At 44.1% G+C, this 452,040-nt stretch overlaps 1 protein-coding gene and 1 long non-coding RNA gene across 9 annotated transcripts; one reads left to right on the top strand and one right to left on the bottom strand.

Annotated features, from left to right (window-relative positions):
• Nucleotides 1-39,459: 39,459 nt before the first annotated feature.
• On the bottom strand, nucleotides 39,460-435,971 carry foxp4 (forkhead box P4). 8 transcript variants are annotated; one of them, XM_087973402.1, is made up of 18 exons: nucleotides 435,475-435,971; nucleotides 351,321-351,504; nucleotides 258,611-258,700; nucleotides 201,481-201,561; nucleotides 167,025-167,147; nucleotides 164,591-164,704; nucleotides 135,790-135,937; nucleotides 132,240-132,444; nucleotides 131,049-131,153; nucleotides 100,873-100,960; nucleotides 97,895-97,978; nucleotides 85,714-85,915; nucleotides 82,066-82,142; nucleotides 79,463-79,564; nucleotides 52,324-52,445; nucleotides 51,102-51,171; nucleotides 42,393-42,556; nucleotides 39,460-40,234 (listed from the first exon to the last, which is right to left on the bottom strand). In XM_087973402.1, exons 2-18 carry the CDS (start codon nucleotides 351,492-351,494, stop codon nucleotides 40,090-40,092), a joined length of 2,094 nt encoding a protein of 697 aa, XP_087829528.1. In that variant the 5' UTR covers nucleotides 351,495-351,504; nucleotides 435,475-435,971; the 3' UTR covers nucleotides 39,460-40,089. The 8 variants fall into 8 exon arrangements, with proteins under 8 accessions (XP_087829528.1, XP_087829529.1, XP_043572247.1 ...); XM_087973403.1 differs by having other exon boundaries at nucleotides 135,790-135,934; XM_043716312.2 differs by having other exon boundaries at nucleotides 201,511-201,561.
• LOC122563013 (uncharacterized) lies at nucleotides 288,113-313,309 on the top strand. Its single transcript, XR_006315469.2, has 3 exons — nucleotides 288,113-288,162; nucleotides 312,043-312,080; nucleotides 313,053-313,309. It is a non-coding gene; the product is annotated as an uncharacterized LOC122563013 (long non-coding RNA).
• Nucleotides 435,972-452,040: the final 16,069 nt, after the last annotated feature.

Below are 452,040 nucleotides of genomic sequence, written 5' to 3'. Positions count from 1 at the left end.
AATTAAATAAGGAGAGATGGCTGGCCAGGTGATGTGCTGTAGCTGTATGATGTGGGAGCTGGCTGATCCCATTGTGAACGGCAGTGACCACATCTGCAGCAAGTGTTGGTTGCTGGAAGAACTCCGGATCAGAGTTGATGATCTGGAATCTGAGCTTCAAACACCGGCATGTCCGGGAGGGGGAGAGTTACCTGGACACTTTGAGGCAGTCACACCCGGCGATTTAAGTAATTCAAATTCAGTTAATGATCAGGAACAACAGGGTGTGACTGTCAGTGAGGCAGGTAGAGGGATTCTGAGTTCAGGAGTGGAGGAGCCTCAGCCCTTGGCCTTGTCCAACAAGTATGAGATTTCAGCTTCCTGTATGGATGAGGAAAAGGGTGTGGACAGGATGAGCCAGCTGACCACGGCACCTTGGTAGAAGGCCATTCAAGAGGGGGGAGCAAAAAGACAAGTAGTTGTTTTAGGAGATTCTATAATTAGGGGGACAGATAGTATCCTTTGTGAGCTGAATCGGGAGTACCGCATGGTGTGTTGCCTGCCCAGTGCCAGGGTGCAGGACATCTCCGACCGGCTTGAAAAGATATTGGAGCGGGAGGGAGAAGGTCCAGTTGTTGTTGTCCACATTGGCAACATAGGCAAGGCTAGGAAGGAGGACCTGTTTGGAGATAATCAAACACTGGGAAGGAAATTGAAGAACAGGTCCTCAAGGGTCATAATCTCCGGATTACTGCCTGAGGCACGTGTCAATTGGCAGAGGGATAAGAACATTAGGGAAGTAAACACATGGCTGATGGAATGGTGTGGGAAAAAAGGATTCAATTTCATGGGACGGTGGCATCAGTTTTGGAACCGGGGGGATCTGTATCGATGGGACGGTCTCCACCTGAATTGATCTGAAACCAGTGCTCTAGCGAAAAGGATAAATAGGGTGGTCACTAGGACTTTAAACTTGTGAGATGAGGGAAAGGGAAAGGGAAAGCAACAGGGAGTAGAAAGATAAGCAGCAGGTTAGCATGTGTGCAGGGTTTAAGTTCAAGGCAGACTAGGAATGAAGCAAAAGGAAGGATAACTTAGGACATATTACTAGAGGTGATGGAAATCATGAGGATAAGAAAATTAGCATTACGGCGCTTTACCTGAATGCTTGTAGTATTCATAACAAAGTAGATGAATTAACAGCACAAATCATCATGAATGATTATGATGTGGTAGGCATCACAGAGGCGTGGTTGCAGGGGGTTCAGGACTGGCAGTTAAACATCCAAGGATTTATAACTTATCGAAAAGACAGGGAGGTGGGTAGAGGGGGTGGGGTTGCCTTGTTAGTTAAGAATACAGTTAAATCTATGGCACTGAATGACATAGGGTCAGATGATGTGGAGTCTGTATGAGTGGAGTTAAGAACAACAAAGGCATAAAAAAACTATAATGGGAGTTATGTACAGACCTCCCAGCAGTGGCCAGGACCAGGGACGCAAGATGTACCAGGAAGTAGATAGGGCATGTCAGAAAGGCAAGGTCACGGTGATCATGGGGGACTTCAATATGCAGGTGGACTGGGTGAATAATGTTGTGGGTGGATCCAAAGAAAGGGAATTCATGGAATGCTTACAAGATGGCTTTTTGGAACAGCTTGTGATGGAGCCCACAAGGGAGCAGGGTATTCTGGACTTAGTGCTATGTAATGAGCCAGATTTTATAAAAGATCTCAAAATAAGGGAACACTTGGAAGGCAGCAATCATAATATGATAGAGGTCAATCTGCAGTTTGAAAGAGAGAAGGCAAAATTAGATGCAATGGTGTTACAGTTAAATGAAGGTAATTACAGGGGCATGAGAGAGGAACTGATGAAAATCGACTGGAAGGAAAGCCTAGAGGGGAAGATAGAGCAACAATGGCAGGAGTTTCTGGGTGTAATTGAGCACACAATACAGGGGTTCATCCCAAAGAAAACAAAGATTATCAGGGTGTGGGAGGGGGAAGTTGGGATTAGACTGTCATGGCTGGCAAAGGAAGTCAGGAAATGTATCAAAGCAAAAGAGAGAGCCTATAAAGTGACCAAGAGCACTGGGAAATCAGAAGATTGGGAAGGCTACAAAAACAAACAGAGGATAACAATGAGAGAAATATGGAAGCAGAGAATCAAACATAGAGTCATAGAGTCACAGAGATGTACAGCACGGAAATAGACCTTCGGTCCAACCCGTCCATGCTAACCAGATATCCCAACCCAATCTAGTCCCATCTGCCAGCACCCGGCCCATATCCCTCTAAACCCTTCCTATTAATATACACATCCAGACGCCTTTTAAATGTTGCAATTATACCAGCCTCCATCACTTCCTCTGGCAACTCATTCCATACACGTACCACCTTCTGTGTGAAAATGTTGCCCCTTAGGTCTCTTTTGTATCTTTCCCCTCTCACCCTAAACCTATGTCCTCTAGTTCTGGACTCCCCCACAGCAGGGAAAAGACTTTGTCTAGTTATCCTATCTATGGCCCTCATAATTTTGTAAATCTCTATAAGGTCACCCTTCAGCCTCCGACGCTCCAGGGAAAACAGCCCCAGCCTGTTCAGCCTCTCCCTAAACCTCAAATCCTCCAACCCTGGCAACATCCTTGTAAATCTTTTCTGAACCCTTTCAAGTTTCACAACATCTTTTTGATAGGAAGGAGACCAGAATTGCAGGCAATTATCCAACAGTGGCCTAACCAATGTCCTATACAGTCGCAACATGACCTCCCAATTCCTGTACTCAATACTCTGACCAATAAAGGAAAGCATACCAAAAGCCTTCTTCACTATTCTACCTACCTGCAACTCCACTTTCAAGGAGCTGTGAACCTGCACTCCAAAGTCTCTTTGTTCAGCAACACTCCCTAGGGCCTTACCATTAAGTGTATAAGTCCTGCTAAGATTTGCTTTCCCAAAATGCAGCACCATATCCTTGCCAGTAATATTAGAAATGATAGTAAAAGTTTCTTTTAATACATAAGAAACAAACAAGAGACAAAAGTAGGCACTGGGCCTCTCCAACTTGATGCAGGATGGCTCGTACTGGGAGATAAGAAAAAAACTGAAGAACTTAATAAGTATTTTGCATCAGTCTTCATAGTGGAAGACCTGAGTAATATCCCAACAATTAAGGTGAGTCAGGGGGCAGAGTTGAATATGGTAACCATTACAAAAGAGAAAGTGCTAAAAAAACTAAAAGGTCTAAAAATCGATAAATCTCCTGGCCCAGATGGGTTACAGAGAACACCTTTGGGACACCCGGACCAACCAAACCAACCATCCCGTGGCTCAACACTTCAACTCCCCCTCCCACTCCACCAAGGACATGCAGGTCCTTGGACTCCTCCATCGCCAGACCATAGCAACACGACGGCTAGAGGAAGAGCGCCTCATCTTCCGCCTAGAAACCCTCCAACCACAAGGGATGAACTCAGATTTTTCTAGTTTCCTCATTTCCCCTCCCCCCACCTTGTCTCAGTCCCAACCCTCGAACTCAGCACCACCTTCCTAACCTGCAATCTTCTTCCTGACCTCTCCGCCCCCACCCCCACTCCGGCCTATCACCCTCAGCTTATCACCCTCACCTTATCCTCCTTCGACCTATTGCATTTCCAACGCCCCTCCCCCAAGTCCCTCCTCCCTACCTTTTATCTTAGCCTGCTTGGCACACTTTCCTCATTCCTGGAGAAGGGCTCATGTCCGAAACGTCGATTCTCCTGCTCCTTGGATGCTACCTGACCTGCTGCGCTTTTCCAGCAACACATTTTCAGCTCCGATGGGCTACATGCTAGAGTTCTGAGCGAGGTGGCTGAGGAAATAATGGAGGCATTGGTTGTGATCTTTCAAAAGTCACTGGAGTCAGTGAAAGTCCCAGATGATTGGAAAATCGCTGTTGTAACCCCCTTGTTCAAGAAAGGATCAAGACAAAATTTGTAAAATGATAGGCCGATTAGCCTAACCTCGGTTGTTGGTAAAATTCTAGAATCCATCGTTAAGGATGAGATCTCTAAATTCTTGGAAGTGCTAGGTCAGATTAGAACCAAGTCAGCATGGATTTAGTAAGGGGAGGTCGTGCCTGACAAACCTGTTAGAATTCTTTGAAGAAGTAACAAATAGGTTAGACCAGGGAAACCCAGTGGATGTTATCCATCTAGACTTCCAAAAGGCCTCATGGGAGGCTGCTGATTAAGGTGAGGGCCCGTGGTGTTCGAGGTGAGCTACTGGCATGGATTAGGGATTGGATATCTGACAGAAGGCAGAGAGTTGGGATAACAGGTTCTTTTTCGGAATGGCAGCTGGTGACAAGTGGTGTCCTGCAGTGTTAGGGCCACAGCGGTTCACTTTATATATCAATGATCAGGATGAAGGGACTGGGGACATTCTGATGGAGTTTGCTGATGATACAAAGTTAGATTGACAGGCAGGTAGTACTACATCCTCTACACTGGGGAGACAGGATGCTTTCTTGAGGATCGTTTCAGAGAACATCTCTGGAATACCCACACCCACCAACCCCACTGCCCTGTGGCTGAACCCTTCATCTCCCCCTCCCACTCCTTCAAGGATATGCAGGTCCGGGGTCTCCTCCACCACCAAACCATTACCACCCGACGCCTGGAGGAAGATTGCCTCATATTCCGACTTGGGACCCTGCAACCACATGGGATAAATGTGGATTTCAACAGCTTCCTCATTTCTCCTCCCCCCCGCTTTATCCCAGCCTCAAGCCTCCAACTCAGCACTACACTCCTCTGACCTTTCACCTTCTCTCTCACCTTCATCCAACTATCGCTTTCTCAGCTACCTTCTCCCCAACCCCAACCCCTCCAATTTATCTCAGCCCACAAGCCTCATTCCTGATGAAAGTCTTATGCCTGAAACACCAATTGTCCTGCTGCCTGACCTGTTGTGCTTTCCCAGGAACACACTCTCAACTCTGATCTCCAGCATCTGCAGTCCTCACTTTCTCCTAGGCAGGCAGTACTGAGGAGGTGGGAGGCTGCAGAAAGATTTAGACAGTTTAGGAGAGTGGTCCAAGAAATGGCTGATGAAATTCAATGTGAGCAAATGCAAGATCTTGCACTTTGGAAACATGAATGCAAGCATGGACTATTTTCTAAATGGTGAGAAAATTCCTAAAGCCAAAGTACAAAGGGATCTGGAAGTGCTAGTCCAGGATTCTCTAAAGGTTGACTTGCAGGTTGAGTCCATGGTTAAATAAGCGAATGTATTGTTGCCATTTATCTCAAGAGGGTTGGAATAGAAAAGCAGCAATGTGCTCTGAGACTTTATAAAGCTCTAGTTAGGCCCCATTTAGAATACTGTGCCCAATGTTGGGCCCACACCTCAGGAAGGACATACTGGCACTGGAGTGTGTCCAGCGGAGATTCACACAGATGATCCCTGGGATGGTATTCTGGATCAGTGGTGCTGGAAGAGCACAGCAATTCAGGCAGCATCCGAGGACAGGCAAAATCGACGTTTCGGGCAAAAGCCCTTCATCAGGAATAAAGGGCTTTTGCCCGAAACGTCGATTTTGCCTGTCCTCGGATGCTGCCTGAATTGCTGTGCTCTTCCAGCACCACTGATCCAGAATCTGGTTTCCAGCATCTGCAGTCATTGTTTTTACCTCTGGAATGGTAGGCCTAACATGTGATAATCAGCTGAGGATCCTGGGATAGTATTTATTAGAGTTTAGAAGGTTGAGGGGAGATCTAATAGAAACTTACAAGATAATGCATGGCTTAGAAAGGGTGGATGCTGGGAATTTGTTTCCATCAGGCAGAGATACTAGTATCCGTGGACATAGCCTTAAAATTAGAAGGGGTCAATTTAAAATGGAAATGAAGAGACATTTCTTCAACCAGAGAGTGGTGGGCCTGTGGAATTCATTGCCATGGAGCGCAGTGGAGGCCGGGACGTTAACTGTCTTCAAGGCAGAGATTGATAAATTCTTAATCTTGCAAGGAATTAAGGGCTACAGAGAGTGTACAGGTAAGTGGAGTTGAAATGCCTATCAGCCATGATTGAATGGTGGAGTGGACTCGATGGGCCGAATGGCCTTACTTCCACTCCTATGTCTTATGGTCTTATTGTCTAATAAAAGGGACTACAATAGAATGAGGCTAAAGTAGACCGGAAACAAAGATTTTGTGGTGGGACCATTGATTAGCAGTGGAGAACTTTCAAAGCAATTTTTGAAAGTGCTCAGCATAAGTCCACTCTAGTAAAAAAGGAAGGGCTGTAGAGAAAGGGGGAAATCTGCCCTGGGTGTCTAAGGAAAGAGGGGTAATCTAAGGAAATAAGGGAGACTATCAAATTGAAAGAGAAGGCATACAAAGTGGCCAAAAACAGCATGAAACTAGAACATTGGGAAAACTTTAAAGATCAACAGAAAGCCACAAAAAGAGCTATAAAGGAAGGTAAGATAGAACATGAAAATAAACTAGCACAGAACATAAAGACAGATAGCAAAATATTCTGTCAATATAGAAAATGAAAAAGAGTGGCTAAAGTAAGCATTGGCCCCTTAGAGGATGAGAAGTGGCATTTAAAAATTATGGGATATGAGGAAATGGCCGAGGCATTGAGCAGGTATTTTGTGTTGGTCTTCACAGTGGAGGATACTAATAACATGTCAATAATTGACAAAGAGATGAAGGTAGGTGAGGACCTGGAAACAATCATTGTTATGGAAGAGGGGTACTGTTGGGCAAGTTAATGGAGTTAAGGATAGACACGTCTCCTGGCCCTGATGGAATGCATCCCAGGGTACGAAAAGAAATGGCGGGAGAAATAGCAAGTGCACTTTTGGTAATTTTCCAAAATTCACTGGACTCTGGGGCAGTCCCAGCAGATTGGAAAACAGCAAATGCGACACCAGTGTTTAAAAAGGGAGATAGACAAAAGATGGGGAATTATAGACCAGTGAGCTTAACTTCTGTAGTGGGGAAGATGCTTGAGTCTATTATCAAGGAAGAACTAGCAGGGCATCTAGATAGAAATTGTCCCGTTGGACAGATGCAGCATGGGTTCATGAAGGGCAGGTCATGTTTAACTAATCTTTGGGAATTGTATGAAGACATTATGAACATAGTGGACAATGGGAACCTAGTAGATGTGGTGTACCTAGATTTCCAAAAGGCAACATGCCGCACAAGAGGCTGCTGCATAAGCTAAAGATGGATGGAATAATGGGTAAAGTATTAGCATGGATAGAGAATTGGTTGACTGACAGGAAGCAGAGTGGGGATAAAAGAGTACTATTCTGGCTGGCAATCAATAACTAGTGGTGTCCTCAGGGATCGGTATTGGGACCACAATTATTTACAATTTATTTTGATAATTTGGAGTTGGGGACCACGTGTACGGTGTCAAAGTTTGCAGGTGACACTAAGGTGAGTGACAGAGCGAAGTGTGCAGGGGACTGTGGAACTTTGCAAAGGGATATAGATACATTGAGTGAGTGGGCTAACGTCCAGCAGATGGAATACAATGTCAATAAATGTGAAGTCATCCATTTGAGTAGGAGTAACCGTAAAAAGGATTATTACTTGAATGGTAAAAAGTTGCAGCATGCTGCTATGCAGAGGGACCTGGGTGTCCTTGTGCATGAATCACAGAGGGTTGGTCTGCAGGTACAACAGGTAATTAGGAAGGCAAATGGAATTTTGTCCTTCATTGTTGAAGGGGCTGCATTTAAAAGCAGGGCGGTTATGTTGCAGCTGTACAAGGTGCTGGTGAGGCCACAGCTGGAGCACTGTATACAGTTTTGGTCTCCTTACTTGAGAAAGGATGTACTGGCACTGGAGGGGGTGTAGAGGAGGTTCACTGGGTTGATTCCAGAGTTGAGGGGGTTGGCTTATGAGGAGAAACTGAGTAGATTGGGATTATATTCATTGGAATTCAGAAGAATGAGGGAGGATCTTATAGACACATATAAAATTATGAAGGGAACAGATAAGATAGATGTAGAGAGGATGCTTTCATTGACAAGTGAAACAAGGACAAGCTAAGCCTCAAGATTAGAGGGAGCAGATTTAGGTCTGAATTGAGAAGGGCTGAAAATGTGTTGCTGGAAAAGCGCAGCAGGTCAGGCAGCATCCAAGGAGCAGGAGAATCAACGTTTCGGGCATGAGCCCTTCAGGATTCCTGAAGAAGGGCTTATGCCCGAAACGTCGATTCTCCTGTTCCTTGGATGCTGCCTGACCTGCTGCGCTTTTCCAGCAACACATTTTCGGCTCTGATCTCCAGCATCTGCAGCCCTCACTTTCTCCTGAATTGAGAAGGAACTTCTTCTCCCAGAGGGTTGTTAATCGATGGAATTCCTTGTTCAGGGAAGTAGTTGACACTACTTCAGTAAACGTTTTTAAGACTAAGATAGATTTTTTTGAACAGTAAGCGAATTAAGGGATATGGTGAGAGGGTAAGTAAGTGGAGCTGAATCCATGAGAAGATCAGCCATGATCTTATTGAGTGGCAGAACAGGCTCGAAGGGCCAGACGGCCTACTTCTGCTCCTGGCTCCTATGTTCTTATTACATTATTTCCACTAAAACAAACACTTCTTTGTCCGGCCTGTATGTGGCGCCAGCCATTTTTCATTCCCTTGTGAATTTTGATCAGGATGGGAAGTTTATCACAGAGTAAGTCACAGAGCAGTCTCTCAATCTAAGTGACTTACCCCTTTCATGTTCCAAACCTTCATGTTACGTTTTGTCATGCACTTCCTGACCGCCCCATTAGCATTCCTCACATTATCACCCAATCCTTCTATTTAATTTTTCATCTCCCTACTCGTTCCCTGGAGCCACACTCTAGTCATACGAACCATTGTTGTGGATTATTGGAATCAGGCTGGTGACTGTTGATGTCAGTGAGACCACCTCCTACAATACCCTGAGCCCTGCCATGCTCTAACATCTCCCACCTTTGTATTTTGAGTTGCCCTCCCTTCACGATAATTATCTCCTTTGCATCCCAGCTTGCTGCGTCCAATCTCCATGACTGATGATCTCAAGGTTCCTGACACAGCAGTGGCCTGGGATAATCCACCACTCCACCTTGTCTTTCAGCAAACAAATCCCCAGGAGTGACTGTGCCTCACCTCCTGACTGACTGGGAATGACAGCCCTTACTGATGCCTGAACAGACCCCAGACTGATCTCTGTACAGCTCTGTGAATTACTCACCACTAAGCCCCAGGCTGGGAGGGCTTTGAACTGATTGAGGCCCATGCCCTGATGGCTATGATTGGTTCCTCTGAGCCAGAAATCCCCAAGAGACCCACTCACCATGTCCAAGCCCCTGGACTGAGACCAGTGATGTCTTTGACTGAGAGGGCTGGGACTCCTGACTTCAACAGTCTTTGTTGACCGGACTGAGGACAATCGTGTTAGATACTGAGGCAGGGCCGTTTAGGTGAAGTGCAATCCAGTGTTTGCTGGCATGTGGTCTGGATGTGACATTAGTGTCGAGTGGTAACATACAGCAACAGGTGCACCATCTTGGCTGATCATCGCTGACACCCTAGAACAACCTTCCTGGACTGTGTCTGTGCTCAGTGGTGAAGCGGGACAGAAATACAGTCAGCCGTGGGTTCTGAATGATACGACAATGTATAAAAGAGTAGGCAAGGCAGAGAAGGGCTTATGCCTGGAACGTCGATTCTCCTGCTCCTCGGATGCTGCCTGACCTGCTGTGCCTTTCCAGCACCACACTAATCAGAGACGCTGTGAGCACCAAGTAGGTAGAAAATGAGCGAGTGCTAAGAAGGTGAAGTGTTTCTCTCTGTGACCTGGCAACAACGTGGCAAACTAAACTATTGCTGATTTGGAGATGCCGGTTTTGGACTGGGGTGTACAAAGTTACAAATGACACAACACCAGGTTATAGTCCAACAGGTTTAATTGGAAGCACTAGCCTTCAGAGCGCCGCTCCTTCATCAGGTGTTTAAACTATTGCTGAGCTGTATTATAAGTGACCCTAAGGTATACAACCATGATGAGGTGAGGCTGGTGGCTGGTGCCAAGCTCCATGGACAGACGATGCAGACGGTAACTGCCCTGAGAGGGTGGGGATTGCTGTCCATGATCGAGGCCTGGAGAAGATCCCAGTGAGATGCAGGTGTAGGGAAGCAGCAATTGTTGCTGTCTACTATCTCTCTGCTGCCTGGGATATAGCAACGCACAGAGAACTGAGGTGAGATTAGGTAATGATATGTTAATGAATTCAGATGAGATGAACTGGGAAAGGAGGAAACAAGATAGGAATGTTGAGGAGGGGAGGATTTGTTCCAATCAGCACTAGTTATGATCTGGGACAATTGTTATGTTCTTGGATGAGGAGGCAGGTCTGGCTTCCTTTCTCAATCTTACCCCCCTCTTGGTTTGTCACAACATGATTGATTTTAAAAAGGCCCTTCCATCATTTTCCAAATGTGTTTATTTTTGAAAAGGCACCAAATGAACAAGGCTTTCCCAAGTCCAAGGGCTGGTGAGCTGATTAGCTACTAAACTTAGAAAAAATAATAAAATCTGACATACATACACACAGATTAGAAATGAAAATTGAGTAAAAAGGTAAAATAAGATGTAGATCAGTCTCTGGGTTCTGAGAGAGTGGTTGGTGCAATGTTACCGCTGTTGTTGGGTGATATCGGTATCGCTGATGTTGATTGCAAAGCAGCTGATTTCAGGAATCTTGATTCTGCAAGTTAGCTGACAAGGTGTTGTCCTGTTTACTTTTCTCAACCTTTTTGAATTCATTGATTTCCTTGGCTTTCAGTGCTCAGAGTGAGGCACCATCTTTCTTTCCCAACAGTGAAAGAATGTACAATGGTTGACCTCAAGCTGTCAGCTTCTCAGCATTCTAGTCCAGGACAGCATCCCATTAACACACACACACACAGACCAACAATTACAGTTGGTTTTGAAATCCATTTTTGTACATTTCTCGAAGGTCTATATATAAATATGTCTGCAGCTGGGGCACACTCAATAGATGTCTTTCTGCTGAAAGGTGTATTCTCTGTCACCACAGAAGATCATGGCCTAGTTTGCTTGGATTTACATCTCCTCCTCTGAAGAGTTGCTGCATGAGGTTTCCTTGACACCTTTCAGGTGTGACATTCCATGGCCCCTCTCATGACTTTTCCAGGCAGCCACTGAATTTACATCTGCAGTTACCTTAGGCTGTAAATCCCCTTTTTAAAACCACATGCTTTAGTTTAAAGTTCATTATGCCTGTAAGTAACCAAGGGTTATCATCATGATTGAGTGGGGAATAGGTGAGGACAGGAAAGGGGGATAGGACATCAAGTGAGCCTGGGCTAGAGGGAGTGGACTCAGGAGATATTTACCTACTGTTCCTGCTTCCAGTTGTCAATTATCTCCAGAAATCTGGAACAATTTCTATTTGGAGTGGATTGAAGAGAACAGAGAGTACCCACTGGGCAATTTCTAGTAACTATGACAGGAAGATCCTTATACAGCTGTGGAATCCATTTCCAGGGGCGATCCCACACAAAATGTTGTCTCAACCAACATTCATTCCCCTCATTCTTATTTAACAACAGAGATCAAATACAAAAGGGCAGATTGTTTCCTCACATCACCCCCCACCTCGTTTCAAACCTTGTTTCAATAACACTTCAGTGCAGCACCTGGGCCAGCTCACTGCATTAAGGGCTCTATATGAATGTAAGTTGTTGTTATATTCAATTGCAGTGGTGCGCCTATAAAGGAAGATCCCAGCAGTAACAACTTCTCCCAATCTGTTTGAAGAGTCAGAGAGAACAGCAGGACAGATGGGGTCGAGAGCTGCTGAATGGGTTTGCAGAGCTGCCTATGGAGACTGTGTCTACATCGTGTGGTATTAGAGACAGGGGCCCTGGGTGAAACATGCTTCTAATCAGCCACAATAGGTCCTTTGTTCTCCCACTGCATGACTTCACACATCAATGAGACTGGTCCGAGATTGATTTTTCCTTTGAACGGCTCTGAATTGATATTGAAGAGCATTTAACATTTGATTGGAGCTGAGGCATGTTCCAGGACTGGCTGTGGTTTTCTTTTCTCTCCCCCACTGCTTTGTCAGGAAGCCACCCAGTTTTCCGTAAGAGGTTATCATTCACTTATTCCTCCCTGACCCAGATAAAACGCTGTTTACTATGCACTCAATTCCTGTTGTGTGCCAGAGAAAATATGTCCTCTTTGACAAAAGGCACTATTTATTAAATAGAAAATGAAAGCATTCTGACCCAATTGAGAAGAGCAGGGTTCTCCTTCCTGACTTGCCTGTCCTCATAAATCCTGACATGTAAGATAGTCCTTTCCAATTGAGTTTGACCATTTGAGGTAGATCTGATGGCACTGATTCTGTAACCAAGTCTGACTTCCAGTGGGCAAGGCCAATAATGTGTGGTTTTTGTTGGAAAATGGATGGAATGCTACAAATGTGATTTCAGGTCACACGAGGCCAATAATTTCTTTTTAAAATTGAGGGCAGTCATAATATGTAGCAATATCCAGCACAAAAACAGGTTATTTGACCCACTACATGAGATGATCCCACTCCATCTGCACATCCTCCTGTCCTATCTTCCTCATTTTTTTATTCGAATGTGAGATGTGGGCATTGCTGGCTGGACCAATGTTTAAGGGGAAACCCTAGTTGCCCCTTGAAAAGGTGGGAGTGAGCTGCCTTCTTGAACCACTGCAGTCCATGTGCTGTGTGTTGACCCACAATACGCTTAGGGAGGGAGTTCCAGGATTTTGACCCAGCAACACTGAAGGAATGATGCTTTATTTCCAAGTCAGGATGGTGAGTGGCTTGGAGGGAAACTTGCAGGGGGTGGGTGTGCCCATGTATCTGATGCCTTTGCCCTTCTAGATGAATATGGTTGTGGGTTTGGAAGGTGCTGTCTAAGGATCTTTGCTGAATTTCCGCAGTGTATCTTGTAGATGGTACACATTGCTGCAACAAAGCATTGGTGGTGAAGGGAGTGGATGTCTGTGGATATGGTACTAATCATGCAGACATTTTGTCCTGGATGCAGTCAAGTTTCTTGAATGTTATTGGGCCTGCACCCAACCAGGCAAATGAGGGGCATTCCAATCCCCTCCTGACTTGTGTTTTGTGGATGGTGGACAGGTTTTAGGGAGTCAGGAGGTGAGTTACTCGCTGCAGTATTCATAGCCTCTGACCTGCTTTTGTAGCCAGTGTTTATGTGGTGGGTCCAATTAAGCCTCTGACCCCAGGATGTTACCAGTGGGAGGTTCGGTGATGGTAGCACCATTGAACTTCAAAGGGTAATGGTTAGATTGTCTCATATTGGTGATGGTCATTTCCTGGCATTTGTGTGGTGCGAATGTTACTTGCCACTTGTCAGGCCAAGCCTGGATATTGTCCAGATCTTGTTGCATTTGAACACGGACTGCTTCAGTATCTGAGGAATCATGAATGTGCTGAACATTGTACAATCATTGATGAACATCCCCACTTCTGACCGTATGATGGAGGGAAGGTCATTAGTGAAGCATCTGAAGATGGTTGGGCTGAGGACACTACCCTAAGGAACTCCTGCAGAGATGTCCTGAAGCCGAGATGACTGACCTTCAACAACCACAACCATCTTCCTATGTGTCAGGTATGACTCTAATCACTGGAGAATTTGTCCCCTGAAATCCAGTGATTCCAGTTTTTAAGGGCTCCTTGATGCCACCCTCTGTCGTACGCAGCACTGATGTCCTTCTCCCCTCCCCTCTGGAATTCAGCTCCTATGTCCATGTTTGAACCAAGGGTGTAATGATGTCAGGAGCTGAGTGGCCCTGGTGGAACCCAAACTGGGCGTCACTGAGCAGGTTATTGCTGAGCAGGTGCTGCTTGATAGCACTGTTGTTGACACCTTCCATCACTTTACTGATGATTGAGAGTACACTGATGGGGCGGTAATTGACTGTTGGATTTGTCCTGCTTTTTATGTACCGGACAGACCTGGGCAGATTTCCCCATTGTCGGCTAGAAGCCAGTGTTATGACTATATTGGAACAGCTTAGCTTGGGGAGCAACAAGATCTAGAACATAAGTTTTCCATATATTGCTGGACTGTTGTCAGAGCCATAGCCTTTGCAGTGTCCAGTTTGTCCAACCGTTTCTTAGTATCACATGGAGTGAACCAAATTGGCTGAAGACTGGTATCTGTGACGCTGGGGACCACTGGAGGAGCCTGAGATGGATCATCCACTCAGCACTTCAGGCTGAAGATTGCTGTGAAAGCTTCGGCCTTATTTTTTGCCCTTATGTTCTGGGCTCTTCTGTCATTGAGGATGGGAAGATTTGTGGAGCTTCCTCCTCCAGTGAGTTGTTTAATTGTCCAACATCATTCACAACTGGTTTCATGACCCATGTTAGAATGTAGGAACATAGCAAATAGGAGCAGGACTAGGACATTTGGCCCTTCCAGCCTGCTCCACCATTCGATATGATCATGGCTGATCATCCAACTCACTCACTGTTCTCGTTTTGCCACACCCCGTTTAGTCCCTTTAGTCCCAAGCGCTCTTTCTTGAAAAATATTATTGTTCTGGCCTTAAACCCTTTCTGTGGAAGAGAATTCCACAGGTTCCCCACTTTCTGGGTGAAGAAAATTCTCCTCATCTCAGTCCTAAATGGCCTATCCTCTAAAATCAGTTTGTTACCCTTGCTTGTGCAGTTTCTCTTCATTAGGAGCATCTTTCCAACATTTACGTTATCTAGTCATCGAGTCATCAAGACATTGAGTCATGCAGAATGGAAACAGACCTTCAATCCAATTCATCCATGCTGCGAGATATCCTAATCTGACCTAGTCCCAATTTCCAGCACCCGGCCCATATCCCTCCAAACCCTTCCTATTCATATACCCATCCAGATGCCTTTAAATGTCATAATTGTACCCGCCTCCACCACTTCCTCTGGCAGCTCATTCCATACGCACACCACCCTCTGTGTGAAAAGGTTACTCATAAGGCCTCTTTTAAACCTTTCGCCTCTCACCTTAAACCAATGCCCTCTAGTTTTGGACACCCCTGCTCTTGGGAAAAAGACCTTGGCTATTCACCCTATCCATGCCCCTCGTGATTTTATAAACCTCTATAAGGTCATCCCTCAGCCACTCTATAAGGTCACCCCTCAGCCACTGACGCTGCAGAGAAAAAGGCTCCAACCTTTTCAGCCTCTTCTTATAGCTCAAACTCTCCTATCCTGGCAACATACTTGTAAATCTTTTCTGCATCTTTTCAAGTTTATGAGCATCTTTCCCATAGAAGGGAAACCAGAATTGTACACAGTATTCTAAAAGTGGTCACACTAACGTTCTGTATAGCTGCAATATGATATCCCAACTCCTAAACAGAGGAACCTCGATTATCCAGCATTCAATTAACCAAATTTCGGATTATCCAAGAAGATTGCAAGGTCCCAATGCTTAGCTAAACTATGTTATCCAGCATTCGGTTATCTGGCATTCGATTAACCGAATGAAATACTCCCCACCCGTGTCCTTTGGATAACTGAGGTTCCTCTGTATTCAATATTCTGACCAATGAAGGCAAGCATGCCAAATGCCTTCTTCACCACTCTGTCTATCTACAAAGCCATTTTCAAGGAACTACAAACCTGCACTCCTAGATTTCTTTGCTCAGTAATACTCCCCAGGACCTTACCATTAAATGTATAAGTCCTGCCCTGATTTGCTTTCCAAAATGCAGCACCTCACATTTACTGAATTACGCTCCATCTGCCATTCCTCAGCCCATGGGCCAAATGGGATCAAGTTCCTGTTGTACTGTGAGATAACCATCTTAACTGTCCACTACATAATCTACTTTGGTGTCATTTACAAACTCACTAACCATTCCTCCTATATTCATATCCAACACATTCCAGCAGCAATCCTTGCAGCGCACTGCTGCTCACAGATCTCCAGGCCGAAAAGCAATTCTCCTCCACCACCCTCTATTTCCTACCTTCAGGTCAATTTTGCATCCAAGTGGCTGGCTGGCCCGGATCCCATGTGATCTAACCTTGTTAACCATTCAACCCTGTGAAGCCTTGTTGAATGCCATGCTGAAGTCCAAATCGACAACATCCACCACTCTGCCTTAATCAATCTTCTTTGTGCCCTCTTCAAAAAACTCAATCAAGTTAGTGAGACATGATTTCCCACACACAAAGCCATATTGACTATCCTTAATCATCTTTGCCTTTCCAACTATATGTAAATCATGTCCCTCAGAATCCCCTCCAATAATCTATTAACCTTGAACATAAGCCTCACCAGTTTATTATTCCCTGTTTTTTCTTTACAGCCTTTCTTAAATAATGGCACCACGTTAGCCAACCTCCAATCTTCCAGCATCTCACCTGTGGCTATTGATGATACAAACAATTCAGCAAGGGGTCCAGCAAATACTTCCCTAGCTTCCCACAGAGGTCTGAGAAATACCTGATTAGGTCCTGGGGATCTATCTACCTTTATATGCTTTAAGACCTCCAGCACCTCTTTTTCTGAGGTATGAACTCTTTTTAAGACATTACTATTTATTTTCTGAAGTACCCTAGCTTCCATATCCTTCTCCACAGTAAATACTGATGAGAAATATTCATTTAGTATCTCACCCATCTCCTGTGGTTCCATACATAGATGGCAATGTTGATTTTTAAGGGGCCCTATTCTGTTTTGTTTTGTCTTTCAAGTATTTGTAGAATTTCTTTGGATTCTCCTTAATCCGATTTGCCAAAGCTATCTTTTATACCCTTTGTTGCCCTCCTGGTTTCCCTTCTTGCGTCTACTGTTACTGCCTTTATACTCCTCTACGGATTCACTCGATCCCAGCTGTCAATATCTGACATATACTTCCTTTTTCTTGACCAGAGCCTCAATTTCTCTGGTCATCCAGCATTCCCTACACCTACCAGCCTTGCCCTTCACACTAACAGGAACATACTGTCTCTGAACTCTCATTATCTTATTTTTAAAGGCCTCCCACTTCCCAACTGCCCCTTTACCTGCGAATATCCTCCCTCAACCAACTTTTGAAAGTTCCTGTCTAATAGTCAAAATTCGCCTTACTCAAATCTAGAACTTTAAGTTTTTGATCAGTTCTATCCTTTTCCAAAACTATTCTAAAAGTAACAGAATGATGATCACTTGTCCTTCAATCCACATTCCCATCTCCCTCTAATGACCTTCCAAATCCTTTCTTAATGAGAAACTATCTACCTTCCTTCCTAAAATTATCCCAGGATACTACTTCCATCAGCTTTTCAGGAAAACACTTCTAAAGACTCGTGAAACTCTGGGAGAAAATACATTTCACCTTGTCTCTGTGTCAGATGGGCAACTCCTGAATTTTCATCATGACCCCTCATTCTAGATTCCCCTGTACGAAGTAAAATTCTTTCAAATTCTCCCCACCCTCTGTCAAGATCTTCAGGATCTTATGAGTTTCAATCAATTTGCCTCTTACTCTTCTGAAATTTGGCAGATACAAGGCCAGCCTGTCCAATCTTCCCTCATCAGATGCTCCAACCATTTGAGGGATTAAGCCTTTTCTGAACTGCTTCCGATACAATGCCATCTCCTCGGTTGGTTGGCACATTAACCCAGATAATTCAGCAATCTGGCTCACAATTAATGTCCAGTCAATTTTATAGCAAAAGGTAACGATGGGATCAGTGCAAGAAGGTTTGGCCATCACTGAAAGGAAAGGCATTGAAGCAGAGAATTGATGGAGGACAGGTTGGACCAAGATGATTCAATTGAAGTTTTCAAGCCCATGAGGGGTCTGGATGGAGAAGATAGGGAGTCTGGGAGATAGTGTTACCATTTGGAAAAGAATCGAGAACAAGAAGGCATAGGTTTAAAATAATTTGCAAATGAAGAAAATTAAACAGAAGAAAATTATTTTTCACACAGCAAGACATTCCCTGGAATGCAGGAGGCAGATTAAATTGAGACATTGGATGGCTATTGATTTTTTTCTTTATTCTTTCATTGAATGTGGCATCACTGGCAATGGCCTATCCCTAATTGCCCCCTGAACAGATTGATTCTCAAATTCATTTCCGAGGACAGTTAAGAATCAACCACATTGCTGTGGATTTAGTGTCACATGGAGGCCAGACCATGTAAAGTTGGCAGATTTCCTTCGCTGAGGGGTATGAATGAACCAGATGAGTTTTTAGATCAATCAATGGTAGTTCCATAGTCACCATCACTGAGACAAGCTTTTCTTCCAGCTTTCATTCACTGAATTTAAATTCCACCAGACGCCATAGTGGGATTTGAACATATGGCCTCAAGGCAAGAACTTGGGCCTCTGGACTAATGACCAAGGGACATTACCGTCAACTTCTTTCATAGAAACAGTATACAGGGCTATGGGGGAATAGTGCTTCTTCAGAGAGAGCCAGTGCAGACGTGAAAGGCTGAACGGCCTCCTTCTGTATTGTGACTATTCTGAGATTCTGAAAACACAGAGGGTACACATGAAACATTGACTTCTCCACCTCCTGATTATGCCTGGCTTGCTGTGTTCTTCCAGCCTCTTGCTTGTCTACACAGAGCAACGTCTGCCTGGCACTGAGTCCCACATCAGCTCAAACGTTCCTGGTCCAGTGTGCTGTCAGTGATGAATCAAAAGGGTGCTTGAGAGTTACAGGTTAGCCAGAAAAGACCTAAAGAAAGAGTTAAGAAGAGCCAGGAGGGAACATGAGGAGTTGTTGGTGGATAGGATCAAGGAAAACCCTAAGGCTTTCTGTAGGTATATCAGGGATAAAAGAATGGGTAGACTAAGATTAGGGCCAATCAAGGATAGTAGTGGGAAGTTGAGGAGATAGGGGAAGTGTTAATTGGATACTTTTTGTCAGTATTCACATTGGGAAAAGACAATGTTGGTGAGGAGAATACTGAGATACAGGCTACTAGACTAGATGGGATTGAAGTTCACAAGGAGGAGGTGTTAGCAATTCTGGGAAGTGTAAAAATAGATAAGTTCCTGGGCCGGATGGGATTTATCCTAGGATTCTCTGGGAAGCCAGGGAGGAGATTTGCCGAGCCTTTGGTTTTGATTTTTATGTCATCATTGTCTATAGGAATAGTGCCAGAAGACTGGAGGATAGCAAATGTTATTCCCTTGTTCAAGAAGGGAAGTAGAGACAACCCTGGAAATTATAGACCAGAGAGCCTTACTTTGGTTGTGGGTAAAGTGTTAGAAAATGTTATGAGATAGGATGTATAATCATCTAGAGAGGAATAAGTTGATTAGGGATAGTCAACATGGTTTTGTGAAGGGTAGGTCGTGCCTCACAAACCTTATTGAGAAGATCGACTGGAGAGTTGGGCGGAAAAGTGGCAGATGGCTTTCAATCCAGACAAATGTGAGGTGATGCATTTAGGCAAGACTAATTCTAGAGCGAATTATACAATGAACTGAAGAGCCTTTGGAAACGTTGATGGGCAGAGAGATATGGGAGTGCAGGTCCATTGTACCCTGAAGGTTGCTGCACAGGTGGATAGAGTGGTCAAGAAGGCATATAGTATGCTTGCCTTCATTGGACGGGGTATTGAGTATAAGAGCTGGCAAGTCATGTTAACATTGTACAAGACATTGGTTCGGCCGCATTTAGAATACTGTGTACAGTTCTGGTCGCCACATTACCAAAAGGATGTGGATGCTTTGGAGAGGGTGCAGAGAAGGTTTACGAGGATGTTACCTTGCATGGAAGATGCGAGCTATGAAGAGAAGTTTATTTTCACTAGAAAAAAGGAAATTGAGGGGGGACCTGATTGAGGTTTACAAAATCATGAAGGGTATAGACAGGGTGGATAGTGACAAGCTTTTTCCCAGGGTGAAGGATTCAATAACGAGAGGTCACGCTTTCAAGATGAGAGATGGAAAGTTTAAGGGGGATACTCGCGGCAAGTACTTCACACAGAGGGGGTGGGCATTTGGAACACGTTGCCAGCAGAGGTGGTAGAGGCAGGCACAGGAGATTCACTTAAGATGCATCTGGACAGATACATGAGTAGGTGGGGAGTAGAGGGGTACAGATGCTTAGGAACTGACTGACAGGTTTAGACAGTACATTTGGATCGGCTCAGGCTTGGAGGGCCGAAGGGCCTGTTCCTGAGCTGTAAACTTTCTTTGTTCTTTGTGTATATGGATTTCAGTAAAGTGTTTGATAAGGTTCCACATGGTAGGCTATTGCACAAAATACTGAGGCATGGGATTGAGGGTGATTTAGCAGTTTAGATCAGAAATTGGCTAGCTGAAAGAAGACAGAGTGTGGCGGTTGATGGGAAATATTTATCCCAGAGTTCAGTTACTAGTGGTGTACCACAAGGATCTGTTTTGGTCCACTGATGTTTGTCATTTTTATAAATGACCTAGATGAGGGCATTGATGGATGGGTTAGTAGATTTGCAGATTATGCTGAGGTGGGTAGAGTTGTGGATATTGATGAAGAATGTTGTAGATTACAGAAAGACATAGATAAACTGTAGAGCTGGGCTGAGAGGTGGCAAATGGAGTTTAATGTGGAAAAGTGTGAAGTGATTCACTTTGGAAGGAGCATCAGGAATAAAGAGTGCTGGGCTAATGGTAAGATCCTTGGTGGTGTACATGAGCAGAGGGATCTCTGTGTCCATGTGCATAAATCCCTGAAAATTGACACCCAGGGTTGTTAAGAAGGCATACAGTGTGTTAGCTTTCATTGGTAGAGGGATTGAGTTTTGGAACAATGATGTCATACTGCACCTATACAAAACTCTGGTGCAGCCACATTTGGAGTATTGCATACAGGTCTGGTCACCGCATTATAGGAAGGATGTGGAAGCTTTGGAAAGGGTTCTGAGGAGATTTACTGAGATGTTGCCTGGTATGGAGGGAAGGTCTTATGAGGAAAGGCTGAAGGACTTGAGACTGTTTTTGTTAGAGAGAAAAAGGTTGAGAGGTGACGTTATTGAGATAAATAAGATGATCAGAGGGTTAGATAGGATGGACAGGGAGAGCCTTTTTCCTCGGATGATGTTCGCGAGCATGAGGAAGCATAGCTTTAAATTGAGGGGTAATAGATATAGGACAGATGTCAGAGGTGGTTTCTTTACTCAGAGAGTGTTAAAGGTGTGGGACGAACTGCCTGCAACAGCAGTTGACTCACCAACTTTAAGGGCATTTAAATGATCATTGGATAAATATATGGATGAAAATGAAATAGTGTAGGTTGGATGGGCTTCAGATTGGTTTCTCAGGCCGGCATAACATCGAGGGCCAAAGGGCCTGTACTGCGTTGTAATGTTCTCTGTTCTCTGATCTATATCGGTGGAACACTGCCACAGTTAGTTTCAAGGACAGCACAGGTTCAAGGGCTGAATGGCCTCTATCTGCTCCTATGTACCTGCTGCTTCTGATTGAAATGGAATAAAAAGAAGAAAACATTAATTTTCCTGATCACTATTCACTGACTCCTTGCAGGCGCCTCTCAGTTGGAAGATAGGATGACCTCGACTGTTATTTGTTGCCTGTTGAATATCTTACAGAGGCATCCTGTCAGGTCTCCCGAGGTTGGAGAAGGAGGTTCACGGCTGTGCAGCCAATTGAAGGCCATAGCTCCTGAAAAAGGACAAGGGAGGTGCCGGGTGTGTGCCGGGTGTGTTGCAGCTTGGGGGTGAGATGATGTTAACTTTGGCAGTGGTCTATGAACCAAGTTTGAGAGCAGAATTATTTTCAGAATGGGTCAAACTCCAGGTATGAAGGCTAGTCAAAGATGTTGCTGAGATAATGAATTTTAAACATCAGGAAATTAAACTGTACTAACATCTGGTATTTGGTTCAGTCAGGAGGGTTTGTTAATGGTAAAACATGTTTATTGCTCCCCATCTTACCATATAATCGACATAAAAGACATGTTCTGTAAAAATATGATTCTTGCTTGATGTTTATTGTGTGTAATAAATTCCAGACCTAAAATATTGCCAAAGTAATCAGAAAAAAGCTGACTTTGAATTATTGAAAGCATTATGAGACTTGGAGCTGTATTTGTTTTTAAACAATTGTGTTTTTTTTTAACACTGAGTTCTCATATTAGTGAAATATAAAAGTTGCTGAGCCGATGCCAAGTCACTGGGACAGGTTGAGCAGATGGATGCCTCCTAAGCCACTGTCAAATTGGATTCAAGACAAAAAAACTGCAGATGTTGGGATCCAAATTGACAGGCAGTAGGCTGGAAGAACACAGCAGATCAGGCCCCAGTGATGAGTTATGGGCTGTTCAGGAGAAGAAAGAATACTGGCAAGTTCATCAGAAAAGAATGAGAAAGTTAACTTTAGCAGCATCTGGGCCCGAGGAATGGGTAAAAGCTGATCTTCCTATTGCAACTCTTTAAGGATTGATTTCCCTTCAGGTTTCATCTGCTTCACTAATGTCCTTCAGGGAAGGAAATCTGCCATCCTTACCTGGTCTGGCCTACATGTGACTCCAGATCCACAGCAAGGTGGGTGACTGTCCTTGGGCAATAAGGGCTGGGCAATAAATGCTTGGCCAGCCAGCAACATCCTATGAATGAATTTGTTTTAGGGGAAGTCTACTCCCAATGGAGTTCCACAGAAGTCTGTCCTAAGTCTTGTTTATGGAGTATATTAGCTATTCAAATTTGAATGCAGTGGCTTTGATTTAGACATTTGCAAATGCCATGGAAATTGGTTGTGTAAATGCTAGTGAAAAGGGAATCTGTAGATTGTAGAAGGATATTGCAGACAGAAAGTTGGCAAATTTATTTCAATCCAGGGAAGTGTGAGGTAATTTGGCAACGGTGACATGAGAGGGAGCAAAAAAAAAGCAGGATACTGATGAGTGTAAAGGCACCAAGGGAACGGGAGCAGGGCCACTGAGCCCTTAGTGATACAGGACAAGTAGATCAGGTTAGGAAGGCATGTGGGAGAATTCCCTTCATTGACCTACGAATAAGAGCTGGGCGGCTTGTAGAAGAGCTTTCAAAAGTTAATTGGGAAAGGCTATTCACAGATAAAGGGGCAGTTGGAAAGTGGGAAGCCTCCAAAAATGAGATAACGAGAGGCCAGAGGCAGTATGTTCCTGTTAGCGTAAAGGGCAAGACTGGGAGGGATAGGAAATGCAGGATGACCAGAGAAATTGAGGCTTTGGTCAAGAAAAAGGAAGAGGCGTATGGCAGATATAGACAGCTGGGATTGAGTAAATCACTCGAGCAATATAAGGGCAGTATGAGTAAAATCAAGAAAGAAATCAGCAGAGCTAAAAGGGAATATGAGATAGCTTTGGCAAATAAGTTAAGGAGAATTCAAAGAGTTTCTACAAATATATTCAAGGCAATAGAGTAACAAGGAAGAGAATAGGGCTCCTTAAAGATCCTATGACTGGAACTGCAGGAGATACTAAACAAGTATTTTGCATCAGTGTTTACTGTGGAGAAGGACATGGAAGCTCGAGAACTTGGAGAAATAAACAGTGATATCTTGAAAAATGTCCATATTACAGAGGAAGAGGCACTGAATGTCTTAAAGTGCATAAAGATGGATGAATCCCCGAGACCTGAATAGGTGTACACTCGAACTCTGTGGGAAGCTGGGGAAGTGATTGCCAGGCCCCTTGCTGAGATATTTATTTCATCAACAGCCATAGGTAATTGTACCGGAAGACTGGAGGGTGGCTAATGTGGTTCCTTTATTTAAGAAGGTGGTGAGGAAAAGCCAGGAAACTATAGACCAGTGAGTCTGATGTCAGTGGTGGGTAAGTTGTTGGAGAGTATTCTGAGAGACAAGATTTACATGTATTTGGAAAGGCAAGGACTGATTAGGGACAGTCAACGTGGCTTGTCACACTAACTAATTTTTTTGAAGAGGGGACAAAGAACATTGACAAAGGCAGTGTGGTCGATGGTGTCTGCATGGACTTCAGAAAGGCATTTGACAAGGCTGCAAATGGTACACTGATTAGCAAGATTAGATCACATTAAATATAGGGAGGTCTAGCAATTTGGATAAAAAATTGACTTGAAGGTAAGTGACAGAGGGTGGTGTTGGAAGGTTGCTTTTCAGACTGGGGATCTGTGACCATCAGTGTGTCACAAGGATCAGTGCTGGATCCACTGCTTTTCATCAGTTATATAAATGATTTGGACGTTAACATAGGAGGTATAGTTAGTAAGTTTGCAGATTACACCAAAATTGGTGGTGCAGTGGACAATGAAGAAGATTATCTCAGTGTACAATAGGACCTTGACCACAAGGGCTGATGGGCCAAGAAGTGGCAGATGGAGTTTAATTTAGGTAAATGTGAGGTATTACATTTTCGAAAGACAAATCAGTGCAGGACTTATACACTTAATGGTAAGGTCCTGGGGAGTGTTGCCGGACAAAGAAACCTTGGAGTGCAGGTTCATAGCTCCTTGAAAGTGAAGTTACAGGGAGACAGGGTGGTAAATGCACACCTTTATTGGTCAGAGCATTGAGTATAGGAGTTGGGAGATCATGTTGCGCCTGTACAGGACATTGGTTTGGCCACTTTTGGATTACTGCATTCAATTCTGCTCTCTCTGCTATAGGAAAGATGTTATTAAACTAGAAAGAGTGCAGAGAAGATTTACAGGGATGTTGCTAGGGTTGGAGGGTTTGAGCTTTAGGGAAAGGCTGAATAGGCTGAAGCTATTTTCCCTGGAGTGACGGAAACTGAGGAGGGGGTTGGCTTATAATAAATACCCAAGGTCCCTCCCCAAGGATAGGGGAGTCCAAAACTAGAGGTTTAAGGTGAGAAGGGAACGATTTAAAAGAGACATAAGTGGCAACTTTTTCATGCAGACGGTGGTGCATGTATGGAATGAGCTGCCAGAGGAAGTGGTGGAGGCTGGTACAACTACAGCATTTAAAAGGCAACTGGATGGGTATATGAATAAGAAGGGTTTAGAGGGATATGGGACAAATACTGGCAAATGTGACTAGATTAATTTAGGATATCTGGTTGGCATGGACAAGTTGGACCAAAGGGTCTGTTTCTATGCTGTACAGCTCTATGACTCTATGAAGGCTAAATGAGCTAGTTTACAGTGTTTTATTTGGTCACCACATTCCAGGAAGGAAGTGATCACAAGAGAGACCATGAGGAGGAGATTTATGAGGATGTTGTCAGGATAGGAGAATTTCAACTCTGAGAAAAGATTCAATAGGCTGAGCTTGCTCTCTAAAGAATAATGGACATTGAGAGAGATTTAACTGTAGTGTATAAAATTATGAGGGACCTGGACTCAGTGGATAGCAATGAGGTATTTCCTGCTGAGTGGTCAATAACCATAGGGTGTAAATTAAATAAAATTGGCAGAACAATGAAAGGAGAATTAAGGATAAATCTTTTCAAAAGAGGGGTGAGTTGGTGAGGCATCTTTTCTTTTCACAAACTGTTCACATTCAGAAACATCTTGGATGTGCATTTGAGGTGCTGTAATGGTCAATATTGTGAAGAACACAACTGCTAAACTCAGCAGGAGAGAGGATGTGGGAACACAAGTTTGTGTGTCGACTGATTTCACTCTGAGCCATTCTTAAAGTTCTGGATTAATGGAGCCCCATCAGTAATTTCAAACCTGAAGATCAGATTTCACTGTGTTAGTCTGGTCAGAAGCTGAATGGGTGCGATTGAGGAAGATGGTGCCATTGAAGGAAAAGGGTGGAGAGATGAAATTGTCATATGTGGGGAGACAGGTACACATGTATAGGGTTAGATATCCAGTAGGTAGCGCACACACACACACACGCACACATATACAGCCCAGAGACAAACATACTCACATAGACACACCCACAAACACATGCTCACCCACATTGAGACATACTGTTCTATTCTGAATGATGTCTTGATAATTATTTAATGTTCTACACTAAAAGTCCAGGACAATTTTTAAACAGTGTGATAAGTTTTTTTTATTGCATTTTATAATGCCATTGTCAATAATTAGTACTGAATACATGCAACTAAAACTACTGTACATTTGTTTAATGTCTGCTGTACAGACAGGGAATATCAGGTTACAAATATACCAAAGGTGTTATTACAGTCTGAAAGAAATGGGCAGTGACTGATTGGAAGATGCTCGCCATCTTCCTTCAGGTCACAGACAGGAATGTCATCTTACAAATACGATGGCCAGCAACAGAGAATGAAAATGAGAGAAAGAGAGAAAGGAAGTGGGAGAGAGAAAGAGAAGGAATAAACCAACAAACGCATCAGATTAAATGGTTGGTTGTCGATACACTGAGCTGTAGTTTTTATTCTTCCTCAGACTACACTGTAATCAGACAAGATTAAAAAATAAATATATAAAACTGATTTAAATCAGTCTGTTGTTCTTTTCAGCTCAAGCTTTTACAACCACAATAAGCTGAAATGCTGGTTCACTCTCACAAAATGATCCCATTTTACTGAAGGTGACATCAGGTTTTTCCAAACTGCAAACTACAGACAGTGAGAAAACCTATAAAATGCATTTTTAAAAATATACACCTTGAACCAGGTTTACACTGGATCTCACAGGAGACAGTTGGAGAGTGGGGGAGGTTGACTCATTCATAAACATTGCCACAAGGGGCAAATACTGATTATTTGAAATTTCTTTACATTTTATTTTAAATGAGGGTTTTGAAGAATGGTCACTCCCTAAACAGTAATCTGTCTTTTCTCTCTTCAGACAGGTCCTACTTTCTGTTGTCAGCATTTTCTATTCTTTATTCAAATTTCCATCATTCCTGTTTTTTTTGAGAACTGAAGTCAAATCTTATTGAATTGTTGGTTGAGTTTAACTCTTTGTTTAATTTGGTCATTATTTTAATCATCAAATCTCCAGTTGGGATTACTTCACCTCCCCAGATACATCATTCAATTCCTGGAATCCTAGACCAATCAAATACAAGAAAATTTGTGACTCAAGGAGAGATGTTGGGAATTCCTGGTGGGATTAGTAGATGCTTCCAATCAACGTGTTTGGAGATGTTATTGCACACCATTGGAGGCAGTGGCACTTGAACTAGGCCCCCTAACTCAGAGTTAGGGACACTACCACTGTGGCCACAAGAACCCTTTGTTCCATTTGTACACTGACCCTGGTGCCATCCATCAACTTGGATGAATTGATGGGAAGAAGTTTTACAAATCCAAGGGTTCTTCCCAAGTTTGTTAGTGCCATAATAATAGAACACTAAAACAAGGAAGTTAAGATGTCAATGGGTTAAAAATTCCTTTCCCATTTTTTGGATTCTTTGGTAATACACATCAATGAACAACTTTGTAGAAGGTCATTCTTGGGAGAGACAACATCCTTTATTAAGAGTGGGAAACTACAGAAAGGTTTGATTTCAATTTGCCATTTTTGTTCTTTTCCCTTTTCTGATGTCGCAGCTGGAGACCGATCAGGGAACAGTGGTCCTGGCTGGTTACTCCCAAAGCCTTGCTGACAGTAAGTGTTAAGCACAGGCTGAGGATGCGGCACAACTCTGTCTGTGCTTTGCTGGATAACACAGGCATGTAGTCACCAGCACTTCCTTTTCAACTGGGAGAGGGTGCAGAAGAACGCTGAGGTCAAATCAAATCGAATCCTTGGGAAAGGATTCTGTCTCTTTGGGGGAATGTGTCTCAAACACCGGAGAGTCAATTCCAAAACAGGCCGGAAGAATGACTCTGATCCCTCTGACTTGTGACATCACAGGGAAAAAAGAAAAATATATTTTTCTGGGTGAGTCACACAAAGTGGGCAGTGATAAAGTGGCAGCAAATTTTGGATAAATTTATAACTTGAACAAAAATGCTTCTTATTTTATATCACAGTGACCAGAGCAATTCACCCTCTCACTCTAGTATTCACAGCAATGCAATGTACTGACAATCTCCCCATCATTGACACTCTCCAGATTCAATTACATGATCCACATTTTCAGTCTCAAACCTTCTCCACCTCTCCTGCTTCTTTTCCTTTTTCTTCATGGCAGTGAGAAGGACTAAGACACCTTCAACAACTCTTAAAACACACAAGGCAGCTGAGAGGAGGGAAGTGAAATTACTGTCCATGATATGAGCAAAGGAATCCCGAATTCACTGACATCGAGATCTCCAAGTCCTGTGGTACAGCAGAAGGTCCATTTTAATGGGGTTTTATTTCAAACATTACTAGGAAGAGATGAATGCTTGGTGCCCTTAAACATTAATGCAACAATGTGTAATTACACAGCTTCCAATTTAAAAACATCCATGTGAGATTTAGCTTTGGAAATGCATGTATCAGCTGCTTTAGATGAGGGATATAAAGAGATTCTAAAAGAGAGATGGTGAGTATTTGGATCTAATATTTGACACACAGGGAGTATCCCTCCTATTATTTAATTTTTGGTCCTATTTATCATCTTTTTTAAAAAATTCTTTTCTTTGAGGTAAAACACTTGATGAATACAGGAATAATTAAAAACAAAATTAAAAACCTCATATTTGCGAGAAGTAACCTAACACACTGAATAGGGAAGTATCAAAATTATTCTAAGATAAATATACAAACATTACCTAAACCACTTATTTTTAAACCTACGAGTTTTTTTCCCCCAAAAGTTAATAACATCAACTCAGATGCCATATGGTTTAACAAAGCAGTCAAAATAAAAGGTTAAACTATCCATCTATATAACCTGCCACAAGCTAGGCTAGAAAAGAAGCACATTGACAGCAGAGTAAGCAAATCTAAAATCAAAACCAGAGCTTAAAGCCGTACAATACTTAAACAAGTGGAGGAACAATTCAGTTCTTGGGAGCAAGCAACTTACAGAATATACATCGATACATAAAATATCGCAAAAAACAACTCTCTGTCTTTCCTTAATCTCTGTTCTGACTAGGCAACTCATATTCATATTATGCATTTTAAATTTTTTTTTTGCTTTTTTTTGTCACAGATGTGTCTTAAAGCATCCTTTCTTTATTTATTTAATGAAAGTTCAGTCCTTGAGGTCTCCAGATCGTTCCTTTGCAATGCGGAAGATAAAGAAAATAAAGAATTACTTTATTCATAACCCAGAAAAAATCTATATGTGTCACTGCTGGGTTTGTGGAGTGACAACTTCAAGCATTTATTAAATTAAACTGGTTTCCCACCTCCTCCCAGCTCCACAGAATGGGACAGCACAGGGTTGATAGAGAGTAAAGTTTCCTCTACACTGTCCCCAACAAACACTCCCAGGACAGGAACGGCACGGGGTTAGATACAGGGTAAAGCCTCCTCCACACTGTCCCCATTAAACACTCTCAGGACAGGAACAGCACAGGATTAAATACAGAGTGCAGTTCCCTCAGCACTGTCCCCATCAAACACTACAAGTTGGGGACAGCACAAGGTTAGATAGAGAGTAAATTTTCCTCTACACTGTCCCTGTCAAACAGGAACAGCACAGGGTTAGATAATGAGTAAAGCTGTTAGTAAGTGCCCCAACATTACATTATCTCCCTGCAGGGCAATGCCTCTCCAAATGATGTTACCACTTGCCAGAACAGCCTCTTGTTTGAATCTGTTTAAACAGGATTCCTAGTTTATTGCTGATCTCTGTTCAAATACAGGCAATATTACAATGGCTCCTTCTTTCTCTAACTAGAGTACACTGTTATAATGAGAGCATTATGGCTACGTTAGTAAAGGTTTGAAGTTAAAATAAAATGGCCAAGAGAACTTATTGGAATAGTTAATTCAAACCCAGCAGTGAAACAAATTCTCCAATCAGCTCTGAAGCTGCTCCAGCAGAGAGCTAGTTAGCTGCTCAAACACTGTATGTCATTAAACTCACATCCTCACCCTGTGTGGATTCTGCTCACAAACCCAACAGAACAAAATTCACAAGTCATTATTCCTACTGTGGAGGAAGTCAAGATTCATTTTAAATAAGCACAGAATTAAAATAGAGATATAACATTAAAGTGATCGCTTTTTCCCAAGTTATGGTCTGACTTATATTGGCAAGTGCATCATGTCCTTCAGTAAAATTCTCACCATCACAAACATTTCTTTTTTGCTGAGGTGCATGTTTGTAATAATATGTTATTTCATGGACTTTGAGTCTATAATCCATCCCAAGGGATTTACAATTCCCATAAGTGCAGGAGGAAGAGATGGGCATGAAATACATTCACCGTGTGGCAGGTCAGATGATCTAACAACAGTTTAAAAGATTACAAACACCGAACCAACTCCTAATTCAGAATGATGTATTTACATAGCAGAATAGCTTCATTCCCCATCCCCATCAATGTGCCTCTTGCTTTCCGCCTTTCCATATGCTAAAGCTGAAATTCTTACTAAATTCCCAACATCGTCACACCAGAACAGTACATGCTGAAGCAAGGGTGAAAGTAAACTCAAATCAGTACCAAAGAACTGGCCCATCATAACATTCCTTAAAAAACCTCAAGAGGAACATTGGAAATACAACACAAGCAGGTCAACCCATTTCAAGGTGAGATAAAGAGAAGCAATAGGTAACAGGAGGAGATACTCACTATCCTCGTGTACCTTCACTTTTCTCGTGTACACTAACTATTCTACAGTTTACTCACTATCCTTACGGCTTTCACTCTCCTCGTGTGTACTCACTACCCCTGTATACCCCAACTATCCTCCTGCACTCTCACTGGCTCTATGTGCTTTCCCTGCCTTTATCAACACTTACTATCCACGTCCACATGTCAGATGTCCGAGGTATGTTAAGACCCTCTTGAGGACCTTGATCATTTCATTCTAACTCCTGTTCAAACCATTTTTCACATTTTTTTGGAAGTTCACATCTTAAAGCTAAAGTTCTTGACCTTAAGATCAAAAAGTATTTCATAACACATGGGACATCATGTTGTTGCAAATAATTCCTGATCCTTGAAGTTCCTTGTATTTGGTACTTTCAAAACATTCGAAGATTTTTAATAAACTTTGATGCCTTCTTTGGATTTTTGTTTATATGTCCTAAGTATGTGTGAGGCTGTGATTATTATAAAGAAAACATATTATATCTTGTTCCTAATTGCAACTAAATTAAATATCCTGGTTTCAAATCTCAAGGAGGTAGTAATGCTGAATTTTGCAGTGTCTCTGCATGAAATGTTTTTGAAGGCTAGATGGAGCTATCATTGCTTTCTCGATCTGAGCCAATAGACCAACTTCCAACATCTAAGCTTTTGAGAGAGTAAATGGTCAAAACTGTTTCTAATCCTCAGTTCATTGGAACAATGATTGAACATTACAGGATCATTGAAGGAAGAATTTGGAAGAAATATTTTTTCACAAAGATTTAAAAGACTGAGATTGAGAAATGGATGAGTGCCTATAAAGGCAGAAAGTTGAAAAGAAATGGAGGGCAAGGCCAATGAAATGTGAGCAGACTACTCCTCTGGAAGAACTCTCAGATCCTAGCAATAAGATGAAAAGCTCCTGCAAATTTCTTAGAATCCATTTTAATTGGTTTACATTTTTAGAATGCCCAAAAATAAAGACCAAGCCCAACTAGGACTAAGTGTGATTGGATTTTAACTTTTCATCACAAGGTGAGCATGACATTTTGGAACAGCCATCCCTTAAATACATCCCTTGGGAAAACTGCCTCATCCGTACATCCCTCCAAATTGAGAGAGGGAATGAAAACGGCCCAGTTTCTATGAAGGAAAGTTGTTATGAATTGCCAATCTTTTATCTGGGTTGTCAGTGATCCAAATTCTATGTTTGTCTGTTCATTCGGGGATAATGGAATCACATCTAGTCAATAGTTGGAATCAGTTATTGCCTGGCTGAGACCACTTTCTGAGGCACACAGTCTGGAAATGACGAGATAATTCAGATCAGTGCTCTCAGAGATTGGACAGCAAGAGATGGTGTACTTTAGAAGGGATAAAGCTTCATAAATACTATGTCAAGAACTCTGATCTGAATATGTCCTGAAACGTTTGCCATTCTTTTGTTAGATTTGCTGTCCCATTGGTAACACAGAGAAACTATAAGCCATGGAACACAGTGCTAAGAGTGCACCAATAAGAGGAACAAAGGTATTCGTAGAGAGAAAGACAAAATAAAGTGAATCTTTTGATAGAAACAAGTGCTGTTATATTTATGGTGCAAAACATTCATTTTTAAATGATTTTGAAACATGGACCATGATAGATGAAGCTAGACCCTATTCAAGTGGTCACTTCCCTTCACTTCTCGATAGGCCAATAAACAATTCCCTGATTCAGATCACAACTCACTCTGAAACAATGCAATTTGTTTAAAAGAAAGAGAACACATTTAGGTGATCACTCACAAGCATGAGATTGATTCCACAGTTAAATATAGATCAGTATAGCATCGACTTTGGTCTTATGATAAGAAGATAGGAATCTGAAGTAATGCATCAGCCTATTCCAAGAAATCTCTACCTTTTACCCCAAGCTTCCACCCATAGCCAGAAGTTATCACCATACCACCTTCACTGATCTCTGACTGCATTGACAATGAGACACACAGAGGAATTATCAAAGCAAGTGCAGTCAGACATCGACAGACATTAAAACTCAGCCTGGGAACACAGAGGAGACAGTCTAAAGACCAAACTCAAAGTTTATGGAGCAATAGTCTTGCCCATTTGGCTCCCTAACCATCTGAGCCTTGGACTGGGTACCAGTGTCACACCAAGAAGCTCCGACCCTTTCCCTGAGCTATCTTCAGAAGCTTTGGAGATGAGATGGCAGAAGACAATACCTGACCCTGAGCAGGATATCAAACATCCACACCATGTCGAGACAGTGAGAACTGCATTGCACTGGTCACACAGGCACAGTGTCTAACATTCACTGACTGAAGCAAATCTTTCCAGAGATGTTGAGTCTGGGTGGTGAAAGGACCCTCAGAAGGTTTTGCTGAGGCGTTCTGATTTGGAATCCTGGGTGAGGCTTGCTCAGGCTAACTGACCTGGGCACAGCCACATCACAACAATGCAGCCTGCCTCAAAAGCAAAACAATAGCAAAGACAGAGAGAAAACCTGAGGAGAAGGAATCGCAGGCCAGTAATAGCCAAAACTCAGTCACCTGCGATATCCTCACCTACATCCCCAACAGAACTTACTAAACAACTGGAAGGATGAACATGGAATATAGAGGTCATTGAGGGTAGATTGTAAAATGGGTGACAGTGACCATCTACAAGGAATGAGTCAGGAGTGTGATGGAATACTGCCCACTTGCCTGGATGGGTGCAGCTCCATCAACACTCAAGATGATTGACACCATCAGGGCAAAGCAGCTGCTTGATTGGTACCACATCCACAAACGTCTACTCCCCCTGTCACCAATGCTCAATAGCAGCAGTGTATATTATCTACATGATGTGGAGGCGCCAGCATTGGACTGGGGTGGACAAGGTCAGAAGTCACATGACACCAGGTTATAGTCCACCAGGTTTATTTGAAATCGCAATTTTTTTTGAAAGCTTTTGGAGCACTGCCCCTTCATCAGGTGAAGTGACAAAGGGGCTACACTCTGAAAGCTTGTGATTTCAAAATAAACAGCTGGTGTCTACAAGATGCACCATAGAAACTCACCAAGGCTCTTCAGGTAGTACCATACCCTACACATGACCCTACCTCCCTGTAGGGCAACGATAGCAGATACTTGGGAATGCCACCACCAACACCTTCTCCAGTATAGTTAGGGATGGGCAATAAGTGCTGGCCTAGTCAGCGATGCTCACATCTCATGTAAGAGTAAATAGTCAGAACTGAGTATTGGAGAGAAAATGCTCCCCTTCCTTTTTCTCTCACCCCCATGCAAACGGTTTTGAAACAAATGTCCAATCTCTGCCCACTGGACAGTGGTGCTTCCTAAAATGATTATATTTCTGACCCCAGATCTACAAAAATCTGCCCATTTTAGGTTTCCAACTTCTCTCAAAGAATGAATTTGCAACAAAATTACACGCCAAAGGCAAAATAAATAATAAAAGGTTTAAACTTTGGCACAGTATCAGAGCTCAGCCCAACACAGAACATTTAAGCTCAACTTTTGAATAAATTATGACTGATTCTAATTTTGAATTTATTGTTTCTTAGGAACAAGTTTCAAAACTTTGTTGGTTTCTAATAAAGGAACACAGAAACAAATTCCTTTTTAGTTCATTCATGGTCATTGGCCCTCATTGTAGATTAGACACTATGTGTTCAAATTTCTCAATGTGGACATTTCTTTAGTTGATCCTCTCACCTCTTTCTGAGGGGTTTATTCTCACCTTGTCTTAGTTTTGCACCACTTATTTTGAAGTGTTTGGCTATAGCTCTTGGATTTGTGGTGATAGCCTAAGTTTGAGACATTGTCATTGATGTCAGCTCAACAGAAATGTGAGCTGCGAATTTTGTGAAGCTTTTGCTGTTGATCCACCCCTACACAATACTCAGGTGAGGACCTAGGCTACCAGACACCTTTACTATATTAAAAAAAATTATCTTTGGTTAATTGCAAAAGAAATGGTAAAAAAATAGAAGGATTCAAATGAATCACTTTACAACTTGTCACTGAGAATGGGAGTGGGCAATGCAGAGACCCTGAGGAGAAGTTTAATCTGAGACACTGAGTAGGACACTAATTGCTTTCCTGTTTTACTCCCTATCCATTTCTACTTTACACCCATTTAACACAATACGCGAGCAGGTCAGATATAACACAAGTTTTGTTTTTATTCATTTGTGGGATATGGTGTCGCTGGCTGGGCCAGCATTTATTGCCCATCCCTAATTGCCCAGAGGGCAGTTAAGAGTCAACCATATTGCTGTGGGTCTGGAGTCACATGGAGACCATACCAGGTAAGGATGGCACCTTCTATCCCTAAAGGACATTAATGAACCAGATGGTATTTTTTCCCCCCAGGCAATCAGCAATGATTTCATTGGTCATTAGAACTCCTAATTACAGATGTTTTATTAAATCCAAATACCACTATCTGCCATTGCAAAACTCAAACCCAGTTCCCCACAACATTACGTGGGTCCCCAGATTAACAGTCCAACAATAATACGTCTAGGCCATTGTCTCTCCTAATCAGAGCTCTGCTAGGTTAGGTGAAAGTCACCCACCCCTTCATCCACACTCAGTGTTTCTGTAAATTTAGAACTAAATCCATTTTCACACAAAACCTGAGACTGGAATTAAGCAGCAAATGGGCAGAACATGCTCAAGGAGCTGAATGGCTTCCTATTTTCTTATACTAGGATAAATTCAGCAAACAGGGGAGCTGTGTTCCAATGGGTGGCTAGTTCCATGTAAATCCAATATTTCAGCCTTGCCTTATCACCCTGTACTCCCTTTAAGTGTAGACTCATGAATTCATCTTTCATACTATAAGGAGCTCTGAAGGTCCCATACCCAGAGTTGAACACACCACAGTTCAATCCAAGGAATCAATACTGAGATCTTGCACTAATGTGAATCCATTCAAACTGGACCTGGGGATTCCTACTCCCAATCATTTTCCAGTTTTTGAAATAATCACAGATAATTCAGAGCCAGGAAACAAAAAGGAAGCATTAACTGAGAGCATGTTGAAACTGGTGTTGACACTCCTTGATGTTTGCAGAGAGCATTATCAAATGGATTATAAACTGATGTTCAACTTGGTGCTGTGGATCTCCCACCTGCTCTGTCTGACTTAAACCCTCAAAATCATTTAATATTAAAGGACGATTAAGAGAATTAGAAATTCTCAAAAAGATAACAAACAAGAGGACAGGATACTTGCAGGATTCCTGAAATTTCACTACATATTATTTTTTAAAAGTTCATTATCACACACAAAATAACAAGATATTTTAACATGTGTGCCAGGTTAGTTATAACCTTTTGGTTTTCAGCATTATGAAGGCTTGTGATATGTAATATATCAGGTTTCATAATTAATTAGTGGTCATTACATTATTCATGATTCCACTTCCAATGATATAAATGACCTTTTTCATTCAGTGATCATAATGGTGTTGTCGTGGAAACTCTAATGCCTCATAATATTTCAATTTTTTCCCTCCTTGTTTCAAAATGTCATTGAAACAATTAATCTTTAACTGCCTTCACCTGAGGAAAACGAATCACAAGATTTATAACTCATATGTCCACAGTGTTACTGGATCCCATCCACCTGGGGATCTCCAACTGGTGAGCATGGCTCCCTTTAACCTGGATCTCCGAATCCTCATATCACAGCACTAGTTACGTTCATCATTCTTTTGCCTGTTTAGATTTCCTGGAGTTGAGTTGGAAGATAGGAACAGATTGATTTTAGCACTGCCCCATTACTTGTGGAGTAATCTGATTCTGTTCTGTTCAGTTTGGTTATTATCAGCAACTGGAGATTTCTGCAAATTAATAGGAGCAGGGGATTTGACTCTGGAAACCATTCTTTACGTTCATGCATCTGTACTGCCCACAGGGAATGGACTACTCCGATATCTCTTCCATACAACAGCAACAATATTTTTCTACTCTTCACTGCATCTCCACCAACACGTTTCTTGAAACGATGCCGGGCAATGACCTACCACAACATCTCACCAGATACCCCACTTGAAGAACCTGGCCATTCTATATTCATTGATAGAAGGTGACAGCTCAAGCAAAAACTTACAGAGTACAAGTCAAGCTATGATCAGTTGACAAGCCTCTTGTTCACGCAGTCACTGAAGCAGATTGTGTGAATTCAGAATGCAGTCATCAGGTCTGAATGATTGTAATGGGGAGAGCTCAACATGGTTTGACGAAAATTGAGGCAAATCCCTCTTTATGTGCCATATAACTGACCACAGGAACAACTCGGTGAGCTAATTGATGTTCACCAGAACAAGCATGGAGATAGGGGTGGGGACTAACTGGTGTGGCTACAGGGTGAAACTGCATCGAAGCTGCACCTAGTGATCATGACTAAACTTTCTGACCTAGTTAACACAGAAACTGGCAAAACTAATGCTCAGTACAGTCGGTTCCTGATAGTTTCGTTCTTGTGCAAGCTCGCGTGATAAGAAAATCGCACACTAGCTGCACCATTTAAACTAATGGGGCTGGGATCGTGTTCTTGCCAATACATGTAAGGAAAGTTTGTGTTCTACAAATGACGGTCTAAATTCTTCAATCACATTAAAGCCAATTCTCGCTGAAGAAACACCCATTGTAGCAGAACTAACTGTATAATGCAGATATGTGCACAAGTAGTCACTCCTCTCTCTCGCTGCCTTTCACATTTAGTTGTCATCTCTCTTTCTTATCATTTTAATTCCTTCCTTAAGCAAAGACAACATGCGTTTGTGATGAAGTTTCTGACAATTAGCTGTGTATAATCAGGAAACTCGGAGCATTATGTAGCCTCTCATTGAGAGCTGAGACTTCAGAGCAATGTTTGTTTAGTTTTTGTTGCCCTCCTCCTCTGAAGATTTCTCCTGAGACTGGTCATGTCCCACACAGCCCACCGCCGGGGACCCTCTTGATCTCACATCAGGAAATCAATTCCTTGCACCCGAGTCACCAATGATTGCTTCCAATTTCTGTGGGAAAAGTCCTGTTCCCCAAATCATTTTGCTGATTTCTCTCACTCAGTGAAGAGGGGAGCGCTAAATACCAGTTCTGACCATGCCCCATGGTAAAATGGACCAGTGGAGCTGAGATTACTGGGTGAGGGACATGTGTTGTCTGAGGACCACTCGCACAGTGGACCATGAGAGGTACAGGGGTTGATTTATGGCTTAGATGGTTGTGGAAGTACAGACATGCCAACTACTTCAACCTGGAAAACTTAGTTTGAGAATTAGTTTTGGCAGAACGGTGGCAACAGAAAACCAGAATTTTTCTGTGTGCAGGTTATTTTGAAGAAACCCTAAGCTCAGTCTTCATGAGCAAGTGGACCACTCATGTACATCCTCCTAATGGGGAGATCTCCATCACAGAGCTCTAGCCTTGTCTCGAGTCTATTTCCCCTGCCCTTGCCCAACCCCTTATTCCCACTCGTTATTTTGTAGGCCCAGGAAACAGGGATAAAACTCTATGGGAATTTGCCAACAAGAGCCATTTTTCTGAACGAGTTACAGGTCGACTGCCATATCCGTGGAATTGTTTTCCGCAGTTTCAGTTACCCGTGGTTTACTGCAGCCCAAACATATTACAGGAAACCCTCCGGAACCAGGGACCAGGGGCTGCTGGCAATGAATGGGTTTGTTCTTATCTGCAATTTTGAGCTTTCAACGGTAGGTCTTGGAATGTATGCCCCGCAGGTACGGGGGGACTACTGTATTCTCAATCATGACATGGCCCACATGGTACACATACCTCATAGAGTTAGCACCTTTGCTCCATCTTTGAACAGTGTTGTTATAGAGAAACACTGTAAAACATGAAATGTTGGTGCCTGAAATTGCACTGTGCATACAGTAATTTAAAAATTTCAAAGCAATGAAAGAATGAATGAGAGAGAGAATATAACATCACAACCCAGCCTCTGTAGGAAACCCCAAAATCTCTAACTTGTTTTGTCAAAATCCTTTCACTGAGAAATTCTCTCTCTCCCTGCCTCTCTTACCATCTTTTCTCAAGTTACTGTGAAACCTGTCACAAAGAAGCTGAAAGCTGGACTTGCATCACCCACGCTGCTCCCATCACCTTCACACTCCACATCCCACTCTCACAGAATCAGAGACATTTACAGCACAGAAAGAGACCTTTTGGCCCATTTTATCCTTTATATCTGCTCTCCCCTGGCCATTCATTACCATCCTGCTCTCTGCTCTCCCCTCCCTCCTTGCCCCAGCCCTCTCTCTCTCTCTCCCCCAGAAGTCTACAAGTGCTTTAGGCTTGTTGGCATTTTGCTCAAAAGTCCATCGGTGACAGATGAATTTCCACACTGAGTGCAGACACTGGGAGTCAGTAACAAGTGAAGAAAAGTAACAATCCTCGATTCTCCCCAAACAGGCGCTAGAGTTTTCTGGGACAAAGAAAAGTCTCAGTTACTTTGGAAAGGTGGATGATCTATTGCCCAAAACAGAACCAAGAAATATTCCGCCTTTCATTCGACAACTCACATTTCTTTAAAAGTATATCAATGTACTGTTCTTAAACATGGATGAGCTAGCTTTACAGAACGTTCCTCTACTGCCTGAAAGAATTGAACACCTGACTACCTGGCTCTCTAACCTTTGTCTCTGCAGTTGTACCTCTGATTAGGTCTCCGTCAACAGTATCTAATCTTTAGAAATTTGCAATACAATGCTTACGTGAGAAAGATTTTAAAGGTTGGCCCTTTCCTTTTCCCTCCCTGTCCCATACCCCTCTCCCGCCCTCCCCATTCCCCTGTCCCAGATAAAAACACAAAAAAATTAAAATAGCAGTGGGAGAGTTTAAAGACAAGTTAACACTTTCAGAGATGGATCTTTCGTCTGGATTTCCTCAGATGTCAACGCCTGTGAGACGGATCTGATACCCCAGAAACAGTTCCGCAGTTGCTCTCTGCTCGAATGCAATGTGCCTGTTGAGCTATCTACAGCATTGAATAGAAAAAATTCAAATTGAGGTACCTTTAAAGCAGGTTGAAAAAGTCTGTTTGGGGCCCTAGCAGTGAATACATACTTATTCACATTGCAGCTCTGTGTGAATACCTGGCAGTCCAGAAGACTAATAACCATCTCTGTTTTAGCGACAAAACATTTGGGAAGAAAGTTAATAAAATGGTCACCAGTCTCGCTTTGATAAATTGGAGTCATTTGGTCTACACCAAATAAATTGGTTGTGTCCATGCTCCATTGCTAATGGCTAACTAAAGCTGCCATTAGAGTCTTCAAGTATCTGTTGGTATTTGAAGAACGTGCTCCTTGCTTTGATCTCTCAGTCCCAGGTGAGTTAGCTCAGGAGATGCTGTTCTGATGGATGTGCAGGTTATGAGGTCTGACCCTGTTTTTTTTGTATTTTTTAATACGTTGAAGTGCTTGAGTTCCATTTTATTCCAATTCTTCTGCTGTTAGCTCCTCCTCCATCTCTCTCGCGTCCTGCATTTCTGAATTCACATTGGCTGTCGCAATAATCGAGACAGATGGATCATCCTCCTCCAACTCTGCAGGCTCCTCCTTGATATGGACCTGGTGCCTGGGGAAAGTTTGATAAATATGTTGATATTCAATCACAGACTAAAGAATACTTCCACCTTTATATGCTCTTTAATGACTATTCCATCAATTTCCAACTCAATAATGAGGCCATTGAGCTGCTACAATCAGTAGATACATCATGAGTGGAAAGTCTCAAGGTGTAGACCCCGCCTATATCTGCAGTGTGGACCAAAGGTTCATCAGGCATGGAGGCAGAGACCACTTCCAGGAATCTATTCTATAGTGTGTTTGGAAAAACACCTCACTCCCATCGTCTGTCTACATTTTTATTTTTCAGTCATATGATGTGGGTTTCATTGGCTGAGCCATCCCTAATTACCTTGGAGAAGATGGGGGCGAGATGCCTTCTTGAACATTTAATGTAGGGCCACCCACAGTGCCCGCATGGAAGAAATTCAAAGATTTAAACCCAGTGACTCTGATGGAATGGTGCCATATTTCCAAATCAGGATGGTGGGGAGAACTTGTGTGCCTAGCATCAGCTGCTCTTGTCCTAGATGGTGGTGGCCATGGGTTTGGAAGGAGCCTTTGGGAGTTATTCAGATTTATACATAAAGAACAATGAGATGGGTGAGACACTGGACTGTAGCAAACAGCTGGTAACTCTGCTGTGAAGACATTGCTGAGTGGGTAACACTAGCGTCAGGGAAACAGTGGAGAAGAACAGGTGAAAAACAGGCTCCAGGATTATGTAAAGACTGTATTCGTAAAGCTAATGAGGTGACTTGGCTGTTGTAAGGTGTTACATACTGCATTCATCTCTGGAAAACTGGAATTCAGTTTCAGGTTAAATGCTCAGGACTTTATCAGCAAATAAATATATCTCAAGTGGGTCAGCCGATGGACACTGTCTAATCAACAGTCATGAGTATAGTGCACTGTACTTCATTCCTTTTAAGGAAATATCCAGTCATTGCTCACAAATGAAACCAGGGTGATATGATAATTGTTGCAGTAATAGTAGACACTGATTGTCCAAAGCACATGTGCATTCTCCTTTATTACCAACTGTTTCCCGAGTGGGAATCCAGTCTGAATGTTCACATTACCCTCAGATCTTTGCTTATTGTGAAATTCACTCCTGGTCATTGCTGAACATTCCCAGTTCAGGCACAGGACACAGAGTGAAGCTAAGGGACAGTATGACAATATTTTCATTCCATTATACATCGATTAGGATGCTCTGATTGGTGCTGAACTTGAGCAGTTTGGTGCTATCAAGCTCCGTCCAAGAAGTCAATGGGATGCTCAATCTCCCTACCAGCCTGCCAGCTGATGAAGAGCCTCTCAATAATTCACACCCTGAAACCAAAGACATGTGTTCACCCATCACCTGCCGTGCTCACTGATGGACCTTTGCTCCTGTTCTGACAAACTCTCAGTTTTGAAAATCCCATCCTTTTTCCAAGGCCCTCCATAGCCTCACCCCTCCCTATCTTTATAGTCTCCTCCAGCTGCAGTGGTGTGTGGTGTGATAGTGACAGCATATGGCGCAAACTTAATGTTCTTGGGTCTTGGGTTCAACCTCCCACAATGGTAAGATTCAAATACAATCAAAATCTGGAATTGAAAAGCATCATACAACTGCAACCAATTGTTGCAAAAAGCAATCAGGTTCATTACTGCCCTATGGGTAGGAAATTTGCCATCCTTACCCAGTCTGGCCTATATGTGACTCCAGACCAAGAGCAATGTGGTTGACTCTGAACTTCTCTCTGAAATAACCTAGGAGGTCATGAGGTTCAGGGTAATTAGGGGTAGACAGTAAAAGCTGGTGCAGCCAGGGATGTCAAATCCATGAATAAACCAGACCCTCTGTGTTCCTCCAATACTGGGATCTGGCACATCCCCAATTTTCATTGGTCATGATTGGCATCTGCCTGGGACCCTGAATTTTCACCCTAAAGCTTTCTGTCTTTATAATCTCCATTTTAAAGGGGTTCCTTAAGATCTCATTTTTAAAAAAGTTTTGGTAACTTTTGCTAATGCTTGAAATCAATCTGCTTTATACTCCTGTGGTGCACCTTGGCATGTTTCCCCACACGAAAGGCGCTATTGAAAAGCAAGTTGTTATTGTGTCTGGCCCATGAGCCGTGCATGTGGTGGGTCAGCACTGTCCCAGAGTCAGCTCATACCCGTGCTGTTGAGGGGAGAGACCAGGACTGCTGCTCCCATTACTGTTCACTTGCTCCACAGTGCTGCTGACGTCATCGTGAGCTACATGCATCAAGCCACTAGCTGACGGGTTCATTAAGCTCGGACTGTTGAGGAGCTGCATGTTGCTTTCAGCCAAAGCTGCCTGAAGAAGAGGGGAAGAAGGTTTGAGACCCGTTAATGTACTTAAAGACCATTTCTTTCAGAACCTTTTTGCCGAGAGAGTAGTGAGAATATGGAATGCAGTGCCAAAAGGAGTGAACAGTGACAATGGAATCAAAGAGGGAGGAGATTATGACAAGATGGGAACTGAAGAAAATGATCATAGAGTGGGCTGGAAGGGGCCTCTTGTGGTACAGTGGTAATACTCCTATCACCGAACTGGGAGGCCTGGGTTCAAGCCCTAACTGTTCCAGAGGTGTGTATTGACATCACAGAGCAGGTTATTTAGAAAATGGGAAGGGTGAGATGAAGCTGGGTAGGAAGTGACTGTATACAGCATCGATACCAGTACAGACTAATTGGGCCGAATGGGAGAAAGTGAGGACTGCAGATGCTGGAGATCAGAGTCGAGAGTGTGGCGCTGGAAAAGCACAGCCGGTCGAGGAGCAGGAGAATTGATGTCTCAGGCATAAGGGCTTATGCCAAAATGTCAATTCTCCTGTTTCTCAGATGCTGCCTGACCTGCTGTGCTTTTCTAGCATCACACTCTCAACTCTAATTGGGCCAAATGGTCTATTTCTCTGCTGGAGTTTTTCGATAATTCTATGTAAAGAACATGGGCGTGTCAAGATACTGAAGGGTCTGGAGATGGAAGAACCAGTTTAGACTCCTGCTCAGGGAACATCTCCTCAGGGGCTGCTATTGTTGGTCTCAGTATTCTCGGCTAATGGCTGTTAACAATAACCAGTCAGTGTTCCTGCTCTTGATCACTTCTCAGCAGCCCCTCCTGCTGGTTGTGTCTGGAAGGATGACAGACCAGACCCTTGATTGTCTTGTTATCTTGTTCAAAGACCGAGTGGCAGTTAATCATGGGTGAAGCTGATTGGCAGTGACACCAGGAGCTCTCCAGCCCACACAATCTCTGCGATCAATCCTTGGCTCCCTCTGATTACCCATCTCCATTCTGCTTCACCACAACATTTTTTAAAAGTGTAGTCTCAGTTTCTACACATATACTGACGAAACTCTCAGCACCAGCTCGGGCAGTCTGCTTCCCTGACAGTCAGTATGAAGTGAGAAGGACATTGTGCTTGTTGCCTGTTATGACCTTTGCCAGAGGCACTGATTCCACCCTCTCTCTGAGGGCCATCTCTCTGCTTCCAGTCAGAGCTCCCAATGATCTAAGGCCACCCTGCATCAGCTCATCGACTGCTGAAATCCTCATCTATGACCTTTCTCACTAAACTTTGCAAGCTAACTTCATACCTTTCTCCTGACTGAAACATCCTAAACTCTGCTGCATGTGTCTGAACTTGCACCAAATACATTTGCCATCATCACTGTCTTTGGTGATTTACAATAGCTCTCAGCCTCTCCTCACCTCACCCTCTGTCAGCCTGCTCCACCCTGGCTCTGTGAGCTGTGCCAACTTTACACCTTTGTGATTTTTATACTCCCGAATCTGCCCATTCCCAATTTTAATCACTTCACCATTGGTGACTGCAACCTAAGCTCTGAAATTCTCTCTCCTCTGCTACCTCATCTCTCTGAAAAGATGCTTCTTAATGTTCTTGACTAGGTTTTTGGTCACCTGTCCTAATATCTTCTCATTTGGTTTGGTGTTCTGTTACCATCCTTACTAATGTAGAACAGTCCCTCACTATAGGACACATCCCCTAGAGGTCAGTCCAGGAAATCCCACTGCGCAGTGTAGAGGTCACACCCTTTGAGTTTAAAAAGTGCAGCCTTAAATTGAGCAGTTACTCTGGCACCTTCCAGTGGCAATGCTTGGTATTACAGAATTATAAGAAAATACAATTATTAAAGTTCAATGATATGGGAAACTATTTTAAACTTTCCAGTCCACTCTTGCACCAGATTATCAGTAAACCTGGTTATGGAGTCAGTTGTGTAGCCTTTTAAACTTACTCCAACTAGTTAGTAACTGTCCTAACATTTGTCCGTCAAACTATTTAAAAAGCAGCTGATGTTAAAAAGGCTGATTAACCAATTCTAGATTAAATAACTTGTTATTATTTTAATGCAGAAAATGCAATACCTCACCTTAACTGTGTAAAACACTGAAAGGGGAACAGATTCAAAGCCTGGGTGCGGAAGGAAATTTGCAATTCCCAAATTGAAACCTTCATGACACTCACATTATGTTGCCTTAATTAACTGTTACTCTTTGTTATTAAACTGCAATATGTGAGTTAGGAGTAGTCTAACCCAGAGCTATAGAGGCTGCATGGCTCCACCAAACAAACCCAGGCAATTAAACCTAGGTGTGTCTTCACTCCAGGTGCGGAGGGTGGATTTCCATCAACGTTTGCAAAGTCTGCAAAGTATCAGTTCTGATACTGAGAGGCTAGGAAGTACCTCGGTCTGCAACTCTCTGTCCCAATCACTCCCTCTCTATCTGAATCACTCCCTCTCTGTCTCAATCACTCCCTCTCTTAGTCACTCTCTCTCTATCTCAATCACTCCCTCTCTCTCAGTCACTCCCTCTCTGTCTCACTCGCTCCCTCTCTGTCTCAATCATTCCCTCTCTATCTCAGTCACTCTCTCTCTGTCTCACTCGCTCCCTCTCTGTCTCAGTCACTCCCTCTCTATCTCAATCACTCCCTCTCTGTTTCAATCACTCCCTCTCTGTCTGAATCATTCTCTCTCTGTCTCAGTCAGTCTCTCTCTGTCTCAGTCACTCCCTCTCTGTCTCAGTCACTCCCTCTCTGTCTGAATCATTCTCTCTCTGTCTCAGTCAGTCTCTCTCTGTCTCAGTCACTCCCTCTCTGTCTCAGTCACTCCCACTCTATCTGAATCATTCTCTCTCTGTCTCAGTCACTCTCTCTCTGACTCAGTCACTCCCTCTCTGCCTCAGTCACTCTCTATCTGAATCATTCTCTCTCTGTCTCAGTCACTCTCTCTCTGTCTCAGTCACTCTCTCTCTGTCTCACTCGCTCCCTCTCTGTCTCAATCACTCCCTCTCTATCTGAATCATTCTCTCTCTGTCTCAGTCAGTCTCTCTCTGTCTCAGTCACTCCCTCTCTGTCTCAGTCACTCCTTCTCTATCTGAATCATTCTCTCTCTGTCTCAGTCACTCTCTCTCTGACTCAGTCACTCCCTCTCTGTCTCAGTCACTCCCTCTCTATCTGAATCATTCTCTCTCTGTCTCAGTCACTCTCTCTCTGTCTCAGTCACTCTCTCTCTGTCTCAGTCACTCTCTCTCTGTCTCACTCGCTCCCTCTCTGTCTCAATCACTCCCTCTCTATCTCAATCACTCCCTCTCTGTTTCAATCACTCCCTCTCTGTCTGAATCATTCTCTCTCTGTCTCAGTCAGTCTCTCTCTGTCTCAGTCACTCCCTCTCTGTCTCAGTCACTCCTTCTCTATCTGAATCATTCTCTCTCTGTCTCAGTCACTCTCTCTCTGACTCAGTCACTCCCTCTCTGTCTCAGTCACTCCCTCTCTATCTGAATCATTCTCTCTCTGTCTCAGTCACTCTCTCTCTGTCTCAGTCACTCTCTCTCTGTCTCAGTCACTCCCTCTCTGTCTCAGTCACTCCCTCTCTGTTCTATTCCCCATTTGTCTATTTCTCTCACTGTCCGTTTCACTCTCTGTATTATTATGCTGTCTCTTACTCTCTTTGTTGACTTTATTTATAGTCCGTTCCTTTTGAGTTTCTCCTTCCCTTCCCTCTTTTTCTTTCCCTCTGTCCATCTCTTTTGGTGTTTTTCAGTCAATCCCTGTCTCTGTCCATCTCCCAGTGTTTGTCTCTCACTCTGTTTCTCTTTCATTCGTCACTCTGTCACGTATCTTTCTTTACCATCCTCCATATTCACGTTCTCCAATCAACACAAAGATCAAAGTAAACTTTAAAAGTTCAATGAGCATAAACCATAACAGCATGGACTGCTACTGAAGGACTGAGTCTTTATTTTGGCTCAAATACAGCATTGACAGAGTTATCATCAGATAATGAAACAATTTTTCACCAGTTACTGATAACAGTCCCTGTGTGAGAGAGAGCACCGTGCTGAATTGAGCTCTGTTTCCTCTGTTACTAATGACCCACAGCTTGCTGGGTTACTCTGTGCTACATAGGCAACAAAATCTTACTCGCTGAAACTTTTCTCTGTCATTTCACTTCTGTCTAAAAACCCTTTCTAATATCGGATTATTTACTGGGACAGTTGTCAGTACTCCCTCAGTACAACACTCCCTCGGTACAACACTCCCTCATTGAGACTTGGTGAAACTGCTCCATGAGACCTTGCCTTGTTTCCTGTTCAATTTCCTGTTCATTCCACTATTGTCTCTGTTAATGACCCTGTCAAGTGCATCAGGATGCTTGTGTTGTTCCACAGGTGATATATAAACACAAGTAGTTTTGTTTGTTAACCTTACTGGTTTCTATTCCTAATCTATAATGTAGACCACCCCTATAACCCTGGACCTCTCTATTTGAGGACAGATTAATTCTGGGTCAAACTCGTAGATCCACACAGACCAATTTCCTGGACCATTCCCAAAGCATCATTCTTAAAAAGTTCAGAATAGGGTCTCCACATTAAAATCCATAACTTCAGAAACTGACTGTGTTCTGTCTGTTCTTCATTTGTCTTACATTCTAGCCTCCCTCCCCTCCTCCCACCATCCCACACACCTCCCCCCTCCCCAATCAGCCACGTCAGTACCTTGTTTACTTTGGTCTCAGGATTGAGGACCCATTCTCTCCTTCACACCTACATTTACATCCATTTTACATCTTGTCTTTTCTCCACAGCCCTTTGTCTTTTGCACTGTCAAAACCAAATTAAAAAAAACATTTTCCAACACCTATCAGTTCTGACAATGAGTCACACTGGACTCAAGATGTGAACTCTGTTTTTCTCTCAACATGCACTGCCAGACCTGCTGAGTTTCTCCAACATTTTCTGTTCTTATTTCAGATTTCCAGCATCTGCAGTATTTTGTTTTGATCCTTAAAATATTCTTCTTTTGTTGTTGGTGAGTGGCAAGTTGCTATGACAGTGCAGTGTTGTTGAGGTGGACAGTCATACCTGTCTCACTTTGCCCCTATTGTTAGCCTCAATGTGAGGACTCTGGATGTATAATCCCAGTCCCCCCCCACCCCCATCCCCAGGAAGTTCGGTGTGTGAACAAATACCTGGGAAGACCACATCAATATCTGGTGATGACTTCCATGACTGAATGTCCACCCTGCAGATTCACAGGAGTCGGGCTTGTACAACAACAACCTGTGACATTTCAGCTCCTTTAGCACTTCACATTAATGTAACAAAATAAAATTTGGCACTGACCCAATTGAGAGGGATCAGTTGGCCATGATATTGGTCAAAATGATAGTTTTGATGTAACTCAAAGGGGAGGCGATAACCTAACGGTATTCTCGCTGGACCGTTAATCCAAAGACTCAGATAATGCTCTGGGGTCCTGAGTTCAAATCCAACCATGGTAGATGGTGGAGTATGAATTCAATGAATATCTGGAATTAAGAGTCTGTGATGACTAAGAATCCATCGTTGATTGTTGGAAAAACCCATCTGGTTCACTACCGTCCCTTAAGGAAGGAAACTGCCATCCTTACCCAGTCTGGCTACATAGAACTCCAGACCCACAATGTGGTTGTCTCTTAACTGCCCTCTGGGCCATTAGGGATGAGCAATAAAGCAAAAAAAGTGGAGAGGGAGAGGAGCCAGATTTATGGAGTGGATTTCAGGACTTGGGATCCATGCAGCTAAAGGTCTAGCTGTGAATGACAGAACAGTGACAATTCGGGATACTCACAAGGCTGGAATTGGAGAGGTACAGAGATTGTGGGCTCCTGGAGTTTTCAGTGATAGGGAAGGATAAGGACTTGGAGGGATTTCACATCCAGGAGCAATTTTTAAAGAATGACTCAATTTATTCATAAAGTGCATTTTCTCTATTTTTCTCTCCTCTCCTGAAGAGGAGGTGACTGGACTCAGCATCACACTCCATATCCAGATATATCACACGTGCGGCTAATCGATTATGGGAGAAATCACACCTAGACATCATCCAGTTTTTACACACACACACTCACACACTTACACAGACATACTCACTCACACATAAATACCTTACACACATTCTCACACTCATATGTGCTCACACACACTGCTTTGCAAATGTACTCCCACCCACACAAACTCACACTCTGTCTCTCTCTCACACACAAATACACACACTCACTCCCACACACACACACACTCACTCACACATACCCAGAAAAACACACTCAGGCACACACACTTTCACTTATTCACTCCAATTATAAACATTAATTCAGTGCAAGGAGCAGGAACAATTTCAGTCGATTCTCTCCTGTATTCGAGAAGGCCAAGGTTAACAGCCTATTCCTCAGTGTGTCCCAGTTGCAGCCAGTCCCTCTGAGTAATTGCTGAAAGCTCAGTATCAGGGTGACTCTGACAGGGAAGTCTTGCTGAGGTACACAGAGTACCCAGCTGGTGGCTCTCTCACTCTGTGAATCAGTCTCAGGCTTGCTTTATCAAACATGTCAAATATTCCGAGGATGAGAACAAGACATCAGAGAGAATCTAACAAATCAAGCCAGTCTGTTACACTCTGAAATATTCAAATCACAGATTTGAACCTGGAACTGATTAATGGTGTGTCTATTTTTTCAACTTCTGTGGTTTACAGTCTTTGTGAATGACTGAATGTGTGAAAGTGTGACTGTTAGTGTGAGCATGAATGTGAGTGGGAAGTGTGACTATGAATGTGAATGAAGAGTGTGTGAATGTGTGAGTGCATGTCGCACCTATCATTGCAGATGTATCTAAGTGAATGTTAATGTGTGGGTGAGCATTCTTGTGAGTTTGCGTTTGAGTGTGTGTGCTATTCAGCATGTGAGTGTTAGTGTAACTGTGTGAGCATGAGAATAAGTGAGTGTGTGTCTATGTGTGTGTGTGTCAGTATGTGTATTTTAGTGTGTAAATCAGTGTGTGTGTCTGTCAGTGTGTGTTAGCATGTGTGTAAATCAATGTGTGTCAGTGTGTGTGTGTCAGTATGTGAACATATGTGTCAGTGTGATTGTGTGTCAGTGTGAATGTGTTTCAATGTGAGTGTATGTGTATAGTTTTGCATTTGTGTGTATGTCTGTGATTATGAGTATGCCTGGTAGTGTATATGTGTGTGTATGAGGGTATGAGTGCAAGAGTGAGTGTTTGTGATTATGTGTATGAATTGCGTAAGTATGTGAGTATATGTATATAAGTAAAATGTGTGTGTGTGTGTATTAGTATGTGTGAGTGAGTATGAGTTGTTGTGAAACCGTGTGTGTGTGTGTGTGTGAGCGTGTGTGAGCATGTGTGTGCGAGCATGTGTGTGCGTGTTCAGTCTTTGGACCTATATCCTAAAACTGAAGTTGGTGCTGGAGGTATCAGTTATTTTAACAATAGAAACCATTGCAATGATACAGCACAGAAAGAGGCCTTTCTGCCCATCTTGACCATGCCAACTCAAAGGCACCCAAAAGCTCTGTCTAATCCCACTTTACTGCACACAGACCATAGCCCTCCTTCCTAAGGTGTAGATCCAAGTACTTTTTAAAAGAGGTTAAAGTCTCTGCTTTCAATACCAACTCAGGCAGTGAATTCAGACACCCACCACCACCTCTACGTAAAAAGATTTTCCTCTTCTAATTCTTTTGCCATTCCTCTTGAATTGCTGACCCCTGCCAAAGGAAACTGGTTCCTCCAGTCTGCTCTATCTCTCCCCTCTTCTCAATCATGTCACCTCCTCAACTTTCTTTGTTCCAAGGAAAACAATCCCAACCTCTCCAATCTCTCCTCGTAGCTACAATCCTCCAGCCCTGGCAACATTCCAGTCAATCTTCTCTGTCTTTCCTGGTAATGTGGTGACCAGAGCCCCACACAATACTGTACACCATCATTATTGTCCGTCAGGTTCGTTGTATTGGAGTGGTGGTTTTCACTTTGCCTGTGCAGACTCTGTATACATGGCCTTGCAGATGATCCAATGTGACCCCACTGTAAACAAAGTCCCGCAGTCATTAAAATGATGCGCCCCCCCCCCCCCAACCCTTTCCCTCTCCCACCTGCTCCCCCACCCCCAACCCCACGCCCAACCTATACCTTTCAGTAACTCCCTTGTCCCAGATTTGTGAATACAGAATGCGCTGGACAAACTGGGTGAAGATCCTGACTGAGGCCGACTCCTGCCTCATCTCCCTCTCCCAACTACCTGCTCCTGCTTCTGAAGTTCTGGAGATGAGGGAGAGAGCCAGAGTTGGGGAATTTACAACTTTTGATGCCAAGATCAGATGAAAAGGTGAAGGTGGAAACTGTCAGTGACCTCTGGAGGTAGGTCTGTGGCTCTGGTTAGTGTTATAGACAGGCTTCAGTACAATGGGGGAAGGTCTCAGGTTGTGTTTGTGGTTTTCAGGTTAGCATCTGAAATTTACTCCAACTACGTCCAGAACAGCTGAAGAACAATCCTCACCTGATAGCTGGGGTTAAGTGCTCCTCCATATCCAAGTCCCGTAATCACATTCTTCACGAGAGTTGGACTTCTGAAAGAAAAGGTTCTTTTTTCAGAAAAACAAGACTTAATTTCAACTCAACTAAATTATTGAAAAGACCCAATTGGATTTCCCTGCATCGCTTGGGAAAGTTCAATTCTCACTTGCCCACAATCTTATGTAGAAATGAATTTCTGTAACCTTTATCACACTTTGCAGAGTGCTCACTGTCCAAATACAACTCTCTGCCTGAATCCCCTCATATCTCATCTCACCAAGTCACTGTGTTGTCTTTCCCAAGTCCTGACTCCCTCATGTGGTCATTCTGCTTTCCCTGAAATACATTTACGCTATCTAGCTCGACTGCTCACTGAGCTAACGAGTTGGCCTTTCCACTATTCTTTGGGAATTGATTCTCCAGAATTTCCTATTAGATTTCATTAAGGGTTGTCTTAGTCAATAGGTCTCAGTTTCCCCGACAACAACTACATGCAGCTGTGATACACCCTGTGGTGGAGCGTGGCTCAAGCCCAGTGTATTGTGGTGTATTCCTGCAGAGACTAAGCCAAACATGGGGATAGTGAACACAACAGCATTGTGACAGGAATTTTCACCTCATAGTGTGCTGGCCTCTGCTGGCAATACCAGGTGGGCATTTCCTGCAGGGAGTGAGTGTGGATATCTCCCTGACCCACTGATGGTTGTTTCCATTAATATCAGTTCATCTGGTCTCTTTCTCAAACTCAGCAAGAATATAAGAGAGTCATCAGCCTCACTGTCTCAAGCTCTGAAGGAGGTCACTGGACTGGAAACTTTAATTCTGTTTTCTCTGTCCAAAGATACTGCCAGACTTGCTGAGTTTCCCCAACAATTTGATTTAGATTCCCAGTATCCACAGTATTTTGTTTTTAATTATAGTCAGATCATTGGGAGTCGAACAGTGATTTTGGGATAAATATCTCAACCAGAAACCCTGTTCCTCTGTCCATCTGCAGCAGTGTGAAGGGTCTGCAGTCTTGTTATCTTGAGTATTGATCATGGGTGTATACCAATTCGAACCTGATGGTTACCTTATCCCTAGTCAGGAATCAGCCGTGCTGCTGATCTAGGGGGCGTACCATCTGACTTGCAGGGAGCAGATGCCTCTTGAAATGTCAAAGTGTCAGCGAGGATAGTGGAAGAGATGTTTTAACCAAATCTCACCCGGTCATCTTTGGTGGCCTGCGCTTTTGGTACTCCACTTCATCCACTGTCCAAACTGCCCCTTTCACATTCTCCACTCGTACAAAACACTTGTGAAGGCTGAGGTTGTGTCGCACGGCGTTCTGTAACATACAAGGACAGACAAATAGGTGAGAGACATGAATTTAAGCCCCAGGAAATGTGGCTCCGAATCCCGAGCAGTCACTTCTGATTGGATCATTGAGTCACAGTGAGGAAGCTGACCACTCAGCTCGTTTTCCACCAACCTTCCAGAACAAACAACCCTGTCCCTTTGCTTTCAAAGTAATAATGTGCTTTCACACCCATTCCTGCTTTTCAACACGTTCCTGTGCATTAGGGCATCGGAATGGAAAATTTTAGAGTGTGGCACACCTTCAGCACTGACCCTCCGACAGTGCGGCACACCCTCAGCACTGACCCTCTGACGGTGCAGCACACCCTCAGCACTGACCCTCCGACAGTGCGTCACACCCTCAGCACTGACCCTCTGACAGTGCAGCACACCCTCAGCACTGACCCTCCGACAGTGCGGCACACCCTCAGCACTGACCCTTCGACAGTGCGACACTCCCTCAGCATTGAACCTCCGACAGTGCAGCACACCCTCAGCACTGATCCTCTGACAGTGCGGCACTCCCTCAACACTGACCCTACGACAGTGCAGCACACCCTCAGCACTGATCCTCTGACAGTTCTGCACACCCTCAGTGCTGACCCTCCAACAGTGCGACACACCCTCAGCACTGATCCTCTGACAGTGCGGCACACCCTCAGCACTGACCCTCTGACAGTGCAGCACACCCTCAGCACTGACCCTCCGACAGTGCGGCACACCCTCAGTGCTGACCCTCCAACAGTGCAGCACACCCTCAGCACTGACCCTCTGACAGTGCAGCACATCCTCAGCACAGATCCTCCGACAGTGCGGCACTCCCTCAACACTGACCCTCCGACAGTGCGGCACTCCCTCAGCACTGATCCTTCGACAGTGCAGCACACCATCAGCACTGACCCTCTGACAGTGCAGCACACCCTCAGCACTGACCCTCTGACAGTGCAGCACACCCTCAGCACTGATCCTCTGACAGTGCGGCACACCCTCAGCACTGACCCTCTGACAGTGCAGCACACCCTCAGCACTGACCCTCCGACAGTGCGGCACTCCCTCAGCAATGACCCTTCAACAGTGCAGCACTCCCTCAGCAATGACCTTCCGACAGTGCAGTGCTCCCTCAGCACTGACCCTTCGACAGTGTGGCACTCCTTCAGCACTGAACCTCCAACAGTGCAGTACACCCTCAGCACTGACCCTCTGACAGTGCAGCACACCCTCAGCACTGACCCTCTGACAGTGCAGCACAACCTCAGCACTGACCGTCTGACAGTGCAGCACACCCTCAGCACTGATCCTCTGACAGTGCGGCACACCCTCAGCACTGACCCTCTGACAGTGCAGCACACCCTCAGCACTGACCCTCCGACAGTGCGGCACACCCTCAGTGCTGACCCTCCAACAGTGCAACACACCCTCAGCACTGACCTTCCGACAGTGCGGCACACCCTCAGCACTGACCCTCTGACAGTGCAGCACTCCCTCAGCACTGACCCTCCGACAGTGCAGCAAACCCTCAGCACTGACCCTCCGACAGTGCAGCACTCCCTCAGCAATGACCCTTCAACAGTGCAGCACTCCCTCAGCAATGACCCTCCGACAGTGCGGCACTCCCTCAGCACTGACCCTTCAACAGTGCAGCACTCCCTCACCAATGACCTTCCGACAGTGCAGTGCTCCCTCAGCACTGACCCTCCGACAGTGCGGCACACCATCAGCACTGACCGTTCGACAGTGTGGCACTCCTTCAGCACTGACCCTCCGACAGTGCAGCACACCCTCAGCACTGACCCTCTGACAGTGCAGCACACCCTCAGCACTGACCCTCTGACAGTGCAGCACACCCTCAGCACTGATCCTCTGACAGTGCGGCACACCCTCAGCACTGACCCTCTGACAGTGCAGCACACCCTCAGCACTGACCCTCCGACAGTGCGGCACACCCTCAGTGCTGACCCTCCAACAGTGCAACACACCCTCAGCACTGACCCTCCAACAGTGCAGCACACCCTCAGCACTGACCCTCTGACAGTGCGGCACACCCTCAGCACTGACCCTCCGACAGTGCGGCACACCCTCAGTGCTGACCCTCCAACAGTGCAACACACCCTCAGCACTGACCCTCTGACAGTGCAGCACACCCTCAGCACTGACCTTCCGACAGTGCGGCACACCCTCAGCACTGACCCTCTGACAGTGCAGCACTCCCTCAGCACTGACCCTCCGACAGTGCAGCACACCCTCAGCACTGACCCTCCGACAGTGCAGCACTCCCTCAGCAATGACCCTTCAACAGTACAGCACTCCCTCAGCAATGACCCTCCGACAGTGCAGTGCTCCCTCAGCACTGACCCTCCGACAGTGCAGCACTCCCTCAGCAATGACCCTTCAACAGTGCAGCACTCCCTCAGAAATGACCCTCCGACAGTGCGGTGCTCCCTCAGCAATGACCCTCCGACAGTGGGGTGCTCCCTCAGCACTGACCCTCCGACAGTGCAGCACTCCCTCAGCAATGACCCTTCAACAGTGCAGCACTCCCTCAGCAATGACCCTCCGACAGTGGGGTGCTCCCTCAGCACTGACTCTCCGACAGTGCAGCACTCCCTCAGCAATGACCCTTCAACAGTGCAGCACTCCCTCAGCAATGACCCTCCGACAGTGCAGTGCTCCCTCAGCACTGACCCTCCGACAGTGCAGCACTCCCTCAGCAATGACCCTTTAACAGTGCAGCACTCCCTCAGCAATGACCCTCCGACAGTGCAATGCTCCCGCAGCACTGACCCTCTGATAGTTTTTTGTAATAAGTACTGTGCGTGCTAGGCTGGGCCTGTGGAACTGGTGTTACGTATGGACTGGTTAAGAACAGTAGGTTGTCTGTTTGCTAGTTGGGATTTTAACGCAATCTGACAACTTCCTGACCATTACCAACTCATTCTTTGATTTTTGTTCCAAATTTATTTTTAAACAGAATTCAATCTGAAACTGCTTGCAGGGAGTTCAAAGTCTACTGGATTACTTTTCCAGGTGAGTCGATCCCTTATTCACAACTGCCCTCTGAAATGGTCGAGCAAGCCACTCTGTTGTATCAATCACCACAACGTCTCAACAAACAGATGAAACCGATGGATTACCCGCATCAGAAAGACAATGGCAGAAACAACCCTGATCACCCTGCAAAGGTCTCCTCACCAACATCTGGGGGCCAGTGCCATAACTGGGAGAGATCTCTCACAGGCGAATCATGCAACAGCCTGACATAGTCGTTCTCATGGAATCATACTGTGCAATGTCCCAGACTCCACCATCAACATCTTGGGATATGTCCTGTCTCACTGCAGGGCAGACCTACCAGAGGGGGCGGCACAGTGGGATACAGTCGGGAGGGAGTTACCCTGGGAATCCTCAACATTGACTCTGGGCTTCATGAAGTCTCATGGCTTCAGGTTAAATATCAGCAAGGAACGCTCTTGCTAACCACCACATACCACCTTCCCTTGGCTGATAAATCAGTACTCCTCCATGTTGGACAACATTTGGATGATGGACGCTGGGTGGCAAGGGCACAGAATGTACTGTGGGTGGGGCATTTCAATGTCCACAGCAGGAGTGGCTTGCCAGCAACACTACTGGGTCCTAAAGGACATAGCTGCTCGACTGTAGTACCACTTCAAGTCATCACAGTATTGTGTTGATCTCGGAGAAAGTAAGGACTGCAGATGCCAGAGGAACAGGAGAATCCTGCTGAAGGGCTTATGCCTGAAATGTTGATTATCCTGCTCCTCAGATGTTGCCTGACTGGCTGTGCTTTTCCAGCAACACACACTTTGAGAGTGTTGATCTACTCTCAATCATCAGTAAAGTGATGGAAGGGGTCAGTAATAGCGCTATCAAGCAGCACTCGCTCAGCAATAACCTGCTCAGTGATGTCCAGTTGGGTTCTGCCAGGGCCAGCCAGCTCCTGACCTCATTCTAGCCTTGGTTCAAACATGGATAAAAGAGCTGAATTCCAGAGGGGAGGAGAGAGGGGCAGCCCTTGACATCAAAGCTGCATTCGACAGAGGGTGACATCAAGGTACCCTGGCAAAACTGGAATCAATGGGAGTCAGAGGGGAAACTCTCCACTGGTTGGAGTCATACCTAATACATAGGAAGATGGTTGTGGTTGTTGGAGGTCAGTATCTCAGCTCCAGGACATTACTGCAGGAGTTCCTCAGTTCCTAGACCTAACCATCTCCAGCTGCTTCATCAATTACCTTCCCTCCATCATAAGGTCAGAAGCATTCATGACCCCTCAGATACCGAGGCACTCCATGTTCAATTATAACAAGATTCGGACAATGCCCAGGTTTGGGCTGACATGTGGCAAGTAACATTCACGCCACACAAATACCAGGCTATGACCATCTCCAATAAGAGACAAGCTAACCACAGCCTCTTGACATCCAATTGTGTTACCATCACTATTTCTCCCACTATCAACATCCTGGGGAGGATTACCCCTCATCATGGTGTGGCAGAACATAGAACATAGAACATTACAGTGCAGGACAGGCCCTTCGGCCCTCGCTGTTGCACCAACCTGTCATACTAATCTGAAGCCCATCTAACCTACACTATTCCATGTACGCCCATATGCTTGTCCAATGACGACTTAAACGTACTTAAAGTTGGCGAACCTACTACCGTTGCAGGCAAAGCATTCCATACCCTTACTACTCTCTGAGTAGACAAACTACCTCTGACATCTGTCCTATATCTATCACCCCTCAATTTAAAGCTATGCCCCCTCGTGCTCGCCGTCACCATACTTGGAGAAAGGCTCTCCCTGTCCACCCTATCTAAGCCTCTGATTATCTTATATGTCTCTATTAAGACACCTCTCAACCTTCTTCTCTCCAACAAAAACAGCCTCAAGTCCCTCAGCCTTTCCTCGTAAAACCTTCCCTCCATACCAGGCAACATCCTAGTAAATCTCCTCTGCACCCTTTCCAAAGCTTCCACATCCTTCTTATAATGCGGTGACCAGAACAATACACAATACTTCAAGTGCGGCCGCACCAGAGTTTTGTACAGCTGCAGCATAACCTCATGGTTCCAGAACTCGATCCCTCTATTAATAAAGGCCAAAACACTGTATGCCTTCTTAACAACCCTATCAAACTGGGTGGCAACTTTCAAGGATCTGTATACTGGACACCGAGATCTCTCTGTTCATCTACACTACCAAGAATCTTACCATTAGCCCAGTACTTTGCATTTCGGTTACTCCGACCAAAGTGAATCACCTCACACTTGTCTGCATTAAACTCCATTTGCCACTTCTCCTCCCAGCTCTGCAGCTTATCTATGTCTCTCTGTAACTTACAACATCCTTCGTCACTATCCACAACTCCACCGACCAGAGTAGCAGCGTTCAGGCTCCTATGCCCGGGATTGACCTCCTCATCTGCACTTTTCTTTTTTTCCCTTTTTCCTTCTATCCTTTCTCTTTTTTTCCTCAAACTTGCCTGAAGGGAGCTCTTTGGCAGGAGGCAGCTTCGATGGACTCTAGGGCAATGGCAGCATCTTCAGAGGCAGCGTGGCTACAGAGTCGGTCGGTCAGCCTGTGGAGCCTGGAGGGGAATTCTCACTTCCATGTGGAGTAGGCCCGTGACGGCAGCATGATGTCTGTTGGGAAGCCTGGAGTGGAATACTCTCTGTGGCATGGCATGCGCGGGTGCAGCCCAATGCAGGTCACTTGGTGTGGCATGGTGTTGGTTGGGAAGCCTGGAGCAGGATACTCTCAGCAGCATGGCATGTGCGGGTGCAGCCCAGAACAGGGACTCTGGCAGCGACATGCTGTAGCAGCGGAGAGGGAAAAGTTGGGACTCCCATTGAGCCATTTTTAAAAATTTTATTCTGTGAATGGCACTTATGTATGAGCAATGGTCCACACTATTCACTGTATTTTATATTGAATACACATGACAATTTTATTCATCTTGCATTTTCATTAACCAGAAACTCAATTGGACTCACCACATAAACTCACCACAGCGGCTACATAAGCAGGTCAGAGGTTGGGAATACTACAGTGAGAAACTCCCCTCCTGCCTCCCCAAAGCCTGTCCAACATCTACAAGGCATGAGTCAGGAGTGTGATGGAATACTCCCCACTTGCCTGGATGGGGGCAGCTCCAACAACACTCAAGAAGCTCTACACCATCCAGGACAAAGCAGCCGCCTGATTGGCACCACATTCACAAACACCCAGTCCTTCCACCACTGACACTCAGTAGCAGCAGTGTGTACCATCTACAAGGTGCACTGCGGGAATTCACCAAGACTCCTTAGACGGTACCTCAAAAACACATAACCACTTCCATCTAGCAGGACCTTGGCAGCAGATACATGGGAACACTTTCACCTGCAAGTACCCCTCCAAGCCACTCACTATCCGGACATGGAAATATTTCATCATTCCTTCACTGTGACTAGGTCAAAGTCATGGAATTCCCTCCCTAAGGGCATTGTAGGTCAACCCACAGCACGTGGACTGCAGTAGTTCAAAAAGGCAGCTCACCCCTGCCTTCTCAAGGCCAACTAGGAACAGGGAATAAATGTTGGAACGACCATATCCCGAGTGAATGAAAAAAACATTTAAAGGGAAAGTAGGTAATAATCGTTAGATTGGGGTTGTGATGGTAGATTGAGATTGGAAAAGAGGGAGGAGGTTCCCCAGAACGGGGACTGCTTGATCTGTATCATTTATAAATCTCCGATGTGAAGGGGAGACTGATAGTCAGGCCCAGTCACAACACCCACAGCACATGCACCCACACGCATGCACATGCATACAGACACACTTACATACACACATATGTACACGTGGATGTGTACACATGCACTCACACATACACACACAAACACACTTACACATGCATGGACACTGATGGATATAAACTCACACACACATGCACTGCATGCGTGAGTGCATACACACACACACACACACACACACAAAAACATGCACAGGCAAATGTAGAAACACACAAACATCCACATCAGCAATGCCTCGCTGCATATGTATATTTGCATCTTGAAAGTGCCCTTCAATAATCCTCGAGAATTATTAACATGTGGAAAACCAGTTCCATTTTAAAGAAATACTTTAAAAGCTTATCTGAAGTACCATCAATAAAATTAAATGCGAGACAATGAAACAAGGTTGACAGGAGTGCTATTGTGCTGCAAATGTTATTTTAAAAAAGAGCAGTTGCAGTGAATAGAAGCTACAGTATTCAAAGTCTGTAAAACTGGGGTATTCATTCACGCCTAGTTATCCCAGATCACAACAGAAATCATTTTCTTAAACCCAAGCCCTTCAATGTTCTCTTTACAATTTCATGGAGATTTCTACATGTTTTGGATTTTGCAATGAGGTAATTTACTTTGTAAAAATTACATTACTGCTATACCTCACCAAAAGAGAAAAAAAAACCAAGAAGTGTTTTTTCATGACTTGAAGCTGTAATTGTGTTAAGGACAGTCACCAAAGAAGCAGATTTAATTTATGATACCTTTTACATGAAATCTTTCTTAAAAGATTGACAACAAGTAACGAGCAGAGTAAGAAAGTATTGTTGCTTTGAGTCAGTGGTTGGTAACTCCTCGCCTGCCTTTTGAAATAACTCCCCAGAGGCTGGTATCCCATCATAAAGTCCCCCTTTATTTACACGATATCTGACATTCATGTTTATATCTGTCAGCCAGGGCTTCCTGATTGGTCCAGGTTACCAGCCGCAGTCAGGGAAATCAATGTCCATGAGGTCCACATGACTGACCTCGTTACATCTTTCAGATTGTGGGCTTTGAATTCAACTACACTGTCTTAGATTAGATTAGATTGCTTGCAATGTGGAAAAAGGCCCTTCGGCCCAACAAGTCCACATCGACCCTCTGAAGAGCAACCTACCTGTTCCCCTACATTTACCCCTTCACCTAACACGATGGGCCAATTCACCTGACCTGCACATCTTTGGACTGTGGGAGGAAACCGGAGCACCCAGAAGAAACCCAGGCAGACATGGGGAGAATGTACAAACTCCACACAGACAGTGGCATGAGGTGGGAATTGACCCCGGGTCTCTGGCACTGTGAGGCAGCAGTGCTAACCACTGTGCCACTGTGCCGCCCGTCTTAGGTCCATACACCTGGGTAACAGCAACAATACTGAGAGAGAGCACTGTACCATCCATCAGCGCTGAGGAACTGCTGCACCGTCGGAGGGTCAGTGCAGAGGGAGTGCTGCATTGTCGGAGGGACAGTGCTGAGGGAGTGCCGCACTGTCAGAGGGTCAGTGCTGAGGGAATGCTGCACTGTCGGAGGGTCAGTGATGAGGGAGTGCTGCACTGTCAGAGGGACAGTGCTGAGGGAGTGCCGCACTGTCAGAGGGTCAGTGCTGAGGGAGTGCTGCATTGTCAGATTGTCAGTGCTGAGGGAATGGTGCACTGTCAGAGGGTCAGTGCTGAGGGAGTGCCGCACTGTCAGAGGGTCAGTATTGAGGGAGTGCTGCATTATTAGTGGGTCAGTATTGAGGGAGTGCTGCACTGTCAGAGGGTCAGTGCTGAGGGAGTGCCGCACTGTCAGAGGGTCAGTACTGAGGGAGTGCTGCACTGTCAGAGGGATAGTGCTGAAGGAGTGCCGCACTGTCGGAGGTTCAGTGCTGATGGAGTGCCGCACTATCGGAGGGTCAGTGCTGAGGGAGCAGGCACTGTCGGAGGGTCAGTACTGAGGGAGTGCCGCACTGTCGGAGGGTCAGTGTTGAGGGAGTGCCGCACTGTCGGAGGGTCAGTGCTGAGGGAGTGCCGCACTGTCGGAGGGTCAGTGCTGAGGGAGTGCCGCACTGTCAGAGAGTCAGTGCTGAGGGAGTGCCGCACTGTCGGAGGGTCAGTGCTGAGGGAGTGCTGCACTGTCGGAGGGTCAGTGCTGAGGGAGTGCCGCACTGTCGGAGGGTCAGTGCTGAGGGAGTGCCGCACTGTCAGAGAGTCAGTGCTGAGGGAGTGCCGCACTGTCGGAGGGTCAGTGCTGAGGGAGTGCTGCACTGTCGGAGGGTCAGTGCTGAGGGAATGCTGCACTGTCAGAGGGTCAGTGCTGAGAGAGTGCTGCACTGTCGGATGGTCAGTGCTGAGGGAGTGCTGCACTGTCAGAGGGTCAGTGCTGAGGGAGTGCTGCACTGTCGGAGGGTCAGTGCTAGGGAATCCTTTAAATAAAGGAAACCGTGGACAGAGTTGTTGCCATTTTAAAACAAGTTGCTGGAACTCAGTGGGAGTTTTGTGTAGATTGTTGCCTTCTCCCAGGTTGGGAGGATTCTTGGACTCATTGATACGTGGCTGTGTGCTCAGGACAGGTTTGCCTAGATTCAGTCTGTGTTTTGTTTATTCAGTCAGGAGCAGTTATGGGTGCCAGGTGAGCTCCGAATGACAACACCTCTCTGACTAGGTTCTGACATGTGGACAGCCTGCATGTGAACAACACAACGGGTGCCTCCAGATTCAAAAGAGACAACATTTCTCTCCTCTTGCAGAGAAGTAACAAAGAAATAGGAGATAGCTCACTCTTCTCATTCCCCACTTGCCTGGATCTGCTGCTTGTAACCAGTGACTGGGAATCTGAGCAGTTAGTTGCCAATTCTGAGGGGACTCAGAATGCAGAAAGATCAGAAAGACTTGGAAAAATCAAATGACACCTCATCAAATTCTGTGGAGTGGTGCTATTGAACTGTGTTCCCTTCATATTTTTCTTCATCCATAACATTAATGTTTTTTAAATTTATTTCTGTTAGTATGTCTCTACTGGGATTTAAGTAGGTCATAGAGATTATGTTAGACAATTATAAATTAATCATTCATAATCTGATTGTCTGTGGTTGGAACGGATTTATTTGCAATTAGTAATAGTTTCTTGCTAACTGCAGAAAACTGGTCGGTATTTCTTGATAATCTGAGCCCATTAGGCAGGAAATTTGGGAGGAATGGGAGAATTTGAGTAACCTGATTAAACCTTTCATGATGACTCAAGCAGTAGGAGACTCAGGTATAGTGCACATTACCAAGTGGATTGTGAAGACACAGAGAAACAAACAAGATAGAAAGTCATAGATCACACACACACACAGACACACACACACACCCAATCACAAATCCCCACATTCACACACAGACTGACACACACACGGATGAACAAAGGTCACTGTAATGTAGGAAACACAGCAGTCAGTGTGCACACAGCAAGATCCTATGAGTAAGATAATGACCAGACTTTTGTTTTAGTGATATTAGTTAGAGATACATATTTGCCCAGGTCCAGGGAAAATGCCCAGCCCCTCCTTTCAGTAGCACGTCGGGATTTTTCTCTCCATCTGAGAGGGCAGACCCTTCACTCCACAGATGCTGCCAGACCTGGCGAGCTTTTCAAGCAATTTCTATTGTTGCAGACTCTCAGTTCATCTGAAGGCGAGTACCTTCAGTGGGGCTGGATGGGAAGTGGACGGCAGGTGGACAGGAAGTGAACAGGAAGTGCCAGACCCAGAATGCGCTCAGCTCCTTGGAATGCTGGTGGTGCCTTTTGACTCAAGTCACAGTAGTCACCCTGCAGGAGAAGGCTATTCAGCCCATTGTTTCTGCCCCGGCTCTCTGAAGGAGCACCTCACCAAGTGTTGTTCTCCTGCTTCTCCCTCTAACCCTGCACATTGTTCCTTTATAACTAACTATCCCATTCCCATTTGAAAACCTTGACTGAATATACCTCCACCAATCTAGACTTCCTGATCTTACTCACTCGCTGCGTGAAAATATTTCTTCTCAAATGACTTTCGCTTCTTTTACCTGTTTCTTTATATGTGTGCCCTCGCCATTCTCAAATCTTTCACAAATGGAAACAATCTCTTCCTGTTCACTCTGTCCACATTCCTTATGATTTAGTAAACTTCTATCAAACCTCCTCTCAACCTTCTCTTCTCTGAGAAGGACTGTCCCAAACCTGTCGCATCTAATGTCATAACTGAAGTTCCTCATCCATGGAACAATTGGTATGACCCCCTCCATTACTCTCTCCAATGTGTTCACGCCCTTCTCAAAGCACCATGCCAAAAATATACACAATACTCCAGTTAAGACCAAACTGGCATCGTATATTTTGACATCACCCCCTTGCACCTGTGCTCATGCCCCTGTGATTAAAGCCCAGGACACTTCATTTTAATAACTGCTCTCTCCCACTTCCCTTCCTCCTTTAGTAACGCATACTCCCTCTGCTCCTGCCCCCCCTTTTAGAAATGTTGCCTTTACTTTTATAATTTTTTTTGATGATCTACCAATCAAAATGTATCAGAGGTACTCACTGAACCACAGGTGCCACTACACAGAAGGCATTCAACACTGATATAACTCCCCAAAACATCATTAGATGGAGCAAACAGTGAAGCACAGCTGCAGGGAGGGTAACACAGGAATTGGTTATGAATGTTTTTACCGGTGACAAATCTGGGAGACAGACCAATCAGGCTTTTAACAATCTCATGCTGAGGTTTTGGAAGCCCTGGACAGCCCATTGTTGCCCAGCTGTACACACTGCTCTAGCAATAATATCCCACAGAGGGGAAGAGTGGCCATTGTTCTCTTTTCTCTGAGGTACTAATACAATTCATTCAACTCTCAGACATCTTCCAAGATTTGTACAGATATCCCACCTCCACTGCAAGTAAATACAGTTCAGAAAACTGACAGGAAAGTGGAGCTGAGCCCAGATTTCGATCAGTCAGGATCTTATTGAATCAAGGAATGGGCTTGAGGGGTTGAATGGCCTACTCTTACTTTTAGCTCCAGTGCATCTGAGTAACCCCCGTGGCTAAGTGGAGAGTCAGTCATTCTGTTACAACAACATCTCGCATTTTGATGCAGGAAAATGTCCCAAAGTGTTCAGCTAGTGAGATGTATTAATGGTTTCAGAGGCAGCCTCACAATCCAAAAGGGAGTACGTTAGGAACATGTCCCATCTCCAGATTGCTCATCTGCAAATACAAGCTGTCTTCAGTGACACAGACAAACTACCATTGTCACCACACTAGGGGCAAATCATCACGGTGCGATGGGTAGATGGTCCTGCATTGATTAGAGAGTGAGAAGGGGCACTGCAAGGAATTTCAAACAGAGGAAAAGGAACAGTTGGGGGGGGGGGGTGGAGTGGGGGAGGGTGAGGGGATCATGGATTATGAATGGATGTGAAGAACAATATTAACACACATTGAAAGTGTAATCCAAAGTAAACGGATAAGTCTTGGACAAAGTGCAAAGGTTCACAGACTCTGATTAGCAGAAACAATTGGGAGATTTGGGTGTGAGATCCAAAGAGGAATTGATCTAGTCCAGGCCAACTTTGTCAGAATGAGGAACATGCTAACATCAAAGGGACTGGAGCTAAATCTTAAGAAAGGAAGCTTTTGACCTTACGTTTTGTCATCTATGTTTTATGTTTTAGAGAAGAACAAACAAACAGACAATCCATAAATTGAATGTATTCGAGGTGTGACCACATTGAAACATATTCAACATATCATTTCAGTTGCATGACACTGTAATCTTTTGCTATAAATTTTGTGTCTCATGTTCCACAGCTACCTGTTGAAGGAACAGTGCTCCGAAAGCTAGTGCCTCCAAATAAAGCTGTTGCACGATAACATGGTGTTGTGTGATTTTTAACCTTGTCCAGCCCAGTCCAATACCGGCCCCATCACATCATACTGAAGCATGTTCTACACAATCTGCATATTCATGGAAGGCTAATGAAGAAATGTTTGAATACCCAGAGAAAAGAGGAAATTGGTTCGTAATGTCATGGAGAAGAGGGTGATATCATCATAAAAAATGGTAAGGAGACAGCTTTTTGAGTCATAGAGTCATAGAGATGTACAGCATGGAAACAGACCCTTCGGTCCAACCTGTCCATGCCGACCAGATATCCCAACCCAATCTAGTCCCACATGCCAGCACCTGGCCCATATCTCTCCAAACCCTTCCTATTCATATACCCATCCAAATGCCTCTTAAATTTTGCAATTGTACCAGTCTCCACCACTTCCTCTGGCAGCTCATTCCATACACGTACCACCCTCTGCGTCAAAAAGTTGCCCCTTAGGTCTCTTTTATATCTTTCCCCTCTCACCCTAAACCTATGCCCTCTAGTTCTTGACTCCCCAATCCCAGGGAAAAGACTTTGTCTATTTACCCTACTCATGCCCCTCATAATTTTGTAAACCTCTATAAGGTCACCCCTCAGCCTCCAACGCTCCAGGGAAAATGGCCCCAGCCTGTTCAGCCTCTCCCTATAGCTCAAATCCTCCAACCTTGGCAACATCCTTGTAAATCTTTTCTGAACCCTTTCAAGTTTCACAACATCTTTCTGATAGGAAGGAGACCAGAATTGCAGGCAATTTTCCAACAGTGGCCTAACCAATGTCCTATACAGTCGCAACATGACCTCCCAACTCCTGTACTCAATACTCTGACCAATAAAGGAAAGCATACCAAACGCCTTCTTCACTGTGACTCCTGTGAGACTCCTATCTACTTGCGACTCCACCTTCAAGGAGCTATGAATCTGCACTCCAAGGTCTCTTTGTTCAGCAACACTCCCTAGGACCTTACCATTAAGTGTACAAGTCCTGCTAAGATTTGCTTTCCCAAAATGCAGCACCTCGCATTTATCTGAATTAAACTCCATCTGCCACTTCTCAGCCCATTGGCCCATCTGGTCAAGATCCAAAATGTAGGAGAGGGAAAGAGAGGAGGAAATGAATGATAAATGTAACTAACTGAATGGGTTGAACTGTGTGAAGTGTGTAAGGGCAGCCCAGAGCACACAGACAGGGAGGTCTATGGCAGTCAGCCTACTGGGAGAGAACACAAATGAATTGATGATCAAACCAGAGGGAATGCAGCAAGGGGGACAGTGTTCATAAAGCTCAGGGCCCAGATAGATAAAAGTATCACTACAAGTGATGGTGTGATTAAAATAGGGAATAAGCAAGGGGCCAGAATTGGAGGATTGCAGAGATCTTGAAGGACTATGAGCTTCAAGATGGGGATTACACAGATCGGGAGCAGTGAGGCCGAGAAAGGATTTAAAAATGAGGAACATTTTAAAATCAAGGCATTGACAGATTGGGAGCCAGTGTGGAACAGTGAGCACCAGGATGATAGGAGATTGGAACTTGATGTAAACTACAGTATAGGCTGCAAAGTTTAGGACGAGGTCAAATTTACCGAGAGTGGGAGTGGATATTGATAAGAGCAGCACTTAATCAACAAGTGTTGAGGTAATAATGGAGTGGGTGAGGGAAGAGGGAGAGTAAGATGACAAAATAATGACTGGCACAATGAGACAAGACTGCGATTAATCTGCTAATCATTCTTCAACCAGCAAGTAAAGAGTTAACCCAATACACAACACAGAGGAAATATTGTTTCTTTCAAGCACAGCTTATTATAATGTCTTTATTAGCAGCTCCGCCTCTATAGAGAATTGAACCAGTAAAAGGTGACTTACCATTCTCCCAGAGGCTAACAAATTGCTTCAGGTTCCTTGCCTGGTGACTGATGGCATTATCATTTTTAATTCAACTGTTTTTATATCATGTTGATATGACATATTTAAAAATAAATACGTAGAATATGTCATAAGAAACACATTATCTTGATGCTAATCTTCTTTTCCAAATCTCTCACACTCTGTCATGGGGCTGAATTTGAATCTATTAAAATGTCAGGGTGGTGTAGGGGGAGGTGGGGGTGAATGGATGGTAGTGTCCAAACCTCAGGGATTGGTTTCCTCTTGAGAACCTCCTTCTTAGCCATTTATTTTCAACTGTAACTGAGGATGGACGATGATCAAGAAGCCAACAGGGTTTACGAAAGTAGATCAGAATGATTACTTTCAAAAATTCCTTTATGGGATGTGGGAATTGCTGGCTGGGGTAGTATTTATTGCCCGTCCTTAATAGGCCCTGGACCTGAGTGCTCACTCATTCATTTCATTAAAAATGATAATGAGATTTCGAGGTTCTTTAGTGCCAAGCTTTTGAAATGGATGAACTGTTAGCCATGTTTCCTGAGTCCCAGGAAACGCACAGCTCCCTCACAGATAGCACTTGACAGATTCATCCCACTAGGTGAAAGTGAGGACTGCAGCTGCTGGAGATCAGAGTCGAAGAGTGTGGTGCTGGAAAAGCACAGCAGGTCAGACAGCACCTGAGGAGCAGGAGAATCAACATTTCGGGCAGAAGTCCTTCATCAGGAATGAGACAAACAAATGAGAGGCAGAATCAAGTAGGTGGAGGGGGCACATGCAGCCACAGGCAGGGAGAGAGATAGAGAGGCAAATGGACAAGGTTCCCCATGGGAGACTGGTTAGCAAGGTTAGATCTCACGGAATACAGGGAGAACTAACCATTTGGATACAGAACTGACTCAAAGGTAGAAGACAGAGGGTGGTGGTGGGTTGTTTTTCAGACTGGAGGCCTGTGACTAGTGGAGTGCCACAAGGATCGGTGCTGGGCCCTCTTGGATGCGAGCATAAGAGGCACATTTAGTAAGTTTGCAGATGACACCAAAATTGGAGGTGTAGTGGACAACGAAGAGGGTTACCTCAGATTACAACAGGATCTTGACCAGATGGGCCAATGGGCTGAGAAGTGGCAGATGGAGTTTAATTCAGATAAATGTGAGGTGCTGCATTTTGGGAAAGCAAATCTTAGCAGGACTTGTACACTTAATGGTAAGGTCCGAGAGAATGTTGTTGAACAAAGAGACCTTGGAGTGCAGGTTCATAGCTCCTTGAAGGTGGAGTCGCAAGTAGATAGGATAGTGAAGAAGGCATTTGGTATGCTTTCCTTTATTGGTCAGAGTATTGAGTACAGGAGTTGGGAGGTCATGTTGCGACTGTACAGGACATTGGTTCGGCCACTGTTGGAAAATTGCCTGCAATTCTGGTCTCCTTCCTATCAGAAAGATGTTGTGAAACTTGAAAGGGTTCAGAAAAGACTTACAAGGATGTTTCCAGGGTTGGAGGATTTGGGCTATAGGGAGAGGCTGAACAGGCTGGGGCCGTTTTCCCTGGAGCGTTGGAGGCTGAGGGGTGACCTTATAGAGGTCTACAAAATTATGAGGGGCATGGGTAGGGTAAATAGGCAGTCTTTTCCCCCTGGGGTTGGGGAGTCAAGAACTAGAGGGTATAGGTTTAGGGTGAGAGGGGAAAGATATAAAAGAGACCTAAGGGGCAACCTTTTGACGCAGAGGGTGGTACGTGTATGGAATGAGCTGCCAGAGGAAGTGGTGGAGACTGGTACAATTGCAAAATTTAAGAGGCATTTGGATGGTATATGAATAGGAAGGGTTTTGGAGAGATATGGGCCGGGTGCTGGCAGGTGGGACTAGATTGGGTTGGGATATCTGGTCGGCATGGACAGGTTGGACCGAAGGGTCTGTTTCCACGCTGTACATCTCTATGATTCTATGACAGAGAGGCATGCAGAGTCACCAAATCCTGACTTAACATTTCAGACACTTCATCCTGCAGTGAGATTCAACCCACTGACTATCCACTGATTCACTGACACTCACCCGCCACCTCCATCATAAAGACAAAACCCACCCTCCAAATGGTCAGAATCATCAGTCAATCTAAATGAAGTCCTCCCCACTCCTGGCTGACTGCCCAGTCCTCCAGTGTGGTCACTGAAGAGCAGGACAAACGACGTTTCGTGCATAAGCCCTTCATCAGGGAACGTCGATTCTCCTATTCCTCAGATGCTGTCTGAGCTACTGTTTTTTCCAGCACCATACTCTTTACTCTGATCTCCAGCATCTGCAAATCCTCCCCAGTCCCCAACCCTAACGATTCACTATGAGACTGGCACCCATTAAACTGACCTACAGCCCCATGAGACTGGAGACAGAGACGGAGAATTCTTGGTGCCTGGGGAATTGACCAGTGTAACAATACACTATAAATCTCCAGTGGGTGGCTATCAAAACCCCAACTTTTGGATGCTCCATATCTGTGGGTCAGCGCAGACTCTCCTTCCCTCTGAAGGTGACGATTTGTTCCAGGTTTTCTGGAATTTTCTGGTACTTTGACCTTTTGACCTGTGTGCTATGCTATGCCGACCTTGAGCATATTTGTTTCTGTCAGTCCATTCCTTGTATTTGCCTGTGTGTCCGCCCCTGGAACACTGGGACTTCTGCCTGGGACTATCCAGGGGACATTTGGCAGAGACAGGGGATAAAGGACCCCTGATGGCTGTACTCTCGAGGTTTCCAGTCACATTATCCCCAACCTCTTGCCCTTTCCTCCCCACTGCTCCCAGGCCGGGCAGCTACACCCCATCAGCACATCCCACAAAGCTGTTCTCGGACACTCGCTGCAGGTTGGAGTGCCTGAAGTGTTCAGTCAGGATTTGATCACTCTGCATGCCTCTCTGTCCATTTGCCTCTCTATCCCTCTCCCTGCCTGTGGCTGCATGTGCCCCCTCCACCTACCTGATTCTGCCTCTCATTTGCTTTCTGTTTTTGTATCGGTCTCGCTCTTTCTCCCTCTCTGCCTACCACTTTTTGTCTCGGTCTTTCTCTCTGTGTGTCACCCTCTCTGTTGTTCTCCATCTCTCTGCCTCAATTTCTTTATTTTTCTCTCTCTCAGTGTTTCTGTCTCTCTCCATCCCCTATCTTTCACCAACCCCCATCTCTCATTCCACTTTGCCACCTAACTGTATAATTACGAACACAGTAACACTGCCTCACATAAGAGTTGCTCTCCTCAACTTTGCAAATTAGAATGACCTCAATTTCAGATAAAGGCCTGCATTTATATTTGCATTTCCAATTTGTGATAAAAGATTTATTCATTCTGTTAAAACATTAACAGCAATTTGAAAGGTCAAACATCAAAGACAATACAAATAAAACATTAGCAACAAAAAAAATTTAAATTAATGCTTTGAGGAAATTGCTTGGAAAAGAATGAAACCAGTTTCCCTTTCCTGACAAGCTGGGAGTCTTACCTTCACATAAAACTGAGTCAATGCTTTGATCATTTTAATTCAGATTTTTCTCAAAGCCTTTCGTTATTCTTCTCTCCAGTTCCTTCTCCAACCAATAGTTCATTTCTCTGATGGCAAGTGCCCCCACCACATCATTCCCCATCACCTATCATTTCCCACTTTCCCCATCAGAACCGACGGCAAATCGATGACAATTTATTATAATTCACAAGGAAAAGGTGAAGTGGAAACAAGTAAAAGGAGTCTTTGCTAAATAAACAATCAAAGACCCTCCCCACAACCCTTTCTCTGGTACATCAATAACATTATCAGTGCTGCTTCCCTCTCTCATCTAGAATTGGAAAAAATTACTAATTTCACTTCCAATTTCCATCCCACTCTCACTTTCACTAGGTCTATCTCTGACTTCTCCCTTCCCTTCTGTGAAATCTTTTTTTTCATTTCTGAGGAAAGATTGGCCACTGATATCCACTACAAACCTACCAACCTCCACTTGACTATACATTCTCACGCCGATCTCCGTCCCTGCCCCCACTCCCAGCTCCAGCCCCACACCAGGTCCTAGCTCCCAGCCCTGCCGTGTTTTCACCATCCCTCCAGAACTACCCCTCTCTGAGGATGAAAGATCAGTCCTCAGCAGAGGCCTCACCTTCATCCCCCTACGCTCTCGGATTAATAAGTTCAACACGCGGCGTGACATCGAACAATTCTTCCGCCGCCTTCGCCTCCGTGCCTACTTCTTCAACCAAGACTCTCGCTCACCCTCTGACGACCCCTTCTCACGCCTCCAACACACCCCATCCACCTGGACACCCCGTGCTGGCCTCTTACCTGCCTCGATCTCTTCATAGCCAACTACCGCTGTGATATTAACCGCCACCTGAACTCCCCCACCCCTCTCACCCATTCCAACCTCTCACCCTCGGAACGTGCAGCCCTCCGCTCCCTCCGTTCCAACCCCAACCTCACTATCAAACCGGCAGACAAGGGAGGTGCAGTAGTAGTTTGGCGCACCGACCTTTACACCGCTGAGGCTAAACGCCAGCTCGCGGACACCTCCTCCTACTGCCCCCTTGACTATGACCCCACCTCCCACCACCAAACCATCATCTCCCAGGGGATCTCTCATCCACCGCCTCCTCCCAAAATCCTCCTGCCCAAAATCCACAAACCTGACTGCCCCGGCCGACCCATTGTCTCAGCCTGCTCCTGCCCCACTGAACTCATCTCTGCATACCTCGACACGGTCCTGTCCCCCTTAGTCCAAGAACTCCCCACCTACGTTCGGGACACCACCCACGCCCTCCACCTCCTCCATGATTTTCACTTCCCCGGTCCCCAACGCCTTATCTTCACCATGGACATCCAGTCCCTGTACACCTCCATCCCCCATCACGAAGAACTCAAAGCCCTCCGCTTCTTCCTTTCCTGCCGAACCAACCAGTACCCTTCCACTGACACCCTCCTTCGACTGACTGAACTGGTCCTCACCCTGAACAACTTCTCTTTCCAATCCTCCCACTTCCTCCAAACCAAAGGAGTAGCCATGGGCACCCGCATGGGCCCCAGCTATGCCTGCCTCTTCGTAGGATATGTGGAACAGTCCATCTTCCACAGCTACACTGGCACCACCCCCACCTTTTCCTCCGCTACATCGATGACTGTATCGGCGCTGCCTCGTGCTCCCACGAGGAGGTTGAACAGTTCATCCACTTTACTAATACCTTCCACCCCGACCTCAAATTCACCTGGACCGTCTCAGACTCCTCCCTCCCCTTCTTAGACTGTTCCATTTCTATCTCGGGCGACCAAATCAACACGGACATTTACTATAAACCGACCGACTCCCACAGCTACCTAGACTACACCTCCTCCCATCCTGCCCCCTGTAAAAACGCCATCCCATATTCCCAATTCCTTCGTCTCCGCCGCATCTGCTCCCAGGAGAATCAGTTCCAAATCCGTACAACGCAGATGGCCTCCTTCTTCAAAGACCGCAATTTCCCCCCAGATGTGGTCGACGATGCCCTCCATCGCATCTCCTCCACTTCCCGCTCCTCCGCCCTTGAGCCCCGCCCCTCCAACCGCCACCAGGACAGAACCCCACTGGTCCTCACCTACCACCCCACCAACCTCCATATACAGCATATCATCCGTTGTCATTTCCACCACCTCCAAACGGACCCCACCACCAGGGATATATTTCCCTCCCCTCCCCTATCAGTGTTCCGGAAAGATCACTCCCTCCGCAACTCCCTCGTCAGGTCCACACCCCCCACCAACCCAACCTCCACTCCCAGCACCTTCCCCTGCAACCGCAAGAAATGCAAAACTTGCGCCCACACCTCCCCCCTTACTTCCCTCCAAGGCCCCAAGGGATGCTTCCATATCTGCCACAACTTCACCTGCACCTTCACACACATCATCTATTGCATCCGCTGCACCCGATGTGGCCTCCCCTATATTGGGGAGACAGGCCGCCTACTTGCGGAACGTTTCAGAGAACACCTCTGGGACACCCAGACCAACCAACCCAACCACCCCGTGGCTCAACACTTCAACTCCCCCTCCCACTCCACCAAGGACATGCAGGTCCTTGGACTCCTCCATCGCCAGACCATAGCAACACGACGGTTGGAGGAAGAGTGCCTCATCTTCCGCCTAAGAACTCTCCAACCACAAGGGATGAACTCAGATTTCTCTAGTTTCCTCATTTCCCCTCCCCCCACCTTGTCTCAGTCAAATCCCTCGAACTCAGCACCACCTTCCTAACCTTCAATCTTCTTCCTGACCTCTCCGCCCCCACCCCACTCCGGCCTATCGCCCTCACCTTGACCTCCTTCCACCTATCGCATATCCAATGCCCCTCCCCCAAGTCCCTCCTCCCTACCTTTTATCTTAGCCTGCTGGACACACTTTCCTCATTCCTGAAGAAGGGCTTATGCCCGAAACGTCGATGCTCCTGTTCCTTGGATGCTGCCTGACCTGCTGCGCTTTTCCAGCAACACATTTTCAGCTCTGATCTCCAGCATCTGCAGTCCTCACTTTCTCCTCCTATACATTCTCACACCCTGCTCCCTATAAAGATTCGATTCCATCTTCCAGTTCTTCCATCTCCATCACAGTGGAGCCTCAGGAATGTCCACCTTTCTCCTCAAACAAGGATTCCCTAGCATTATATTTGACAGGACCCTCAGCCATGTCCCGCCTATCTCCTGGACTTTGGCCCTCACCCCCTCTCTTCCCACCTACAATAGTGATAGGTTCCTTCTTGTCCTCATTTACCATCTAACCAGCATCCACATCCAAAAGATCATTAGCCCCCATTTCTGCCACCGCCAGACACATATTTCCCTCCCTTGTCAGCATTCTGGAAGATTGCTCCCTCTGGGACATCTTGGCTCACTCCTCCTCCACTCCAAATCCACACCCAATGGTAGAAGGTGTAACGCCTGCCCATTTACTTCCTCCCTCCTCACCATGCAAGGTCCCAAACACATCTTCCAGGTGAAGCACTGCTATACCTGCACTTCCCTCAATCTTGTCAACAGTATTCACTGCTCATAATGTGGTCTCCTCGACATCAGGGAATGAAGTGTAGACTGAGTGATCGCTTTACAGAACACCTATGTTCTGTCTGCAAAAGTAACCCTGACCTTCCAGTTACCTGTCACTTTAACACACACCCCTGTTCCCTGGCCAACATCTCTGTCTCAGGCTTGCTGCAGTGCTCCAGTGAAGATCAGCACAAGCTGGGAAAACAACACCTCATTTTCAATGTGGGGACCGCACAAAGTTCAGGATTTAATATTCAGTTCAATAATACAAGGGCCTTAGAATTTTCTTCCATGTCCTTTATCCACCTGCACACCCCAGTTCCTGATTTCAGTCCAGCCATCACATTTTCAGCTACTAACAGTCCCCATGCACAGCCTTTGTTTCTCCTCAGATCACCATTATCCATTCCTTTGTCTGCCTAACTGCTGCTCTCTCTCTCTCTGTCTCTCTCTGTTTCTCTCTGTCTCTCTCTCTCTCTGGACTCCATCGCCATCTATTGCAGCCTCTGTCCCTGCTTCTCCCCTCCCCTCTATCTTCAGCATGCTTTCTACCTTATCTGAGCTATGGTCAGTTCTGGAGAACTGCCACTGGACTAGATACATCGACTCTGTTTCTCTCTCTACTGATGTTGCCAGACCTGCTAAGTTTCTCCAGAAATTTCTGATTGTTGTTACAAATTTCATTTTAATCAAATCAACTGTTCTCTTGTTGACTTCAATGATAAAAGTTATCATCGTGACACTCACTGATCTCCCTGATCTGTGCTGTTAGAATGATGCAGCTGAAATAATATTAGAGGATGCAATATTGCTGGGCTGAAAGGTGAAATATTAACCATAGACCCCTCCACACACTTACAGTGAGCATCACTACCTTCAGGAACTGTATCCCAGTGAGAGACAGCACCTTCAGGAACTGTATCCCAGTGAGACAGCACCTTCAGGAACTGTATCCCAGTGAGAGAGAGCACCTTCAGGGACTGTATCCCAGTGAGAGACAGCCCCTTCAGGAACTGTATCCCAGTGAGAGTCAGCACCTTCAGGAACTGTATCCCAGTGAGAGTCAGCTCCTTCAGGAACAGTATCCCAGTGAGAGTCAGCACCTTCAGGATCTGTATCCCAGTGTCTAATGAAAGTGTCTTCTATTTGGTGTGTACCACAACCATCTCACCTCCGAAAGTTCTTCACAAACAATTCAGTGCTTTTCGAGTCTTGTCATTTCAGTAATGGAGCCAATTTGCACACAGGAAGCTCCCACACACAGCAACTTGATACTGATTAAACTTGATACTCCTATTGTCACAGTGATCGAGGGATAAACATTGGTGAGAACTCTGAGGGGACATTCTTCCCTTTGCATATATACCATGAGATCTTGTACACCCATCTGAGAGGGTAGGCAGTGTCTCGAGTTAATGATTCACCTGAAAGCCAGAACCTCTGACCCTGCAGTGTCCCTCAGTACTGCACTGCAGTGTTGGTATGGTATCTGTACAAAATACATAAACCCAATAAATTCACAGTGTCTTACAGCACAGAAAAGGCCCTACAGCCCATCAAGTCTGCACTGACATGACTACGTTAATCCCATTTGTCCTATATCTCTGAATGTTATGACATTTGAAGTGCTCAGCCAAATATTTTTTAAAGGTTGGAGTGCTCAGCCTCCACTACCTGCCCAGGCAGTACTTTCCAGATTCCCATCACCCACTGAGTGAATTTTTTTTTCCCAAATCCCCTCTGAATCTCCTGCTCCTTACCCTGAAACTATAAACATCAATTGGGAATGATTTGGGGATTTCTCTCAAACAGTAACTGCTTTCAGATATTATTAGTAATTCCCTCTCTCCTCACCTCTGCAATACCTTCGAGAGGGCATGTTTCCTCTTTACATCTTGGTGAAATTTCAGTGGAACTAGGTCAGTTTGATTGTGGTTCTATTGGAAGTGTGAATTTTTAATGATGTTCCAGTGACACTCTATTTAGCTGTTTCAGTGATAAACTCCTTGCGTTCTATATCTGAAACTTCTCAGCTTATTTCAAATGGCACAGCCTCCTCTGTTAAAGATAGACAAAAAAAATCCCAGTGCACAACCAAGATAAATAGGCCTCTTGAGGGCTTGTTAATATTCACATTAAAACACTTGTTAATGTGGCACCGTGACTGGCACCCAACTAGTTCTGACTGAAACAACCAAATCTCCCAAGGACGTTTAATCCATCGGGATAATCATAAATTAATGTGTCCCTGTTAGTTATTGGACCACATTATACAGCAATTGTTCAAACCATGCACAGCTAGAAATATTCTGTATGCACCCTTGCCCCCCACTGTGGTTTAATTACTGAATTTACAGACCATGCATTATATTATTTCTCTTGTGTTTAAATTAAAGCACAATTACAGTTTAAAAAATGTTACTCTCCAATTTACTGCCCATCATGGCACCATAATGGGTTAATAGGTGCTGTGGCAACAGCCAGACGCACTATCACTGACATCAGATGATGCTACATCAATGGAACTGGGACCCTGGTAAAGGAGGATTGAACGGAGTTGAACCAGGTCCAGTAAACACTGTCAATAGTTAGTAAAGGTTCAGTAGTTTGCACTACTCGAGTTTCCAATCCTTATCTGTCAAATACGCCCAGAACCAGTGCTCTATCTGAGTGTGCAGCCACTCCCAGCTCCGTGCACAGCAGTCAAGGTGTAAACATAGTGCCTTTCAGTTTTGGATGTTAATGCTGTACAAGGACCTTGGAGGTCTGCCCATGAAAAGAAAAAAATTCAAGGGAGTGTTGCACAGAAGCTGGTGTGATATTCACACATGTGGCAGCAGTTTGCAAACGGTTAGTGAGGATCCAAGGGGAAAATAATGGAACACATGCATGCCTCAATCCCTCAAAACATGCTGAAAACATCGTTGGAAGCTGACACATTTGATGAAAGGGACTTTGGGGTAGTGCAGGGGGAGGGGGCAATAGCTGAGGGGTAGAGTGAAAGACTCAGGGGGAGGTGTAGTTTAATGGTTAATAACTGTCTTGCTAATAGCTCGTATTCCTTGTTGTTAGATCACATGGAACTAGGACCTTAGGACTGGAAGGTTCTAATGTGATCCTGTCTATAAAAACAGTGTAAATAGTTAATAAATGTTCCTTTGTTTCGATTTCCAGTTCTCATCTGTCAGAAATATCCAGAATTCGGTGGTGAGAGTTATTCAGACATAAGGTTCAGCCCTTTCTCGCCAGTGAGTACATGTCTGTGTGACCATTAGACCATACAATAAAGGAACTGAATGAGGCTGTTCGGCCCTATTCAGTCTGCACCACCACTCAATCAACGCTGATATGTTTCTGAAACTTGCTTTGTAAAGCAGAGATTACACCATGCTGACAAACTCCTTTATCTCAATAAAAAACCAAAAGAACTACAGGTGCAGTAAATCAGGAACAAAAACATCTCTGAAGAGAAATCAGTTAACATTTTGGGTCGAGTGACCCTTCCTTAGAACTGATGGTAGCTGGAAAATGCAAGTTACATACATTTTTCCAGCAATTTCTGTTTCTGTATCCTTTGTCTTATGTAGCCTCAGGGTTTGGGATTTAGGGAGTGTTGGAAAAATCAGTATTACCTGATAGAGTTTATATCCCTGGTTACCTTTCACTTACAAAACTACAGGTTTTGAAACTAAAGTTTGGTCAGAATTTTGGTTCAGCTCGTTTGGCCCCTAGTACTCTTTCCAGTCTTAGTGGTTCCTGGTTAGGGCACTCTGACAGTAAGTGTGCAGTTCGGTCACTGTATGGTAATAGTGGCATCCGAGAGGGAGCAGAGACCATTTGCTAAGATGTTATTCCAAACTATAGGCTATTATTTGCCTAGACTTAAAAATAGAGGACACTGAATGATCCAGGAGTCGTTTTGATGATGAGAAGTTCTGAGAGGGTCAATGCAGAAAGAATGCTCTTCATGTGTGGAGGAACATAAGCAGATACCATCAGAATGATAACATCACAAAGAGATCCTGTATGGAATGCAAGGGAAAACTGTTTCCCCACAGTAAGTTGAGAGTGCGATGCTCACTACAACAGGGAATAAGTGACGGTAAATTTACGGGGAGGCTAGGCAAGTGGATGAGAGCAGAAGGAAAGATGGGAGCAAACTCAAGTGCAGCATAAACTCCAGCAAAGATTGGTTGGGCTGAATGGCCTGTTTCTGTGTGACTTAACCCTGTCATCTCATGTAAAATTAAACAGAATGGCTCCTGGAATGAGGTGTTGAGAACCAACTGTATCTTCCATCCATACCCTAACCCTAACACAAACCAAATCTTGCTCACTCACCACCGCTACATCTGGTGCTGTACCCTGGTTCCAAGCTCAGCAATCCCTTGAACTGAACTTGCTTCTCCTGGGGTTCAAATGTGATAATTTCACTCAGCAACCTAACAATGTTCATTCCCAGCTATGTTCCATGTTACATATTAATGATGAATTGTATTGGATTAAGGTGTGTAAGAATGATTACAAGATTTTTTCCATGAGGGTTATGTTGCCTCTTTCTCCTCTGACCGTCTGTTATGATGTGCTGCCATATTGCCAGAGAAATAATATCAGGGCCACTCCCTCTTCATTGTTGCTCTTCAATAGGGTGACAGCTGGTTAGTAGGAGCTCAGAATGTTTCCAGTTGCAATGAATGAGGGAATGCTTTATCCTTGAGGATGAGATCTCTCCAATGGATCTGAAAGATCCCGTGGAACCATATCGAGAAAGAGCCAGTGATCTCTCCTAACAATATGACTAATAACAAGCCTTCAACTAACTTCACTAAAACAGATTTTTTGGTTAATATCACCTTGCTGCACATGGGACAACACATCTATCCTGGGACAGGCTAAGCAAAGATATGCCAGAGAATTCCTAGAGGTCTGGCACTCCAACCACAACGCCATAAACAAACACATAGATGTAGATACCATCTATCAACCCCTCAGAAAACGAACAGGAAATGACATCACCACAAACCCCAGGAATCCCATCCAGGACAAACATATTAATAGAAAGCAGGAGACAACAGCTTCACTTCACTTGGAGGTCGCCACTGATGATGTTACCTAGCCAGGTAATGAAACGTCTGGATATCAAACCTACAGCTCAGCGAGCAAACCTACACCCTAAACATGGGAGCTTCCTGTGCATAAACTGGCTGCCATTTTTGTCATATCAGAACAGCAACGGTATGTCAAAAATGCTTTGGGATGTCTTGAAGTTGTGAAAATTACCAAATAAATTCACAACTCCTCTATCTAGTTGTCTAATATACAATCTACAATCCCGTTTATAGTTAAAATAACACTTACCTTCCATGTAGCCGTGTTTCTGCGAAAGTACGCAAACATTCTTGTAAACCAGTTATAGATTTCATTGAGTGTTAACTGCCTGTCGGGCGCTTCCAAAATTGCCTGCACGAAAGAAAAGACTAATATGACCCAATGGATCAGAGCAGGATGGTGGTAAAGGGAGAGGCAGGTGACAGTTTCACACACACACATACATTTGCAAAAGGTGACTGAATTCCAAATATATTGTGACAAATAGTAAGAACTGATTCAAGTGTTACTGGAGAGATGGGATTGCAGTGATATGGTGGCAGGGGTGTGCAAAGACAGTGTGTCCAGATTGTTATGTTTTCTTAATTGTGGGTTGAAATGAGAAAATAACTATTTTACAAACCAGGGATTGCAAGGATTGCTGCAATAGTTGGACGTCAGTAATTTGATATTTATTGTGAACACTGCTGGTGTAGCTGTGGGTTAAAGCAATGATTGCAGTTGAACTGGAGCGAACGGGTTATATACAAATGAGGCTTTGTTTAGTAGATTAGTAACCTGTTACCAATGACAAATACCTACTGCCTGCCAACCATTGTGTGATTGGCTCTCGGGTAGCTGAATAAGATAGAGAGAAACCCTCAGATCTTCATAAGCTCAGCAGTTCTCTGTTCTCTGCAGTAAAAGTCACATTAAGCCTGACAAAAACCAGCTTATCTTTTGTTCACCAGTTGATGCAAGCAGTGACTTATTATTAAAGTCAGAGAGTTTTTATCAGTGAGTCAGCCACGCTGTGCCTCTTGCAAACTACTGGAGGCACCTGGAAAAGGGAAGACTGAGAAACAGCTTTCTGATCAGCCTGAGAACTGTCCCCACAGATCCTGTCAACAACAACCACTAAGCTGTTTTCCAAATGTTTCCTCTATCTTTTCCCTATGTCTGTCTGTGTAAAATGGAGTCTAGGTCATGTTATATGCCAACAGCTTATAATTGTTTATCTGTAGCTAGAATCTATTTCCATGTAGTAACTAGTTATTATAATAAGTACAGAAACTTGGTCCATGTTTTCTATCAACTTGGGTCTAAAAGACAGGGAAATTGGGAAATTCTGTATTTTAAAAAATCTTTAACTTCTGTGAGAACACTGGGAAAAGTGGAGCTTCATTTCCAGTCCATTCCCCCCAGTGAGGGTAAACACGCTGAGTGGACAGTGTTGGAACCTATCACAAAAATCAAAGGACAGAAGTAGCCTATTCGATTCTCCCGACTCATGCCAATGTAAACCCTACACCTAGAGCTGACTACTCCAGTCCCATTTCCCTGCAATTTTCTCTACCTTTTGTCTTTGAAAGGCTGAAGTTGGAACTTGATCATTTGTGGATAAAATGTTCTTTGAATCTCTCTTCTCACACTCACAACACTTTGTCAAACAGAACAAGTTTCTTGCAACAACATGCTGTCTAATTGTTAACTCAAAGATTCCAAAGAAATAATGTCTTGAACTTTCCCTCAGAAAGTTTTGATATCTGAGATCACCCCCATTGCCCCTCCCCCCGAGGACCTGGGGCGTCCCAGGAAATTCAATCCCCACAGCTACAGTCAATGTTGCACATCAAATCTGGCCAATAGCTACCTCAGGAGCCCATGTCTCTTTTATTCCACATTGCAATTGCAATAGCAGTTTTAATACGGAGAAAGTGAGGACTGCAGATGCTGGAGATCAGAGTCGAGATTGTGGTGCTGGGAAAAGCACAGCAGGTCAGGCAGCATCCGAGGAGCAGGAGAGTCAATGTTTCAGGAATCACCGATTCTCTTGCTCCTCGGATGCTGTCTGACCTACTGTGCTTTCCCCAGCGCCACACTCTCGACAGCTGTTTTAATACGTACTGCAAATTGTACATGTATCTAATTCTCACCTTTTTAAAAAGTAAACATAAAAGTAATAACTTGCATGCTTAGACATTTAAATAAATGACATTGGAATACATTGTGCAGTATTGATCTTACTTAAGGAAGGGTATAAATGCCTTGAAAGCTGTTCAGAGAAGGTTTACCCAGACTGATTCCCGGAATGGGAGTGTTGTCTCATGACAAAAGGTTGGGCTTGCATCATTGGAACTGAATAGAGTAAGAAGTGATTTGATTGAAATACAGAAGATCCTGAGGGGTCTTGACCAGGTGAATGTGGAGACATGGTTCCTCTTGTGCAAGGACCTAGGACAAGGGTCACTGTTCAAAAATCAAAGCTGGTCCACTTAAGACAGAGTTGAGGAGATTTTGTTTTCTCACAGAATCATTGAAGCCCTACAGTGTGGAAGCAGGCTATTTGGCCCATCAAGTCCACACCAACCCTCCAAAGGTTGCTGGGAGAAGGCTGGATTGTGGGGTAATCAGATCAATCCTGATTTTACTACCAGGTGGAACAGACTCAAGGGTGTACTCCTGCTCCCAGTTTGCAGGGTATTCATTTGTACACTTTATACCTTTAAGGATATTTGTTCATTGACTGATTATTAATTAATGGCTCTCACCCTGTGAGATACACAATTCCCAACAGGATTGGCCTTCAAGAAGTGAGTGTGACCAGGACATCAAACCATCTCTCAAATTAGGACATGATCTTGTTAACTCACCTGCCGGATGAGGGAAGCATACGTAAAAGGAGGTCGAACATCTGCATTCTTATAAAATTCGTGATTCTGAGCAAGTTCTGTAAAAAAAACACACAGATGTGTTAATGTGGAAAGGATGCAGACTGGTATTGTCAGTGTGTAAAGGCAGAGAGGGATAAGTGTTCTGGGACTGTGTTGAAGACAGTTGTTTACAGTGATATGTGAGAATGAAGGCTGTGTTAGATCTGAGTCTTGAGAATGAGGTATTAGAGGGACAATAGAAAAGAATAAGGAATAATCAAGAATAAGAATAATTAACTGGGAAAGCCAACATCAATGGGATAAGAATCAATGTGAACCCAATAAATTGGAATCAAAGACAAAACAGGAACTGAACAATGGTCTGTCTTCAAACAAGAGACGTTTCTGACAGAGTCAAGCTATATTTCCCCAAAGGAGATAGGAAGGGCAAACAAATCCAGAGCTTTTTGAGTGACAGAAGAAAGGGAGATTAAGATGAAGAGAAAATAAAGTAAAAAAAGTAAAAAAAGTAAAAAAAACAACAAGAGAGTATGTGAAGAGACTGGTAGCTAAGCTAAAAAGGAATCCAAAAGCAATCGATTGGCATCTAAATAGTAAACAGGTAATAAAAATTGGAGTTGGGCCTATTAGGAACCATGAAAGTTACTTAAGCATGGAGACAAGGAACGTGGCTAAGGTGTTATATAAATACTTTTGACCTGTCTTTACCAAGGAAGACGCTGCATGGGTGAGAAAGTAAAAATGTTATAAAGAGCTGGCATTGAGGTGGCACTCTGTATTAAAATGTTGATAAGACATTCAGACCACATAAGACGCATCCAGTGACACTGAGTGAGAGTGGAAATTGCAGAGGCACTGGCAATGATTTCCAGTATTCCTTAGATCCAGAAGAGGTGACAAAGGACTGGATATTTTCGAATGTCGCACTCTTGATCAAAAAGCTCCAGCAACTACAAACTAGGCAGCTTAGTCTCATCAGTGGTGAAACATTTAGACACAATAATTCAGAATAAAATTAATTGTCACTTGGGTAAACATGCAGTAATTAGGTGAATCCAGCTTAGATTTGTTAAGGGCAAACTATGTTTAACTAATTTGGATTTTGTTTGACATGGAACAGAAAGGGTTGATGGCAGTAACACTGTTGATGTGGGGTACATAGATTTTCCAAAGGTGTTTGGTACAGTGCCACACAACAGCCTTGTGAGAGAGGTTATCGCTCATGGAATAGAATAGGCAGTAATAGTATGGATCAGCTGAGCGAGAGAAAACAGAGAGTTATGTTAATGCATGTGTTTCTGGAAGAAGTTTGGAGTGTGGCACTCTCTAGGTGGGTGGGGATGGGGGTGGAGGTGAGGCTGCCATGTATGAATTCCTCCTCCTTCCTGATTTATGTTAATGACCCAGTCCTCGGGGTACAGGGCACGACTGCAAATTTTATTTTCTGAAAATAAAAATCTTTGAAGCATTATTAACTGTGGGGAGGGCAGTGTAGAACATAAAAAGGAGACAGGCAGGTTGGTGGATTGGGTGGACAAGTGGCAGTTAAGATTTAACACACATTAGTGTGAAGTGATTAATTTTTGAGGGAAGAGCATGGAGAGACAATCAAAACTAAAGGGTACAGTTCTGAATATGGTGCAGGAATGGAGGGACCTAGGTGTATATGTGCAGGACGGAGTGAGATTACTGTTGGCGAAGCATACAATATCTGAGCTTTTAAACAGACATGGAGTAAAAGAGAAAGGAGTTTACATTAAACTTGTATAAAACACTAGAGTATGAAGACCAATTCCATTGCCATACTTTGGGAAAGCTATAAGACAGCTCAACGAGAAAGCTTAATGAGAATGGGCTCAGAGATCGGGAAGCTCAGTTTTGGAGCCATACTGATGAATTTGAAGCTGTTCTCCTGGAAAGAGAGAAGGCTGAGAGGAAATTTGATCAAGGTGTTCAAAATTGTGAGGGGATAGGGAGTGAAACTGTCCTCACTAGTAGAAGGATCAAGATCAAGAGGATTTAAGGTGATTGGTTGAAGAACCAATGTGACATAAGTATAACAAGTGATTGGGATATGGAATGTGCTGTTGGTTCAATTGGAGCATACAAGAGGGGATTAGACACTTACTGGAAAGAAAGAATGTGCTAATATATACCCTGTCCAGAAGACAAGGGAGTGGCATCTGATGAACTATTTCTTCAAATAACACTCAAACAACATTGAAATCAAGTCTGGGCTTTTAAAATCTTTGCTTGAATCATGAAACAAATGTAGTTACACTGCTATTACTTGTCAAAGGTGTTCCACACCTCCCCTTAACCCAATGCGTTTTTGCATGGATCTGGTTATAGGCAGCTGGGAAAACAAATTGTCTCTCTGATAAATGTCATCTTTGCAATAATTATCCTCCAGTTACGATAATGTGACTAATGGAGCTAATTCTGGAGCAACGTGATTCACTACCTTCAGAACACAGATACGGATTACCTCAGTGCAAAGGGAACTGTGTGGAGTGGGGACAAGGGGGTGATGGGATATGGCTCTATTTCAGTACAGTTTGTTAAAAAATATTTATTTGTGGGATGAGGGCAAATCAAGAGCTAGCAAGGCTGGCCATTCCTATTACTAATTAGCCCCTGAGAAAGTGGTGATATGCTGGTTTCTCAATTACAACAAAGAGCCACACTGGGCCATTTCAGAGGAAAGTTCAAAATCAATCCCATTGCAGTGGGCCTGGAATTATATATAAGTCAGACAGGTTAAGGATGGCAGATTTCCTGCCCTAAAGAGCGTTAGCAAACGAGATGGGGCTTTTACCACAATCCAATCATTTCTCAGCTATTTTTACTCTTACCAACTTTTTATTGCAGATTTATTGAAGTGATTGAATTTAAGCTTGACTGTTCTCCTGAAAGAATTTAAACACACGTTGTGACTCACTGATGCAGGTCTGTGATTACTCACTCAGTAATATTACTTTGCTATTGCACCCTGATGTTGAGATGTTAGTCTAACAATGAACCATATTTTTAAAATAAACAAAAAATGTTTGTCAGACACACCTTCAGTAAAGGATTGTTTTTCAGTATGATGCTCACTATTTTATCCTAATTCTCAATGTCTTCTACTCAGACATGGCTTCCACCTCAATAGTTCAGTCCCTATGGAGGTGAGCATTAAATGGAGCCACTGAGCTCAGCTTGGCCTCTCAATAGGAATCACTCACTGGGACACACACAGACACACAGACACACTCGCACACAGACACACACACACACAGACACACTCACAAACACACACAGACACACTCACAAACACACACACTCTCTCTCTCACACACACAGACACTCACACAAGTCACACACACACACACACATACAGACACACTCGCACACAGACACACAGACACACTCACAAACACACACACAGACACACTCATAAACACACACACTCTCTCTCTCACACACACAAGTCACACACACACACTGACACACAGACACTCACACAAGTCACACACACACATGTGAATTTTGGTCCCACCTGAAATCCAGGAAGACAAATTTTTTGCAGAGAGTCTGTCACATTCTGGATTTTAGAATTTACCAAAGGAAAGAAAAGCCTCTTACCTGAAGATAATGGCATGCAGTATTTATCCGAATGCCTCCTCCGAATTGCACCCATATTATGTAAACTTGCCGAGCTGATGACTGAGGGGGCCTGTCTCACAGGGGTGATTGGTGTAGCGGCTGAAGTTGGTGTGTGAGGTAAACTTTCTGGGAAAATGTCCGAAGAGCTCTTGGAAAGCGTAACATTCGACACCAGGTTCAGCTAAAAGCAAACAAGGGATCAGCAGGATGGGCATTCCATAGGATAATGGTGGTGGGGGAGGAACAGAAAATACAAAACACAGACATCTTTGATAAATGATTGGCACTTTCACCCCTTCTGCAGCCTGAATTAGAGATCCAGAAGATCTCCACGAGTTGGAACAAACAAAGTAGATCCATTGAAGGTCCCGTTAACAGATGCGGATCTTGAAAGCTTCCCATTTCAGCCCCATGGGGAGGATAAACTCCACAGTATTTTATATTGACTCACAGCAGCTGCTGGAGGGGAGTTCACCCACATCTTCCAATTTGACAAAACTAAATAGTCTCATGAAGCTAATTCACTGCTTTGTTTTGGTTCCCTGATTGCAGAATGGTTCATTACATACCTCAACCTTTTTGTAAAGAGGTCAATGGAAGGACATTGAGAAATTCTTTTGAGACATTTCTCGAAAGTCACATGGCTTTATGGAACACAAAGGGCTGAGCCCATGGCTATCAGGAGTTCTGTTTTATTTGAACATTGTTTGATGTTTACTTGGGCTACAGCTTGTTGATCATTGGAGACACCATAAGACCATAAGACCAGAAGATATAGGAGCAGAATGAGGTCATTCAATCCATTGAGTCTGCTGGTGGATCATGGTTGATATGCTTCTGAACCTCATTCTCCTGCCTTCTTCCCTTAACCCTCACTAATCAAGAACCTATCTATGTCTGTCCTAAAGTCACTCAAAAACCTGGCCTTTGTAGCCTTCTGCAAAAATGAGTTCTACAGATTCATCATCCTCTGGCTGAACAGATTTAGAACATAGAACATAGAACAATACAGTGCAGAACAGGCCCTTCGGCCCTCGATGTTCTGCCAACCTGTGAACTATTCTCAGCTTGTCCCCCTACACTATCCCAAAATAATCCATGTGCTTATCAAAGGATTGTTTAAATCTCCCTAATGTGGCTGAGTTGACTACATTAGCAGGCAGGGCATTCCACGCCCTTACCACTCTCTGAGTAAAGAACCTGCCTCTGACATCTGTCTTAAATCTATCACCCCTCAATTTGCAGCTATGCTCCCTTGTACAAGTTGACGTCATCATCCTAGGAAAAAGACTTTCACTGTCTCCCCTATCTAGTCCTCTGATCATCTTGTATGTCTCCATCAAATCCCCTCTTAGCCTTCTTCTTTCCAATGAGAACAGTCTCAAGTCTCTCAGCCTTTCCTCATAAGACCTTCCCTCCAGACCAGGCAACATCCTGGTAGATCTCCTCTGCACCTTTTCCAATGCTTCCACAGCCTTCCCAAAATATGGGGACCAGAACTGTACACAATATTCCAAGTGTGGTTGCACCAGCGTTTTGTATAGTTGCAGCATGATATTGTAGTTCCGGAACTCAATCCCTTTATCAATGAAACCTAACACACCATATGCCTTCTTAACAGCACTATCCACCTGGGTGGCAACTTTCGGGGATCTATGTACATGGACTCCAAGATCCCTCTGCACATCCACACTACCAAGAATCTTTCCATTGACCTAGTACTCTGCCTTCCTGTTATTCTTCCCAAAGTGCACCTCACATTTAGCTGCATTGAACTCCATTTGCCACCTCTCAGCCCAATTCTGCAGTTTATCCAAGCCCCCCTGCATCCTGTAACATTCTTCCAAACTGTCCACTATTCCACCGACTATAGTGTCATCTGCAAATTTACTAACCCGTCCACCTATGCCTGCGTCTAAGTCATTTATAAAAATGACAAACAGCAGTGGCCCCAAAACAGATCTCTGTCGCACACCACTAGTAACTGGACTCCAGGCTGAATATTTTCCATCAACCACCACTCACTGCCTTCTTTCAGAAAGCCAGTTTCTAATCCAAACTGCTAAATCACCCTCAATCCCATGCCTCTGCATTTTCTCCAACAACTTACCATGTGGAACCTTATCAAAGAACTTACTGAAGCCCATGTACACCACGTCAACTGCCCTACCCTCATCCACATGCTTGGTCACCTGCTCAAAAAACGCAATGAGGTTTGTGAGACATGACCTGCCCTTGACAAAACCATGTTGACTATCTGAAATCAAATTGTTGCTTGCTAGATGATTATAAATCTTATCTCTTATAATCCTTTCCAAAACCTTTCCTACAACAGAAGTAAGGCTCACTGGTCTATAATTACCTGGGTCATCTCTACTGCCCTTCTTGAACAAGGGCACAACATTTGCAATCCTCCAGTCCTCTGGTACTAAACCTGTAGACAATGATGACTCATCTCAGTACCACCTAGTTCAGCCTCTGCCTTTCTGAGCAAAGCATAATGCCATCTATCAACCCCTCAGAAAATGAACAGGAAATGACATCACCACAAACCCCAGGAACCCCATCCAGGAGAAACATATAAATAGAAAGCAGGAGACAACAGCTTCGCTTCACTTGGAAGTCGCCACTGATGATGTTACCTAGCCAGGTAACGAAATGTCTGGATATCAAACCTACAGCTCAGCGAGCAAACCTACACCCTAGATATCTACCTGTGTTCAGGCAAGTGTACCAGGTACAAACTGAAAGACATCCTGAACATTTGGTACCTTCTCCTTTATCTTTTCAAGAACTAACAATTAGCAGTCAAAGAGTCTTTTTTATTAATTAACCTCACCAGAGAAAGTCCTTTTTTATTTTAAATTGATGTGCATGGGTGTGTTATTTAGAAGGGCAAATATGTATACTATTCAATTGCAAAGTGGTTCATTAGTTTTGTATCTTTGCTGAAAAAGTCTTATTTTCACAATAAAACAACAACTTTGACATTTATTTAAAAAGTCTACTTTTTTAAAAGAAAGCTCTAATTGAATGTGGATGAAGTGTGTATCCATATCGGTAACTGGGTAAAATAAATTGTAGGAGAAAGTGAGGACTGCAGATGCTGGAGATCAGAGCTGAAAATGTGTTGCTGGAAAAGCGCAGCAGGTCAGGCAGCATCCAGGGAACAGGAGAATCGACGTTTCAGGCATGAGCCCTTCTTCAGGAATCCTGAAGAAGGGCTCATGCCCGAAACGTCGATTCTCCAGCTCCTTGGATGCTGCCTGACCTGCTGCGCTTTTCCAGCAACACATTTTCAGCTAAAATACATTGTAATCAATGATGTGATGGGACAGGAGTGTGACAGTGTACTCTTTGACCTCAGTCATAACACAGTGTTGGAGGTTTGTCTTGGATAAAGATACAAAAATAGTTGGCAAAGTATGTTGTAAGAAGACAGATTGGTATGACAGGTCAGCGCAACATTAGGAATAGGAAAGGTGAGGTCACCCTGTTAGGAGTCTTTTACAGGCCTCCTAATAGTCCTAGAATCATTGAAGAAAGGATAGGGAAGGTGATTCAGGAGATGAGTGACAGTAATAGGGTGGTTGTTACGGGGGACTTTAACTTTCCTGATATTGATTGGGAAAGCTATAGCTCAAGTTCGTTAGATGGGTCAGTGTTTGTTCAATGTGTGCAGGAGAGTTTCCTGACACAATATGTAGACAGGCCAACAAGAGGTGAGGCCATACTGGATTTGGTTCTGGGTAACGAACCAGGCCAGGTGTTAGAATTAGAGGTAGGTGAGCACTTTGGGGATAGTGACCATAATTCGGTGATTTTTACTCTCGTGATGGAGAGGGATAAGTGTGTACTACAGGGCAAGAGTTATAACTGGGGTCAGGGAAATTATGATGCGGTGAGGCATGACTTAGGATGTGTGGCTTGGAAAAGTAGACTCCAAGGCAAGAGTGTAAATGATATGTGGAGCTTGTTCAAGGAGCAACTATTGAGTGTCCTTGATAATTATGTACCTGTCAGGCAGGGAGGAAAGGGTCGTGCGAGGGAGCCGTGGTTTAATAAGGAATTGGAATCCCTTGTTAAATGGAAGAGGGCAGCCTATCTCAAGATGAGACGTGAAGGTTCAATTGGGGCGATTGAGAGTTATAGGGTAGCCAGGAAGGACCTGAAGAGAGAGCTAAGAGCAGCAAGGAGGGGGCATGAAAGGTCCTTAGTCGGTAGGATTAGGGAAAACCCTAAGGCTTTCTATAGGTATGTTAGGAATAAAAGAATGACTAGGGTAGGAAGAGGTCCAGTCAAGGATAGTAGTGGGAAGTTGCGTGTGGAGGCGGAAGAGATTGGGGAGACACTGAATGAATACTTTTCTTCAGTATTTACTCAGGAACAGGGCATTGTCGTCGATGTGAATACTGAGTCACAAATAAGTAGAATGGATGGCTTTGAGGTATGTAGAGAAGAGGTGTTGGAAATCCTGGAAAAGGTGAAAATAGATAAGTCCCCTGGGCCTGATGGCATTTATCCTAGGATTCTCTGGGAAGCAAGGGAGGAGATTGCAGAGCCATTGGCCTTGATTTTTATGTCCTCTTTGTCTACAGGAGTAGTGCCAGAAGACTGGAGGATAGCAAATGTGGTTCCCTTGTTCAAAAAGGGGAGTAGGGATAACCCTAGTAACTATAGGCCGGTGAGTCTCACTTCTGTTGTGGGCAAAGTCTTAGAGAGAATTGTAAGGGATAGGATTTATGCACATCTGGATAGGAATAATGTGATCAAGGATAGTCAGCATGGTTTTTGTGAAGGGCAGGTCGTGCCTCACAAACCTTATTGAATTCTTTGAAAAGGTGACGAAGGAGGTTGATGAGGGGAAAGCGGTAGATGTGGTATATATGGATTTTAGTAAGGCGTTTGATAAGGTTCCCCATGGTAGGCTACTGCAGAAAATACGGAGATATGGCATTGAGGGTGAGTTGGAGGTTTGGATTAGGAATTGGCTGGATGGAAGAAGACAGAGGGTAGTAGTTGATGGCAAAGTTTCTTCATGGAGTGCCGTCACTAGCGGTTTTCCGCAAGGATCTGTTTTGGGACCATTGCTGTTTGTCATTTTTATAAATGACCTGGAAGAGGGGTTAGAAGGTTGGGTGAGCAAGTTTGCGGATGATACGAAAGTCGGAGGAGTTGTTGACAGTGAGGAAGGATGTGGCAGGTTACAGCAGGATATAGAGAAGCTGCAGAGCTGGGCAGAAAGGTGGCAAATGGAATTCAATGTAGCTAAGTGTGAGGTGATTCACTTTGGGAAGAATAACAAAAAGATGGGGTACTGGGCTAATGGTCAGATACTTGGTAGTGTGGATGAGCAGAGGGATCTTGGTGTCCATGTACACAGATCTCTGAAAGTTGCCACCCAGGTAAATAGTGCGGTGAGGAAGGCATATGGCGTACTGGCTTTTATTGGTAGAGGAATTGAGTTCCGGAGTCCTGAGGTCATGATGCAGTTGTATAAGACTCTGGTGCGGCCGCATCTGGAATATTGTGTGCAGTTTTGGTCGCCATACTATAGGAAGGATGTGGAGGCACTGGAACGGGTGCAGAGGAGGTTTACCAGGATGTTGCCTGGTATGGAAGGAAGATCGTATGAGGAAAGACTGAGACACTTGGGGCTGTTTTCATTAGAGAAAAGAAGGTTTAGGGGTGACTTGATTGAGGTGTACAAGATGATTAGGGGGTTAGATAGGGTTGACAGTGTGAACCTTTTCCCGCGTATGGAGTCGGGTATTACAAGGGGGCATAGCTTTAAATTAAGGGGGGATAGATATAGGACTGAAGTTAGGGGTAGGTTCTTCACTCAGCGAGTCGTAAGTTCATGGAATGCCCTGCCAGTAGCAGTGGTGGACTCTCCCTCTTTATGGGCATTTAAGCGGGCATTGGATAGGTATATGGAGGATAGTGGGTTAGTATAGGTTAGGTGGGCTTGGATCGGCGCAACATCGAGGGCCAAAGGGCCTGTACTGCGCTGTAATGTTCTATGTTCTATAATTAAACATCAAAATTGTAGATGTTACAGACAGATTAAGTCAGTGAATAAAAGTCTGTCAGATGGAGTATGATGTGGGAAAAAACATTGTTCATTTTGGCAGCAACAATAAGGAAGCAGGTGAATGAGCCCAGAATTCCGAGGTGCAGAGGGATCTAGGTGTTTTACTGCTTAGCTCGCAAATTAGTCTGCAAGTTCAGAACATAATCAAAGGGTTAATGGAATGCTGCCCTTTATTATGAGGGGAATTGAACATAAAACTGAGGATGTTATGCTTCAGTTAAACAGATCGTTGGTGGGACCACATCTCAAATACTGTATGAAGGTTTTGGTCTCCTTATTGAAAGAAGGAGGTAGATGTATTGGAGGTGGTTTAGACAAGGTTTACTGGATTGATTCCTGGACTGAATGCCAAACTATTTTAATGGAGTTTACTATTACAACTCTATCATTTAGAAATTGCCTACATCATACAGAAAGACCACACAATTATTTGAGATTTGTCTAGAATTTAATTTTTCTTTAATTAATCAGAGTACTAAAGATGTCGTTGAGCATAACTGTGTTAGTTATATGTAAATATTGAATTTATCTTAATTATTAGAAACATTTTGTTTCAGCTACACTTTCTAATGAAAACCATTTAAAACAGTTCATTCCTCCAAACATGGGAGTGCTTTGAAGATGCCTCATTATGAATGGTCCATTTCCAGGATTCATGTTTAAAGGATTGTCAACAATGGTTCACTGGGGAAAAAAGGAAAAAAATACCGGGGCTGTTCACTTTTAAATGAGTCACTACAGACATTGTGACATGTTTTTCAAGACACTTCTCAGATATCTATATGGCTTAACTTAATTGTTTGGATTTGTTTATTGGAAATCCCACGCCTGGGTTTATGGCTGTTAGGAGGTACATTTTGCTTGGATATTATTTCATATTTAGTTGTGTACACCCTACTGTGAAGGAAAGGCTACCCAGTTTATTCTTGCCTTTTCTAAGGAAATCCTTTCAGAATCCAGTGTGAGACCTTCAAAACAGATGTAGCTATTCTCCTGAAAGGCTTTCAAATTCTTAATGATTGTTGAGTTAACTACACTTGGAAAGGATCCAGCATTTAAATTCATTTTGTGACCAATGAAGTGATAGGACTGGAGAGCAATTATACATCTCCAACTTCAGTCTTAGCAATGTACATTCATAAACGATCACTTTATTTTCCCTTCCTCTTGTGAACGTATTCAGTTTGTATGATACAATCCCACTGATGGTGGCTAACCACTAGCAGCTCATCTCTCAGAGAATATTAGTGACTTGGAAACATGGGAGGGTGAAAACATGAAAACATAGAATATAGAACAGCACAGAAACAAGCCCTTCAGCCCATCATGTCTAGAGAACATAGAACGTTACAGCGCAGTATAGGCCCTCAATATTGCACTGACCTGTGGAACCAATCTATCCAACACTATTCCATTTTCATCCATATGTTTATCCAATGGTCATTTAAATGCCCTTAAAGTTGGTGAGTCTACTAGTGTTGCAGGCAGTGCGTTCCACCCCCCTACTACTCTCTGAGTAAAGCAACTACCTTTGACATCTGTCCTATATCTATCACCACTCATTTTAAAGTTATGTCCCCTTGTGCTAGCCGTCACCATCCAAGGAAAAAGGCTCTCACTGTGCACCCTGTTTAACCTTCTGATTATCATATATGTCTCAATCAAGTCACCTCACAACCTTCTTCTTTCTAACGAAAATAGCCTTGCATCTCTCAGCCTTTCCTCACAAGACCTTCCCTCCATACCTAATAAATCTCCTCTGCACCATGATTACATTCTAAACTAATCCCACCTGCCTGCCTATGGTCCATATCCCTCTTTCCCTTGCCTGTCCACATGTCCGTCTAAATGCCTTTTAAATGTTGCTGTCATACCTGCTTCTACCACCTCCCCTGGCAGTAGGTTCCAGAGACCAACTACTCTCTACGTAAAAACACGCCTCTCACATCTCCTTTAAACTTTTCCCCTCTCACCTTAAACCTGTGTCCCCTAGTGTTCAACATTTCCACCCTGGGAAAAAGACTCCAACTATTCACTCTGTCTACCACTCTATAATTTTCTATACTTCTATCAGATTGCCCCTCAGCCTCCAACATTCTCGCGAAAACAATCCAAGTTTGTCCCTCTCCGAATAGCTGATACACTCCAATCCAGGCAGCATCCCAATAAACCCGTTTTGCACCATCTCCAAAGCCTCCACATCCTTCCTATAGTGTGGGCACTAGAGTGCACACAATACTCCAAATGTGGCCTAATTAAAGTCTCATACAGCTGCAAAATGATTTGCCAACTTTTACAGTCAATGTTCTGACCAATAAAAGCACTATGCTCTATGCCTTCTTTAACATGTCATCCACTTGTGTTGCCATTTTCAGGGAGCTTGCACCCCGTGATCCCTCTGTACATCGATGCTCCTAAGCGTCCAACCATTTACTATACACTTTCCTTCCAGCAACAGTGAAGACATGGTGATATATTTCCAAGTCAGGATGGTGAGTGACTTGGAGGGGAACTTGCAGGAAGTGGTGTTTCCATGTATTTGCTGCACGTGTCCTTCTAGATGGAAGTGGCTCTGTGTTTGGAAGGTGCTGTTTCAGGAGTCTTGGTGTATTTCTGCAGTACATCTTGTAGATAGTACAATCTTGTAGATTACTGCTCCTGAGCATTCGTGGTGGAGGGTGTGGATGTTTAATGTGAAAGGTGAGGTGACAGTCAAGCAGGGGCTGCTTTGACAAGGATGGCATTGAGCTCCTTAACTTCAGTAGGCAGCTCAAGAGTGTTCTGTCACACTCCTGACTTGTGCTTTGTAGAAAGAGCCTGTCCCAGATGGAATACCACAGTAAAGAATTTGAATGATCACCACCATATTGAGGGGCAACAAAGAATGGGCAATAATTGTTGACCTTGCCAATGACATCCACGTCTCAAACATGAATGTAAAAAAATTGGTAGTTTAGTGAAATACCAGCAATCTACCACAAGATGTCAGCAATGCTCTAGGAAATATTCCTTATGAGCCGTTAAAGGCGCTAGCGACATCTAGAGCAGAGTGACAATATTGCACTGTCATTCAAAACCCTGCCCCTCACCCATACAATCATTCTCTGTGTGAGAACCTGGAGAGGAACCGTCAACAATCCACTCCTCACCAGAGCCCTGCTCACCATGGTGCACCAAGAAATCATCCAGATTCAACTTCACTGAAAGGCTAGAAATACTTCGATTGTAAATTGGCAAAAAGCTCAGATTGTTAAGGAGTCAGACAATTATTGGGTGTGGACAGTCTGAAAAGAAGAACAGGCTACCTCAAAGTATCACTTTATATTCGGCACCATTAACATAATTGGGCTGATCTATCTGTACAGTCACCATAGTCCCAGAGGAACCTAAGGCTGCGCTCTTACCGGGGAGAGAGAGGGAGAAAGGGGGGGGGAGGGGGGAGAGAGAGGGGGAAGAGAGAGAGAGGGGGAGAGAGGGGGAGAGAGGGGGAGAAAGGGGGGGGGAGGGGGGAGAGAGAGGGGGAGAGAGGGGGAGAAAGAGGGGGAGAGAGAGAGAGATGGGGAGAGAGAGAGGGGGAGAGAGAGAGGGGGAGAGAGAGAAGGGGAGAGAGAGAGAGGGGGGGGAGACACAGGGGAGAGAGAGAGTTGGGGGGAGAGAGAGAGAGAGGGGGAGAGAGAGGGGGAGAGAGAGAGAGGGAGAGGGGGTAGAAGGGGAGGGGGAGAGAGAGAGAGGGGAGAGAGAGAGATAGAGGGGGGGAGAGAGGGGGAGAGAGAGAGAGAAAGAGAGAGAGAGAGAGAAAAAGGCTGGTGGTGGTTTAACCTGAGGGTCACCACGAATCAGGTGAAGGGGAAGAGTGAGAAGGTGGGACCGTGACAGTGACACAGGAACACCATACTGTTGGGGTCACCTTCCATCACAAACAAGTGAACTGAGTTAACGGACCCCACTGTTACCTCACATGAAACCCAATTTAACCCAAACACTCTTTCTGATTAGGAAAGAAACCCAGCTTTGAATACTGTGTTTTTCCAGATGTCAGTTGAGGCTCAGTGGATACATTTGCTTGCCTCTGCCTGAAAAGATGCTTACCTAAAGTCCCACTGCAGACCTGACACAACATCTCCGCAAGCACTCCCAAGAGAGTGCTGCTCTGGGGAAGGTGCTAGTTAGCAGATACGATATTAAACAGAGGCCCTAACCGCTCCCCAGGATGACCCATTATTGAAAGAAGAGCTGGGATTTCTGTACTATTTATCTCTCAGCTAACATCACTAAAGTAGACATATCCTGTCACATTGTGATTGGGTGTAAAGTGGTTGAAGTGATGAATATGGAATAGAAAGACAAGTCTTTTTCATCTTCAATCTCCAGGAGTAGGCCATGAACATGACAGACAGTGCACACACATCCTATTGACTTCACTTTAGCAAAGTTTGTTGGGAGCTGGGGAAACAGCCTGTTTCAAAACACTAGTTTTCAACACAATTTGGAACATGATGAATTTTCTGCAAAGATTTGTGTTAGGATCTCAATTCTTCAAATATTTATCAATCACTTGGATCATGGCATTGAAAGTCATACATCCAAAAATGCTGTTGACATAAAGTTAGGCAGCATTGTCAACACTGTGGATGTTAGCACAAAACTACAATAGGTTACTGATAGACCAGGCTAATGGGCAGAACTGTGGCAGATGGAGTTCAATGTATGCAAGTGTGAGGTTATCAAGAAAAGGAGCGATCAGGTCCTTTCTAGATGGTATGAAGTTAAAACAGAGGATGTCCAGAGATCTGGGAATTCAGGTGCATGGATCTTTAAATTACCACAAACAGGTATAGCAAATAATCAAAATTGGCTAGTGGAATGCTGACTGGTATATGTTAAGGGCTGGAGTACAAGGATACAGAAGTGATATTGCAGTTATACAAAACCCTGTTTAGACTCCACTTGGAATACTGTGAGCAAATCTGGGCACCGTGTTTTAGGAAGGTTAGATTGGCTTTGGCAGGAATGCAACACAGGTTTACAGGAATGACACCTGGTTAAGTTATGAGGACAGATTATACAAATTAGAAATGTTTTCTTCACAATTTAGAAAGTTAAGGGGTGATCTGATCAAAGCCTCAAGATATTAACAGGAAAAGACAAGGTAGATAAAGATAAATGATTTCCACTGGTTGGGGATTCTAGAACTAGGGGCATAGTCTGAGAACTAGGACCAGGAATTCAGGAGAGATGTTATATCTACACACAAGATTTGTAATTCTTTTCCACAAATGGCTGTGGGTGCTGGATCAGTTGTTAGTTTTTAATCTGAGGGAGATAATTTTTTGTTAAGCAAAAGTATTAAGGGATATGGACCAAAGCAGGTCTCTGGAGTTAGGCCACAGATCAGGAACGATCTCATGAATGGTGGAACAGGCTTGAGGGACTGAATGGCCTATGTTCCCATAATCCACATTGCATTCCTCAGAATTTGTCAAGTTTGTGGGGAGTTTATATTTGAAAGATGATTAATGTAAAACTAAGGATGGATAAGAGTTGCAAATAAACATTCAGTGCTTCGGCTCACACACTGTTTATTCTGTATTCCTGCTGGGTTTACATTCAGTAACTTGCGCACAACATGTTGATTGAAACAGACCTAAACGAAAGGAGCAGTGAGTCAGAAATAAACAGCCCCAGAGATGTGTTGTACATCACACCATCCCACACTCTTTGAAGGCTGAGCTTTCTGTCTTGTCTCAGTGCCAGCTCTCTGAGCTCTCTCCTCTCAATGAGCCCTTCCTCTCAGGTGAATGGGAAAGATCCCAGCGCAGTATTTTCCAGAACAGCCGGCCAATTTATCTAAAGTGCTGGACAATATTTTCTCTCAACTGACATCACCAGAGCAGATTAACTGCCCAATGTCTCAATGCTGCTTCTGGCAGCTTTCTGCGCACATTTCCGGCTCTGAATCAAAAGCATTCCTTTGGTGGTAAAGTTCTGTGGAATGTTCTGTAGTCATGACAGGTGCTATGTAAATGCAATTTTCTCAAGGTGAATCTGATCAGCTGAAATACTTACAGGCTGTGCGAAAGGCTTTGGGTCTGAAGGCCTCATGTGTAGGTGAGCCATCATGGCCTGGAGGCGTTCAGTCTCCTTGGACAGCTGTGGGCAGCAAGAGAAACATCTTCAACCAACAAACATCTAGCAACAAGGGTGAGAGATAAAGAGGGATGTCAGAACTGAGCCCCTTTCTGATTCTTCACAGAAATGGGAGTTTTCATTAACATCCCTGGCAAGGCCAGGACTTACTACCCATCGTGAACTGCCCTTGAACTGAGAGGCATGCCACAGTGCAGTCTGGGTAAGGGTGGCCATCTCCTCCCTGAAGAGCATTGGTGAACTAGTTGGGTCTTACGGCAATCGATGATGCTCACTGTCTCTGAGGACAGCTTTCAATTCAATCAATTTAAACCCATCATCAGCTGGACTGGGATTCGACCCATGTCCCCAGAACATTTACCTGAGACAGTAAAATAGTAGTTCAGTAACATTACCACCATCTCCCCATAAATGAATGTGACCCCACAGTTGAACAAAGGGTGAGTGCTTTAATGAGGAATCTCTGGTGGTTGTAAGTTCAGGAATTATTCAATCTTCTCAGACCAGCATCCAAACTGAGTTCACACAGACGCCCGTCTGACCCAACCGGAACATTTTTCAAAGCCTTTCTCCCTTTTGTGTTTATCCCATTTCCCTTCTGACCGGGTTCAGGGAAAGGGCCCTGGGTTCTGGATTCACCCACAGGTGGAAATAACCAGCTGAATTTTAATAACCAAAACAGTGATCCAACTGACCTCCAGCCCAGCCCCAGGTCTAGGGATAATGGAGATGGGACATGGGGTAAGAGGCTCCTCAATCCCAGTCCCAGCAGTTTAGATGGCAGTATCCAATCAGCTCAGCAGTCTCTGCTCTACAGGCTGGAGGAACATGAGACTGTGAGAACCTGCACCAGGAGAAGGCCATTCAGCCCCCCAGCCTGCCCTGTTCTTTGATAAGATTGGAACCGTTCTGGTTGTGGTCTCAACTCTACTTTCCTCTCTATCTCTCTGAACCTTGACTCCCTTATCTATCAATATCTGTCTAATGCAAACCTGAATATATTCAATGATTCAACCTTCACTGCTCTCTGAGGGAGAGAATTGCACAATCTGTAAGATAAGATCATATGACAAGATGAAATTCCTCCTCATTTGAAGGATTTACATTAGGATTTGACTTCCTGATTGTGTAGGCCTGTCTGATGCATTTCTAGTACATTATGTAATTATCCAGCACATGATTAATCCTTTGATTATTTTAAGAAATGTTACATTTTGGTACTGCCTATACGTATCGCCTAATTTAAGAATTCTAATGAAGTGTTCTTGGTAGTCTCCATTTTGGGTTGGGTGAAAGTGGGATTATGATTATATCATCAGTGTATCAGAGATTAATCATTTGAGACTTCAGTTTAAGACATCAAAGGTCAAGCTGAAGAATAAAGAAAATGAAATACAACTCACGTGAATGGACCAGAACGTAGTTTATAAACATGAAGGAGCATGTTTCCTCACACCTGAGGGAGCCCAGCAGTTGTAGGGAGCTGAAGACAGCTTCCTTGAGAAAGAATAACTCTTTCTGAAGTTACTGCAAGTGGGCTGCAAGCAACATATACATTCTTCCCTCACCTTCCAACTCCCCATCCTACTCCATTTCATCCGAACTCAATACAAATAGGCCTCAAAATTAGAAACCTTTCACAAAACAATGGAGCAAAACATAACTGATTATTGATCAGATCCCCCTGTGGAATTAGACTGTGTCTGGCATTAGGGAATGGAAACTCCACCCTTGGAGTCAAAGATAAAATTCCCCTCCCACAATGAGTGTGCTTTCACTTGGGATTAGAACACCTCTCCCCACCACCACCCACCTGCCATATCCCCCAATTTCCCACTCTATGGCAGCTCCTAGCAATTGCCCAAATAGATTGATTTCAAACAGGGACAGGAGGGTCATGTGGGAAAAGTCCATTTGAAGCCAACCCATGCATCCATCAATGGTTCCTATCCAGACAATTCACTGGACATCAACACTATCAAAAAATTTAAGAACTTTAAACACCTCGATGAATTTGCTTCTCTTCTTTTGAGAAAAAAAATCCTAGCCTTGCACCCAATCATTGCTGATAGTCATAGTCTTTCAGTCCTGGGATCATTTTTGTAAATCTGTGTTGGCATTCTCCCCAGTTCCTCTGGAGACCAGAACTATGTACAGTAACTCCAAGCGGCGTAGCATCGGCCTGGTGATCAGGACATTGAGGACTGATGTGAAGAAGACAAGACGCCAAATCCCAAAGACAGTGTGTGGTCCGGTGAAGACAGAAACTCGAAGCTATGGGAGGATCCTGTAGATGCCTCTTTGAAACGAATCAGGAATGTAGCTATACTTGCAAAGACCCATTTGAAGAACGGAGACTGTCTCGATGGAACGGAGGTGGTTAAAGGGAAGACCTAATCAATATTTCAAACTGCTGGAAGGTTTTGAGAGGTACAGTCATGAACGCTGTTCCCATTAGCTGCCCAGTCAGTGACAAAGAGAAATAGACTGAGGATTGTCACTTTGGGAGTGAGACGGGAAGTTCAGGATTTACTGAGTGATCAGAACATGGAATATTTAATATGAGGAGCTATTGAATCAGAAACTGTAATGTTATTTAGATAGAATCAGGATTAATATTGATAAGGAATGAAAACAAGGGAAACAGCAGGGAAACAGGATTGGAGAAAAACTGCTCGAGGTGACCAGCTATTTCTGAGATGGCTGCGTGATTGCCTTCTTTTCTGTAGTTTCTGTGATTTCATGAAATATTCCCATGAAGAAGGATGGTAGGTCCCAGATTTGGGATTTGACATATCCTTTGTGGGATGGGAACAGGCGAGGGAGGGACTATCTCAAGTCATTTACAAAAGACCAACTCCGATTGGAGAGAGGTCTTCCTGTAAACTTATACCAACCTGAATTTCTAGTTGTTGTACGACTTGCATCTGAACCCGACACTGGGCTGTGCTGCGATCATCAAGTGCGTGTTCGTTGCTGAGGTGCCTAACATGGAAGAAGGATTCACAATTTGAGAATAAAATACTGAAGCAGCACATTTCAGCAGCAGCATGGCAGACAGAGTGTCAATAAAATAAAAACACGTGTCTTTACACTCTCTCTCTCTCTCTCTCTATATCCCATCCTTTTCCATTTCGGTTTTATCTGTTTAGGTACTGAGTCAGCCAAGATCATCAGGACTTTAAGCATCTCCATGATACTTATTGCTCTATGGTTCAAGCAACCAGCACAAGCACAAAGGGGCATTGTCCCCTCCTGTTCTTTTTAATGTCACCTGTTGCTACTCCCATTGATAAAAAAAGGTAAAATTTATTCAGTCAGCAGTTGGCAGACTGGCTCAACATGAACATCCGAGTTTGCACCTCAGGGGACTTTTTCCCAATTCTTATTTCAATACAAACTGATTGGTGAAATTCTGCAACTGGAAAGAATCCTCTCAATCCAGTTCAACAAGATGGATTGGCCTTTTGTTTCCAATCACAGGGTTGCTACAGTGCAGAAGGAGGCCATTCGGCCTATCATATCTATAGTAACTCTCTAAATGAACATTATGACTTAGTGCTAATCTCCTGCTTTTTCTCCATAACCCTGCCCATTGTTTCTATAGAAACAATCACCCAATGCCCCTCTTGAATGCCTTGATGCTTCCACAACATCTCCAGGCAATGCATTCCACACCCGAACTACTCATGGAGTGAAAAAGCTTATTCTCCCATCTTACTTACTTCTTTTATTGATTCCATTATATCTGTGCCCTCTCTTATCCTTTTAAGACAGAGAATAGCTTCTTCTTGTCCTCTCTGTGCAGCTCCCTCATGGTTTTGAAAACTCCAATCAGATCTTTTCTCAGCCTTCTCCCCTCCCAATACTGACTTCTCAAAACTATCCCCATTACTGAAAGGTCTCATTGCTGGAACCATCCGGGTAGATTTCTTCTGCTCTCTCTCCAATACATTCACATCCGTACTAGAGTGGGATCCCCAGAAATGAACACATTGCTCCAGCTCAGATCTAAAGGTTCAGCCTCACCTCCTTTCTCTTGCACTTTCTGCCCCTCTTAATAAAGCTCAGAAAACTGTATTACAAACAGAAGGTGCTGGAGAAATTCAGCGGGTCTGGTAGATTTTGGGGAGAGGAGAAGTTAATGTTTTGAGTCCAATGATTCTTAATCAGAATTAGTTTATGATCAGCTATTCCCAGGTGTCCACTTATCTGGTTAAAATAAATAATCACCTTCACTAATCTGTGCACAGGTAAACCCAGATCCCTCTCCTCCTATATCCTTTATTTTATGCTGTGTCTCATTTCCATTGACCAAAATGTATTATTCTGCAGTGAACGTCATCTACCACCGGTCTGCAAACTTGCCAATGTCCTTTTGTAGTTTAGATTAGAGCGGTGCTGGAAAAGCACAGCAGTTAAGGCAGCATCCGAGGAGCGGGAAAATCAATGCTTTACACTGTCCTCCTCACAGGCTATACGTTTTCCCAATACTTATTTCAATACAAACTGAAATTGTCCCCTGCACACCAAGGTCTCAATCATTATTACACAGAGCAGGAGAGGCAAGGACCTCAATAACAACCCCGAGGGAATTCCAATCCTCTCGCTTCCCTCCTGCAAACCTTTCTCCAGCTCAAAAAACTATTTACGAACTATTTCACTTTATTTCTTTTCATTTAGCTCATTTTGTTGTCATGCTGCTACTGTCTATTTTATCCCATGAACTATATCTTTTCAAAGTCTGTTGTGTGGCCCTTTTGGAAGTCCATGTACACTTCATCAAAAGTCTTCCCCTCTTCAAATTTCTCTGCTACTTGAAAAGAACAGCCATTCATTAAACATGTCTGTCCCTTGATTATTCTATGCTGGCACTTAATAATTACCTTCTTTTTTGATGTGACTACTAATTCTAACTGGATTATAACAATAATTCAGAACTAAACACACAAAATGCCTTATAGCTCATCTGTGACTTGGTTCTCATCACTACAGTTGGGGACACATTTCTATGGTTGGGGATATGATGAATATTTTTAACAAAGTGTAGTGTGAACTTTACTCCTTATCTAACCCCATTCTGTCCCTGTCTTGGGAGTGTTTGATGGGGACAGTGTAAAGGGACATTTTCCTTATACCCAGCATCATATTAAACATGAGAGTGCTTGATGGGGATGCTGTAGGGGGAGATTTATCTGATATAGTGAGGTAGGTTTATGGTTAGGGTTAGGTTAGTCGAAGACTCATGACAAACCCAAACGCAAATTATATTCTATTTGGAGTTTCAGCTCATGTTTGTGAGAAAATCTTCAATGAATTTCTGACCCAGTTGTTAACATTGATTTAAAAGACATGGAATTAACTTAAGCAAATTCTGGAATTCTTTTGCCTGTGAAGTATGTTTTAAAAAGTAATGTTTTCCCATTGTGCTCAGTGCTGATCATGGCTGAACCTGTTTAAGAGTCTTTGAGCCGAGGCAAGGTCAGTGTGTAGCTTGGTAATATAGGATTGAAATGTTAATGAAAAGAGAGACAAGTCGCTGAAATATTTCATCTTCCACTCATCAGGATCAATGCAAGAATGTCACTTTTCAAAAACATTGCAACAATTTGTACTACAGGAGAAGTGGGCACTAATTGGTTGCAAAATAAATTCTGATAGGTTGACTTGTTGTCTTGGAGACAGCAACAGGGAACTCTGGGCTCCCCAAGCTCTCGGGCAGTTCAAAACTGGGTCGAACAGGAGTTATTGCATATAATAACTGGCCAATTCCAGCAAACACAAAGGAGATACATTACAGACTTTACTGATGATCTTAAGTTGGTTGTCAGTGTAGTGCATTTAGGATTGGTCAGTAAATGCTGTCCATTCACAGAATCATATCTAATAGACGGCGTATGTTTTGGGTGTTGCAAGCATGGTCTGATTGAATCCAGTGGAACTCTGTCTATTATGAACAACTGGAGGAATATGTTGTTTGAATCATAGAAATATAAAGCTCAGATACCCGGCATCAGATTGGCTCTGAAATTCATACACGATGATGCGTAATTGTCTGGATCATTGGAGTTAGAGGCAAGGAAAGACCATTTGCCCTTTTGAACCTGCTCCACAATTCCATGAGAACATGGATAATCTGATTGTGATCTCAACTCGACTTCATCATATGCCACTATACAGGGGGCACTTGAGTGGCAGTTTGTACAAATGGGATATTGCCACCAGTCCATTTCAGCTACAACATCTCATGAACTTCACTCATATCCTTTGCATTACCACTGTTCCTTCTCGACCTGTCATCATCAGCCAATGAGAATGTCAGAGTGAAAGTAAATGACACCTCCAAATGCCAAAGCAACAAAAAAAAATTTGTCAATATGCACAACTGAAGCTAGATCATATCATACAGCCAAAACATGACCACAAACTTGTATATCTCTTTCAGAACCAAAGGAATTCAAACTGTTGCTTATACCCACCTTTATCTTACAGATAAAGGTAAAGTCACCAGAGTCCCACTCTCTCACAGAGGCCAATAACTGTTCATGTTTTAATCAGAAGGTCAGTACATCTCGAGTGAGGGGAGAGGTTGAGAAGAAGAATCCTTCATGACGACCTCAGCCAGAGCAGGAATTGGACCCACGCTGTTGGTGCCACTGTTGGAGCCATCCAAGCTAAACCTACCCAGGTCTTATGGATAACAACACAAGGACAATGAGAGATGCTGGATACTGGGAGGACCAGGGTATTTCATGAAGCGACTATGAGGATATATGTTCTCCTCCAGTCAGTGAGTGTTCATCCAGCGTTTTGAGCAGATCACATGGAAGCACAACCTCCAGTGGATCACAATTTGTATATCTCAAAGATTATTTTTATAGTTAGAGAAACTGGTTGAGTTGAACTCAAAAAAAAACTGGAAATATATATACAACATAGAACATAGAACAGTACAGCACAGAACAGACCCTTCAGCCCACGATGTTGTGCCGACCATTGATCCTCATGTATGCACCCTCAAATCTCTGTGACCATATGCATGACCAGCAGTCTCTTAAATGTCCCCAATGACCTTGCTTCCACAACTGCTGCTGGCAACGTATTCCATGCTCTCATAACTCTCTAAATAAAGAATCCGCCTTTGACATCCCCTCTATACTTTCCTCCAACCAGCTTAAAACTATGACCCATCGTGTTAGCCATTTCTGCCCTGGGAAATAGTCTCTGGCTATCGACTCTATCTATGCCTCTCATTATCTTGTATACCTCAATTAGGTCCCCTCTCATCCTCCTTTACTCCAATGAAAAAAGTCCGAGCTCAGTCAACCTCTCTTCATAAGATAAGCCCTCCAGTCCAGGCAGCATTCTGGTAAACCTCCTCTGAACCCTCTCCAAAGCATCCACATCTTTCCTATAATAGGGCGACCAGAACTGGACGCAATATTCCAAGTGCGGTCTAACCAAAGTTTTATAGAGCTGCAACAAGATCTCATGACTCTTAAACTCAATCCCCCTGTTAATGAAAGCCAAAACACCATATGCTTTCTTAACAACCCTGTCCACTTGGGTGGCCATTTTAAGGGATCTATGTACCTGCACACCAAGATCCCTCTGTTCCTCCACACTGCCAAGAATCCTATCCTTAATCTTGTACTCAGCTTTCAAATTCGACCTTCCAAAATGCATCACCTCGCATTTTTCCAGGTTGTTGTTCAGAGTGACTTAATTTAAAAGAAGTTATTTAAGTTTTGTAACTGGGGAATGTTGTGTATCGCAGTTCGTACTTGAATGGGTTAACTGAACGTGTGTTGTCATTGTCACGGTTCTTAAATTACCCCAGTTTGCCCATCAGGTTACAAAGGACAATTCCTGAGAGGAGCTAACCAGAGGTGTACAGGGTGTCCTGTCAGTTTACCACAGTGACAGAGAATTCCTGAGTAATTGTTCTTCATGTGAACAGCGTACAACTTACACAGTAATGTTCATTTACTTGTCAATTGAGTCTGATATTTCATCATGTATCTTAGTTGTAACTAGCTACTAACTTATATATAATAAACCTTTACTTTTTAATCAGGCCGGAGCCTAACTTCTGCCTGAGGCATAGTGAGGACATCCTTCACCAGAGTATCTAGTGTAAGAAGGTTTGGTGATGGTGAATCTACCCAGGTTACCCCAGATGCTTCTGGCAGAAATCCGCATTTCCATTATGCTGGTACCACTGGAACAGGACAGTCCGATGGCAAACATTGTAGAATTCAATTGTTCAATTGCTAGGTGGGTAATTATGTGTCGGTCTGTTGATTGTCCTTCACACAGTGTGCCTATTTGTTAAGTATTACTGCAGACTTTTCAGAAAGAAAATCAATAAACTTCTGCACACAGAGCTTGCCGTACACACAACACAACATATTACTGTGACAAAAATAGAAATTGTTAGAAAAACTCAGCAGGTCTGGCAGTATCTGTGGAGATAAAGCAGAGTTAATGTTTCTGGCCCAGTGACCCTTCTTCAGAACATTACTGTGATTTGCTTTTACAAAAACCTACTTTTTGTTTCAATCTCAAGTCACCTTTCATATTGTAGACACATACATATGAAGCCCAGTGCCACAGCTGGCTTGTAGAGATACTTCATTGTAACTCACTTCTGTTCATGTTTGTTGATACATTTTTGGGGTGGGGGCCAGCTTGGAGTCATTTTATACTAAAATTTATGGACAACACTTTTCTAGAGAAACAAGGCTAACCAAACTCCATGCCGATTCAGGGCCAATGAAAATCCAGTCCCCGCAATTTTCTTCCACTTTTGATATAAATGTGAGGCTTCACAGGAGGCTCCCAAGCACTGAGGATGTCACCTAGATAGGGGACAAAATGTCTGCAACACAAATTCCCAGCTCGGTGAACAGAACCACATCAATAAATGTGATCATTGGCTGATGGTGGAACTCCCACTCAAGTTTGTCTGACTTACACCGGTAAGTCTCCTGCAACTGTTTTGGAATGGCCCATTTCACCAAGACAGCACTAAACAATATCTACTGGCATTCTCCTTAAGAACACTGGGATTTCTGGAGAAAATCGTTGCCTTTTCTTTCTCCCATCCCCTCACCCACCATCTGAAAGTCCAGCGACTTCATAACAATGATCTCATCCAAGATTCACAGGGGAACAGACAGTTTCTCTTCATTCCTTCATGGCATTGATGATTAAAATAAATAAGCATGATCTCACACTTCCTCTACAGCAACACTGCATTACTCCTTTCTGTGCATAGTACAGAGACTTGAAACCATTCTCCTGAACAATGGGGCACTGTTTGTTAGGGGCATGAGGAATTCAAGCCCAGCAACTCCAGAACAACACCACACCATCACGAGTAGCTGAAAGTTTGTGTGGTGCATGTGTGTGTGTGCTCTTGTATATGTGTGTGTATATGTGCATGTGTGTGAGAGAGTGAACATAGAGAGCTCTTCCTTGCACTGAAAAGCAGCCCACTCTATGTTCTTAGCGCTGATGTTTCCATTTTCACCTTGACTTGGTGTCTCCTTAACTCCAACCATACTCTCCAGCACCTCTCCTCCAAACCCACACGATTGATGGTTAAAAAAAGGAAGATTTGGAAGAAGGATCCCATTGACTGTATATGACCAAAAGAAATAGGAACCAGAGTAAGCCATTCAGCCCCTCAAGCCTGCTCTACCGTTTATAGGATCACAGCTGATCTGACGTTCCTCACATTCACTTCTCAGCCCTTTCACCATAACTGTTGATTCCCTGATACTTTGGAAGAGCTACTCACAAAACCCCCGTCCTCCAAATTGTCACTGGAGACCTGTAAATCTTTCCTTTTTCAGAAATGATATAATTCCCTTCAGGAAGACCATCAGACCAGAATATATAGGAGCCAAATTAGGCAATTCCGACCATCAAATCCGATCCATCATTTGATCATGGCAGAAATGTGTCTCAACTCCATTCTCCTGTCTTCTCCCCATAACAGTTGACCCCTTTACTAATCAAGAATCTATCCGTCTCACTCTTAAAACCATTCAGTGACTTGGTCTCTTGAGTTTCATAGATTAACCATCTTCTGCTGAAGGAATTCCATACCTCAGTTCTGAAGGGCTGTCCTCGTCTCTCCTACTAGTAGAACCATCTTCCCCAGTCCACTCTATCTAGGCCTCTTCTGTAAGTTTCAATCGCATCTTCTCTCCATCAAGTACAGACCTAGAGTTGTCCTCGTATGACAAGCCCTTCATCCCCGGCTCATTCTTGTAAATCTCCTCTGGAGCCACTCCAATGCCTCAGATATGGGTCTAAAACAGCTGACAAAATATTCCAAATGCATTCTGAACAAAGCCTAATATAGCCTCAGCAATACATCCCTGCTCTTGTATTCCAGCTCTAGCAAGGCATGATTGAACGTTCCTCCACCACACCCATAGGCAGCGCATTTCTGATCCTAACCACTTGCTGCAGGAAAATAGTTTCCCCATGTTGCCACCATTTCCTCTATCAATCACCTTAAGAACACAAGAGCTAGGAGCAGGAGGAGGCCATTCAGCCCCTTAAGCCTGCTCCACCATTCAACATTATCATGACTGATCTTATCTCAGCCTCACCACCATCTTTCTGCTCGCTTCCCTTAACCCTTCACCCCGCTACTACTTAAACATCTGTCTATCTCCTCCTTAAATTTACTCAATGTTCCCGTATCCACCGCACTCTTGGGGAATAAATTCCACAGATTCATGATGCTTTGAGAGAAGCAATTATTCCTTCTCTCTGTTTTAAATCTGTTGACCCTTTATCCTAAAACTATGACCTCTCATTCTAGATTAATCCCCCCCCCAAGAAGAAGAATTCCCTCTATGCTGAGTTTGTCAATTCCCTTTAGCATCTTAAAGACCTCAATTAGATCCCCTCTCATTCTTCCAAATCAGTGTCCTCTGGATCTCAACCCATCCTCCAACAATTATTTTTCCCTATTCCTTCTGAATGAATGCACCTAGCAATAATTCCCTGGCTTCTGTCTGTACTTGTGAAAATTACCAGCCAATGTAAGGTGAACCACACAGAGGCTTGGGTTATCAAACAGTGTCTGGCTGTAGTTTCTTTTATTTGTAACTGTCTAATCATTTTAGTCAGAAGAAAAGATAAATGTGTGTTTACATCATTTATTTCCTCAGATCGGCCTCCTTTTATCACTCCTAGTTATTTTTCAATCCTCTAAAGTGTCAGAGAGTTGGCAAACATACAAACAATCTCCTTTGATGTCTATTCTACCATCCTGGCAACAAAGGGATCTAATTGCAAACGAGCTAATTAAAGTAAACCGGTGACGGAGCGTGAAAACAATTTGTATGACCCTCAGCACACTGCTCGCTATTGCAGTAAGATGTTTTACTCACTAGACAGGGGTTAACCAGTCACAGTAACAATGAAATGAACCATGTCTTCAGCTCCAGAGATGGCTGGATGTACTGGCAGATTGTATCTCCCTCTGAGAACGTTCAGCTGCCGTTCAGAACTCATATGCACACATGTAGCCAAATGTCGAAGTTAGCGGAGCAAAATCGCATCTCCTCGAACTCAAAAATACCCTGCAGACCTCTGCACCCTTCAATTTCAGTCTTTTGTTGTTCCTGATTTTCATCGTCTTTCCACTGTCATTTTCTCAGCAAATTCTCCATCCGTTTATCTCTCGTCTTTTGAAATGCTCCTGTAAACTTACTTCCTTGACCAAACCCGCCATTAAACCTCCCAATAGATTTTTGTTATTTGGTGTAATTTGTTTTGTTTGATGATATTCCTATAAAATGTTTGCACTGTTTAACTGTGAGAGTTACCAAATAACAGCTAAAAGTCGAAGAACTAGGAGCAGGAGTAGACCACCTGGCCCCTTGAGTCTGCTCCATCATTCAATACGATCATGGCTGATCTTTTCACGGACTCAGGTCCACTTATCCACTTGCTCACCATTATCTTTAATTCCTTATCAATTCAAAAGTCTACCTACCTTTGCCTTAAGAATATTCAACAAGGTAGCATCAACTGCTTCACTAGGATGCACTGTACTCAGATTTCAAAGAAGGTTTTGATAAAGGGCTACTTCAAAGGTTAATGAGGAAATTAAAAGCTCAGGGTGTAGGGATGACATATTAGCACATAGAGAAGATTGGTTGGCATTGTAGAAGTGCTGAAAATGTGTTGCTGGAAAAGCGCAGCAGGTCAGGCAGCATCCAGGGAGCAGGAGAATCGACGTTTCGGGCATAAGCCCTTCTTCAGGAATGTAGAAAATGGCATTGGAGAAAACAGAGGGTAGGCAACGGCAAACTGAGGAACAAATATGTTGGGAGATCTCAGATATCTGTAAGAATGTTAGGGTAATAAGAGAAGGGGATTGTAACTTACCAAACATAGACTGGAACTGCCATAGTGTTAATGGCTTGGATGGGAAGGAATTTGTTAAATGTGTTCAAGAAAATATTCTTTGTCAATATGTACTCGAGAAGGAAAAAAACTTGATCTTTTCTTGGCCAACAAGTCAGGGCAAGTGACTGAAATGGTAGTCGGAGAGCATTTTGGGGTCGGTGATCATAATTCTGTTAATTTTAAAATATCTATAGAAAAGGATATGTGTGGTATAACAGTTAAAGTTCTAAATTGGAGTAAGGCCAATTTTGCTAACTTTGATGGTATGAGACAGGAGCTTTCAAAAGTTGATTGAGGTGGACTGTTTATAGGTAAAGGGACGACTGGCAAATGGGAGGTTTTCAAATGTGAGCTATCAAGACTTCAGAGACAATATGTTCCTGTTAGAGTTAAGGACAAGGCTGATAATAGCTGGGAATATTGGATACATAAAGATATTGAAGCTCTGATCCAGAATAAAAAGGGGGCATATGTCCAATATAGACAAATGGGATCATCTGAATCTCCTGAAGAGGAAAAGGGGAGTGAGGGCATTCCTAATAGGGAAATCAGGAGGGCAAAAAGGGAGTATGAGATTGCCTTGCCAGATAAGGTTAAGAATAATCCAAAATGATTCCAAAGGTGCGTAAAGGGCAAGAAGAGGGACTACAGCAAGAATAGGGCCCCTTGGAGATTAATGAGGTCATCCATGTGTGAAACTGCAGGAGATGGGAGAGATACTAAACAATTATTTGGCACCAGTACTTACTGTGAGAAAGATATGGACAAGCAAGGGAACTGGTGAAAATAAAAATTGAAAACAGTCCATACTACAGAATAGGAAGATCTTAAAAAGCATAAAGGTAGATAAACCTCCAGGACCTGATCAGGTGTACCCCAGGATATTGTGGAAAGACAGGGAAGAAATTGTGGGACACCGAACAGAGATATTTGTATCATGGATAGTCATGGGTGAGGTGCCAAAAAGCTGGTATGTGACTGAGAAGGTGGATGAGGGCAGAGCAATAGACATTGCCTACATGGGAATTTGATTAAAATCAAACAACACCAGGTTATAGTCCAAGAGGTTTACTTGGAAGTACAAGATTTCGGAGCGCTGCTTCTTCATCAAGTAACTAGTGGGGCAGGATCATAGGACACGGAATTTATAGTAAAAGATCAAAGTGTCATGCACCTGATGTAATGTATTGAACAAACCTAGATTGCTGTTAAGTCTTTAATCACTGAGACTGGAATGCAGGTTTCAACTGATTAATATGTAAATCACAGAACTTCTTTCAAGTCATAGTCCCAAGACAAGTTAAAAAAATGTGACTTCTCAGCTCAGACAATGCATTTAACATGTGAGGTTAGAATCTGTAACCCGATCTTGAGTCAGACTGGTTCTACTTCCAAAGTAGGAATTTATAAAATGTCACATGGACTGACCGCTGACAGATTGTGTGCTTTTTGAACAAAAGAGGATGTATCTGCAAATACAAATCTGCAAATGCAAATGAACCCCATAGACTAATATGTGTGCGTGCATGTGTGAGTTTGTGAGGGAGAGAGAGAGAGCTTGTGTTTGTGTGAATGTGTTTGTGTGGTAGAGAGGGAGAGAGTGTGTGAGTGTGGGTGTGAGTGTGTGTGTGTATGTGTGTGCTTGACGGTGTGTGTGCATGAGTGTGACAGAGTATATGCCTGTCAGTGTGAGTGTGGGGGTGGGCATCTGAGAGAGAGCTTGTGTATGAGATAGGGTCTATATAAGTGTGATTGTGTGATCATGTGTAAGAGTGCATGCATATGTGTGTGTATATGTACTTGTGTGTGAGTGTATAGTGTAGTGGGGTCACCTATACAGTGACATGAACCCAAGATCCTGGTTGATGCTGTCCTCATGGGTACTGAATTTTAGTAAGGCCTTTGACAAGGTTTGGCATGGCAGACTAATTAGTAAAGTTAGGTCACTTTAGGGTGAACTTGCCAATTGGATACCAAATTGGCTTGACAGTAGGAGTCATAGAGTAATGGTGGAAGTTTGCTTTTCAGAGAGGAGGCCTGTGACCAGCGATGTTCCACAGGGATCGGTTCTGGATCCTGTTTTGTTTGTCATTCATATAATGACTTGGATGAGAATATAGGAGGCATGGTTAGTACGTTTGTGAATAACATTAAATTGGAGGCATAGTAGGCAGTGAAGAAGGTTTTCTAAGATTCAAAAGGGACCTTGATCAAATGGGTCAATGGGCTGAAAAATGGCAGATGGAATTCAATCTGGATAAATTGCATTTTGGTACAACAAACAAGAGTAGGGCTTAAACAATTAGTGGATTAGTGGTGCTGGAAGAGCACAGCAGTTCAGGCAGCATCCAAGGAGCTTCGAAATCGACGTTTCGGGCAAAAGCCCTTCATCAGGAATAAAGGCAGTGAGCCTGAAGCGTGGAGAGATAAGCTAGAGGAGGGTGGAGGTGGGGAGAAAATAGTATAGAGTACAATGGGTGAGTGGGGGAGGAGATGAAGGTGATAGGTCAGGGAGGAGAGGGTGGAGTGGATAGGTGGAAAAGGAGATAGGCAGGTAGGACAAGTCCGGACAAGTCATGGGGACAGTGCTGAGCTGGAAGTTTGGAACTAGGGTGAGGTGGGGGAAGGGGAAATGAGGAAACTGTTGAAGTCCACATTGATGCCCTGGGGTTAAAGTATTCCGAGGCGGAAGATGAGGCGTTCTTCCTCTAGGCGTCTGATGGTGAGGGAGCGGCGGTGAAGGAGGCCCAGGACCTCCATGTCCTCGGCAGAGTGGGAGGGGGAGTTGAAATGTTGGGCTACGGGGCGGTTTGGTTGATTGGTGGGGGTGTCCCGGAGATGTTCCCTAAAGCGCTCTGCTAGGAGGTGCCCAGTCTCCCCAATGTAGAGGAGACCACATTGGGAGCAACGGATACAATAAATGATATTAGTGGATGTGCAGGTAAAACTTTGATGGATGTGGAAGGCTCCTTGAGGGCCTTGGATAGAGGTGAGGGAGGAGGTGTGGGCGCAGGTTTTACAGTTCCTGCGGTGGCAGGGGAAAGTGCCAGGATGGGAGGGTGGGTTGTAGGGGGGTGTGGACCTGACCAGGTAGTCACGGAGGGAACGGTCTTTGCGGAAGGTGGAAAGGGGTGGGAAGGGAAATATATCCCTGGTGGTGGGGTCTGTTTGGAGGTGGCGGAAATGTCGGCAGATGATTTGGTTTATGCAATGGTTGGTAGGGTGGAAGGTGAGCACCAGGGGCGTTCTGTCCTTGTTACGGTTGGAGGGGTGGGGTCTGAGGGCGGAGGTGCGGGATGTGGACGAGTTGCGTTGGAGGGCATCTTTAACCACATGGGAAGGGAAATTACGGTCTCTAAAGAAGGAGGCCATCTGGTGTGTTCTGTGGTGGAACTGGTCATCCTGGGAGCAGATCCGGCGGAGGCGGAGGAATTGGGAATACGGGATGGCATTTTTGCAAGAGGTAGGGTGGGAAGAGGTGTAATCCAGGTAGCTGTGGGAGTCAGTGGGTTTGTAAAAAATGTCAGTGTCAAGTCGGTCATCAATAATGGAGATGGAGAGGTCCAGGAAGGGGAGGGAGGTGTCAGAGATGGAACAACCTTCGCATCAACCAAATCATCCGCCGACATTTCCGCCACCTCCAAACAGACCCCACCACCAGGGATATATTTCCCTCCCCACCCCTTTCCGCCTTCCGCAAAGACCGTTCCCTCCGTGACTACCTGGTCAGGTCCACGCCCCCCTACAACCCACCCTCCCATCCTGGCACTTTCCCCTGTCACCGCAGGAACTGTAAAACCTGCAACCACATCTCCTCCCTCACCAAGGCCCTAAATGAGCCTTCCACATCCATCAAAGTTTTACTTGCACATCCACTAATATCATTTATTGTATCCGTTGCTCCCGATGCGGTCTCCTCCACATGGGGAGACTGGGCGCCTCCTAGCAGAGCGCTTTAGGGAACATCTCCAGGATACCCGCACCAATCAACCACACCGCCCGTGGCCAAACATTTCAACTCCCCCTCCCACTCTACCGAGGACATGGAGGTCCTGGGCCTCCTTCACCGCCGCTCCCTCACCACCAGACCCCTGGAGGAAGAACGCCTCATCTTCCGCCTCGGAACACTTCAACCCCAGGGCATCAATGTGGACTTCAACAGTTTCCTCATTTCCCCTTCCCCCACCTCACCCTAGTTCCAAACTTCCAGCTCAGCACTGTCCCCATGACTTGTCCGGACTTGTCCTACCTGCCTATCTCCTTTTCCACCTATCCACTCCACCCTCTTCTCCCTGACCTATTACCTTCATCCCCTCCCCCACTCACCTATTGTACTCTATGCTACTTTCTCCCCACCTCCACCCTCCTCTAGCTTATCTCTCCACGCTTCAGGCTCACTGCCTTTATTCCTGATGAAGGGCTTTTGCCCGAAACGTCGATTTCGCTGCTCCTTGGATGCTGCCTGAACTGCTGTGCTCTTCCAACACCACTAATCCAGAATCTGGTTTCCAGCATCTGCAGTCTTTGTTTTTACCTCTTAAACAATTAATGGTAGAGCTTTGGGTAGTGTTGTTGAACAGAGGAACCTAGGGGTGCAGGTACATAATCCTTTGAAGTTTGCATCATTTATAGTCAGCTTGGTTAAAAAGGCATTTGGCATGCCTCTCTTCATTGCTCAGACCCATGAGCACAGGAATTGGGACGCCATGTTGAGGTTGTACAGGACATTGGTGAGGCCTTTTCTGGAATACTGTGTCCAGTTCTCGTCGCCCAGTCTTAGGAAGGATATTATCCTAGAGATGGTTCAGAAGAGATTTACCAGGATGTTGCTGGGTATGGAAGGTTTGAGTTATAAAGAAAGGCTGGATAGGCTGGAACTTTTTTTCACTGGAGTGAAAGAGGTTCAGAGGCAAACTCACAGAAGTCTATAGAATAATGAGGGGTATAAATAGGGTTAATGGCAGTTGTCTTTTCCCTAGGGTGTGGGATTTCAAGACTAGGGGGCACATTTTTCGAGTGAGAGGAGAGATGTTTTAAAAAGATGTAACAGGCAAATATTTTACACAGAGGGTGATTCATGTGTGAAATGAACTTCCTGAGGAAATGGTGGATGTGGGTACAGTTACAATGTTTAAAAGACATTTGGATAGATACATGATTAGGAAAGGTTTGGAGAGATTTGGGCCAGGAGCAGGCAGGTGGGTCAAGTTCAGTTTGGGATTATGTTCAGCACGGACTGGTTGGACCGAAGGGTCTGTTTCCATGCCGTATAATTCTGTCACTTTAATTGGATCATTTTCTGGTTGGTACAAGGAATAATGAGTGGTGTGCCACAGGGGTCAGTGCTGGGACATCAACATATTACAAGTTAGAGCAATGATTTAGATGGAGAGATGGAGGGTGTGTTTGCTAAATTTGCTGGTGACTCAATGTTAGGAGTGAAAGTAAGTCATGAAGAGAACGGAGGAGTTTACTAATAGCTATTGGCTTGACAGTAGGAGACATAGAGTAATGGTGGAGAGTTGCTTTTCGGACTGGAGGCCTGTGACCAGCGATGTTTCACAGGGATCAATTCTGGATTCTGTTTTGTTTGTGCCACAAGGATCTGTTTTGGGGCCACTGCTGTTTGTCATTTTTATAAATGACTTAGACGCAGGCATAGGCGGATGGATTAGTAAATTTGCAGACGACACTAAAGTCGGTGGAGTGGTGGACAGTGTGGAAGAATGTTACAGGTTGCAGGGGGACTTGGATAAACTGCAGAATTGGGCTGAGGGGTGGCAAATGGAGTTCAATGCAGCTAAATGTGAGGTGATGCACTTTGGGAAGAATAACAGGAAGGCAGAGTACTGGGTCAATGGAAAGATTCTTGGAAGTGTGAATGTGCAGAGAGATCTTGGAATCCATGTACATAGATCCCTGAAAGTTGCCACCCAGGTGGATAGTGCTGTTAAGAAGGCATTCAGTGTGTTAGGTTTCATTGATAGAGGGATTGAGTTCCGGAGCCACAATATCATGCTGCAACTATACAAAACGCTGGTGCAACCACACTTGGAATATTGTGTACAGTTCTGGTCCCCAGATTTCAGGAATGATGTGGAAGCATTGGAAAATGTGCAGAAGAGACTTACCAGGATGTTGCCTGGTCTGGAGGGAAGGTCTTATGAGGAAAGGCTGAGAGACTTGAACCTGTTCTCATTGGCAAGAAGAGGCTAAGAGGGGATTTGATGGAGACATACAAGATGATCAGGGGATTAGACAGGGTAGACAGTGAAAGTCTTTTTCGTAGGATGATGATGTCAGCTTGTACATAACTACAAATTGAGGGGTGATAGATTTAAGACAGATGTCATAGGCAAGTTCTTTACACAGAGAGTGGTAAGGGTGTGGAATGCCCTACCTGCTAATGTAGTCAACTCAGCCACATTAGGGAGATTTAAACAATCCTTAGATAAGCACATGGATGATTTTGAGATAGTGTCGGGGGACGAGCAGAGAATAGTTCACAGGTCAGTGCAACATCGAGGGCCGAAGGGCCTGTTCTGTGCTGTATTGTTCTATGTTCTAAAATGTCAGTGGGCAACTGTCTGGCAAATGGAGTACAATGTGGGAAAATATGAAAATAGGAAGAATAAAAAAGAAACATATTCTCTAAAACATTGAGAGATTGCAGAGGGGTCTGGGTGTCCAGTCTATGAATTGAAGAAAACTAGTGCACAAGTACAGCAAATTATGAGCAAATTACTTATAGAATGTTGTGTTTATTGCGGTGAGAATTGAATACAAAGCAGGGAGGTTATGCTTCAGTTGAATAAGGCAGTGGTGTAACCATGTCTGAAATATTGTGTACAATACTGGTCTCTATGTTCAAGGAAGCTGTTCAGAGACGTTTTACCAGACTAATCCCTGGAATGGGGGAGGTGTCTTATGAGGGAAGGTCAGATAGGCTGGGCTTGTATCTACTGGAACTGAGAAGAGTAAGCGGTGACTTGATTGAAACACAGAAGATCCTGAGGGGTCTTGCCAGGATGGATACGGAGAGGATATCTCCCTTTCTGGGAGAATCTCAAACTAGGGGCAATGTATAAAAATTGAAGATGGTTCATTTAAGACAAAGATGAGGAGTTTTGTTTCTTACAGAAGGTTCATGAATCTTTGGACCTCTCTTCCTGAAAAGCTGGTGGCGACTGAGCTCAAATATAAGTTGTTGTTGTAGCTCAAGCACTTTCTTATTGATGTAACTCAAACACTTCCTTATTGACAGGGAACAAAAAGCACATGAAGCAATAACCATCAGAATCAGGAGGAGGAGTCAGCCTTTCATCTCCTCGAGCTTGCTCCACCATCCAATAAGACCATTGGCTGAGCTGATTGTGATCTCATTTCCATTTTCCTGCCTAAACCACCATAACCTTTGACTCTCTCTTTGGTCAAGAATCTGTTGAGCTCTGTCTTAAGAGCAGCTCAGATGTGTGCTGCTTGCTTCACATTACATGGCATTGGTGACAGGAAGCCAGGTATAACAGCCACTGCACAAATGCAGGATTATCTTTGTGCCAGGCAGACTCCGTTGGTTTTCTATGGATCACTCTTTTTGAGGCCTCTGCCGACTCCATGTGGATATCCCTTCAAGGTGCAGACAGCTTTCTTTCCCATATCTAATGGATATGGCTCTGCTTGACATCCCTTGGGGGAAGGCAGTGAGGAGACAGCTCAGGATAACACTGCACAGCTCAGGACAAGAGCACAGGCCAACAGACAACTTTGAAGATTAGCTCCTGCTAAAGATCCCAGATGAGTGACAATGAACACCTTCAGTGCTGTCCACAGGACAAACAGCGATTGGTGACTCTCATAGAAGAATCCATACTGTGTGGAGATAGGCCCTTCGGCCCTTCAAGTCCGCACCAAGCCTCCAAAGAGTATCCCACCCAAACACATTCCCTAGAACTCTACATCTGCCCCTAACCTATACATCCCTGAACATTATGGGCAACTTAGCATGGCCAATTCACTTGACATGCACATCTTTGGATTGTGGGAAGAAACCCATGCAGACACAGAGAAAATATGCAAACTCCATAGAGACAGCTGCCCTTGGCTGGAATTGAACCCGGGTGCCTGGCACTGTGAGGCAGCAGTGCTAACCACTGAGCCACCATACCTTTTGGACAAATTAGGAAATGCAATTAAAAAAATCATTGAGAACTGGGAGCGGTAAGAGAATCTAACTGGAAGGATTTTTCAGGGGCCAAAATGGGCCAGTTGGTCTCTTTCTGTGCTATATGATTTAATTCTAAAAGTTGGAAGAGATGTAAGCTGGCTGTCAATTCCTTATCACACAAAGTTATAATCACCAAATCTTTCTGGTCTCTCCTTTTCCCTAGTTCATCAATAAAACGATGGTCAGTGACCCTCTGCCCTCCTACTTTGTGCTAAAATTGAGACTTGTCATCCAATCCTAACTCATTCCATCGGAACATCTCAGCAATACATCTCCACTTCTTTTATTCTTCCTTTCCTCAGTAGTAAACAATGTTTTAAACACTGGGCATTCAGATGACAAGCCAATATTTTTTTCCTTAAATCCAGCTTCCTACCTGATAGTCTTTTTAATCCTGGTGATGCCCTGTAGTTTAGCCCTGGCTGAATTAACTACAGTCTTTCAGATAAACAACCAAGACACTAATGCCTGCAATAAATCAGGCAGACAGGAAGTGATGCGTCAGGTAACTGTGGAGAAATCTCTTTATGGTAGATTCCAGCCACATCTCGCTAATGTCATTCTGATGCCCAGAATCACAGAATTGCTTTGGTACAGAAGGAGGCCATTTGGCCCATTGTGTCTGAACCAGCTCTTCAACAGAACATCATTCTCCTGTGCCAATCTCCTGCGTTTTGCCCTTACAAAGTATTTCTGTCAAAATAATCAGCCAATTCCCTTTTGAATGCCTCAATTGAAACTTCCTCCACCATTTTCCCAAGCAGACTTTAATGGCTCTCCATGTCTTCTTCACATCATCCTTGCTTTGTTTGCACATCACTGTAAATTTATGCCCTCTCATTCTTGTTTCTTTTATGAGAGGGAACAGCTTTTCCCCATCTACTCTGTCCAGCCCGTCCATGCTTTTAAAAACCTCTATCAAATTTCCTGTCTGCCTCTTCTGTCGAAGGAGAACAGCCCCAACTTTTTTGATCTATCCTCATCACTGACATTTATTACCACTGTACTAAACTGTTTTGGCACTCTCTCCAATACACTCACATCTTTCCTATAATGTGGTACACTGTTCTCCAGCTGAGGTCTAACAAGCGTCTTGTACATGTTCAACATCACCTCTTTACCCTTGTGCCCCATCCCTATTAATACTGTGTGCTTTATTTACTGCTCTCCCCATCTATCTTATTGTATTCAACAATCTGTGTATTTATGCACCCAGGTCCCTCTGATCCTGCACATCCTTTAGAATTATACCCCTGTTTTGTACTGTCTTTCAATGCTTTTCTGATCAAACTGACATGAACAAATTCTGTAAAATGGTCAGTGTCTTTGTTGCAGTTTTGTGGCTGTATCCCTGTCACTTGAATGCCCCCATCCCAACTCTCTGCACCAGGTCTCACCACACTGCCTCAAAACATTCACCTGGGACTGCATCAAGGGTGAAGCCTTAAATCAGGGCACAAACTATTTGGGAAGCTCCTGCACAGTATCCTGTCAACTTTGAAACTTACAGCTGCCAACCAGCTCAAAGTGTCAGGGACTTTCAGTGAAAAAAAGTTTAATCTTCCCGGAACTCCTGAGAAGAAAATCTGGGAAAACTAAACACAGGTAAGTTAAATCACAATGTGGCAATGGGAGGAAGAGTCAAGAAAGTACCAGGAGTCAAGGATTATCCAAATTCTTACCTCTCAGTTTCCAAATATTTGTGGTAGGTAGGGCACCTTGATGTGAGGGAGGACCAGTTGATAAAGCAGAATTGGGGTGAGGAGGTGGGGATGGGCTGCTGAAGGTCATGTGATAAACCTCCAGATGGTGACCCCCGTGGTGATCAGCTCTTTGTTGGATTGGGAAAATTCCAATGTAAATATCAGTCACATACAATTAGCTGTACATCTGCATCACTGAGTGAGTAGCAAGGCATTGTGGACACAGAGTTTGTTTTCTACTCATTCACAGGATGAGGGCATCACTGGCCAGGCAACATTTATTGCACATCCCTAGTTGCCCAGAGGGCAGTTAAGAATCAACTACATTGTTGGAGATCAGACCGGGTAAGGCTGGCAGATTTCCACCACTACAGAGTATTAGTGAACCAGATGGGTATTTTCGCAAACAATAGACAACAATTTCATGATCATCATTGGACTCGTAATTCCAGATTTCTATTTATTGAATTCAAATTGAAACTCAAAATGCTGAGATGGGATTTGAATCCCAGTCCCCAGAACATTACCATGTTGCTGGATTAATAGCTCAGTGATAAAACCATTTAGCCAGCAACACTGCCTGGGAACACAACAGGGCAAGGAAATGGCTCCCCATCACCTTCTGCGGGACATTAAAGTCTGTCCTGACCAGCGATGCTCAAATCCCGAGGACAAATAAAATAAATTCAATCCAAAATCCTGGGTAACCAGATCTGAAATACCAGATTTGTTCAATGCAAAGTCATTGGACTTCATTGATTAAAGGAAAAGCTGGCAGTTATATGGTGAGGTTGAAATAGGAAACCATCTCAAGGTACTTCCCAGGAGTAATTTTCAATAAAGATCTGACTTTGGGTCACATGGGGTGATTTTAGGACAGTGATTGGAAATATCATTGAGGAGATAGGTGAGAAGGAATATCACAGAGGAATCGGCAGAGATCTTCAAGGAGATTCAGGTCCAGGGAGATGGAGGTCAGGACTAATACATTCCTCTGTTTCATTCTGATTCTGTCAAATCAGAATCATCTTCCCTTGTAATCTCTTGAAATGCAAATGGCTCAACCATCTCCCTGGACCTGAATCTCCTTGAAGATCTCTGCCGATTCCTCTGTGATATTCCTTCTCACCTATCTCCTCAATGATATTTCCAATCACTGTCCTAAAATCACCCCATGTGACCCAAAGTCAGATCTTTATTGAAAATTACTCCTGGGAAGTACCTTGAGATGGTTTCCTATTTGTTTAGTGTTCCTATTTTTGTGGAACATTTAACATGAAATCCTGCTCTGAATATAATCTCATTTGGCAGACAGTGTCAGTGGGAGTTAATACTGTTCCTTCCAGTAAGACATGTAAAGATGTAAATACAGTTTCCAGCAAGTATTCCATTAGATCACACAGAAATCATCACCAGGAACTCCAGCAACTGATGAATCAGACACTGGGTACAGACAATCTGCAAAGAACATTCTTATTGCGTTTAGCAACACAGTAGAATCTGTCTGGTAAATCTGACTGGCTCAGCTTCATGTGATTGGGAAACAGAGATTGTCATAAGATACATCCACTCAGTGCCACATGAATCATGCAGCTGCTGGGCTGACCCTAGAGCTTAGATAATGATGGTGGGAGCTCCATCACAGCCACAACATTAAACATTGCTCGGGTAGCACAGTAGCTCAGTGGTTAACACTGCTACCAGGTTTGATTTCACCCTTGGGTGACTGTGTGGAGTTTGCACATTCTCCGCATGTCTGCATGTGTTTCCTCCCACAGTGCAAAGGTGGATTGTTCATGGGAAATGCAGGGTTACAGGGATGGGGTGGGTCTTGGTGGGAAGGTCAGTGTGGGTGCAATGCCCTGCTTCCATGTAGAAATGTTATGATAATGTCCTCAAACCATTACAAGCCAATATTGGAACTAAGCCGGAGAAACAATAGGTGTGACTTTCCCTGTTTAAAAAAAGGATGAATGTCAGTGAAGAACACACAGTCTATTGTGCACCAATCAGCTCACGGAGAGCGTGGTTTGGGCACACTCCTCAACATTTCGCAGACCTTTCCATTGGCTCGCCAGAAACTGTGAGCAATGAGACGCTTGGAGACAGTGAGGACAGTAGATGTCAGAAATGGGAGCCAATTGGTGAGAAGCTGGAAGAGCACAACAGGTCAGATAGCATCCGAAGAGCAGGAAAGTCAACGCTTCAGGACAAAGGGTTTTGGGCTGAAAAATATCAACTGCCTTACTCCTCGGATACTGTCTGATGTGCTGTGCTCTTCCAGCCTCTCAGCAATGAGATGCTGGTAGTCTCAGGTTCCAAAGAAGCAGCCAATCAAGGTCTACACCTGGGTATTCAGCATTGAGAAGTATTTTGGTGGGGGGGGGTCAAGGGAGAGGGGGGTCAGAGAGTCAGATTCAAGGATGGGATACACCTGTTAAAGGACACTCCTTTCCCTACATCTATATGTCTAACTGAGGCAATTGGAGCCAGCCCTCCTTCCTTATCCAGCCCTCTGTGGATTCCCAGACAGGAAACTAAACACCTCTCCTGACAGGAATTGGGGAAACGGCAAGTCAAGGCCCTTAAGCTCCCGTTAATTGACGACTTAGGGGCCTAACGGTGAATCAAGAAGATCATTCATAGACCTCCTTGCCCTCAAACTATTTAGTGAGCTAGCGAGAAGGGGTTGGTGTCACATCAGGGACAACTTGCCTCATTATTTCCACCTCCAGAGAGGGGAAGTTTGACTCAATATTCCAGTGAGTGGTGCTTTACTGAATGTACAGGTTCCTGAGTGAGATGATGGGGTAGTTAATGTTGGTTCACTCAGTTGAAAATCAGAGATATTTCTTTCAGTTAATAATGAGCTGGATTTTCTGAAGTTTGCATTCATTAGAGAGAGAGGGACCTTGTTGATAGTGAGAACATCATGGACCAGATTAATAGACTTGAATGGATTGATATTAAGAAAGTGGATGTGTTGGAAATTCTGGGAAGCAAGAATGTAGATAAGTCCCCAGGGTCAGACCAGATCTATCCAAGGTTACTACGGGAAGCGAGGAATGAGATTGCTGCACCTCTGGTGATGATCCTTGCATCCTTACCCTCCACAGGAGCAGTACCAGATGATCTGAGGGTGGCAAATGTTGTTCCTTTGTTCAAGAAAGGGAATTGGGAAATTCCTGGGAATTACAGACCAGTCAGTCGTACATCTATGGTAAGCAAGGTGCTGGAAAGGATTCTGAGAAATAGGACTTACGACTATTTGGAAAGACATTGTTTGATTAAAGATAGTCAGCATGGCTTTGTGAGAGGCAGGTCATGCCGCACAAGCCTTATTGAGCTCTTTGAGGATGTGATGAGACAAGTCGATGAAGGTCAAGCAGTGGATGTGGTGTATATGGATTTCAGTAAGGCATTTGATAAGGTTCCCCATGGTAGGCTCATTCAGACAGTTAGGCGGTATGGGATACAGGGACATTTGGCTGTCTGGATACAGAATTGGCTGGCTGAAAGAAGACAGCGAGTGGTAGTGGATGGAAAGTATTCTGCCTGGAGGTCAGTGACCAGTGTGTCCCGCAGGGATCTGTTTTTGGGCCTCTTTTCTATGTATTTTTTATTAATGACTTGGATGAAGAAGTGGAAGGGTGGGTTAGTAAGTTTGCCAATGACACAAAGGTCAGTGGTGTTGTAGATAGTGTCGAGGGCTGTTACACGCTACAACAAGACATAGACAGGAGGCAGAGCTAGGCTAAGAAGTGGCTGATGGAGTTCAACCTGGATAAATGTGAAGTGATTCATTTTGGAAAGTCGAACCTGAATGCTGAGTACAGGGTTAAAGACAGGATTCTTGGCAGTGTGGAGGGACAGAGGGATCTTGGGGTCCACGTACATAGATCCCTTAAGGTTGTCACCAAAGTAGCTAGGGTTGTTAAGAAGGTGTATGGTGTTTTGCCTTTCATTAACAAGGGAATTGAATTTAAGAGCCGCAAGGTTTTGCTGCAGCTCTATAAAACCCTGGTTAGACCACACTTGGAATATTGTGTCCAGTTCTGGTTGCCTCAGTATAGGAAGGATTTAGATGATTTAGAGAGGATGCAGAGGAGATATACCAGGATGCTGCCTGGATTGGAGGGCTTCTCTTATGAAGAGAGGTTGAGTGAGCTCGCGTTTTTCACACTGGAGAGAAGGAGGAAGAGAGGTGACTTGATAGAGGTGTACAAGGTAATGAGAGGCAGAGATAGAGTCAATAGCCAGAGACTTTTCCCCAGGGCAGAAATGGCTGTCATGAGGGGTCATAATTTTAAGGTGATTGGAGGAAGGTTTAGGGGAAATGTCAGAGGTAGGTTCTTTACACAGAGAGTGGTGGGTGCGTGGAATGCACTGCCAGCAATGGTGGTAGAGTCAGAGACATTAGGGACATTTAAGCGACTGCTAGACAAGTGCATGGACAACAGTAAGTTGAGGGGTGTGTAGGTTAGATTGATCTTAGATTACGATAAATGCTCGGCATAATATTGTGGGCCAAAGGGCCTGGACTATGCTGTACTGTGCTGTACTATTCTGTGTTCTGTGTTCTACGTTCTATCTCAGGCAGTAGAAAACTAACCATTGTCATTATGTGTAACTACCAAGATTAGAGAATGTAAACAAGATAACAGTTAGTGGACAGGACAGCTCTGCAGGAATTCCTCAGGGTAGTGTCCTAGGCCCAACCACCTTTCGCTGCTTCATCAATGACTTTCCCTCCATCATAATGTCTGAAGTGGGAATGTTCACTAATGATTGCACAATGTTCAGCACTGTTTGTGACTCTTCAGATACTGTAGCAGCCCATGTTCAAAATACAAGAAGACGTGCACAATATTCAGGCTTGGGTGAATAGATGGCAAGTAACCCTTGTGCCACCCAAGTACCACGCAATGACAATCTCCAATAAGACTGAATCTAACAATCGCCACTTCTCATTCAATGGAATCATCATCATCACTACATTTCCCACCATTAACATCCTAAACATTACCATTAACTAGAAACTAAACTGAACTGGTCATACAAATACACTGGATACAAGAGCAGGTCAAATTCTAGGAATTATGCAGTGAGTAGTTCACCACTTCACTCAACAGACCCTGTCCATCCATCAGGCACAAGTCAGGAGTATGATGGAATACTCTCCACTTGCCTGGATGGGTACAGCTCCAACAACACTCAAGAAGCTTGACACCAGTCAAGACAAAGCAGACAACTTAATTGGTGTCCACAAGCATCCACTCCCTCCATTACTGATGCTTAGTCGCAGCAATGTGTACTATTGACAAGATACTCTGCCTCACAGGGCCAGAGACCCGGGTTCAATTCCAGCCTCAGGCAACTGTCTGTGTGGAGTTTGCACATTCTCCCCGTGTCTGCGTGGGTTTCCTCTGGGTGCTCCGGTTTCCTCCCACAGTCCAAAAATGTGCAGGTCAGGTGAATTGGCCATGCTAAATTGCCGGTAGTGTTAGGTGAAGGGGTAAATATAGGGGAATGGGTCTGGGTGGGTTGTGTTTCGGCAGGTCGGTGTGGACTTGTTGGGCCGAAGGGTCTGTTTCCACACTGTAAGTAATCTAAATTCAACAAAGATCCTCAGACAGCATCTTCCAAACCCATGACTACTTCTATCTAGAAGGACAGGGGAGCAGATACATGAGAACACCACCATCTGCAAGTTTCCCTCCAAGTCACTCACCATCCTGACTTGGAATTATATCGCCATTCCTTTAGTGTTGCTAGGTCAATATCCTGAAATTCCCTCCCCTAGGGCACTGGACTGCAGTGGACTGCAGTGGCTCAAGAAGGTAGCTCACCCCCACCTTCTCAAGAGGGCAACTAGGGACAAGTAACAAATGCTGGCCTTGCCAGCAATGCCCATATCCCACAGATGATTTTAAAAGAAGTGTGGATCTGGATGAATGTATGTATACGGGTGAGTGTGTGGGTGTTTGTGTACTGTGCCTGAGTGTGTCCGAGTGTGTGTGAGTGAGTGGTTGTAAGTGTGTATGAGGGTAAGGGTGTGGTTGTGAATGTGAGTGTGTGTACACGGGCAGGAATGTATGAGAGTGTGTATGTTTCTTTACCCTCACTTCCCCCTTGTTCTATTCCTGTCTGAAACGGTCTACACTATATTTATACCTTGAAAAAAAGATCCATGTTTGTAATATGAACTTGCCTGCACAAACACTGCCTGATTCTGGGTTTCTGGCATGTTGCCATTTTTGATTTGGCATTTCACTAGCTTTATTTTTTACAAAGTGAGATTTATAACATTCTTGGAAAATATTCTAGCAATTTCTTTGATGACACAGGTCCTGAATGTTCCACCTCATGTACAGAGTACCTGTTCCTTTGGAGAATAATCTTGGCAGATGAAGAGTTAACTGATGGAGCACCAGAATAGGAACTATTTTGAAATCCTAACCCTTTTTGGAGACAGAGTGAGATCCCATAAATCAGTTACTACTCGAGGCGTCTATGGGCAAGAATCTAGATTGCAGTTAAGTGTTGTATCTAATTATTGTCTCCCTTGGTACCTGTGTCCCCATTACCACTCCCCTGTGTCTATCTAAATCACTTCACTAATGAGGTCAGTACCTGAGAGCGTTTACGGTTAGAGGTACTGTTAACAGATTGACTATTTGTACATCTCACCTAATTGGCTGAGTAAACTTCTACAATTATGCGCTAGGCCATAAAACATTGACTGAACAATAACAGAAGATACACAATGACTGACACATCACCAAGACAGAGAATATTTCAAATACTGTGTGACTGCTGTGTTTCGTTCCAAAGGGACAGCTTCAACTACGTATTTATAACCTTAAAGTAAAGATTAAAGGCACAATATTAAATCATTAAAGTAAATACTTTCATTGGAAATATAATTGCTTCAGAAATACAGCAGAATCAGGCCATTCAGCCCATCTACTCTGTGCAGGTGGCTGTGCTTCACATGAGCCTTTTCCAGCCACTTTCTATTTCACCTGATAAACTATTGCCCATGTTCATACATCACAATGTTTGAACTAAAGCTGTAATGAGGTCAGGAGTGGCCCTGGTGGAACCCAAACTGGGTGTCACTGAGCAGGTTATTGCTGAGCAGGTGCTGCTTGATAGTCCTGTTGCTGACACCGTCCATCACTTTACTGATGATCAAGAGTAGACTGATGGGGCGGTAATTGGCTGGGTTGGATTGTCCTGCTTTTTAAGTACAGGAGATACCAGGGCAATTCTCCACATTGTCGGGTAGATGCCAGTGTTGTAACTTTACAGGGAAGGTTTGGCTTGGGGAGCGGCAAGTTCTGGAGCACAAACTTCAGTACTGTTGCTGCAATGTTGCCAGGGCCTGTAGCCTTTGCAGTGTCCAGTGTTTCCAATCATTTCTCAAGTGAATTACTTGGAGTGATATCTGTGATGCTGGGAACCACGAGAGGAGGTTTAGATGGATCATCCACTCAGCATGTCTAGCTGAAGATTTCTGCGAAAGCTATAGGCTTATCTTTTACACTGATGTGCTGGGCTCTTCGATCATTCAGGATGGGAATATTGTGGAACCTCCTCCTCCAGTGATATGTTTAATCATCCACCACCATTCACAACTAGATGTGGCAGGACTGCAGAGCTTAGATCTTATCCATTGGTTGTGGGATCACTTTGATCAGTCTATCACTTGCTTCTTAAGCTGTTTGCCATGCGAGTAGTCCTGTTTTGTAGTTTCACCAGGTTGACACATCATGTTCAGGTACGCCTAGTGCTGCCCTTCTACACACTCCATTGAACTAAGGTCGATCCCCTGGCTTGATGGTAATGGTTGAGTGAGAGATATGCCGGGCCACGAGGTTACAGATTGAGCTGGAATACAATTCTGCTGTTGTTGATGACCCACAGTGCCTCATGGATGTCCAGTCTTGAGTTGCTAAATCTGTCCCATTTAGCATGGTGATAGTGCTACACAACACGATGGAGGTTATTCTCAATGTGAAGACAGTGCTTTGTCTCCACAAAGGCTCTTACTGATTTTGCCATGGACAGATGCATCTGCAGCTCGCAGATTGGTGAGGACGAGGTCAGGTATGTTTTTCCCTCTTGTTGGTTCCTTCACCACCAGTCTAGCAGCTATGTCCTTTAGGACCCGACCAGCTCAGTCAGTAGTGATGCTGCTGAGTCACTCTTGGTGGTGAATATTGAAGTGCCCCACCCAGAGTACATGTTGTGTCCTTGTCACCCTCAGTGCTTCCTGGAGGAGTACTGATTCATCAGCTGAAGGAGGACGGTACATAGTAACCAGTAAGAGGTTTCCTTGCCCATGTTTAACCTGAAGCCATGAGACTTCATTGGGTGCACAGCCAATGTTGAGGACTCCCATAACAAATTCCTCCCGACTGTATCCCACTGAGCCATACCTCTGCTGGGTCTGTCCTGCCGGTGGGACAGACATATCCAGGGATGGTGGTGGTGGTGTCTGGGACATTGCCTGTAAGGTATGATTCTGTGAGTATGACTGTATCAGGCTGTTGCTTGATTAGTGTGTGAGAGAGGTCTCCCAGTGTTGGCACTAGCCCCCAGGTGTTAGTGAGGAGAACATTGCAGGGTGGACAGGGCTGTTTCTGCCGTTGTCATTCCGGTGCCTGGGTCACTGCCAGGTGATCCATTTGGTTTCATTCTTTGAGACTTTGTAGCGATTGGTATAACTGAATGGCTTGCTCGGCCATTTCAGAGGGCAATTGAGTGCCAACCACATTGCTGTGGGTCTGGAGTCACATGGAGGCCAGACCAGGTGAGCATGGCAGATTTCCTTCTCTGAAGGACATGAGTGAACCAGATGGGTTTTTTCCAACAATCAACAATTCAGTAATTTACGTTAGTTTCTTAATTCTAGATTTTTTTAAGTGAATTCAAATTCCACCTCCTGTCATGGTGGCATTCAAACTCAGGTGCCCAGAACATTAGCTGAGTTTTTAGTTTAATATACTAATGATAATACCACTCAGTCATCACCCTCCCCAGTGAATTTATTTAGTTTTTCTTTAAATCCATCTTTACTGTTCACCTCAGCTACCCCTTGACATTGTAAGCTTTGTGTCTTCTCTCTGGTGAAGAGCTTTCCCCCATGTTCCTGGTTAGATTTATCAGTGATTGCCTTCTCCTTACAGCCTGGGTTTTTGGTCTCCTCCACAAGGGGAAACATTCTCCCTCTCTCTAACAAATTCCTCAATAACCTGAAGGTGTTTTTATTGTGAGCTCCTTTCAAAAGGAAGAAACAGGACCCCTTTCTTTTAAAACAATATCCATGTTGGACAGAGCATTAAGCTGTCATTCCAATGAAGGGACGGGAAGGTTAGATAATTCCATTGTGAAGACTTTTTTGAAGAGGTAGCTGCTGTTTCCACACTGCATTGGGTCATTCTGATCTATTCATATTCCACATTTCACACGGAGTGAGCTAGCTTAAAGACTCACAACTTGGACAAGACCTGATCACAGAACCTGTGGCTGTAACTAGGAGTTGCAAGCTATCAATCTACTCTCAGCTCATTGTATTCCATGAGTTCCAAACAGGAACAAACAGCTACTCTCTCCACGACTGACACTCAGTAGCAGCAGTGTGTACTACCGACAAGATGCACTGCAGAAATTCACCAAAGATCCTTAGACAGCACCTTCCAAACCCACAACTACTTCCATCTAGAAGGACAAGGGCAGCAGATACATGGGAACGCCACCCTCTGCAGGTTCCCCTCCAAGCCATTCACCATCCTGACTTGCAAATATATCACTGTTCCTTCGCTGTCTCTGGGTCACAATCCTGAGATTCCCTCCCTAAGGGCATTGTGGGTCTATCTACAGCACATGGACTGCAGCAGTTCACCCCCACCTTCTCAAGGGGCAACTAGGGATGAAGAATACTGTTGCTTCCTTGCTGAGAATTAACAAAGAAATCCAGAACTATTATTAGATCTGTCTGCAAAGCAATTCAATGAAAGCTCTCAATCATTCAACCCATTGTTATTAATGTTCAAAATCAAAATATTTTCCTGTGGCTAAAAGGATTGATTTATGAGGATGGATTTAGCTCGTACAGCCTTGAGTTTAGAAGATCAAAGAATGATCTAATTGAGATATTTGCACTATTTAAAGGATTTGATAAGGTGCATGGACAGAAACTATTTCCTGTGGTTGGGAAAATCAACAAAAAGCAGATAACTGCTCAGGGTTAGGCTCTCACTGGTGGGTGAATGAACAATGTATGAAACTTCAACATGGAGTTCCTAAAGGCAGTAAGTGAGGAGGGGGACAATACAGGATCAATACCTTTGTGCCCAATTCAAGAATTGAACTGGGAATCAGATCAGGCTTGGGTCCCTGGGGCAGGATGATGAAGCAAATTCTGACATTTGTGTCAGGAAAGTGAAACGTGAAGCAAGCCTTTACATTTAGTTCAGAAGTTTGGACATTTCTGAATCATCTACTCCAGAATCCTAAACTGAACAGGTACAATCCAAAGCAGGGAATAAGGAAGAATTACAGTGACAGGATTCAAAATGAGTCTGTTTGAGGGAAGAGTCCCACCAAGCTCAAAACGAGTCCTTTATTAACATAATTTATTGCATCCTCTACAAACCTCCTTCACACAATTAATCTTTCCCCCTTCCCAAATACTCACTTTAGAAACTGCCCCACATCATCACACAGAGCTTCACAACCTGGCCATTTACATTCTCCATGTCCAAACAGAGGGTGGACACCTGTGGCTTCTTCATGGGACAAGCTGGAAAAGAATAGACCAGAGGTGAGGAGGTGAATCAATGGCACATGAACAACAGGGAAATCATGAAGAGGGAAAGTTCACAACACACTGTCAGAAAAGGCCACAGAATGAAAGAGTGCACTTTGGCTACAGAGTGTCTGATCTGTTTTTAGCCATGGGTTGCCTGTCTCCATGTTTAGTGAGGTTAGTACTCTTGGTGAGCTCAGCGTGGCCAGCTGATTGAACAGGGACAATCTTACACTTGAAAATTGAAATCCACATTCTCAGTGTTAATATGATAAAATCTGAACTAATTTTAAAAAAAACATTCATCCATGGGATATGGGCATTGCTGGCTAGACCAGTATTCATTGCCCATCCCTAACTACCCAGAAGGCAGTTAAAAGTCAACCACCTTGCTGTCACATGTAGGACAGACCAGGTGAGGATGGCAGATTTCCTTCCCTGAAGGACATCAGTAAACCAGATGGGTTTTAACAGGCAATTAAAAACAGTTTTGTGGTCATCAGTAAACTCTTATTTCAAGATTATTATTGAGTTCAAAATCTACCATCTGCTGCAGCAGGATTCCTACTAAGGTCCCCAGAACATTACCTGGGTCTCTGGATTAATAGTCTTGTGATAATGCCACTGGGCCATCGTCTACTCACTTCAATGAAGCATAAATCACACACAACATTCAATTGGGGTGGAACACTAAGGCAGCCACAGAGAATGTGGTCATTTGCTAATCAGTACCTCCCCGAATGGAGCACCAGTGCAACTCCAACTGAGCACCAATGCAACTGCAGTGGAGCATCAATGCAGCTTCAACCCCAGTGACTGATAATGGTAAAAAAAATTCTCAATGTCTCAACCTACAGGTTTGAGACTAAGATGAACAGCACTTGTGGGTAAGGGTGACAATCAAAGTGGTAAAAGGAATGGAGATCCAGAGAAGCAAAGGTTTTGTTGCTTGGTGGATCAGGCTCATGAAGCTGAATACTCTCTTCCTGTGTCTATGTTCTTCAGAAATCACTGCTGTATAAGAATGCTAATTCTGGTGAGCTTTTTATTCCCACATCACACTCTTGTGTTGGAGGCTACCTTTCTCTCTTTGGAGTGTGAATGCTGTTCTGTCCATTCAACAAAGGATGATGGGATATTGAAGGTGAGCTCTTTGACGTTAGGAAAGAGGTAGAGGTGGAGCTGCTGGTTGAGAGGTCGAGACTATCACTCTTCTGAGGGTCCTCCATGCTTTGCACACTGGTCACTTCTTTCCACAGTTGTTGAAGGTCTGCTGGACACATTGCTGCAAATGATAACACAGTCTGAATCAAATCACAAGAACAGCTTACTTTTACAGAGTGCCTTTAATGTGGCACAATGTCAGGGATTGCCTACAGGAATGTAATTGAACAATATTTGACACTGGGCCATGTGAACAGATTTTGGTGATCAGCTTTAGTTAAATAGGTAGGTTTTAAGGATTACTATGAAGGCTGAGAGAGAGAAGGGGAGAGGTCTAAGAGCTTAGGACCCAGGCACAGGCAATGCAGATGAAATGATGGAAATTGGAGATGTGGAAGAAATCAGAATTGGACAAATGCAAAAGATTTGTACAATTGTGGCTTTTTTTTTGTTGATGTAAGAATCATTGGCTGGGTCATCACTTATTGCCCATCCCAAAGATTAGAGGAGGTTGCAGAGAAAGGGAGGAATGAACCCATAAAGGGAATGAAAAGGAGACCTATCAGCAGTCCAGCCATCTCCCAAGTGAGTATAATCTCCACTGTGCAGGTCAAATATCAGACGTCACTTACTGAATTTGACAAATCAGTAACAGAACAATGAAGTTAAAATAGTCTGCTTTTACACAGAACTATTGAAAGAACTTTTGACACATGTAGCAATAAAATGAACTTGCTCAAAATGAACTTGTTGCATTGATCTGGTCAAATATAATTTGAGTATGTAACATGGGGATTTGTAACTGCCCACCAATAAGTTCATATGAGCAAACTGAATTGAATCTGCATGTTTCTGATTTGTCCCTGGAATGAAGTTCCACTGCAGTTAGTATCCTCCTATACATTCACACCTCGTGGTCAATGATCATCTCCAACAGGAGACAATTTAATCACCGCACCATGACATTCATGGTGTTACCATCACTGAATCCCCCACTCTCAACATCCTGAACATTACCATTGACCAGAAATTCAACTGGACTAACCTCGAGCCCAGTTATAAGAAGGATATTATCAAGCGTGAGAGGGTTCAGAAGAGATTTCCCAGGATATTGCCGGGTGTGGAAGGTTTTGAGTGATAAAGAAAGGCTGGGTAGGCTCTTTTTATTGGAGCATAGAAGGTTGAGAGGGGACCTTACAGAAGTTTATGAAATAATCAGAGGTACAGATAGAGTTAATGGGAGTTGTCTTTTCCCTGGGGAGGTGGATTTCAAGATGAGGGGGCACAGACCGAAGGGTTTGTTTCTGTGATGCATAACTCTAAGACTCTATATAAACACAGTGGTGACAGCAGATCAGAGGCTAGGAATACTGCTGCGAGTAATTCCCCTCCTGACTCCCCACAGTCTGTCCACCATCTACAAGGCACACATCAGAAGTGTGATGAAATCCTGACTCCCCACTTGCCTGGATGAGTGCAGCTCCAACAATGTTTAAGCACCACATCCACAAACAACCACCCCCCCCCCCTCCCCCTGCACCCCACTGACGCTCAGTAGCAAGATGCAGTGCAGAAATTCACCCAGGTTCCTTAAACAGCTTCTTCCAAACCCACTACTACTTCCATCTAGAAAGACAAGAGCTTATTTTATACTGTCAAGCAATTATCATTTCCCAATCAGTGAAAGCAATGTGAAATTTAGTTCTCATGGAAGATCATAGACCTGAAACGTAAACTCTCTTGACAAATGCGGCCTGACCTACTGAAAACATTTAGTTATATTTATCCTAAACTACTGTACCCATCACAATATCGTGATCAGAGTCATTAGCTCTGAGTGGGTGTGTTTGTGGTGATCTCATCATATGACTTTCCCCCCTTTAACCATCACAGCCAGTGAAACATTCTCCCAAATCTGAATGTTTATCGTTGGTAAATATAAGTGTGTCACAGAAGATGAGAAAGGAAGACACATCTTTTCGTTGTGACAAAATGAATCTTTAATTTCTGGAGATTCCAGAATAATCCTCAAGGACTGGTAACCCGTACTGGGAATTGAACCCAGAGTTACTTAGTTTAGTAACTCACTGAGTTCATTCATTGAGCAATTGAGGAACCTAAGTACAGTGCATGTTTTAAACGAGTTTTAAAAGGGAACAAGTTCAAGTGTTCTTTCTGAAATCGAGAATTGCGTAATTAGTGATGAGTTTTGACGGATCTGGCCATTAGTTGAGTTGTCATGATGGCTGAACAGGTTCAGTGTCTCTCTGTGACACTAATTAGAGACACTGCACTTCCTGCGAGTTACCAAGACAGGAGCAGCAGTACTTATTAAATCGAAAGGTTGAATCTCCTATTAGTTGCTAGTTTGCAGTTGTATCAAAATCATTAATTGTGACTTTTCTACTATGGATATAAATAATCAGTCGGTGTTTGCAAAATATTGAGATGGGGACATATTTTAATCCAATCACAACAACAGGAACAGAATCCTCTCCAATGTGTTATTTTTGTGTGTTGTTAAGACTTTGCCTCAGGCTCTGAGCCTAACTCATCACTGCAGCCTTTGATTGAATGGGAAAGAGTGGCTATGGGATGCATTTGGGGATACAGACACTGCCTTAACTTAACATAGAAAGCACAATCATTAAAAGAATTGAGCTGAAAGTGGAAATTAGAAGCATGAGAATGTGGGTTAATTGCTGTCATTCCCAAATCCTGATGAATTCTGCCCTCATTCTTACAGAAACAGAACCTGAAGAGCCACGTTGCGATGGAATTTTAAAAAAGCATTGAGGAACAATGTAAAAGTTAATCCTGAGGTGGAAACAATTTTTTTTAAAGTGGTTAAATCCTGAATGACCTCTCTCGCAATTAGTACAACGGGGTCAATACTGACAAGGCCATTATTATTGCTCAGGCCTGACTTGACATTTCACAGGATTGCCAAACGTAAGGCAGAACGGGCAGGGACTGGTGTTACATATGTGCCTAGGCCCAGTGGGTATAATAAACTACATGTCCTAAAGGACATTGGGTAAGGTCAGGTTTTTGTGTGGGTTTGTTACAATGCAACAATTTCATTTCCTGCACCCAGACGTCTAAGGTGTGGGGGCAGGGGTCATTGTACCCAGGGTGGGGACAGGGGGTCACTGTACCTGGGGATCTTGGAGGGTCACTTAACCTGAGGGTCTCAGGGGACACTGTGCCTGGGGAATCTTGGGATTTACAGTACCTGGAGGTCTCAGGGATCACTGTGCCTGGAGATCTCAGGGTTCACTGTGCCTGGGGTCTTGAGGGTCAGTGTACCTGGGGATCTTGGGATTTACTGTACCTGGGGGTCTCAGGGATCACTGTGCCTGGGTCAGGAATTAAATGTGACCTGGTCCCTGTCAGTGTTGGACTCACAGACTCCCTGTGAGCTGGTGAAACTGAGATAATGGTGAGGTGCCTGCTTTGTACCTACCTTGTGCGAGTGTTTGCAGAGGGACAGTGGGCTGTCCGGGTTGCAGTGTCACCAGTCCCTGCCTCTGGAGGTTTAGAAGATGCTGTTGTTGAAGCTGCTGCATTTGAAGGAACTGCTGCTGGAAGGCAAGCTGCTTATTCCCCAGCTGCTGAGGAGAGAGAGGAGAGAGAGAGAGAGAGAGAGAGAGAAAGAGAGTGAGAGAGAGAGGGACAGAGAGAGAGAGAGAGAGAGGAGAAAAAGAGAGAGAGAGAGAGACACCATGAGATGCACTTCCCCAGCACAGCAAGCATTACAAACATTAGCAGGCACTCACAACAAGGGGTCTCCCTCCGGTTGGGGCTGACACTTGCTTGGCCAGTGGCAGGATCCCTGGGACCCTCACTCACTCTGTCGCTCAGCAGAACCTCTGACTGCCCCTCCTCTGTGAACCAGTACATTGTTGGGCAGCTATTGGCCAACAGAGCCATCACAGTGAACATAGATCGATGTATTTCCCAGCACGGAGCGACACAGTAATGATGATGAAAGTCTATTTCATATTTCCCACCAATTCTTGAAGTCCTTGCTCTGACACAGTCAGGGACTAGAACATCGAATGCTGGTTGTATTGCGGTACCTCTCTTCTCCAGGAGCAGAGATGGTAAAATTATCCATCAAACCAGCAAGACGTGTCCTCGATGCACAATGAAGGTCATGAATATTACCATAAAACACATGAGAATATGCTGAGGGTTCATTTAAAGAAGTGAATATCAAATTCTAGTCTTTCCACTTCCTTCAGTGGCTGAGGGAATGGGCTAGAACATGGCTGACAGATATAGTGTCAATAAGTGTTATTCATTTTGATAGAAAAAGCAGAAAGTTTTCACGTGGTGGTAAGCTGGCAAGCACAGGTGTGTAAAGGGATCTGGGTGTCCTTCATTTCAAACAGTCTGCTCCCTCCATTGCAAAAGGTTTTGAATCTAAGGATAAAGGTGTCTTACTGCAGTTGTATACAGCCTTGGTGTGACCTCACCTGGAGCATCGTGTACAGTTTTGGTTTCTTTATCTAAGGAAGTACAATAGAGATTCATCAGACTGATCCCTGGGATAGTTATGATCTTTTATAGAATCCCTACAGTGTGGAAGCAGGCCATTTGGCCCATCAAAGTCACACTCACCCTCCAAAGGCATCCCACCCAGACCCTATCTCGGTATTTACCATGAGTAACCCACCTAACCTGCATATTCCCTGAACACTGTGGACAATTTATCATGACCAATCCACCTAACCCACAAATCTTTGGACCATGGGAGGAAAGAGAGCACCCACTGGGCCACACAGACATGGGGAGAATGAGCAAACTCCACACAGTCACCCAACTGTAGAATCGAGCCATGGTTCCTAGTTCTGTGAGGCAGCAGTGCTAACCACTGAGCCACCATGCCACCCCTGTGCAGGAGAGATTGACGACAGCTTTGAAAAATGATAGTTAGCCTCTTGAAAAATTACAAAATCCTTTTGGACTGTGACAGGATGGATCTAGATTGGATGATTCCCCATGGCAAGTGACAATAGAATCAGAGAAACAGCCTCAGGATAAGGGTTACAGCATTTAAGACTGAGATGAAGAGGGATTTCTCCACATCAGAGGATAGTGAATCTTTGGAATTTTTCACGTCAGAGCTGTGAAAGCTCAATCATTGAGCAGCTTCTAGACAGAAATCAAGAGGTTTCTAAAGATTAATAACATGAAGAGGAATGGAGACAGTGCAGGTAAATGGCATTCAACCCCATTTAACCTTGCTCTCCAGCACTGTCTCGGAGCTCACACTTGTTATCTCTGGACTGAGAGTCCTGCAGAAGGTGGTTCAGTATCTTGGGACTGCTTTAATCCAAACCTGACCCACGATGATCAGAAAGTCTAACCATGCAAGTCATGAGTTGGCACTTCCAGCCTCTGAGCCAAGCTACAGGCTTCTCATTCTGGAGCTGGATGGAGCTTTTAACCTGGCAATGAATTTCAGATAATGAACCATTTGAAACATCCTGAATCTATTTGTGGACTTACAGCAGTGATGCAGGCTATCAATCTCAGTACAAAGGGCCAGTTCAGAGGGAGTGCCACACTGTCGGAGGCCGCACTGTCAGAGGGTCAGTGCTGAGGGAGTGCCGCACTGTCAGAGGGTCAGTGCTGAGGGAGTGCCGCACTGTCAGAGGGTCAGTGCTGAGGGAGTGCTGCACTGTCAGAGGGTCAGTGCTGAGGGAGTGCTACACTGTCACAGGGTAGAATTAGAACACTAATTCACTTCAAAAAGTACCTGCCCCTGTTCTCTCTCCTGTAGAACCCTCAATGTCCCAGAGTTTCAAGTTGTACCCACATGTAATCTAATCTAATCTAATCTAATGAGTGAAATGCAGGTAGGCAGGTCCTGAGTAACCTCAGTCCAAAGGGGCATTTCAGGGGGAGTGGGAGGGGATGCCTGTGGCTTGTGGAGATTGAACGTTTCCTCTTGGGGTCTCAGACAGCATTCACACTCATGTTCCTCCGAGCCAAACAATCCTTGTAAAATAAACCCTTTCGCATCCGTGGCATCTGCTGGTTTTGACTGGGCTCTGCTGTTTTGGTCAGACAGCTTTCAATTGTTGATAAATTGTGCAAATACCTCTGCTCACTACTCTCTGTACTTCTTTAGACTGTGACAGGAATATTTTCTTTAATATGAGATTCCAGCTTCCATCCATTTTAATTAAGAATGTGCAGCTTTTTTTTGTGAAATGCTGCACTTGTGGTGATGGTTTTCACTAACAAGCAGCTCTCTGTTTCCTATTAACATAGTCCCCAGTGAGGTGTGAGTAAACTAGGATACTGAGGTACAGCTAGCTGCATGAACTCTGTCACTGCTGTGACATATTGCCTCTGAATGTATTCAATATGAATACATTTCCTGCATTAACATACATTAGGTAATAAACCTCCAAACTGGGCTGCTGTGCAGATGAGAATGTTTCTAAACTGCTGTTTCTCTGAAAGGGCTTTGGACTGAATTTCATCACGTGATCAATAACAGTTTAGCTCTATAATATAGTTTGATTCTAATTGTCGAGTTCATTCTCTTTCTGCCACAGCTTTGAATTATGATTGTTCAGGAATATGGATGGAAGGCTATTGCCTAACTAACAACACATACAAGTTGACCATGGGTTTACTTAAACAGCACATTCCAGAATGAGGCACTGTCCTAACATTAATCAGGTGTGAAGTAAGTGTAACGTTATAGCCCAAACTAACGTTATAGCCCAAACTAACGTTATAGCCCAAACTAATGTTATAGCCCAAACTAACTCTTCTGCAGAGTTTCCTTCCAGTGTTTGCCCTAAATCTGAATTGGCTGAATTCCTCCTTTGCCCTCCCCGTACTGCCCAACAGTTTCTATAATCTTAGATCACTGGTCAAGTGTAAGATGTAAACCATTTTGCTGTATTCAGTTTGTACTATGCAAGCCAGCAATCTGTGAAAATTGTAACATTCAAGAACCAGACAGTTTCGAGCTGTTGCTACATTCAACCATTCCGAAATATTAGTGACGCTCCAATGTGCCGAGGAATAAGTGGGCCTTGTTTTAAGATTTTCAATAGGCCACCCTGAACAGGTCACTCAGAGCAGTTAAAAGGCTGCAAGCAGTTTGTTAGCAATACATGAAGAAGAAGGTGGTGAACCTTAAGTCACTTTATCATCTTCATAGTTAAAAATCACACAACACCAGGTTATAGTCCAACAGGTTTAATTGGAAGCACACTAGCTTTCGGAGCACTGCTCCTTCATCAGGTGATTGAATCACCTGATGAAGGAGCGTCGCTGCGAAAGCTAGTGTGCTTCCAATTAAACCTGTTGGACTATAGCCTGGTGTTGTGTGATTTTTAACTTTGTACACCCCAGTCCAACACTGGCATCTCCGAATCATATCAGCTTCATGGTACTGAAAGGAGACTGTCTGCCAGAGAGCTGGCAAGTGGGCAAAGAAAAGTCAATAAGTAGTGATGATCTGTTAACGTGTTTGGACAAAGGAACATCCAGGAGTGGGGGTATTCTACTAAAGTACTGCAAATGGAACAGGCTGGTGATTAGATGCTAGATTACAGCCTCATGAATCCCGGAGGACATTATCTCCTGAGACAGAAGTGAGGAACTGGGAGGCAAGCAGTTGTTGAGGTGTTCCTGATGGAGTGGCTTTTGAGTGAGTTCCAAAGTTAGGTCTTTGAAAAAGAAGAAATTGGAAACCCTTGTTAAGTTTAGCAAACTTCAGTAAGTTGTTCGAACTTCAGTAAGGCATTTGACAAGATTCCCCATGGGAAACTGGTTTGCAAGGTTAGATCTCATGGAATACAGGGAGAACTAACCATTTGGATACAGAACTGGCTCAAAGGTAGAAGACAGAGGGTGGTGGTGGAGGGTTGTTTATCAGACTGGAGGCCTGTGACCAGTGGAGTGCCACAAGGATCGGTGCTGGGTCCACCAATTTTCATCATTTATATAAATGATTTGGATGTGAGCATAAGAGGTATAAGTTAGTAAATTTGCAGATGACACCAAAATTGGAGGTGTAGTGGACAGCGAAGAGGGTTACCTCAGATTACAACAGGATCTGGACCAGATGGGCCAATGGGCTGAGGACTGGTAGCTGGAGTTTAATTCAGATAAATGTGAGGTGCTGCATTTTGGGAAAGCAAGTCTTAGCAAGACTTATACACTTAATGGTAAGGTCCTAGGGAGTGTTGCTGAACAAAGAGACCTTGGAGTGCAGGTTCATAGCTCCTTGAAAGTGGAGTCGCAGGTAGATAAGATGGTGAAGAAGGCATTTGGTATGCTTTCCTTTATTGGTCAGAATATTGAGTATAGGAGTTGGGAGGTCATGTTGCGGCTGTACAGTTCATTGGTTAGGCCACTGTTGGATATTGTGTGCAATTCTGGTCTCCTTCCTATTGGAAAGATGTTGTGAAACTTGAAAGGGTTCAGAAAAGATTTACAAGGATGTTGCCAGGATTGGAGGGTTTGAGCTATAGGGAAAGATTGAATAGGCTGGGGCTGTTTTCCCTGGAGTATCGGAGGCTGAGGGGTGACCTTATAGAGGTCTATAAAATCATGAGGGGCATGGATAGGATAAATAGACAAAGTCTTTTCCCTGGGGTCGGGGAGTCCAGAACTAGAGGGCATAGGTTTAGGGTGAGAGGGGAAAGATATAAAAGGGACCTAAGGGGCAACTTTTTCACTCAGGGGTGGTGTGTGTATGGAATGAGCTGCCAGAGGAAGTGTTGGAGGCTGGTACAATTGCAATATTTAAAAGGCATCTGGATGTGTAGATGAATAGGAAGAGTTTACAGGGATATCGGCCAGGTGCTGGTAAATGGGACTAAATTAGGTTGGGACATCTGGTCGGCATGGACAAGTTGGATCGAAGGATCTGTTTCCGTGCTGTATATCTCTATGACTCTAGATATCTGGTATTTGTTGAGAAGGATACTCTATCTCTGGAGTAGGCAATAGTTTAATCGTGTTTTCAGTTAACTGTTAATCCAGAGACCCAGGTAATGTTCCAGGTACCTGGGTTCGGATCCCAACATGGTAGATAAAGAACAAAGAACAAAGAAAATTTACAGCCCAGGAACAGGCCCTTCAGCCCTCCAAGCCTGATCTGATCCAAATGTACTGTCTAAACCTGCCGGTCAATACCTAAGCATCTGTATCGCTCTGCTCCCCACCTACTCATGCATCTGTCCAAACGCATCTTAAATAAATCTACCATGCCTGCCTCTACCGCCTCTGCTGGCAACACTTTCCAAATGCCCACCACCCTCTGTGTGAAGTACTTGCCCCATGCATCCCCCTTAAACTTTACACCTCTCACCTTGAAAGCATGACCTCTGGTTATTGAATCCTTCACCCTGGGAAAAAGCTTGTCTCTATCCACCCTGTCTATACCCTTCATGATTTTGTAAACCTCAATCAGGTCCCCCCCCTCAATCTCCATTTTACTATTGAAAATAAACCTAACCTACTCAACCTCTCTTCATAGCTAGCACCTTCCATACCAGTAGGATGGTAGGATTCAATAAAAATCTGGAATTATGACAATGAAATCATTGTTGATTATTGGGAAAAACTCATCAAGTTCATTAGTGCCGTCTTGGGAAGGAACCTTGTCAAATTCATCTAGTCTGGCCTACATGTGACTCCAGATCCATTAGCATTGTGGTTGACTGTTAATAGCCTGCTGGGTAACGAGGGATCAGCAGTAAATGCTGGTCTAACCAGCAATGTCTGCTTCCTGTGAATGAATAAAAGAAACCTTTGTCAACCATTCATTCACGCCTTTTTGAAAAGGGAAACTGTGCAGTACTTGACTGACTAACACAAGGAAATAATCCACTTTAAATCATATTCGCTATTGAACCAGTACCTGGTACAGACATGCTCGTCCACAATATTATTAGTGGAGGTTCAAAGTTTGTCTCCAACTTGTATGGTTTAAAGGTAGCAGGCCAAAACTGGGAAGCTAAGAGGCACTGTGAGCCATCAGCAGCAGCAGTATTGTACTCTGTAACCTCATGACCAAGAATATTCCTAACCTCTTGTATGGAATAAACCCAGAACTCTTTGTTCAATAAGCTCCAGTTCAATAATGGCCAGTGTATTAACTCAATAATTTACTATTGAGCCAGATAGGCTGCTACTTAACAAGAACCTAGGTTCCTGATCTTGCAGTACAGGGACTGTATTATATTTTGGTAAAACAAACAAGGGCAGGACTTATACAATTAAAAGTAGAGTTTTGGGTAATGAACGAAAGGAGTAGCCATGGGCACCCGCATGGGCCCCAGCTATGCCTGCCTCTTCGTAGGGTATGTGGAACAGTCCATCTTCCGCAACTACACTGGCCCCACCCCCCACCTTTTCCTCCGCTACATTGATGACTGTATCGGCGCCGCCTCGTGCTCCCACGAGGAAGTTGAACAGTTCATCCACTTCACCAACACCTTCCACCCCGACCTCAAATTCACCTGGACAGTCTCAGATTCCTCCCTCCCCTTCCTCGACCTTTCTATTTCTATCTCAGGCGACCGAATCAACACGGACATCTACTACAAACCGACCGACTCCCACAGCTACCTGGACTACACCTCCTCCCATCCTGCCCCCTGTAAAAACGCCATCCCATTCTCCCAATTCCTTCGTCTCCGCCGCATCTGCTCCCAGGAGGACCAGTTCCAAAAACGCACAACCCAGATGGCCTCCTTCTTCAAGAACCGCAATTTCCCCCCCGACGTGGTCGACGATGCCCTCCACCGCATCTCCTCCACTTCCCGCTCCTCCGCCCTTGAACCCCGCCCCTCCAACCGCCACCAGGACAGAACCTCACTGGTCCTCACCTACCACCCCACCAATCTCCATGTACAGCGCATCATCCGCTGTCATTTCTGCTACCTCCAAACGGACCCCACCACCAAGGATATATTTCCCTCCCCTCCCCTATCAGCATTCCATAAAGACCACTCCCTCCGTGACTCCCTCGTCAGATCCACACCCCCCACCAACCCAACCTCCACTCCCGGCACCTTCCCCTGCAACCGCAGGAGGTGCAAGACTTGCGCCCACACCTCCCCCCTCACCTCCCTCCAAGGCCCCAAAGGAAACTTCCATATCCGCCACAGATTCACCTGCACCTCCACACACATCATCTATTGCATCCTCTGCACCCGATGTGGCCTCCTCTATATTGGGGAGACAGGCTGGCTACTTGCGGAGCGTTTCAGAGAACACCTCTGGGACACCCGGACCAACCAACCCAACCACCCTGTAGCTCAACATTTCAACTCCCCCTCCCACTCCACCAAGGATATGCAGGTCTTTGGACTCCTCCATTGTCAGACCACAACAAAACGACGGTTGGAGGAAGAACGCCTCATCTTCCGGCTAGGAACCCTCCAACCACAAGGGATGAACTCGGATTTCACCAGTTTCCTCATTTCCCCTCCCCCCACCCTGTCTCAGTCAAATCCATCAAATTCAGCACCGCCTTCCTAACCTGCAATCTTCTTTACGACCTCTCCGCCCCCACCCCAGTCTGACCTATCACCCTCACCTTGACCTCTTTCCACCTATCACATTTCCGACGCCCCTCCCCCAAGTCCCTCCTCCCTACCTTTTATCTTAGCCTGCTGGACAAACTTTCCTCATTCCTGAAGAAGGGCTTATGCCCGAAACGTCGATTCTCCTGTTCCCTGGATGCTGCGCTTTTCCAGCAACACATTTCCAGTTCTGATCTCCAGCATCTGCAGACCTCACTTTCTCCTTTTGGGTAATGTTGTAGAACAGAGAGGCTTAGGGGTTCGGGTACATAATTCTTTGAAGTTTGTGTCACAGGGAGACAGGGTGGTTAAGAAGGCATTTGCTTGTTTGTGTTCATTACTCAGACCTTTGAGTTCAGGTGTTGGGATGCCATGTTGAGGTTGTACAGGACATTGGTGAAGCCTCTTCTGGACTTTTCTGTCCAGTTTTGGTCACCCTGGTATAGGAAAGATATTATTAAGCTGGAGAGGGATCAGAAGAGATTTACCAGGGTGCTGTTGGGACCGGAGGGTTTGAGTCAAGTGGAGCGGCTGGGTAGGCTGGGACTCTTTTCACTGTAACAGAGGAGGTTGAGGACCTTTGTAGAGGTTTATAAAATCATGAGGGGCATTGGTAAGGTGAATGGCAGGTATCTTTTTCCTATAGTGAAGGATTTCAAGACCGGGGCATGTTTTTAAGGTGAGGAAAGAAAGATTTAAAAAAGACATGGGGGCAACTTTTTTTTATACTGAATGATTGATGTGTGGGATGGAATTCCAGAAAAAGTGGTGAATATGAGTACAGTTACAATGTTTAAGAGACATGAATAGTAACTGTTTGGAGGGATAATGGACAAGTGCAGGCAGGTGAGACTAGTTTAATTTGTGGTTATGGTCGGCACGGACTGGTTGGTCTGATGGGTCTATTTCTGTGCTGTATGACTCTATGGCTCATCTTTATCTAATCATTTTGATTCAGATTCTAAACTCAAACTAATTTTTTAAAAAATCAAACATATAACAACAAATACTATTATTTTCACTATCGACCACTTTCCCTGGTCATTGTGGGTCAAATCCAAATGTTCAAGGACAGCTAAATGGTATCAGTGTGGTTGCTAAGAAACTAGGGTAGTTAAGTGTGCGTGGGATTAAATGGTCATTGGAGCCTTGGCAACAAATGCATTTTTCCATGCCCATAATCTGAAAAGTCAAAAATGAAGGCACCAAAGGCGTGTAATTAATAAAGAGCAAATTAAAAGTCCCTACAACACAATGAGCAGTTGCCTCTCGCTCTCTTCCTGGAGATGTGGAGGTCATGTGGCTCCAGCTCCCTTAATCACCGATCTCTCCTCACTCCTCATCTGAATGAGCAGGCACATAAGAAAGCTGAGAGAGTGTGGGTGAATTTAACCAACCCACCAGTGGCAGGTGTCCATGGTGAGAACGGCCGATTTCCTTCACAACAGGACAGAGTGAACTAGATGGATTTTTTGACATCCTAGAACAGAATCATCTGATGCCATGAGAACAGTCCGTTACTTTGCTGCGGTGTAAAATTGAGCAGGACCAAAAACAGCCAGTCAACAGCGTCCATTTCTGCTGGGCGTGGTTAGGGTAGGATTACACCCAGTGATTGGTGGAAGGGCATTTAGGAAGATACAAATATGAGACGACCATTCAGTTTCTTGATTATGGTTGGTCTACATCGCAATACCTGCTTTGATTCCAAAGCTTTTTAATGTTTTTTACCCAACAACACTATACCTATCTCAGTCTCAACATTTTCAACTAATTCCCAACCTCAACTGCATTTTGCAGGAGAGAGAGAGTTCTGGATTTTGTGTCAGGAACTGCTTCCTGACATCATCCCTAAATGATATGGCTTGAATTTTAAGGATCTCTGTCTTGTTCTGGACTCTTCCAACAAAAGAATTGGTTTTCAGGGAAGGATTATCAGAACAGAAACAAATCCTATTGTCCCCTGAGATTCACTCTCTTTTGTCAGAGAAGATTGACAGCAGCAAGCCTGGAATCCTGCCTGATCATTCTCCGTTCCTGAGTTGGGATACTGAAACAAACTGTATCGTAGCCAATTAGCTGTCTGCTCTCTGCTGACTTCAGTAGTTTCCCCACTAAGACACACTTGGTGTAATTATAGAAACAAAGAGGGAACCTCACAACAAATGACTTTATTTCCCTGTGTCCGTATAATCAGCGTAATATGGTAATACACTTCATTATCAATCAGGCGTTAATCTATGAATGTGCGACTTGTGGGTTCCCAAAGTTCAGAGGTCATGGATCCAAAAAGGAGGAGATAAGGAAGGCAGAGGGAGAGGTGAGGAGAGGCTGATTTGGATAAGTGAGTAACTGTAAAAGAAGCTTTATTCTGTATCTAACCCCATGCTGTCCCTGTCCTGGGGTGTTCGATGGGGACAGTGTAGAGGGAGCTGTACTCTGATCTAACTCCGTGCTGTCCTTGTCCTGAGAGTGTTTGAGGGGGACAGTGTAAAGGGAGCTTTGTCCTGTACCTATCCCCATGCTGTCCCTGCCTTGGGAGTGCTTGATGGGAGATAATGTAGAGAGAGCTTTACTCTGTATCTAACCCCGTGTTGTATTCTCCTGGGAGTGTTTGATGGGGACAGTGTAGAGGGAGCTTTGTTCTGTACCTAACCCCATGCTGTCCCTGTCCTGGGAACGCTTGATGAGGCTACTGCATGTGTGAAATAACATTGCTGACCCAGTAGTTGATAAAACTCACGTGAAAAAGCACGATTTATTTCTGAAGAAGCTGCTGAATTCATTGTCTGCTGTGCATTCACCCCACACCCCTTTCAATAATCTCAAATGGGTCCGAAGTAAATCAAAAACTGTCAAAGATATCAGCGTGAATTGGCAGCAGAGAACTCATACAGTATGAAGTGATAAGGTCCAGAAATGTTACAGTGATAAAGGATACTACAGAGATCAGTACTGGGGAGAATGATAAACACTTCTTTGATGTACTCAGTGAAATATGGGCTGTATCACTCTGGCAGATGAGATCTTTAGAAGCTGCAGAAGTAAGGAAATGGTTCTTGATCCAAATCTGCAATGTGGCCAAACTGCTTATAAACCAACACAGACAGCTAGTCCCAGGAGAGGGAGAGAGGGTCAAGGCCATTTCCTTGGAGGGTGTGTAATACATTTGAAGATGTTGGGTGTTCGCTGATGGGCTTCACTTCTTTAACACATTTTGTCTGTGTTCTGTTTACATTAGATGCAGTTCAGTGACTAAAGCTAGCGGGGTAACAGGGTTGTCAAGTTGATTTATGAGCACATCAACCCAAGTTTCTGTGTGTTGTGCAAGACTGACAGCGGCAGTTCATTAAATCTGGGTCCTGAGTGACTCAGAACTTGGCGTCCGTCCTGCTGTTTAAACGTCAACTTTAACCCTCTGAGCCACACCACTTGTTTTTCAATTTTCTGCTTTCCTCTCCTGAAGGCGCAGACTCTTGTAGTTCCACAGGTGTTAGTGTTTCCTCAATCGGTCTCCCCACTGACTGAACTTCAGGTGAAGCCTTTAGCAATGCTAGTCAGCTGACTTGGGGTTGGGTCACCAATGTGTTTATTGATACTGGGGCGGTATCCCAAAAGAAAACCCTGCATTCCCAATCCTGGAAAATATAAATGTAGGAAATGTGGCAGCTAACTTAGGCACAGGAAAATCCCACAAAGTTGTAATAATGAACAAAAAATCAGTGTCAGTGACATCTGTGCAGGGATAACAATTGGCCATGACCATTGGTGAGACCTCCTCCAATTTTCTTTAAAATATTACTGAGTTCCATTGTGTCCACCTGAATGCTGAGATAGGCTGTCTGATACATCTCATCCAAAAGACAACACCTCTAACAACACAACATTCCCTCAGCACCGCACTGAGACTACATGATGGCTTTGAGACAGTGCAATGGGATGACAAAACCATTGATCTCAGAGGTAAGAATGTCAGCCATTGGGTTACACCGAACACGAGTGGTTTAAGAAGTCATTCAGCTAATTTGGGATGGGAATTCAATGAGAAGCCTCCCGGCAACATTTACTAAACACTGAAAACATTTACTAAAGGCTAAAATACTACATATGAGACTAAAAGTTACAAAATAAATCAGGCAATGGTTCCACAGGCAGGAGTTTTAACATTTCACCTTCCTGAAGTGCTGGTACCATGTTAGGCTCCTTCACTCTGTCCTACTATTCTGATACGGGGCACCTTTAGAACCAAGGAATTGACGCTTAATCCAAATTTGTAATGTAACTGAACAGCTTACACAGGCAAGGAGTCTCAGCTCAGTGGAGGGATGAAGACTTTGATCTCCAGAATTCAGTCCAGATATTGCTCTTTGGGGACAGGTAAATTAAGGGTTTGTGAAATGATATGGCCTTTTAGTATTTAGCAGCTCTCTGAGTTATGTTCCAGACAGTCAGTGAAAAAAAAACAAAATACAATCTGTACATACTCACCTTAGAAGCAGTCACCTCAAACAAAACCACCACCACTGTAGACTGCTCCCAGGTGAATCACCAATTCATGCTCAATACCTATTTCCAACTCTCTTCCTAATTTTTGCATGAAATGTGGGTGTTTTTGATGAGGAACATTGTTGTCCATCTCTAACAGTCAATGAGAAGGTGGTGGTGGTGCCTTTTGAACTATTACGGCCTGTTGTGATGTAGGAACACCCGTAGTGCTGTTAGTGCTGTTATTGGAATTTGACCCAGCAGCAGTGAAGGTACAGCGATATACCTGTATTTCCAAGTCAGGATGGTGCTTGGCTTGGAGGTGAAATTGCAGGGGGTTGTGTTCTCATGTATCTGCTGCCCTTGTCCTTCTACAGTCATAGTCAATGCTTCAGAAGGTGCTGTGGATGGGGCCTGGTGAATCACTGCACTCATCGCGAAGGTGGTAATGCTGCTGCTACTGTGTGTCAATAGTGGAGGGGCTGATTTTGTAATGTAGTGGATGTGGTGCCATTCAACTGAGTATTCTGGGTGATGTTGAGATTCTTTTGTGTTGTTGGAGCTGCACTCATCCTGGCAGTCAGAAATTATTCTCTCGTACTCCTGACTTGTACCTCTTAAATGGTGGTCATGGTTTGGTGAGTCAAGAAATGAGTTACTCACTGCAGGATTCCCAGCTTCTCACTTGTTCTTGTATCTGCTGTATTATGTGGTGAGTCCAGTTGTGTTTCTGGTCAATGGTAACCTCTGAGATGTTGATAGTGGGGGTTTCAGTGATAGCGAGGATTGAATGTCAAGGATAGTGGTTAGATTCTCTCCTGTTATAGATGGTCTTTGCCTGGCATTTGCATGGCATCAATGTTAAGTACTCAATTAAGATACAATTAACACATTGTATGTTTAATCAGACTGATAATCAAATGATTGTTATTGAAAGACTATTGGACACTAAATGAAAGAAGGAGCATGGCATCAAGGTGTGGATGTGGAGGTGATTCTCCCAGGTCTTGTAGCCTCCTCCTGCTCTGAGTGTATTCTTAAGAAGATGCATGGTGTAACTTTCACAAAGCAACATCCCAGAGAAACAGAAGGTGAAAACAGAGAATGGTTGACAGGGAACCTCAAGACAATATCAAAGCAGTTTTTCAAGAGTGGTACAAGGCATACATTTTAGAAATCATCATTGGAGACTTTGATAACTTCCATAAAAACGGCTGATGAATCTGTTTCGAGCAAAGGGACTAAAACAGACGTTGCTGGAGTAGCTCAGCAGGTCTGGCAGCATCTCTGAACAGAAATCAGAGTTCATGTTTTGGGTCGAGTGACCCTCCCTCAGAAGTCAGAATTCATTAGAACAAAGGGAATTGTTCGCCTTTGAGACACTCTCTCTTGTTCAAAATGACCATGTGCAGTGAAAGGAATGGAGCACTTTCAATTTCAGACATTCAAGTGAGAAATATTAGTGACCAAGAGTAACACAAGGAGGACAGATAGCTGAAAGACCATGTTTATCGCAATGCTAATTGAGCAATGACAGGCCAGCTCAGCCATGGGGTAACTGAAGCCATGAAGTGGTGAGTGGTGAGGGAGGACTGCACTGTGCTCAATTGGCTAACTGGCCTGGAGACAAGGCAAAGGGAAGGTGTGCCCTATTTTTGGTACTCTCCATCCATTTGGAGGAGCCCTATGCATCCCTGGGAACCCCTCCACAAACACCAACGCACTTACACTATACCCATCAAACACTCCATGGACAGGGACAGCCCGGGGATAGATACAGAGTAAAGATCCCTCTGCACGGTCTCCCAAACCCTCCAAGGATAGAGACAGCACAGATTAGATGCAATGAAATATAATGCCAAATATTTTCACATCATTTGAATGTTGATGTCCCAATAACTTCCCCATACATCAATGAAGTGTCCTTAACATTTTGAGGTTGGCACTTGCAGCTTTGTAGCCTTTCAGGATTGTACCAACTTTATACCAACCAATAGCTCTTTCTGGCTGCTGCAACTAAAACAGAGTCAAGACTATTAGTAAGGACCCCTGTCCTGAGAGTATCTGAGGGAGACTGTGCAGTCTTTGGAAAAGAATCAGTTGATCCCAGTGTTTGGGTTGTAACACAGCATTCTAATCCTCATTGATGCATTTATCTCCTAGCCTCCTCCTCAATTCTATAATTATATGAGGAATTTTGCAAAGCTTTGGAAGGGTCATGACCCATACCCTTCAATCCATCAGAAACACCCAGACACATTGTCTTCATTAGAGGCCCATTTGCTTTGCCCTTATCCCCTTGCACTGTTCCTAGCTTTGCACAGACTGTGAACAAAACTCTCTACACAGTTCTCCCAGGAGTCACCTTGTGTGTGCCTGGAATATACAACTCTGAACCCGTGAGGTTCTGCCAGATGGATAGTATAGACAGCATGTGCTAAATATAGGAGAATCACACAGAATGAGAGAGGGAATAATTTTGCAATCTTGAAGCTATTATAGGTTTTAATGGACATGTGTGACCATAAGGATTTGACAGCAGGGGTCAACAAGAATGGGAAATGTTTGAAAATGTTTTCATTTCAAAGTGGATTCTTGTTTTCTTCAAAATGCTTTCAACCACATTTTGATTTTTTTTCATTTTGTCCTCCTTGATGTCAGAAACTGTCATAGAGATCTCTCCAAACATTTGACATTTTTGACACTGATGTTTTTCAATATCCAACACTCCCAGGACAACTACAGCGCGGGGTTAGATACAGAGTAAAGCTACCTCTACACTGCCCCTATTAAACACTTATGCCTGAAACGTCGATTCTCCTGTTCCTTGGATGCTGCCTGACCTGCTGCGCTTTTCCAGCAACACATTTTCAGCGCTGTTTTCTATAGACCCCAATAGCAGCAGAGAGATGGAAGAACAGATTGGACAGCAGATCTTGGAAAGGTGCAGATGTAACAGAGTTTTTGTTATGGGTGACTTCAACTTCCACAATACGGATTGGAACCTCTTTAGTGCAGATGGTCTGGATGCAGCTGATTTTGTCAGGTGTGTCCAGAAAAGATTCCTGACTCAATATGTAGATAGGCCGACTAGGAGGGAGGCCATATTGAATTTGGTGCTCGGCAACAAGGCAGGCCAGGTGTCAGATCTCACAGTGGGAGAGCATTTCAGTGACAGTGACCACAACTGCCTCACCTTTACCATCGCCATGGAGAGGGATAGGAGCAGACAGAATAGGAAGGGAGAGGAGAAATTACTGTTATTAGACAGGAGCTATGGAATATAAATTGGGAACAATTGTTCTCCAGGAAATGGACAACAGAAATGTGGAGCCTGTTTAAGGAGTATTTGTTGCGAGTGTTGGATAACGTTGTCCCACTGACACAGGCAAGAAATGGTAAAGTGAAGGAGCCTTGGATAACAAGAGCAGAGGAGCTTCTTGTCAAAATGAAGAAGGAAGCTTACTTAAGGTTGAGAAAGCCAGGATCTGGCACAGCTTTAGAGGATTACAGGGTAGATAGGAAAGAACTCAAAAATGGACTGAGGAGAGCTAGGAGAGGGCATGAAAAAGTCTTGGTGGGAGGGATTAGGAAAACCTAAAAGTGTTCTACACATATGTGAGAAATAAGAGAATGATCAGAGATAGGGTACAGCCGATCAGGGGTAGTGGAGGGAACTTGTACCTGGAGTCTGAAGAGGTAGGGGGGGCCCTAAATGTGTGTTTTGCTTCAGTATTCACTAGAGAGAGGGACCTTGTTAATAGTGAGAACACCATGGACCAGGTTTAGTAGGCTTGAATAGATTGATATTAAGGAGGTGGATGTGGGAAGTATCAAGATAGATAAGTCCGCAGGGTCAGACCAGATATATCCAAGGTTACTGCGGGAAGTGAGGAATGAGATTGCTGTGCCTCTGGCAAAGATCTTTGCATCCTCACTTTACACGGGAATAGGACTGGATGATTGGAAGGAGGTGAATGTTATTCCTCTGTTCAAGAAAGGGGATAGTGAAATCCCTGGAAATTATAGACCAGTTAGTCCTATGTCTGTGGTAAGCAAGGTAATGGAAAGGATTCTGAGAGATAGGATTAATGAATACTTGAAAAGACATAGTTTGATTAGAGATAGTCAGCATGGCTTTCTGAGGGGCAGGTCATGCCTCACAAGCCTTATTGAGTTCTTTAAGGATGTGACGAGACAAGTTGACGAAGGTCGAGCAATGGATGTGGTGTTATATGACTTCAGTAAGGCATTTGATAAGGTTCCTCATGGTAGGCTCATTCAGAAAGTGAAGAGGTATGGGATACAGGGACATTTGGCTGTCTGGATACAGAATTAGCTGGCTGAAAGAAGACAGCGAGTGGTAGTGGATGGAAAGTATTCCACCTGGAGGTCAGTGACTGCTGGTGTCCCGCAGGGATCTATTCTAAGGCCTCTGCTCTTTGTAGTTTTTATTAATGACTTGGATGAAGAAGTGGAAGGGGGAGTTAGTAAGTTTGCCGATGACACAAAGGTCGGCGATGTTGTAAATAATGTCGAGGGCTGTTACAGGCTACAATCAGACATTGACAGGATACAGAGCTGGGCTGAGAAGTGGCAGATGGAGTTCAACCTGGATAAATGTGAAGTGATTTCTTTTGGAAGGTTGAATTTGAACGCAGAATACAGGGTTAAAGATAGGAATCTTGGCAGTGTGGAGGAACAGTGGGATGTTGGGATCCACGGACAAAGATCCCACAAAATTGCCACCCAGGTTGAGGGTTGTTAAGAAGATGTATGGTGTTTTGACTTTCATTAACAGGGCTTAAGAGCAATGAGGTTTTGCTGCAGCTCTGTAAAATCCTGGTTAGATCACACTTGGAATATTGTGTCCAGTTCTGGTCGCCTCATTATCGGAAGGATGTAGATACTTTAGAGAGGGTGCAGAGGAGATACTGCCTGGATTAGAGGGCTTGTCTTATGAAGAGAGGTTGACTGAGCTTGGGCTTTTCACACTGGAGAGAAGAAGAGAGTGGTGGGTGTGTGGAATGCACTGCCAGCGGTGATAGTAGAGTCAGAAACATTAGGGACATTTAAGCAACTGCTGGACAAGGACATGGATGGCAGTAAATTGAAGGGTGTGTAGGTTAGGTTGATCTTTGATTAAGATAAATGCTCGGCACAACATTGTGGGCCGAAGGGCCTGTACTGTGCTGTACTGTTCTATGTTCTATGTCAAACCCCTCTTTGAAATTTCACTCAGGGTAGGCCCAATCTGCTGAAAGTTTCCTTATTAGACAAAATAAGGGTGGCACAGCAGCTCAGTGGTTAGCACTGCTGCTCCACAGTGCCAGGGACCTGGATATGATTCCTCACTCTCAGGCAACTCTCTGTGTAGAGGTTACACATTCTCCCCGTGTCTGCATGGGTTTCCTTCGGATGTTCCTGTCTCCTCCCAAAGTCCAAAGATATGCAGGTTAGGGTGGATTGGCCACGAAAAATTGTCCCACCGTGTTCAGGGATGTGCAGACTTGGTGGATTAGCTCCGGGGAATGCAGGATTACAGGGATGGGGGTGGATCTGGGTGGAAGGCTCTGCAGAGAGTCGGAGTGGTCTCGAGGGGCTGAATGGCCTGCTTCCATACTGTTGGGATATAGTGATTGAAAATCATCATTGTAGGAGTTAACCGAGTGATTCTTCTCTGAGCTATTTCAATGGAAGCATAGTTATTTCAATCAATCTGTTCAGTGATCAGGGATAGTCAGCATAGTTTTGTCCAAGGGAAATTGTGTCCCACAAACTTGATTGAGTTTTTTGAGGAAGTAGCCAAGAAGAATAGTGAAAGCAGAGCTGTACACATTGTTTACTTGGACTTTAGTAAAGCTTTTGACAAGGTTCCATACGGTAGACTAATTAGTAAAGTGAGATCACATGGGATATAGGGTGAGCTTATCAATTTGATACAAAATTGGCTTAATGACAGGAGACAGTGTATGTTGGTGGAGGCTTGTTTTTTGGACTGGAGGCCTGTGACCAATGGTGTTCCACAGGGATCGGTGCTGGGTCCACTTTTATTTGTCCTTTATGTGAATGCTTAATACAAGGATATAGAAGGCATGGTTAATATGTTTGTGGATGACACCAAGATTGGGGGTACAATGGACAGTGAAGAAGGTTATCTAAGATTACAAAGAGAGCTTGATCAATTGGGTCAATGGGCTGAAGAGTGGCAGATGGAGTTTAATTTAAATAAATGTGAGGCATTGCATTTTGTTAAAACAAACAAAAAACAAGACTTATACAGTTAAAAGTAGTGCATTGGGTAGTGTTGTAGAACACAGAGACCCAGGGATTCAGGTACATAATTCTTTGAAGTTTGCATGATATATAGGCAGGGTGGTTAAGAAGGCATTTAGCACATTTGCTTTCATTGCTCAGACCTCCGAGTATAGGCGTTGGAAAGTCAAGCTGAGGTCGCACAGGATGTTGGCGAGGCCTCTTCTGGAATACTGTGTCCAGTTCTGGTCACCCTGTTATAGGAAGGATATTATTAAACTGTAGAGGGTTCATAAAAGATTTACCAGGAGGTTGCTGTGACTGGAGGGTTTGAATGATAAGGAGAGCTGGGTGGACTGGGACTTTTTCACTAAAGGGTAGGAGGTTGAGGGGTGTCCTTAGAGAGGTTTATGAAATAACGTGGGGCATAGATAAAGTGAATGGCAAGTGTCTTTTCCCGAGGTTTGGGATTTCACGACGAGGGTGTATATTTTTAAGATGAGAGAAGAAAGATTTTAAAAAGACATGAGGGGAAATTTCTTTTTCCACAGAGTGTGGTTCATGTGTGGAGTGAACTTCCAGAGGAAGTGGTAGATCCAGGAACAGTTACAACACTTAAAAGACATTTAGATAACTGGATTAGATTCCCTACAGTATGGAAACAGGCCCTTCGGCCAAACAAGTCTACACCAACCCTCCGAAAAGTAACTCACCCAGACCCAGTTCCCTGCACTATATTTACCCCTGACTAACGCATCTAACACTTTGGGCAATTTAGCATGGCCAGTTCACCTGATCTGCGCATCTTTAGACTGTGGGAGGAAACCGGAGCACCCGGAGGAAACCCACGCAAACATGGGGACAACGTGCAAACTCCACACAGACAGTCGCCTGAGGCGGGAATTGAATCCGAGTCCCTGGCATTGTCAGGCAGCAGTGCTAACCACTGAGCCACCGTGCCGCCCTAAGTACATGAATGAGAAATGTTTGGAGGAATACAGGTCATGTGCAGAGAGGTGGGACTAGTCTAGTTTGGATAATGGTCAGCACGGATTGGTTGGACCGAAGGGTCTGGCACTTGAACCCACACCATCTGGTTGAGAGGTAGGGACACTACCAAAGGAAGTATAACTCCTCTTAATTAAGGAAACCAAGACTAGATACAATCCCCCAGGTCTCACCAATACTGTGAACTGAAGGAACAAGACTCCAGATTGTAATCCCATTACAAAGAAGGCGGATTGCTTCACATTTACTTTCCTCATTGCTTGCTCTACCTGCATGTCAATGTTTTGTGATTCATGTATAAGACACCCAGATCTTTCTGTACTGCAATCGCTCTCTTTTTAAATAATATTATGACTTTCTATTCTTCCGGCTAAAGAGGGCAACCTCACATTATGTTCCATCTCTCAAATTTCAGCCACTCACCTCTTTGCAATCTCCTTGTAATCTTATCACAGCTTGCTTTCCTACCTACCTTTGAATTATCAAAACCTTGACAACAGGATAGCTGGTTCCTTTACCCAGGTCATTAATACAAGGTGTAAATAATTGAGATCACAGCACTGACCCTTAAGGCACTCCATTTGTTACAGTTTATCAATCTTTTCATTGTACTCACTTGAGTACAGTCAGTAGTCACACGACACCAGGTATAATCCAACAGGTTTATTTCAAATCACAAGCTTTTGGAGTGCTGCTCCTTCATCAGGGGAAGGGTGTACATGTGACAATAAAGATCATTCAGTTCAGTGAAAATTACCTATTTATCCCAACTCTCTGTTTCACAGATGGGTGTCATCTCAAAACCCTTGAAGAGTTGCCTCACTGTAGACAATTTATAGATCAGCAAACTAAGTATATTTGCTCAAAGGGCACTATAATTGCCACGGGTGACTCTAATCTGCATATTGACTGGCCTATCAGACAGTGAATTTTAGAGTGCATCAGAGATTGCTTCTTAGAACAGTACATTGCAGAACCCACCCAAGGATAGGCTATTTAGTGTAATCTGACCGGATTAATAAGATATCTTGTAATTAAGGATTCTCCAGGGAGTGGTGTGGTGATTGTAATGAGGTCAGCCATACAATATGAGGTCCCCGATTGGGGGCTGTTAATCTGATCCAATCATGGAGCCTTGGCTGACGTATAAAAAGGAGAGTGTCAGAGATACTGACACTCTGGTGGTTGGCTCTGAATGAGGCTGTACTAAAGTCAAGGACTGTTCATGTGTAAATAAAGGGTGACTTGGTAATGGGACACTGACCTCTGTGGAGTTATTTGAGTAACAATCACCACATGGTAGAATTTCACATTCACTTTGAGGTAGAGCCAGTTGGTTCCCAAACCAGGGTCCTGCACTTAATATAAACATCACATTCATTTTATTTTCTGTATTTTTCATTGCAGACAGAACAGAGAAAAGAATTGTTTTACAGCAAAGGACTGAGGAAGAAATTGCAGTTCTTTTTAAACAGCGAAGTACTGTTTCCACTGTTACTTTGTTCATTTGGAAAATGTGGAATTCAATACCACAGGGATTACGAACATATGAACAAGTAGCAGACAGTAGGCCATTCAGCCCCTCTAGTATGCTCTGTCATACAGTCATAGAGATGTACAGCATGGAAACAAACCCTTCGGTCCAACTCATCCATTGGATAGAAAACTGGCTAACCGGTCGAAGTCAGAGAGTGGTGGTAGATGGTAAATATTCTGCCTGGAGCCCAGTTACAAGTGGAGTTCCGCAGGGATCAGTTCTGGGTCCTCTGCTGTTCGTAATTTTTATTAATGACTTGGATGAGGGAGTCGAAGGGTGGGTCAGTAAATTTGCAGATGATACAAAGATTGGTGGAGTTGTGGATGGTGAGGAGGGCTGTTGTCGGCTGCAAAGGGACTTAGATATGATGCAGAGCTGGGCTGAGGAGTGGCAGATGGAGTTCAACCGTGCCAAGTGTGAGGTTGTCCATTTTGGAAAGACAAATAAGAATGCGGAATACAGGGTTAACGGTAGGGTTCTTAGTGAGGTGGAGGAACAGAGGGATCTTGGGGTCTATGTTCATAGATCTTTGAAAGTTGCCACTCAGGTGGATAGAGCTTGTAAGAAGGCCTATGGTGTATTAGCGTTCATTAGCAGAGGGATTGAATTCAAGAGTCGTGAAGTGATGTTGCAACTGTACAGGACTTTGGTTAGGCCACATTTGGAGTACTGTGTGCAGTTCTGGTCGCCTCACTTTAGGAAAGATGTGGAAGCTTTGGAGAGGGTGCAGAGAAGATTTACCAGGATGTTGCCTGGAATGGAGAATAGGTTGTACGAGGATAGGTTGAGAGTGCTAGGCCTTTTCTCGTTGGAACGGCGAAGGATGAGGGGTGACTTGATAGAGGTTTATAAGATGATCAGAGGAATAGATAGAGTAGACAGTCAGAAACTTTTTCCCCGGGTACAACAGAGTGTTACAAGGGGACATAAATTTAAGGTGAAGGGTGGAAGGTATAGAGGGGATGTCAGGGGTGGGTTCTTTACCCAGAGAGTGGTGGGGGCATGGAATGCGCTGCCTGTGGGAGTGGTAGAGTCAGAATCTTTGGTGACTTTTAAGCGGCAATTGGATAGGTACATGGATGGGTGCTTAAGCTAGGACAAATGTTCGGCACAACATCGTGGGCCGAAGGGCCTGTTCTGTGCTGTATTGTTCTATGTTCTATGTTATATTCCGACCAGATATTCCAACCAAATCTCATCTCATTTGTCAGCATTTGGCCCATATCCCTCCAAACCCTTCCTATTCATATACACATCCAGATGCTTTTTAAATGCTGTAATTGTACCAGCCTCCACCACTTCCTCTGGCAGCTCATTCCATACCCATACCACCCTCTGTGTGAAAAAGATGCCCCTTAGGTCTCTTTTATATCTTTCCCCTCTCACCCTAAACCTATGCCCTCTAGTTCTGGACTCCCCAACTCCAGGGAAAAGACTTTTGTCTATTTATCTTATCCATGCCTCTCACGATTTTATAAACCTCTATAAGGTTACCCCTCAGCCTCCGATGCTCCAAGGAAAACAGCCCCAGCCTGTTCAGCCTCTCCCTATAGCTCAAATCCTCCAACCCTGGCAACATCCTTGTAAATCTTTTCTGAACCCTTTCAATTTTCACAACATCCTTCCGATAGGAAGGAGACCAGAATTGCACACAATATTTCAAAAGTTGCCTAACCAACATCCTATATAGCTGTGACATGACCTCCCAACTCCTGTACTCAATTTTCTGACCAATGAAGGAAAGCGTACCAAACGCCTTCTTCACTATCCTAACTATCTGTGACTCAACTGTCAAGGAACTATGAACTTGCACTCCAAGGTCTCTTTGTTCAGCAACACTCCCCAGGACCTGACCATTAAGTGTATAAGACCTGCTAAGATTTGCTTTTCCAAGATGCAGCACCTCACATTTAACTAAATTAAACTCCATCTGCCACTCCTCAGACCATTGGTCTATTTTTAAAATAAGATCATCGTTGATCTGATTGACCTCAAATCCACATTTTCACCTACCCATTATAACCTTCCAAGCCCCTGCTCAACAATAGTCTATCTTCAAAATATTCAAGAACTTTGTTTCCATCACATTCACAGGAAGAGACTTTTCTCCCCATAGTCCTTGCATCTATTCTTCCGACCAAACTGCATGACCTCACACTTTCCCATGTTGTACTCCATCTGCTACTTCTTTGCCTACTCTCCTTTGTCCAAATCCTTCTGCAGTCTCTCTGCTTCCTCAATGCTGCCTGTCCCTCCATCTATCTTTGTACCATCTGCATACCCAGCCAGAATGCCCTCAGTTCCTTCACCTAGATCATTAATGTGCAAAATGAAAAGCTGTGGTCCCAACACTGACCCTTGTGGAACACCACTTGTCACCAGCTGCCATCCTGAGAAAGACTCTTTTATCTCCACTCTCTGCTTTCTGACAGTCAGCCAATGCTCTATCCATGCTCGCACCTTGCCTCTAACACCATGGGCCCTTATCTTACTCATGTATGGCACCTTGTCAAAGGCCTTCTTGAAGTCCAGGTAGATAACGTCCATTGGGTCTCCTTGGTCTAACCTGATTGTTACCTCCTCAAGTAATTCTAGCAAATTTGTCAGGCATGACCTTCCCTTGATGAAACCAAGCTGACTCTGCCCTATATTACCATACACTTCCAAGTATTCAGAAATCTCATCCATCATAATGGACTCCAAAATTTTACTAACAACTGAGGTCAGGCTAATCGGCAAATGTCCCAATGCTGACCCCCGGGTAAAAGTTACACAAGAATTATGGGAGAAAGAATAGGAGGTTATGCTGATGTTGCAGCTGTACAAAACTCTGGTGCAGTTGCTCTTGGAGTATTGCATACATTTCTGGTCACTGCAGGAGGATGTGGAAGCTTTAGAAAGGGTTCAAAGGCGATTTACCAGGATGTTGCCTGGTATGGAGAGAAGGTCTTATGAGGAACGGCTGAGGGACTTGAGGGCTGTTTTCGTTAGAGAGAAGAAGGTTGAGAGGTGACTTAATTGAGACATATAAGATAATCAGAGGGTTAGATAGGGTGGACATGAGAGCCTTCTTCCTCGGATGGTGATGGCTGACACGAGGGGACATAGCTTTAAATTGACGGTGATAGATACAGGACAGATGTCAAAGGTAGGTTCTTTACTCAGAGGGTAGTAGTGGGGTGGAATGGCCTGCCTGCAACTGTAGTAGACTCGCCAGCTTTAAGGGCATTTAAATAGTCATTGGATAAACATATGGATCAAAATGGAATAGTGAGGTTAGATGGGCTTCAGATTGGTTCCACAGGTTGATGCAACATTGAGGGCCGAAGGGCCTGTACTGCACTGTGATGTTCTATGTTCCGGAAACAGCAGCAAAGATAAATGAGGGATTGAGTACAGCATAAACACTGGCATGGAACATTTGGGCCGAATGGCCTTTTGTTTGATTTTTCTACTTTGAAACAAGTGCCCCAAAGCTTGTTAATGTTTACACCACTTCTGTGCACCTTGAGTTAATCTGCAGCTGGAGTACTGAGTACAGCATTTCATGGAGGATGTGACTGCATTACAGTTGGTGCAGAAATGTTTTTAAAAGATTTTACAAAGAAATGAGGATTCTAGCAATGATGGAAGGTTGTAATGAAGTGCTGTGATTCACCGGGTAGCTCTTCTAGCTGTGAGCTAGAAAGCTTCAAGATTGAAAATCCATTTCTGGTCTCATTGGCTATGAAAGAGCTCAGTTAGTGGGGTAGGCAAACTAGTGCGTATCAGGTCTGGTCCCCATCTTGGGTAAGCATGGAGGCCTTTCAGTGTTACACACGCCTAATCCAAAAACGATGGTTGCTGTGTAGCTGACCAATGGGCAGTGTGTTAATCTTGTGTAACATCAGACAAGCTGAAAAGTGAGAGAGCAATGAGTGAAGGTTGGACAGATCATTTCCTTTGGAATACCTGAGGAGAGAGAGGAGATTTATTTGAAGAGGATGAAATTGTGTAGGTTACAGCTAGAGTTTTTAATGCTTTTTTGGGGATGTGGCATTTATTTCCCATCCCCAACTGCCTTTGTGCTGATTGGCTCTATTGGCCATTTCAGAGACAATTAAGAGTTAACCACATTGCTGTGGGTCTGGAGTCACATGTAGACCAGAACAGGTGAGGATAGTACATTAGCGAACCAGATGGGGTTTGTAATGACAAAGATGATCATTTCATGGTTACCAATAAACTAACTTCCAGTAATTAAAGTAAATTTCTCCAGAGACTGTAGTGAGATTTGAATCCATGTCCCAACAGCATTCAACTCAGGCTTCCAGACCACCAGCCCAGTGACATTATCACCATTGCATTGTGTTCCAGAATTGATAGGGTGGATAGAAGGGACATATTTCTCTATTGCAGGTCGATAACCAGAGGACACTGATTTAAAGTGTCTGTTTAAGGATTAGAGAGGAGTTGAGGAGTATTCTTCATTACCCAGAGAGTGGAGGACGTCTGGAACTCGTGATCTGAAATACTGACAAAGGCAGAAGCATCCATCTCATATAAAGAAACATCTGGATATGAACTTGAACAAACGTAAACTACAGAGTGAGCGACCAAGAACTGGACAGTGCAATTAGACTGGATTTTTTTTAGTTTGGCGAGCATAAACATTGAATAGCCTCCAGCCAGGGATGTGAATGTTTCTGTGTCAGAGAATCATAGACAGCATGGAAACAGACCTTTCAGTTCAACACATCCATGATGGCCGGACATCCTAAATTAATCTAGTCCCACCTGCCAGCATTTGGCCCATATCCCTCCAAACCCATCCTATTCATATACCTATCTAGATGTCTTTTAAATGTTGGAATTGTACCAGCCTCCACCAGCTCATTCCATACACGCATCACCCTCTGTGCAAAAAAGTTGTCTTTTAGATCCCTCTTTGATCTTTCCCCACTCACCTTAAACCTATACCCTCTAGTCCTGGACTTTCCCACCCCAGGGAAAAGACCTTGTCTATTTACCCTATCCATGCCCCTCATGATTTTATAAGGTCACCCCTCAGCCTCTGATGCTCCAGGGAAAACAGCCCCAGCCTATTCAGCCTCTCCTTGTAGCTCAAACCCTGCAACTCTGGCAGCATCCTTGTAAATCTTTTCTGAACTTTTTCAAGTTTCACGACATCCTTCCTGTAGCAGGGAGACCAGAACTGCACACAGTATTCTAATAATGGCCTAACCAATGTCCTCTACTTTTCTGTGCTTATTGCCATGCCACAGTTATGATAAAATAAGAACATAAAACCCAGAGCAGGAGTAGGTCGTCTGGCCCTTTGAGCCTGCTCCACCACTCATTTAGATCATGGCTGATCTTTTTGTGGACTCAGCTCCACTTACCCACCCACTCACCATAACCTTTAATCCCTTTGCTGTTCAAAAATCTATCTTTGCCTTAAAAACATTCTATGAGGTCGCCTCAACTGCCTCATTGGGCAGGGAATTCCACAGCTGGACAACCCTTCTGGTGAAGAAGTTCCTCCTCAGCCTGTTCTTAAATCTGCTCCTCATTATTTTGAGGTCATACCCCCTAGTCCTAGTTTCACCCACCAGTGGAATCAATCTCCCTGCTTCTATCTTATCTATTCCCTTCATAATTTTATATGTTTGTATAAGATTTACCCTCATTCTTCTAAATTCCAATCAGCATATTCAGTCTCTCCTCATAAGCCAACCCCCTCAACTCCGGAGTCAACCTAGTGAACCTCCTTTGCACCCCCTCCAGTGCCAGTACATCCTTTCTCAAGTAAGGAGACCAAAACTGCACGCCTCCCCAACACCCTGTACAGCTGCAACATAACCTCCATGTGTTTAAACCCCATCCCTTGAGCAATGAAGGACAATATTCCATCTGCCTTCGTAATTACCTGCCGCACCTGCAAACCAACTTCTTGTGATTAGATTAGATTACATTACAGTGTGGAAACAGGCCCTTCGGCCCGACAGTTCCACACCGACCCGCCGAAGCGTAACCCACCCATACCCCTACATTTACCCCTTACCTAACACTACGGGCAATTTAGCATGGCCAATTCATCTGACATGCACATCTTTGGACGGTGGGAGGAAACCGGAGCACCCGGAGGAAACCCACGCAGACAGGGGGAGAACGTGCAAACTCCACACAGTCAGTCGCCTGAGGCAGGAATTGAACCCGGGTCTCAGGCGCTGTGAGGCATGCATAGGGACACCCAAGTCCCTCTGCACTGCAACATGCGGCAACTTTTCATTATTTAAATAATACTGTCATCCCGACCAAATGGATAACCTCACATTTACCAACACTGTACTCTGCCAGATCCTTGTCCATCATTTAATCTATCTGTATCCCTCTGCAGACTGAGCTGAGTGACCTTTTCACATCATTCCAATATTCAAGCAAAGTTTGAACAAGATCCTATGTCTCAGGAATGTTCCCTTTCTTTTTTTGTTCCACAAGTACTATCCCACACTGTAGTAATCCTCCTCCTAGATCCCTGTGGTTCAGTGTGGGATCAGGGCACAGCAGGAGATAGGCCACGAGGAGGATTGGAGCAAGAGATGGGCTGGAGGCAGCCAACTGGAAAAGGACAAGAAGCTTGGTACAACGCAAAGGTATTGAAGTTTGAATCAGGTTGTTTAGTTTGTCACTGATAGAAAATTGATCAAAACCATCACACCACATCACCCTGCACAGTGAGATATTGAATAATGCAGTGAGAGAGCCGACACGGTTCAGCGTCCCTTTACTTTCTGAGTTCTCAAGTCGTCTGCCTACTTCAAAATACACAGGCGACAAACCCTACACCTTCTTGTATTCAGAATACAGTTCTGGGATATTCCAGCCTGGTTTGATCTGTGTTGGGGAAACAAAGGAACAACCATTTCCCCTTAACATCGCTGGATAAAGGTAGGAAGTATCAGCCATTTTACTGCAAAATGTGAGAGTGCACATATATGCTCTTTGTCCAAGCATGTGCATATCTGTATATATCCACATATATGTGAGTGGATGCCTATGCATGGATTCATGTGTGTTCATGTGCATGTGTGATGTGGAGATGCCAGTATTGGACTGGGGTGGACAAAGTTAGAAGTCACATGACACCAGGTTATTGTCCAACACGTTTATGTGAAATCTCCAAAAGCTTGTGATTTCAAATAAACCTGATGGACTATAATCTGGTGCCCTGTGACTTCTGACCATGTGTATTTGCACAGATGTTGATTGGAAACACGATTGCAATGCTTTTACAAACAAATAGCCATTGAGCTTGGATTGTCTAATCGCCCATATTGAGAGGTGTCTCACCCAGGTGATGTACCAGGTCGAGGAAGTGACAGTGTTCCCCATATGAGGAAAGACAGCTTTCCCCGAGAGCTACATACCTCTTTCGACTGTTTGATGGCTTGTTGCTGCTGTTGTTGCTGTTGTTGCTGTTGTTGTTGAGTTAGCAGCTGAAGGTGTAATTGTTCTTGTTGCTTCTTGTAATACTCTTGAAGCTGTTAAGAAATGAAAGATGGAAGGAAAAAGACAGAGACAGACAGATAATACAAAGAGTCTCAGTCAGAGTGAAAAAAGCCCACAGATGAAGCAATCAGAAAATTAATATCAGAACAATAGTCAGCACACAGCAAACTTCACCGCTATTCTCTGTTCGACAACACCAATTAAATTCTCGGTGGAAAGTTAATTATCTGTCAGTGCAATCCTACAGGGTCTGTGGGATCATTGTGTGCTGGTGACATGTAGATGAGGAACCTGTAAAAAGCTGCTTGGGATGACTGCTATGTTTAGAAAGATTCGAGAAATATATTAATTTAGATCAGGAGCTCATTTAAAGTGAAAGGAACTGATTACAGTGAGCACAGGGCATCTCGTGTATCAAGGAGGAGGGCTTATGCCCGAAATGTCGATTCTCCTGTTCCTTTGATGCTGCCTGACCTGCTGCGCTTTTCCAGCAACACATTTTTAATCTCGTGTATCAACACCACTGGAATTAACTCTTCAATCCCTCACCTTTTCTCTCCTTTTCTGGAAACCCCCCTCACTGAACAGCAAAAGGCCATTCAGCCCCATCGATACTATCCTGTATTCAATTAAAGCTGACCTATACTTTCACTTCATTTGACCTCTTTGGTTCCAACAATCCTCAGCCAACAAAACATCACTCAATTTCAAAGTTTAATTGACCCCTGGCAGCCCTCAGCAGTTTTTTGGTTGGCTCGGGTCAGAGAGATTCCAACATCCATTCCCTTTGTGGGAAGCAGTACTTCTTGACATCATCGCTCAGTGGCCAGTAGCGAATTTTAAGATTTCCCTTTTGCTCTGGGTTTGATTCACTCCAGTTTCTTTCGATCAAACTCTGTCAACTCCTTTTGAGCATCTTCCCAACGAGGTCATGGTGTTAATCTTTGAAGCACAGTGAAACATAAACTCGACTGTCTCTGCCCTTAGTTTAGTCTTTTCTGCCTCACTATCACTCCAGTGAATCCTTCACACATATTCAGAAATGTTCTTCTTGTTGCACCTCTTCCTTCCTCACAGACACAGTTCTCAACCTCAGGAAGAGAACCCGCACTCAGTCATTCAGCCATTGGTCACTCAGCTACAACACTCTGAGACCTGGTCACTATACCCCACCACCATGAGACCCAGTGGGAACTGGCCCAGCACTGTTTCAAGATAAACCTGTCCCTTGAATCATCAAAAGTAAGTAATGGGGAAAGCCAATTGAATGTTGGCCTTCATTTTAAAGGGAAAGGAAAATAAAAATAAGGAGGTTTTGCTAAAACAATACAAAACATTAGTCAGACTGCACCTGGAACACTGGGTCCCTTATCTCAGGGAAGACACTGGCATTGGAGCCATTCTAGAGAAGGTATAGAGGACTGTCTTATTAAGAGAGGAGACCTTCTTGAAACAAGACCCCTGGGCGTCTTGGTGGGTAGATGTGGAAAGATTGTTTCCCCCGTGGGATAATCTGGGATTACAGGGTACAGGGTATAATCTCAGAATAAGGGGTCATTTTGATTTAAGACAGAGATAAGTTGGAATTTCTTCTCACAGTGAGTCATGAATCTGTGGAATTCTTTAGCACCGAGGGCTGCTGAGGCTGGGTCATTAAGTATATACAAGGCTGAAGTAGATTTATAATCAGTAATGGAATCGAGCGGTTATGGGTTGTGGGATGGGTAATCTGTTTAATCATGATCTCATTAAATGGTAGATTAGACTTGATGGGCTGAATGGCCCATTCCTGCTCCATTGCCTGTCAGGCTTATGGTGTCCTCCTGGCTTGTACAGCAGAACATTAACTGAGCTATCAGTTGTGAGAGAGGATTAACCCGAGCTCCTGTTTTAAGCCACTTTAGTATCGAGATGTGGCTGGGGTAGAGGATCATGGAAAGGAGGGATGGGTGACGTCTGGGGGTTGAGGTGCAGGGAGTGGTTGGAGGGACAGTGCCTTTTGCTGAAACTTGTGGAGTTTCGTATTCAGCGGCAAATTTACAGCAACCTGCTCAATCCCTAAAATCACATCCAATGAGATTTGCTAGAGAGGGGATTGCAGGGTTATAATCAGAAGGTTACATTGGACATTTAATTTCCTCTTGAGAAAGTGGTAACAGAGATCCTAGCCCCAGTGATGGGAAGGGCACTGCAGTAATGCCCTGGTCGAGCAGCTGTCAGTGCTGATGATAGCTGATGACTGATTGATACCAATAGGGAAACAGAAGCTGCTGAATGAGTGTGATGTGGTGCATGTGAGATTGGGGTTGTCGTGTGGAACGCTCCCCTGTGTAATGAGGCCTTGTTACTTACCTGCTGTAACATGACAGCTTGCTGCTGTTGCAGTAACGCCTGCAGCTGGGGAGGAGACAGAATCTGCTGCATCTGTTGTGGAGTGATCACCTGCGGGCTCATCATAGCCACGGACACAGGTACCTGCACCAGGACGAGAAGACATCCACAGTTAGCAGAACCTTCCAAAATCCTGAAACATTCAACAGCGCAGATTTAGCAGCCAAGTCCGGTTCCAGTGTGATACAGCTGGGTATCCCGAGCCCTGAGATAGGGATAGGATTAGCTAATCAACCAGAGGCAGCATGAGGAGAATTATTTTACAGTGAGTTATCGACATCGGGAATGCCTTCTGAGGGAATCCGTGGAAACAGAGTCAAGGGATTTGGATGATTATGTGGTGCAAATATTACCAAGGGCTGTCTGGGCAAAGAGGGGTGGGATTAATGGGAGAACTATTTTAAAACATTGTCATAGACACAATGTGCTTCTGTGCTGTAACAGTCATCAATTCTGTAAATAGCACAAGATTCGGGGAAGAGGGAGGTAGCGACAAAGTGAAGAGTTAATGGAGGGATTTTGTTGCTGCCTTGTTCAGTTTGACGCTCTGATCTCTATCACAGATTTAATGTCAAATAATTGGACTGATTATCAAAAGTAAACTGGAGCTTTATTTGTCCAGTTACAACAGAGTAAATATCAGATAGACAGGACATTCCATCCACACCATCCCTTGTCATTCCATTGAGGCAGTGATGGCCCATGGTATGTTGAAGTACTCTGTAGCCAAACATCTACAATATATTTGATGAAGTTTAAATCAGCGATTCTTTGTAAATGTAAAGATGTAAGGATTTGTGACAATATTCGAGAACTGATAAGAAACTGCTGAAGAGTAAGAAAAAACAAAGACTTGGCAGAGGCTGTTACGTCACCATAAGGGCCTGGTTCGGGGTTGGGATAGTGAATGGGATACTCTGAGATTTGTTGCTGCTACTACTGCTGTTTCTCATTTACATCAAAGACTTGGATCACAAGCTCAGTGCAAACACTTCAGCAAAACTACTAACAGGCAGTAGAGAGACACAACCCAGAAATTTCACCCAGAGTTGGACAATATATATTTGTGCCAAACAATAGTACAGTCAGATTCAGAAAGCTGCATGATGGAGAGAAATGTTAAGTGATTCACATTCCCTGTGTGAATAAAGTTGAAATAGCCTTTAGCTGGTAAGCAGAGTCAACACAAAACATAACCATCCAACACAAAAAAGCAATCAATAAAGACACAGCACTGTGAATCCAGGATACATCAGCAGTCAGTTATAAGTCATGATGAAACAATGATCTTTGCAGATCATATCCCCAGTTCTGGTCATTGAGACACAATTGATGGGGCAGGCCCATGTGTCAGAAAAATAGACAAGAGATATTTGGCTGTTTCAGCTTGGGAAATGATTGACCATATGACCATAAGAATAGGAACGGAAGTAGGCCATTCAGCCCCTCGAGTCTGCTCTATCATTCAATAGGATCATGGTTGATCCAACATTGCTCATGTCTACTTTCCCCATAACCCTCGATTCCCTGACTGATCAAAAATCTATCTATCTCAGCCATAAATATACACAATGACTCTGCCCCACAGCTCTCTGTGGCAAGGAGTTCAAAGACTCACAACCCTCAGAGAGAAGACATTCCTCCTCATTTCAGTCTTAAAATGACATCCCTTTATTCTGAGACCATGCTCTCTGATCCTAGACTGTCCAATGAGGGGAAACATCCTCTCAGCATTTACCCTGTCAAGCCCCTTATGAATCCTATATGTTAATGACAGTGGAAGAACAAATAATATGGAAATAGTTAGCACCACATTGAATTAAATAGTGGGTGCAAAACAAGGGGAAACTAGCAAAATGTAAATTTCAGAATTATATTAGGAATGTTTTTGCTTATTTCACGATCAAAACTCAGATTAGAACTCCAAAAACTGTGTGGGAGGAAAGTTTCTGGTAAAATTCTTTGATGCAATATTTGAGTGGTTGAATATGAGAATTTGTAGCGTCAGTCTGGAAGGCTGAATTAAAATGGGCTGACTTGTCTTTCTCATCTGTGACACTCTTGAAGAGAGGTAACAAGTGGAACCGTGATACTCAAACACAAATTGAGATTTCAGTTCTGAAATAAGTTACACACAAATAATATTTTAGTGAGCAACTTGACAGAATGGTTAATGTCCCTCTGCTCAGGGTCAACACTGGGAGCTGTCTTCATGAATCCAAATGAAACTTGTGTCAATATAAACAACAGCATTAGATGTATTTCTGGGAGGGGAAATGACTGAAGAGGGACTGAGAGAACAATTTCTTTATCTCTCACAAAATATTTCTTCATTGTAAATGCAAATATTATGGCACATTGTTTGTTCATGAGACTGTGAGAGAGTCACCGTGATCAACCCTCAGAGCCTGGGTTAAGTGTACTTTATCCTTTTGAACAAATGGAGTTGATTTGTGTCAAATATAACAGCCAGTGGCTCAGTACAAGTTACATTAAAATATAATCCCACTTTGCCTTCCTGACACAGACTCGGCACCTTCCACATCTGCCTGAAACTGGTTAATACAAATTGTATATTAAAAAAATTTAAATTGCTAATCAAAATCCATCAGCTTCTAATTGGTTTTCAATTAAGTGTAGCAATCCTACTAATTAAATCTTCACAGCTGTGACCCACTAATAGCACCTGACATCACTTCCTGTGCCAAAAACATCATTGGTGGCTATGTTTTTAAGGCCACAGTAATGGTGAATGAGTTCATTGGAGATGACCCATTCATCATTGTCACCAAAGTGATCGCTCCCTATTGGTGGGAGGATTATTTGTACACAGGACAAATTCAGAGATGTCGAATGAAGTCCCTCAAGTGGATGTAAAATATCCTGTGGCACAATTTGAAGAAAAGCAAAGGAATTCTCAGTCATCTCACCTTGACCAGCACTGTCAAAATCAGATTAATTACCCTCTTTCGTCGTCCACTGCTTTTGGGATCTTGCTCTGTACATTTTATTTGTGGATATGACCAAGTTAAGAGTAGGTTTGCAGTCTGTGAAATGATCGACTGGTTATGAGACAGACTGGGAAAAGCTGAGGTTAGAAGATGTGATCATTGTACAAATTGTCTCTGCCTTTGATCTTTGGAGTATGTTTTCATTTTGTGGTTGATCACATCAGGTGACAGAAAGTCAGAATATGCTGATTTAAGTTCAGCTTCTAGTTGCTCCATTTACAAGCTGGGACCCAATGGAAACAGGTTTTGGCACTTGCTCCCATGATTCCAGGGGTGAAAAGAAGTCAAACAGATAAATGTGCAAAGAAATCCACCCAAGGATAGAGGAGTTTTACTGAGCCAGGATTTGAGGCTTAAGCTGTTATTTAGGGAAAAGGAAGGAAGTCTTGCATTTTGATAACACCTTATTATCTCTCTGAAGTAGTTCCAAGTGCTCAGATGAATTATTCTGAAGTGCATTGACTGCAATTTTGGCAAACGTAGCAGTATTCTATGTACAACAGCAATCCCAGGATCAAACAGGATGAATGAGGTGATAATCAGTGTTATATTACTTTCTTTGAAGGAATGTTGATCGCAGACCTTCTTGTTTACCTTCTGATCGTGCCGTGAGATATTTCACATCTATCTAATGCAGCAAGCAAGACAATCATTTCATGTTTTCTATTCAGGTTCGCACCTTTAAGTCAGCCCTCTCACAGAAACACTGCTCTTAATAAAAGTAAATTGCTGCAGACTTGGATTGAGGGTCTTTGTTTTGGGAAGGATAGAGGGTCTTAACTTTGACTCATTTAATCCTAATGGCAGATCTTTCTCAATCAGTGTTACAATCTATCTTTCCTTAAAGTCTAATTTTTACCTGATGTGGAGGGGCCGGTGATGGATTGGGTTGTACAAAGTTAAAAATCACACCACACCGGGTTATAGTCCAACAGGTTTATTTGGAAGCTAGTGTTTTCCAATAACCCTGTTGGACTATAACCTGGTGATGTGTGATAGAACACAGAACATAGAACATTACAGCGCAGTACAGGCCCTTCGGCCCTAGATGTTGCGCCGACCTGTCATACTGATCTGAAGCCCATCTAACCTACACTATTCCATGTACGTCCATATGCCTGTCCAATGACGACTTAAATGTACTTAAAATTGGTGAATCTACTACTATTGCAGGCAAAGCATTCCATACCCTTACTACTCTCTGAGTAAAGAAACTACCTCTGACATCTGTCCTATATCTATCACCCCTCAATTTAAAGCTATGCCCCCTCATACTCACCGTCCCCATACTTGGAAAAAGGCTCTCCCTGTCCACCCTATCTAAGCCTCTGATTATCTTGTATGTCTCTATTAAGACACCTCTCAACCTTCTTCTCTCTAACAAAAACAGCCTCAAGTCCCTCAGCCTTTCCTTGTAAGACCTTCCTTCCATACCAGGCAACATCCTAGTAAATCTACTCTGCACCCTTTCCAAAGCTTCCACATCCTTCCTATAATGTGGTGACCAGAACTATACACAGTACTCCAAGTGCGGCCGCACCAGAGTTTTGTACAGCTGTAGCTTAACCTCATGGTTCCGGAACTCGATCCCTCTAATAATAAAAGCTAAAACACTGTATGCCTTCTTAACAACCGTGTCAACCTGGGTGGCAACTTTCAAGGATCTGTGTACCTGGACACCGAGATCTCTCTGTTCATCTACACTACCAACAATCTTACCATTAGCCCAGTACTTTGCATTCCGGTTACTCCGACCAAAGTGAATCACCTCACACTTGTCCGCATTAAACTCCATCTTCCACCTCTCAGCCCAGATTTTTAATTTTAACCTGGGTTAGGTACTTGATACATTGCTTCCAGCTTTAGCACTTTGATTTTCCTAATTCCAAGAAAAAGTTCATTGGTAATTGCACTCAGTTGGCAGAATTTGATTGTATACAGTGGAAGTGTCCCTTCCTCTGAGCCAAACCTGAATTCAAGTCTCACCTGATCCAAAGCTGTGTCACAACATTCTGATTGGATTGATGAACAATATCTACACTTGGAAAAGGATTAAAATTGGGCCAAACTCATTGCTTGCAGAATGTTTTCCTCAATGTTGAATTCAAGATTTGCAGATGAAGCCAAATGAGGGAAGGTGCAGTACTGCGGCTGTGCTTCAGGTTGTCAACCATCCCAAATATTCCCACAAATTGCCAATCAACCAACTGATTTTGAAAAGGCCACCTATTTGGACTTCTGGTCTAGTTGAATTGAATTGAATTAAATTTATTGTCCCGTGTACCAAGGCACAGTGAAAAGCTTTGTCTTGCGAGCAATACAGGCAGCTCACGTATTTCAGTAGCATAGATAGTGTGCATCAGATAAGGAGTCAAGTTCCAGGATTCCTTCTGGAAAACTGTTGATAGATGCAGTTTAACCTACCCACCAAGTGAGGATTGTGCAGTTTGGATGATATGTATTTTATATCCCAAGAAATTTTAATATCCCAAGAAGCGAAACAATCATGGCATTCAAACAGATGAAAGACTTAACAGACAATCAATTTTTCAATGTATAATTTCAGTTACATCACGCTGTAAATTTCTGCTATAAATTCTGTGTGTTAGGATTGAGCCCTCCACTATCACCTGATGAAGGAGTGTCGCTCCGAAAGCTAGTGCTTCCAATTAAACCTGTTGGACTATAACCTGGTGTTGTGTGATTTTTAACTTTGTACACCCCAGTCCAACACCGGTATCTCCAAATCAAGAAATTTTATATTCTGCTGAAAACCATGGAGATGGGGTGGATTATGTTAAAATCATCAATTCTATCTTTCTTCTTTAAAAATCTTCTTTAAAACCCATCGGTCTGGCTGTCATTCATAAATTTCATTGGTCATGTTTGTGTCTTGATATTTTTCCTTCTGGAAAATGTAGCACGAAAGAAATCAAAAGCAAGACAATTTTATTTGAATTCATTCATGGGATGTGGATGTTACTGACTAGGCCAGCATTTATTGCCATCCTTATTTGCCCTTGAGAAGGTAGGGGTCAGCTGCCTTCTAGAACCGCTGCAGTCCATGTGCTGTAGGTTGACACACAATGCCATTAAGGAGGGAATTCTAGGATTTTCACCCAGTTACAGTGAAGGAATGATGATATATTTCCAAGTCAGGATGGTGAGTTGTCTTGGAGGGAAACATGCAGAGGGTGATGTTCTCATGTATCTGCTGCTCATGCCCTTCTAGATGGGAGAGGTCATGGGTTTGGAAGGTGCGAGCCACTGTGCAGATTGCTTCAACTTTGATCACAATGATTCCCACTGAGTTCGGGCCTCAGCAATAACGACACAATTGTCATTGCACATGCCCAATCTGAACCATGCTTACTGCTTGGCAATTTGCCCTATAAGGGAGAAAGTGAGGACTGAAGATGCTGGAGATCAGAGTTGAGAGTATGGTGCTGGTAAAGTATAGCTGGTCAGGCAGCATCCGAGCTCATTCCTGATGAAGGGCTTATGCTCAAAACATCGATGTTCCTGCTCCTCGGATGCTACCTGAATGGCTGTGTTTATCCAGCACCACAATCTGCCCTATAAACCAGTCCCTAACCTGTGTTTTAGACATTTCACATCTGTGTATTCTGGTCAAGCTGAAGCTAAGTTGTGAGGTCTGCTGTCTCCAACAGCCTGTGAAAGCACTGGTATCTGATATGAGTCTGCCGCTGACAGGTTTCACCTCATCCAATAAACCTTATGTTGTTTCCCATATCACAAGAAACTGGTTGTGGATTTTGTGGTATTGAATCCAACATCCTTTTATTACAACTGGCTGTTCTACATAAACAGTATATTCTTCAGGCACAGAGTGCTGAGCTTGGTCCCACAGAGCAGCAGGCTTGCAGGAGAGTGTCAGGCTTCAAGTAATTAGAGGGAAGACAGAGTCTGAGATCTTTTTACCATCAGGCCACATTCTACAATACAATGACGACGTATCTCACTGACCATGGGACATAACACAACAATACCTGGCCTGACATATGAAGACTGACCACTTATTAAAGGTATGGGTGAGAAGGGGTTGATCAGTTCTTTTGCTGTATTTGACCTGTACAATGTGGTACTAGCACCTAGAATAGCGCAGGGTCTCTTGTTTTCCTGTTTTAACATCCCATCCTTGACTTCAGGACAGCAATCTGTAATGAGCAGAGTGTCACAGAGAGCACTGCTGGAGCCACAGTTAGTTACATGTCATAATAATGGATGAGGAAAGTGAACATGCTGCAGCCATGTTTGCAGGTGACACAAAAACAGATGGAAAGGCAAATTGTGAGGATGACACAAAGAGTCTTTAATGGGATACAGGCAGCTTCACTGAGTGGGCAAAAACTTGGCAGAAGGAACATATTGTGGGATAATGTGAGGTATTGCACTTTGGAGGAATGGAGAAGCTGAATATTATGTAACAGGGAAAGAGTTTGCACCGTCAGGAAAAAGAGATCACATCCAGAGTGAGACACAGCCTGAGTGAGACACAGCCTGAGTGAGACACAGCCTGAGTGAATATATTGTTTGGGGAATTTGGAGGCAGCGTGGGAATTCGGTGCAGAGGGGAAAAGGTGCTTTTTTTTGGCTCATATCTTGTAGGCTTTTTTTTAACAGAGAGTCATAGAGATGTACAGCACAGAAACAGACCTTTCAGTCCAACTCATCCATGTCAACCCAGATATCCCAACATAATGTAGTCCCATTTGCCAGCACCGGGCCCATATCCCTCTCAACCCTTTCTATCCGTATACCCATCCAGATGCCTTTTAAATGCTGCAATTGTACCAGCTTCCACCACTTCCTCTGGCAGCTCATTCCATACATGCACCACCCTCTGCATGAATAAGTTGCCCCTTAGGTCCCTTTTAAATTTTCCCCTCTCACCTTAAACCTATGCCCTCTAGTTCTGGACTCCACCACCGCAGGGAAAAGACTTTGTCTATTTACTCTATCCATGCCCCTCATGATTTTATAAACCTCTATAAGGTCACCCCTCAGCCTCCGATGCTCCAGGGAGAACAGCCGCAGCCTGTTCAGCCTCTCCCTGTAGCTCAAACCCTCCAACCCTGGCAACATCCTTGTAAATCTTTTATGAACCCTTTCAAGTTTCACAACATCCTTCCGATAGGAAGGAGACCAGAATTGCACACAATATTCCAAAAATGGCCTAAGCAACATCCTGTACAGCTGCAACATGACCTTCCAACTCCTACACTCGATACTCTGACCAATAAAGGAAAGCATATTAAACACCTTCTTCACTATCCTATCTACCTGAACTCCACTTTCAAGGAGCTATGAACCTTGGTCTCTTTGTTCAGCAACACTCCCTAGGACCTTACCACGAAGTGTATCAGTCCTACTCTGATTTGCTTTTCCAAGATGCAGCACCTCACATTTATCTAAATTAAACAAAATTAATTTGCCACTTCTCAGCCCATTGTCCATCTGATCAAGATCCTGTTGTAATCTGAGGTAACTTTCTTCGCTGTCCACAACACCTCCAATTTTGGTGTCATCTGCAAACTTACAACTACTGTATACCTCCTATGTTCATATTCAAATCATTTAAATAAATGATGGAAAGTAGAGGACCCAGCACCGATTCTTGTGGCACACCAGTGGTCACAGGCCTCCAGTCTGAAAAGCAACCCTCCTCCACCACCACCCTCTGTCTTCTAACTTGGAGCCAGTTCTCGTTCTCGTTCTCATTTAGGCTCGTTCCCCCAGTATTCCATGAGATCTAACCTTGTTAACCACTCTCCCACGCGGAACCATGTTGAACACCTTACTGAAGTCCAAATAGATCATGTCTATTGCTCTGCCCTCAACTCACTTCGCTTCTTCTTAAGAAAACTCAATCAAGTTCATGAGGCATGATTTCCCACACACAAAGCCATGTTGACTATCACTAATCAGTCCTTGCTTTTTCAAACACATGTAAATCCTGTCCCTCAGGATTCCCTCCAACAACTTGCCCACCACCGATGTCAGGCTCACTGCTCTATAGTTCCCTGGCTTGTCCTTACCACCTTTCTTAAATAGTGGCACCACGTTAGCCAACCTTTAGTTTTCTGACACCTCACCTGTGACTATCGATGACACAAATATCTCAGCAAGAGGCCCAGCAATCACTTCTCTAGCTTCCCACAGAGTTCTAGGGTACACCTGATCTTTCCTCCATTCAATATCTTCCATGTACTACCCCATCTCCTGTGACTCGACACATGGACCACCTTGCTGATCTTTGAGGGACCCTGTTCTCTCCTTAATTACCCTTTTGTCCTTAATGTATTTGTAGGTCAAGAGTAGGTCAGGTTTTGCACCTTCTCTAGTAAGTACATCCACATACTGAATCAGAAAATTTTCTTATACACACTGAACAAAGTCCTCTCCATCTAAACCCTTAACACTACGGCAGTGCCAGTCGACATTTGAAAAGTTAAAATCCCCTACCATAACCACACTATTATTCTTACAGATAACTGGAATCTCCTTACAAATTTGTTTCTCAATTTCCCACTGACTATTAGGGGGTCTATAATACAATACCAAGAAGCTGATCATCCATTTCTTATTTCTCATTTCCACCCAAATACCTTCTCTGGACATATTCCCAGGAATATCCTCCCTCAGCACAGCTGTAATGCTATCCCTTATCATAAACGCCACTTCCTCTCCTCTCTTGCTCCCCGCCACCCACCCTTTCATCCTTCCTGTAGCATTTGTATCCTGGAATATTAAGCTGCCAGTCCTGTCCATCCCTGTGCCATGTTTCTGTAATTGCTATGATATCCCAGTCTCACGTTCCTAACCATGCCTTGAGTTCATCTGCCTTCCCTGTTAGGCCTCTTGCATTGAAGTAAATGCAGTTTAATTTATTAGTACTACCTTGTTCTCTGCTTTGTCCCTGCCTGCCTTGACTTTCCCAACTGTACCAGTCTCAGGTTGATCTCTTTCCTCACTATCTCCCTCGGTCCCAACTCTCCCCACCCCAAACCTTACTCGTTTAAATCCTTCCGAGCATCTCGAGCAAACCTCCCTGTCAGTGTCTTAGTCCCCTTCCAATTCAGGTGCAATCCATCCTTCTTGTACAGGTCACTTCTACCCCAGAAGAGATTTCAGTGAATCAGAAATAGAACGTAGAACAGTACAGCACAGAACAGGCCCTTCAGCTGTGAACCCTTCTCCCCTGCACCAGCTTCTCAACCATGCATTCATCTGCTCTATCCTCCTATTCCTACCCTCACTTGATCATAACACTGGGAATAATCCAGATATTACTACCCTCAAGGACCTCCTTTTTAAATTTCTGCCCAACTTTCTATATTTTCCTTTCAGAAGCTCATCTTTTTCCTTTCCTATGTTGCTCGTTCCAATGTGTACAATGACCTCCTGCTGGTCCCTCTCCCCTTTGAGAACATTCTGCAGCCTCTCTGAGACATCCTTGATCCTGACACTAGGGAGGCTACGCACCATTCTGATTTTTCTCTGCTAGCTGCAGAACTGTCTGTCTGATGAACTGTACCCCAGAATCAGGGGCCTCTGCACAAAATGGTGACATCACAGGTAAACCATCAGTTCATTGGTTGATGATAGCAAACAATTTGACTATTTATTGTGGGCTACCTTCAGATTGAAGGTAAAAAGGTGACAAACTAAAAGACCAGGACAAAATTTTTAAAAATCAAACTAAAGTTATCAGACTTGCCAGTGATGTGTTGTAACTACATGATGTGGGAGCTGATTTGTAGTGATCAAATCGAGGACAACTACCTGTTCCTTGAGGAACTCTGGCTCAGGGTTAATGAGCTGAAGTCTGAGCTCCGAATATGAAGTTTGTCAATAACATAAAGATAGGTGGAGGGACAGGTAGTGTTGAGGAAGTGGGGAGTCTGCAGAAGGACTTGGAAAGGCTGGGAGAGTGGGCAAAGAAGAGGCAGATGGAATACAACGTGGGAATGGATGAAGTTATGCGCTTTGGTTAGAAGAATGGAGGTGTAGACTATTTTTTTAAATGGGGTAAGGCTTCATAAATCTGAAGCGCAAAGGGACTTGGAAGTCTTTGTTCAGGATTCTCATAAAGTTAACTGGCAGTTAGGAAGGTAAATGTAATGTTAGCATTCATTTGAAAATGGCTAGTATACAAGAGCAGAGATGCACTGCTGAGGCTGTATAAGGCTCTGGTCAGAATGCATTTGGAATATTGTGAGCAGTTTAAGGGCTCTATATCTAAGGAAGGATGTGCTGACTTTGGAGGGGGTACAGAGGAAGTTTCCATAAATGATCTCTGGGATGAAGGGCTTGTCATATAAGGAGTAGTTGAGGACCCAGGGTCTGTACTCAGTGAAGTTTAGAAGGATGAGATGACCTTATTGAAACATAGAAGATTCTTAGGTGACTTGACAGGGGAGATGCGGTGAGATTTTTTTTCCCCTGGTGGGAGAGTCTAGGACCAGAAGGCATCTCAAAAACAGGGTTGCACATTTAAAATATAGATGAGGTGAAAGTACTTTCTCTCAGAGTATTGTGAATCTATGAAATGCTTTCCTGCTGAGGTTTGGGTCATTAAGTATATTCAATACTGAGGTAGACAGATTTTTAATCTGAAAAGTCTCAAGGGTTAGGGGGGAAAGTGGAGTTGAGGATGACTAGATCAGCCACAATCTCATTGAATAGCAGTCAGACTCAATGGGCTGAATGGCCTGTTTCGGCTCCCGTGTCTTATGGTCTTAAAAACAAAATACAGCTGAAGAAAATAGTTGAAAGAACCCATCTGTAACAGAAAGGACAAGGCAGAGGGAAAAGAAAGAAGGCCACAGGAAATCTAGATGTAAAATAGAAGGGTGACTTCTTCCTGAAGGTTTCTTTAGCATTTTCCACGTCAATTGCAATTATATTCTGATTCTGGTAGCTGTTGGCATAATGAGGAACAAGTTGGGACAGATCTGACACTTACTAATTACTAAAAATTATTCACGTAATTTGATTTAATTAGTTCTAAAAGTCAGTGGATTTTTAAAAAAAATTAAAATGAACATAAACAATAGCTTATTTATTCAAACCAGGAAAACTGCAGTGTTCCTTGTCACTGCTCAGTGATCCTTGCTGGGAAGGTGTTTGCAAACACAAACTGGGCCAAGACAGACTGAAGGGGGTGGAGTTCTGACTCCTGCCCAGGCATGAATAACATGTCTGTGTTTAGGATTCTTTCTTCTCTGATTTCCCAGGATGTTGCCTTGGCTGGAGAGTTTCAGTTTTGAAGAGAGATTGGACAGACTGGAGTTGTTTTCTCCAGAGCATAGGAGACTGAGGGGAGATAAAATTGAGATGTATCAGATGATGGGGGACACAGATTAAGTTGACAGGAAGGAACTTTTCCCTTTGATGAAGGGATCAATGACCAGGGTGCTGAGAGTTAAGGCAAGGGGCAGGAGGTTTTGAGGGGAATATGAGGATAAACATTTTCACACGGAGGCTGGTGAGAATGTGGATCTCATTGCCAATGAGTGTGGGAGAGTCATAAACCCTCTTCACATTGAAAAAGGATGTAGATGTGCACCAGCAATGCCAAGGCACACAAGGCAATGAGCCAAATGCTGGGAAATGGGATTGGAATAGATGGTGGTTGTTTTTGACTGGTGCAGATCCGATGGGCCAAAGGTCCTTTTCCTGTGCTGTAGCTCTCTATAGCCCTGCTGCAGAAAGCTGTTTGGTGGGGTAGGGGGAACTGAACAATCATGGGCTCAGATTAGTGCAGAGCAGCAGCCAATGGAGTGAAGCACTCTAGGACATAGGAGCAGAAGTAGACCATTCAGCCTATCCAGTCCTCTGTCCCTTAATGAGATCATAGCTGATCTGATTATCCTCCACTCCACTTTCCTGCCTTATCCCCATAATCTTTGATTCCTTGACTGATTAAAAATCCATCTATCTTAGCCTTGATTGTACATAATCACTCAGCCCCAACTGCCTTCTGTGGTAAAGAATTACACAGATTCAATCCCCTCTCAGAAAAAAATAAGACAAACTCAATCTGAGTTTGAACCAGTGTCAAAGGGAAGGTTGGTCACGGATACGCAACTGGAGACAGCAGCTGAGGGGTGAATGCCCTGGGAACATCAGCTATTTTTGAATTGACTTGTGCATCAGGCAACTCCCAGTCCCACTCTCTGTGCTTCATCATGCCTGTAGCTGGTGTAGCCCACACAGTAAATCTGAGACAGAAAACCAGAAACAAGTTGAGTATCCCACTGAGCAATAGGAACTGAATTAACTGCAGCAATTGGTCCACATGCGGTGCGATTCTTCATTCTCTTTGGCAGAAACAGCAGCTTCTGGGGATAGAGGGGTCTCTCAGGGTTTCAGAGGTTGACTAGCACTCACACTGTTCTGTGCTGCACCACTAGAGGACAGGCTTGTAACAACCAACTGCGACCGGTCACTGGGACACGATGCTCACTGAGAGCGACATTAACCTGTCCAATACAGACACAGGCCACATCAAACAGCACTACACTTCCAATCAATTGGTGGGTATGCAGATCAGTCACTTCCTGTCAACTCTGATGTACATGTGAAAATCTGATTACAATGGGACCTTAGTCAGGAGCAAGTCACCAATAACAGAGTTGGTCTGAAAACAATTCAGAAAAGAACAGACATCTGGTTCATTGCAGGTCAGGCTCGATGGTATGAGTCTCACCTTGGAGGCACATGGGAATGGATTTAACACCCTATACAGACACCTGAGTACAAAATGTAGGCATTTAGCAGTGCTGAGGGAGTGCCACACTGTCAGAAGGTCAGTGCTGAGGGAGTGCCACACTGTCGGAGGGTCATTGCTGAGGGAGTGGGCACTGTCGGAGGGTCAGTGCTGAGGGAGTGCCACACTGTAGGAGGATCAGTGCTGAGGGAGTGGGCACTGTTGGAGGGTTAGTGCTGAGGAAGTGCCGCATTGTCAGAGGGTCAGTGCTGAGGGAGTGCCGCACTGTCAGAGGGTCAGTGCTCTGAGTGAGCACGGCAGATGCATCATCTTTCGGAGGATGTATAAACTATGGCCCCTACTCTATGCTGCTGGTTAAATGTCCCATATCACATTTCAAGAAAGAGCAGGGAAGGTCTCTCCAGTGGCCTGGCTAATATGAATTAGGAACAGATTATGAAGGTCATTATCTCATTGCTGTTGGTGTTTCCTCCACTACAACAAGAACTACATTTCAAAAGCACTGGCACTGCATTAGCCTGGAACCACATTGAAACATCCTGAGACTATAAATGTTGTGATGTATCATCTTCACATAATTTATAGTTAGTATGTCAGTTCTGAAAAAGGATCATCAGACCCAAAATATCAATTCTGTTTCTCTCTCCGCAGAGGCTAACAGACCTGAGTTTCTCCAGCATTTCATTTTTGTTTCAGATTTGCAGCATCTGTAGTTGTTTAGTTTTACTTTAGTTGTATTCCACAATAGTTTTGACATCCCTGGGATAGATAGGAGCAAAATGACCCAGATTTCAATTCCTGGCCAGGGCTATCTCCATCTTTAGCTCTTGGTCATTAATCATATAGTTCCCATGCCCTCTTGATCTTCACTTGTGTTTAGATTGGGCAGCTTAGATAACGTGTATGGAATGAGCTGCCAGAGGATGTGGTGGAGGCTGGTACAATTGTAACATTTGAGAGGCATTTGGATGGGTATATGAACAGGAAGGGTTTGGAGGGATATGGGTCGGGTGCTGACAGGTGGGACTAGATTGGGTTGGAATATCTGGTCGGCATGGACAGGTTGGACCGAAGGGTCTGTTTCCATGCTGTACATCTCTATGACTCTAAGGTGTTGGCTTTCCCTTAATTCTGGCCTCTCCTGCATTCCTATAGCTGCTCCACCATCAGGAGCCATGTCTTCAGCTGCCTTGGTCCCAAGCTCTGGATTGCCCTTCCTAAACCTAGTTAAAAGTCACACTACACCAGGTTATAGTGCAACAGGTTTATTTGGAAGCAGTAGCTTTTGGAGCGCTGCTCCTTCATCAATGGTTGTGGAGTATAAGATCGTAGGACACAGAATTTATAGCAAACGTTTTGCTATAAATTATGTGTCCTACGATCTTATACTCCACAACCACTTGATGAAGGAGTAGTGCTCCGAAAGCTAGTGCTTCCAAATAAACCTATTGGATTATGACCTGGTGTGGTGTGATTTTTAACTTTGTAAACCCCAGTCCAGCACCAGTCCCTCCACATCATGAGTTCCTAAACCTCTCTGCCTCTCTGCCTTCACTTAACTTTTAAAGCACATTTTTAAAGTCAGTCAACCCAGCTTTTAGTCAGCTGCCCTACCATCCTTGTATGCATCTGGGTGTCAAACATTGTTTATGAAGCTCATGTGAAATATCTTGGGACACTACATTGTGTTGAAGGTGCTATACAAATGGAGGTTATTGGTTGTTAGATGTTCTGTAATAGATTCACATCACAAGTGGAGAAAACATCACCACTACCTACCCCTCCCCAACCCATTCCCCCCTCCCAACTCTGGAATCTCCCTCCAGCGCTGCCTGCATGACACAGCTGGATTTGGTAAGGACTGGATTGCACCCAGTGGTAATGCTTCACACAGTTCAATAGGCTGCTGCATTTCCTGTCTCTGAGCCCTCACCCCACTCCTACTAAAGTAGCAGCAATCTTGTGAACCCGTCTTTCCAACAGCCGATGAAAATAAAAGGTGAAATGCTGGGCGAACATTAACTAGTTTCTGATGCAATTAGCTTCACATAAACTTACAGCACAGAAGTAGGCCATTCAGCCCAGCCTAATGATGCTGGAGCTTTGGTATTTAGTCAATAACACTCCTTTGCTCTTGCGGAATTCTAAGTTCCTAGAATTTATCCCATTAGGGAACCCCTTTCAAAAAGGAAGTTGTCCATTGGACCTTCCTCTTGAATCCAGAATCTGTAGTTAACCAGTCAAGTTTCAGTGAAAAGAGTTTGCAGCCTTGTCTCCAAACATCCCTCCCGGGTCAAGAATGAATGTGAAATTCATAAATTCCACTTTCTTCTCTTCTTGGCTTCAGCTCACTTTTTCTTTGTAAATATTTATCCCATACCCCTGTAGGTTACACGTTGCCAAATCATTGGCAAATTCACTGCAAGCCACATCTAGCCTTATACTGTGCTTGGGTCGTACTGCACACAGTCCAGCGATGTAACCCTGTGCCAATCCACATTCCAACCATTCAAACATTCTCTTCTGTTCAATGCTTGTTTTATTAGATCAGGAAATAAAAGCATCTTTTTTTATTAGAAAAACAGCCTTAAATCCACTACCAACAAAGTAAAAGTTGCTGGAAAAGATTGATTTCACTACGGATGGAATTTACTTTTTTGCTAGCCTGCCAGCGGTGAGCTCAGTTTCCTCTGTTGGTCACACACTTGTTTCCGGGTGTGAAGGTTGTGAGTTCAAGTCCTGGAATTCAGGCTCGACTCTGAAGTTACAACAAGTCACCACTTCATTGGCTGGAAAGCACTGTGGAATGTCCTGAGGTTGTGCAAGGCGCTATATAAATCCAAAGTCACTTTTACATCACCTAGCTAGGCTAATATGATGGAATGAAGTCAGAAGTCACATGACACCAGATTATAGTCCAACAGGTTTATTTGAAATCACAAGTTTTTGGAGCACCGCTCCTTCATCAGGTGAAGGGGCAGCACTTTGAAAGCTTGTAATTTCAAATAAACCTGTTGGACTATAACCTGGTGTCATGTGAGTTTTAAAACTATCATTGTGAAAAAGGTATTACATGGTTTTCTAGTAATCTTAATCTACATCTCCATTTGTTTTCCTATTGGAAGATTTTTGTATCCAAATAATCTCAACTACGCTTAATAACCTACTTGATTGTATTTTTCTCTACTTCTCCCTCATGCCCACTGAAGGCAATGATTCCTTCAAATAGGGAGTGCCTCTTCTATTTCTGTATGGGGAACTCCTGAATGATCGGAGTGCAACAGGCCTACTCATTTAGGATGTGCATCAGAGCTGGGCTTCATGATGTGCACATGCTACTCCATTGGCTTAGTGGTTACATCCTACCTCAACTAAGGAAGATAAAAATAATCTTTGGAAGTTGGAAAGGTGTGTAGTGAGCTTTCTTAACAGTTATATTTTTCCAATGAGCTGACTGAATTATGGCCAGGCCAGTTTCGGTTAGGAATTTATTTGTTAGTTCCCAGGGCAATCTGACAGCTTGATGTGGAATAATTATGTTGAGATTTGTCTCATGGTTTCTTGATAGGTTTGAATATCTGGACGACAGGGACGAGTTGGACCGAAGGGTCTGTTTCTGTGCTGTATATCTCTATGATTCTATGACTTCTGACCTTGTCCCCCCGGTCCAACACTGGCACCTCCATGTCATGATGGAATGACTGCAGTGTTAGGGAATGCTGCGTCTGTAGGATGTTGAAATGAAATGCAGTTGCCTTTTGAGTGAATCCTAGTGACCCTAAAATGCAGGAGGAAACTTTGTTTTTGTAGGTTCAGCAGCCTGCTCCTTTACTCAGCATTGAAATTCCATGTCCAGAAGACAGTGACTCACAGCAAGAGATAACAACGTTGTAATCCCCTCCCCCACTGCACAGAACAGTCTGATTCCATCTCTCAAAGCGCCAAAACAAACAAAACCACCTCTGTTTGAAAAATGACGTCAAAATGAGAAAGTAGCAGCAAATATAGAGAAGCAGATGAATGCAGGACATGAAAAAAACACAAACATGGGAGGAAGGAAAAGAGAAACAGATGGATGGTGAAAGGACAGGAGAGACATGGAGAATGAATTTCCTGCAGAGGATTCCTGCTAAACTACTGAAGCTCTGTGGGAGTTCAACCGGACCCTCGTTAAGGGGCAGAAGAGGCTGGGCTGAAAATCTGAAGGTGGAGAGAGACAGATAGAACAACAGATGGATGAACTTTAAACAAAATTGGAGTTAAAGTGATGGAAAAGAAGTGAAGATAAAAGAAGCAAAATGCCAAAGGGGAAAGAAGGAATCCAAAAATGTCAGTGAGAAGGAGGGTAAGGTTGACAGAGAGCAATGGAGAAAAAGCTGGTGAATAACAGCAGCAGAACATCACAGCCAGGAGAGGAGAGGAGAGAAATGCAGAGAGAAATAAATGCCAGAAGGAGTAATGTGTGACAGTGCTATCATTCCTTTCCTCATCATTGTCTGGTGATTCATACAGGAAAGCATGCCTGTGTTGTGGTTTGTGTTTTAATATGAGAGAGTGTGTGGGCCTTTGTAAATGAGTGTGTGGGTTTGAGTCTGTCCATACATGTGTATGTGTGGGTGTGTGTATGCATGCACACGCGTGCGTGTGGGTGTTTTTGTGTGTGTGTGCATGTGTGTCTGATTTTTGTGACAGTGTATGTGGTGTGTCAGTGTATTTTTATGCATCTACGCTTTTTTGAATATATGTGAGGGTGTGTGCATATGTTTTTCAGTATGTGTGTCTAAGTGTGTCATTGTGAGTGTTTGAACCTATGTATGGGTGTGAATGTTTAAGAGTGTGGGTATGTGTGAAAGTGAGAGACTACATGAGCACGCTGGTTGTCCCAGCATTTATTGCCTGTCCCTAGATGCCCTTGAGAAGGTGGGGGTGAGCTGCCTTCTTGTCTTCTTGCTCTCTGCCTTTATTTCTGGTGAAGGGCTTTTGCCCGAAACGTCGATTTTACTGCTCCTCTGATGCTGCCTGAACTGCTGTGCTCTTCCAGCACCACTGATCCAGAATCTGGTTTCCAGCATCTGCAGTCATTGTTTTTACCTTCTTGAACCGCTGCAGTCTACTTGCTATGGGTTGACCCACAATGCCCTAAGGGAGGGAATTCCAGGATTTAACCTCACAACCCATGTGTGTGTGAATATATGTCTGTGTGTGTGTGTATTGGTGTTAAATGAGACAGGATTGCTTATTCTGAAGAAGGGTCACTGGACTTGAAACATTAACTTTGTTTCTCTCTCCACAGATGCTGCCAGACCTACTCAGTTTCTGCAACAATTTCTGTTTTTGTTTCAGATTTCCAGCATCCTCAGTTCATTTGTGTTTTTTAAGGAATGCTTGTTTTTTTTCACAGAACAATTGCTAACGATAAACAGTTTGTAAACTTGTGCCTCGGCGAGAGCAAAGACAGGAACAGAACTGGTGGAATAAAAGGAGCCGATGTAGTGGGAGATTATGTGGAAGAGAGAGAATCTCTTGTAAATGTGAACAGCCTATAAACACAGTGAACGAGGCAGGAACTGGAACAAATTGGAACATTGGCAGCAACACTAGCGTCGTGTTAATTTGCCTTCACCCGCTAGCCTGCCTGAGAACAAAATGAAAGCATATAATTAATTGCTCTCCTGCTTCCCATTTTCCACTGACAACCCATAAATTTTATTTTATACACACTTTCATTGACATTTTCAAGTTTCAGGCATAATAATTACCAGAGTATAACACCTTCATTTTGTGGTAGCAGTAACTGGCTGATTGACGAGTAAGTTGAATAAGGTGCAGTAAAAAGGTTGATGGCATTAATTGCTCCTATAATCTAATATCACAAAAGGCAGAAGAAAAAAAATGACACGGCAGTGCAAGTCTCGCAATCCGACACCGCGTCTCCACAATCACAGAAACAGAGTGTAACACGCCTTCTCCCGAAATAACCTCACATCTTGATAGCTGCCACACATACACGCTCACACACACACTTCCACTTCAGGAGCCAATGGCTTTGTTTCCAGATGCTTTGTTCATTGTTATAGTTAAGGGTTTAACAATGAACATCCCTTGACTTTGCCCAGACTCAATCTAAAAAAAACAAAGTGAAATCCAGTTTTTTTTTTGTTTGATTCCTAAAGCCAGTGAGGACTGGCCAAAAGCCTTCATTCCTAACACCTTCATTACCCCAATCAGCTCAACTTGGTCGAACAGCTTTTTTCAGTTAATGCAGAAGCGATTACATCAGACATACGGATTCTCAAGTGCAGGCATACCAGTTCTAGAGTGAAAATGTGCAGGTTCTTGAGTGCACACTACATAATCTGGGCCACAGGCAATACTGCAGGCATGTGTGTTCAAGAATAAAGTATAGGCAATAAAGTTTGGAGTGTGGGTGTAGGTTCTTGAGTACAGGCAACAGGGTTTACAGGCATGTGAATTCTCACGGAGATGCTAGGTCCTAGACTGTAGGGCATAGAGTTTAGAGTACAGGCCTGTGGGGTGTAGAGTACAGGCCTGTGGGGCGTAGAGTACAGGCCTGTGGGGCGTAGAGTGCAGGCAATGTAAGATATAGCATGCTGGCTATGGGGTCTGGAGTACAGGCATGAGGAGTAGAGTCCACTCTATCCTTAAACCAATTGTCAGAGACAAACATTTTCAGAATGAGGCAGCATGGTGGCTTACTGCCTCACAGCGCCAGGGACCTGGGTTCAATTCCAGCCTCAGGCAACTGTGTGGAGTTTGCACATTCTCCCCGTGTCTGCGTGGGTTTCCTCCAGGTGCTCGATCCAAAGATGTGCAGGTCAGGTGAATTGGCCATGCTAAATTGTCCATAGTGTCAGGTACATTAGTCAGGAGTAAATGTTGGGGAATGAGTCTGGATGGGTTACTCTTCGGAGGGTCAGTGTGGACTTGCTGGGCCGAAGGGTCTGTTTCCACACTGGAGGGAATCTAATCTTCTAAAACTGTTTGCGACAGTGGTTAGACAGCAGGCTTTCTCGAACTTCAAAAGTTTCCTTAAGTTCTGGAGTTCCCTGCTTCACTTCTTATCAAATATCTCTCCAACTGAAGAGTTCTGTTTTACTGAGTTACAGGCACTATATAAATCCAAGTTGTTGATGAAGTTATAACCAATGTAAACTTAAAATAAAGTTTAAACTGTCAGGGCTCTGAAAGTGGCTCCCACATGGTCTGATGCCATCAGAGAGTGTTTCTCCTTTGGCAGCTCTCACTCCCAAGTGACTTGTAGTTGAAATGTAATTCTTGATTTTCTGGCATTAATGCCTCAGATTCACCATCAGAAACCAGCCACCAGGTTGCTCTTCCCCTTTCCAGCCAGACTTGAAGTCAGCAGAATCTAACAGCCATTTGGCCCATCATTCTATACCAACTCTTTGAAAGAACACACTGTTTAATCTCACTCTGTTGCTCTTTCCCCTTGGCCCTGTGTTCTCTTTTCAGATACTGACCTATTTTTCTATTGAAAGTGTGTGATTGAGTCTGCCTCAGCAGTATGATCCAGGCCGCAACAATTCATTAGCTGGAAAACATTTACCACATCTCATCCTCCAGATCATATACAATTATTTTAAATCTGTGACCCTCTAGTTACTGCTCCTCCTGCCATTGAAAATAGTTTCTCTTTATTCACTGTGTCAAAACTCTTCATTACTCTGAAAACCTCCCCCTGAATGTCATTCCTCACTTTTCAGCAGGTGCTGCATTGGCCCACAGAAGCTCTCTCTCTCTCTCTCTCCCTCTCTCTCTCTGTCTCCCTCGTCCTCTCTCTAGTATTTCTCTCTCTCTCTCTCTCTCTCTCTGTCTCTCTCTCTTTCCATGGCTGACAGTGACATTTGAGTACCTTCCTAATAATCAAGTCTTGTTCCTACTGAAGCACTAATTCATTGATCACAGGTACCATGTACTGTACTGGTCACCCTATTTAATGTAAATATATTGGAAGCAATCTAGAGAAGGTTTCCCAGGCTAATCCCTGGAATAGGGTAGATTGTCTTATGAGGAAAGGACAGGCTGAGCTAGAGTCCGGTGGCGATTAGAAAAGTCAGTGGTGATTGATTGAACACAGAAAATCCTGAGGGGGCTTGTCATTTATATAAATGATTTGGATGTGAACATAAGAGATATAGTTAGTAAGTTTATAGATGACATCAAAATTGGAGGTGTAGTGGACAGCGAAGATGGTAACCTCAGATTACAACAGGATCTCGATCAGATGGGCCAATGAGCCAATGGGCTGAGGTGTGACAGGTGGAGTTTAATCTAGATAAATGTGACGTGCTGCATTTTGGAAAACAAATCAGAGCAGGACTTATACATTTAATGGTAATGTCCTAGGGAGTGTTGCTAAACATAGAGACCTTGGAGTGCAGGTTCATAGCTCCTTGAAAGTAGAGTCGCAGGTAGACAGGACAGTGAAGAAGGCATTTGGTATGCTTTCCTTTGTTGGTCAGAGCATCGAGTATAGGAGTTGGGACAAGATTAGAGTGGTGCTGGAAAAGCACAGCAGGTCAGGCAGCATCCGAGGACAGGGAAATTGACGTTTCGAGCAGAAGCCCTTCATCAGGAATGAACATTCCTCATTCCCGATGAAGAGCTCCTGCCCGAAATGTCAATTTTCCTGCTCCTCGGATGCTGCCTGACCTGCTGTGCTTTTCCAGCATCACTCTAATCTTGTCTCTGACCTCCAGCATCTGGATTCCTCACTTTCACCTCTAGGAGTTGGGAGGTCATGTTGTGGCTGTGCAGGACATTGGTTAGACCACTTTTGAAATGTTGCGTGCAATTCTGATCTCCTTCCAATTGGAAAGATGTTGTGAAACTTGAAAGGGTTCAGAAAAGATTTACAAGGATGTTGCCCATGTTGGAGAATTTGAGGTATAGGGAGAGGCTGAATAAGCTGGGGCTGTTTTCCCTGAAGCGTCGGAGTCTGAGGGGTGACCTTATAGAGGTTTATAATATCATGAGGGGCATGGAAAGGATAAATAGACAAGGTCTTTACCCCAGAGTAGGGCAATCCAAAACCTGAGGACATAGGTTTAGGGTGAGAGGGGAAAGATATAAAAGGGACATAAGGGGCAACTTTTTCACTCAGAGGGTGGTGTGTGTATGGAATGAGCTGCCAGAGGACGTGGTGGAGGCTGGTATAATTGCAACATTTAAAAGGCATCTGGATGTGCAGATGAATAGGAAGTGTTTACAGGGATATGGGTTGGGTGCTGGCAAATGGGATTAGATTAGGTTGGGATATCTGGTTGGCATGGACGAGTTGGACTGAAGGCTCTGTTTCCATGCTGTACATTTCTATGACTCTGAATGGGGGGGATGTGGAGATGATGGTTCCTCTGTGGGAGAATCTAGAACTAGGGATCGCTGTCTAAAAATTAGAACTAGCCCCTGTTTGAAACAGAATCTTGATGAATTCTTTTTCCACAGGGGGTTATCTGTCTTTGAAACTTTCTTCCTGAAAATGGTATGAAAGTAGAATCCTGACTACTTTTAAGGCTGGTAAATAGATTCTGAAGAAGGAACACTGGACTTGAAACATTGACTCTGCTTTCTCTCCACAGATGCTGTCAGACCTGCTGAGTTTCTCCAGTGATTTCTGTTTTTGTTTCAGGTTTCCAGCATCTGCAGTTTTTTGCTTTATTGCACATAGATTCTTGTGAAGCAAAAGGGTCAACAGTTCTGAGGAAAAGGCAGGACTGTGGATTTGAGTTTTTTAAAATTCATTCTCAGGATGAGGGTATCACTGGCAGCATTCATTGACATTCCCAGAGGGCAATTAAGAGTCAACTGCACAGCTCTGGGTCTGGAGTCACATATAGTCCAGACCAGGTAAGGATGGTGTTTTCCAACAATCGACAATGAATTCATGATCATCATTAAACTCATAATTCCAGACTTTTATTAAATTCATCTGCTTTGGTGGGATTTGAACTCAGATCCCCAGAATATTGTCTGGTGTGACTGGATTAACAGTCTAGCGATAATACTATGTGATCATTGCCTACCCTAAATTTACAATCAGATCAGCCATGACCATGGTACAGCAGGCTCAAAGGGCTGAATGGCCTACGCCTGCAGTTGGGATCCATATTGTGAGCACCCTCCCAGCTGCCTGAGGGTCAGTCCATACATTGTGAATTGACGATGTATGTCATCCTGAGACTCTCAACTGAGCTGGCCAGGATTCTGACCTGAACCAACCAATCCACGTCAGCACTTTCCAACTGGAGTTGTTGGCTTGGGATTGGGAGCAGAAACCCTGGCTTAGTACAATAACTCATGGATGTTGGCTCCAAACTCCTCCAGTCCTACTTGGTATTACAATTACAGAGAACCTGTGACCACCTCAGAGTGTCCCACAGCACTTTCTAACCAAGTGCTATCAGTGTCACATTGAAGCAGACTCAGTTCAAAGACAAGGAGTCAGAGAACATTAACAGTCTAACAGTACAATACCCTCTCAGTGCTCTATTGATGTGCCTTTTACACTGTGGTTCCTGGGGAGGTCATGAACTCAAACCCTTTTGACCCAGGTGAAAGTGTGAACAGGTAGTTTAACTCTGATCATAAACTAAACACAAAACCTTTTGGGTCAGAGTGGACAAGTAACAGCACTAGAAAGAGGCCACAAAATAGCTGATGGGAAACCAACAAGTAAAAATGGTTTACAAACAGAACACTGCCCCTTCATACTAAATCAGAGGAGGCACAGAATGTTTTCAACACATCCAACCTTTCCAGGTTGCAACTGTTAAGTGAAAATTTGCATAATGCAGCCTAAATTCTGTTGCTGTCAAATTAACTGAATTTATGCTAATACTTGACTTTAGCACCTTCTCACATGTATTTTGCCATTAAAATAGTTAATCTTTCTTGGTACTCAGCACACAAAGTCTCTCCTAGCCATCAGACCTTGCTATTAAATCCACCGTTAATAGAGCCCTGAACTTCAAACTGGATTATTCCATTTTAGTAATTTAAAATAGATTCTGAAATGATCCTGGAATTAATAGAGAGTTTTTTGGGATGTGAGAGGCTGCGCTCTGATGGTCACTGTGCTGTCCAGTGTAGGCCAGGTTTGTAGCCCAGGATACAGCTCAGATTGAGGATTTCCTTCAGGATCTGTCAGTAAGTAATATGGGGTTCGTGGTTCTGTCTACTGACTGTAACCTGTTATTCTGGTGGAAAATATATGTGCTTGGGTAGAGCCTGAGTAAGGAAAGGATTGGACTCTGCTGCAAAATCCTTTATACCCAAAATGCCACTAATACCTTGTGTGGGAACCTCAACAGTAAATGCTGTCAAGGCATTGAACTGTGGAAGGCATCAGAGCTGAGTGCAACTCTGTCCTTGTTGTGCATGGATATACAGATGTACAGCATGAAAGCAGACCCTTCTGTCCAACTCGTCCATGCCCACCAGATATCCTATATAAATCTAGTCCCATTTGCCAGCACTTGGCCCATATCCCTCCAAACCCTTCCTTTTTATATGCCCATCTAGATTCCTTTTAAATGCTGTAATTCTACCAGCCACCACCACTTCCTTTGGCAGCTCATTCCATACACGCATCACCCTCTGTGAAAAAGTTGCCCCTTAGATCCCTTTTATATCTTTCCCCTCTCACCCTAAACCTATGCCCTCTAGTTTTGGACTCCCCTACCCTGGAGAAAAGACCTTGCTTACCTACCCTATCCATGCCCCTCGTGATTTTATAAACCTCTGTAAGGTCAGCCCTCAGCCTCTGATGGTCCAGGGAAAACAACCCCAGCCTATTTAGCCTCTCCCTATAGCTCAAATCCTTCAACCGTGGCAACATCCTTGTAAATCTCCTCTGAACCCTTTCAAGTTTCACAACATCTTTCCAATAGAATTGCACGCAGTATTCCAAAATCTGTACACACATGACCGTGGACAGTGATGACTAGTCACTGGTATAACCCCTTCCTAACCCAGGATAGTGGGCACACAATCCCAAACTACTCACACAAAGCTGGGATCCTCCTTAAAAGTAAAATACTGCAGACACTGGAAATATGAAATTAAAACAGAAACTGCTGGAAAAGTTCAGCAGGTCTGGCAGCATCTGTGGAGAAAAATCAGAGTTGATGTTTTGAGTCTGGTATTTATTCCTGATGAAGGGCTTTTGCCCGAAATGTCGATTTCGAAGCTCCTCGGATGCTGCCTGAACTGCTGTGCTCTTCCAGCACCACTAATCCAGAATCTGGTTTCCAGCATCTGCAGTCATTGTTTTTACCTCGTTGATTTTGACCCTTCTTTGGACTTGTCTTGCTGAAGTGGTGGAGGCTGGTACAATTGCAACATTTAAGAGGCATTTGGATGGGTATATGAATAGGAAGGGTTTGGAGGGATATGGGCTGGGTGCTGGCAGGTGGGACTAGATTGGGTTGGGATATCTAGTCGGCATGGACAGGTTGGACCGAAGGGTCTGTTTCCATGCTGCACATCTCTATGACATAGACTATAGGAGGGTTTCTGTGTGGATTAATAAACAGAGAAAACGTATAACCTATGTGGGTGAGAGACAGTTTGACTGGAAAAGACATCGAGAAACAGACAGCTAGAGCGAGAAAGAAACACAAAATATCACACATCATTGTCTAGTTACTGGCTGGAATAAACATGTCACGTAAGGGCAGCAATCGGCTTGGGATAGACAGAAGGTGAGAAAACAGAAACTTAGGGAAAAAGACAAAAGGAACAGGAACAGAAACAGACCACGGAAAGAAGAGGCCGATAACCCACATTTCAGTCTCCAGACTCAGACTGCAGCCCACCATTAAAGCCAGCCCTGAGTGTCCTCCAGTTTAAGCTGCCGGGGTCTGTGTTCGCCCTGCCCCTACAAGGCTGGCTCTGTGGGCGCCAGGCACTGGTGTCTGATCAGGACTCTTTGTGGATGTGTTGTCGATGATGGTACACTTTCCCTTCCCTGACCTGACAACGCACTGCTGCCTCTTTCCCTGCACCAATAATGTCCTGTTGCATCCTGAACACACCAAAGGGAATAAATAAATAACAGTGAACAAACATTCGTTCTCATTGTAAAATGCATAATTAAAATTCGATGTAATTACCCACTGCTCATTAAAACAATGCTAATTAAGCTACATGAGTGGCCTTTATTCAATTAAGACACACAACAAAGTGTTTCCAAATCATTTAGCAGACACAGCATTAGATTATTGTTGCATATTCCTCTCATTTAAATTCTTCTTGTCTAATCCCAGGACCATTACTGAAACTGAGCGTGTGGCTAAGGGAACAGCAAGGCTCCGAAACAGCTTTCCCCGTGAGCACAAAACTCGAGAGCCAAGGACAAGAACGGGAGTGAGCATTTCAAATTGGATTCTAATGAGGAGACATTCACACTGCCTCTGAAGACTGTGCTGGATCATTAAGATGCTTGTGGCATGACCAGAGTCACTGACGAGGTTTTTAATTGACAGAGGTCAAACTCGATGCTGAGCAGAAGAAAAGCGAAAGCTGAAATAGATTTGCAAAGCGGTGCCGTGTGGTGTGCTGAGAAACGGAGTAATTACAATGATTGTTTGAAAAGCCTCTGAAAACTGATTAATAAAGAGGAAGAAAGAAAGTTGGAACAATGTCCCAACGGCTCAGGCGCTATGAAAATGCTTTCGTTTTTTTTAATCATTCTGAGAGATGTGGCCCACTGCACAAAGGGTCTGCAAACAAGTGTCTGCCACACGGTGAAACTGCTCAGGGAAAGGTGACACTGCCCTGCCTGTCTCTTGACCAGGAAACCAGTGGGAGCAGTTGATGCTTTACCTTCTGGAAATTGTGAGCCACCCTTCAAGATGAAGCAGGGGACAGGTTTGAGTCAGTACTGTCCCCACTCTCTCTGATGTCAGCCAAGTACCAGTGATAAACCCTTTGACCTCTGAGTCTCAACGTTTATCTTTCTAAAATCTCTCCGTCTGGTAAGGGCATCTCCCCTAATTTCTCTCAGCATTTACTGAAGTCTAACTTCCCTTCTCCCAAGCCACACTGAACACTGCTTATCTTGCTATAAGAAAGCAGATGAACTGAAAGGAAGTGTACATGAAGGGGGATAACTGACCCCCCCCAGGGCACTCCCATTGTTCTGCACTGTATACATTATGCTATGGGAACTAATACCCAGGCACATGATCTGTGCAATCATTTCCAGAATGATGTTGAACTAAGGGAATGCTGCACTGTCCCAGGATTATCACACCTGCTTTAAGACCGACTGAGTGTTTCCAGCATTTTGGTTTTAATTCAGATTTCAAGCAACCACACTGTCTTGGTTTTCATTAAATTATAGTTTGGTAACAGTATTGAAAGAGGCCATTCGGCCCTTCATGTTCATGTTGATCTAATGTCTGAGCAATTTAGCTAGTCCCATTGCCACCTACTTTCACCAGAGCATTGTACATCGTGTCTATTCAGGTGATTATCCTCTTCCTTTCTGAAAATCCCAGTTAACCCAGTCTGTACCACACTCTCAAGCAGCACACCCCACATCCTAACCACTTTATTTTATACTTGTTTATGGGATGTTGTTATTGCTAGCTAAGTATAGGGCAGTTGAGAGTCAACCCCATTGCTGTGGGTCTGGAGTCACATGTAGGCCAGACCAGGTAAGGATGGCAGTTTCCTTCCCTAAATGATGTGTTTTTATGACAATCAGTAATGGTAAAAGGTTGTCATCAGGTCATCAGTAAATTCCAGATTTCTACTGAATTCAAATTTCACCTTTCAATGGTGCGAGTGTATTACCCTGGGGTTCTGGGTTGATAGTTCAGTGACATTTCCAGGAAACACTGCACTCTATCCATTCACTGTATGAAAAAGTTTTTCCCCACTACCTGCTTTGACAGCTACCTTAAACCTATAGCCATGGAAGAATGGCTATATGTTTCTTCCATTCTTCTCCGTCCAGATCACTCACAGATTTTAATACTCTCATCAAATCACCTGGGAAACTTATCTTCTCTGAGCCCCAACTTTGTCAAGCTATCCAAGAAACTGAAATTCCTCTATCCTTGGTACCATAGTCATAGAGATGTATAGCATGGAAACAAACCCTTTGGTCCAACCCGTCCATGCCGACCAGCTATCCCAACCCAATCTAGTCCCACCTGCCAGCACCTGGTCCATATCCCTCCAAACCCTTCCCATTCATATACCCATCCAAATGCCTTTTCAATGTTGCAATTGTACCAGCCTCCACCACATCCTCTGGCAGCTCATTCCATACACGTACCACCCTCTGTGTGAAAACGTTGCCCCTTAGGTCCCTTTTATATCTTTCCCCTCTCACCCTAAACCTATGTCCTCTAGTTCTGGACTCCCCCACCCCAGGGAAAAGACTTTTCCTATTTATTCTATCAATGCCTCTCGTGATTTTATAAATCTCTATAATGTCACCCCTCAGCCTCCGACGCTCCAGGGAAAACAGCCCCAGCCTGTTCAGCCTCTCCCTATAGCTCAAATCCTCCAACCCTGGCAACATCCTTGTAAATCTTTTCTGAACCCTTTCAAGTTTCACAACATCTTTCCTATAGGAAGCAGACCAGAATTGCACGCAATATTCCAACAGTGACCTAACCAATGTCCTGTACAGCTGCAATATGACCTCTCAACTCCTGCATTCAATAAAGAAAAACATCCCAAACGCCTTCTTCACTATCCTATCTACCTGTGACTCCACTTTCAAGGAGCAATATACCTGCACTTTCAGGTCTCTTTGTTCAGAAATACTCCCTAGGACCTTACCATTAAGTGTATAGAGATACACAGCACAGAAACAGACCTTTGTTCCAACTCATCCAGGCTGACCAGGTATCCTAAATTAATCTGGTCCCATTTGCCACCATTTGGTCCATATCCCTCTAAACTCTTCCTATTCATGGACCTTTTAAATGTTGTAATTATACCAGCCTCGGCCACTTCCTCTGGCAACTCATTCCATACATACACCACCCTCTGTGTGAAAAAGTTGCCCCCTAGGTCCCTTTTAAAACTTTCCCGTCTCACCTTAAACTTATCCCCTCTAGCCTCTGTGTTTATGTGGTGAGTCTAAAACAGTTGCTGGTCAATGATAACTCCCAGGATATTAATAGTGGGGCATTCGGTGATGATAACACCATTGAATGTCAAGGGGCAGTGGTTAGATTCTCTCATGTTGGAGATTGTCATTGCCTTGCATTTCTGTGGCACAAATATCAATTGTCACCCCAAACCTGGAAGTTGTCTTTATCTTGCAGTTACCTTAAGACTTGACTATTCCAATGGTCTGCAGGTCAGTTTGCCATATCCCACTCTCCATAAACCATCAGTTCATCCAGAACTCTTCACCCTAACTTGTGTCACAACCCAAACATCCACCTCACTCTGCTTAATAACATGCCTGGCTTCCCAGACCAACAACACACCAAGTTAAAATTTTCATCCTGATTTCAAATCTCTCCATAACCTCACCCCTCCCTTTCTCAGTAATCTCTGCCAGCTCCACGATTCGCCTCTCATTCAACACCATTCCTACTTTTAAATGCTCCATTATCAGTGACCCTGCCTTCTGTTCCCAAAGTATTAAACTCCTGAATTCCCTCCCTAAATCTCTCTGTCTCCCCACTTCTCCCTCTTATCTTTTAAGATGCTCCATAATATTTGCCTTATTGTCAAGGAGTTTGATCATTTATCTTGTTACCTCAATGACGTACCCTATCAGATTTGTCAGATAATGACTTCATGGAAGTATCTTCAAAAATTTTTGGTTAAAGAAGCAACTTATTGCTTCTACCTCTTTGTATCTGAGACTGTCTTATCTCTCCATGTGGGTCTCTCTACCTCCACACTGCTTTCCATGTCACGCACTCTGGGTCTGAGTGACTGTCCATCACATTTATCTCAAATTTGCTCTTAATAGCAAATTAATGTGGTTTCTACAATGGAATGGCCTTAGTAATATTCTGATATAATTTCATTTCCTATAGCTGCCACTTCCACTGAAATCAGCACAATTAAACTGAAGAATTTCTGTGAAGGAAGTTTCTGAAATTTTCCCACTGTGGGACATAACCTCACAAAGATCTCTCCCCAGCTGCTAAAGCGGTGTGTCTGCTGTTTGATTAGATGAATGCTGCCAATTGGAAAAATTCCCAGGCTGTGGTCTGTCCCACCCAACTCTTATTCTCCTTTTGAAATAACAAGTGATAAGGAATCTCCAGTTCTTCACCAACCAACCTTGACGGTGAGCTCAGATCTAGTCTACTATAAACGTATACACACTGTACAGTAAAAAGCTGATGAAAGGAGGACTGGGATAGTCTAGGAATCAAAAAAAGGATTTACACGTGGAGGCAGGGGCCATTGCTGAGGTAGTAAATAAACATTTTTTATCCAGGAGGGAGACCAAATTTGCAGTGAGATTGTGAGATATGAGATACTAAAAATTATTCACGAGATGGTGTTAGATAGGCTGGCTGTGTTTCAAGTTGATAAGATGCTAGGATTGAATGAGATGCATTGAAGAATACTGGAAGTAAAAGTTGTGGGGATGTTAGCTCCAACCTTCCAATCCTCTTTCGAGCAGAGTGAGAGATAACTGGAGAATTCTAAAGGTTACATCCTTGTTAAAAAAAGTTTGTGAGGGGTAATACTGGCAAAAACAGGCCAGTCAATTTAAATCTCAGTTATTGGAAAGCTTTTAGAAATAATAATCTCAGACAAAAATTGATAAAGTGTTGCACAACAGGCTTGTCAGCAAATTAGAAGCCCATGTAATTAAAGGAAGGGAGAGGGTCAGCGGGGATACAACGTTGGGGCAAATCACTGGAAACAGAATGGTGACAAATGGTTGGTTTTTGAATTGGAGAAAGGTACATTATAAGGCACTTCAGGGGTTAGTATAATACCCTGTGCTCCTCACTGTAACATTCTGATATATCCCACATAGCTGACCGTAACAGTTGGGTGCATCAGTCAGGGGTAAATGTAGACTAATAGGGTAGGGGAATGGATCTGGGTGGGATGCTCTTTGGAGGGTTGCTGTGGACTTGTTGGGCAAAATGGCCTGTTTCACAATGTAGGGATTCTATGATTCTATGATGAACACCCTGATATATCCCACACCCTTCATTGTAACACCCTGATATACCCTACATCCCTCACTGTAACACTCTGACATATCCCACACACCTCATTGTATCTCACCATAATACTCTGCTATATCCCATACCCATCACTATACCACTCTGATATATCTCACACTCCTCACTGTATCAGTCTGATATATTCTACATGTCTCACTGTTACACTCTGATATATCTCAAACTCCTCACTGTATCAGTCTATTATATTCTACATGTCTTACTGTAACACTCTGACATATCCCACACACCTCATCGTATCTCACCATAATACTCTGCTAAATCCCATACCCATCACTGTACCACTCTGATATATCTCATACTCCTCACTGTATCAGTCTGATATATTCTACGTGTCTCACTGTAACACTCTGTTATCGCCAACACCTCTCACGGTATCACCTTAATACACTCCATAATGCACTTTCTGTCCATATTTTTTGTTCCGCATGTATTTCTTTGCCTCTGATATCTAGATTCCAAACCCATATACACTATGCAGGCCATCCTGAGATTAGTTTGAAATTGCCAGTGAACATAGAGCATAGAACAGTACAGCACAGTACAGGCCCTTCAGCCCTTGGTGTTATGCCAATCTTTTATCCTACTCTAAGATCAGACTAATCAACATATCCTTCATTTTACTATCATCCTGGGCCTATCCAAGCATAGCTTAGATGTCTCTAATGTCTCTGACTCTACTATGACTGCTGACAGTGCATTCCACGCTCCCACCACTCTCTGTGTAAAGAACCTACCTCTCCCCTAAACCTTCCTCTAATCACCTTAAAATTATGCCCCCTTGTGATAGACATTTCCGCCCTGGGAAAAAATCTTGGGTTATCTACTCTATCTATGCCTCTCATCCTCTTGTTCACCTCGATCAAGTCACCTTTCATCCTTCTTCACTCCAATGAGAAAAGCCTTAGCTCCCAACGTTTCTTCATAAGACATGCCCTCCAATCCAGGCAGCATCCTGGTGAATCTCCTCTGCACCCTCTCTAAAGCTTCCACATCCTTCCTATAATGAGGCAACCAGAACTGAACACAATACCCCAAGTGTGGTCTAACCAGGGCTCTATAGAGCTGCAGAATAAACTCATAGCTCTTAAACACAGTCCCCTGCTAATGAAAGCCAACACACCATATGTCTCCTTAACAACCCTATGAAATTGGGTAGAAACTTTGAGGGATCTATGGACATGGACCCTAAGATCTCTCTGTTCCTCCACACTGCCACGAATCCTGCCTTTAGCCCTGTATTCTGCATTCAATCTTGATCTTCCAAAGTGAATGACTTCACACTTTTCCAGGTTGAACTCCACCTGCCACTTATCAGCCTGTCAATGTCCCTTTTCAAATTCAAATACATGTGAGCTGGTGCCTCACAATTTCCTGTGATTTTTGCTGATACAATCTGGAAATACAACAGGAAATGAAGCCATGCTTTTTTGCTTGGCTACATGGTGTTCTACCAACCAATGTCAATGCTGAGCACACAGTTTTGGGTCTTGTTATATGGTTTTCTACGTTAGTGAGCCTGGACTGTCCCACAGCTGTGAGCAAAACATCTACAGCATCTCTGTATTTTTAAACATTAACCTGTCCAGAGTTGTTACTACACAGCTCTGGAGCAGGTGGGTCTTGGTAGAGGAATTGAGTTCCGGAGTACTGAGGTCGTGTTGCAGTTGTATAAGACTCTGGTGCGGCCGCATCTGGAGTATTGTGTGCAGTTTTGGTCGCCATACTATAGGAAGGATGTGGAGGCACTGGAACGGGTGCAGAGGAGGTTTACCAGGATGTCGCCTGGTATGGTAGAAAGATCGTATGAGGAAAGGCTGAGGCACTTGGGGTTGTTTTCATTGGAGAAAAGAAGGTTTAGGGGTGACTTGATAGAGGTGTACAAGATGATTAGGGGTTTAGATAGGGTCGACAGTGAGAATCTTTTTCCACGTATGGAGTCAGCTATTACAAGGGGGCATAGCTTTAAATTAAGGGGGGGTAGGTATAGGACAGATGTTAGGGGTAGGTTCTTTACTCAGCGAGTCGTGAGTTCATGGAATGCCCTGCCAGTAGCAGTGGTGGACTCTCCCTAATTATGGGCATTTAAGCGGGCATTGGATAGGCATATGGAGGATAGTGGGCTAGTGTAGGTTAGGTGGGCTTGGATCGGCGCAACATCGAGGGCCGAAGGGCCTGTACTGCGCTGTATTCTTCTATGTTCTATGAACCCAGGCCTCCTGACTCAGAGATAGGGACACTACTACTGCACAACAAGAAACCTCTCTGCAGTGTCTCTCAACACTTTCCCAGGACATTGCAAAATATTTCCCGAGAGTAATTGATTCATTGACAGATGAACACTGTCAAATTGTCAAGACATTTCAAATAACACAGGGAATCAGCAGGAAGCTTGAGTGGTGTAATGTCCCTACCTCTGACCCAGGAGATACAGCTCGTCTCACCTGCTCCAGAGGTGTGTAATGACATCTCGGAATAGGTTGGTTAGGAAAGTCCTAAAACGAAATGAGATTTCCTAACATTGTCCATAACTATCATCAGAATGATAATGAGAAATAAAACAAAAACTATTATACAATTATGAACATTTAAATACAGTATCATTACTATCCATTGTAAAATGCCGGCTTCCTCTATTTAAAAATAAAAGCACTTAAATATCAGTTACTGTTAGGATGCAATTGTCAATTTATTCACAATTCTGCTTCATTAAATGTTAGTGATAATTCACCAGCTCAAAATCTGTGTTTTCTTTGGTTGAGGAAGAAATATTGACTTCCACTGTTGTTCAGAATGGCGCAGGGGTGGTCTCCACCAGAATCACCAGCTTCAGTGTTTGGCTGAATTCTCACTGCGGGGCATGAAGTGACAATCTCCAATTTCAGAGGGACAGTGTGAGCTGCAGAATGACAATGTCAGTGTGAGGAGTGTGCCCCTTGGTGCTGTGTGGAACAACATTCTGCTCTCTCTGCCCTTTTGTGATTGAGGTTTAAAGAGTACCGTACTCAGGGCTGGGTTTCCATGTGTTAACACCCCAGTCTGACCCGAAATCAAACTGGCTGCCTCCTCCACGGTCTCACAGAAAAAGAACAGGGAAACAAAAGAACGACACTGAGACAAAAGCTCCAATCTCCTAATTGTTTGAAGCAGGAAACTAATTAGCAGGACTAATTACCGTGTTAATTTTTAGCAGATTGAACAGAGTATCTGGCTCAAGTTGACTGCTCTATTTGACTAGTCCTTAAGTAGAAAGAATTTGTTAAATATTTTACTAAAGCCTCACTGATTTAATTTGCTTTTTATTCCATTGTGTGTTGTCCTTTATTTGAAAGGTTTGTAAGAATATTTTCTGCATCTGTTGCCTATCGGGCTCAGTTCTTTTGCCGAGCTGTTGTTTCATCTGGTTTGAAGGAGATTGTCACTTCTGTATCATCCTCCATTTTCCCAGAATAATTCCTGCTCCCATCTTACCCTTACCAGGTCACAGGGAAATGAGTTCCCAATCCCCTTCCTGACAGAATAGGCTGCATCTGGGGCCATGAACACTGCTGAAGGGGTTCAGGAAGGGAACTCTGGAGCAGAGGGTCTGGGTTGGAGGGGGAGCAGCTGAAGACGTGGCTGAATATGGTGTGGAGATTAAAATCAGGCATGTGCAAGAGATCAGAATAAGGAATGCTAGGAGGAGGGAAGGATTGCAATTCGGGAGACTGAGTGGGGCATTGGACAGACTGGAGACAGCTTGAGGAGGGTTCAAAGGAGTGGGTGCACAGGATCAAAGCCCAAATACGCTGCCCCACATTGCAGCATTGAAACAAAACATGCTGGAAGTCACAGTGGGTCATCCGTGGATGCTGCCTGACCTGCTGTGATTTCCAGCATTTTTTGTTTTTAGTACAGATGCCAGCATCTGCAGTAGTTTGATCCCAGTGCAACATTCAACATGTCATAAACCTGATGTACAGTCTACCTCATCCACCCTACAGACATACTGAGCAGCCCCTCTCCCCATTTCCATTGAACCAATTGGACACCTGTCCAAGACTGTGCCATACCATTGATACCCCTCTCCTGAACCAAGCCCATTGGGATCAGACTCCTCGCTGCCTGGCGAACCCAAACATACCCCATCACCCTTCTCCTGATAACTCTCAATCTCAGGGCACTAGGTTTATTAAGGGAAGGTCCTGTTTGACCAAAGTTTGGTCAAAGATTTTGAGGAGATAACCAGGAGTGTTGATGAGGGTGATGCATTTAATGTGGTCTACATGGACTTTACAGGCATTGAAACAATGGGTACAAAGGCACTTTCTCCATTAGTAGAGGGGTCTGAAACCAGGAAGCATTGATATAAGGTACAAGATAGATGGCTGTAAGGCTGGTGTGAATCTGGAACTTGCTGCCTGAAAGGGTCAGAAACTCTTGTGACATTTGAGTAATATTTAGATATTCACTTGTATTGCCACATTCTCAAGGACTATGGGCCAGGAGCTGGAAAATGGGATCAGTGTTGTCAGATTGTTGTTGAGAAGCATGGATACAATAGGACAGGACTCTGTCTGTGTTATAAAGGTCTATGTGTCCACCAGGCAGAACTCAAGCTCCTGTTGGACAGCCAGTGGCTGAGTCCTGCTAGGCTGAGCCTCTAGAGGAGAGGTCTTGCTGTGTCACAATCACTGATCTGGGGAACATGGGACAATAGTATCTTAGCAAACTAAAGTACACGACTTGGTCCAGATCAGAAAATTACAGCTTAATGGCATAAAATATCGGATGGTTGATTGCACCAGATTAGAGAGATTCCCAAATGGTCCTTGTGCCTTTGCAACACAACAGTGAATAAAACTTAATCCTGCAATATTCCTGATTGCTATTCTTTGATCCCAAGGAAAAATCATATGAATGTGCCCAACCATCCAAGGGTCCTCGGGCAGCGTTTTTCAAACCCACTCCATCTAGAAGGACAAGGGCAGCAGATACATGGGAACACCATCCCCTGCAGTGTTCCCTCCAAGCCACTCACCATCCTGACTTGGAAAATATATTGTTCTTTCTTCAGTGTCGCTGGGTGAAAATCCTGGAATTCCCTCCCTAAGGGACATTATGGGTTTACCTACAGCACATGGACTGCAGCGGTTCAAGTGGGCTGTTCACCCCCACCTTCCTCTTGAGTGTGTTCACTCCAAGACAAGCTGAATCTGCTTCAATTACAACACAAAGTGTTTCTCAGTGTTTATTGTCCACTGAATATTTGTTCCTTTATAACTGAGTAGCCTTTGGAAACTGATATAAAAACACTGATACATCTTCATATGTTGAGGGAAAAAGGCAATGGGATCATATTTTAACCAGAGGCTTCTGAATGTTGAAAATTACCAGAAGAGGGGTAAAGGAAATGGTTCGTTTTACAAGGTCAAAATTTTCCTTTTGAGACAGGCAGTAAATTATGATATTTAAGTCATATGATGATTGATATGATGCCATTCAATGCTGCTTTTTCTGGATTACTGTGTAATTAGCGCATGCTCTTCGATTCTGAATGAAATAAGCCCTGAAGGAGGCAGCTGTGATTCAGTGTTGGCAATTCAATAATTATGGCTTTTACCTGCTCCAATAATTGTATGCCATAAGAAATTATTGGCCAGATTAATAATCTTTAATCATTCACATTTGCTTGCTCTGTCTTTCTCTTACAGTCACTGCAGCCTATCTTTCACAAGCTCACAGACATCTTCTGCTGTAATTCTCACACACAATACTCCGCACTGATGACTTTCCCAACATTTAACCCTTTGTAAAATTGGTTTTTACTTCCCAAAATAAAATTGAATTCCTGAAAAATTACCTAAATCTGTAAATGTTTGCATGTTTTTGTTTGATTGTATGTGACATGAGTGTGCATATGAGTGTGAATCTGAGTGAAAGCAAGTGCATACCTGTGAGAACATGTCTGTGTGTATAAATGTGTGAGTAGTGACTGGTACAAGTGTGGGTACGAATAGTGTTTGAGTGAGTGTTGGTACAAGTTGGTACGAGAGTGTGAATATGAGTACCATTTGAGTGTGTATTGACATGAGTGTGAGTATGAGTAGTGTCTGAGTTTTTGTCGGTACGAGTGTAAGTAGTGTCTGAACGTGAGTGTGAGCAGTATCTGAGTGTATATTGCTCAGAGTGTGAGTGTTATAGTCAGTTAAATGCAGGGTCACCAGGTTGAACATTGACTGACTGAAATATGTCTGACCTACTCACTCCGTTTTCCAGGTGTGTGAGGTTTTGACGGGATGTTGATGGATCTCATTGACTGGCCCATCTAGCCTGGGCCTTGCATCACCCAAAGAGGTGAAGAAGCATTGCTAATCCTTTAGCCACATTGTTAATCTATGTGGCCAACCCTGTTCTACTCTGTCCCTCACACTGAACATTGGATGGCACTATTATTGAAAACATCCTGTGTCACTCTGATGGGTATCCCACTTCTTGGAACATTCATCCAAAGTAGCCATTTCATCTGTCTTTGTTTCTGAATGTTAGTCAACAATGAGGGTGCAACCTCAGATTTCTCAGTTTGCATCACTTGCACAGCAATAAACCTTTTCCAACAATTCTGTGTAATACAAGCTGCATTGTTCTAGATTCTGTTCAATGGTCTTGAAATGTTGACCACATGCCTTGCATATGCCCTTATCTGGAAATGTTCCTTTATTCACAATTTTACACAAGTTAATATTACCAATATCTCACACAAAATTATAAAGGAATGTAGTTTGCAGTCTCAATAGCTTAGCAATCCTGAGGTCCATGGGTTGGAATCTCAGCATTGCGTTGCTGAAATTTGAGTTATATAAAATATGGAATAATGACAACCACATAACCACTGTCAATTGTTGGAAAAAACCTCTCTAGGTCACTAATGTCCTCTAGAGAAGGAAACTGCCCACCTTACCTGGTCTGACCTACATGTGACTCCAGACCCACAGCAATGAACTGTCCTCTGGGCATTTGGGAACAGGCAATAAATGTTAGTAAAGCCCATGTCCAATAAATAAATAAAGTGGTTTGTTCATTCACAAATAGACTAGCTTTATGGCTTAGAATGAGATTATTCGCCCTATTGAGTTCATGCTAACATTCTGATCTCTGACCTTAACAACAAATTTCAGATAAATCTCATTTTTAATGCAACAAAGTGAGCGAGATGTGTAACCTGATAACAGTGAATTCACAGGGTTGGAAATAGCTATTAAGATAGGTCCAGAGTTAAATTTTAAGGAGCATCTTAAAGGGGGTCCATCGAGGCAGAAAAATGGAAAGATGAAGAAAAGGAATTTCAGAGTTTAAGACCCATGCAGCTGAAGGTCTGGCTTTCCATTGAACCATAGAATCCCTTCAGTGTACATTCGGCCAATCGAATCCACAATGACCCTCCAAAGTCTATCCCACCCAGACTCAACCCCCACCATATCCCTGTAACTCTGCATTTCCCATGACAAAATCCACCTAACCTGCACATCCCTGGACTGTGGGAGGAAACCAGGGCACCTGGAGGAAACCCACGCAGACACAGGGAGAATGTGCAAACTCCACATGTTCGCCCAAGGCTGGAAATAACTCAGGTCCCTGGCACTGTGAGGCTGCAGTGCTAACCATTCAGCCACCGTGCCACCCCTCAATTTTGATGCTGAAAGGATTTAAATGAGGGAATACAGGAAACCAGAATAAGTGAGGCGCAGAAGCTCATGAAACTGGAGGAGATTTCAGAGATAGGGAGAGTGTAGTGAAAGGAGGAGGTTACAGAAGTAGGGAAGGGTTTGCGGCTGGAAGACGTGACAGAGATAGGGAGGATTGTGGAGGTTAGAGAAGGTGTCAGAGACATTGAAATTCAAGGCCCTGAAGGGATCTGAAAACAAGGGCTAGAATTTTAAAATTGCCTTTTGTATTGCAGTATATCACCTGTCCACGTTCCATCTCAGGCTGACCTGTTTACATTGAATAGAATGGTCTGGGCTACAATCTTGCTGTTTCTCTCTCCCTGCCTGTTCCAGTCTCCCCTGGTCCCTCTCCAATCTGTCAGTCCTAATGCTGTTAGTTTCCTCATCTCTGCCTACAAAACTATCTTTAAAAAAAGATTCAGAATTGACCAAAAAAAACGAGGGGTGGGAAAAAGACAGCAAGAAATGAAAAAGAAAAAAATCAAGAACTGTGAATGATTTTTTAAAAAGCCCAATATCCATTTCAGGTTTAAATAGGAGAAAGAAATGTTTTCAATCTCCCTGGTTCTGCTCTACCTAAAACAAGTAATCCAGTCTTTAGTACCTAACTGTTGCAACAGTTGCAGACTTGCCAACTTTAAGGGCATTTAACTGGCCATTGGGTAGGCATATAGATGAAAATGGAATAGTGTAGGTTAGATGGGCTTCAGATTGGTTCCACATGTCGGCACAACATCGAGGGCCGAAGGGCCTGTACTGCGTGTAATGTTCTATATTCTAACTGTAAAACACAGAGCAATATACCTGAATGTAAACATGCTCTTGTAAAACTAAGGGGTCCATGCTGTCAACTTGCTATTTTCAGAGCTCACTCAGCCTTATCAGGATCTGTTCAGTGGGATTACTTGTTGTTAGCTCATAGATAAATGAATGCTTTAGGTTTACCCTGTGTCCAAGGTATGAAAAGTTCAAATAGAAAATGCAACTATTCTCCCTTGACTACATTGGAGAACTGCACCTCTTTTCTTTATTGATATTTTACATAAACATTGTCACAGGTATTACTGCAGCTTGTTTCTTATCTGATTTGCGAACTCTACATGGTTATTGCTATCAAAAAAGTCATGTTGCTGGAGCTTTTCATCCTGGACACATCAGGACAAATGCAAGAATACTAAGTTTTTATCAACTTGTGACAACTTATACAACAGGAGAAAAGGATGCTGATTGGATGGTAGGTTGACCTGATTGGCTGATATATTATCATAGAGATAACAACAAGGATCTATAGGCTCCTGGTAATTGGGAAAGGCACAAGGCTTGAAGATACTCCTTTCATTTCCAGAAAGCAGGGCTCCCTGCAGCTGGAAGAAGTCATTTTTGGCAAATAAACGAGCCATCGTGAAAGCTTGTCTGTAACGTACTCAGAATTGTTCAGCAGGTGCAATCCAATTGCAAAGTCACATCTAACAATTTATTTTGGATTTTGCAAGCTTGGGCTGGTTGAGAGTAGTCTGTACTCCACCAAATGTTGAACAACTAAAATAACACAATCTTTTGATTAGAGCAGCCAATTTCTTGGTTGTAGATCCTATGCACCTGGCATCACCCTGGGACTGAAATACTTGACAGAAAATTCTGAATGAATACTCTGTTCCTCATGATGGCTCTTTCTGAGTGTCCATTATACACAATTGCTATCCAACTGAAAACCAAAGGACAGGACTCCGGTTATTGTCAGGTGACATTGGGTGTGCTTTTTGATGACTTTGAAGGAAGGTTTCAGTGCCATAGTGCATGCTCCCATCCTGAGAAACAGCTTCTATAACTGATTGGGCTGCCCCCACCCCACTCTCCCATATAGAGTAGAAATACTCAGCAAAAAGTGCCCTTTCACCACCAACACTCAGTCTGATGCTGTACTATTGGGTGAAGGGGGGGGGGGGGGGGGGGGGAGTGGGGAGGGAACAAGGACAAAACAAAAAATCTGAAAGAGGACACTGAGACAGTCCATGAGGAGTTCTAATCATTGGCAGAGAGTCTGTGCCAAGCTATAGTGGGTTCACAGTGGAAAACATTGACAGAAATACCAATGGTACAAGGCAACACTGACAAGGTGAATACAGGTCAAAGGTTTGAAAACTGGAGGTGAGAGAAGGATGCTCATCAACAGAACTGTCTTGTGTTAAGCTGAGATGTGACAGGGATTTGAAGAATCTCCCAGTTGAATGATCTTTAATAGAAATTGTCCCAGTCCTTACGATGGCCTCTGCTCACTGCTAATTCCTGATTGTCTTGATCTGAGAGTGATCTGATCCCAGACACACAGACTGATCAGAGCTGGCCACTGACCTGCAATACAGGTGTCAGCACAACTACTACACACAGGAAGAACTCATAATCCAATCGCCACTAAGAAGGCAGCACGATGGCACAGTGGTTAGCACTGCTGCCTCACAGTGCCAGAGACCTGGGTTCAATTCCCACCTCAGGTAACTGTCTGTGTCGAGTTTGCACATTCTCTGCCTCTGGTTGCCTCCCACAGTCTAAAGATGTGCCATTTAGGTAAATTGGCCATGCTAAATTGCCTGTAGTATCAGGTGAAGGGGTAAATGTAGGGGAATGGGTCTGGGTGGGTTGCTCTTTGGAGGGTCGGTGTGGACCTGTTAGGCCGAAGAGCCTGTTTCCACACTGTAAGTAATCTAATAATAAAAAAAACAGCTGAGATCTCCTGCTCCTGGACAGAGAGAAGCTGCTGATGGCAGGTACTGCGCCCAGTTACAAGGAAACTGACATTAATTCAAAGATAAAATGTTCCTCCCTGGGTTTTATTTTATTAACAACAAGTTTCTCATGCCATCCAAGCTCACACTTGGACCATCAGACACGAAGACCACACCTCCCGGTTAATTATTCCCTAATTACTGCATCGTTTCACTGATGGTGCTGGGATTCATAATTAAGGAAGCTACACAGGACGCTTAACTCTTTTAAAGGCCGATTCAATGTGTACTCCCCCCGTGGATCAATCTGAAGATTTTATACTGAACAGCTTTCAGGTTTTTTGCTTTGGAAAGCTAACCTCACATGCAAAGGATTTCTGACAAGCTGAACAAGTGACACTGATCGAGAGAATCAGAAACTCGGACTGTGATTTGATAAGGAATGTAGACAGCTAGTGAATGTTGTGGTTGGCCATTGGGAATGGGCACGGCATGGAGTGGAATGGGGTGTTCCTCAAGTACCTTCTCAAATGAAGGCAAAATACTGCAGATGCCGCAAATCTGAAACAAGTACAAAAAACATTGGAGAAACTCTGCAGAAATTCTCCAGTTCTGAAGAAGTGTGATACCAGGGTGGAAAGTTAATGCTGTTTTTCTCTCTCCACAAGTGCTGCTAGGTCTGCTGTGATTTGGCAGCATCCTCTATATTTTCTCCAGTAATCTGTTCGCTTCAATCCCTCTGAGTTCTCAGTTCCCCTGTTCTCAGGAGAAGTCGATCCAGAGACAGAAATGATCCAGGATGGTTCGTGATAAAAGGAAAAAAAAAATTATTTGTGGATCAGGGAGCAGGTGTGGGATGCTGGGAGTTAATGCTTTGGTCAGGAGACAGTTGATCATTGGCAGTTAATACATGAAAAGAATTTACCTCTTTCACAATTACAGGATGTCTCTAAAGATGTTACAGCCAATCTAATTCTTTTCAAGCGTAGTCATTCTCAGAATGCAGGAAAAAAGACAGCCAATTTATGCACAGCATGACCCCACAAAAGACACTGTTAAAATGACCATTCACTGATAGAATCTTAGAATCGGAAATGTGTTGCTGGAAAAGCGCAGCAGGTCAGGCAGCATCCAGGGAACAGGAGAATCGACGTTTCTGGCATAAGCCCTTCTTCAGGCTTATGCCCGAAACGTCGATTCTCCTGTTCCCTGGATGCTGCCTGACCTGCTGCGCTTTTCCAGCAACGCATTTCCAGCTCTGATCTCCAGCATCTGCAGACCTCACTTTCTCCTCAGAATCTTAGAAACATATAGCATGGAAACTGGCCCTTTGGACCGACATGTCTATGCTGACTAATAAACATCAAACTATACTAATCCAGTTTATCTGCATTTTGTCCATAATCGACATTCCTCTGACATTTTAAGAGCTTGCCAAGATGCTTTTTAAATATTAAGAGAGTCCCTGCCTCCACCCCCCTATCAGGCAGCACACTCCAAATTTCTACTGCCCTCTGGGTGAAAAACAAAATTCCTTCAGATCAAAAATTGCCTTGCACCAATCAGGATTAAATTCCATCTGCCATTGCTCTGCCCAATTTACCAGCTGATCAACATCAGACTGTAGCCTGAGACCATCGTCCTCAATATCAACAATGCCCACCAATTCACATCATGGGTCAACTACAAACTATCTTTCCACCAAACACTTTTTCCCATCTATTTGAAATTCAATGTTGGATCCAGTTTGCCAACTTTCCTTGGGTCCCATGGGTTCTTACGTTTTGGATCAGCCTTCCATGTGGGATCTAATCAAAGATCGAACTGAAGTCCATGTAAACCACATCACCTGCACGCCCCTCATCAATATATTTAGTCACCGTTTTAAAAATATCAACTAAGTTAGTCAGACAGGAACTCCATCAAACAAATCCATGCTGAATATCCCTGAACAATTCCCCTCTTTTCAAGTGTTAATTATTTCTATCCCTCAGAATTTTTGCAACAGTTTTCCGATCACTGACGCCAGACTAATTGGTCCATAATTACCAGGCCTTTCCCTCCTGCTATTCTTGAGAAATATTTGGGTCGGGACATCAGAGTAATGTCAAGGGATTTGACATGGGATATGCTCCTGGTTAATGCTATAACCACAAGAGATCATCTCTAACAGTGCAACACTGTGTCCTGCTGGAGCTTGGAGTAAACCACATATCACATATGGACACACTATGAACAGATTAGTGGAGTGCTATCTATTTAGGCAAGATAAACAGCTAAAAGCAATTTTCAACAAATGGCAATAGGGAGGGTCAGTGCTGAGGGAGTGCCGCACTGTCAGAGGGTCAGTGCTGAAGGAGTGCCGCACTGTCAGAGGGTCAGTGCTGAAGGAGTGCTGCACTGTCAGAGGGTCAGTGCTGAGGGAGTGCCACACTGTTGGACGGTCAGTGCTGAGGGAGTGCCACACTGTCAGAAGGTCAGTGCTGAGGGAGTGCCGCACTGTCAGAGGGTCAGTGCTAGGGAGTGCCACACTGTCGGAGGGTCAGTGCTGAGGAAGTACTGCACTGTCAGAGGGTCAGTGCTGAGGGAGTGCCGCACTGTCGGAGGGTCAGTGCTGAAGGAGTGCCGCACTGTCGGAGGGTCAGTGCTGAGGGAGTGCTGCATTATCGGAGGGTCAGTGCGGAGGGAGTGCCACACTGTCGGGGGTCAGTGCTGAGGGAGTGGACACTGTCGGAGGGTCAGTGTTGAGGGAGTGTCGCACTCTCCGATCAAGTACCTCTCAAGCACTGTTCAGGTAATGCACTGTTAAAGATTTATTCTTACCAATTTCACTGGATCAGGTATTTTGGTTCCTTATGACTTTACAATTTGGGGGAAGTATTGTGTGCAAACTGTCTGCTGTCACAGTGACAACAGTTCAAAAGTGTTTCATTGGCTGGAGAATGTCTTGGGATATCTTGAGGTGGTAAAAGTTGCTACAGAAATGCAGCTTTCCATCTTCTTGGAGCATGGCAGCTCCAACTTTTTGACAGCTTAATGCAGCTTGGAATAACCTTTGACTTCTGAAAACTGCGTCAGTTTGTTTTTGAACAAAACCCTGGCTGTTTGAGAATTTCAGGTGTCTCATGAACAATGTGCTTCTTTCTACTCAGCGCTCCAAATACCCTCCCCTGAATGGGAGCGTGAGGCACTTTTGCATTTTGGTCCTGTCCCTGGGATTTGGCAGGCTGTTAGCTCTCTCCATACTGTCCACTTCAATGTTTGACCAACTCCTAAACTCAGATACAAGGCACTCTTAGCACAAAGAAAATATATCAGCAGCATATAGGGTGAGATGCCAGGCTCCTATGATCTCCAGGAATGATTTGGAGATGCTGGTGTTGGACTTGGGTGTACAATGTTAAAAATCGCACAACACCAAGTTATAGTCCAACAGGTTTATTTGGAAGCACTAGCTTTCGGAGCACTGCTCCTCCATCAGGTAGCTGTGAATTACACAATTGTAAGACACGTAATTTATAGCAAAAGTTTATAGTGTGATGTAACTGAAATTATACATTGAAAAATATCTTGATTGTTTGTTAAGTTTCTCATCTCAAAGGGAAGACATGCCAGAGTTGAGGCCCATTGATAAGACACCAAGCAATAAATAGGACTGAGAATACCTCAAAGCAGAGACTCGCTGAGTGTTTAACAGAGGCTGCAGTCTGAATGACAATTTTAACTTCTGTGAAATCAATGTTGTTTTAAACCCTGTTGTCAGACAGTTGCCCATAAACGGTGCTGAGAACAGGATTATTGATCAGGAAATCAGAAACTACTCAGCCTTTGTGAAAACATTTGCAAAAATGCACAGTAGCTCACATCACTGTTGAGGATGGCGATGCAAGGGTGTGACTGATTGTCATTGTCTGATGGCTGATGCTGACATTTTCTGTCTGCAATCCAGTTTATCAATATGCTTCCTTAATCTGGAGATCACTTCATATACAACTGTAGGAGTTCACCTCAAATCATTTGCAGTTTTTGGGAAGTCAGTGAGTGCGTGCAGGCTTGTCGACTACAGGAGATGTCATCATCAAACTCAACAGTGCACAAATGGCCAGTTACACAGGTGTGGGTCTGCAGTCACACGACAGCCAGACCAGTAAGTTTCCTTCCCTAAAGGACGTTAGTGAACCAGATGGACTTTTCCAAAAATCAGCAACAGGTTCATGGTCATCACTCGACTCTTAGTTCTAGATTTTTAAAAATTGAATTCAAATTCCACCATCTGCCGTGGCAGGATTTGAACCTGGGTCGCTGGAATAATACATCTAGTGACAGTACCACAAGGCCATCACTTTCTCCTGCTCCTAACCACTCAATGCCAATTAAACCATCCCCAGTGTTACCACATTCCTTCCATTCTGTAAAGTAACATGATGCAGCTTTTGTTATTCACCTTTAGGGATGTGGGCATTGCTGGCTGGACCAGCATTTATTGCCCTGTCCCAAGTTGCCTTTGAGAAAGTGGTGGTGAGTTGCCTTTTTGAACTGATGCAGTCTACGTGCTGTAGGTAGTCTCAGGATATCCTTGGGCAGGGAATTCCAGGATTTTAACCCAGCAACAGTGCAGGAACAACAATATATTTCCAAGGCAGGATGGCGAGTGACTTAGACAGGAACTTGCAGGGGGTATGTCTGTAAGTGGTCATGGGTTTAGAAGGTGCTGTCTAAGGAGCCTTGGTGCATTACTTCAGTGCACCTTGTAAGTAGTACAGACAGCTGCAGAGCCTCAGTGGGGGAGGGAGTGGATGCTTGTTAAACTGTATTCTGATTTGACAGTAAGGTTGTTATCATCAATTAATGATCTGACTGATCCTCAGACAAGGAGGCAGCAGATTCTAATAGTCACAGTCAGGGACATCCCTGCCCCTGTTTGTCAGATCAGTAAATGTTACAGATCCACTCAAACCACTTCCAGCTTTGCAATCCCAACCACAAGCCTCTCAACACATTAACCACTAATTAAATTTGTAATTCTAGATCGCCTTCAACAAAGACTTCAGTAATCAACAATAATTCCTGCCATACTCCACTAAGCACATTCAGTCTCTACCCATCACGTAATGTGTGGACTAACCCATGCTCTAGCATGTTACAGTTCACTCAGAGAGTCTAAAATGCTGCACTAACATGCACACACGATACTGCGCAGTGTGGAGCCTCCGATTTCTTTCCATCTCCCAGCTGACCAGGGGTCTCTCTCACTCATGGGACCTGCCATTGGCATGATGGATAGAGTTGCATGTTGGTCTGCAATCTGGCCACAATATGAACAGACCTTCCATGAGCATCAGGTTTTGGGTGAAAGATTGAACCACAAGCTTCTCTCTGAGAGACAGGATATAACTGCTGTGTCACAAGACCTCCAGCAAGTCTCCGGTACCACATGATATTGAAAAAATCCCTCCCTTGGCTTGAGGCCATTCTCGCCCATCATTAATTGCCTTCAAGAAGATGCTGGTGAGCTGCTGGCCATATCCCATCCTTCACAAACTCAACACAATCTATCAGTTCACAACCTCTGTTCATTAAAAAAAAATTCAACTTGGAACAGGCAATAAACTGCAACCATTCAAATATCCATGGAATAAATGCTTTACCAAATGGCCAAAGATTGATCATACGGAATGATAGGATTAAAGAGAGAAACGGGATAAAATAGGAGAGAAGAGTGAGGGGAAGCTGGCTAAAATAGTAAATGACATGAGTTTAGGGATGGGTGTTATCAAGAATAAACAAGGGGATGCAGATGGATGTAGATAGATTCAATAAATCTACAAATGTCTGGCAGAAGGAGGGTCAGTGCTGAGGGAGTTCCGCACTATTGGAGGATCAGTGCTGAGAGAGTGCTGCACTGTCTGAGGGTCAGTGCTGAGGGAGTGCCGCACTGTTGGAGGGTCAGTGCTGAGGGAGTGCTGTACTGTTGGAGGGTCAGTGCTGAGGGAGTGTTGCACTGTCGGAGGGTCAGTTCTGAGGGAGGGCTGCACTGTCGGAGGGTCAGTGCTGAGGGAGTGTCGCACGGTTGGAGGGTCAGTGCTGAGGGAGTGCATCACTGTTGGAGGGTCAGTGCTGAAGGAGTGCCGCACTGTTGGAGGGTCAGTGCTGAGGGACTGTTGCACTGTCAGAGGGTCAGTGCTGAGGGAGTGCCACACTGTTGGAGGGTCAGTGCTGAAGGAGTGCCGCACTGTCTGAGGGTCAGTGCTGAGGGACTGCTGCACTGTCTGAGGGTCAGTGCTGAAGAAGTGCCACACTTTCAGAAGGTCAGTACTGAGGGTGTGCCGCACAGTCTGAGGGTCAGTACTGAGGGAGTGCTGCACTGTTGGAGGGTAAATATATGCACTCAGCAAATGTAAAGTCCTGAACACCCGGCTGCCACTGCCCAGATCCAATCTCCCATTAGGGGCCAGGAGCTGTTTCACAGATTCAAACCCACAGGGAGAAGGGAGAGAGTGCTAAAGGGAGACGAAGTGAGAGAGAGAGCACGCAGGAAAGGGAAGAGTAGAAAGTGTATGGGAAAGGGAAGAGGTGAGAGAGAGAAAGAGAGACAACGGAAAGACAGAGTGCTGAACGTGGACACAGCCAGCTGATGGGAGTGGCCCGTGTGTGATCTGCAGTGAGTATTTGGAGCAATTACTCTGCTAAATGTTTGGGTATGGTCTATAGATATGATGGTTTAATTTTGCGGAGAGGTGCTGGAATTAGTGGGTATTTTTACTGACAGCTGTTAATATTTTGTGTAGAGATTAGCAGTTATAGTGTATAAGGTAAAGAGGGAAAAGATTTTCTGAATTATATCCAGAAAAACTTTTCAGATGAATCACTTTCCAATAATGAAGTGAGCTTTGTTCAATGTAATTCTGGGGAACAAGTTGGGTCAAGTGCCGATTATGAAATATTCAGGGAATCATTATCGTTGTATTGTAAGGTCTTGACGGGCTGAATGGCCTCCTGCTGCCCCTCTATCTTTTAATTGGCTGTGAAAAAAAGCTGTTGAAGAATCTAGAGTAAAAATAAAAAACTGCGGGAGGGACAACATCAATTGGGGAAAGAATGGATGTGTATTGGAGCACTGGGCTGCTTTTCAAGAGGAGATTGCACAGGGAAGACTGAAGACCATTCCCCTAAAGAACAAAATGGAGGACAGAAAAGGACAGAGCTTCCTGGGTGAGCAAAGATAAAGAATGAGATAAAACAGCAACACTTTATATGTTACACATCTCCAGTTAAAAGGCCAAGTGAGAACCAGACTGAATATAAACAGTTAACAGTAGATTCCCAGATCAGGAAATTCAGACAGGAAGATTTACAAAAGATATCCAGTAGAGAAAACAATCTGCATAACACTAATATCAAAAGGCCAGGGGCAAGAGCACTATGTTCATAATCGCCCCCATTTCGTCAGGGAATTTCTGACATACAAAGCTGCACCCTATGTCAAGGTGACAATTTCAAAATGCCTTTGATGTCCCACAGGATGGATTAACCTGTGACAAAGCTCCCCACTCAGCCTCATAAAGTAATGCTATCTCAGCTGCTCAAAGGTCAGTTTCATGGAAGATCTCAAAGGTAGTTAGAAGGGCAAAGGGTGAGTAAGGGAGTTCAGAGCTTGGGACCCACACAGCTAAAGTCACGGCCACTAACAGGCGCAATCAGAATTGACAAGATTCCAGAACCTGGAGGAGCACAAACCTCTCGAGGCTGGGAGGGCAAAGGTAATGGAGAGATTTAAAATCAAGGTGTACAAATGGGCTTACTACAGGCTGTGCCTACAGGAGGCAGTGTGTAACCAGCGGGAATAGCATGAAGTGGGGGGTAATAGATGGGTTTGTGTTGTACAGGCCTCTAATGGTGGGTAAAAAGCTTATGTATCATGGGTCAGGATATTTTGGGTATGGGTGTAACAGTAGGTAATGGGGTGCAAAACAAGAGTTTAATCCACTGATGCCTGGTCTGCCCCCCTTGGTCTCCACAAGGTGCTGCTAATCTTAGTCACATCTATAAGGATAAGAAGTAACCTCATCTGTAACAAGCCGCAGTTAATTAGTCTTTAACAGTTACCATCGTGATCACAAATATGTAGGAATATGGAGAAGAGTAAAAGTGTGGGGCAGGGGAATGGGTGAACATACTGAAAAACTCCTGAAGCCACTGAAACTATCAGCGAATGTTCACATCAGTTTAAAGTCTTTGAAGGAGAAGAAGGGTAACACGTCAGTGTGGCTGACTCGGACAGTAGCTAAAAGAAGCCACGTGTCACAGCTTTGTCCAGTTTATTTTTTCCACTTTAGCCAAACCGCTAACGTAGTTGACTCAGGAATCACTGCAGATGGCAGTATTTGGCTCAAAACAATAGTCTCTTTATAATACTTTCACTGCCAAGTGAGCCCGCAGCCAGGATTCCTCACCCAAAAAAAAAGATGCTCCCACACACATGAAACAGATACACAGACAGACACACACACACACACACACACACACACACATACACACTCAATTATCCTGGAGGTGCGGTGCTTTAAATCAGAACTCGCTGAACAGGCAAAAGAAAAGTTCAGACTGAAAAGCCAAGTGAAGCACAGCTTACAAAATTCATTGTGTAAACAACAGAAAGACCGAGTAACTGGTGAAGTGAAGCCTTTAAAAAATGTTGCTTTCTTTCCGCGCCCCCAGATAAGTTGTGACAGTCAGAGTGAAAGGTCAGAGGTTGTTTTTCACACCCATGTGAAAGACAATAGCAGCACTCAGAATTCACAGCTTCTCTTCGATATATCTGCCCGCCTGGTTGTTTTCTTTGTAAAGTTCTGCATCTGGTTTCGACCTTGGCGAGAATCTCATGACGCCCTCAGCACATTGATCATTGTCAGCCCCTTGCCAAAAATCTGTGACTACATCTTTCTGAAGTAAAATATAACAACGATGTGCCTTCATGGAGTACCTCTAACATAAGCCAGTGTCCCACAACTCACTACCAGGAGGGATTGGTTAAGGTACATTGGAGGGGCAGCTGGGTAAAAGGAATAAAAGGTCAGGTTGATTGGATTAGATGAAATAGGTTGGGGAAAAGCTTCACCTGTATCAGTGCACCTTGAAGCTTTATCAGATTGTGCCACAAAATAGAGACAACCCCACACTAAAGACAATAATTAGTTAACTGTTGCCCTGGAGGAAGATGACTTTTTATTTCTTCATGGGATGTGGGAGTCGCTGGCTGGGCCTATCCCTAATTGCCCCTTTGTGAAGGTGGGGGTAAGCTGCCTTCTTGAACCACTGCAGTCCACGTGCTGTGGGTTAACCCACAATGCTGTTAGGGAGGGAATTCCAGGATTTTGACACAGAGATAGTGAAGGAATGGTGATATATTTCCAAGAAAGAATGGTGAGTGGCTTGGAGGGGAACTTGCTGTCCTTGTCCTTCTAGATGGAAGTGGTCGTGGGTTTGGAAGAACACGTAAAAGACTTGAAAGAGGAAAGTTCCATAGCTGATGAAGCAATAAGAGAATTGGTTTAGTTACTTAAGAATAGGAGTAGGCCATTCATCGCATTGGGTTCACTAGATGCAATCTCTCAAACCAAAGAAGAGAGATGGGTAGCAAGTAGTGAACCTCAGAATACAACTCCTCACATTCAGATAGCTATAAACTAGGCTACCATCAGAGAAACACCATGAGAGTTTGGTGGACAGTAATTGACTTCTAGCTGAATTTGGGAGTCATTGTGAGATATATAATTGCAGGAGTTTACAGACACAGGTGAGTTCTGACAGAAGTGTTGCCAACCCTGCATGACTCTGCTGGAGTCTCCAATACAGAAAGATTAACCTCCAGCATAACATGACAGCGAAACTCAGAGACAAATGACGGGGTTTACGCAAAAGTGTTTTTATTTCATGTCTTTTAACATTTCGGTTCATTAGGTGTCAGGATGGTGAGGAGTTTGTCTGTATTGGTTGGACAGTCTCCGTAACCCTCCAAGATACCTACATTTCTTCAATTCTGGTTCATGACCATGTCTTTAGCCGTCTAACTCTGAAGCCAAGTATATCCCAACTGGATAAGGAGGTGGGGAATTAGTAGGCTCCATATAAACCACCCCTTGAGCACCAAGTCTAGTATTAAAGGAAACTGGAATTACTGATGAGAATTTCCAGTAACAAAAATCAAATCTCAGGTATCAGTTGGAGACAGAAACCATTTCCTTTCTGACTCTTGTATTTCTCTCTTTTAATATTTACAAAATAATAGACAAGGTGTTTGAGATTCTCATGGGAAGGGGGCTGTGATCTGTACGTCAGCACCTGATTTCTTCTCAGTCATGGTCAGTCTAATCCAATAGCACCAGCTTGTGCCACTGCCTCAGCTGACAGAGTGACCATTCAGCCCAAAGCTCTCCATGTTTGCCCTGCTCATGGGCCTTCTCCCACCATCCATTACTTCAGTTAGAAAACTTTTTGCCTTCTCTTCATTTTGCTTTTGGACCTGGTTGGAATCTAATTCTTCTCCTTCTTTCTCTGGTGTTCCTCTGTTTCCTTCTCCATCCTGAAATCCCAATGGTTCAGGAATTGGACTGTTGTGGCCAGTATACCTGAGCTCCCCTCGTCACCACTGTTCTCAGTGAGCTTGACAGCAAAGCAACATTGAGCTGAAGGGTGATGCACAGTATTGGCAAGAGAGAGTGAGTGGCATTGGAGGGACTTGAAACTCTTTATTAAAAGGTTCTTTATATCATTACATTCCAATTTATCTGTGGTCAGTTTAATTGCTAGTTAATGTGCAAATGCAGTAATTGGTGAGGCAGAGATACCATGTTCTGGAGGACAGATGCTAATTGTCCAGAAACTTGTGGTGAATCACTGAATCTCTTAAACATCATGTGTTACTCCTCCCTGTCAGCATCTACACCATAAAGAATTGCCCCAAGCTGAACACTGAGGGTTTGCTCTTCAAAGGACACAGAAGAAGGGCTTATGCCCGAAACGTCGATTCTCCTGTTCCCTGGATGCTGCCTGACCTGCTGCGCTTTTCCAGCAACACATTTCCAGCTCTGATCTCCAGCATCTGCAGACCTCACTTTCTCCTCACAGTACAACCATTAGCCCCCTCTCAGACAGGAGCATTGGTATCAGGAAAGGTATCAGAGGTTAAGCTAGAGACTGTTTGTGATTGTCCATCAATGATGATTCAGGCCTCTCTCTGTAACACTAGTATCCACTTTCAGCATTTGCGTGGAGCATTGAGATTACAACATTCACTGAGTTTTATTTTTATTTGTTTTAACTGGAAATCTTTGGTTTTTCTGTTTTTTTTAAACTTTACAGACAGTGACAGCACTTCCTTCCTGAGCTAACTGGAAAACATGCTTAACAAGCAAGTCTCTTACTAATTCGAGTCCCCAAGGAACTTCCCCTGAAGAGAAAGACAGACTGAAACAGTGAGGATGGGCTCTTTTCCTTCAAAACATTTATTCTTATTTTTAATTGTATAACATTAATAGTGTGGATTTGAGTCTCCCTTATCCAATCACCACTGATGTGACTCTGGCTATAAATCAATCCAATAGAGAGACTTTTATTGTTTTCTCTTTCTTTAGTTTAAACAGATGAGCAGCTGGTATTGAATGGTGAAAAGTAAGGAGCTCATATCTATGTTTGTTCCTCCACTGTTGGGTGAACCCTGTTGATCAGGATGCCAATTGGAGTTGGACAATAAGGAGCAGAGGGGCCAGACGCCCCCCTCACACTTTCCGGACATGAGCACGGGCTGTGAGCCAGTGTGATCGACTATCGGGACAGCACATCACCCTCTCTGTACCTGGCTTCACATACACACTCACACACACTCTCACACATACACACTCACACACACGCATCTCACACACATACTCACACACACACATGCACACTCATATACACTCATACACATTCTCACATACAGACACAAACACTCTCACACACACGCACTCATACACACTCACACATACTCTCACACACAGACACATACACTCTCACACGCGCACACACTCTCACACACACGCATACCCACACACACTCATACACACACATAGACACACACACTCACACGCACACACTCTCTCACACACACACAATCTTTCTCATACACGCATTCTCTCCCTCACACACACACATGTGCACACATGTTAAAAACACACACATAACTCCACAGTCCCACACTCACCACACACACATGTAAGCAGACCCATGCAGTTACACACACACAGAGTCTCTCACACACACATATACACACACACCCACAGACATTGCACACACACACATACATTTACACATGTAAAAAGACAGACGCCCCCCCTCACACTTTCCGGACAGGAGCACGGCTGTGAGCCAGTGTGATCGACTATCGGGACAGCACATCACCCTCTCTGTACCTGGCTTCACATACACTCTCTCACACACATACACACTCACACACACTCTCACACACATACACACTCACACACACTCTCACACACAAACACATACACTCTCTCACACAAACACACATGCAACTCACATACACTCACACACACACACGCGCACTCGTACACACTCATACACATTCTCACATACAGACACAAACACTCTCACGCACTCATACACACTCACACACACAGACACATACACTCGCACACACACTCACACACACGCACACCCACACACACTCATACACACATAGACACACACACACACTCTCTCTCACACACACAATCTTTCTCACACACACATTCTCTCTCACACACACACACGTGCACACATGTTAAAAACACACACATAACTCCACAGTCCCACAATCACCACACACACATGTCAGCAGACCCGTGCAGTTACACACACACAGAGTCTCTCACACACATATACACACACCCACAGACTTTGCACACACACACATACATTTACACATGTAAAAACATAGATATACTTACACATATTAACAACCAGAGGCCTTAAATACCCATGTGTGCACATGGGGTTACATCTGAAACGTTGACTTCTCCAGCTCCTGATGCTGCCTGGCTTTCTGTGTTCTTCCAGCCTCCAGCCTGTCTACCACCCAGATACATGTAAACACACAGACACAGACACACACACATGTACAGACGTACACAACTGCATTCACATAACGATACTCACACTCACACTTTAACCGGATCTGTTGAGCAGCAATTAAAAAGGGAAAGCCTTGTTTATCCTCTATTTCTGTCCCTAACCCACCAGCAGTTAGACTCGGACCTGCATCATTTATTGGCCAGCTCACTGTCTAACTGTCTGTGAAACCTGTATCCCACTGGCAGTATAACATTATATGTATAATGTCAGCCTGGCTGCCTGACACCTCCCCCCACTCCCCCCCCCCCCCCCCGCCCCACCCCCCCTCCAGGCAGGGTAACAGGCATTAGTATTGACTATCTCAACACAAAACAGCAGCCAAGAATCAGGAGCCACAAACCAGCAACAGTTCGATATTTCTTCATCAGTGTGGACAGCCCTTAGTGATTCTTCAATTCTGAGTCAATGGAACCTTTCATCTTTCAAAGTACTACAGGAAATAAGACATTCACTCGAGTTTTGGGCTGTGATTAGGACTCAGCAAGACCTCAACAAGACAACACAGATACAATGGTCAGAGGAATGTCCTACTGACAGGGTACATGGCACAGACCCAGGAGACGGACAGAGTGAGACACACACACATACACACACACACATACTCGCACATGCACACACACACACACACACCGCGGGGGAAGGGACGAGACAGAAAGCATTAGATGAAAACAGGACAAGAGAAGGCAAGAGAGTGAGAATGAGAAAGAAAGACAGGAAGAAACAAAGAAATTGAGAAATTGAGAGTGAAGGAATCACACACAGGGAAATGAAGAGAAGAAAGAGGGAAAAAGGCAGAGACAGAAATAGAGGAAGAGACAAAGAGTTGAATAAAGACATAGGTAGTGAGAGTCACAGAGAATCAGAGAGAGAGAGAGAGAGACAGCCAGCTGTGACCCAGAATCCGAGACAGGAATGAGGAGCAACAGGAGAAAGAGACGCAGGACAGGGAATGGTGAGGGTGATGTGGGAAAAGGTAAAAAGGTAACAGAGAAGGAGTTAGTGCAGGAATACAACAAGGTGGAGGATGGGGGCAGCGATGAAGAGACAATGAAAAGGTTCCATTTATTTTCTCAATTTTGAATATAATCAGTGCCCGAGAAATGAATGTGCTTTTTCCTAAACATCAACCAAGCAAATTTCCTCTGGGAATAAACTTTCAAATTGTTGAGTCGTGGATTCCAGTTCCTGGTGTGTGAGTGAGTGAGTGTGAGTGCGTGTGAGAGAGTAAGTATGAGTCAGTGTGAGAGTATGAGTCAGTGTGAATGAGTGTGAGTGAGTGAGTGTGAGTGTGAGTGAGTGAGTGTGTGAGTGTGAATGAATATGAGAGTGTGAGGTTATGAGTGAGCAAGTGTAAACAAGAAATAGGAGCAGGAGGAGGCCACTCAGCCCCTTGAGCCTGCTGTACTGTTCAATACATTCCTGGTTGATCTCAACCTCATCCTAAACTCCTGCCCGCTCTCCAAAACATGTCACCCCGTTACTAATTAAACATCTGTCGATCTCCTCCTTAAATTTACTCAGTGTCCCAGCATCCACTGCACCCTGGGGGAAAGAATTCCACAGATTGAGAGAAGTAATTCCTCCTCATCTCTGTTTTAAATCTGCGGCCCCTTATCCTAAAGCTATGACTTCTCATTATATATTGCCCTACAAGGAAAAACATCCTTTCTACGTTGAGATTGTTAGGCCTTTTTAGCATCACATAGACCTTAATTAATATTTTCTTATTCCCATAAACTCCAGACAGTATCGGCCTAAACTGCTCAATCTATCTTCATAAGACAAACCTCTCATCTCTGGAATTATTCAAGTGAACCTCCTTTGAATTGTATCCAGTACAATCACTTCCCTCCTCAGGTAAGGGGATCAAAACTGTCCTCAATACTCCAGGTGCACCCCATTAATGCCTTGTATAACGGCCGCGACATCTACCTTCTTTCATACTCTATTGCTATAGCAATAAATGGCAAAATTCTATTTCCTTTTTTATTTCTGCAATTCATGCATGAGGACACCAAGATCTCTCTGTACCAAAACATTCTAATGTTTCTCTCTGATCATATCTGAAGGAGGTCTCAGGATCTCAACGCAGATCTATAAATGTTAAAGCTCCCACGAGCAAGGGCCAGGAGCTCAGCTCCAATGAGGAAAAGAAATTCTAGGTTACATAGACTGACAACAATGTGCAAAGAGCATCAATGTGAACTCGTACATTCAGAGACAGACTTCAAACCTCAGAAAGAGGTTTCAAGAGATAGTTCAACAATGGCAAACAGCCAGTGAAAGGCTGATCAGGAAATCCAATATTGAACATTTGGAAATTATTAATCTAATTAAATGGCAGATGAAGTCTCCAAATGAGCCTCATTAGCTAACTGTATAGAAGCAAAGGTTATTTCAGCAAAAACACAGCAGCCCAAGTTACAGAGCTGTCATATCTTAGAAAAGCAAATCAACAGTCAAAGGGAGCTCAAGCGTATTCATTTTTTTAAATTTACTTTTTTTATTATGGGACATGGGCATCACATGATGGACCATCCCTAGTTGCCCCTTGAGAAGGTGGAGGTGAGCTGCCTTTTTGAACCGCTGCAGTCTACGTGCTGTGGCTAGACCCACAATGCCCTGAGGGAGGGAATTCCAGGATTATGTCCCAATGACACTGGAAGAACAACGATACACTTCCAAGTCAGGACGGTGAGTGGCTTGGAGGGGAACTTGCAGGTGATGGTGTTTCCATGTATCTGCGGCATTTGATCTTGTAGATGGTAGTGACTGTGTCTAAGAATCTATGGTGAATTTCTGCAGTGCATCTTGTAGATGGTACACACTGCTGCTACTGAGTGCAGTGCCAATCAGCAGGCTGCTATGTCCTGGATGGTGTCAAACTTCTTGAGTGTTCTTGGAGCTGCCCCCATCCAGTCAAGTAGGGAGTATTCCATTACACTTCTATCTTGTGCCTTGTAGATGGTGGACAGGCTTTGGGGAGTCAGGAAGTGTGTTACTCACCACAGTATTCCTAGCCACTGAGCTGCTTTTGTAGCCACTGTGTTTTTATGGTGAGTCCAGTTAAGTTTCTGGTGAGTGGTAACCCCCCGGTATGTTGATAGTGGGACACTCAGTAATGGTAACACCATTGAATGTTGGGGGTGTCAGTGAGATTGTCTCTTACTGGAGATGGTAACAGCCTGGCATTTGTGTGGCATGGATATTAATTGTCAGCGCAAGCCTGGTTATTGTCCAGGTCTTATTGCATCTGAACATGGACTGCTTCAGTATCTGAGGAGTCATAAATGGTGCTGGACATAGTGCAATCATCAGCGAACATCCCCACTGATGACCTTATGATGTGGGGAAGGCCATTGATGAAGCAGCTGAAGATGATTGGGCCTAGGACACTCTGAGGAACTCCTGCAGAGATGTCCTGGAGCTGAGATGTCTGACTTCCAGCAACCACAACCATCTTCCTATGTATCAGGTCTGACTCCAACCACCAGCGAGTTTGTCCCCTGATACCCATTGATTCTGGTTTTGCCAGGGTACCTTGATGCCACACTCGGTTGAACGCAGACTTGATGTTAAGGGCTGTCCCTCTCCCCTCCCCTCTGGAATTCAGCTCTTTTGTCCATGTTTGACCCAAGGCTGTAATGAGGTCAGGAGCTGAGTGGCCCTGGTGGAACCCAAACTGGGTGTTACTGAGTAGGTTATTGCTGAGCAGGTGCTGCTTGACAGCACTGTTGCTGACACCTTCCATCACTTTACTGATGATCGAGAGTAGACTGATGGAGCGGTACTTGGCCAGGTTGGATTTATCCTACTCTTCCTGCACAGGACAGACCTGGGCAATTTTCCACATTGTCGGGTAGATGCCTGTGTTCTAACTGGAACAGCTTTGCTAAGGGAGCAGCAAGCTCTGGAGCACAGGTCTTCCATATATTGCTGGAATGTTGACAGGGCATGTAGCCTTTGCAGTATCCAGTGCCTCCAACTATTCCTATCACATGGAGTGAATCGGATTGGCTGGAGACTGGTATCTGTGATGCGGGGGACCACTGGAGGAGGCTGAGAGGGATCATCCACTCGGCATGTCTGGCTGAAGGTTGCTGTGAAGGCTTCAGCCTTTTGTTGGGCTCTTTCATCAGTGAGGATGGGAATATTTGTGGAGTCTCTTCCTCCAGGGAATTGTTTAATTGAATTAACTTACGTAAATTAAAGTTTGAGTACTGAACAAACTGAAAGAAACTGCTAAGCAGAAAGCACAACACTATTGTACAACACTGTCACACAACACTGTCACACGACACTGTCACACGACACTGTCACACGACACTGTCACACGACACTGTCACACGACACTGTCACACGACACTATCACACAACACTGTCACACAACACAGTCACACAACACTGTCACACAACACTATTACACAACACTGTCACACAACACTGTCACACGACACTGTCACACAATACTGTGACACGACACTGTCACACGACACTGTCACACGACACTGTCACACGACACTGTCACACAACACTGTCACACAACACTGTCACACGACACTGTCACACAACACTGTCACACGACACTGTCACACAATACTGTGACACGACACTGTCACACGACACTGTCACACGACACTGTCACACGACACTGTCACACAACACTATTACACAACACTGTCACACAACACTGTCACACGACACTGTCACACAATACTGTGACACGACACTGTCACACGACACTGTCACACGACACTGTCACACAACACTGTCACACAACACTGTCACACAACACTGTCACACGACACTGTCACACAACACTATTACACAACACTGTCACACAACACTGTCACACGACACTGTCACACAATACTGTGACACGACACTGTCACACGACATTGTCACACGACACTGTCACACGACACTGTCACACAACACTATCACACAACACTGTCACACAACACTGTCAAACAACACTGTCACAGGACACTGTCACACAACACTATCACACAACACTGTCACACAACACTGTCACACAACACTGTCACACAACACTATTGTACAATACTGTCACACAACACTGTCACACAACACTGTCACACAACACTATCATACAACACTATCACACAACACTGTCACACGACACTGTCACACAACACTATCACACAACACTGTCACACAACACTGTCACACAACACTGTCACACAACACTATTGTACAATACTGTCACACAACACTGTCACACAACACTGTCACACAACACTATCATACAACACTATCACACAACTATACCTTATTTCGTATACTTCTTGCATTGAAGTATACACACTTCAAGCCACTTTCCTGTTTACAGGCACCCTCCTTGGAAATTGATGCCATGTGTGACAGTGTCCTGTGATAGTGTTTTCCGGGTCCTGGAGGGGGAGGGGGAGCAGCCCGAAGTCGTGGTCCATATTGGCACCAACGACATAGGTAGGAGGAGTGCCGAGGATGTTAGACAGGCTTTCAGGGAGCTAGGTTGGAAGCTCAGAGTTAGAACGAACAGAGTTGTTGTCTCTGGTTTGTTATCCGTGCCACGTGATAGAGATTCGAGGAATAGGGAAAGAGAACACTTAAATGCGTGGCTACAGGGATGGTGCAGGAGGGAGGGATTCCGGTATTTGGATAACTGGGGTTCTTCCTGGGGACGGTGGGACCTCTATAAACAGGATGGTCTACACCTGAACCTGAGGGGCACCAGTATCCTTGGGGGGAGGTTTGCTAGTGCTCTTGGGGGGGGTTTAAACTAACTCTGCAGGGGCATGGGAACCCAGATTGTAGCTTCAGGGTGTAGGGCCTGGAGTGTAGGGAGGTTAGGAACATGGCATCAATTTCCAAGGAGGGTGCCTGTAAACAGGAAAGTGGCTTGAAGTGTGTATACTTCAATGCAAGAAGTATACGAAATAAGGTAGGTGAACTTGCAGCGTGGGTTGGTACCTGGGACTTCGATGTTGTGGCTATTACGGAGACATGGGTAGAACAGGGACAGGATTGGCTGTTGCAGGTTCCAGGGTTTAAATGTTTTAGTAGGGTCAGAGGTGGGGGTAAAAGAGGGGGAGGTGTGGCATTGCTTGTCAAAGATAGTATTACAGCTGTGGAAAGGACGATGGATGAAGACTCGCCATCTGAGGTAGTTTGGGCTGAGGTTAGGAATAGGAAAGGTGAGGTCACCCTGTTAGGAGTCTTTTACAGGCCTCCTAATAGTCCTAGAATCATTGAAGAAAGGATAGGGAAGGTGATTCAGGAGATGAGTGACAGTAATAGGGTGGTTGTTATGGGGGACTTTAACATTCCTGATATTGATTGGGAAAGCTATAGCTCAAGTTCGTTAGATGGGTCAGTGTTTGTTCAATGTGTGCAGGAGAGTTTCCTGACACAATATGTAGACAGGCCAACAAGAGGTGAGGCCATACTGGATTTGGTTCTGGGTAACGAACCAGGCCAGGTGTTAGAATTAGAGGTAGGTGAGCACTTTGGGGATAGTGACCATAATTCGGTGATTTTTACTCTCGTGATGGAGAGGGATAAGTGTGTACTACAGGGCAAGAGTTATAGCTGGGGTCAGGGAAATTATGATGCGGTGAGGCATGACTTAGGATGTGTGGCTTGGAAAAGTAGACTCCAAGGCAAGAGTGTAAATGATATGTGGAGCTTGTTCAAGGAGCAACTATTGAGTGTCCTTGATAATTATGTACCTGTCAGGCAGGGAGGAAAGGGTCGTGCGAGGGAGCCGTGGTTTAATAAGGAATTGGAATCCCTTGTTAAATGGAAGAGGGCGGCCTATCTCAAGATGAGACGTGAAGGTTCAATTGGGGCGATTGAGAGTTATAGGGTAGCCAGGAAGGACCTGAAGAGAGAGCTAAGAGCAGCAAGGAGGGGACATGAAAGGTCCTTAGTCGGTAGGATTAGGGAAAACCCTAAGGCTTTCTATAGGTATGTTAGGAATAAAAGAATGACTAGGGTAGGAATAGGTCCAGTCAAGGATAGTAGTGGGAAGTTGCGTGTGGAGGCGGAAGAGATTGGGGAGACACTGAATGAATACTTTTCTTCAGTATTTACTCAGGAACAGGACATTGTCGTCGATGCGAATACTGAGTCACAAATAAGTAGAATGGATGGCTTTGAGGTATGTAGAGAAGAGGTGTTGGAAATCCTGGAAAAGGTGAAAATAGATAAGTCCCCTGGGCCTGATGGCATTTATCCTAGGATTCTCTGGGAAGCAAGGGAGGAGATTGCAGAGCCATTGGCCTTGATTTTTATGTCCTCTTTGTCTACAGGAGTAGTGCCAGAAGACTGGAGGATAGCAAATGTGGTTCCCTTGTTCAAAAAGGGGAGTAGGGATAACCCTAGTAACTATAGGCCGGTGAGTCTCACTTCTGTTGTGGGCAAAGTCTTAGAGAGAATTGTAAGGGATAGGATTTATGCACATCTGGATAGGAATAATGTGATCAAGGATAGTCAGCATGGTTTTGTGAAGGGCAGGTCGTGCCTCACAAACCTTATTGAATTCTTTGAAAAGGTGACGAAGGAGGTTGATGAGGGGAAAGCGGTAGATGTGGTATATATGGATTTTAGTAAGGCGTTTGATAAGGTTCCCCATGGTAGGCTACTGCAGAAAATACGGAGATATGGCACTGAGGGTGAGTTGGAGGTTTGGATTAGGAATTGGCTGGATGGAAGAAGACAGAGGGTAGTAGTTGATGGCAAAGTTTCTTCATGGAGTGCCGTCACTAGCGGTGTTCCGCAAGGATCTGTTTTGGGACCATTGCTGTTTGTCATTTTTATAAATGACCTGGAAGAGGGGTTAGAAGGTTGGGTGAGCAAGTTTGCGGATGATACGAAAGTCGGAGGAGTTGTTGACAGTGAGGAAGGATGTGGCAGGTTACAGCAGGATATAGAGAAGCTGCAGAGCTGGGCAGAAAGGTGGCAAATGGAATTCAATGTAGCTAAGTGTGAGGTGATTCACTTTGGGAAGAATAACAAAAAGATGGGGTACTGGGCTAATGGTCGGATACTTGGTAGTGTGGATGAGCAGAGGGATCTTGGTGTCCATGTACACAGATCTCTGAAAGTTGCCACCCAGGTAAATAGTGCGGTGAGGAAGGCATATGGCGTGCTGGCTTTTATTGGTAGAGGAATTGAGTTCCGGAGTCCTGAGGTCATGATGCAGTTGTATAAGACTCTGGTGCGGCCGCATCTGGAATATTGTGTGCAGTTTTGGTCGCCATACTATAGGAAGGACGTGGAGGCACTGGAACGGGTGCAGAGGACGTTTACCAGGATGTTGCCTGGTATGGAAGGAAGATCGTATGAGGAAAGACTGAGACACTTGGGGCTGTTTTCATTAGAGAAAAGAAGGTTTAGGGGTGACTTGATTGAGGTGTACAAGATGATTAGGGGGTTAGATAGGGTTGACAGTGTGAACCTTTTCCCGCGTATGGAGTCGGGTATTACAAGGGGGCATAGCTTTAAATTAAGGGGGGGTAGATATAGGACTGAAGTTAGGGGTAGGTTCTTCACTCAGCGAGTCGTAAGTTCATGGAATGCCCTGCCAGTAGCAGTGGTGGACTCTCCCTCATTATGGGCATTTAAGCGGGCATTGGATAGGTATATGGAGGATAGTGGGTTAGTATAGGTTAGGTGGGCTTGGATCGGCGCAACATCGAGGGCCAAAGGGCCTGTACTGCGCTGTATTCTTCTATGTTCTATGTTCTATGTTCTAACACTGTCACACGACACTGTCACACAATACTATCACACAACACTGTGACACGACACTGTCACACAACACTATCACACAACACTGTCACACGACACCGTCACACAACACTGTCACATGACACTATTACATAACACTATCACACAACACTATCACATGACACTATCATATAACACTGTCACACAACACTGTCACACAACACTGTCACACAACACTATCACACAACACTGTCACACAACACTGTCACACAACACTGTCACAGGACACTGTTACACAACACTATCACACAACACTGTCACACAACACTGTCACATGACACTGTCACACAACACTATTGTACAATACTGTCACACAACACTGTCACACAACACTGTCACACAACACTATCATACAACACTATCATAAAACACTGTCACACGACACTGTCACAAGACACTATCACACAACACTATCATACAATACTGTCACACGACACTGTCACACAACACTATCACACAACACTATCACACAACACTATCACACGACACTATCACATGACACTATCACACAAAACTATCATATAACACTGTCACACGACACTGTCACACAACACTATCACACAACACTATCACACAACCCTGTCACACAACACTGTCACACAACACTGCCAAACAACACTATCACACAACAGTATCACACAACACTGTCACACAACACTATCAAACGACACTGTCACACGACACTATCACACAACACTGTCACACAACACTGTCACACGACAGTGTCACAGAACACTATCACACAACACTGACACACAACACTATCACACGACACTATCACATGACACTATCACACGACACTGTCACACGACACTATCCCACAACACTATCACACAACACTATCATACAACACTATCACACCACACTGTCACACAACACTATCACACGACACTGTCACACAACACTGTCACACAACAGTGTCACACAACACTATCATACAACACTATCACACCACACTGTCACACAACACTATCACACGACACAGTCACACAACACTGTCACACAACACTGTCACACGACACTATCACATGACACTATCACAAAACACTGTCACATGACACTGTCACACGACACTGTCACACAACACTATCACACAACACTGTCACACAACACTGTCACACGACACTGTCACACAACACTGTTAAACGACACTGTCACACAACACTATCACACAACAGTGTCACACAACACTATCACACAACACTGTCACACGACACTGTCACACAACACTATCATACAACACTATCACACAACACTGTCACACGACACTGTCACACGACACTGTCACACGACACTGTCACACAACACTATCATACAACACTATCACACAACACTGTCACACAACACTATCACACGACACTGTCACACGACACTATCACACAACATTATCACACAACACTATCATACAACACTATCACACCACACTGTCACACAACACTATCATACAACATTATCACACCACACTGTCACACAACACTATCACACGACACTGTTACACAACACTGTCACACAACACTGTCACACAACACTGTCACACAACACTATCACACGACACTATCACATGACACTATCACACGACACTGTCACACGACACTATCACACAACACTATCACACAACACTATCATACAACACTATCACAGCACACTGTCACACAACACTGTCACACAACACTGTCACACAACACTGTCCCACAACACTATCATACAACACTATCACACCACACTGTCACACAACACTATCACACGACACTGTCACACAACGCTGTCACACAACACTGTCACTCGACACTATCACATGACACTGTCACACAACACTGTCAAACGACACTGTCACACAACACTATCACACAACACTATGACACAACACTATCACACAACACTATCATACAACACTGTCACACAACACTGTCACATGACACTGTCACACAACACTATCACACAACACTATCACACAACATTGTCACACAACACTATCACACAACACTGTCACACGACACTATCACACAACAATGTCACACAACAACTATCACACAACATTGTCACACGACACCGTCACACAACACTGTCACACGACACTATCACATAACACTATCACACAACACTATCACACGACACTATCACATGACACTATCACACGACACTGTCACACGACACTATCCCACAACACTATCACACAACACTATCATACAACACTATCACACCACACTGTCACACGACACTATCACACAACAATGTCACACAACAACTATCACACAACATTGTCACACGACACCGTCACACAACACTGTCACACGACACTATCACATAACACTATCACACAACACTGTCACACGACACTATCACATAACACTATCACACAACACTATCACACGACACTATCACATGACACTATCACACGACACTGTCACACGACACTATCCCACAACACTATCACACAACACTATCATACAACACTATCACACCACACTGTCACACAACACTATCACACGACACTGTCACACAACACTGTCACACAACAGTGTCACACAACACTATCATACAACACTATCACACCACACTGTCACACAACACTATCACACGACACAGTCACACAACACTGTCACACAACACTGTCACACGACACTATCACATGACACTATCACAAAACACTGTCACATGACACTGTCACACGACACTGTCACACAACACTATCACACAACACTGTCACACAACACTGTCACACGACACTGTCACACAACACTGTTAAACGACACTGTCACACAACACTATCACACAACAGTGTCACACAACACTATCACACAACACTGTCACACGACACTGTCACACAACACTATCATACAACACTATCACACAACACTGTCACACGACACTGTCACACGACACTGTCACACGACACTGTCACACAACACTATCACACTATCACACTTTGAGTGCGAGCAGCAGCTAAGGTAAGACAGTTTGTTGTAAAATTACTTACCGGTAGCGGGCAGCGGTGTTTTTTTCTCTCTTTACAGAAAGAGCGGGAGCAGCAGGGGGAAGTGACGAAGACCAGAGGGGCAGCCTGGTAGGTTTTGTTTCCCTTTAAAAGCGCGCAGGAGAAGAACCCGAGGCACTACAGAGGTAGTGCCTCCCACCCGCCCTCCTCCTCTAACCTAAATAATAAGACCCGTTGTGGTAAGTAGGTAAGTGCTGCATTTTGCTTGTTGTATTCTTTAGACCCAGTTTTTTTTATAAAAGGTTACTTTCAGAGGGATGGCAGTGAAGGCAGTGCAATGTTCCTCTTGCAACATGTTTGAGGTGAGGGATGCCATGGACGTCCCTGCTGATTACACTTGCAGGAAGTGCACCCATCTCCAGCTCCTCCAAGACCGTGTTAGGGAACTGGAGCTGGAGTTGGATGAACTTAGGATCATTCGGGAGGCAGAGGGGGTCATAGATCGGAGCTTTAGGGAAGTAGTAACTCCAAAGATGGCAGATAGATGGGTGACAGTGAGGGGGACTGGGAGGAAGCAGCCAGTGCAGGGACCCCCTGCGGCCGTTCCCCTCAAGAACAAGTATACCGTTTTGGATACTTGTGGGGGGGATGACTTACCAGGGGTAAGTAACGGGGCTCAGGTCTCTGGCACGGAGCCTGTCCCCGTTACTCAGAAGGGAAGGGTGAAGAAGAGCAGAGCAGTAGTAATTGGGGACTCGATAGTTAGGGGCACAGATAGGTGGTTTTGTGGGAACGAGAGAGACTTACGTTTGGTATGTTGCCTCCCAGGTGCAAGAGTACGTGATGTCTCTGATCGTGTTTTCCGGGTCCTTAAGGGGGAGGGGGAGCAGCCCGAAGTCGTGGTCCACATTGGCACCAATGACATAGGTAGGAGGAGCGCTGAGGATGTTAGGCAGGCTTTCAGGGAGCTAGGTTGGAAGCTCAGAGTTAGAACAAATAGAGTTGTTGTCTCTGGTTTGTTACCCGTGCCACGTGATAGTGAGTCGAGGAATAGGGAGAGAGAACAGTTAAATGCGTGGCTAGAGGGATGGTGCAGGAGGGAGGGATTCCGGTATTTGGATAACTGGGGTTCTTTCTGGGGACGGTGGGACCTCTATAAACAGGATGGTCTGCACCTGAACCTGAGGGGCACCAGTATCCTTGGGGGGAGGTTTGCTAGTGCTCTTGGGGGGGGTTTAAACTAACTCTGCAGGGGCATGGGAACCCAGACTGTAGCTTTAGGGTGCAGGACCTGGAGTGTAGGGAGGTTAGGAACATGGCATCAATTTCAAAGGAGGGCACCTGTAAACAGGAAAGTGGCTTGAAGTGTGTATACTTCAATGCAAGAAGTATACGAAATAAGGTAGGTGAACTTGCAGCGTGGGTTGGTACCTGGGACTTCGATGTTGTGGCTATTACGGAGACATGGGTAGAACAGGGACAGGATTGGCTGTTGCAGGTTCCAGGGTTTAAATGTTTTAGTAGGGTCAGAGGTGGGGGTAAAAGAAGGGGTGGTGTGGCATTGCTTGTCAAAGATAGTATTACAGCTGTGGAAAGGACGATGGATGAAGACTCGCCATCTGATGTAGTTTGGGCTGAGGTTAGGAATAGGAAAGGTGAGCTCACCCTGTTAGGAGTTTTTTACAGGCCTCCTAATAGTCCGAGAAACGTAGAAGAAAGGATTGCGAGGATGATTCAAGAGAAGAGTGAAAGTAATAGGGTGGTTGTTATGGGGGACTTTAACTTTCCTGATATTGATTGGGAAAGCTATAGCTCAAGTTCGTTAGATGGGTCAGTGTTTGTCCAATGTGTGCAGGAGGGTTTCCTGACACAATATGTAGACAGGCCAACAAGAGGTGAGGCCATACTGGATTTGGTTCTGGGTAATGAACCAGGCCAGGTGTTAGAATTAGAGGTAGGTGAGCACTTTGGGGACAGTGACCACAATTCGGTGACTTTTACTCTAGTGATGGAGAGGGATAAGTGTGCACTACAGGGCAAGAGTTATAGCTGGGGGCAGGGAAATTATGATGCGGTGAGGCATGACTTAGGATGTGTGGCTTGGAAAAGTAAGCTTCAAGGCAAGGGCGTAATTGATATGTAGAGCTTGTTCAAGGAGCAACTATTGAGTGTCCTTGATAAGTATGTACCCGTCAGGCAGGGAGGAAAGGGTCGTGTGAGGGAGCCGTGGTTTAATAAGGAATTGGAATCCCTTGTTAAAGGGAAGAGGGCGGCCTATGTAAAGATGAGGCGTGAAGGTTCAATTGGGGCGATTGAGAGTTATAAGGTAGCCTGGAAGGACCTGAAGAGAGAGCTAAGAGCAGCAAGGAGGGGACATGAAAGGTCCTTAGTTGGTAGGATTAGGGAAAACCCTAAGGCTTTCTATAGGTATGTCAGGAATAAAAGAATGACTAGGGTAGGAATAGGTCCAGTCAAGGATAATGGTGGGAAGTTGCGTGTGGAGGCTGAAGAGATTGGGGAGACACTGAATGAATACTTTTCGTCAGTATTCAATCAAGAACAGGACATTGTTGTCAATGTGAGTACTGAGTCACAATTAAGTAGAATGGATGGCTTTGAGGTATGTAGAGAAGAGGTGTTGGAAATTCTGGAAAGGGTGAAAATAGATAAGTCCCCTGGGCCTGATGGCATTTATCCTAGGATTCTCTGGGAAGCAAGGGAGGAGATTGCAGAGCCATTGGCCTTGATTTTTATGTCCTCGTTGTCTACAGGAGTAGTGCCAGAAGATTGGAGGCTAGCAAATGTGGTTCCCTTGTTCAAGAAGGGGAGTAGGGATAACCCTAGTAACTATAGGCCGGTGAGTCTCACTTCTGTTGTGGGCAAAATCTTAGAGAGAATTGTAAGGGATAGGATTTATGAACATCTGGATAGGAATAATGTGATCAAGGATAGTCAGCATGGTTTTGTGAAGGGCAGGTCGTGCCTCACAAACCTTATTGAATTCTTTGAGAAGGTGACTAAGGAGGTAGACGAGGGGAAAGCGGTAGATGTGGTGTATATGGATTTTAGTAAGGCGTTTGATAAGGTTCCCCATGGTAGACTACTGCAAAAAATACGGAGGTATGGCATTGAGGGTGAGTTGGAGGTTTGGATTAGGAGTTGGCTGGCTGGAAGAAGACAGAGGGTAGTAGTTGATGGCAAAGGTTCATCTTGGAGTGCCGTCACTAGCGGTGTTCTGCAAGGATCTGTTTTGGGACCATTGCTGTTTGTCATTTTTATAAATGACCTGGAGGAGGGGTTAGAAGGTTGGGTGAGCAAGTTTGCAGATGATACGAAAGTCGGAGGAGTTGTAGACAGTGAGGAAGGATATGGCAGGTTACAGCGGGATATAGATAAGCTGCAGAACTGGGCAGAAAGGTGGCAAATGGAGTTCAATGTAGCTAAGTGTGAGGTGATTCACTTTGGTAAGAGTAATAAAAAGATGGGGTACTGGGCTAATGGTCGGATACTTGGTAGTGTGGATGAGCAGAGGGATCTTGGTGTCCATGTACACAGATCTTTGAAAGTTGCCACCCAGGTAAATAGTGCGGTGAAGAAGGCATATGGCGTACTGGCTTTTATTGGTAGAGGAATTGAGTTCCGGAGTCCTGAGGTCATGTTGCAGTTGTATAAGACTCTGGTGCGGCTGCATCTGGAGTATTGTGTGCAGTTTTGGTCGCCATACTATAGGAAGGATGTGTAGGCACTGGAACGGGTGCAGAGGAGGTTTACCAGGATGTTGCCTGGTATGGTAGAAAGATCGTATGAGGAAAGGCTGAGGCACTTGGGGTTGTTTTCATTGGAGAAAAGAAGGTTTAGGGGTAACTTGATAGAGGTGTACAAGATGATTAGGGGTTTAGATAGGGTCGACAGTGAGAATCTTTTTCCACGTATGGAGTCAGCTATTACAAGGGGGCATAGCTTTAAATTAAGGGGGGGTAGGTATAGGACAGATGTTAGGGGTAGGTTCTTTACTCAGTGAGTCGTGAGTTCATGGAATGCCCTGCCAGTAGCAGTGGTGGACTCTCCCTCATTATGGGCATTTAAGCGGGCATTGGATAGGCATATGGAGGATAGTGGGCTAGTGTAGATTAGGTGGGCTTGGATCGGCGCAACATCGAGGGCCGAAGGGCCTGTACTGCGCTGTATTCTTCTATGTTCTATGTTCTAACACTGTCACACAACACTGTCACACAACACCGTCACATGACACCATCACACAACACTCTCACACGACACTCTCACACGACACTATCACACGACACTATCTCACAACACTGTCACACGACACCGTCACACGACACTGTCACACGACACTGTCACACCACACTCTCACACGACACCGTCACACGACACCGTCACACGACACTTTCACACGACACTGTCACACGACACTATCACACGACACTATCTCACAACACTGTCACACGACATCATCACACAACACTGTCACACGACACCATCACATAACACCATCACACGACACTATCACACAACACTGTCACACGACACCGTCACACGACACCGTCACACGACACCGTCACACGACACTATCACACAACACTATCACACGACACTGTCACACGACACTGTCACACGACGCTATCACACGACGCTATCACACGACACTGTCACACTAAACTGTCACACGACACTGTCACACGTCACTATCACACGACACTATCGCATGACACTGTCACGCGACACTGTCACACGACACTATCACACGACACTGTCACACCACACTGTCACACAACACTATCACACGACACTATTGCATGACACTATCACATGACACTGTCACACGACACTGTCACAAGACACTGTCACATAACACTGTCACATGACTCTCACACGACACTGTCACACGACACCGTCACTCGACACTATCACACGACACCGTCACACGACACTGTCACACGACACTGTCACACGACACTGTCACACGACACTATCACATGACACTATCACATGAAACTGTCACATGACACTATCACATGAAACTGTCACACGACACTGTCACATGACACTGTCAAACGACACTGTCACATGACACTGTCACATGACATCGTCACACGACACTGTCACACACTGTCACATGTCACTGTCACACGACACCGTCACATGACGCTATCACACGGCACCATCACACGACACTGTCACACAACACTGCCACACGACATCATCACATGACACTGTCACACGACACCACCACATGACACTGTCACATGGCACTGTCACACGACACCACCACATGACACTGTCACACGACACTGTCACACACCATCACACGACACTGTCACATGACATTGACACACAACACTGTCACATGACACTATCACACAACACTGTCACACACTGTCACATGACGCCGTCACATGACACCGTCACATGACACCGTCACCATGACACTGTCACACGACACTGTCACACACTGTCACATGACACTGTCACATGACACTGTCACACACTGTCACATGACGCTATCACACGACACTGTCACACGACACACCACATAGCACTATCACACGACACCATTACACGACATTGTCACACGACACTGTCACACACTGTCACATGACACTGTCACACGACACTGTCACACACTATCACATGACACTATCACATGACACTATCACACGACACTATCACACAACACTATCACACGACAATAACACACAACATTGTCACAGGATACTAACACACAACACTATCAAGCCTCGGAGATTGAGAAAGAAAGGTATACAGAGACTTTCCCGATGTCCTGTGCAGAGACAGCCATTGATCTTAAGTAACTGACAAAAGAAGGTGATGCTGTTATAACTGACAAAATTCTACTTTACTGAAATATTCAGAACTCTTAGATCACTGTGAATGATTAGCTGAGGGAAACATTCATGTCATTAGGACACATTTGAAAAAGAAACTCTTGAAAGAGAGAATCAAATTTAAGTTTGCAGAAGACTTCTATTGAGAAGTGAGACTTTGTTAATGATAGAAATCACCAATAAAATGATTATGATCTTTTGAAGAAGGAATTGTACATAAACAGGAAAGAAACATAGAACTTAATCCTTCAACATGTAACCAGTTCACAGATTTGACAGAGAGTAAGATACGTGGCCTGGTTATGTGTTCTGGAAGTTCTGCTATTGTTGACCTTTCTGTCCAGTCTGCAGACCAGAGAACTATGCACAAACTTCTGTACATCCTGGTCCAGAAACCCATCTTGTTTTTGGTTACAGTGCACTTCTACTCCCTGTGATGTTATTCTGCAGATGCATCTATGGAACTACCTATCGACAGAGAATCTGATCCTAGGAATGGTACAGACGTCCTCACGTCCAGAAATGTCCTCAGCACATCCTTCCATCTACCAGCTTCCTCCCTGTGTAGGAGTGAACCCCAGAAGGATATGAAAGGGAACATTTCATTTCATTGCTCACCTTGGCAGAGCGTTTTGTTAGTTTGGGTGCTGGAGGTCTGTGTCTTTCGCCTGTTTATCCTTGCGTGGTCTTTATTGCTATTACATTCTGCTCATTGTGATCACCCACGACAGGAACCAGCTGCCTGTGTGACTGCTGTTGCATTTCCCTTATGCATTTGCCTTCCAAAGGAAATAAGGGAGCACATACACACCCTCTAAGAGAGCTGAGGCTATGCTGAAATTGATTTGAACTCACTCTTTTGCACAGATAGCTTGCTCAGTAAAACATCCTGAGCACTGTCCTCTGTGGGTTTAAGGAGGGTCAGCTTGAGGTCATCATGGCAAGTTCCATATTCTTCTGGAGGGACAGTGGTCAAGAGGAATCCTGTGAAACTCGGGCTGAGGGGGGAGCTTGAGTGGAGGATGGATGTGGTTTCTTAATAGCTCTCTGTGATAAAGAATTCCACAAATTCACACTATTCTGAGAGAAGAAATTCTTTCTCATCTGGATTAGTGGTGCTGGAAGAGTACAGCAGTTCAGGCAGCATTGAGGAGCTTCGAAGCTCCTTGGTTGCTGCCTGAACTGCTGTGCTCTTCCAGCACCACTAATCCAGAATCTGGTTTCCAGCATCTGCAGTCATTGTTTTTACCTCTTTCTCATCTCTGTCTGGAATAGGTAACTCCTTACTCTGAGATTATACCCTTTAGGTCTGACACTGTCCCAAAGCAAGAAACAACCTTTCAGCATCAACTTTGTTGAATCCTCGAAGAATCTTCAATATGCTTCAATAAAGTTGGTATAGTGGTGCAGCGGTTAGCACTGCCGCCTCACAGTGCTAGGGACCCGGGTTCAATCCCAGCCTCGGGAGATTGTCTGTGTGGAGTTTGCATATTCTTTCTGTGTCCGCGTGGGTTTGCTCCAGTTTCCTCCCACAATCCAAAAATATACAGTTTAGGTGAATTAGTCACGCTAAATTGCCCACATTGTAGGTTAGTTGCATTAGTCAGGGGTAAATGTATACACCAAGGTAGGGGAATGGGTCTAGGTGGATTACTCTTTGGAGGGTTAGTGGGGACTTGTTGGGCCAAATGGCCTGTATCCACACTGCAGGGATTCTGTGGTTCTATGAAGTCACCTCACATTCTTAGTGGGCGGCACGGTGGCACAGTGGTTAGCACTGCTGCCGCACAGCGCTAGAGACCCGGGTTCAATTCCCGCCTCAGGCGACTGACTGTGTGGAGTTTGCACGTTCTCCCCGTGTCTGCGTGGGTCTCCTCCCGGTGCTCCGGTTTCCTCCCACCATCCAAAGATGTGCAGGGTCAGGTGAATTGGCCATGCTAAATTGCCTGTAGTGTAAGGTAAGGGGTAAATGTAGGGGTATGGGTGGGTTTCGCTTCGGCGGGTCGGTGTGGACTTGTTGGGCCGAAGGGCCTGTTTCCACACTGTAATCTAATCTAATCTAAATCTAAATCTAAACTTCAATGAGTACAGGGTCAACATACTCACCCCCACCTCATGAGGAAATCCTCTAGAACCCAAGATCAGCGCAGTGAACCTTCTCTCTGTAATGCCAGTCTATCTTTCCTGGAAACATGCCTATGCATCTTCCGGAGGAAGATGAACATTCTGATTCTTGCTCAGTTATAATGGAGCTAAACAGCACTGTGTTCCAGCACCAACCCCCTTTAGTGTGGGTGTCTCCTCTAGGTTCTCCAATACCTTCCATAATAGTGACCTTGGCCTCAGCGTGAGATATTGTCCAGACAGGAAGCTGCCCAATATGAGGTGTGCAAGGAAAGACTAAGGGCAGATTCTTGTCAGAGTCGGAGTGATGTGGGCGATGATGGGATGTGGAGGTGGGGCAGATTTAGGTAATAATTGCAGTGAGGTCCATCTCAACGTTGAGGTGATCTTGCTCCACCTTTTATACATTGCACAAGCAGCAGCGTGATGGAATTCTCACTGGGTCGTAATGAGAAACGCTTGTTAAATGCTTTACTAATGCTATAACTCACCTCATTAATATGCAACCTTGCATTAAAGATCAACATCAGGAAAATCTGACAAGGAAATCAGGGGAGGGACCTGGTGGGTCCAGCTCACCACTTGCTCTGATCCACATCCATGTTCCTCACTGGGTACCAATATCTCAGGGCACACTCCATGGGGGCTCGCTGCATACACCCTACATCCACAGATATCGGCACCTGACATGTACCAGCCTCTAAGAACTGTCCTGACACTTCTCTGACCCACTTACAGGCCACTCTGCCCTTCAATACTGCCTTTGGGACAGCTCCAGTAACTCTCATTGTAACGCTGCAGCAAGGACACGGTGTGCTCAGGGATACCTGTGGTATACTGTTCTTTGTTGTTACAATATTTATAAAGAGTTGACCTGCATTTATATCCTGGGATTTATATTTACCATCACATCGCTGAGAAGCAATGTATCAGTCAGTTCATCTATCCACCACAAACTGGCAGCAAGATATGGTCTTGATGAAGCTTCAACACTTTTGAGTCTAAAAAGTGAATATTTCTAACTTTAGGAACCAGTGCATGGAACCCCAGTCCCACGTGGAGCAGAGCCGGCTGGGTTCAGAGTCGGCTGGGTGCAGAGTCGGCTGGGTGCAGAGTCGGCTGGGTGCAGAGCCGGCTGGGTGCAGAGCCGGCTGGGTGCAGAGCCGGCTGGGTGCAGAGTCGGCTGGGTTCAGAGTCGGCTGGGTTCAGAGCCGGCTGGGTTCAGAGCCGGCTGGGTGCAGAGTCGGCTGGGTGCAGAGCCGGCTGGGTGCAGAGCCGGCTGGGTGCAGAGTCGGCTGGGTGCAGAGTCGGCTGGGTGCAGAGCCGGCTGGGTGCAGAGCCGGCTGGGTGCAGAGTCGGCTGGGTGCAGAGCCGGCTGGGTGCAGAGCCGGCTGGGTTCAGAGCCGGCTGGGTTCAGAGCCGGCTGGGTGCAGAGTCGGCTGGGTTCAGAGCCGGCTGGGTTCAGAGTCGGCTGGGTGCAGAGTCGGCTGGGTGCAGAGTCGGCTGGGTGCAGTGCCGGCTGGGTGCAGAGCCGGCTGGGTTCAGAGTCGGCTGGGTGCAGTGCCGGCTGGGTGCAGTGCCGGCTGGGTGCAGAGCCGGCTGGGTTCAGAGTCGGCTGGGTTCAGAGCCGGCTGGGTTCAGAGCCGGCTGGGTTCAGAGTCGGCTGGGTGCAGAGTCGGCTGGGTGCAGAGTCGGCTGGGTGCAGAGCCGGCTGGGTGCAGAGTCGGCTGGGTGCAGAGCCGGATGGGTGCAGTGCCGGCTGGGTGCAGAGTCGGCTGGGTGCAGAGCCGGCTGGGTGCAGAGTCGGCTGGGTTCAGAGCCGGCTGGGTGCAGAGTCGGCTGGGTTCAGAGCCGGCTGGGTGCAGAGCCGGCTGGGTGCAGAGCCGGCTGGGTGCAGAGTCGGCTGGGTGCAGAGTCGGCTGGGTGCAGAGCCGGCTGGGTGCAGAGTCGGCTGGGTGCAGAGCTGGCTGGGTGCAGAGCCGGCTGGGTTCAGAGTCGGCTGGGTGCAGAGTCGGCTGGGTGCAGAGCTGGCTGGGTGCAGAGCCGGCTGGGTTCAGAGCCGGCTGGGTGCAGAGCCGGCTGGGTGCAGAGTCGGCTGGGTGCAGTGCCGGCTGGGTGCAGAGTCGGCTGGGTGCAGTGCCGGCTGGGTTCAGAGCCGGCTGGGTTCAGAGCCGGCTGGGTTCAGAGCCGGCTGGGTGCAGAGTCGGCTGGGTGCAGAGTCGGCTGGGTGCAGTGCCGGCTGGGTGCAGAGTCGGCTGGGTGCAGAGTCGGCTGGGTGCAGTGCCGGCTGGGTGCAGAGTCGGCTGGGTGCAGAGTCGGCTGGGTGCAGTGCCGGCTGGGTGCAGAGTCGGCTGGGTGCAGAGTCGGCTGGGTTCAGAGCCGGCTGAGCACAACTCCGCAGTGGATCGAATCACGTGTTGCCGTTGATGAAGATGGTCATCTTCACCTTGAAGAATGAATGAGGAAGGAAAGGGCCAACTGCTGGAGTGTCTTCAATAGTCGTTCCATGGACATTTTAGGCTTCCTTGGGTCACAGCCAGTTGGACCTCTTTGCATGTATTCTAACTAACAGACAAATGGCCCTGGATAGTTTCAATCCACGTTCTCAAAAATTACATTTGATTTTTGTACTCAAGTCCTGAACCCTGGACTCTGAAGCCCAGCCCCTGAACCCTGGTCCCTGAACCTGAACCCTGACCCCTGAAACCTGGCCCCTGAACCCCAGTCTCTGAAGCCCACACCCCGAACCACGGTCCTGAATTCTGGCCCCTGAACCCTTGCCCCTGAACCCTGGCCTCTGAACCCTGGCCTCTGAACCCTGGCCCCTGAACCCCAGCCTCTGAATCCTGACCTCTGAGCACGATTAAAACAGCCTGAAAAACCTGGATAAATTGAGAATTACCTGTGGCTCTAGTTCTAACTAACCCTGTTTAATCTTAAATTGATGAGCTTGTGTATTCCAATCCAGATTTTCCTCTTTATCTTAATCATGTGCTTTCCTGACACTGATCCCAAGGGATTTTCTGGAGTATTTATATATTTTAAGTGAGCTAATGGTGGGGCTTCCTGACGTACATAGGGTTCCCACCTCTGGGTTGCCTGGGCAGAGGATAAGCATCAGTGTTAAAAGATTCTGGCATTTGGCCAAACTGACAGCTTCTGTCAAGAACCTGAGACTTGTCATGGTGCCCAGACTGCACTGGGCTCGGAGCCATTGAACATTTATAAAACACTCAATCTCCTGAACTGTACTGACCTGCCTGCACCCAGTGTGTTAACAGTATCACCCAACCACCCAGCTTCATTAACGTGGGGTTGGCCTGTCTCAGGGAAAACACACAGGTCTCACAGGTTCAGTATCTAACACAGGCTGCACTCCGGTGTGAGACTAATGGAGAGCTGCACTGTCAAAGGTTGGATCAGTCATTAAGTTGAGGCCCCTCAGCTGGAAGTATGGAGTCCCAGAAAATTATTGGGCAAAAGGCAGGAAGGCTCATTATTTCCCAATGGGTGACATTCCAAAAACAGATTATCACTTCATCAGCTCATTGTGGGATCTTCCTGTACTCAAATTGGGTGGTTGAATTTTTTAAACTGCAAAAGTAGACCACACTTTTAAAGAAACCTCATTGATTTGCATCCCAGGGAGCTGTACGGCTCCATAAGAGTGGGGAGATTAAGACTGGGGTTGTGTTAGACGTAAGTATTGGGTACTATACACATGTTAGGGGCTATGTAGATGCAATTTTTTCGCGTTCTTACTCCCAAATGTTGATGGAGGGGTGGGTGGGAGGTGTTGGGAGTAAGGGGTGGGTGGGAGGTGTTGGGAGTAAGGGGTGGGTGGGAGGTGTTGGGAGTAAGGGGTGGGTGGGAGATGTTGGGAGTAAGGGGTGGGTGGGAGATGTTGGGAGTAAGGGGTGGGTGGGAGGTGTTGGGAGTAAGGGGTGGGTGTATGTTACTGGACAAATCCTTCATTGTCAGTCCATTGAGAAGATCGTGGCACTGTCAGTAACCAGCGTTTCACAAGGAGCTACCCCTGGGTCTCAAACTATTCATTCCTGCCTTCAAGCTGCTATCCCATTCCTGGGCACTAAACCTGAACACCATGCTGTGTTTACTCAAAAACTCAAGGTGTTACCATGGAAACCCTTGGCCTTGGCATCTATTGATTGTTGCAAACACACTTTCATTGGGTGTGTGTGTGTGGGGTCAGAGTTTGAACTTTCAATTAAATCAGTTATTAGAATCCATTTTATCCCAAACTAAGTTTTATTCATTCCCAGAGAATGTTTCTGTCACACTGGCCCTGACGGTGATCTTTCTACATGGGTTGCTGGACTTTATTTTCTTTGACTGATAATGTGTTGAAATTTTAAAAGTTCAGCTTTTTTTTGAAGCTAAAATAATTATAATAAAATTGTTATTTATTTTGCAGCCAAATTGCTCCCAAAAATCCTTGTAAGGTTAGGAAAACAGAGCTGGGTGGGGAACAGCACCTGTCCAAACACAGCAAAGGTTTTGGCAGACTGAGCAATACTGGCAAACAACAGAATCCACCACCTCTGCTGGGGGCGGGGGCTGGGTGGGGAGTGGGGGGGGGTGCGGTGGTGAGTGACACAGAGTGAGATAGAGAGTGAGGCACAGGGTGGGGATACATAGTGAGGCACAGAGTGAGATAGAGAGTGAGGCACAGTGTGGGGATACATTGTGAGGCACAGAGTGAGATAGAGAGTGAGGCACAGTGTGGGGATACATAGTGAGGCACAGAGTGAGATAGAGAGTGAGGCACAGTGTGGGGATACATAGTGAGGCACAGAGTGAGATAGAGAGTGAGACACAGTGTGGGGATACATAGTGAGGCACAGAGTGAGATAGAGAGTGAGACACAGTGTGGGGATACATAGTGAGGCACAGAGTGAGATAGAGAGTGAGGCACAGTGTGGGGATACATAGTGAGGCACAGAGTGAGATAGAGAGTGAGGCACAGTGTGGGGATACATAGTGAGGCACAGAGTGAGATCGAGAGTGAGGCACAGGGTGGGGATACATAGTGAGGCACAGAGTGAGATAGAGAGTGAGGCACAGGGTGGGGATACATAGTGAGACACAGAGTGAGATAGTGAGACACAGAGGGGATAGAGAGTGAGGCACAGAGTGAGATAATGAGTGAGGCACAGAGTGAGATAGAGAGTGAGGCACAGAGTGGGATAGTGAGTGAGACACAGAGTGAGATAGTGAGTGAGGCACAGTGTGGGGAGACATAGTGAGGCACAGAGTGAGATAGAGAGTGAGGCACAGGGTAGGGATACATAGTGAGGCACAGAGTGAGATAGAGAGTGAGACACAGTGTGGGGATACATTGTGAGGCACAGAGTGAGATAGAGAGTGAGACACAGTGTGGGGATACATAGTGAGACACAGAGTGAGATAGTGAGACACAGTGTGGGGATAGAGAGTGAGGCACAGTGTGGGGATACATAGTGAGGCACAGAGTGAGATAGAGAGTGAGACACAGTGTGGGGATACATAGTGAGACACAGAGTGAGATAGTGAGACACAGAGGGGATAGAGAGTGAGGCACAGTGTGGGGATACATAGTGAGGCACAGAGTGAGATAGAGAGTGAGACACAGTGTGGGGATACATAGTGAGACACAGAGTGAGATAGTGAGACACAGAGTGGATAGAGAGTGAGGCACAGTGTGGGGATACATAGTGAGGCACAGAGTGAGATAGAGAGTGAGACACAGTGTGGGGATACATAGTGAGACACAGAGTGAGATAGAGAGTGAGACACAGTGTGGGGATACATAGTGAGACACAGAGTGAGACAGTGAGATGCAGAGTGAGATAGAGAGTGAGACACAGTGTGGGGATACATAGTGAGACACAGAGTGAGATAGTGAGACACAGAGGGGATAGAGAGTGAGGCACAGAGTGAGATAATGAGTGAGGCACAGAGTGAGATAGAGAGTGAGGCACAGAGTGGGATAGTGAGTGAGACACAGAGTGAGATAGAGAGTGAGACACAGTGTGGGGATACATAGTGAGGCACAGAGTGAGATAGAGAGTGAGACACAGTGTGGGGATACATAGTGAGGCACAGAGTGAGATAGAGAGTGAGGCACAGGGTGGGGATACATAGTGAGGCACATAGTGAGATAGAGAGTGAGGCACAGGGTGGGGATACATAGTGAGGCACAGAGTGAGATAGAGAGTGAGGCACAGGGTGGGGATTCATAGTGAGGTACAGAGTGAGATAGAGAGTGAGGCACAGGGTGGGGATACATAGTGAGGCACAGAGTGAGATAGAGAGTGAGACACAGTGTGGGGATACATTGTGAGGCACAGAGTGAGATAGAGAGTGAGACACAGTGTGGGGATACATAGTGAGACACAGAGTGAGATAGTGAGGCACAGAGTGAGATAGAGAGTGAGACACAGTGTGGGGATACATAGTGAGACACAGAGTGAGATAGAGAGTGAGACACAGTGTGGGGATACATAGTGAGACACAGAGTGAGATAGTGAGACGCAGAGTGAGATAGAGAGTGAGACACAGTGTGGGGATACATAGTGAGACACAGAGTGAGATAGTGAGACACAGAGGGGATAGAGAGTGAGGCACAGAGTGAGATAATGAGTGAGGCACAGAGTGAGATAGAGAGTGAGGCACAGAGTGGGATAGTGAGTGAGACACAGAGTGAGATAGTGAGTGAGGCACAGAGTGAGATAATGAGTGAGGCACAGAGTGAGATAGAGAGTGAGGCACAGAGTGGGATAGAGAGTGAGACACAGAGTGAGATAGTGAGTGAGGCACAGAGTGAGATAATGAGTGAGACACAGAGTGAGATAGTGAGTGAGGGACAGAGTGGGATAGAGAGTGAGACACAGTGTGGGGATACATAGTGAAACACAGAGTGAGATAGTGAGACGCAGAGTGGGATAGAGTGTGAGGCACAGAGTGAGATAGTGAGTGAGACACAGAGTGACATACAGAGTGAGGCACAGAGTGGGATAGTGAGTGAGACACAGAGTGGGATAAAGGGTGAGGCACAGAGTGGGATAGAGAGTGAGGCACAGAGTGAGATAGTGAGTGAGACACAGAGTGAGATAGTGAATGAGACACAGAGTGGGATAGTGAGTGAGACACAGAGTGAGATAGTGAGGCACAGAGTGAGATAGTGAGTGAGACAGAGTGGGATAGTGAGTGAGGCACAGAGTGAGATAGAGAGTGAGGCACAGAGTGAGATAGTGAGTGAGACACAGAGTGAGATAGTGAATGAGACACAGAGTGGGATAGTGAGACACAGAGTGAGATAGTGAGTGAGACAAAGAGTGGGATAGAGTGTGAGACACAGAAAAAAACAGATATGCAGAGGGAGAGACGATGAAAAATAGTGAGAATCTTAAAATATGGAATGGACTGGAGGGATTGACAGAAACAGGAACCTGTGCCCTCAGCAATAACAAGACACAAGGCAGCATCCACATAAAGAGCATTTCTCTCCAAGACAGTGCCTTAACAGTGTTTATTCCCAAGGACAATCCAGAGTGGGACACTGTGCCAAAGGAAATAGGCACAGCCCCATCCAAGCATCCCTTGTTTCGGCTGTTTACATTTCTTCAGTATCAGGCTGGATGTGTCAGCAGCTCAGGCTGGGTTTATCCGGAACTACCCCGAGAAAGGGCTGGTGGAATAGACTATGATGCTGACACAAGTGCATCAGGAACAGAGGAACAGAAAGCAAAATGTAAAGGGGGTGTGGGACTGGAGGGTAAAGCAACATACAGCGAGAAAGACAGACAGACAGAGCGAAGGAACAGTAGAGATGAGAAGAAGGATAAGAGGAAAGAGCAAAACAGAGTATGATATGTTTCCAGTAGTCTGAGCCTTAATCTATGACCATACAAAAGAGGATAGACCACTCGGCCCTTCAAGCTTACTCTGTTATTCAATAAGTTCATAGTTAATCTGATTTCAATCTCAATTCTACATACCTGTATACCCCTGACAATCTTTCATCCCCTTGGTCATCAAGAATCTAGCTATCTCTGTTTTAAAAATATTCAAACATTCTGTACTCGCTGTCTTTTGAGGAAGGGAATTCCAAAGACTCACAACTGTTTGAGAGAAAAAATGTTTCCTCATCTCTGTCTTGAATTCGCAACGCCCTATTTTAAACAATGACCCCTGGTTCTAGATTCTCCCACAAGAGGAAGCACCCTTTCCACATCCTCCTGCTCAAGTCCCCTCAGAGTCTGATGTGTTTCAATTCAGTCAGCTTTGACTCTCCTAAACTTCAGAGGATACAGGTCTAGCCTTTCCTCATCTTGGAATCTGCCCATTCCAGGTATTAGTCTCATCAACCTTCTCTGAACTGCTTCCAACACATTCACACTCAACTGTAAATTCAGGACCAATACTGTACACAGTGCTCCAAATGTGGTCTCACCAATACTCTGAAGAACTGAAGCCTGTTCTCCCATACTCTTGCTTTCAATTCCCCTCACAATAAACCATCACATTCTATCAGCTTTCCTGATTATCTACTGTACCTGTGGACTAACCTTTTCTGATTCGTGCACTGGGACACCCAGGTCCCTTTGCATTCTCACAGCTCTGCAACCTCTCACCATTTCAAAAATATCCTTCATTTTTTATTCTTTCTTCCAAAATGGATAATTTTACATTTTTCTACATTACACTTAGATCTTTGCCCACCCACTTAACCAATCTAGATCACTCCCTGGATTCTTTGTGTTCTTTTCACAACTCATGTTCTGGACCTAACTTTATATCACAGCACATTTAGCTCCCACATCTTCAATCCCTTCATTCTAGTTGTTTCTCTAAATTGTAAAGCATTGAGGCCCAGCACCGATCCTTGTGGCACACCACTTGAGACATCCAGCCGACCTAAAAAAGACCCATTTATATCTACTCACTGCTTCCTGTTAGCCAGCAAATCGTCAATCCATGCCAGTACGTTACCCTCCGACCCTTTTATTTTCCACAATAACCTTTGATATGTCACATTAATAAATGCCTTCTGGAAATCCAAATGCAGTACATCCATTGGTTCCTCTTTATCTACGAGTTACTTCTTGAAAATATTCCAATAAATTTGTTAAAGATGGTTTCCCTTTTACAAAAACCATGTTGACTCTATCTGATTACTTTGAACATATCCAAGTGCCGTTATATAGCTTCGAACACTTTCCCTGTGTTGAGCTGACTAGCCTGTAGTTTCCTGCTTCCTACCTTTCTCCTTTTTTGTATAAAGGAGTTTCTGGAGTGAATGTAGTGAGGTCAGCCAGGTGGACCTTATAGAATATGAGCCCCCTGATTGGGGCTGTTAACCTGGTCCAATCAGGGAGCCCTGGCTGACTGATATAAACAGGAGTGTCAGACATCCTGTTCACTCTGAGAGCTGGCTCTGAGGGAGCTGGATCACTGTCAAGGACTCTCCATGTGTAGATAAAGGGGGTCTTGGAGATGGGATACCAGCCTCTGTGGAGTTATTTCAGTTAGATTAGCTGAAATTAGCTCCAATTCAAAAGAAGTGAAGAGTTCTGAATCTAACAAGCTTTGGAAAATTAAAACCACACCCTGACCGTTTCACTGGCTACTTCTTTTAAGACCCTGGTTTGAAATCCATCAGGACCTGAAGACTTGTCAACTCATAACTGCAATAATTTACTCAGTATCATGTCCCTGGTCATTATGGTTACCTTTACAATCTGCTGAAGTGGACCACCAACTGATAACAAAAATGACCAGCTTTTATTCAATTAATTTCAACAAAGAAAAAAATGGAGTGGGTTCTTTAAGATTTACACAATCCATTTCAAGTCATACAGTCATAGAGTTATACAGCACAGAAACAGACCCTTCGGTCCAACTCGTCCTCACTGACCAGACATCTCAACCTGATTAATCTGCCTTTAGCAGCATTTGCCCATATCTCTCCTTCCTACTCATATACCAACCACATTCATCAACCAATGAGGTCTAAGAAATCACTTCCTCTCTGTGAAAACACACATTTACCTGACAGAGAGACACAAAGAGAGAGGTAGAGAGGGAGAGAGAAGGGAGGGAGAGAGAAGGTAGGGAGGAGAGAGAGAAGAGAGTTAGAGGGAGGAGAAAGATAGTTAGAGAGACGGAGGTGTGAAGAGAGGAAGATGGAGATAGATATAGAGAGGTGAAGAGAGGCAGACAGAGAGAGGCAGACCTACAGAGGGAGAGAGAGAGAGAGAGACAGATAGAGACAGATAGGAAGATAGGGAAGAGAGGTAGACAGAGAGAGTCAGAGAGAGAGAGAAAAAGAGAGAGATAGGGAGAGCTGGGGAACTAAGAGAGAGAGAGAGAGCCAAAGGGCTGGATATTAACTGTCTGAACTGCTAGCAGTCGATGAATCCAACAGCGTGTCAGGAACTGGAAGGACGGGGTTGTGCACTGTGTTTTTCGGTGATTTTTTAACTCAGTGACATTGTTTACATCTGACTCCTTCACCAATTAGATGCAGTGGTCATGATGGCCACCCATTCACCCATTTCAGCTTCAATATTTATCTTAAGTCTCAATCACTCCTTTACCACCATGAGCACATGCTTTGCCTTTTATCCCGGGCTCCCTCACAATCTGTTCCCCTTGTTCCTCCTTCCCCTCTGTTAACCGCATATAAAATATATTTTTCAGCCTTGTTCAGATCTGTAGAAGAGTCATACCTAAATGTTAATCCTATTTTTCTCTCTCCATAAATGTTGCCAGATCTGCTAATTTTCTGTTTATTTCTAGCCTCTGTAGCATTTTGCTTTTACCAGAAACTTAGTGATGGAATGTCAATGTGTGAGGATTCTGTGTTGCTCAGAGCTCTCCCTGGACATGATGCTGCTGCTGTGACCCTGTGAAGACAGGGAGATGCTGGCAACATCCAGGTGGGACTGCAGGGAGCTCAGAAGGTCATATATTACAAGATACCAGGATAGAAACCTGGCCAAAGGGGTAGGTTTTAAGGAGGAGAGATGTGTAGAGAGGGAATTTCACAGCTTGATGTCCAGGCAGCTAAAAGCACAATCACCAATGGTGGAGCAAGTAAAACTGGGGATTCTTAGGGTATCACAATTAGGACATTACAGGCTATATATAAATGCAGGGCAGTGTTAGTGGAATATATCATCAGCAAAGGTTCATCCATTAAGTATAGACAACACAAAACCAAGTAGATGAAAGGGCAGGATGTTCCGCTATTCAATAGGATCCCAGCTGACAGGTCATTCCCCACGTGTGGCATAGTTAGATGATATCACGGCATATGACATTCTAATATAAAGCCACTCTATGTAGCACCAACAGGATTAATAGCTCCAGGAATTGAAGTAATGATGATATTGGTGCGAGTGATACTGAAGATGATAGCAATCATTCTGGGCTGTTCTTGTGTCTTTACTATTGGTGGTCAGGAAGCATAGACTGGAGATGATGCATAAATCTGAGATCTTAGAGCAATATAAGTGGTTAGTGCTGTAAGTAAACTGCAAGATATCTGTCCCAAAAAAACCCCAGTCTTGATAGCTTCCAAGGGTGAATAAATGATTTATTTATTATTATTTGCATTTTACAGTGAACAAAGAAGTAAAGTACAGTGAGAAACTTCAACAGTCACCAAAATCCAGTGCCATTTTGAATAGTTTAAGGATAAAAAGGATGAAAGTTTTATCTGAGAGAGAGCCAGCTCACCAACAATACCTGCACCCGTTCCCCTCTCCCACCTCCTTGCCTCCTGCACCGATGCCACCAACATAGGAGTTGCCACTCTTTAGGCTCATCTCACCAATGCTGATGCCACCGCCAATGCTGGGCCCCATGCTGAACCATCACAAACGAAAGTCTCCAGCTCTACTGCTGCCTCACCAATGCCAGGAGAGCCTGCTCTGGGCTGACTCCAATCAGGAGTCACTGGCTCAGCTGCCAGACCAGATCTCCATCATCACCAAGGATCCCGCTCCAACCGCCCTCCAAGAGACGTTGCCATCTTGAAACATTTGCCACCACTGCCACCTCCGAATGCTGGAGGAGCTTTGCCCCTGCCGCTGCCCTGCCCGACCACCAGGAGGATGGTCCCTGCCACTGTTGCTGCCTCCAGTCACCATGAGGAGCCATATCCACCGTCATCTCCAACCTCCAGGAGGAGAAGCAGCCATTCAGCATGTGGCCTGCTGTAGCTGCCGCACTGATTCTGGTGTCTGCCCCACCGCGAAAGGAAAAGAAAAGTGAAAAGGAAAAGAAAGAAAGCAGCGGGAGTGGATGAGCCCCAGGCAGCAGCCCGCTCTCAGCCCTGTTACTCTGGGGAACACTCAGATCATACAATCCAGGCAGTGATATATTCCCCCAAAACCACATCAGAGGTGACAACAGTCTTACACTCCAGCTAGATCCCACATCTCCTCTTCCAGAGAAGACACGTCATAATACCACTGAACTGTGCAATGGTGAGTGTTCATCCAGGTGGTCAGCAGCTCTCTTGAACCGCACTGCCCCTGGGAAGGTGGTTGTTGCTCGAGCTCTACAATACGTGCTGGGTCCCACACCAGGTGCTGGCTGTGGATGGTGCTCACAGAGGAGGAACTGTAGGCTTACAGCAGAACAGGCAAATGGTTGGTTCTCCTCGGGCTCTCCCTGTCCCTCCCCTCCCATCCCAGTAATTTGTGATATGAGGACGCGGAGGTTCCTCAGACACCGAATGTCTTTGAGTGAAGGATTTCAGCATGAGTCTCTCAGGTTGCTCATCAGACCCTTAGCCATTGTCTGAAGATTAATTTCACACTAAAAGGCAGCAGAGTGAGAAGCTCATTTACATGCCTTAGTGCCACGGATGTAATGGGGGTAGAGGCAGGTTGACCCCCACCATCCTCCCTGCTAATTAAAGAGAAACAAGAGAAGGCCATTCACCCCTTCGAGCCATAGACTCCATGGTCATCAGGAACATCCTTCCTGCATACACCGGTCTAGTCCTGTTAGAATTTTATAGATTTCTATAAAATCCCCTCTCATTCTTCTAAACTCCAGTGAACACAGTCCTAACTGACCCAGTCTTTCTCCATACATCAATCCTGCCATCTCAGGAGTCAGTCCGGTAAACGTTTGTTACTCTCCCTCCATCGCCAGATTATGCCCCTGCTGCCACCAACCTCACCACAGCAGAGGGCACTAGATTCCATCCAACGAGAGGCTCACCATATTGGAATTTAACTACTTAGCTCACCGAAGGCCCTCTCCTCAACCACACACAACTCTGCAGAGAGCAGGGAGTGAATGAGACACAATCAGTAATACCGTGCTACAAACTTTAACAGAAGAGATGTGGATAACCGTCAGGGATTGTTTTCCAGGATCTCTTGCAAACACGAAGAGAAATTAACAAAGCCTGTTTTAAAATATGCAAAGGAGACCCGTGCTGAGATTGTCTGAAGTACTTGCTGTGAGAATGGACAACTCACAAGATTCTGTGAGTATTTTGTGTATAGGATGCTCAATGAAGAACAGGAGACATGGAGCTCTGTTTCCTTGCTGCGTCTGGGCTAGTAATAGTTGACACTGTCGATGACCTCCCATCCTGACTGGAGCAGTAACTTCCAGGAGATAGGGTTTCCGTGTTGGGTGTAACTGGGCAACTGCATCTTAAATACTCATGAAATGAAACTGTTCCGTTTGTGCTCAAATATTAAAATCATTTCCTATTGTTCCAACCGGACAGTGCAATAGAATATAATTAGTTTCAGTTTCTCGGTGTGTTGATACGATAATGTCATGTAGTCTCAGTAAAGCAGCTGAAAATGGTTTACACCAAAAACCTCAACAAAGGCTACCAACCCTCCACCAGATTTAAAAACCTCTGAAAATAGCATCAAACATCTCTACTGAACCATTTAGAGATACACACTGGTCCATTTCTCAGCAAGGGAAGCACTTTTTGAATGGCAAGAATCTTTTACAACATTTTGACTGGTAACTGGGGTCCTATTGAATTCACAGCAACTGGAATGGCTTCAGGGAGTGCAGTAAAAGGCCAGGGATTGGATTTCATCAGCAACACTCAATCCTCGTTCGTTATATTCAACGTATCAATGGCACTTCTCGGCATACACCCTTATGACATTCTGTAGTGTAGGCGCAGGGTCCAGGTTTGTGATTTCAAACAAATAGAATCATAGAGTCGTACAGCACAGAGGCAGGCCCTTTGGCCCAGATTGGTCCGTGCTGATCAAAATGTCCCTCCACCCTAACCCCATTTCCCTGCACTTGGCCCATATCCTTCTAAACCTTTCCTATCCATGTATTTGTCCAAATGCCTTTTAAATGTTGTTAATGGACCCACCTCAATGACTTCTGCTGGCAGCTCATTCCATATGCATATCGCCCTCTGTGTAAAAGCGTTGCCCCTCAGGTTCCTTTTTATTCTTTCCCCTCTAACATTAAAACTAATGCCCTCTAGTTCTCAATTCGCCATCCCTGGGAAAAAGACTGAGTGCATTCACCCTGCCTATGCCTCTCATAATCTTATACACCTCTATAACATCCCCCCTCAATGGCCTGTGCTCAAAAGAAAAAAGTTGTATCACTCCCTATAACTCAGACCATTGAGTCCTGGCAACATCCTTGTAAACTGTTTCTGCGCTCTTTCCAGTTTAATAACATCCTTCCTATAGCAAGGTGTCCAAAACTGAACACAATACACCAAGTGTGACCTCACCACCACTCTGTATAACTGCGACACAACTTCGCAACTTCAATCCTCAATGCCCTGACTGATGAAGGCCAGTGATGAAACCTTTTCAATAAGTTTACAGCTGAGTTTCCATTGGAGTTTGTTAATAATTTTCTGGGAATGACCTCTGCTAACCAAGAATGGACAGCAGCAGTAGTTATTGACCAGGAACCAATAAAAATGAATCCCGATAGAGTGTCCTTCATCAGAGCCACATTCTCTCAAATGGATGGTGCTCAACCTGTTCAAATGGTCTCACATGAACGGGATGGATAACTGCAGGCAGGCAGCATTGCTGCATCCTCCTGGGAAAATTATATGTTGGTTCCTCAGCCAATTTCCAGGATATTGTTTTCACGGCAGCTCCTGTAGTGTGTGTGTGTGTGTGTGTGTGTGTGTGTGTGTGTGTGTGTGTGTGTGTGTGTGTGTGTGTGTGTGTGTGTGTGTGTGTGTGTGTGTGTGTGTGTGTGTGTGTGTGTGTGTGTGTGTGTGTGTGTGTGTGTGTGTCTCAGTGTCAGCTCTTGTACTCTGTGTGTGTGTCTCAGTGTCAGCTCCTGTACTGTGTGTCTGTGTGGTGTGTGTGTCAGCTTCTGTACTGTGTGTGTGTGTGTGTCTCAGTGTCAGCTCCTGTACTCTGTGTGTGTGTGTGTCTCAGTGTCCGCTCCTGTACTGTGTGTGTGTCTGTGTGTGTGTGGTGTGTGTATGTGGTGTCTGTGTGTGTGTGTGTGTGTGTGTGGTATGTGTGTCTGTGTCAGCTCCTGTACTGTGTGTGAGTGTGTGTGTGTATGTGTGTGTGTCTGTCTGTCTGTGTCAGCTCCTGTACTGTGTGTGTGTGTGTCTCAGTGTCCGCTCCTGTACTGTGTGTGTGTCTGTGTGTGTGTGGTGTGTGTATGTGGTGTCTGTGTGTGTGTGTGTGTGTGTGTGTGGTATGTGTGTCTGTGTCAGCTCCTGTACTGTGTGTGAGTGTGTGTGTGTGTATGTGTGTCTGTCTGTCTGTGTCAGCTCCTGTACTGTGTGTCTGTGTATGTGTGTGTCTGTGTCAGCTCCTGTACTGTGTGTGTGTGTCTGTGTCAGCTCCTGTACTCTGTGTGTGTGTGTGTGTGGTGTGTATTTGTGCATCTCAGTGTCAGCTCCTGTACTGTGTGTGTGCGTCTGTCTGTCTGTGTCAGCTCCTGTATTGTGTGTGTGTGTGTGTGTGTCCCAGTGTCAGCTCCTGTACTGTGTGTGTGTGTGTGTCCCAGTGTCAGCTCCTGTACTGTGTGTGTGTGTGTGTGTGTCTCAGTGTCAGCTCATGTACTGTGTGTAAAGGGGAGTTATTGACTCCAATGTGTGTCTCAGAGACAGCTCTTTCAATGGCGAGTACAGATTGCTCATACATGGCTGGTTGGGCATTAACATTGCCCATTATCTTACACATGCTAACCAGCCCTGTACCCGGTTGATGTGTTATACAAACCTGGACTGTCTGCTGTTGCTTGTCATTGGCTGGAGGAGAGTTGAGGCCAGTTGCCTGTTGCAGGAGGAGTTGTCTTGCTGCTTGAAGAGCCTGGAATCAAAGAGAAAGAAGGAAAATGAGGAAAAGCTGTTGATACCAAAACTTTTTAATTATTGATATACATTGGATGAGTGATCAGATGTTAACAGCTAACACCATCAGGTCATCTGTAGCCTAACATTCCCACCTGTATCCGATCATTCCACCTGTACCTGAGCATTCCCACCTGTATCTGACCATTCCCACCTTAACGTGACCATTCCCACCTGTATTCGAGATTCCCACCTATATCCGACCATTCCCACCTGTATCTGACCATTCCCACCTGTACCGGAGCATTCCCACCTGTACCTAACCATTCCCACCTGTATCCGACCATTCCTACCTGCCAATCCTATGCAGCGGTTTCTGGAACGTTGCTATTAACTGCACTGCGGATAAAATCTTTGCGAACTGTAACTTTTAATCTTTTTGATTCAATCTGTGATAATATTTGGTAAATTAGCTACAATTTCACGTCACATTTAATTTCATATTCAGGAGACATTGCTAAAAGTCCGGAGTGTTACATACGCCACACACACGGATTTCAGTGTGCAGGGTGAGAAATGATTCACATGTTCATGGTTACTGTCCTCAGATCCTCTGAGATCAACAGCACCAGCAACTTCCAGGCTGTTTCCTTAACCCCAAGTGGTTTCAGAGAGAAGTAGAATTATCTCCAATGTTCTTGTACAAAATGCTCCTACTGCAGACAGCCTGGGAACAAGTCTAACCACAGACCCACTCTCTAATCTTGCTGCATCAACAGCTTTCATCTCTTCAGCATCTTTGACCTGAGACAACATCTAATGTGTTTCACATGAGTATACAAAAATCCACAGCAAATCAAAGGAGCTAAAAAGGCAAGTCATATTAGATCCAAAATGTTAACTGTTTCTTCCTCCACTGAGTTTCTCCAGCAATTTCTGTTGTTTCGGATTTTCAGCATTTGTTGTATTTTGTTTCTATTTGAAATAACAGAAGGAATGTTCACTAGTTTGGCCAAAGAGCTGAGCTTTATAGACAAGGAGAGAGAGAACATGGAAGACAGTTTTAACAAGGGAATTCTCGGATAACAAATAATAGCAGCTCTCATCAGGAGAAATCTGAAGGAACATTTCCATGGGAAAGTGACAGCACCAACAATGAAGGAGTTTTATGCTGGTTTCTGTATTCTGTAAAGGTATTTGGTTCAGAAAGAGGAATCAGTTTAGAATAATTAAGAAGAACAGGCCAGATTAAAGTTGTACCTGGTCATTAAGCAAGTGGCGCAGGACAAATGCCTCTACCCGGAGCCCTGGGTTCAAGTCCCACCTGCTTCAGAGATCTGTCATAACAGCTGTCGGAATGGGTTGATTAGAAATATCGACATGGAGTTCATTCGAGTACAGAGATCACACCAATATCTGAGAAATCGCTGTTGTTTAATGTCTAACAACAATACAGTGATTGCATTCCTTAACTGCTTGCAATTCAACATTATATTTCACATAAAGGCTGCACAGACCAGGCATCTTTAGTGAAGGTTGTGAGTGACTATTACATTATGAAGGATGCTGAAAGCGAAGATGACAGTCAAGGTTTAGCAGTCCCTCCTGGTGGGTTCATGTAGAAAACATTGATATAGAAAAATTAGAAACTTGGAGCAGGAGCAGGCCATTCGGCCCTTTGAGCCTGCTAAGCCGTTCAATATGTGGGTGTCTCTACAGCCCAAGAACTGCAGAAGGGCTTATGCCCGAAACGTCGATTCTCCTGTTCCCTGGATGCTGCCTGACCTGCTGCGCTTTTCCAGCAACACATTTTCAGCCCAAGCACTGCAGCAATTCAAGAAAGCAGCTCCCTACCAGGACAATAATGGATGGCCCAGCCAGTGACATCCACATCCCACAAGTAAAATGATAAAGGGAAGCTGTTAAAGATGTCAAATAACTGCAGACCCATCAGACTGACACCATTATCTCGCAGCTGATGAGGAATAATCTGCACTTTCTCTTTGCAAATGTAATGCAGTAAATGTTGGTCAGCACAGAATGAAAAAGGGCTGATACTTTCTGAAAACACATCTGAATATTTTAAACAAAGTGGAATACTCCATTAAGTCAAACAAAAAATCAAGAAGACAAAGGGGAAAAGAAATAACGTACATTTATATAGCATCTTTCACATGTCAGGATGTCTCAATCTGCTTTCTAAACAATGAACATTTTTTTAAAAAGAACTGGTATCACTTTTGAAATGTGAGGAACTTGGCAATTAATTGGCGCACAGCGAGCTCTCTCAACCAGTAATGAGATCACGATGGGATAATCTGCAAGTAATCCTATTGAAATATGCAGTATATATTAGACTGACTGAAGCTGTTGACTCAACCAGCCCAGCGTGCCTGAGGGATAATCAAGTTCTGGAGACTTCACTGATGATTACCCTGAGGGATATGGTGGACAGATTCTTGATTTCCCAGAGATTTATGGGATAGAGGAGTGGTCAGGATGATAGGATTGAAGCTGAGGATCAGCCATTGGGAATGGCAGGACGGTTCAATGGGCTGAATGGTCTACTCCTGCTTCTATTTGTTTTGTCAATTCCCCCACCTCATCTCCGAAGCAATGACCATGGGACCTTTTACATTTACCTCAGAAGGCAGACTCACTTCAAAACCTAAAGTTCAGCTTAAAAAAACGCATCAAATTTATGAATGTACTTGGTCACGATTGTGTTCGGAGTAAACCTGAGAAAGTGATGGTGATTAATGACATTGCCCTGAGGTAGCGGAAGGATCCAGCCAACAGACATAAGTGACAGATCTCTCACTGATTTAATTTAGCCCAAATAAATATAAAGTCTGACACAGTCGATGATTAAAATACATGGAGTTACTTTACATAATGAATTATATTGAACAAAGCAAGTGGAACTTGAAGGAAGTCTGCTAGTGATTATACCTTTCAGATCCACTCTATTAGGCCATAATATACAAAGGGAAAAAACAATAAAGATGAACAGTATTGCATTGTTTTGGCACCTATTTTGACAACCTAAACAGCTTTACAGCCAATGAAGTGGCTGTTGAACTAGAGCCACCGGTGTAATGATGGAAACAGCTGATCTACCTCCAGCATTGCAGAGAAACTGACGGTAAACTGAAACTAGGAGAAAGTGAGGACTGCAGCTGCTGGAGATCAGGGCCGAGAGTGTGACGCTGGAAAAGTACAGCAGGTCAGGCAGCGTCGGAGGAGCAGGGGAATCGACGTTTCGGGCATATGGCCTTCTTGGTGCTCTGCTCAAAAGCTAGTTGGAGTTTGTTTCTTGGAATTGGTCACTCAGTCATTGAGAAATAACCTAGTCCCTGAGAAGGATGCAGAGAAGGCTCCAATCAGTGGGTCTCTTGTGTCAATGGGGAAAGGTTTGCAGGGTAGATACCCATTAAAACAGTCATTGAAAAGACACCTGACTCTGCACTGAGACCAATGGGAAAGAGCAAACCTGAGACAATGTTTCATTTGAAACCAGGTTCACAGGATAAGGAGCTAAGATTACAGTTAGAGAGAAACAAGACCATTGTCAGCAGTCTCTGTCTCTGTCACATCTGTTTTGATGATGTCACCTTCTGTAGGGGAGGGGCCTCAGAAATGTACACCTTTTTCCTCAACTGAGGATTCCCCAGCACTGTGGTTGACTGGGCCCTCAGCTGAGTCTGACCCACCTCCTGCACTTCAACCCCCTACCACAACAACGACAAGGTCCCCTGCTCCTTACTGACCATCTCACCGGCATACACATTCAGAGGATCATTAGCCACCATTTCCACCACCTCCAGATGCCTCTAACAGAGACATATTCCCCTCCTGTTCCTTGTGAGTATTCCACAAAGACTGTGCCCTCCAGAACACTTTGGTCCACCCCTGCTTCAATCCCAACAGCTACCCACAGCCCCATGGCAGCTTCTTATTCAATCTCCGAAGATGGAACACCTGCCCATTTACTTCCTCTCTCCTCACTATTCAAGGCCCCATACACACCTTCCAGGTGAAGCAGTGATTTACTTACACTTTCCTCAATCTAGTCTTCTGTATTCACTCCTCACAATGTGGCCTGCTCTACACCGCTGCTCTTTTCCAGAACATGTATGCTCTGTCATTAAAAATGACCAAGAACTTCAGTTGCCTGCCATTTCACCACACCACTCTGTACCACTGTGTACCCCTGTGTATCCCTGTATATTCTGTGTACCACTCTGTACCACTGTGTACCCCTGTGTAGCCCTGTGTACCACTCTGTACCACCATGTACCCCTGTGTAACACTCTGTATCACCGTGTACCACCGTGTACCCCTGTGTACTACTCTGTACCACCATGTACCACTGTGTACCCCTGTGTACCACTCTGTACCACTGTGTACACCTCTGTACTCTGTGTATCACTCAGTACCACTCTGTACCACCATGTACCACCGTGTACCCCTGTGTACCACTCTGTATCATGTGTACCCCTGTGTACCACCAGACCATAAGATATAGGCGTAGAATTAGGCCATTCAGCCCATCAAGTTTGCTCTGCCATTCGATCATGGCTGATAATGTTTCTCAGCTCCACCCTCCTGCCTCCTCCCCATAACCCTTGGTCCCCTTACTAATTAAGAACCTATTTATCTCTGTCTTAACCCCTGAAGTCCAACTATTATTCTTGCAAACTTATTTTATACCCCACTAGGTCAACATGTCTTCCTGAGGTGTGGTGCCCAGATCAATGCACACTCTCCAAGGAGGGCCTAACCAGGGTTAGACGAGATGGACAACCTCTCTCATCGTTTACCTTAATCTGTGTAAGTTGACATATTCACCAATTCCTGTTTTTTAAGCCAATATCTGATAATCCTCCTTTCGGAATACAGGCAGTTCATAAACTGATGGCAGCAAAATTAACTCTTAGAAACCAGAGATCCCGAAAAACAAGTGGATCCCTGAGCATCAAAAGGGCCAATCTGCTGAACGTGCCCCTGCCCTCCCTCACAGGGTCCTAATGTCAACAATAAAAGTGAAATCTTTAAATGTAATTTGTTGAAATACAAGTTCAAGAAACTATATAATAAAAGTTTCAGATCATGACAGAAATCGCCTCCCCCACTGAGTTCACCCAGTGCCTCGTGACCCCACAGCTGCCTATCCTCTTTAAATCAAACTGAATTTGATTTCAAAAATTAGGTTTATCTCTTTATTGCCTTCTCCCCCATATTTCCCCCAGCACCCTGACCTCAAACACCCAGTGCCAAACCAATCTTACTGACCCACTGACTTGCTACGCTGACTCACCGTATGCAGACTGAACTGGTACCTCCCAGTAAAATAACCAGGCATCTCGCTTTCACACACAAACTCAGTCATCAGTGATGCCAGTGAAATAACTATTTGTATAGATCACACATTACTGCACTCAGCAGACATCTACCCTGATTGTAGCAGCTTAACCATAAGCTAACCCTTAACTCAGTCTCAATACCCAACCCGTACCCCAACATTAACTTAGTCAACGTAACTCCTAAGTCTTTAACCCTAATCATAAAATCAAACTTGAACCCAACTTTCAAACATAAACCAAAGCCTAACTCTAACCTCGATCCCTGATCTTAATATAAACCCAAACACTTAGCCTAACAGCCTGATCCCTTAAAGTACAGGTCAGCTGTTGACTGATTGAATGCCTGATCATGCTCAAGAGGCTGAACAGTCTGCAATGTTCTCGTACTCAATGTCAGCTTGGGATTTGGCAGCAGTGGAGTTGGAACAGAGTTGAGCTGAGGCTGAGCTGCCTCTCCAGCCAGAAACCACCCGCGGCAGATGGATTTTATGAGGCTTTCCTGATACAAGCATGTCTGAGGTCAACTGACTGAGATGAAGGGCCTGTGTTAGGTGCTGCCAGTCTGCCACTTTGTCCAGACCTCTTAAGCCACTGTTTCATCCTGCTCTGTGGTCCCTGCTTTCTGGCAAGTCTGGATGTTCCTGCAGCTCCAGAGGCTGATGGAGGAACAGCCCCTGGAAAGCACACTCAGGCTGAACGTTCCAACAGCAATCAGGAGCAGGTTCACTTGGTTCTCAGTTGAGACAAGAATGTTGATGAAAATATGCAAATGTTTCTTCTCCTTCCTTCATTAGTCTGCTATTCTGTTCCAGAGCCCAAAGCCACATCTTTATCATCAACAGTGGCTCTGTGGATAATGCTCTCTTTCTTGGTGTCAGAAGGTTGTAGGTTCCAATCCCTCAAGAAGACTTGAACACAAGAATTATAGTGGATATTTCAGGGAGTGCTGCACTGTCAGAGGGTCAGTGCTGAGGGATTGCCGCATTGTCGGAGGGTCAGTGCTGAGGGAGTGCCACACAGTCCGAGGGTCAGTGCTGAGGGAGTGCCGCACTGTCAGAGGGTCAGTGGTGAGGGAGTGCCGCACTGTCGGAGGGTCTGTGCTGAGGGAGCGCTGCACTGTCGGAGGGTCTGTGCTGAGGGAGCGCTGCACTGTCGGAGGGTCTGTGCTGAGGGAGCGCTGCACTGTCGGAGGGTCTGTGCTGAGGGAGCGCTGCACTGTCGAAGGGTCTGTGCTGAAGGAGTGCTGCACTGTCGAAGGGTTTGTGCTGAAGGAGTGCTGCACTGTCAGAGGGTCAGTGTTGAAGAACTGCTGCACTGTCGGAGGGTCAGTGCTGAGAGAGTGGGCACTGTCGGAGGGTCAGTGCTGAGGGAGCGCTGCACTGTCGAAGGGTCTGTGCTGAAGGAGTGCTGCACTGTCGGTAGGTCAGTGCTGAGGGAGTGCCGTACTGTTGAAGAGTCAGTGCTGATGGAGTGGGCACTGTCGGAGGGTCAGTGCTGAGGGAGTGCCGCACTGTCGGAGGGTCAGTGCTGAGGGAGTGCCGCAGGGTCGGAGGGTCAGTGCTGAGGGAGTGCCGCACTGTCGGAGGGTCAGTGCTGAAGGAGTGCTGCACTGTTGGAAGGTCAGTGCTGAGGGAGTGCCGCACTGTCGGAGGGTCAGTGCTGAAGGAGTGCTGCACTGTTGGAAGGTCAGTGCTGAGGGAGTGCCGCACTGTCGGAGGGTCAGTGCTGAAGGAGTGCTGCACTGTTGGAAGGTCAGTGCTGAGAGAGTGCCGCACTGTCGGAGGGTCAGTGCTGAAGGAGTGCTGCACTGTTGGAAGGTCAGTGCTGAGGGAGTGCCGCACTGTCGGACGGTCAGTGCTGAGTTTGACAGGCAGCATTTTGGCTGCAGCATTAAACTCATTGAGGGGATGGTGGTGTAATGATAATTTCACTTCATTGGGAGATAATTCAAGATGCAGGCTCATGCCCATGAAGACGGACATCGAAATCCCACCAGCACAGATGTTACAATTTAAATCCAATCTATAAAGTTTGGAATATAAAGCTAGGCTCTGTGCTGGTGACCATGACAATAGTTGTCAGTTGTTAAAAACCCATCTGGTTCATGAATCTCCTTTAGGGAAGGAAAGTGCTAACGTTACCTGCTCTGCCCTACATGTGACTGTTGACCCACAGCAACGTGGTTGACTCTGAGCTGTCCTCTGCAATGGCCAAGTGAAGCATTCAGTTCAAGGGCAATTACAGATGGGCAACGAAACTGATCCTGATTGTCAGCAGTGCCCATATTCCATAGATGAAAAAAGCAAATCAATTAAACTCATTATGCACGAGTCACTGGCCGTGTGAGACTCCCACATCCTGTGAAAGAATTAGGGGAAGGAAGATTAACTGCGTACACTGAATTGGACAGGCAGGTTAAAGTCTCTGCTTTGTGTTCCTGAGATTTTCTGTCTATTTGAGATGGAGCAGTCCACCTTGGGACTGCAGGAACTGAACACCTGCCCCATGCTCCACAGATAAGCCTCCTTCCTGTAAGTGGTGCGATTAGATATTTACATCCAATCAAAGAGACAGCTGAGGTTTCAGTTTAAACACTTCTGGCAGGGACAGTTCCCGTGACTGTGCACTGGAGTGCACATCACCTTGAAGCCTCTACAGTGAGAGCTGACCCTTCACCAGTCAGCTGTGCTCCTGAGAGATGAAGGGAAAAGCTGGAGGGAGTGCACTTCAGCAATCCTGCGCAGTGACCCCTCTGTAATATTGCCTGCAGGCTGAGGGACAATCTGCGCTGGCTGAGGGAGGCTCTGTCCACACTGAGGGAGGATCTGTCCACACTGAGGGAGGCTCTGTCCACACTGAGGGAGGCTCTGTCCACACTGAGGGAGAATCTGTTCACACTGAGGGAGGCTCTGTCCACACTGAGGGAGGCTCTGTCCACACTGAGGGAGGATCTGTCCACGTTGAGGGAGGATCTGTCCACGCTGAGGGAGAATCTGTCCACGTTGAGGGAGGATCTGTCCACGCTGAGGGAGAATCTGTCCACGTTGAGGGAGGATCTGTCCACACTGAGGGAGAATCTGTCCATGTTGAGGGAGGATCTGTCCACATTGAGGGAGGATCTGTCCATGTTGAGGGAGGATCTGTCCACATTGAAGGAGGATCTGTCCACACTGAGGGAGAATCTGTCCACACTGAGGGAGGCTCTGTCCACACTGAGGGAGGATCTGTCCACACTGAGGGAGGATCTGTTCACACTGAGGGAGGCTCTGTCCACATTGAGGGACGATCTGTCCACATTGAGGGAGGATCTGTCCACACTGAGGGAGGATCTGTCCACATTGAGGGAGGATCTGTCCACACTGAGGGAGGCTCTGTCCACACTGAGGGAGAATCTGTCCGCGCTGAGGGAGAATCTGTCCACACTGAGGGAGAATCTGTCCACGCTGAGGGAGAATCTGTCCACACTGAGGGAGAATCTGTTCACACTGAGGGAGGCTCTGTCCACACTGAGGGAGGCTCTGTCCACACTGAGGGAGAATCTGTCCACACTGAGGGAGAATCTGTTCACACTGAGGGAGGCTCTGTCCACACTGAGGGAGAATCTGTCCACGCTGAGGGAGAATCTGTCCACACTGAGGGAGAATCTGTTCACACTGAGGGAGGCTCTGTCCACACTGAGGGAGGCTCTGTCCACACTGAGGGAGAATCTGTCCACACTGAGGGAGAATCTGTCCACGCTGAGGGAGAATCTGTCCACGCTGAGGGAGAATCTGTCCACACTGAGGGAGAATCTGTCCACGCTGAGGGAGAATCTGTCCACACTGAGGGAGAATCTGTCCACGCTGAGGGAGAATCTGTCCACACTGAGGGAGAATCTGTTCACACTGAGGGAGGCTCTGTCCATGTTGAGGGAGAATCTGTCCACACTGAGGGAGGATCTGTCCATGTTGAGGGAGGATCTGTCCATGTTGAGGGAGGATCTGTCCACATTGAGGGAGGATCTGTCCATGTTGAGGGAGGATCTGTCCACATTGAGGGAGGATCTGTCCACACTGAGGGAGGCTCTGTCCACACTGAGGGAGGATCTGTCCACACTGAGGGAGGATCTGTCCACGCTGAGGGAGGCTCTGTCCACGTTGAGGGAGGATCTGTCCACATTGAGGGAGGATCTGTCCACACTGAGGGAGGATCTGTCCATGTTGAGGGAGAATCTGTCCACACTGAGGGAGGCTCTGTCCACGTTGAGGGAGGATCTGTCCATGTTGAGGGAGAATCTGTCCACACTGAGGGAGGCTCTGTCCACACTGAGGGAGGATCTGTCCACACTGAGGGAGGATCTGTCCACGTTGAGGGAGGCTCTCTCCACACTGTGGAAGGATCTGTGCAGCCTTCCATGGCCGGGCAGCCTTTTGGCATGAAGGAGTGCAGTGAGGTTGTGGAGTGACACTTGTTGGAGTTGGCAGCTTCAGGAGGAGAGTGACAGGAAGCTGGAGGGAGACACACTTTGCGCACAGAGAAATTGCAGTCAGAAACCGCAGGTTCCACATGTGTCCACAAGATGTCTTTCCCAGTGTCAAGGCAGCAATGTGTTTCCTGAAACCTCACACTGAGTGTGCAGTCAGTCTTTACACCCTGACTGCCCCCTGCTTAACCCCACTGAAAAAGCAAAAAAAAAAGCAAATTGACCCCCTGTGGGGGAATTTCCATTAAAAGTAACATTTTGGCAGACTTGGAAAGATAATTTAATTCTAGCGAGACACATACCAGATTTATGAAAAGACTGGATTGTGTCAAACCAGAAGTCACAGAGCAGTTTGATATTCTTGCAAATTCTACTTTTTTTAAATTCTGCCACTTTAGACAAACAGGACCGATAGTGTTTCTTTACAACCAAAGCTTTCCAGCCACTGACTCCAACTGCTCTCCCAAAGATGAAAAACATCTGTCTCATAAACTCACTTCTCTCTCTCTCAGTACCAAAGCCCCACATCCTGCCTCTTGTCTCTGACTGACTCAAACACACACACTCACACACACAGGCACACATACACACACAGGCACACACACACACACACACACAGGCACATACACACACACACACACACACACTCACAGACACACACACACACACCAGCAATTTCACTTCGATCCAACCAACCCCCCCACCCCCCAATAAAATAAGGCTTTTTCTTTCTTTACTCAGACATAGCTACAGACATTTGGTCTCAGTGCCAACATAAGCACAGCGTTCAGAGAGGAGGGAGTGCAATACTAGCAATGCGCTTTGAAAAGAGAAGGCAATTAATTTTTCCCCTCCTTGAACAAAACGAGTATTGTTGCCCTGTGCCTCTGACAGATTTTATGAGGTCTCTGAGCTGGCGGAGAGGGAGAGGGAGAGAGTGGGGGTGGGTGGGGATGGAGGGGTCACTCGGGTGAGTGTGCAGTCTGGTACTGAGGGTGACAGCACACTGTTGCTGCTCTGTTATGTCAACATGCAGCCTGTAAATCTGCAGTGGGAGCCACAATTGATTCGCTACGCCATCACTGCCTCCTCTGTTAGGAGGAAACTTTCTTCAGACAACTAGCCACCAGTACTGATCCCATCGGGAAGCTCCTGGTTGATTTAAGGTTGTGTAACTTCCCAGCTCTCCTCAGAATCACAGAATTGTTACAGAGAGGCCATTCGAACCTATGCAAGCCCTCCAAATAAGCATCTCACCTCATGCTCCCCTTGCGTCCCCCCTCCACATACTCCCCATAACCCTGAACACTGCTCCTCTCTCACATAACCTTCCAATTCCCTTTTGATTGATCCAGCCCTTATCAAACTCTCAGACAGCACATTCTAGACCTGAACTGCTCACTCCAGTAAAAGAGAGAAAGATGGGATTCACAATTGAAAAGTGGTCGAGGGGATGCCAGCCTCTCTGATTGTGTTCCTTCTCTCTCAGTATTTCTGAGGTCATTATTGTCCCTCTGTTTCTCAGCCAAATGTCCAATTAGGGATCTCAGCAGCTGGACTTAACAAAGAGTTTGGTACCAACTCGATATTGAACTCCATACCGACCCTTTTTCCAATCTAGATGATGTTCAGGGAGATGATTTCCTACTCTGTAACCTCTGGGTGACAGTGTTACAAACTGAAGTCTGTGACCGTGGCTCAGACACAGGAATGTATTGCAAAGCAGGGACCTAACTGAACTCCTCAATTTCCATCCAGCTCTCTGTAATGTCAGGTTCATCTGTTCCCAGAGTTGCTGTGTTGGGGAGAGCTAGGTGATGTGATGGGGGTCTCTTATACCAGAGTTTGAAAGAAGCTGATAGTGTTTCATGGACAACATTTAGTTTTTGAGCCAGATGTGATCTCTGTGCACCCCAGGAGCTGTTTGTCAAAGTGATACAAGAATCATGAGGCCTTCATTCCAAACAGATAATGATGCATTCTTTGATCATGTTGAACTCAGTTTAAAGGTCAGTTTAATCTATTGCCTTACCTCAAGGCACTCGCTCCATTTAGACAATCCTTCAAGGGATCCCATATCAGCTCCACATGGTCAACTGGACAACTAGGAACAAATTTCAAATAAAGGGTGTATGTCCTTTGTGACAGACCCAACAGTCACCACAGGCCCTGAATATCCACACCAGCTATAGGGACAATGAAATCACTTCATCAGATGTAGCAGTTAATGAGCAATGGAAAACGTTCTTCTCTTTATTCCATGTTGTTAAGACCAGCATTTGTTGTCCATTGATAAATGCCTCTGAACTGAATGGTTTCCTCAACTATCCCGGGGGCAGTTAAGAGTTAACCACATCGCTGCGAGTCTGGAGTCTAATGTAGGCCAGACCAGGTAAAGATGACATGAACCTGATGAGTTTATACTTCAATTGATGTTAGTTGTTATTGTCAATATCACTCAGACTAACTTTATATTCCAGATTAATCATTTTAATTAATTAATTACATTGCCATTGGCCCCCTGACTGTGATCAATAAGAAGTCACAGTTGAAGGCTGGCTTCATTACCAGTGGCTGCCCAGCTCCTCAATGAATCAAACATACTCATCCCTCTTGCAAAACTGAAACCTCACCAAATTGGTCTTCTATCGTCTCCTTGACTTCTTTCCTTGAGTAAAATTTTCAGAAGCTCAGCACAGGTTAATGAGTCAGATCTATATGTTCAGTGTATGAGCTTGAGTTGTTTCCAGCTGCCCTGGACCTGATCAAATCAGCATCATGTCTATTCCATATCCAAGTGAAGGACTTCATTTCTCTTGGTGGACCCTGCTCTGAAATTGGTCAAAATCTAAGCGAGATTCCGTGAAATTCTTCATCTTAAGCAAAGAACTGTGGGTACTGGAGGTTTCACACAAAAGCAGAAATTGCTGGAGAGACTCACCAGGTCTACCAGCATCTGGGAAGGAAACAACAGAAATGTTTCGAGTCAGTGACTTTTCATCAGAACAGAGAGCAGCAGGAGAAAGGTGATATGTATACTGAAGCCAAAGTAGGGGTTAAGGGTAGGGATGGGAGCCTGGGGGGTGGTGGGCGGTGTGATGGTTGTGGGAGTGCGTGTGTGGAGGAGAGGAGTTTGGGAGGAGACGGAGCTGAGAGAAAGAGGGAGAGAGAGATCAGAGCATTACAGCCTGATCACAGGGTATTTACCCAGTCCAGCCTAGGTATTTACCCAGGCCACCCCCAGGTATTTACCCAGGACACCCCCAGGTATTTACCCAGCCCAGCCCAGGTATTTACCCAGCCCAGCCCAGGTATTTACCCAGGCCACCCTGGGGTATTTACCCAGCCCACCCCCAGGTATCTATCCAGCCCAGCCCAGGTATTTACCCAGGCCACCCTGGGGTATTTACCCAGCCCAGCCCAGGTATTTACCCAGGCCACCCTGGGGTATCTACCCAACCCAGCCCAGGTATTTACCCAGGCCACCCTGGGGTATTTACCCAGCCCCCACCCCTGGGTATTTACCCAGCCCACCCCTGTGTTTTTCTTCTGTCCTGGCCTGCTTTCCTTTATCTTCTTGTTACGTACCCCTTTCATACTTCCCTCACTCTGGGCCCCATCTCCTCTTAACCCCTGACCTGCCCCCCCTCCTCCACCTTGGCTTCTGCGTAAATACCACTTTTATCCTAACACCGGGATGTATGCAATTAATGGTAGGTCCTGGGACTGTTGCTGAACAAAGAGAGTGAGGCATGTCGGTGCGTATTTCCTTGAAAGGAGAGATGTAGATAGACAGGGCGGTGACGAAGGCATTTGGGACACTTGCCTTCATTGGTCAGAACATTGAGGAGAGGAGTTAGGACTCATGTTACCGCTGTACAGGACATTGGTGAGGCCCCTTTTAGACTAGAATGGGCAATTCTAGTCACCCATCTCTTGGAAGGATATTGTGAAACTTGAAGTGGTTCAGGGTGTTGCCAGGGTTGGAGCTATAGGGAGAGGCTGAACAGACTGGGGCTGTTATCTCTGGAGCGTCGGAGGCTGAAGGGTGACCTTATAGAGGTTTATAAAATCATGAGGGGCATGGATAGGGTAAATAGACAAGGTTGAGAGTGTGTTGCTGGAAAAGCACAGCAGGTCATGCAGCATCCGAGGAGCAGGAAAATCGATGTTTCGGGCTAGAGCCCTTCATCATTTTTGCCCGAAACGCGATTTTCCTGCTCCTCAGATGCTGCCTGACCTGCTGTGCTTTTCCAGCATCATTCTAATTTAGACTCTGATCTCCAGCATCTGCAGTCTTCACTTTGTTCTGAATAGACATGATGTTTTACTTAAGGGTGAGGAGACCAAAATTAAGGGCATAGGTTTGATGCGAGAAGAGAAAGATATAAAAGAGACCTAAGAGGTAACTTTTTCCACGCAGAGGGTGTTGCATGTTTGGAATGAACTGCCAGAGGAGGTAGTGGAGGTTGGTACAATTACAGCATTTAAAAGGCATCTGGATGGGTGTATGAATAGGAAGGGTTTGGAGGGATATGGGTCAAGTGCTGGCAAATGTGACTAGGTCAGACAGGGATGTCTGGTCAGAGCCGACAAGTTGGGCTGAAGGGTTTGTTTCTGTGCTGTATGACTTTATGACTCTGTGCTAACAGTTCAGATGAAGAGACACTGGACCCAAAATGTTAACTCTGCTTTCTTCCCACAGATGCTGCCAGACCTGCTGAGTTTACCCAGCAATTTCTGTTTTTGTCCCTGAATTTCTTCTTGACTAGGTATGTGTCTGTTGGACAAACTACTGGGATGCAACATTTGAGATTAAATGAATTAACAAGAACAATTCTGATCCTGAACATTCAAGAATATACACATTACAAAAACTCTCCAAATTTCCACTTGACATATTATGTTCTGACAGTCAACACCCACTTAACACCTTGAAAGGAGTTTGTATAGGCAATGTAGTTTTGAAATAAAACTGTAAAGAAAACTAGACAGAGAGAACAAGTCATTCACAAAGATACTAAAAGGATAGGTGGAGATTAAAACAGAGACAAGGACGGAGATAGAGAGCAGGAAGATGGATAGCTAGAGGGAAGAAAGTCAAGCTAGAGAAGCCAGAGATGCAGGGAAGCTAAGAAAGAGCTCAAGCAAGAGAGTATGGGGAGAGGAAGAGCAAGAATGGGAGAAAAGCAGAGAATAAATCAGACACACTGACAGAAATTGCTGCAGAAACTCTGGAGGTCTGGCAGTATCTGCGCTGAGAGAAATAGAGTTGATGTTTTGAGCCCAGTGATGGACTGAAGGATGTTAACCTATGGCAGGTAAATAGTGAGGTCCATAAAAAACTCACCCTCTTATTTAATTCATTTCTGGATGTGGGTGATGCTGATAATCTTGGACATTTATTGCCCATCCCTAATGGGTCCTTGGAAAGTTTGTGTAGCTGGACCTTTGCAGAGTTTGCTGTGGGTCTGGAGTCACATGTCGACCAGGTAAAGATGGCAGATTTTCCTGACTAAAAGATTCTCATAAAGCGGATGTATTTTTACAATAACTGTTATTAGTTTCCTGCTCTTTATTATACCTTTGTGAAATTTATTGAATTTAAACTTCCCAGTAATTTCTGTTTCTGTCCCTGAATTTCTTCCTGACCAGTTATGTGTATGAAGTCATTATTCCAAGATTCAACAAAATAATCCAAACTCTACTGGTCCCACAGTAACAGAGATTGGATCTGGATTAATCCTGACCATTCAGCTTTATGAAATTCCCCTTTAGCAATTTCTTAACAGCAAAGGGAGGGATTAGATGGAAAGTGATTTGTGAAAACAATGCACAAATGGTTTTGAACATAGTGAGGCCAAAATAACATATGAAGACATGTCCAGGGCCAATGGGGCTTGAACTTGGATCATCTGGTCTAGAGGTAGGGGGTACTTACTCTGCCCACCAAGAGCTTTCCTCTCAAATGCTGGGTAGATATTTTCTGACCAAGGAGGTAACGTGGTCAATCTGTTCAGTGATGCTCTGACACACTGCTGGAGCAGATAGGACTCGAACATGGGCCTTTTGGTTCAGAGGTAAAGACACTACCACTGCACCAAAATAATCATGATTTAAACTCATGCCCTCACCCTGCGTTCCATAGAGAATAAGATTAAAATTACACCCATTAAGATCAACAAGTGAAAAAGGGAACACAAGATAAATAAAGAAGTAAATGTAAACAAAGAGTGGATATAAAAAAGAGAAATGGTGCACTTCACAGCAACCTGGCAAAAACACCCAGACAGACTGCCAAAGGAGTGCATCACTTGGTGTAACTCACTCTAGAGAAGGATTAGTGGAACTCAATTATCCCATTTATATCCTGTTCAAACGTTCATGAAATGCCCGAAGGTTATGTATTATTTCAGCTGTCTGGTGAATCCTAATATGCCGTTACAATCCTGCAGGATTTTAAAGATTTTGTATGATCTTATTGGCCAACGTCAACAAAATGGGAGCTAAATCTCTGGGAATAATTAGTGGAGATGTTTTAGTGATTTTTAACTTTGTTCATATCCATTTGATATGAAAGATACATAGATGTAAAAATGTTAGAACTGGGATGGTTTGCTCATTCACTTCCTACCCAGATTGACTGTGAGGTTTATACATCACAGCAAACCTCTCTAATGTTCAGTTGGCCTGGTTTCTGGTCTGGTGTCTGATGGAGGCATGGGGAGAGATGCAGGACAATGGTAAATGGTTGATTACAGACTTCCAAGTACAAGACTAGAAGCTGAGACCCCCCATCAAACTGTGTGCACATGTCTGGGGACCTGTTTTTACAAAAAATGGAACTTTGCTAGACTCAAATTCCAGCAAATCTTGCTTTCACAGGTTAGAAAACACACAGCTACAGGTAGACATCTGCTCCTTGGATGCTGCCTGACCTGCTGTGCTTTTCCAGCACCACTCTAATTCAGACTCGGGTTTCCAGCATCTGCCGTCCTCGTTTTTACCTAGCAGTTTCTAACTAGTGTGTGAAATTCAAAGCTCTTAAGAGATTTCAATTCAGCATTGCAAACTGCAGTCATGGTCATGAACAGAGGAAGAGAAAGTTCCATCAGCCCCTCAAGGTTTTCAACATTCAACTCGATCATGAGTGGTCTGTACCTCAACTCCACATTCTCTCGCTCTCTCACTCTCTCTCTCACACAATTCCCCAGCAACTTCTGTTTTCATCCCTGGATTTCTTCTTGACCAGGTATGTGCATGAAGTTGTTATTCCAAGATTCAATAAGATAACCTAAACTCTTTTGCTACTTTCATGCAACAAAAATTCAGCAATTCCAATCTTAAAAGCTCCAATTTATCCCAATTGTTGCTCTCTTTTAAGAAGGAAATTCCAAATTTCCACTTACCCTTTGCAGAAAGATCTCCTTCCTGGTGTCACTTCTAAAGTGTTTAAGATGTTGCTACTTTGTTTCTGACATCTTCACTAGATTAAACAGTTTTCCTATATCCACCCTATTCAATTCTATTGGCATTTTAAACAACTAAATCCAATTAGACTTCCACCAACTAAGTTCCAATGAATTCAAGCCAAGTTTATGCAGCCTGTCTATAAAGTGTAAGTCTTTCGGTTTAACTATTATTCTGTTGAATCTGCTCTGAATGCCCCTCTAAGGACAATATAGTCTTTCTGAGGTGGAGCTGCCCAAAACTCCAGGTATTCCAGATGGGATCTGACCAAGGTCCTGGTTGACCTCAATGTACTTGAAAAATATTGAAACAACCTGGAAGGAGGAAGATGTTTTAGACGTTCATGAAAGGATAATGATCATGTTGTTCATCAGCTGTAATCATGCAATGATGAAAGAGCATAACAGTGACACTCGTTGTGTGGTTATCCCCTTACACAAGTACTATCTCTAAAAGCTAACGTCCCATAGCATCCAGACTGATGCAGAACCCCAGTGGATGTTTGTTTCAGATTTCTAGGATCTGCACTTCTTTAGATACTCTTACGACACTGTCTGTGTGATGCTGTCTGATGATTCATGGGGGACATCTGCAGTATTCTGCTTTTGTTCAAGTGCCCCCTGGTTAAGTGATGATATTACAAATGGCCTTCTGTATCTCCTCATGTGATCTGGAGATAATGAGGCCTTAGGTACACGGACTGCCATGGTTTAAGAAGGCAGCTCACCACCACCTTCTCAAGGGCAACCAGGGATGGGGTGATAAATGCTGGCCTAGCTAGTGATGCCCACATTCCACAAGTGAAAAAAGAAATTCTAATTAATAGTGGCACTTCCTTTTGGAGAAAGCTTAACAGTTAATCAAAACCCTTGTAGGTGGCTCAATAATTAGCACTGCTATCTCACAGCACTAGGGACCTGGGTTCGATTCCCGGCTCGGTCGACTGTCTGTGTGGAATTTGCATGTTCTCCCCGTATTGATGTGGGTTTCCCTCAGGTACTCCGGTTTCCTCCCACAATCTAAAGATGTGCAGGTTAGGTGAATTGGCCACGCTAAATTGCCCACAATGTCCAGGGATGTGTCGGTTAAGTGAATTAGCCACGGGGAATGCAGGGGTTACAGGGATAGGGTAGTAAGGTGGGTCTGGGTGAGATGCTTTTTGATGGGGTAATGTGGACTCGATAGACCAAATGACCTGTTTCCGCACTGTAAGATTCTATGATTAGGGCGAAATTCACAACATGCTGTAATGTCTCTAAGATGTTCTAAATATATGTAACCATAATTACTCAAAACAATTAAGTTTATTTGATTCCTATATGTCTTTCAGTTTATTGTCTTTTTGATTTTAGAAACAGTTACTTGTCCAATAGACAAACAAACTAGGTTTGTCAACTTCTCTGAAATTCTGGCTTTCCCATATTGTTTGAAATTTGAGTCTATAGATCAGCTCACGGGGTAGTTCTGGTACTTTGAGTGAGTCTGAGTATTATTTTGAGTCTATAGATCAGCTCACGAGGTGGGGCTGGTATTTTGAGTGAGTCTGAGTATTATCATGCCCTGTACTGGTAGTCAGACTGGGTAAAGTACCATTGGAACAAAAACAGAAATTGCTGGAAAAACGAAGCAGATCTGGCAGCATTTAGTAGAGAGAAAGCAGAATGCTACACTCCACCCCACCTGAAATATTAACTCTGCTTTCTCATCACAGCGGTCACAGCTGCTGGCTTTCCCACCAATTTCTGTTTTTATTTCTGATTTCCAATATCCACAGTTCTTTCATTTTGTTTTTGTTTCATGAAACACCTGCATTGTTGGCCATACATTAGTTTGGGGTCTGTGTAACCATGTTCTGCTCCCAACGTGATCACGAACGCAAAGCCAGTACTCCCAATCCAATGCTGAGGGAGTGTTGCACTGTCAGAGCTTACCAATAAGGCAATACATCGAGTCCCTATCTACCCTCTCAGATTGTTGCAAGCGATGTCTTGGCATGTTTGCAGAGAAGGGCAGGGGAATTAACTTGATGGTTCCATTTCATCCCATCCTGCCAAACTGGATTGGAATCCAAAGGTGAAAGAATAGTCATCCATTCCACTCAGTTAGAAATTATTTCAATAAAAATCATTAATTCTTGTGTAGCAAGTCCTTGTCTATGTTTACTTTCTATGTCTCTCCCACTTCGGCCCAATCTCAGATTTTCCCCTCTCAAGTGCATGTCAAAAGGACACATGGAATGAACAGGAAGCTTCTCCCAATGTCCTGGCCACATGTACCAATCCAATGCTAACACAAAAACAGAGAATTTGCTGCATTATCAAGGTGCTGCATGTGGAATCTTGCTGTGCACAAATTGTTGCATTTCCTATATTACAACAATAACTCTACTAAAAAACATGATTTAATTAGCACCTCTACTTCTGATGCCCTGGTCCCCAATTCCACTTGCTTACCCTCACCACTCCCTACAGCTCCACTCCAGTAGGTTCATCTAGGAACATCCTGGAACGCCAAGATAACCCCCAGGTGCTGCTCACCTCTTCTTATCTCTGAAATCTCCTCCAGCGCCCCCAACCCTCAGAGACCTGTGTCTTCCTTGAATCTTCCCTCTTGTGGATAGCTGACTTCCATCGCTCCACTGTTGATAGCCATGCCTAAAGCTCCTAGCCCAAAGCTCTAGACTTTCCTCAACACTCTTCCCGAATGCCTGCTCAACTTTGGTTGACAAGTTGCAACAAGTGCCACAGGAGAACATTTTTCTCTGAAAGGATCATTCTTCAGTGAAATTTTCTTCTGCAGGGAGCAGTGGAGGCTGGTTCCTCGTATATTTTAAGGGCTGTGTTAGGTTCTTGACTGACAAGGGAGCCAAAGAGAATTGGGTTAGTCAGGAAGTCAGCCCCCAGTCAGATCAGCCATAATTGTACTGAAGAATGAAACTGGTTGGACAGGCCAAATGACCTACTCCTGTTCCGAAACCTTACATTCTTCGATTCTTGTTTCTGGCACTAGTTAAAGCTTACCTCTTTGACAAAGCTTTTGATCATTTGATCTGATATTTCCTGCAATGTTCCTGTGAACATAATGTTACATAAAAGGTGCTGCATAAGACCATAAGACATAGAAGCAGAATAAGGCCATTTGGCCCATTAAGTCTGCTCTGCCAGTCAATCATGGTTAATATGTTCCTCAACCTCATTGTGCTGCCTTCTTCTCATAATCCTCAATCCTCTTACTAATCAAGAACCTATCTACCTCTGTCTTAAATACACTCAATGACTTGGCCTCCGTAGCCCTCTATGGCAATGAACTCCACAATCACCACTCTCTGAGAGAAGAAATTCCTAATGTCAGTTCTAAAGGGTCATCCGTTCACTCTGAGGCTGTGCCCTTGGGTCTAATCTCTCCCATTAGTGGATACATCTTCGCCACGTCCACTCTGTCAAGGTCTCTCAGTATTCTGTAAGTTTCAATCAGATCCCCCCTCATCCTTCTCAACTCCATTGAGCTCAGAGCAAGGGTTCTCAACCATTCCTCATGTGATATTTGGATTATTGAGAGCAGTGTCATGCCCTGTATCTAAGGAAGGATAAGCTGATGTTGAAGAGTTCTCGATGAAATTTACAACAATGATCCTTCCTTAGATACAAGGCATGGAACTGCTCCCAATATTCCAAATACCATCTGATCAGAGCCTTATACAGCCTCAGCAGTATATCCCTGCTCTTGTATTCTCGATATTTATATTTTATAAAAATAAGTTATCACTGTAACACACTTTGGGATGTCCTGTGATTGTGAAAAGCACTGCACAGGTTCTTTCTTTTTATTTTCTAGCTAATAATTTAATGCATTCTTGTAAGCGGGCATCAATTTCACATCAAGCATCACTTGTGACAAATCACTTGGCAGTCCTACACTTCAGTCTGTGTGGAAGCTGGCTGCATTCTCCTCCTTCGTTTAAGCATGGCTTATTCGAAGATCAAGTCTTCTTGACTTCAATCAATCTGTGTCCACTATGTTAATTCCTTTTATTATGTTGAACAGCTCTGTCAGGTCTGTGCCCCCACCTGTTGATAGTTATTACTGATCAAAGAGGAGCCTACCATATTGGTCCAGAGGTCCCCCAGGTAAACTCTTTGTGTAATTATTGATTATGAATGCCTTGCCCACTGTGCTTGGCTTACAACATCTGTATTTCTCATGTGTAGGGATTAAAAGGTCTATCTTAATGGAGTCTTTATCTTCCTCATATTCCGTACACTCTAAAGCGAGCTGCCCAGGTCATATATCAAATTAATGGGATGCCTCACACTTCAGTTGGAAAAATCAAGATGCAGTGTCAAAAATGGTAAAATACAGCCTTGAACTTTTTCACATTTTGTAGTCAAAGAGCAGATGGCGTCAATTTTCTCTATAAAATGCAGTGCATTAGTTGGACATTATTACTGTGTGAAGGATAGATTTATGTACTGTATTCGCCACTGGATCCCTGTAACGTTCTTCTCTCACTTATCTCACTCAGTCACTTCCTAAAGGTTAAATGTTTAATCCCCTAGCAGCAAGAGTACAGAGAGGCTCCTGTTACTGAGCAAAGTCAGGGTTTGCAGATCCAATCTCGTCATCAGGAACCCCTTTGGAAAAATAAAATTTAGGAGCTTCCTCATTAAGTGCTTTACCCAGTATTAAAGTGTGATTCAGACCTGCTTAGGCTTAACGTTAGAGTCCCTGATCTGCTACGAGTTAATCTGTAATTGACACTGGATGGCTCTGGACTTTGAAAGATTAAGCTCAGTCAGTCTCCGGCCTTTGTGACTGCAGCTTGGAAAAGCATCCAGACAGAGTGTGAACAGGATTGTGTTCAATGCGTTGTCTCATAACTCACTGTCTAGATTCACACAGTGGCAGAAGGAGGTGCAATGCTGAGAAATTGATTCTCTTTAACTCTTCAAAAGTGGAACAAATAGCTGTTCCAAAGTTAAAGGGTTCCTGTTCATGGAACTGCCTCTTCCTAAGGGAAGCTAGGGTATTCCACCCCTGACACAAAGATAGATTCAAATTCTGCTCCAACAGAAGCTGATGATTGATTATCTGAGAGAGTCTGCCTCCAATCATTGTTTATTCATTCTCAGAATTTAGGGATCACTGGCAAGACCCACAATATCACCTTTTTCTCACAATCTTGTCAGAACTAAATGTCTTAGGAGAAAGTGAGGACTGCAGATGCTGGAGATCAGAGTGGAGAGTATGATGCTGGAAAACACAGCAGGTCAGGCAGCTTCCGAGGAGCAGGAGAATCGATGTTTCGGGCATTAGCCCTTCATCCTGATGAACAGCTTATGCCTGAAATATTTACTCTCCTGCTCCTCGAATGCTGCCTGACTTGCTGTACTTTTCCAGCACAACAATCTCGACATCTTATTGTTTTGTCAGACTATTGCTAAAGAGGTTTTGAGTTAACTACTCTGCTACGGGACTTGGAATCAAACATAAGCCAGATTAGGGAGGTGGTAATGGTGTATACTCTCACTTAACTCATTACCTACAGACTCATGGTCTGGGGAAATGGTTCAAATCCCATCAGGTCAGCTGGTGGAATCTGAATTCAATGAACAATTCCAGAATATAGTCTGGAATTAGATTAGTAACATTGTCCCAAACTGAGCTAAATCCCACCCCAGTGATGGTGACAATGAGATGATCATTCAATGCTGCAAAGCTCCAGCAAATTCACTGATGTCCTTTAAGGAAGGAAATCTGCTGTCTTTACCTGGCCTGGCCTTCATGTGACTCCAGATCCACAGCAACTGGTTGACTCTTAACTGCTCGTTGGCGTAGTCTAGCCAGTCACGCAGTTCAAAGTCAATTTGGAGTGGGCAGCCAATGACAATGATGCCCACATTCCATGAAATAATAGATAAGTAAAGCTCCCTTCACCAAACCTGAGCTGAGGAGTTTGCTGGTCAGTATGATTTCATCCCCATCGCCAACTCTGACTAACACTAAAGCAGATGGTATCGTGGACAGTGAGGAAGGTTCTCAGAAATTGCAGCAGAACCTTGATCAGCTGGGGAAGTGGGCCGAGAAATGGCAAATGAAATTTAATGCAGGTAAGTGTGAGGTCTTGTATTTTGGAAAGTCAAATCAAGGTAGGAGTTTCATGGTGAATAGCAGGGCCTTAAGGAGTGTAGTGGAACAGAGGGACCTTGGAGTTCAGGTGCATGGTTCTCTGAAAGTGGAGTCACAGGTAGACAGGGCAGTGAAGGCAGCTTTTGGCACACTGGCCTTCATCAGTCAGGGCATTGAGTATAGAAATTGGGAAGGTATGTTGCAGTTATACAGGATGTTGGTGAGGCCACACTTGGAGTATTGTGTTCAGTTTTGGTCACCTTGCTATTGGAAGGATGTTATTAAACTGGAAAAGGTGCAGAAGAAATTTTTAAGGATGTTGCCTGGACTCAATGGTCTGAGTTAGAGGGAGAGGTTGAACAAACTAGGACTTTTTCCTTTCGAGTCAAAATTACAGTGGTGCTGGAAAAGCACAGCAGGACAGGCAGCATCCAAGGAGCAGGAGAATCAATGTTTCAGACAAAAGCCCTTCATCAGGGCCTCATTCCTCTTGAAGGCCTTTTGTCCGAAAAGTCAATTTTCCTGACCTTCTGTGCTTTTCTAGCACCACTCTAATCTTGACTTTAATCTCCAGCATCTGCAGCACCCACTTTCACTTTTCTTTAGAGCTTAGGAGATTGGGGGGGGACCTTATAGAGGTGTATAAGATCATGAGAGACATGGATAGGGTGGATGCACTCAGTCTTTTTCCCCAGGATTGGGAATCGAGGATTAGAGGGCATCAGTTTAAGGTTAGAGGGGAAAGAATAAAAGGGAACCCAAGGGGCAATCTTTTTATACAGAGGGTGGTACACATATGGAATGAGCTGCCAGCAGAAGTAGTTGAGAGGGTACATTAACAACATTTTTGAGGAGAAAGTGAGGACTGCAGATGCTGGAGATCAGAGCCGAAAATTTATTGCTGGAAAAGCGTAGCAGGTCAGGCAGCATCCAAGGAGCAGGAGAATCGACGTTTTGGGCATAAAGAAGGGCTTATGCCTGAAACATCGATTATCCTGCTCCTTGGATGCTGCCTAACCTGCTGCACTTTTCCAGCAACACATTTTCGACATTAACAACATTTAAAAGACATTTGGACAAATACATGGATAGGAAAGGATTAGAAGGATATGGGCCAAGTGCAGGGAAATGGAGTTAACATGGATGGGCATTTTGGTCAGCATGGACAGTTTGGGCCAAAGACCCTGTCTCTGTGCTGTAGGACTCTATGATTCTATGACTCTATGACTTTATTCAATAAGCCAGCAATGTCCACACTTCATTCAGCATCAAACATCAACAAACCTTCCCTGTGAATTCCAGTAAGCTGTGAGCATACTGATGACAACCAATCTCTTCCTCTGTAAATGTGGAAAAATACAAACATTTAAACTTCCCATAAACTCTGAAGCCAAGCCTGAAGTGTTAAATTCCCTATACCATTTTCAATTCCAAAAGACAGTACAAGAATTAAACATACCTCAGAGTTTCCATTTAATCAAACCAAAAATAATAAAATATTTGATGAAATAACAGAACCACAGACTGAATTCAGCAAATGTATTTGGAATAAAGAGCTCGAATTCTGATAAACAGTGAATCAGGAGACTACACCTCGATATAACTTCACATAATCAGAGAAAATATCTGCCACGCACTCAGTTCATTCCTCGTCACAAAACTAAAGGCTTACTCAGAAAGATCAAAGTCTCTGTGAGCCATGACATTGCTTAACATCCTCATCACTTTTCTACTTCATACCACTTTGGGGCCAGTGATGAGACCAGTGTTAAACTGGTTTAATAACAGTGATTAGACCAGTGATAAACCAGGGTTTATTGCAGTGTGGGGCACTCTCCTAGGAATCTCCCACAATGTGGGACAGAGTCCATGGGGATTATCCCAGATTGGACAGAGTCTGTGGGGAGTGTGAAAGTGCCAGTGGAGTTTATCCCACAGCGGGATAATGTCTGTAGAATTTTTCCGAGACTGGTAAGGTGTCCGTGGGGATTAAGCCAGAGTGGGATAGCATTTGTAGATTTTTCCGAGATTGCGACAGTGTCCATGGGGATTATCCCACAATGGGTTAGCGTCTGTAGATTATTTCTGAGACTGGGGTAGTGTCCGTGGGGATTATCCAGAGTGGGATAGCGTCTGTAGATTTTTATCCGAGACTGGGATATTATCTGTGAGGATTATCCCAAAATGGGATAGAGTGCCAAAGAGAGAAAGACAAATCTTTCAAGTACTGGAAAGAAGCTGGGAAAATCAAATGCCTTTAATTTATTGGACAGACATCAGACTGGGAGCAATCCAGCCTGACCAATGCCATCCATGTTCTTGAGGTGACTCCATGACATGTCTTTTGTTTCCCTCAAAAATCCAGAAGAATGTTTGGATTGGATCACTTCCGCTAAAAGCTTGATGTGCAACATCCGCTGTGTTGTAACAAGTTTACTGGCAGCATTACAATCAGGGCCCATTCATTTGCCAAACCACAACCCAAAATGAAACAGCTACCCAGCACTCTGGACAGCTGGAAGTGAAGGAGGCCAGGACTAACACTCACAGTTAATTCAAACACCAACATTCAGCTAATCCTGAGATCAGGACATCAGCATTCCGACAAATTCTCCCTATTACAGTGTGAAGGTGGCTATTGGGTGACAATCGGTTGTTGTACTCTCATGTGATGCCCTCCAAAGTGAATAACCTGGCAATATGCTCTGGCTAGCCTCTGATTGATGTGATCCCTTCATTTAATGATGTGCTGGATTTCAGGAGAAACAGATGAAAATGTGTGAGAGAACATTATTTTTATGCAAAGTTAAAATTGTAACTGGATTTCCTCAGATTGATCACCTTCACCAGAATGATCCAGGGATCTGATACAGATTGTGAGATCCAATTTTCCTCCCTTTGTTTCTGTCTATCTCATTCTGAAATTTGCTGCTTTAACCTTTAGTTTAAAATCCCTTCCCCCAATACTTTTCAATTCATCACTATGCCCTATGTTGAAATTAAAACTGCCTCTCACTTTATTTAATTCTTTCTCAAGAGTTCTGACCTCTGGAACACACTCAGATTTCTCATCCTCTGACATGCTGCTGGCTTCAAAAACTTGCATTCACTGTCACTTGACTTACTCTTCCCAGATGCTGTCGTTCTGTTTCCAACTGTCTCTGAAGCATCCCCTCTGCTGTTAGTATCGAGGTTCAGCAAGTAGTCGATGAGGCGAACGGCATATCGTCCTTTATCGCTTGAAGAACTGAACATTAAAGCAAGGAGGGAATGCTTCAATCACATCGGGCATTACTGACCACCTCTTGAATACTGTGTGGAGTTTTTGGTCTCCTTGTTAAAGGGAGGATGTAAATGAATTGTAGGGGATTGAGAGCAGGTTTACTGGACTGATCTCTGGAATGAGTGGGTTGTTTGATGAGGAAGGGTTGGACAGACTGGGCTTATTTCTGCTGGAGTTTAGGAGAGTGAAGGGGTGACTGATTGAAGTGTATAGAATCCTGAATGATCTTGACAACGTGGGTGTGGGAAGGATGTTTCCTCTTGTGGGCCAGCCCAGAATGAGGGGGCACAGTTTAAAAATCAGGAGTCATCTTTTCAGGCAGGGATGAGAGAAATTTCTTTTTCTTTTGGAAAGTTGAGTATCTTTGGGACTTTCTGCCTCAGACAGTGGTGGAAGCGGATCAAGGAATATTTTTAAGGTGGAGATAGATAGATTCTTTTTCAAAAAAGGACTCAAAGATCATCAGAGACAGATAGGTACATGGAATTCAAAACATAAACAGATCAGCTATGATCTTATTGAAAGATTAAGTAGGTTTGAAGGACCAAATGGCCTCCTTTTGATCCTAATTCATAGGTTTGTACAGATCCTAACTCTTACACTTAAACCAATATTCATGGGACTATAATGGAGCATCACAACACCCCCCCAAACATTCCTCACCACCACCACCCCTCCCTAAGGCAGAGCCGTGATGCCCCAGAAACACCACCATCATCAAGTTGCATCCTGTCCTTGAGTGGTGCTGCATTCTCCTACTTGCACACTGGCCCATTGCTCTGGCAACCGCTAACAGCTCTGGGGGAGCACTGTTAGTATACGTAGTGTAGCAGCTCACCACCGTGTTCTGAAGGATGATCGAAGGCAGTCACGCACAATGTCGACACACTGAGAATAAATCAAAGCTACAAACTACATGAGTTCTTCAGGAAGCTGGAGTCAATTGCCCCAAAGAATGATCAGATCTATAAAACTAAGTCTTTGGATTTATCCTGGTTGGATTTAAGCTCACAGTCTGTTGTATCTCCTGTATCAGAGCCTTTGATGTTGGGAATCTGCCTTTTACTCTTTACTGCTGTCACCGGAGACTCGAGTGTTTCCCCTCTTTCCTGGTGAACAGAACTACTCACGATGTGGTCTAACCAGCTGCTGGAATATTTGGTCACAACTTCTTTGGCCATTATTCAACTGTTTTGACCATAAAATTCAATATCCTCATCAAAGCAAAATACCACAGATAATGGAACTCTGAAATAAAAACAGAAAGTGCTGGAGAAACTCAGCAGGTCTAGTAGTGTCTGTGGAGAAAGATACAGAATTAACCACATCGCTATCCTCAGTGAGTGCCTCTGGTCCTCACTTACTTCACATGCATTCCAACCGCAGTTCCATCCTTTGCATTTCCAATCTGCCCAGCATTACAAGTATCTCTGAGACATGAAGGTTCATTGAACAGCTACTCCCACTGCATCCTGAGGTTTACACTCAGTGCTATGCATACTCTCACCACTCTCTCTGAGAGTCTAAAGACATAGAAATCGTTGGCACAGAAAAAGGCCCTTTGGCCGAACAAGTCTTCACTGGTCAAAAAACAAGCTCCTAACTATTCCAATCGCATTTCCCAGCATTTGACCCATTGCCATGTGTGCCTTGGTATTGTTAGTGCGTGTCTACATCCTTCTCCAGTCTGATCAGGATTTCTGCCTCTACCATCCTTACAGGTAGAAAGTTCCAGATTCCCACAGTCTCTGGGAGAAAAGACATTTCCTCACATCCTCTTTAAATCAGTGACCCAGTTATTGATCCCTCCATCAAGGGGAAAGATTGCTTCCTGTCTACCGTGTCTATGACCCTCATTATTTTACACATTTCGATGTCCATCCTTAGTCGTCTGCCTTACATTTTCAGGCAAAAGCTCTTCATCACCTGATGAAGGGCTTTTGCCCAAAATGTTGCTTCTCCTGCTCCTCGGATGCTGCCTGACCTGCTGTGCTTTTCCAGCACCACACAATCAACCCTGCTCTCCAACATCTGCAGTCCTCACTTTTGTCATAGGAACAGAAGTAGGCCATTTAGTCCATCAAGTCTGCTTTGCCATCCAACGAGATTATTGCTGATCTGATCATCTTCAAATCTACCTGCCTGCCTTTTCCCCATAACCTTTGATTCTCCTTCCTGATTAAACATCTGCATACCTCACCCTTGCATGGAGGTCGTTCTGTTATAATGCACATTTCAAAGATATCTGGATGGGTATATGTATAGGAAGGGTTTAGAAGGATATGGGCCGGGTACTGGCAGGTGGGACTAGATTGGGTTGGGATATCTGGTCGGCATGGACGGGTTGGACCAAAGGGTCTGTTTCCATGCTGTACACCTCTGTGACTCTATGACTCTAATGTGAATTTGCTATAGTGCGATGATGAATTGGGGGCACTGTGATCCCTGCAGAAGACCCCAAACCCCTCAGTCCTACAGCTCTCTGCAACTCTTCCAAAGGAGCATGGCAAGCTTGGAATTTCATCTCAGGAATCCTCAACATTTAGCTTCTGCCTTGTGTGTGGTAGAATGGGAGCCTGTATGTTAATGAGGCTAAATTAGTGCAAATTTTTAAAGCATTTGTTGTTTATAACACGATTCCGGCCCCAGTCGTTTAACTGCTGCTGCTGTTATGCGATTTTCTTTTTTAACACAGGATTGCACGAGAACCGAACTATCGTGTTAGAGCGGAACCTACTGTATACTTAAAGATCCAGCCTCAACAGCCCATTGTGGTAAAGAATTTTACAGATTCACTAACTTCTGCGAGCATAGATTTCGTCTCATTTCTGACTAACTGAGTGACCCCCTATTCTGAGATTATGCCTTCTGGCTCTAGAGTCTCCACAAAGGGCATTGGACCTGCCAAGTCACCTAAGAATTTCCTAGTTTTCAATAAGGTCTTCTCTCATATTTCTAAAGTACATTGAGTACAAGTCCAACTCACTCAATCTCTCTCCAAAATAGAATCCCTTCATTGCCAGGATCAGTCTAGTGAACTTTCTCTGGACTGTGTCCAATGCCCGGTATATCTTTCCTCAGATAAAGGGGTGAAAACTGTTCACTGTTTTCTGGGTGTAGTCTAATCAGGGCCTTATATAATTTTAACAATACCTCCCTACATTCCCTTTGATAGAAAGGCCAATATTCCATTTGCCTCCCTAATTACCTGCTGAACATTGATGCAGGAGCATCCCACACCCCTCAGTGCTGCAGCTTTCCAAACTCTGTCCAGAGAAGTAAGGTAAGCTCGGAATTTCATCTCAGGAATTTTCGGCATTTAGTTTCTGTTTTGTACATGGTAGAATGGGAGCCTGTATATTAATGAGGCCAGATGAGGTAGCAATGCGGGTGATGATGAATGATGAACCACTCTCGTACTTTGATATAAAGAATGCACAGAAAATCAGTGAGCCCAAGAGCAGCAGCTCTGTCCAGTAGAAGTAGGAAAGAGGGGATGTGATGGATGCTGGGAGGGAATGGGAATGTAGGAAGAGTCTTCCGAAGATGTGGTTGAGAACACTGAGCAAGAGGAAGGTCACCTTGTGTATGATAGAATGCTGCAGAATTGGGAACAGCTAACCAGATGGGACTGAACCAATACCCAGCTCCAGTCAATGTGAGCTGGCTGCAATGATCATTGACTGGAACATTATTAGTACTCAATGCAACAGCAGTTAGTGCTCCAAAAGAAAATACAGCTTCTCTTTGCTTGATTTCTCTTTGGATTTGGTGTTTGTTCATAAAAGTTTATCTTGTAAGAACATAAGAACTAGGAGCAGGAGTAGGCCATCTGACCCCTCGAGCCTGCTCTGCCATTCATGGCTGATCTTTTTATGAACTCAGCTCCACTCACCAAAACCCTTAATTCCTTTGCTGTTCAGAACTCTATCTTTGCGTTAAAAATATTCAATGAGGTAGTCTCACCTACTTCCCTGGGCAGGGAATTCCACAGATTCCCAACCCTTCAGGTGAAGAAGTTCCTCCTCAACTCTGTCCTAAATCTGCTCCCATGTACTTTGAGGCTGCGCCCCCTAGTTCTAGTTTCACCCACCAGTGGCACCAACCTCCCTGCTTCTGTCTTATCTATTCCCTTCATCAGTTTATATGTTTCTATAAGACCCTCCTCTTTCTTCTCAATTCCAATGAGGACAGTCATAGTCTACTCAGTCTTTCCTCATAAGCCAACTGTCTCAATTCCAGAATAAACTTGGTGAACCTCCTCTGCACTGCTCCCCACCCCTACCTCCCCACTCAGTGCCAGTACATCATTGTACATCTCAGGGCCAGTGGCCTGGTGTTGAAACAATAATAGGTAAGGGAATGAGCAGTTCTATTTGCAATAAAGAGGCAGCAGTGGCACCTCTGTGCCCAGAGAAACATTGGTTGGCAGCTGCTGTGCCTCTGCATTGGCAGTGAAGGGCAACTTGAGACTGTCATGTCTTAGCTGAGTACACAGCTGCAGTTCCAAGGCAGAACCAGCACCAAAGATTATCCCGGCAACGATTATTAACCCTGGCTCTGGAGGATAGGAGACTCAGGCTAGCATTGGATCGGGAATGGAGAGATGGGGTCTGCCATACGGGTGGGGTAGGTAGTTACTGAACCGAGTTTGGGTGGTAGGATGAGAATGCTTGCTAGACAGAGAAACCCTCCATGAAACTGAATAAAGATTTCACTTGGCCAAAGTATATTAAGATTCAGCCCTACATCACTCTTCCCTATTATCTATAAATAACTGCATTAACCATCCAATTTCACAAAGAAAGCTAACTCCTGACTTCTTCACGACAGTAACAACCTTTAACTAAATGTTTCTCTTCACACAGTTACCTTCAGTGAGCAGGAAGACCTGATAGACTTCCTAGCCCTAAGGCTGTATCCATTTGCTCAGGTGCTCCTGTGATGTTCCTGTGCCCATTGCTCACTGCGCCAAACTCCGTTCCACCCCAAACAAAAAGCTACATCTCTCTAATATATTTTTTTATTTCCCTTATGCTATCTCAAAACCCAAAATATTTTGTTTCTCAGTTGGATGCCTGTGCTCCTTCCTGTCCCATTCCAGTTGAGGTATTGCATTGTCAAGGCATTGCCTTTCACTTGGCCTCACTGACCTCAGATGGAAACACTGTGTGTGAAAGGAGCACAGGGCGATCCAACTCTGACTCCGGGGGGGTTAGGGCTACTTTAATTGTTGGCATTAACCCCTGGTTCATCAAATCTGCTAATGCTGGTTCCATAATGGTTCATTACTCAGTCTGATAGCCCCAGTCTAAGGGAAAAGTAAATGTATCAGATTGAAATCTTTGTATCCTATTGTCCTACACCGACATCGGAAAAACTCAGCAGGTCAGGCAGCATCCAAGGAGCAGGAGAGTTGACATATTGAGCATAAGCCCTTCCATAAGGAATGAAGGGCTTGATTCTCCTGCTCTTCAGATGCTGCCTGACCTGCTGTGCTTTTCCAGCAACACACTTTTTGACTCTTATCTCCAGCATCTGCAGTCCTTACTTTCTTCCTACACTGACATTGCCTGGCCTTATTATACAAAGCATGAAAGATTCCACTCAACAAAACAGGAATGCAATTTTAAAGAATTTCCTCCAGAACCCCCCCCCCCCCCCCCCACCCCACTCCTCTGTCTATGTGCCTCTCCTCAGTTGAGTACACTCTCAGTTCCTGTAGTATTGGGTTACGATTGGATGGTCTGAACTTCTTATAGCTTAGGCCACTTTTGGAATACTGTATGCAATTCTAGTCTCCCTCCTTTTGGAAAGATGTTGTGAAACTTGAAAGGGTCAGAAAAGATTTACAAGGATGTTGCCAGGGTTGGAGGGTTTGAGCTATAGGGAGAGGCTGAATAGACTGGGCTTATTTTCCCTGGAGCATCAGAGGCTGAGGGTTCATAAAATCATAAGGGGCATAGATAGGATAAATAGACAAGATCTTTTCTTCGGGGTACAGGGAGCCCTGAACTGGAGGGCATAGGTTTAAGGTGAGAGGGGAAAGATTTAACAGGGATCTAAGGGGCAACTTTTTCATGCAGCGGGTGGTACATGTATGGAATGAGCTGCCAGAGGAAGTGGTGGAGGCTGGTATAATTGCAACATTTAAAAGGCCTCTGGATGGGTATAGGAATAAGAAGTGTTTACAGGGATATGGGCCAAATGCTGGCAAGTGGGACTAGATTAATTTAGGATATCTGATTGGCATGGATGAATAGGACGGAAAGGTCTGTTTCTGTGCTGTTCATCTCTATGACTCCATTACTCTGAGCTGCTTAATAAGCAGATCATTGACAAAGTTAAACATAAGAATTTGCCATTTTAACAATTCAGCAGTGCACTATAGGCCACTGAAAGCTCGGTTCCAGTCAGTCAAAGTTCCCAAGCAAATTATTCAACCAGTGAAAGCAAAAAGATAACTGAGCGTCTGGGAGCACACGGAACTCAATCACAGTCAGCAGATTATTATACAAACTACATCGATACTAAGGTGTGAGTTTTAAATAGATATCTTATAGATATCCTATAGATCACAAAGTGCATAGCACACAGCATTCTATGGGTTAAACTACCCATAACACCCAACATCCTTTAGATAACACAATCAATGGCAAAAGGCATAACATCAATAATATAGCCTATATGGTGGGTATTGCAGAGGTGCTCATAGAATTCCTACAGTGTGCAAGTAAGGCCATTCAGCCCCTCTAAGGATGACCTCACCTGGAGCCACTTCTCTGGAACCCTGCATTTCACATGGTCAATCCACCTAACCTACACATCTTTGGACAGTGGGAGGAAATTCACACAGACATGGGCAGAATGTGAAAACTTCTTACAGACAGTCACCTGAGGCGGGAATCAAACCTGGGTCCTTGGTGCTATGAGGCAGTTGTGCTAACCACTGAGCCACCCATTGTCTTGTTGGAAGTATCATATTTTGAACCCACCTCATCACTAAGCTGAATGTTAAATGCTCTGTGATATCACTGAAGAGGGAGAGCTCACTATACATTTGTGGACAAAGTTAAGAATCACACAACACCAGGTAATAGTCAAATGTTGCCAGATCCGCTGAGCTTGTCCAACAATTTCTGTTTTTCTTCGTATCTTGTTCAGCAATCTTTGATATGGTTCTTTATCTAATGCATTTTGGAAAACCAAGGACATCACTTCTACTGGCTCCCTTTTTCATAGATTTCCTACAGTGTAGAAACAGGCCCTTTGGCCAACAAGTCCACACCGACCCTCCAAAGAGTAACCCACCCAGACTCATTCCCCTACATATTACTTTACATTTATCCCTGACTAATGCAGTTAACCTACACACCCCTGAACACTACGGGCAATTTAGCATGGTCAATTCACCTAACCTGCACATATTTGGAGTGTGGGAGGAAACCGGAGCACCCCAAGGAAACCCACACAGACACAAGGAGAATGTGCAAACTCCACACAGACAATCACCCAAGGCTGGAATCAATCCCAGGTCCCTGGCGTTGTGAGGCAGCAGTGCTAACCACTGAGGCATCGTGCCACCCTATTTTATTCACCGTGAACTCATTTCATCTAAACACAAACAGTTTATTTAAACACAATTTCTGTTGTACAAAAGCCATGATCACACCCTGTGGTGGCTCTTTCAGTTGTACTTTCCTGCCCTATCCTCACGGCCCAACTAGACTTTCCTCTTCAAGTATTTGATGCAATTCCTTTTTGAAAATTACTCAAACTGCTTCCCCCACTCCTTCAAAGCTGTGCAGTCCTATGCATTTCAGAAAACAACACCTCACTACGTAAAACATTTCCCACATCTCGCCTCTGATTATTTTGACTATTTCTTCAAAGCCTGTGTCCATTGGTTACCAAACTTGCTGTCAGTGCAAGCAATATTTGAGCGTCTATCAAAATTTTTCACAACTTTCAACACATTTCTAACAAAACTTCTCCCCTTTGGTCTAAGGACAGCAGGTTAAAATGCCTCATACTTTAACAGTCTAGTAAATCACTTCACACTCTCCAGCGTTTGGATGTCTTTCCTGACATATGCTGCCTGGACTGGGTTCCAGCTGATAGCTACACAATGAGTTATAAAGATTTAACAGAACTTCCTTGCTTTAGCAGTCTGTCTCTACTCACAAATCCCTGCATTCTGTAATCCCTTTAATTTCCTTCTTAACCTTTTCTTCAAACTTCCAAAGGTTTCTGTACATTTCCATCCAGGACTCTCAGTTCTTGCACCCTCTTTAAAATGTGAACATGTTATTTATATTCTCTGTCCTCATGCTTGCTACCAAGCTGTGTGCTGCAGCTTGTGGCTTCTGCACCGTGGGTTCAGCCCAAAGTGATCCACACGGACACAGAGTAAAGGCCGACACTTGCCCTGGGGGAAGATGAAACCATGTACAAAGTTCCTGCTTCATTCTCTGCCTCCCAGCCATGAACAGGACAGGGTTACTGGAGATGGTGAATGTAATTTTCAGATGGGATTCAGGAAGGACGGTAGCTGAGAGTGAAAGTACAGATCTTAACACATTTTAAAAAGTGCAAACACCCTGAGCGTACAATAATGATGAACAGATGTTTATTTGAGACAGATTTCCTTCCTTTTGCAGATGCTGCCTGATATACAGGGGACAGATGTGGGAGTGCAGAGGGTATTCCTTCTCACTGTGTCTCAGACGGCATCTAATATCTTCCCAAATATAAACTCATTGTTAGGAAGACATTGAGTGTTGGCAAATTCTGCCACTAAAGATTTGTTTAATTTCTTTCTCCCTTGCCAATCAGTGAGGACAATGTGGTGGAGTATTTGTAGAAATCAAAATACCACAAGAACTGCACTTTAGTACCCCTTCCTCCCCAAAGCAATGTTCTACTCCTCCCCCAAAACTCCTGACTCCTGCTGCTGGACAGGGACTCTGGAATTCACTGACCATCCTCCATATGTATGGCCAAATTGGTGAGCATCTTCCGCTATTTGGACATGGAAGCCATCACAGCCAGGTCCAGTTTGATGCTGTCTGAGACTCTCACATGACACACAAACACTACGCATACATACACTCAGGCACACACTCAGACACACCACACACACTCAGACACTCACCGCACATACATACACTCAAACATACGTGACACACAACACACACTCAGATACACACCACACACACTCAGACACACAACAAACACTCAGACACACACCACACACACTCAGACCCACAACACACACTCAGACACACCACACACACAGACACTCACCGCACATACACACACTCAGACACACACCACACACACTCAGACACACAACACACACTCAGACACACACCACACACACTCAGACACACCACACACACTCAGACACACACCACACACACTCAAATACACACCCCACACACTCAGACACACAATACACACTCAGACACACACCACACACACTCAGACACTCACTTCACATACACACATTCAGACATACATGACATACTCATACACACAGCACACACTCAGATACATAACACACACTCATACATTCCACACACACTGGGACACATACCACACACTCAGACACATCACACACACTCAGACCCATACCACATTGTTGTTGTTCATGTAGCACCTTAGCCTTGGAGGAACATTGTCTTGTTTTTACTGTATCAGTCGTGTATAGTAGAAATGACAAATAAAACTGCTCTTGACTCTTGGCACACTCAGACACACAGCTTTTCCCCACAGTGGAGAGGATCCCCCCACAGCAACAACATTCATTCTTGCTCCCAACAATGCAATTTGCATTTTCCCATGGGTACGAAGGGGCACTCGGTACAATTCCCATGTGCAGGATTTATTGTGGTCATTTAAATCAGCAGCCTTCTCCACTGAGCTGGGTTTTTGCACATTGCAATGTAAAACCCAAATTGTGGAGATTAGAGTTGGTGAGACAAATTTGTGGATTAATGTGGATACCCTGGATACCAGTTAGACCTGGTGCTGGGAGACTATTCCTGGAGGTCAGACATCCTTTGGCAATGTGAAAAGTTAGCACAATAAGGCCAGAGGACCTGGGTTCAGGTGTATAGTAATATTACTGAACAAGTTGTTCAGAAAATAATCATCAAATACATCAAACCATTCCTGTCAAACTCATTGGAACTGCCAACAGACCTGTTAAAATCAAATGTTAAAACTGTTAGAAGCAACTGTCTAAAGGACTTACAAAAAGAGTGAAGGGGAGCTGTCAAACAGTTCTTTCAAGAGGGCTGTTAAAAATACCAAACTGTATTGTCATAATTTTCAAAAGGACTCTTCAAAGGGACGTGTCATGTATTTAAACCCCAGCCCTGAAAACAGACTTCTGCCTGTTGACATAAGCATGAGAGTTTCCAATACTGGTTTAAAGCCGCCTTACTGATTTCACATCCTTCTGTTCTCACAGTTGGATACCTGCAACGTCCTAGTTTGATATACAACTACAATTTGCTACAGATTCTTTGATGTAAGGCCATGAATTCCAATGATTTTTCATAGAAACTGTGCAATTTAATTCACTGTTTGTTGCTAAAGGCTTTATTGGGGGTTGAGTCAGTCGTTAGAATGGCAAATTATGGCATTTACTTTGAGAGAACTTGAATATAAAAGCAGGGATGTGCTTCTGAGGTTTAAAAGGCTCTGGTCAGACCACATTTGGAGTATTGTGCGCAGTTTTATGCTCATATCTCAGGAAGGATGTACTGGCCCCAGAGCGGATTCAGAGGAGTTCCACAAGAATGGTCCTAGGAATGAAAAGTTTAACATATGAGGAACATTTGAGGACCCTGGGTCTATACTCGATGGAGTTTAGAAAGATAAGGCATGATCTATTTAAAACACAGAGAATACTGAATGGTCTGGACAGAGTGGATGTTGGGAAGATGTTTCCATTGGTAGGAGAGACTAGGACCCGAGGGCACAGCCTTTGAGTAAAGTGAAGACCCTTTAGAACGGGGATAAGAAGAAACCTCTTCCGCCAGAGAGTGGGGAATCTACGGAATTCACTGCCACAGAAGGCTGTGGAGACCGGGTCACTGAGTATATTTAAGACTGAGGTAGATAGGTTCTTGAGTATCAAGGGGATCAATGGTTACAGGGAGAAAGCGGGAGAATGGGGCTGAGAAACCTGTCAGCCATGATTGAATGGTGGAACAGACTTGATGGACTGAATGGCCTAATTTCTGTTCCTATGTCTTATGGTCTTATGAATACTTACTGCATCTGAATACTAATGCCTTGTGATTCATGTATGAGGTCACCCACATCCCTTGGCCACTCTGCCTGTAATCGCTCCCATTTGAAACAAAAAACTACTTTTTTGGTCATTTACTTTAATCTGTCTCTAAGTCTGGATCCCTTTTGAGATCCTCTACCTCCACGTGACAATTCATGTTCCTGCCTGTCTTTGGTGTCATCTGCAAATTTAACTTTGTTACATTCAGTCCCTCATACAAATCATTGCTCCAGATTGTAAATCACTGCTTCCTGGTACACTCCGCTAGTCAGAGCTGGCCAATCCAACAAAGACCCACTTAACCTGACTCGGTTTGCGGTTAATTAACCAAGCCTTTCAGAATGTGACTCTCTGATCCCCCAGCACTATGTACTCTTGTCTGGAGCAGCACCCTCATTGGGTGGGCATGACGACGATCTGAGGAGTGTGAGGAAGAGGGGGTGGGGAAAAGTGAGGGGGCTGGAAGGATTGTTTTTGTCATTCAGTTCTCATTAAAAGCAAACATGTTGTCCATGTAGTCAGCTCCTACCTGCTAAGTTTCACTGCCTTTGCAAGCTGACTAGCTCACGTCCCTGAGAGACATTCCCCTACCATCAAAACCAAATCTTCTGGATAACTCTTCCTACCATGGACTTGTGAAGCAGGGACCTGCCCTCACACACTCACAATCACGCATACATAGAACATAGAATATAGAACATTACAGTGCAGTAAAGGCCCTTCAGCCCTTGATGTTGCGCTGACCTGTGAAATTAATCAATGCCCATCTAACCTACACTGTTCCATTGTTACCTATATGTACATCCAATGCTCATTTAAATGCCCTTAACATTGGCGACTGAAAATGTGTTGCTGGAAAAGCGCAGCAGGTCAGGCAGCATTCAGGGAACAGGAGAATCGACGTTTCGGGCATAAGCCCTTCTTCAGCCCTTATGCCCGAAACGTTGATTCTCCTGTTCCCTGGATGCTGCCTGACCTGCTGCGCTTTTTCAGCAACACATTTTCAGCTCTGATCTCCAGCATCTGCAGATCTCACTTTCTCCCTTAACATTGGCGAGTCTACTACTGTTGCAGGCAGGCCGTTCCATGCCCTCACTACCCTCTGAGTAAAGAAACTATTCTTGATATCTCTCCTAAATCTATCACCCCTCAATTTAAAGCTATGTCCCCTTGCGTTAGCCTTCACCATCCGAGGAAAAAGGCTCTCACTGTCTACCCTATCTAACCCTCTGATTATCTTATACGTCTCGATTAAGTCACTTCTCAACTTGCTTCTCTCCAACAAAAATAGCCTCAGTTCCTCAGCCTTTCCTCATAAGACCTTCCTTCCATTCCAGGAAACATCCTAGTAAATCACCTCTGAAACTTTTCCAAAGCTTCCACATCCTTCCTATAATGTGGTGACCAGAACTGTACTCAATACTCCAGATGCGGCCTTACCAGTGTCTTGTACAGCTGAAGCATGACCTCGAGGCTCTGAAACTCAATCCCCTTACCAATAAACGCAACACATCATATACCTTCTTAACAACCCTATCAACCTGGGTGGCAACTTTCAGGGTTTTATGCACCTGGACACCGAGATCTCTCTGTTCATCTACACTGCCAAGAATTTTACCATTAGCCCAGTACTCTGCATTTCTGTTACTTCTTCCAAATTAAACTCCACTTGCCACTTCTCCTCCCAGCTCTGCAGCTTATCTATGTCCCTCTTTAACCCACAACATCCCTCAGCATTATCCACAACTCTGCCTACCTAAGTGTCATCTGCAAATTTACTAACCCATCCTTCTATGCCCTCATCCAGACCATTTATAAAAATAACAAATAGCAGTGGAACCAAAACAGATCCTTGTGGCATACCACTGGTAACTGAGCTCCAGGATGAACATTTCCCATCAACCACCACCCTCTGTCTTTATTCAGCTAGCCAATTTCTGATCCAAACCACTAAATCACCTTCAATCCCAAAACTCCAGATTTTGTGCAATAGCCTACCATATGGAACCATATCAAACATTTTACTGACACCCATATACACCACATCAACTGCTTTACCCTCATCCACCTGTTTGGTCACCTTCTCGAAGAACTCAATAAGGTTAGTGAGGCATGACCTACCCTTCACAAAACCATGTTGACTATCCCTAATTAAATTATTCCTTTCCAAATGATTATAAACCTTATCTCTTATAACCTTTGCCAATACCATATCCACAACCGAAGTAAGGCTCACCAGTCTATAATTACCAGGGTTGTCCCAACTCCCTTTCTTGAGCAAGGGAACAACATTTGCTATCCTCCAGTCTTCTGGCACTACTCCTGTCAACAATGGTGACATGAAGATCAAAGCCAAAGGCTCTGCAATCTCCTCCCTGGCTTCCCAGAGAATCCGAGGATAAATCCCATCCGGCCCAGGCATCTTATCTATTTTCAGATCTTCCAAAATTGCTAAAACCTCCTCTTTGTCAACCTCAATCCCATCTCATCTAGTGGCCTGTATCTCCATATTCTCACTAACATTGCCCTTTTCCAATAACAATACTGATCAAATATATTCATTAATGCTTCCTCTATGTCCTCAGATTCCACACACATCTTCCCACTGCTGTCATTGATTGGCCCCAATCTTACTCTAGTCTTTCTTTTATCCCTGGTACACCTATAGAAGATCTTAGGGTTTTCCTTGATCCTATCCACCAACAACTTCTCATGTCGCCTCTCGGCTCTTCTTAGCCCTCTCTTTAGATCTTTGCTGGCTAACTTATAACTCTCTAGCCCCCTAACTGAGGCTTCACGCCTCATACATATACACCTACACACTCACTCACTCGCACTCACAAATGCATCCAGTTACACACTTACTCACATTCACACACACTCACACACCCACAATCACACATCCATATAATTTTGCACTCTCACTCACAATCTCACTCTCGCTGACACATAATTCATACACATTCAGTCACCCACATGCAAACACACACTTGCACATGCACTCACACATACACTCACTCACGCACATACATACCCATACTCACACACACATGCAGCATTAAATTACACATTCACACACACACATACATACACACACTCACATGCATTCAACACACACATGCACATGCCCAACACACGCACTTGTACATTCACACACACTTCAGACACATTCACACATTCACACACCAACTTACACACACACACGCATGTATAGAGCTCACACACACACTCACTCTTACATGTTGTCATGCAGACTCTTACACACACTCCCATGCACTCACACATACACATACATGCAGATTTACACGCATACACACAGTGGCACATACCAATACAGTCTCACACACATGCACACACTCACTGATAAATTCTTTAGCTCACTCAGTCTTACACACACATCAGAAATCTCTGCCTGAAAATGTGGTGGAAACTGATTCCATTGAAAAGGAGGTGGAAGGTATTTATCAAATATTTACAGGGTTACTGACAGGGAAGAGAAATGTGAGAGTTAGCATACACATTGGACTGAATGGCTTCCCACTGTGCTGTAAGTTTCTGTGATTTTATAAATCCCTGAGAAAGTGGTTTGATAGGTGAGAAATAGCTGATTCTTAAACTGGAGACAATCAACATCAGACAGACACTGATAGATCTAACAGGAAAGTCAGGAGAAAGGTCTTTACTCTGAGGTGGAGAGAGTGTGGAACTCTTTCACTCGGAGTGGTTGAGGTGAACAATGTCAATGCATTTAAGGAAGTTAAATAAATGCAAGAGAGGGAAAAGAGTGGAAGGTGATGCTGATAGCTGGGTGACGGGTCCGAGGTCGAAGTTAGTGCAGACCAATAACCTTTACCAAGATCAGTTTGATACATTGTCCATGAAATCTCTCAAAGTGGTGTCAGTGCAGCAGTGAAAGCGAGGCAGTGCAGGACAGGGGAGATCTGTAGATGGCATTAGCAGCTTATAATTACTTTGCTTAAAGAGTCCTCAGCATGTGACAAAATTTACACTGCAAAAAGCATAGGAGATTGGATTAATTTTAGGAAAGTCTGTGCTGTAACTTTCCTGTGTGGGGTAATATTTCCGGAAATATGTTAACTGTTTAGTGCTGCCTGCACGGTCAGTTCCTGTTTCATGTGGTTAACCTCATTAACTCTCCGAACCATTCGAGGGTGCTCTCTCTTACTGGGCTGCAAACTCCTTTTTCATATTATTTCAGGAGGGATGTCTATTCCTTCTTGCCACTGAACTAAGTGGCTTGGTAGTCAGAGCACATCGCTGTAACTCAGGAATCCTCTATAAGCTAGAACGGATCAGGATGGCAGATCTCCTTCCCAGCAGGGGAACCAATAACAATCAATGGTAGTTGGTATGATTCACCATTTGGTATTTGAAATTTGAGTAGTTTTATATTCCGTATTTATTGCTTAGGTTTAACCTTCACCAGCTGTTAGGATGGGATTTGAACCTCTGTCTCCAGAACATTAGGCTGGGCTTTGGGATCACCAATATCACAACACCACCACTACATCATCATTTCCACCACCCACCCCCCCCCCCCCCCCCACCCACCCCACCCCACCCCACACCCCCACACCCCAACCCCCCCTCAATCCTATCAAAACCAGCTTCCTTATGAGTGCCAAAACTTCCTATTTCCCAGGTTGTGTTCTGTGGAACTTTGAGAATGAATCTTTAAACTCATAAAAACCTATAACCCCCATTAAAACTGAAATAAACTCACAAAAATTTATAAACTCAATGTAAACTTGATATAAACCAATAAAAACCTAAAATATAACTCCACAAAATCCATAGAAACCCATAAAACCCTATACAAACCTCAAAGAATCCATAGCAATTCATATAAATCCATATAAACCCATAGAAACTCATATAAATACATAAAAATCCATGTGACCCTATATAAACCCATATGAACCCATAAAGAAACATAGAACACATGTTATACTTTGTGCAATACCTTCGGCCTCATTGAATGTGCTCAGCCATCTTAGTTGGAATGTTCTAAAGACATCTGTGAGCCATAGAAACCAACGTGAGAACAGCTGACCATGGTTCTATTGTCCATTCGAAAGTTAACAGATCAACTAATCCTGTTACGTCCATCTGTAAATGACTTTGACAGTCAACACATTCTATATCCAGAATTCCATTAAAGGAGTTGGTTGGTGTGAAGGGAGGGAGGAAGTGAAGTTGCTTGCTGCTGTTCCCACTCACTCTTTCGCGTGAGCCCAGAGCCAAGGAGATTCCAGGAAGTGTGGGTGGTTGTCATTGGCAGTAGATGCCTGACAGGCTACTGCAGGCTACTGAGGGGCACTACTTGTAGATTATACCATGGTATCACTATTTCGCATGCTGTGGTGGTAGGTGCTAAGAAATAGCTCTGCCAATGAAGGGACTGAACTCAGACTGGCAACATTTCACACCACTCTCTTTTCCTATCAAGCTAACAGGCCCCCTACAAGTTACAGCTGACACAGGCCCCCTACAAGTTACAGCTGACACAGCTTGAACTCTTTTCAGGGAGTTTCTATCAGTAACCAACAGACTGTGGGACACAGAACAAAACTGGAGATTGTAGTTTATACAATATAAGGATATACTGGTCTTGGATAACCTGAAGCAGGGACTCACCAGAAAAATAAAATGGTTGTAAGGAGTGTCAGATTAGCATAATCCTACTAAATAGTAGAGTTGACTCAAAAGGTCAAACAGCTGACTCCTGTTCCTATCTCTTATGACCTGATGAATATTCAAATTAATTTATGAAGACAGGTTGCAAACTCCAGGTTTCATTCTCTTGAGTTTCGAAGATTCAGTGGTAATCTATTTGAGATAATTAAAGGATTCGATAGGATCGATAGAGGGAAACTGTTTGCTCTGTTGGCGGCGTTCATGATGGGCCTCTATGGGAAGGGTCCAGGACAAGGTTTCAGAATCGTCAAATTCAAGCCAGACCATCAGGGAGCATTGCCAAGAATCACACAGAGGCCAGTGGAAACTTAGAAAGGGCTTCTGCCATGACAGATCTCGAAGCTGAGGTGCATAGATCCTTTTTGGGAAGGACCTGTGTACCAAGGCCACTCAAGTCGATCAAATCAAATGGATTCCATCACCGTGCCGTATTGAATTAGTTGAGCTTCCTGGAATGGTGTCCTCTTGCTCCTACATAATTAACATTCTGGCTGTCATCATTTACCATGTCAAAACCTACCAGTGGCCATCTATTTCCTGCTTCATCACACACTGGTAGGTGTGGGTGACGGGAAGGGTCAGGATTTGGCTTAAGTGTGAGGCCTGCCATAGTTGAATAGTCTGCCAATGGCCAAGTGAATGATGCATCAGAAGGCTGCAGGCAATCAGAGAGCTACAACCCAGCAGGAGCCAAGCGCCTTCAAGAATGGTGAGAGAGAAAACAATGGAGATTTTTGAAAGAAGAATATTTTTCTCTGGAAGCTGAACGTGTTCCCAAATAAATAAAGTATTTCCTTAATATTTGCAGACATCACATGGCTGTCTACAAAGTTAAACATTTTTCTTGGGTGAAGGAACCTGAGGCACAGCAAGATGCCAAAAGCTTTCATCAAATTTCCCAGTTTACCAAGCAAGCCCCACCACTGACCAGCAGCACAGTTAAGCCACAGGAACCTGGGATAATGGGTCAAGAATATTTCACAGAGAAACTGATTCTGAAATGTCAGTGTCAGTGACAGCAGACAAAGGGTTAATGGGAGTATTTTTCCATTTTGGAGGGTAAATGAGATTCAGGAATAGATCTGTCACAACCTGATTGAATGACAGAACTAACATGAAGTGTTGAATGGCCTCTTCTGGAGGTAATAATCACTCAGTAACCATGTGCTAACTTGTTTAACTTAAATGGTTTGAACGCTTGTAACCAAGGCAGGGGAATGAAATACAAGACAGTTACCAAAGCCCATACCAGTGAGGAGTGATTGGAGACTTTAAGAATCACAATAACAGATTGAAGCTGGGACTGCTCACATGCTGTGACACTAGAAAAAGGTGAAATAAGGAAGTTGCATCTATATAGAACCTTTCACATCCTCAATATTTCACAGTAATATGTTATTTTTGAAGTGGTGTCATTGCTGTCCTGCAGTCAAAATGTATTATGCATTTACTAAAACTCACAGGCTGACCGAATAATCGGCACTGGTGACTGAGGGTGAAGCATTAGCTAAAGCAGCAGGAACACGCTCATCACAAGCTGGTCTTGTGGTGCACTGGTAGTCTCCTCCCTGACTCTGGGCTAGAAGGCTAGAGTTCAAGTCCCACCTTGTTCTGGAGCTATAACTGCCTTTTTGGCCATGCATTGCTGCACGAGAACCAGGATGTGACTGGAGCACCCAAGAACACTGTCTGGATGAGTTGGTTTCCTGGGTTTGATGGATTTTCGGAATGTGTACAAGAAGTCTTAATACAGAACTTTACGATTTCATCCAATATTTTGGTGAGATCTATAAATCGAAGATAGCAAACAGTTTTCCTCCACTGTCCCGTTGTGTATGGGACTAAACAGATGGGTTTTTCACTAAAAACTGCAGAGTTAGAATTCAGTGTAATTCTGGTATTACTGAGTGACCGCACCTTGTACAATCAAGACTTGACAGAAAGTTGTTTCTCATCACAAACAACTACACCAGATCTGCTTAGATTCCCTTCCATCCAGTACACAGTTCAGCCAAAGCTAGTTAATCTTATTATGCTTCATTGTAGGGTGAAAGGAGGGAAGGGGAAATCCCAAATTCCTGTCTCCAATCACCAGCCAGGGATCTCTGCCTGAAGTCCAAGTTCTTTGTTGATTTATTCTTTCATGGGCTGAGGATTGGCCAGCATTAGCTGCTTAGCCCCAAATTGAAAGATTTTCACAACTATTGCAAAAGAGCAAACCATGGTGTTGTGTGTGGGGTTCTGGAGTCACCATACTCACACTGTACTCCCACCATGGGGTGGCACAGTGGTTAGCACTGCTACCTCACAGTGCCAGGCACCCGGGTTTGATTCCAGCCTCAGACAACCTGGTTCTCGTGCAGCAATACATGATCTAAAGGGCAGTTTTAGCTCCAAGACAAGGTGGGACTTGAACTCTAGCCTTCTAGCCCAGAGTCAGGGAGACTACCAGTGCACCACAAGACCAGCTTTAAAAGCTGAGCAATTAGACCCTTTAGCATTGATGGGATGCCATTTGGCCATCATTAAGACTGGAAACAGCATCTTACACACTGGATGAATCAATCCATCCCAAAGAGTTCCCTCCAACAACCCTACTATTCTTGGACTAAAAGCCTATCTGATTTCTCTCCACAGATGCTGCCAGACCTGCTGTGCTTTTCCAACAATTTCTGCTTTTGTTTCTGATTTATAGCATCTGCAGCTTTTCAGTTTTTAAAAGCCTATTTGTTAAGCAGAATGTCAATCCCATTGTTGCGGGGTGGGGGGGGGGATGTTTGTACATTCTCCCTGTGTTTGCATGGGTTTCCTCCCACAGTCCAAAGATATGCAAGCCAGGTAAATTGGCCAAGTTAAATTTCCCATAGTGTTAGGTGTATTAGAGGGAGGTAGGTCTGGGTGGATTGGTCTCCAGAGGGTTGGTGTGAACTTGTTGGGCCAAAGGGCCTGTTTCCATACTGTAGGGAATCTAATCTAATACTCTAAGTGTTAACTCTCTTTCTTTCTCCACAGACAAGGTCAGACCTGCTGAGTTTCTCCAACACTTTCTGTTTTCATTTCATGGTCACCAATATTGAGATGTGCTTTGAATTCAGATCTATTAATTCAATTTAAATTCCATAGTTAAAAGCAAACTACTGCGGATGCTGGAATCTGAAATCAAAAGAGAAAATGCTGGAAAATCTCAACAGATCTGGCATCATCTGTAAGGAGAGAAAAGAGCTGACGTCTCGAGTCTAACTAACCTTTTGTCAAAGCTTTGACAAAGGGTCAGTTAGACTCAAAACATCAGCTCTATTTTCTCCTTACAGATGCTGCCAGACCTGCTGAGATTTTCCAACATTTTCTCTTTTGGTTTTAAATTCCATAGTTGCCCGGGCAGAGGGATTTGCAACCATATTCACAGTGTATTCAGCCGATGGTGCTAATCTAGTGACAAGACCCCAACATCTCTCCCACAGTGAATGTCAGGTGAGGACACAATTAGATTTGGCTTTAATACAATGGCAGTCGATTTCCCAGCCTGCCCTCACTATCTGGCCACTCGGCAAAATTACTCTACAATGGCAACCATGGAAACAGCTTTATGAGTCAACACTTAAAAGTCAGATAGGCAAAGATGAAAATAGAACATTTTCAAATTGACAAACACTGTAAGGCTGAATTCTCAATGTCTCTTGTTTCACATGACTAACTCTGCTGTTTCCCTGTGGCCTCACAACATTCCCCACCTTAAAGAGGCCTCAAACTGATTCTACTGTTTGTGTCGGTTACCAGTGGTTGATCTTTCTATACATTATCTGGGAAATTCAGTCATCACTTCCTCAGGATGTGCTGTGCAGTTCAGTGAACAGCTCCTGTGGTTTGTAATGGGCTCAGGAGATAATATGGGGGCAGCCTGCAAACATAAAGCTGTGTTTGTGTTTTAAACATAGTTACCTCCCAGCCTCAGAATTCACAAACAAACAACTAGATCCATATTCAGAAGACAGCTGTTTATCATACACTGTTAGTGCCACTAAATGTCACATTTCATTGATCTCAAACAAGGGATATTGCAGCCAAACCTAACCCAGCTCCTCTCCAAACTTACACTTGCACACTTCCCAACAAGTACAACAGAGAGTCAAACAGCATAGGAACAGGCCCTTCTGCCCACTTTGTCTATGCTGACCAACATAAACTCATCCCATTTGCCTACACTTGGTGCTCATCGAGATATTTCTGAAATGTTGTGACTGGATCTGCTTCCATGTTCCATATTGCTATATTCCTCCAACTGAAAAAAAATCTCTCTTGGATCTCAGTGTCCACTGCAACCAGCTCATGGAAAGCCAGCATTCAGTCCAGCTCCTGTTCTGTCAGACTCTGTAGAGACTGATCACACTCAGTTATTCCAGGTTTGTACAATGTAGGCTCTCACACCAGGAGTGGACATTATTGTTTACACAAACCCTCAATATGATCTTATATGAGGAGACAGAGAGAGAGAAACCATTGGCAAGGTGGCATTCACTGCTCCTCTTTGGATTGTTGTCTGGAAATGTAGGGCACTATCATTAACGGGACAAAATTCTCCGCAATCAATTCCCAAAACCCCAATTTTATTTGTGTTCTGACATTCCTGAATCATCTAACTACAGGTTTTAAACATGTCCCTCTCTCTTAGACCCTGAGGTTGGGTTAGAATACTCGGCTATTCCTAAGAATTTAGACAAGAAGCACATCCCTATCTCTCCTCTTTCTCCAAACCCCTTCCTGATCCTTCCATTCTTCTCCAGATTACAGACAGTCCCACACAGGGCTCGGTGTAAATCAAATTCCTATATGAGGGATTGCATCTTCAAGCTGAATGTTTATGTACTTTGGATCCTTCACTTTGGTCAAACTGAATTCAGAAGCCAACTGGCACTGGGTCCTAAGGACACTTTGATGTTCTTCAAGTACACATCAGCAACTAAGAAATGGGAAGAGAAGGATTGGGTGGTACACACTGGGTTGGAAAGCTGGTCTTTTACCTCAGGGACTTGGGTTTGAATCCAGACCAGACCGTGGGATGAAAGCGGCCTCTCTTCATGAACTGCTCATAGCTCAATGTGAAAATAGCTGCATTTAACCTGTTTCTAATCATAGAGAAAAATTTGGTAATTTACTGCAAACTAGAAATTGATTTTAAACATGTTGCATTAAGAAACACATCTAAAGGGAGAGGAGTCTCAGAAAGTCATGTTTTGGAATTAAGAGGCATTGTTTAACCTCTGCATGTAACCCTGTATTGTCCCTGTCCTGGGAATGTATGACAGGGTCAGTACAGAGGGAGCTTTACTCTGTAACTAAACCCATGTATCTAAAGTTTGATGGGGACAGCGTAGAGAGAGCTTTAGTCTGTATCTAATCCTATGCTGTCCCTGTCTCTGGGAGTGTTAGATAGGGACAGTGTATAGGAGTTTTAGTCTGTACCTAACCCCGTGCTGTCCCTGTCCTGGGAGTGTTAGATGGGGACAGTGTAGAGAGAGCTTTACTCTGTATCTAACCCCGTGCTGTCTCTGTCCCTGGGAGTGTTAGATAGGGACAGTGTATAGGAGTTTTAGTCTGTACCTAACCCCGTGCTGTCCCTGTCCTGGGAGTGTTAGATGGGGACAGTGTAGAGAGAGCTTTACTCTGTATCTAACCCCGTGCTGTCTCTGTCCCTGGGAGTGTTAGATAGGGACAGTGTATAGGAGTTTTAGTCTGTACCTAACCCCGTGCTGTCCTTGTCCCTGGGAGCGTTAGATGGGGACAGTGTAGAGAGAGCTCTACTCTGTATCTAACCCTGTGCTGTCCCTGTCCTGGGAGTGTTAGATGGGGACAGTGTATAGGGAATTTTAGTCTCTATCTAACCCCATGCAGTCCCTGCCCTGGAAGTGTTTGATGTCATAATTTAAATGGAGCTTTGGATGATGGCAGATGATACAGATCAGTGTTTGCAAATCTGGAGAGGTGGTTGAGGTACTCAGGGGAACACATGAATGAGAAGCAGGAGTAGACCATTTGGCCCATTGAGTCTCCCCACCTTTCAACAAGAACATGGCTGACCTGATTGTGGAGTTTTGCTCTACTTTCCTGCTTACCCCATACTCTCCGATTGCCTTGATCATTGAGAATCCATCTACTTCTGTCCTTAAATAACTGATGATCCTGAGGTGAATGAGTTTGAAAGACTTCTCCTTCCCTCTATCTTAAAAGGGAGAGCCTTTATTTTTAACTTGTGCCCCGGTACCCATCCATCCCGCAAGGGAAAACATCCACTCAGCATCCACCCTGCCAGATTCTCTCAGGATCTTATATGGATCAATAAACCACCTCTCATCTTTCCAAACTCCAATGGATTCAAACCCAACTGGTGAAACCTTTCCTCATAAGATAACCCCAGCTATCCCAGGAATCATTCAGTAAATGTTGCCTTTCTACCACATTTGTATGCAGTGGTCCCAATGTGGTCTCACCAACGTTTTGTACAACAGAAGGATCACCTACCTAGTTTTATATTCCATTATCCTTGCAATAAATAACTGCATTCCATTTTCTCCTAATTACTTGCTGTACCTGCTGACTAACTTTATTCAAGGTGAGAGTAGAGAGATTTAAAAAGACATAAAAGACAAATTTTTTTACACAGAGGGTGGTTTACATGTGGAATGAATGTCCTGAGGAAGTGGTGGGTATGGGTACATTTCAAAGATGGTAGGATAGATACATAAATAGAAAAGGTTTGGAGGGATATAGTCCAGGAGAAGGCAGGTGGGGCTAGTTTAGTTTCGATTATGTTCAGCATGCACTGGTTGGGTCAAAGGGTCTGTTTCTGTGCTGTATAACCCTACGACACTATATACCAGGACCCTCAGATCCCTGTATAATTTAGAATTCTGCCAGAAGTCAGATGACACCAGGTTATAGTCCAATAGGTTTATTTGAAATCACAAGCTTTCAGAGCACTGCCCCTTCACTAGATAGAGTCACCTGATGAAGAAACAGTGCTCCGAAAGGTGGTGATTTCAAATAAATCTGTTGGACTATAGCCTGGTGTTGTCTGATGTCTGAACTTGTCCAGCCCAGTCCAATGCCGGCACCTCCACATCATGGTTAGAATTCTGCAAACTTCCTCCATTTAATAACCTGCTGCTTCTCTACTCTTCCTGCAAAAGTGGACACATTCTCACTTTCCTGTATTATACTCCATCTGCCAAGTTTATACCATCTCATTCAATCCATGTGTATCTTGCTATAGACCCATATGCCTTCTTTGAAACTTATTTTCCTATATATCTTCAGTCCATTCCTCCAAGTCATTGGTAGAATTTATAAAATGTCGTAGCCCCAGTACTGATCCCTGTAGTACACCACTCAATACACCCAGCCAATCAGAAAATGATCCATTGATACTTATTTTCTACTTCCTGTTAGCTAACTAATTCTCTATCTACATAATTATATTACCCTGGACACCATGAGCTCTTATTTTGGTTGTTGTTATTATTCTTTTTTTATTTGGAAAATCTATTAATTCCCATGCAATCATTCAAAGGGTATTTTATTAAAGTATATTTTGGAAAGCTAAGTTCAGCACATCAACAGGTTCCTCTTTAGCTACATTGCTTTAACTTCCTAAAAGCACTGCAAGAAATTAGTCAAATATGATTTTGCTTTCAATAAAGCTCTGTAGATTCTGCCTGATGGCATGGAGAGTTTCAAAGTACCCTATTGTATCCTCCTTCATGAAATAGTCCAGCTCTTTCCCTCAGATAGATGTTAGACTAACCAGTCTACAGCTTCCTAGTTTCCATCTCCCTCTTTTCCTGAAAAAGGAGTCACATTCATAATTTTCCAACTTGTTGGAGCTTTCCAGAATCTAGGGATTTTTCAAAAATTAAAACCAATGCATCCATCATCTCAGCAGCCACTTCCCCGAAGCCCTTCAGATGAAACCTGGCCAATTATTAGCTTTTAGTTCCTGAGTGCATTGATCTAGTCTTTTTGTCAGAAAGATTTTTTTATGGATGGACCTTTTCTGCTTTTTGAGGTAATTTTGGTTCCTGTTCCTTGGTTTTAAAAACTCGACTCCATCAGGAACATAGGAACAGGAGGAAGCCATTCAGCCCCTTAAGCTTGTTCCATCATTTAATGAGATCATGGCTGTTCTCTGGCCTAACTCCATAGATCTGCCTTTGGCCCATATGCCTTATTACCTTTATTCAACAAAACTTTAGCTACCTTAGATTTGAAATTAACAATTCACCCAGCATCTGCTGTTGTTTGTGGAAGAGATTTCCAAATCTCTCCCAGCCTTTGTGTGTCCAAGTGCTTCCTAACATCTCTCCTGAATGGCTGGCCCCTAAATCGCAGACTATGTCTCAAGGTCTAGAATTGCTAACAAATCAAAATAGTTTATCTATATCTTCCCTGTCTTTTCCTCATGAAGTATTTGAGCAAATCACTCTTTAACCCTCAAAATTCCAGAGAATTCAGCTATTAGCTGTTCAATGAAGTTCTCTTACCTCCTGTCTTTAACAGTCCAACTCAGTTATTCTCTCTTCCACTTCTTCCATTGAGCAGAAGATACAAAATTTTGAAAACACATACCAACAGATTCAAGAACAGCTTCTTCCCTGCTGTTATCAGACTTATGGACAGACCTCTCATACATTAGAGGTGTGGATCGTTGGGCCGATGGACCTGTTTCCACACTGTTGGGAATCTAATCAAATCTTTCTTTGCACCTTCTCTGTCACTGTAACACTATATTCTGCATTCCATTCTATTACCCTGATGTACTTAAGTAAGGAATGATTTGTCTGGATAACACACAAAACAATACTTTTCACTGTATCTTGGTACAAGTACTTCACACAGAGGGTGGTGGGCATTTGGAACGCATTGCCAGCAGAGGTGGTAGAGGCAGGCAAGGTAGATTCATTTAAGATGTGTCTGGATAAATAGGTGGGGAGTAGAGGGATGCAGATGCTCAGGAACTGACCGACAGGTTTAGAGAGTACATTTGGATCAGCTCAGGCTTGGAGGGCTGAAGGGCCTGCTCCTGGGCTGTAAATTTTCTTTGTTCTTTGTTCTTATGTGACAATAATAAATCAAATTAAATCAAATCATTCTTCCCAGCTTCTGATATTTAACACATATTCACAAACAGATTCTAATTTGCTGTCCTATCCCCTTCTGCAGAGCCAGCTCCCTCTTCTTTACATCCTCGATCAATCCTTTCAAATCTTACTTTACATTGCTTCAAAATACTCTCCTCACACAGGGATTGAAATGGCTCAGTGGTTCCAGCTGGGTTATTTTGTCTTAGTTTGCTCCAATGATAATATGTTTGACCTAGTGTCATCTCTCACTACCACCTTCCAGCCCTGAATTGTCCATACTTCAGAAACAGATACCTGCCTTTGGGATTCGAGAGAGTTTAAACCAAACTACAGGCCAATGTCAACTCACACGTTTCACTACGTCAAATGATAATCCATCTGATCTGACAATCTGTTATTCATTTATTGCATAGTTAAAGTTTTCCTCAAAGTAAGATATTTGGAATATAATCACGCACAAATTTGCTTTCTTTAATCTGATCCTTATTGTATTTCAGAGATTGACTGAGACACAGCAAATTCTGGAGAAATGCAGGTGAGCGTTACACACGGAGAACACTCCAGGAGTAGCACACCAAATGGTACACGGCACACATGAGAACATGCATGGGAATTACACGCTAAAACACTCCAGGTACCATTCACTTGTATCACCCAGTTGTGCTCAATGGCCCACACTGGCTCCCACCCCAGCAATGTCTTTTTTAAATGAATCTTACATTCGTTTTCTTGCTTTCAAATCCCTCCATGACCCCAATCCATCTCTGTAAACTCCACAAATCCCACAGCCCTCTGAGATCTCACCATTCTCACCACTGACACGCCCTATTCTCAACAGTCCAGGTTTGGAAACCAGCAGCTGAGTGGGGCATAAGCTGAGGAATTCCTGCTCCCAAACGCTCCAGCTCTCTTTCTCATCCTTTAAGCAACTGCTTAAATCAGGTGTCCAGAGTTTCGGTCATCTGAACCAACATCTCCTTATCTGATTTAGCATTGAATTGTATTGTGTCATAGAGTCACACAACATGGAAACCAGTCAAACGGGTCCATGCTGACCATGTTCCCAAACTAACCTAGTCCCAGCTGCCTGCGTTTGTCTCACATCCCTCCAAACCTTTCTTATTCATGAACTTAACCAAATGTCTTTTAAAGATTGTAACTGTACCTGCATCCATCACTTCCTCTGTCAGTTCATTCCACAAACGAACCACTCTGTGTAAAAATGTTGCCCCTGATCTCCTTTTTAAAAATTTTTCCTCTCAGCTTAAAAAATATGCCCCCTCATTTTGAACTCCCCATCCTAGGGAAAAGACCCTTACTATTCACCTTATCTATGCCCCTCATGATTTTATAAACATCTATAAAGTCACCCATCAACCTCCTACGCGCCAGTGAAACAAATCCCAGCCTAGCAAGCCTCTCCTTGTAACTCAAACACTCTATTCCCAGCAACATCCTGGTAAATCTTTTCTGATCCCTCTCCAATTTAATATTATCCTTCTTATAGCAGGGTGACCAGAACTGGATACAATATTCTACAAGAGGCCTCACCAATGTTTTGTGCAACCGCAACATGACGTCCCAACTCCTATACTCAAAGGACTGAGCAATGAAAGCAAGCATGCTAAACACCTCCTTAACCACTCATAACTGCCTGTGACAAATTTCAAAGAATTATGTACCTGAATCCCGAGATTTCTCTGTTCGACAACATTTGGGCCCTATCAAAAATTGTGCAAGTCCTGCCTTGTTTGTTTTACTAAAATGCAATACCTCGCATTTATCCGAATTAAACATTATCTGTTCACTCTTTGGCCCAACTGATCAAGATCTCTTTGTAGTCTTAGATAACCTTCTTCACTGTCAATTTTGGTGCCATCCACAAACTTACGAACCATGCCTCCTAAATTCTCGAGATTGTTTATATAAATGACAAACAGAAATGGACCCAATACTGATCCCTGTGGACACCGCTGGTCACAGGCCACCAGTCCGAAAAACAATGATCTACCACCACCTTCTGCCTCCTACCATCAAGCCAATTTTGCATCCAATTGGTAAGCTCTCCCTGAATCTTGTTTGATGGTACTGCTCTGTAGCCTCCTGTAATGTCCTGCCATGTTCATGGTGTTCTGTGAATGCATATTAGACTCTGAATACAGGTTATGATATGTTCCAGGGACAATTGATTTACGTTGAAATCAAACTCAATGGAACCATGCTGATTGCTGGTCATTCCTTTTGCACACAACTAGTGAGCAGGCTTCTCAACTACGGAAGGCACCATAGCTGAGTCATTACCTATTCAATGCCTTCAAAAGGATACGCTCAAGTTATAATAAGTGAGTACCGGTCAGAAGTGGCTGATCATCACTGTCGCTGGCACCGTGTGCACAGTGATCGGTGAAGGATTCTGAGATGGTGCTGAGGACATCCGCCACTGGTTTAAAGTACTCACTCTGAGTTGAGTTCATTGTGACAGTGAAACACAACACTGACTTCACAGAAGGACACCAGAGCTGAGCCAGACATTCAATAGCAGCAAAATAAATAAAAAGCTTTCAAGTCCTGGAACTTACAGAAGAGCCATTCAGCAGACCATCTCTCTTCAAAAACACATCAGACAATGTAAATAGCACTAGCTGCCTTGGAGTTATTTCCACAGTGACAGCTCTGGATGCTAGGCAACCCTTGGCACTCTGCTTGACCTTTCCCTCACTGTGACCCTTGTTAAACCGTAGCTGAAGACAATTATTTCTTGGCATTTGTTTTCCTTTGGTTAGGGGGCCACAGAGTTGGACACAGACTCTGTCAGAGCTGTCTGCTCCAGCCTTTTACAACAATTGCTGCTTGTAAAAGGAGAGGGGGGGGAGTGTGTGCTTGGGGGGAATCGGTGTTTGGTTTGAACACAGGCCTAATCTCCGATTAGACGACACCAGTCTCTTGCTGTTGTTGGAAGCTTGTTCAGAGAGGCAGCTGCAGGGAAGACGACATTGCTGAAAAAATAGGCCTGAAGGATTTCCTCAGCTCCTCATCCCCCTGAAAAGGAGAGTGGAATATGAAAGACATTTGAATTGCTACACACAGAAGGCTGTCAGCTGTGGGTCAATGGGTTACATTCTCACTTCCGAGACACTGAAGCTTGTGGGTGAAGACTTAAGGGCCTAACCTAAGAAGAATCCCAAGACTGAGAGAGTTCTGCACTATCAGAGGTGCTGACTTTAAACCAAGAAACCAAGGCCCTGTCTCCCTTTTCCACGTTGATGCTCCCTGAACTGCTAAGTGTATCAAATGTTTTCAGTTTTTATTTCAGATTTTCAATCTCCACAGTATTTTGTTTTGGATTTTCTTTTGGAGGTTTGTTGAAGGATATTAGCCAGAACAACATGGGAGAAATTGCTGAGATTTTTCAAATAACCCATGAATCCTTTGACACTAAAGGAGAAGGCAGACAGAACCTCACCTGAAGGTGTTCATCAAAATGCAGCACCTCCAACAATTCTCCTCTGACTCCAGCTGATGGTGACTAGACTCCTCCTGGTCCCACCCAACCCCAGTGCCTGTTAAAATCAGCACGTTACTTTTAATGGACTCTCCTTCCTTCCCATCACAAAATGTCAGTCAGTTGAAGGTAAACTCTCAAACAGATTCCAATAACTGTACATACACAAGATTGCAAAGTGTTTCTGTCTCAATTTGTTGTTTAGTAATATTCTTAACTCTGATTTGCTGTGTTAGGCCACAGTCCAAGACTGGAATATATCACCTGGTGAAACACCATGAGATAACATTGAGAGAGACCCTGTGATGTCAACCAGACAAGGTGATAAGCTGAAATCCCATTTGTTCACTCAGACCATTGTTTAAGATCCTGAGGTATGATTAGAAGAATGGTTCTTCCGCTGTGTTACTCCTTCCTCCAATTGCTTAATCAATACCACCATAAGAAGATTAACCAATCATTTATCACCCACCGATATGGAGGATCATGCTATGAGCAAAATTATCTTATTGCATTTCCTACATCATAATAGCCCTGTATGTCAAGGCAGGTGATTGTATTTGAAATGATTTGGGATCACTGCAAGAAGCTTGTGAGAAGACTTTGTGTATGGTTTATATTTCAATTCATATTGATGTAAACTCATGGTTCTAGTCGTGTGAGGATATTCCTGAGCAGCACTATAAAGGGGCCATTAATTAATTGCAAAAAAACACACTTTCTCTCAGACATTCTGTCCTTCTCTGATTTCTCTCCTCTCCAGATTCTGCCAACAGTCCCCAGACACCTCATTTATCACAGTCAGTTAAACTCATGTGTACAACTGGTTGAAGACTGATAACTATCGCGGAGGGAGGAGGGGTAAGGTTGTGGGGGTGGCTGACTGAAGAGGAGGGGAGAGGCCGACATGTCACATTCCTCAGGAGGTCACTGCCACTACCCTTCTCCTCACAGCAATAAACTTTTGCAGCATCATGGCTTCGTTCATCTGTTCTTGGCTAAACAGCCCACACCCTCTGTCCCCCTCTCCTATTTTTAAAAATACAAAGTTGACTGAGATTTATAAAGATTTGCAGAAGCTAAGCAAAGATTGTTGGAGGGGGAATAAAAGGAAGAATGCTTTGTTTTCTGACACCTAGTCTGTAAAGAAAATATTGAATAGTGTTCAGGGATTTGCGAGTAACCCCAGGCAGAATGTTAAGAATCTCTGCAAGACATGATTCACTTCAAAGCAGAATGCAGCCATTCTAGGACTTGGCTCAGCTGGGGTGCATTACAATACTGAATGTCTTCTCATGTAAAAGTTTATTTTATTATTTTTGATCATTTTGTTAGGTTTTTGCTGCTTTTTTTCTCCTCTTTTGAACTTTCCAAGTTCTGCAGCCCATGGGGTAGAATTTGATAAATGTATTAAATTCTTAGTGTTAAATTCTCAGCGTTGGATGTTTTTCTGAGGGAGGGTGGGTGATGTTCTTGCTGATTGTGATACTGAATGATTCATTACCATGTAACCCCATGTTGTAGCTGCCACAGAGAGAGTCACACAGCGACCTCAGTCAGATTCAAATCTCACTCCATCCTTGAGCATCAGCTACCATTCCACTCTGGGGCAGAGTTGTCTCCAGTTCAATGAGTTTTTAAACTGAACTGCTTGTTAGACGAGGTTAAAGATCCCATGGTTCTCTTTGAAGGGGAATTCTCTCCAGTGTCCTAGCCAATATTTATCTCTCAACCAACCTCACTAAAAAAGATTATACAGTCATGAAACTCATTTGTTACTGGTGGGACAATGCTGCCTGCAAATTGGCTTCATTTCAAAACTAATTCATTAACTGTGAAGCACATTAGGATAGTCTGAGGACAAGACAGCCTTTTTTTATCCTGGCAAGTTCTTTCTTGTTGGACTGCACAGAGTGAACTGCTGTTGGCTCTGATTTTCCATTATGGGACCCTGTGCCAGGAATAGATTAATCAAGACCCTGACTGTACTCGCCTGGACATCAGATGAGGACAGACTTGGAATTCAGTTTGAAGTTTTCCAATGTCAGATGGCCTAGTCACCTTTAAGAAGGCAAAATTATTCTTTATGTTCTTTCTCTCCATCACCAGCACCGATTACCTCCATGACCATAACATATCCCAACTCAGCCATTGCCCAACCCACTTCCATCCAAGCACTTTATCACCACTGGATTCGATATTTCAAGGCTCTCCTGGCCAGACTACATTGTTTGTAAAATTAAGCCCATCCAAAAGTCCAAATGTTGCATCTGAACTTGCACCAGCTTTCGTTTAACAACCTGTTCAGCCTTTTCTGACTGACATTCCATCCCAACTCCACAAAACTCGACCTTTCTCCCTAATTCTGTCATCCTCTTCATTGCAATGGCCCCTTTGCCCTATCTCTAACTCCCTGTTACTTTTCATCTTAAGTGTTGTAGAGACCCTTCTCCTGTGCTTCACCTAAGCCACCTGATATCACTAACACTCCCTTCATTAACTAATGTCATTGTCTCTTCAGATCCTTGGCCTTAAGCTTTGGAAGTCCCCTCTCAGTCACTTTATTACAATACTAATTAGATGTACCTCTAAGATGGAGATTTTTCTCTCTCCCTCCCTATTTGCTCCATCATTTGGTGTCCATTATTTCCCCATCATCCTCTGTGGAAAACACCTGGGATACTTCTAATTGCGAACATCAGGAGCTAGCTGTTGTTTGAGTCTAACTCTGTCCCACAGCCACTATGAAATTAGGAGACTGGCTGCAGTGGGGGAGGCAGACACTGTTAATGTCCCTGACAACTGGAAATACCTTTAGTTAAAACATAATGGCAGGACAACAATGGGCTGCTCCAGAGGCAGGAGTAAGCAAAAATACACAAGAAAAATCAAATCTGACAGCAGCCTCTTCAAAGGATGAACTGCTGGTAGGTGCTTTTGTTGTGAGTCTCAATCAGTTCTTGGATTTCTCTGTGCACTGCCCTCAGTTGTAGTATAAAGCCAGATATCTAAGCACACAAGACATCCTAACAAGCTGGTTAATATAAACTGTGTTTGACAGAGGCTGTTTAATAATGTACATGTACACACACAGAATGTTTATCTGACCTGACTGTAGATCCAACTACACTCGCTGTCTCTTCACTACTTGGGATATTTGATGTCTTACATAATTCTGAATCATCCATCAAAAGGTCACCTGTCATACTTCTCAATGGAATCAAATGATTTGTTATTTGCTTATTTTAAAAGAAAAAAAATACTCCACATTCCTTTAATAGTTCCATTTAAAATAAAGAACTGCCCAAAATGGATCAGAGTTATACTGCCCAGGAGGCCCACTGGTGTATGGTGAGTTAGATGTAGCAGCTGCTGGCTCTCACTTAGGGAACACATTTCAGTTCCTGGTCCAGTTTGTGTCCTGGTAGGAGACGTGGCAAATTGTTGCAACTTTCCCATCACCAGTGCCCACACAGGCTCAGTTTAGGGGCATCTGCTTGGTGATCAGCGGTGGGAATCCTACTGATCCCAGAGGCAGATTTGGTGCTGCTGAACTGAGATCCCTGCTCAGGCAAAAGGATCTGAGGCACTGAGATGATCTTGGCTCCCTTGTAGTTGGTCAGGCCACTCACCCTCCCAGAGGTTAATGTATGATCAATTTCCCAAGGCAGATTTGGCTATGGGCCAAATGCTGGAAGGTGGGATGAGAATAGGGGAGTGCTTGTTTTTGACTGGTGCCAGTTTTAATGGGTTGAAAGGCTGTTTTCCCTGGAGAATTGGAGGCTGAGGTTGACCTTATAGAGGTTTATAAAATCAAGAGGCATGGATAGGACAAATAGACAAGGTCTTTTCCCTGGGGTAGGGGAGTGCAGAACTAGAGGGCATAGGTTTACGGTGAGAGGGGAAAGATACAAAAGGTACCTAAGAGGCAACTTTTTCATGAAGAGGGTGGTGCATGTATGGAATGAGCTGCCAGAGGAAGTTGGTGGAGGCTGGTATAAATATAATATTTAAAAGGCATCTGGATGGGTATATGAATAAGAAGGGTTTAGAGGGATATGGGCCAAGTGCTGGCAAATGGGAGTAGATTCGGTTAGGATAGGTGGTCATCAAGGACTAGTTGGACCATGCTGTACATTTCTATGACTCGATAAACGTGAGGAAGGGAGAGCCAGAGAACAAGGAACAATAATAATGTATGCTTCTCTCTTTTTTTTCCAATTATTGCACTGGAATATATAAAAACAATGTCTCCAAGAATTACTTGATTATGTTAGAATTTAGTTCTGCTGTCTTATGTGATTTTATGATGTTACCCTCAATTACACAAACACCCTATAAATTAGAGTCTGTACATCTGGCTAAGTATGAAGACTCAACCAACAGACTACTTAAGAAATGTTAAGAAAAGGAAAAAGCTGTTAGGTTGAAGTGTCTGTTCCTTTAATAAATCAATCACTTATTTTAAAGAAGTGCAGGGCACTTCCCCAGTGTCCTGACCAATAGTTTCCCTTCAACCAACACCACAAAAACAGGTCATCTGCTCATTTACATGTGGGAGCTTGCTGTGCACATTATAACAACTACTGCACTTTGGGAGCATTTCATTCGCTCTGAGTACTTTGAGATATCCAATGGTCATGAAAAGCACAATATAAATACTCTCAAATACAAGCAAACTACCGTGGATGCTGGAAATCTGAAACTAAAACAGAAAGTTTTGGAGAAACTCAGCAGATCTAACAACATTTGTGGAGAGACAAACACAGTGAATATTTTGAGTCCAGTGTGGCTCTGCTTCAGAGTTGAGTCATATTGGATTCAAAACATTGAATTTCTCTCCCCACAGGTGCTGCTCAGATCTGCTGAGTTTTTCCAGCATTTCTTGTGTTCGTTCTATATAACTGCATGTCATTCTTTACAAAACCCATAGCAGGTTCTGGGAGAGCTGACCTGCGCTTCCTTGAATACTGTCAGCTCCATCGCAGTTTCCCATAGCGTGAAACCCTCGAAATTGTCAGGTACCTCCTCTTGTTCCAGCCACAAGTAGTCTGCTGTTTATTTCCACATTTTCTATCATCACTCCTTGTGGTTCATTCTGTTCAGAGTTCAACTGCAGTGCCTGAGGCTTCCCCTTTCAATAGACATCTATTCAATAAGTGACTGTACTAAATCTGTTAACCAAATTATCACATTAACCGAAACAAACCAACAGTGAAATCTAAAGGAGGAAATTAAAATGAGAACTGACTTAATTGTTCATCCAATAATAAGCACCAGATTTGCTCCTCTGTCAGACTGTCTAAGCCACACAGTTTGGTCGTACCCACTCAGTAACCCAGAGAAATGTGTTACTGACTTTGAGCCCAAATGTTATACCTCGGCAGTCTCTTAGATTTACTTAGATTACTTACAGTGTGGAAACAGGCCCTTCGGCCCAACCGACCTTCCGAAGAGTAACCCGCCCAGAACCATTTCCCTCTGACTAATGCACCTAACACTATGGGCAATTTAGCATGGCCAATTCACCTGACTGGCACATCTTTGGACTGTGGGAGGAAACTGGAGCACCCGGAGGAAACCCACGCAGACACGGGGAGAATGTGCAAACTCCACACAGACAGTCACCCGAATGATACATAAAGAAAATAAATCCACATGGAAGTGGCACACTGGCAAATTGAGGATGTGGCACATGGGGTAACAGTCGCTGAAAACCAGGAAAGGCTACAATTGGGACAATAGGGACAGGCATGACAACACTGATAAGACAGAAAGACAGGCACTTCCACCAACTTGCAGTACTCTAAAGTTCTTTATCATCCAATGGCAGGCTGTTGAAGTGTCGCATAATAAACTCAGCAGTCAATTTGTGCACAGGAAGCTTCCTCACATAGCACCAGATTTAATGATGTTGGTTAAAGCATACAATATAGTGAAGATTAGTGGGAAGCCAGAGGATTAGGAAGCATTTAAAAATCAGCAGAGGATAACTAAAAAGGGTTGAAGGTGGGAGAAGCTGAAATATGAGAGTAAGCTAGTTAGTAATATAAAAGGAGTTTGCAAGAGATTTTTTTTGATATCTAAAAGGCAAGACTGTCACACACCTCCTTCTGGAATGTGCCTACGCAGAAGAAGTCTGGAGAGGAATGCAGTGGTGTTTGTCGAGGTTCGTCCCGAGCAGTGCCGTGACGCGGGACTCCGTGGTCTACGGCCTGTTCCCCGGGACGCACACCGAGACGAACATCAACTGTGCCTGGAGGGTCATCAACTCGGTGAAGGGCGCTCTCTGGGTGGTCCGAAACCTGTTGATCTTCCAGCTGAAGGAGTTGACCCCGACTGAGTGTTGCAGACTGGCACATTCCAAGGTCCAGGACTACATGTTGAGGGACGCGCTGAAGCTTGGGGCAGCTGCCGCCAAGTCACGGTGGGGAAAGACCACTGTGTAACATCTGCCTGCCTGAAGAAGAACAGGGGGCCCACGCAGTCATTTGGGCTCTGCTGACGGCTCAGCTAAAAATGTAATCGTACCGACCTGTAAATAGGAACGATTACTCTGTTTTCGGTATCCAAACAAATGGAATGTTTACATATGTATGGCATGTCCAGTTGTACAGATCATCAAAGTATTTTATGAATAAAGTATATTTTTGAAATTAAAAAAAATCTAAAAGGCAAGAGTGGACACTGGAGCACTGGAAAATGAGTCTGGAGAAATAGTCATGGGGAACAAAGACATGACAGAGGAACTGAGTAGGTACTTTGGTTCAGTTTTAACAGTGGAAAATGACAGCAGCTACCAGAACTTCAAGAGAGTTGGGGGCAGAGATTAATGTAGTGGCCAGCACCAAGGAGAAGGTGCTGGGGAAGCTGAAATGTCTAAAGTTGGATAAATTACCTGGACCAGATAGACTACACCCCATAATTCTGAAGGAGGTAGCTAAGGGGATTATAAAGGCATTGATGGTGATCTTTCAGGAATCACTGGAACCAGGGAGGGTCTCAGAGAATTGGAAAGTGGCTAATGTAACAGACCTGTTTAATAAGGGAGGGAGGCAGAAGACAGGAAACTATAGGCCAGTCAGCCTGACCTCGGTCATTGGTAAGAATTAATTATTAAGGATGAGATTGCAGAGTACTTGTAAACACATAGCAAAATAGGACTGAGTCAGCATGGCTTTGTCAAGGGGAGGCCATGCCTGACAAATCTGTTTGAATTCTTTGAGGAGTTAATGAGCAGATTAGACACAGGAGAAACAGTGGACATGGTCTCTTTGAAGTTCTGGAAGGCTTTGACAAGGTGTACCACAGAAAGTTACTGAAAAAAAGCCCATGGTATTCGAAGAAAATTGCTGACGTAGATAGAAGATTGTCTACCTGCAGAAGGCAGAGAGTGAGGACATAGGGGTGTTTTTCAGGAGTAACAAGTGGAGTTCTGCAGGGATCAGTGTTGGGTCAACAACTATTCACATTATACATTAATGATCTGGACAAAGAAGCTGAGAGTATTGTTGCTCAGTTTGCAGATGACACAAGGATAGGTGGAGGGACAGATAGCGTTGAGGGAGCAGAGAGACTTCAGAAGGACTTGGACAGGCTGGGAGAGTGGGTAAAAAAGTGGCAGGTGGAATACAATGTGGGAAAGGGTGAGGGCATGCACCTTCGTAGGGAGAATAGAGGAGTAGACTATTTTCTAAATGGGGAAAGGCTTTGGAAATCTGAAGCACAAAGGGACTTGGGAGTTCTAGTTTTGGATTCTCTTAAGGTTAACTTGCAGGTTCAGTTGGCGGTTAGGAAGGTAAATGCATTCATTTTGAGAGGGATAGAATAAAAGAACAAATATTTATTGCAGAGGCTGTATAGGATACTGGTGAGACTGCATTTGGAATATTGTGAGCGGTTTGGGGTCCTCTTTCTCAAGAAGGATGTGCTGGTGTTGGAAGGGGTGCAGAGGAGGTTCACAAGAATGATCCTGGGGATGAAAGGCCTGTCACATGAGGAGAGGTTGATGGCTCTGAGTCTGACCTTGATGGAGTTTACAAGGATGGCAGGGGGTGGGGTAGATCTGATTGAAACTTACAGAATCCTGAGTGGCCTGGACAGAGTGGCCATGGAGAAGATGTTTCCACCAGTAGGAGAGACTAGGACATGAGGACAGAGCCTCAGAGTGAAGGGACAACCATTTAGAACTAAAATGAGCAGGAATTTTTTCAGCTAGAGGGTGATTAATCTGTGGAACTCATTGCCCCAGAAGGCTGTGGAGACCAAGTCAATGAGTGTATTTAAGACAAAGATAGACAGGTTCCTGATTATTAAGGGGCTCAAAGGTTATGTGTAGAAGGCAGGAGAATAGGGTTGAGAAACACACCAGCCATGATTGAATGGTGGATCAGACTCGATGGGCTGAATAGCCTCCTAATTCTGCGCTGATATCTTGTGGTATTATGGTCTTGGTTGAGGAATAATTATTGGCCAAGACAACCAAGGTAGAACTCCTTTGATTTTCTTGAGTGCAGTGTCATGGGACCTTTAAGGTCCATGTGAGGGGGAAGACAGAGTGGGTAAAACAGAAAGTAATATGGAAAATAACGATGAGCAAGGATTTACTGCCCAAGGATAAAAGAAAAACTTGGAATTTATAACATGCTTTCCTGAACCACTGAATGTTTCTGCAGCTAATGAAGTATTCTATTAAAGTGTAGTCACTGTTTTAAAGTGGGAAACACAGCACTTGTAAGTGTGCAGCAAAATCCCATAGTCAGCAATGTGATAATGACCAGCTAATCTGCTTTATTTCTGACATTGATTGAGAAATAAATGTTGGCCAAGACACTGGGAATAACTTTCCTGCTCTTCCTCAGCATTGTGCCATGGGATATGAATGGCCTCCTGTGTGTGTTGTAACCATTCCATGGTTCTTTCAGCTTTAGGTTTCATTTCAGGGATTTGACTTGCACCAGCCAGGCCTAACTGATTTAGGCTTCTGAAACAACTGCTGCGCTAGCTACACAAGAAGTTCAAACATTCTGTTTTCAAAGAAGACCTTGCTGTGGCCTCCCGAATCACCCAGACCTCACAGCCATCGCAATCTGCCTTTCTACCACCCTCCCCGTGGCCTGTTCACCACTTCATCCTGTCACTTTGAGTGGAGGCCAGCATCAAGTGTGTGAGTTGTCTGTCTGTAACTTGAATGTAAACATTTTAATAAAGCATTAATTTCAGGCCAGCTTTAGACCCACTCACTAGCCCAGAGCACCTCAACCCCTCCACAGCCTAACCATAAACTGTCTGTGTGTGTGTGTCTGTGTGTGTCTGTGTGTGTGTGTGTCTGTGTCTGTGTGTGTGTGTCTGTGTGTGTGTCCTAGCCAACATCCGAACTAATTCAGTCTTACTATAGTCTCAACAATTTTTTATTTGACAATACTATGAGTCATTGCAAAGAATTATGACTTTCCCAGGAACTATTTTAATACCTTCGCTTCATCTAATCACGGTTGATATCCATTTTATTTCAGTGAAATAAGTGAGGTTTGAATTTATTGCCTTCAAGATTCAGTGATGGCTTTCAGCAACCCAGGCTCCACATTTCAGGAGGGTTCACACCTCTCAAACACCAGATCCCATCGGACAGACATATCAATTCAGAGCAGACAGAAATCATTTGACCCCTTGAACCCACTCAGCCATTCATTAAGATCATGGGTGATCTGTTTGTGTTTCTAATTCCACATTCCCATCTCTCCCCAAAACCATTGATGCCCCCATCCTGACAAGAATCTATACGGCTCCACTTTAAACATATTCAGTGACCTACCCCTTCTGAGGCAGGACGTTCCAACCCTCTGACAGAAAAATTCCCCTCATCACTGTCCTGAAAGGGTGACCCCTGATTTTTAAACAGTGCCACATCATTCTTGGCTGGCCCACAAGAGGAAACATCCTTCCCACACTCACGTTGTCAAGATCATTCAGGATCCTATACACTTCAATCAATCACCCCCCTCACTTTCCTAAACTCCAGCGAAAAATAGCCCAGTCTTTCCAACCTTCCCTCATCAACAACCCACTCATTCCAGGAATCAATCCAGTAAACCTTCTGTTAAACCCCTCCAATATATTTAGATCCTTCCTTTAATAAGGAGACCAAAAACTCCGCACTTTATTTCAGATGTGATCTTATCAATGCTCTGTGTAACTGAAGAATAATCTCCTCACATCAACAACACCCCCGCCACTCACACACACATGCATGCGCATGCACACACTCATGTACACATAGACACACTCATTCATTCATACACACACACACACACACTTAGATACGAGAACCAGTGAGTGCTCCTTCAGTTCCGGCACTTGGGAAAGACCTCAGGAGGAGGTTGGGATTGGGTGGAGAAGGGAGGCCACTGTGCAGGTCCAGAAGAGAACTCCGATTCTCATGTGGAAGGTAAATATAGGTACACCTTCAAACGTTTTGATTCTTTCTGTCTTGGGGTGTCTGGGATTTGCTTTTGACTGGCCTTGCTAGGAGACCACACAGAGGCCTCTGGTTAATATACATGAAGAGCCCGGTTACATCATCGGAGACTAATTTTCACATATTGAAGCAGATCCAAAATGTTTTTTCTACATTGCTCATACAAGCAGATTAAATTCAAAGCCTGGGGAAAGAGAGGAGAACATTGACAGGGAAGTGCTCTGATCAATTTAATTGCTGAATTGTTGAGCGGCTGGGCAGGGTTAAAATTGCTCTGTCAAGTTTGCCAAGTTTCAATGATGGCTGTTCAAACAGCAATTCATCACGTCGCGCTCAACTCATTGTGAGTGTTCAGTACAATAATGCATCATCTCTCGCTGACAAACTGTCCCAGAGAGGGCCATTAGCAGAATCATTGGCAAGATCCTTCCATTTTTAATTTCTTTTATGGAATGTGGGCATCTGGCAAAGCCAATATTTGTTACTCATCCCTAATTGAGCTTCAGATAAGTTCAGAATTATCCACATTGCTGTGGGTCTGGAGTCACATGGAGGCCAGACCACATACAGATGGCAGATTTCCTTCCCTAGATGGTGTTAGTGAACCAGATGGATTTTTAGAATAGTTAATGAAATTAGTGACATTACTCCTGAAATTAGTTTTCGATTCCTGGTATTTATTGGTGAACTGGTTAAATGCTAAAGCTCTACTCTATGCTACTTCCTCCCCACCACTACCCTCCTCTCATTTATCTCTCCACCCTGCAGGCACTCTGCCTCTATTCCTGATAAAGGGCTTTTGCCTGAAACTTTGATTTTCCTGCTCTTTGGATACTGCCAGACCTGCTGTGCTTTTCCAGCACTACTCTAATCTAGAATCTGGTTTCCAGCATCTGCAGCCCTTGTTTTTACCAAAATACTACAGCTGCTGTGTTGGGATTCGAACATGTATTTCTACAGAAGTAGCCTGGCTTGCTGGATAGTTCACCCAGAGATATCACCATGACCTCACTATCTCCTACTGTATATGAAACAATATAAAAACTCTGCTTTCCTTCCACAGATGCTGTCAGACCAGCTAGTTCTGCTTTTGTTGAATATAAGACATGTCTCTGTGAAGGAAACAGCCTCTTGAAAGGTGTGATCCTATCGAGGAATCAGCCCTGTGGTGCTAGCTCAAGGTTCTAGATATCTGAACTAATGATAATATCCAAGAATTACAATGGTTACACAGCAGAGCCATTCCTCACCCATACCCATTTGGCAACGATCTTAGTGCCTGGACTATTGTAGCACCTCACTGTTTTTGAAACTAATCCCGTAGTCACCTCCCGTGCTGAACCTGGAAATATATTCTGCACATTAATCATTCCTATTGTGTAGGAAATTCCTTATATCAGCTTTAAAATAGCCTTTTACTAGTTTGAACCTCACGCTACTCCTTCAGTTTAATTTGAAGCCATATCCCAGTTACAGTTTCTTTATTTCCGTAACAATGTATAAGATCATCTGTCATACTTAATTTTCAATTCTCCCCCTAAAACAGATTCTGACACTGGGATCATTCCTGTGACTGTTCTCTGATTGCCTCGAGCAATAGAATATTTACTTTACAAAAGACTGTGGACGCTGGAAATTTGATTTAAAAACAGAAATTTCTGGAGAAACCCAGCAGGTCTGGCAGTGTCTGTGGAGAGAAACCAGAGTTAACATTTCGAGTCAAGTGACCTGTCTTTGGAACATTTATTTTGTTCAATTCTTGTCAGTTGTACACCTCTGTCCAACTTCAATCTAACTATGCATGGTCCCACTGGCTAGAATTGGACTCAGCGCCCAATTGGGGAATATTCCATGCAATTCAATGACAAATTCCTTTGAGCTGGTTATGCTGCTGAATTTGTGATACAGGTGGTGGCTCAATGGACCCAGTGCCTTGCATAGGTCCAAGGAGTGGAGGCTGGGGGATGTGTGAGCATCACATTCTCATTAACATTGCAGAGAAATACAAGAGCAGGTTTCCCAAAAGGGTTAATTAAACTGGCAGAGTGCTGCTGACTGGCTGGAAATTACTGTGAATAATGGGGTGTTAAAAGAACCCATTTAGACCAACAATTTACAGATTAACATTTCAAGAGGTGAAGACTGGACCCATTAATCTCCTCTTAAATCATTCATACTGCCTGCCTGTCTGACACACCCCAGAGACTGCCCCTTCGGTAGATGTGCAAGCAATTTTACTCAACTGCAGAGCACATGAAACTTGAGGTGTTGTCCCAAAGTTGTCAACACAACCACATATAAATCTCACACTATGGGTGTGAAGACCCACACGGACACCTCTCAAACCAGGAGCCAGAAATCCTTCCTTTTCATTGGTTCCTCCATCTACTGGCAGTGACTCAATGGCTGGCATTTGTGCTTCTCAGTCAATAGGTTGTTGGTTCAACTCCCACTCAATGAGGGACATGGGTACGTGATTCATATACTGGCACTGAAGGTTGCCCATAGAGGCCTCGCAAGGCTGATCCCGGGTATGGACGGACTGTCTTATGTTGCGAAGTTTGAGACTGGGGTTTAGAAGAAAGAGAGACGACCTCATAGAAGACTCTTAGGGAACTTGACGGGTAGCTGGGGAGAGATTGTTTCCCCTTGTGGGAGAGTCTAGGACCAGAGGGCATCATCTCAGAGTAAGAGTTACTCAGTTAGGACAGAAATGAGGAAGAATTCTCTCTCTCACAATGTAGTGCATCATTAACCACAGAGAGCTCTCAATGCTGAGTCATTTAATATATTCAAGGCTGAGTTAGAGAGATTTAAAATTAGAAAGAGAAAAAGCAAAATATTGTAGATATTTGGAAACCTTAAATAAAAACTGAAGCTGCTAGAGAAACTCAGTGGGTCGGGCAGCATCTGAGGAGAGAGAAACAGTTAACATTCTGAGTCCATTATGACTCCTTCAGAGCAAAATTGGAGAGGGTGCAGAGAATGTAAGTATTGTTACATTTACAATCAAAATGTTTAGTCATTTATCACATTTCTGTTTATTGCAGATGGCTATGTGCAATTTAGTTGCTACGCTTTCTCCATTAAAACAGTCAAACCAATTTAAGAAAATAATTAATTAGCTGCTGGGACCTCTGGAACATCCTAAGATTGTGATTGAAATGCAAGTCTTTCTTTACAGTCTACATTTCCCGAAAAAGGGGACAACTCATTTTTGCAGAAATTGCAAAGTACTTGATTTCTGATCTTGAACCAATCTTTGAAATCCTCCTTATTACCATAAACACTAACTTCCACCTCTATTACATCATCATCCATCTTTGCCCAGATGTAGCTTATCTACAGCTGAATCCTTCTTGGAGACAGTGAGGTCTGCAGGTGCTGGAGATCAGAGTTGAGAGTGTGTTGCTGGAAAAGCACAGCTGGTCAGGCAGCATCCAAGAAGCAGGAAAATCCACGTTTCGGGCCAGAGCCCTTCATCAGGAATGTTCTTTTCCAGCTGAATCCTTCTTTCCTGTTTTTATCATCTTCCAGACTCCTTTATTCTAAAGTTCTCCTGGTGACCTCCCATCCAGTGCCTATTGTAAACGTGAGTCCATCTAAAGCTCTTGATCATTAAAGCTCCTGTGCTTGCTGAGCTATACTGACAATGTCTTTGTTTTCAAATTTCTCCATGGTCTCAACCCTCCCAATCTCTGCAAATTCCTCAACGCTTACAACTTTCACAATCTCTTGCACCTCTTTAAGCTTTTACAACTCTCCCTATCTCTGTAGCATCCTATAATTCTAACCTCTTGAACTTCGATTTTCATCTCTCCATTGGCAGTATGTCTTCAGCTGCTGAATTTTGGCATTCCCTCCCTAAAACTCTCTGCCCATCTTTCCTTTCATTTTCTGCTTAAAACTTACCTCCTTGACCAAATTGTAGTCACATGTTCTAATTTCTCTTCACAGTCTGTCTCTTGTGAAGTAAAAAGTACTTTGACTAAGTTAAAGATGCTATATAAATGCAGACTTAGATTCCCTACAGTATGGAAACAGGCCATTTGGCCCAATACGTCCACACTGACCCTCCGAAGAATAACCCACCCAGACTCATTCCCCTACCCTACATTTACCCCTGACGAATGCATCTAACACTATGGGCAATTTAGCATGGCCAATTCACCTGACCTGCACATCTTTAGATTGTGGGAGGAAACAAGGCAGACATGGGGAGAACGTGCAAACTCCATACAGACAGTCGCCCGAGGCGGGAATCAAACCCAGGTCCCTGGCGCTGTGAGGCAGCAGTGCTAACCACTGAGCCACCAGGTTGTTGTGGAACAGACACCTGCCTTCAAGCACATCCCAAGTCTGGTCCATGCTGAGTTAGCAGATTCCAGCTCAGGCTGCACTTGGCTTCAGTACATCTGGGCTAGGACAAAGGATGGGTTATAAAAATGAAATGGGTCTGCTTCCTGGCCACAGTTGTCATCCAATCAACCCTTCAAGAGAGCCCATTCTCAAAAACTGTAGGTTAATGATTTGTGTGGCAACCTTTATCTAAATAACCTGCTACCTCACAGCACATAGAAACTGTATACAGCACAGAAACAGGCCATTTGGCCCTCAGTTCTGGGTCAGCGTTTATGCTAAACATTAGTCTCCTCTCATCTCCTGCATTTCACCCTATCAGCAGAACTTTCTCTTTCTTTCTCCCACTTATGTTTATTCAGCTTCCCGTTAAAGGTTATAGGAAACTATGAGTCGGAAACATAAACACAGTCCAAGCAGCCTTGTGGAATTTCCCTCTCTCAGTGGAAAAGCAGAGAAAGCTGGGAAGTGAGAGGGAAAGGGAGAGGGACAGCCTCTTAATATTTACAAGAAAACAAATCAATAAACAGGCCACTTCAACTCAAGTGGGTACTTGAATTAAGTGGAAGGTCCCTGGAGTGGAGAACAATTTAACGAGTTACAACCAGCATGAGACTCTTCCCTTTGCAAGTCTGGGATCCCTGTGACTAATCCGAGTGATCCATTACCTGCACACAGCTGTTCCCAGCTGCTGAACTACTGTCTCCTCATCAGAAACATAATTAGCCATGAAAAGCTTGTAAGTATCTCTCTGCAGAAGTCTCTCTATAAGCCTGTTCCTTCACAGTGCAGGGTATCACAGCGTGACTTATTGCAATGCCTCAGGGGACCAAACAGTATAAAATTCAGTTAGTGATGAGCACACTGCAAATTCCAAGGTAAATAGCAGATACTTATTCATGGGCAGTAAACACAAGGTGAATAAAGCATGGCCTGGTGTGAGCTGGAAACTAAATTCTTCTGCATCTTCTGCCAACTCTTTCAACTCCACTCAGCCTTTGGCAATCTCTCATATTTTGTGTAGCATTTGTAAGGCTATCTCTTTTCTTTAGTCCTTTTACATTACTACTTTAGTAAACATGGTGTCATTACAACAACTTGCATCTCTATAGCTCCTTGAATGCAACAAAATATCCCAAGCTACTTCCTAGTCAGGTTATCCATGAATGTCTGACATTGAGCCCAAGGTGCTGACAGCTGGGCTTAGTAAATGAGATAGATTTGTAAAGGAGCAATGAGTCCTGGAGAGGCTTCTAGAGACACTGCTGCCCCGAGGGATGAGAATCAGGAACATGTGAACACAGAGGAGTGGAGAGATCTTGGAGGCAGAGGGACAGAGACAGGTAAGGGGAAGGCCAGTGGAGCTGGGTTGTAGAGTGGGGTTTGGATTTGAACATGGAGCCCAGGTTATTAGCTCAAACATTGGAGTGAAGTTTTGGGCCAAAGTCTGGAGAAAACGCAAGGGCAAACCTGGGGCGGTAAGTTGCAAATATCTTTTGAGAGCTCCCTGCTGCTCAGGTTTGGGTAATGTTTGTGTTGGAAACGGGTTAGCAAGCTGAATTGATCCAATTCCCAGGGCAGAGCCAGTGCGAGTATAACAGCTCCACGATATAAATGCAACGTAGCAAAGCGAAGCACCTTGAAAAACTGCAAAAAAATTGTCTTGTATGAATACGTTTCCTGGCACAACACCATGGATCTGAGGTAATGAAATGGAGATTGAGTGGCTTGGAGGGGAAATATTTGGCTTGGAAAGGAATGAAACATTTTGATGTTATTTCAGGATTAGGAATTCTGTATGATGGGAGTGGATGGGAAGTGAGCTGGTAGATTGGAATTTAATGCTTCAACTGCTCACTTGCTGGGTCAGGTTTGCACTCTGTAACGGCTGCGTTACAGAAGGAATGGCCTGAAATTCAAATTGGTTCATGCTAATGAGGTTCATAGTTCTGTTTTTAAATTCCTCACCACCCCAGATAGGAAGGTGATGCTACACCTCTACAAATCATTGGTCAGACTACATCTGGAGTAATGTGTTCAGTTCTGGGCACCAAATTTAGGGAAGGCTGATTAGACTAGATTCCCTACAGTGTGGAAACAGGTCCTTCGGCCCAACAAGTCCACACTGACCCTCCAAAGAGTAACACACCCAGGCCCATACCCATACCGTTACCCTATATTTACCCCTGACTCATGCACCTAACACTACGGGCAAGTAACCTGCACATCTTTGGATTGTGGGAGGAAACCGGAGCACCTAGAGGAAACCCACACAGACACGGGGAGAATGTGCAAACTCCACACAGAGAGTCACCTGAGGCAGAAATCGTACTTAGGTCCCTGGCGCTGTGAGGTAGCAGTGCTAACCACTGAGCCACCGTGCCATCCATAAAGCCCTGGAGAGAGGGCAAAGGAAGTTTACCAGAATGATAACTGATATGAGCAATTTTAGATACAAGATTAAAGAAGTTAGGCTTATACTCCTTAGAACAGAGAAGTTGAGGTGAGCTTATTGAGGTGTTCAAAATTATGAACAATATTCTGCTTCTACTAGTTGGCATGTCACCTTGGGGGGTGGGGGTCACAATTTCAAGATTGTCAGCAAGAGAGCTAGGAGTGAAATGAGGAGAAACTTCTTTACTCAGTTAAAAACAGAAGTTGCTGGAAAAGCTCAGCATCTGTTAAGGGAAATTTCTACTTTTGTTATTGATTTACAGCGTCTGCAGTTCTTTTGGTTTTTACTCAGAGAGTTGTTAGGGAGAGTGGTGGACGTGGACTCCATAGGAGGTTTTAAAAGAGCGCTAGGTATGTATTTGAAAGTGATGAAGGTTGAGAGCTAAGGAGATAGGGCTAGAGAGTATGACTAGCAGTGTAGCTCTTTGGGAAGCAGGTACAGATGTAATGGGCCGAATAGCCTCCTTCTGTGGTGTAAATTCTATGATTCTATGACTGTCTTCAAACATTATGAATTTGTGGTCATTTCACAGGGTGCCGAGACATTCAGCCTGAATGCATGGACGAGTCAGAAATATACCACCTTGCAGATTGCTGAAGTCTTTAAAAGGCACATTTGGGAGCTGGGTCTGAAACAGGCAAAAGGAGTTTTTTTCCACATTAATGAGAGACTAGCAGCTGCTTAATTCCTGCATTACTAGATTAGTTTTCCCTGAGTAAAAACAAAATGCTGCAGATGCTGGAAACCTGAAACAAACACAGAAATTGCTGAAGAAACTCAGCAGGTCTGGCCTCACCTGTGGAGAGAGAAACAGAGTTAACATTTTGAGTCCATCATGACTCTTCAGAACTGAGCCCATTGCACCATGTCCAGCTGCAAACCTGACCAGATTACTAATGAGATGCGTTAAAAAGTTGACTACATTGGCAAACCATGAATTGCCATTCTCTGCCACCTTCCAAACTCCAATAGACACACTTTTGCCCCTTTCACTCCCCCCTTTCAACTTGAGTAGATGGTAGCACACACTGGGTTCAAACTCCTTTCTGAAGACTTCAGCTGATAATCTAGTTTAAGACACAGTGCAGTGCTGTGGAATGCTGCACTGTCATTGGCGTCATCATTTAATCTTATAAACAAGCCACAATGTGAAGGTGAACAAGAATATTCCCCATGTGTCCTGATACCATCACTACCATTGGTAGCACAGATAGTCCACTTATTCAAAAACATTTCACAGCTGGAAAGCACTTTGAGATGTACTGAGATTGTGAAAGCCACCACATAAATGCAGGGTTTGTCTTTGGTCTGACACTTGCTTCCTGCACAAAGCACTCTGAGTTCTGCTGGGTAAGTGTCAGTTATGTGAAGGGCCCTTTAAGGAGTTTAGCAATATTTGAATTGTAAGGTGAGGTCGCATTCTGCAGATTCTGTTTGGGACTGTGAAATTCTGGAATTCCCAGCTCCTGTCAGTTCCCACAAACAAAGGCTCATTCAGAGAGGTTTCTTTTCAGGAAAGGGGGTGGGAGGGGGTGTGGAGGGAGTTGATGTGAAACATGAACAGGGCCAGTACCTCTGTGCTAAGTGAGCAAGCTGACATATCACAGTCCCAACTGGAATCCATATTCATAGTAACTTGTGAGAGACATATCAGAGGAACTCCGAAACCTGCCAGACCAGGTCTCAACAGAATCTAACTGGGTTCTAGAGGTGATTATGAATAGATTTAATTGGAATGAAAATTTTAATTGGAAGCTCCCTTCACTAAATGATAAATACCTTTTAAGAAGAGTTTCCTGCGGTTTAATCGGATTTTTACCGTGAATCACAGTTAACAGAATCGACGCTGTAGCAGCTCTCCTTCTGCACTCAGTCTCACAGATTCTAAAATGAATTACCCACTGACAACATCACCAGGTGATGCTAAAGAAGGAAAGTGAATACAAGCTCTCCGACAGTCAGAAGCAGTCAGTGTCAATTGGACTCCAGCATATGGCAACAGGGCACTGAGCAAACAGTCATCTGTAAACAATGGAAACTGTAGTCCCCGTCAACAAAACGTTATTGATCTGAAACATTAATTCTGTTTTCTCTCCCTCCACATGCTCCCTGGCCTGCTGAGCTTCTCCACCATCTCCTGTTCCTACTCGAGTTCTCTGTGAGTCAGATCCCAGCAATCGCTGCGGAGCTGATTTTATTGAACCAGTTTGACCCGGGTTCTCTGTAAGCTGGGGGCCTTACCCTCAGCCTCACTGAACCTGTTCCCATGTCTATGTTTTATTTTCCCGCCCAGCCTGTATCTGACACACATGGACATTCACTAACATGGGAGAAGGAATTCCTGAGTCAAGAGTGTGGTGCTGGAAAAGCACAGCAGGTCAGGCAGCATCCGAGGAGCTGGAAAATCGATGTTTCAGGCAAAAGCCCTTCATCAGGAATTCCTGAACCAAGGCCTATCCACATTCTGTCTTTCTTGTCTGATCTGGAAATGAAACACTAACTGCCTGAGGGCACTTTGATACTTAGTCAAACCCAAAGATATCAGCCAAATGTTCAGGATTAATGTCACTCGAATGTGGGCAGGGATTTAAAATTTATTCAGCATAGACCAGGCGCAGTTTACCACAGCGGCACACAGTGCAGATCACTTCACATTGCAAATCAGCCTGTTGGTTCTGGGGCACCTGAGAACACAGCTACACATCATTGGCATCAATGGGCAAGAGCAGCCATCAATCACTAGCAATGTCCTGGAATACGGAGACCTTCGTATGGAGTTCCACCAGGACGATAACCTCTCCATTGTGGTGAAAACCATGAAGAAGCTCATAAACCTGAGGTCACACCCAGATACAGCTTTCTCTGGGCGGGAATGGGGGTGGGTCACATTTCACTCATGTGAGTTTTGAGGAGGCAGCTGGCCATTTAATATGTAAACAGTCCAATCGGGGAAGGGGTTATGGTTTTGGGAAATGAGCCCGGCCGGGGGTTGTATTTCAGGATTAGTGACCATAATCCCATGAGTTTTAAGATATTCATGTTTAGGGATAACAGCAGTCCTTGGATGCAGGTGTTAATTTACGGGAAGGCAAACTACAGCAATATTAGACAGGAACTGGAGAATATTGACTGGAGGCTGCTGTATGAGGGTAAATCCACATCAGACATGTGGGAGTATTTCAAACAGCAGTTCATAAGAGTTCAGGAGTGGCATGTTCCTGTGAGAATGAAGGATAGCTATGGCAAGTTATGTGAACCTTGGATGACCAGGAATGTTATAACCTTGGTCAGAAAGAGAAAGGAAGCTTGCATAAGGTCCAGGAGGATGGGAACTGATGAAGCCCTTGAAATATATAAGGCAAGTAGGAAAGAACTTAAACAAGAAATTGGAAGGGTCAAAGGGGGTTATGAAAAGTCATTAGCAAACAGGATTAAGGAGAAGCCCAAGGCCTCTTATATATATAAAAAAGGGTAAATTGGGAAAGGGTTGGCCCACTCAAGGACAAAGGAGAGAATGTGTGTGTGGAGCCAGAAGGGGGAGGTGAGGTCCTAATGAATACTTTGTGTTGGTCTTCACTAAAGAGAAGGAATTGGTGGAGGATGATCTCAGGGAAGGGAGTGTCGAGTTTCTAAGCTGAGTTGTTATTAAAAAGGAAAAGGTGTTGTATATCTTAAAAAGGTATCCCAGAATATTGAGGGAGGCAAGAGAATAAATTGCTGGAGCATTGATAGACATCTTTGTATCCTTTTTGGCCACAGGTGAGGTCCCAGAGGACAGGAGAATTGCCAATGTTGTCCCACTGTTAAAAAAGGATAGCAGGGATAATCTGGGAAATTATGAGGCTTGTTATCCTCATGTCAATGAGAGGGAAATTATTGGAAAAGATTATCAGGAAAAGCTCCAGACGTATTTAGAAGCAAACAGATTCATTAGCGATAGACAGCATGGTTTAGCGACAGGCAGCATGGTTTAGTGATAGACAGCATGGTTTAGTGATAGACAGCATGGTTTAGCAGCATGGTTTAGCGATAGACAGCGGGGTTTAGCGATAGACAGCATGGTTTAGTGATAGACAGCGGGGTTTAGCGATAGACAGCATGGTTTAGCGGTAGACAGCGGGGTTTAGCGATAGACAGCATGGTTTAGCGATAGACGGCATGGTTTAGCGATAGACGGCATGGTTTAGCGATAGAGAGCATGGTTTAGCGACAGACAGCATGGTTTAGTGATAGACAGCATGGTTTAGCGATAGACAGCGGGGTTTAGCGATAGACAGCATGGTTTAGCGATAGACAGCATGGTTTAGCGGTAGACAGCATGGTTTAGCGATAGACGGCATGGTTTAGCGATAGACAGCATGGTTTAGCGATAGACGGCATGGTTTAGCGATAGATGGCATGGTTTAGTGATAGGCAGCATGGTTTAGCGATAGACGGCATGGTTTAGCGATAGACGGCATGGTTTAGCGATAGATGGCATGGTTTAGTGATAGACAGCATGGTTTAGCGATAGACGGCATGGTTTAGTGATAGACAGCATGGTTTAGCGATAGACAGCATTGTTTAGCGATAGACAGCATGGTTTAGCGATAGACGGCATGGTTTAGTGATAGACAGCGGGGTTTAGTGACAGACGGCATGGTTTAGTGATAGACAGCATGGTTTAGTGATAGACAGCATGGTTTAGCGATAGACAGCATGGATTAGCGATAGACAGCGGGGTTTAGCGATAGATAGCATGGTTTAGCGATAGACAGCGGGGTTTAGCGATAGATAGCATGGTTTAGCGATAGACAGCGGGGTTTAGCGATAGACAGCATGGTTTAGCGACAGACAGCATGGGTTAGCGATAGACAGCATGGTTTAGTGATAGACAGTATGGTTTAGTGATAGACAGCATGGTTTAGTGATAGACAGCATGGGTTAGCGATAGACAGCATGGTTTAGTGATAGACAGCATGGGTTAGCGATAGACAGCATGGTTTAGCGACAGACAGCATGGGTTAGCGATAGACAGCATGGTTTAGCGATAGACAGCATGGTTTAGCGATAGACAACATGGTTTAGCGATAGACAGCATGGTTTAGCGATAGACAGCATGGTTTAGCGATAGACGGCATGGTTTAGTGATAGACAGCGGGGTTTAGTGACAGACGGCATGGTTTAGCGATAGACAGCATGGTTTAGTGATAGACAGCATGGTTTAGCGATAGACAGCATGGTTTAGCGATAGACAGCGGGGTTTAGCGATAGATAGCATGGTTTAGCGATAGACAGCGGGGTTTAGCGATAGATAGCATGGTTTAGCGATAGACAGCGGGGTTTAGCGATAGACAGCATGGTTTAGCGACAGACAGCATGGGTTAGCGATAGACAGCATGGTTTAGTGATAGACAGTATGGTTTAGTGATAGACAGCATGGTTTAGTGATAGACAGCATGGGTTAGCGATAGACAGCATGGTTTAGTGATAGACAGCATGGGTTAGCGATAGACAGCATGGTTTAGCGACAGACAGCATGGTTTAGCGATAGACAGCATGGTTTAGCGATAGACAGCATGGTTTAGCGATAGACAACATGATTTAGCGACAGACAGCATGGTTTAGCGATAGACAGCATGGTTTAGCGATAGACGGCATGATTTTGTGCAGGGGAGGTTGAACCTCACTAACTTGCTTGAGTTTTTTGAGGAGGTGACGAAGGTGATTGATGAGGGAAACGCAGTTGATGTTGTCTACATGGACTTCAGTAAAGCCTTTGATAAGATCCCTCATGGCAAAAGGTGAAGTCACATGGCATCAAGGGTGAGCTGGCAAGATGGATACAGAGCTGACTTTGCCATAGGAGACAGAGGGTAGTGGTGAAAGGATGCCTTTCGGAATGGAGGGCTGTGACTAGTGGTGTTCCACGGGGATCAGTGCTGGGACTGATGCTGTTTGTGGTCTACATAAATAACTTAGAGAAAAATGTAGCTGGTCTAATTAGTAAGTTTGTAGACAATACAAAGATTGGTGGAGTTGTGGATAGTGAGCAGGACTCTCAGAGGATACATCAGGACATAGATCAGTGTGAGGCATGGGCAGAAAAATGGCAGAGGGAGTTTAATCCAGACAAATGTGAAGTGTTGCATTTTGGAAGTTCAGGTGGAAATTATACAGTGAATGGCAGGACCCTTAGAATGATTGCAATATTGATATGCAGAGGGATCTGGGTGTGCAGGCCCACAGATCACTGAAGGTGGCAGCACAGGTAGTTGAGGGAGTAATGATTTGGAGATTCAGGTGTTGGACTGGGATGTACAAAGTTAAAAATCACACAACACCAAGTTATAGTCCAACAGGTTTAATTGGAAGCACACTAGCCTTCGGAGCACTGCTCCTTCATCAGGAGCTAGTGTGCTTCCAATTAACCCTGTTGGACTATAACCTGGTGTTGTGTGATTTTTAACTTTAAGGTCGTAAACAAGGCTGATGGCATGCTTGTCTTCATTGGAAGGGGCATTGTGTATAAGGATAGACAAGTTATGCTGTAGCTTTACAAAACTTTAGTTAGGCCACACTTGGAATATTGTGTACAGTTCTGGTCACCACGCTACCAGAAGGATGTGGATGCTTTGGAGACGGTACAGAAAAGGTTTACCAGGATGTTGCCTGGTCTGGGGGATTTTAGCAATGAAGAAAGGTTGGATAGACTGAGTTTGGTTTCACTGGAACGCAGGAGGTTGAGGGGCGACCTGATAGACGTTTATAGGATTGTGAATAGCATGGATAGAGTGGGAAGTATGAGGCCTTTTCCCAGGGTGGAGGGGTCAGTTACTAGGGGACACAGGTTCACGGTGTCAAGGTGGGGGGATGTTTAAAAGAGATGTGCGAGGCAAGTTGTTCACACAAAGGGCCTGGAACACGCTGCTAGAGGAGGTGGGGGAGGACACAATAGCAACATTCAAGAAGCAGCTGGATTAATACCTGAATAGGAAGGGAATAGAGGGATATGGATCCTGTAAGTGAAGACAGTTTTAATATGGAAGGGCAAAATGTGTTAATGCAGGCTTGGAGGGCCGAAGGGCCTGTTGCTGTGCTGTATTGTTCTTTATTCTTCTTTGTTCTATTGAAGTTCTCAGCTGCTTCTGGAAAGGTATTGGGGTGGGTGCTGGGATTAAGGGGTCCTGAGGGGCTAGAGGGATGTTTGGTGCTTAATGTTAAAATTTTGGGCATGATACCAAAACCATGAGACACGCCTTGCACCCATCCACCTTTGCAGCAGCATCTTCCACACACACACTCCAGGGCAACCTGGCCCAATTTCTAACAATGTACTCCCATCGATACTTCTCCTCACCACCACCTCACCCTCGCCCCAACCCCCACCCCACCCTGAGCAGCCCAGATATCCAATATCTACACAGCCACTTCTAAATATCTGGTTTGCAAGTTGGGAATTCTCCCAGCTCTGTGAAACCAACTCCAAAGATGTGCAGGTTAGATGGATAGGTCATAGGAAATGCAGGGTTACAGGATAGGGGTTTGGTCTGGGTGGGATGCTGTTCGGAGGGTCATTGTGGATTCAATAGGCCGAATGGCCTGCTTCCACACTGTAGGGATTCTATGGTTCTAACTCAAGGATGAAATTCCAGATTCTCTTGTAACTAAGGGAAGAAGTCCACATTGCAAATATTGCAATGTTAAAACCATCGCAATCTCAAAGGGATGTATATTGTGATCAGTTTTGGCTCCCTTACTTGAGGAGGGATGTAGTTGTAATGGAGGTAGTTCAGGGGAGGGTCACTAGATTGATTCCAGAGATGAGGGGTTTGTCTTATGAAGAGAGATTGAGCAAATAAGGCTGATACTCTCTGGAGTTGAGAGGGATGAGAGGAGACCTAATTGAGGGATAGACAATGCTGAATAGATGTGGAAAGGATGTTTCCTCATGTGAGGTAATCTAGAACAAGACATCATAATTTTAGGATAAGGTGTAGCAGATTTAAAACAGGGATGAGGAGAAATTACTTCTCTCAAAGGGCCAGGAATCTATGGAATTCACTCCCCCAGAGTTCAGTGGATGCTAGGAATATAAAGGAAGATATAGACAGACTGTTAATTAGTAACAGGTTGAAGGGTTGTGGAGCTGGGCAGGAACGTGGAGTTGAAGCCAAGAGGAGATCAGCCAGGAACGCATTGATTGGCAGAGCAGACTTGAGGGGCTGAATGGCCTCCTCCTGTTCCTACTTCTGATATTCTCAAGGAAAATAGTCACTATTTGCTTATTCAACTGTAAATAGTACTTTCAAAGGATCAGCATGGGTATGATAGACAGAATGGCTCCTTTCTTTGCCATAGGTAACTGTGATTGAGCCTGAACAAGGTGGAAAGCTGATACCAGGATCTCCTCCTGAGCCACAAGATAAACAGCACAACCTACACTGGGCTGGCTATAGATTATTGATTATACCTGAACACTGTAACCCTGGGGAAATTTGCAACGTTTGAGAGATTAGAAGATGTTGAGACAAATTTAGACTTGAGTCTGATAGTTTTTGATTTAAGTGGAAATAACAACAGGGACAGATATATGATGGGCTGCTCACTTAGCTACCTCACACTCTCACATTGAGATCTGAACAATCAACAGATTCCCTCATTGTTTTATCGCCTCCCTCATCCCTTTTAGACTTTGGCCTATCTCAGTTCTATATGAATATATGAAATTGATCAAAATAAAATATTTATTAATGTTCACTGGAAGAAAATCAAGAATATGTTATCCCAAAGTATACCTGTCCTGAGAGTGTATGATGGGGACAGTGTAGAGGAAGCTTTACTTTGTATCTAACCTCATGCTGTCCCTGGCCTGGGAGCGTTTGATGGAAGACAGTGTAGAGGGAGCTTTACTCTGTATCTAACCCTGTGCTGTCCCTGTCCTGGGAGTGGTTGATTTGGACAGTGCAAGGTAGCTTTAATTTCAGTTTATAAGAGTACAGTGAGCTTTACTCTGTGACTAACCCTGTCCTGTACGGGTCCTAGTGGCTTTTGGGATGGTATCGAGGGAACTTTTTTTCAGCTTTATTTTCTGGTTACTTTCAGATTAAACAAGTAGAAAGAGCTTTACTCTGTATCGAACCCAGTACCGTCCCTGCCCTGGGAGTGTTTGATGGGGAGAGAATAGAGAGAGCTTTACTTTCAGTTTACTTTCAGTGAAAAGAGTAGACAGATCTTCACTCCGTACCTAACTCCCTGTCCTGAGAATGTTTGATGGGGACAATGTAGAGAAAGCTTTACTCTGTATCTAACCCCATGCTGTAAATCCTCAAACTATTCCATCAAATTTTTCACGTTTTTCCTTTAACAAAACTATGTTGACTCTGTTTGATTACCTTAAACTTTTCAAAATATCCTACAATTTCTTCCTTCATAACACATTTTCTAAGTGACAGATGTTTGGTTATCAGCCTATAATTTCTGGCTTATCTCCTTCCCATCTTTAACAGGGGTGTCAATTCAGTGGATTTCCAATCTGCTGGTTCCCTCCCAGAGTCCAATGAATTTTGGAAAATTTTGTCCAATGTCTCCATTACCTCTGCAGCCATTTCCTGTACAACCCTCCAGTCATGGGGAAGAGTCTGTCAGTCACAGCTTCACTCTGCACCCACTCTGTTCTAATCTTGGAAAAAAAAGTGAAATGTTCCAATTTGCAAAATTAGTTTCTTCATCTTGAAGATCACATAAAATGGAAATTATTATTACGGGGACAGATGATATGAAGCAATATCATAAATATAATTGCCTCATGTACACAGTGCTGTGTACTGTTAAAGGGAATGGCTGTGAAGGGGTTCATGTTGACCTTCCATTGGCTCCACCCATTCTGTTGATTTCACACATGATCTGTGGGTGGAGCTAAAGCCTTCATTCATTGTAAGAGGAATCCATGTACCTACATCAGCTGCTTAGGGTTCTGTAAATGATGCCTGATTAAATATAGTTGGACATATTGCTATCATGCAAGAAACTTTCTTGTTATTTAAGACCAGTCTCTCCTGTAAAGACTTGACAGTGGTGTACCCTCTGCCTCTAATCACTAGTTAGGCTGAGGACAAAGGAGGATTGGTGGTAGTGAACTACCTCAAACAACTCTTACCCAGTACCAACCACTGGGAGAGGCAGCAAGAAAATACCAGAAGGTGCCAGGAGTAGTCACCTGGGAAAATACCACTGTTTTATTGATGGACAGAGATTTCAGATAATGAAACGGGTGCTTGTCCATTCAGAAACTGTGCAGGAAATGGTTGCATAATGAACAAAACAGCTCAAAATTACATCGCCATATAGTAACCAATTAAATGGGAAGGAATCTAAAATGCACCCCAATCTCTAAGCCAGCATTTTTTTTTGCAAAGAAGGGGTTGCTTCCAAGTTTCCACCTCAACTTGTAAATGAATCACTGACCCAGTCTGATTACAAATCCTCAGATGGGCAGAGAAAGAAACCGAGTGGATTGCTACATTGGGGAATGCCTCACTCTGTAGATAAGGCAACTTTTCAATGCACTTGGACTGTAGTCTCAGAGGCGTTGGTGGTTAACTGAAAAACTGATAATGAATCATTCAATTCAGCAAGTTAGTGTCATTGTTTACTGACCTCTTCCTGACTCTGTATTGTAGATGCCTCCTCCTCAAGCTTTCATACTCTGCCTTCAACAATAACAACTTACATTTCTTCACAACTTCAATATACACTCATCTCCCAAGGTGCACATAATGACATCTTTCCCATCGCTTTCTTCTGTTGCCCTGCAAGTTACAGCTGACACCAGAAGTCCAAATGTGGAGCAATTTTATTCCTTTTAAGTTTAAACTCAAAGATCAAACTATGCAGGCATCAGTAGGTGTGCATCTGGAGTATTGCATTATAAAGATCACATCGTTTTATTTATCTTTATTTTGGATTGTGGATCAAGATGGGGAAATGTCTGCTTTAAACCAAGAACTGTGTAAGGAGTTGCTGCACTTTTCAAAAAAAACTTTCTGTGACTCATTGCAAGTTGTGTTTATGCTGGTATCTTGCTCAAAAAATGAACATAGAACAATACAGCATAGGAACAGGCCCTTCGGCCCACCATGTCTGTATTGACCAAGTTGCCATTGTAAACTAATCCCATCTACCCACACATGGTCCATTTCCCTCTCTCTGATCATGTGTCTGACGAAATACCTCTTAAATGTTGTTATTGTATCTGCTTCTACCACTTCCCCTGGCAATATGTCCCAGCCACCCACCACCCTCTGTGTAAAAAAATTGCCTCGTACATCTCCTTTAAACTTCCCCCTCCCACTTTAAACCGATGACCCCTTGTGTTTGATATTTTCATTGAAGAGAAAGATTCCAGTTATCAACCCTACCACTTATAATTTTATATACTTCATATTATCAGGTCCCCCACAGCCTCCAACGCTCGAGTGAAAACAATCCAAGTTTGTCCAACCTCTCCTTATAGCCAATACACTCCAATCCGGGGAACATCCTGGTAAACCACTTCTGCACCCTCTCCAAAACCTCCACACATTTCCCATAGCGTGGTGACTAGAACTGCACACAATATTCCAAATGTGGTCTAAATTACAATATTCCAAATGTGGTCTAAATTATGTTCTGTGCAGTATGGCTTGCCAACTTTCCTACTCAATGCCCTGAGCAATGAAGGCAAGCATTCTTTACCACTTTATACAGTTGTGTTGCCACTTTCAGCAAGCTGTGGTCTTGCACACTAAGATCTCTCCGTACATCAATGTTCCTAATATAGAATCATAGTAATCCTACAGTGCAGATAGAGGCCATTTGATCCATCGAGTCTGCACTGACCCTTCAAAGTGCATCCCACCCTATCCCCATAACCTCACATTTACCATAGTTAACCCATCTAGCTGACATTCTATGGAGCAATTCACATGGCCAATCCACCCAACCGTCACATCTTTGGAGCATGGGAGGAAACTTGAGTATCTTGAAGACTTCGCTTAGATAAGGTTTCAATTTTCTAAGTTCTAGAGAAAAGACTTCTTGCCTCATAACCTAAACCTTGAAGTCCATGTTGCAGAGGTGCCAATGTTGGATGGGGGTGGACAAAGTTAAAAATCACACAACACCAGGTTTACAAGGATGATACCTGGACTTAAAGGACACACAACACCAGGTTATAGTCCAACAGGTTTATTTGGAAGCACTAACTTTTGGAGTGCTGCACCTGCTGAAGAAGCAGTGTTTCGAAAGCTAGTGCTTCCAAATAAACCTGTTGAACTATAACCTGGTGTTGCGAGATCTTTAAGTCCAGGTATCATCCTTGTAAACCTACACTATATTCCCTCCAAGGCCAATATATCCTTCCTAAAGTGTGGTGCTCAGATCTGCTCCAAGTAAAGTCTAACCAGGGCTTTGTATTACTGCAACATAACCTTTGAGTCCTTGTACTCTGATCTTCGAGACATAAAGGCGAGTATTCCATTAGCTTTCTAGACTATTTTCCCCACCTATTCAAGACATTTTAAAAATCTATACACCTGAACCCCCAAGTCTCTTGGGATGTCCAGTGATACCATCTACCATGATTTATTCTTTTTACAGTCCAAAATGGTCCACTGACCTCCATGGTGTCTTTGTAATTTTATGCTATCATCTACAGCCTTTACAATGTCACCCAACTTTGTGTCATCAACAAATTTCGATATATGATTTTCTATGCCATTATCTAAGCTGTTAATAAATAATGTCACATCCCACCAATTTGAGTACCTACCCATTATTCACATTTTCTCTTGCCTGCAATTTTCCAGCCATGTCATTAATTTGCCCCCAGTTCCATTGGCTTCTACCTTTGTTAGCAGTCTCTTATGTGGGAATTTATCAAATGCTTTCTAGAAATCCATATAAAAAACATCCAGAGACATTCCCCTATCATCTTAGTCACCTCTCAAAAAATTGAAGAAAGTTTATCAGGCATGACCTACCTGTCATGAATTCATGCTGGCTATCCCTGGTTAACTGAAAAATTTCAACATTTCAGTTAACCCCATTCTTGATTACAGACATGAACAACTTGCCCACCAGATATTAGGCTAACTGGTCTGTAATTCTTTGGTTTTTGTCTTTCTTAAAAAGTAGAATGACATATTCAATTTTCCATTCCATATAGATGATTGCTGTACCTAGGGAACGTTGAAAGATTATAGCCAGAGAGTCCAAAATAGGGTGGTGCCATTTACTGTATATTTTTCTCTTGCATTTGACCTGTCAAAATGCATCACCTTACACTTGTCTGGATTAAACTCCATCTGCCATTTCTTCATCCAACTTCCTATTGTATACTTTGATAACCTTCCTTACTATCCACAACTCCATCAATTTTTGTGGCATCTGCAAACTTATTGATTAGACTACCTACATTTTCATCCAAATTATTTTTATATTATTAATGACAGAGATCCCAGTAGATCTTTGTGGGAAGCCACTGGTTACAGATCTCTCGTCAGAAAAATACATCTCCACAACTATTCTCACTTCTTTTCTGACCAAGCCAATTTTACATTCAACTTGCCAACTCACCATGGATCCCATGTGACTTAATGTTTTGGACCAGCCTACTTTGAAGGACCTTGCAAAATGCTTTCGTGTTGGAGTGGACCTACCCTTTCCCTAATTATCCTCTTGCTCCTAATATTTGTATAAAATGCCTCAGGATTCTTCTTAATCCTACTTACCTACTTACTTCCAGCCCTTCTAATTCCTTGTTTAAATGTTTTCTTGCTTCCTTCACATTCCTCAAGGCACTTGCCTGATTTCAGCTTCCTAAATCATGCATATACTTCCTTTTTTTTCTGACTAAACTTTCAATATCTCTTGTCATCCAAGGTTCTTGAATGTTTCATCCTTACAGAAACATGCTGGTCCTGCACTCTGATCAAACAGCCTTTAAAAGACTCCCAAATGTCTGATGTGGATTTACCCTCAAATTGCCACCTCCGATCTAATTTCTCCAGTTCTTTCCTAACACTGTTGTAATTAGCCTTCCCTCAATTTAGCACTTTCACCCCAGGACAATCTTATACATAATTATCTTAAAACCAATGGAATTATGGTCACTCTTCCCAAAATGCTCACTTACTGAAGCTTTACTCAACTGGCCAAGCACTTTCCTCAATACAAGGTCTAATATGGCACTTTCCTAGGTGGGCTATCTACATATTGTTTTAAGAAACCCTCCTGGATTCAGCCAACAAATTCTGCCCCATCTAAGCCCCTAGCACTAAGGGAGTCCCTGTCAATATTGGCGAAGTTAAAATCTCCCATTACAAAGCCCTGTTGCTTTTATGTAGAACCATAAAATCCCAACAGTGCAGAAAGAAGTCATTTGGCCCATCAAGCCTGTACTGGCCATCTAAAGGGTATCCCATCCAGAACCACTCTCCCATTCTATCCCCATGACCTAGCATTTCCCATGGCTATCACATATCCCTAGACTCTATAGGGCAACTTTAGCATGGCGATTCCACCTAACCTGCACATCTTTGGACTATAAGAGGAAGCCGGAGCACCCGGAGGAAGCCCACGCAGACACGGGGAGAACGCACATATGCCATGCAGACAGTCATCTAAGGCTGGAATTGAACCCTGGACCCTGACACTGTGAAGCAGCAGTGCTCACCACTGAACCACAGCGACAACCCTCACCCTTCTTTGATCTACTCACATGTCCGTTCCTTTACTTCCCCCTGGCTATTGGGAGGCCTAAAATAAAACCACATCTTGGTGAGTGCACCTTTCTTATTCCTGACCTCTGCCCATACAGCCTCGTTGGATGACCCATCCAAGATGTTCTCTCAAAGAGCAGCTGTGACATTCTCCTTAATCAGTAATGCATTTCCCCCAATCCTTTAACACCCCTTTCTATCCCATCTGAAACATCGAAATCCTGTAAAGTCAAGCTGCTAATTCTGTTCTTCTCTCAACCAAGTTTCTGTAATGTCTACAACACTGTGGTTCCATGTATTAATCTGCCTTACCTTACCTCTTATAGTCCTTTAGGAGAAAGTGAGGACTGCAGATGCTGGAGATCAGAGCTGAAACGCAGCAGGTCAGGCAGCATCCAAGGAACAGGAGAATCGATGTTTCGGGCATAAGCCCTTCTTCAGGACCTGCTGCGCTTTTCCAGCAACACATTTTCAGCTCTTATAGTCCTTGCATTAAAATAAATATACTTCAGACCACAGCTCTGCCTTGCTCATGAACCTGGCCCTGCCTGTTCTTCCTATTAGACTTGTTTGACTGAACCTCTAGCTCCTCCTCAATCACTCCACATGCTGACCCACTGCTGTGGTTTCTGCCCCCCTGCCACAGTAGCTGACACCCTCCCGAGTGAGACTATTAAACCTCCCTGAAAGGATTGTGGTGACCCTCTAGTTTTGGTGCAACCCATCCTTCTTATACAGGTCCCTCCTGCCCTATAAGAGATCCCAATGATTCAGAGATCTGAAGCACACCCTCCCTCACCAGCTCTTTAGCCACACAGTCAATTATTATCTTCCTAATTCTGGCAACGTGAGCACAGGGCACATTAAAGATAATCCAGCAGATTTAACCTATTTTTCTTTGAATTCATTCTTGGAATGTGGGTGTTGCTGGTTGGGCCAGCATTTACTATCCATCCCAAGTTGCATTTCAGAAGGTGGTAATGAACTGCCTTCTTGAACCGCTGTGGTCTATTTGTTGTAGGATGCCATTAGGGAGGGAATTTGAAGATTTTGGCACAGCAACACGGAAGGAATGGCTCTATGACTCTATCATCTTGCTGAAATGCACTTTCCCATCTCCCATCAACACCCACAATCCTGGGACACCCTCCCTCACAGTATTGTGGGTATTCAGGAAGGTACCTCACCATCACCTACTACTGGGCAACTAGAACTGACCAATAAATAGTCCTCCTGCCAGCACTGCCAACATCCCATGGATACACAAATGAAAAACTTAAACTTTGCTACTTCAATCCCATGCACACAAACTCTCATCAATAGATTGGGGCTAACAAGTTTCGCCTCTGAATCAGAAGTCATGGGTTTAAGCTCAACTCTATAGATTCAGGGGTAAAATTGAAGTTATAATCCAAGTACAATACCAAAGGAGTGCTGCAGCATTAGCAATGCTGCCTCTCAGACAAGATGTTAAACCAAGGTTCCCCCTCACCTTTAAGGTGGAAGATTCCATCGGTTTGTTTAAGAAAGTCAGAAAAGTTCTCCAACGGACTATCTCTCAGTCAAGACTGTAAGGTAGATGATAATCATCCCTTTTCTGTTTGTGACATCCAGGCATGTGTAAAACTCTCCCATGTCTGACATTCTAGCCTTTTAAAGGAAATTGGTGCAGTGTCCATGGTGTACACTGAGCTTGTAAAAAGCACAATATTAGTGAAAGTGCACCTTTGTGCACATGACACTCCAGAAGTTCTTCAAAACCAACTGGGTCCATTTGATAAGATAACAGTGTACTCTACAAATACTTGTAACTGGCAGCACCTTCTCTCATTGAATACTAGCAATTGTCTGGGTAGTATACCTTCACACTAAGGAAAGGGTCCACACCTTAAAGAGCTCAACTTCAGCTAATTTCTGATAGCTAGCTGAAGGGACTGTCAAGGATGTTCCTTGCCTGCTCCATGCAGACAGCCCTTCATCCCTTTATCCTTTTCTTCTAACCTGCAAAACAGATTTTAGAATGAAGAAGGCACAGTCCTGATCTGTATGTGGCTGGTTCAGACTCGTTGGACCAGATTTGCAAACACTACTCAGAAGTTTTGCTCCTGGCTTGAGTTCAAGGTAAATAAGAGAGAATGTAGGAGTCAGAGGCTTGCGCTCAGGTGAAATCTAAACTTCAGCAAATTTCATTGGACAAAATCCAAAATTAAGATCAATCAGTCCTAGTTCTGAGGATACAAGATCCTGACAGCAGGAAGGGATAGGTGATGGGTGAAAGAATAAATATTTTCAGACAAAGTGCAGTCAAAATGAAAGGAACCGTCAATATGTGTCATACTGAAGATCATATAATGTCTGTTTTTAGAGACAATGAATTCTCTGTGTTGCCTTTAGCCCATGCAACATCTGATCACCGTGGAGATGTCAGACTGAAGAAAAGGAAGTTCTTGCTTGAACAGAAATGATCAGTGACAAACAAAAACAATACAAAGTTTATATTTACACAATGAAACATCCCAAGGCACTTCACGGGAACAGTCTCAAGTGACATAACATTGAGCTGCGAGATCAGGCGATCAAACGTTGGGTTTAAGAGACATCAGAGTACAATGGGACGTTGTTCAGATGGACCAATGGGCTGAGAAGTGGCAGATGGAGTTTAATTTAGATAAATGTGAGGTGCTGCATTTTGGAAAGACAAATCAGGGCAGAACTTATACACTTAATGGTAAGGTCCTGGGGAGTATTGCTGAACAAAGATTCCTTGGAGTGCAGGTTCATAGTTCCTTGAGAGTGGAATCACAGATAGATAGGATAGTGATGCAGACATTTGGTGTGCTTTCCCTTATTGATCAGAGTATTGAGTATAGGAGTTGGGAGGTCATGTACAGGATATTGATGAGGCAACTTTTGGGATATTGTGTGCAATTCTGGTCTCCCTCCGATTTGAAGAATGTGGTAAAACTTGAAAAGGTTCAGAAAAGATTTACAAGGATGAGGGTTGGAGGGTTTGAGCTGTAGGGAGAGGCTGAATCGGCTGGGGCTGTCTTCCCTGGAGTGTTGGAAGCTGAGGGGTGACCTTAAAGAGGTTTATAAAATCATGAGGGGCATGGGTAGGGTAAATAGACAGGGTCTTTTTCCTGGTGTGGGGGAGTCCAAACCTAGAGGGTGTAGGTTTCAGGAGGGAGGGGAAAGATTTAAAAGGCACCTAAGGGGCAACCTTTTCCACACAGAGGAATGAGCTGCCAGAGGAAGTGGTGGAGGCTGGTATAATTACAACATACAAAAGGCATCTGGATGGATATATGAACAGGAAGGGTTTAGAGGGATATGGGCCAAGTGCTGGCAAATGGGACTAGATTTGTTTAGGATATCTGGTTGGTATGAACTGGTTGGACCAAAGGATCTGTTTCTGTGCTGTACATCATTGTGATTCTCTGAGACATCTTCAAGGAGGAATGTTACATCGAGAGGAGGGACATGATTAAGGAGGGAACAATGGAGCTTGGAGCTCAAGCACCCAAAGGCATGGCAACCAACAGTGAGGTACATATAACTGGGAATGCAGTAGAGGCCAGAATTAGAAAGAGATCTCAGAAATTTGTGTGGAAATTACACAGATAGGGAAACAGAAATAAGGCTCATATCTGTCCTGAAATTCTCGAGCAGCTTCGGTGGCAGAATCCTCTGGGCACTTTTTGACTCATGTACTTCTGAATAACCTTGTTGCAGTGAATTAGAATATTAATCCTAAACCATCAGGTCTCAGCTCAGGTCTGACTGATGGGGTGGATATTGCTCATGTCCTACCAACAATGATTTTGGTCTTTTCAGGAAGTTATGGACCCAATCTCAAAACAAATACCGACTCACACTACATTGTCAACCAATCATAATGACAGAACACCATGGTGAATTCTTCCTGAGCTCATTCCAACTTGGCTAAAAAATTCAGAAATGGGTGATAGAAGAAATATTTCTGTCATGTCTGTACAATTATCTGATTATTCTCAATCTCATAACCCCTAAAGCTGTCCTGCTAAGATGTCTGTCATGGTTCAGAGATGGCTCAGTGTAGGACAATCATCACACAGCGAATGGACAGTTGGATATGGTCTGAACTGGTGCTCAGGCTAAGCCAGGTTTGTTCATCATATCCCCTCTGACCTTTGGAAGACCTGTGTTTCATTGCTTTATGTCTGGTGTACACAGATTAGTGACAAAAACCAGCCAAAACCAACCTGCACCTGCTGCTGTTGAAGGTGTAACAGATCCACAGGACTCACTTCTCCATTTGCATCCCCATTTGAGCCACCTTCTCGCCCTCCACCATCCGACTGGCTGCTTAAACTACTAATTCCATTTTGATTGGCTGATGTGCTTCGTATTGCCTCTGATGCAGATTCCACCATCATGGCTTAAAACCTAAAAGTGGGGGATGATCGAAAAAGAGAAAATGTTATTGGCCTCATCAGAAAGCTCAGCACAAACACAAACATACGGCCTGCTCACTGAATCACAGAATGGTGCAGAAGAGCAGGAGGCCATTCAGGGCATCCTGTCTGTGCTAGCCTTCTGAAAGATTTGTCCAAATAATCCCACACCCCCATTGGCCCACACCCTGTCTAATATTCATTCGCTCTTCTGATAAAACTTTCTGTTGAATCTACTGTCACTGCCCTATAAGGCAGTACATCCTAAACCACAACAACTCGCCAACTTTAAAATGAAATGTTCTTTTCTCTCCTTTAGTTCCTTTCCCAATGACCTTAAACTGGTGCCCGATGATTATTAACTTTTTTTATTTGTTCCTGGGACATTGGAGTTGGCAAGGCCAGCGGTTATTACTCATCCAGTCAAGAGAAACAGCTTCTTCCTCTCCTCACGATCAAAACCTCCATTAATTTGAGCATCTCCATTTAATCTTCTTTTTACTCTCACTGCTTCAAAATCCCAGATTCTCCAGATTCCTCAGACAGCAGAGGGCTCTCTTTGCTGGCTCCATTCCAATAGGTTTCCTTTACACTCTCACTGGGATAGTATGCTTTTAGCTGCATAGACCTGAGGCTGCAGGTTTCATTCCTTAGCTGGGGACATCTGGGGCAGTGGTTGGAGATGGAGTGATGGAACTGGACCACAGAGGTCAAAGCAGGAGACTGAGGCCTGACAATTATTGGATGACTGCAGGATGTGATCTGCAAGAGTGCGGATGGCAGCCGAAGGCAAGGCAAAAGTGAGAGGTGGCATCATCTCTTGGACTGACTCACCCAGGATATGTAGACTGAGGTTAAGAGAATGGATTCCAATAAACTTTATGCTCTTACTGAATTTAAATCTTCAGAAGGAAGCTAGTGCAGTGGCTGCGGTTTAATACTTTGTGCACAATGCGTAAGCACACGTATTTCCCGGGGATCCTAATGCCCTGACCCGAACACCATGTAAACCCACCAGATTAAGCTGCAATCTGAGGTGATCGCTGAACGTCCTGGTGAATCACGAGCCTCAACACTGAGGTCCTGCCCTGCCCCCAAGCTGCTAGCCAATCAGAGGATGCCAGTTTCTGGGTCCTAGAGGTCATTCCTGATGTCCAGAATTTAGGGGCTTAAACAGCAGGATGGGAAATGCTTTTCTCTCAGGGTGTTCATGGGTGGGGGAAATGGGGGGTTGAGGGAGGTCAGACATAATTTTGTGGGGTATGGGCAGATCTGACTTTCAGTGGCCACCCCTTTGCCTCATCACTGCTTCTGATTGGTCCCAGAAATAGGTGCAAATGGAGGAGCCCACCCAACCTGGCAGGCAGCCCAATGAGGAAATCAATAAGTTTTCTGAAATAAAAACAGAAACTGCTGGAGAAACTCAGCAGTCTGGCAGCATTTGTGGAGAGAGAGAAGCAGAGTTAATGTCAAGAGTCCAGAACTTCTTTAGAACTGGCCACTTTTCTTGCCAGGCAGAAAAACAGGTCATTGGGCCATTGGACAATTGAGATCTCAAAAATCCATTAATTGACCACTTAATGACCTTAATTAGTGTCAAATTAGAGGTTTCTCACAAAGTTTCTCATTCAGAATGTATTGCTGAGGTGGTAAAAATGGCGCGAGTATCACTCTGGGGCCAACTCTCCCAATTATTTGCCTTCCTCACCACCATCAGGCAGCAGACCATCACACCCACACTTAAAAAGAGTTCATCAAAAGTTGAATGAAAGCAGTTCTCGCTCCAGTCTTGCTATCACAATCTCCCCATTATAATGACATAAGTCGCAGAGTTGTTATCAATTTTTCTGAATCTTTATGAAGTTCAAACTTTGGCAGCTCCAGTTAAATTTGTGAATGTTTGATCTTCATGCTTGGTCTTTTCCAAATCAGTAACAACAAACCAGCTGGAAGTAAAGTTCAGTTTTCTGACTGCTGACTGGGTATTTCTCACGATCATGCACACTGATCCTGTATTTTCCCAATGAGTGAGTGAGGCCAGTACTATCCCAGGAGTGAGGATTGCCAAGTGAGTCAGTCAGACCACATGCATTGATCCTGGAAGATGTCAGCACAGGGAGACAGGGTGGGGAAGAAGGCATATGGGAAGCTTGCCTTCAATAACTGGGAACATAGACCATCGGAGTGAGGAATTCTTGTTACAGCTATATAAAACCACATTGGTTAGGCCACAGATGGTATGCTGTGTGCAGTTCTGGTCACCTCACTTTCGGAAGGATGTAATTGTGTTGGAGAGGGAGTTAACCTTGGAGTCCGCACGAGGAAAGTAATGGGCCAGTCAGTGTCTCTGGCTGAGCACTCAGGTCCTGTGTGGACCAACTGGCAGAGGTATTCACCAACATCTTCAACCTCTCCATCCTGCAAACTAAAGTCCCCATCTGCTTCAAGAAGATTATCATACTACCTAAGTAAGCGCACGCAATGTGCCTTAATAGCTACTGCCCAGTGGCTCTGACCTCAATAATCATGAGGTGCTTTGAGAAGCTGGTCATGGCCCACATCAATTCAAGTCTCCCTGTCTACTTCGATCCCCTACAATTTACCTACCAACGTAACAGGTCCACAGAGGATGCAATTTTCCTAGCCCTGCACTCATCCCAGGAACGTGTGGATAACAAGGACACCCATGTCAGACACCTGCTCATCAATTACAGCTCTGCTTTGAACACCATTATCCCCTCCAGACTGATCTCAGAACTCCGTGACCATGATCTCAGGTTCCCCCCTCTGCAACTGGATCCTCAGCTTCCTGACCCACACTCTGCAATCAGTGAAGATAGGTAACTGCACCTCCTCCATTAGAATCCTCAAGGATGTGTCCTCAGCCCCCCGCTGTACTCCCTGTACAGCCATAACTGTGCTGCCAAATTCCAAACAAATGGTATTTGCAAGTTTGCTGACGACACCACTGTGGTAGGACAGATATCAAACAACAATGAGTCAGAATACAGAAAAGAGATAGAGGGCTTGGTAATGTGGTGCAATGATAACAATCTCTCTCTCACTCTCTCTCTAAATGTTGGCAAATCTGAAGAACTGATCATTGACTTCAGAAAGAAAGGAGAACAGACCCCCATCTATATCAATGGAGCACAGATTGAGAGGGTGGACAGTGCCAAGTTCCGAGGAGTGACGATAACCAACATCCTGTCCTGGACTTCCCACATAGACGTAACAGTCAAGAAGGCACAATAACTCTTCTTCTTCATCGGGTGGCTTAGAAAATTTGAGGTGTCCATAAGAATCCTCACCAACTTTTCCTGAAACACTATTGAGAGAATAGTCTGGATTGATAACGTTAAAAATCACACAACACCAGGTTTTGGTCCAACAGGTTTAATTGGAAGCCCACTAGCTTTCGGAGCGACGCTCCTTCATCAGGTGACTATCACCTGATGAAGGAGCGACGCTCCAAAAGCTAGTGTGCTTCCAATTAAACCTGTTGGACCAAAACCTGGTTTTGTGTGATTTTTAACTTTGTACACCCCAGTCCAAATCATGGATTAATAACAGCCTGGTACGGCAATTGCCCTGCCCAGATCTGTAAGAAACTACAGAAGGTGATGTGCACAGCCCAGGCATCACAGAAGCCAACCTCCCACCCATGGACTCCATTTACATGGCTTGTTGCTGCAGAAAGGCTGCTGACACCATCAAAGACTCCTCCCATCCCGGTAATTCACTCCTACTACCTCATTCATCAGGCAGAAGATACAGAAATGTGAACACACATATCAGCAGGTTCAGGAACAGCTTCTTCCCTGCCGTTATTAGACAGAGGACTGGATTCTAACTTCAAATAATGCTGATCTTGCTAACACTGATCTTACCTCGCGCACATCTTGTGTGGTGTAACCTGTATGTCTTACTTTGTCCAAGTTGTTTTTCCACCCTAAGATCTGTATGTCCTCGTTTTCAATGATCTGCTCAGACTGCTCGCAAAAAAGGCTTTTCACTGTATTAGGTACATGTGACAATAAATCAAGTCAATCAACCAATCAATCACGGTGTGTAGGAGATTCACCGGGATGTTGCCTGGGATGTAAAGTCTGTGTTATCAGGAGAGACCGGATAGGCTGGGCTACTATTCCCTAAAGCAGAGGAGGCTGAGGGGGGACTCTGATCGAGGTTTACGCAATTATAGGAGGCACAGACAGAGTCGGTTGTGAGAATCTTTTCTCCATGTCAGACGTGTCTAAGGCAAGAGGGCGTAGGTTTAAGGTGAGGAGAAAGTGGTATAGAAGAGATCTGAGGAAAAGTGTTTTCACCCAGGGGGTGGTAGAACTATGGAACATACTGCCCAAAAGGGGGACCAGGGGTAGAGGCAAGAACTCTCACAGCATTAAAGAAGCATTTGGATGAGCATTGAAAATGTCAGAGCAAAGTAGGCTGTGGCGCAAGCGCAGGTAAACTGGATTGGTGTAATTTATTATTTGTTGGTCAATAGAGAAATGGTGGGCCAAAGGGCCTGTTCCTATGCTGTATGGTTCTGTGATACTACTAATGGCAAGAGCAAAGGGACACAACAGGAGGAGGCAGGAGGTCATGGAGTCATGGAGATGTACAGCATGGAAACAGAGCCTTCAGTCCAACCCGTCCATGCCAACCAGATATCCCAATCCAATCTGGTCCCACCTGACAGCACCCGGCCAAACCCTCCAAACCCTTCCTATTCATATACCCATCCAGATGCCTTTTCAATGTTGCAATTGTACCAGCCTCCACCATGTCCTCTGGCAGCTCATTCCATACATGTACCACCCTCTGCATGAAAGAGTTGCCCCTTAGATCTCTTTTTTATATCTTTCCCCTCTTACCCTAAACCTATGCCCTCTAGTTCTGGACTCCCCCTCCCCAGGGAAAAGATTTTGTCTATTTATCCTATCCCTGCCCCTCATGATTTTATAAACCTTTATAAGGTCACCCCTCAGCCTCCGATGATCCGGGGAAAACAGCCCCAGCCTGTTCAGCCTCTCCTTATAGCTCAAATCCTCCAACCCTGACAACATCCTTACAAATCTTTTCTGAACCCTTTCAGGTTTCACAACATCTTTCCGATAGGAATGAGACCAGAATTGCACACAATGTTCCAACAGTAGTCAGTCATTTGATGAAACCTCCAGGAATATCTTTAGAGTTGGTCATGTCAACGCAGACAAACCCTGGAGAGGCTAGCAACTCTGCAGCACCTGAAAAAGTCAAATTAGACTGGAAAATTAACTCTGATTCTCTCTCCACAGATAATACCAGACCAGCTGAGTTTCTCCAGCCAATTATTTTCAAATTCCACCATCTTGCTTTTGACTTAACAGTCAATATTTATATTGGATAAAAAAGACTCATCTAATTATATGAGCAATATTCTGTTTCTGAGGAGTTGGGTTCTGACCTGGAGTACAAGAATACTCACCAGCAGGTTTTCTCTCTCTGCTCCCACAGCCTGATTTGAAGTGAATGTACATTATCTCAGGGTGACCTGGTAATTTATGGCTGTACAATCCCAGTTTTGAGGCATGCAGGAAATATTTCCTTCCATCAGTTTCAACACGTTGCCAGTCATAAATCCAAGAAATCTTCAACGTTTGAACTTTTCAGTCTTTAGAAACTGACATGGTAATTATTGAGGTATATATTCCCTTAAAGTAAGGAGTGGCCCCCCTGGTAGTTTCCTGCACACTGCAATACTGTAACACACTGATCTGACCATTGACACAGATCATGCCTGGAGGTTTTTGCACCATTTGTCTTTTGATTCAATTTAAACGGGATTTGGTGCAATTCTGATATGGAGGACAACACCAACATGAACTGGTTGGGCTGAATGGCCTGTAATTTCATAGTAAACAATTTCTAAACATTTTAAGTGCATCACATGTCACCGCTTGCATTCTCCTGAGATTCTGCTTTTGTATATTTTGTCTGGCTTCTTCCATCATTCAAGAGAGTTGTCTCCTGTATCCTGGTTGATATTTATCCCTTAACAAATTTCCACAGCAGATTACCCAGTCATTCGTCCGGTCATAAAATTGTACAGATTGGAAACAGACCCCTTGCTCTAACTTGTGTGCGCTGACCAGTCATCCCAACCTGACCTAGTCCCATCTGCCAACATATCCCTCCAAACCCTTCCAATTCATTTACTCATCCAGTTGCCTTTTAAAAGCTGTAATTGTACCAGACTCCACCATTTCCTCTGGCAGCTTGTTCCATACACGCACCACCCTCTGCGCGGAAAAGACACCCCTCAGGTCCTTTTAAATCTTTCCCCTCTCACCTTAAACTTATGTCTCTAGTTTTGAACTCCCTCTCCTGGGGAAAATGACCCTGGCTATTCATCCTCTCCATGCCCCTCATGATTTGTAAACCTCTATAAGGTCACCACTCAGCCTCCAGCTCCAGGGAAAACAGCCCCAGCTTATTCAGCCTCCCCCTATAACATAAACCCTCCAATCCCAGCAACATCATTGTAAATCTTTTCTGCACCCTCTCAAGTTTAAGGCCTTTCCCTTTAGAAGGGTGACCAGAATTGTATGCAGTATTCAAAAGTGGCCTCACTGATGTCATGTACAACCGCAACACGACATCCCAACTCCTACACTCAATATTCTGACCAATGAAGGCCAGTGTGTTAAATGCCGTCTTCACCATTCCTGTGACTCACTTTCACATAACAATGCGCCCCTAGTTGTCTTTATTCGGCAACACTCCCCAGGACCTGACCATTAAGTGTATGATCCCTGCTCTTGTTTGCGTCACCAAAATGCAGCACCTCACATTTACCTAAACTATCTGCCACTCCTCAGACCATTGCTTTAGTTTGTGGGAGCTTTTTGTGCAAATATTGCTTTATACTACATCAGTGACTAGACTCAAAAAAGCTTCATTGGCTGTAAAATTGTTTTGAGATATCCTGAAGTTGTGGAAGGCTTCATTGAAACGCACAGTCCTTTATCTGCATGTCTCTCTGTAACATACAGGAGTGGCAGGCAGCAAATCTTCCAAACCTGAATTACAGGTTTTGGAATCAATCCAGATATTAAAATCACACCTTCCTTGAGTTAGTTTGTAATTAATGGACTGAAATTAAAGATTATTCTTCCTTTTTCAAGCTAAAATGCAAGGATTTCAAAATCCCTACTCCATCCCAAAACTAAAACAATGTTCTAATCGCCGTGAGGGAAATTATTAACCAAAATAACTAGCTTCACCAAAGAAGCTCCAAATACAGACATTATCAACAAGATTTCACTTTTTTCTCTGGCACAAATTGTGCACAAATTTACCGAAAAAGGAAACTTCAATTAAAAATTTAAGTTTAGTCTCAATAGCTTGTACAGCCCAAGATACATCTTACACAACCAGAATACTTTCTTGCTGTCATGTGACACCACCATAGCAGCACAACTCCACAGTATGCTGGTCTCTATTCATGAAGAAATAGGAGTCCTATTCAACAACAGCTTTCCTCTTCAGGTTGCATACATATAATTATCAATAAAGCACACTGCTGCAAACCATCTCTCTCAAATCCCGACAGTCCCAACTGATAGAGTAGAATAGGAGAAGTTGTTCCTCATTACAAAAGGAATGAGAACAAGGGGTAAAGATTTAGAGTGATGCACGAGAAAGCAAAGATGATGTGGGAAAAACAATGAACCTGGACTGCATTGCTTGGAAATGGAGTGGAGGCAGGTTCAATTGAGGCAGTTAAGAGGGGCACTAGATGATTATTTGGATAGAAATACTATTTAGGGAGATGGGGAAAGAAAGCAGAGATTGACACGAGGCAATGATGTCCATTTGAAGAACTGGTACAGGCACAATGAGCTGAATGGTCTCCTTCTGCAATCATTCTGTGATTCTGTGTAGCCTTCCAGAGTTCCTTTACAATTAACTAGCCAATAGCAATGCAGTTCACAGCTTATCCACTACGGAGAAAGTGTCCAGTGTGCTAGCATCTTCTGAGCTATTCACAGTTTCCAGATTTTGTTGGAAAAAGACAATTTATCAAAGTTTTACATCTTGTACTCATCAGGACATTTCAAGTATACCAATTCAAGGAGAAGATCAAAATTCAAAAGTCAACCTTTTAGTAATCAAATTGCACAATGCTTATAAAGTTCAAGGGAACATTGTGCTATCTCCCAGAAAATTAGCATAGTGACTTACAAAAGTTATTACACACTGATGAACTAATTTCTATAAATTAGCAAAGGAAATCCTCTTTTCCTAATTTGATGTTAAATTAGTGTATGTATTACCCATAAATAAACTTGCTTACAGATTCAATCCAGAAATGAAGCTCAACTAAGGGAAGTAATTAAGTTGATGGACAATGACATTATCGAACAGAATTATAGTAACTAAAGATCACTTACAAAGATGGTGTGAAACTAGGTGCATTACAAATATTGCATTTTTATTATTCTAAAGTCAAGGTAGTAACAAAGGTGGATTCATTTCTGATTCCACCACTATAATTAGGCAAACAGAATCTGTCACAAAAATTGATTGTTGAAAGACATTGGCAAGTTTGATTGATGGGGACAGCCAATGCAATATCAGTTTTTGTTACACTGGTTGGACTTTATTTAGATTAGGTTAGATTACTTACCAATGTGGAAACAGGCCCTTCGGCCCAACAAGTCACACCGACCCGCCGAAGCGCAACCCACCCATACCCCTACATTTACCCCTTCACCTAACACTACGGGCAATTTTAGCATGGCCAATTCACCTGACCTGCACATCTTTGGACTGTGGGAGGAAACTGGTGCACCCAGAGGAAACCCACGCAGACACGGGGAGAATGTGCAAACTCCACACAGTCAGTCGCCTGAGGCAGGAACTTGACGTAAAGTTCTGTGTCTTGGAATGAACATGTATCAGCAGCTTTTCAATGATTAAAGAATATGATCATCAAAGGATTATGTTACTGATTTGGTTGCTTTTAGTCAATCCTAGGAAGGACATTTGTATCACTTTGACAAATGATTTGATCAGTTACATGGAGTCAATTTGGTCATACATTTGGCTAAAACTGAATTTTCCACAGCAAAACTGTGGGCTATACTGGGGACAACACCAAATAACACCTGGAGAAACATCAATCAGGGCTTCCTTGGATATTCCTGTATCTAAGGCATATTGCCATATTGGTAAAGGTGGATCTTATTGGGAGTTCCTTCCAGCTTTCAATGCTGCAGTTAAAGAAGGCATGCAACTTGGATTGATAAGAGAATGTTAAGGATGCCTGTGTTAAATTAGAAGCTGTACTGACTGATGCACTAGTTTAGCAGCACAAAATGACGAATATATATCATCAACTAGCTGTGACAACCAGTAATGTAAGTAGTGGTTCAGTGTTATTAGAGGAAGGTGAGATGGGAATCATATGGCGAGACAGTTTTGTTCCATGAAATGAAACACATGTCAACAGACTTAATCAATGGTGGGGAGTTAAATAAAAAGCCTGGTCTTGGTTTTAAGAGATCCTGAAATGTACATATCCAACAATTCTGTGGAGGTTTTTATATGGATCCCCCTTTTCTTCAAACATCTGTGATAAGAATTTAAGACTGTTTCATTGGCATGTAATGTTACAACCTTACAATCTAAAAAAAATTCAAAGCAATATTTTCATCGACACTGTTAAGAATAAATATGAAAGAAATGAAAGCTATAATCACCATGGACTTGTTTAGAAGATGATTGTTATCAAAATCCTCATGTATTTAATGCTAGTGTTATTACTTTTAACCGAGTTAAAAGTACACCCCAGTCCAACACCGGCATCTCCAAATCATGGCTACTTTTAGTATAGTATGGGATAAAAATTTAAAACGCCTTTGAAGGATACCACTTTCATATAATATGTGATAAAATTTTATCATTTGTTTTCATCCCTTCAGAGTTTGCATTTTAAGGTAGGGCTAATTGTGTTTGGGGGTTTAATTCTGTGATAGCGGCTTGTGTGTCTTAGTTATCAATGATTCTCAGATGGCACTTTCCAAACCCATGACCACTTCCATCTAGGAGGACAAGGGGAGCAGATACATTGGAACACCAGCCCTTGCAAGTTCCCTCCAAACCACTCACTATCTTGACTTGGAAATATGTCGCCGTTCCTTCAATGTTACTGGGTCAAAATCTTGGAACTCCCTCTCTAAGCGCATTGTGGATCAACCTACAGCACATGGACTGTAACAGTTCAAGAAGACAGCTCACCCCCACCTTCTGAAGGGCAACTCATAGGAAATAAACATTGGACCAGGAATGAGCATAAGAAAAAGGTTAGAATGGTAAATTTACATATTTTTCCAAAAAAGCATGTGACTTAATCTAAATGACTAGATAAATCACCTGGTGAGTTAATTGATGAAATCATTATAATGTTGAATTCTTATGGCATACGGAAAGACAGATCAGGGACATCAATCAACTTTTAGCTTGATACCAGCAATAGGGCAGTTTGTGGTAGACCAGGCTTTTGGAGTTGGAAAAAGTCTTGAACATCTTCTAGCATTTCATGTTGATAGGAATTTTCTTAAAATTCATTTTGGAACAATCAATGAGGTAGTTGGTGTCTGTAACTTGGAGAGAGACGGTAATAGCGATCATATCTTGTGAATGTAGAGAAAGTTGACTAAAGGAAATATTTACAACCCTGTTAATCGAGAAAATTAAAGAGTTAAGATAGAAAAGCACTTCACTGGTGTTGAGTGTCGGTAAAGGGTACTGCTGGAAAAAGTGTTGATTTTTTTGATATTTATGTTACTTTTGTGTAATAAACTATTGTGTGTTTTTTTAAAGAACATTGACAGTTTTGTCAGTAACTGAACATTACAGTAACTAAATTGCAAAAATAATACTTATGAGCTATCAAGCTGGGTTTTACTCTGAGACCTGTCCAATATTATCATTAGTGGAATCATAACAAAAGCATAACAGCACATAAGGTGAATAGGAAGGAGAGTCAAAGAGAGACATACACAGGCAGAACACTAACAAACCCAATAGGAGAGTGGTCTTTCAATGTTCCAGATGGAGTGGCACTGACTTGGAAGAACACCAGTTCTGTTTATGCATCACATGTCCTTAGTCTAGTATCAATGCCACAGCAACATTCTCATCCCTTCAATTTCTCTGCTCTGCACTTAAATAAAGAATCAAATCCCTCCCATCTGTGGGCCTGTTGCCAGCAATGTTCGAGCGCAATTTCCACTTGTCACCATTAGTGAAAGGTACTGTTTATATATTCCTGAGGTATGGCTGGGATAGAACAGCCTGAGAAAAAAGATCAACTCTGAGGCAAGGGAGGAGAAAAAAGACTGAACTTTTGGTCTCACGTTTATAAAAAGCTGAATTAAAAAAAATAGAATCTTGAGGATCGAATAATTCATTAATATATTCTGGGACAATTCTTTCAAAGTAGGCTTGGTTCTGTTCCAAATGCACTAAAGGGTTTTCTGCATATTTTCAAATCCATTATCTTCAGCCGATTTCATTATGCTATCATGCACACATCACTTTCAGTGTTGAAGTTTGACAGAAAACAAAAGGCAGCAATTGTACCACTGGATCCTATACATAATGAATGATAATGCCAGTCATTAGGGTGCTTCAATTCCTAATAGTCATTTGATATTTCTCAAGATCTCTCTTGCCAGAGATTCTTACACCGTGTGCATTGGATAGGATGGTCAGCAGTTATCACAATTTCGCTCAGAGTTAATTCCCATACATTGAGATCTGTTTTCTTAAAATAAAAGCTGAAAGGAAGACTGGTTTAAAAATGATTAAAATGCAAACACACTTTTTAATTGTCCCATTTAATTGCAACGTTGTACATAGCCTACTTCCTTCATCTAGGGAGAGACCCAGACAGACAGTGAGAATGGAGAAATTAAAAGTGCATGCACGCGATGGAAAGATCATGACAAAATAAAGAGCTCGAGTTGTTACTGCTTTGGTTGCAGTTGGGAGAGTGTGCCCAAAATGTGCTTGAAAACGCATTGGTTACGATGCAGTTCAAGATTCCTCGGAAATTCATTTTCATCGACACAAATGTGTACTCTTCACTGAACTAACATAATTGAGCTGTGTAATAGAACTTAATTAATTTTTTTCTTTCCAATATAAAGTATTCCTTGAGATATTTAAGAGCAATGATATGGAATAGTGTGAATAACACAAATGAAAATGATTTTATCACGAAAAACATAAACATTTTAAATAAGATTTTTCAGTTCTCCACCTGATTTGAAATTAATGAAAATAATTTTTAAAAAATGATTGTGGATTGTTTACGAGTTTCACAGTTGGACATTGGTCATTTCCTTAGTAAGTTGAACATTTTTGATTTGGGAAGTTGCATCTCCAAGTATCTATATCCATGAAAATGTTGTGGAATTAACCAGGAGATGTGTTCAGTTTTGGTTCTGTGCTGTGACCAAGTCTGACTGATTGGGAAACGAGTGGAACAGATTGTGGAAAACATAAACATCTGTGGAGTTTGGGAGTATCACATATTTAAAAATATTCTCTCTAAAATCCACATTATCTTAATGCTACCGACTGAAACTAATTCACCTCCAAAAACTTTCAGAAATATAAGGTGCAAAATCAGGGAAAGCCTGGGTGTAAAGATCAGAGAAAAATCAAAGAAGACAAAAGGGTGGGATTATTAGAAAGAATAAACTCAAGGGGATAAATGACCTGCTGTTGTTCCTATATTTGAAATAAAAGGTGAGAGAGTGGATGAAGAAGGTTAATCAAACACGATAGGAAGAGTGCAAAAGAGGAACTTATTATTAAAGATGAAGGGCAACAAGACCCCAGTGAGACAAAGGATAAACCGACAGAGACTAGAGAGAGTAAGTCTTCCCCCTTCACTGCAGCATCCTGCAAAGCAGCCACTTTAGACAATATGACATCGGGGCAGAAGTGGGCCATTCAGCCCATCGAGTCTGCTCTGCCATTCAATGAGATCATGGTTGATCTGATCATCCTCAATTTCACTTTTGTGCCTTTACCCCACAACCCTGATTCCCTTCCTCATTAAAAATCTGTATCTCTTAGTCTTGAATATAGAACACAGAACAGTGCAGTACAGGATCAAGCCCTTTGCCCTACCATATCTATGCTGACCATGGCGCTTGACTATTTCCTGCCTGTTCATGTGTCTGTCTAAATGCCTCTTAAACATTGCTATTATATCTGCTTATATCACCTCCCCTGGCAGCATGGTCCAGTCACCTATGCGTAAAAAACTTGCACTACACACCTCCTTTGAACTTCCCCTCTCACCTTAAACCTCTGCCTCCTAGTGTCTGACATTTCCATTCTGGGAAAGACACTCTGACTATCCATCCTATCCATGCTCCTCATAATTTTATATAGTCTATCAGGTTGTCCCTCAGCCTCTGATGCTCTAGAGAAAACAATCCAAGTTTGTCCAATCTCTCCTTACAGCTAATGCACTCCAATCCAGGCAATAGCTTGGAAAATCTCATCTGCACCCTCTCAAAGCCTCTACATCCTTCCTACCTTGCAACCACCAGAAATGCACACAACACTCCAAATGTGTTCTAACTAAAGTCTCTTTTGATAGTGCAACTAGGAAAGGGTTGTATTAGACGTTGTATTGAGGAATGAGCCTGGCCAGGTAATTGGAGTTTCAGTGGGAGAGCATTTTGGGAACAGTGATCATAATTCCACAATTAATGAGATAGCTGTGGATAACGATAAGACCAATCCTGGAGTGAAAGTGTTAAATTGAGAGAAGGCTAATTACAACAGTATTAGGCTAGAAGTGGAGAAATTGAATTGGAGCAGCTGTATGAAGGTAAATATGATACATCTGACACCTAGGAGTCTTTTAAAGGCCAATTAATCAGAGTTCAGGACAAGCATGTTCCTGTGAGAATGAAAGATCAGGAGCCTTGGATGATGAGAGATGCTATAAGTTTAGTAAAAGGGAAAAAGGAAACAAATACAAAATTTAGAAAACAGAAATCAAGGATAAAGGAGGGAATTTATGAGTGGAACTGGAGGAAGTGGGTAAGTACCTTCATGAATATTTTGCATCAGTGTTCACCAAGGAGAAATACATGGATGATGGTACGATTTGTGGATTCTCTAAGACATATTAACATTAAGAAGGCGGAGCTATTGGGTGTCTTGAAAAACATTAAGGTAGATATATCTGCAGGGTTTGATGGGATCTACTCCAGGATACTAAAGGAGGCAAGGGAGGAGATTGTTAGAATCTTGACAGAAATCTTTGTGTCCTCTTCAGCCTCAGCCAAGGTCCCAGAGACTGGACAACAGCCTGTATTGTTCATTTGTTCAAAAAGGCCAGCAAGGATAATCTAGGAAATTATAGGCCAATCAGCTTTATGTCAGTGGGAGGGAAATTATTGGAGAAGATTCTTTGGGACAGGATTTACTCACATTTGGAGAAGAATTGATGTGTTTGGAAAGCCAACATGGCTTTCTGTGGGGAGGATTTAGAATGGATATATTTGGGATAGTCAGCATGGCTTTCTGTGGGGAGGATTTGTCTCACAAATGTGATTGAGTTTTTTGAGGAAGTGGTGAAGATGATTGATAAAGTAAGATTGGTTTAGATTCCCTACGGTATGGAAACAGGCCCTTCAGCCCAACAGGTCAACACAGACCCTCCAAATAGTAACCCACCCAGACCCATTCCCCCACCCTATAATTACCCCTGTCTAACACTATGGGTAATTTAGCATGGCTAGTTCACCTGATCTGCACATCTTTGTACTGTGGGAGGAAACTGGAGCACTCGGGGGAAACACACGCAGACACGGGGAGAATGTGCAAACTCCACACAGACAGTCCCTGACACTGTGAGGCAGCAGTGCTAACCATTGAGCCACCATGCCATCCCAGGGAGGTGAATATTGTCTACATGGACTTTGCTAAAACATTTGACAAGGTATCTCATGATAGACTGCTCCAGAGGATGAAATCACATGAATCCATTCATATACTTATGATGTAGTCTCAGCAGCCCTGTGTGGTAGAGAATTCCACTCATTTACTAACCTCTGAGAGAAGAAATTCCTCCTAATCTCAGGTATAACCTGGTGTTCCCTGATTCTGAGAATATTCCTTCTGCTCCTACAAGGGGAAACAAGCTTTCCACATTTACATTGTCAAGGCATCTAAGAATCTTGGATGTTTCAATAACTTCCCAGACCGACTGAGCCTGCAGCATCGTATTCTTGTCCTTCCTCTTGGGATTATTGTAGTTTTCAAACAGAAATGGATTTGCAGCTGACCAGCTGGACTGAAAGAAGGTCAACTTTCTGTAGGACCTTTGCTCTTGTAAAGCATCATGAGGTATTTTTCATGTTCATTATCAAACAAAATACTGAGCAATCTAAGGAAATATCGGGACAGATGACCAAATCTTCAAAGGAATAGGCTTTATAATCATCACAAAGGAGGGAAAAGATGTGAAGTGGTTTCAAGATAGAATTTACACACAGCCAGTCAACTGAACTTTCGGCCCCGAATGGTGGTGCTTTGAGAATTGATGCTGTGTACACGAGACCAGAAATTGAAGGAACACAACTAATTGGATGGTCAAAGAATTTACTGAGATTGATGGCGAGGGGTGTGGGCGGTGGAGAGGTTTAAAATCAAAGATGAGAAGTTTAAATCGTGTTGGTCAGCAAGTGTGAGCACTGTGCGAGTTAACATATGGTTTGCAGATTGTTGGATGAGCTCATGTTTACCACAGGTAATAAATGAAAAAGTGGAGGTTGGAGCAAAGAAAAGAGAGAGTGAAGGAAGGTACATGTGCATCAGAAATGCAGAGCAAGTGAATCTCAGTGATCCTGAGGAGGGGGCGAGGGGGGAAGGCAGACACAAAGAGAGAGCAGTTAACAGAGATATGAAGGGTCAGGGATGAAGAAATGTCGAACTGGAAAAAGACAAGCACAGAGTGATAATGAAAATCTACTTCAGACATTCTCCAACAGAAAGGAAAAATAGAAACATGGTGCTGCCTCACAGCACCAGGGACCTGGGTTCAATTCCCGCCTCAGGCAACTGGCTATGCGGAGTTTGCACGTTCTTCCCGTGTCTGCGTGGGTTTCCTCCCACAGTCCAAAGATGTGCAGGTCAGGTGAATTGGCCATGCTAAATAGCCTATAGTGTTAGGTGCATTAGTCAGGGGTAAATGTAGGGGAATGGGTCTGCGTGGGTTGCTCCTTGGAGGATTGATGTGGACTCGTTGGGCTGAAAGGCCTTTTTCCACACTGTAGGGAATCTAAACTAAAAAAAACAAGAAATGAATCGGCAATTCACAGTAACCATATTGTACACATCAGTGTTGGTGATTTGAGAAGGTCCTGAACTCAGATGAAGCAGGGAGTTGCAATTACTGTTTTCTGTTTATTACACATTGTGAATTTGATTATTCCAATAAAAAAGTCATACAATAGTCCAGAATGAAAAGGGTCCTGTCCTTTTCAACACTGAGTTTAGTCTGTAGCTATCACTGTCCATCCCATACTAAGTCACTCTCAGTAGGATCTACCATACATCTTAGAAACCAATTTGTTCCCCACTTTCATTTTAGTTAAAATCCATCAGCCCATGGTATGAAACAACATCATGTTTGGGAAGGTAGGATATGTCAATTAGAAGCCAAACATGAGGATGTGAGCCATTGATTCCCTCTGTTTAAAAAGGGGCAGATTGGAACAGAGGGCAGAACTCAGGGGTCAGAGTGGGAGGTGGGCTAAAGGGGCAGGGAATAGGGAGCTACGGATGAGAAGAGGAAATTCATTCCTTTCATGAGCAGTCACTTCCTGTCAAACAGACTGAAAAATCCTTGAAAGTGTGAGGGACTCAATTCCAGTTAAAATAGGTCATCAGTGACATTGGGAGTCTCCATATACTGGGCACTTCATCTGAAAAGGAAAAATAATTAAAAATAATTCTCCACCTCCCTACCTTATATTAAAATTTCACTCTCAAAACGCAAAAGGGCCTATTTTTACATCAAAAAATACACCACAAAAGGGTGATGGAATTGCTGCCTGTAATGACAGTGGAAAAAGCAGATGATAATTTGTATTAACTAGGGAGCAACGAGTCAAGCTCATTTGCATCTTTTAGATTATATGCATTTCAGAAGTAATTTCTGGAGGGGCAATGAATGAGTATTAATTCCCGCGTGAATTCACAATATAGAAAAAAAACCCATCAAACAGCACACAGGGAAAGAGAGAGAAATTCACAGCATAATAAACGGAAGCCAGGTTTGTGAGAACTAATTCACCACCAGCGTGTTTCAGCCATGTATTTAGGATCCAACATAATGTCTATAGAAAGGCTGCTACTTCAGTACTTTAACATTTTCCTAGATAATTATCATATCATATTTCATTTCTGGGATACAATGCCAGTTCCTCGCATTACTCTCTTTGCAATTATTAAAGTCGAGAGAAGGTGTATAAAATCCCAGTCCATTCGAACCCTTTTCAGCGTGTGTCTGCAGTTGATGCACATATTTACTGAAATTTGGTAAAAAATTATCTTCGACCCTAATTATGACATATTTATTTGCTCTGTCCTGCAGATAATATTGTGCCTCATTGTTCAATTAGTAATTATGAAAATTAATAGCAAACAAAGACTATAATGAATACGGATTTAGTAACACTGACAGCACTCACACAAATATGACAAGGTCAAATTATATTTTTTGTGTGTAATTCAATGAATGTCATTAAGAAACATTCAGCACAATCTGTACTCTTTGTTCACCGTAAAACAGACTCCTTTATTTTCATTAATGAATCTTATATTATTTCTTCATGTCTCGCAGTTTTCCGCTGACAGTGGTGACTCTCAGTGGAAACAATTCCACTAGAGGCAACAGCTAGTGTTCGGTCTTTGTGCAAGATCTGGACACAATGTGCTGTCAGGCACTTCAACTGTGTCAGGCATCACAGTTCACATCTGCATCCTTCCTAAACAGAAACAGAAATTGCTGGGGAAACTCAACACCTGTGGGAGAAAGCAGAGGTAATGTTTGGAATGCAGTGACCATTGTTCAGGGTTTTTCCAGCAATTTCTGTTTTTGTTTCAGATCTTCAGCACCTGCAGTACTTTGTTTTATTTTATTGCATTCTTCCAAACCTTATTGGGATGAATGAGCAGTGACAGGAACCAGGAAATGAAGGGAGAAATTGAGCCAATGGAAAAGGATGAAGATGGTGAGGTTCAGCCGGACACGGGCCATGAGTTGGAGAGTTGGTTACGTGAAGAACTCAAGACTTGGGATAATACGGAGATTTATTTCAGAGGGAGTGAGGGGAAATTAGGAGCAGAGATTGGCAATAACTTCTGTTCTTTATCAAGGTTTGATACAACTAGAAGCTTGCTCAGCCATTTCAGAGTGTGCTAGGGAGTTAGCTGCATTGCAATGAGCATGGAGTCACATGTAGGCCAGATCAGGTAAGGAGGGCAGATTTCTTTCCCTGAAGAACCATCTAGGATTTTCACAGCAATTGATGATGGTCACTGTTGGATTACCTCTTTTTATAGATAACAGATTTATTAATTGGTTATATTCAATCTCACCAGCTATCATGGTGAGATTTGTGGAGCATTACCCTGGGTCACTGGATTACTAGTTTAATAATATTACCACAATGTCACTGCCTCTTTCTCAAGGGCAATTAGGGATGGGCAATGCATCCTGGTCTTGCAATCAACAAAGTATCGACCTCAGCATTGCATCCTGGCTCAGAGGCTGTCTATGTAACCATGAGAACGTAATGCAGAAACACATCAAAGTTAATGCAACAAATTGATCTTGCACGGAAACCTTGACCTGAAATATACAACAGCATGGGAGCTCCACCAGCTCCAGGTTCGGCTCCATCCTGCAGGGGTTCAAGGAGGCAGTTCACCAACACTACATCCTCAGGACAGAGAGGACAGGGGAATAACGATTGGCCCACTACAACGTGGGAAAAAGATCACTAAAAGCCTATTAGGGTCAGGCACTTGAAGCTGAACTCTGGAATGATCACAATGGAGATGTCAGCTGCTGTTTGGTTTTGCTGGATCAGCCAGGAGGGGCCTGTTCACACCTCTCAAGCCTCTGATTCAATTTTAATTCCTTCCACTTACTGCAGTTCTGTAATAATTAACTGATAAAAGCCTAACAATCTCAAGTTCCATTGATCTCCAGTGTTTTAGCGGGGAGCAGGTGGAGGGGACAGAGTTCCAGGTTTTCACTTCACTGTGAGATATGCTGAAAGCATGGGGTCACCTTGGTATCGCCCTGAGAGCACTGTCTAACTTTAAGGTTCTTCTGCCTTGTTCTGGACTCCCAACACCCACCACCCTCTGCCAAAGAGGAAACAGCTTCTCTCTTACCAGTAAGAGGTATGAAATGGATGAAGATTATGGTTAAAAGTTCTGGATTCAATTTTCTTAATGTTCAATGATTCGGTCTCTCACATTCCTGTCAGCAGCTCAAGGGTTTGGGCATGGGTTCAGCCAACACAGCACAGACAACATGATGAGTGTCACCAATGTACACCTAGAAGTTGACCCCGTGCTTTGGGTTATAGCAATGACTGGGCAAACACTGCAGCAACAAAGGGGCAAAAACCATAGCAACCAACAGCACCAGAGAAACACGTTTGTCAGGGACTGTGTTTATATCCAAGAGGCAATAAAAGGGGGATAGTGGTTGCTCCAGAGTCTAAGGTCCATATCCACAAAACAGAGAAAACAATTCAGAAAGAAGCAAACTGTATGATTCCAGTTCAAATTGTTTGTGCTTTCTAAGCACATTTCCTTTTATGTCTAAATTTTCTGGGAGTATTTTATTCCAAGCACAATTTAATTTGTCTGCTTAGAATAGTCCTGACTCCTTGTTTAATTTCACAATTTTTTTTTAAAAGCACAGAGCACATAAAACCGAAGCACACAGTGGTGCTTTTGTCTCTGTTTGGATTATTCACAGGTTAAGTAAATGCTTCTTCCTCCACAGGTTCACATTTTACAAAAATACAGACTCTCCTTTGTTCGTTTTCCCAGCTTCTCTCTCAGGATGACCCATCGCTAATGGCTAGACCTTGTCTCCCCAATTTCTGACTGCTCTTTCCTTAGTTAGACTGGTGTCAAGGTGGGGGAGTCCCTTTGTCCATCCAGGAATGCTGAGGGTGGTAACCATCCAACTGGTTACAAACACACATCTAATACCCTGTGTCAACATCACCTCAGTTATTGACTGCCACTGGCACGTTATGACGAAGAACACTTACTGACAATAAATTGAGATTCAGTTGTGATAGCCTCTTGCAGTGGAACAGGCACTTGTCTGATACCAAACTCTCCAAACACACACAGAAACAGTGACCACTTAATAACAGCATCAGAGAGACACAATCATCAGCCAGGCCTTACCCCAGCAAGAATCACTGCATTCTGGAGAGAAGGATGAATGAGGAAAATTGGAGGGCGAATACGAGGTGAGAGCAATGTCTCTATCAAACAGTGAGTGCCTAATTCTCAATAACCTCCCGCCAAATGAAGAGGTCCCCTGCAGTCATGAATGGCTAAACCACATCATGCAGACTATCCAAGGCACGGTCCATGCTCCTGAGCATTTGGAGAGACAGTGCCCCTAGGTGGGGGAGAGGAGAATTGACTTGGTTATCGACCAAGGTCGCAGGAAGTGGAAGAGGCCATTCAGCCCCTTGGACATATTCCATTCTTCAAGATCATGGTTAACCTGTACCCTGACTCCACTTACCTACCTTAAATCAAAATCTATAATTAATGGGACACAGGTAGACAGGGTGTTAGGAAGATGTGTAGGACATTTGCCTTCATTGCTCAGAACTTTAAGTTTTGGATTTGAGATGACATTTTGAGGTTATACTGGACGTTGGCAAGGCCTCTTCTGAAGTGTTGAGTGCAGTTCTGGTCGCCCTGTTATAGGAAGAATATTATTGAATAGGAGAGGGTTCAGAAAATATTTACCAGTATGTTGCTGGGAATGGAGAGTTTGAGATATAAAAATATACTGGCTAGATCAGGGCTTTTTTCACTGGCACGTAGAAGGTTGGGGGTGACCTTATAGAGGTTTTTATAAAATTATCAGGGGCATAGATAAGGTGAATAGCAAGGTCTTTTCCCTAGGGTGGGGGAGTTCAAAACTGCAGGGCATATTTCTAAGGTGAGAGGCGAAAGATTTAAAAAGGACAAGATTTTACACAGAGGGTGGTTCATGTGTGGAATGAACTGCCAGAGGATGTGGTGATGCAGGTACAGTTTCAATTAAAAGGTATTTAGATAAGTTCATAAATAGGAAAAATGCGGATGGATATGGGCTGAACACAGGCAGGTGGGACTAGTTTAGTTTGGGAAGATGGTCGACATGGATTAATGGACCAAAGGTTCTGTTTCCATGCTGTATGACTGTGTGACTCAACCTGAAAGCTTCAGTGAGCGGCAGCACCCACATTCTTTAAAGGAGTGAGTTAAAATTTCCATCTCTTTCTACGTAAGAAAATGCTTCCTGATCTCACCCCCCAAACTCTAATGTTGACCGCTCATTGATCCCAGTCAGTGGGGTCATTTTGGGAGAATACATTCAAATATTACTTCTCGATTCCATCAGTCTCCGTTTGGATGATTAGATTAGATTAGATTAGATTACAGTATGGAAACAGGCCCTTCGGCCCAACAAGTCCACACCGACCTGCCGAAGCACAACCCACCCATACCCCTACATTTGCCCCTTACCTAACACTACAGGCAATTTAGCATGGCCAATTCATCTGACCTGCACATCTTTGGACTGTGGGAGGAAACCGGAGCACCCGGAGGAAACCCACGCAGACACACGGAGAACGTGCAAACTCCACACAGTCAGTCGCCTGAGGCGGGAATTGAACCCGGGTGTCTGGCGCTGTGAGGCAACAGTGCTAACCACTGTGCCACCGGGCTGCCCACGGGATGCTTTCCCTCATCAAACTATTTGTCTGATCTGGAAATGGATGAGAGACAAGAGCAGTGAACCTACAGAGTAACCTCAAGGCAACAAAAGGGAATCGGGAGAACAGAAGATATCTTCGAGAAAAGCAGGTGTCAAACAAAAACAGAAATAAAATAAAACTTGTCAAGACAGCAGGATTCAGACAAGTGACTCGGATATAGCTTGGTGCCTGGGATTCTGTGAGCGATCCAAAGATCCAGATATAAATGCTGCACAAACAAAGGGATTGGGTGGGAATACGTCTCACAAAGTCAACTGGGATGATCTTGGGTCTTGACTTGACTGAGTAAGGTCTGGCTGTTGCTAATAATCCTCTCTGTCGACAGCCTTTTGTGGCTATGCTAGGTTATTTGCTGCCAAGGCTTGCTAATCACACAACTGTGAAACAATAAAGCTTTAGAACTCAAGTACTGCTTTCATCCTGGAGCCTAATTAACTAAATCAGAAAGACAAAGCATTCAACTATCTGCTGTAAAGAAACAAAGTCAGTCCAGTGTAATTTAGCTCAGCTTTGATTTACTTACTTGTTATGTTCAGTAATCGCTTTTTCTCAGGACACAGATGCCAAACCTTCCCTGCAGCTTTTAATTTGCATTATTTTCCTTTTAATATTTTTCGCCCAGTTGCAGGTACCGACCATATGATTTGGGTTTGGCTTGATTCTGGATGGGGTTTGGTGTAACTGAAATATTGTACCTCACTACAGCATCAAGCAGTTCATTTTAACTTTGCTTGCTCCTTCTAACTTCTGCAAATGTTACTTTGCCCTCAATACTTCCACCTCTTTCTATATTTTCCTCAAGATCCACCCTTTGTATTTAAACCCAGATGCAGGTCCAGATGATCTGAACCTGCTTAATGAGTCAAGAGTTTGTTGTGAATGTGTCTTGTCCTCTTTTACTCAGAGTTTTTAATTCTGGATTCTGTCACATTTTACTCACATGGTCAAGATGCCATTTCCTCCACTTGAGGTTCGACACACTTGACCCATTATCTACAAGAGAGAATCTAGCATAATGGAGAACTCCATACTGTCGAAGGGTCAGAACCTAGGGAGTGTGGCAGTGTAGGAGGGTCCGAACTGAGGGAGCGCCGCACTGTCGGAGGGTCAGTGCTGAGGGAGTGCGGCAGTGTCGGAGGGCCCGAACTGAGGGAGCGCCACACTGTCGGAGGGTCAGAACTTAGGAAGTGTCGCACGGTCAGACGGTCAGTGCTGAGGGAGTGCTGCACTGTCAGAAGGTCAGTACTGAGGGAATGCAGCAGTGTAGGAGGGTCAGAACTGAGGGAGCGCCACACTGTCAGAGGGTCACTGCTGAGGGAGTGCCGCACTGTCAGAGGGTCAGTACTGAGGGAGTGCTGCACTGTCAGATGGCCAGTGCTGAGGGAGTGCCGCACTGTTGGAGGGTGAGAACTGAGGGAGTGTCGCACGGTCAGACGGTCAGTGCTGAGGGAGTGCTGCACTGTCAGAAGGTCAGTACTGAGGGAATGCAGCAGTGTAGGAGGGTCAGAACTGAGGGAGCACCACACTGTCAGAGGGTCAGTACTGAGGGAGTGCTGCACTGTCAGAGGGTCAGTACTGAGGGAGTGCTGCACTGTCAGATGGCCAGTGCTGAGGGAGTGCCGCACTGTTGGAGGGTCAGTACCAAGTGAGTGCCCCACTGTCGGAGCGTCAGCACAGGGGAATGCCGCACTGTCGGAGGGTCAGTGCTGAAGGAGTGTCACACTGTTGGAAGGTCAGTACTGAGGGAGTGCTGCACTGTCGGAGAGTTAGCGCAGGGGAATGCCGCACTGTCGGAGGGTCAGTACTGAAGGAGTGCCGCACTGTCGGAGGGACTATCATTTGGTTGAAGAATGTGTTTGATTGCAGAGGTGTCTATGGGAGGCTGAGAGCTCTCCTTAGTGCCCTGACCAATATTTGTCCCTCAACCAACATCAGGATAATAAATGATTTAGCCAACATCACTGGATGTTTACTGTGCACAAATGGGTTTCATTTTCCCCGCATTATGACAGGCATGTTACTTCAAAACACAACATGACATACTTTGAACATCCTCTGGTGGTGAAAGACACTATATAAATACAAGTTTTCTTTTTGGATTTGATTTGCAGCTGTTCACAATTTGATCCAAGTCAGAAAGAGGTTTGCAATCTTAGCCAGGGATGGTGAAAGCAAGGCACAAAGGTGGAACCTCCCATCAATCCTGAGTCCCTGAGATTAATAATAAAACCATCACTTAAAGAGTGAAATTGAAAAATTACAGATCAAATCAAATAATGATGAACAACAACAATTTTCCAAACAATTTTGAGTGACACTGGAAGAATTATGTTGACAGTCTCTGTTGTGTGACCCGTCTCACCTGCCCTTCTGTAAATTGCAGTGCTTGCAATTCCCTAGCAACAACTGTAGCCGTATAATCAGCCCTCGCAAATTCCATGTCACTAACTGTCCACTCACTCTAATTCAGCAAACTGGTGAGATGGTTTGCAAATGCTTCCGGACTCTCACTGGAGTACAGATGCCCTACACACTGACTCTCACTGGGTTACAGTCCCACACACTCTGAATCTCACTGGGGCATAGTCCCACACACACTCACTCTCACTGGGGTACACTCCCACACACACTAAATCTCACTTGGGCATAGTCCCACACACACTCACTCTCACTGGGGTACACTCCCACACACACTAAATCTCACTGGGGCATAGTCCCACACACACTCACTCTCACTGGGGTACACTCCCACACACACTCACTCTCACTGGGGTACACTCCCACATAGTTGAAACTTTATTGCTGGAACAACACAGCAGGTCAGGCAGCATCCAGGGAACAGGAGATTCGACGTTTCGGGCACAGGCCCTTCTTCAGGAATCACTCCCACATACACTGACTCTCACCGTGGTACAGTCCCACACACACAAAATCTCACTGGGGTACAGTCCCACACACACTGACTCTCACTGGGGTATAGACCCACACACACTGACTCTCACTGGGGTATAGACCCACACACACTGACTCTCACTGGGGTATAGTTCCACACACACTGACTCTCACTGGGGGACAGTCCCACACACACTAAATCTCACTAAGTATAGGTAAAAACAATGACTGCAGGTGCTGGAAACCAGAGTCTAGATTAGAGTGGTGCTGGAAAAGTACAGCAGGTCAGGCAGCATCCGAGGAGCAGGAAAATCGACGTTTCGGGCAAAAGCCCTTCATCAGGAATACAAGCAGAGTGCCTGAAAGGTGGAGAGAGCCCCTCACTGGAGTATAGTCCCACACACACTGACTCTCACTGGGGTACAGTCCCACACATACTCACTCTCACTGGGGTACACTCCCACACATAGTCACTCTCACTGGTTTATGGTTCCCACACACACACTGACTCTCACTGGGGTACAGTCGCACACACACACTGACTCTCAGTGGGGTACAGTCCCACACACACTAAATCTCACTGGGGTACAGTCCCACACACACTGACACTCACTTGGGTATGGTTCCCACACACACACACTATCACTGGGGGACAGTTCCACAGACATTGACTCTCACTGGGGGACAATCCCACACACACTAAATCTCACTGGGGGAACAGTCCCACACGCACACACACTGACTCTCACTGGGATACAGTTCCACACACACTGACTCTTACTGGGGTACAGACCCACACACACTGACTCTCACTGGGGTACAGACCAAACACATAGATTTTCACTAGGGGACATTTTCACACGCACTGACTATCACTGGGATACAGACCCACACACACACTGACTCTCACTGGGGTACAGACCCATACACACTGACTCTCACTGGGGGACACTCCCACACACACTGACTCTCACTGGGGTATGGTTCCCACACACACACACACACACACTGACTCTCATTGGGGTACACTCCCACATACACTGACTCTCACTGAGGTATAGACTCACACACACTGACTTTCAATGGGGTACAGACCCACACACACAGACTCTCACTAGGGGACATTTTCAGACACACTATCACTGGGATACAGACCCACATACACTGACTCTCACTTGGGTACCGTCCCGACGCACACACTGACTCTCACTGGGGTACACTCCCACATACACACTGCCCCTCACTGGGGTACAGTCCCCCACACACACTGACTCTCATTGGGGGACAGTTCTGCAGACATTGACCCTCACTGGGGGACAGTTCCACACACTCTGACACTCACTGGGGTACAGTCCCCACACACACTGACTCTCACTGGGGTACACTCTCATACACCCTCACTCTCACTGGGGCACAGTCCCCCCCACACACAGTCTCTTACTGGGGGACAGTCCCACACACACGGACTGTCCTTAAAGTATGGGTCCCACAGACAAGCACTGGCTGATTCTATGTAGAATGTTGAAATTACCACTTGTCACTGAGGGAGAAATCTAAGAGTAAGGTTGGAGATGATTTCTCATGTGGACAGAGGGGAGAAATCACTGTGGCAGAGAAAGGGTTAAACTCAGTAGGTGATGAATGATTTCAGTTTTCACTCAAAGCTCACCAAGGTCTCTGCACCAAATTTACTACAATAAATAGAATGTGACCTTTCAGAAAATATTTGAAATGATCAGCAGGGTAAAGCTGGCCTTTAAGAAGCAATCAGTACGTTTTATAATGCGGGATATCCCACAGGGTCTAAAACCAAGGAGATCTCAGCTTTAGTGATTGTCTTCACAAATCAGGTGGTCGGATGTGCACTGACAGTGTTCAGGGATTGTTAAAGGGAAACGAGTTAAACATGAGTGTGAATTGTCAGTCTGCTTGCTTAATTATACTGAAGTGGCCCTGAGATATCTCCCTGCACCAATTGTCCCTCCCTAAATCATCAACAATATCACATTCTCCCTGCATTTGCACTCCTGCTCTGTGAAGGAATAATAATCATGTACACGAGTCTGTAGTGAATACACGCATGTATAATTGTGTACATAAGTGTGTGCATATACACATGCATATAATCATGCATAAGTGTGTGCATGCATGTACATGTATGCATAATCATGTAATGTGAGTGTGTGCGTATACATGTGTATAATTGTGTATATGAGTGTGCGTGCATATACACATGTTAAATCATGCACACATGTGTGCATATGCATGGGCGTACAATCATATATGTGAATGTGTGTGCATATGCATGTGTATAATTATGTACATAAGTGTGTGTGTATACACACATGTATAATCATGTACGAGTGTGTGTGCGCATGTACTCATGCGTATAATCGTGTATGTGAGGGTGTGTGTATTTCCACATTCATATAATCATGTACGTGAGTGCATACATATACACATGCATATTATCATGTACGTGTGTGTACATATACACATGCATATAATCTTATATGTGACTGTGTGTGTACGCACATGTATAATTGTGTGCGTGAGTGTGTGCACATATACACATGTATAATAGTATATGTGTGTGCGCGTATACATGTGTTTTATTGTGTATGTGAGTGTGTGTGCATTTGCATGTGTATAATCATGTATGTGAGTGTGTTTGTGGAAGCATATGCCGTACGTGAGTGTGTGTGCATATACATGTGTATAATTGTGTATGTGCATGTGTGCGTTTGCACGTATATAATTATGTATGTGTGTGCACGTGCATACACATGGATAATCATGTACATGAGTGTGTGCGTTTGCACATGTATAATCGTGTATGTGAGTGTGTGTGCATTTGCGCATGTATAATTGTGTACTTGAGTGTGTGAATGTTTGCATGTGTATAATCGTGTACGTGAGTGTGTGTGCTTATACACGTGTATAATTGTATACGTGAGTGTGTGCATATGCACGTGTATAATCGTGTCCATGAGTATGTGAGCGTATACATTTGTGTAATCACGTACGTGAGATTGTGTGTGTGTATGCATATGTATAATCATGTATGTGAGAGTGTATGTATACACGTAGATAATCGTGTACCTGAGTGTGTGTGTGTATACATGTGCATAATCGTGTACGTGAATGTGTGTGCGTACACATGTGTATAATCGTGTACTTGAGGGTGTGAGTGTATACATGTGTGTATTCATGTATGTGAGTATATGCGGGCATACACATGTATAATTTTGTACATGAAAGTGTGCGCATATACACGAGTACAATCGTGTGCGCACGTATACATGTGTATAATCATGTATGTGTGTGTGCGTATACACTTGTATAATCGTGTACGTGTGTGTGCACATATGCATGTGTACAATTGTGTATGTGTGTGCATATACACGTGTATATGTGCGCGTATACACATGTATAATGGTGTATGTGAGTGTGTGTGCGTATAGCTGCATGAATATCTTCTGTCTCAAGTCGACGTGGACACTGAGTGTATGGGTGGAGTCAGCTGTAATATTTCGGACAATCCAGTGTCCCACTCCATGGTGTAGAGTATCGGTCCTTGTGTGATTTGGATCAAGCTGCATTTACTCATGGAACTACAATCTGTCACAATCCAGCAACTTGGTGTAGAAAGAAATTGGCAAAAATCAAGACACCCTTCCCCTCCCCCCTCCCCCACCACTGAATTTGTCTGATGTAACATAATTGTTAGAAAGTCTCACTCCACCATCAAAATCCAAAAGGCATACAGAGCAGCTATAGGTGAAACAGTAAACACACTCAGAAACCAAAACAGCAAAACAATTCTCATTAAATTGGGTCAATCCCAATGGGGAATTGACTGCAAATAAACCCCATACTGCCCTTACAGGGGTGTGGAGGGGGCTGGGGTGAGGAGAGTGAGGGACCACACATGAAGCCATCAGCTGGCTATCTGAACGAGAGCAGAAATGATGGGAGTTGCTAAATATGATGGCAGAAGCCTGCACAGAATGTTTCTGAACTATACTTCCTGTCCCCCCCCTCGCCCTCAGGTTGAGAAGCCAGACTAGGTAATGGGTGGGTGAGTCTGCAGGAACAGATAGCAAGCTGTTAGATTTAACCTTCGAGAATGGAAGGGATCAGGAGAGAGTCCATGGGAGAGACTATGGGACACCGAAGGGAGATATCTGAAGAAGGTTTCGGAGACTGGTGGTGGAAGGAATTGTGTGGGAGTATTGAAAGGGAGCGGTTTGGACGATCATCTTATCGTAGGACAGGAGTAACAGAGAAATGTTGAAAATCGGAGCAGGAATCGGCCATTCAGCCCTTCGAGTTTGTTCCGCCATATGATATGATCATAACTCATCATCCAACTCTGAACCCTGTTCCCAATTTCTCCCCATATTCTTTGATCTCTATATCCAACTCCTTCATGAAAACATTCAATATTTTGGCCTCAACCACTTCCTATGGCAGAGAATTCCCCAGGCTCCCCACTCTCTGGGTGAAGACATTTCTCCTCAGCTCAGTCAGAAACGGCCTACCCCATATCCTCAGACTGTGACTCCTGGCTCTGGACTCCCTGGGAATTGGGAACTTCTTGTCTTTACTCTGTGTCTAGTCCTGTTAGAATTTTATGGTTTCTATGAGGCCCCCTCTCATTCTTCTAAACTCCAATGAATATAATCCCAATCGATGCAGTCACTCTTCACACATCAGTCCCACCATCCAAGGAACCAGTCTGATAAATCTCTGGTTAAATGTGAAACCTGAACACAAATGCCATCCAATTCAGATAAATGTGAGTTGGTACATGATGTGTTTGTGGGGGGGGGGAGTCATGGGTAATGGGAACACGGGTGTTTGGAGGGAGGAGCAAATGGAATCTCAGATACGTATCCATCAGTTACTAGAGATTGCCCCACAGGGTAGCAAAGTCAGAAAGAGCAAATCAAACACTGCATTTTATTTCCAGAGGGGGAGAAGGGAAGTCATGTTGTAGCTGAATTGAACCTTGGTGAGAGCACACGTCTGGTACAACTCTGGTCACCATAAGATACTGGGGAGGCTAGAAATGTGTAGGTTTACACATCACAAAAAAGAATTAACAGCTTGAGTCTTTTTTTGCTGGATAAAGATCTGAGGGAATGACCCAATCAAGGAAAAGTGTTTAAAATGAGGAAAGGTGTTTTGAGAGAGTTGAAACAGAGAAAATGGGCATTGGTTGGTCCAATAACCATCTCAAGACTCATATGATTCTTCTAGGGAAGGGATTGAACCACATTCAATCAGGCAGTGTCAAGGCCGCTAGTATGTCATCCTCTGGAATCAGGTCCCCAGCTGGTGGGTACTGCTGGTCAGTGCTCAGTCCCTTGACTGGGCACTAATTTCCTTTGATTGAAGGATCCAGAGTGATAGGCTGTCCATGTGGTATCAGTTGAGCCAATCACAGTGGCAGCAGAGTGAGTGACTGATGACCAGCACAGGGCTCTCCCCGCCCACAGCACGATTCTGGGATGGGAGGGGGAGGGGAGCGGACTGCATACCTCACCAATCCCACACCTTGTTCTGTGCCTTTCCCACCTCCAAGCTGGCTACCAATCAGGAGAAACCCCTGCCTAATCTTTCCTGAACATCCTACTCTGGCTCCTACTTGCTTTGTTTCAATGTGGCCCACCAACCCGACCCCCAGGCCCCACCAAAGTTAAGGCACTGACATTTCCAAACTCTCCTGACAGCAGATCTTTTACATCCAAGCACTTTGAATTTCCCCACCCTCCCATTTTGTCAAAATTCATTCCCAGGAAGTAAGTGTAACTGGCTGGGCCAGCATTTCCTGCCCATCCCTAATTGCCTTAGAACAGAGTGGCTTCCTTCACCATTGCAGTAGGTCTGGAGTCACATGTAAGGGTCTCCCCTCTGACATCGGGGAGCCGGGGTGGAGAGTGATGCATGAGGTGTTCCTGTGTAACCGGTGACTCAACAAGGTTTACTGGGTGCCAGAACACGTACCCTGGGGGAGACGGTGTTTCACTTTAATGTCAAGTGTGTCCATTTGCAGCCCCTGTTTTATTTTTTGAGAGCCTGCTGTTAAAATTCTGGTTGCACTTCAGCCGCACTCTCCTGATCTACAGGCACCCGGTGAGGAGGAAGGACAGACGGGTCTACTAGCTTTCTTGTGGCTTTACTCTTGAGCATGGGCAAGACGGTCATTAACAGGCCTCGGCAGCAGGATAAAGAGGGGCTCATTGTTCCCAACTGTCTGCTCCTCTCCCGTGGTTATGTCCATGCTCAGATGTCCCTGGAGAGGGAACACACGGTGCTCACTGGCTCAGTCCAGGCCTTTCGAGACCACTGGGCCCCATGAGAGCTGGAGTGCATTATCAGCCTGGATAATGATATTCTGACTGAGTTCATGGTCTCTGTAATGTAAGTTTCCACTTTGCATTTTGAGATTTTTTTTGCGTTTGCTTGTGATTTGGTGCCTCGGAAGAGAGTTGTCTTATTTTCCCTTTGTTCCAATTTTGGATCGTTTGGAAGAGCCAAGGGGGCTTCTATTTTAGCCCCATACTGTCACTGTCTTGGGGAACTTTATCTTTAGTTTAAATGAGCAGGGGAGCTTCCTCTGGATTTTAAACCATTGTTGGCTCTGTTCCAAGAGTGTTCGTTGGGGATGGAGCAGACAGGGTTTATTTACTTACTTATTTATTTGTTTATTTATTTATTTTAGTTGATTTTGCTTGAGTTTATTTTAATTTTGGCCCCCTATGGTTCCTGCCCAAAGAGATTGGTGGGGACCGAGGCAAGGGAGAATCATTTTTAGTTTGTTTATGTTTCTATTTTTCCCTGGAGTATTAGAGTCCTTATTTTTGTTTAATGAAGTCAAGGCAATTTTATTTTCTGTTTCAAAAGATCGAGATGAGCTTTGCTGTGCGATGCTGTGCCTGTCCTGGGAGTTGAAAATGTGTTGCTGGAAAAGCGCAGCAGGTCAGGCAGCATCCAAGGAGCAGGAGAATCAACGTTTCGGGCATGAGCCCTTCTTCAGGAAAGGGAGTATCCTGGGAGTGTCTGATTGGGGCAATGTCGGGGAGTCTTGGCTTTCACATTTTGATTAAAAGAGTGGAGTCACATGTTGCTCGGCAAGGGAAGGGTGGCAGATTTCCCTCCCGTGGTTACGTGGCCGCCATGAGGTGAGCTTTTCATTCAAGGTTTTTTTACTGAATTCAAATTTTTGTCAAAGATGGCAGAATACCATTTCCCCGGATTGTCAGTCTGTGCCATCTGGATCATTGCCATGACCCCATTGCTTCCCCTTGGCCAGAGCCTGGGTGTAGAATTCTTGGGTGAGGGTATCACCTGGACAGTGTGAGCACCCATCCCAGTGGATGCGTACAAAGCTGAGAAAAATTCACACTATGAACATAGTCACACTGGCAAGGTGGACAACTACTCACTGCTCTATGTTTCCAAAATTTGGTGATATTCTGGAACCGTGGCAATCTGCATGAGGTTAGAATTGAGTATGGGTCTAACTGTATGCATATGTGTGCATGTGTGTGTGTGTGTGCGTTTGTATGCACATGTGTGTGTGCACGTGTGTGTATGCGTATTGAAATGTGTGAATTCACTCTCTGCTCATTGCTAGTTTCTTAAAAACATACATTCGTCTTGACACACAATGACAACTCTCTCCCACTTGTGTAGTTTTACTCTCTCCTGAACAGACAGTGTGTGTTCTTTACTCTTCATGGGGACTGTTTCCCTCAGTCTCACAGAAATTGTCCCCTCCCTCTCAGATGCTCCCTCTGTCCCTCTCTCACTGCTCATGTTTAACCTTCCTGATTACCACACGCCTGCTTATTCCTCCTAGAAACTTTCTGCAGGAGCTGGAATCCATCAGCAACAAGCAGGAAAAAGTCAAACCAATTATTGCAAAGCCCAGAGTACAAGCACAGGTGAAATTAAACCTTCACAAATACTTCAAACAGCTGCAGCAATATGACAATAGTTCTCTTTGTTTACATTAAATATCTTTTTAAACTAAAAGAAATATGACATCATTATAAACAGCATTTTTCACTTAAACATTGCTGCATATTTAGTGAATGACTAAGTGGTGGTGTCATGGTAACTGACGGAAAAATAGTGATCACAAAGGTTGCCAGAAGCCCAACAGAAAAAAGAGCAGGAACAGTCAGTGATGGTAGAGCCTGGGACTGAGAGAGAGAGGGAGAGAGAGAGGAGGAGGTAAAACGTTACTACACAGGGAGCTGTGTGTACTGAACAGCGGGATATAAGGGGACAAAAACAGAAACTGCTGGAAGAGCTCAGCAGGTCTGATAGCATCTGTGGAGAGAAATCAGAGTTTACAGTTTGGGTCCAGTGATCCTTCCTCAGTTCTGAGAAAGGGTCACTTAACTCGAAATATTGACTCTGATTTCTCTCCACAGATGCTGCCAGACCTGCTGAGTTTCTTCAGCATTCTCTGCTCTTTAATAAATAATCTGATTTCACGATTCAATTAACAGTTTTAACTGTAATGCATTACAAGGGAGTCCAGTTACATTTCTGTAATGGTGTTGCATGTGCATTTGCATAAATGCGCACCAGTGGATAGTGATCGGGAACCCCTACTGGTCTTCCTATTCCACTCTGAACTGACAAATGCCATTTGGCCCAGCACAAGCTCTTGACAACTTCAGGTCCTTCTTCGCTCTTATTTAACACCCAATGTTCTTGGGGGTCAGATATTGGAGGGCATGTGGCCCTGCTCCATCTGCTTGTGTGGTGGTGAATTTAATATGAATCAGAATTAACCACTGCCCCTTGATATTCAGTGGTGTGACCATCACTGAATACCCCACTATCCTGAACATTACCATTGACCAGAAACTCAACTGGACTCATCACATAAACACAGTGGCTACAACAGCAGGTTAGAGGTGAGGTATACTGCGGTGAGTAACTCACTTCCTGACTCCCCAAAGCCTGTCCACCATCTGTAAGCCACAAGTCAGGAGTGTGATGGAATACTCCCCACTTGCCCTGGATCAGTGCAGCTCCAATAACACTCAAGAAGCTTGACACCATCCAGGACATAGCAGACTGCTTGATTGGCACCACATCTACAAAGTCCTCAAACACTGATGCTCAGTAGCAACAGTGTGTACTCCCTACAAAATGCACTGCAGAAATTCACCAAGGCTCCTTAGACAGCACCTTCCAAATCCACGACCACTTCCATCTAGAAGGACAAGGGCAATAGATACATGGGAACCCGACCTCCTGCGAGTTCCTCTCCAAGCTGCAGACCATCTTGACTTGGAAATATATCACTCATCCTTCAGCATCACTGGGTCAAAATCCTTGAATTCCCTCTCTAATTGCATTGTGGGTCCACCCACAGGAAATGGACTGCAGCGATTCAAGAAGGCAGCTCACCCCCACCTTCTCAAAGGCAGCTAGGGACGGGCAATACTGTAAATGCTGGCCCAGCCAGCGATGCCCATATTTTGTGAATGAATAAAAAGAAACTGGACCACTGACCACTCTCCAGATCCATTCTATGTTCTGTCAGCACTGGCTGTAAATTTCCAGGAGAGTTCAATGAGCTTGGCTCCAATTAGATTCACATTGCTCACTTAAAATTAGATTTCGACAAGTTTTATTTTCCTTTTCTTCTCATTTTCCTGTTTGAAATCCTAAGGGATGAGCAGTGAGATTAGTAGAAAACTCTGCATCACATCTGTTTCAAAATTTCAATTTTCTCAAGATTTGGAATGAAAAACAAATTGCCTTTTACTACAGACCAGTGCTCAGGTCAAGGCTTATTGATAGAAGCTGCTACAAAGCTCATTGATAAAGTCCAACACAAGGACAAGTTGTATCCTTGAAAGAATTGACTAATGTTGGATTACAGATGCACAAGAGCTGCCTATCACCTTGTAATTCACTCAATAGGCAACTGTGAACCTCCCCACTCATTGCTGCCTGTGACTTGGCAGTAGGAACATTAGGAACAGTAGGAATGGTCCTTTAGAAGCAGCGAGCCTCATGAGTTTTTGTTACTGACTCCCAGCATTGAAGTCAATTGTATTCACTTGGCATTGCTCAAATTAAAAAATAACTAACAGAGCATCATTCTCAACTAACCATGAATGTGAGGCAGGGAAAAAATAGAAAGAGTTTTGTTCTTTCCCAATGACTATTTCTGTTCAGGAGAATATGAAGGATCCCATGGCACTATACAAAGAAGTGAGAGACCTAGGGGTTCAGGTACATAATTCTTTGAAGTTTGTGTCACAGGTAGACAGGGTAAGAAGGCATTTGGCACACTTACCTTCATGGCTCAGAACTTGGGAAGTCATGTTGAAGTTGTACAGGACATTGGTGAGACCACTTTTGGAGTACAGTGTCCAGTTCTGATTGCCTGTTATAGGAAGGATATTACTAAACTGGAAAGGGTTCAGAGGGGATTTACCAGAATGTTGCAGAGAATGAAGGGTTTGTGTTATGAGGAGAGGCTGTTCAGGCTGGGACTTTTTTCCCTGGAGCATAGGAGGTTTCTAAGATCATGAAGAGTATAGATAAGGTAAATGGTAGGTGTCTTTTCCCTAGGGTAGAGGATTTCAAGACTAGAGGGTATATTTTTAAGGTGAGAGGAGAAAAATTTTAAAAAAGACACGAGAGGCAATTTTTTTTACACAGAGAGTGGTTCGTGCATGGAATGAAAGTCCAGAAGATGCGGTGGATGTGTGTACAGTTACAATGTTTCAAAGACTTTTGGATAAGTACATGAATGAGAAATATTTGGAGAGATGTGGGCTAAACACAGACAGGTGGGATTAGTTTGGTTTGGGATTATGATCATGAATTGGTTAGACCAAAGGACATGGTTCCATGCTGTATGACTTTATGACTCAACCAAAAGTACCAAAAAGATATCCGTTGGTCAATTGTCTCATTGTTATTTGTAGAATCCTGCTGTGTGTAAAACAGATGAGCGTTTGCCTTACACTAGCCACACACCCGGGTCACAATTTATTTTACCAATTGTGTCTCAACTGCTTCAGGATGATAATCTGTAACAGAGTGTATTCCAGACAGAGTGTGTATTTCACACAGGGTGAAGAACAATACACAGAGAAAATTCTGAAAGAAGCCAAAATGCTGATAAAATTACAATGATTGTCAACCAGAAATGTAAGCTGGTAAAGGAAGTGACTGAGATTAGGAAGGTGTAATACATCAACAATTAGGGAAATAAAGGTTTCGAGGTCAGAGCCAAGAAAGAAAGAGAAAATGGGAGAAAATGGGAATCAGAGTGGGACAACACAGGGTTCCAGAAACCATGAGAAATACAGAGACTGAGACAAAACAAAAATAATCACATCAGGAGGTTGTAGGTGGCATGGTGGCTCAGTGGTTAGCAGGGACATGAGTTTGATTCCCACCTCGGGCGACTGACTGTGTGGAGTTTGCACATTCTCCTCGTGTCTGCGTGGGTGTCCTCCGGGTGCTCCGGTTTCCTCCCATACTCCAAAGATATGCAGGTCAGGTGAACTGGCCATGCTAGATTGCCCATAGTGTTCAGGGATGTGTAGGCTAGGTGGGTTAGTCAGGGGATATGTAGAGCAAGTGGGTTTAGGGTAATGGGTCTGGGTGGGATACTCTTCGGAGGGTTGGTGTGGACTTGTTGGGTAGAGACAGCAGGGTAAAGACAGAGAGAGAACATGAGACAGGGATAGAGAGAGGAATCTGAGTGAAAGTAAGAATGAGAAGCAGTGAGAGAGTGACTTAAAAACATAGAGATGTGATGCAGCCATACAATTCAAAATACTTTTGATAGACTTCTCAATACCTATCTATTGCTCATGCACACTGTCTCTCCCTTAACGCACTCTCAATCTCTCTCTGTCTGTCTCTCTCGTTAATTCATGTTCATGGACACTGAACTTGGATCCAATCCAGGTTCAAATCACCTGAGGGAAAAGGCAATATTAATTCTGATTTAATCAGAATTAACCAACTTCCCTCTGTAGCCAGCAATACATTTCCATCCAAATTAGAGCTGATTGAATCAGAATTAGAAAGTATTATGGAAATGGGACTCCAGACTCAAATTTGACAGAAACCAACTTCATTTACAGATACAAAAAGCAATTTAACACAATTTTCTGATTACCATAACTTTCCTAATCACCTTCACAGATCAGGAGAGTTCACATGGGAATACGAAGACCTGTTCTTGTTCAGAGCACTCTGGGCACTTTCCAGCCACATCTTAAAACAAGGGCAAGGGAAAGACCAATATCTAGAGCAGACACAGGTTTAACCCTTTATGTTTTTAATCATTTTCTCATAATTTGACCCCTTTTGTCACCAGTATTTATTCACTTGAAAGGCACTATAATATAAAGTATATTACAGAGTTTGCTGAGTTAAGGAAACCATTAACTTCATTGAAGAAAGATCTTATTGCAGTTTCATCTTGCCACCAGACTGAAGGAAAGAGTAAGGTCATGTGACATTGAATTTCCTGTCATGATGTATGCTACTTCATTAGCATATCACATTGAAATTCAGCCTTTATATTATATCTCCCCTCTATTTCTATCCGTTCTATCATAGCTCCCACCCAAATCTATGACTATAGGTTCTTCTTGTCATCTGTGGAGCCGTCCTTTGTGTGGTCCCTCGAACTTTGATGGGCTGAAGGAGAATTGACCAGTGTTTCTGGTTGATTGGATCTCTTGATAAGATCAGTGTCTCTGGTCAGTAGTGTACAAAATACCATGCAAGGACTGCACAAAACACTATATAGGACAAACAGGAAGACAGCTAACAATCCGCATACATGAACATCAACTAGCCACGAAACGACATGACCAGCTATCCTTAGTAGCCACACACGCAGACGACAAGCAACATGAATTCGACTGGGACACCACTACTATCATAGGGCAAGCCAGACAGAGAACAGCCAGGGAATTCCTAGAGGCATGGCATTCATCCACAAACTCCATCAACAAACACATCGACCTGGACCCAATATACCAACCACTACAGCGGACAGCTGAAACTGACAACCGGAAGCGGCAGGGACAGGCCACTATAAACACCGAAGGAAACATCAAAGAAGCGCTTCGCAGGAGGCTCCCAAGCACTGATGATGTCGCCTAGCCAGGGGACGAAACGTTTGCAACAAAAACTTCCAGCTCGGCGAACAGAACCACAACAGTGCGATTATGTTGTTAATTTCCCTGACTATAGGAGGTTGTCTCTGTGCAGAAACTAGTGCATAACTGGTTAACTCTGCTGTTCCATTTTCCGTTTGAATGAGGTAGTCCTATGAATATACTAGGCAAAAGTGAGGACTGCCTCTATTCCTGATGAAGGGCTTTTGCCCGAAACGTCGATTTTCCTGCTCCTCGGATGCTGCCTGACCTGCAGTGCTTTTCCAGCACCACTCTAATCTAAACTATGAATATACCAGATGAGTTTGCTCTCCAATTCCAACAGCTTGGACACTTAGTGGGTTGTGTGCTTTGTGATGTTTGTTATGGTCCCACATGAGATGAGTCAACACATCCTCCTTCAGTTTTATTTTGTTTGCATCATCTTGTACGTGTAGAATGAGTGTGTGTGGGAGAGAATAGAATTGAGTTCTCAGTTTTCTTCCCACAAGGAGTTTGGATGGAGTTAAATCATTTTCAAGTGGCATTGAGTGTTGGTTTTGCGGTGTAAGCTGAACATCATCAATCGTTTGGATGATGCTTTCACTATACGAACTCCTTTTCAGCTTCAACACTGCTTGAGGATATCTTGTTGAGCTGAAAGTGTGGGCAAGTTCACATGATGTTGCAAACTCTTTGGAGGACCCTTAGGCAAAGTGTGGCCCATTGTTTGAGATTCCATGGTCCAAGATTTCATGTGTTGCAAAGATCTCCTTCAATGAGGTGATCATTGCTTAAGACATGTCAGCTGCAGTAACTTGACTTCTATCCATCTGGAGTAGGAGTCTCCTATGATAAAAGCCACTATACCTCTGTATTCAAAGATATCTTAAATGTTTCCATGGTCATGATAAGAAGATGAGATCAATGGTTCATTTGCCTCCTGACAAAAATGAACATAAATAATAAGGCTTGATATCATCTCTTCCAATGAGCTTGAGAGATCTGGTTACCCAACACCAAACTTGTTCTGGCTCAATATTCTGTGTTAGCTGGATATCTCTGATGCAATGGTTGCAGTGTATTGAGTGTCAGGACTTCCAGAATGAATAATCTCTCACCAGAAGTAAGTAAATTATCCACTGCACTGAACAGTCCTCTCTGTTCCAAGCGCTATCTGAGAATGGGTTTGTGAGCCACAGTTCTTTAACACAGTACTCTCTGACCTGAGCACATTTTCGTCTGATTTCTGTGCACCACTGATTTAATTCAGTAACGGAGTATGAATTGAGAAAGTTGTGGTTGCTACTGTTGTAAGGAGTTTCCACCTCTTCAATGAAATCAACTCCCTGTACAGTTCTGTACAGTAGTGACTGCTACAGTCTGCTGTTTTCCCAGAAAATAATTAATTATCATTCTCCATTTTTGCAAAATCCTCTTTCGCTAAGGTTTGTGGTATGATTCCATCCCAAAGCGAAGACCAAGAACATAATCAATAAAGCTTTCACATACCCATGGAGAACTGAGGCTCTGATTGTTATAATTGCATATCTCTGTTCAGTCTCTATCTGTGTCCTGGATGGGTAGTACACTGCACTATAACTTTCATCCATTTGTATCTGAAAGAGTATAGCTTCCAGTCCTATAGAAGATGTGTCAGCAGTAATACTAATAGTTTGCTTTGTGTGGTAGTTAAAATACCATGAGATGTCAACACTTCTTTGATTTTCTCAAAAGGCCTCTGTTGTTTTTACTCTTAGCACAATGTTTTGACTTGTCAGAGCAGCTCATTGGCTACAGTTACATTGGCAAGAATCTTCTGGCTTGGTTTCCCATGGTCATGATTTTCTGGGGGTCAGTCATGTTTTGAGGAGGAGCTAGAAACTCTTTGATTATTCTTGTCTTCTGAACCCTTCAGACGTCAGATGCATTCATAACATACCCAAGGAATTTGACAGATAGCTGTAGAATTCCTATTTGATGTTGAGTGTAAGTTCTGGTAGATATTACAACAGGGCCACACACTCTGGTGTCACGTTCTGCCTGAGTGGATCCCTGGATTGAGACACCATCCAAGTGATACATGGCTCCATCCAATCCCCGATGACTAATTGTTGTTCTCCTCGAGATGATCTCTGGAGATGATGTAATGCCAAAAGTCAATCTGTTGAATCAAAACCTCAAAAATAGCAAAATAAAGGTTGTGAGCAACTTCAGATCTTTCTGCAATAAGTTTCTGTCAAAACCACAAAAGGGCTTTTAGCTTCCTGAAGGTTAAACGGTTTCTCAATTCTACTCAGCTCTCACCCCCAGAAAACGTTAGATGCTGTTTGTCATTTTTATAAATGACTTGGACACAGGCATAAGTGGATGGGTTAGTAAGTTTGCAGATGACACTAAAGTCGGTGGAGTGGTCGACAGTGTGGAAGAATGTTACAGGTTGCAGGAGGACTTGGATAAACTGCAGAATTGGGCTGAGAGGTGGCAAATGGAGTTCAATGCAGATAAATGTGAGGTGATGCGCTTTGGAAAGAATAACAGGAAGGCAGAGTACTGGGTCAATGGAAAGATTCTTGGCCATATGAATATGCAGAGGGATCTTGGTGTCCATGTACACAGATTCCTGAAGGTTGCCACCCAGGTTGACAGTGCTATTACGAAGGCATACGGTGTGTTTAGGTTTTATTGGTAGGGGGGTGCGTGCCAGAGTCATGATGTCATGCTGCAACTGTACAAAACACTAGTACGGCCTCACTTGCAATATTGTGTGCAGTTCCTGTTGCCCCATTACAGGAAGGATGTGGAAGCATTGGAAAAGGTGCAGAGGAGATTTACCAGGATGTTTCCTGGTCTGGAGGAAGGTCTTATGAGGAAAGTCTGAGGGACTTGGGTCCTTTCTCATTGAAAAGAAGAAGGCTAAGAAGGGATTTAATAGAGACATACAAGGTGATCAGAGGATTAGATCGGGTGGACAGTGAGTGTCCTTTTCCTAGGATGATAATGTCGGCTTGTACAAGGAGGGCATAGCTGTAAATTGAGGGGTGATAGATTTAAGACAGATGTCAGGGGCAGGTTCTTCTCTCAGAGAGTGGTAAGGGCGTGGAATGCCCTGCCTCCCAATGCAGTTAACTCAGCCACATTAGGGGCATTTAAACAATCCTTGGATAAGCATATGATGATGATGGAATATTGTAGGGGGATGAGCTCAAATTAATTCACAGGTCGGAGGGCCTGTTCTGCGCTGTATTGTGCTATGTTCTATGTTCTAAGTTGATGTTCAAATGCTTTGTTCAGTTGTATAAGATGTATTCAAATTCTGAAAGGTACATTCAGATTTATATTGCAACCAATCCGAGATCCTCTAAAGAAGGGTCACTGGACTTGAAACGTTAACTCTGCTTTCTCTCTCCACAGATGCTGCTGGACTTGCTGAGTTTCTCCAACATTTCCTGGTTTTGTCCAAGAACCTTCTTTCCCTATTGCAAGAATGGACAAGGACATTTCTGGATGTAACAGATGCACTGATGCTGTTTCAGGAAAGAGAATAATGTTTCCAGGCTGATCTTCTCAGCCCTCCAAATCTTCATCTCTGTTAATCAGATGTTAATTGATGCAGCATTTTTGCTGAAGAGTGAACAACTCCAGATTCAATTACAGAAAATGACTCTGTGATTTTCCCCTCTCTGTACTGAAGGACTGTGATCAGTTGTCCTGTGACCTTGAACTTTAAAACTTCAAGTCCAAGTAATTTTTTGCATCATATCCAAAAATAATTTATCTTCAACCGTGGTTTATATCAGAAAGAACTGAAACTACTGCACCTGTGTTTATTGTAAAGTGTACCTTGTTTCCCTCTACTGGGAAAAAAAGAATGAGGGAGAGGAGTAGGTCATTCAGCCCCTCAAGCCTGCTGCTCCATTCAATAAAGTCCAGTCACTTCCTCTTGGTTTCTGTACCTCTCTAAAGAAAGGTATCACAATGTCATTGCTATCATCTTTTTCATGGATATTGCCACCTTTCAAAGCCTTCTCTTCCGGTTTATTCTGTACAAGTTTCTTGCTGCAACACACAGCTTAGACATGACTCTTCATTCTGCAAAGATGGCATCCACACTGTTTGGAAAAGCTATTTCATGCCTGTGATTTTTACTGCCCCACCAATAACACAGGGGACGGGTGACACCCACTCTCCCTGTCTCTTCTGTTTTGGTACAGTGACATCTCTGCTTTTAAACTCTACAGAGGTGATCATTTCTGGGATATGGTTGACTTTGTCATCCCCAAACTTTAAAGCTAAGTCACCTTTTGATTGCAATTGGTCAGACAATATTTCATCCAAGATCCAAAAATAGTTCTTTTCCTGATTAGTTCTTCTTTTAAGATGCACAATAGTTGAAGATCATTTCAAGCAACCATGAAGTGAAATTGTTTATCAAATATTTATTCAATAATTAAATCCTGCAGCTGCAATTTGAGCAATATCAAATTTAGTGAGTTTAGAGAAGATTTGTAGCTCAGATTGAGGTTCTGGATGTAGGTTTGCTCACTGAGCTGGAAGGTTCATTTTCAGACATTTCGTCACAACACTAGGTAACATCTTCAGTGAGCCTCCGGACAAAGCACTGCTGGTGTTTCCTGCTTTCTATTTATATGTTTGGGTTTCCTTGGGTTGGTGATGTCATTTCCTGTGGTGAAGCATTTCCTGTTAATGTCATTTCCTGTTCTTTTTCTCAGGGGGTGGTACATGTGTTTGTTGATAGAGTTCCGGTTGGAATGCCATGCTTCTAGGAATTCTCGTGTGTGTCTCTGTTTGGCTTGTCCTAAGATGGAGTGTTGTCCCAGTCGAAGTGGTGTCCTTCCTCATCCATAAGTAAGGATACTAGTGAGAGAGGGTCATGTCGTTTTGTGGCTAGTTGATGTTCATGTATCTTGGCTAGTTTTCTTCCGGTTTGTCCAATGTAGTGTTTGTTACAGTTCTTGCATGGTATTTTGTAAATGACATTAATTTTGCTTGTTGTCTGTCTCTTTCAAGTTCATTAGCTGCTGTTTTAGTGTGCTGGTGGGTTTGTGGGCTACTATGATGCCAAGGGGTCTGAGTAGTCTAGCAGTCATTTCTGAGATGTCTTTGATGTAGGGGAGAGTGGCTAGGATTTCTGGACACATTTTGTCTGCTTGTTTGGGTTTGTTGCTGAGATATCAGCAGATTGTGTCTATTGGGTATCCATTTTTTTTAAATACAGTTGATTGAATAGAATTCAAACAGGCAGAAACTAGCCACTAGGATACATGAACATCATCTAGCCACAAAACAACATGACCCACTCTCACTAGTATCCTTACATATTGATGAGGAAGGACACCACTTCAACTGGGACAATACATCCATCCTGGGACAAGCCTAACAGAGACATGCACAAGAATTCCTAGAAGCATGGTATTCCAACCGGAACTTGATCAATGAACACATTGACTTGGATCCCATTTACCACCTCCTGAGAAAAAGAACAGGAAATGACATCACACAGGAAATGACATCACCAACCCAGAGGCTCACTGAAGATGCTACCTAGTATGGTGACGAAACATCTGAAAATGAACCTTCCAGCTCAGCAAGCAAACCTACATCCAGAATATCAAATTTGTTTGATGGTGATAAAAGTATCAAACATCAGGAGATGGGTTGAAAAACAGTGGGCCACTGAGTGGAATCACACAGACACAGGCAATTGACCCAACTAGCCAGTGTTACTGCCTCACATGAGCATCCTCCTATCCTTCTCCATTCTTTCATCAGCAAACTCTTTTCTCAGCTTCACCAGGTCTAGCTCTTGCTCTCCCATGCAAGAGATAGGCTGTCAATTAAAATTCACCACATACCTACAGACTCCCACAGCTTCCTTGACATTCCCACCAGCGTTCTGCCTAAGCTGTGTGACCACACAGTTGCTTTGAGATTCCCCCTGAGGTTCCAAGCATGGTGATCACTGTGCTTGATGTGCCAACACATTGATCTCTGGTTTTGGATGTCAGTGACACATACAGGTCTTGGAGGCCCATGCACCAAAAATAGAAATTAAAGGAACTTATGTTTTTTATATAAGGATTGAATTCCACTCTCACAGTTTCTCACTTGCTATCACAACTATTCAGATAATAAAACATTCTATACCACTACCTCCAATACTATATTCCCTTTGCCTCCCTCCAAGAACTACGTTGGAATTCCCTTAGTCCTCAATGTCTACTCCAGCAGCCTCCATCTTCCATCAATTATTGAACAAAGAACAATACAGTACAGGAACAGGTTCTTAAATGTGCTATTGTATCCATCTCCACCACCTTCTCAGCAGTGCATCACCCTGTATCATTTCCACCACTGTCAGCATAATGTCACACACATCATTCTTGCATTCCACTTTTGACATTTTGAAGAAATTATTTCATCCTTGAGACCATCATCCAGTTACTATTCACTCCCAACATGTCTCCATTTCCAATGGCGCCTTCCCACACAACACCTGACCTTTTACCTCCTCCCTTCTCACTATATGAGGTCCCAAACACTCTCTTTCAGGTGAAACTGTGACTTGATTGTAATTCTTTCCATGTAGGTACTGTCTTCATTACTCACCATGTCATCTCCTCTGTACTGGAGAGACCAAATACAAACAGGTGGAGAACCTCGTTCAGTAAGTTCACGTGACCCTGAGTTGCCAATCACTTGTCATTTCAATTCTCCACTTTTCTTGCACTCTTACCTCTCACCTCTGAACTCACTTTTTGACTCAGTGCCCCACAGCCTCTGGACCCAACATTGAGTTCAACAATTTTAAATTTTCACAATTGTAAGTTATAACCCACCTCCTTTTCTTTGCATTCTTTTTCACCAGTTTGATTTTTCTTAGCTTCTTTCTTATCCCATCTCTTTCAGATAGCTGCCTTCCCGTCATTCACACTTCCTTGAGACACTTCATTTCACCAATTGATATTCCCATTGGCTTTTGAATTATGATTTTTTTTTCCATTTAATCCCTCCTGCTTTCCACCTCACAATTGATTTTCTGTTTTGTTCTTCAGTCACTCTTCTGCTTGTCCACATCTATTATATTTCTATGTTTTTGCAATTCTGTTGATGGGTCATTGACCTGAAATATTAAGTTTATTTCTCTTCTAATAGATGATGGAGACCTGCTGAGTATTCCCAGCATTTTCTGTTCTTCTTTTAGGTTTCCAGCAACAGCAATAATTTGCATCGTCAAATCCTTCTATTCCTTTTGGGCGGCACGGTGGCACAGTGGTTAGCACTGCTGCCTCACAGCGCCAGAGACCCGGGTTCAACTCCCGCCTCAGGCGACTCTCTGTGTGGAGTTTGCACATTCTCCCCGTGTCTGCATGGGTTTCCTCCGGGTGCTCTGGCTTCCTCCCACAATCCAAAAATGTGCAGGTTAGGTGAATTGGCCATGCTAAATTGCCCGTAGTGTTAGGTGAAAGGGTAAATGTAGGAGTATGGGTCTGGGTGGTATACGCTTCGGCGGGTCAGTGTGGACTTGTTGGGCCGAAGGGCCTGTTTCCACACTGTAAGTAATCTAATCTTTCTCCCCATGTGCTTATCTAGCTTTTCCAATAATGTCTTGTTACTAATCACTTATACTTCCTTCTTGTAGTGAGTTCCGCATTCTTACCACTTTCAGAGTGAAGAGGTTTCTCCTGAATTCCTTTCTTATCCTATACTCATGAGATGTGGGAATCCCTGGCTGGGTCAGCATTTATTGCCCATCCCTAGTTGCCCTTGAGAAGGTGGTGGTGAGCTGCCTCCTTGAACCGCGGCAGTCCACCTACTGTAGGATTTACTTGTGATGACCTGTATTTCTGGTTCCTAGTTCTCATTCTAATGGAAAGATCGCTCTATCTACTGTCTCAAACTTTATCGCAGTTTTGAAGAATTCCATCAAGCCAATTCTCAGCCTGACTGCTCCTGATAAATGAACTTCAGTCTGCTCACCCTTTGCAGACAGCAAAGTGCTCTCAGTTGTCCAGGGCTTCCATATCTTCAATATAAGACCAGAGCTGTGCATTATATTGCCATTTAATGCCTAATTGACATTATAATAAAACTTAACAAACTTTCCTTACTTTAGAATGTTATCCCTGTCGAAATGTGGGAGTGATTTTTAGTTTGATACGGTTTTCACCTTGTGTTAATGATTGGTGTCCCTGTAGCCCTGAATCCCTTCCTCCCTTTTTCCACTCATACTTTGTTTATATAATGAAGTAAGTTTCATATGTCGCACTATTTTACTGTTTTGTTAATGCCTTCTTGTTTTTTGCCACAGTTTTCCATGTTAAATTTCACCCCTAAATTGGGTGCCATTTGTGAATTTTTGGTGTAGAGATTCTGACTCTTTAATTCAAATCATTTCAGTGAAAGGTGAACAAGAAGAAAGAACTGCATTTATATACCACCTTTCATAACCACTGTATCTCCTAAAATGCTGTAGAGCTGATGATGTATGTTTTGAATAGTCTGTGTGTAGGAAACATAGTAGTCAATCTGTGCATGATCAGCAATGGATAATCTGCTTTTGTGATTAAATAATGTCCAGGATACTGCAGATAACTCTCCTGCCCTTCTGTGCCCTGGGATCAGTCACCTAAAAGAGCCAATGGAACCTCTGTTTAATATTTCACCCAAAAGGAATACTGTTGCATTCTCCATGTCCCACACTGGGAATGTTAGCACTGGTCTCCATCTTCATGTGCTAGGATGGGAATGCTGCAATGCTTTTTTTTCCAGAAATGCGCTCTACCTATTAATCCAGGGTGACAATGATTCGAGCGATGAACACATTCTCCACCTTTTGCCAGTCTGAGTAAATATCTTTCAGCACATCTTTCATTTCTTTTGCCATTAGTTTTCAATTCATTCTCCTTCTTGACCCCAGACTCCATACATTCTGACTCTTCACAGTAAAACTTTAACAGACATTTTCTTGCCTCGATGCATGATAATGGTTTAATGGAGGTAATTTTCAACCTCATTGCATGGGCGGTAATGAGGCTGACCATCGCAATTGTCCTTGGTAGATATAAACTCAATTTCACTCTCTTATTTTAATCAAACAAAAACCAGGTCAGCTTCACAACAGGCGAGTGATCCAGTCTCAAGTGAAGTGATCCATTCTGTCAAAGATTACTGAAAGTGGCAAGTTGAAAATGCTGCTTCACCCTATTTTGTATCGAACAAAGTCACCAGGGCTGAGGCTTTGTTTCCTGAGGCACGTTTTCTCTCTGTCTGTCTCTGAATCACTTCCTAGCTCTTTGAGAATCAGTCTTGTTTCCTGTCTCTCTCTGTCTGCTGTATCCCTCACTCTACCTCTCCATTCCTTGTGTTCTCTCTCTATCCCTCCCTTGAGTCGCACAATGCTCTTCATCCTCTGAAACCTTTGCTGTAATTACATATCGAGTGAATTTAATTTACATTTTATGAAAATAGAGATTGAGCTGATTGTGCATGCCGAACACTAGTGATTGCTGCCTAGATTCTCCTGCCTCTGAACTGATACAAGATCAGACATTGCAAACAATTCCTGCCTCTCAGCCCACACATGGTTCACTTACAATAATACGGTCTCAGCAACATAATTGTCTTCTTGCGAATGCAAGGGGAGCATTTATTGAAAGTGTTTCTTGATAATTTAGCTGCATACGATTGGACTCACCGAGAGCAAGCTTGTGTAAGTTGATATGTGAATACGTGCACCGTCTCTCTGCACAGTCAGACCAGAGTGGACCAGACACTACACAGTGGAGAGTGTGGCACTGGAAAAGCACAGCAGGTCAGGCAGCATCCGAGGAGAAGGGAGTCGATGTTTCGAGCAAAAACCCGATGTTTCCTGATGAAGGGCTTATGCCCGAAACGTCGACTGTTCTGCTCCTCGGATGCTGCCTGACCTGCTGCGCTTTTCCAGGGTCACACTCTCGACTCTGATCTCCAGCACCTGCAGTCCTCACTTTCTGCTCGTTGATTTTACACGGACACCGCACAGGATGTGCCAGCAGCTGAATTAGACCTTAGTTCGGGCTTCAAAATAGGTAGTTCTAGGAGACGGTGGGATAATTCAGCCAGATTCGTTGCTCCTGATTACTATCCAACAACTGGAGCTACATTTAGAGTGGGAACAGGATTATGTTTGGAACTATGATCCAATTCTGTGTCACATTGTGTCAATGTCAGGTTCACCCATGATGTTTGTTACATGGCAGGTTTTACACATGGTTCTCTCTTTCTAACAACGCTTTTAGGGACAAGAAAATAAGATTTCAAATTCTGGATGAAACAATGAAAGTGACTCTTAACTGAGAGGTACAAGTATCCGATTTCATTGAAGCCAGGAAATAGCAGCAGGTTCAAGCACCTTGTGAAGTGAGCTTTTTTATTGCAGTGATTAGAGCTTCTAAATTGTCATTAGAGACGGGACATTAATCACATTTAAACACATTCACACCAGGATCTCCATTAAGGAGAAAGCAAATCGAACTGGGAAGTTAATTTATAGACTGCCTGTTTTACGTGTGTCAGCTATGGCTAGGTGGATAGCACTTTCACCTTTAAGTCAGAGGGTTTTGGGTGGAGGATCTCCCACTCCAGACACCTGAAGACGATCTGTGTGTTGCACTGAGAGATGGTTATCCTGGTGAAGGTAGCACACTCTGAATGATATGTGGATCTGGGGCCACAGCTGTTCTTTTAGTCGGATATACATTTTCTGAACCGGAGGTGACCAGACCGCTATCCAAGCAAGTTCTCATCAACATTGATGGTTTTTCTGCTTCTAATTAACCCACAAAGTGCCAGTTTCAAACTTTTCAGAGAATGGATACACAGTGAACACTGTTAAAAAAGCATGTCCACACCAAAATCAGGATCCAAACATCAAAACCTTCCTGACTACTGGCGAAACAGTTCCACCCAATAATCATTAAAGATTACGTTGCACTGAAATGCTATATCAAAGAAATGTGGAACTCTTACAAAATGTAGCAAAGAGAAATTATAAAAAGCAGGCAAATAAAACTAAAATGCTGAAATCTGAAATCTAAAGTTTGAAATCTGAAACAAAAACAGAAAGTGCTGGAGAAACTCAGCATCTGTGGAGATAGAAACAATGAACGTTTTGAGCCTGATGACTCTTCATTGAAGCTGATATCAAATAGCAATTTTGCAAAGTTACTTTGTAAATGCTCTAATCATGATCAGGTGAATGATGAAACATTTTTCATCCCTTTTTGCCACATGTTGGGGTCAGGTGCTCTTAGCTCAAGTTTCCATAGGGAATAAGTTGAACAAAAATTGGAACTCTGTGCAGGAATCTGCCATACACGATAGTGTCTGTGTCTTAGGCCTGGCACAGCATGTGGCAGGGGTTTGCAGTATCCTGGTATACTGAAGACCCTTCCCCTGTTCTCCAGGAATAACTGGCAGACACAATTAGTTGTGTGTGGTTATCACAGACTTTCAGTTTCATATTGTGTTGAACAACATGTCATTCATAGTATAGGCATGAAATGGGTCTAATAAAAGCTACATAATTTTTCAAAAACACTTATTATAAACACAATAAATTGAGATTAATGTCATAAACAAGTCAAATTTGTTTCTCATTATTTACTCATGAAGTATTTGTTACATTGACAAAAATCACTGCACAGTTTCTCGTGTCATGTGCATAACTCACTAACCAGTGTCATTCACCCTCCGAATAATTCACTAATCAATGTCAATCATCCTGCCTGTCACTCATTAACCAGTGTCTACCAACCGGTCTATAACTCACTAACCAGTGTCTACCACACGATCAGTAACTCACTAACCAGTGTCTACCACCCCATCAGTAACTCACTAACCAGCATCTGTTGTCCTGCCAGTAACTCATTGAGTAGTGTCTACCACACCTCCATAACTCACTAACCAGTGTCTGTGTGAAACTCATTAACTCTTGCTTTTTACAGACAAAATGCCAATTCAATTTAAAAAAAATCCATTGGAATAAGTAGAAGCACAAATCTATGACATTTCCTGAATATTTTCTGATATAGAGAATTTCTTCCCTAAAGGTACGTTACATCCACAAGGTATCCTTTATGGCTTTAGCTCTTAGAAGATGCTGTCAGGTTTTATGCTCACATTCCTATACTCAAGCTCATAATTTTCAAAACTCCAGAGATAAAATTACTAGGTGTCTCAAGTTTCTACAAAGATGTCATTGGGAATTAGGTCATTTTCCAAATTCCTCATCAGGCTCACATACTCCCAGGACGGGGACAGCACAGGTTAGATACAGAGTAAAGCTTCCTCTACGCTGACCTCAACAAACATTCCCAGGACAGGGACAGCATGGGGTTAGATACAGAGTATAAATCTCCCTTTTCTGAAATGTGATGTCCTAGCTCCAATTCTGATTTCCCACTTTTATATCAATTCATCTTGAGGACAATTAATTATTACACATGTGGTCAAAGACGATGACTTCTGACAAACTGACTTGTGGTCCTTTCACCTCAGGTGAAATCTATGTGAAGGGATTGCAGTGGAGTCCTGTCCTGGTGTTAGAGAGTTTATTCTCAGTTAGTTCATGGCTTGAGAGAACTGAAGCTTTGCCTGTGATTCATGCTCTGATCTTTTCTGTAGTACACAGGCTGTGTGAGCAGAGACTGGATCGACATTTTCCAGCAACTGCATCTAAACAACTCAGAAGTGACTCCGGGCTGTGTTAATTTAATACTCTCTGCATTGTTGACACTTTAAGCTTTTAATAGAGAATTGACTGTTCCCTGATGGCTGTGCTGGTTTGTACCCAAGCCATATCGATCATACATGTGTTTAACTGCAGTGTGACAGCCCCACACTTCAAAGGGAGTTCATTGTGTGAAGTGCTTTAAACATTTGGCTGTGATAAAACACTCTATAAACAAAAGTACAACTGATGTTGCTGCAGAGGCAGTAGATCCAATTTTCCTTCTCAGGCACCACGAGGTTCGACAATTCAAATGAGGAATGGCGTTAACGTACTGAATGCACTGAGGGTGGAATATAATTGGAGTTACAGGCCAGGACACTCCCTCTGGAGTATTGTCGGACACTCCCAGGCAGAAAGTAAGGATATGGGAATGTTCAGCGAAGGACTTTTAGGCTTGCCCATGATTTCTCTGGCCTGTGCTGGGAGTATCTGCTGACACCCACTCACATCTGAGAAATATTGAATTACCAGGCTCCCTCTGAATCTGTTTGGCCAAACACAATCTGCACCTTCAGGAGAGGAAGTTAATGGGAGATTATAAAGAGGCATTCAAAATTTTACAGACTTTTGAGAGAGTAAAGAAAGAGTAACTAGCTCAGTGGAAGCACGGTCAGTAACCAGATGATACAGGTTTGGTCTTATTGGCAAAATACCCAGAAAAGGAATTGAGGGGATTTTGCCTACAGTTAGCTGTTGGGGTCTGGAAGCCATTGTCTGAGATGGTGGAGGAAATAGATTCAATAACAACTTTCAAACAGGGAATTGCATCAATATTTTAAATTAAAATGTTTGGAGTTGTGAGAAACCAGCAGGGACAATGGGATTAATTGGACCAACTGTTTCAAGCACCTAGTACAAGACGCTGTTTGGCCACATTCTATGCTATAACATTCTACAATTTTCAGATGGAGGAAATGAATTGGGATACGAGGCAAAAACTGGAATGATCAGAAGCTGCATACACTCACCGAGAAACAGGCACTCCACAATCTCTTCATAAATAACAACATTGCAGCATAACATAGTGTAGGGGACAGAGGCTATTTGGCCCAAGGTTTCAATGGCAGCTCCTTGCTTGAATTAGTAAACACTAACCCTCCTTCTCAGTTAGCTTCCCATTTTCCACTCTGCCCCACTCTCTACCAAGCCCTTCCATTCAACATTCTTTCCTCCACATCATGTGAGGTGCCAATGTTCCTGATTATTAGGATAATCAGGGAACAGGGTAAATGAGCCAGGACTGACAGCTGTCATTAGCCATGGCTAGAGAATGAGTTATGGGATTACAGGCAGAATGAGGGCTTGGGGAAGCAGTGGCTAGCAGTGCCAACCTTGTTACAATGTGTGTTTCCAGGGGCAGAGCACTTCTGCTCCCTCCAGATCTCTTTGGATACACACAGGGTGCTGTATCTTTAAAACCAACCTGATTAGTTGTGAGAGGTAGCTGTGTCTTCAAATGCCGCATGGGAGGATGCAGGTGGACCAGGCTGTCTAGAAGACTCGGGGGAGGCAACAGCACCAAGGGAGGTATCAAACTGCAGCCTGGTGTCTTCGTAGTGGCTTCACAGGATAGGTCATCCATTTCAGGCTTGGTCCATGGAGCCTTGTTATTCTGATCTTTACCAATCTGGCAGGGTATATATTTCCAGGGGTTGAAGTGGCTGCACTGTTTCCCTGTTGCATTGGAGACTGTTTAGGACTGGTGCCATTGAATATCTTGACCTTGCATTGGAAAGGCAGCACCTCCAGCAGTGTAGCACCACAGTAGGCTGTCAGCTTAGGTAGTGATAAAAATAAAAGGTTATGGATGCTAGAAATCCTAAACACAGAGGATGATGGGGAAACTCAGCAGATCTGGCAGTATCTGTGGAGAAAGAAACAGTTTATGTTTTGAGTCCAGGTGATTCTTCTTTAGAACTCCATAGATGCCGCCAAATCTGCTGAGTTTCTCCAGCAATACCCCGTGTTTGCTCTTTTCTCATTGTGTCAATCAAACCCACAAGTGTCACATTCAGAGGCTAAAATGATGAGAGTGAGATGGACTGATGGTGAGTGTACTGCTTGGAATTTCGAATTCTTATTTGACTGTGAAGTGTCTGAGTTCTGCTGTCAATTTTCTAGTCATTCAATAACCTCAACACCATTCAGGACAAAGCAGTCCATTGGCTGGCACCCCATCAACCAATTTCAAGCATCCATTGTCTCTCCCACTGATGCACTGAAGCAGGCTCCTTCACCAGCAGCTTCCAAACCAATGAACTCTACCACATGGGTAGTCAAAGACAGCAGAAAGAAATGGGCACACCACCACCTACAAGTTCCCAAGCCACTCCCCATCCTGACATGGAACTATATCGCCATTTCTTCTGGGTCAAAATCCTGGCATTCCCTCCCTAATGACATTGTGGACCAACCCACAGCACATGGACTGTAGGGGTCACCCCCACCTTCTCAAGGGCAACTAGGGAGATGCAATAAATGCTGGCCCAGCCAGTGACATCCAGGTCCCATGTAAAACATTTTAAAAATTATTATGTGAAAGCCTTGGTACTTTCACAAAGCAAGATATGGAATGGTCAACTTTCTGACTGAGCGCTCTTGCAATATTGTGAGCACAGGCCCAACTTCACTCAGAAACAGCTAGGGACTCGTTCTGAGAATTAACTGCATGGAAAAGGTTAAGAGCCAGGAGGACAGATCATAATATCATCACATTGAAATATAAAGCCTTTTCTCAAATTCAGGTTCATTCAAATGCAAAACAAAATGAACAGAAAGTGACCACAAACCCTCATGAATCATGTTAAAAACATAATTACTGGCAGTGAAATCCAGCCAGCTTGCAAACTTGAACTAAGTTTTTGGGTCTGAGGACAAGGTTTGGATTTTGCAGTTAGTTTTCCTTTTGTGCTTGTAGAGCGGAATTGAAAGCGTCCAATGGAAAGAAGTTCTTTCTTTCAGCTGGTTGTATCGATCTGATGTCAAATACATTGGGGCAGCACTCAAACTCCTTCTTTGTTTACGTACCATATGGAGTGAACTTTGAACCAGAACCAGTGACCTCACCAGAGGTGGGAAATGAAAAAAATGATATTGTACCTAACCCCGTGCTGGAACTGTCCTGGGAGTGTTTGAGGGGGATAGTGTAAAAGGAGCTTTACACTGTATCTAACCCCATGGTATATCTGTCCTGGGAGTGTTTGATTCCAACAATGTAAGGCCGCTTCACTTTCAGGTTAAAAGAGTACAGAGTGCACTTTCAGTTGACAAGAATAGAATAAGTTTGACTTGATATCTAACTTGCTTCCGTACCTGGGAGTGTTTAGAATATCGAGAGAACTTTACTTTCAGTTTAAAAGAGTTGAGGGAGCTTTGCTTTCCATTTACTTTTAGTTTAAGAGAATAGAGGGTGCTCTATTTTTTGTTCACTTTCAGTTTCAAAGAGTAGATGTATCTAAACCTGCATTGTTCCTGTCCTGGGAGTGTTTGATGGGGACTGTGTCAAGGGAACATTACTCTCTGTCTAACCCTGTGCTATCCTTGTCCTGGGAGTGTTTGATCCTGGCCCTTCTGTTTTGAGACATTTTATCATGTAGCAATAAAGTTCAACCGGAGAAAAAGAAATATAAAGGGAGATGGGGAAAGACAGTGACAAGATGAAAATGTGAATGGTCCTGTTCAGGGACAGAAATCTGTTTCTCTCTGCAGTAAGTTTACTGAATAGATAAGCCTCATTTTTATGGTCTGGTTTTCTGTGGTATTACTGACTTGAATCAGCTGCTGTCAGGTTTCTGTTCCCCTACTGCCTAATTATCACTTGCTTTCACCAGTCAGGATGACAGAATAGAATTCAAAATTGAAAGGAGTGATGTGAGCAGATTATAGCAGAAATCAATCGAGGGTCAAACATAAGGAGTTTAATAAGTGAGGCAGAACTTTAGAAATAAATGATGAAACGGGTTGGAATAAAACAGCCAGCTGTGAATAGATAAATGTTTTTCTTTTAAAGGAAAATGTACACTTTATTAAAAATGTACACTGAAAGTTGAATCAGAGGAGGCTAATTAAGCCTTTAATTAGGCTGCCTCATTACTAATGCAAATTAGATTACACTACTTAGCCCCATCGTGTCCACAACATGATGATAATTGTAGGCTTTGAAATTAAATTACACAGTGATTAGCATTTCAAAGGGATTTATTCAGCATTCTCCCCCTCCACACGTGAAAAAAAACAAATGGCCAGTTACCATACCGAGTTTTGTTAATTGATTATCATCTTATGGTCCTGACTTCTCAATAGTTTGTAGTAATTTAGAATTTGGCACAGTTGGAGCCTTGTTCACCAGCCGAGATGGCAGTGCCTAAGGTACCACCCTCAGGTTCAGAGGGGCTGGTAGGCCAGGGAAAGTAAGTAACTTGGGGGTACGTTTACCCCAATCCCAAGCACTGATCCCACTGAAGCAAAGCAGCAACTGAGGACAGAGAGAGAACTTTAGTGCCTTGGATGCAGTCAGTGGGGATTACCGGCCTGGACCTCAGGAACAATCAGTGTCTTTGGGTCAAGGGGAGAACTAGCAAATAACAATTTTAAAATCAACCTGATCCTTTAAAAATAGTTTTGTTACCCTTAGAAAGTGCATTACTGACAACCTGCAATGTAGTTTGTGACTTTTGTTTTGCTTTACCCAGAATTTATCATTTTCTTCAAGATTTCCAAAAGGATTAACAAAATGTCAGCTTCCAATCCCAGCAGTCCTCCTCCCCATTGTAAATGATCATTTCAAGAATATTTGCACAAATTTAAAAAAAGCTTCTTAATTGTTTAAACTTTCCAGTGAATCCTGCAGGATCAAGCTCACGGGGCTAATTATGTTTTATAAACTAACAGGAGTTACTGTTAATGAGTTCTGAGCTGCAGTTTTCTCCATGAATTTCCTGTCCAATTGAATGGGAGCTGCAGCCCACTGCATTAACCTTTCCACATTTGCCACTGGAGGCTATCTGAGTGAATAACTGTCTCACAGTGACAGGTATTGGATCAAACTCTCTCCTCGCCCATTCCTTTGTCCACCTTGCAGAATCCTTTCATCTCCCCATCTCAATTCTGACAAAGAATCTTCACACAATAAAACATTAACTCACTGTTTCTGCTTTCAGATGCTATTTATTTCCAAAAGGTTCCTGTTTTCATTCCTGTTTTATTTTATTTTTTTCTGTTTCTAGGACTTCCTCTTGTTCTTGGACGTCCATATACCCTCTCTGCCATATGTGCTTTGCTAACTTGAATTGAAAGTGAGGACTGCAGATGTTAGAGATTCAGAGTCAAAAAGTTGGTGCTAGAAAAACACAGCAGGTCAGGCAACATCCGAGTGGCAGGAGAACCTGATGAAGGGCTTATGTCCGAAATATCAATTCTCCTGCTCCTCAGGTGCTGCCTAAACTACTGTGCTTTTCCAGCACCACACTCTCGACTCTAACTTGAGTTGAGCCTATTTCTGGAGGAACTGACCTCTCATATCAACTACCACAGCCGTACTCTCCAGCTATTAGTCAACTGTTATGTCCAGGTTCATTCTACTATTAACACCTAGCCTGGGCCCAACACTTTTTTACAACTATTGCAACACCCTTTTCGTTTTTGTTTTATGATACCTCTCATCCTCACAGTCCCAGAGGACCATGGGACTGCTCCTTTATTAGAAAGCAATAATTGGTGCTGGCTTAACCTGAGGGTCACCATGCCTCAGGTGAGGGGCCAGTTTGAGAGTGTGGGACCTGAACCCACTTTGTTGGAGTCACTCTGCACCACAAGCCAGCCATCTAGCCAACTGAACTAACTGAACCTCTTGAACCTCAACGTTTCCCTGACCTTTCTTTCTGTCTTGCTTGCACATCCCCACTACATTTCTACAACACAAAGCTCATCAATTTTCCACATCATTCTTGAAATTATAAACAAGAGCCATGCTGGACTCAAAACACTGTGTTTTTCTCTCCACACATGCAGCCAGACCTACTAAGTTTCTCCAGCATTCTGTCACTTAGGACAAGATTCATGGTGCCCACCTTTCCCCAGCCAATCAGAAGGTGAATAGATTCTTCCTCCCTCCAATGAATGTTTCTTAATAGTCACTATCATGAATAACCATTTTACTAATCATTTTAGAATCAGTAAATGAAAGTGTTTAAAGAAAATGCAAAGAATGCACAATCTTTATTAATGTTCAAGGATATTTCACCTCAGTTGCAGTCAGTACTTGTTTTGTAAATTAATCTCATGTTTCTGGAGAGTCCAGAACATTTTCAGAGTGTTGGAACCCTCACAGGGTCATTTCCCTCAGAGTTTCAAGTGGCTTATACTGCATTTCCAAAATGATGTCCATTCAGGATGTGAGCAATGATTGGTCCCCAGGGTTTACAGTTAACACTGTCAGAATTGCAATTCCACACTAATTCCCAGACAAGATCCAAGTTTGAGTCAAACAATCATTCAGTTTTTTCCAGCACCAACCGCACTCACCTCTTCCCCAGTCCCCAGTCTCTGAGTCTGGCAATTGATTGCTTTGATTTGAGGGTCCCAGTTAGTGAGCGATGGAGGGGGTATGAAATTGAAGATTGTGTGTGTACATTTGTGCATGTGTTTATGTTTTTGTCTGTATGTGAGTGTGATTGTGTTCGTGTGAGTGTGATTGGTGATCTCAGACTCTCAAACACTGTAAAACCTTCCCCTCACCCCATGACTAACGTGCTCACAACAGCAAGAGCTGACCATTCTAATCATTTGATATAGCAACATGTGACGCATATTGCAACAATTCAAACAATTTTAATTCTGACCATGTGTAAAGATAGAAATAATATATTGTTCCACGTAAAGCAATTTCATCCACTGTACTGCCTTTGCAAAGTTTGGAAGGGAGCCGTGTGCATTTTGTATACGTGTTTGTAGTAACCTCTGAAGCTGTGTTTTGTCCTTTCCTGAGTCTCCCACTGATCATTTACATAAAACTATGGAGGGTTCTGCTGTGGAAATATGAGAAGTTTGGTGTGAAATTAACAAGGAGAACCTCAGCCACTAGTAGATTGGCAGAGAGCAAATCAGATTAGTGAGATGAACAGTGGCTCAAAGACTAATATGACAGAAATGGGTTTCAGAGTGTGAGACACTGATACAAGTCCTGGGGAAAGTGAGATCTGTACCACTAGGACAGTCTACAATTGCACTGTGCTGGGACTGATGTTCAAAGGAATTACATAAATAGGAAAGTAGAAAAAGCTTTAAATAGGGCACGTGAGGGATCAAACTTGGGTAGATGTAACAAGTCGGGGGATAGATTCACCGAAAGAGAACAAAATAGTTAAATGGGAAATAAAGGTCAGGGAGTGGCAGGAAAGGACAGAGGGAGTGGACTTAAGAATACACCAACAATCAAGACTTAATGTTATACCACTGTGCGTAACATTTATAATGACGTAGTTGAATTAATAACACACATTGAAGTAAATAAATATAAATGGATCTCCATTACAGAGATCGAGCTGAAGGATGAGAAGGATTGGATTCTGAATATTGAAGGGTATATGACATTCAGGAACAATAGGAAGCTACATAAAGGTACAAAGGTATCATTGAAGGTTGCAGGACAGGTTGATAAGGTGGTAGCAGTGGCATATGGGACGTTTCTCTACATTGGAGAAGCTGTTGAATACTAAAGCGGAGGTACATTGCTGGAACTGTATGAGTCACTGGTTAGGCCATAGCTGGAGTTTTGTGGACAGTTCAGTCATCACATCGCAGGAAGGATGTAATTGTTCTAGAGAGAGTTCAGTGGAGATTTACAAGAATGTTGCCAGGGGCTTGACAATTTCAGGGATGAAGAAAGGCTGGATCAGCTAGGATTGTTCTCCTTAGAACAGAGGAGGTTGAGGGGTTCCTAAATCGCGGTGTACAGAATAATGATGGACTTGAGTAGAATGGGACAGTGAAGACCTGTTTCCCCCTAGCACAGAAGGCAGTTATCAAGGTAACAGATGTGTGGTGATTGGTAGAGTGACATGAAAAGAAATCTTCTTTCCCATAGGATGGTGAGTGTCTGGAATTCATTGCCCAGTCTGGAATTCATTGCCATAACTTTCCTATGGTTTTACGGTTCTATGGCATTCATGCTATAGTTAGAGATGACCTTGGTTTAAAAAATCAGGATTTTAAATCAGTTTAGATGGAGATAAGGAAGAGTATGGGAAAGTAGTCACTACTGGGAATGGCCTATAGGATCCCTAACAGTAATACAATGTGGGATAAAGTGGATGAGAAGAAATGTCAGAAATATTAAGAGAAAGGGACAATAATAATCTTGGTGACTTTAATCTCCATAATAACTGGAAAAGTCAGATTGTTTATAGTAGTCTGAATGAGCAATTTATAGAAAGCTTTAAAGATAGTTTCTTTGAGCAGCATAATCTGGGACAGACCAGTGAACAGGTTATATTGGACTTGGCATTGTGTAATGACAGGATTAATTAATGACTTACTGTTCTTGGATTTTTAGAAGTCATTTGAGTAAGTGCTACAGAAAATATTACTGCACAAAGTGAGAGCTCATGGCAGGGGGGAATATATTGCATGAATTGAAGATTGGCTGGTTAGCAGAAAATGAAGAGTATGCATAAATGCAATTTTCTGATTGGCAAGATGTGATGTGTGGAGACAATAAGGAGGTCTCTGGTGGGGCCTCAACATTTTTACAATTTACATCAATGAGGGGATGGTATCTAAATTTGCTGATGACACAAGTACTGATCTGAAAGTATAAACAAAAGTAACAATTGCTGGAGAAACTCAACAGGTCTGGCAGCATCTATAGATAGAAGTCAAAATTAACGTTTCAGGTCTAATGACCCTTCTTCAGGACTGAGTTGGAAACCCATCTGGATTCCAAGTAAGTTGAAAAGTATGTTGTGAAGAGGAAATAATAAGGCTTGGAACAATGTAGCCAGGTTGAGTGAACAGGCAAAAATCTGGCAGATAGTGTGGGAAATGTGAAATTGTTCACCTTGGTTAGAAGAAAAGAAAAGCAGATCTTTATTTAAGTGGTGAATAACTGCAGAATTCTGAAGTGCAGAGGGATCTGAGCATTGCATTGCATGAATCACAATCACTTGCAGATACAGCAAGTAATTAAGAAAGCTAACTCTGTATCAGAAGATGATGGAGGCAGGGTCATTTAATATTATTGGCTATGGTCAGGATTCTTGTCAGGCTGGGAATCAGGGTCATTGGGAGTAACTGGGAATGTGGAATCCAAAACACAAACCGATCAGCTGTGATGGTATTGAACGGAGGCACAGCCTCGAGGGGCTAAATGATAATTCCTGCTTTAAATTTGCAGGTTTGGCCAGTCAGTGACAGCACAGACCTATTGGGCTAATATATCACATATTGAGCTAATATATCACATATTGGGCTAATATATCACATATACTCTCTCCTAGTTCTCTTCATCCAACCCTGTCAAAATTCCATTCAAACCCATGCTTTCTCAAGCGCTGATATAACTTTCCCTTGAATTTGTTGATGTTATTAACCTCCATGATGTGAGAGCAAGTTTCACTCTCATCACTTGGTTTGGAAATAGCTATCTCCACCTTGGGTTTATTACTCACTGTATTGTATTTATGGTGCCTGGTCCTGGTCTTACTCCACAATCAAATGAAACAAAGCAAAATTTCCAACACCAGCAAGTGTGCAAGAATCTCCTCAAACAAGTATTCTATTACAGTTCCCTGCAAGGATTTGTCCCAGGAACTTGGTCAATATTGACCCTTTGACCAAATCAATCAGTAACAGTTTAAACAGGTATTCGTCACCTTGTTCTTTGTGGGACTTTTTGTTACTGGTGCATAGGAATCAGAAATGATTGAACATTGTGAGATACTTTCAAGGGGTCAGATGCTGTATAATCACAAGTGGTCTGACTGTGAGTGTAAGTCATACCCAGCATGGGTGTATGTACCTGTGAAGGTGAGGCAGAAGGAGGGAAAGGGTCTGCAGAGGGTGTCAAAAGGTCTCCTGGAATATGTGAGTGGGTCGTGCAGTGGTTATGTGACTAAACTAATAATCAAGACAAGGTAAAAACAATGACTGCAGATGCTGGAAACCAGATTCTGGATCAGTGGTGCTGGAAGAGCACAGCAATTCAGGCAGCATCTGAGGACAGGCAAAATCGACGTTTCGGGCAAAAGCCCTTCGTTTCCTGATGAAGGGCTTTTGCCCGAAACGTCGATTTTGCCTGTCCTCGGATGCTGCCTGAATTGCTAATAATCAAGACAATGTGAGTTTAAAACTTAACCATTGGCAGTTTGACAATGCAAATTCTGTTTTAAAGATCTAGAAGTGAACAGCTTGTATTTAAAAATCAACCTTGAAGTTATTGATTGCTGTTAAACATCCAACAGGTTCATTAATACCCTTTAAGGGCGGAAAGCTGCTGTTGTTTTCCAGACCGAGGGTAAAGAGATTGGTTTTTTTAACACCTATCTCACATCAGCTGAAGCATCTTTTTCTCCAGGTAACTTGAGATGGGCAATAAATGGCAGCCTTACTAGTGAACCCACATCCTGAGAATGAATAATAAAACTGAACTGCTAGATACACCGAATTATGCTGCAAATATAGAAACTCACACAATCTCAAGAGGGTTAAAACATCAAAAGGAAAAATCCTGAGATTTCCGATTTCCTTTTTCAATTTAACACACAATGGAAGATCCTGAATATAAACCACGGGGTAAGGAAAGGTTTGAACATTGCCACTTAAAAACCTAATTAAAATCAGCTGAACTATCATATCAAGTATTTAGAATTTTTAAATAAAATTATTATAATAATTTTTTAAAGCTCTTAATATTTCTCTATTTCTTCAGTCTCAATGTGAACACCTTACACTGAGGACGATAAAAAAATTTTTTTTAAATCTTTCTTAATCAGACGCAAATGTCCTTGAAAAATTAATTGGAGCCTCTGTCTTATCAGTTAATTAAATCTAGTTAGAAATCATTGTAACTTTACTGCGATTAAGAATCTTTCTCTGTTCCTTGGCATTTAGAGATAGCGTTGCATAAAACCCTTTAATATTGGTAAAATAAAATAAAAAAATGAATTAAAATCTCGGAATAATTCCAACTACTTCCACTGCTTGCGGCTAATTAGATGCAAGCTTGAGAAGCACTCTATTTTATCCATTGTCGGTTTTTTAAATATTAATTCCACACGGTTAAAAATTTCTTCGTTTTAAAGAACACTTCATAAAATTACTACAAAAAATCATAGAAGCTTTCAACTCATTACAGATATAACAAACCTTTTAAACTTACTTACACTGGGGAAAATGATCTAATTACTTTCCAGAATGTTCTAACGTTTCTGTTATTCTGTTAAAATCTAAAGCCACATTTCTTTCAGTTTTTTGACAATAAAAAGTTTAATTTAAAGTACTTCATTTTTATTTAACTTGTATTTAATCTTGGAAGTCCACACATCCTGAGTTTAGGCTCATCTCAACTCTCAATTTTCTTTCTCTATCATAATTATTCAAATTATGAACACTGATAATTTTTTCAGCAGCTTCATGTCCTGGATAGATTTTTATATTGTTTCTTTCCAGGTTGTGAGTTACCCTCTGCCCCTCTCCTGTTCACTCACACGCCACATTTTATACAGCTTGATCATTGATAAAGTTAAGAAGTAAGTAACGGAACTGAAAAGGTAAATCTGGTAAACTAAGTTAAATTACAGTCCAGGAGCTCGACCGGGGAATCACTGAGTCAAACTAATAACAGGTTCTTTTTGGACTGATATCAGAAACATCTTCTTCACTCAAGAAATGACTAAGGTTTGGTGCAAACTTCCAGGGAAAGGACTGGAGGCAAAAAGTCACAGATTGTGGAAGTAACAATTTCATGCTCAAATAGATAGGCTGTTAGATCAGTCAGGGTGAGTGAATTAAACACAACTTACATTTATATAGAATCCCTCACATTGTAAAATAAATCTCAAAGAGCTTTACAGAAGTACTATCACACAAAACAAAAGACACTGAGCCACATGTGGAGATATTAGAATGGTGACCAAAACCTGGTCAAAAGAGGTTGGTTTTAAATCTTAAAGGAGGAGAGAAAGGTGGAGAGACAGAGAGGTTGAGGGTGGGAATTTCAGTGAGTTGGTCCTAATTGTTTGAAGACACAGCTGCCAATAATGGGGTGAAAGAAGTTAAAGACGCACAAGAGACCCAGGATTGGAGAAAAGCAAAGGAGAATACCAACTGAGGTGTAATATATTAAGTGCAAATTGCAGTCTGAAGCCATGGGCTCTTTTTACAAACAGAACAAAAGCAATATTAATAAATAGGAAGCTAAACACATGTTTTTTTTGTCTGACTCTACGGCAATGTTCCAAACCCACTTGATCTCCCTGAGCCCTCATTTTTCACTGATTGTTAGTTTCATTTATGTTCCTGTACCATAATAGCAGCCTTGGCGAAGGGAGAACCTCCACCTCCCAGCCTCTGCCTCTTTGAATCTTGGTGACACATAGGAAGAAACAGAATTGGAGATCAAAGCGCTGAAACACAGCTCGAATTTTGACTAAATTTGTTCTTTCTGCAATAGGAGAAAACCCAAACAGTCCAGCAAGATTAAAAAAACTTCGACTTCAAAAGGACTTGGCTCTTAATCCTTGCCAGAAAGTTGCAACATCATTGTGTAAGAAACTTTAACTTCATGAAATTCCTCATTATTCGCACCTCACTTGAATGGTATGAAGTGAGAAATTGTGCTGGGATTTTGTTCCATGTTTTTCCACATCATTACATGTTTATCTGTGAAGCAGGATTTTATTATTCAATCACATTCCTCTCCTTGTTGTTTTGTAGTCTGATGGCAGGAGTTTTCCATCTGCTTTGTGTTTGGTTACACGGCCACACTTTCACAAACCACAAGACTTTTAAAACCCTGTTCACATTAATTCACAGTGTCTCAGGTTGCTGATTTTTAATCAGATTTTGGGCGTTCTGATGTTGACATCATCCATCAATGGTGTGTTAGGAACAGGCCCTTCCTAAAGCTTCAGGCAAAGGAAACTCAAAAAAAGGCAGGGCATTGCAGAGTCTGAGCAATAAAACCACCTTGCTACCTCTCTCTCTCTTTCTTCCATCTGTCTTGACATCTCCATGTGGCCCAGTATCAAATGTTGAGACTCAAAATGCTCCTGTTAAACTTCTGGGATATCTCTAAGAAACTCTAGATGCTAGTTGTTGTTGTTGTAGATGGGGGAGGACAGTCGGTTCAGGCTCTTGCTCAGGACTATGATCCAGTGAGGTATTCAACAGTAGACATGAAGTGAAGACCAGCGTTCCTTACTTAAACGGTTTTCAACACTTTCTGACTCAACCTACACAATGCAAATGGTCAAGGCCATTGGGACATCGGGATACATGGAACAGCAACATTCAACATGCCCCCCCTCCCTGACCCCCAGGGTGGGAAAGGGGAATAAAACCAGAAAAATCACCTCGGGTAGTCTTTAACAGGACTGACTGCATCACTCCCCTTGAAGTGATGTACCAGATTGCTCTCTGCACACGGACTGTGATGATGGATAGCAATCACAGTTTCCTTGTATATTAAACAGATAAATCTAAAATAAAATAAAAATGAATAGTTTTATGTGTGGTGAGTGAATCTCAATCTGTTTCACTAAATAATAAGCATTTCATTTCAGTGCAGTGGTTAACAGATGATGACAATGCGGTTCACACTGTACACAGTAAAACTCTATTCTTTCCTTTCTCTCAGCCACTGCAAACAATTTTAAATAGATACAGCAAGTGCTGGAATTATACAAAGGGTCTGTCAGCATTTCAGTTTAACATAAAGGGTGTGGCAGTGAGTATGCTGATGTCAGTATTAAGGCACCTTTTATGCCTGAGGTTCCAGACTCACTTGCTGTGTAATTCCTGCACTGTGTTTTTATTTCAGATTTCCAGCTTTTCATTTTTATGTCTAGAAACTGCATTTGTATAGCACCTTCAACAACCTCAGGACATCCCTGTGTGCTGCGCAGCCAATGAAGTATTGTATATTCAGGTGTTATCATATGTTGCAATTTAGAGAACGCAGCAGTCAATTAGTATACAGCAAGCTCCCACAAGTTGCACTTGGTGTTAGGCAGAGGCTCTGGTTTTCAGTATTTCAGTCTGAGGGATAAATGTTGGCCTCAAACAACCAAGGGAATCCTACACTTCTTCCAGAGGTATCACATGATCTGTCACTATCCCTCAGTGTGCAGGCAGATCTTTAGATCCCCATCTTGAGTGAAAAATAGAACTTTTGACAGTGCAGTGCTCTCTTGGACAATTTTACAGAGCCAAATCTTTGGGATGGTTTTGAAGCTCCAGTCTTCAGAATCTGAGGCAGGAACATGACCCACTAAAGCCAACACTGATCCTTAAACCAATACCATTCCTTCATTAAAATGGCCATCTATCCATTCACAGCAACACTGCTCTAACAATTTGCCTGCACCTTTGTCAAGCTTTAGACAAGTTCAGCTCCCAGCTAGTTATGAGGTGGTGAATCTGAGCAGACAGCATCATATCACAGGCACAAAGGAACCTAGAGTGATCAAAACTCTGAAAAAACCTTGCCCCAGCAACCAGCACCATTAAACACATTGCACTCCCCTTTCTCACAATCACTGGGTGAGAAGGAGGTAGGTTCTACAAAAAGGCACCTTTTAAAATCATTTTATCTTTCGCTTGAGATGGTATCGCGGACAAGTCCAACGAAAACTCACCCAGAGAGTGGGGAGCCTGTGGAATTCTCTGCCACAGAAAGCGGTTGAGGCCAAAACATTGAATGTTTTCAGAAATAGATATAATTGTTAGGGTTAAAGGGATCAAAGGCTATGGGGAGAAAGTGGGAACAGGGGACTGAGTCAGATGATCAACAAAGATCATACTGAATGAGGAAGCAGGCTTGAAGGGCTGAATGGCCTGCTCCCTAATTGCCCTTAAGATTGGTTTGCTCAGCCATTTCAGAGGGCAGATAAGAATTACTCACATTGTTGTAGGCCTGCAATCACATGTTGGCCACACCAAGTAAGGATGGCAGATTTCCTTCCCTAAAGGATATTAATGAACCAGATGGGTCTTTGTGACAATTCATGATTGTTTCAAGGATTTCAATTTCAGATTTAAGTTTTGAGTGAAAACTTCAGCAGCTGAAGGGCTGGAAGTTGTGCCCTCAGAGTGTTAGTATGGCCACTGAATATTAGCTCAGTGGCATTACCACTACACTCAGTAAAAGTGGTCAAGGACTCGCTACAGACAGCTGGAGGGGTAGGGGGCATCAGCGGACAGCAGGGGTCTGGAAATGGAACATGAGGAGCAGTGAGGCAGTAGGGGAGAATGGGGGATGCGGGCCAATAGGGACCTGAGCCAGTTTGTCCTTGAGCACAGTCAGAAAATTCAGCACAGATCAGGCATAGAAGCTCAGGAGTCATACCAAATCATCAGGCAAATGGGCGTAACATTTAGATTCAGACAGCTCAATGTATATCCAGGACACCAGATCCATAATGGAATTATAATCCAGAGGCTAGTGAGACATTCCTTCCACCTCCTCTCAGATTTCACATTTCTAAATCAACATCAGATCTGGACTTCATGGCCAGAGGGTAATATCAACTCACTCACTGGCTCACGGGTTCTGTTGTCAATCCTAGAGGCACGTCTGTGTGACACACAGCTTCTTCAATGAGGCTATAGAGCTGACAAAATCCCCCTCATCAGAGGGTGATAAAACACAACCATTCCAGAACAACTGAAACTCATCACATTGAAACATTCAGAAAGTAATGTCTGTCAAGGACTATATTTCTGTTATCATCAAATTCAAATATCCAATACTGGACAAATAATTCCTCATTTAATAAATCAGGAAAAGTATATATTACTGAATCGAGTTATATTCCAGAAGAATGGGTAGAACTAAAGTTAACATTTAAATATTTTTAGACACATTTATTGACAAAGTTACATATTAAAGGCAGACAGTTACTAACCTGAACACTACAGATTCAGCCTCTGTCTATTTATTGGGGTGTAACTGACTATACTTCTCATCACCCTGTTCAGTGATGTTATTACACACCTCTGGAGCAGGTGGGATTTGAATCTGGGCCTCTTGGTCCAGGGGTAGGGACACTACCACTGTACCACAAGAGGGCCCCAGGGTACAACTCAATCATCCCCAGTTAATTCCCACCACCTGTATATAATTAAATACAATGAACATACAATTAACAGTAGCATGGTTATGCTTAACTATAAACCTCATTCCTATATCTTTAAATACATGTGTTTGTAATTTTAATCGACTTCAGTTTCCCTTGACACTGTTGAAATTTTCTTTATTTATCTCTTTATGATCCAACTTTATTTTATTGACCCCAGCTTTATAGGTGTTGTCAACATGGCTCATATTGATTCTCCATTCATATCACTGTACTGTGTCTAATTTTAACTTTAAGATAAAATTTATCTTGGAAGAATAAAGGAGGAACTTACTTTTGTGTGCTAAGAAACCATAAAACAAATTACCTTTGCAGAATTTTTTTCTCAACACCTGAAAAATGTCATTGGCTTGTTCACATTGCAACTGAAACAGCAAATGTGCATTGGAGACAGAGAGGGACTGAAGCATAATGCAGGCAGATCATAATAAGCTGACAGGGTGGACATCTGGTTAGCAACCGGATTTCAAAATGCTAAGTGTGAGATGGTACATTTTAGTAAAAAGAATAAAGAGACCACATGCTTCTTGGAAAATAAGAGCCTAAATGAAGCCCAGGGTGAGAGAAGTTAAATCACACAATCACAAAGCAGAAGCCATCAAGGTGACAAAATACTAGAGTTTACTTCCACAGGGGCAGAATTGAAAAGCAATGAAATTATATTAAACTTATATAGAACCTTGGTTGGACCACATTTGGGGCATTGTACACAATTCTGGTCTCCACATTATTAAAAGGATATGGAAGCACAGGGGAACGTGTGAAATAAACTTTTTTAGAATGATATCAGAACTGAGGATTTTTCATAAATAGAAGACTGAGAAGGTTTGGATTTTTCTTCTTGTGAAAAGACTGGACAGAGGCCTGATAGAGATTCTCATAATTATGGACGATTTAGACAGGGTAGTCATGGGGGCTTCATTACTGCCTGAAACCAAGTCCAGACATGAACTCATAATTCCACTAGGAATTCAGGAGAAACCTCTACACCCAGACAGTGGTGAGAATGTAGAACTGGGTGTCACAAGAAGGAGTTGAGATGAGCAGTACTGCGTCATTTGTGAGAAACTGGATAAATGCATGAGGAAAAGGGATTAAAAGCTTACATCGATGGGGTTCAAACGAAAGTATAGGAGGAGTTTCAAATGGAACATATACACCAGATGAAATGGTCTGATTCTGTTCTGTAAATTCCACTTGTGATTAAATTCTATCTGAGTTTATTATTTCAACACTATTAAAAACACACTGAAAGATCAATTTAAGAACCTTATTTTTAACTTCAGAATGTATAACTCAGATGACAAAATAAGTGATTTACTGCACCATGCATTCTGCATTTATACGTTGAATTCCAAAAAGCTTCTTGTTTATACTGTGATGAAGATTTAGTGATGCCGCTGAACTATCAGACATAACCATATTCCAGTACTGCCTGCTAAGAATTATTACTGAATCCGAAACCTCACTCTCTTACATGGTGTTGCCAGACATCAAGTTGTCCTTTACCGGTGCAGCCATTACAACAGTATCTCCCACCCCTGACATTACCAAATACCATAATCTACCTCAAGGAGTAACACAGTGAGAGGGAGGAGTACCAGATCACAAATCAGGTTTGTAGAAACATTTGCTAAACTCTGTCAAGCCATACAAACATCAGTGACTTCAAACAGAAAGACTAAGTAAACCATGCATTTCTCATTTATTGGCAAGTTTCACTACAACAGAAATGGTCTCTCACAACCTGAGAAACTTTTCTTATTGAAATCCTGATTCACTTCAAACTAGAATAATTATCATGCTTTTAAATAGGTCAAGATGGTCATAGCTGCACCCTAGCAGCAGAGTTCAATGTTTCATGTGGCATTGTACTGTGTTTCTATGCTTACACATCGGGAACTCAGGGAGAAATGGCATCAGAGATTCGATTTTAACAGTAAAAATAATATTGTTAATCACATTATTGAGGATTTAACAACATGAATTATTTATTTCAGAATTGTTCATTTGTTGAATGCGTTCAGGAGTTTAATTGTTCTTGACTTACAATTCCTGCTCTTTTCCCTCTGAGGTTACTACTCCAAGTGTTCATGCACCGTCAGGGATGAATGTGGCTTAATACCCTCTGAATCTGTTCCACACTTTGCTCAAATTCAGGGATGGGAGTGTGATAACTATCTAACTATAAATCACCATATGACTAGGAACTATCAAGCCAATGGCTTAAAACAGTAAACCACAGTAGAGTTTAGTAACATAATGATCACAGTACCACATGGGGAAATTGGTGGGGGGAAGTATAATCTGGAAGAGTACATCTAAATCCCACTATAGCAGCTGGGGAATTTAAATTCAGTTATTAAAAATAAATCCAGAAGAACATGCTAGTATCATTAATGGTGACCATGAAACGACTGAATCCGGTGCATTAGTGGGTTGTAAAGAACGGAATCTGATGCCCTTGCCCAGTCTGAATTACATGATTCCAAACTCAAGCAATGCCATTGATTCTTAATTTGCCTTTTGAAATAGCCCATTGAGTTAGTGGATTGTATTCATGGAGATGACTTTGCATCATCTTCTCAAGGTCAATGAGTTATAACGAAAACCGCATCCCCACAGATTAAACAAAATAAGAATTTCTGCATAAAACATTTCTGGCAAACCTCCCTCCCATTGCTTAACTCCTTCATTCACTGTTCAATGATGTCCATGTCAGAACAAAATGTGTGGAGTCTTATGCAATACGTAACTTGTGTTTCATTTAATAACTCATGGTCCAACTGCCGACATGTTCAGATATTAGTCTGGATTATTTGTTTTTCTGAAGATTTTGTGAATAACATGTGAAAGACTTGATTCCCTCTGGGAGGGTGGGCATGTTCCTGTTCTGATCAAAACTGTGAAGGTCAGAGCAGAAATACAAAACAGGACCCCGCACCAAAGTACTGAATATATTTTTACTATCTCAGATCAGAGAAAAATGACTCTAGCTTCCTGGTATTTAATTACTAAAGTTATTGGTAGAACCCACTGCATCTGGACTGTCCTGTTCAGAATCAGACAGTCAATGCTATGTAAAGCAGACCACTGTCCCCAGGAGTGAGTTACAGAGTGGGACCAAATCAAAGGGTTTGGAGAATTTTAAATAAAATAACCCCCTCCGCCAGGTGGATTGTCACATTGGCCTGACAGAGAGACTTGTGCACTCTGATCATTCCTTTGGGAATGTGTTTGGAGGTTCCTTCACTTGAGGATGGTGGGGTGGGGTTGGGTGGTGAGGGGGGGGGAGGAAATTGGAGGAGGCTGTCATGGTGGCAAGGTTGGGGGAGGTGCCACACAAACTGTGGTCCAAATCATGCATAAAAACTCTTCTAACTTAACATTGTCAGTCACGACATTAACGTGGTTCACTTACATTTGTTGCAGGCAGACACAGACATGCATTCATAGGGATCTACTCTCTGCAAACAAATGGAAGTGCTCAGGCCATTTTAGGGATTTCCAGAGAGTTTGAGCAACCCATGGTTCCCCACTGCTTTCAGCATGGCAATGTCTTGGCCAATCAGAATGTGGAGGTGCCAGTGTTGGATTGGGTTGGACAAGTTCAGAAGTCACACAATATCAGGTTATAGTCCAATAGGTTTATTTGAAATCACAAGCTTTGGAGCGTTGCTTTTTCAGCTGAAGTAAGCTTGTGATTTCAAATAAACCGATTGGACTATAACCTGGTGTCGTGAGACGTCTGACCTTGGCCAATCAGACACAACTTTCCAACCAATAGCACCCTTTTCTTCCACGATGTAGAAGGAGAGACTGGACAAACTCAGTTTAGTTTCTCTGGAGCAGCAGAGGCTGAGGGGAGACCTGATAGAAGTCTGTAAAATTATGTGGTGTATAAAGAGGGTTAACGGTCAGAATCTTATCGCCAGAGTTGAAATGTCTACAACTAGGGGGCATGCATTTAGGGTGAGGGGGGGAAAGTTCAAAAGAAGATGTGAGGGGCAAGTGTTTTACACAGAGAGTGGTAAGCACCTGGAACGCGTTGGAAGGCGTGATGGTGGAGGCAAATACAATAGGAGTGTTTAAGGCATTTTTAAATAAAAACACAGATATGCAAGGAATGGAAGGATATGGGCCCTGTGCAGGCAGGAAGGACAGGTCCGATGGGCCTGATTCTGTGTTGTACTCCTTCTATGTTCTATTGTATAGTTTGTTTGTTTGAAATTTGGCATTCTTCTATTTGTCTTGATGAAAACAAGATGAAAAATTTCAGCAACTTGTGTCTCTTTTCAGCAACATTCAAGTTCTGTGTAATCAACTCTCAGATCAATAACATTATTTCATTTCCAAATGAAGGGCCCCATTTTCCCCAGAGTTAGAATGCCAACTTTATGTCACATTACAGGCATTTTCAAACCGTGAACTCCCTGCACACTCCGATCTGGGTGAGTGAAGCAGGGAGCTCTGTAAACCTGTTGCTAGGGAGAAGATGATGCAACATAGCCTCAAATTCACATACAAAAAGTTACGATTCTCAACAAAACGTTTCTTCTTTGACCCCAGAAGATGCTGCTTCCTAGAGAAAACTCTTTGGGCAATCAGTGTGACCCTGCCAGATGCTGTTCGGTCATGGGAGCATCACACCTAAGCCGATTTTTGAGGGCAGGGTTCATGAACAAGTTCCCAGCCTGACCAATATTGGTTGATGTCACTCCTCACAAAGTTGTTTTCCTGTCCCTTTGAACTCAACATGGGCCAAGAAATTGAATCTGCAATTGATAGATAACCTGTTTTTAAAAAACACAGGCAATCTGACTGGATGGCATCCAGTAGACAGAGTTTATAGATTAGTCTGTACGACTCCATTCATTTCAGAGGAGAATTAGTAAATGTATAACTTAATGAAATTGATTAAATCTTCAAATTCACTAAACTTAATCAGAATATTTATTTGAAACAAAAAAATGAATCTACTTTTAATTAAGTCAGCTCCAAAATTTCTCAATATCAGTCAAAACAGTTCATTTTATGATCTGATATCAAATGAGTGTTTTCATTTTTCGGAAAAAAGTTTCTCTAACCCTAGTTGTAGCTATGCACGCTTTCGGCCTTCACTGTGCTAAATGAAAACTCATCATTTCCTCTGTCACTGAGCCCAAAACTGCAAACCCAGCCTCTGTTTGAGTCTCTTCATATAACACTTAGGCCTTTAGTATCAAAGTGGCAATGACTGAGCACAGCTGACCACTAGTTCTGTGGTTTGCCGAAGTTAGGTGTGGTCTTTGCATCAGACCTGGTGTTCGTTCAAGTCCCTCTCCAAAGGGGACAGCGCAAAATCCAAGTTGGCCCTCGCACTGCAATAATAAAGAAAGCGCTGCCCTGTGAAAAAAGGTGCGGTCATTTGGATGAGATGTTAAATCCCGCTGTCCATCTGATCAGCTGGAAATGGGTAATTTTCTCATGATTTTATCTCAAAGAACAGCGGAGGAGTTCTGCCTAGTATCCTGGCCAATCCGCATCTCTCAGTCAAAATCACTGTCATGATCACATTGTGGGATCTTGCTGTGCGCAAATCGGCGACACCAGTTTCTACAACACACCAGTAACTGCTCTTAGGTTGGCTGTTAAATACATAAATTCGCTTTCCCTCGCTTTACTCAATCTGTAACATTCTCAAACGGTTTGGGTATCACAAGCAAAGGAGCAACTGACGGCTGAGAGATTTTATTATGTTTATTTTTATCATATTATTACTTATGGCCTGATTGGGAAAGAAAACTAAAACTTTGCATTTCTGTAGCGCCTTTCATGACACGCCGCGGATCATCATCAATGAAACTATCTGAAGCTAATCAAATCCTGGAGTCAGGGAACACAGCAAGCTCCCAGAGATTGTAAAGGGACACCCATTATATACGGTGACATTAACTGAGAGAGAATTTCTGGTCAAGAAAACAGGGGTCATTCCTCCTGGTCTTGGTCAAAGCAATACCCGGAAAACGTCATCCAGTCCCGGTCTGGAAGCTAACTGATCAATGTCAAATTCCATCTGTAAGTTTCTCTCCAAGACAGAGAGTCACACAATCTGATCCAGTGGGAAACAGGCCATTTGGCCCAACAAGTTCACACTGACCTTCCAAAGACTATCCCACCCAGACCCATTCCCATTCCCCTACTCTATTACTCTACATTTACCCCTGACTAATGCCCCTAACCTATACATCCCTGGACAATATGGACAATTTAGCGTGGCCAATTCACCTGACCTGCACATCTTCGGACTGTGGGAGGAAACCGGAGCACCCGGAGGAAACCCGCGCAGACACGGGGAGAATGTGCAAACTCCACACAGAGAGTTGCCCGAGGCTGGTATCGGATGAGCACAAGGTTAAGAGTTCTCTGGGACAGTATGAGGAAGCTGCACTGATTGCGCTGCTGTCATGTTCACACATTAAACCAAATCCCTCTGTTCCAAATCCGCGACACTGCCCTTCCAAGAGCAAGCGTACCCCCTCAGCCCGATTCCCACTGGATCAGGGCTGAGTATTCCGCACAACAATCAGGAACCTGCCTATCCTTTCTTGTCTCTCACCCTCGTCCCCATCCATCCCTGCACAATACAACCCAAGGCATGTTTAAAAACAGAGGAGTTACCTCTCCATAGCACCCCTCACATCCTTAATATCTTTTTACAGACTTTTATTTTATTTTGTATGTAAGGAGCTGAAGATCCCAGTGGTGTTATCGCTGGATTATTAATCCAAGAGACACAGTTCATGTCCTCGGGCTGCGGATTGGAATCCTCCCCGAATTCAATAACAATCTTGGATTAAGAGTCTAATGGTGATCACGAAACCGCTGTCGACTGCAGGGGGAAAACTCTACCAGGTTCATTAATGTCCTTGAGGGAAGGTGACTGCCCTCGTTACCCGGCCTACAGTCCCACAGCTCTAACCCCCCTCTCGGTAATAACTGCAGGGCGAGCCAGGCAGACCCACATCCCAGTGAATAAGCAGCAAACATTCCTGTGAAATATGGCCTCAACACTGAAAACTATCAGAGAGCAACTAGCAGAAGCTGAGAAACTGCGGGTGTTGGAAATCTGTCACAGCCACAGGAAATGTTTGAGAAATTCGGCAGTTCGGACAGCCTGGCTCACCGCACCCCAACTGAACGTTGGGGAGAGAGAGACAACACACCCAGGGTGACCAACTTCCAGCCCACTGTTTGTACATTTCTGCAAAAGCCTATGTTTGGGATGGGGGAAGAAGATTAAAGTAATCAAATGTGAATTGATTTATATGATGTACACTCGGTAAAAGAGATACAACCAAAATGCAACTTTTAAAATCAAAGCGCATCAAAAATAAGTCACTTTGTTTCTCTCTCCACAGATGCCGCCAGATCTGCTGAGTTTCTCCAGCACTTTCTGTTTGTGATGTTCAAGAGACCATCTGGTCTGCTGAGAGATACATATGGTCAGAAACCAGGGAGAATTTCGTCATCTACTTTAAACTAGTGTCCCGGGCGATTTTAAATCCACCGAGGAGCCAGAGCAAGTCTCTGCTTGCTGACATAGCTGCACTCCTTCAGGTAGCGGCGGTACTCGCTCTCTGCTGAAATCCCCGGGGCCGCAGTGTCTCTGAGAGTGACAGTGATGCGTGTCCCTGAGGTAGCTCCCACCTTCACCTCCCCCCGCCGTGTGTGTGTGTGTGTGTGTCTGGGCCTCAGAACGAGTGGTCTCCCGGGGTAGTGTGTATGAGGACCCCGGGCTGAGAGAGAGAGAGAGGGCTTGTGTTAGCAACACACCCAGGGCGACCAACTTCCAACCCACTGTTTGTACATTTCTGCAAAAGCCTATGTTTGGGATGGGGGAAGAAGATTAAAGTAATCAAATGTGAATTGATTTATATGATGTACACTCGGTAAAAGAGATACAACCAAAATGCAACTTTTAAAATCAAAGCGCATCAAAAATAAGTCACTTTTTCTTTAAAGGAAGGAAACATATTATTAATTGTCAAAGTCTTCTTTCTTAACTTGATCCTGTAAATAATCTTCATGAATCTAACACACAAGGTGAATTATCCTTTGACGAATTGTGATTTGAACGGTTTAATTTTTTCTGAAGTCACTTTATAAAATATCCAGTTAGGATGGTGATACTTCAAGTAAATGTAATTACAGTGTTTGGTGTCCCCCTCCCTTGAATAATGTCAGGGACTATAATCCCATCGTCAAGTGAACACAATAAAGAGGTTTTCTGCAGCCTGGGTGCATTGTTTAAAAAAGGGCCTGTCAACCCGCGACTGCGAGCCGCGCTCCGTCTGAATGCAATTAGCGTTTTTTATAAAAAAAATCTATTCAAAAGACATGCCAAACGAGAACAAACCGTATCAGCCCAGCAATAGAGGAATTAAAAAAAAACACAGCGAGTGTTTCTGAGCAAGTAATTACAGTGTTAGTACACTGCATCGCGAGTACAAGACTGCAATTTACCTCAGGGCTCAATAGACTCAGGGTTTATTTGACTCAGTAAAAAGACCCCTAAACCCGCCGAGTCCAGAACACAGCGTGGACCCCTACACTCGCCCTCTCCAGAGAGTTAGTCTCCAGCCCGGAGTTAGAAACACCAGGAGCTGGGGAAGTCCGGGCAGATTCTCACTCGGCATCTGTGGACCCGCAGTTTCCATCGTCTCTGTTTCCAAACTGCTTCTTTTTCAAGGCTGGATTATATTTTTAAAAATTCAAATAAACCCCACTGCCTGGCCCATGGAGATGCTGAGAGGAAGGTGAATGGTGTACCGGCCAAGCTGTGTATACACTGGTCCTTCACTCTCATCCAGTTCCCACTCAAACCCCCTCTCCCTCTCCATCTCCTTCTGTCTCTCCTTGTTCCCTCTCTCCGACTCTCTTTTTCTGTTTCTCTCTCCCTCTCAGTCACCTTCTGTTTTTTTCTCTCTCTCTCTTTCCCTCTCCCATTCTCTCTCTCTCTCTCTCTCTCGGGCGCTGTTGACCAATTTCATTCCCTCCTTTTTCTGTCCACAAGAGATCAAACACCGAGAAGTGGGAATGTGGTGATCTGTCTCTCCAACTCGCACCTTGCACTTTGTGGGTTAGTGCGGCTGAATTCTCCCCAGCCTGCCCAAGGAGAGGCCGAGAAGCAGAAAACTGCGAAAGTGGAGATCTGAAACAAATAAAAAAACACAGAAAGAAGTGGAGAAACTCAGCAGGTCCCGGCAGTGTCTGTGGAGAGAGGGAGGGAGGGAAAGAGGCCAGTGTTGTGATGGGAGCTCCTGACCCGAACACTAACTCAGTAGGTTTCTTGGCAGAGGCTGCTCGACCTGCTGAGACTTTACAGCAGTTTCTTGTTTAATTTCAGATTTATAGGATCCACGAGATTACAGGATTTTGCTTTCGCCTGAGTGGAATACAAATCAGAGCCCTCTCTCTGCCTCCCCTCCTCCTCACTCGACCAGGCTGGCTCCCCTCTATCCAGGAACACCCCAGGCTGCGGTTAAAGCAAACCCTTCCGACCGTCAGGAGGGTGGGCACCTGGGTTGAGACAATCTGGGAATTGGGAAGGGAATGAAAAGATATGGTGCGGCATCCAATGATAGGGGCAAGCGGAGTGACCACAGTGTTTTACCCCTCACCTACTCACTCACTGTTTGTTCTGTCTGAGGGATAGTGGAGCTGGCTACAGGAGGGGACGTAATACTGCACCCTGAAGACTGAAGGACACCCCCTCAGCTCACTGTCCCCCCGCCCTCAGCCCCACTGTTTCCAAAACACTTTCAGGAATGTGTGAGCGCGAAGGGCTGGGTCTCTGCAGGTTATGGTCAGGAATGTTATGAAAAAGCTCTGAAAGATAATGCTAAGGGAGGGCTGGGAGATGGGAACAGTGTCTTTCTCCATTCCCGGGGAAGGAGCCGTCAGTTAGTGTTCACCCCCCCCCCCCGCGCTGGGCACAGACTGTGCACCAGATCCGGATAGTTTTATAAACGCTGTTGTGTACAGGGGAGTTGACTCAAATGTCCCAGGCTCTCCTCCTCCTGCCCCAGTAACCACATTACAAACTGCCGCCCCATTTTCCCAGCCCGGGAAATGCAAAAGTTGTACTTTGCCACCAAAGGGTTAAGTTTGGATTTCTTGTGTTTTTCGTTGACAATTTCCTCTCGATTTATGAAGTTTAATAACAAGCCTTTTCTCGAAAGCCTTCAACCCCCTCCCCCTGGTCTCTATTTCCTTGTGCTGTCCCTCTCTCCCTCTCTCTCGCAGGTAGTCTCCTGCCTCTAATAAACAGCGAAGAAATGACTCGGAAGGCGTTTGATTACTGGGCAAAAGTGAGGACTGCAGATGCTGGAAACCAGAGTCTAGATTAGAGTGATGCTGGAAAAACACAGCAGGTCAGGCAGCATCCGAGGAGCAGGAAAATCGACGTTTCGAGCAAAGGCGTTTAATTACAGTATAATGTTTTCCTCGCTAGTTCCTGGAGGTGTCTGAATGTGTTCGGGACCTCAGTTTCTGTAACCTTTTTCCTTGCCCCGTGGAAAGAGCGCCTGAACATTCAGGGGTCTGAGAGCCCGGCTCATCCTGCAAAACCCTGACCCAGCTGGGAGAAAAGAAAGTGCCCCTTTGGAATTGGGGGATGATGCCCACTGCACTGGACTCTCCCAAACGGAGGGAACGAAACTATCCTGTCACCCTCACCCCACTGCACTCCTCAATCCTGTCTCAATAAGGTCGCTTCTGAACTCCACCAAGCTCCTCGACCTGTTCCCCCATCAGACAGCGCTCGCAGTCCGGGAGCAGCAGCTGAACCTTCTCTGGCCTGCCGCCAGTCAGGGTCCTATCAGGGGGCCCTGGTTAAATTCCCATGTGCAAACTCCGAACTCAGACAAAGAAAAAAACCCGCGGCTTCGAACCAACAGAAAGCAGCAACAAACTTGCCCCACACTAACGGGACGCTCACTGTAAAACCCCTTTCCCATTCTCACCCCCCACCCCACCCCCACCTCCCTCCCTCCCACCCTCCCCCGGACCCCTGCAATGGCTAAACGGCTTCCATCTAAGTTGGAGGGTCCGTCCAGGAAAATGAGGCCAAAAATCATCCAATCCTTCCGGGATTTCCGCAGTCACATGGAGGCGGGGGGGGGGGGGGGCTTTAAGTCAAGGGCAACTTGCCCCACTAGGGCGGAAGTGAGTCAAACCCCCCCCCCCCCCCGTAACATCGATGGTCTCTGTAATTCGAGAGAGCCCTGAAACCCCATTGTGTGTGTGTGTGTGTGTGTGTGTGGGGGGGGGGTGCCTGTCTGTTTAACCACTTGAGAAAGGTGTGGGCGCGCCTGGGAGACGGACCGAGGGGACCCTTGGGGTCAATGCTGCCCCTTTGTAAAAGGAATTAAAGCCACCGGCTGCCTAGCGTCCCACTGGCTTTCAGACAGAGTGGGACTGACAGGCAGCAGATTCGGGATCAAATGCTTCTCTAAAAGCCATTTAGTGGAGGTCCCCACGTTCGGATGCACCTTCCCCCCGAGCACAGCTTCAGTCAGGGCTCCCTGTAGAAACCGGAGCCCGGAATCATTTGATGGTGATTGCCGGTCTCCCAGAGTCAACAACCTCTATCCCGCCACCCCCCCCCACTCCCCCGCCCAAAACACTGAGAAATTATTCACCTTTCTTCAAGCAAACAGACAACCAACAGCGGGATGGTCAACTATTTGCTTTCTTTTTAATTGTTTCAACTATTTCATTAGTTCCTGAACTAAGGATTTTTAAAAAATATCTTTTGAGCATCTTTGTTTTAATTAATATATTTAATTGACAGAAGCATAACATAGAATACGGATTATTCGTGTCCCAATTACCAACAGTAATAATTTAACCAGTAATTTCACAAATTCAAGGGCAACATTCGCTTTGTTTTATTTAAATTAAACAATTTTTGTTCTGCCACAAAAACTTTAAATTTCAGTTTTGTTAGTGTTGTTTATAGAGTTGGTTACAGGAAAGTGGCCGACTTCTTCCAACAGTTATTTATATATTTTTAGTTTTGAAAATGTTGTTTTAAAGTCTAAAAACTGATAAAGTCAGCCCAGTGTTGCGAGTGAAGGAGCAAGTGCACGTTATTGTGTAAAGCTCGATTGTAACCAGCAAGTTGTCAAATCGTGTGTTCTGAGTCCCCGATACTGGACTGTGGACAAATTCCTTTCAGTTGTCAACAGCTCAGTGTTGTTTTTACTTCCAGGACTAACTGCAACATCAGAGGTTTAAAAAATGTAGACAGCTCGGAATGAAATTATTGTGAGGTAACAGAGACAGAAAATGATTTAAAAAGCAAAATGCAAAAAGGAAATTGGACGGGAGTAATTAGCATATGGAAATAAATGATAAAACTGAGGATCAATGGCCAACCAATAACCTTGATCATCGCACCCCCTTCCCCTCCCCGGGAAAGACTTCTTATTGAAGATAAATCCAACAAGAGATTTGAATAATTCTAAACAGCGAGGATTCTCGTTCTCAGAGAATCCACCTCCCTTCCTATAAAAGGCCAGGGGTTCGAAAGCTTTAAATTACAATGTCCTCGCACTGTTTCCAGTTCCCTCTGGGAGCTGTGTTTACGGTCGGGGCAGGTGTATTTCATTCCCTTTTCAGGGGGACAGACATCACCTCGGCCTCTCTGCTTCTCTCACCCCCCCCCCCCCCCCCCCCACACTCTCCCTCGAAAAGCTGCTTCACTCGCCTTTCTCATCTTGTTTTTCAAACTCCCCTCCGCTGACCTCTCGCCGTTTCTGTTGGTTTCTTTTTTTCTCCTTCCCCATTTCACGGATTGTCTCGACCCTTTCTTTCCCTCCCTCCTTCCCTCTCCCCCGACTCTGAAATTTTGTTACCCCTCCCGGTTTCCAATAACGAAATCGGGGGTTTCTCTTTGTAGGAAAGCAAATGGAAATGGAGCAAAGGGAGTGCAGCTCCTCGCGAGCCCGGGATCACTGACATTCCCAAGTTTCTGCTGTCGCTTGCTGACTTTCGGTCACTCTTTACGGGTGGGAGCTGGAGGGACCGAACTGGGGGATGGGGAAGGGGTTACACGCTAGACACAAGCTGCATATCAAACCCCTGTCTGCAGCCTCTCGCCAGTCCATCTGTGAAAGCAACTCCGAAAGGCGCCTTCACCATTTCCAAACTGCACCCCACAAAGTCGATTTTTGTGGCGCTAGTTAGGGGCGCGTGGCCTGAGCTATATTCTAGTTTAAAGGACTTTTTTTCTGCAGTAGTCAAACGAGTTTTAAAGGACGAGGAAGCAAATTTAACCGGCGCCTTAAATAAAATGCCGGATCAAAATGTTTCTTCCAAAGTGTTCCTTTAGTTTTTAAAAAAAAGATTTTAATCAGATCGAGCGAAATGCATTTGCTGTTGGATTCGGCAGAATGTGAGGATCCAAATTGTTTAGGATGCACTTTGTAACGAGGGGGCAGCCAGAGTTGACCCTCCCTCCGGGAATTTTACAGGGAATTCCCGGGAATGATCCCAGGGCTTACAGGGCGCTCGGAGAGAGCCGCACTTTCGGATTTTTGTGAGATTTTTGATTGCGCGCTGCCGGTTGAGCGGAAACCCTCGGTTTAGCGAGAGCGAAAGGTTCTGCCCAGTGTCAGGACAGGGCTCGGCCATGGGGGTACCCTGCTCATCGCGACGGAGAGAGAGAGAGAGAGACAGAGAGAGAATTCCCATACTCGGAATAATTCACTCCAAACCAGCGCTTAAAAAAAATCTCTTCAAACGGGTTTGGTATCGAATGTATCGAGTGTGTCTGTAACGCCGGAGAATCCCAGAAGCGATTCTCTCCGGTTTCTTTACCTCCTTATGAATGACATTGTTTCTGGACAATTATCCCTTATTCCCCAATGAAACGAATTGACGGGTTTAAACCAAACAATATTTTATGTCGGATCTTTCTGAAAACAAAATACAAACTTTATAAGCTGGGAAACCTAGAGACCCGCACAGATTCACAGAAAAAGATTTGAAATCCGCCGTCATTTCCCTCAGTGTGACTCCCCCACATATCATTCAGTCCCAGTTTAAACCTCTCGGTTTGTCTCAGAGTGAGTCCCCAGCACATCTCACTGGGAATATTGTGCACTTTTTAACAGAGACAAACATTCCAACCTTACTCGGAACAGCACTCCATAAATATTTTCAAGAAAACCTCACTACCTTTTTCCAGTTTCTCTATTTAATAAATCGAATCATATTCGGTGTAGAGGTTCTCCCAGACTGTGACGGGGCAAGGTTAGTTTAGCCCTCAGATTTCCCTGCAACCGGGAGGTGCTGACTGACTTTCTCCTGGTTAGACCGTATTCCAGATTATTCCTGTCCTGCCTGCACCTTCCTGACCCGCCAAGTATTTGCTGGGAAGTTACAAACACAATTGCAATTTTACAGAATTTGACCATTCCAAAAAAAGCAAAAAAAAAGCCAACGTTGGCGCTTTGGGTTTTCACCCACACAGCCACTATCACAGCAATCCTGTACCCCCACCCAGGGGCTAGGGACAGAGATACACGCAGCTGAAGTGTCTCAGCCATTTACCTCACGCTGCGTGACCCTAGCACACCCCTAAACCCTAGCTCTCTCTCGCCCCAACTCCCCTTCCTCACTCTCAATGATACCAAATTCACACAAACGCACCCTCACCCCTTCACATCCCCACACACACCCTCACCCTCATACATCCCCTCATACCCTCACACACACACCCTCAGACCTTCTCTCACACACACGCACCCTCACACACACCCCCTCACCCTCCCACCCCCTCATACCCTCACACCCTCTCTCACACACATACCCTCACACACCCCCTCACCCCCCCCCCACCCTCACACACCCCCTCCCATACACCCTCAGAGCGAGGGCACCTCCACAAAAAGCCGGGAATCGATTTTTTTTCAGTCGGCCCGATCTCAAAGAAATTCGGAAAGATTTTCAAATCAACTTCTCCCCAAATTACATTTACAATCGGATTGAGCACGAGGTACAGTCCGGAATCGACTGGATCCTGGGAGGGAGCTCTCTCTCTCTTGATCACAGCGAGACGGCTGGCTTTGGGAAAGTGCGGAGTTTCCGAGTTGCGAGTTGGAACTTTACAAACTCACTTCGCCAAGTTTCAGAGCCGGGGCTCCGCGCTTGGTGGCGGGAGAACGGAAAGGTTCTCTTTAATCTGGACAATGATCCAAACGGGCTGCAAACTGGTCACAGGCATCTCGGGGCCGGGGGTCGGGGCGGATTGGGATTTTATTTGAGGGAAACTTTCCGCCGGTTGAACGACGGCGGGTGGCCGGGCGGGAGCGAGGGGGTCCCCGGGAGAAGAGCTGCTGTGCCAGTCTGGGAGAGGCAGGCTCAGAGACATAGAGAGAAACCCCATCAAAAAGGGGGCAGAATCTCCGCAGCTGCCCCTTTCCCGGGCACCGGGAGGGGGGTGGGGTGGGTGGTCGGGGTGGGCTGCAGGGTCGCCCCTATCCAGTTCCAGTCGGTCTGCTGTGTCTGCAGCACCACCCCATGTCAGCACCGCTCCAGACCAACCGACAATGGCACAAACTCGTCACAAACTGAGTGCAAGCCCCTCTCCACCTCCCCCACCCCAGCTCCACACCCCAAAACAGCCAAAACCTCCTCACTCCCTCCCTCACTCACTCTGGTCACAAGGAGCAGTTTCTCCACACTCTCTCTCTGACCGGCCTCTGGATTTGTACAGCCCCGAGTTAGGGCCTTCCACATACCGACTGGAAACTCAGTGCCTCTCCCTCCCCCCCTCTCTGTCCCCCCCTCTCTGTCCCTCACTCTCTGTCCCCCCCCTCTCCCTCCCCCACTCTCTGTCCCCCACTCTCTGTCCCCCACTCTCCCTCCCCCACTCTCTGTCCCCCACTCTCTGTCCCCCTCTCCCTCCCCCACTCTCTGTCCCTCACTCTCTGTCCCCCACTCTCTGTCCCCCACTCTCTGTCCCTCTCCTCCTCTGGTCTCCCTCCCTCTCTCTCTGTCCCTCTCTCTCTGTCCCTCTCTCTGTCCCTCTCTCTCTCTGGCCCTCTCCCTATCGCTCTCCCTCCCTCTGCCTCTCTCGGCCACGCCGGCCCAGATACAGGACTGGGGAACCCATCACTTACTGAAAGGAAACCGTCAAACTGCAGCGCGGAATCTACGTTTGAAACAGAGCACGAGAAACGCCGTCAAATGACCCGAAAACAGAGTGAATCCCACCCCGGCCTCCCCCAAACACAATCAGAATTTCCAACCTCCTCGGCCACCCTTCCCCCCCCCCCCTCACCCGCACCCAATTCATCATTTTAACCTCCTCTCCCACAAAATAAAACCCTTTCCAACTTCCCAAACTGGGAAAGCTGTCCCAGTGAGTGGGGAACTGCACTTCCCCTCAGCACACATTGCCCCATTTGGAACTTGTTTGTTCAGCCGAACGAACCCCCTCTCCAGAAACAACAAAGAATAAAAAAAATCCACAAAACTTTGAAGTTTGTGAAAAGTTGAGTATCTCCCCCTCCCTCAACCCACCCCCTCCCCCTGCTCCGCGCCAGCGGCCGGGAAGTGACTGACCTGCGGGAGGGGGTGGGGTGGGGGGAGAGGCGGGGGCTGCTCTCTCTCTCTCTCTCTGTCGGCCTGACGGCCCCCGGACGATCAGCCCCTTTCCGAGCCCAATGTCAGAGAGTCTCAGAGCCCGACTCCTTCCCGATGACCAGGCGCTTCTGCAGTAGGAGCCTCTCTCTCTCTGCACTGGGGTGGCTGCGATGCAGTTTTCTTCCTATATTAGATATTTTCTTTCCACTATGTGCAGCATGCTCCTGGGACGATTGGATTGCATGGTTTTTTTTTAAAGATCTCTCTCTCTCTCTGTATGTGAGGAGAGCCGCTCTCTCTCCTTTCTCAGTACCCGGCTTGAAGCACTGACTCGGAAAGGTCCACCATTCTGTGTGACATCCCACCGCCTCCAGACAGACAAGCACTCACTCACATACAGACTCTCACACACACTCACCAGAGAAAGAAGCAGCTTTTAATCCCAGGGTTTGAGTCTTACACACAAACAGCGTGAGGCTGAGGAGACAGTTTGCCAACAGCCGTAATCCATCTAAAGCAGGTGCTGCTGGTTTTCCCCTCCCCAGCTCAGTGTCGACACTGCTTCCGTGCCGGAGTTAGCTCCTAGACAGTAACTGCCCACCCCCCATACTCATTATTGGGGAGGGGTGGGTGCGGAATGGGAGGGGTACTGCAGACAATCAGATTGTCACTTCATTATTCAAAGGATGACCCATTTAAATTAAAGCATGCTTCATAGAGGTGAGACTTGTACAGATTTGGTAAGGTGCTCTCTGTTTCTACCCATCCTGGTTTGGGGTATAGCGTGCACAGGTGTAGCTCCCTCAGGTAGCTCAGTATTTGAACATGTCCCACTGACCTGATGCCCATCAGCAGCAATCGAAGATCCTGACCCCATGAGCAGTGTCAGTCACCCCACCATCAGTGACTACATCAGGCCATTTGGTCCATCTGATCCAAGCCAGAGTCCATGCTCCTTAGGAACCTCTTCAAACCTCTCTATCAGACTATCCTTCAATCCCTCTCTCCCTGCCTTGTTTATTCATCTTCCCCATGAATACACCCAAACCATCCCATGTTGGAATGGGTTCCACATTCCCACTGCTCTCTGAGTAAAGAAGTTTCTCCTGAATTTTTGGTTGGGTTTTTTAGTCACAGCTTGAGACAATAGCCTGCTTGTCCTGGTCTCCCCCAACACCAAACCTGTCAAATCCTTTCTTGGCCTTGCGGTCCCTGATCAGATCACCCCTTGGCCTTGAGGTCCCTGATCAGATCACCCCTTGGCCTGCAATTTTCCAGATCACCCCTTGGCCTGCAGTTTTCCAGAGAAACAATAACTCCTGAGTGTTTCCGTACCCATGAAAATGGCCTCAGCCATGATCTTGGGTTCATGTCGCATTACATGTAGCCCCACCACACTGGTCTATTTCAGTAAAATCTGCCTTACCATCCTGTTTTGACACCACCACCTTGATAACCTGTTTTGATCTCTCTGCCTTAAATAGTTTGTACAGTGGATTACCTGTTACTTTGGTTAGGCCCTTAGCATATGACACTTACACCTAGCATGTTATTCCAGCTGTTTGGTTTGTTTCCAGCACCGTTCTTTGTGTGTAATTATCTCTCTGCCTCAATTAATTGGATTATAGGTCATCCCTTCACTTATTATTCAGCTGTTGCCACTTTACTCGCACTGTCTGACACTTTTGATCACCTGCACAGGCTTCTTATTTAGCCTGTCGACATTGCACTCACACCATTTATATGATTTGTTGATCTCTCTGATTATAAATTCTGTGGCTATGCACTTCACTTCACTTTACCTGATGAAAGAGCAGCGTCCTGAAGGTTTATGATTTCAAATAAATCGTGTGACTTCTGAACTTTCCTGGAGAGTGGGAACATCATAATTCTGATGCAATTCTTGTGAATCTTAGTGAAACCTCATTCTCCTTTTTATAACATTGAGTCCAGGCTGTTCACGTTGCCGCTGATGGCAAATAATTCAGCATGACCTCCTAGAAATGATTTGGAAGTGCCAATGTTGAACTGGGATGTACAAAGTTAAACATCACACACCTCGGACCTTCGGGTGACCATCACCCAAGGCGGACTTCAGGACAGGCAACAACACAGAGTAGCTGAGCAGAAGCTGATAGCAAACTTCGGTCCCCATGGGAATGGCCTCAACTGGGACCTTGGGTTCATTGCACACTACAGGTGACCCCACTGCACCACACACAAACACAGGCGCACACACACGCACACATGCACACAGACAGACATAGACACACACACAGACACACAGACACAGGCACAGACACACAGACACACACACACACAGACACGCACACAGACACAGGAACACACACATAGACACACAGACACACTCACACATACCCTCTCACAGACACTCATCCCACACACACCCACATGCACACACACATATAAGTTTGTGGGGTGAATTTGTACTTGCAGAATTACATTTTATTTTGCTCAAACACTGTATGAATCCATGTAAGATTCTGTAAATCCCTTTTTTAGATTAGAATCAGTCTGAACATTGGGGCATAGACAGCCTCACACAGGGCACCGTACACCTTCAATGCATTATCTGGGCCAGCATGGCACATATTGTTAAAGTTCACTTGAGAATGTAACTTTAAGAAAATTCTGGGATTTACATAAGGAATAGCTGAAACCAACCTGTCCATTCTAAAAGATGAGAGACTTAACAAATAATCTGGGTGTTTTTCAACATATAATTCCAGTTACATCACACTGTAAACTTTTGTTATAAATTCTGTGTCCTATGATCTTATATTCCACAACCACCTGATGAAGGAGCAGCGCTCCGAAACCCAGTGCTTCCAAATAAACCTGTTGGACTATAACCTGGCGTTGTGTGATTTTTAACTTTGTTATGAATAATTTCTGTATTTTTACCTTAAGAGCCCTTTTCTCCATGACCCTGTTTAACTTCAAATGCTTCAAGAAAAATGTACATCACACTTAGTGACAACCCCAACTGGCATTTATATACCACCCCTACCTTTAATAAGCCAAATCACAGAATTGTTGCAAAATGACCAAATGTTAGTGAAAGAGGCAGAGTTTAAGGAGCATCAGAAATAAGGACTGAGAGTCTAAGAAACAGGAAAGTTCAGGAAGGAAATTTCTTCAGGGAGGTGAAGGCAGGGCCACCACTGGTGAAGTGATAGAAATGAAGGATACTCATAAAGCAATAACATAGGAGGGCAGAGAACTTGGAGGACTGTATTGGCTGGATGAGGTTACAGAGATAGGGAGGAATGTAGGAGCTGGAGAAGGTTCCAGAGATAGGGAAGGATGTAAGAGCTGGATAAGGTTACAGAGATAGACAATAGACAATAGACGATAGACAATAGGTGCAGGAGTAGGCCATACTGCCCTTCGAGCCTGCACCACCATTCAATATAATCATGGCTGATCATTCCTAATCAGTATCCTGTTCCTGCCTTATCTCCATAACCCTTGATTCCACTATCTTTGAGAGCTCTATCCAACTCCTTCTTAAATGAATCAGAGAGTGGGCCTCCACTGCCCTCTGGGGCAGAGCATTCCACACAGCCACCACTCTCTGGGTGAAGAAGTTTCTCCTGAGCTCTGTCCTAAATGGTCTACCCCGTATTTTTAAGCTGTGTCCTCTGGTTCGGCACTCACCCATCAGTGGAAATATGTTTCCTACTGCCACAGTTTCCAATCCTTTCACAATCTTATACGTCTCAATCAGATCCCCTCTCAATCTTCGAAACTCAAGGCTATACAAGCCCAGTCGCTCCAGTCTTTCAGTGTAAGGTAGTCCTGCCATTCCAGGAATTGACTTCGTGAACCTACGCTGCACTCTCTCAATAGCCAGAATGTCTTTTCTCAAATTTGGAGACCAGAACTGCACACAGTACTCCAGGTGTGGTCTCACCAGGGCCCTGTACAGCTGCAGAAGAACCTCTTTGCTTCTATACTCAATTCCTCTTCTTATGAAGGCCAGCCTGCTATTAGCCTTCTTCACTACCTGCTGTACCTGCATCCTTGCCTTCATTGACTGGTGTACAAGAACACCCAGATATCTCTGTACTGCCCCTTTACATAAATTGAATACATTGAGGTAGTAGTCTGCCTTCCTGTTCTTGCTACCAAAGTGGATAACCATACATTTATCCACATTAAACTGCATCTGCCATGCATCTGCCCACTCACCTAACTTGTCCAGGTCACCCTGTAATCTCCTAACATCCTCATCACATTTCACCCTGCCACCCAGCTTTGTATCATCAGCAAATTTGCTAATGTTATTGCTGATACCATCTTCTATATCATTAACATATATTGTAAAAAGCTGCGGTCCCAGCACGGATCCCTGCGGTACTCCACTGGTCACTGCCTGCCATTCTGAAATGGAGCCGTTTATCACTACCCTTTGTTTCCTATTAGCCAACCAATTTTCAATCCAATCTAGTATTTTGCCCCCAATACCATGCACCCTAATTTTACTCACTAACCTCCTGTGTGGGACTTTATCAACAGCTTTCTGAAAGTCCAGGTACACTACATCTACTGGATTTCCCTCATCCAACTTCATAGTTACATCCTCAAAAAATTCAAGAAGATTAGTCAAGCATGATTTCCCCTTCATAAATCCATGCTGACTCTGTCCTATCCTGTTACTACTATCCAGATGTGCAGTAATTTCATCCTTTATAATAGACTTCAGCATCTTTCCCCTCACTGAGGTCAGACTAACTGGTCTATAATTTCCTGCTTTCTCTCGCCCACCTTTCTTAAAAAGTGGTATAACATTAGCCACCCTCCAATCCTCAGGAACCGACCCCGAATCTATTGAACTCTGGAAAATAATCACCAACGCATCCACGATTTCCCGAGCCACCTCCTTCAGTACCCTTGGATGCAGACCATCAGGCCCCGGAGACTTATCAACCTTCAGACCTAACAGTCTCTCCAACACCAAATCCTGGCAAATATAAATTCCCTTAAGTTCAATGGATACTTCAGCCACTGTTACCTCAGGGAGATTGCTTATGTCTTCCCAAGTGAACACAGATCTGAAGTACCCATTTAATTCCTCTGCCATTTCTTTGTTCCTAGTAATATATTCCCCTGTTTCTGTCTTCAAGGGCCCAATTTTTGTCCTAACCATTTTTTTGCCTTGCACATACCTAAAAAAGCTTTTAATATCCTCCTTAATATTCTTGGCCAGTTTACCTTTGTACCTCATTTTTCCTCTGCGTATTTCCTTCTTAGTAATCCTCTGTTGCTCTTTAAAAACTTCCCAGTCCTCAGTTTTCCCACTTATCTTAGCTATGTTATACTTTTTCTCTTTTAACTTTATATGTTTCTTTACTTCCCTCGTCAGCCACGGCCGCCCATGCCTCCTCCTGGGATCTTTCTTCCTTTTAGGAATGAACTGATCCTGCAACTTCAGGGAGGGATGTAGGAGCTGGAGAAGGTTACAGAGATAGGGAGGGATGCAGGAGCTGGAGAAGGTTACAGAGATAGGGAAGGACGTAAGAACTGGAGAAGGTTACAGAGAGAGGGAGGGACGTAGGAGCTGGAGAAGGTTACAGAGAGAGGGAGGGACGTAGGAGCGGGAGAAGGTTACAGAGATAGGGAGGGACGTAGGAGCTGGAGAAGGTTACAGAGGTAGGGAGGGACGTAGGAGCTGGAGAAGGTTACAGAGATAGGGAGGGATGCAGGAGCTGGAGAAGGTTACAGAGATAGGGAAGGACGTAAGAACTGGAGAAGGTTACAGAGAGAGGGAGGGACGTAGGAGCTGGAGAAGGTTACAGAGAGAGGGAGGGACGTAGGAGCGGGAGAAGGTTACAGAGATAGGGAGGGACGTAGGAGCTGGAGAAGGTTACAGAGGTAGGGAGGGACGTAGGAGCTGGAGAAGGTTACAGAGAGAGGGAGGGATGTAGGAGCGGGAGAAGGTTACAGAGATAGGGAGGGACGTAGGAGCTGGAGAAGGTTACAGAGAGAGGGAGGGATGTAGGAGCTGGAGAAGGTTACAGTGATAGGGAGGGATGTAGGAGCGGGAGAAGGTTACAGAGATAGGGAGGGATGTAGGAGCGGGAGAAGGTTACAGTGATAGGGAGGGATGTAGGAGCGGGAGAAGGTTACAGAGGTAGGGAGGGACGTAGGAGCTGGAGAAGGTTACAGTGATAGGGAGGGATGTAGGAGCTGGAGAAGGTTACAGAGGTAGGGAGGGACGTAGGAGCTGGAGAAGGTTACAGAGGTAGGGAGGGACGTAGGAGCTGGAGAAGGTTACAGAGAGAGGGAGGGATGTAGGAGCTGGAGAAGGTTACAGTGATAGGGAGGGATGTAGGAGCGGGAGAAGGTTACAGTGATAGGGAGGGATGTAGGAGCGGGAGAAGGTTACAGAGATAGGGAGGGACGTAGGAGCTGGAGAAGGTTACAGAGATAGGGAGGGATGTAGGAGCGGGAGAAGGTTACAGAGGTAGGGAGGGACGTAGGAGCTGGAGAAGGTTACAGAGAGAGGGAGGGATGTAGGAGCTGGAGAAGGTTACAGAGAGAGGGAGGGATGTAGGAGCTGGAGAAGGTTACAGAGAGAGGGAGGGATGTAGGAGCTGGAGAAGGTTACAGAGATAGGGAGGGACGTAGGAGCTGGAGAAGGTTACAGTGATAGGGAGGGACGTAGGAGCTGGAGAAGGTTACAGAGAGAGGGAGGGATGTAGGAGCTGGAGAAGGTTACAGAGAGAGGGATATAGGAGCTGGAGGAGTTTACAGAGGTAGGAAGGGATGTAAAGGCTGGATGAGGTTACAGAGATAGGGAGTATAGGGAGTAATGTAGGGGCTGGAGGATGTTACAGAGATCGGGAGGGGTGTATGTGTTGGAGGTGGATACAGAGATAGGTGTTTGTGTCAGTAAATAGATTACATTAAAATGGCACAAAAAGTGAGTGAGGGAGAATAGGAATAGGCATGCAAACGGATTGCTGTTTTATAACAAGGGTTAAAACTCACTTACGTTTCTTTCTAAGAGTGTCCTGGGAACTTTTCCAACCAATCAAATGGGCAGGAGGGGCATCTTTTACCATCTTATCTAAAATCTGCTTGCGGGTGTAATTGCTCCTCTAGTTCTTACTCCTGCTTTTCTGGATTCCTTTATCATGGACTGTCGTATGTTATAATGTCATCCCATATCTCAGAGAGTCACTGCTTATCTGGTCTCGGATTGATGTAATACAATAATACCCTGTCACCATCGATGTATCTGAGCCTTGGATTTCAAATAATGATTGTTTTTGGTGTTACTTTCTAAAGCAATTATCCTGACTGAGTTTTGAACAAGACTCATTTGGACTTGAGTTGTTACCTCTGAGTGTGATCTTCCCAGGCCCTGAGTGACATGGGCTATGGTGAGACATTTCAGAAAATTGAGTGAAATGTTGAGCAAGGCCCTTCCCAAAGTCAAGACCAAAGTTTCACTTTTTCCAAACAAGTTCTGAACATCCTACATTCTCAGGTGAGAGTGGCAAGAGGCCAATTAATGGGGCTTGCTGCTCATTATTACTACCTGAGCTTGTCTCATGAAGAAGAAGCCCACATTCTCCCACTCATCACAGAATCTAAATGCTGAGAATTCCCAACATGAAAATCCTAGTGGGTACCTGGTGACTTGAGCTAATCCCTTGCACTTCCGGACTCCATCTTGGCACCAATATCTTAGGGCACACTCCATGGACAGCAGTTGCACAAACCCCATACCTATGGTCATTGGCATCCTCGCTGCACTGATCTGCTCATAGAACACTTCTGCAACTCACTGCTACACTGTGGAGTGCTCCAACTCCTCTCAATGCAATGTTGTTGCATGTCATGGTGCCCATAGCGACAGGCTCCCGGCTCATGGATGGACCAAGCTGCATCTCTGCAACTGCTCACTGGCACTCTTGGTACCCAGTCACTTTCAGTTGCCTTGAATGTTCACGTATCCCTGCCTTGTCTTTTATGAGCTTTGATTTCTTAGCCTGACCTTAAAAACTCACAGTACTGCAGCCTTGCCTTGCTGTTTATGCAGACATGAGGCCAGTAGATTGGCCTGGTTGCCAGCAGTGAAGGGGGCGGATATGTTGCTGTATGGCACAATGTTGTGTTCATGTTATACCTCCGCTATGTGCCAGTTACGGGCATACCAAAGACACTGTTTCAGCCAAATGGTCAAAGTCTCAAAGTCTCAGGGAAGTTGCCAGGTCTGGAGACACATTGTTCAGTCTGAGCGTCCTGGCACAGGAAGTCAAGGGGCCCCTAGAGCTCAGTCCTGGAGCTTGGGCAAGGCCAATCTGGGCAGTCAGAGTCAGGAGCTCTAAATGTCTACAGTCATGGCACCGGTCACTGTCACCCTGTGGACCGAGAAAAGCTAGCCTGGGGCTGATGAGAATGCAGTCAGGGAGGTGTGCGGAGACCAGCCACACACCTGGTCACTCACAGTCAGGGCTAGCTGTTGAAGAGGGTGGGTCATAGTCAGCCCTGTGTTTCTGGCTACTAAAAGTTAAAGAGGGCTATTAGAGCAGCATAGCAGCTAGGGTAGGACTGCATTTTGGGAATTGGAAGCAACAGCTCAATAATGTAAGTGGGAGTAGGGGTGATAGAGCATGGAAGGGAATGGGTTGATGTAGGAGGAATGTCGATAACAGGCATCACCACTCTGGCTTTCGGTCACATTTACTCAACATACCTAGGGCTGGGTGACAAAGAAGACAGATGAAGATTTAGAAGCCTGGGAGGGTGGTGACCTGGGGAAGTTCAAAGCCCCTTCAGTCATCAGGCTGGGCATCTATGAGAGGGATGTATAAATGTGTCAGAGGGTGATCCTGAGACTCACTGATTGAGGACAAACTGCTGGTTCTTTCCATCATGCTGGAAGTAACAAATGGCTGTTGGCGATGGAAATGGCTGCAATCACCTTTGGATGGAGCAGGGTAAATGTTTCACTCGGTGAGGGCAGGCACTTCACTTTCAGTTGGTATATTGCCCCTTTTGAGGGGCAACAGCACAGCTCAGAAACCAACACAGTCCAGGCGAAAGACACAGGTGAGCATTACCTCCTCCTTGAGGGATATGACATAAACCTTGGAGACTAACCTACTGCGTGAATCTAAATCCAGGCCTGAAGCACTTTTACTTTGTGTAGCCAATCAAATATTTACAAGTAACCTCCTACTATAACAATGCAAACCATCAAACATGGACAGTCCAAAACACTCTTGACCACATGTAAATGCCTAATTATTTCCGTGAATTTCTGCGAAGCAAGAACAGTGTCTTTCTGGACAGATTGATGAGTGAATGAGTGAGTGAGTGAGTAAACTGTACCGGGGGCATGCAGAGTTAGTAGGGTGGGGGGAGCGTATTTGGTTGGTGGAGATACAGCAGGCAATAGTGAAAGTGGTAGAGCAGGAGCCTTGGCTGGAGCTGGGTGCAGTTGCAGAGACAGAGTGAGTGTGAGACAGCAGAGAGAAGATAGTGGAGTGGAGCAGCTCATTGACCTTTTGTTATGTTGCCTTACATTTCTCCGGACCATGGAGACCGCACTGACACTGGGGCAATCTCGCAGGGTCAGTGTCATGGCCTCCTCTGCTGGTCCTGGGAGAAGACGATGCCCCTCCCGTTCAACATATTGTCCATGAAGACCTTTAGATATCTGTCTGCAAAACCAGGTGTCAATTTCCCCCCAGTCTGCCATGTCTGGGGCAAATGTCTCCAAAGGTCTGGGGCAGCTCTTGACTGTCAACAATTGATTGGGTTCATCACTGTCTTCGAAAGGTGGCGTCAGTGCTAGGAATCCCAGGATCCCCCAGCAATGATGAGTACCTCAGCCCAACAGGGTTGCCATAGGGATGTGGTACCAAGTTAATGGCCTCGGGAGAAACCATTGATGAAACTCAGCCAATACCAGCTTCTCTCTTTCTATCTCTGCAGACACTATCGGACCCACTGAGTTTCTCCAGCACTTTCTGTTTTGATTTCAGGTCCAACATCCACAGGATTTGATATCCAGATTGCCTGTCTGAGTGAGTGAAAATCTTGTGCTGATTGTCCATTTGTAACTGAATTGAATCAAACAAAATTTATTCCACACCAGAGTTTTACTGCCAGCAAACAGATTCAATTTTTTCATGAATAAATAAATATATGTGTTTTGATGGCAGTTTCCAAACCCATGACCACTTCCATCTTGAAGGACAAGGGCAGCAGACACTTGGGAACACCACCCCCTGCAAGTTCCCCTACAAGTCACTCACCATTCTGACTTGAAAATATATCACAGTTCCTTCAGTGTTGGTGGGTCAAACTCCTTGGAATTTCCTCCCTCAGAGCATTGTGGGTCTATTGACATCTGACGGAATGCAACAGATCAAGAGAGCAGCTCACCACCATCTTCTCAAGGACAACGAGGGATGGTCAATAAATGGTGGCCCATCCAGTGACACCCACATCCAAAGGACGATTTAAAACATGATGAAGTTAAAACTGAAGATGAAAGTAGTTATGTTATGTCATGAGAGTTGACAGTCAGACATATTTGCTGCCTTGTCTGATGCACAGGAGAATAATTGGCAGGAGTTTGTGTTTACCTGATTACACAGTTTTGTGTTTTTTGATGAAAACTGGATCAGTTTGCCAGAGTTTCTGTGAATCAATGAAAATATAGATTTACCTGAAGGAGGAGGAGTTATGTAAAACTAGCTCAAACAGCTCTGGGATGCCTTTGTCAAATAGCAACATTTAAATGATAATTATTTTTCTTCTTTTCTTCATTTGTGGGATGTGGGTGTTACTGGCTGGCCCAGCATTTATTGCCTGTCCCTAGTTGCCCCCTGAAAAGGTGGGAATGAGCTGCCTTCTTGAACACGCTGCAGTCCATGTGCTGTCGGTAGACCCACAATGCCCTTAGGGAGGGAATTCCAAGATTTTGACCAAGCGATAGTGAAGGAGCAGCGATATATTTCCAAGTCAGGATGGTGAGTGGTTTGGAGGGGAACTTACAGGAGGTGGTGTTCCCAAGGGTCAAATATACTGGCAGGGAGATTTGCTAGAGCTGCTCAAGAGGATTGAAACTAGTAAGGTGGGGGGTGGGACCTGAGTAAGTAGTGAGGAAAGAGATCAACTTGAGACTGGTACAGTTGGGAAAAGGAGCGAGTCAAATAATCAGAGCAGGCAGGAACAAAACAGAGAAAAAGGTAGGACTGAGAAATTAAACTGCAAGAGGCCTAACAGGGAAGGCAGATAAACTCAGGGCATGGTTAGGAACATGGGACTGGAATAACATAGCAATTACGGAAACGTGGTTCAGGGATGGACAGGACTGGAAGCTTAACGTTCCTGATGAAGGGATTTTGCCCGAAATGTCAATTTTCCTGCTCCTCGGATGCTGCCTGACCTGCTGTGCTTTTCCAGCACCACTCTGATCTAGACTCTAGTTTCCAGCAGTCCTCACTTTTGCCCAGGACTGGAACCTTAATGTTCCAGGATGCAAACGCTATAAAAGGGGCAAGAGAGGAGGGGGAGTGGTGTTTTTGAAAAGGGATAGCATTTTAGCTTTACTTAGGGAAAATATTCCTGTGAACACATCCAGGGAAGATATTTGGGTGGAACTAAGAAATAAGAAAGGGATGATAACCTCATTGGGATTGCATTGAAGACCCCCCAATAGTCAGCAGGAAATTGAGAAACACATTTGTGAGGAGATCTCAGTTATCTGTAAGAATAATAGGGTGGTTATGGTAGGGGATTTTAACTTTCCAAAGATAGATTGGGACTGCCGTAGTGTTCAGGGTTTAGATGGAGAGGAATGTTGTAATTGTACCAGCTTCCACTACTTCTTCTGGCAGCTTATTCCATTTTATTGCTGGAAAAGCACAGCAGGTCAGGTAGCATCTGAGGAGCAGAAAATTCGACGTTTCGGGCTGGAACCCTTCATCAGGAATGGGCCGGGTGCTGGCAGGTGGGACTAGATTGGGTTGAGATATCTGGTCAGTATAGACTGAAGGGTCTGTTTCCATATTATACATCTCTATAACTCTACGTACCTGCTGCCCTTGTCCTTCTAGTAGGAAGAGGTTATGGGTTTGGAAGGTGCTGTCTAAGGATCTTTGGTGAATTTTTACAACAGTAATGTGTTTCTTTGAACACTATGTAACCTAAACTATGGAATGTGCCTTTTCAAATCTACTTTTAACAAACGCCTTCAAATATTTCCACCCTTAACCTTTCCGTCCTGACAAAATACCAACCCCTTGCCAATCCACATTTCCTCTCCAAACTCTTTAAAAATGTTATTGCTTCTCATCTCAACAACCAGCTTCCTCACAATTTCTAGTCTGATTTGTTCCTAATAGACGTCTGTCCCTGCCATCTTGAAAAATGGTTTGTATTGATGTTAAAAATGATTTCGTGACAAAGATAACTTTCCATCCTTGTCTTTCTGAATGTGTCTGCAGATTTTGACAGGATGCCACATGTGTCCTCTCCTCATGCCTTCCAGTTGTTTACCGGCTGTCTGACCTTGCCCTGGCCTGCTCCACTCTGACCCCAACAATCATCTGCAGAATCTTCTACAAATGTTTCTTTTCCAACCTTTGCACTGTTCCCTGTGGAAATTCACCAAAGGATCTATCATTGGCTCCAACTTAATTCCCATCAAAACTTCATCCAAAAAACAACCATGCTTTACCTGTGAGCAGTCAGCTCCATATCACCCCATCTCTCCTGATGGTCCACATATCTCTGTTTTTCTAACTGTTTGTCAACACTCATTTATAAGGAGAAAGTGAGGACTGCAGATGCTGGAGATCAGAGTAGAAAGTACGGCGCTGGAAAAGCACAACAGGTCAGGCAGCATCCAAATTGAATTTTGGGCAGAAGATCCTCATCAGCAATGGGGGTGGGGGGGGTTGGGGGGAGTGCAGTGGGGAAGGGGGCTGAGAGATAAATAGGAAAGTGGAGGTGGAGGTGGAGGGAAGGTAGCTGGGTAGATAGGTAGATGCAGGTGGAGGGTGAAGGTAATAGGTTGATGGGAGGGTGGGGCAGATGGGTGGGAAGGAAGCTGGACAGGTAGGACAGTTCAAGTGGGCAATGCTGAGTTGGAGGGTTGGATTTGGGATAACGTAGGGGAGGGGAGATTTGAAAACTAGTGAAATTGATGTTGATGCTGTGTGTTTGAAGGGTCCCAAGGCGGAAGATGAGGTGTTCTTCCTCTAGTCATCAGGTGGCTTGGATTTGGTGTTGGAAGAGGACCAGGACTTGCATGTCCTTGGTGGAGTGGGAGGGGAGTTGAAGGTGTTGGCGATGGGATTGCTTAGTGTGTGTGTCCCAGAGATGTTCCCTGAAACGTTCCACAAGTTGGTGTACTGTCTCTCCTCCACTGCCAAATCCGAGCCATCCGACGATTAGAACAATTCCATCCAAGCACCTATCCACTCCATCCTCCCCACCAATCTATCACAATCACCCCCATCTGCATCTATTTATCGCCTTCCTAGCTACCTTCCTTCCACCCCACTCCCTCACCCACACTCCTATTTATCTTTCATCCCACTTCCCCCCCGCCCCTCCTCTCATTCCTGATGAAGGGCTTATGTCTGAAACATCAACTCTCTTGCTCCCCAGATGCTGCCTGACCTGCTGTGCTTTTCCAGTGCTACACTTTTTGAGTCTGACTCTCCAGCATCTGCAGTCCTCACTTCTCTGGATTAATAGCCCAGTGATAACGTCATGCGACCATCACCCCTGTAACACTATCTGGCTTCACCCTGACCACAGATCATCTGTTGCTGAAGGTTTCAGCTATGCCTTTGTTGCCTTAAGATATGACTTTGCCATTGTCCCCCAGTTTAGAAATGTCTCAGTTTAAAACTTAATTTCATTTGAAATCCTTCCATAATCTCAACCTTCCTTACCTCTGTACCTGCTTCAACCCAATAACCCTTTCTGAGATCTCTGAGCTCATCCAAATCCATACCTTTGACCATTCCCCATTCCTAATCCATCACTTTTGGTGACTGTTGCCTCAGTTAGCCCCCTCTCAATTTACTCCCGAAACTTCATTGTTCCTTCGCCCTGCCTCGATCCTTTAGTCTTACATATCACTCTCGGATAAATCCTCTATCATTGTCTCAATTCACCTTTTCTTTTGCTGGAATAGTCTTTAATAAAACTTGAACACTCTCTGAAGTGATTGCATTTGATTCTGTCTTTACCTTAAAGTTCATACTTTCAAAATTGTCACAGAGAGTGAGTGGGTCACTGATGCTTTATTATTTTATTATCCATTGTAAAGTTGTAAACAAGCTCTGCATTACAAGTAGCAAGCATGGAACTGAATTCTGTCTGTTACTCACTCCTATCTTTCTGTCATTCAGTACAGCCCACTCCCGTCTCTCTGCTAGTCACCACAACTCACTACCATTAATGGAAACAGCTTACACATGCTTTAGTGCCAGTAGCCAGAAAACTCAGGTTCAAGATAATAAGCAGGGGCAAACAGAATCAAATGAGACATTTGTTTGCCTCACAGTGAGTCCCTCTTATCTAGAGAGTGTGATATGAAGGGGCAGGAGAACAGAATTAACAATTCCCTGTTCAAAAGGGAATTGGATAAGTAATTGAAGGATGAGACTTTGTTAGTGCCAAGGACTCTCCAAGTGTAAATAAAGGGTGACTTGATGTTGGGATATCGGCCTCTGGGGAGTTCTTTCAGTGGTGATGAGAGAAAAGCACGTTCCTAAGAAATTTGCTCACAATAGTCTTCTTTCAGTTGGGAGAATAAGCATTTCTGGCATCATGTCATTATTTGGGAAGCCTGGGAAGCTTTGAAGACTGGGCCCAGTACATGGAAAGAATGCATTACTTTTCCTGGGCAAATGACACTGGTGAAGTCGAGAAACAATGAGTAATTCTCCTTACAGATTGTGGACCCACAGCTTTTTTAGTTATCAGGAGCTTAACTCTCCATGAGGCACCAGATACTAAAACCTTCAAGGATTGATGAATTTAGTTAAGGAATGCTACGTCCTCAAGACTCCTCTAATTCTGAAGTGCTACTTAGTCTTACTCGGCAGTTCAAGAACCAGGGAATCTGTATCAGGATTTTTGACGAGGTTTAGATGAATGGCAGAGATATGTTACTTTGGTTTAACCCTTAATGGGATGCTGGGAGACCGGTTGGTATTGGATTAATGATGTAACCATGCAAACGCTTGATGGGTGAAATTGGTTAAGAAAGATTCATCTTAATTGGCTCAACAATTTTTTTATTTGAAGATGGCTGCCTGAGTGAAGTCCTAATTAAATACCCAGAGGTTTTCTGGAAGTTCTAGGGACTATGAAAGGATCCAAGAACCAGTTTGCGTGTTGACCAGGAAGCAATGCCATGATTCTGCAAGGCCTCACCCTGTGCCATCTGCCTCACAGGGAAAAGTCGGGGCAGGAATCCGGACGCCGGAAAGCAAAGGAATCATCAAACCAGTCCAGTTTGCAGCATGGACACCACCGGTCATACCGATTAGGAGCCCAAATGGTCAGTTCACCTTTTATGGGGACCTTAAACAAATGGTACACCACTTCTCACAGCTTGATAAATACCCAATCTCTCACATTAAGGATCTATACACAAAGCTGGGCTGTCCTTCATGAAGCTGGACAAGGGCTATGTGTACTTGTAATTATGGTTAGATGAGGATTCCCAGAAGTATGTTACAATTAATACCCATAAGACTTTGTACCAACATATGAGTCTGCCATTTGGGTTATTGTCAGCCTGCCTCCATCCGGAGTCCATCCCGACACTTTTGCATTGACTTATCTTAAAAAAAGGGTCAGCCTTGGAAGTAGTCTCATAGTCAAACTATAGCTTTCAGGGAAGTGAAGAAACAGCCATCATCCTCTAAGGTGTTGGCAAACTATGATCCCAAGTGAGATCTGGTTTTGATATGCGAATCCTCCCTGTCAGTATCAGGATAGTGTTAGCTCATAGGTGGCCCCATGGAGAAGAACACCCAATAGTGTACGCATCCTGGACTTTGGCTAATGCAGAGTGTAAATATACCCAGATAGAGAAGGAAGGTTGGGTGGTCATATTTTATATTTACACATGTAAATTTAGAATAATATTGGACCTCAAACACCCAATAGGTCAACCAAATGAGGACAAGACAGTGCAGCCCATAGCTTCAGATTGAATTCAGTGTAAGTGTGTAGTTAGAACTCCATCCTGGAAGCCAAGTAGGAAATGCGGATGCATTCAGCTGCCTCCTGCTGGCAGATATACCATCGATGGTACCACCACTGGAAGAGTCCATAATCTTTGTAAATTTTCTCGACACACTTCCAGTCATAGATGACAATATTAGATTTGGCTGCAGAATGATGCTGTTATAGAGTCATAGAGATGAGTTACTGTGTTTTACACACAGCCCATATCAGAGGCAGAGTTGGAGGGACTTGACCCGGTGCTAAAACACTCCGGTTTCCTCCCACAGTCCAAAAATG

Source organism: Chiloscyllium plagiosum, unplaced genomic scaffold, assembly GCF_037043375.1.
Source record: "Chiloscyllium plagiosum isolate Xiang-an unplaced genomic scaffold, Cpla_swu_hap1 HiC_scaffold_26, whole genome shotgun sequence".
Taxonomy (NCBI): Eukaryota; Metazoa; Chordata; class Chondrichthyes; order Orectolobiformes; family Hemiscylliidae; genus Chiloscyllium; species Chiloscyllium plagiosum.
This window is presented reverse-complemented; position numbering and strand designations above follow the sequence as displayed.

Bases quoted from the DNA above. Each gene is read 5' to 3' on its own strand.
- foxp4 (XM_087973402.1), bottom strand. From the start codon at position 351,494: ATGATGGTGGAATCTGCATCAGAGGCAATACGAAGCACATCAGCCAAT. The intron at 52,446-79,462 runs GTAAGTGTTATT...TGTATGTTACAG, and splicing joins GAAACACGGCTACATGGAAG to AACGCCGTGCGACACAACCT. The intron at 40,235-42,392 runs GTATGAGCTGAC...AACTTTCCCCAG, and splicing joins CTCTCCCCTCAACAGCACGG to GCACCAGGTCCATATCAAGG.